This window comes from Homo sapiens, chromosome 7, assembly GCF_000001405.40.
Source record: "Homo sapiens chromosome 7, GRCh38.p14 Primary Assembly".
Taxonomy (NCBI): domain Eukaryota; kingdom Metazoa; phylum Chordata; class Mammalia; order Primates; family Hominidae; genus Homo; species Homo sapiens.
The window spans coordinates 87,832,869-88,383,027 of NC_000007.14; the positions used below are offsets into that span (position 1 = coordinate 87,832,869).

Here is a 550,159-nt window from a genome sequence, read left to right on the forward strand (position 1 = left end):
AAACTAACATATTGGATTACCACTTAAGTGTCACAAGACTGTTGTTCATTCTGCTCTTCTGAAAGCAAAGCAGCTTCGATTTAGTTTTAGCATTTGTCATTTTAACTGATTGATAGGAAAGGGAAGCTAAAATTACCTCTTTTTCATTATGGTACATTTAAAAAGCATATTTTAATACAAACCAAAACTTTTAGATTTTAACATAGATCACCTTATCATAAGCCCCATTTTCCATACTGCTGGGTATCTTCCAAAACCCAAGTCTAACTAACTGTTACAACTTTGCCAAAAAGTTTTTCCTAGGTTTCTCACAGCCTTCTTGTTCCTCCTTAAGCGCACAAGGCCTTAGATTACATTTCCATGTTTACACTTTCCCATGTATACACTTTGTTCAAGCCATATGGACTAAATTCTATTGCCTTATTGAGACTCCCACTTCCCTGCATGTTTACTTATTGGATTGCCTGTCTGTCAGTCCAACTCAGGTTTCCTGACCACTCCCCTTCTCTGCCCCCAGGCTGAGTGAACAACTCCCCATATTTCCCATGACTCCCTTTGTATGTTTCTATCAATCACTCAATCATAGCTCTGAAACCTCCTGTGGCCAGTAACAATATCTGAAATATCTTATCATCTCCAGTGCTTTTTATATACTGCCTACTACATAAAATGTCCCAATAAATGTTGACAGATTAAATATAAAAGCAGTAATATCTTTTATTTAAAAAGTTCATCTTAGAAGAAAATTCAAAAGGGATACAATAAACTTTTCCATATCCCAAAAACTTGTGCCCAAGACAAAAAGAGGGAAGAATTTAAGTTTAGGGGTACATATGCAGGTTTGTTACACAGGTAAACTTTTGTGTCATGGGGATTTATTATACAGATTATTTCATCACCCAGGTATTAAGCCTAGTACCCATTAGTTATTTTTCCTGTTCCTCTCCCTCCTCCCACCCTCCACCCTTTGATAGGCCCCAGTACATGTTGTTCCAAGAGGGAAAAATTTAAAAAACATATGCAGTTAAATAACCATAATGAATAGTTTTCCTAGAAAAAAAAATATTGCCTTTTAAAAAAAATCAAATATGTACTACTTTAAAGGTTGCAACCATCTCATATTGAAAATTAAAGATGTTCCTTCCTAAAATTTTACATTAATCAATTAAATGTTTATGTTAGAAAATTTAACATTAATAGAATAAAAACTGTTTTAGAAACATCACCAAGAACACTGTTGTGGCACATGTTTGCAAATATTGCAATTCCTGCAACATCATATGTATTGAAAAGTCTGGAAAGCCCATGTGGCTGAGAGTTAAATTTATATACTGAAGTAAAACCTGGGAATATTCATCATGCCAATTATAGTTCAATTATTTTATCAGACAGAACTCTGAGAGCAAATTAAAATTTTAAAATTTTACCTATTCCATAGACTGAATTTTTCTAGGTACTATTTTAATACAAATTATTATTATAGCAAAATTCTGAACACTTTTTGGTTGTTAGTATATTTTAAAAGTATTAATATTTCTTTTTACCTCTTAAATATAAAGAAAGCTTCAATTCAGCCTTCTATTCATCCAGATACATTGCATGTATATGTGTTAAAAAAACGACTAGGCAATTAGATTTACTTATCTTACTTTATTCATAAATAAGAATTTTCCTAAGTGCAGTGAGGGGTAGGAGACATGGAAACCTTTCTCATACTTATAGGTGATATTAAACTGAAATATATAACTGCCTTTTGGGAACAGTATTTTTTCTGTTTTCTATGAATTACCCATAAGCATAGCAAAACCAAGATAAATTTAAATTTAATATTGTTAAAGAGCACTGTTCAAGATAAACTTTCATGTATATCACAGTATAGCATTATACAATGATTTTACGTAAAAATATTTAGAAGCACAGTGATGATTTTAAGAAGCCATAAAACATTTTAATGAAATATAAGAAAGTCATGAATATTTATGTGGATATGTATGTTGCAAATTTAAGGTAAATCAACATAGGATAAACACAGAAGATTACATACAAACCCTACATATTTTATTTCTGGTGAAACATATAAACACTTTCCTACTATAGTACAAAATCAATTAGTTCCTCTACCAGCACTAAAGACTTGTCATCTAAATATATTCATTTTAGGGGAGAAAAAAATGCTTCACATTTTTCTAAAATAAAGACTGCAATAAATTAGTGCTTTAAAAAATATATATATATAGGATATAGATCCTAAGAAAATAAAACTAAAGTATAAAAAATGAATAGCATTTCTTTTCCTGCCATCATATCCTTTCTTATCTCATTCCTACATAGAATGAATGATAAGCTAAATTATTTAGACATGTATGGTGACTGAAAGCAATGTCTTCAAGGAAACAGCTTCTTGTTTAGCCTCTTACTCTACCATACTTAGAGTAAAAATCAAAGGATATTTTAGAAATATCTTGTAACTATTGTTGTAGCAATAATCTGTCTTGTTAGAACAACACAATAAAAATGACCTAGAGAATTCCATGAACAATGATACTTGGATTACAAGAGAGCTAAAAATCAGAGGCTATTCCTGTGTGCAAACTATTTTTACCAGTCTAAATACTATATGGTTTACCACTGAACACCCAAGTTTGACTGAAGTGAACATTTGCTACTATCAGTAAAAAACTCCCTCTCTTACAGGAATGGCAGAAATATAGACATTTAGTCATCAAAAATGGCACAATGTACATCACACAAATGATTATATTATGGTTCATAAGGAAAACAGCCACAATTTTGATCAGAGAAATGTTAATACATATGAAGCCTTAAAACAGCAACATGGCGGGGAAGGAGAGGGAGGCGGGAACCTAATGCATTTGAATTAAAGGAAACAGGCAATATTTGGTCGATGTAAACAATGCTATTTAACGAGTGCTTTATCTACTTTACTGAAATACGGAAATACTTATGTACACGATTTAAATGTGCACAAGACTTGGGCTTTTTTCTTCTAGACTATGTACATCATTCAGCACACAATTCAAAAAGTTCTGGTGTATTCAACACACTCCCAGTAAGATTATGTTACACTGAAACATATAATATTAAACTTTCAAGAGACTGCTTTTGATGCTAAGGAGTAATCTATTTTTACAAGAATGCTCAATGGTGGTGATTTCTAGAATATCTTTTTCAATATCACCAAAAATAAGATAAAATTTATTTTAAAATTATGATTTAGAGGTAGAGCTGAAATTATTTATTTAAATTATAGGAAAGAAAGACATAAAATCATTGTGAGAGAATAATGGTGAAAAACATTCTTGCCTAAGAGTCTCCATCTTCTTTGGCTATAGTTGTTGTTTCAAGTTGAAACAGCATCACTAGTATTGCTGCCTTCGAACATTTTGTTTCTGGAAAAAAGCCTTTCCAAATTCATATGTACTGATCATAATGGCACAAGCAGGAGCAATTTTAATTAAGCGAGGAATTAGGCCTGAGAAAAGAATAGGAATAATCAAAACAAATATTTTTTTCTTACCTTATTTTTAAAAATATTATTTTTTGGCTTTATTCTGATAATTATCAAATTAAATGAAGTAATATGTTCAAATCCATAAATTGGTAGAAAAGACTGCTCACTTCCAACATCCTCACTTCAATCCATATTACATTATAGAGAAATTTTTATCTTATTGATAGTAAATCTTTTATTTAACATTTATTTTAACTTATAATAAAGATATTTAGGAGAAAATAAATGTAGTATGTTACCTATAACTTCCTCCTATAAGTTAATTTTAGAAGGTAATATTTTAAAAGTAATCATTCTATTCAATGATTCGGTAAAGCAAGTATTTTTACCTGAAAATAATCCGGAAAATCCATTTTTAGCAACAATGTTCTTCATTATAATCCAGGTTGACATATGCAAAGGCATAGAAACTAAATGTTAAAATAAAGAAATAATGCTATTATAAATAACAATTTAATAATTCCTACTACAGATAACATAGTGTCCATGGCCCTTGCGGATATATCATTTCTTTACCATAAGAAGAGGTTTGTTTACCTAAAAAGCTACTTTAAGTTTTATTTTTAATAGTTAGATTCATTAAAAATAATAAACAGAAAAAGGCTGTATGTTTAAAGATGTATAGGACTGGATGCAATTAAGGAGGAATGTACTGAAGGTTTCTCCTGACTTGATAATGCTTGTTTCTTAAACTTGATGGTAGTTATTTTTTAAACTTTTTCTAGGTCTTAAAAATTTTTCATAATGAAATTTTTAAAAGACAGCTACTTGGGAGGCTGAGGTGGGAAGATCGATCTCTTGAGCTTAAGAGTTCAAGACCAGCCTGGTCTTGAACTCTTAAGTGAGACCCCTATCTCTTAAAAAGTGTATAGAAACCTTCATGGGGTATCCAATGCCAAAGAAAAGTCCTCACAACCATTTTTTCATTCACATTTTATTGTAAATAGTTTTAAAACTTTTTTTTTCTAAAAGGAGTTTCTGAGGAAAACAGCTCATTCTCCCTAGCAGTGTCCTGAGTTATTACTACCTTTCTGAATGGATACGCTATTCTTGAAATAAATTAGACCAGTGCTGTCTCCTTCAAAGGGTTTATTTTAGCTAATAATAACATCTCGCTTATTTGCAACCACTCAAATATCTGGAAGAAAATGAATAAAAACCTAATTTTTTAAAAACTCAGCAAAAGTAGATGTCACTGAAGTATAAACATAAAGCTTATGAATATAATGTTTATAAACAAAATTTGTTTATTTTCGTTTACACACTATTCTAAAAAGCTGCCTTGGCCCACAGACTACTAGATGCAATAAGATTAAAAAAAAGAATTCTAAGAACCAGGCACACTACCATGTAAACAACATGACAGCTAACAGGATGAAGATTTCAATGTCTTGTTTTGAGACCAGCTGAATGAAGGGCAAACAATCCTATACTGCCCTCTCTAGCTTTTTAGAGTGGCTACTCTACAAAAATCAATGTTTACATAGAAGACAACCCTGAATCATTAAACAAGATTAAAGTATGTACCACTAAAGAAGCCTGGGAGAGAAAAGTTAAAGATAAAATGGTATCTTTCAAAAATGACTTTCTAGAATTTTGCCACTTAATGGAGTGTGATTATCTCCAAATTTCATTTATATAAAATATCAGAATCTCTGACTATGAATAAATGAAGACTAAGATAAATGAAGCCTTATGATTTAAGAAGCTGTACTAGCAATAGCATAAGCATAAACATACTAACTACAGCAGCTCAACACTGATTACAAAATATGAATGAAATTTAACTTTCTAAGGAAAGTCAATGACAAGAACTAAGTTGGCAATTTTTACTTCATGTTTAAATTATTTCATTTAAATTTTAAAAACAGGTCAAAGAATGGTGATCAAGCAGCAGGTGTTTCTAATCTTGTAGAACTCATGCCCCAAACTAGTTTCTATTTTAACAGGAAGGTGAAATTAAGAGAATGATAAAAAGAGTATCAACTGAAGGTAAGCCAAGTTCTAGTGGAACCTCAGAAGTGTCTCCTGCCTAACTTTTCAACATTAAAGAGCTACTCCTACAGGTAATAAGCAAATTCTTACATTGTAAAGAAACACTTTTATTATTAAATACTTCAAGCACAGAGAAAATAAATGCTCATTTACTGAATATCCAAATTTATTATATCATAATACCTCTATTTTTCAGATCCAGTTAAAGCCCTCTATATATTCCTCCCCAATTTTATTTTTCCTCCTTCTCAAAGGTAATCATTCTCATCTTTCTTTTTTCATCTTTCTCATGCATTTGTTTAATGTTTACCTCTAAACATATCCAGATGTATACTCACTCTTCTTTGTATACATCTGGAATGTACAGAACAATGTATACTCTTCTTTGTCCTCCTTTTAAACTTTATATAAATGATATCACACTGCACACTTACTTCTGCAATGTGCTTTCAGAATTATCTAGGTTGGTAAGTGTAGCTATATTTTATTCATTTTAATTGCTGCATGGTATTGCATTATATGGATTATAATGATTTATCCATTTTCCTGTAAAGGGACATTTAGGTGATTTCTAACTTTTTGCTGTTTTTAACAATCTTGCCATGGATAGCCTGGTACATGTGCAAAAGTTTCCCTAGGGCACATATCTAGGAGTAGAACTGATAACTCAGAATGGACTCCTTGCTACTGCCAGATTGTTTTCCAAAGTAGCTGTTCCAAAATAATACTCTTACCATCATGGCATAAGGTTCCCAGTGAGCTACATCCTCCCCAACAGTGTAATTTATATAAAATGTTCTCTCACTGCTGTTCCTTGGTATTACTAAAATTGAACATTTTTAATAAGTTTGTTTGGCAAGTATAACCATTTTGTGATACTTTTATTTCTATTTTAAAATAGAAATATAATATAGAAATATTGAAATACGGAAAAATATTGCCTTAAATATTAAAACCAACGTACTATTTATTAAATCTATTAAATACTTAAATTTTAAAATGTTTAAAAATTAAATATTGCTTGAGTAGTGTTTTTTTTTTTCTATAGTTCAATTGTCCAGTTAAGAATAGTGTTTCAAAAATATTAAATGTGTTCAGAGAAAAAGAAGTTTAACCTCTGGAAAACAAGTAAATTTGGGCCAGGTTTAAAAAGCTAAAACCAGAGATTAAATGTTTAAAAATTAATAATATATGACACACTCATAAATTAGGTAAAAGTTATTTCTGTTATAGGATATGGCATTTACTACATGCTAACGTGCTTCTGAATGCAGCCTCTCTTCCAGTAGATTATGAGCTCTTTGAGGATTTGGGTAATTGTCTCATTTATCTGTATATACCAGCATGGTGCCTGACACAGTATAGGTACTCAGTAATTGACTAATGAATGAAGAACAGAAGAAGTGGTCGAAGTAGGCTGACAGATCATATACTTGCATGGAACTATCATTCTATAGTATGACAGATGCAACACTTCATATTTTCTTTTTTGCTTAGAGAGAAGGGATTTGGTATAGCTGAGCTGTGGAACAAAGGAAGTCACTTCTAAATGGAGCTGAGTTACTTCTTGGATAAATAATGTAAACCAAAATAGTAAGTATGGGCTGATTATCACTCAAATTACAAGTGCAATTTCAACTGAAATATATCTTAGTAAACCTTTAAGTAACTGGTTCATAGCTGAAGTAGGCTAACAGATTAAAATTTACCAATGATAATCATGGAAAATTAAAACCCAATTCTTATTTAAGATTTTTCCTTTTAGGTTTAAATGAGGAAACATTAATTAGAAAAAACCAGTGATAGGTAAGAGTTAAATCTAATAAAGAAAGATGGCTCCCTGGTGCCAGTCTCAATGAAGATATATATCACCATCACTTAGGGATCATCTTCAAAATATACAAGCTAGAGTTCCACCTCAGATTCATTAAATGAGAGTTTACTGAGGGTGATGTCCAGCTGTAGGTATATTGAATAAGCACCTCAGGTGACTCCAATGATTAGTTACCAACGTAAGTGGCTCCCAAACTTTAGTGTGCATTAGAATCTACCTGTACAGATTCCCATCTTTTCCCTTATCAACCACCATGACCACCACTACCTCAATGCCACAGTCATTAATCATTTATGCTAAATTACACCAAAAAGAAATTGGTGAAATCCTACTATGTTAAATATTATACTTAAGAGGGGAAATAGAAATTCTGATGAGAAGAAAAGAAGAACGAAACAAAATAATTTTGAACTGTCAAAGGACAGATAGGGCTTAGGTTTCTAGAAGGCTCATGCCTAAAACAGGGAAGTGGGAGAACCCTAATATAATAAAATTTTGATTACCTCCCAGGTTTTCATTAGCTTCTAATATAAGAGGAGAATAGGTATTTGATAGGTCAAAGACAAGGATGTCACCAACATCCATCAGATTCATTTGTAGAGGTTTGTAACCAGCTTCTTTTAACATTATACCTATTTTACTTTTTATGCAAACTATTATAATCATGGGTAGAAGAATTTTTATTTACATTATAATAGTCTTATCACAAGACTTACATAATTTTGTAATAGATAATTTCCCATTGGTTTGCTACACTTTCTAAAGGGAATAAATGATGACAGAGGGATCCTAGTAGAAGCAAATAGGAGTATACGTTTGTTCTAGAAGAAATTACAGGTTATGAAGAAATAAAAATAGATGGGATAATGGGTAGAAAAAATTACAAGAAAGCTTAAAAACAAAATGTGTGTGTGTGTGTGTGTGTGTGTGTATATATATATATATATACATATATATAATCAAAAAATAAGAGAAAAAAGGTTTCCAGTAATTTCCTATCCTTTATCCTGATTTGTCTAAATTTATTTTATTGGTTTACTTGAAAGAAGACTTAAAAGGACAATAAAAATAATAATTTGAAATAGATCTGAAAACAAACTTTAGGAAAAAACATCATAAAACAACTTAGCTTTTAAATGACAAAGATTATTTCTTCTTTATCGCAGGTATCAGACTTAACTGATGGCATTCAAGAAACATTAGACTTTACATTTTCTTAAATTTTTTGTTTTTGTTTAGTTTTTCTGGGTATTCCATTCTAACAGTATATTACTTTCAGTAAAATACACAAAGAATAATGCAGAAGAAAAAATCTTGTTTTCCTTATTTTAGATATCCCTACAATATCTGTAAGGAAAAACAAAAATGGCATCTTAAAAATATTTTAAATTAATTAAACTTACTTTTATGACTTTCATATGTCCAAAGTTGTGTCTGCTTTTGTGTTTTTACTACATCAAATGGTAAAGTTGCAACAGCAGCAAACTATCAGAAAGTAAAATTGATTAATTTCAATCAACCTGTTAATTTTTCCTAAAATATTTTTACATTCTTCTTATTAGTATATTATTTAAGGATAATGAAAACAATAACCGAACTTTAAAATGAAATAATATATATATTTTTAAGTTTTCATTAAAGCAAATAGATATGTATTTCTCACTATACTCAAAAGTAAAAAGCCTCAGAAAAATTCCCTTACTTTCCTGAGGTCACACAGCTACTAGTTGCAGAGCCACAATTCCAACCAAGCCTCTCTGACTCCACTACCAGCATTCACAATTTCTCACGCTCCTTTGTGTTCTATTATTCCTTTACATCACAAGAAGATACAACACATATGTCAAAGCAGAAATTCTCAAGTATCTAGTGAGCATTTAAAAATTTCCAGCAAACGCTTTTAAAATAGAATAAAAAATTAAATTTGAATAAAGAAAATGAATTTTGAACTTTTAACTCTATAAGCCTTTTAAAATAGTTATGTAAATGTTTACATATTAAAATATACTTACAATGGTTCACAAATCACATTTTTTCCTATTAATGATAAAAGCTGGATGCAAATCACATTTTAAATAACTTTTCTCAAAATAATTTACATTTTTTCCACAATGCCTTAATTAAGGGAGTTTTTTTAAAATAATTTAATTCTTTTAGATATGTTGTTGCAATATTTGATACAACAGCCATGCAAGGTTAAAACTGGTATGCATTTTTGCTTCCCAACTCACATTTGGCCAATATGGTCATAAAATGTCCCTCAAAATCACTTATATTTTATTTCACCCCAACAATTTGTTGATGTACGTTCTTGAAATCAGCTTCAAAGATTTCAGGTAAGGTAAAATCAAGGACTGTTTCTCCATCTTCATTATCTATCATGTAGTAGCTACAATGTTATGTAAGCCATTTTTGAAACTCTTTCTAAAATGAGGTGGTTTAGGCTGTTCTGTTTTCTGACAGAAAGCCTGGACACTTACATTCAGGTGTTTTTTCTGTTGCAGACACAAACCTTTATTTGAAAGCTGTCAAAATGCAGCAATTTTCTAGATCATTTAAAAAATCATTTAAAAAAATAAATTTTCTAGGTTAAATAGAAATAGTACAATAGAGGACTTTCCTTCATATTTCTGCAAAACTGGTAAATATCCTAAAGCCATTATTCAACAATACTAATTGGTTTTTTTGTTCAATAGACTTATAATCCACTAGGATTAATTTGAAAGATCTTAGACCTGGGAATATTTATATCTAAGTTTTAAAGTCAACTGCTGTGGCTTCCTTGGCCTAGATTTTCTGAGATATTATTACAATATTTTTCTGCAAGTCTGCATCACTTCACTCTGCTCCTTCGCTATTGTTTTTATGTGGTTCCAGTGTGTTATTGTCTCACTACAAGTTATTACAGATTCATTTTTGGAAGTATGTGGGTATAAAAAAAACTGCCAATGTCATGGTGATATAAATCTGCATAATGAAAGTCTACTACAGGACTTTGATATCATTCTACAGGAAGGTGTGGAAAAAGATAAACTCCCTATTACCCAAAAATGGTAACAAGATTATTTCCTTCCGACTGTAATTTTTGTTCAAATTATTTTAAAAAGTACTTTAGTAGGACAAAATGTTTCCAAAGAAACAGAAATCAGCAGCAGAGGCTAGAAGTGCTTAATGCATATGAGATGACATTGCATGAAATATTACCTAATCAGAGCATTTATTGAATTAATGTATTACAAAATGCTCTAAATAATAAAGCTCTAAAATATTATAACTGTAATGATCTAACAAATCCAAAAGTTTCTCAGAAAAATATGTTTTTGTAACATAAAAACAAATACAGTATATTTAAATTATTTTATTTGCTAATAATTTGTTTCCTTAAAATAGATGGAAAATACTTAGACAAATTTTCAAGCAGTGCAGCCAAAGTGGATCTCAATATACATGAGATGCTATATTTTGTTTTGTTTTAATACAACAATTATTCTTCTGGAATATTAACAACAAAAGAATAAACTTACAGAACCAGACAATGCCCCTGAAGTAAAGTTGATCATAAATGTTGGCTCATATAAACCAGATTTCTCACATAACCACTTCTTTAAAATTTCATAGTTATACCAGTACATTGCTATAAAAACAGAGAATGAAATGAACACATATTTAGAAATAAAATGTGGACTTTAATAAAAGAGTTATGAGGTTATATATTCAGGGGATAGACAAATTCTAACCTTGACATACCTTGCTTTCTACTTAGACACCCACTAGGGTGGGATTTCTTTTTTTAATGCAAAATTCTCAGTAATATTCTAGTAGTCCTATAAACAAAAAAAACTATGCATCAATAAAGTAGGACTATAATTCCAAAACCTGACAAGGACAACGGGACAAAGGAAAAAAGTAAAGGCCAATCTATTGATGATCATAGGTACAGACTTCCTAAAAATAATAATAAAAAACAAACTGAAGTCAGAAATATTTCATAAAACATCATGTACTATGATTAAGTTGGGTTACCCCAGAAATGCAAAGGTATATAATACAAATCTTTAAATGTCATATTACCATGTTAACAAAACCATGGGATCATGTAATGATAATGAAAAAGCATCTGATAAAACGCAACACTCCTTCATTTAAAAGAAACAAATTTCTTGGAAACCTAGAAGTAAAAGGAAACTTCTTTAATTTGATAAAGAACATGCATCAAAAACCTATACCAAAAAATAATTATTAATGGTTAAATGAGATCTATTTTCTTTAAAATGGGAAAAATGATGGGGATGTTCATTATTGTCACTATAATTCAAAAATTCACTGGGCAGCAAGTAAGAAAGAAAAGTTATGATTACAAATGATGATATAAAACAGTTCAATTTACATATATTTTTATATATATCCAAACCAAAAAAATAGTAAGACAAAGCAGAATTTATAACAGAATGTTAAAACATAGCTGGATACAAGCTAATAGAAAAAAATCAATTGCAACTGCACAAGCTACAAAGATTTAATTTTAAAAAATTAAAATAGAGCTTTAAAAATAGCTACTAAAAGCTGGGGGGCAGTGGGGGTATACCTATAACTAAATGTCAAAAAAAAAGAGATGAATACAACCTTGATGAAGAAAAACTTGAATCTCTCCTAAAACAACTTCTTAAAGATTTATTATTAACATAAAGAGATGACATTCCTAGGGAAGAAAAATAAGGTGACATCAAGATTTTTCTTAGCCAAGCATGGTGGCACACGGCTTTGGTCCCAGCTACTCAGGAGGTTGATGTGGGAGGATTACTAGAGCCCTGTAGATAGATCAAGGCTACAGTAAGCCGTGACTGTGCCACTGCACTCCAGCCTGGGCAACAGAGTGAGACCCTGACCAAAAAACAAAAGATTTTTCATAGAGCACTAATAATTCAGTTTGGTACTGGCCTGAAGTCAGAAACATTAACCAGCGAAACAGATCCATGCATACATGAAAATGTTATATGACAGAGACGACACTGCAGATCCCTGAAGCAATTATGGTTATTCAATAGATCAGGGGTCCACGACCCCAGGGCTGAGGATTGGTACTGGTCTGTGTCCCATTAGGAACTGGGCTACACAGCAGGAGGTGAGCGGCGGGTGAGTGAGCATTACCGCCTGAGCTCCACCTCCTGTCAGATCAGCAGTAGCAATATATTCTCATAGAACTCTATTGTTAACTGCGCATGTGAGGGATCTGGGTTGCGTGGTCCTTATGAAAATTTAATGCCTGGTGATCTGAGGTGGAATAGTTTCGTTCTGAAACCAATCACACACGCGCTCATGCACACACACACACAGGCACAATTTTTCCAATCATGGAAAAATTGTCTTCCACAAAACCAGTCCCTGGTGCCCAAAAGGTTGGAGATCACTGCAATAGGTGATGTTGGGACAACCAGCTATCCATGTGGGAGAAAAATGAAATTGAAAACCTATTTCAGTCCAAAACCCCAAATCAATTATGAATAAATGAATGCCAATGAAACAGTGCCCAATCTTATTAATAACCAGGGAAATGCAAATTAAAATGAGATACCACTTTAAATTATTAAACAAAAATTAAGACCTTTGACAATAAAAAAGTTGGAAAGGGTGTGAAGCAGCAGAAAATCTCTTACATTGCTGGTAGGTATGTAGATCATACAATCACTTTGGAAAAGAGTTCTATATTACCTAGTAAAATTTGAAATGTATGTATATCTATGAATCAACAAATCCAATACTGGATAAACTTTCAAAGGTACACCAAGAAACTGATTAAAAATTTTCATAGCAGCACTGTCTTACTTGTTTACTCACATATAAACAAGTAAAAATGAAGAAAACAGTTACATATAACACAAGAATGACTCTTAGGAAAATTTTTTAGTAAAAGGGGATTTTCAAAAATAGGTTAAACTAAACAATATAATGTTTGGCAATAATACATATGTGGGAAAATTAATTCTTTTAATCAAATGAATGGCATTCAATATAGTGGTTACCACTGGGGTTGTGACAGTGAAAGAACGTATTTGTGGTTTCATGATTTTTAAAAGATATTTATATTCTTATTGAGAGTTTCTCTCTAGATAAGTATTTCTTTTGGGTCTTAAAAACTTCTATGATCCACAAGGGAAATGCCACTAAAGTAGGCACATTCTGTAAGTTACTGGTAGATTTACACTTCTCACTTTTCATAATTTTCTCCCTTTTCATAACTGAGTAATCAGTACAATTCCCTACTTGATTTGTAATAGTCTTTTACAGGATAATCATTTAATGGGGAGATGTTTATTTTTAATAACTGAAAAAGTAGGAGCCCATATAATTCCAAAGTGGTCTTAAATGGATTCTATCCTTTGATTTGCAGTAGTTTTACTTATCTTACTAATTGCTTAGAATAATATTAAATGACTTATTTAGAATGTTAAAGGTAGTTTGCATTCTCTGAATATGAATACCCACTAATTAATGTAGAAAAGCAAATTAATCACAAGGAAAAAAAAACAAGCTTGAATAAAAACTATTCATTCAATAAAAGCTTGGAAAGATCTGAGAGCCCAACAATGAAAAAGGAGTTTGTGGTCACTATAGAAAATAACTTACCTTTAATGGTAAAGAGTTAAAAATCTAGTGACAGTAATATTTGAATGAGACAAAGCCATGTAAAATTTAGTAGCTACAAATAAGATAAATCCTACCTGAGAAAGGTACATCTCTAAGAACAGTAGGAGCCCAGCCCCTCCAAAGGGAAATCCAACCATCTTCAGATACTTTCTTGCTGACAAATCGATGCAGTTCCACGTAAGAAAACTTCTTGGACTGCATCTTGGTTCTAATCAATTCTAGTGGACTTATCACAGTTACTGCACCAACTAATACAAACAAGTTAAAAAAAAGAAAACAAAAATAAAGCCATGTACTATGCAAACACATATACTGTAAAAATTAATATTCACAGATTTTATATTTTAAACTTTTAGTCTATAATGTCTGAAAACCTTAAAATTAAATGTGTCATGATGTCAACATAATTGCCACAGATTTTTCCCTTGACAAAGTATTTCTTAAAAATCTATTTTCATATACTTTACTTTTTCTGGTTTCAACTCTCTCAAGGGCAGTTCCAGAAATGTTATAATCAACCAGAACTATGAAAACCAAAGCCCATTCCAGTTACTGCCCCAATAAATCCCACTCCCATTTAGCAGAGTAAACGTTCTTCTGTATAGAGTCAACGTTCCTTATGATAAAACTCTGAATCCCAAAGTTTATAAGGAAAGTGATTCAGGACTTTGGCCTGAATCACGCATGATCCCAGATGACACCTCAGAAGTTCAGGTAAATCAGAACCAACTCTGATGTCACTCTAAAAACTCTGTCCATGATTTGACCAAAATAGGCTGAGCCCATCTCATTCTGATGGTAATCACCATTCCATATGACTTCTGGAGTACCTATACTATATTAACAAATTAATATAAACTATAATGCAAAATATATCATACTAATACTCTATATATTATACAAATTATCTGTGAATGTCACAACTTAAACAGAAGCTCTAAACAGAAATCAAAATGAAAATAAAGATTTATTACTCACATCTGGCTACAATTCCAGCAACAATTGGTATGCAGGTTTCATTTTCTCCTAACTTAGATCTCAGAAGAGCACTTAATTGATCATAGCAGGTAAAATAAATAACTGTGGCAGGAACTGCCATCACTCTGTTAGATCACACAAAAAGATTTGTTCAAAATTATCAAAAGATCCCACATAGTCTTAACTTAAATTCAAATATTATTATATAAGCTAAAAAAGTCTTATATTTTGTGTAAGCTAAAAACTACAATAAATCAGCCTATGAGATCAATTTTTCTTTTAGTTTAAAAATGATTAGTACTTAACTTAGTAGGCAGTAAAAAGATATAAAGTAGGCATTTGCCATCCAAAAGTTTTCATTCCAGTTGTAAAGACAGTTACAATAAATAGCATTAAGTAAGCGCTAGCATGGTGGCACATGCCTGTAATCCCAGCTACTCAGGTAGCTGAGGAACAAGAATCACTTGAACCTGGCAGGCAGAGGTTGCAATGAGCCGAGATCGTGCCACTGCACTCCAGCCTATTTAGGGACAGAGCAAGACTGTCTCTAAATAAATAAATAAATAAAATAAAAATAAAACAAATAGGAAAAGACAAATTAAGACAGACACTTCATCTCCATCTCTGTTTCTGGTCTCCCAGATCTTCTTTCTCATTCATAATTACCATAACATCAGAATCAGCGAAATAAAAAGTACGTGAGAAATTGTAAAACATTTTTGTACTGTGGACCATATATCACTCCTGCTTATAACTAGACATAAATTATAATTAACATCATCAGAATTACATACACTAATTTTAAGGGAATTCTAATGACATACTATTTTAAAAGAAATTATTAAAAGGGAATTATTAAATTCAAACACAAAGTTGCAGGTACTGCCATGTCAATAAATATTAGTGCAACAAGAAACTAGTCCATGTTTATGATGTAACTAAAGGACATTCACAGACTATAAATTGGAATGCCTAATGTTATATGGTGGACTTTGCTGCTGAGAATTTAGGAGCAGGACTGACTGGTGGGGTATCGGATCTGCCACTAACTTTAAACCTTAAACATTGTTTAAAATAAATGCCTCAAATTGACTAATTTCCTCCATTAAAAGTATAAAGTTCTTGGGAATAAATGAGACAGCAAAAGCCAAGTTATTATTTTACATTTTTACATTCAATATTAACAGTTTATCATATTAATTCATGTAATCGCCAGGCAGTAGACAATTAGAATTACCTGGAGAAAGGAAAGTATACATTTTGCAATATATCATACAGCTTTAGTAAAATGAACAAATAAACACCAAAGTCTTTATTTCTGAACATGAAAAAAATTACCATATGCTTGTGTAGCAAAGACAACACAGCAGGCTTGGTTGCTCAAACCTTATATAACTTCAGGAGGGCCTATGTGCATGCCTGACCTCTGGACAACTCGTGAGAATATATCCCCAGGAGTATTCCCCATTAGAAGGTTTTTTGTATGTCTGAAGCACTAAACCAACTTGTCCAGGTTGATCTGTACACTGCGATTTATAGTACACTTCTTTCCTTCTGTGGGTTTGAAGTTTTGCTCATCACAACTGGCCTAAAAGACAGAATGTATCCATATAACCCATGCTCAATAAAAGCCCTACACTCAAAACTCAAATGGGTTTCCCAAGGCAGAAGCACTTTGTATACTTCACAGCTCACTGATAGAAGGATAAGCACATCCTGTGCAATGCCATAAGGGAGGACTTTGGAAGCCTATTTCTGGACAACTCCTGATGTGCCTTTTTCCCTTACCGATTCTGTTTTCTATCCTTTTGCTGTAATAAACCGTATCTGTGAATGTAACCTCTTCAGGTCCTGCAAGTCCTTCTAGTACATCATCAAACATGTGGGTGGCTGTGAGGCTTAAAAAACAATACCTCAGAAAATGAAAGCATTCTAATATTAAAAATGCAAGACTTTGTCCAACCATGCTGATTATAGGATAAAATAACAATCATTATTTAGTAGAAAAAACATTAAATTTCAACTTACAGGGTAGGAGGAAGGCCACTCCATAGAGATTTAATGCCCTCATTTCGAATGATTTTAAAAAATGCATCCTAAAGTTATAATAGAAAAAAAGTAATCAAAATATATCTTTAAACCTTTTATACAAAAATTTATACTGATGATTGGTAATTTCATTCTTTCAGGTATTTATATCTAAAAAAATAAGCTTTTTGGATTTATGTATGTCCATTCTTTTTAAAAAGGGAATTTTAACACAATTAAAATGAAGCATTTCTGGATGATACTAACTTCTTACAGAATGAAGTCTATATTACTCAGCTCTAGATTGTTCTACTAAGAGCTTAGAAAAAAAGCTTTAGAAAAGATTATTATAAGAAAGGAAGTAGAGCAAAAGCAGAGAACTGGTTAAACTTGCTTAAGTATGAAATTAGAGAAAATATTAAAATGTGCTATGTGAAATCTTTGGAGAGGAACCAAAAGTAGGCAGAGCTGAAGAGAAGTCTTCTATTAACAGACAGACTCTTACAATTTGATAACAAAAAGATAAAGTAATTAAAAATTGGCTAAGGATTTGAATATATATTTCTCCAAAGAATACATACAAATGGCCAATAAGCACACGAAAAACTGTTTGGCTGCATGCAGTGGCTCAGGCCTGTAATCCCAGCACTTTGGAAGGCAGGAGACCCCTTGAGCCCAGGAGTTCGACATCAGCCTGGGCAATATAGTTAGAACTTATCTCTACAAAAAGCTAAAAAATTTGCTGGGCATGGTGACGCACTCCTGTGGTCCCAGCTACTTGGGAGTCTGAGGTGGGAGGACTGCTTCAGCCCAGCAGGGAGAGGCTGCACTGAGCTGAGATCACACCACTGCACTCCAGGCCTGGGCAACAGAGTGAGACCCTGTCTCAAAAAAAAAAAAGAAAAGAAAAATAGAAAAAGGAAAAATGTTCATCATTGATTATTATGAAAATGCAAAGCAAAACTACAAATGAGATGTGACTTCATACCTACTAAATAAGCTAAAATTATAGAGACAGACAATAATAAATTCTGGTGAAAATGTGAAGAAATTGGAACCCTTAGATACTACTGGTGAGAATACAGAATGGTGTAGCTACTTTAGAAAATAGCCTAGCAGTTTCTCAGAAGGTTAAACATAGTTATCACATGACTCAGTAATTTCAACTCCAGTTACATTCTGAGGGAAATTAAAACACATATTCACATAAGGTTATATCCAAGAGAAATTAAAACACATGTTCACACAGAAACATGAATGTCCATAGAATTAATTATTCCAAAAAGTAGAAACAACCCAAATGTCTATCAAATGATGAATGAATAAATTAAATGTAATATATTCACATAATATTACTTGGCAATAAAAGAAATAAAATACTGATACATACTACAACATGGATGACTCTTAAAACACTATGCTAAGTAAAAGACATTAGTCACAAAGGACTGCATATTTTCCCAGCTACGGGAACCCTAGTAAGACAGAAAACTTTTAGACAATAACCACTCTGCTCTAGCCAAACACCAAAGTGAAACTTGTGGCACCACCCAGACCCATATCAGCAAAGGCCAAGTAGGTAGCCTAGACTTCCACCAATGTAAGGCTGACAGAAGGTCAATAAGGAACCAAGATTTTTACCCCTACCAGGTCAGCAATAAGGCTCCTTTGTCCCTCTGCTAGGGTGGTGTCACAGGAGGAATAGTGGAGAGTCACTACTTTCACGATCACCCAGCAATGAGACTACCCCACTACACCGTCAGTGGAAACCATATAGAAAGCCAGAATTCCCACACATGCTCAAGAGCAAAAGAGGTCTTCCCTCACACTGTGTGTCAATAGAGGCTGGGTGGGGAACCTGGACTTCTAACGCTACCCGGCAGTAACAAGATGACATCCTTTCTTCCCCATGGAAGCAATGACAGAAAAAGACAGCTAAAATAGAATGTTTTAAGTGAGATTAAAGAGTTTAATGGAATGCTAAAAAATGTTCCAGTAACTTACAAAGGAAGGCAGGAAAGGCAAAACAGAAATAGAAAACACAACAAAGAGAAAATTTTTTTAAAAAGATAGGCTTAAGTCCTACTCTCTAATTGCATTATAATAGTTAAACTAAGTATACTAATTAAAAGGTAAAAACTGACAGAGTGAAATTAAAACATGACTCAATTTTATGCTGTCTAAAAGAAATTCACTTCAATTATAATGTCATAAGCAGGTTGAAAATGGATTGAAAGACTCAACACATTAAAGATGTTATTACCCTCCAAATTAACATACAAGTTGAATGCCATTCCAATAAATACCCTGGCAATATTTTTTTGTAAATATAAACAGGATTATGCTAAGATTTATGTGGAAAGACAAAGGAACTTTGGGAATAGCGAAAACAACTTTGAAAAAAAAATAAATAAATAAGGACCAGATGCTGTGTCTCACGCCGGTATCTCAGCACTTTGGGAGGCCACGGCAGGAGGACTGCTTGAGCCCAGGAGTGTGAGACTAGCCTGGGCAACATAGTGAGACCCTGTCTCTACAAAAAATAAATCACAGTGGCACATGCCTATAGTCCCAGCTATTTGGGAGACGGAGGTGGGAGAATCTCTTGAGGCGTACAGATTGAGGAAGCAGTGAGTCATGATTGCTCCACTGCACTCCAGCCTAGGTGACAGAGCGAGGCCTTGTCTCAAAAAAAGAAAAAGAAATATAAAAATAAAGTGAGAGGAATCAGTGTACCTAATTTCAAGACTTACAGGTGCAATAATTAGGACTGTGGTATTGACAGAGTGACAGACACAGAGATAAATGGAACAGAATAGAAAACTCAGAAATAGACAGACCCAATATGCCCCACTGATTTTTAACAAAGGTGCAAAAAGCAACTCAATGGAGGAAATTACAGCCATTTCCACAAATGCAAGTGGACACCCATAGGCAGCAACAACAAACAAACCTCAACCACAGTCTCATGCCCTACATAAAACTAACTCAAAATGGATCAAGGACTTAAATAAAATTTTTATGAAAAAGTCTTCAGAGTGTAACAGTAGATAAAAAGCTCTTAGCCTTGATACCAAAAGCATGACCTATAAAAGATATTAATAAATTGAATTTTGTAAAAATTAAAAAGTTTTACCCTGTGAAAGACCATGTTTAAGAGGATGAAAAGACAAACTAGAAGTGGAAAAAAATATTTGCAAACCACACATTCAACAAAATACTAGTATCTAGAACATATAAAGAATTATCAAAATTCAACAGTAAAACTACAAACAATTTAATTAGAAAATGGGCAAAAGACATGAAAGCCTTTTTACTGAAGAGGGAAATAAGCATATTAAAAGATGTTCAACATCATTAGCCACTAGGGAAATGCAAATTAAAACCACAGTGAGATATCTCTACACATATATCATAACTGGTAAAATAAAAGTAGTGACAACATCAAAACACTAGTGAAGATGTGGAGAAATTGGATCAGTCACACAGTGCTAATGAAAATGTAAAATGGTAGAACCAGTGTAGAAAACAGGTTAGGAGTTGCTTAAACTATAAACATGTAACTACCATATGACTCAGCAACTGTATTCCCTAAGGCATTTTTCCCAGAGTAAGTGAATGTTTGTAGCAGCTTTATTCATAATAGCCAAAATCTGGAAAAAACTCTGAAAATAAACTGTATTATATCTACACCATGAAATAATCTATATCATGAGCAATAAAAAGGAACAAATGATTGACACATGCAACAACCTGGATGAATCACCAGGTAATTATGCTATGTAAAAAATGCCAACCCCAAAAGGTTATATATGTCATGATTCCATTTATACAACACTCTTGAAATGACAAAATTATATAAATGAAGAACAAATTAGTAGTTGCCAGGGCTTAAGGAGTTGGTGAGAACACAACGGAAATGGGTGTGGCTCTAAAAAAGGAAACAGAAAGAATCCTTGTGATAATGAAATTATTATTTTAATTGTATCAATCAATGTCAAAATCCTAGTGGTGACACTATTAGTTTTGTAAGATGGTACCACTGGGGGAAACTAAGAAAAGGGTACATGAAATCTGTCTGTATATATTTTTTTCATTTTATATTATCTCAAAATAAAAATGTTTAGTTTTTTAAAAAGTTACCTCCCCTTTTTTACACAAAACCATGAACCTATGAAAAGGTTAACAAAGGGTTAAAAGCAAAGAAGTAGTTCCCTGTTCTCAGTTTAATATGATTCTTAACCCTCTTGCAATTAGAAAATATTTCACATATAAGATTAAATAGAAAATATACTGTGATTCTAAGGAATATAATCACCTTACCAATGTTCCCTGGAAATTTCCTGGCTTCTTATACCATAGTTTGTTGCCTCCCTCTTCACAGACACATAGATGATCCATGAGTCCATTACTATATACAAAACATTTTCCTAACAAAGAAGATTCCAACAACCAACAATTACCTCACATAACTGTTATTATTTTTACAGATGAACAAATTGACATCACAATGAGGAAACTAGAAAATTACGAAAAGAGAAACAATCTTGAAAAAGATAAATAAACATCTCTACTTTTTAGGATGAAACAGACAAAATTAATTTGATTTGCTTAATGCTACTGCAATGCATTCTAAACTCAGAGTTGTTAAAAGTAACTGTATATTAGGCCGGTGTAATCCCAGCACTTTGGGAGGCCGAGGCAGGCGGATCATGAGGTCAGGAGATCGAGACCATCCTGGCTAACACAGTGAAACCCTGTTTCTACTAAAAATACAAAAAATTAGCTGGGCGTGGTGGCGGGCGCCTGTAGTCCCAGCTACTCGGGAGGCTGAGGCAGGAGAATGGCGTGAACCCGGGAGGCAGAGCTTGCAGTGAGCCAAGATCGCGCCACTGCACTCCAGCCTGGGCAACAGAGCAAGACTGTCTCAAAAAAAAAAAAAAAAAAAAAAGTAACTGTAAATTAGTGGATTTATGTTTTCAGAACTGCAATAAGAAAATGGCTGGGCATGGTGGCTCATGCCTGTAATCCCAGCACTTTGGGAGGCCAAGGCCAGGGGACCACTTGAGGCCAGTTTGATTTCAGCCTGGGCTACACAGTGAGCCTCCATCTCTACAAAAAAATTTTAAAAATCAGCTGGGTGTGATGGCACGTGCCTGTAGTCCCAGCTACTCAGGAGGCTGAAGTGGGAAGATCACCTGAGCCCAGGAGGTCAAGGCTGCAGTGAGCTATGATCACACTACTACACTCCAGCCTGGGTGACAGAGTAAGACCCAGTCTCAAAAAAAAAAAAAAAAAAGGACACAAAAATAACTTCTTTTAAGTTATCTGAGGGAATGAAGAAGGAAGATAAAAGACGAAAACCCATTTAGAGAAGGGAACATGGACGCATATCTTCTCTATTTGACCAGAAGAAAAATCTGTGGTATGCAAGGGAAATTCAGACAAAACTAGAATTTTTTTTTAAATGTCATTCTCAATGTACATAATGCTATGCTTTGTCTCTTTTTCTGTATCTGTACTGTACTGCTCAGTCTAGCCATTTGTCACATTCCACCTAATGTAGTACAACTTTCTCTAATACCAACTTCTTCCCACTTACTGGACTAACTGTTGCCAAAATTGTCTTCTCTGCCCAACAGTATGTAAAAATACAAAGCTGTGAATTTTGTAATACTTAGGTCTGAGTGTTTCCTTCTGCTTTTATGGCTTTCTTTAATGTATAGGAAATTACCTTTTCAGCATCTTCCTACAATCAATCTATCCTTTCATTCATCTAAAATACCAGGGCTGTTCATTCCATCTCACCACTCTGAATTCAACACAGTGGCTTTATATCTGAGCCAATTTTCTCACAGTCCAAACACGTGTTTTCTGCCACTTAAAATATGGTTGCAATGCCATTATCTTTATAAACCTATAAAATCTAAGGAATTGCGAATTTTGCCTATCTTATAAAAATACATCATTATTTGTCTCAAATTCTACATAAACTACTATCCAGAAATTAACCAAGCTGTCTGATAAAATAATAAATTTCCAATCACTATATTCAAGCAATAGTTGTATGATGGTCATGAATGCTCTAACATGGGCACAACTTTTGGACACAGGAGTAAGCTGGATTCTAAGGTCCCTCACAAATATAATTCTGTTCTTACCTCTGAGGCACAAATACAAATACATAACCATCCTTTGCTTTAATTAGTAGGTCCATATAAATATTATGTATTTATTTGCTTTTTGCCTACACCTCATCACGTACAACTAAATGGTGAAAAAAAAAGTTTTTCATGAGGATAAAGAGGCATCAATTTTAATAAATTAGCAAATGAATGTTAGGCAAAAAAAAAAACCACAGGAACATTTAAAAATCAAACATAACATTTTTAGGGCAATTAGTACACATACCTTTGGGGAGTGGGTTGTTTTGGGCTTGGAGTCTAATTTTAACAACATCCAGGGGTGTCACTATGAAGATATGTTAAGTTTCAATTAGCGAGTGGTATCTGTAAATTGGATAGATGTTTTACACAGAACACAAAATACATTGATTCATACTTTTCCTCATGGCTATATAATTGGTAAGCTTATTTATCTTAAAGTAGTCTTGAATGTAACATTCTAATTTTTTTGCCCTTAAATTTTGTTAATCAGTGAAAGACAGACGAATTACTTCTCTCATGAGTACTAAACTGTTATTTGTAATATTCCTACAACTATCATTACATTAGCATTAAAGTCAGTATTTATAAGAAAATATGATTTCTAATATAAGAAGTAAAAGTTCCAAAAGACTTTGAGAATAACTTTCTATAAGTAATCAATAGCCAAATGATATTAGTCTTCCCAATCTGTTAAATTTACCTGTATCAAATAAGAGGTACAGATAATAAAAATTTGAGTAAACTAGTCATAAAACATCTTTAGCACTAAGTTATGTTATTCCATTTGGGCATAGCACAGCAAAGGAAAATAGTTTTAATATGCATGCTATATTTTATCCAAGTAGAAACAAATGCCAAATAATGTTTCTAAGAAAACTTTTCCTCATCTTGAGAATGATGATAATTATATTAGATGATCTCTATGACCTTTATAACTCAAATTCTGACCTGAAAATACATCATAAGCAATTAATTTATTTGTTCTAATCATTTGTTATTTACATAAACTAGCCAACTTAAAAATCATTAAAATGCTAAACTATCACCTAACTGTGTCATTTGGCTACATCTACAAGAAGCTGACTGTAAGAAACAGAAAACTGTGAACCAGAGAAATTTAAGAAATTCCGTTAATGCAAAGTAAAGATTATTTGTAATTGTTACGAACATAAATTGTGAAAATTCTGTATTATTCATTATGCTAATATTTTATTCCATCTTCTTGCTTTCTATTATAGACATGGGGAATCAGAAAAGTTTAATGTTGATAGGGACCCAAAAGAAATCCCAGTTATAAGCCCCTAATTTACAGATGAAATAATGAAGTTCAAATAAAAGTTAGATACTGTTCCCAAGTGTATTCACCGTGAGAATGGCAAAGCAAGGACTCAAGTCTCTTGAATCTCTGTCCAGGGTTGTTTTCATATAATAATATGATGAAACATTCATGGATCATAAATGATAGTATGTGTTGCAGGAAGTCAGGGATCCTGAATGGAGGGACCAGGTGGAGCCGCAGCAAAGGAACATAAATTCTGAAGATTTCATGGACATTTACCAGTTCCCAAATAATACTTTCATAATTTCTTACCCCTGTCTTACTTTAATCTCTTAATCCTGTTATTTTTATAAGCTAAGGATGTACATCACATCAGGGCCACTATGATAATTGTGATAACTGTACAAATTGATTGTAAAACATGTATGTTTGAACAATATGAAATAAGTGCACCTTGAAAAAGAACAGAATAACAGCGATTTTAGGGAACAAGGGAAGACAACCATAAGGTCTGACTGCCCGCAGGGTCGGGCAAAATAGAGCCATATTTTTCTTCTTGCAGATAGCCTATAAACGGACATGCAAGTAGGGAAGATATTGCTAAATTATTTTCCTAGCAAGGAATATTAATAATTCATACCCTGGGGAAGGAATGCATTCCTGGTGGGAGGTCTATACATGGCCACTCTGGGAGTGTCTGTCTTATGCCGTTGAGATAAAGACTGAAATACGCCCTGGTCTCCTGCAGTACCCTCAGGCTTACTAGGATTGGGCAACTCCACCCTGGTAAATTTGAGGTCAGACTGGATCTCTGCTCTCAAACCCTCTTTTCTGTTGTTTAAGATGTTTATCAAGACAAAACGTGCACTGCTGAACATAGACCCTTATCAGTAATTCTGCTTTTGCCCTTTGCCTTGTGATCTTTGCTGGACCCTTATCAGGAGTCTGTGATTTTGCCCTTGTCCTGTTTCCTCAGAAGCATGTGATTTTTGTTCTCCTTTTTACCCTTTGAAGCATGTGATCTTGTGACCTTACTCCCTGTTCTTACACCCCCTCCCCTTTTGAAATCCTTAATAAAACTTGCTAGTTTTGCAGCTCAGGTGGGCAATCACGGTCCTACCAATATGTGATGTCACCCCCGGAGGCCCAGCTGTAAAATTCCTCTCTTTGTACTCTTTATTTCTCAGCCAGCCAATACTTATGGAAAATAGAAAGAAACTACGTTGAAATACTGATACTAAAACTCAAATGGAAGCACTGACTCATTCAAAGTTACATAATCTACATCAGTAACATAATTTTACCTATTACTGATGTCAGTATAGCTCCAGTACATGAGGCAAGCATTTGTTGAAGAGGTGTCACTTTGATAATCTCTTGTCCCCTTGTCTCAGGATCCATATTTTTAACTAATTAAATAAAAACCTGTTAAAAAGAAAACATAAAATTAGAGCACATCCTCTGATCTTTCAAAAATGATAACATCCTTCAGCTAAGCTGGGTGAGCAGCATCACATTAGTAAGACAACTAAGAGAGAATTAACCAAACAGATACTGACAGAATGAAAGCAGGTGACCACTAAGTCTGAGTCTGTGAACTCAGCCTCATACACACTACTAAAAAAACCTCCCCAATAGAGTACAGAGGTATCAGCAAATACAGCCCTTTATTGTATACCAGTAGTTGTTGTACAGATGTAAAATAAAAACACATAACCTTAATAAGTTTTATCTTACAAAAATTTGATGAGAAAAGCAACATAAAAACATAAAAAGTTTTAAAAAGTCAGATAATACAGAACAGTATAAAAATAACTTATGAACTTACTATTCAAAAATAATCACCGGCCAGGCGTGGTGGCTCACACCTGTAACCCCAGCACTTTTGGAGGCCGAGGCGGGCGCATCATGAGGTCGGGAGATCGAGACCAACCTGGCTAACATGGTGAAATCCTGTCTCAACTAAAAATACAAAAAATTAGCCAGGTGTCTGTAGTCCCAGCTACTCGGGAGGCTGAGGCAGGAGAATGGCGTGAACCCAGGAGGCGGAGCTTGCAGTGAGCCGAGATCGCACCACTGCACTCCAGCCTGGGCAACAGAGCAAGACTCTGTCTCAAAAAAAAATAATAATAATAATCACCAGCAACAGGAATGTCATCTTTCCAAATGTCTATGAACATACACACATACATATGTATATGTCTATACACACACATTACATCTAACCAAATATTGTATATTAATCAAACACACGTACACTTATGTGTCCGTGTACATACAGCTTTTCTGAAAAACAGGTCAATACTATTTTGCTTGTTTAGTAGGCTGCTTTAACACTTAAAAACACATTATAGACATTGTGTCAATAAAAACAGATTTACATTTTTATTGCTTGCACGGTAGTTAATTATATTTATTTAATCAGTTTCAGATTGTTAGATATCAGGTTGTTGCCAATTTCCAAACTATAAAATATTCTGCTATAACATTCTTATACATACATATATATATTTTTGTAACCTTCCTACAATTACTGTAGGAAAGATAGTAAGATTGATGGGATAAGCTATTTTAAAACTTGATACAGGGCCAGGTGTGGTGGCTCACACCTGTAATCCTAGCACTTTGGGAGGCCAAGGCAGGTGGATTACCTGAGGTCAGGAGTTTGAGACCAGCCTGGCCAACATGGTGAAATCCAGTCTCTACTAAAAATACAAAAAATTAGCAGGGCATGGTGGCGCAAACCTGTAGTCCCAGTTCCGTGGGGGACTGAGGCATGAGAATCCCTTTAACCCAGGAGGCAGAAGTTGCAATGAGCCAAGATCGCATTACTGCACTCCAGCCTAGGTGACAGAGAAGACTACATGTCAAAATCAAAACAACAACAACAAAAAAAACGTCATACAAATTGCCATGATGCTTTCCAGAAAGCTTGGATCAATCTATACTTCTACTGGCAATATGAGAGTTCCTACTTATCCATGACTTATCAAATTCTCTGTCAAATTACATATAATTTTTTTTCTGAACCATTCAAAAGTAGGCTGCATACATCATGTCCCTTCACCATAAATACATCAGAATATTATCTTATATAATCACAATACAATTATCAAATTCAGGAAACTTAATTTTGAACCGTACTCTACAGTTCATATTCCAATTCTGTCAATAATATCAATAATGTCCTTTATCAAAATAAATAGTAATTTTATTGATTCTTTAGACTTTTATTATCTACCTACCTGGTTTGAGTCTGTTCTTCAACTCTATGCTCCAATATTTTATTGTTTGTAACATCAGTAGCCAAAAACCTGTAATTAAGAAGAAAGTAATTGTCTTATCTTTTCACACAGGAAAAGGATAATAAATCTAAAAGAAAAGAGTACATAAAAACTTTAATACAAAAATCAACAAATACTCATTAAATGCTTTCTACTAATTGCTTTGAAGAATATAAAGAGCACTCCATAAATGCAAGCATTAGTTATAGAAGCATTTTCACAAAAACCTCATGTTATTCTAGTTAATATACTCTGCTTTAAAAACAAATAAGCAAACGACTCTAGAGCCCAAACACAGTGATTAATCTTAGCATCATTTACAGTAGAACAACCAGATTTTGTAACACAAAATTAAAGGGCCAGCATCATCTATGACGGTTGTTTTTTTTGGGAAGGGAGTGTAAGAGGGCGAACCTTTAATCTGAATCGAAACAATCTTTAATCTGAATCTGAAACAACAAGCTTTAGGTCTAACTTCCAAGTCACAGGAAATTCAGCAACTAGTGTAACAAGGTAATGGATGCCACATAACAGTAGAAGTTGTACTCTTTTAGCCTACAAGACTATTGTCTTGATTTATTTGAATCAAAGGTGGGAAAAAAACGTGGCAAGGGAGAGTAAACTGTTCTAGATTAAAAGGAATCTTAAGAGTCAACCACCAAAAGAACCCTGGTTCAAACAAACAAATTTTTCCAGTTTGAGGGTAACTAGTGATATGTGACCATGGTCTGGTATTAGATAATATTAATTGGATATTAGATAATATTTCAGAAATCTTGTTCATTTTGTATACAGAAAGTATTTTTTTGAGAGATTCATTCTAAATTATTAAGGACCATAATGTTCTAATAACTGTAGTTTACAATACTTTGAAAACATAAATATACTAAAATGTTATGATTTGGTAAACCTATGTAAACATATACCATATTTCATTGTTCTGTATTTTTCTGTATATGTGAAAATATGTACAATAAAAATATTTTAGTTCCTGAAACTTATGTAGAATCTTCAAGTCTAGGGAACATATTTGTAACATTCATTTAAATGAGCTCCTTTAAGTGGAAAAATAATATATGTATGCTAGAATATAGGTATACTTCTCCTCCAGAATGGTAAAACGGCCCACAGCACTTTATTGTTGACATTGATGCCAGCAAGGTTGACAACTTGAATATGCGCACATGAAATTAAATCCAGAAAACTTTATTATATTTCTAGCCATCAGAATGTAAGGAAACAAGTCAGAAATTTAGATATAACTTTTTAGAATAGTTAATGAAATTGTTTCATAACATATATACTATTTTAGAAAAATAAGTTACATCAATTATCTCCTAAAATCATGTTATCTAATTATAATGAGAAATGAAAAATGAGTCTCCTTTTCAATTTATTACAAAAATAATGAAAAAAAAGGCAAAACGCTACTCCCAGAGACTTGGGAGTACAGGTAGAAAATCTGAGAAGTGATTATCAGTGAACTGCCTAGAACTCATAATGTATTCAACACTGCTTTAAACTCCCTACAGTTTTACCAACCTACTTATCTTTTTTCTGTCCCACTTTCTATTCTCCTATGTGCAGACACTGTCCCTTTTTAGGGAGGACACATTCTACTGGGAGAACTCACTCTAACAAAATATCTCTTGGCTTTCCTGTAATAGTAGAACATCTCATGAAGAAATGTTCTGCAAGAACAGCTTTCCTCCCTCAACTCCCTGCAAAATTCCTCTTTTCTATACCTTTTCTGCTTCTGTATGCTACTGAAGTAACCATTAATAATTTACTCTAACTAACCAAGGTGGTCTTCAAATGTAAATGGGAAGCATTCTCCAACATGAAAAACCCATGAGCCCTTCTTGAGAAACAAAAGTTACTTAATAACAAAATTCACTTAACCAGGAGATTAATGAAGAATCTTTAGTAAAAGGATTAAAGTAACTTACATTTAAGCCAGAAGACAGAACACTATCTCCTCAGTATCATCAGAATTTTCAATTTTTTCAAAACAAATATGTGTTAAATGCAATCTTATTATAATCTTGATTTACCTTCTGTATTAGTCTGTTTTCACACTACTGATAAAGACATACCCAAGACTGGGCAATTAACAAATAAAAGTGTTTTAATGAACTCACAGTTCCACATGCCTGGGGAGGCCTCACAATCATGGCAGAAGGTAAAAGGCAAGTCTCACATGGCAGCAGAGAAGAGAACTTGTGCAGGGAAACTCCCCTTAATAGAACTATCAGATTTCGTGAGAGGTATTCACTATCACAAGAATAGGATGGGAAAGACTCACCCTCATGATTCAATTACCTCCCACCAGGTCTCTCCCACAATATGTGGGGACTGTGGAAGCTACAATTCAAGATGAGATCTTGGTGGGGATACAGCCAAACTGTATCACCTTCCCCTGGCCAATAAAGATGCTTAACATCTCTGCATATTTTTATCAGTAGTATATATTGCCTCTTCTGTAGTATGTCCATTTACATCTTTTACCTACTTTGATGTTAAGGCATGTATACTTTCCTTACTGGTTTGAGAAATCCTTTATTCCATTTTTTAAAAAAATACTTAGGAATGCATGATATGGTTCGGTTGTCTCCCCACCCAAATCACATCTTAAATTGTAGTTCCCATAATCCCCATGTGTCATGAGAGGGACCCAGTGAGAGGTAATTTAATCATGGAGGTGGTTACCCACATGATGTTCTTGTGATAGTGCGTTCTCACAAGATCTGATGGTTTTATAAGGGGCTTTCCCCCCTTTTGCTTGGCACTTCTCCTTGCTGCCACCATGTGAAGGACATGTGTGCTTCCTCTTCCACTGTGATTGCCAGTTTCCTGAGGCCTCCCCAGCCACAATGAACTGTGAGTCAATTGAACAATTTTCCTTTATAAATAACCCAGTCTCAGGTATGTCTTTATTAGCAGTGTGAGAACGGACTAAGACATTTATTTATTTTTATTGATACATACTAGATGTACATGTTTTGGGGGTACATGTGATAATCTGATACATTAATATAGTGTGTCAAGATCAAATCAGGGTAATTGGGATATACATCATTTTAACCATTTATCTTTTATTTATGTTAGGAACATTCGAATTATCTTCCAGTTATTTTGAAATGTACAACAGATTATTAAGTATGCTTACTCAACGATCAAACACTAGGTCTTATTTCTTCTAACTGAAAGTTGTACTCATTCATCAACCTCTCTTCCCAGTTTCCTTCCCCAAAACCTTCCTGGCCTCTGGTAATTACCAATCTACTATCTTCATGAGATCCACTTTTTTAGCTCCACATATGACTGAGAACATGTGATGTTTGTCTTTCTCTGTCCGGCTTATTTCAATTAACATAAGGATTTCTAGGACTTCTAGGTTCATCCATGTTGTCACAAGCGACAGAATTTCATTCTCATTTTACAAATGTTCTGTAAATGTCAGTTAGGGCTGTGTAGTTTAACTCCAGTGTTTCCTTGTTGGTTTGTTATTATGTCTGAATGATCTGTCCATTACTGAGAGTGTGTTACTGAAGCTCCCCACTAATACTGAATTGCTGTCTCTCTCCCTTTAGGACTATTTTAAAAATTTAATTGATATGTATTAGGTGCACTATATTCAGGGTGGATGTGATAATTTAATACATTCATATAATTTATAAAGTCAAATCAGTGTACTTGGGATATCCAGCACCTTAAATATTTATGTTAGAAAGATGTGAATTATTGTCTACTAGCTATTTTGAAATACACAACGGATTAGTGTAAACTATATCCACCATGCTGATCTATCAAAAAAACGTGGTCTTATTTATTTTACCAAACTGTTCCCTTTAGATCTATTAATGTTTGCTTTATATATCAGGGTGTTCCCGCATTGGTTAAATATTTATAATTGTTATATCATCTTGCTAAATTGACCCCTTTATCATTTTATAGTGACTTTGTCTCTTTTTACAGTCTTTGACTAGTAGCCTATTTTACATATGCATAGCTAGTCCAGATCCTTTTTGGTTTCCACTCGCATAAATGAAATACCTTTCCCCATCCCTTCATTTTCAAATTGTGTCTTTATAGATTAAGTAGGTTTCTTGTGGACAGCATATGGTTGGGTCTTGGTTTTCTTAATCCATTTAGCCATTCTGTGTCTTTAAGCTGAGAACTGAATCTATTTCTATTCTGTGTTAGTACTAATAATAACTTACCACTGCCCTTTTGTTGTTTCTTTAATGGCTGTTTTCTAACTTGTCTCCTCTTCTTTTCTTCCATTCTTACTGTTTTCCTTTGTGGCTAAGTGATTTTCTTTGTTAGCATGTTTTGATTTGTTGATTTTTTTCTTTTCTTTTCTTTTCTTTTTTTTTTTTTTGAGACAAGGTCCTGCTCTGGTGCCCAAACTGGAGTGCAATGGCAGGATCACAGCTAATTGCAACCTCAAACTGCCAGGCTCCGGCAATCCTATTGCCTTAGCCTCTTGCAGACCTAGGACTACAGGCACGAGCCACCACTACTGGTCTAACGCATTGCTTGTTATTTTTAGTGTATCTACAATAAGTTTTTCCATTGTGGTTGGCATGAATTTTAAAAATCATCTTGTAAATACAACAAATTATTTTTAAAAGATGAAAACTTATTTTAGATAACAAAGAACAGAAACCAAGAGAAAACTAAAAAAAAAGCTCTACACTTTAATACATCCTCCACACATTTTGACTTTGTCTTAATTTACCTATTTTTATATTCCTTATCTCTCAACAGGCCGCAGTAGCTATCACAGTTTTTAACAGATTTTTCTCTTATGCTTCATACTAGAGTTATGAGTGAATTGCACACCACAATTACAGCATTAGAATATTCTTGGGAGGCCAGGTACAGTGGCTGAGGCCTATAATCCCAGCACTTTGGGAGACCAAGGCAGGCGGATCACTTAAGGCCACAAGTTTGAGACCTGCCTGGCCAAGAGGGCGAAACCCCAACTCCGTTAATAAAAATAAAAATTAGCCAGGTGCAGTGGTGCATGCCTGTAGTTCCAGCTACTCAGGAGGCTGAGGCAGGAGAATTGCTTGAACCCAGGAGGCAGAGGTTGCAGTGACCCAAGATCACACCACTGCACTCTAGTTTGGGTGACACAGTGAGACTCCGTCTCGGGGGGAAAAAAAAAGAATATTCTTGGGGACTGTGCACAGTGGTCCATGCCTATAATCCCAGCAGTTTGGAATGCCAAGGCAGGTGGATCGCTTGAGCCCAGGAGTTGAAGACCAGCATGGGCAACATGGTGAAACCCCATCTCTACAAAAAAATACAGAAATTAGCCAGGTGTGGTGGCACACACCTGTAATTCCAGCTACTTGGGAAGCAGAGGTGGGAGGATCGCTTGAGCCCACAAAGCAGAGGTTTCAGTGAGCTGAGATCATGCCACTGTACTCCAGCCGAGGCAATAGAACAAAACCCTCTCTAGGAAAAAAAAAAAAATGAATGAATATTAATGGTCTGTGTACTTACTTTAACTGGCCAGTTTTGCACCTTCAAATGTTTTCTTTTCACACGTTTTTTTCCTCCAGGTTGAAGAATTCCCTTTAGCGTTTCTTGTAAAATGGGTATGGTGTGGTGAATCCTCCTAGCTTTTGTCTAGGAAAGACTTTATCTGGCCTTCACATTTCAAGGGTATATTTGCTGGATACAGTATTCTTGGATGGCAGATTTTTTTTTTCATTCAGCCCTTTAAAAATGTCATCTAACTCCTTCCTGGCCTGTATGGCTTCTGTTGAGAAGTCTGTTGCCAGATGAATTGGAGTTTGTTTACATGTTACTTGATTCTTTTCTTCTGCTGCTTTTAGAATCCTTTCTTTATCCTTGCCCTTTTAGAGTTTGATTATTATATGCTGTGGGAAAGACAGTTTCTGGGGTGCCAGTTGAGTTGGTTTCCCCTGCATGAGACATTCATGGGAAGCCATGGGCGTCCTCTGAGGAGAAACGTCTCCTTATTGCCTTCATGTCTTTATGCCCTGAGAGCATAACCGCTCAGCGGCATTCCACAGGTTGCTCAGGGAGATAACACTCCTTGAAGCAGTGGAGTATAATCAAACATCTTGGCTCCTCCTGAAACCCACTCCCACCTGTTTCAGTCCCGATAAGTTAAAGATCTTAAGTAGTTTAGACACACACCTTTACTCAAGGAAATTCACAGAAACCACCACTGCTACTCACGAGTTCCTTCACTGATTAATCCTTTTCCTCATCCCTTCCTATCCCTCCCATCTTCCCTAAGAACAAAGAGCTTGTAAACCAATAAATTGGGTGGAGCCCAAGAGTTCTGGGCCGTGAGCAAGCCTCCGATGCTCTGGTCCCCTGGATGCGCCTTTTAAGCGCTTATTCTGTCTTTTTCTAACTCCTTTGTCTCCGCCAGACTTGGGGTACCCACTGGGTGGTGTGCGGCTGGTTTTCCCAACATATGCCTTAGGGAAATCTTATTTGGATCAAATCTGTTTGTTGTTCTCAGACCTTCCTATAACTGGATAGTTATATCTTTCTCAAGTTTGGGAAAGTTTTCTGTTATTATTTCTTTGAATAAGTTTTCTACCTCAACTCCCTCTTGAACACCAATAATTCTTAAGATTTGGTCTTTTGAAGTAATTTTCTGTATCTTGTAGGTAATCTTCATTCCTTTTCATTCTTTTTATTCTCCTCTGTGTGTTTTCAAATAGCCTGTCCTTTAGCTCACTGATTGTTTTCTCTGCTTGATCCATTCTGCTGTTCACAGTATCTAATCAAATTTTTAGTTGACAAATGTATTGCTGAGTTCCAGATTTCATTTTTAAAAACAATTTCAATCTGTTTAATTTCTTTGATAAATTTCTGGAATTTTTTTTTGTTTTATCTTGGAGATCACTAAGTTTACTTAAAACTGCTATTTTAAATCCTTGGTTGGAGAGCTCATGTACTGTGTCTCTTTAGGATCAGTCATTGGAGTTTTGCTATGTCTTTTTGGGGAGGTCACTGTTCCCTATTTGTTATTTCCTATAGATTTATGTCCATATCTTTGCAATGAATAATTCATTTATTCCAGTCTTTTTGGTCTGGATTGTTTTGGTGTTTACTGGGCATGTTTGCTTAGACACTCTTTGTAATTTATCTGTTGAATATTGTTTCCCACTAGGTCACTGCCTCCTTTTTGGTACTAGGTGGCACTTTAAGCACAGGATTGTCTCAGCTTTAGTAAGCAATCTAAATGCTGCCTGTCCTGAACAGGGGAAATCACAGAGAATGTATCACAGCAGTGTGAGAAGGATGGTTAGGCATTTCTGCCTAGGGGACCTGTGGAACATACCTCTTACATTGTGGTGTTGCTGAACAGCCACTATGATTTGGCATCTCCTTTGGTTCAGTTATAGAGCAGAGTTTGCAAGGTCAGGGATGGTGGTACCACCTCCCCACCTTTTACTCTGCCTGCCCTGAGCAATATTTCTACCTTCAGGCACTGCCAATGCTTCCAATGAGTCGAGGGAGGAGGAATTCTCCTGAAAGGGAACCCGAGATGATAGGGAAGCTGGCTGTCCACCTCAATCTCACAACTTCCAGTATAGAAACCATGAATTAAAGGGAACTATTCTGTGCACTTGGTGCCAGAAGACTCGGAGGAAAAGTATCTGTGATACTCTCAAACCGTGTTTTTCCTCTGCTCTCACACCAGAAGAATCAACAAAGAATTATCTGACCAAATGTTTGGGGGTGAGGAGTTCCCCCTACCTATATGCAGTGGACCCTGCCACCTTGATATCCTTCAATTTAATTCTGACACTACCTACCTGGAAATAAGAATCTGATCCCACAGGTTGAGGGCTGTCTCCAAGACTGCCTCCCCACCTTCAGTCAGAAGTCCATGCCTCCAGAACTTCTTACTAATCAGATTCGAGTTGGGGTTCCCACAACTCCCTCTTTGGGTTTGAACAATTTGCTAGAGTGGTTCACAGAACTCAGCAAAACAGCTTTTCTGGTTCCTTATAAATGATATCGCAAAGGGAACGGGTGAAGAAATGTACAGGGCAAGGTATAGGGGAAGGAGGTGGTGCTTCCATTCCCTTCCTGGGCATGCCACCCTGCAGGAACCTCAACATATTCAGCTATCCAGAAGCTCTCTGAACCCTGTCCTCTCAGGTTTTTATGAAGGCTTCATGATGTAGGCCTACTTAATTAAACCACTGGTCATTAGTGATCAACTTGACCTTCAGCTCCTCTCCTCTCCCCAAAGGTTTCAGGGTACAGCTGTAAGTCCCAAACTTCTAATCATGCCTTCATTTTTCTGGTGACCAATCCTACCCTAAAGCTATCAGTCAGTATTAGCATACAAAAATATAGGACTTTGGAGATTCTAAGGATTTTAGGAGCTGTACATCAGGAAATGGAAATGAAAGCCAAATATATATTTCACAATATCAGACCATCTGCTTAGAGTTTTTTTCATTTATCTGTGGCTCTGAAAGCTGCCTCATCCTATTTGAGTTCTGGGATATTGCTGGTGGTAATCTTGGCACTGTATATTTGTTTTCAGTTTTCTGTTAAAGAGAATGAAGCCAACTTGCTTCTACACCACCATTTTGGAATTGAAAACTCGCCCCTCTGGCTGGGTGTGGTGGCTCATGCCTGTATTCCTAGCACTTTGGGGGGCCGAGTGAGGCAAACTGCTTGACCTCAGGAGTTTCAGACCAACCTGGGCAATGTGGTGAAACTCCATCTCTAGAAAAAAATACAAAAAATGAGCTAGGTGTAGTGGTGTGCACCTCTAGTCCCAGCTACATGGGGGTGCTGAGATGGGAGGATCACTTGAGCCTAGGAGGTCAAGGCTGCAGTGAGCCTATATCATGCTATTGCATGCCAGCCTGGGTGTCAAAGTGACAAAGTGAGACCCTGTTCCAAAAAAAAAAAAAATCCAAAAAAAACCTCTCCCCTTTATTCTATTTCAGTTCGTACCCCCTTTTTTTCTGGTTTCCTTTACTCACTAATTATTCTGAAATTCATTCATTTTATTACATGCATTGATACTTGGTTCCTTTCCACTTCTGAATACTATTCCATTACATAAATATACTACAATTTATCCATTTATCTGTTGATGAAAATCTGGGTTGTTTCAAGTTAGGGCCTATTACAAATAAAGCAACTATGATTATCTGTTTAAATCTTGAGTAAATACATAAGTAGAATAGCTGGATCAAATGGTAAATGTATGTTTAACGTTTAAAGAAATTCAGAAAATGTTTTCCGAAGCCGTTGAACCATTTTACACACCCACCAGCACTATATGCAAGTTCCAGTTGCTTCACATCCTTAACAACACTTGGTATGGTCAGTTTTAACATTTTATTCCTTTGAATATATGAATCGTGAAATCTCATTGTGGTATTACTTTGCATTTTTCTAAGGAATTGTTATGTTATGCATAACAATTATATCTTCTTTGGAGAAATATATCTTCTTTGGAGAAATAGCTATTTAGATCCTTTGGTCATTTTTAAATTGGGTCATCTTCTTATTGAGTTATAATAATTCTTCATATTTTTTGGATACTAGATCCTTACCAGATATATTAGATGCAAAATAGCTTATTTTGTGGGCTGTCTTTTCACTTTCTTCATAGTGTTCTTCAACATACAAAAGTTTTAAGTCTAGACAAAGCTCAATTTGCCTATTTTTTCTGTTGTTGGCCTTCTGAAGCAAAGGACAAAAATGATAAAACGTCACTTTCAAGATTAACTTATAAAAGACTGTGATGTCCACTAAAGCAGACTCTGCTTTCTTCACTAGCTTTATCTGATGATGATAGGGACAAGAGGCAGATAAATTCTGGGCATAAGAGGGCAGATCCCCAGTGAGGACCCCACCCTCAAGCCTGGAATTGCAGCCCAAAGTGAGAACTTAGATCCCTGTTTTCCCACTTGAATGTTGCCTTTTCCAAAACTACCTATGACCTGCCCCACCCTCATCCTGTGCCCATAAAAACCACAGGCTCAGCCAGCACAGGGAAGAGAAGAAGCAGCCGAATGTCTGAGAGAAGCAGCTTACTTCAGAGTGATGGCTTGATGGTGTAACTTTGGAGATGGGTCTGGCTGGGGACGGCCGGACCTTAGGGTAAGATTAGCTTCCTGCTCCAACCCCTTTTCAGCTCCCCTTCTTGCTGAGAGCCACTTTCATCAGCAATAAAACTCCCTGCATTTACCATATTGAAGTTGTTCGTGTGACCTCATTCCTCCTGGATGCCCGACAAGAACTCAGGTGCCACACATGAACGTGTAAAAGGCCATCACACTGACCCTCATAAGCTGCTAACACTTAAGCTGTCCGTGGATGGCAAAACTGAAAGGGCACTGTATCATTTCCTCTGGGGCTTCAGGGGTCACAGGCATCCCTCTCCTAGATGCTGCCACAGGGCCGGTACAGTTTGCTCTTGCTGGCGCCCAAAAGCACTCGCCCTAGCTTCTGCATCCACTCACCTGCACTCCCCATCATGTGAGGGGTGGAACAGCGAGTGAGTAGAGTTTGCCCCTGCCGGTGCTCATGCACTCCAGTTCCCATGCATGAAGGCGTCAGGGAAATACCGTGATTCAATGATACAGGCTGCCATGCTGTGAACTGCCCTATGTGGAGGCCCATTCGGGCAACAAAAACAGCCTCCAGATAATAGCATTGAACTGAGGCCCTTCAGACCAACAAGCCAAAGGAAAGTGAATCTTGCCAACAACCCCTAGTGAGCTTTAAATTAGATCCCTCCCTGGTTGAGCCTTGAGATAAATGCAACCTCAGCCAACACCTTCACTGCACTGTCCTGAGAGATCCTGAGCTTGCTTAACTAAGCTGCATCCAGATTCCTGACACACAAAAACTGTGAGATAATAAAGATTAGTTATTTTAAGATAACTACATTTTGGAATAATTTGTTATACAGCAACAGGTAGTATCTATTGAGATGATACATACGGTTTTTCCTTTTTGGTCTGGTTACATGGTGATTTACACTGCTTGATTCCTGGAATAAACCTCCATTTACTCATGATGTTTTATCCTTTGTATATAGAATTGGTTTTCATTTGTTAAATTTTTGCTAAGAATTTAACCATCTATGTTTATTAGGGATGCTGATCCATAATTTTTTGTATCATCTTTGCCTTTCTTAAAATGCACATGTGAGAGAATTCACCAGTGAAGCTATCCAGACCTGGAGTTTTCTTTAGTAGATATAAGAATATTTAGGTTATTTCTTCTCCTGTAAGCTTTGACAGTTAGTGTACTTCAAGTAATTTGTCCATTTCATTTAAGTTGTTGAATTTATCAGCATAAGGTTGTTCATAATATTACTTTGTTGTCATTTTAACATCCATTGGTTCTGTAGTTGTGTACCTTTCACTAATTTATTAAAGATCTTAATAAATGAAGAAATATTACCATTTCATAGACTGGAAGAATAAATGCTATAAAGATATAAATTCTTCCAAATTTATCTATAGATTCACAGGAATCATAACCTCTTACTTAATCTTCTTACATAATCTTCTTACTTTTGTGGGTTTGACAAACTCTTTTCCAAAACTTACATGGAAGTAGAAAATGGCAAGAACTACCTAAAGTTTTGAGATGCAGCTAAAGCAGCATTTACAATGAAATTTATAGCATTACATGCTTGTATTAGAGAAGGCCTAAAATTAACTATCTAAGCTAAAAACAAAAGAGCAAATTAGAACCAAAAGAAGAAGAAATGAAAATAAAAACCAATAAAATTGAAAGCTGAAAAACAATAGGAAAAAACAATAAAAGCTGGTCCCTTGAGGCAAAAGAATAAAAAATAAATAAACGTCCAGTCAGATGATAGAGGAAGAAGAAAACCTTTGACAACATCCCACACCCACCATGACTGAAAGGCTTGAGCAAGCCTTTCAATCCTTTTCAATGAAAGGGAAATTCCTCGGTTTGATAAGAACCATTTACTACTCTCATCATTTCTATTCAACAAAGTACTGAAGAATTTAGCCAGTACAATAAAGCAAGATAAACAAATTAAATGCAGGCTGGGCACAGTGGCTCACGCTTGTAATCCTAGCACTTTGGGAGGTCGAGGCTGGCGGATCATCTGAGGTCAGGAGTTCAAGACCAGCCTGGCCAACACAGTGAAACCCTGTCTCTACTAAAAATACAAAAATTAGCTGGGCATGGTGGCAGGCGCCTGTAATTTAAAGTGAACACACTTAGGATGTCTTCAAGGGCCTGATAATGCTGAATTTACCCTGGTTTCCCAGCCCACAGTCACCTGAGACATTAACTACAGTTCCACAGCCACTAACCAATCCTATCCTTTCATGCACTTAGCCTGCAAAACTAAGAATTTAACCTTACATATAACCTTAAGCCCTCCAATTCACCAGGATAGTGAGACTATGAAATGTGAAAATTAATAAAAATAGATCAGAACACATTTCAGAAGACGACATATCAATAGTTGGCAAATGAATCAAACAGGAATGATTATACCCAAATGAGCAGGAGATAAAGGATGAATCTAAGCTAGGTTTGCTATGGACAGGAAAAAATAATTGCTGAGCCAGGTGAAGAGGCTTAGGCAAAAGAAAGAAAAAAAAAGTGATAAGTACTACAAAATTAATTTGTCTAGATTCTAGAACAAAAAATTTATATTTGGGTATGTGTGAGGTAATCTGAAAGATCAGATTAGGTCTCTGATAATCACAAAAAGTTGTGGAGTAGACTGAACAATATTATCTTCATTTATAGATAAGTAAATTCTAGCATAGAAAGGTTAACTTTTTTTTTTTTTTTTTTTTTGAGAGGGAGTCTCGCTCTGTTGCCCACGCTGGAGTGCAGTGGCGCAATTTCCGCTCACTGCAACCTCCGCCTTCTGGGTTCAAGTGATTCTCCTGCCTCAGCCTCCTGAGTAGCTGGGGTTACAGGCGGGGACCACCATGCCCAGCTAATTTTTGTATTGTTAGTACAGCCAGAGTTTCACCATGTTGGCCAGGCTGGTCTCCAACTTCTGACCTCGTGATCCGCCACCTCGGCCTCCCAAAGTGCTGGGATTATAGGCTTGAGCCACCGTGCCCAGCCAGAAAGGTTAACATTTGCCCATGGTCACAAAACTAGTTAGGGACAGGGCCAGCAATGAATAAAATTCATTTCTCTTGATTCACAGCCACATATTCATTTAATTAGATCATGATTCTGCTCAATGTTCTCCAATTTTGCCTAATATAACTCTTGAACAAAGTTTCTCACCATAAATAACCCTGCCCCCATTCACTTCTTCTTAAATGTCTACCCTTCCTCTGAAGAAATGTTTTCAAGCATATTTTCAAGATCTACTTTAAGACAAACCCTACCCTCTTACCAACAGACCTGATTACTGGACAATAAAAAGGAGGTTTCTATCCTTACTGACTACAGCCATATCCTTTCTGTGGCTACTAACAGATTTAGGTTCCAGTAATATTTTAAAAACTAACCTTGGATAATAGATTAGAAAATTACTAACTATTGCATAAAGCGGACTTCCTGCTTATTTATTGCTTGGAATTACCATCTTCAGTGCAGTCGAGGGTGAGTCTAACCGCATAGGGTGCAACTATGTTACTGTCCTTCCTCTTCACGGCAAATAAGACACACAATTCATCTTTCACAAGACCATAAAATGGGACTTCCTTTTTTAAAAAAAAGTTCCTCAATAGAAGCATGCTTAAAAATCTTTCCCACATCCTCTAAACCTTCCAAAGATCCAGTCTTCCCTTCATTATACTTTCCTACAATAACAAATTTTTTTGAAAGAGTACACTCAACCTGTCTGAACTTCAAGATTATAATTTTTATCTAGTACTGTACTTATCTCTGCCACCTACTCAAATTACCCTTAAGGAAACCAAGGATACCTGAAACGCCAAAATCAAATACTTATTTTTCAAGTCTTAACCTTATCTGTCCTGGGGATGAAGGAACTGGTGCAGTGTTCACTAGAATGATAGTAATTATGGAGCTCTTAAGGAGCTCTACTCTGTGCCAGGCACTGTACTAAGCATTCAAAAATGTTCATTTAATCTTCACAACATCCCTGAGAAGTACTACCCCCTTTTAATAGATTAAAATTGGGGCTCAAAATTACCCAGAGGCCAAGTAGTTAGTGAAGCCCATATGATTCCAATGTTTGCAGTCTCTTCCCAATTCTGTGGCATTTTCTCCATCTCTTTCACTATTTCATCAACGACGCTTATAATCAATTCTCTTATTTCACATGCTCTCCTTGGCAATTTCATTTCCTCCCAAAGCTTTAACTACATTCTATATTAGTGCTTCCCAACTTTTTAAATCTTTCTGTAAATATAAACATTTTGTGCTCTCTGTAGCTTATATTTTGAAAATAAGTTTTTTCCCATAGAAATTACAATATTGAATATGTTTGTTCAAACTACACTTCCTTCCACCACTCAAGATCTGTTAACCTCTAATGAATTGCCCCATGATTGACATCAATAGACCTTGATGCAGAAATATTTTATTGGAGAGATATCAAATCAATCTCTATTTCCTCTTCCCATGTCCACTTCTGCTAGACATTTCTCTCGAGTCATAAACATCTTTAACTGTCTAATAAGCATAGTTCCATGACTGTCGCCCCAGGCCCTTCAACATAAACCTGTCTAAAACCAAACTCTCATTTCCCTTAGCAAACCTGTTCTCTGCGTTCTCCAGCTAATCTTGTCACAACCCACCCTTGTCTATTCTTTAAGGTACCTACCTGCAAAACCGTAACGCTGATACTCTGACTTCCTTGAGCTACCAGGTAAAAAAATCAACCACTACAGGAGTGCCTATTATGGCCTGGAGTAGAGGAATGCAAAATAGTTCAAAATATCCTCTTCCTCCTGAAGAAACAGATTTTTTTTTTTTTTTGGAGAGGCATGTTCCAACTTATAAAATTAAAATATATTCACAAGCATTTTAATTTGATCTTTAATCTCTGTTTTACAGGAAAAAAAAATGAGATGTTACTTTCCACTCCTTCATTGTTGAAATAAACTTACACTCAACTAAAAGAAAACAGGTCTGAATACAATAAAAGTCAACAGGACAGCGCAAATAGCCAACTACCCAAGGACACAAAGTGACCTGGAGGCGTTCTGCGGTGGCGCTGCCGTCAAGGCCGGGGCCGCCTGGCCAGACCCTCCCTCAGACGCCCCCCGGGGCCGCCCTCACTCCCGCACGTCCCTCTGCAGCTGTCCTCAGCCGGTGGGGTCGGCAGTGACCGCGGGAAAACCCCGCTTGCTGTGCGACCCAGGGCGCGCTGAGCAGGGGCTGCGGCTGCCGCCGCTGTCCGGCTCCGGTTCCGGCCCCGGCCCCGGGCCCGGCCAGAGCTGAGTCCGGACTCAGCCAAAGCCCCTCGCCTTCAGCTTCCCAGACGTCCGACCAGTGGAAAATTAGCATACCTGGGGCAGAAGGCAGCTGCAGGGCCGGCAGTCCTGGCAAACCTAGAAGGCGGGAATAACCCTGGTGACGGGCGGGGCCGGGCTCCGGCGCTAACTGCATCCACTAGGTTTGGTCAACACAGAGCCGCGCCAACTCTCTGAGGCTGCGCCAAGACCTGAAGCGGCGGACCGAGAGCCCGGGTCTGAGACTGAGAGAGCAACGGAATGGAGGCGGGGTAGAGGCGGAAACACAACCTGCAGGGCCAGAGCGAGGCGCGAGAAGGACGGCGGCGTGAGGGGGCGGGGCGCGCAGCGCGAGAAGGCAGGCACGAGGGGCGAGCGCGAGGCGGGGCACGGCGCGTGGCGTGAGACGGGGCGGGGCGCGCGTATCGGCGCCGCGGCCGCGTGACGCGTTTTCAAATCTTCAACCGCCGCAGCCCACTCGTTTGTGCTTTGCGCCTTCCTCCTCCGCGCCTTGGAGCCGGATCCGGCCCCGGAAACCCGACCTGCAGACGCGGTACCTCTACTGCGTAGAGGCCGTAGCTGGCGGAAGGAGAGAGGCGGCCGTCCTGTCAACAGGCCGGGGGAAGCCGTGCTTTCGCGGCTGCCCGGTGCGACACTTTCTCCGGACCCAGCATGTAGGTGCCGGGCGACTGCCATGAACTCCGGAGCCATGAGGATCCACAGTAAAGGACATTTCCAGGGTAAGAAGCCCCTCCTCCGCCTGCAGTCCCTTTAATCCTTTCCTCCCCTCGTGGTTCCACCATTGATTCTTCAGACTTCTCCCGCCGGGTCCTCAGCTTCTTTTCTTCTGACCGGCCTCTGGGGTCTGAAGGAAGGAGCCCCCGTTCAGTGTTTTGCCTAAGAAGGAACGGATCCTGACCCGGCCCCTCGAGCGCTCTGCCGTTTACAGCGGCGGTCCCAGATTGATTCCCGGTCGTGCCTTCGGTTGAAAACTAGCAAACAATGTGCAGATCCGGGACCTCGCCGGGACTGCGGCGCTGTCTGCTCCCGGGCTCTCGCATATGCTAAGCCTCCGCCCGGGCCCTTGGAGGCGACGGACTGCATCCTCAATTTAAAGTCAGACGCGCTCGTGGCTTTTCGCTTCAGGATTAGATTGAGTGATTGTGGGTGGATTTTTGGTCTTACCCTTGAAAGTTTATTTTCCTTTCCTCATAAGTTGGGGGAAAGCATTGTATTTCAAACACCCCATTGCTGGTTTCAACATTACAAACAGGGAAACAAAAGCAAATTTCCATTTTCAGTCACTTTATTTGGTGAAACATTCCAGCACCTAAGTTTTTTGTACAGGTGTTTGTGTGTGTGTAGTAACTACCAATTTAAGAACAGATTGCGTTTGAAAAATTAATTTTTAAAGCAGTTGCTTGGATCTCAGATCTGTTTCTAATGAAAATAATGAAAGGTTTAGTTCTTCGTAATGGACCGTTAAGTTCTTAATACGTAGACAAATTGTATGTGAAATGGACCGTTTAGTTGTTAATATGCAGACAAACTTTATATGAAACTAAAACTTGAGCAGTCTGAAACCCTTGAGGACTAGGTTATTCTGCGTAACAGAGGATTCTTTCATCGCTAAATGAAGTTTAAACACCAGTTTTGAATGTTCAGCAGAATGGCAGATGCTCAATAAATAGTTGAGTATTAAATATCCCCATGGAGTTTACATCCTAAAAAAAGAAAATCTTTCAAAAGAGTTTTATATAGTTCCGTGCCTCAGGAATAAACACACGAATATTTCTTGCTGAGTCAACTATTATTTTACAATATGCGGTCTGTGAAAGTATATAGGGCATTTTGCCTCTATCCTAAGTAGTACTACAAAGAAATACATTTCAATGCTAATAACTTAAACTGGTAGGGTTGTAAGGATTTTTATTCTGTAATATTGTATAATGAAATATTTTAAAAATAGTAAAAGTGTCTGTGTAAAACATCTGATTCTAAACATCTTTAATAGGTGGAATCCAAGTCAAAAATGAAAAAAACAGACCATCTCTGAAATCTCTGAAAACTGATAACAGGCCAGAAAAATCCAAATGTAAGCCACTTTGGGGAAAAGTATTTTACCTTGACTTACCTTCTGTCACCATATCTGAAAAACTTCAAAAGGACATTAAGGATCTGGGAGGGGTAAGTGAAAACCGTACACTGGCATAGAAGGAAAAATTTGTAACTAGTACTTTCTACTGTGTAATCATTTAAATTTTTCATTTTGGAAAACGCTTCTATTAGCACCAAGCTTAACATTTTTATCAGCTGTTTATCGTTAACAAAAAACCATTTGTTTTAACCTTTTGTGGACTGACAGACCTTTCAGGTTTCTCTGATTAGCAGTCTAGTGTAAAGTTCTTAGAGTGTAAGACTCCCCTGTCCTAGTGGAACTGCTCATTGACTGCTTACTGTAATGTTGGAATGTCCTCCAGATAACAGCAATTTCTTGATTATGAATCTTGGGGAGCTACATAAGTTTGTCTGGACTAGTGTAACAGTTAAGAATGTTACTACAGAACAGCCATGCAAACCACAGTTAAAATTGTTCCTGAGTGATACAGATGTTGTTTCAACAGAATGAATGTTATTAAAGGAAAAGAAATTTGCATTAAGAATCTGGAATACCTTCTTTCCTACCTTATACACTGATTAGATGATTGGGAAATTAGAAAACTCAGGCAAAATTCTAGGACCTTAATAGGATTAAGGTTGATATTGGCTGAATTTTGGCAAATGAGGTAATTAAGATTTTTTTCTGTTTAAAAGGTTCATGCTGGACTTTGACTTTCTGAAGGTCTGCGTCTTTGAATGTCTAAACTGATCCTTTCATTCCCAGACTAGTAACTTTTCAATTTATTTTTATTTTTATTTTGAGACGGAGTCTCATTCTATATGGCCTAGGTTGGAGTGCAGTGGTGCGATCTCAGCTCACTGCAACCTCCTCCTCTCAGGTTCAAGTGATTCTTGTGCCTCAGCCTCTGTCTCCTGAGTAGCTACGATTACAGGCATGTGCCACCACTCCTGGGTAATTTTTGTATTTTTAGTAGAGTCAGGGTTTCACCGTGTTGCCCAGGCTGGTCTCAAACTTCTAACCTCAGGTGATTTGCCCACCTCAGCCTTCTAAAGCGCTGGGATTGCAAGCATGAGCCCTCCAGGCCCAGCCGATTCCCAGACTAGAAACTTATCAGAAGAACATGTGCTAACAGGTTTCCTGGAACTGTTAATATATTTTATTTACTTATCTCTGAAAAGTTATTCTACTTTTTTACTATTCATTTTGTTAAACTAAAACACTGTCACATGCTTGTAATAGTTGTATTTATGGTAATGATCATATGACAGCATTCTTAAAGGTCATGTTTTCTAGGCCTGCCACCCTATTGACTATACACCTATTAAGAGTATCTTAATGTGTTAAGGACCTTAGACATTGAGTAAAAAATACCCCTTCATCTTAGAAACAAAGTACTTGAGGTCCAGAGAAAGTAAATGGCCCAATTAGAGCAGTATTAGCTTCTTAATTCCCACAGCAACATAGTACCTGCACCATTCTGTTCCTCTAGCAATCAATGGCTACAAATGGCTATCTGGCTGGTAATTCACACCTGTAATCCTAGCACTTTTGGAGGCCAAGGCAGGTAGATGACTTGAGGCCAGGAGTTCAAGACCAGCCTGGGCAACATGGCAAAACTCCATGTCTACTGAAAAATACAAAAATTAGCCAAGCATGGTGGTGCATGCCTGTAGTCCCAGCTATTCGGGAGGCCGAGGCATGAGCATCACTTGAACCTGGGAGGCGGAGGTTGCAGTGAGCCAAGATTGTGCCACTGTACCCCAGTATGAGTGACAGTGAGACCCTATGTCCAAAAAAAAAAAAAAAAGGTAGCTCAAAGTAGCTATCTGATACAGTTTGATGACAATTTTCTCAAATATGATGAACAACCCATTAACTCTAGGTCTAATGGTCTAAATCAGTGATACTTAGATTTGTGTTTTTATCAGTAGAACCCTTTAAACAAAATAATATTCAGAAGTCCAATGTGTAAAGCCTGTAAAAAGGGAACCCCTTGGGCTAAAACAGCAGTACAGAGGCTAAAGCAAGAACTACTTGCCCCGTCACCTTCTTTCTTCTATCTCCACAGCAGTTCCTGAGGTAATTGCAAGAAACAAATTTTGAATTACTTCTGCCATACATAATAGTTGAGGGACCTTTTGGTTTTACATACTTAGTCTTTACCCCTGAAATGATTGAAGTAGACCAGTGAAGTTAGGAGCATATTAAGGGTGTAAGTTCCCAAATTTTCCTTTGGATTTCCCAAAAATCCAAAGCTGTGGATTTTCAATGGAATTTGATTTATTAACTTTCTCCTAAAAAATGTCTTATTTATTGAATTCTGATCTTCCCATACTATCTTTTCTATAATTAATGATATTTAATCCTCAGGTCCTGGTTTCTGTCTTCAGCACATTTACTGTTTCTATCACTAAAAAAGATTTTGTCATAACGATCTTCTACATGAGTTAATTTATCTTCACATCATTACTTTAGGTGCCTTTTTAATTCACCATTTCACGTACTTTGGTTTCTATAATCTCGGTGAAAACATCTTAATATCCCATTTATCTGCAGAGTATGCTTCTGACAAATTTAACCACTGAGAGCACAGCACCCAGATTCTGATATAAAGGGGAAATACCTTTAATAGTGCAAGAAAAGTAGGTGTTACAGAACCATCTAAGGAGGACATGGGATCAGCCACAGTTAGGTCCATGTCTAAATAGTTTTGGCTAAAATAAGGCAATTGGAGAGGAACAGAAATGTAGGCCGATACCTTGGCGTATTAGCTTGAACTGTAAAATGTTTGATGTTCGTCATGATCACCTTGAGTCATCAGAAAATACGTTTTGAGTTTACTCTTTAAATGGCATAGATTCAACAATATCTAATACATTGAAGACCCTGGTAAAATTGATTCAACAAATGTTTGAGTATGATGTGCACTGCACTCTGTGTTTTGGTAGATTCAAAAATGAATCCAGCCAGGCTCGGAGGCTCACGCATGTAATCCTAGCACTTTGGGAGGCTGAGTTAGGCGGATCACTTGAGGTCAGGAGTTTGAGACCAGCCTGGCCAACATGGTGAAACCCCATCTCTACTAAAAATACAAAAATTTAGCTGGGCATGGTGGCGCACACTTGTAATCCCAGCTACTGGGGAGGCTGAGGCAGGAGAATCTCTTGAACCTGGGGGTTGGAGGTTGCAGTGAGCCAAGATTGTGCCACTGCACTCCACCTGGGCAACAGAGCGAGACTGTGTCTCAAAAGAAAAATAAAATAAAAAATGAATCCTTATGTCCATCCCATCCTCATGTTCTAACCTAGCTAGAGATGACATTGGTACAAGTAATTGTGTTAATAATACAACATAGAATGTCAAGAGAAAGGAGAGATTAGTTCCAGCTGAGGAATTGTGGGTTTTGTTCACACACAACTGGAACACGGCTTTGAAGAATGATGAAGATTTGGGCATGTGGGAATTCATTCAAAAATTATTCCACCACTGTCTCCAGTATATCAGCACTATTTTAGATCCTAGAGATACAAAAATAAGTAAAATATAACCCTCTAGGTATTCTTTGTCTAGTGGAAACCTCAGACAACTGAATAATTTATGTTAGAGTGTTGTCAATGCTTTGACAGAAATATGTAGAAATTGCTATTAGAACACAGAGATAGGAATGATTAACTCTGCCGTTTGGAATCAACAGAGATAAAGTTTGAGCTGGATCTTGAAGTCTTAGTTAGCAAGGCAAATAGACATACTAAATAGAGGAAAGCATATTTAAAATATATGTCAATGCAGTTTGTTTGTACAACTACTAATGTTGCAGTGGGATTTGAGCTTAGGATATAGGTGGGGGAAGTGACAGCAAACAAAATTATATTAGGGCTAGATTGCAAAGGGCGTTTTATTCACTCTAAGGAGTTTTAACTATGTAAGAAATTAAAAACCAAAGGAAATAAGTGGTACTAACATAAGAACAGACATACAGACCAATAGAGTAGAACAGAGAACCCAGAAATAAACCCTTGCATATATGGCTAATGGATTTTCAAGAAGGGTGCCAAGACCATTCATTGGGGAAAAGATGATCTTTTCAACAGCTGGTGCTGGGAAAACTGGATATCTACATGCAGAAAAATGAAGTTGGACCTTTACTGTCATATGCGTAAATGAGCTCAAAATGGATCTAAGATTTATTTGTAAGAACTGAAACTCTTAGTGGAAAATATAGGGAGAGATCTTCATGACATTGGATTTGGCAGTGATTTCTTGGATATGATACCAAAATCATGTGCAACAAATGAAAAGTATGAAATTGGACTTCATCAGGATTAAGAACTTTTGTGCCTCAAAGGACATTTTCAGGAGTGAAAGAACGCACAGAATTGCAGGAAATCTTTGCAAATTGTACATCTGCTAAGGGATTAATATCCAGAATACTTATATAAAGAACTTCTGTGACCCAAGAACAAAAGGACAAATGGCCCAATTTAAAAATGGGCAGAGGAACTGAAAAGACATTTACTCAGAAAAGATATACTAATGGCAGATAAGTACATGAAAAAATGTTCAACGTCACTAATCATTAGGGAAATGTCAATCAGTAATCACTTAACACCTGTTAGGATGGTTACTGTTAACCAGAAAAATAACAAGTGTTAACAAAGATTTGAAGAAGTAGAACCCTTGTGCACTCTGAGTGGTAGTGTAACACGATATAGCCACCATACAAAATAGTATGGGTAGTTTCTGAAAAAAGTAAAAAATTGAATTACTATATGATTTTGCAATTCCATTTCTGGCTATACATACAAAATAATTGAAAGCAGGGTCTCAAAGATATTTATTATTCACAATAGCTAAAAAGTGTGAACAGCCTTAATGTCCAACAAGTAAATAGATAAAGAAGAGGTTGTATATACATACAATAGAATATTATTCAGCTTTAAAAAGGAATGAAATTCTAATACATGCTACAACATGGGTGAACCACAAAAAACGTGCTAAGTGAAGGAAGCCAGTTACAAAAGAACAAATGTAGGATTCCATTATATGAGTTATCTAGAATAGCCAATTTCAGAGATGGAAAGTAGAATAAAGGTTATGAGGGGCTGGGAAAAATGAGGAATGAGGAGTTACTGTTTAATGGGTACAGACTTTCAGTTTGGGATCATGGAAAAGTTATAGAAATGTTTTAGTAGTGATGGTTGCATAATGTGAGTGTACTTACTGCCGTTAAATTGTACACTTAAAAATGGTTAAAATGGCTAATTTTATATTTATCACAATAAAAGTGTATAGGAGATCGGGTTTCTTATGAAAAATTAGAACCTCTGACATTATTAGGGCCTCATATTTATGAAAATGAAGGCAGTATTTGATGTGTGAATTATTTGTATTATTGCCTGGCCCTTATAGGCATTTGAGTCTAATCCCTGGAATAAATAAATGTAGGTACATTATTTACTGTTCAATGAAAATGAATGTTGGTCGGAAAAGAAATGATTTGCACTTAACCAAGGAGGCCACTGGTCTCAGTAGCAAATGCTGCTTAATGCTTAGATGAAGTTAACTTATCTGTTACACACTTCATTTTTATTATCATTTATAGTGTGGGATCCTATAGAAAATAGATACAGCTATTTAAAATATTCTGAGAAGTCTTTCATGGATGTAAATTGTTACTGCTTATTAATGATTCACAGTTTACTTCTGCTTAGTGGGTATTTATAGTATACATATTTATACTATGTATTTTTCTAATAATATTAGTAATTCTACTTAGTATTTACTTCTCCCTATTTTTATTTTCCTGACCCTGGCGATCTTTAATAACCTTCACTTTGGTACATGTCTTTATAAGTAAATTCAGATACTTAGGCGGTGGTTTTCAAACATTTTAGTAAAGAAATTCTATTCAAACAGTCTTACACTCTTAAGCGTAAAGGTTCCCTCCATCCTGTAAGTTGAAGCCTCAAGGGAAGGTGTAATAATGATTGATTTAGACTTGTATTGTCTGCTATGGTAACCATTAGTGATATGTGGCTATTAAATTTAAAGTCTTTAAAATCAAATTTAAAAATCAGTGGCTTGAGCTAGGCGCAGTAGTGTGTGCCTGTACTCTCAGGTACTTGGGAGGTTGAGGTAGGAGGCTCTCTTGAGCCCAAGAGTTCAGGGCCAACCTGGGCAACATAACAAGACCCCATCTCTTAAGAAACAAAAAATTCAGTGGCTTAATCACACTACCAAGGCCATTTCAAATGCTTTGGTAAGTTGTATTGGACACTGCTGCTTTAGATCATGGGCTTGAGTCAGAATGCCTATGTTCAAATTATATTATTTGCTACTGGGTAACATTAAGCAAGTCACCTCTCTTCACTTTTTATCCTGCAGAAAATGTAGATAGTATCATGAGGCTGTTCCATAGATTAAGTTAATTAACATATATAAAGTATTTAAGAATAGTATCCAGCACATGCTGCTGTTGTGCTGTTATAGGAGCTCTTATACTTCCTCAGAGATCTAGGTTCAGAAAAATACAGTATAAAAACCACCAATTTACGAAATAATTGCATCAAATTGAAATTTTTTACTGTGCTTGGCATATGAAACAGTTTATGGTTTTTATGACCTAGTTGAAAATACCTTGGTGGCATGTGCCTATAGTCCCAGCTGTTCAGAAGGCCAAGGCGGGAGGATCACTTGAGAACAGGGGGTTGAGGCTGCAGTGAGCTATGATTGTGCCACTGCACTCTAGCCTGGATAACACAGTGAGACCGTGTTTCTTAAAACAAATTTATAAATAAAAATACTTTGTTCTCTTCTAGCGAGTTGAAGAATTTCTCAGCAAAGATATCAGTTATCTTATTTCAAATAAGAAGGAAGCTAAATTTGCACAAACCTTGGGTCGAATTTCTCCTGTACCAAGTCCAGAATCTGCATATACTGCAGAAACCACTTCACCTCATCCCAGCCATGATGGAAGTTCATTTAAGTCACCAGACACAGTAAGTCTCTTAAATATGCTTTGAGACTCAGAAGGGCTATATCCTGAAGATCTCCTGGTTTTTAATAGCAAGGTGGCAGTAGAGTTTACTTATGTAGAACATTTGCAAAGCCACATGATGTGTGGCTCTCTAGTCCTCAATAAAGTTGCTGTCTTTTAGGAAGGTGGGTTTTTCCTAATAGTTCTTGTGTAATCATACTCTGATTGCTTAGGTATACCCTTGTATTTAGGGATGGCGTGTAGTTTTTAGAATAATTTACAACTAAAAAGTTAAGAGCAGATCATTCTTTGAAGAAGAAATAGAAACCTTTTTAATTTTCAGAGCAGGGGTCAGCAAACTCTGGCCCATGGGCCAAATCTAGTCTGTTGCCTTTTTTGTACAACCTGCAGGTTAAGCATGGTTTTTACATTTTCAAATAGTTGTGTAAAAATATCAAAAGAATATTTTGTGACAAGTAGAAATTTTATGACATTCAGATTTCATTGTCATAATGTTTTATTGGAACACAGCCATACCTGTTTGTTTAGGTATAATCTGTAGTTGTTGTGTTTTAGGCAGAATTGAATAGTTGCTGTAGAGACCATATGGCCAACAAAGCTTAAAATGTGTACTGTCTGGTCCTTTGCATAAAAAGGTTGCCAGCCCCTATTCTAGAATTATTGAAATCACATCCCTACCACTCCATGGCCAGTAAATTGAAAGATGCAAGGAAAGACAAATTAAATTGATTTAATTGGGTGTGAGGTGGGATAGGATCAAATGAGAGATAAAATGTTTATTTCAGTTTTTAGGTTGAAGTGTAATTAAGTTATTATTTTACAATATTCTCCTCGACTTACCTATTATAGCCATTTGAAAATTAAGGAAAATGAGGAGAAAACAGAAGAAATGAGTCAGAAAGGAGCTATCACTTGAAAAAAGAGATACAATACATAGAAGAAAGAATGGAAAAGAGATCAAGAAAGGACCATGCATTCTCTGAGTTAATGCTTTTTTGGAGCAAGGAGACAATACACCAGCGATTCCAAAATAATTGTTGGTTATGGCATTTCAACGAGTTTTCCTAGTACTTTATTTAAAAAGTGAAGTAACGGCTGGGTGCGGTGGCTCACGCCTGTAATCCCAGCACTTTGGGAGGCTGAGGTGGGTGAATCACGAGGTCAGGAGTTCAAGACCAGCCTGGCCAACATAGTGAAACCACATCTCTACTTAAAAAAAATACAAAAATTAGCCGGGCATGATGGTGCGTGCCTGTAGTCCCAGCTACTTGGGAGGCTGGGGCAGGAGAATCACTTGAACCCGGGAGGCAGAGGTTGCAATGAGCTGAGATCACACCACTGTACTCTAGCTTGAGCGACACAGCAAGACTTTGTCTCCAAAAAAAAAAAAAAAAAAAAAAAGGTGAAATAACATGTGAAAACAGTATATAAAATTTATTGTTTTTCTGAAATCTCTGATTTAATAGGAACTAAAATGTAAGCCAATTAATTATAAAGAATTCCAGTGAAACCTAGCTATTTTATTTTTCATGTTGAATAGAATTTACTACAAAACCAAAGAGGTCACCCAAAAAAGAGAAACTTTTTAATATGAGACCCAAAAGTTCTCTTTTCTTAGCTGCTTTACCTTTTTAACCTGTTCTCCAGTTAAGCACTATGTTTTAAATTTTTCTGGTCTTTTTATAGGTGTGTTTAAGCAGAGGAAAATTATTAGTTGAAAAAGCTATCAAGGACCATGTAAGTAGGAACTATAAAGATTCACATTGTACATTTTGTTATTAAAAACTCAACTGGAAATTACAGATATTCTTGAAATTTTCCTTTCCACATTTTTAGGCAAAAACCTGAATCTCAGCATATATTTTATTTTACAAAGTAAAGAACTTACTTTTCATGTAGAAACATCCCCATCTTGTGGCCTTTTAAAATATTACTGGAAACTTAAAACTTGCCTTATAGTTTTCATTAAATTACCAAGGATGTGGGTATAAAGTGGGATTGATTTTAGGAATTCTATAGAAAATCTTGATGTCCTAGCTATTGTAACTCTATAGGGTCTGTTACAAATAACTGCCTTAGTGACATTAAACTTCAAATAATTGAATTTTTATTAAAATTTAGCTCATCTTAAATAATTTCCTAGAACAACCATAAAACTTTTTTTTTTACAGGATTTTATTCCTTCAAATAGTATATTATCAAATGCCTTGTCATGGGGAGTAAAAATTCTTCATATTGATGGTAAGGATTTTATAATTGTTTTTTGACAGTATTTGTTTTAAGTGTCCATGTCTGTCCTTTGGTTCCTGACTTTACATAGTGAAATTTTGATAGCAGGGATGTCTTAATCTGTTTCCTATTGCTTATAACAGAATACCTGAAACTGGGTAATGTACAAAGAAAAGGAATTTATTTCTTACAGTTATGGAGACTAAGAAGTCCTGGGTCAAAGGGCTGCATCTGGTGAGGGCCTTCTTGTTGGTGGAGACTCTGCAGAGTCTTGAGGCAGCACAGAGTATCACATGGTGAGGGGCTGAGTGTGCTAGCTCAGGTCTCTCTTTCTCTTTTTATAAAGATATCAGGTCCACTCCCATGATAACCCATTAATCCATGAATTCCCTCTTAAAGGTCCCATCTCTCAGTAAGTACTGTCACACTGGGGGTTAAATTTCAACATGAGTTTTAGAGGAGACAAACATTCAGACCATAGCATAAGAGATACCTATAATGGTAAATTCTTTATCTAATTTAACTACAAGAAAATATCACTGTTTAACTCCAAGAGTAAAATTGCTAATCTTAAAACCTTCTTTCTTTTAATAAAGACATTAGATACTACATTGAACAAAAGAAAAAAGAGTTGTATTTACTCAAGAAATCAAGTACTTCAGTAAGAGATGGGGTATGTTTTCTTTTTCAATTTTTAAAGTGACCAAGCTTGGTTTTTTTACTTACGTATTTGCAAAGTTTTCCTCCCAAGCAGAAAATATCCTAGGGGCAAGCCTGTGTATGATGTGCCTGTTTCTGTTATTCAAATAAATCGAGTGTCATTTAACTTTAGGGTTGTACTCACCAGGTAAAAGTTGTTCCTGGAATAGTGGCATAGGTCGCTTCCTCAGCCCCCTTTTGTTACTGCTGTTTTGTAACAGGTACTTTTATTTATTCTGTAGAAAAATCACTAAAATCAGCCTGTTGTATAAACGTTCCTAATGTAAGTAATGTACTTCTTTTTGGAATATAAATATGTACTATCCTTTTCAACTGCTCTAAATGGTATAACAAAATCTCGTTTTAGCATAGCTAACTGGCCTGACCTTGAAATACTTGTTAAACAACCACATTGGTTGTTAACGTTCTGTTAAACCTAATGTTCCCATTATCTTCAGTCCCTTTCCTTTTCCTTGTTGCTTCTTTGAAGCATCTATACAGTTTCAGGCTTTTTCCATCCTTTAAAACAAATACAGTAAAACCTCCCTTGATCCCACATCCCTACCTACCTATTATCTAATCCTTGTAATTCCTCATCCAAAGTTCTCAGATCTCTACTTTTATACTTCCCATTCACTTTTCAACCTACAAGGTATAAAACTTCTGACCAGTTTTCCAAATCATTTTGATACTTTTTAAACCCAGTCATATTGGTTCTCTCAGCTGTTGTCCATTTCTTCCTTAAACTTTTCTATTCTCTTCTGAAATTTCATCTCTTAGCTTTCTCCTGATCTCTTCATATTTCTCAGACCATTCTTTTGTGGCCTACTTTTCCTTTGTTCAATATTTAAATGACAGGGATCTAAAAATAATAAACTGATAAGAGTGTATATAGAGACATGAAGCCATAGTAGGATGGCATATTTTAGAAATCTTGTATAGCATAATACAGCCTGATCTTTGAGTGTGCCAGTGACAAAAGATAAAGCTGGAAAAACCAGCATGTTAAGATTATAAAGTACCTTGCCCTATATAAAGGAGTTAGATTTTATCTTGGAGAGTTTGGAAAATTATGGAAAGATTATAAATAGAGTAACCTGATTGGATAGTCATTTTGGAAAGATCTTCTGGTTGACAGTAAAGAATGAATTATTTGGCAAGACTGAAAAATGGCTTTTGAACTCTTGAACAATTTTTTTTTTTTTTTTTTGAGGCAGGCCCTCCCCCTCTGTCATCCAGGCTGGAGTACAGTGGTGCCATCTCAGCTCACTGCAACCTCCTCCTCCCGGGCTCAAGCGATCCTCCCACCTCAGCCTCCCAAGTAGCTGGGACTACAGGCATGAGCCACCGTACCTGGCTAGTTTTTGTATTTTTTGTAGAGACGGGGTTTCGCCATGTTGCCCAGGCTGGTCTCGAACTCCTGAGCTCAAGCTATCCACCCGCCTCAGCCTCCCAAAGTGCTGAGATTACAGCCATAAGCAACCACACCCAGCCCTCATTTTTTACTGAATACATTTTATAGGATGACCACTTGGTATATACATGCCGTATATAAGGCTGCATAAACTTTTTATGCATTTCTCGTTTTTAATAAATTCACGTTTATATAAGGATAATTTGCAGAAAGCAACAAAGTAGTATTTAAATAAAACTATCAATCAAAGTGTAAAAATGATTTGGAAAACTGGTCAGAAGTTTTATACCTTGTAGGTTGAAAAGTGAATGGGAAATATAAAAGTAGAGATCTGAGAACTTTGGATGAGGAATTACAAGGATTAGATAATAGGTCTGGGTTAAAAATTTAAATGACTATTTCCAAATTTTCACAAAATATAAGTGGATATTCCTGTATTGGACTTTGCTAAATGGCATATAAATTGCCTCTACCACACTTAGCAGATTGTTTGGATTGTATATAGAAGTAAATGTTTAAAAAAATGTAAACTCATAAGGACATTTATGGACTCTGAATACACAAATTATGTCTGTCTTCATGTATATGTGTATATATATCTGAAATAAGTTTCATAGAACAATAGTTACCCTCCTTAATGTGGTGGATATTAATATTTCTGTGGTATTTTCATTTCTTAAAAATATTGATCACAACTCTGAATTGACTTTATAGCCTACTGATAGGTCACAGTTTGCAGTTTAAAAAGCATTCTGGGGGCTAAGCATGGAGGCTTATGCCTCTAATCCCAGCACTTTGGGAGGCCAAGGTGGGCAGATCACACGAGGTCAGGATACCAGCATGACCAACATGGTGAAACCCCCATCTCTACTAAAAATACAAAAATGCCCGGTGTGGTGGTGCATGCCTGTAATCCCAGCTACTTGGAAGGCTGATAGAAGAGAATCACTTGAAGCTGGCAGGCAGAGGTAGCAGTGAGCCGGGATCACCCCCACTGCAGTCCAGCCTGGGTGACAGAGTGAGACTCCATCTCAAAATAAATAAATAAATGGATGGATGGATAGATAGCATTCTGGGATGTTATGTCAGTGATCCTGAGAAATGTTCAAGGCCTGGCTTAAGGCAATAACAAAGGGGAGGGGAAGATTTGAAAGATACTTAATTGGTTTCAGTGCCTAGTCAGTGTCTTGAGTCTAGTATTTACTAGATTATTAACATCATAAAGACCAAGTTTAGTCCTCATCATTCCTTCAGTAGTAACAAATATTAAATGCCTGCTATGTGCCATGCAGTAGGAGCCCTCATAAAACGAAGAAAAGATAAAATAGCTATGAAACAGATCTTAATCTTTCTTCTAAAATAAAAATGATAATAATACCAAATATCTTGATAGTCCAGAATCTATATCTGGTTGAATTGATACTCATACTGGAAATTTTTATTTTGGTATATAAGAAAGGAATGTTTCTGGAAAATTTTTAGTTTGCCAAGTACTAAAACAAAATTAGTGAAATTACATTTAAGAGTCTTGAATGGACATGTATAAATTTCAAAATGTTTATTAGGTTCCCATAAATGTTCTTATTAGTATGTATCTTATTTAAAATATGGTAATTGGATAAAGGTATTTTACTCATTGCTTTATTTAAAGTGCTTTGAGGTTTGGGCTTTTCTTTTTTTTTTTTTTTTCCAGTTTACTCAAAACTTATTTTGTCGAATTTTTTACATACATGTGCAGGAGGAATATTGGTCTTTTTCTTTGATGTCTTTGTCTGGTTTTAGTGGAATGTTTAATCCTATTTTCAGAACACACTGATATGTGTTCCTGTTTCTATTTTCCAGAGAAGTTTTTATAGAATTGTTTTTATTTCTTTAAATGTTTGGTAGAATTTACTAGCAAGGCTATCTAGCCCTGACATTTTTCTTTGTTGGAAGATTCTTAACTATGAATTCAATTTATTCATTAGATATAGGATAATTCAGGTTATTTTCTCTTCAGTGCATGTTGGTAGTCTGTTTTTCAAGGAATTTGTCCATTGTGTCTTGGTTGTCAAATTGATGGGCAAAGAGTTGTTTCTAATACTCCCTTATTAACTTTGTAATGTCTATGGGAACTGTAATAATGTCCCCTCTTCCATTCCTGATAATGCTATTTTGTGTCTATTCCTTTTTTCTTAGTCAATCTGGCTAGTTTTACCAGTTATTAATATTTTCAAGGAAACAGCCTTTAGTGGCATTGATTTTTTGTGTGTGTGGTTTTCTGTTTTCAGTTTTATTGATTTCTGCTCTTATTTCTTTTCTTCTGCCTATTTTGGGTTTATATTTCTATTTGTAGTTTCTTAGGTAAAAAGCTTGAATCATTGATTTGAGACCTTTCTTTTATCTTAATGCTATAAATTTTCTTTAAGCTTTCCTTTAGCTGCATCCCACACATTTTACACTGGATATTTTATCAATAGACTTTATTTTTTTAGAGAAGTTTTTGGTTCCCAGTAAAATCGAATGAAAGGTACAGAGATGTTTTACATACTCCTTGTCCTAACATCCCACACCAGAGTGGTACATTTGTTATAATCGATGAACTTAACATTGACACATCATTATCATCCAAAGTTCATAGTTCACATTTTGGCTCACTCTTAGTGTTGTACATTCTATGAGTTTTGACAAGTATGATTATGACGTGTGTCCATCATTATAGTATCATACAGAATGGTTCCACTGCCCTAAAAATCTTCCGTGTTTATCCCCCCATTCCCTTAAACCCCAGATAACTCCTGATGCTTTTACATTCACCATGGTTTTGCCTTTTCCACAGTGTCATATAGTTGGAATCATACAGTGTGTTTCCTTTTTTGATTGGCTTCTTTCACTTGGTAATGCTTATTTAAGGTTCCTCCATGTCTTTTCATGGCTTGACAGCTCTTTTTAAAATCTGAGTAATATTTCATTTTCTATATGCAGCACAGTTTATCCATTTACCTACTAAAGGACATCTTGGTTGCTTCCAAGTTCTGGCAGTTATGCATAAAGCTAATGTAAATATCCACGTGCAGGGTTTTTTTGTGGACATATTGTCAACTCATTTGGGTAAATAACCAAAGAGTATGATTGCTGCTTCACATAGTAAGACTAGGTTTAGTTTTGTTATAATATGCCAAACTGTCTTCCAAAGTAGTTGTGCCATTTTGTATTCCCACCAGCAATGAATGAGAGTTCCTGTTGCTGATAGGTTGGATTTTCATCTTTATTCAATTAAAAATATTTTTAAATTTCTCTTGTGACTTACTCATTGTCCTGTGGGGTTACTTTTATCATTTGTTTCCAAATAGGAATTTTTCAGCTATCTTTCTGTTTACTGATTTCTATTTTAATTCTGTTATGGCCATATAACGTGCTTTTTATTATTTTAGTTTTAAAAAATTTATCAGAGTTACCCAAAATATAGTCTATCTTGGTAACATTCCATGTGCAGTTGAAGAAAATGTATATTCTGCTGTGGTTGGGTACAGTATTGTTTACAAGTCAGTTAGATCAACTTGAGTGATAGCGTTGCTCATGTTTTCTGTATCCAGGATATAGAAATGTTGCTCAGGCCTTGTTCTGTCCACTACTGAGAGAGAGGGATATTGAAATTACCAAGTAAAATTGTGGATTTGTCTAGTTTTCCTTTTAGTTCTAGTACAGTTTTGAGTCATTTTGAAGCCTGTTGTTGGATATGTACACATTTAATATTCTTTTTTTTTTTTTTTTTTTTGAGACGGAGTCTCGCTCTGTCGCCCAGGCCGGACTGTGGACTGCAGTGGCGCAATCTCGGCTCACTGCAAGCTCCGCTTCCCGGGTTCACGCCATTCTCCTGCCTCAGCCTCCCGAGTAGCTGGGACTACAGGCGCCCGCCACCGCGCCCGGCTAATTTTTTGTATTTTTAGTAGAGACGGGGTTTCACCTTGTTAGCCAGAATGGTCTCGATCTCCTGACCTCATGATCCACCCGCCTCGGCCTCCCAAAGTGCTGGGATTACAGGCGTGAGCCACCGCGCCCGGCCTTCTTATGTCTTCCTGGTGAATTGACCCTTCTAGCCTCTGTAATGCTCTCTCTTCTGTCCCTGTTAATTCTTATTCTGAAGTCTGCTCTCTGATGTAGACCATTCTGGCTTTATTTTTATTAGTATTTACATAGTACTTTTTGCAGTCTTTTGCATTTAACATATCTATATATTTAAAATGGACTTCTTGCAGATATTGTCTTTTTCATCAAATTTGGCAATCTGTCTTTTAATTGGTAGTTTAAGTGATTTATACTTAATGTAACTATTGATCTTGTATTTAGGTCTACCATCTTACTGTTAGTTTTCTGCTGATGCCCTCTGTATTTTATTTCTGTTTCCCCCTTTCCTGCCTTCTTTCAGATTGATCTGCCAGCTTTTTAACTCTCTTCATTTTTGTTGTTTTATTTTAGTGGTTGCTATAGGATTTACGATATACATGTGTGACCTTTCGCAATCTATCTTGAATTAATATTTACCTTCTTCAAATAAAATGTAGAAGCCTTAAAATATTCAAGCCCTTTTACCTTCCCCACCAACCTTTATGCCATAATGTTTAGTACATCTTCTTATAATGAAAATGTCACCAGACAATGTTAAACTTTTTGCTTGAAAAAGTCATATTTTAGGGCTGGGCCTGGTGGCTCACACCTGTCATCCCAGCACTTTGGGAGGCCAAGGTGGGTGGATCACTTTAGCTCAGAAGTTCGAGACCAGCCTGGGCAACATGGTGAAACCCCATCTCTACAAAAAATATATATATAAATTAGCCAGGCCTGGTGGCATGCGCCTGTAGTCCCACCTGCTTAGGAGGCTGAGGTGGCATGATGGCCTTAGCCCAAGAGGCGGAGGTTGCAGAGAGGCAAGATCATGCCACTGCTTGCGACAGGGCAAGACCCTGTCTCGGGGAAAAAAAAGAAAAAAAAAGTTGGGTTTTAAAGAAAGCGACAGGAGGAAAATAGTCCTATTAACCCAGATGTTAACCTTTCCATTACTCTTCCTTCCTGAAATTACAGGTTTTCTTCGGATATATCCCTTTAGCCTGAAGGACTTACTTTAGCATGTTTTAGAGCAAATCTGGTGGCACAAGGAATTCTCTGAGATATCCTTCATGTGATCATATCTTTACTGGAAAAAGAATCATGAATTGAGAGTTCTTTGTCTCAGCACCTTACTCTTGTCCTAAAACTGTCTTCTGGTCTCCATGGATTCTGACGAGAAATCTGCAGTTACTCAAATTGGTATTCATTTATATCTACTGTATCATTTTTCTCTGGCTGCTTTTAAGATTTTTTTCTTTATCTTTGGTTTCAGAAGTTCGATTGTGCCTACACTTGGTTCACTGAGCTTATTGATTTGTGTAAATTTATGTTTGGAAAGTTTTCAGCTATTATTTTGTTAATTTTTTTTCTTCACTAGTCTCTCCCCTCTTTTTCCACCATTCCAGTTGACAATAAAGTTAGACATCTTGATGTTATTCCACAGATCCCTGTGGCTCTTTTCCTTTTTTCCTTAGTCTTTTTTGTTTCCTCTTTTCTTCCAATTGGAGATTTCTATTCATTTGTCTTGAAGTTCACTAATACTTAATTGTGTCATACATGTTCTGCTATTGAGCTTATCCAGTGAATTTTGTTATCTCACTCAGATAGTATATTTTTCAGTCCTATTATTTTTGTTTGGTTCTTATTTGTAGTTTTTCTGCTGAGAATTTGTCTCTTTCCATTCATCTTAAGTGTGTTTACCTTTACTTTTAAAGTCTTTTTCTAATAATTACAATATCAGGAACATGTTGGGGTTGGCATCTGATTGTCCTTTTCTCTCAAAAATTGATAATGTTTTTCTGGTTGTTTACATGTGAAATTTAAGTTTTGACTGTATACTGGACATTCTAAATGTTGTGTAGGCCCTATATCCTGATAGTCTGTAGGATGCTGATTTTGTTTCTGCCATTGTTTTAGCGGACAGTCATCCCAGTTTTGTTCAGACTGTTCTGTCTTGGTGGTTGTGGGTGGGGTGGATCTAATCTCAGTTTCAATTTTCAAAGCCCTTGCTATGCTGCGTTGGGTCTATCCTTAGCATGTGCAACTTGGAGGTAAGCCCTGCACTTGCATGGATTTATATAGGGAATTAGGGATCCCTTTCTCTAACTTGCTCTTTTCATGGATCAATCTCCAGCTTGCAGTGGCCTCTTTCCCAGGTCTTCTAGTCAGAAAGTGAGGGTTTCTCAATGTTAGCTTAAGCTTGTACTACCTTTACAATCTCAGCCTCCTAATTGGGACCCACCCTCAGGGCAGAACTGTGGGAGAAAAGAAAATAATACAGGGATTCTCTTGGTATTTTTGGCCACTTGAACCTCATTCCTGGTTCTTCCTGCCAGAAAGATAGGAGTTTTAGCTGCTGGCTCTGCCACTGCTGCTAACTCCATGACTGAAGGTTCCAGTTTTGACTTCCTTCCACAATCTGCCTGCTTATTTTACTTTTCATTCTTCAGGTAGTTGCTTATTCAGTGTTGTCCAGAGTTTCTAGTTGTAATCAGTGGAGTTGATTATCCATCTTTAACATATTGAATCTTTGCCTAAATTGACTGACTAATAAATGTTGACTAATTTCTTTATTCAATTTAATACAAAGATTTTGCTGAATAAGGGCATAAAAATAATATGACTTTTAAAAAAACATTTCATTAACTACCTTTTCATTATTGGTTTTCTTTTTATGAAGTCAAAATCAATTATAGCTAGAATGCAAGGTACTTGCTGAGTGTATTGTAAAACATTTAAAAACAATAGTTTTTTTTAACAAAGAATAATCCTTCTTTGATATAGCACTTTTCTGCATGATTTTTTTATCTTGAAGATACTGAGCAATTGCAGTTGCTGTTTTAACTGTACTTTCAAAGCCAATCTTTTCACTATATATTTTTTTTTAGGGCAAAAGAGTTGGTAGTGGTGCACAAAAAACAAGAAGTAAGTATTTTGTGATCTTTAAGTGTATTTGGTTTGCATTTGAAAAATCATAAAAGATCTTCTAAAATCATATAAACCACCCTCTAAATGATTTATTCAAGGCTTTCTTCGTCTTTATAGAACATAGATCCTTGGTGAAGTTTGGTGAAGCCTGTGGACCGCATTTTCAGAATGATGTTTTTTTTAAAACGTTTCCTTTAAAAATCATTAGTCTACCAAGAAAATGAATTATATTAAAATGTAGTTACCAAAATAGTTTTTAATTGTGAAATAGTGATAACTTGCTTTTTATTACACAGAACAGATTCTAGCAGTGAATCTAATTGCCACTTCATTTTGAATTGATAAGCGTAAACAATGCTTTGAGATATCTGCTCAAGCAGTTCATAACTGATGAAAATATGTGCAGTTTCTATTAGCATCAAAGTCGCAGGTACTGCGAATAGTGTGATTTGTTACATTTATAATTGAAGGAAATGCTAAATTTCAGTTTGAGGTTAGTGAAGACAATAGTGTAGTTTTTCTCCTGTTCTAATTTATGACCTTCCTGAATCCTGTTAATTTGAGGGTTCCATTTAGTTTAAGAATCTCAGAATATAGGAGAGAGCTTCTGTTATTTTTGGAAATGAGGTGATAATGGAAGTACCTCATCTGAGGCTTAAAACTTTAAAGTGGATACATAGTTTTTTGTTTGGAGGGTTTTGTTTTGCCACAGTAGTTTTATTAAAAAAAAAAAAGAATCCTGAATTTGCAAGTATCTAATATGTTTTCTATGTTCTCAAGCAGGAAGACTCAAAAAGCCTTTTGTAAAGGTGGAAGATATGAGCCAGTAAGTATTTAAGTCCAATCTGTATGATTTAAGTGCAATACTAAAGAGGAAAATCACCTAACTAATTAGGCTAGCTCGATTAGTACTGTTAGGTTCCTTTGTGTTTGATTTATATTATACTAATGTGCATGCGGCACAAGTTAACGAAAGTAGCATTAATTCATTTGTGCTCAAGGACTGAATTTAGTTTCAGTATGTTGTAGATATTCCTGAAATAGCTGGTTTAGAAAAATCATGACACCGTTTTTTTAGTATTTAAATTATTCTCTGGCTAAATGCAGTACCAAATGATTTAGAACTACTGAAAGATTACGCCTTCATTTGCGAAAAAGAAATTATTAGATGCTATTTAGAAACAGAAAATCTAAGTATAACATCTAACATGGTTGATTTCCAAAATTCTGAAGTATTGTAGGATAGTCTTGTTGTTGTTGTTGTTTGTTTTGATTTTTTGAGATGGAGTCTTGCTCTGTCACCCAGGCTAGAGTGCAGTGGCACGATCTCGGCTCACTGCAACGTCCACCCCACCCCCGGTTCAAGCAATTCTCCTGCCTCAGCCTCCCAAGTAGCTGGGATTATGGGTCTACGCCACCATGCCCAGCTGATGTTTGTATTTTTAGTAGAGATGGGGTTTCACCATGTTGGCCAGGCTAGTCTCTAACTCTTGACCTCAAGTGATCCGCCTGCCTCAGCCTCCCAAAGTGCGGGGATTACAGGCGTGAGCCACTGTGCCCAGCCATGTGGGATAATCTTAATGAAGACCACAGATATAAATAGGCCTGCCATGAGAGAATTAGATTACTTTCTTTTTTCTTTCCACTTATTCATTTAGACATCTGTGGTTAATTCTCTTGGGTACTCACACTGAGGCGACAAAAGTGTATTGAAAACTGCTTTTTATGAAATGTGTTGCTGTGAAGAAAAAAGTGCAATTCAAAAGGAGGCCTAGAAAAGACACTAGTATACGAAAGGACATCCCATGTTCATGAATTGGAAGATATAATATTGTTAAGATGTTAATACCACCCAAAGTGATCTACAGATTCACTGCAATCCCTATCAAAATCCCAATGATGTTTTTTGCAGAAATAGTAAAAACGTATCCTAGAATTCATACGGAATTGTAACAGATGCAGGAAACCCAAGACAATCATTAAAAATAACAACAAAGGCCAGGCGCGGTGGCTCACTCCTGTAATCCTAGCACTTTGGGAGGCCGAGGCAGGCAGATCACGAGTTCAGGAGATGGAGACCATCCTGGCTAATACGGTGAAACCCTGTCTCTACTAAAAATATAAAAAATTAGCCGGGCCTGGTGGCGGGCACCTGTAGTCCCAGCTACTCAGGAGGCTGAGGCAGGAGAATGGCGTGAACCCGGGAGGCAGAGCTTGCAGTGAGCCGAGATCACGCCACTACACTTCAGCCTGGGGGACAGAGCAAGACTCCGTCTCAAAAAAAAAAAAAAAAAAGAACAACAAAGTAAGAGGTCTCACACTTTCTGGTTTTAAAACTTACTGTAATGCTACAGAAATCAGAACAATTTGGCATTGGAATAAAGACATATAAACGAATGGAATAGAATAGAGAGCCTAGAAATAAACCATCACACATATGGCCAAATGATTTTCAACAAGGGTATGAAGATAATTTAATGGAGAAAGGACAGTCTTTTTTAACAGTGTTGAGAAAACTAGATATACACATGCAAAAGAATGGCATTAGACTCCTACCTCACATCATGTTCAAAAATTAACTCAAAATGGACCAAAGACCTAAAATGGTAAAACTCTTGGAGAGAACACAGGGGAAAAGCTTCATGACATTGGATTTGCAGTGCTTTCCTGGACGTGACACCAAAAACACAGATTACAAAAGATAAAATAATTAAATTGGACCATATCAAAAATATAAATTTCTGTGCCTAAAGGGATATAACAGTAAAAAGGCAACCGAAAGGATGGAAGAAGATACTGCAAGTCATGTATCTATTTCTTTTTTTCAGCTTTCTCAGGTTGAACAAGTCATATATCTAATAAATGTTAATATCCAGAATATATTAAGAATTACAAGTCAACAACAAAACAACCCAATTTTAAAAAGGGGCAAAGCGCTGAATAGACATTTTTCCAGAGGTGATACACAAATAGCCAATAAGCATATGAAAAGATGCTCAACATTACTAATCATGAGGGAATTGCAAATCTAAACCACAGTGAGATACCACTTTACATTATTTAGGATGGCTACTATTAAGCAGCCAAAAAGTGAAAGTAATCCAAGTCCATCAGCAAATTAATGGATAAACAGTATGCAGGATGTGTGTGTACACACACTCAATGGAATATTACTCAGCCTTTAAAAGGAATGAAATTCTGACACGTGCAACATGGATAAACCTTTAAGACGTTATGCTAAGTGAAATAAGACAAAAAATACTGCATGATTCCACTCCTGAAGCATCTACGTTAGTCAAACTGATAACAAGAAGTAGAATGGTGGTTGTCAGGGGATATGGAGAAAGGATATTTGGGAAGTTACTGTTTGATGGGTATAGAGTTTCAGTTTTTGCAAGATGAAAATACGTCATCTTACAAAAGATGGACGGTAGCAGTGATGGTACCACAGCATTGTGAATACTTAATGCAACTGAATTGTACACTTAAAATGGTTAAGGTAATAAATTTTATGTGTATTTTACCACAATTTAAAAAATGTTTAAATGTTAAAAATTGTTAGGCCTGAAATTGATTTTTTGAAGGAAAGCCTAAATAATTTGTTATTTCAGATTCCAGCTTAATTATATGATTTTGAAATACAAAACTTTAAACCTTTTTTCTTTAATCATAAAGAATCTCATGTATTTGTCTTTTTATTCTTCTAGACTTTATAGGCCATTTTATCTTCAGCTGACCAATATGCCTTTTATAAATTATTCTATTCAGAAGCCCTGCAGTCCATTTGATGTAGACAAGCCATCTAGTATGCAAAAGCAAACTCAGGTTAAACTAAGGTTGGTTTGAATCTTTACTTTTAGAAGGAATATTCAGAATTTCATCTCAATTTTTCTTTGTAAAGATTTGAAATAGTTTCATTTATGCCATAATGGTTATTTGTGTTTGTAATTACTATTCTGATTACTTTTATAAGTCTGAATCTGTTTAGATGGAGGTGGGGAGGGCCTTAAAATATTTGTGAATAATGAAAATGTGTAGTTTATCTTGAATGATCTGAAATATTCTCCAGAATATTCATTAAATCTTTAGTTTGCTTCTCAATATAGTATAAAGAAATATGATTAAAAGTACTTGCTGATACAAGTCTCTGCAAATTATGCAGATTGTGTGTGATAGTTTAGGACAATAAATTTTTAAAGTTATTCCTTAGGTTCAGCAGTTAATTCTTTACCATGTATGTCTGTCATCAGAATCCAAACAGATGGCGATAAGTATGGTGGAACCTCAATTCAACTCCAGTTGAAAGAGAAGAAGAAAAAAGGATATTGTGAATGTTGCTTGCAGAAATATGAAGATCTAGAAACTGTAAATGTGATTTTATATTTTGGGGGCTTGTTTCGAAAACTGTAATACTTGTGTTTTAAATTTTAGCTTGTTATTCTGATGCAGATATTTTACATTTTAAGAACTCAAGGGAGGAAATGAGTATTGAAAATGAATTTTTATTCAGCAAATACTGAGCGTCTACTACATACTGATCACTACTCTGGGCAAACAGCATTGAACAAAACAGACTTAATTTTTTACCGTTGTGAAGATTATATTCTGTAGGGTAGGGGTGGGATAGGGGTGGAGATAGGTAACCACAGGATAAAAGAAGAATAAAAATATAGAGAGAGAATATTAGATCAGTGCTATGAAAAAATAGAACATAGGAATGGGGATGTTGCTATTTAGCCTAGACAAGGAACACATAACTGATAAGGTGACATTTGAGTAGAGACCTGAGAGAAATGAAGTAATGAGACCTGGATATTGAGATAAGTAAGTGCAAAGGTCCCAATTTAAAATGATTGATGGGACCAAGGAATAGATATTGATAGTCCAGACTAAGTGGTAGTAGAAGTGCTGAAACATGGTCAGATTGTGGATTTGTTTTAAAGGTGGGACCAAGAGGATTTGCCAATGGATTGGATGTTGCAAGTGAGGGAAAATGGTAGTCAAGGGTTACTATAGTATTTTGAACCTTAGCAATTAAAAAGTGGGCTTATTATTTATAATGGGAAGAGAAGAGTTGAAAGAAGTAAAGACCATTGAGGTAGCAGAAAGAAATGGGAGAGTTGCAAAGGGTATATAGGATGAAAATGGGGGAACTATTATAGTTTGTAAACTGATGAGCAAGAGCTATGGATTCAGGCTGCCAGGTTTGAATCCTGGCTCCCTGGCTGTGTGAGCTTGGACAGTGTTTGGCACATAGTAAGTGCTTATTGTTAGCTGTTATTTGAATAATTTTTTACGTAATAGATAGGTTTGTTTTGGTGTTTGGTTCGGTTTTGGTAGAAGATGGTGGGAAAGTTAAGGGGAAAGAATAATACTGGAACATATCTGTCTTCAGACTCTGAATTGAAGTTTGTTTTATAAACCAAAATATATTAGTGTTTTGTGTCAGTTTTTTTGTTTTTATGTAATAAACAAGAAAACTATGATTAGTCTAAAATTGCTTTTAATCAGAAGCTAAAGTATCTCAGAAATATTTCCCCTTCCTGAAAATAATTTTGAAAATTAAAATTACAGATTGGTCCTGAAGTTTTACTTTGCTGGTGTAGCAACAAAATAATCTGGAATGGATGCTTAATTTGGTTCTCAGAAAATGTCGAGGCTAAAAAATGAAAAAATTGTTCAGTGGTTGCCACAAAGAAGAAAATTAGTGAAAGCAGATGTTGAGATTAGAGGTTGGGATTGAAATTTAAGGTCATGTTTTTACAGTTTTCATTTATATGTTTCTTAGTTGCTAAGAGTAAAGACATTTTTTTTTTGAATGTTAGGTTTCATAATGATTCAATTCCACTTGTATCAAGGGATTAATTAACACATATTTTTGAGTACTGGGGAGAAAGCAACAGATAAGGCGGACATCCCTACCCTTATGCACCTTATGGTCTGGCAGTGTAGATAGATAGAAAATATGTATTTGCAAGTGTGATGAGTTTCACAAAAGTAAAGTATGAAGTGCAATGGGAATAAATAATGAGGTTATTTAACCTAGAATGAGGGTCTCAAAAGGCCCAACTGAACACAGGTGACGCTTTAAATTAAGACTTATAAGGATGAGTAAGAAGAACTTAATGGAAATTAGAGGGGAACTAAATAAAAGTTGGAAATTTTTCCTTCCCAGAACATTAACAGAGTGAATCTGAGCTTACAAGATTTGATGCTTCCTTTTAAATTTTGATAATTCTTATTTTTATTACTGGGCATATATAATTTGTATATGGTAAAGTTTGCAAGTAATGAAGGAATACATGTATATTACAGGATGCTAGTTTTTAGAAATGTAATAAAATCATCAAAATGTAAAATTGCATGAAACTAGGGAAATAGAAATTAGGTTCTTTAATGGTCATCTAGAGGAAGCTTCTAAGTACAATTCCCTCCCTGATCAGCTGACAGACAAATAATAAAGTTAGGCTGGAGATTCCACCTATTCACAAGGAACTTTGTTTCCTGTGAATTTTATCTCACTTTGTTGTGAACTTGTTTACTTTTGGTTTTGACCACTCTTTTTGTTTTGTTTTTTGTTTTTATTTGAGATGGAGTCTCGCTCTGTCACCCAGGCTGGAGTGCAGTGGTGCAATCTCAGCTCACTGTAACCTCCATCTCCCGAGTTCCAGAGATTCTACTGCCTCAGCCTCTCTGGTAGTTGGGACTACAGGCATGCGCCACCACGCCTGGCTAATTGTACTTTTAGTAGAGACGGGATTTCACCGTGTTGGCCAGGAGGTCTCGAACTCCTGACCTCAGGTGATCCGCCCTCCTTGGCTCCCCAAAGTGCTAGGACTACAGGCGTAAGCCACTGCGCCCAGTGGTTTTGACTGCTCTTAAGAATGAGAATAACTTCTGTATACTCTGTTATGAGCACTGGGTAATTGAGATCATTTGTTTTGGTCATTCCCAAATGTGTTCTTCAATTACGAATCTTGGCTTTTTTAGTACTTCACAGCATTTAATGTGGTTCATGTGTTTAATCTACTTTCTGGATTCTTTTATGTTAACTTATATTTCATTCATTTATTATTCTATAAGCTCTGCCTTATTTAGTGATAATTGCATGAAGACAAAGTAATAGAGGGAAATGTGTTTTCCAAAATGTTACTGTTGTCTCTCTCTCTGTATCCCTTTTTTTTTTTTTTTTTTTTTTTGAGACGAAGTCTTGCTCTGTTGCCCAGGCTTGAGTACAGTGGTGCCATCTCTGCTCACTGCACCCTCCACCTCCTGGGTTCAAGTGATTCTTCTGCCTCAGCCTCCCAAGTATCTGGGACTACAGGCATGTGCCACCAGGCCCAGCCGATTTTTTGTATTTTTAGTAGAGATAGGGTTTCACCATGTTGGCCAAGCTGGTCTCAAACTCCTGACCTCGGGTGATCCGCCCACCTCGGCCTCCCAGAGTGCTGGGATTACAGGCATGAGCCACTGCGCCTGATCTGTGTCTTCGTTTTCTGACACAGCTCATTCTTTTCAGTTCCATTGTAACTACAAATTAGTACTTGTCTTTTCTCACTGAAGACTAAAAACCAAAGTAGTTTTACTGGCTTCTCAAAAGTGACTTTTATTTTATTTTATTTTAAACGTCTTTTGAAGTCTAGTAAAGGGTATTATCTTTGGAGTAGTTATTGGAAACCTAATTTTAGGGGCATGAGAATGTTAGAAAACCTTAATTAAAAAGGCATCTCTTGATTTTAAATACAATTTTTTGATACATGTTTTTAATTTTGTTTTAGCACCTTCTAAGTGAGCAACACAGAAACTTTGCACAGAGTAACCAGTATCAAGTTGTTGATGATATTGTATCTAAGTTAGTTTTTGACTTTGTGGAATATGAAAAGGACACACCTAAAAAGAAAAGGTAATTAGTTTTATCAACCTAAGTTTTAAATTCTACTAGGCGGCCAGGGGTGGTGGCTCATGCCTGTAATCCCAGCACTTTGGGAGGCTGAGGCAGTTGGATCACTTGAGGTCAGGAGTTCGAGACCAGCCTAGCCAACATGGCAAAACCCCATCTCTACTAAAAAAATAAAAAATTAGCCGGGTGTGGTGGTTGCACACCTGTAATCCCAGCTACTCGGGAGGCTGAGGCAGAAGAATCACTTGAAACCCAGGAGGCAGAGGTTGCAGTGAGCCAAGATTGCACCACTGCACTCCAGCCTGGGTGACAGTGAGACTCCGTCTCAAAAATAAATAAATAAATTATACTAGAATATTAAACTATTAAACTAAAAATAAACACAGTTTTCCTGTTCTTAGAAGGAATATGTATTTTCGGGATGTAAATATGGTTAAAAACCAGTAGCTTCTTCCCTACTATCAAAGATCCTTACCTTAGACTACTTTTAGTTCCATTCTTTTTAAATTTTCTTTTTATGTAAAACTTTTCCTTTTTTAAATTTTTTGTTTTATTTTGAGACAGTCTCGCCCTATCACCCAGGCCGGAGTGCAGTTGCATAATCTTGGCTCACTGCAACCTCTGCCTCCCAGGTACAAAAGATTCTCATGCCTCAGCCTCCTGAGTAGTTGGGATTACAGGCGTGTGCCACTACACCCCACTAATTAGTCTCATTCTTGACACTGTAGTTTAGAAGGAGTTGGCTGACTTTTCCTGTAAAGAGCCAGATAGTTGATATTTTAGGTTTTGTGAGCCGTAAGATCTCTGTTGCAACTAATTAGCTTAGCTTTTTTGTACAATGGATATGACTGTATTTTGACGCAATTTTATTTGGAAAAATAGACTGACGGCTAGATTTTGCCCACAGGCTATATAGTGTATCAGCTCCTGTTGTAGAACCATAAAGTTTACCATTTACTCAGACTAAAACATTTTATTGAACTTTTAGGTAATATTAAGGAGTTTTAAGAAAACTTCCTCCACTTGCCCCTTAGGTCTTTATATTTCACTAAATATCTTTGCCTAAACCTTATGATGGGTATGTTTACTAAAGGTACTGACAGGACTTTTAAGTGTGAATACAGTACTGCTCAATGTACACCAACTGCACATTGACAAAAATTGTCCTGATTAGATTATTCCTATAAACTTAAAGGGATGGTTTCATATGGATATACCCTAGAGGTGGTGATAACTCATTAAGTTAGTCTTTATTCTTAGACTAATCTTACTTAAGACATAAAGAAGATTAGAAATGTGATAACAAGATACAGCTTCTGAAAATTAACCAGAAAGTTTTTTTACTTCAGGTAAAACAGTTCTTAAATTCCATATTTCTGTGACATTCAGAATGGTTTCATGACTGACTTAATATGGATTTGAAGAGAAGGCATATTTCCAACTATTAAAACTATGTGGGCTACTGTGCCCAGGCAGGGTGTCTCACACCTGTGGTCCCAGCACTTCGAAAGGCCGAGGCGGGCAGATCACTTGAGGCCAGGAGTTCCAGACCAGCCTAGCCAACGTGGTGAAAGCCCATCTCCACTGAAAAAAAAAAAAAATTAGGTGGTGGCACATGCCTGTAGTCCCAACTACTTAGGAGGCTGAGGCGCAAGAATCACTTGAACCCGAGAAGCAGAGGTTGCAGTGAGCTGAGATCAGGCCACTGCACTCCAGCCTGGTTGACAGAGAGACTCTGTCTCAAAAAAAAACAAAAAACAAAAAAACTATGTGGGCTACTCTAAGAACTTATAATTCCCTAAAAACTCAGTCTGCAGCAAAATTCTGAGCTAGTACTGGTTGTTCCTTAATTGTCACTTCTGTGGGCAAGTGTCCTAAACATCTTGGACTTAAAAGCCATGTTAGAGTAGTTTTTTTTTTTTTTTTTACATTTTTTTATTGCCCATTTGTTCAAAGAGAATTGTTTGTAAGTAAATGTATGAACAAGATAAAAAAGAACATTCTGGTTGAAGGGGCAGGAAAAATTGTATTATTTCTCACAGTTAATCTGTGACATGCGGAACACAAAATGTAATTGGTGAGCTATTAACTTTTTCTCTAATTGTATATTATTTAGGTTTGTCTAATACAAACTGGAATTTCAGGGATATCAAGATGCTCCATGAAGAAAATAATTTTAGGTCAAATATGTTTGAAGCTTAAAAGTTACAACTTTGTCACCTTTGAAAGTATAAAGATACTAAGTTTCTAGCTCACTTTGATATTAAATATTCTTAAATGTAAATTTAAAATATATGTTTTTGCCATAGGTTTCTCAGTAAATACTTATTCTCCACATTGCTAAGTAAAATGAAGAGTAAAATGTGCATTAATGTAAATCAAAGCACAGAAGTTAAGAAATTGTTCAGAATAATGAAAGCAAAATTAGGGGCAGGCTCAAATCCCTTTACTATCAATTTCTTTCATTTACATGATTAAAGTAATTTTAAATGTCAAAATTCAGGATATTGGTTATCTGGGAGGGAGGCAGGGAATGTAGAGGAGAAGAGAGGTACACTAGGGTTTTCAGCTATATCTGAAAAGTTGTATTACTTTAAAAACAGCTCAAGTAAATTTGGCAAAATGTTAAGATGTTTGTATTTTTGTAAAATTTCCTAAGTTAAATAGGTTTCTTAAAGATTATATAATGTTTTTACTAATTTAATTTCTAACTACTCAGGAATTTGTTTTGATAGCAATTATTTTAATATTTTTCTTCTATTTTTCCTACAAAGAATAAAATACAGTGTTGGATCCCTTTCTCCTGTTTCTGCAAGTGTCCTGAAAAAGACTGAACAAAAGGAAAAAGTGGAATTGCAACATATTTCTCAGAAAGATTGCCAGGAAGATGATACAACAGTGAAGGAGCAGAATTTCCTGTATAAAGAGACCCAGGAAACTGAAAAAAAGCTCCTGTTTATTTCAGAGCCCATCCCCCACCCTTCAAATGAATTGAGAGGGCTTAATGAGAAAATGAGTAATAAATGTTCCATGTTAAGTACAGCTGAAGATGACATAAGACAGAATTTTACACAGCTACCTCTACATAAAAACAAACAGGAATGCATTCTTGACATTTCCGAACACACATTAAGTGAAAATGACTTAGAAGAACTAAGGGTAGATCACTATAAATGTAACATACAGGCATCTGTACATGTTTCTGATTTCAGTACAGATAATAGTGGATCTCAACCAAAACAGAAGTCAGATACTGTGCTTTTTCCAGCAAAGGATCTCAAGGAAAAGGACCTTCATTCAATATTTACTCATGATTCTGGTCTGATAACAATAAACAGTTCACAAGAGCACCTAACTGTTCAGGCAAAGGCTCCATTCCATACTCCTCCTGAGGAACCCAATGAATGTGACTTCAAGAATATGGATAGTTTACCTTCTGGTAAAATACATCGAAAAGTGAAAATAATATTAGGACGAAATAGAAAAGAAAATCTGGAACCAAATGCTGAATTTGATAAAAGAACTGAATTTATTACACAAGAAGAAAACAGAATTTGTAGTTCACCGGTACAGTCTTTACTAGACTTGTTTCAGACTAGTGAAGAGAAATCAGAATTTTTGGGTTTCACAAGCTACACAGAAAAGAGTGGTATATGCAATGTTTTAGATATTTGGGAAGAGGAAAATTCAGATAATCTGTTAACAGCGTTTTTCTCGTCCCCTTCAACTTCTACATTTACTGGCTTTTAGAATTTAAAAAATGCATACTTTTCAGAAGTGATAAGGATCATATTCTTGAAATTTTTATAAATATGTATGGAAATTCTTAGGATTTTTTTACCAGCTTTGTTTACAGACCCAAATGTAAATATTAAAAATAAATATTTGCAATTTTCTACAGAATTGAATACCTGTTAAAGAAAAATTACAGAATAAACTTGTGACTGGTCTTGTTTTACATTATATATATGTTCGTAATTGTTTCCTGAGAATTACAATGAATAATAATTTGCTTTGTCACTGAAAACCACCAGTGAAGTGCAATTTGGGGAATATCAAACTTAGCATTATACATTTGGATATTCTAGTTGTATTGTAAATTTTAAAAGATTATCAGGATAACATGACCTTGCCTTGAAAAACCTAAATTTCATACAGAAAGGAAAAATACATTTCTATGCTTGAATTCTGGAAATCATCAGAAATATTGACACTTGAGGGTCACTGGTGGACCATGCTAGTATTTTGGTGCTGAGTAATTAGATTATGTATAGGGGTAACTGGAAGCCATGAAGGAAGGACTTAACCAGGCTACCAAGTGGAATATAATTTATCTGCTATTTTTAATTACTTACCTTGTAAATAACTTTAATAATATTCAAAAGTTGACTCTCCTGTGGCTCATGCCACAGGATCCCAGCACTTTGGGAGGCCGAGGCAGGCTGATCACGAGGTCAGAAGATCAAGACCATCCTGGCCAACATGGTGAAACCTTGTCTACTAAAAATACAAAAAATTAGCTGGGCATGGCGGCATGCGCCTGTAGTCCCAGCTACTCCCTCCAGAGGCTGAGAATTGCTTGAACCTGGGAAGTGCAGGTTGCAGTGAGCCAAGATTGTGCCACTGTATTCCAGACTGGGTGACAGAGTGAGACTCCATCTCAAAAAAAAAAAAGTTGACTCTACCCCCTAATTTGGTAGGAGATGAAGGAGAAAAGGATGGCATTGAATTATAGATACAGTTTTGGGATATATACAAGGATTGCCTTGATCTGGCACTTACTGATACAAGCATTTGGAGAAGAGAAAATTCAAATATAAGAAATTTCAATTTGAATCTGTGGATATAAGGCATTTGCCTTTGAGTATGTTCTTGTAGGAGTAAGACTACCACCAGTGACATTCAATTGGTTCTATTGCATAGTACATGAATCTATTGTCACTAAAAATTAGGTTACTAATCTTAATTTTTTTGAAATATATGATTCTCAGTACAGGACTAATTCATATGCTTTTCCTGCATACATTATTTTGATCATTTGGATAACATCAATGAACACTGGCTTTTTAACACCTTTGTTTTTCATACCAGTACCTGAAGTAGGCTCAATAAAAGAGTCTTTACAGTGCATACACGCAAACCCTGTTTCCATTGTAAATTATTGTTCCATTTTCTATCACAAATACATGTATGTATGTGTAAACATACGTAAGGTTTCGTAGACAACCTTTGAAAAATCTAAATGGAACTTGGAAAATTATTTGCAGGTTTATTTCCCTTTAGTTATCAGTGTTCCCCAAATTTTCCAAATAACTGAAAGGTATGTAAAGTCACTGTATGATCCTTTGACTTTAAGAGTAACAGTGTCTGGCTGGGCGCGGTGGCTCACGCCTGTAATCCCAGCACTTTGAGAGGCCAAGGCGGGCGGATCACGAGGTCAGGAGATCGAGACCATCCTGGCCAACATGATGAAACCCTGTCTCTACTAAACTACAAAAAATTCGCTGGGCATGGTGGTGCGCTCCTGTAATCCCAGCTACTTGGGAGGCTGAGGCAGGAGAATCGCTTGAACCCCGGAGGCAGAAATTGCAGCGAGCCGAGATTGTGCCATTGCACTCCAGCCTGGTGACAGAGCGAGACTCCGTCTCAAAAAAAAAAAAAAAAAAAGTGTCTTCAATTTACAGTGGTACTCTGGGCATCATTTTACATTAAGTTATACTTACTAAGGAGAAAAAGTCTGAACCCTTCAGTAAAAGTTGTTAAACTATTTGACACTGGATATTGGACTTTTGGAACACCACATGGTCTTCATAATGAGTATTCAGCTTTTTTCAAGTGCTTAAATTTCAGTTTACTTGGAATAATTTCAGTTTACTTGGGCCACCACATACAGTTTGGATTGTGCTGTGCAGCTATGCAGATGGGCACCCAGCCAGTGAGATGAAGGCAGGTTATTTGCAGCAAGTAGTGTGTCCTGGCAATGAGGTGCATCTACCTAGAGGTAGGGGTAGTTTTTCCTATTTTTTACCAAGGCACAGCCAAGGTAGTGTTTACCCAGAAGGTTCTTTGCCTTTTTGTTTTTGTTTGTTGTGTGTGTGGTTTTTCTTTTTTTTTCTTTTTTTTTTTTTTTATTGTTTTTGTTGTTGTTGTTTTGATACTAGGTCTCTCTTGTCCAGGCCTGGTTACCATGGTGCAGTCAGCTCACTGTGGCCTCAGACTCCTGGGCTTAGCTGGGCACTGGCTCATACCTGTAATCCCAGTACTTTGGGAAGCTGAGATAGGAGGATCACTTGTGATCAGGAGTTCAAGGTCAGCCTGGGCAGCATAGCTAAACTTCGTTTTTACAAAAATATATATACACATACATATACATATATATATATGTCTATATAATATATATGTATAATATATATATTTGTCTATACATATATAGACAAAAGTCTATAAAAAGTCATACCACGAGGCCCTCATGGTATGACTTTTGGGTTCCCACAGGAGGCAGACTGAGATGGAATTTGGTATGCAGATGTTTTCTAAGGGGTGCCTTTGGACACCAGTTGACCCCACAGGCAGCTTTTCAAGAGTTGCTAGGTGAAGATGACCAATAAGTCATTTGAGTATGGGTCACTCTAGGAAGGAGCATGACTGTGGGCAACGAGGCTCCTCAGCTGACACAATCCCTGAAGGAGCTGACAGTAGAAGTTGAAAGCTGTTTACTGTCAGTACTCCCAGAAGCTGGGGCAACAAGTTACTGAAGAGGGATCAGGATCAATTACCCCACATAGTGATTCTGCCTGTTGGGTTATTGGCACAAGGAACTCAAAACGGCCGGGTGGTGGTCGCAGCTTATAATTCAACAGGAGTCGCTGAGGTAGGAAACACATTCAAGAGGGTCAAATAAGTGACGGCAAGCAGGTCTACTCCTGTTCCACTCATGGGTTGCCAGACTTATTTTGTCGGGGGCATAGCACCATAAAAACATCTTGAACTCCAACTGTATACTGCATCTTAAATGACAGCCTATTCTCAAGAATATCACCTCCATGCTGATGCTAATTAACAGGCCCTTCCAATACTCTATCAGGAAGCTTCTGGTTGATTCAATATATAATAAGGCTTGTGGATTGCATGATCATGGGCCTACCCCCATGCCTCCTTTGCTGTAAAGGACATCCCCTGGTCTGATACGAAGTTATATATGATGCCACGCCAGTGAAACTCTAAGTCTTAAAAATGCAATGTGAACGACAACAACAACAAAAAGACCTGGCATGTCTATTACTGTGTCCAGTATAATCGACTAGCCACTTCATGCCTAGTTTCTGGCAGTTTGGGCATCTGGCAGTGACAAAAACACTAGCTCGGCTTTGGCGAATAGGAACCTATGCTATGGAGCCCAGAAATAACTTCCATTACTGCCCACCATGACCGCTTTACTCATATGCCCATTGTGCCAGCATCAGGGTAGTATTAACATGCAGTATGAGGAGCCCACACTTCATGCCCACTCCCATATGCCACATGCCTCTATACTTTCTACTGAGTCTTCCAATCTTTCTCTTTCCAGGCCCCTTAGTAGCCAGTGCAAATTATTTCTCACTCCCCAAGACTGTACATATATGCTAAGCTCAGCCTACTTCTCTTTTCACACAAAAGCAATGACCAGGTACCCCACTTGAAATTCTGCCCATTGGCAAGATTTTTCCCTTGTGACTGGCTTTCAATGCCACCACTGAGTAGCCATATGGCAGTTGCCATCTATTTTCATCTTGTAGCCACGGAAGCAACCCATCCATTAACTAAATTTGGGCTTTCCTCGTTTTTCAGCTGGTCTTAAGGGATGACCCATACATCTGTAGGTGTGACCTGAGGGAGAGGCATTAATACAACAATGAATGACATGGGGATCTCAGCCGCCTGTTTATGCAACTTCCTTGAGCTCTCTGGTCCTGCTCTTGCTCAATCCTAAATAAACCAATTCTATTTTACAATGGATTGTTGCTGCATCTGCCTGGTGCTATGACTTGGTAGGTCTTATAAAACCCCAGTTCATGATGGGTAGTGTTGACCACATGGTGGGTTTCGCCTCATGGTCAGGTGTTCCATCTCATACATCATCATCTCATACAACAAAGTATTTTTGCTTTTCAAAAAGTGTGTGACTCTCCATTAAAGAGGGACTGGCCTTACTCTAAAATCCCTTATTTCTGGGCTGTGATTCCTTTACTGTGGGCAGGGAAGTTGCCATAAATTCCTCACAGCATCTTTTCCTACCGCTAAATCCAGAACCTTTGAACCTGCCTGATCATATGGCTGCAGAGCACTTTTCTGCTTGGAAGCTCCACTCACAGTTGGAAGCCTTTCCTGCCACTGGGTTGAAGCAGTATTCCCAGTTGGAACTGACTGCCTTCAGAACCTGAAGAGGCCTAGCAGACATTATGCTTCCTTCATGTTTGGAAGGTTCAGTAGGCAATAATTTGTCTTTTACTTTGGATAGGATTTCCCAGCATGTCCCTGACCAGTGGAACTCTGAAAATGTTACTGATATAACAGGTTCCTGAATTTCTCACCCTATGGAGAACATGTGTCTTATCAAAGTTTCCAGTGTACTAGCAACTTCTTCCTCATCTGATTTGATAAATATATCATCAATATAAAGGGTTAATGTGATAATCTCCATGGCATCCAGATGGTCTAGATTGTTCAAATTATAACAAAGGACAAGAAAGTTTAAATAGCCCTGTGGTAAGACTATAAGTGTATACTGTAATCTTTTCCCTGTGAATACGAACTGTTTCTGATCCCTCTTTTTTCTGTTAGGGATGGAAAATTATGCATCTGCACAACCAATGGCTGCACATCATGCACCTGGTGCCATATTCATTTGCAACAGAAAATATATTGTATCTGGCACTGCAACTGAAATTGAGACTACTACTTAGTGCAGCTTCTGGTGGTCTACTCATTTTTTATAATCCATATGCATATAGTGGGAATCAACCATTCCTGTATCTTTTAAACATTTAACAGTGGCACTAATTTCCTCCACCAACACCACCCAGTTAAGATATTGTTTTTGATTTATTATTCTGGCTAGAATAATAAATTCTGGCAGTTTAGGGTAGAAGCAGTTTCAAGGTTCCCACTTGGTCTTTTCCAATATATAGGTCTTACTTTGTAGACCAGGGGCACAGTATGAGGGAGTGTATGAAGTAATAAGTATTTCTCTTCTAATAATATATTCAGGGACTGGACAAATGACACATTATCAGACAAATAACTCACTATCAGCCAAACCTTAGCCAGGACTCCATTTATTACATGGCTTTCATATGCCCCCTCTACAATAGGTGCTTTGGGTCCCAGGTATCAATGTCAATTCAGACCTTGTGTCTAACAAATATCTGAGTAGTCCCCTTTTCCCAGTGCACAGTTACCCAAGTAAATGGAGATTGGTACCTTTTGGAAAGGACTAGGAAATAATTACCATGTGCAGTTAAAATGTGTTGCAGGGTCTTTCTCCTGGGGTCATGGCCTGTTCTCTAGTCAGTGGTTTCAACGTTGAAAAATTAACTTAAATCTGGAAACAGAACAAGAGATCATTACTTTTTACTGGAGCAATTGCCCTTAGCCTCCTGAGGCTGACTCATGGTACATATTGAATGATGACCTTATTGGCTATCCATCCGTTTTGCTCCTAAAGATGCTAAGTTCTAATAACCAACTCCATAACCTTCAGAGGATTCAGGCCTCCTCTGGCTGCCCCTTCGACATTGCCACTTATTATGATAATTATGTGCACTTACCTTCTGATACTTGAATGGCACCATCTGGTCTTTATTGTTTCAGGTCTTATCAACCTCACTGCTATTAGTGAGCCTAGTTCTATAATGGCCTTACCTGCCATCGGTTCTGGCACACCGAGGAGAGCCACAACTGCATATTTTAGTACTATTGTTGGCCTTCCTTCTAGGGCATTCTTTATGGCCTTGGTAAGTAGCATACCATCAGGAACTTTCCATGGAATATACTGACCTGGTGGGTTTTTGGATCTTTTTTTTTTTTTTTTTTGGAGATGGAGTTTTGTGCTGTCACCTGGGCTGGAGTGCTGTGGTGCAACCTTGGCTCACTGCAACCTCTGCCTCCCAGGTTCAAGCGATTCTCCTGCCTCAGCCTCCCGAGTAGCTGGGATTACAGGCACCCACCACCATACTTGGCTAATTTTTGTATTTTAGTAGAGATGGATTTCGCCATGTTGGCCAGGCTAGTCTGGAACTCCTGACTTCAAGTGATCTGCCTGCCTTGGCCTCCCAAAATGCTGGGATTACAGGTGTGAGCCACCGCGTCCAGTCCCCAGTCTTAATACAGTATATTCACTCAAATATGTCCATCACTCTTTCTCCACCATCTGTCATGGAAATGTGGCAGTTTTATTTCTCTGAGCATGAGCCATCAATTCTAATATACTGTCAACACGTTCACAGTATATCCTGAGATTCTTCTCAGGGTGTTAAATCCTGTGTCTTTGTAGTCCTCCCAAATCAGTTACTTTCCTTTATCTAACTTGTGTGCAAATCCCCTTGATCAAGTATCCTCAAAATTTAGTACCACATTCACCAAAGTAGATATATTCTGAGTCATAAAAGGAAGTTTACAACACTTAAAAGAATAGAAATAATAAAAAATATATTCTCAGACCACAGTGGAATTAAACTAGAAACAAGTAATAGATATCTAGAAAGCCCCAGGTAGTTATAAATAAAATGGCACACTTCTAAATAACACATGAGTCAAAGACATAGTCTGAAGAAAAATTAAAAATAATTTGCAGTAAATACGTAACAAAATTTTTGGAATGTAGCTAAAGCAAAGTTTGAAGGAAATTTATAGCATTATATGCTTACTTTATTTTTTATCTTTTATCTTTTTAATTTTTTTTTTGAGATGGAGTTTCACTCTTGTTGCCCAGATTGGAGTGCAATGGCATGATCTCAGCTCACTGCAACCTCCACCTCCTGGATTCAAGCGATTCTCTTGCCTCAGCCTCCCAAGTAGCTGGGATTACAGGCATGCACCACCACACCTGGCTAATTTTGTATTTTTAGTAGAGAGGGGGTTTCACCATGTTGGTCAGACTGGTCTCGAACTCCTGACCCCAGATGATCCACCTGCCTTGGCCTTCCAAAGTGCTGGGACTACAGGCGTGAACCACCATGCCCGCCTCTTTAATGTTATTTATTTGAGACAGGGTCTCACTCTGTCACTCAGGCTGAGTGCAGTGGTACAATCATGGCTCACCACAGCCTTGACCTACTGGTCTCAGGTGATCATCTCACCTCAGCCTCCTAACTAGCTAGGACTACAGGTGCCCACCACCACACACGGCTAATTTTTGTATTTTTTGTAGAGGTGGGGTTTCACCATATTGTCCAGGCTGGTCTTGAGCTCCTGGGCTCAAGCAATCCACCTGCCTCAGCCTCTCAAACTGCTAGGATTACAGGCATGAGCCACCATGCCTGGACTATATGCCTATATTAGAAAAGAAGAAAGATCTAAATAATATAAGATGAAGGTCTTTGAGTGGACATAAGTTTTTGACTCATCAGAGTAAATACCGAGGGGCATGATTGTTGTATCATATGGTTAAAGTATGTTTAGTTTTGCAAGAAACTGCCAAACTGTCTTCCAAGGTTGTTGTACTGTTTTACATTCCCACTAGCAATGAGTTGGAGTTCCTGTTACTTCACATTCTTACCAGAATTTGGTTTTGCTGTTTCGGATTTTAGCCATTCTAATGTGTGTAGTGGTATCTGATTGTTGTTTTAATTTGCATTCCCTAATGACATAAGATGTTGAACATCTTTTCATGTTTATTTGCTGCGTGTATACCTTATTTGGTGACGTGTCTGTTCAGATTTTTTGTCCATTTTAAAAATTGTATTGTTTTCTTATTGTTGAGTTTGAGGAGTTCTTTGTATATTTTGGATACCAGACCTTTTTCAGATGCAAATGTTTTCTTCCAGTCTATGGCTTGTCTTTTCATTCTTTTAACGATGTCTTTCGCATGGCAGAAGTTTTTAATTTTAATGAAGTCAAACATCAGTATTTTCTTTTGTGGATCATGTTCTTGGTATTGTGTCTAAAAAATCACCACCAAACTCAAAGCCACCTAGATTTTCTTCTATGTTATTGTCTAGGAGTTTTATAGTTTTGTGTTTACACTTAGGTCCATGGTCCATTTTGAGTTAAAGTTTGTGGAAGATGTAAGGTCTATGTCTATATTAATTTTTTTGCATGAAGATGTCCAGTTGTTCCAGCACCCCTTGCTGAAAAGACTATCCTTTCTTACAATCTTGAATAGGAGGGTGCGAGTAGACACCCTTGGCTTGTTCCTGATCTTAACATAAAATTATCTAGCATCTCACCATTAAGTATGATGTTAGCTTACAGCTACAGCATTTTGTAGATGTTCTTTTTCAAGTTGAGGAATCTCTCCTTCATTTCTAGTTGCTGAGGGTTTTTTTTTTTTTTTATCATGAATTGTGGTTGGATTTTGTCAAATGCTTTTTCTGATTGATATGATCATATTATCTTTCTTCTTTAGCCTGTTGATGTGATGGATTATATTAATGGGAATTAAAATGTTGTACCAAATTTCCCTACCTAGAATAAATCCTTCTTGGTACATGTGACTAACACTCTTTTCTTACATTTTTGGGTACAATTTGCTAATATGTCATTGAAGAGTTTGCATCTATGTTGATGAGACATATTGTCTGTAGTTTTCCTCTGTTTTTGGTGTTAGGGTAATGCTGGTCACATAGAATGAGTTAGGATATATTCTCTTGGCTTCTATTTCCTGGAAGAGGTTACAAAGAATTTGGTATAATTTATTCTTAAAAATATTGGTAGAATTCACTAGTGAAACAACCTGGGCCTGGTGCTTTTCGTTTTGGAAAGTTATAAATTATTTATTTATTTATTTACTTTTTGAGACGGAGTTTCACTCTTGTCGCCCAGGCTGGAGTCCAGTGGCATGATCTCGGCTCACTGCAACCTCCGTCTCCCGGGTTCAAGTGATTCTCCTGCCTCAGCCTCCCAAGTAGCTGGGATTACAGGTGCCCATCGCCATGCATGGCTAATTTTTGTATTTTTAGTAGAGAAAGGGTTTCACCATATTGGCCAGGCTGATCTCAAACTCCTGACCTCAAGTGATCTTCCTGTTTCAGCCTCCCAAAGTGCTGGTATTACAGGCATGAACCACTGTGCCCGGCCTGATTCAATTTATTTAATAGACATAGGCCTATTTCGATTATCTATTTCTCCTTGTGTAAGCTTTGGTATAGTATGTCTTTCAAGGAATCAGTCCATTTCAGCTAGGTTATCAAATTTGGAGACTTAATGTTGTTTATGATAGTTCTTTATTATCCTTTTAAAGTCAATGGGATCAATAGTCATAGCTTGTCTTTCATTTCTGATATTAATAATTTGTGTCTTCTCTTTCTTTTCTTTGTTGACGTGGCTGGAAGTTTGGCAATTTTATTGATATTTTCCAAAACTAGTTGTTGGTTTTATTGATTTTCTCTTTTGATTTCCTATTTTCAATTTAATTGATTTCTGTTCTAATTTTGGTTATTTTTTTCTGCTGCTTACTTGGAATTTAATTTGCCCTTCTTTTTCTAGTTCCCTAAGGTAAACACATATTATTTATTTTAAATATTTATTGTTTTCTAATATATGCATTCAATGCTATACATTTCCCTCTAAGTACTCACTGCACCTCCAAAATTCTGGTAAGTTGTATTTTCATTTTGATTTAGTTCAAAATATTTTAACATTTCTCTTGAGATTTCTTCTCTAACCCATATGTTAATTAAAAGTGTGTTGATAATATCCAAGTATTTTTGAGGTTTTCCAGCTATCATTCTGTTATTGATTTGTAGTTTAATTCAATTGTATAGAAATACAGCCATGTGCCGCATAATGATGTTTCACTCAATGATGAACCACATATATGATGGTAATCCCATAAAATTATAATAGAGCTGAAAAATTCCTATCATCTACTGACATCATAGCTGCCATAATTTTGTAGCACAATTACTTAAATTTTTAATGTTTAGTGCAGCCTAAGTGTACAGTGTTTATAAAGTCTACAGTAGTACATAATAATGTCCTAGGCCTTCACATTCACTCACCACTCACTCACTGACTCACCCAGAGCAACTTTGAGTCCTGTAACCTCCATTCATAGTAAGTACCCTATATAGGTGTACCATTTTTTATCTTTCACATTGTATTTTTACTGTACCATTTCTATGTTTAGATACATAAATATTTACCAATGTATTATAACTGCCTACAGTATTCAGTACAATAACATGATAAACAGGTTTACAGCCTAGGAGCAATAGGCTATACCATGTAGCCTAGGTGTGTAGTAGGCTATACCATCTAGGTTTGTGTAAGTACACTCTATGATATTGTTACATTAATGATGTTGCCTAAGGGTATATTCCTCAGAATGTATCCCCATCATTAAGCAATGCATGACAAGAGATAAAGATCTATACATGAAATAGGCAAGACGTGGCCTGTAGGACACTACTTCAAACATACTCCAAGGAAACTATTTCCCTATTCTCAACCCCCACCCCCACACACATCTCAGAGAAACTGTATTTCCTTTAAACATGTTATCTTTTCAGCATCTTTGCTTTTTACCATTATCATATCTTAGTATATTTATGGATTGCTGCTAGTTCTTAGCAATACAGAAAATAAAAAGTATCTTTTATGTGCAAGATTATACTTAAAAACTTATTTGTTACAAACATAATTTAATTTGTTTTGCTGGCTTAGAAATTATAAAGGCCATAACATTTTAGCTTTTTATACAAACACATTTATATGCATTCATTCTTTCTGGCCAGAATATACATTCATATTTCAAATAGGATTTTTTTAAGTTTCTAAGAACATTTTTTAAACAATGAAAACTTCATATTTTCAGGAGAAGGAAGAGACTCAGTGACATTAATTAGGGAAGAACATTAACCTTCAGCCTCTTATATTGCAATTTCATTTTTGAATTGCCCAACTGATGCCACTGCAAATTCTGCGAGACAGGCAAAAAACTGAGTTCCCAAAGTGTGAGAGGGGAAAACCTGCCTCCGAACACATATCCCTACTGGCGAATATGAAAATCCAGATTACGGAAGAAAGATTTAACCTTATCTAGAGCTGAAACACATTTAGAGAGCTGTGTAAAATATAAAAGTAGAAGCAGCAGCAAGAGCCTTATAGGCACACCCAGTCTCCAGCTTGAGCCCACGGAAACTATCCCTAACTGGATTTTGCAGGGGCCCTCAGGCAAGGAAGACAGCAAAATTAGGGAGGGGTCATAGGGTGAAAGATGCTTCCAGTGAAATTCTGTAATAATTTCAAATGGGTATGAACTATCTTGAACAGAATCCGGGGGGTGAATGGGGAACTGCTGCAGATACAAGTGCAGGAGGCTTCACCAACATTGTGAGCAGACGGAGAGGAGCAAGGCCTAAAAGTCAAGTTTGCTTTCTCACCTGGGAAGCTTACAGCATGGGGAAAGGGCTGAGTTCCATGCACAGGCTTCCTGCATCTAACTAAACTTGGCCCTGTTAGCAGGACACCGCAGAGGCAAGACCAGCCTTGCCAACAACGTGAGAGTTGGGTGAGGTCTTTTGCTACTGGCTATCCCCTACTTCCCTGGTGAACCATATGGCACAGCCGAGGCAGCCATAATCTCCTCTGGAACATAACCCCATCGGTCTGAGAACCACACCCCCATCCCCACAGTGGCCATGGCAAGCACCACCTAAGGAGAGTCTGAGCTCAGACCCGCCTAACCCTGCCTCCACCTGATGATATTTCTCTACCTGCCCTGGTAGCCACACACAAAAGACAAAAACTTGTGGAAGCTTTATGGCCCTGCCCATTGCCAGAGAAACCAGAACACTTACCCTGGTCAACTTACGGCAAGCTTATATTCCCCTACAACTACCGCAGCTGGTGCTCTCTTGAAAGCATCACCTCTTGGTTGGAGGCCAATCAACTCAGGCCATTACAGCAACTCATGACAAAATAACCCTGCTCCCAAGAAGGAGAACACAACAGCTAATACCACTGCCTGAAACATCCTGGCTAACCAGAGGTCCTGAGTCCATCCACGTGACAACTTTACTACTAGAATAACCAGCATTCAAGAAAGCCAGTACACTAAACATACCTACAGCCAAAGATTCTCACAGAGTCACTTTCACTCCCCGCCACCTCCACCAGAGTAGGTGCTGATATCCACAGCTGGGAGAGCCAAAGATGGATGACATCACAGGAGTCTTTGCAGACATTCCACAGCAGCAGCTCAGAGCCTGGTAGCCCCGCCGAGTGGCTAGACCCAGAAGAGCAATAACAATCACTGCAGTTTAGCTCTCAGGAAACCTCATCCCAAGGGGAAGGGGAGAGCACTACGTCAAGGGATCATTCCATGAGACAAAAGAATCTGAACAGCAGCCCTTGAGTTCCAGATTTTTCCACTGAAATAGTATACCCAAATGAGAGGGAACCAGAAAAGTAATTCTGGTAATATGACAAAACAGGGTTCTATATCACCCCTAAAATATCACACTTGCTCCCCAGTAATGGATCCAAACCAAGAAGAAATCTCTGAATTGTCAGGTAAAGAATTCAGAAGGTTGATCATTAAGCTACTCAAGGAGACACCAGAGAAAGGTGAAAACCAACTTAAAGAAATTTAAAAACAATACAAGATATGGATGAAAAATGCTCCAGAGAAATAGATATCATAAAGAAAAAACAACCACAACTTCTGGAAATGAAAGACACACTTACAAAATACACTGGAAAGTTTCAACAATAGACTAGAACAAGTAGAAGAAAAAACTTCACAGCTTGAAGACAAGGCTTTTGAATTAATCAAATCAGACAAAGACAAAGAAAAAAGAATTTAAAAAATTAACAAAGCCGCCAAGAAATTTGGGATTATGTTAAATGACCAAGAATAATTGGTGTTCCTGAGGAAGAATAGAATCTAAATGTTTGGAAAATTTATTTGAGGGAATAATCAGGGAAAACTTCCCTGGCCTCACTAGAGATCTAAACATCCAAATAAAGAAGCTCAAAGAACACCTGGGAAATTCATCACAAAAAGATCATTGCCTAGGCACATACCGTCAGGTTATCTGAAGTCAAGCTAAAGGAAAGAATCTTAAGAGCTATGAGGCAAAAGCATCAGGTAACCTACAAAGGAAAACCTATCAGATTAACAGCTGAAACCTTACAAGCCAGAAGGGATTTGGGTCCTATCTTTAGCCTCTTTAAACAAAATAATTGTCAGTCAAGAATTTTGTATCTGGCGGGGTGCGGTGGCTCACTCCTGTAATCCCAGCACTTTGGGAGGCCGAAGCAGGCAGATCACCTGAAGTCAGGAGTTCAAGACCAGCCTGGGCAACATGGTGAAACCCTGTCTCTATTAAAAATACAAAAAAAAAAAAAATTAGCCGGGTGTTGTGCACACCTGTAATCCCAGCTACTCAGGAGGCTGAGACAGGAGAATCACTTGAACCCAGGAGGTGGAGGTTGCAGTGAGCTGAGATCATGCCACTGCACTCCAGCCTGGGCAACAGAGCCACCAGACTCCGTCTCAAAGGCAAAAAAAAAGAAAGAATTTTGTATCCAACAAAACTAATCTTCATAAATGCAGGAGAGATAAAGTCTTTTTCAGACAAACAAATGATGAGAGAATCTGCCATTTCCAAGCCAGCACTACAAGAAATGGTAGAAGGAACTCTAAATCTTGAAACAAATCTTTGAAATACACCAAAATAGAACCTTCTGAAAGCATAAATCTCACAGGGCCTGTGAAACAATACCACAGTGAAAAATAACCAGGTATTTAGGCAACAACTAGCATGATAAACAGAACAATACCTCACCTCACAATACTAATGTTAAATGTAAATGGCCTAAATGTTCCACTTAAATAATACAGAATGGCAGAATGGATAAAAATTCACTAACCAAGTAAGTGCTGTCTTCAGGAGACTCAACTGACACATAAAGACTCACATAAACTTAAGGGAAAGGGACAGAAAAAGATATTCCATGCAAATGGAAACCAAAAGCAAGCAGGAATAGCTATTCTGGTATCAGTCAAAACAGACTTTAAAACAACAGTTAAAAAAAAAAAAGACAAAGAGGGACATTATATAATGATGAAAGGATCATTCCAACAGAAAATTAGCACAATCCTAAATATATATGCACCTAACACTGGAGATCTCAAATTCATAAGACAATTACTACTAGACCTACGAAATGAGATAGCAACACAATAATGGTGGGTACTTCAATACGCCACTGACAGTACTAGACAGTTCATCAAGACAGAAAGTCAACAAAGAAACAATAGACTTAAACTACGCCCTAAAACAAATGGACTTAACAGATATTTACAGAACATTCTACCCAACAACTGCAGAATATACGTTCTATTTTTTCTTTCTTTTTTTTTTTTTTTTGAGACGGCGTCTCACTCTGTTGCTTAGGCTGGACTGCAGTGGCACAAGCTCAGCTCACTGCAACCTCTGCTTCCTGGGTTCAAGCGATTCTCCTGCCTTAGCCTCCTGAGTAACTGGGACTACAGGCATGTGCCACTACACCTGGCTATTTTTGTATTTTTAGTAGAGACTCCTGACCTCAGGTGAACCTCCCGCTTTGGCTGGGATTACAGGCATGAGCCACCACACCCAGCCAAGAATATACTTTCTATTCATCAGCACATGGAACATTCTCCAAGACAGAACATATGGAGGGACCACAAATAGGTCACAAAACAAGTCTCAGTAAATTTAAGAAAATTGAAATTACAACAATTATCCTCTTAGATCACAGTAGAATAAAACTGTAAATCAACTACAGAAGGAACCCTTAAAACTATACAAATAAAAGAAAATTAAATAATCTGCTCTTGAATGATCTTTGAGTCAACAATGAGATCAAGATGGAAATAAAAAATTATTTGAACTGAACAATAATAGTGACATAACTTATCAAAACCTCTGGGATGCAGCAAAAAGTGGTGCTAAGAGGAAAGTTCACAGCATTAAATGCCTACATCAAAAAGTCTGAAAGAGCACCAATTGACAATCTAAGGTCACATCTCAAAGAACTAGAGAAATAAGAAAAAACTAAACTCAAACCCAGCAGAAAAAAGAAATAACCAAGATCAGAGCACAACTAAATGAAATTAAACAAAAAAATACAAAAGATAAATGAAACAAAAAGCTTGTTCTTTGAAAAGATAAACAAAACTGATAGACCATTAGCGAGATTAACCAAGAAGAGAGAAGATCCAAATAAGCTCAATTAGAAATGAAATGGGAGATATTACAACTGATATCACAGAAATACAAAAGATCATTCAAGGCTGCTATGAATACCTTCACATGCACAAACTGGAAAATCTAGAGGAGATGGATAGTCCTGGAAATATACAACCTTACTAGATTAAATCAGGAAGAAATAGAAACTCTGAACAGACCAACAACAAGTAGTGAGATTGAAACAGTAATTTTTAAAAATAGCCAACGAAAAAAGATCCAGGACCAGGTGGATTCACAGCTGAATTCTATCAGACATTCAAAGAAGAAATGGTACCAATCGGCTGGCTGCAGTGGCTCATGCCTGTAATCCCAACACTTTGAGAGGCCGAGGCGAGCGGATCATGAGGTCAGGAGTTTCAGACTAGCCTAGCCAGCATGGTGAAACCCCATCTCTACTAAAAATACAAAAAAATTAGGCAGGACATGGTGGCTCACGCCTGTAATCCCAGCACTTTGGGAGGCTGAGGTGGGCGGCCAACATGGTGAAAGTCCGTCTCTAAAATACAAAAACTTAGCTGGGCATGGTGGCACATCCCTGTGGTCCTGCCTACTCGAGAGGCTGAGGCAGGAGAATTGCTTGAATCTGGTAGGCGGAGGTTGCAGGAAGCTGAGATCACACCACTGCACTCCAGTTTGGGCGACAGAGCAAGACTGTCTCAAAAAAATTATCTAAAATAAAAAAAGAAATGGTACCAATCTTACTGAAACGATTTCAAAAAAGAAAGAAAGAGGGAATCCTCCCTACATCATTCTTTATGCCAGTATCACCCTAATACCAAAACCAGGGAAGGACATAACAAAAAAAGAAAACTACAGACCAGACATACCAAAAAAAGAAAATTACAGACAGAGAGGAAAGCAGTAATTCACAAAAGAAATACTTGCCGTTCTTTTATTTCATTGATATTCTATTTTGGTAACTCATAAAATTTAAAATGTAGTTTTCCTTAAGTCTTTAGGCTTAGTTCACAATCTTACTTTTTGTTAAAATAAAAATAAGATCATTACTTTCACTGTTCTTTGATTAATATTCAGTTAATTCATAAATTTGACAGAATAATTTTACCCAACATTAAACACTCTATATATAACTGAGGAAAAAACTTTATAATTTATACTTGTTTTCTCAGATATATCAAGCACCTAACAAGTTAGACTTACAAATTTGACAAAAGATATCTTCTTAACCTCTGCTAACATGTGAATGTTTTTGTCCCCCTGCCTCCAAATTCCTATGTTGAGGCCCTAATGTGGTGGTATTTGAAGGTAGGGCCTTTGGAAAGTAATTAGGTCATGAGGGTCTAGCCTATATGATGGAATTAGTGTCTTTATAAGAATAGGGAGAGAACTAGCACTCTGGGCCATGTGAGAATACAGCAAGAAGGTTGCTGTCCACAAGCTAGGAGTTGGTCCTCACCAGATACTAGATTTGCCACGGCCTTCAATTTGTACTTCCCAGCCTCCAGAACTATAAGAAACAATGTTTATTGTTTAAGTAACTGAGTCTATGATATTTTTGACATGGTAGCCTGAGCTAAGACAGCCTCCTAAAGAAAAAAAAAACCTATTTTAATTTTTATTACATCAAGATGATGTGTTTGGCCTATGCAATTATTTTAAACATTTCAAACATCTTAAAAAATTAAAAATTAGAGTATATGTATAGCAGCACGATCATTATAAAATCTGATCAAGTTCATTTTCCAACGAAGAGAACTGAGTAAAGAATTTGGCTCCATCATATAGCAAAGGAAAGTGAAGAACTTTTCCAGGTCCTAGGGTTCTAATTCTCTTTGACTGTAACTATCACAGAACGTACTGCATTAAAGTCTGTTGTATACTACTGAAATCTTGTTCAGGCTACAATTTCCTGAACAATTCTTAACTGTTTCGCTCATTTTGAAGATTTGGGGAATTTTTTTTGTAATGACAGTAAGCTCAATGAAATTTATTTACCAAAAATATGATAGAATGTCCTCTTAGGCAAGAATTTAGGACAAGGAAGAAAAAAGTTCCTCTCTATTGTTTGCTTGTGAAACAATATCTAAGCTACGTCATTAATTCTGGACACCACACTTTAGCTGGGACATTGACACACTACAGTATATTTTGAGATCATATTGATGATGAAGGAACCTGAAGCCATGTCACATGAGGCAGGGGTTAAAAAGAAAATAGGGAATGAGTAAAACGCCTCCAAAGAGCATCATGTAGAAAATTTTTTGTTATGTTTTACCAAACCAGAATCAGGATCAAGGTGAAGGTTACACAAACCCAGATTTCAACCAGGGAGATATTGTGGAAAGAAACTCAGACCTGAAAGCAGGAGATTTAGGTCCTAGGGTACTTTATTACTCGCCATGGGGTCTGGGGGCAAGTCGTTTAAACTCTGGAACCCAGTGCTGTCTTTCCAATAGAACTTTTCTGCATGATAGAAATGTTCTACATCTTAGCTGTCCAATATAGTAGTTACTAGCTACAGGTTCGGCACTTGAAATGCAGCTAGTTTGGTTGAGGATCTGAATTTTAAATTAAATTAAATTAAATTAAAATAGCCACAAGTAGAATTCTGAGAGATTAGTATGGTGGATAGGAGACAGGACTAGCGTGTAGCTCCCGCTCAGACAGACACAACAGTGTGTGGAGACTCACATTGTGAACTTTTGCTCCAAGAACTACCACAGGAACATACCAGGAAAGCCAAGAGAATCCACAGACCTTTTGAAGGAACTGGATCACTGCTGCAGGCTCCCTGAGACACTGAAAAACTGTGAGTCCGCTTGCTTTCTCAACAGGGAGTCTTGTGGTCTGGGCAAGTTGTCAGCCCTGGTCACTGGCGGCCTGGAAATAGACAGTGCTGTTGTGGGGCCTGGTGGGAGTGAAACCAGCCTTTAGGACTGCAGGCTGTGTGGGAGCAGGGTGAGGTCTGTGATTGCTGGTTTTCCCCTACTTCCCCGGTGACCTGTATGACTCAGCAGAGGCAGCCAGAATCCCCCTGGTAATATAACTTTATGGACTGGGAACCACACCCCCAATACCCCACAGCAGCCACAGCAAGCCCCAACCAAGAAGAGACTGAGCTCAGACATGCCTATCCTTGCACCTACCTGGTGGTCTTTCTCTACCCTCCCTGGCAGCTAAAGACAAAGGTCATAATCTCTTGAGAGCATGATGGCCCTGCCCACTGCCTGTGAAACCTGAATACTTAACCAGGTGTCCCTAGGGCAAAGTTTGCATCTTCCCTGTAGGACTGCAGCTGATGTGCTCTTGAAAGCGCCACCTCCTGGCTCGAGGCCAACCAACACAAAACCAGTACACTAAACAAAAACACAACCAAGGACCCTCACAGGGTCCACTTCACTCCCCTGCTACCTCCACCAAAGCAAGTGCTGGTATCCATGGCTGCAAGACCTGAAGCTGGATCACATCACAGGACTCTTTGCAGACACTCCCCAGTACCAGCCTGGAGCCTGGGAGCTCTGCAGGGTGGCTAGACCCAGACGGACAAAAACAATCACTACAGTTCAGCTCTCAGGAAGCCCCATTCCTAGGGGAAGGGGGAGAACACCACATCAAGGGAGCACAGTGTGGGACAAAATATTCTGAACAGCAGCCCTTGAACCTAAGAGCTTCCCTCTGACATAGTCTGCCCAAATGAGAAGGACCAGGAAAACAATTCTGGTAATATGAAAAAACCAGGTTCTTTAACATTCCCAGAAAATCATACCAGCTCACCAGCAATGGATCCAAAATGAGATGAAATCTCTGAATTGACAGAAAGAGTTTAGAAGGATGATTATTAAGCTAATCAAGGAGGCATCTGAGAAAGGTGAAGTCCCACTTAAAGAAAAAAAAAAAAACATGATACAGGATATAAAGGAAAATTCTTCAGTGAAATAGCATAAATAAAAAATAATCACAACTTTTGGAAATCAAGGACACACTTAGAGAAATGCAAAATGCACTGGAATGTCTCATCAATAGAATCAAACAAGCAGAAGAAAGAACTTCAGAGCTTGAAGATAAGGCTTTCAAATTAACCCAATCCATCAAAGACAAAGAAAAAAGAATTTTAAAAAATGAGCAAAGACTCCAAGAAGTTTGGGACTATGTTAAATGTCCAAACTTAAGAATAATTGGTGTTCACAAGGAAGAAGAGAAATCTAAAAGCTTGGAAAATATATTTGAGGGAATAATCAATAAAAGTGTCCCTGGCCTTGCTAGAGATCTCGACATCCAAATACAAGAAGCTCAAAGAACATCTGGGAAACTCGTCACAAAAAGATAATTTCCTAGGCACATGGTCACCAGTTTATCTAAAGTCAAGATGAAGGAAAGAATCTTAAGAACTGAGGCAAAAGCATCAGGTAATATAAAGGAAAACCTATCAGATTAACAGCAGATTTCTCATCAGAAACCTTACAAGCTAGAAGGGACTGGGGTCCCATTTTTAGCCTTCTTAAAAAAAATTATCAGCCAGGCGTGGTGGCTCACGCCTGTAATCCCAGCACTTTGGGAGGCTGAGGTGGGTGGGTCATGAGGTCAGGAGTTCGAGACCAGCCTGACCAACATGGTGAAACCCCGTCTCTACTAAAAATACAAAAATTAGCCAGGCCTGGTGGCACGAGCCTGTAATCCCAGCTACTTGGGAGGCTGAGACAGGATAATCGCTTGAACCCGGGAGGCAGAGGTTGCAGGAGCCGAGATCATGCCATTGCACTCCAGCTGGGGCAACAGAGTGAGACTCCATCTCAAAAAAAAAAAAAATTATCAGCCAAGAATTTTGTATGCAGTGAAAGTAAGGCTTCATAAATGAAGGAAAGATATAGTCTTTTCCAGATAAACAAATGCTGAGAGAATTCGCTACTACCAAGACAGCACTACAAGAACTGCTAAAAGGAACTAAAATCTTGAACAAATCCTCAAAATACACCAAAATAGAACCTCCTTAAAGAATAAATCTCACAGGACCTATATAACAATAACACAATGAAAAATAACCGAAAGTATTCAAACAACAAATAACACAATGAATAGAATAGTACCTCGCATCTCAATACTAACATTGAATATAAATGGCCTAAATGCTCCACTTAAATGATACAGAATGGCAGAATGGATAATAATTCACCAAGTTTCTGCCATCTTCAAGAGACTCACCTAACACATAGGGACTCACATAAACTTAAGGTAAAGGGGTAGAAAAAGATATTCCATGCAAATGGACACCAAAAGCAAGCAGGAATAGCTATTCTTACATTGGACAAAACAAACTTTAAAGCAACAGCAGTTAAAAAAGACAAAGAGGAACACTATACAATGATAAAAGGACTAGTCCAACAGGAAAATATCACAATTCTAAATATGCACGCACCTAACACTGGTACTTCAAATTTATAAAACAATTACTACTAGACCTAAGAAACGAGATGGATGGCAACGCAATAATAGTGGGGGAATTTAATACTCCATTGACAGCACTAGACAGGTCATTAAGACAGAAAGTCAAAAAAGAAACAATAGACTTAAAGTATACCCTACAACAAATGGACTTAACGATTTTTACAGAACATTCTACCCAACAACTGCAGAATATACATTCTATTCATCATTACATAGAACATTCTCCAAGATAGACCTTATGATAGGCCACAAAATAAGTCTCAGTAAATTTAAGAAAATTGAAATTATATCAAGTACTCTCTCAGACCACAGTGGAATAAAATTGGAAATCAATCCAAAAGGAACCCTCAAAACCATGCAATAACATGAAAATTCAATAACCTGCTCCTGAATGATCATTGGGTCAACAATGAAATCAAGATGGAAATTTAAAAATTCTTTGAACTGAACAATAACAGTGACACAACCTATCAAAACCTCTAAGATACAGCAGAGGCAGTGCTAAGAGGAAAGGTCATAGCGTTAAATGCCTATATCAAAAAGTCCGAAAGAGTACAAATAGACAATCTAAGGTCACACCTCATGGAGCTGGAGAAACAAGAAAAATCTAAACCCAAACCCAGCAGAAGAAAAGAAATAACCAAGATCAGAGCAGAACTAAATGAAATTAAAACAAACAAACAAAAGTACAAAAGATTAATGAAACAAAAAGCTGGTTCTTTGGAAAGATAAATAAAATTGATAGACCGTTAGTGAGATTAACCAAGAAAAGAAGAGAGAAGATCCAAATAAGCTCAACTGGAAACGAAATGGGAGATATTACAACTGATAACACAGAAATACAAAGGATTATTGAGGCTGCTATAAACACCTTTATGTGCATAAACTAGAAAACCAAGAGGAGATGGATGGATAAATTTGTGGAAATATACAGTCCTTCAAGATTAAACCAGGAAGACATAGAATCTCTGAACAGACCAATAACAAACAATGAGATTGAAATGGTAATAGAAAAATAACCAGCAAAAAAAAGTCCAGGAACAGATGGATTCACAACTTAATTCTATCAGACATTCAAAGAAGAAATGGTACCAATCCTATTGACACTATTCCAAAAGATAGAGAGAATCCTCCCTAAATCATTCTATGAAGCCAGTAACACCTGAATACCAAAACCAGGGAAGGACATAACAAAAAAAGAAAACTACGGACTGATATCCCTGATGAATACAGATGCAAATATCTTCAACAAAATACTAGCTACCTCAATCCAATAGGATATTAAAAAGATAATCCACCATGATCAGGTAGTATTCATGCCAGAGATGCAGGGATGGTTTAACATACATAAATCAATAAATGTGATACACCACACAAACAGAATTAAAAACAAAAATCACATGGTCATCTCAGTAGATGCAGAAAAAGCATTTGACAAAACCAGCATCAAAATCCTCAGCAAAATTGGCATAGAAGGGACATACCTTAAGGTAATAAAAGCCATCTATGACAAACTGACAGTCAACATTATACTGAACAGGGAAAAGTTGAAAGCATTCCCAGTGAGAACTGGAACAAGACAAGGATGCTCACTTTCACCACTTCTACTCAACATAGTACGGGAAGTCCTAGCCAGAGCAATCAGACAAGAGAGAAATAAAGGGCACCCAAATCAGTAAAGAGGAAGTCAAATTGTCACTGTTTTTGATGATATGATCGTATATCTAGAAATCCCTAAAGACTCATCCAAAAAGCTCCTAGAACTGGTAAATGAATTCAGCAGGGTTTCAGGATACAAAATTAATGTACACAAATCAGTAGCTCTACTGTACACCAACAATGACCAAGCTGAGAATCAAATCAAGAACTCAGTTCCCTTTACAACACCTGCAAAAAAATTAAATACTTAGGAATATACCTAACCAAGGATGTGAAAGACCTCTACAAGGAAAACTACAAAACACTGCTGAAAGAAATCATAAGCGACACATGCAAAAAAAACAAACACATCCCTTGCTCATGGATGGGTACGATCAATATTGTGAAAATGAACAAACCGCCAAAAGCAACCTACAGATTCAATGCAATTCCCATCAAAATACCACCATTATCCTTCACAGAGCTAGAAAAAACAATCTTAAAATTCATATGGAACCAAAACCCACATAGCCAAAGCAAGACGAAGCAAAAAGAACAAATCTGGAGGCATCACATTATCTGACTCCCAACTATACTATAAGGCCATAGTCACCAAAGTAGCATGGTACTGGTATAAAAACAGGCACATAGTCCAATGGAACAGAATAGAAAACCCAGAAAGAAAGCAAAATACAGCCAACTGATCTTCCGTAAAGCAAACAAAAACACAAAGTGGGGAAAGCACATCCTATTCAACGAATGGTGCTGGAATAATTGGCAACCCACATACAGAAGAATGAAACTGAATCTTCATTTTTCATCTTACACAAAAATCAACTCAAGATGGATCAAGACTGAAATCTAAGACCTGAAACCATAAAGATTCTGGAAGATAACTCAGAAAAACCCTTCCAGACATTGGCTTAGGCAAAGACTCCATGAGCAAGAACCCAAAAGCAAATGCAACAAAAGAAAGATAAATAGATGGGACCTAATTAAATGAAAAAGCTTCAGCACAGCAAAAGAAATAATCAGCAGAGTAAACAGACAACCCACAGAGTGGGAGAAAATTTTCGTAAACTATGCATCTGACAAAGGACTAATATCCAGAATCTACAAAGAACTCAAACAATCAGCAAGAAAAAAACAACAACAAACAATCCCATTAAAAAAGCGGGCTAAGGACATGAATAGACAATTCTCAAAAGAAGATATACAAATGGCCAACAAACATATGGAAAAATGCTCAACATCACTAATTATCAGGGAAATGCAAATCAAAACCACAATGCGATACCACCTTACTCCTGCAAGGATGGCCATAATAAAAAAAAATAGATGTTGGCATGGATGCAATGAAAAGGGAACACTTTTACACTGTTTGTGGGAATGTAAACTAGTATAACCACTATGGAAAACAATATGGAGATTCCTTAAAGAACTAAAAGGAGATCTACTATTTGATCCAGCAATCCCACTACTAGGTATCTACCCAGAGGAAAATAAGTCATTATACAAAAAAGAAACTTGCACATACATGTTTATAGCAGCACAATTTACAATAGCAAAAATATGGCACCAGTCAAAAGGCCCATCAATCAACGAGTGGATAAAGAAAATGTGGCATATATATACCATGGAATACTATTCAGGCATAAAAAGGAACAAAATAATGGCATTCGCAGCAGCCTGGATGGAAATGGGGACTATTATTCTAAGTAAAGTAACTCAAGAATGAAAAACCAAACTTTGCATGTTCTCACTCATATGTGGGAGCTAAGCTATGAGGACACAAAGGCATAAGAATGATACATTGGACTTGGGGACTCAGGGGAAAGGGTGGGGGATGGTGAGGGATAACAGACTACACATTGGGTACAGTGTACACTGCTCGGGTGATGGGTACACCAAAATCTCAGAAATCACCACTAAAGAACTTATTCATGTAAACAAACACAACCTGTTCCCCAAAAGCGATTGAAATACAAAAATAAATAATAAACACTCGGAAAAAAAAAATAGCCTCAAGTAACTACTGGCTACAGTATTTGAAAGGCACACCTCTAAATCTTAATTTTTTTCCTTTCTAAAATGGGAGTAGGCATGTGCAGTGGCTCACATCTGCAATCCCAGCACTTTGTGAGGCCAAGGTGGAGCCCAAGAGTTCAAGAGCATCCTGATCATCATGGGGAGACTCTTGTCTCTACAAAAAGTAATAATAATAACAAAAAATAGCCAGGTGTGGTGTCACATGTCTGTGGTCCCAGCTATTTGGGAGGCTGAGGCAGGAGGATGGCTTGAGCCCAGGAGCTTGAGCTGCAGTGAGCCGTGTTCTCACCACTTGCACTCCAGTTGGGGCGACAGAGCAAGACCCTATCTCAAAAATACATACATACATACATACGTACATACATAAATATAAAATCAGAGTAATAGTTATAATCAAATTCTTGACCAAAGGATCAGATAATACATGTGAACTTTGAAAAACTAAAAAATACAAGTATTACTTTATGTAGATAACTATTTTATTATTGTTTTATACTCAAGAATTTCTATCATTTTGAATCAGAGGAAAATGGAATAAGCAGCCTGAGAAAACTGAGTTCCCCATATCTGGTAGAGTTTTGAGGCTGTCTGGCAATAAAGAACAAAAATATCCCGTAGAGTTAAGCTAAATCATCCCTCTATTACCTGCAGAGACCTTCCCTGGGAGGTCCTCTTTGACTCCCTGGACTGAATTAATGGTCCTCTAGGTATAACCATGACACTTTTCACACTGTATTGTAAAAAAAAGTGGTCTGTCTGCTCAACTTTACCCAAGAACAGGTGCCTCTGATCCCCGTGTCCTTCCGGTTGTCAACCGCTGGGTACATAGTATATCCTCAATCTGTATTTGTTGAATAATTCACTAGCACTGTATTCGTGAGGGTATGGTTCTCCGGATAACTTAAGTAACTACTAATCTGTGGTAAACAGAACAGCTCTTTAAGGACGATGCAGATGAATACTGGCTGCTGTAACGGCCCAGTTGGTGCATCTCGGATGCCAGGAGGCGGTCCAGTGCTGATCTCTTTCTTTTGCCCTTCCCTCCCGCCCTTCCAGTCTGTGGGATATAGAGGACCTCACAGTCACGAGGTCGCGACGGTCCGTGCCGTCGTGGAGACAAGCGGGACACGGAGAGAGAACTACATTTCCCAGCTGACTCTCCTGCGCGCGCCCTTGCCTGCGCGCGGGGGGCGAGTGCACCGGGCGCTCGCTCCCTGCCGAGCTCTTGTCGCCCGCCCGAGCCTTTGCCAGGGGATGAGGTGGGAGGCGCTAGAAACCACTTAGCTACAGCCAACCGCCCAATGCAGCACTCGCTCGCTCCCCCCGCCAGCGGAAGCGTCCGCGAAGCACAATGCAGCACTGAGCCGCGGTGGAGGTTGCAGCGCCACGGCCGCCGCAGCACCGGCCGGGGCTGGGTGGAGGTGGCCGCGGGGACCCCGGGGGCGCGGAGCGAGGGAAACGGACTCGGCGGCGCCGGCATGAGGAGCTGAGCGTCTCGGGCGAGGCGGGCTGACGGCAGCACCATGCAGGCGGCAGTGGCTGTGTCCGTGCCCTTCTTGCTGCTCTGTGTCCTGGGGACCTGCCCTCCGGCGCGCTGCGGCCAGGCAGGTAAGTTAGCCGTCCTCTGTGCCTTTGGGCCATACCATTTCCCGGGAATCTTTGGAGCCCTCAGGCGTATTGAAAAGGGGGCATCCCCATTTCCCGAGTGCGCGGGGAGATTTTTTTTTTTTTTTTTTTTAATTCGGGAGGGTGGTGAGAAGTGGAGCAAAAATATATGTGTGGAGGCGCGCAGATGCACTGGAAGCCTTCGGTCAAAGCCTGTTTTTCTCCTTCTGAAGAGGAATGGGGAGAATGGGAAAGGGGTGCCCTGCTTCTGGGCCCCGCTCCTGGTTGCTCTCGGATGAGCTGGTCCAAGGCTCTCGGGCTGGTGTCTCTGCGTCCTTCCCAGTTGGGTTCCGAGAGGGAGGGGGCGGTGGGGATTTTCGTAGGGGAGACGTAGGACTGCAGGATGGAGGAGTGAGGGTCAGGGTCATTATTTTCGCCTTTTCTCTCCACTCCCTCCTTTCCCGGTTCCTGCCTGGAGGAGACGCCTCATTGATGGAGCTAGAGAAGAGGAAGGAAAACCGCTTCGTGGAGCGCCAGAGCATCGTGCCACTGCGCCTCATCTACCGCTCGGGCGGCGAAGACGAAAGTCGGCACGACGCGCTCGACACGCGGGTGCGGGGCGACCTCGGTGGCCCGCAGGTGAGAGGCTCGGTCCGGGAGGTGGTCCTCCGCGCCTCCCGGCCCACCCGAGACCCCACGATTGCGCTCGGTTGCCCTGGAGATCCCATGTCTTCTTGGGTGAAATGAGTTGGGTCCCGATGCGAGTCATGCATGGCGCTCCCTGTGCAAAAAAGAAGGGGAAAAGGGTACAAAAAAGAACCAAAATAACCACAGGCCGAGGGCTTTGCCCGAGGGGAGTTTGTGCGGGGTGCCTTCAGCAGTGCGGTGAGCTGAGAGAACAGGCGGAGAGCCCTCTGACATCTGTCAAGCAAAAGCCAGGCATGCACAGCGAGAAGGGAGGTAGTATTTGGGCAGGGTTTGAATCATCATTGTTGTTGTTTTACTCCTCAAAGAGACTTCATAAGTGATTTAACCCAAGGTTGACACTGTAAGAAAAAATTGGAAAAAAACAAGGCTAGACGTTCTTAAGAAACCCAACTGTAAAAACAAGCTGAACTTTAAGGTTCTATTCGCACACATTTGTGGACACCAGAGATATGCCCATTCACCCCTACCTTCTAGAAAAGGTGTCCTCCTCCGACTTTCTTTATTGGTAGCAGTTCTCTTGGTTTAATTAGGGCTGTGCTGTTTGTTGAGCATTTATAAATTATGTTTTTAAAAATCTAGTTTTTATCACTGTATCTGTATTTAAATCAAGATCACACATTCACAGATATGCCTGAAAATTACTGTGAATTTATTGACAAATTTAAGTAAATACTTCTGGGGCTGTGTATTTTTTTATTTCTACACATCAGCTGATCAGGCAGTTCACCCACCTGTAAGTCCATATTAAGATAGGACTTGTTCATGTACTTGAAAATTTTTGTAAACTTTACTGAAGCAATGGCAAGCCAAACCTTTTCACATGTATAAATATATTCATCAGTGCTTTAAGATATATCTTGATGATGTGATAATTATACTAACTTATCTGTATGTGTGAAATATGTAAAAATAGAAAATATTACTTAAATCTGTATTTGTAGCCAAGTAGTTGGTACTGTTAACATTTTGTTAATAGAAGGTGGGAAATTAGCTTAAAGGGCTACATAATATCCATCAAAGATTATTTTAGTAGAAAATCCCAATATGTTAAGCTTTTAATGATGGATTCTTTTATGTGAATTAATGGTTGGTAAATGCCTATTTTCCTTTTCCATTTTGACTCGTTTCAATGGTAAAACTGAAGAAGCAGGGGCCATAGTTTCCCTATGTCATCGTATTTTTCAATTAATTAAGATTATTTCTGTGGAAGGATATTTTCACACCATTTGCAACCTTTTATTATAAAAAATTTCAAACACAAAAGAGTAGGATAAATTAATGAACCCCCAGCTCCAACAATTAGCAACTCATGGCCAATCTTGTTTTGTCTATACCCTACGTATTTCTTTTTCTATTTCCTTTCCCTCTCTATATTGTATTGAAGCAAATCATATCATTTCATTCATAAAAATTATAGGAATTTACCACTAAACAGTAAGGATTCTTTTAAAAATGCAACCATGTTACTGTATTTTCAAAAATTAGGAGTAATTTCTTACTACTATCAAATATCCTGTTTTTCAAATTTCCAGTTCTCGTAAATATGTATGTATATATGTATATGTATGTGTGTGAATGTTTATATGTGTGTGTATATATATTATATATATATATATAGAGAGAGAGAGTATATTTAGAGTATATATTTAAGTAAGTTTGTCTGGACCAGGACCCAGATAATGTCTGTAGATTGCAATTAGTTTATTTATTTATTTTTTGTGACAGGGTCTCACTCTGTCACCCAGACAGGAGTGCAGTAGCACGATTATGGCTCACAGCAGCCTTGACCTCTTGGGCCCCAGTGATCCTTCCACCTCAGCTTCCTGAGTAGCTTGGATTACAGGCATGTGCCACCTTATCTGGCTAATTAAAAATTTGTTTTTGTAAAGATGGGATTTCACCATGTTGCGCAGGCTGGCCTTGAACTCCTGGGCTCAAATCATCTGCTGGCCTCGGCCTCCCAAAATGCTGGGATTACAGGTGTGAGTTGTGGGGGCCTAGCCTGTTTTTCTGTTTTCTAAAAGGTCTTTTAATGTGTGGTTCTTTCCCCTCTATTTCTTTTTTTTCCCCTTGCAATTTTTTCAGTGAAGACATGGAGTCTTTCATCTTGTAGAGTTGCTCAGAGTCAAGATTTTGCTGTTGTAGCCAGTGCTTTAAAACAATTCACAAAGACTTTCTAGGAGAGGAAGAGAGACTGAGGGAAGAAGAGATACAGAAAAAGAAAATGACAGGATTGAACCTGGAAACTCACAGAATCTCTGACTCATGCTGGAAATGTCTTTGGGTACCTCTTGCCTTTTCTGTGTTGGTGAAAGACCACCACTTTTGAAAAGTGGAGGAGGTCAGTCCTCCTTTTCTCCCCATTTATGGAGCACCACTTGTGCAGTTTTTTGATTCACAGGAGTCTTGACTTGGGGTGGAAAGCTATTTTGGGTTCATAGAGCTTCTACTCCCTATAGCAATAAACATCACAATAGAGAAGAATGACTGGTTTTTGGTGAAGTATGAATGAATTGGTAGGATTTAGGTTTAAAAGTATGAATAGATGATTAATTCAAGTCAGAAATGAAAGCAATGATACCATCTTATAGTAATTATTACAAAACGTTATCCCAGTGCCTGGGATATGTGTACATAGTAAGGTACACATAGTACATGTTGATGTCTCTATCACTTGGGAGCCACTGCACTTTACCATGCTGCTTAAACTACAGGTGGAAATCATTGACAACTAGGACCAAATCTGACAAAATTTTAAAGACCTGTTTATCTTAGGCCAACTTTTCCTACAGTTAGGAAACAGAGGAGTTTTCTTGCACTATTGGCATTTCTAGTTTCCCTAAGAGCAATCATTGGATTGAAAAACATAAGTTGATTTTTTATGGCCCTTGTTATTTCTCTAATACTTAAATAGTTCTAATTTATGGCATTTTAATTTTAGATACCCATAGATTTTTTTTTTTTTTTTTTTTTTTTTTTGTGAGATGGAGTCTTGCTCTGTCACCCAGGCTGGAGTGCAATGGCGTGATCTCAGCTTATTGCAACCTCCACCTCCTGGGTTCAAGCGATATTCCTGTCTCAGCCACCTGAATAACTGGGATTACAGGCACCCACCACCATGCCCAGCTAATTTTTGTATTCTTAGTAGAGACAGGGTTTCACCATTTTGGCCAGGCTGGTCTAGAACTCCTGACCTCAAGTGATCCTCCCACCTCGGCCACCCAAAGTGCTGGGATTACAAACATGAGCCACCATGCCTGGCCACCCATAGATATGTTTATCAACTTCCTTTCTACTTCATAAATAAAATCAGGGTGATTTTCTGTGAACTCAAAAAGCTTATATAGATTTGTTGATTTGTTTCTTTAAAAGGCATTTATTTATTTATTTTATTTATTTTTTTCTTTTGAGATGGAGTCTCACTCTCTTGCCCAGGCTGGATGGAGTGCAGCGGCACAATCTCAACTCATGGCAAGGTCCACCTCCCTGGTTCAAGCGATTCTCCTGCCTCAGCCTCCCAAGTAGCTGGGACTACAGGCGCGTGCCACCACACCTGGCTAATTTTTTGTATTTTTAGTAGAGACAGGGTTTCACCATGTTAGCCAGGATGGTCTCAATCTCCTGACCTTGTGATCCGCCCACCTTGGCATCCCAAAGTGCTGGGATTACAGGCGTGAACCACCGCGGCTGGCCTAAAAGGCATTTATTTATTTGTGCTCCTACTCTGTACCAATTTTTATGCAAGACTGTGGGCATTTAGAGATAAAAGACACAGTTTTCTTTTAAGGAATTCTTAAAGACGTGGAAGATGAGTGGGTGAATAAACAGTTATACTTTGCCTTGTGATTTTCTGGAGGTGATCACAGAGGCCAGCGGAGGCAGAGAAGGCTAGTACTTAACCCAGGTGAGCAGTCAGGGTGGGATCTCTGGGGAAGCCGTGTTTCAAGGGTGAGTTTGGAATTGCTGCATTAAAAGGAAGGGTGAGCATATCCAACCAAAGAGGCAGTAAGTACATAGGTACATGGGAATCAGGGTATGTTTTTGTTAATTGCAAATAGTAAAGATTTCAGGGACAGATAAGATAAAACAGGAAAGCAAAGAGTAGATGCTGTGGCACTTTCATGACTTGCTGAGGAATTTGGAATTTGTCCTGAAGGCAGTCAAAGGATTTCAGTTAGGAGAGTTAACTGACCAGATTCATGTTATTGTCAGATAATCCTAATTGTTAGAATGAATAATTTTAATTTCAAAGAGCACGTGACTGTAGCTGTGTACTTTAGTTCACTAGTAAATGTTCACATAATCTTTAAGAATCATAAGAACTTAGTAAATATACTGAAAATAACTATAAATGAGTTAATATTTATAATGCACTTACAACAATGCTGGGCATAGAGTAAGCACTATATGAGTCTTTGTTAAATAACATTAACTCCTTCAGGCTGCTTGAGTACTATTTAGATATTTTATGACATCACTTGAATGCAAAATGGTGCCTTAATTACCTGAGTTTAACATAGTCCCAGAAGTATGTTAGAAATTACTCAAATTTATATTTAACTAAGTGGAATCAAATAGTCCTAGAGATAGAAGAGAACTTATAGGTTATCTAACCTAATTCAGGAATTACTTTTCACTTGTTAAGAGCAAGCCATTGGCTGGGCATGGTGGCCCACACCTGTAATCCCAGCACTTTGGGAGGCCGAGGTAGGTGGATCATTTGAGGTCAGGATTCGAGACCAGCCTGACCAATATGGTGAAACCCGCCTCTATGAAGGGTACAAAAATTAGCCTGGTGTGGTGGTGGGCACCTGTAGTCCTGAGCCTGAGGCATGAGAATCACTTGAACCTGGGAGGCGGAGGTTGCAGTGAGCAGAGATGGTGCCACTGCACTCCAGCCTGGGCGACAGAGCAAGTCTTTATCTCAAAAAAAAAAAAAAAAAAAAAAAATCAAGCCATTCACCAAGATGGATATGCTGATTACCCTGATCTGATCAGTATGCATTGTATGCATCAAAACATCACTATGTACCCCATAAATATGTATAGTTATTATATGTCAATTTTTTAAAAGGTTAAAAAGAGTATGGAAATCAGCAATGTATTACTTAATGTTTCAGAAAGCTTCCAAGAACTACAATGATATAAACCACATTAATTTTACTCTTAATGTGTCCTTGTTTCAATTTTCATCCCCAAATTGGGACAGAAAAATTTTAGAAGAAATTTTCATTGTAGTTCTTTTAAATGTTGACAATTTGATTGGTTTTAAATAGTAATTCTGTTGATATAAGTACATATTGTAAGTGATTTCTTTACTGTATGGTTACTTGAATGCATATACTTTATTTTTATCACAAGTGGGAGGATCAGCCCACTACTGAAAGCTTATTATGCCACAAAGTCCTAGAAATGGTAGTCAAAGTAATTATATTTGACTGTGGGTAGCCTTGCTATCTTCAAAGTTGTTTACCTAGTCTAAAGTAATTTCATTCCTGGAAAATAGCATTCAGGCCTAGAATATTCAAAATATTGAGAGCCTTTCTTCTGTCTTGAAATTATTTGTGCTGAAAGAATTGTATGTTTGCAGGTAAAAGGATAAAACTTATACTTTTACCTGGACTTCTGTGTAGGCAAGATATCACCTACTGAGTCTTATTGATGGTTTGATACTACTCATTGTTTGATACACATAATTGCTATTTTTTGAATAAGCACCTTAATGATTCTTTTTTGTCAACTAAGCGTCACAGATTTACATCCAGGATGTTATTTTGTGGTTTATTTTGTTGTGTTTTCACCCCATACATTTTTAATACTTTGTTTTTTACCCAGTGATTATATATTTCTACAAGGAGCAAAATTTCTTTTTGTTGGAAGCCTTTGTTGTCAGTGAATAGACGGGCTAACTTTTTTCCTCTGGCTCTTTCCCTAGGAAGTGTTATAGCTTCCCAAGTACTAAAGTGCCAAGGACATAGATCTACAGTTTGTCATAGTTTTGATAACCAGTAACAAATGGGAAAAATGCCAAATGGCAGCAAGATGGCAAGCAGTAGGTGTGCTCCATTTTTATTGATGTACTTATACATATTCCTGTGCATGGATGAGCTGTACTTTACATTGTGCTGTTTCATTGAGGGGCACTGAGTCAGCTTGATGGTAAATTGTCTGCAGTACTGCTTCCGTGGCGGAAAATGGCTCCTAGGAATTACAACTTTGGAAGTATTTTGCGAGGGTAGCACAAACTTTTTTTTTTTATACTGTGCATTTGTTAAAGTAAGTGGCTCAATATTGATAACCTTTTGCCACCAATCAGAACTTTGTTCTACTGCTATAAATAGGAGACATTTCACAATGAATTTTTATTCTCCTACCAACCATCTTCTTTTCCAATTAAATTGTAAAAAAAAGTAAAATTCAGAATCGTAGGAGTTTCCCTTAGTCTTGTTTTTATGCTATGAAATCCCAATTTGTATATATATGTATTTTTCGTATCTTTAAAATTCTACCTAATGAGGTTATGGTGCACAGAAGGAATCAGTCTTTCATCACTTCTGTATAGCTACACATAGGAAACTAACTATGAATGACTCTAAGAGCTTATAGGTTGATAAAAAATGTTCCTATTTTTATTTGCTTTCTCATATTGCAAAGAATGCCAAGAGTTCTCCTGTTGTTTTTAACAAATAGAGTCCCTTAGAAGAACTTGGAGAGAGGCCTGCTTTTTTCTCACAACACACTGAGAACAGGAATCTGTAAGGTCGGTAGTATTCCCTAACTCCAGTGGGGCTAATTAGATAGGGCCATATTTATCATTAAGTAGCATGGATAAGCCCCAAAGGGAAAGAAGATAGATGTTCATAAAAGTGGGGCTGGGGGATGGAGCAGAAGAAAAGGTAGAGTCCTTGAGGGGAATGGTGAGAAGGTGGAAGGAAAAGGAAATGATAAAAAGAGAAAAATACTTTTAATAGTGTCACTATATATGTTATATACTAAAATAGCTAAATATATGGTAACTTACATGGCTACCTTTTATGTGCCAAATGGTCTTCTGAATACTTGATGTACATTAATTCATTGCGTCCTCAAAAAAATCATGTGTGACAGGTAATACTTATCTGTAAAGTCACAAAGCTGATAGGGGATTTGAACCTAGGCACTTCAGCTCCACCGCACTGCCTATGTGCTTAACTACTATGCTAGACTGGTCTTATGGAAGGGGGCCACCAACGATTCTTTAGATGCCATTAAATGTTGCTGGAGTCAGATTTCTTACATTTACCCCATTGGAACTATATATGACTTTTAGTGCCTGAAAAATATATACATTTTAAAGTTAGACAATAGTGAAGAAGCTTGCAGAGCACAACAGGAATGTTTCATTTTTATTATCTTGAAAATGAAAATGGAATTTGTGAGGATATCTGACATTTAAATGGTGAAAAACACCTCTTGAAGGACACGTGTCCTATTTGTTTGTAGATATGTACACTCTCTGTTACACTCGTTCATCGTAAGTCACATATTAGTATTCAGCAATCAACACCAAAATTGTATATGCCTTTTTGTGGTCAAAGTTTCATAGGTAGAAACATTAATTGCTAAGCAGGGATCCATATTCATATATTTTTCTCCAAAAGAAAAAATACAAAGTATCTTTTATGCCTTCATAGAACTAGCAGTACCAGAGTCCCAAACGTGATATCATTCAGGTAAAAGAGATATGTAATCAATAATAACAAAAAATGATAGCTTCTGAAAACATGTAGTTGAATGTGTTTACTTTGATAATAAAAGCACTTGCAAGCAAACATTGGGGGAAATAGTTGAAAAAATAAGGATTAGTATTTATTAACTTAAATAAATATAAACATTTATAATATATAAGTATAAATATATAATATATACAAAATATAAATAATATATAACTTTTTTTGTCATGTACCAGGCATTGTATTGAGTGATTTACATGCATTATCTCTCATTATGAGGTAGATACTGTTATACCCATTTGAAGATGAGGAAACTGAAGTTAATTAACCTGCCTAAGGTTATACAGGTAATAAGTGGTAGAAGTGGGAATAGGATTCTCAAAATGTTAGACATCAACATAAAATAATCTTTTATAATCTTTACTACTTATTTGACATGTGGTTTCCCATTTATCTCTGTGTTGGAACATACCTAACGTTATTTCTTGGTCTGGCCCAGGTCTCCTCCCTAGCTAACTTGCAGTTATTTTACATATAATTAAAATAGAGTACAACATGCTGTATTTTTTAAAATAGAAATATTTTATATAAAAATGATTTTTGACTTCTGGCTATCCTTTACTTTTGATTTTATCATTAGAGTTCCTTTTAAAATAGAAGTTTGTTTTGTTTCCCCCAGGACAGACTGTTCTCTGTAACTTGATTTTGAAAATAAAATTGAAAATTTTGTACCATGATCCAGAAATATCAGCGGTTCTAACTGGAAAGAGAAGGAATAAAGAACGTAAATCATTCTCCCCTACCCCTAAATATGCTTGTTATTTGTGTTGAAGAGATTTTCAGAATCATGTATCAGCGAGGTTAAATGAACATTTTTCTTCTCCTTTTTAAAATTTAATTTTGTACTAGGGGATTTTAGCACTTAGCAATAATTGCCCTTTTGTTGCATTTTTTGTCTCAAGTAAAGATTGTTAGATAACTCTTTGAAGATGAGAAATCGATGGTGCTTTTCTGCAGATAGGCCTTGAGAGCTCACATTTTGCAAGTGATTTTAAAATTTTCTAGCTGAGGCAGAACTCCTGGTTGAGTTGTGTGAGACCACTTATTCTGCTTCACACTGCCCCATGTCTCTAGCTTTTACCTCTAGTTGGTCAATTTCTATTCTGCTTTATTTTTTTTTTTTCAATTTGCCTTTTAAGTAGGTTTGTTTCGGAGGAATTGCCTTCATTTCCTCCACTAGTGAGGTTAGGGGATTTGAACCTAGGCACTTCAAGGTTAGGATGAGGTTAGGATGTTGGGGGTCAGGCTGGTACACACAATTTGCTGGTACACACAATTTGGTCATTGCTCAAGCTTTTTTCTCTGTGTGGTTTTCTTTCTTTGGATTAAACAGCATGATGCTACAGGAAGAGCTACCACTTGACAGAACCTGGTTCTGCAGATTTCTTTGATTTCCCTAGTGGATTTTTAATGCCTTTGGGATATCCTGTTAGTGTTCTGTTGAGGAACTCAGCTGTGGCTCCTCAGCAGGCATAAGTGGCAGTTGAGGCTACACATAGCTTGGTGGTATTAATCTAAAGTAGGCTGGAGAGGGAGCGAGGCGAGCAGTTACCTGAGGAATGATCTAGGATCATCAGATATGGTCAGGAACAGGCTGTAGGTAAAAGGGTGGTGGCAGGTGAGGCTCAGGGAAATCAGAGAGCAAATGATCAAGAGAAGATACTAGGCTGGTCAGGTCAGTATCCTTCTGGCTCAACTAGAAAGAGCTACCTGAAAGAGTCTGAAGCACTTTCTGAGTTTCTGGCTCCACCCTTGATCTGTGTCTTAGGTCTTTAAAGGGAAACTTGTGTTTTTTTTTTTTTTGTTTTTTTTTTTTTAGTCAGTCTTGTTCTCATCCACACATGAGCTTTAAGTATTCGGTTCCTCCTCCTTCCTTCTTCTTCTTCCTTCCTATTCTATATGTGTGTGTTTTTTTCTTTTTCTTTTTATTATTTCTTCCTCCTCTTTCTTTACCTTCTTGTCTTTCACCTCTTTCTTCTTCTTGGTCTTTGTAAAGGTCTGCAGGCTAGTGAGAGAATGCTTTAAGGGGCTTCACACTTCTCCCCATTTTACAGTTTAGACTTTAGACACTGTGCCTTGCATGGATCAGGAGATGAGACCATTAAATATTGATTTCCTAATTTATGCAGGAGTTTTTCATACTCTAAAAAATCAGTTTGTACAAAATGAGCAACATCTTATTTTGAATAGCATGTGGTATGTGTTAAATAAATGTATGTTGTGTAAATGAAGAGTCCCTAAGTTAGAATTTGGAAAATTCGTTCTTACTGAGATGGATAATTTTGGTGTCAGTCATGGTTTGCCATAGATTGTGAATTTTCAAGGTTGGTATTAGCTGCAGCTTACAAATAGTTAGGAATGCTTTCATGTGCCTTCCAGAAAAACTTTAAGTAAGTGTTTAATAAGGATAGGATTTTGAAAAACAGATATATTTACAAATTTGCCAGTATGCTGAAGAATGAAGCCAATTATTTCTTTTCTTTTCTTTCTTTTTTTTTTTTTTTGAGATGGAGTCTCACTCTGTCGCCAGGCTGGAGTGCAGTGGTGCCATCTCAGCTCACTGCAACCTCCACCCTCCGAGTTCAAGCGATTCTCCTGCCTCAGCCTCCTGAGTAGCTGGGATTACAGGCGCCTGCCACCGCACCCAGCTAATTTTTTGTATTTTTAGTAGAGACGGGGGTTTCACCTTCTTGGCCAGGCTGGTCTTGAACTCCTGACCTCGTGATCCACCCGCCTCGGCCTCCCAAAGTGCTAGGATTACAGGCGTGAACCACCACGCCCGGCTGAAGCCATTATGTCTTAGGAAGAACTTTATTGACTTTGGTAGAAACCTTAACATCATCAAAGATGATGAAAGTTTTGGATGTATATCCAGTAATAGACTGCTGGATTGAATGGTAGTTCTGTTGTAAGTTCTTTGAGAAATTTCCAAATTGCTTTCCACAGTGGCTGAATAAGTTCATTCCCACCAAGAGTGTGTAAGTGTTCCCTTTTCTCCTTACCCTCATCAGCATCTGTTTTTTTGACTTTTTAATAATAGCCATTCTGACTGATGTGAGATGGTATCTCATTGTGGTTTTGATTTGCATTTCTCTGATGATTAGTGATGTTGAGCATTTTTTTTACTTGTTTGTTGGCTGCTTGTATGTCTGCTTTTGAGGAGTGTCTATGTCTTTTGCCTATGTTTTATTGGGATTATTTATTTTTTGCTTGTTGAATTAAGTTCCTTATAGATTCTGGATATTACACTTTCATTGGATGCATAGTTTGCTAATATTTTGTTGAATTCTGTAAGTTATCTGTTTACTCTGTTGATAGTTTCTTTTGCTGTGCAGAAGCTCTTGAGTTTAATTATGTCCTACTTGACAATTTTGTTTTTGTTGCAATTGCTTTGAGGACTCGGTCATAAATTCTTTCTCAAGGCCGATTTCCAGAATGGTGTTCTCTAGGTATTCTTCTAAGATTCTTATAGTTTGAAGCATCTTGAGTTAATTTTTATATATGGTGAAAGTTAGGGGTCCAGTTTCATTCTTCCGCATATAACTAGCCAGCTATCCCAGCATTGTTTATTGAAGAGGGAGTTCTTTCCCCATGGCTTATTTTTGCCCACTTTGTTGAAGATCAGATGGCTGGAGGTATGCAGCTTTGTTTCTGGGCTCTCTATTGTGTTCCACTGGTCTATGTATAGCCAAAAGAAAATAAATCATTCTACCAAAAAGACACATGCACTCATGTTCATTGCACTATTCATAACAGCAAAGTCAGGGAATCAACCTAGGTGCTCATTCATGGTGGACTGGGTAAAGAAAATGTGGTACATATATACCATGGAATACTATGCAGCCTTAAAAATAATGATATTATATCCTTTGCAGCCACACAGATGTGGCGGGAGGCCATTATATTAAGTGAATTAATACAGGAACAGAAAACCAAATACTGTATATTCTCACATATAAGTGGGAGCTAAACATTGGATACTCATGGACATCAAAATGGCAATGGTAGATACTGGGGACTAAGAGAGAGGAAGGGAAGGAGAGGGGCAAGGGTTGAAAAACTAACTGCTGGGTACTATGCTCAGCATCTGCGTGATAGGATCATTCATATCCCAAATCTCAGCATCACTCAATATACCAATGTAACAAACCTGCACATGTATCCCTTGAATCTAAAATAAAAGTTGAAATTATAAAAAAAAGATTATGAAAGCTTTGATTCAGGGCTACAAAAATGTTCTCACTTTTTATGATCCTGTATAGCTGGTTTAGCTGTAAATAGTACATAGCTTTTTTTCTGAATTATTTCCTCGTGAAAGTACCTTCTAACTTGGACAGATATTGAGTGATAAGAAGATAGGGGAAATTCAAGAAGTGTTCATTCCTGTCACCAAAGGTGAAGCCATTCTGGCTAGGTAAGTTACTAGAGGTAAGACTATGTCAAACCACAGTGTATAGCAGTTTTCATTGACTCTCAGAATCCTCTAAAGTAAAAAAAAAAAAAGTGGTGGGGAGAGGATATTGGTGCCGAGATACTAAGAATTTTCACTTAATTTAATTTCTGAGACAAGTTTAGCATGATGTTCTTATAGTTCTTAATAATCTTGAATAGACAATGTTCTCTCATAGTTAACGAGGGAAAAGTACTATTTATTCATAATCAATTTAATATGACATCTACTTGCGGTCTTTGATGAGTGTTTTGGGTGTTTTCTTAAGTGTTCTGATTATGAAATGATGAACTTTGCAGTTATTGTAGGGTTATGGAATAAAAATTATTTTAATTTAATTACACGCAATAACATGGAATGAAGGCATGGACCCTCATCTTCATTTGTATTTCTTTCCATCGTTGAGCACAGACAGAGCCTTGTACATAACAGGTGCTCAACAAGCAAATATTGACTGAATGAAATTGTTGATGCCATGACTTATAGAGGGCCCTGTTTCTTCATTAATGCTCCCATACCCCCAACATTACATCAGGTTTTCCCTGGACAATTGTTTCTTCTCTTTTTTCTTCTTCTCTTTCTTTCATCATCCCTCAATATAGGCTCTGTCACTTTCCTGCAGCCTCTTTCCATTTTCCTGTGTACATAGCTTTGCTCTTTTCTCATTCGGTATGACCCTTGGTTTATTTTGTATTTCCCCCCACTCTATTTCTGCCAAGCGTCTCTTTCTCTATGCAACTAAAGTAAAAACAAGTCTCTGAAAGGTTATTTACATTCAGTGTTGGGAACCATCCCTGTAGCACATTGCTGGACTTATTTTGGGATTTAGAAAATGTGTTATAATTCAACACGCTTTCCATTTTACTACTTACTTGTAAACCTATATTTTGTGAGGTTTTTCTTTTTTTCCATTCATTTGTTTCTGTTGTGCCCCTTGAATTGCTCCTCATTCATTCTCCTCTGTGGATGTGGATTTTAATGTCCCTTCTGCCCTTTATTGCTGGAATAATCTCCTTCCTAAAATCATTTTCCTAGTTCTCACTGCTCATAATCCCCTGGATTTAAGCTTTAAATTATATGCTTAGTTTACCCTCTACATTTGCTGATCATGTCATTTTTCAAAGTCTTTGACAGTAATCCATTGCTACAGGATAGGGATCCATTGCTACATTGCTACAGGATTCATATTCAGTATAAAGGAATGACCAGGCATTTTTATAGGTATTCTAAAAGTAAAATTTGCCTCATAGGCTTGGCATAAAGTTGTGCATGCTTATGTGTCCATTAAGGAGGGGATTGGGGCGCCGATAACTTGGGTGTTAGTAGAAGGTGTTCTTATGAAACAGATTGTAATGTTGGGCTCACAATTGGTTATTCATATTCACTATTGTTTGTGCACTGCTTAGCACTGTGCCTGACACACAGTTGGTGCTCAGTAAATATTTATGGTCTACTTTTGTTTCAATTTTCTTTCACCAAAAATGCAGGAAAAAAGTTCTGTGACCATTTGTTAGTGATTGTATGTACTTTTGAGATAGTTCCAAGAGTTACAATATTTATTTTCTCTGGATTATGTAATGCTTTCGTTGGGATGGCATGGAGAGGATCGTGGACCTCATTCTACTTTTATGGCTAAAGCCCTAAATTCTTTCCTCCTCTTCCTGCACTTATACCCCTCCTGGCCCAGCAGAGCCAGGGCCTGTGTTGGTATGGCCGGGCTCTCAAGGTGAGTGTTTGAATTGAAGTAGCTGTCCCTCTTGCTTCAAATCTGAGTCAGGATTTATTAGGAAAGGCAAAGCCTATTAGGAAAGGCAGGGCCATGATGACGAGGGGAGGGAGACAGCCAAATAAAATGACAGGAACTTGGACAATGATTGGCATACTGACGTTCTACCACATAAAGTCTCCTTGCTGTCTTGAGGCCACTATAATCACTGTGACAAAATCATTCATGTCACTTTATAGCCCTGTCTTTTCCAACAAAAATAAATTCAAGCTATTTAACCTTTTTGTGTGACTTTATTCACCAGACTTTGTCATTCGCTGCCTGGAGCTGCATTTTCTTTAAGACAATGATGTATGTCTTCTGAGAGAGTGACATCTACTATTTCTGATGGATTTGAATTCATATGGCATATTCAGCCAAGGATTTCCCTTACTATTTATTTTTAGGGTTTGATTTTTTTAAACTATGGTTTTGAACTAAGGACAACAACCTTTTTTTTTTCCTATAGCTAAGCCCCAGATATTTTGTCTAAAAATTAAAAATAAATTTCTAGTTTTTATCTTACTTTTATGGACTAACAACCTAATCTAAAATATTCATATTATTTAATATGGATTAATTATGTTAATATAAATTTATATGTAAATATAAAATATAGATAATAAAATATGTAAGTTTACACGTCTATTATATAAATTATAACATTGATTAATATGTTAATATAAAATATTTATATTCTTTTATAACTTTTTTATTTCTTAGGAGGTGGATGTTACCCATACTCCATGAAATCTTCATGCCTCTAAAAGATCTTCATATACTAGTTTAAATCAGAAAAATATACCAGTAGAGAACAGGCACATTAGTATAATTAGCTTCAAGAATTTATATCTCAGTGTAAAAGGAGGCTGTGAAAGTAGCTTTGTAATGTTTCTTTTTTTATTATTATTATACTTTAAGTTTTAGGGTACATGTGCACAATGTGCAGGTTAGTTACATATGTATACATGTGCCATGCTGGTGTGCTGCACCCATTAACACGTCATTTAGCATTAGGTATATCTCCTAATGCTATCCCTCCCCCCTCCCCCCACCCCACAACAGTCACCAGAGTGTGATGTTCCCCTTCCTGTGTCCATGTATTCTCATTGTTCAATTCCCATCTATGAGTGAGAACATGCGGTGTTTGGTTTTTTGTTCTTGCCATAGTTTACTGAGAATGATGATTTCCAATTTCATCCATGTCCCTACAAAGGACATGAACTCATCATTTTTTATGGCTGCATAGTATTCCAGGGTGTATATGTGCCACATTTTCTTAATCCAGTCTATCATTGTTGGACATTTGGGTTGGTTCCAAGTCTTTGCTATTGTGAATAATGCTGCAATAAACATATGTGTGCATGTGTCTTTATAGCAGCATGATTTATAGTCCTTTGGGTATATACCCAGTAATGGGATGGCTGGGTCAAATGGTATTTCTAGTTCTAGATCCCTGAGGAATCGCCACACTGACTTCCACAATGGTTGAACTAGTTTACAGTCCCACCAACAGTGTAAAAGTGTTCTTATTTCTCCACATCCTCTCCAGCACCTGTTGTTTCCTGACTTTTTAATGATTGCCATTCTAACTGGTGTGAGATGGTATCTCATTGTGGTTTTGATTTGCATTTCTCTGATGGCCAGTGATGATGAGCATTTTTTCATGTGTTTTTTGGCTGCATAAATGTCTTCTTTTGAGAAGTGTCTGTTCATATCCTTTGCAAACTTTTTGATGGGGTTGTTTGTTTTTTTCTTGTAAATTTGTTTGATTTCATTGTCGAGTCTAGATATTAGCCCTTTGTCAGATGAGTAGGTTGCAAAAATTTTCTCCCATTCTGTAGGTTGCCTGTTCACTCTGATGGTAGTTTCTTTTGCTGTGCAGAAGTTCTTTAGTTTAATTAGATCCCATTTGTCAATTTTGTCTTTTGTTGCCGTTGCTTTTGGTGTTTTAGACATGAAGTCCTTGCCCATGCCTATGTCCTGAATGGTAATGCCTAGGTTTTCTTCTAGGGTTTTTATGGTTTTAGGTCTAATGTTTAAGTCTTTAATCCATCTTGAATTAATTTGTGTATAAGATGTAAGGAAGGGATCCAGTTTCAGCTTTCTACATATGGCTAGCCAGTTTTCCCAGCACCATTTATTAAATAGGGAATCCTTTTCCCCATTGCTTGTTTTTCTCAGGTTTGTCAAAGATCAGATAGTTGTAGAAATGCAGCGTTATTTCTGAGGGCTCTGTTCTGTTCCATTGATCTATATCTGTGTTTTGGTACCAGTACCATGCTGTTTTGGTTACTGTAGCCTTGTAGTATAGTTTGAAGTCAGGTAGCGTGATGCCTCCAGCTTTGTTCTTTTGTCTTAGGATTGACTTGGCGATGTGGGCTCTTTTTCGGTTCCATATGAACTTTAAAGTAGTTTTTCCCAATTCTGTGAAGAAAGTCATTGGTAGCTTGATGGGGATGGCATTGAATCTATAAATTACCTTGGGCAGTATGGCCATTTTCACGATATTGATTCTTCCTACCCATGAGCATGGAACGTTCTTCCATTTGTTTGTATCCTCTTTTATTTCATTGAGCAGTGGTTTGTAGTTCTCCTTGAAGAGGTCCTTCACATCCCTTGTAAGTTGGATTCCTAGGTATTTTATTCTCTTTGAAGCAACTGTGAATGGTAGTTCACTCATGATTTGGCTCTCTGTTTGTCTGTTATTGGTATATAAGAATGCTTGTGATTTTTGTACATTGATTTTGTATCCTGAGACTTTGCTGAAGTTGCTTATCAGCTTAAGGAGATTTTGGGCTGAGACAATGGGGTTTTCTAGATATACAATCATGTCATCTGCAAACAGGGACAATTTGACTTCCTCTTTTCCTAATTGAAGACCCTTTATTTCCTTCTTCTGCCTAATTGCCCTGGCCAGAACTTCCAACACTATGTTGAATAGGAGTGGTGAGAGAGGGCATCCCTGTCTTGTGCCAGTTTTCAAAGGGAATGCTTCCAGTTTCTGCCCATTCAGTATGATATTGGCTGTGGGTTTGTCATAGATAGCTCTTATTATTTTGAGATACGTCCCATCAATACCTAATTTATTGAGAGTTTTTAGCATGAAGGGCTGTTGAATTTTGTCAAAGGCCTTTTCTGCATCTATTGAGATAATCATATGGTTTTTGTCTTTGGTTCTGTTTATATGCTGGATTGTATTTATTGATTTGCATATATTGAACCAGCCTTGCATCCCAGGGATGAAGCCCACTTGATCATGGTGGATAAGCTTTTTGATGTGCTGCTGGATTCGGTTTGCCAGTATTTTACTGAGGATTTTTGCATCAATGTTCATCAAGGATATTGGTCTAAAATTCTCTTTTTTGGTTGTGTCTCTGCCTGGCTTTGGTATCAGGATGATGCTGGCCTCATAAAATGAGTTAGGGAGGATTCCCTCTTTTTCTATTGATTGGAATAGTTTCAGAAGGAATGGTACCAGTTCCTCCTTGTACCTCTGGTAGAATTCGGCTGTGAATCCATCTGGTCCTGGATTCTTTTTTATTGGTAAGCTATTGATTATTGCCACAATTTCAGATCCTGTTATTGGTCTATTCAGAGATTCAACTTCTTCCCGGTTTAGTCTTGGGAGGGTGTATGTGTTGAGGAATTTATCCATTTCTTCTAGATTTTCTAGTTTATTTGTGTAGAGGTGTTTGTAGTATTCTCTGATGGTAGTTTGTATTTCTGTGGAATTGGTGGTGATATCCCCTTTATCATTTTTTATTGCATCTATTTGATTCATCTCTTTTTCTTTATTAGTCTTGCTAGTGGTCTATCAATTTTGTTGATCCTTTCAAAAAACCAGCTCCTGGCTTCATTAATTTTTTTGAAGGGTTTTTTTTTTGTCTCTATTTCCTTTAGTTCTGCTCTGATTTTAGTTATTTCTTGCCTTCTGCTAGCTTTTGAATGTGTTTGTTCTTGCTTTTCTAGTTCTTTTAATTGTGATGTTAGGGTGTCAGTATTGGATCTTTCCTGCTTTCTCTTGTGGGCATTTAGTGCTATAAATTTCCCTCTACACACTGCTTTGAATGTGTCCCAGAGATTCTGGTATGTTGGGTGTTTGTTCTCGTTGGTTTCAAAGAACATCTTTATTTCTGCCTTCATTTCGTTATGTATCCAGTAGTCATTCAGGAGCAGGTTGTTCAGTTTCCATGTAGTTGAGCGGTTTTGAGTGAGTTTCTTAATCCTGAGTTCTAGTTTGATTGCACTGTGGTCTGAGAGACAGTTTGTTACAATTTCTGTTCTTTTACATTTGCTGAGGAGAGCTTTACTTCCAACTATGTGGTCAATTTTGGAATAGGTGTGGTGTGGTGCTGAAAAGAATGTATGTTCTGTTGATTTGGGGTGGAGAGTTCTGTAGCTGTCTATTAGGTCCGCTTGTTGCAGAGCTGAGTTCAATTCCTGGGTATCCTTGTTAAATTTCTGTCTCGTTGATCTGTCTAATGTTGATAGTGGGGTGTTAAAGTCTCCCATTATTATTGTGTGGGAGTCTAAGTCTCTTTGTAGGTCACTAAGGACTTGCTTTATGAATCTGGGTGCTCCTGTTTTGGGTGCATATATATTTAGGATAGTTAGCTCTTCTTGTTGAATTGATCCCTTTACCATTATGTAATGGCCTTCTTTGTCTCTTTTGATCTTGGTTGGTTTAAAGTCTGTTTTATCAGAGACTAGGATTGCAACCCCTGCCTTTTTTTGTTTTCCATTTGCTTGGTAGATCTTCCTCCATCCTTTTATTTTGAGCCTGTGTGTGTCTCTGCCCGTGAGATGGGTTTCCTGAATACAGCACACTGATGGGTCTTGACTCTTTATCCAATTTGCCAGTCTGTGTCTTTTAATTGGAGCATTTAGTCCATTTACATTTAAAGTTAATATTGTTATGTGTGAATTTGATCCTTTTATTATGATGTTAGCTGGTTATTTTGCTCGTTAGTTGATGCAGTTTCTTCCTAGTCTCGATGGTCTTTACATTTTGGCATGATTTTGCAGTGGCTTGTACCCGTTGTGCCTTTCCATGTTTAGTGCTTCCTTTAGGAGCTCTTTTAGGGCAGGCCTGGTGGTGACAAAATCTCTCAGCATTTGCTTGTCTGTAAAGTATTTTATTTCTCCTTCACTTATGAAGCTTACTTTGGCTGGATATGAAACTCTGGGTTGAAAATTCTTATTTTTAAGAATGTTGAATAGTGGCCCCCACTCTCTTCTGGCTTGTAGAGTTTCTGCTGAGAGATCTGCTGTTAGTCTGATGGGCTTCCCTTTGTGGGTAACCCGACCTTTCTCTTTTGCTGCCCTTAACATTTTTTCCTTCATTTCAACTTTGGTGAATCTGACAATTATGTGTCTTGGAGTTGCTCTTCTCGAGGAGTATCTTTGTGGCATTCTCTGTATTTCCTGAATCTGAATGTTGGCCTGCCTTGCTAGATTGGGGAAGTTCTCCTGGATAATATCCTGCAGAGTGTTTTCCAACTTGGTTCCATTCTCCCCATCACTTTCAGGTACACCAATCAGACGCAGATTTGGTCTTCTCACATAGTCCCATATTTCTTGGAGGCTTTGCTCATTTCTTTTTATTCTTTTTTCTCTAAACTTGTTTCATTTCATTCATTTCATCTTCCATCACTGATACCCTTTCTTCCAGTTGATCGCATCGGCTCCTGAGGCTTCTGCATTCTTCACGTAGTTCTCGAGCCTTGGCTTTCAGCTCCATCAGCTCCTTTAAGCACTTCTCTGTATTGGTTATTCTAGTTATACATTTGTCTAAATTTTTTTCAAAGTTTTCAACTTCTTTGCCTTTGATTTGAATTTCCTCCTATAGCTCGGAGTAATTTGATCATCTGAAGCCTTCTTCTCTCAACTCGTCAAAGTCATTCTCCATCCAGCTTTGTTCCGTTGCTGGTGAGGAACTGCGTTCCTTTGGAGGAGGAGAGGCACTCTGCTTTTTAGAGTTTCCATTTTTCTGCTCTGTTTTTTCCCCATTTTTGTGGTTTTATCTACTTTTGGTCTTTGATGATGGTGATGTACAGATGGGTTTTTGGTGTGGATGTTCTTTCTGTTTGTTAGTTTTCCTTCTAACAGACAGGACCCTCAGCTGCAGGTCTGTTGGAGTTTGCTAGAGGTCCACTGCAGACCCTGTTTGCCTGGATATCAGCAGCGGTGTCTGCAGAACCGCAGATTTTTGTGATCCGCAAGTGCTGCTGTCTGATCGTTCCTCTGGAAGTTTTGTCTCAGAGGAGTACCCGGCCGTGTGAGGTGTCAGTCTGCCCCTACTGGGGGGTGCCTCCCAGTTAGGCTGCTCAGGGGTCAGGAGTCACACTTGAGGAGGCAGTCTGCCCGTTCTCAGATCTCCAGCTGCGTGCTGGGAGAACCACTGCTCTCCTCAAAGTTGTCAGACAGGGACATTTAAGTCTGCAGAGGTTACTGCTGTCTTTTTGTTTGTGCCCTGCCCCCAGAGGTGTAGCCTACAGAGGCAGGCAGGCCTCCTTGAGCTGTGGTGGGGTCCACCCAGTTCGAGCTTCCTGGCTGCTTCGTTTACCTAAGCGAGCCTGGGCAATGGTGGGCGCCCCTCCCCCAGCCTCGCTGCTGCCTTGCAGTTTGATCTCAGACTGCTGTGCTAGCAATCAGGGAGACTCCATGGGCGTAGGACCCTCTGAGCCAGGTGCGGGATATAATCTCCTGGTGCGCCGTTTCCTAAGCCCATCGGAAAAGCGCAGTATTCGGGTGGGAGTGGCCCGATTTTCTACGTGCCGTCTGTCACCCCTTTCCTTGACCAGGAAAGGGAACTCCCTGACCCCTTGCGCTTCCCGAGTGAGGCAATGCCTCACCCTGCTTCGGCTGGCGCACAGTGTGCTGCATCCACTGTCCTGCACCCACTGGCTGGCACTCCCTAGTGAGATGAACCCGGTACCTCAGATGGAAATGCAGAAATCACCCGTCTTCTGCATCACTCACGCTGGGAGCTGTAGACCGGAGCTGTTCCTATTTGGCCATCTTGGCTCCTCCTCTGAAAGTAGCTTTAAGACCAGATGAAAAAGTGAGGACTTGTGGTGGAGAGGAGACCCTACATTAAAAGATAAAGATCAAATACAGCTGTTGTGACTTTAGCTAACCTAATGTAATCCCAGGAACAAAATAGTTCCTATCTTACTTATATGTATTTTTATAAGAGGTTTATTGAGATATAATTCACACAGTATAGAATTAACCCATTTAAAAATGGTATACGATTGAGTTTTTGGTGTATTTAGAGAACTGTGCAGCGATCACCACTGTCAATTTTGAAACCTTTTCATCACTTCAAAAAGAAACCTTATGCCCATTTTCCCTAACTGCCTCCCACCCTCAGCCTGGGCACCCACTGATCTACTTTCTGTCTCTACAGATTTACTTACTCTTGAGCTTTCATATAAATGGAATCGTACACTATCCAGTCTTTTGTGACTGGCTTTTTTCACTTATCATAATGTTTTCCAGTTTCATTCATGTTGTAGCATGTATCAGTATTTCATTCGTGAGTAGTGTTTCATTATCAATCCATTCATTTTGATGGACATTTGAGTTATTTCCATTCTTTGGCTATTTAAAATAATGGTGCCGTGAACATGTGTGTAAAAAATTTTTGTGTGGACATGTGGAAACACACACATGAAAGTATCGTAAAAATTACTTATTCTTATTACATACAGTGGTATACATTTCATTCTGTTCTGTTCTATTTCATTTTCTTTAAAACCCTGCCTATGGTGCACTCAAGTGATTTCAGAGTCCTTTCTGTGATCTTACCCACAACTTTAAAAACTACCCTACAGGATTCCTCACAGGTAAGCTCAGTACCTGTGAGGCAGCCCTTTGTTTAGACATCTCTGGCTAAAAAGATTTTAGAAAGTTGAATCAACATGTGCCTCCTTGTATGTTCTGTCTGTTACTTTTTGTTTCTTGTAGTTTTCCTGGCAATAATATTAGGGACATCTGGATGGTTGTGTTACTTATCCCTTAGCTGTTCTATGGTATCAGTGAAATTGACCATGTGAGGGTGCTTGTAAAACTTTCTTCAGTTTGTTTAATATAAAAAGCTTAAGTTTTGAAATAATTCAAACATACAAAATGGTAGATAGAATAATGTAATGGACACCCTTGTACATACCACCCAGAATGAACAAAATTTAGTGTGGTTTGTTTCTTTTGCAAGAAACTAACGTTATAGATTCAGATGATGCTCTCTTGCCCTTCTGTTTTCCCCTTCCTTCTCAGAGGAGATCATTGTCTTGCAACTGGTGTGCATCCTTTCCGTCTTTGTTTTCTTTTCTTCTTCTTTTTTTTATTGAGATGGAGTTTCGCTCTTGTTGCCCAAGCTGGAATGCAATGGTGCCATCTCGACTCACTGCAGCCTCTGCCTCCAGGGTTCAAGCAATTCTCCTGCCTCTCAGCCTCCCGAGTAGCTGGGATTACAGGTGCGCACTACCATGCCTGGCTAATTTTTTGTATTTTTAGTAGAAACGGGGTTTCACCATGTTAGCCAGGTGGTCTCAAACTCCTGACCTCAGGTGATCTGCCCACCTCGGCCTCCCAAAGGGCTGGGATTACAGGCATGAGCCACCCTGTCTGGTCTGTTTTCATACTTTCATACATACATATATATCCATAACAATATATTACTGTTTTGTGTGTATTTAAATGTCTATCTTTTATAGCATATATATCCTTTTACCCCTCCTCAAAATTAAATTTTTTGATCTCTTATGATGATATAGGTAAAAGAATTAAATTCATTTCTTTTTATTGCTGCCTGCCTTCCCATTTTATAAACATCATTTATTCATTTTCCCATTAGTAGTATTTATAGCGTATTTATTCTGTTTCGCTGTTATAAGCAGTATATACCATTTGACATACACATTTGACATTGGCATGAGTTTCTATGGAGTATATATTTGGAAGTGAAATTGTTGATTCCTAGGGCTTGTACACTGTCAATTTCCCTGTATATTGCCAAATCAAATAGTGATACAGCAATTTACACTCCACTAGCACTGTATGCGAATTTATGTATAGTCTCCTTTTCATCATTATCTGGAACCATAAGACTTTAAAGTTTTTTTAAATTTTTTTTATTTTTTATTTTTTTTTTGAGATGGAGTTTCGCTCTTGTTTCCCAGGCTGGAGTGCAATGGCGTGATCTCGGCTCACTGCAAACTCTGCCTCCCGGGTTCAAGTGATTCTCCTACCTCAGCCTCCTGAGTAGCTGGGATTACAGGCACGCACCATCATGCCCAGCTAATTTTTGTATTTTTAGTAGAGATGGGGTTTCACCATGTTGGCCAGGATGGTCTCAATCTCTTGACCCTGTGATCTGCCCTCTTCGGCCTCCCAAAGTGCTGGGATTACAGGGGTGAACCACCGTGCCCGGCCGACTTTAAAGTTTTTAACAATATTGTGGGTATGAGATGGTATCTAGTTATTTTACTTTCCATTTTCCTGATGACTGATGAGGTAGAGCACCTTTGGTGATCTGTATTTCCTCTTTTGACTGGCCTATTATGCGTTCCCCATTTTTCAATTGAAATTTTTGTCTTTTTCTTGTCGATTTTTGGCATTTAAAAATATTCTGGATTATTCTCTATTATCTGTATAGCAAATATTTATTTATCTTTTAGTTTATGGCTTATTTTTCATTCTCATGGTATCTTTGGTTTAGCAGATTTAATTTTTTTATGTTATCCTATTTAGATCCTTAATGATTCTTGGTCTGTCTGTGTATTACTTTATCACTGTGGAATTTACTATAGTTTTAGAATATCTTAATTTTTCACAAAATAAATCTCAAATGTAGTTTTTTTTTTAAAAAAAGCATTATAGAAAAGTGATTAAATGTTAAAGGACCTAGAATTAGACTCCATGGATTTAAAGCTCACCTCTGCCACTAGCTCACTGTGTGAACTTGGCAAACACTTAACTTCTTTAATCTTGGGTTTTTACACCAATACAATGTGAATAAGAATAGTACCCAGTTCATATGTTGTGAGGATTAAAAAAGATAATATACATAAAGCTGTAGCTGGGCGTTTGGCATATAGTAAGAGCTCAATAAATGTTAGCTCCTTTTTTTTTAAGCTCCTATAATTATCATTTCTTGGTATAAAACTGATACTCGGTGTCATATATGCAAATCGCTGGATTTCTCTGTTTTCATAAGAGCTGTGATTTGTATCAAAGTCTCCAGGATGGTGGAACAATTTGCTCTCTGGTGCTAGTTTTGGATCTAGCTTTGGTCTCACTGCAGGTGTTTCCAAAAACATAGCTACCAGATTAGAGGACAAGATGCTCCGTTTTAATAGTCTGTTTTAATTTCCTTTTTAAAAAACATGTTTTGCCTGAAATACTTCAATATGCAAATCAAAAGGAACAGACAGGTGATCTAGAAGAAAGGGCTTCTAAAATTTTATAGATGGTAGCATTTATTATAAAAAAAGTTGAGTCTTCTGTGAAAATTAAGATGACTTTGCATTTGAAATATATGTATGGCAACAATACTGATTTTTAATATAGTTTTTAAAACAATAGCTTTATTGACATATTCATATACCATAAAATTCACTCTTTTAGAATATACAATTCAGTGGTTTTTAATATAGTTTTAAATAAAAGTTTGTCATTCTGAATTCATTGTTTTTTCCTTTCTGTTTGGACTCTTCTCTTTTAATTATTGTGCTGTTTTTGGTACCATTGTAGAGTAGTTGTGATCTTAAAATTTTCAGCTTCTTATTAATCTGGGCCCAGCATTAGATGTAGCCTTCAGATCAATGGAAAGAACTGAAGAACTTCCATGTTCTTGCAGTGGATTCCCATATTTAATAAATATTTTAATACTTATCAATCAACCATGTGTTTCTGAATTTCTAACAGTTTTAAACAGTCTTTCCAAAATCTGTTATTCTGAAGTTAATTGTTTGTGTTATTTCTCTTTTTCAAGAAATAATTAGGTTAGAAGAAGTCCATATGCTTTCATTTTAAGCATCATATGTTCACTGATGAAAGTATTCAGTGTTCAGGAAGAAGAGAGCTCCAAGTGCAGATAGTATTGTTGCTGCTGGTGGTAGTGGGGTGTGTGTGTGTGTGTGTGTGTCTGTGTGTGTGTGTGTAGAGTATTCTGCATCTCATCTCCATAAGGCCATTGGGTCACTCTTCGTCCTTATATTTCACTTGACAAGAAGAGAAACAGTTATACTTTTCTCTGAACCTTCTGGCCCTTGTGCAGTTGGGTATTTCAGTTATGTTAGAGCTATTAATCATGCCTTTTTATAGCTCCTCTTCTCTGCAGTATGTTTTCACTAGAACTAGAGATTCTTGATTTCTCTTTTTATCATTCTATCTTTGAATAATGAGGGAACTGAGGGGATTGGCAAATATTTAATAGACTTTGGTTCTTGTTCCTTTTCTTACAAAGTTTAAACTTGCCAGCTCTGCAATTAAAATTTTTCCATTGGTTCTATTTCAGGTTAAGGCTCAGTAGCTGTTTTGAGTAACTAACACTAATGCAGTTTGTGTGTGTGTTGCAATTTCCTGTGATTTGATTTGTGAACTGACATCCTTTTAACTCACTCCAAAAACATTTATTGAGGTCCTACTATGTGGCACTGTTCTGTGCCTTTGGGATACATCAGTGAATAATAAAAAAAATTCTTTCTTCTGGGCTTATGTTCTAGCACATAGACAAAAATATAGTAAATGATGCAGTAATACATTATATGGTATGTTCAAAGGTGATAAGTACTATGGAAAATAAAAAATATAGCATGGTAATGGAGACTGGTAGTGCAGGGGAGTGTAGGGGGCATACGTTGTAATTTCTAGTAGGGTAGTCCGTTAGGCCTCAGAGAAATGACATTAGGAAAAGACTTGAAGGATGTGAGGAGTGAGTCATACAGGTATCTTAGGAAGAGCATTATATATAGAGAGAATAACCAGTATAATGACCCCAAGGCCAGAGTATATCGGTCAAATATGAATAACAAGATGACTGCTCCAAAGAAGATTGGTGATGGAAGATCTTATTGGAAACTGTTCTGGGAGGAAATATTTGGAATCATCTACATTTCTTGTGGTATTTTTGGTTTCATCCTGTGGTCTCACAGTATTGGATTATCCCACCAAGGAAGAACATACAGATTTTCAGTATGGTGTCTAAATGTAATCTCTTCCCCTCCTCTTCCTATAATCCCACAATGTAATGCATTTGGATTCTTCTTTGCAAGACAGTATTACTTCCATGCACTTAAATGTAGTTGTATTTTATGTTTAGTACAAGCATGGTTATGAATTACTCCTTTTGCAGGATGTTTTATCTGGTGCGGTTGGCAGATATTTTTAGAATTAGCCTGCCGTAAAGCTTACTAAGTAGCAGATACTTCTACTGTGCCTAAGAGATGAGCAGCACACTTCCAAGCTGTCTTTGAACATGTTAATATCTAGTTTCACAAATGGGAGAAATAGGGCTAAATTGCATTAAGACAGAGTTTTGTTAGTGATTTAAAAGGAAAAGTAAGATGATTCAGCATTGGAACAGACTATAAATGGGGGTTGAGGAACTGTCTCAAGAACTTATAAAACAGGTTCAACAATCATTTTTCAAAATGGTTTTGTGTAGGTTTGTTTCCTTACAAGTGAGGGAATGAATCATATAACTCATCGAGGTTCCCTGAAGCTCAAAGTTCCATTCTTCTCTGTCTGCCTTATAGATAATGCTCATGCAAGTCATGTAGCCAAATGACCACCAAACTCACTAACAAATGTCAGATGAATATAATTAACACAGGAACACAGGTCAAAAGTATTTCAGGAGAATTAGTGTAATGCATATACTGTTGAGAGTTACACTCTATAAAACAATGATAGTGCTTGTAATTACTAGAGAACTCACAAGGAAACAGTAAAGTAGTTAAACTATGTGAAAGCAACCTTTATTATGTGAGTCCTGACAACTACTTTTCACTTTTGGCTAATTACAGTTTGCAAAATAACTTTTGTTCATGTTATTGTCAGATTAACAGTTGTCAGGTTTATTTTAAATTTGTAAGTGAGCACATTCTTTGTGCTAAGCAAGGTGCCAAACATTGGGACTACAGAGGCACTTGGTATAGCGTTGAGAGTGGAAGATGGTATAGCTATAAGCCATGCACCTCAATGAGAGAGGGATAGAGGAATTGTCATCTGGAAGTGACAAGGGAAGCAAGAACAATTCTGATTCCTGAATACAACACGAAATTCTGTTCACACTGCTTACACTTTTTTTTAATCATGTGGCAGAATAATATGCCTAACGTTTATGGAGCTAGAACATTCTGTGGACTTTTTTTTTTTTGAAGATGGAATCTTGCTGTGTTGCTTAGTCTGGGTCAAACTCCTGGGCTCAAGTGTTCCTCCCACCTTAGCCTCCCCAGTAGCTACAACAACAAGCACCAGCCACTGCAGCAGCTCGTTCTGTGCATCTTACATGTATTCAGTCTTCACAGCAATCCTCAGAGGTTGATACTGTTTTTCGCAGTTAATAAATAGTGAAACTGAGGCACAGAGAGCTTAAATAATGCCCAGGATCATTCAGTTTAGGAAGGGGTGGAGCTAGGATTTGAACATAGGAAATTTGTCTCGAAGATCTGGAGTTTTAACCACTATCCTATGCAACTTTTCATAAGCAACTGCTCACAGTTTTAAAACAGAGGGAAAACTCTTGGACAAAGCAATTGAGCATAGCATTATATTATTGTCTTGTAAGATAATAACATGTCTTTCCAGATAATAAAAATCTGTTGGTAGGGCCATATCTTCCTCAGAGTCCCTTTTGGTTCTCCTGGAGGTACCTGTGTACACAGTAGGGGTTCAGGACTTGGTGGTGGTGGTGGAGACGGTGAGGCATGCAGGGAAGGCCAGGGAAGGACAAAAAGGACAGCCTGAAAGCAGTTTGCTAAGGATGGCCCTTCAGGGAAAGTTTCAGTCATGAGTCTTTGCCAGGAGGCAGCTTCCCAGAAACCCAGTGGGGGAAGTTCGGAGCGACAACCCACCCAGTTTTCAGAAGTGAATAAGTTCTCCTAGGGTATCATTTGATAAATTAAATAAAAAGTGACCTCCGTGTTACTTTGAAAGTATTCATTTGCCTCAGAGCAACAAGAAGTTTAAAAAAAACTATTATAAAATATAGAAAGAATGACTGTGCCTGGCCTTTTTCCTTTGTAAAAAAGAATCAAGATATCTTGTAGGAAACCTTTCTTTAACCCAGCATGTCAAATGTACAGAATCCTCATTAAACTGCACTGATTTGTCTCCAGTAGAGGCAAGAATTACAGAGTCCGATTTATTCAGCATTGTATCCAAACACATCAACAGCACAGAACATGAAGAAAACAGTATCTGAGCCCCTGTATGCTCAGTTTTGTTAAGGCTGAGCAGCTAATCAGAGGGAAGGAATGAATGGCTCTCCTCTAGCTACTGGCTCCAGAGCTCCACCATCCTGTGATGGCTCCTTGTAATTTTATTCATCTTTTATGTTTCTGATACTGTTGGGGTCAAGTTCAATGAGCCTTTGATATGAAATTGTTTCTATTAAGAGCTGAGTTCATGCCAGTGAAGAAAGAGTTTTGAGAGTAAGGGTTTTATTTCTTTTAAATATTCAGATGTGAGGCTGTAAAACTAATTAGATATCACCAAGGTTATATTAATATATATTTTTTCTTGTAATAAGATATATTTCAGAGCTAAGGGTAGTCTTCATGTGATTCTGACTTTACATCACTAGACACTGTTACTATGTCTTAAGTCTGTAAGACCCTTCAGTGGTGATCTATATCCTATCTCCCTCATTTAGAGTGCAGTTGTTTCTCCTATTTCCAGCTCTTCTGAGCTGGGCTCAGCACTAGAAAGTTTGCTTGCTTTAAGTGGTAATTATCTTCCAGGTTACAGTTGGCTACAAGCTTTTCCTGCCATAATGTATACACGTGCACACACAAGCACTGTTGGATGTATAATGGATAATGTGACTTGATTTGTGCAGTTTTTCTATGTCTCCTAATAATGGTATCTCTTAGGATTTCCTGCTTTCAAAGATGATTTGGAGTCAGTGTATTTTAAAAAGGCATTTCACTTTTCTAGGGAAAGTTTAATGCTAAGGATTAGGTGACAAGATTGATCTTTTTTTATCACAGGGGCTAATAGTGACTAGCTCCAATAAATAATAGAAGTATAAATAAAATTAATTTCTAGAGTCTCTTTTATTACCTTTGTCTAACAGAATAATTTGATTATTTTTCAACCCCTTAGGTTTTTTATTAGAACGTGTTTGAAAAATTGTACTCATTTAATTTTTTTTTAGATTCAGATGTTTTTGAAGTCAGAATCCCAGAAGACCATATACCAGATACAGGTAATGCAGTACCTATAACAAAAATTTTCATTTTGGATGTTAGTATTTTCTCTCAAACATGAATTGTGGATGGATTCTTTCAACCTTCCTGGAACTCAAGGGCAAGGAGTTACTCTTCAAAGCAGCTTGGAGACACCAGCTGGTAGTATGTGGAAGCCTCTGAGTTTAAGAATTTGGGGGCAGATTTATGTCATACTGAATCACTGTTAAAGATTCTTGCTATTTTCTAACCTATGTGTGCATTGCAAGACTACATGGTTTTAAGACATGGTTTTCTCAGAGAGGGCTGGTAGTCTGTTTTCTCTCTTTCTTTCTCTTACAGACACACACCACAATCCCATCTTCTTTCTTTACTGTGGTAGTTAAGATAGCTATAGGTAGTGTGTTCTTCCTACCAGTCTTCATTCTAGCCCACTGGCAAACAAAAAAAAATGAAATATTTTTGCGGTGGTTCTTGTCGCTAGAATTCTCTTGTTTGGTGTCCCAATAAAGGAAGCCTTTGGTTAAAAGAAAGAAAGGAAGAAAGTCTCTGGTGTTTGACAGTCAAGTCATAGGTGAAAACCTGTCGTTTGCATATCCTTAACATTAGGGACTTAACTGCTTTTATTTTTCTCTTCTTTTTTAGCAGGTACTTTGCTCTTAGAGTATTTCTTGACTATATCCTTGGAAAACTTTTAGACGAGTGAGATATGTTAGTAAAGAAGGCATATGGTCCTATGTTTAAAGTTTGAAACATAGTTCCATAGTTTATTATATGTAAATGTGTGAGCAGAACATCCTTTAGAATTATATAGTTTCATTCCTTAGTCCTAGGAGAAAAGGCCTTTATACACCATGTGAAATTGTTTCCCAAAGGAAATGCTATGGAATTTATTTGTGCTAGCTATTTATTATGGGATTTTGTACAACATTATTTCCTATTTTTCTTTCTTCAGACACTTGGAGCTAGCCCTTTAGTAAAAGTGAGCCTTTACTCTCAGATACATCTAATGTCTATATAAGCAAATAAAATCAGGGAAAGAAAAATCCATTGATATTACAGAACTGGGTGAAGTAAACCTTGATGTGAAGAACTCACCATTCTTAGTTTTATTATTTGGACATGGCTTACTCCTGAAGTTGCCTCCAGGAGAGATTGTGACCCAGCTGGCAGAGACAATTCTTATTTCTAATTCTGTTTTTAAAATTACCTGATTTAGAGCTAAACTGACTAGTTATTCATGTGAGAGTGTAGTGGCTTGACAGCCATTTACTCATTTTTCCTCTTCTCTGCTTTTTACCTTTTGATAGTTACATTAGTCTCTGCAATGAGCTTTTATATACTCTCTTCACCATAAACAAAAATGTTGTGTTTTTCTCACAGCATTCTGTAATTGTGACTATTTTCAGCTTGCATATGGGGAAAAACAAGATGAAGATGAAAGTTTTCCTAACTCTACTCTAATGAAATATCAAGCCAATAGTGGGGCTGGGAAGAGCTCTTGTCTCATTTCTCCCCGGCCTTTTCTGTACCAGAAAAGAGTATCCATTTCCCAGGGCTGATTTGTCGGAGGGATTTTTGTCTGCTGATTTTGTTGCATCTAAATGTTAGGGTTCCTTGCACTCAGATTTAATTATAGCTCGATACAACTATACTATATTGTGTTGTTCTCAGACTACTAAATATCTTAAAGGTCTGCTTTGACTTTCAGGATTATGTGAGTAAGCATTTTCTTGTTCAGGCCTTAAATTGAAGGCCTAGTAATGGGCAGTTAATGGCCAAGATGATGGAGAGACTGATTTATCAGAAGATAGCTGAAGCATAAATAGGTAATGAGGCTGCCTGACTTCCTGAATGGAGATGAGAAAATAGGAGCTGGTGCCAGTGTCAGCATAGTCTGTCTTTTTGTCTTTGCCTCTGGTTTGTTGGAGCAGGGACCACCTTGGCAGCCAGGGAATCACAAGAGTTCCGGGCTTTTAGTGCCTTCAGAACTGGAAATGTAGCAAGGTAAATTCGGGGAATGCCTCTCAAGAGTTCATCTTATCCAAGGAAAGCCGTTTTTTTTTTTTTTTTTTTTTTTTTTTTTTTGTGGCATGTGTAGCCTTCATCTAGGAATTCCTGGGTAGTGAGATCTACATGATGTAATCTCTGTCCTAGGAAAATGCATCCCAAAACAAGGGCAAGAAATTGTTTACATCAGTTGTGATATGGTTTGGCTGTGTCCCCGCCCACATCTCATCTTGAATTGTAGTTCCCGTAATCCCAACATGTCATGGGAGGGACCTGGTGGGAGGTAATTGAATGATGGGGATGGTTACCTCCATGCTATTCTCATGATAGTGAGTGAGTTCTCACGAGATCTGATGGTTTTATAAGGGGCTTTTCCCTCACTTCACTCTGTACTTCTTGCTGCTGGCATGTGAAGAAGGATGTGTTTGCTTCCCCTTCTGCCATGACTGTAAGTTTCCTGAGGCCTCCCCACCCCTGTGAACTGAGTCAATTAAACCTCTTTCCTTTATAAATTACCCAGTCTCAGGTATTTCTTCATACCAGCATGAGAACAGACTAATACAAGTTATAAATTTTTTCATGTAAAATAAAATCAACAGCAAGAATGGAAATTTGACTTGGAAAGCAAGTATAAGTAGATAAGAATTCCATGAGAATTGGCCATACTTTAGACTCACATGAAGTAGCTCTTTAAAAAATATGGGCTTGGAGGCCAAAGTAGAAAGATTGCTTGAGCTCAGGACTTTGAGACCAGCCTGGGCAATGTAGTAAGGTCCTGTCTCAAAAAGAATAAAAATACCATGGGAATTCCAATATTTTGCTCCTTTTCATGCCTCATTTAAAAAAACAGTATAGGCTGGGCATGGTGGCTCATGCCTGTAATCCCAGCACTTTGGGAGGCCGAGGCAGTCAGATCATGAGGTCAGGAGTTCGAGACCAGCCTTCCCAGATGGTGAAACCCGTCTCTACTAAAAATACAAAGAATTAGCCAGGTATGGTGGCGTGTGCCTGTAATCCCAGCTATTCGGGAGGCTGAGGCAGGAGAATTGCTTGAGCCCTAGAGGCAGAGGTTGCAGTGAGCTAAGATCGCACCACTGCACTCCAGCCTGAGCGACAGAGTGAGACTCTGTCTCAAAAAAAAAAAAAAAAAAAAAAAGTATATTGAGGTTCTACTTTGTGACAAAGTGTGCCAAGGTGCTTACAGAGATATTGGCCCTCAATTTAGCTGGAAAGACTATCTGACTGAATTTCTTTTTCTTCCTTTTGTCTTTCTCTTACTCATTCCCTCCTTTTAGAAAAAACTTTTAAAACTTTTATTATTTTGGTTGAACTCAACACCAAAATGTAGGTAGTAAATTGTCATAAGAACATACATTTTACTTTTAAGAAATAATGCAGGAATTTAGTAAGTAAATATTCAGTTTTGAAAGTTAAACATATTTTGTCATAAATAGTGAAGGCAAGGGGAGAGAGCTATTTTTATTGGACATGTATTATCACAAAGGTCTTTAATCCATTTTTATGGCTTTCAAGATAAGGAGGGCATTTCTTAGGTTGGTTTAGAATATTGCTTTTCAACTGTTGGCTATACCTTAGAATGACATTGATGGCTCTTTAAAAAATGTTGATGCCTGGGATCCACTGCAGACCAAGTGTATCAGAATCGCTGAATTTGAGGCATAGGCACTAGTATTTTTTAAAAAGTTTCCCAAGGTAGTCTGGGTGTGGTGGCTCATGCTTGTAATCCCAACGAATCAGGAGACTGAGGTAGGAGAATTGCTTGAGCCCAGGAGTTTGAGGCTGCAGTGACCTATGATCGCATCTCTGAATAGCCACTGCACTCCAGCCTGGGCAACACAGTGAGATTCTGTCTCTACAAAAAATTTAAAAAATAGAAATAGCTGAGTATGGTGGCACATGCTTATAGTCCCAGCTACTCAGAGGGGCTGAGGTGGCAGGATCACTTGAGCCCAGGAATTTGAGGTTACAGTGAGCTGTGACTGTGCAACTGCACTCCAGACTGAGAAAAAGAGCATGACCCTATCTCTAAGGGGGAAAAAGAAAAGCTTCCCAAGTGTATTAGTCTGTTCTTACACTGCTATAACGAAATACCTGAAACTGGGTAATTTTTAAGAAAAGAGGGTTAGTTGGCTTATGGTTCTGCAGGCTGTACAGGCTTTTGCTTCTGGGGAGACCTCAGGAAACTTAAAATCATGGCAGAAGGTGAAGGGGAAGCTGGCATGTCTTACATGGTCAGAGCAGAAGGAAGAGAGAGAGAGAAGGGGGAGATGCTACACACTTTTAAACAACCAGAGCTCCTGAGAACTCACTCACTATCACAAGAACTGCAAGGAGGAAAGTCCACCTCCATGATGTAGTCACTGTGCACCAGGCCTCTCCTCCAACACTGGGGATTACAATTCTACATGTGATTTGGGTGGGGATGCAAATCCTAACCATATCACCAAAGAAGTCTAATGTGGAACCAGGATTGAGAATAACCAGTTTAGAAGTTCTTTGATGTCTTTACTTCCATCTTGATCTTCCATAATAGATCAGTAACATATAGCGTGCCTTGTAATTTCCTGATTGTGCTGAGCTGTTTGCTGTTTTTGTGCCTTTGTTGTTCCTGTTTCCTGGAGTGCTTTCCCTTACATTGTCAATCTGAGGAGCACCAATGCATTCCTCGGTATCCCTACAGTTGAAGGACTGCTGTTGTATTTTATACATATACCTACTGTTAGACTTACACTCATTTTGTAATAATTTGTTTAGTACCTTCCTCTTGTGACTGTGAGTTTCCTGAGTGCAAGAGCCGTATCCAACTCATCTTTCTTTCCCAGAGCCTGGTATGATCAGCACTCTAAAAGTGTCGAATGGACTATCACTTATTTAATTATTACAGCAAATCTACAAAGTGTGTATTATTATTTTTGCTCTTTAAGAGATGAGGACTTTCAGTTCAGAAACATGAAACAACCTGCTCTAGTTTATTCCACTGGTAAATGGAAGACCTAGAATTCAAATGTACCTCAGCTCTTTAAAGTTTGTTCTTTAAAAATTGTGCTATTTTGTTTTGTTTCATTTTGTTTTAAAATGTCCTGTTGCCAGGCACTGTTCTACTTCTTGTAATACTAAATGCAGATGGTTGGATTTCAAGAACAGTTTGGTTTAAAGATAATGTGTAAATTAGATACAATATATAATCAGCTTATGAAAACTGTGGGTGTTACTGAGATGGAAAAGGGAGAGTAACATGGAGTCATAAGTATAGAAATACAGACAGAAAACACTAATGTTCTTACATTTATCATACCAATTTACATATAGGTAGACCTGTTGGGTAGAACTCTCTGTTAACAGATGCCATTGTAATACAGTTCTGCTTCACAAAATTAATCCCATATCTTGATGTGGCCACAACAAATTCTAGAATGAGAAACCTTCATCTGAAATAGAGATATAGTATCAATCCTTTGCAGCTCTTTTGCCAGAAGTTCTCATAAGGCTATGGTGATTTTTCAGTTGCCTTTTCCGATGTAGAAAAGAGGGATCATATATACAAGCCATATATATATATATGTATTTATTAAACTGAAGATGTTAGACTTCCAAGAATTATACTTGTAGTTTTTTTAAACTGAGCTGAAAGAGTCAAATGGCAAATATGTGTTTAGGACGCAGTACCTAAAGTACTGTTACATGCATTAACTCTTATTTTTAATAATATTAATTACTTTCACAGTTATCTTATTGTATACTACCATTTGATTGGTAATATTCCCACCCCATTGGTAAACATCAATTCGTTATTCAGGTTGGACTTAATTAAAAACCTAAAGTACCTCATCTTTCTCCTTGTGTCAGAGTTCTGATTCTACTATGAATGTTGTACTGCTAACTTTGCTTTAAAAATTGGTTATCAGTAAGGCAGTCTTAAAAAGTTCCTTTGTGTTTGATCTCTGGGATAGGTAGGTTGGCCCTGGTTCATTGACTCTAGAAGATATGAGGAGAAGAGGACAGGCTGCCACAAAGCAAAATGCATGAGAAACGAGTGTTATATTAATTCCGCATTTTAATTTCAGCTATTGCCCATGAATAATAAATAGGCTCCAATCTGGGGATTGTATCATGTTCTTATGGTCCTAAAATTCTGTGATTCATTTTTGAATTTAGAATTTAGAATTATCTTTATGTAATTATACTGATTTATTAAGAGTTCCTGCCATTTGGAGAGTTATTTTATATTTTTGCATTTTTCCCTTGAATCTTTTGTTTCACAGCTTCTATAAATGTCAGCCTCACTGCTTGCCTCAATCTCTAAAGCACATACATACTGCAAGCACATACTTTACCATATCCATGTAATTTCTTTTCCTTAAGTGACAGACATATATATATATGTTTAACTATAACTCTGAGTTTGTAAGGTTGTTATCAAATTGGCCTTAGGACATGTGCTGTGTGTCAGCTATGGTCATGTTATTAACTTTTAGATGGAAATGGAATTCTAAAGATTGTTTTTTATGTTTTGATTTTCTTGTCATATCTTCTAAAAATGCTCTTTAGAGTATTTTCATGATACTGAAATAACTTCTATTATAATATTTATTCATTAGAACCCAGTAAAACCTGCAAGTACCTCCAAGCTGTAGGATGAAAGCAAGGAGTTGAAATATGATGAAAAAGGCCTACCAGGAGGTGAGATGCCTACTCTACCACCAAATATGTGACTTTGGAAGTGACTTTTGCCCACACTGGCCTCAGTGTCCCTAGTTATATACTAAGGATCTTGTATTATGTGACCTCTAGGAATCTCTCAATATTATTCTGTAATACCTGAAGTACCTGTTTAATAGTTTTTAAAATCACAATTCATTCTTATGTAGTAATTTGAAAGATGGCATTTCTGCAAAATTACGTTTTTCCAGTATCTGTGAGGGGTATTACTACTTTTTCATCTTCAACTTAAAGTTAATAAATATTGGAATTTTTCCTTGACAGTACCTTAGCCTGTGTCCCCCACCAAAGGAAATTCTTGGTATTATACTGATTCTCTCTTCTCAAACATACCTTTTTCCTTAAACTAAAAAGGCAGGGTCTAAGAGTAACTTTCTGAGAGCCATCCTGGCTCACTTCAGTGGTGTTGAATAATAAGCCTGATAATATAGCAACTCAGTGTAGTTCATTTACTTTATTCCTTCTCCAAGATAACCTTAAGAAGCAACCATATTGGCCGGGTGCGGTGGCTCATGCCTGTAATCCCAGCACTTTGGGAGGCCAAGGCGGGTGGATCACGAGGTCAGGAGATCGAGACCATCCTGGCTAACACAGTGAAACCCTGTCTCTACTCAGGGATGCCCTCTGTCACCACTCCTATTCAACATAGTGTTGGAAGTTCTGGCCAGGGCAATCAGGCAGGAGAAGGAAATAAAGGGTATTCAATTAGGAAAAGAGGAAGTCAAATTGTCCCTGTTTGCAGACGACATGATTGTATATCTAGAAAACCCCATTGTCTCAGCCCAAAATCTCCTTAAGTTGTTAAGCAACTTCAGCAAAGTCTCAGGATACAAAATCAATGTACAAAAATCACAAGCATTCTTATACACCAATAACAGACAAACAGAGAGCCAAATCATGAGTGAACTCCCATTCACAATTGCTTCAAAGAGAATAAAATACCTAGGAATCCAACTTACAAGGGATGTGAAGGACCTCTTCAAGGAGAACTACAAACCACTGCTCAATGAAATAAAAGAGGATACAAACAAATGGAAGAACGTTCCATGCTCATGGGTAGGAAGAATCAATATCGTGAAAATGGCCATACTGCCCAAGGTAATTTATAGATTCAATGCCATCCCCATCAAGCTACCAATGACTTTCTTCACAGAATTGGGAAAAACTACTTTAAAGTTCATATGGAACCAAAAAAGAGCCCGCATCGCCAAGTCAATCCTAAGCCAAAAGAACAAAGCCAGAGGCATCACGCTACCTGACTTCACACTATACCTACAAAGCTACAGTAACCAAAACAGCATGGTACTGGTACCAAAACAGAGGTATAGATCTATAGATCAATGGAACAGAACAGAGCCCTCAGAAATAACACCGCATATCTACAACTATCTGATCTTTGACAAACCTGAGAAAAACCAGCAATGGGGAAAGGATTCCCTATTTAATAAATGGTGCTGGGAAAACTGGCTAGCCATATGTAGAAAGCTGAAACTGGATCCCTTCCTTACACCTTATACAAAAATTAATTCAAGATGGATTAAAGACTTAAATGGTAAACCTAAAACCATAAACTCCCTAGAAGAAAACCTAGGCAATACCATTCAGGACATAGGCACGGGCAGACTTCATGTCTCAAACCCCCAAAGCAATGGCAACAAAAGCCAAAATTGACAAATCGGATCTAATTAAGCTAAAGAGCTTCTGCACAGCAAAAGAAACCACCATCAGAGTGAACAAGAAACCTACAGAATGGGAGAAAATTTTTGCAACCTACTTATCTGACAAAGGGCTAATATCCAGAATCTACAACGAACTCAAACAAATTTACAAGAAAAAAACAAACCCATCAAAAAGTGGGCAAAGGATATGAACAGACACTTCTCAAAAGAAGACATTTATGCAGCCAAAAAACACATGGAGAAGTGCTCACCATCACTGGCCATCAGAGAAATGCAAATCAAAACCACAATGAGATACCATCTCACACCAGTTAGAATGGCGATCATTAAAAAGTCAGGAAACAACAGGTGCTGGAGAGGATGTGGAGAAATAGGAACACTTTTACACTGTTGGTGGGACTGTAAACTAGTTCAACCATTGTGGAAGTCAGTGTGGCGATTCCTCAGGGATCTAGAACTAGAAATACCATTTGACCCAGCCATCCCATTACTGGGTATATACCCAAAGGATTATAAATCGTGCTGCTATAAAGACACATGCACACGTATGTTTATTGTGGCACTATTCACAATAGCAAAGAGTTGGAACCAACCCAAATGTCCAACAATGATAGACTGGATTAAGAAAATGTGGCACATATACACCATGGAATACTATGCAGCCATGAAAAATGATGAGCTCATGTCCTTTGTAGGGACATGGATGAAGCTGGAAACCATCATTCTCAGCAAACTATCGTGAGGACAAAAAACCAAACACCGCATATTCTCACTCATAGGTGGGAATTGAACAATGAGAACACATGAACACAAGAAGGGGAACATCACACACCGGGGACTGTTGTGGGGTAGGGGTAGGGGGTGGGATAGCATTAGGAGATATACCTAATGCTAAATGACGAGTTAATGGGTGCAGCACACCAACATGGCACATGTATACATATGTAACAAAGCTGCACGTTGTGCACATGTACCCTAAAACTTAAAGTATAATAATAATAAAATTAAAAAAAAAAAAAGAGAAACCTTGTCTCTACTAAAAAGAAAAAAATACAAAAAAATTAGCCAGCCGTGGTGGCGGGTGTCTGTAGTCCCAGCTGCTCGGGAGGCTGAGGCAGGAGAATGGTGTGAACCTGGGAGGCAGAGCTTGCAGTGAGCCGAGATCGTGCCACTGCCCTCCAGCCTGGGCGACAGAGCGAGACTCTGTCTCAAAAAAAAAAAAAAAGAAAAAAAATAAAAGAAAAGAAGCACCATATTTCTTCTCTTTGGCCTATTTATCAGCCAGAAACATGGGGAAGGTAGGTTCCTGAATATTGGAAGACCACAGAAAATGCGAAGAAACCAGGCTCACATTTATTTTAGTGACCACCACTGCAAGTTTGGTTTGGGTGAGAAGTCCTGTGTTTTGGGTTTGATCCTTGAGGCCTCATGAGTTTCAGCCCTGCTGCTGAAAGTGTCTTGGTTTTAGCCAAACTGTGGAGGAAAGTGACATTGAATACTGGTGCAATGAACTCATTGGAGCTGCTTTTCAAAATGTTCAGAGACAGTGTCAGTGATGCTGTATTAGTTTCCTGGTGCTTCTATAACACATTAGCAGAAACTTCGTTGCCTGAAACAACAACAACTTATTGTCTTACAACTGTGGAGGTCAGAAGCCTGAAATAGGTCTTACAAGGATAAGATGAAGTATTGGCAGTGCTTTGCTCCTTTTGGAGGCCCTAAGGGAGATTCATTCCTTGCCTTTTCTAGTTTCTAGAGGCTGTCTGCATTCCTTGGTTCCTGCCCTCTTCCTCTTAGCACTCTGATCTCTACTTCCACCATCATACCTTCTTCTCTGGTTTTAACCCTGTTGCCTTCCACTTATAAGGACTCATGTAATTAGATTGAGCCCATCCAGATAATCCAGGATAATCTCCCCAAGTCAAGGTCCTTAACAATATCTGCACAGTCCCTTTTTCCATGTGAGGTAACATGTTCGTAGGTTCTGGATATTAGGGTGTAGGCATATTTAGGGGTCATTATTTTCCCTACCGCAGATTCCTTCTAGTTATTAATGTTGTTACCTGGATATTACCTCCTTCTGGAGGCCTTCTGAGACACCCTTAGACCTCCATCTTCCCTGGTCATTCTCGACAGCATTTCTCTGTTTTATTAAGTCTGAGAATACTATGTTTATTTTCTAAACTTATTTTTAATTTAATTGTTCATTTTCTGTCTCCTCTACTATCAGATAAACTCCACAGGAGCAGAAACATGATCAGTTTTCTTCACTACTTTGTCCCCCAAATCTAAATAGCTCCCAGCACTTGGTAGGCTCTCAGAAGAAGGTTATTGAATGAATCAATCTGTATATAGTCTAAGAAAGCTTGCCTTATATTAAAACTATGTTAACATACTCCTGTTCCTATTACTATCAATAATGCAAACATTCTTACTAAGCAGTAGTTAAGCATTCTGTCAATGGATTTTCTTTTGAATTTAAGTACATGAGTTTCTCATTGGGACATAACTGAGATCAATAAAATAAGATACCAGATGTAAAATGGAGCTGCAGGAAAAAGAATTATAATTAATGCAGACAGTAAATACCTTGCCAAGAAGAATTTTAACATTACCTCAATCCAAGCTGTAATCATGATACCAAGGTGAATAACACGTGGCCCTTGTGTTTTTCACCACAAATTTGCAACATTAATATTTCTGATTCAAAGGAAATTGAGGTAAGAGCTTTAATAGTCCTACAATAAGGATGGAGGAGGGAGAGGTTCATTTTAACTGAAACATCATTTCTGGTAAGCAGAGGCTCTTCCCAAAACACAGTTGTTAGCACTCTAGGAAACTCAAAGAGCTTTAGGTAGAGGGAGTGATGTTATCCATTGACATCACATTAAAAGCAACTCTGATGGAAAGAGTGTCTTTCTATAAGCAGTTAACTTATAGCTGTTCAGTTGTTGTTCATTTATACATCCAGGGGATTGATAACAACCTTCGAATGAATCAGGCAATCAGAAGATCAACTAAGTACCTGGTGCTGGTCAAGTACTGAGGTCTTGATGTGATATTGACCTGTAGTGAGGAGGAGATGAGGAGGCTAGACGAGGTTGGAAAGGCTTCATGGAAGAGGGGTGCTATGCACTGAATTATGCCCTCCCCACATTTAAATGTTGAAACTCTAACCCCCAACATGACTGTGTTTGGAGATGGGAGACCTTTAAGAGGTGATTAAGATTACATGAGGTCATAAGGGTGGGACCCTAATCCAATATGACTGGTGTCCTTATAAGAAGAGAAAGAGACACCAGGCATGTGCACTTACAAAGAAAAGGCTATGTGAGGACACAGAGAGAAAATGGCCATTTCCAGGCCAAGGAGACAGGCCTCAGGAGAAACCAAATCTACCAACACCTTAACCTTGGACTTCCAGCCTCCAGAACTGCAAGAAAATAAATTTCTATTTAGGCCACCCAGTCTGTGGTATTTTGTTTTGGCAGTCCTAGACGACTATAGGTGGAACTTGATCTAAATCTTGAAGGATGAGTAGGGCCGTTTCTGGGAAACAGCTTTGGGGAAGTGTCTAGTTCAGGAAAGGTCTCAGCAAAATTAATGAATGAAAAAGCCACAGAAAATGTTGGAATGAACATAGCTTTTGAACTAAAGAGCAGAAGAGAGAACTGAGTGTAGGTGGGCTATGGGTAGGTGCTTATGTACCATTATGCCTGGGGTGGGGAAGGTGATTATGGAAGATCCTGAAATCCAGGGAGAAGGGTTTTTTATTTCTTTTTTTTTTTTTGATACAGTAGAAAATCTAGGGCTTACATTTGGGGTTTTGATAAGGAGCCAACTTTAGAAAGATCGGGGGATATGATGTATGGCAGAGGTGGAAATGAAGGGTAAGGTGTGGCTCCAAGAACTACCATAAAAAAAGAAAACAGATTTAGTTGGGGCTGGGTATTAGTTGAGAAGAGTTAAGAGTTATAGTTGAATGGTTCATGAGGCTGAGAGGTACCCAGGTAGTTCTTAATTTTTGAAGTTTTATGAGGATTAGAATGTGTTAGCAACAGAAGTACAAGATTCTCCCATACCTACTTCTTTAGGAGGATAGACTTTAAAACAGAAGAATTATCCTTTCTTTCCAAAAAGTCTTATTATTATTAATCAGACTCTCTCCTTTCACCTAATCTCATAGTTTACTGTGTGTGAAATCCCAGGGATGGTTGAGGTCACCTGTGGCCCCACAGAATCCTAAGATGTCCGTTCTGGGATGTGCTGGTTCTCAGGGAGCAGCAGCACTGTTGGCCTCACATACTATGTGCAGTTGCTCATGTGGCTTTTAATCTCTAAAATAATGTTTGTCACGTTTCTCATTTTAGTGATTATACATATTGATTTTAGAGGTTTGGATACTGTAGAAACATAAACACGAAAAATTCCAATAATTTGGAGTCCTACTGTTTGGATATAGCTACTGTTCATATTTGGTGAGTCGAATGGAACACACAGTTTTGCTTCCTCCTTTCTTTTCAGTTAATTCACATGATTATTCAGTATGCAAATATTAGTGCTATGGGAAACACTATATTTTTTAGTTTAGAGTCCCTTGTGGTTTTCTCTGGGAGTTCCTAGGATAGCATAGGAAATAGTGAATTTTTTTTTTCTAACACAAGAACATTTTGATAGGTGATATTGGCAGTAGATGTGCAGAGGTTTAATTTTGCTTTTAGGAAGATGTGGAAACCTTGATGAAATTATGTCTGGTAAATTATAAAGGAAATACTATTTTTAAAGTATATCTTTGTGATAAGCGAAAAAGGATTTTTTGGAGGTTTAGATATCTTCTTTCTAAATAGATCATATTCACCATATTATTTTATTCTTGAATTGAGCATATTTTACTTATTTTCTTTCCAAATGTACAAAACTTTATTTTAAAGGAGCTAGTCACTTAAAATCAGATAAGATGAATGAAGTGCAGTCATCTTAGAAATGAAATGCTTAACCACTTGAGGTAAACTAGAAAAGTAGGGCACTTGTCCTCTTTGATTGGGTGGTAATTTACTTCACATTGGTGAATGCTTGGCTTCTAAGAAGGTGTAAATTTTACTTTAATATGTTTTCACTTATTCTCCATGTTGAATTATTTTCTTATGATATTGTAAGTGTTTTGAAATAATCATAAGAAAGACTAATTGTCTGATTAGTATGGCTGAGTAATAAATAACCTTTTTTCTTTTTGATATTGTAGTTGACTCATGTTGACCAAGCAAGCTTCCAGGTTGATGCCTTTGGAACGTCATTCATTCTCGATGTCGTGCTAAATCAGTAAGTGTTGAGTTGCACTTGCTTTTGTCAGATACACATTGAATCCACTTTATTTTCCACTTGTAAAGTTTTTTCTTACTATATTTTACTTTGTCTTCCTATACCGGTTAAATACTACATTTTAAACTATACTTATTTACTGTAGGTTATAAAGTCTGGCAGATAACAAGAAATATATATTCATTTGAAATTGAGCACCTATAATAGAGTTAAGAATGTAAAATGAAAGGCAAGAGTTACCCCAATATTTTTTGTAAGAATATCTATAACTTAAGTTTCCTATGAATGACAGTAAATTATGACAATAATACTTTGGGTATTGAAGTATCTTCCTTGAGAACAGCAGGAAAGAGAAGGTTGCACTTTTTGATTAATGATTCAGAGGACTGGCTGCATGATATGTGATGTTAAATAGTACCTGGTGTTCATTAGATGCTTTGATGTGGTGGTGGATTTCTGTGAGGTTTCTGGTACTGGGATTATCCTGTGAATACAATATAATTTTAGAAATAGTTGTCTATCTAGAATTTTAGGTTTGGAAGGTGCTTTTGATTTGTTGCTGGATTTAATCTCTTGCATTTGGTCTAAGTGTAGTGTTTAATAAATCTGGTTAGTTACTGTTCACTTTTTTAAAAAAGGGTTTCTATCCTACTTCTGATCATGGGCAAGTGGGCAGAGACCAGGGTTCTGCCAGGCCTATGCTTCTGAGCTGGGCAGAATTGGGCTATAGTTTTCTGGAAGCATTTCTACAACAGGAAGAAAGTCTGAGGCCAGAAATTCAGACAAATAGACTAAGAGTGAGAATTAGAGCCTGAGTTGTCTGCAATGGGGAACCAGCTAGATGGAAGTTAATTTAAAAAGGCATGTAAGAGGCAAGACTTAGGACCATGTTATCTGGATAGGTAGCCATTAGCCACTTGTGGCTGTTTAAATTTACATTAATTCATTCAAATAAAATTAAAAATTCTGTTCTTCAGTTGCATTAGCCACATTTTAAATGCTCAATAACCCTCTCTGCCTTCACTCCCTCATCTACTTAATACCTAGTCTCCTTCTCTGTTTCATTTTAAAAATAATACTTATCACCATTTAATATATAGGTGAATTCTTATGACATTGCCATTTTTATAGGTCAAAAAAGTTTGACTACCATTATTGATGTATGGCCATCTAATATTTGATATTTTGATTATTTATTTGGTCTATAGTCTTTTTCCTACCCCTGCAATGTAAGCTCTTTGAGGGCAGAGATTTTCTTTGCTTCACTGATGTATCCTTAATATAGGGGTTAAACTCCAGGCTGGGAGTCATATTGACTCAGAAACCAGAGGATAGGATTAGCCAGGAGACAGAGGTAAGATGACTAGGAGAGGAAGAGTGAAACAGCAAAAAAGAAGATAAATGTTTGAGACTAGCTTCTGAAAGCTGCATGTAGATACTAGGTGTGATTTGGAAAGTCAGGTTCTTAGGTCTCTATTTTAATAACTCCCTTCCATCCCTCTTTGAAATCATTGCCCCTGTTGGTAATCTGTGTTTTCTGCTTCCTGACATCTGTAATTCCTTGACTTTTAATACTCAAACAAAGAAGGGATGTTTATTCATGTCCATTCTGGCCAAACTGCCTCACTTACTTTGGAGACATCCGAGTCCAAAGACTTTCTTTTCCTGAAGGAGACACACATATGGTCATACTTATCAAAGCGTGAAGTTTAGAATACTGGGGTTGAAGCATAATTTCTTCTGAGATATTGGCAGAAACCTCTATTGGGCATTTTTCTTTCTATTTCAATGCAAATTTGCAACTACAAGACATATAAAAGATTAAATAAGAGCATAAATGGAGGTAGCCTGGGCTGAGAAACATGCACTGTGCTCTTTTTTTTTTTTGCCTGGGATCGATGTTAAACATAGGTGGCAGGTGGCTGTTATCTTTATACTATAAAAATCATGATGTGATACAAAAATGTTTATCTTATTTTTAATGTAGAATTTTGTTTTTCGTGGTTTCAGTTTGTGTATTGTCTTAAGTTGGTTAAGGAGCAGGAACGTGAAGAACAATAAGTTCTTTAAACTTTTTTTTTCTTATGAAGCAATTCTGGGGCTGTGGAACATATAGAAAATTTTTTTAACTGGAGGAAAATTAAATAAGTCCATGTAGCTAGCTTCTGGTTGCAGAATGGATCCAATAATACATATTTTTTGATTGGAATGGATGGAAAAGTATCATTACATAATGTTTCTTCTTAATGTTCAGTAAATAAAATTATCTATAAGTAGATTATATCTATAAGTAGAGTTTAACCTTTGAGTAGTAACTTCCACAGGAGGCTGATAAAAATATGGAAAGGTTAAAAATGAAAAGCACAGCCAGTTTCTTTTTTGTCAAAATTATCAAGAAAAGGGTGGGGAGCAGTTTTTCTTCATGGGGTCGTAGTTGTGAAATTTCACTCTTTAGGACAGATGTATTAACAAAATGAAACATATGGCCTGGTCTGGCCACACTAGTCCTAGGCTGCATTGGACCTTTCCAGAGGTCAGCAATGAGTCTTATATTTTATTGTGAAACATTCTTCGGAAAGAAGAAAGCTCAATAAAGACATGTAACTCTATTATCTGAGCAATTCAGTCCAATTTTTTTTTCTTGTACATCTCCTGTTCTTGAAGAAGTGGATAATTAAACTGCTCCAAACAATGCAAGATGTTGAAAAATGTTTCCTTTCAGCAGAATTCTTTGATCCTTTACAACAGAGGACCTGACAAAAACCACACATAGTCCCCCAACAAAGAAGCAAGCACTGTCTGTGGACTGTGGTTGGTTGTTTATGATGTGAAATATATAACAATTAGGAAAAATATCTTTTATAGCCTGCTTTTTTTGGAAGGGATTCTGTTGTGCAGCTCTCAGATCCTGGATGATCCAGTGCCTAAATTTTGAGTGTATTTTACAGATTCTCAGCTTCTTGTCTTCTTATTTCAATAACAACGAAATGGTTTTTCTCACTGTATGATCCTTATAGCAGTCTTCTTTTCCCCCAGTTTTACAGTAAGTGGTGGGAGGACAACTAGGAACTGAAGCATGACAGATGTCAGCAGATGGGGTTGCCCATGAAGAATGGGAGGTGGTGTGGGGATAGGGAAGAGGGAGAGAGAGAGAGAAGCAGAAGCAGGGTTAGACAAGGAACACCCAAATTCTGTTTAAAAGAGAACATTCAGTCTTGCCTTCTCTCATTTAGAGAAAGCATTTCCAATTAGTTACCTCTTGCTTGCTTTATACTGTGGCTCTTGAATTTGTAGGGAAAGTAAAAATCACCATGGATAAAAGACAGGATCTGAATTCAATTGGAATTGAAAGTTAACTCTGGAAGAGTCTCATCATGCTATATTTACAGTGTGGCTGATGATGATGATAAAAATAAATGATGAGGATAACATTATAATTAAATGATGATGTTATGTGATAATAATGATAACAATAGATATCTCACTGTTATTAATAAATCTGTAACTGAATGCCTTGCTGTTCAACTAAATTCATTATGGTGAATATTTGTTCCCATGTACATTTAATACAAAGTTATTGTGTATAAGACAAATCTGTGTTTGGAGTAGTTTGGAATCCTTATGTTTATTTCATATATATATATATATATATATATACACACACACACACACACACACACACACACACACACACACATGCATACACAAGTTTTCTAAGCCTCTAGTAATGCTAAAAGCTTCTCTAGACCCTGAAGACTTAGACTTGAGAAGAAAGGAAACAAAGACTTTACTCTTAGGGAATTTGCATCTAGCCAGAGAAACAAACAATGAACATGTTAAATAAGGTAATTTCAGAGAGTGACAGTGCCATTTATAGAGAGTGTCTGGTGTGAGGATGAAAATAGCACATTCGAGAATTGGTTGTCCGGGACAGGCCATCTCTAAGGAGGTGACATTTGAAAGTAAGGGGCCCCCATGCAGAGGGAACAGCAAGGGTCTGGGCCCTGAGGCAGGAACAAGCTTAGCATGCTTGAGAGACAGAAATGTGGCTAAGGAGGTTGGCACAGGGATAGCCAAGTTATTAAATGCGGTTGGAAAAGTAGAAGGAACCAAAATATCTAGGGCCTTGTAGGCAACAGAAAGACTTTGGGTGAAAGTCTAAACAGAGGTTATTGATTTTTCCCCACACTATTTGTTGCATTATTCACTACTTCCCCTACTGGCTTATGAACATTTATTCATCAGATTCAGTTATTACATATATATATATATATATATATATATATAATTTTTTTTTTTGAGATACAGTTTTGCTCTTGTTGCCCAGGCTGGAGTGCAATGGTGCAATCTTGGCTCACCACAATCTCTGCCTCCTGGGTTCAAGTGATTCTCCTGCCTGAGCCTCCCGAGTAGCTGGAATTACAGTGCACCACAACACCCGGCTAATTTTGTATTTTTAGTAGAGATGGAGTTTCTCCATGTTGGTCAGGCTGGTCTCGAACTCCTGACCTCAGGTGATCCACCTGCCTCGGCCTCCCAAAGTGCTGGGATTACAAGTATGAGCCACCATGCCTGGCCCAGTTATTACATATTTTAATATTTTTTGAAAACAATCTCTTCTGAAGATCTTTTCATTGATTTTAGGGCTTAGTACCATCATACTATTTATTGTAGCTTTATAATGTGTTTTAATAGCTAGTATGGAAATATGTTCCATTATTAGTTTTCTGTTGCAAAATTTTCTTAGATATTTTTGCCTCTTTTAAAATAGAAATTCAGAATAATTTTGTCATTCTTCCTTTGGAATTTATTGTACTGTCACTAAACTTATATTTTAATTTGGAAAAAATAGACATTTTTACAGTGCTGAGTCTTCCCATCCAACATCACAGTGTATTTTTTAAAATGTTAAGCATTCTCTTATATGTCAGTAAAATTCAGTATTTTTGTTTTTATAGGCCCTGAACATATCATGTAGAGTATTTTCCTAGGAATTGTATTTGTTTTTGTTGCTACTGTGGGTGTAATATTTTTCCATCATATTTTATAATTATTTATTAGTGTTATACAGGAAAGGCACTGATTTGTGTTGCACCTTATTGAACTTTCTTATTTTTGCTAATGGCTTTTTATTGTTTCTCTTAGGTTTGAATGTAACATTCTAGTTTGACAATAACATGAATGGCAAATAATTAGAGTTTTTCTTTTCAAAATGTTACTTATTACCATTTCCTACCTTAATCCTTTTTCTAGAAGTTTCTGAACTGTATAATTTGGTGATAATAGCATTTTTATCTTTTTTTTTGTAATAAAAATAACTAATGTTCATTGTTAAGTAAGTAGAGTGTTGATTATTGATTTGTGAGAGCTAGTCTTTATTGTGTTAAAGCAATATCTTTTGTCTTATATTTTAAGTAATAGGTATTAGATTTTATTGAATGTTTTTCTAGTCAGTTAAAGCTTCCAGGACTAGTCAGCTTTCCCATTGGTGACACCAACCCTCCACAACAAGGCCTGTAGATAGGTTTGGATTTTCTTATTTGACCTGTTATTATGATTTATTATATTAATGGGATATAAAATTATTCTCGATGCTGATAATAAACTTGACTTTGTCATGTTGGATAATTCATTGTTTTGTCCCATATGTTGCTGGCTTCTCTGGTTGTGACTATAAAGTAGAATTACAATTCCTATTTTTTATCTTAATTATTATGACACAAGCCCCTGCCGACATTCTTGGTGTAAATTAACTCTATCCCCAAGTGTTTCCTTTAACTATTTCTGAGATTAGTCTCTAGCTTTTAATCTTATAATTACATTCCTGCCACTGGTAGATCCCCCTGCAGTGACCTGCAGACAGCTGCTCTGCCGGGCAGTTTCCCTTCACTAGTGATGCCCGCTAACATCTGCCAGAGTGGTTTCTTGAAGAACCCACAAGCCCAAACCTATCTATAGGCCTTGTTGTGGAGGGTTGGTGTCACCAATGGGAAAGCTGACTAGTCCTGGAAGCTTTTTAAGAGAGAAATCTTTGATAAATAATTTTTTTGATGTCTATTGATGTATTCAGGTTTTCTACTTGTTTTTGAGGCCAACTTTGAGAAATTATAGTTTTGCAAGGAATTGTCCACACCATGGGGTGTTTTACCTTTATCCATATTTATCTATGTGTGCTTCTCAGAAAACTCTAAAATTTCCCCGTTCCTATTCTTAAATCCTCTTTCCGAATCCTATTTTTATTTTTGGTTATCTTATCAAATATATAAACTTCTAGGGACTTATTTTTGAGACAGGTTCTTGCTCTGTTGCCCAGTCTGGAGTGCAATGGCGTGATCTCGGCTTACTACAGCCTCAACCCCCTGGGCTCAAGCAATCCTCCCATCTCAGCCTCCTGAGTAGCTGGGACTACAGGTCTGCACCACCACGCCCAGCTAATTTTTGTGTTTTTAGTGGAAACAGGGTTTCACCATGTTGCACAGGCTGGTTTCGAGCTCAAGTGATCGCCTGCCTCAGTCTCCCAAAATGTTGAGATTACAGACATGAGCTACCACACCTAGCTTAGGAACATATTTGTTGCATACAATGAAAGTCTTTTTTTTTTTTTTTAAAGAATTTTATTGGCTAGGTGCGGTGGCTCACGCGTGTAATCCCAGCACTTTGGGAGGCTGAGGCGGGCGGATCACAAGGTCAGGAGATTGAGACTATCCTGGCTAACATGGTGAAACCCCGTCTCTACTAAAAATACAAAAAATTATCCAGGCATGGTGGCAGGCGCCTGTAGTCCCGGTTACTCGGGAGGCTGAGGCAAGAGAATGGCGTGAACCCAGGAGGCAGAGCTTGCAGTGAGCCGAGATCGCACCACTGCACTTCATCCTGGGCGACAGAGTGAGACTCCATCTCAAAAAAAAAAAAAGAATTTATTTTATATTTCATAAAAGTCACCCATTTCAAGTATACAATTCAGTGATTTTCAGTACCTTTACTGAGTGGTGCAGCAATCACCAAAATTCAATTTTTAAATGCTTTTCATTTTTCAACAAGATTGTTTGTTGCCATTTACATGTAAACCTCATTCCTGGTCCCAGCCCAATGCAATCACTAATCTACTTTCTGTCTTTATAAATTTGTGTTTTCTGGACATTTCTTATAAAGGGAATCATACACTATGTATTCTTGTATGTGGCTTCTTGACATGTTTTTGAAGTTCATCCATGCTATATGTGTCAGTTCATTCCTTTTATTACTAAATATTATTGCATTGTATTGATATATCACATTGTGACTATCCATTCACCCGATGGTGGACATTTGGTTTTTTTCTAGTGTTTGGCTATTATAAATAATGTTACTATGAACAATCTGTCTGTGTAGTCTTTGCGTGCCTATATGTTTTCATTTCTCTTGGATAGATACCTAGAAGTGGAATGGTTGGATCATATGGTAGTTTCATGCTTTGAGAAATGCTAAGCTATTTTCCAAAGTAGGCTTTTGATTTTTTTAAATGGTGCTATAACAGCTGTTTTTCTATAAATTCTATTTTGCAGGAGGGATGATGTCAAGTATAAATAGTTACTAAGGCTTCAGGTTTTCAGTTTCATGTCTCCTGCAAGTCTGGAAAGAGTTCCATACTTCTCATGGCTACGATCTTATGTTTTTGATTTATAGTAAAACTCTACCTTTGAAATCTACGTTGAACTTTTGAAACTTTTTAAGGGTTGGGATTCTACTATTGGTAGAATACCTTGAGGAACTTTATATAGACCTTACATTTCTTGTTCTTTAGCTGAAGCATAATTCACTTTTTCTTGTTTGTTCTAAGTTGAGAAGTGGTAAAGTTGTGAATCCCACAACTAGACTTTTGGAAGGCTAGTTATAACTTCTTCTCACAGACACAAAGTCTCTTGTGCTCAGCCCAGGGTGGCCTTGTTGTTAGAGGGGCAGCTTTTGGCTGCAAAGTCCAGAGCAAAGGGGAACTGTATTGGAAGGTGCTGGAAGATCCATGGATGTGTCTGGCAAAGAGCTAGAGAATGATCCAAGGAAGAGACCAGTACTAAAGCTAAGACCTAGGAAATTGTTTCTGAAGGGGTATTTGGAAGGAATCCTAGAGGCAACAGGACCCCAGGGACTAGAGACTTACAGGATTCAAAAGGCCAAACTCATGGGTGAGGAGGATACTGTGCTAGGCTTGAGTTAGCTCTATTATAAGGATATATCCGAGCTTACTAGAGTAGCATCAGGCTCCTGTAACACCTTCATGTTACTGGTTTATTTAAGCTTTCTGCTTTCTTGTTTGTTTTTAAAAAGTACAGACTTAGCACAGACACATTATCTTTCATATGATTGTTTAATATGACTTTTAGATATTTTTAGTATTACCTGTTTTTTTAATAGGGGAATCTGGAGATTTTAGCATACTTATGAGCCTGTTATTTAAATTGTAAATAAAATAATTGCAGAATTATTTAATATAACTTAGACAATTTGTGTTTTTTAGTTTTTCAAGGAAAATACCACATACATACTATTTTTATATTTGAAATGATTGCTGTATATTTTTGTGCAACAGATTTATCAGGTGAGTGAAAAATGTAATTTGCTAGATATAGTCAACACTTCCAATGTGCAACAATGAAACCTTTAATGTAATTAAATGTTTTTGCATAAATCCCTAGAAGTTCTTTTGAGATTTTTACAGTGATTAGATGTGTTAAAGATTAAATCATCAGAGCTCACTGCTATTTTTCTCCCAGGTGTCAAATTACTATTATTATTTTAATTATTTTTTTTGGACAGTCTCACTCTGTTGGCCAGGCTGGAGTGCAGTGGCACAATCTCAGCACACTGCAACCTCCGTCTCCCGGGCTCAAGCAATTCTCCTGCCTCAGCCTCCCAAGTAGCTGGGATTACAGGTGTGTGCCACCATGCCTGGCTAATTTTTGTATTTTTAATAGAGACAGAGTTTCACCATGTTGGCCAGGCTGGTCTCGAACTCCTGACCTCAGGTAATCTGCCTGCCTCTGCCTCCCAAAGTGCTGGGATTACAGGCGTGAGCCACCACGCCTGGCCCCAGGTGTCAAATCATTGAACTTTCTTAAATTATCTAGCAGTGATAGTGGTACAGCCCAACCACAGGGAACTTTGCCAGGTTTGACACATTGGGTTCCCAGACATATTTAATGTAATTTGTTTATGATATGGCTGTTAAACTATTGGATGAACAAAATCTTTGCAAGATAAAAGATTCCATTTGAATAATTGGAAACTTGTTCTCTAATAGTTATATTTGTTTTACAGTAAGGACTATGTTTTAGAGTGAGGTATAAGGTGCGTGCTTACTCCTGGTGATACCATCTGCACAGAGCTGGCTTAATTACTTTGTCTCTGAAATATTTATCTCAGTATGTCTGTATATCAATCTGTTACTTCACACTCTGAATATATGTATATTTTCCTGTGTTTCACCTGTTGGCATATCTTCTTAGCTAATGAGTGTGTGGCAGATTGTACTGTATACCCTTGTCCTGTGAGTGTTAACTATAACCATTCTCAGACAGGGACTGTAGCTACCTTATTCTCAGTTGACTCCTTTATTATTTTGTCTATAATAAAATTAAACAGTTTTGACCTATAATGGTGCAGAAGTGATAATACCAGATATACTGCAAAGAAACAAAGAAAGATTAACAGTGACTATTTAAATGAAAATTTTAGAGAAGCTGAAGTCTCTTCTTGGAAACTGGTAGAGTATAGAAATTTAGCTTGAACTTTCTTTGAGGAAATGGTCCGGAAAGCACTGGATAAGAATCTACAAGCAGCAAGGCATAGCATCATGGTTTGATGTTATGAAGGATGTCATACACATTATTGCAGAATGGCATCTTGGTCACTGTTATATGAATGGTACCTGGGAGGAACTATAGCTAGGTACTAATATAACACTATGGGATTTTGCCAGAGAAAGGCACTGTGATGCACCTCTGTGAGGACTGTGCTGTAACAACCACATGTGGGTTTCATTCATTTAGCACACCCCTTTGCCAGAGCACATACTTGGCCCTCAGGGATAAAAAATCAGAAACTTGTCTTATAGTAGGATATATATTAAGTTAGTGTTTTATCGGAAGGTATTTCCATATTAATTGTATATTTTAAAGCAAGTCATATTTGCGTATTTTATTTTAAGAAAATCTTATGACTTACTGACTTACTGATAATTATTTCTTCTTAACTTCAGTGTTATCCAATTCAAAATTATTGGAGAGATGGGGCCTGTAGAGGCCTTAAGATTATTTTTTGTGCTGCCTTTGCCCTTTTTACTTTCTCTGGTTCTCAGGGGTTCAGGTGTGCTTTTTAGCAATGATAGAAGTAGCGAGTAGGCCTCTTAAATTCACAAACACACATATCCCTAACCCTCTCTAGTAGACATGGTAAAATAACTCTGTTACAGGCAACTTCCCTTTAGTCTTAGTCTGGAGAAGTAGCTTTTTCACTGTATTCTTTTAAAAGAGAAATTGTAGTTGCAGGAAGAAAAATGGAAGATTTTCCCTAAAAAATTGGTTTATTGTGCTTTCTCTGTTAATGTCCCCAGGCAAGAATTAGCAAATGAATGATTAATTCTACTGTTTGTGTATGCTTTGTTTCCAGAGTCAAAAGTTAAAATAGTCAAGCTTTATGCCTTAATCAGAGATGTTTCCACATGAAAGTTTAGGTTTGGTTTTTGAAGGTGAAATATAACATATAGGATATTTGAATGACCTTATGCCATCACGCTATCATTTATGAATGGGTTCTTTAATTAAAACATTATTTCTTAGATATAAACAAGCTATGGTAAGTTTCCAGGTACATAGAATAGAAACAGATGGAAAGTTTAAAGAGTTGATTTTTATCCTGACTCATTTTTGTCAAGTGATTATTTTTATTCATATTTAGTATTTTTTAGATATTTAAATTTTTCAGGCTATATTATTGTATATTATTTATTTATTTATTTAGAGATGGGGTCTTGCTATGTTGTTCAGGCTGGAATGCAGTGGCTATTCACAGGCATGATTATAGCGCACTACAGCCTTGAACTCTTGTGCTCAAGTGATTCTCCCCTGTATAGTATTCATACTCATGCTATATAGCCTGGTTAGTAGAAAACTAATTACATTTGTTTTTCTTTGCTACTATTATTAACACTGTTGTCAGAGATATGTAGTTTAAAAAGTGAATTCTTGACTGGGCATGGTGGCTCACGCCTATAATCCCAGCACTTTGGGAGGCCAAAGCGGCCAGATCGCTTGAGGCCAGGAGTTTGAGACCTGCCTGGCCAACATGGTGAAACCTCGTCTCTGCTAAAATCACCAGAATTTTCCAGGGGTGGTGGCACACACCCGTAATCCCAGCTACTCAAGAGGTTGAGGCAGGAGAATCGCTTGAACCTGGGAGGTGGAGTTTGCAGTGAGCAGAGATCACACCACTGCACTCCATCCAGCCTGGGTGACAGAGTGAGACTCCATCTCAAAGAAAAAAAAAAAGAATTATTTATATTCCAATTCAGTGTATTATTGCTGATAGTTACTTGAGTAACTTGAAGCTTCAAAGTATCAGAAGAGAATGTGTTTCATACTACTTGCTTATTTGTTGATTTATTTACTCATTTATTCATTCACTCATCTATCCATCCATCAAGTGTATATAGAGTACACTTGATGTACTCTATATACAGGTTTTGGGGTGATAGATACAAAAAGATAAAGACCCTATCTTCAAGGACATGACAACGTGGTCTGAGTAGAAAAGCAAACAGTGATACAGTGTGTAAAGGAGCATAAAAGAGGTATGGCCAGTGGCACTGGGAGTGCAATGGAGCTTTATTGAACAGAAGTATACGATCTGCTGGAGATAATTGTAGATCATTTTTCTACAGACACTAACCTTTGCTCATTTTATGTTTTTACATTGTAACTGATGAAAAATCATTTATTTTAAATACTTTTAAAATATTGAAGTCTAACATACACCAAATAAGTAACATACATGAACATTTTTAAATAATTATTAGGAGAACCAGAATAATTATTAAGATAACTCTACCCAGGTATAGAACATTACCAGTATCCCACAATCCTCCAATGTACACTTTCCCTCCCCACTATTGGAAACAATCACCCTGACTTCTGTGATAATCAGTTCAGTGATTTTTCATTATAGTTTTATCACTTATATATCTATCCCTAAACAAAAGGTACATTTATTTCTCCCCTTTTCTTCTTTTTTTTTTGAGATAGAGTCTTGCTCTGTAGCCCAGGCTGGAGGGCAGTGGTGCCATCTCAGCTCACTGCAACCTCTGCCTCCCAGGTTCAATTGATTCTCATGCCTCAGTCTCCCGAGTAGCTGGGATTACAGGCGCCTGCCACCATATCCAACTAATTTTTTTGTATTTTTAGTAGAGACGGAGTTTTGCCATGTTGTCAGGCTGGTCTCAAAATCCTGACCTCAAGTGATCCATTTGCCTTGGCCTCCCAAAGTGCTGGGATTGCAGACGTGAGCCACCACACCCAGCCTTTCTCCCTCTTTTAAAATAATTGAATGTAGAATGGACTTGTGGATTTTTATTTATGTGATATTCACACTCAATTTCAATCATTTTTCTTTGTGATATTCAAATCTTTCTAAAGTTGGTTTATAGAAGCCCTTTTGATTTCTGTGTTTTTTTGACATGACCCTATTAATCTTTAAGTGCTTCTTTGTATTCTGGGACAGGAAGAGAGCCTTTTGCTTTCTGGGACAATCAGATTGACTTTTTATTATATCTTAGAATTGATTTCTAGTTTTTTATGGTGACTAGTTTATAGACTAATCTTTGTCTTCATTTCCCTATTTCAGTTGTTTATTATCATCTTAACTTATTATATTAAAAAATGCCAAAGACTGACAGCTATCACTAGCCTTATTTTTTTTTTTTTTTTTTTTTTTTTGAGACGGAGTCTCGCTCTGTCGCCCAGGCCGGAATGCGGAATGTAGTGGCGGAATCTCGGCTCACTGCAAGCTCTGCTTCCCGGGTTCACGCCATTCTCCTGCCTCAGCCTCCCGAGTAGCTGGGACTACAGGCGCCCGCCACCGCGCCCGGCTAATTTTTTGTATTTTTAGTAGAGACGGGGTTTCACCTTGTTAGCCAGGATGGTCTCGATCTCCTGACCTCATGATCCACCCGCCTCGGCCTCCCAAAGTGCTGGGATTACAGGCGTGAGCCACCGCGCCCGGCACTAGCCTTATTTTTAATCAAGTATTGAACCAACACACAAATCAGTGACAAGCATTTCAATTCTTTGACTTTTGGGAGGATTGCTTTGCACATATTAATTAAATTGAGTGAAATATAAGATCTCAGAAATAGCTATTTTTAGAATGCCATGGTAGTTAACCATAGTAAGTTTGAGGTGATAATCAGAATTTTAAAGAAACATTAGAATTCTAAAGGGGTAAGTTCTTACTCTTCCCAAGATTGAAACACTCTTAAAACTCACTAGTGAAATACTTAATCTGTTTTTCTCTCACAACTGAAAGACATTTGATCAGAGATAAGTGAACCTTAATCAGATTCAGCTTAGATCAGAGAAATGCTCTCTGTGTTCAAGCCACTCTTGACCATGTAGAGGAAACAAATATTTATCTGGTGATCTATAGTGCAAGATGGTATCCACCCAGGGAAAGAATGAACAATCTTGCCTGGTTAAAGGGCTTCTGATAAAGCTTCATAGAAAAATTGGTGTTTTTTGTGGGTTTCAAAGCTGTGTAAGATTTTGCTACAGCAGGTTATCTAAAGCAGAGGAAAGAGATGGAACAAGGATATAGCGATATGAAAGTGCCCCCAGAGAATTATATGAAGTTCAGGGGGCTGGGGAGGGCTGGGAGGCTAAGATGCTTTGTTTGGTTGGGGCCTAGGGAAGGTGTTGGTGACTCCACTAACAAAGGTGTTAATGACTGCACTAACAAAGGGGGACTTCATTTTGTTGGTAATGGAGGACTGTCAAGGTTTTTAAGTGAATGTTAACGTTAGTACGTTTTTCATAAAGATAACTTTGATAGCAGTATGGAAGTTTGATTAATCATGAAAATAGATACTTGATATGTTTTGAAATATTGAATAAGAAGCCTACTTTGATTAGTGGTTTTGATTATCAAAATAATTCCTGATTTCCATAGGTAGTATTCGTTTTTAGGTCTACTGTAAGTGAAGATATTGCTTACTTATTCATAAATTTTTTTTCTATAGCACATTTTGATAATGCTTTGGACTGAAAGTAACAAAAAAGTCTGACTCAAGTATCTTAAAAGGAGATTCATGATCTCGTATAACTGTAAATCCAAAGGTTGTACAGCCCCAAGTGTGACTCTAGCCATGCTGCTTTGTCATTCTTGGGTCCAGAAAAGACAAAAAGACCACCTCTTCCTCTGACTCATTGTAGGGAAACGGAACCTTTTCACCAAAACTTCAGAGGTCTCGTTGGCTAGAACTGGGTCAAAACTCCTCTTAAACCTTGGTAAAGTAAAAGGTACCTCTGTGATTAGTTGATACTAGTCAGGATCACCGCAGAACTGAGGTGAGTTCGCCTTTCCCCGTATCATATAGGAGAAGAGAGGATCACTGACCAAACAAGGAATCTATTGGCTAGTGGCGTATGGGGTGGATATTGGAGAGATAGCTAGAGGGTCTGCCAAAGAGAATTTTGGTAAAGGTAACCTTGAGGAATAAATAGACTTGAGTGCTACTGTGATACTGCTGCTGAGTTCATTCCACAGCCTTGCTGAAAAGAGAACCCTCTAACTACTAAATGTACACCCCTTTACACTTGATCCAACAGGTGCTCCCTTTATCAAAAATAATGAGGCATGTAACAGTAAAACCTGGGAATTTTTATTGAATTTTATTCATTGGTAATCTTTATACATCTTATTATTCAACCCTAATGATATCTGTAATAAATTGCTTTAAATTTTTTTCATTTTAGTAACTTATGCTGTAAATAGAAGAATAATTCAATTAGAGGTATTGAATGTCAGATTGCACAATAATAGCCCTGGGCACACTGTGAAATTCATTTCTTCAGCTGACTTACTCTGGACACCACCTGAACTTATAGCTTCCTTCTGTCAGAAAGTCAGTATGCCTCAGGCCATTCTAAAGGTCCTTCCAGCACCTTACCTGTCATGTGCATTCTCTTCTTCCCTCTGCTGTGCAGTGTGGTCACCCTGATATCTTGGTTCTGTTGATTACCTCTTCTCTGATAAATCAATCCATGAAGATAAATTGGCTGGTTCTATCCCCCTTCTCAGTCCGTGTATGTGACTTTTTAGAGATCTTCTTGCCTCTTTGGGGTAACTCAAAGGATTGACTCCAATAGGTGGTATTTTAGGACAGGGCAGGATTTTGAGCACTGTGATATCTCTTAAACTTCACTGTTGAAAAAGCAATATATACACAGAACTAGCCCTACTCAAAGAGTTATTTGAGCCCATGAATTCATATTTACATGACTTCTCAGAGAGATTCCACATATTCAAGCAACAATCATTTAGAGAAAAAACAAAATCAGCTTATTAATAAATAATAAAATTGTTTATAATCAATAATAATAATCATGAAAGTGTCTGAATTTCCTGATATAAAGAATACACTAAAAACCCTCTTTTTACAAAAATTATATTGTGGCTTTGTGTTAATTGAAGTCTCTTTCACATTGTGAAAATAGTTACTGTCATTCCTTTTTTTTTTTTTTGAGACGGAGTCTTGCTCTGTCGCCCAGGCTGGAGTGCAGTGGTGTGATCTCAGCTCACTGCAAGCTCCGCCTCCTGGTTCACGCCATTCTCCTGCCTCAGCCTCGTGAGTAGCTGGGACTACAGGCGCCCGCCACCACGCCCGGCTAATTTTTTATATTTTTTAGTAGACACGGGGTTTCACCATGTTAGCCAGGATGGTCTCGATCTCCTGACCTCGTGATCCGCCCGCCTCGGCCTCCCAAAGTGCTGGGATTACAGGCGTGAGCCACCGCGCCCGGCCTAGTTACTGTCATTCTTTAGCCAAACTTTGACTATGCAGATCTGATAGCCTTGTTGTCACTTGAGTAACCTTTTTCTCCATTACTTTTTCCCTTTCTGGATCTAATTTTGATGTGGGTCTAATTCATATCTCTTCTTTTTAAAGTGTTCTTTTTTTTTTCTGATCCCACCCTGATTCCTCCTGTAGCTTATAGCTCAGATTATAACAGACAACAAAGCTTAATAGAGGTCACAGAAACTTCCAGTTCTCACTTTGCTGTGTACCTTGCATTTAAAGTGTGTAATCACAGAAACTGCCTAGTTAATCACACAAGTAGGTCTTCTTCAATGCCCATGTGGTGAAATGGCTTTGAAACAGCTTTCTAGCATTGTATTTTTTTTTTTTGGAGACGGAGTCTTGCTCTGTCGCCCAGGCTGGAGTGCAGTGGCGCGATCTCCGCTCACTGCAAGCTCCGCCTCCCGGGTTCACGCCATCCTCCTGCCTCAGCCTCCTAAGTAGCTGGGAATACAGGCGCCTGCCACCGCGCCTGGCTAATTTTTTTTTGTATTTTTAGTAGAGACGGGGTTTCACCGTGGTCTCGATCTCCTGACCTCGTGATCCACTCGGCTCGGCCTCCCAAAGTGCTGGGATTACAGGCTTGAGCCACCGCGTTAACTGGTAACACATAGCTATGGATATGAATACCAAAGGATTTAGAGAAATAACAGATGTTAATCTATCCTTCCCTCTGCAAAAATGATATTGGGAATCTCAGTGCCTGGATGGAGTGGCATAGGATTTTCTTTCATGAACACCGTTGATTGCTGCTGGGCAGTGTCTAGAAGGACTTTCCTTTTGATATCCCTTTCCAAAGCTAACACAGGCCATAAATTAGCCTGCAAACCCAAGGACATCTTACCTTTTGTGACAGGTTATCCCAGCCATGCAAAGTTAGTTTCCACCATGTCTTCCTCATTTAACTGTTTTCCTAGCCTAGTGGTTTCAATCCTGGCTACACATTATAATAACCTGGGGAATTTTAAAAACTACTAATACCTGGGTCCCTTCCTACTCCCATAGACCAAATGGTGCAGTGGTTTTCCAGAGTGGTCCCTGGGACCAGCGGCATCATCGTGGGAAACTTGTTAGAAATGCACATTCAAGGTTCTCACCCAGACCTGCTGAATCAGAATCGCTGATGGATGTGACCTAAAAAACTGTGCTTTTAGAAGCTCTCTGGGTTATTTGGTTCAAATTTGAGAACCACTGATCTAATGTTTTTCTGCATGACATTCACCTGCTATAGTTTTTTCTCACTATCTTGATGTAGTCCAAACCTCAACCCTGCACCGATATGTCACTCATTCCCTTACAGATATTTGAATAGGAATGTTTTTAAATTTCAATAATTAAAAACTGTTCTCACTCATATTCTAATAAAGATAGTATCTTCTGGATAAATCCCATTGAAAACCATGACCAGATGTTTGTTTGTTCTAAACATGTTTGGCCATTATGAATTACATCAAAGAAGATTCCTGCTGAGCCCTCTGTAACTTTCTGTGACCTGAGATATTGCACTCTTGATCTGGAAATTTGTTAATTAGCTACTCAGTCAGTCACTGTAGGTTTATTTTGCAGTAATAGGGACACGGCCGTGCACCAGGTTATTGGGATTTTAGATCCAGTAGGAGGCACAACTTTCTAGAAGTTTGTAATCATGGGGGCAGGAAAGACAGCTCAACAGGAAACCTCCGGCAGTAGATTGTGCTGGTTGGCTGGTTAATGTACTGTGTACTTTGTGATGTCTTAGTTCAGGCTGCCATAACAAAAATACCATAAGGACTGGGTAGCTTAAAAACAGAAATGTATTCCTTACAGATCCAAAGGCTGAGGAGTCCAAGATCAAGGCTGATTCTGTCTTATTGAGGGCCTTCTTCCTAGTTTGCAGATAGCTACCTTCTTGCTGTACCCTTGGATGACAGAGAGAAAGATAGTTTTTCATGTCTCTTCTTATAAGAGCGTGAATTCTAATCTACTCTCATGACCTAATCACCTCCCAAAGTCCCCAGCTCCTCATATAATCACATTGGAGGTTAGGATTTCCACATCTGAATTTGAGGGGGAGACAAGCATTCAGTTCATAACACTGAAGGGAATATTATTGGGACATGCAGCCTGCCAAAGTGATCAGTGCAAGAGTTCATATAGAAAAAGGTTTACCCCATAAATTCTGGGATCACGATACCTTGTATTTGTTGTGCCAATTATAGATATTTGTTAGATGGTATCTATCAACATGAGAGGCAGTGTTACCAAATTGGTTCGCAGCATAGTCTTTGTAGCCAGGGTGCCTGGCTCTATACTATTTACTAACTGTGTGATCTTGGGCAAGTCAGTTAACTGCTCATTGCCTAGATTTATCCACTTGTAAAACAGGAGTGGCAACAGTGCCTGTTTTATTGGGTAGTTGGCAGGTTTAATGAGTTAATGCATATGAAACACCCAAAACAGTGCTTGGCATGTGGAGGTGCTCAGTGTGTTTAGTTATTATTATCTAACAGATGCCCTTTCCTTTAAAGGGTTGCCATGAGGTCACCTGTCTTGAAGGAACTGTTTAACTCTGAAAACTTTAGGACTGAAAGGGAGTTAGGCAGTGAGATTACTATTGGAGTTTGTTTGTTCGTTAAAAGCATATCTAATAAGGTTTTACTAAAAGTTTCAAAGCCGTATTCATGTTTATTAACTTGGTAAACCTACTGACCATATTTAAAAAACAGAAATAAATAGTTCTGAATCTCTTCAGTGCAATTTAAAAACCCCCAAAGCTCTGAAAGCAGTAACATTTTGTAAACTTGGAGCTCCTCATTTGGCAATAAAAGCCTCACTTAATACGCATGAATTAGTTTTGTATTGCTGCTGTTAACTTTAGCTGCTTAAACCAATACACATTTATTATCTCATAGTTTCCATGGGTCAGAAGTCTGGGTACAGTGAAGCTCAGGTGGATTCTCTGCATAGAGTCTCACAGGCCTAAGTCATCTGGTCTACGCTTCTTTGTAGAGGCTCTGGAGAAGAATCTACTTCCAAGCCTTTTTAGGTTGTTGGCACAATTCAGTTCCTTGAGATTATAGCTGAGGCTCCCACTCCCTTGCTGGCTGTTGGCCCTGGATTGTTGCAGGCGCTGCCTGCATTCCCTGGGTGGTGATCCCCTTCCTCCACTTTCAAAGGCAACAGTGGTCAGTCAGGTCCTTCACAGGCTTTGAATCTCTCAAACCTCCCATTTTGCCTCATCTCTCTTCTGCTCTTATTCCACCATATCTTTCCCACCAAGTCTTCTGCCTTCCTCTTCTGCTTCTAAGGGCTTGTATTAGTCAGGGACAGGACTAATAGGATAGATGTATATATGAAAGAGAGTTTATTAAGGAGTATTGACTCACACAATCATAAGGTGAAGTCCCATAGTAGGCCATCTGCAAGCTGAGGAGCAAGGAAGCCAGTGCCAGTCCCAAAACCTCAAAAGTAGGGAAGCTGACAGTGCAGCCGTCAGTCTATGGCTGAAGGCCTGAGAGCCCCTGGCAAACCACTGGTGTATGTCCAAGGGTCCAAAAGCTGAAGAACTTGGAGTTTGATGTTTGAAGGCAGGAAGCATCCAGCACAGGAGGAAGATAGAGGCCGGAAGACTTAGCCAGTCTAGTCCTTTCAGGTTCCACTGCTTGCTTTTATCCTAGGCACACTTGCAGCTGATTAGATGGTGCCCACCCAGATTGAGGGTGGGTCTGCCTCTCCCGGTCCACTGACTCAAATGTTAATATCCTTTGGCAACACCCTTACAGACACACCCAGGAACAACACTTTGCATCCTTCAATCCAATCAAGTTGACACTCAATATCACAGGGCTCATGGGATTACATTAGACCCCTTCAGACAATGCAGGAGAATATCCCGATTTATCTATTTATTTTTTTGAGACAGGGTCTTGCTCTGTTGCTCAAGGTAGAGTGCAGTGGAACAATCTCAGCTCACTGCAACCTCCGCCTCCCAGGTGCAGGTGATTCTCCTGCCTCAGCCTCCCGAGTAGCTGCGACTACAGGTGCACGCCACAATGCCTGGCTAATTTTTGTGTTTTTAGTAGAGGCCGGGTTTCACTATGTTGGCCAGGCTGGTCTCGAACTCTTGACCTTGTAATCTGCCCACGTTGGCCTCCCAAAGTGCTGGGATTACAGGTGTGAGCCACCACGCCCTGCCGAGAGTCTCCCTATTTTAAAGTCAGCTGGTTAGTACCCCTGATTCCATCTGCAAAGTCTCTTCGTGCAGCACCCAAATCAGTGTTTGATTGAATAGGGAATAGGAATCTTGGGGGACATCTTGAGAATTCTGCCTACCGTAATACATTAGACTATTTATAGTCTTTACTTATCCCACTTAGCATGAACATCATTTGGTACAGAAATATTAATATGTTTGATTAAAAGTTGTTATCCTTCATTCTGCTGGGAGCATTGTGTAATATATGATGTGTGCATATCATTACCTTTCTAAAATTAAACAATTTCTCAACTCCAAAACACATCTGGCCCCGGGGTTGTTGAAGAGATTGTGGACACATTATAAAAAGTTACTGGTGAAAGATATTTTTGAAAGCATTTATTTTATATTTTAAAATACTGTGAAGTGGTACATGTGTAGCACCCACTACTTGAGAGAAAGTATGTTAGTGTGCTCTCCAGATTTAAATTTAGAGAACTAAAAGGGATATGGGAGACAGACTCATTATTTTAAAGATTCAGAAAAAGGTATCAATGTTACAGATAAGAAGGGAAAAAGATGGAAGATAACATTTATGAAACAGTATACTATTCACCTTATACACAATCACACAACATAGCTGTGTGTGGGTGTATGTGTCATTTAATCCTTATGATCTATGTGGGGTGTTATTTTCCCCATTTTACATGTGCTGGAATCAAGAATCAGGGAGACTCATTTGCCAAGGGTCACATGGCTAGTTAGCATGTGGAACTGGAATTTGAACTTTGTTCTGACTTTAAAAATCTGCTTTCTCTATTCATCGAAGAATGGTGGCAGATCTGGGATTTCAACTCTAATCTTCTGTGTCACCCTAAAAACACCCAGATAGTTGTTTTTAATACATAATTACAGATTTACAAGTACCTTTTGAAATATTTACAACATTTTAAAACTTAGAGGGGAAACTTACGATGCTTATTCTGTTATCAGAATTGATTTGGATTTATGATATCAGTTATACGGGATTAAAATTTTCCATTATTTCAGGATCTTTTAAAAAATTATTTAAACCTTAAGATTAGATTCTCAATTGAATATTTTATCCTTGGATAAATTCTTTATTAAAAATTATTTGCCAGCTTGGTGCAGTGGCACATACTTGTAGTTCCAGCTATTTGAGAGGCTGAGGTCGAAGGAGACTTGAGACCAGGAGCTCCAGGCTGTAGTGTTCCATAATTGCACCTGTGAATTAGACATTGTGCTCCAGCCTGGGCAATATAGTGAGAGCACATCTCTAAAAAAAAAAAAAAAAATTATTTGCCATAAAATTCCATCTCTCAAAATGACAGAGTTTACCAATATGACATTCATTATTAAATGCTGGAAATAATATATTTTCCAATAGTGGAATATGTCTACATTCAGTGTTAAGTAATCTCTCATTATTCTTTAGATATCTAGTTTGTTATTCCTTCTATATAAAATATTCTCTTTTGAAAAATAAACAGCTCCCCTGCTGTTTTATGTTTAAACTCCTCCTCACTGTTTTGGTCTCTGTTTTCTCCATGTAGTAAAGTGTTGACAGCAACAGTACAGAGAGATAAAAATATACATCAATTAGAGCAGCAAATCACAGTATAGAAGCTAAGTATTTTAGTTATGGCATGAGAAACACAGCTGTAATAAGTGTCTCAATAGGAATTTCTTTTGAATTGTTGCTAAAATTGTATTTCATTGTTTTTTATTTTATGATTGTCCTAGTGGATTAAAAAAACTGGAATAGGCATGCATATTCAGGATTGTGCATCATTTTGAAAAATAAATATGAAGTAAAGACTAGTTATTTTACTAATGTCTTCATTCTGTTTCTTTATTCTGTTTTTATAGCCACAAAGACAATATTCTAGTTTTGCATTATTTATTATAATAAATTTTTTAAAATCTTGGTTTTTCAGGACCAACTTTATGGTTCAACAAAATAAATTACAGCTTATATAACATTAATTCCTTAACAAAAATAACATTACAAATGAAGCTCTGAGATGGATACCAGTACTGATGATGAGAATATGAATATTTTTCCATTTAGACTGAAGCTTAGGAAAATTCATATTTTTTTCAGCAGGAATGAATACAATTTTATTAACTTATATGCTAGGAAGTAAAGAAGTGGAATGACTAAGAGGAGAGAACTAGGCTTTGTTTTCACCTTGGCCTTGAGGAAGGTTTCTGTCCATTTCTTTTGTTTGCTGTTTATGGTTTGCTTTTGTTTTATAGACAAATTCCAGCTCAGGCACTATGATTGCATTATCATGCAATTGTTTCTATCTTTTGGGGCTAAGAAGAATTGAGATTGGTTAGATTTTATGTGATATCCTCCCAAAAAGTTACCTCATACTCTGGTACATCTGTCTTTCAGACAAAAGGTATAGAAACACATGCAGGAAAATAGTATACAGGTTAAATATTTCTTATCCAAAATGCTTGGGGACAGAAGTGTTTGGATTTTAAATTTTTTCAGATTTTGGAAGATTTGCATATATATAATGAGATATCTTGGAAATAGCACCCAATTCTAAACGTGAAATTCATTTATATGTACCTTACAAACATAACCTGAAGGTAATTTTATACAATCATTTTGATAGTTTTGTGCATGGAACAAAGTTTGTGTTAAGCATTTTCATGTGGAATTTTACACTTGTAGTATCATGTTGGCATTCAAAAAGTTTTGAATTTTGGATTTTAGGGTTAGGAATGCTCAATCTGCATAAGCTTTTGGCCAAGACAGTATGAAAAGCAGTAGAAACTCAAAAGCTAATATTGAGGAATAAGTAATTATCTCTTATTTAGAGATCTGGTATATCATTGTCTCTTGAGAATGGGATCAAGGCTCCCTAATTTTATAGGCCTGTGTTTATATCTGGGGAGTGTGCTTATTCCAAAATGAGAGGATGGCATTTTGAGGTTTAAGGTCAGAACTGATTGTGGCCCACTGTGTGCTGCCACTTCATAACTTTGTTTTTAGGATAGTGGTTATTTCCTCCTTGGCATGGTGGCCTAATAATGCCTATAATTCTCCTGTTACTAGCAGGTGAGAACTAGCAAGGTGAGACAAGCAGGAGCAAGCATACTGGAAGTTTCTATAACATGTTTATAGGAAAGTAAAACTTAAGATTGAGTAGGGATATAAAAGACCCAGGCTTGAGTTGCAGCTCTGTAATTTACTAGTTACATAACCATGGCCATGCTGTGTCATCTCTCTGGAGGTCAGGGTTTTTTTTTACTTTAAAATGGCAAATGTTCTTGTTCTGCTTGACCTGGCAGAGTTGTTGCAAAAGCCTAATGTTATAAACTTTGCCAAGTAGTCAAATATGATGCATATCATTTGGGAATCTTTCAGTTGCAAATAACAAAAATTTAACTCAAATTTGCAAAAGAAAAAGGAATTTATTGACTTGTGACGGAAATCCAGCGTAGTTCTGGTTTTTGGTCTCTAGGACTCTGTTGCTCTCTATCTTTAGTTTCTAGCTCAATGTGTCTGGCTAGGATACCTTCAAGCATCATTTCAGTAGGGAGGACTGCCCGCCTCTGTCCTAGTGTATCACTGAGTCTCACTGTCTGGAACCAGCTTCGAGTGAATCACAGGCCCATTCCTGTGGCATCCTAACCAGGAAATATGGCATGGCCCTTGGCTGAGACTGGGTGCACGCACACTGGGAGCTGGGTGTGGAATCCATCCCTCCCAAACCATGTGAGCTGAATGTGAGGGAGGGGTGATTTCCCCTTTACCAGCATCAGGGAATACGATGCCACAAGAACAGCTGATCACTAAACAAGATACTGTTATTTCTTTCTCTGTGACAAAAATGTTTAATGGCTTAAAAGGAAAGAATAAATAATAGTTGGTGGGCATTCATAAAGTAAAGAAAGAATCATATTTCAAAGGGAGATTATATTTAATAAGCCAGAGAGGAAAAAGACCAGAAATTTAATGAGGACAGATCAGTACAAGGATCTGGGTGAAGAAGAACCTTTTCCTTTATGCACCTTGGAGGAGAGTCATCATAGTTAGTGATACTAACCTCCACTGTATTGGGTGACCATTTTATAAGACTGTTTTCACTTCCTCCTTGATCCTGACCCAAGACATAATTCATTTTTAAGAAGGCTGGCCTCAGTCTAAAGGAATGGGATTAGGAAAACTTCATGCTTAGATGAAGTAAGAGGATGTAATTTGTGAAGTGTTAGAACCTTAGTAAAAACTGGCAATTCTTTGTCAGAAATGTATATGTTATTGTCAGAAAAGTAGCTACACAAATTGTGAAATGAATTCTGTTTTTCAGTGACTAACTGGGATCAGAATAAAAAGAGTTGAAGCAGGGAAAATTATGAAAACGCTAATAAAATTTTATCTGGGAAAGGCAGACAGCTGCAGGAGGCATGTTGTTGCTGCCCCTGAGGAGAGCAGGGAATCATAGGAGATCTGGAATAAAAAAACTTAAAAGGAAGAAAGTTAAACAGCTAAAACTCAGGAAATAAGCTGTCAATTTAAAATTGCCCTCTTTGTTCCAGAAACTTTATATTCATTATCTCATTTAAACCTCATGATAATTCTATTTTACAAATGAGGAAACTCAGGCTTAGAGGAGTTAAATAACTTGCTCAGGGTTCTACAATTGCTTAATATAAGAAGTGGGGCTTTAACTGGGAATCAAGAGGCTCAGTGGTGCTGCTGCTGCTGCAACTCAGGTATTCCCTGAAACTTATTAGAAAATAGAGTGAATTTTATACATTTAGGTTCTCCCCCCAAATTTGATGTATCCTGAGAGAATCACACTGAATTTTTTTTCAAAAGACAGAATTACATGTCAGAATTAAGAAAGATATTGTGAAATATTTAGCTATTTCAAATTTGGGAAGCAAAGAGAAGACAGATTTCAATCTCCAAATGGAGGGCAGGGAATCTTGTTCTTTAAGAAAAGGAAACTCTGAGTCAAAAGACGAGTATTTTCAGAAACCTTAAAAAAACTTGTCACTGTTGAATGGCAACTGGTATTTCTTGAGATGATTTTAAATGTTCCTAAAAAAAGTTTCTAAGGCCAGAAAAGTTTGGGAAAAGCTCTGCATTATATCTGCCTCTTGGACTCATATATAGACGAACATATGGAACCAGGGAAATTGCCCTTGCTCTACCGAGTCTCAAGTGAGCACTCAGGAATGAACTGGCTTGTTACTGGTTACTTGCACCTGGTGGAAAAGTACACTCAAGGCCTGACTCTGCAGAACAGTTAGGAGGATCTCAAAAGAAAGATATTTAAAAAGACCTGAAAATCTAAATGGATCTTTAACCATGTAAGCAGAAGCGTCAGTAGCTGGAGCCTTCTTGGGGATTTGAAGTCCTGGGAAGCTGACTTCCTTTCTTGGGAGTACTGCTGCATTGCCTGCACTAAGAGGCTTCTTCAGGCAGTGGAGACCTGTAACCATTTTCCTGTAATTTGGTACCTGTTAGTCTATCAGCTCAGTGACAAATGCCCACATGTTAAAAGCTCTGAGAACTCCTAAGATGAAGAAACTTGCTTAATGCAGCATTTCATAAACTTCCTTGGTCATTTGCTTTTAGCATCTTTTGGACCATAGTTAGGGGAATAAGGCTCAAGATATGACCAGGGTCAGATTATTACCTTTGAGGGCCAAAGTACTGAAGAGAGAATGGTGGCTTTGCCAAATGTAACTCAAAATAATAGAACACTACATTATAAACTAAGTTAAAGAAGTCTCACAAGGTTCTAATTTTCTAAATGATGAAAGCACTTAGCATTTACCATGCCAGGCACTGTTCCAAGAACTTCCAATATATAAATGTGTTCAAAACTCACAAAAAGCTTAAGTAAATTGTGTAAGGCCACCCCTGGAATATGTGCTAGAACTGAGATTCAGAAAGAGACAGTTTGAGGCCAGAAAACTGAAAAATTTATTTCAGCTTTTCACATTATTAGTAATGTAAATTTTGTGGATTTTAGTCAAATTTGGGAAAACCTCTGTCATAATGCACTCTAAGATTTTATGGCATTTCAAGTTTTGAGGGGACAGTGAATGATCTTAAATACTCTTAAACAATATGTATTTTGCCTCTCAGATTAATGATTTTGATGCTTCTGAAGAAAATGACATTTTTTCCAAATAATTTTTTCTCTCATTTTCTTGATGGAGAGGGTCTTGATTTTCCAGAGCCCTAATTGTCAGTGTAGTTTGACTTTGGATAATCCAGCACTAAATGTGAGAATTTAATGCTATATTATTATAAAACGCTAAGTGTGCTGGGCATAGAGGTGCATTCTTGTAGTAGTCCCAGCTGTTTGGGGGGCTGAGATGGGAGGATCGCTTAAGCCTAGGAGTTCAAGGCCAACCTGGGCAATATAGGGAGACCCTATCTCCAAACAAAACACACACACACAAACAAATAATTGTGCCCTGTGTTCACCCACTCACTCCCCATTAAATTTGTGTATTATAGGGATAGGAGATTTCCTGAGCTGGTTGCCAGGAAAGAGATTTGGAACAGGTGCAACTCTTTAACATACTGAAAAACAATATAAGACTGTGATCTGGATGTCAGGGCCAGGGGAGGTGGGGAGCATTCTGGGCATTGCAGGGGTAGTGGAAGCTATCTGGATAAGCAGATGGTTCCTATGGAGTAGGCAGATTTTGGAGGCTGCAGGCCCAGTGCTATCACCATCACAGTGGGATCTACTACCTTCAAACAATTTTAGCTTTAAGGCAGCAGCAAAGTGTTCTTTCCATACCCAAGCAGTTCTTGTGGAGGTTTGTATCAGTATATTGACAGGCTCAGATCTTGATCCTATGACAAGATGGATGTGAGCTCACAGAGACCAGTGAGCACCTATTATACACAGATGCTTAAGGTGGGTGGATGAAGGGATTGGGCAGAGAGAGATGCTAAATCTGTCACATTAACCGTATTTCACTAATGTAGGCTTAACTTGGAATTTTACTAATATGATACAAGGCTAGGTCCAGGGTTGAATCCAGGTTCATTAGGCCTGAAAATCATTTAATTTTAAGGGATACTTTTAAGAAAAAAATATAAAATTATGATTACAAAGTTAAGTATGGAGATATTTATAACTAATGAAAAAAGAAGTAATAACATTTTTAAAAGCTGACAAGTACCACAAAAACCTACATATATAACATAAATACCACAAAAACCTAGAAATATAACATTTAAAAATGAATTGCTTGATACACTACTGTAATATTTCATTATAATTTATATGCTGTGGCTGCATACTTTCTAATCATTTCTCTTAAGGTAATAGTCATTTTGAAATATCACTGTCTAGCTTTTGAATGTGTTTGCTCTTGCTTTTCTAGTTCTTTTAATCACTTCTTTTTTCATTAGTTATAAATATATCCATGCTTAACTTTGTAATTATAATTTTATATTTTTTTCTCGACACATACACTCTCCCAATACTAAACCAGGAAGAAGTTGAATCTCTGAATAGACCAATAACAGGATCTGAAATTGTGGCAATAATCAATAGCTTACCAACCAAAAAGTGTCCAGGACCAGATGGATTCACAGCCGAATTCTACCAGAGGTGCAAGGAGGAACTGGTACCATTCCTTCTGAAACTATTCCAATCAACAGAAAAAGAGGGAATCCTCCCTAACTCATTTTATGAGGCCAGCATCATCCTGATACCAAAGCTGGGCAGAGACACAACCAAAAAAGAGAATTGTAGACCAATATCCTTGATGAACATTGATGCAAAAATCCTCAGTAAAATACTGGCAAACCGAATCCAGCAACACATCAAAAAGCTTATCCACCATGATCAAGTGGGCTTCATCCCTGGGATGCAAGGCTGGTTCAATGTATGCAAATCAATAAATGTAATCCAGCATATAAACAGAACCAAAGACAAAAACCACATGATTATCTCAATAGATGCAGAAAAGGCCTTTGACAAAATTCAACAGCCCTTCATGCTAAAAACTCTCAATAAATTAGGTATTGATGGGACGTATCTCAAAATAATAAGAGCTGTCTATGACAAACCCACAGCCAATATCATACTGAATGGGCAAAAACTGGAAGTATTCCCTTTGAAAACTGGCACAAGACAGGGATGCCCTCTCTCACCACTCCTATTCAACATAGTGTTGGAAGTTCTGGCCAGGGCAATTAGGCAGGAGAAGGAAATAAAGGGTATTCAATTAGGAAAAGAGGAAGTCAAATTGTCCCTGTTTGCAGATGACATGATTGTATATCTAGAAAACCCCATTGTCTCAGCCCAAAATCTCCTTAAGTTGTTAAGCAACTTCAGCAAAGTCTCAGTATACAAAATCAATGTACAAAAATCACAAGCATTCTTATACACCAATAACAGACAGAGAGTGAAATCATGAGTGAACTCCCATTTACAATTGCTTCAAAGAGAATGAGATACTTAGGAATCCAACTTACAAGGGATGTGAAGGACCTCTTCAAGGAGAACTACAAACCACTGCTCAATGAAATAAAAGAGGATACAAACAAATGGAAGAACATTCCATGCTCATGGGTAGGAAGAATCAATATCGTGAAAATGGCCATACTGCCCCAGGTAATTTATAGATTCAATGCCATCCCCATCAAGCTACCAATGCCTTTCTTCACAGAATTGGAAAAAACTACTTTAAAGTTCATATGGAACCAAAAAAGAGCCCGCATTGCCAAGTCAATCCTAAGCCAAAAGAACAAAGCTGGAGGCATCAAGCTACCTGACCTCAAACTATACTACAAGTCTACAGTAACCAAAACAGCATGGTACTGGTACCAAAACAGACGTATAGATCAATGGAACAGAACAGAGCCCTCAGAAATAACGCCGCATATCTACAACTATCTGATCTTTGACAAACCTGAGAAAAACCAGCAATGGGGAAAGGATTCCCTATTTAATAAATGGTGCTGGGAAAACTGGCTAGCCATATGTAGAAAGCTGAAACTGGATCCCTTCCTTACACCTTATATAAAAATTAATTCAAGATGGATTAAAGACTTAAACGTTAGACCTAAAACCATAAAAATCCTAAAAGAAAACCTAGGCATTACCATTCTGGACATAGGCATGGGCAAGGACTTCATGTCTAAAACACCAGAAGCAATGGCAACAAAAGCCAAAATTGACAAGTGGGATCTAATTAAACTAAAGAGCTTCTGCACAGCAAAAGAAACTATCATCAGAGTGAACAGGCAACCTACAAAATGGGAGAAAATTTTTGCAACCTACTCATCTGACAAAGGGCTAATATCCAGAATCTACAACGAACTCAAACAAATTTACAAGAAAAAAACAAACAGCCCCATCAAAAAGTGGGCAAAGGACATGGACAGACACTTCTCAAAAGAAGACATTTATGCAGCCAAAAAACACATGAAAAAATGCTCATCATCACTGGCCATCAGAGAAATGCAAATCAAAACCACAATGAGATACCATCTCACACCAGTTAGAATGGCAATCATTAAAAAGTCAGGAAACAACAGGTGCTGGAGAGGATGTGGAGAAATAAGAACACTTTTACACTGTTGGTGGGACTGTAAACTAGTTCAACCATTGTGGAAGTCAGTGTGGCGATTCCTCAGGGATCTAGAACTAGAAATACCATTTGACCCAGCCATCCCATTACTGGGTATATACCCAAAGGACTATAAATCATGCTGCTATAAAGACACATGCACACATATGTTTATTGCAGCACTATTCACAATAGCAAAGACTTGGAACCAAGGCAAATGTCCAACAATGATAGACTGGATTAAGAAAATGTGGCACATATACATCATGGAATACTATGCAGCCATAAAAAATGATGAGTTCATGTCCTTTGTAGGGACATGGATGAAATTGGAAATCATCATTCTCAGTAAACTATCGCAAGGACAAAAAACCAAACACCACATGTTCTCACTCATAGATGGGAATTGAACAATGAGAACACATGGACACAGGAAGGGGAACATCACACTCTGGGGACTGTTGTGGGGTGGGGGTAGGGGGTATAGCATTAGGAGATATACCTAATGCTAAATGACGAGTTAATGGGTGCAGCACACCAGCATGGCACATGTATACATATGTAACTAACCTGCACATTGTGCACATGTACCCTAAAACTTAAAGTATAATAATAATAATAATAATAAAAAGAAAAAAAAGAAAAAAAAAGAAATATCACTGTCTATACTGAGAATATAGAGATCCAAACTTTCCAGTTAGCATGGTTGTTTCAAATTTATTTTCAATTATTGATAGTTCAGAAAAATTTATTTCAGCTTTTCACCCTGTTATTAGTAATGCAAATTTTGTGGATTTTAGTCAAATTTGGGAAAACCTCTGTCATAGTGCAGTCTAAGATTTTATGGCATTTCAAGTTTTGAGGGGACAGTGAATGATCTTAAATACTCTGAATTAATGACCCCCATGACACAGTTTGTTATCACTGTCCTCATTCATTAGGATACCAACAGTTTTGCATTAGCTTCATTGATGTCAGTATTTCACAAGTCAGTCAGAAATTTAAATTTTCTGGTATGCTCGTATGATTAACTTCTCTTCATAATTAGATTGTTAAACAACCCAAGAGCTTATTCATTAATTTCAATTGGTTACGTGGCCATTTTTTGTCACTTTTGTTTCATAGTTCATTAATTTTTTGTCTGAATTATTTTATTTTAGTTGTTTAATGAATTTTTTCCAAAATTACAAAAGAAGTAGTCTTTGCTGTATATAGAAATCAGGCATCATAATTTTTCACTAATTTTTTTGAAATGCCTTTTAAAATCATAGTTAAAATAGTGTATTCAAACTTCACCAAATATGCTATTCTAATAAAAAAAAGTGCATTTATATTGATTTTATTTTTGACAGGAGTGCACTTTGAATTTTGATTAGGTGTCTGTGATAATGGAATTCTCTGCTTATTATTTTAGACATCTGGTGACTGGAAAAATTTTCCATAGACTAGCTTCTATTTTAAACCTTTTATCCCTACTACCCTATCCTTCAGTTGGAGGCATCATGGGGTGCATCCCTGTGGTAAGAGGTCTTTGGCCCTGCACCTTGTTTTGTTGATTGAGTCAGCACAGTGGGCTCTAAGAATGTATCTGGATGTCATTTCTACACTGCTAAGGCCAGCAGTAACTTTACTGTACACAATAGTGATGTGAACCACGTAAGTGTTTCCGTAACTCTACTTTTCATTTGTCTGAATGCCAAAAATGTCTACAACCATTCCAACCCGTTATGGTTGAATTTCTCTCTTTTTTTTTTTCAAATATAAATAGAACCATGTGAACATATTGCTAGGGTCTCTCTATAGAACTTGTAAGGGAACTGTCCTTGGAAGAGGCTCTTAGGTTCTTGGTGAGCCTACTTCTGGCTATGTTTCACTTGGAACAGATCACCTAAAGAACCGTGAAAGGACAGGCCATGGAACACTGGCTATAAGGTGCCAGAACTGACCTAAATTTCAAATGTGTCTGATAAAATTATCACAGGTTTTTCATCTGAAATGGTTGTTTATGAATTTGCTTTAAGACTTTTTTTGCAGGTGATGGACACCCGCTTTTAACTAGTTATGGCTTTGGTAGAAAGAATTTACTGGCTCGGGTAACAAACCACTGGAAGGTAAGCAGGTTGGAAGTAGCCTAAAGGTCGCCTGGATTTATATATTCGAACAGTGTCATATCTGTTAATCTGTTTCTTTCTTTTCCCATCTCTCTTTTTCTATGTTAGTTTTATTCTCTACTCCTGAAAAAGGCCTTTTTCTTAAAAAATGATTGCAGGCAGTGTGGGGTTCTATAGTCTGAAAGGCCTAAAGGAACTTCTTTTCCAGCTCCTAGTGGGAACACCCTTGGAATGACTCTGGCCAGCTTGGGTGATGTGCCCACCTCAACTTTTCCGTGTCTCTCCATGAGTCTAGCAAGTGATAGAACATTGTGATTGGCATGTGGTGGGTTGGAATAGAAGAGCAGGTCCCCCAGAAAAGCAGGGTGTCATTTTGGTAAGTCAAAACCATAATTGTCCACTGTAGTAGCTGAGGCCAAGGCTTGGTGTGGAGGTGGCATGGAAGTCATCAACTGATGAAACCTACTGTGTGGGGTGCCACTCCTCGTGTATACAGTAACTTATCCCCATTTTGAAGATAATTTAGGCACAAAATTCACTCTAAGTCTCAGAAAGTGTAATTTTTTGTGATTAGTAAATGTGGTGTGCTTTTTAAAGTATGTGATGGCATATTAAGAGTTAATTCACACAGTCCTTCATTAAAGTGTCAGTAAAATGGGACTGAATTAGTTCTAAAAAGCATTCAGGGCTCTGACCCATTTAACTTGGAATATAATTAGGAAAGCTAGTAGTTGAGAAAGGGATCAGAGGGCTCAGAAACTTTCAGAAGCAACACTGTTAATGTTTACACTAAAATGGTAAAAAGGCAATGTTTAAATCTAAAACTATTATTGATTTAAACTCATTAAGACAATTGATATTGAACATTGAAATTAAAAACACTGCCTGTAATCCCAGCACTTTGGGAGGCCGAGGCGGGCGGATCACAAGGTCAGGAGATTGAGACCATCCTGGCTAATGGGGTGAAACCCGTCTCTACTAAAAATACAAAAAATTAGCCAGGCATGGTGGCAGGCACCTGTAGTCCCAGCTACTTCAGAGGCTGAGGCAGGAGAATGGCGTGAACCCGGCAGGCAGAGCTTGCAGTGAGCCGAGATCGCACCACTGCACTCCAGCCTGGGTGACAGAGCGAGACTCAATCTCAAAAAAAAAAAAAAAAGAAAAACACTGCGTTTTTGTTCTTCCTGCATTTTTGTTCTTCCTAAGTCAACTTGTTGGAGAATATTAATAGTTGGCAATATGTGTCTTTAGAGGGAAGATGAGTGGTGAACCCTGAAAGTAACCCTTCATCTCACTCTGTAAGGTGTTTCTTTCTCTTTCTCTCTCTCTCTCTCTCCGCCCCCCACCCCCCAACCTTTCTCTCTAGCTTCTTTCAAGATTTTCTCTTTGTCTTCGGTTTGCTGCAGTTTGAATGATACACCTAGGTGTAGATATTTTGGTATTTATTCTGTTTGGTGTTCTCTGAGCTTCCTGGATCTGTGGTTTAGTCATTAACTTTGGAAAATTCTTGACTGTTATGATTTCAAATATTTCTTCTTTGTTTTCTCTTGCTTGTTTTTATGCTATTCTAATTATGCATAAGTCACACCTTTGGAGATTGTCCCATAGTTCTTAGTAGAGTATTGTGTTCTGTTTTTTTTTCTTTTTTTTTTTTGTCCTTGCATTTTAATCTGAGAAGTTTTTGTGGACATAGCTTCAAACTCACTGATTCTTTCCTCAGTTGTGTCCAGTCTACTGATGAGCCTATCAAAGGCATTCTTCATTTCTGTTAACAGTGTTTTTGACTGCTAACTTTTCCTTTTGATTCTTTCTTAGAATTTTTCTCTCTCTGCTTACATTATTCATCAGCTCTTGGATGTTGTCTACTTTTTCCACTAAAGCCTCTAACCTAGTAATCATAAATTCCCTGATAGTTCCAAAATCTATGTCATGTTGGAGTCTGCTTTTGATGCTTGCTTTGTCTCTTCAGACTGTTTTTTTTCTTGCCTTTTAACATGACTTCTAATTTTTTGTTCCAAGCTGGACATGATATATCAGATAATAGGAGCAAAGGTATATAGGTCTTGAAATGTTTGGTTTGATGTTAATCTGGCTAGTTGTGCAGTTTTAATGATTGCTTTAGCTGTAGGTGCCAGAAGTTTCAGGTACTTCTAATGTTCTTGTTTTAATTTTCCTTGTTGAGTTTGTGAAAACCTAAGACCTTCTTCTTAGAGTCTACACCTTGCAGCCCTTTCAGCTGTAACCCGTGAATATTATACTAGAGCCCTAGAGCCCTGTTCATGTGCTGGTAAGGTATGGAGGAAGAGCAAGTGTTCTATAATTTAATGATTAAATCTCAGTCTTTTAAGTAGGCTCATCCCTCTGCTGTGACCTTCACAGTGTTTCTGAACTATCCCCCTCACTCCCTTTGCTGAGACTAGAAGGCTAGAGGAGTCTGTAGTTGGGGAAATGCTCTTCTGTTAGGTAGGATAAAGTTCTGGTGAAGTCCTTCCCTGTGGAGAGTAGCCGTTTGTTCTGGGGAATGTTCCAGGTGTATTTCATGTAATTCATATTGGTTACTTTTCCTCTTTCCCTCTAGAGCCAAGGACTCGGGGGACCAGGGAAATCTTCACCATGAGAACATGGTAAAGTTCCCGGAGGCAAAACTCTCAAAAGTATGGGAACGCCCCCTAAGACTGGAATCCCCAGATGTCTCTCATGCTTATGTTAGTCCACAGTCAGCCTCCAGCAAAGCATCAAAGCCATTACCCAAGTCTTCCACCAATTTATAGCATCCAGTAGCTTCTGCTCCAGATAAACTGATCTTAGCTATTATTCTCTATGTTCACCTGTTTTTCCAGATTTTGGGGTGGCAGTTTGCCCTGTGACTCTGTTCTCTGATAGGTTCAAGAAAAGTCATTGATTTTTAGTTTGCTCAGCTTTTTTTCCTTGTGAAAATGAGGGTAATGACTTCTAAGCTCCTTACATGCTGGAACAGAAACTGGAAAACTTTATATTTTCAATAGATTATATTTTTTCTGAACTTTCTTATTAATTTTCATTTTTTGTCACAGAGTCTTGCTGTGTCACCCAGGCTGGAGTGCAGTGATACAGTCATAGCTAACTGCAGCCTCAAAGTCCTGGGCTCAAGGGATCTTCCCGCATCAGCCTCCTGAGTAGCTAGGATTACAGGTACACAGCACCATGCCTGGCTAAATTTTTTATTTTTATTTTATGTAGTCAGGGTCTTGCTCTGTTGCTCAAGCTGGTCTCAAACTCTTGGCCTCAAGTGATCCATGCCTTGCCTCCCAAAGTGTTGGGATTACAGGCGTGAGCCACCATGCCTGGCCATTTCTTGAACCTTCTGAATGTTATATGGAAATGAGTGATTTTCACTGATGTTAGTATGTTCATACTCATAGGAAAAGTGTTTCCCACACTCATGTTTCAACTTTACTAGAGTGTAAGGTTGATGATGAGAGCGATTTGTCTCGATTCTTTACCCAAATGACGTGAATTATAGGTACTCAAAAATATTCATGGAAAGGATAAATATTAGTTGTATCTGAGTACCACTATCTTTTTTCTTGAAATTAATTCCCTTTTAAAATCTTAAATACCTACTACCCTCTCCTTCTAAGGAGTAACATCTATGAAATCATAGGTTTGATATGCTAATTGTCTATTTTTTTCTGATATATGTTAGTATGATTTCCTAAAGATTAGACTAAAAGTTTCCTAAAATCATCCCGTATCTATCTAGTGGCATATGTACCCATGATGGAAAACACTCCTCTAAGCTGATGAATAACATGTAGCTGTATACTGATTTTTATGGGTTCTGTCAAAAATTAGCTGTTAAACAAAAACACATTGTCCCAAGTAGGGCAGGACAGAGTCTTTCTGATTCTGCATAGGCGTGACAATATAATGGGCCCGATGCTGCTTCTATTCTAGGAAGGTTCAACTTTCTCCCAACTCCCCATCATAAACTTTTTCATATTTTATTGCACCATTCTTTAAATCTGAAAGGTAGGTGAGGAAGTTTTTTCAGCAGGCACATTGTCAAGAAGTTATATACTTTTGACTGGGTGAAGTGGCTCATACCTGTAATCCCAGCACTTTGGGAGGCTGAGGCGAGTAGAGCACCTGAGGTCAGGAATTTGACACTAACCTAGCCAACATGGCAAAAACCCGTCTCTACTAAAAATACAAAAATTAGTCAGGGGTGGTGGCAGACACCTGTAATCCCAGCTACTCAGGAGGCTGAAGCAGGAGGTAAAAAAGAAAAAAAAGTTATATACTTTCTGGCAACACTGGGCCCTCTAAGAATTTGCCACATCAAACTGAGAAGTTGCTTTGAGAGCTTTCTGGCAGAAGGAGCTTTTGCAGAGGTCACGTTTACCAAGTCATCATTCCATTGAGATATGTGGTATTCTAGTGATTCCCAAATGCTGATCCTCAGATTGGCTGCAGCAGAATCACTTGGATAACTTTCGAAGAAATGATTCCTAAGCTAAGTCCCACCCACAGAGATTCTGAGTAGATCTGGTGGAGGAAGCCTGGGAATCCACAGGTTTGTAGAACTCTCCAGGTGATTCTGCTACAGAGCCATGACGCCGTATGCTCTAGTCTATGCAGTGATCATTGATACAGGGTAGAACTTTAAGAGTTCAACATACACTGACATTTCTTCTCATCTTGAATAAAGTAACAAAGGTTTAATAAAGAGAAAAAGAAATGGATTGTGGATACTAAATAATACCTTTGTTCTGAAGAAGACAATGAAAAGAACTTTAACAACCATTTAAGAAGCAGTTAGGGGTTAAAGATGATTGAGTTGATTTGAACCCTAATAAGTGTTATCTGTTGATTGGAGAGCACTTAATAAATATTAATTATGAAGTAAATAAATTTTACCTTGCTATTCCAGAGGTAGAAAGAGAATAGTAAAATGCTTAAATAATTACCCCACTTCATGCCATATTATAGCAAAATAAAGCAACTGTGGATTCTGTCTCTGCTCATGTAACCAGGCTGTATTCACCATCCCTGCTGCCCTTAGTTGTACATTTGGAATCAATCATCACAGGCATGCATAGCTGCAAGCATGTGGTTTCAGGAAAGAGGTTCAGAAAAGCTAAGTGGTAAAAGGAATATGGTTTGATCAAATAAAAAAGCTGCATTCATGAAACTGGAGGAGGAGATGGAAACAGACCTCCAAACATCACATTTTATCTTAGTACGTTAAATGTCTTTTTACCAAAGCCAAGCAAAGCCCAGAAAATACTAAAAGCTTGGCTTCAGAAGCCAGGCAGCTTGGATTTTTCTTGGATGCCCTATGTTCCAACAAATGATGAAGTTTAATATTCTCATATATTGTTCTTTTATTACTAATTTAAGAACCTACATTTCATTTTGCGTAGTGAAATTTGTGGGGAGCAGAGGCATTATTGTGTTTTCTCTTTGAGTTTTTGTTTTTGATTAAAGTTATGTATTTACATTTTTTAGTGAATTAATTTGTGGTACACTTTTCCCATGAGACAACTGCTTTCAAATCCTTCTTTTTTTTTAATTTTTCTTCATATAACAAATGTATATATGAATGACTGAACTACAAAATATTATTTTCCTTTTCCCTAAAGCTGTATTTCTCAAGGTATATTTTCTGATTGCTTTCACTGGAATTGGCTGATATGATTATTACAAATGAGGAGTCCTGGGTCCCATTCCAGACCTAATAAGTCAGACTTGCTAGTGTATGAGTTCTAGGCATTTGTATTTTAAACAATCTCTGAGTAATCTTCATGCAAATTGAAGTTTGAAAGTCACTTCCCTAAAGCTTCTTGATTTTTTTCTAGGAATGTAACATTTTCTAATTGTATTTCTGTTTTCATATCCATTGTCATTTGGTTAGGGTCCTATCTAACAAATGTTTAACTTTTACCAATGACGTTAGTACAAACAAGGCAAAGTAGTAAGTTTACCCTTTCTAGAACAATGGGAAATGTCCCTAGAGACTGAAATCTGAGTCCTAGATGTGCTTAGTGCTATTGAGTTAATGCTTCTAGTTCCTTTTAGTGGACAAATTTGAAAATTATGTTATTTTTGAATTAGAATTATTAATGCGTACCTTATAATTTGTTAAACTTTATATATGTCTTTTTTTCTTATGTGAAAATTTATACTTCCTAAAAACAGTAACATAATGATTTTGTGCTAATTGTAAAACCACTGTATGATGTTTAAGATTACCTTGCATCTCCTTTGGATCTTAGAATATTTCCCACTAAGGAACTGTAGTCAAAGTAGTATGCTCTGTGTTCTCACTCATATGTGGGAGCTAAAAAAAGTTGAGCTCATAAAAGTAGAGAGGATAATTGTGGTTGATAGAGACTGAGAAAGGTAGTGGGAAGGGAAGGATAAGGAGAGGTTGGTAAATGGATACAAAATTACAGCTAGGCCAGCATAGTGGTTCATGTCTGTAATCCCAACACTTTGGGAAGCTGAGGCAGGAGTATTGTTTGAAGCCAGGAGTTCAACACCAGCCTGGGCGTTATACTGAGACCTTGTCGCTACAGAAAACTAAAATATTAGCCAGGCATGGTGGTAGGCACCTGTAGTCCCAGCTTCTTGTGAAGGCTGAGGCAGGAGGATTGCTTCAGTCCAGGAGCTTGAGGCTGAAGTGAGCTATGAGCGCACCACTGTACTCCAGCCTGGGTGACAGGCCTAGGTAACAGAGTGAGACCCTGTCTCTAAAAATAAAAATTAAAAATAAAAAAATACAAATTTACAGCTAGATAAGAGGAATAAGTTCTAGTGCTTTATAGCACCGTAGGGTGAATATATTTAACGATAATTTATTGTATATTTTGAAAAATCCAAAGAAGAGGATTTTGAATGTTCCCAACACAAAGAAATGGCAAATGTTTAAGGTGATGGATATGTTAATTACCTGATTTGATCATTACACATTGTATACATATCAGAATGTCACTGCATCCCATAAATATGTATAATTATTATGCGTCAACTAAAAATAAAAGGACAAAAGTACTATGCTGTGTCAGTAACTTAAAATACTTAAAATAAGTTACCTTAAATACTTACTCTCTCTGAATAGTTTTATTATCAATTTGCTATATATGTAGGTTTATTCATTTTAGTTTGTTTTCACCTAGGGCTGGCACTTTTTCTTTTTGATTAAATTTAATTCTTGAAATATATGAGGCATATGCATGTCCAAAATGATATAAAATATATAAAGTATGTACTCAGAAGTTTTATTTACTTCTATTCCTTCCACCTAGTTTCTACGTCCATCTCCTGTATAAGTAACCATTTTTATTAATTTCTAGCTTTTCCTTTCACTGTTTCTTTGTAAAAAATGCAAGCATATGTGTGTGTGTATATATATATATGTGTGTGTATATATATGTGTGTGTGTGTATAAATACATACATATATATACATATATATCTTCCTATTTCTCTTCAGTTTTTCACAAAGAATAAAAAAAAATTTGTTTTACATTTTTTTTCTCCACATACAGATATGGGAAATGAAGGAAAACCTTCACAAAGTACCACATTCTTCTCGACTCCCCAAAGACTCTGTGATGGTCCCATTGAGTTACTAGTTCATCTTGTTCTTAGGTCCTCTCTTGTTTCAGGTCTAAACCAGACCCTTTAAGAAAGATCTGTTGTTCAAGGTCAGTATTAATTATCCCATGTTAATGAAAATGACCTGAAAAATCACATAGTGTATCCTGTTTGTGGGCTAATTCATTTGTAGATTATCTAAACAATATTGATATTAAGTGGCCAAGAAAGAAGTGGTTTTGCCTTCCTTTTTTGTCCTTTGAAAATAAAAGGTCCAGATGTAGCACCCAGAAACCACCGTTCTCTTTGTTGTTTCATGTTGTTTGAGATGCCACAGTGTCTTTTTCTTTTTTTCTTCCTTAAAACTTTGTTAATAACAATTAAAAAGGAGTGTCATTATTGGACTCCTCTGTGAGGAACCTTTTATTTTGTAAGTAAATAATATGAGAAAATCTAGATTTTTTTTCCCCCATTACTGTTCTACCAAAGTAGCATTTCACACTGAGTAGAGCAGGAAAACATAGTAGGTGTATAAAAAACAAAGAAGCCAAATCTAATAAAATAGATGATGGAATTGGAATTTGGGTAGAAATATAAAGCATCTGCTTTATTCCTTATTTGCAACATTTGTTGACAATAAGGCACATTGTGAAGAAAGAAACCAATCTTTCCAAGAAGATTTTGCAATTGAACTCACTCTTTAAGATTCCCAATGGTATGTTCGCTTCCTATTTTACTGCTTATGGCACACAAAAGTGAGAACATGAAAATCCCTGGAGATCAAATGTTGTTTAAATTGTTTCTTAGCAGTGAATAATGGCTCCTTAGGAATAAATATGTGCATTTTACATGGCAATCTATAGGAGGCAAATTGCATACTTAATTTCTGAGAAATAACTGAATATAGTAATGTTTACATAAAGCTTTGGACAAAGGTATTATCAGCACACATTGCTTTTCATAGATAGCTTATGAGCTCTATAGCTTTTTTGTATAAAAAGTTTTAGTATAACGTAAGAGTATTTATCTCATGACATATTATACATAGTGGTTTTATTTTTTGCCATCTATAAAAATGTGTGAACTACTAAACCAAAAAAAAAAAAGTTTAGCTTCAAAACTATTCCTTTTTGATTTGGCGAAATAAACTTGCAAGCAATTTAGCACTGACCCAGAAAGAATATCCATTAGCCCTTCTGAAAATTTAGCATGCTAGGCCAGGTGTCATGGCTCACACCTGTAATCTCAGCATTTTGGGAGGCCAAGGTGGGTGGATCACTTGAGGCCAGGAGTTGGAGATCAGCCTGGCCAACATGGTGAAACTCTGTCTCTATTAAAAATACAAAAAATTAGTTGGTCATGGTGGTGGGTGCCTATAATCCCAGGTACTTGGGAGGCTGAGGCAGGAGAATTGCTTGAATCTGGGAGGTGGAGGTTGCAGTGAGCCGAGATCATGCCACTGGACTCCTGCCTGGGCGACAGAGTGAAATGCTGTCTCTAAACAAAGAAAGAAATAAATACACAAAGTTTAGCATACTGACTTTGAAATTTATAATGGTATAAACTTACTTCAAAATATATTTTGTTCTGGCCGGGTGTGGTGGCTCATGCCTGTAATCCCAGCACTTTGGGAGGCCAAGGCAGGTGGATCACCTGAGGTCAGGAGTTTGAGACCAGCTTGGCCAACACGGTAAAACCCTGTGTCTACTTAAAAATTACAAAAATTAGCTGGGGGTTGTGGTGCGCACCTGTAATCCCAGTTACTCAGGAGGCTGAGGCAGGAGAATCACCTGAACCTGGGAGGCGGAGGTTGCAGTGAGCCGAGGTTGTGCCATTTCACTTCAGCCTGGGCGACAGAGCGTGACTCTATCTCAAAAAATATGTGTGTGTGTGTGTGTGTGTGTGTGTGTGTGTGTGTGTGTGTGTGTAGATGTATTTCTTAAAAATAAAAAGATTAAACCTCAAATGATAAAAAACTACATTAGTGTTCTGTCATCTTCCATAATATAGATGAAAATGGTCAAGTTCCTGAACCTTTATGGGAGCTCACAAAAATAGTGAAAGCCATCTCTTAGGTGGATAGCAATTTTTTTCTGGGTAATAGCAATGATTAAACAGAATGGGCTTTGCTGATATACCTGTGACCTACTGCATTCTCATGAATATTGGTATCGTGGTGTTAATGCGCAGGCATTGAGTATTAGTCATGGCAAGGGACAAATATGTGTTCTCTAACTGCAAATGTAAAAGAAACTGACAATGACAATGACAAACTCATTAGTATATTTTTTTCCTGGGACCTCATTCAGGCCAGAACCACCATCTCTTTCCATTGTAATTTGGGATTGGTTGGCTAAGGCCTAACAAAATGGGTTTTTAAGTCGCTTTGCCTGTGGTTTGTTGAGAAGGGAGGGCTGGTGCCACAATCATGTGACAATACTCCACAGGGGGTTCTCCATGCTTGGAGGAGGATGCATATTTGCCAAGGGGATGGGTTTTGTGATTTGTACTTCTGGGCTTTCACTGGGAGAGCAGAGGCAACTTTTGTCTTGGTTTGTTTCCTCCAATGTGTATCGACTTTGGCTGTACTTCTTCCTTCACTATTCCAAGGCACCCTGACAGTACCACTTCTGAAATTCCACCAGGTGAATGCTCATTAAACCTTTGACCTCTTCCACTGCATCGCGGTGGAATAGGCCCAGGCAGTCCCTGAGATCAGCAGATTATTTGTGCCAGGATAACATATATTTTTAGAATTTTAAATTTTATGTATTTTGTATTCACATACTATGTAATTCAAAATAGGATTATTCCAGGAAAGTTTATTTTCAGTGAGACCATTTACAAAAGCATGGGGGTAAGAGAACCCCAATGGATAATGCAGAAACCTGGCTTTTAGTACCCTAGTTGGGGATGAGGAGAGGGAGTGGGTACTGGAACTTAAGGGGTGAGTTCTGGAATTTAGGGAGTGAATTTTACTCTAGAGTCAGAAACCCCTGAGAGGAACCACAATCTTCTTTGGAGAGACAGCCAACTCCAGGGGACCATGTTCAAGAGAGCCAGGAAATAAATACTTTGTCTTCACTAATTTTTCTCCTCTTATCTTCTGTCCTGCCTTCCATCATCCAGTCTTACCAGAAACCAGAAGGCAGGGAACTCTTTGCTATGAACCATAAAGGTCAGCCTCTTGGGGCACAGGGCAGTGTGGCAAGTGAATCACAAGGAAATGGAAATTCCTAGCATAAAAGAAGTATGTGAGGCTCTTTCCTACCTTGGCACCTAGTTCTCCTCTGCAAAAGCAACCATTTCACCAGAGCCTTCCAGAGACCTTAATCCACTCTTGTTATTTTGTAAGTAAACTGAGGAGTGGGGATTATTTTTACAGAGTTTTAAATTTGCCTAAAGCAAACCTTTTTGCTGGGAAGAAACCCCGGTATGTGCCAAAGGTTTGCTGAGGGTCACAAAAGACAATATGACACATATCCTGTTTCTGAATTCTGGACACTTTGTATACTCCATTTTGTCCTTAAAAATAATAAATAGGTTAAGTTTTTGTGTTATTGCCTTATGTTTTCTATTAGCGATCTGGCTCAGAAATAAAACATGTAAAAATATATTGGCTGTTTTCAGACAAGTAATTATAGCATTTTTTCTTCAATGGACTTTTCAGTGGTTCTAAAGCACAGTTTCCAGACCCACTGATCATGAATGGATGCTGAATTTCAGGAATGACTGAAATTGTATTCAAAATATTATGTATGTGTACTTGTGCATTTTTCAGGAGAGTGGAGCCATGACTTTCAGGAAATTCTGATAGAGGTTTTCGAGTCATAAAAGACTCAGAGACAATGGTATAAAGTTTAATTCATTTGGAATTTCTTCCTTCTCTCATTACATTTTTTTTTTTTCTTTTTGAGACAGGGTCTCGCTCTGTCGCTCAGGCTGGGGTGCAGTGGTATGACCAAAGCTCACTGCAGCCTTGAACTCCAGGGCTCAAGTGATCCTCCCATTTCCGCCTCCCGAATGTTGAGGACTACAGACATGTACCACCATGCCTGGCTAATTAAAAAATTTTTTATTTTTATTTTTATTTTTTTTTTGTAGAGATGGAGTCTCACTCTGTTGCTCAGACTGGTCTCAAACCCCTAACCTCAAGTGATCCTCCTGCCTCAGCCTCCCAAAGTGCTAGGATTACAGGCATGAACCACCACTCTTGGCCTCATTACACTTAACTATTACTTAACTATTAATTAGCTATTACTTAACCATCACTTACCTATTAATGTGACCTCTGCTTTCTTAGAGTTCAGTAGGCCAGACAGAGGGAATGATACCAGATGGTTCATGACATTGCAATTCAAATGTTCTCAGTAACTTGCAAACTAAAATTCAATGTTTTGGTGGACTAATATGTGCTAAATGATTCTTATCATATAAAACAGTGAGATTTTGGTCAAGAAATTCCACTATGACCAGTTAATAAGATGATTTATATTCAATCAGATTGTTTCAATTGGATTTTACCAAGAGAACAGTGTTTAGTTTAAGTAATAGGAAAGAGGATTTGGGTTAATGAAAAAAGGTGCATACCATTCTGTTTTTCTAGAGAAAATTGTCTGGAAATTTTATGATCTGTTTTGGTGTATGAAATTTAATTTTTTTCATATCAGTAAGTAGAGTTCGTGAATTAAACTACTACACTCATATTTAAGACTTCCTCTGATTTCATCATAAAATTATTCTTTTACATAGGATGATTTTAAATGTTTGCCATAGTTTTTATTCCGGCTTTATATTTATATACTCTGTCTTCTGGCCAAATATTTTTCTGAGAAAAAAACTATAACTTTATATTAACCATCACTAGGTAAGTTCAATAAATGATATTGTAGCAGCATTTAAAAGATTTTTCTTTTCTCTTTCAAAAGGCACACACAAACTATTGAAACTATTAGTGGAGCAATATAACTCTTGCTGCACTTTGTAAAACATTGCTAGACTAGATTAGATACATCGATTCATTACTTTTACTTATTTCACTTTTCTTTTGCTTAGGACTCTTTGTTTATAAGTATCTGAAACCTGACTTAACCAAAATAATGAATTTACTGATTTTTGTTTTCTGGTTGTTTCGTGGTCTTCTCTTCATTCTTTTCTTCCTTCGTTTTAATGAAAGATTGTTTAGATGGATTATATTCAGAACAATGGAAGTGGAACTGGCCTCAGGTATGCCTGAATCTAGGATCTCAGTTATATCAGATCTCTTTATATTTATTTATTGATATTGTTTTTAATTTCTGGGTACATAGTAGGTGTATATATTCAAGGATTATATGAAATACTTTGATACAGGCATACAATGTGTAATAACCATATCAGGGTAAATGGGATATCTGTCACCTCAAGCATTTATCCTTTGTGTTACAAACAATCCAATTATAGTCTTTTATTTATTTATTTAGAGATGGAGTCTTGCTCCATTGCCCAGGCTGGAATGCAATGGCATGATCTCAGCTCATTGCAACCTCCACCTCCCAGGTTCAAGTGATTCTCCTGCCTCAATCTCCTGAGTAGCTGGGATTACAGGCATGAGCCACCACACCTGGCTAATTTTTGCATTTTTAGTAGAGACTGGGTTTTGCCATGCGGATCAGGCTGGTCTCAAACACCCCGCCTACCTCAGCCTCCCAAAGTGCTGGGATGACAGGCATGAGCCACTGCCCCCGGCTTAGTTATTTTAAAATATACAATTAAATTGTTATTGACTATAGTAACCCTGTTGTGCTATCAAATATTAGATTTTATTGATTTTTCTACCCATTTTTTGGTACTCCTTAGCTACCCCCACTTCCCCCCTACCCTCCTGTTACCCCTCCCAGCCTCTGGTAACCATTATTCTGCTCTCTATCTCTATGAGTTAAATTGTTTTAATTTTTAAATCCCACAAATAAGTGAGAACATGTGAAGTTGCTCTTCCTGTGTCTGGCTTATTTCTCTTAACATAATGATCTCCAGTTTCATCCACGTTATTGCAAATGAAAAAATATCATTCTTTTTTATGGCTGAATAGTACTCCTTGCTATATATATACCATATTTTCTTTATCCATTCATCTGTGGTTGGACACTTAGATTGCTTCCAAATCTTGGCTATTGGGAATACTGCTTCCATAAACATGGAAGTACAGATGTCTGTTATACCGACTTCCTTTCTTTTGACTATATACCTAACAATGGGATTTCTGGATCATATGGTAGCTCTATTTTTAGTGTTTTGAGGAACCTCCAAACTGTTCTCCATAGTGGTCATACTAATTTACATTCCCACCAACATTGTATGCAGGTTGCCTTTTCTCTACATCCTCACCAGCATTTGTTATTGCCTAACTTTTGGATATAAGCCATTTTAACTGGGGTGAGATGATACCTCATTGTAGTTTTGACTTTCATTTCTCTCATGATTAATGATGCTGAACACTTTTTCATATGCCTGTTTGCCATTTGTATGTCTTCTTTGGATAAATGTATATTCAGATATTTTTGCCAATATTTTAATTAAATTATTGGATTTTTCTTTCTTTTTTTTAAATTATACTTTAAGTTTTAGGGTACATGTGCACAACGTGCAGGCTTGTTACATATGTATACATACGCCATGTTGGTGTGCTGCACCCATTAACTCATCATTTAACATTAGGTAAATCTCCTAATGCTATCCCTCCCCCCTCCCCCCACCTCACAACAGACCCCAGTGCATGATGTTCCCCTTCCTGTGTCCATGTGTTCTCATTGTTCAATTCCCACCTATGAGCGAGAACATGCAGTGTTTGGTTTTTTGTCCTTGCGATAGTTTGCTGAGAATGATGGTTACCACCTTCATCCATGTCCCTACAAAGGACATGAACTCATCATTTTTTATGGCTACATAGTATTCCATGGTGTATATGTGCCATATTTCCTTAATCCAGTCTATCATTGTTGGACATTTGGGTTGGTTCCAATTCTTTGCTATTGTGAATAGTGCCGCAATAAACATACGTGTGCATGTGTCTTTATAGCAGCATGATTTATAATCTTTTGGGTATATACCCAGTAATGGGATGGCTGGGTCAAATGGTATTTCTAGTTCTAGATCCCTGAGGAATTGCCACACTGACTTCCACAATGGTTGAACTAGTTTACAGTCCCACCAACAGTGTAAAAGTGTTCCTATTTCTCCACATCCTCTCCAGCACCTGTTGTTCCCTGAGGATTTTTCTTATTGAGTTGTTTGAGCTCCTTGTGTATTCTGGTTATTAATCCTTTGTCAGATGGTTAATTTGCAAATATTTTTTCCCATTCTGTGCATTACCTCTTCACTTTGTTGATTGTTTTCTTTGCTGTGCAGAAGCTTTTTAACTTAATGTGATCCCATTTGTCCATTTTTGCTTTGGTTGCCTGTGCGTGTGGGGTATTACTGGTATTGCTCACTCTGATATCCTGGAGAGATTCTCTAATATTTTGTTTTAGTAGTTTCAGAGTTTAAGGTCTTAGATTTGAGTCTTCAATCCATTTTGATTTGATTTTTGTATATGGCAAGAGATAGGGGTCTCGTTTCATTCCTCTATATGGATATCCAGTTTTCCCAGCACCATTTATTGAAGAAACTATCTTTTCCCCAATGTATATTCTTGGCACCTTTGTTGAAAATAAGTTCGTTGTAGATGTATGGATTTGTTTCTTGGTTCTCTATTTTTTTACATTGGTCTATTTGTCTGTTTTTATGCCAGTACCATGCTGTTTTGGTTACTATAGCTCTGAAGAATATTTTGAAGACAGGTAATATGATTTCTTCAGTTTTGTTCTTTTTACTCAACATAATTTTGGCTATTCAGGGTCTTTTGTGGTTCCACATAAATTTTAGGATTGTTTTTACTATTTCTGTGAAGAATGTCATTGGTATTTAGTAAGGATTGCATTGAATCTGTATATTGCTTTGGGTATTATGGTCATTTTAACAATATCTTTTCATTTTTTGTGTGTGTGTCCTCTTCAATTTCTTTGACAAATGTTTTATACTTTTTATTGTAGAGATCTTTAGTTTCTTTGGTTAATTCCTAGCTATTTAATTTTATAAGTATCTACTATAAATTGGATTACTTTCTTGATTCCTTTTTCAGTAATTGCTGTTAGCATGTGTGTTAGCACAGACTGGATAATTTATAAAGAAAAGAGGGTTCATTGGCACATGGTTCCACAAACTGTACAGAAGCATGGCATCATCTGCTTCTGGGGAGACCTCAGGGAACTTTTACTCATGGCAGAAGGCAAAGTGGGAGCAGGCATTTGACATGGCAGGAGCAGGACCAACAGAGAAGGGAGAGGTGCCACATACTTTTAACAACGAGATGTCACAATAACTTATTTACCCACTATCATGAAAACAGGACTGAAGGGGCGGTGCTAACCCATTCATGAGAATTCCACCCCGATGATACAGTCACTTCCCACTAGACCCCACCTTCAACACTGGGAATTACAAATTGACATGAGATTTGAGTGGAGACACAGATTCAAACCATATTAGCATGTAGAAATGCTACTGATTTTTGTATGTTGTTTTTATATCCTGCAATATGACTGAATTTATTAGTTCTAATATTTTTTGGTGGAATCTTCAGGTTTTTCCAAATACAAGATTATATAATCTGCACACAAGGATAATTTGACTTCTCCCTTTCCAATTTGGTTGCTGTTTTTAATTTCTCTTGTCTGATTGCTCTAGCTAGGTCTTCCAGTACTATGTTGAATAATAGTGATGAAATTGGGCATCCATTGTGTTGTGTTCCCAATCTTAGAGGAAGGTCTTTCAGTTTTTTTCCATTCAGTATGGTACTAACTGTGGGTCTGTTGTTATGGCTTCTATCATGTTGTGGTTTGTTTCTTCTATAGCCAGTTTTTTGAGGGCTTTTTGTCATGAAAGGGTGTTGAATTTTAGGAAATGCTTTTCATTTCAGCATCAAATGAAATGATCATATGAATTTTCTTCAACATTCTGTTAATATGATGCATCACATTGATTGATTTGTGTATGTTGGGCCATCCTTGCATCCCTGGGATGAATCCTACTTGGTTGTGATGAATGACCTTTTTAATGTATTGTTGAATTTGGTTTGCTAGTATTTTGTTGAGGAATTCTGCCTCAATGTTCATCAGGGACGTTGGCCTGTATTTTTCTTTTTTTGACACATTTTTGTCTGGCTTTAGTATCAGGGTAATACTGGCTTTGTAGAATGAGTTTGGAAGCATTCCCTCCTCCACCATTATTTGGAATAGTTTCCGTAAGATTGGTGTTAGTACTTCTTTAGATGTTTAGTAAAATTCAGCCGTGAAGCCTTAAGCTTGCAGCCTTTGTTTTTGCTGAGAGACTTTTTAATTACAGTTTTGATCTCTTTACTTGTTATTACTCTGTTCAGGTTTTGGATTTCCTCATGGTTCAATCTTGGTAGGTTGTATGTGTATAGGAATTTACCCATTTCTTCTAGCTTTTCCAATTTCTTGGCATATAGTTGCAAATAGTAGCCTCTAATTATCCTTTGAATTTCTGCAGGATCAATTGACTCTTTTCTCTTTTTTTTCCCCCATTAGGCTGGCTAAAGATTTGTCAATTTTGTTTATCTTTTCAGAAAAAAACACCTTTTGTTCTGATGACTATTTGTATTGTTTCAATTTCATTTATTTCTGCTCTGATCTTTATTATTTCTTTTCTTGTACTAACTTTGGATGTGGTTTGCTGTTGCTTTTCTAGTTGTGAAGATGCTTCATTAGGTTGTTTATTTGAGCTTTTCTACCTTTTTTTTTTTTTCTGAGACAGAGTCTTGCTCTGTTGCCCAGAGGCATTATCTTGGCTCACTGCAACCCTACCTCCCAGGTTCAAGTGATTCTCCTGCCTTGGCCTTCTGAGTAGCTGGGGTTACAGGCATGTGCCACCACATCCGGCTAATTTTGTATTTTTAGTAGAAGCAGGGTTTCACCATGTTGGCTGGCCTCGAACTCCTGACCTCAAGTGATCTGCCTGCCACAGCTTCCCAAAGTGGTGGGATTACAGGCATGAGCCACTGTGTCCAGCCTTTTTTCTACTTTTTTGATGTAAGCAGTTATAGCTAAGAGCTTCCCTCCTTAGTACTGCTTTTGCTGTATCTCATAGGTTTTGGTGTATTGTCTTGCCATTGTCACTTATTTTAAGAAATTTTAAAATTTCCTTCTTTACGTCTTCATTGACCTACTCGTCATTCAGGAGCATGTTGTTTAATTTCCATGTGTTTGTATAGTTTCCAAAATTCCTCTTGTTATTGATTTCTAGTTTGATTTCATTGTGGTCAGAGAAGAGATTTGGTATAATTTCATTTTTTTGAATGTTTTAAAGACTTGTTTTGTGGCCTAATATATGGTCTATTCTTGAGAATCATCCATGTGCTGAGGAGAAGAATGTGTATTCTGTAGCTATTGGATGAAATGTTCTGTAAATATCTATTAAGTCCATTTGTTCTATAATGCAGATTAAGTCTGATGTTTCCTTGTTGATTTTCTGTCTGGATGATCTGTCTAATGCTGAAAGTGGAGTGTTGAAATCTCCAGCTATTATTGTATTGGGGTCTGTTTCTGTCTTTAGCTCTAATATATATTTCTTAATATATCTGGGTGCACCAATGTTGAGTGTGTGTATATATATATATACACATATGTATATATTTTAATTGTTATGTATTCTTGCTGAATTGACCCTTTTCTCATTATATAATGACCTTCTTTGTCTCTTTTGTAGTGTTTGTCTTGAAATCTATTTTGTCTGACATAAGTATAGCTACTCCTGCTCACTTGTAGTTTGTATTTGCATGGAATATCTTTTTCCATCCTTTTATTTTCAGTCTATGTGTGTCCTTATAGGTGAAGTATATGTCTTATAGACAATAGAACGTGGAGTCTTGTTTTTTTATCCATTAAGCCACTCAATGCCATTTTAATTTTTTTAATTTTATTTTTTGTGGATACATAGTCAGTATATATATTTGTTGGGTATATGAGATGTTTCATTCTCTGTCTTGATTGGAGAGTTCAGTCCATTTAAATTCAATGTTATTATTGATAAATAAGGGCTTATTTCTGTTATTTTAAAATTTGTTTTCTGGTTGTTTTATGGTCTTTTCTTCCTTTCTGTCTTCTTTTTAATCACTGTGATTTTCTCTGGTGGTAGGCTTTGATTTCTTGCTTTTTATTTTTTGTGTATTTGTTATATGTTTTTCAATTTGAGGTTACCACTAGGCTTGTAAATAATATAATCCACTATTTTAAACTGATGCCAACTTAACACTGATTGCATAAATACACAAAAGAAAGCTAATATAAACTCTGCACTTTAATTTTGTCCACCCTTTTTAACTTTTGTTGTTTCTACTTTTTATTGTACTGTCTGTATCTTGAAAAGTTATTGTAATTATTACTTTTAATCAGTTCATCTTTTTGTCTTTCTGTGTAAGATATGAGTAGTTTATACACCAAAATTAGTCTTATAATAGTCTGTGTTTTTCTGTGTACTTACTATTGTCAATAAGTTTTGTACCTTCAGATGATTTTTTGCTGCTCATTAATGTCCTTTTCTTTCAGATTGAATAACTTTGTTTAGTGTTTCTTATAGGACAGGTCTGGTGTTGATGAAATCACTCAACTTTTGTTTGTCTGGGAATGTCTTTATTTCTCCTTCATATATGAATGATATTTTTGCTGGATATACTATTCTGGGGTAAAAGTTTTTTTTTTCTTTCAGAGTTTTAAATATGTCATGCCACTCTCTTCTAGCCTATAAGATTTCCATGGAAAAATCTGCTGCCAGGCATATTGGAACTTCATTGTAGTTTTTTTTCTCCTGCTACTTTTAGGATCCTTTCTTTTTTCTTGACCTTTGGGAGTCTGATTATTAAAAACCTTGAGGTAGCCTTGTTTGAGCTAAAGTCTCTTGGTGTTCTGTAATCTTCTTGTAGTTAAGTATTGATATCTTTCTCTAGGATTGGGAAGTTCTGTTATTATCCCTTTGAATAAACTTTCTACCTGCCCTCATCTCTACCTCCTATCTAATGCCAAAAACTCTTTAATTTAATTTGCCCCTTTGAGGTTGTTTTCTAGATCTTCTAGGTGTGATTCATTCTTTTTTATCCTTTTTTAAAAATTTGTCTCCTCTGATTATGTTTACAAACAGCCATCTTCAAGCTCACTACTTATTTCTTCTGCTTGATTAATTCTGCTGTTGAGAGACTCTGATGTATTCTTCAGTGTGTTAATTGCATTTTCAACTCCAGAATTTCTGCTTGATTTTTAAAATTATTTCAGTGTCTTTGTTAAATGTATCTGATAGAATTTTGAATTCTTTCTCTATGTTATCCTTAATTTCTTTGAGTTTACTCAAAACAGCCCTTTTGAAATCTGTCTGAAAAGTCACATATCTCTCTCTGGGATAAGTCCCTCGTGCCTTATTTTATTATTTGGTGATATGGCTTGGCTCTGTGTCTCCACCCAAATCTCATGTTGAATTGTAATTCCTAATTTTGGAGGTGGTACATGGTGGGAGGTTATTGGATTGTGTGGCTGGTTTCTAATGGTTAGCATCATCCACCTAGTGCTGTCTTGTGATAGAGGTCTCATGAGATCTCGTTGTTTGAAAGTGTGTAGCACCTCCCTCTTTGCTCTCTCTCTCTCATGCCAGCCAAGTGAAAATGTGCTTGTTTCCCCTTTGCCTTCCGCCATGATTGTAAATTTCCTCAGGCCTCCCCCGAAGCAGAAGCCTGTGCAGCCTGCAGAACCATGAACTGATTAAACTTCTTCTCTCGGCCGGGCACGGTGGCTCATGCCTGTAATCCCAGCACTTTGGGAGGCCAAGGTGGGCGGATCACAAGGTCAGGAGATTGAGACCATCCTGGCTAACACAGTGAAACCCCATCTCTACTAAAAATACAAAAAATTAGCCGGGCGTGGTGGCGGGCACCTGTAGTCCCAGCTACTCAGGAGGCTGAGGCAGGAGAATGGCGTGAACCTGGGAGGCGGAGCTTGCAGTGAACCAAGATCGCGCCACTGCACTCCAGCCTGGGCGACAGAGCAAGACTCCGTCTCAAAAACAAACAAACAAACAAACAAAAAACCAACTTCTTTTCTGTATAAATTACCTAGTCTCAGTTCTTTATAGTAATGTGAGAATGGACTAATACAGAAAATTGGTACCAGGAGTGGGGTATTGCTATAAGGATACCTGAAAATGTGGAAGCAGCTTTAAAACTGGGTAGTGGGCAGAGGATGGAGCAGTTTGAAGGTTCAGAAGAAGAGAGGAAGATGAGAGAAAGTTTGGAAATTCCTAGAGACTTGTTAAATTGTTGTGACCAAAATGCTGATAGTGATATGGACAATGAAGTTCAGGTTTAAGTGGTCTCAGATGGAGTTGAGGAACTTATTGGGGACTGGAGTAAAGGTCACTCTTGCTTTGCTTTAGCAGAGACTGGTGGCACTATGCCCCTGCTCTAGGGATCAGTTGAACTTTGAACTTGAAAGAGATGATTTAGGGTATCTGGTGGACAAAATTTCTAAGTAGCAAAGCATTCAAGATGTGGCTTCTTCTTACCATGTATGCTCAGATGTGTGAACAAAGAGATTATCTGAACCTGGAACTTATATTTAAAAGGGAAGCAGAGCATGCCTGGAAGGTGTTTCAGAGACCTTCATGGCAGCCCCTCCCATCACAGGCCTGGAGGCCTGGAAGGGAAGAATGATTTTATGGGCCAGGCCCAGGGTCCCACTGCCCTGCACAACCTCAGGACACTGCTCCCTCTGTCCCAGCCACTCCAGCTCCAGCTGTGGCTAAAAGGGCCCCAGATACATCTCAGGCTGCTGCTCCAGAGGGTGCAAGCTGGAGCTGCCAAGCCTTCCAGATGGTGTTAGGCCTGTGGGTGCACAGAGAGCAAGAGTTGAGGCTTGGGTGCCTCTGCCTAGATTTCAGAGGATGTATAGAAATACCTGGATGTCCAGGCAGAAGTCTACTGCAGGGACAGAGCCCTCAGGGAGAACCTCTACTAGGGCAGTACAGAGGGGAAATGTGATGTTAGAGCCCCACACATTGGGGCACTCCTGGTGGAGCTCTGAGAAGAAGGCCACCATTCTCCAATCCCCAGAATGATAGATCCACTGACAACTTGCACCATGCACCTGGAAAAGCTGCAGGTACTCAACACCAGCCTGTGAAAGCGGCCATTGGGTCTGTATTCTGCAAAACTGGGGTGGAGCTGCTCAGGGACTTGGGAGCCCACTTTTTGCATCAGTGTGGCCTGGATATGAAACATGGAGTCAAAAGACATTAAATGATTGCCCTGCTGGGTTTTGGACTTGCGTGGGGCTTGTAGCCCCTTGGTTTTGGCCAATTTCTCCTTTTTGGAAAGGGAGCATTTACCCAATGCCTATACCTCCATTGTGTTTTGGAAGTGACTATCTTGTTTTTGATTTTACAGGCTCATAGGTGGAAAGGACCTGCCTTGTCTCAGATGTGACTTTGGACTTGGACTTTTGAGTTAATGCTGGAATGAGTTAAGACTTTGGGAGACTGTTAGGAAGTCATTACTGTGTTTTGAAATGTGAAAAGGACATGAGATTCGGTGGGGGAGGCAGGGGCAGAACGATATGGCTTGGCTCTGTATTTTCACCCAAATCTTATGTTGAATTATAATTCCCAGTGTTGGAGGTGCGGTCTGGTGGGAGGTGATTGGATTGTAATGGTTTAACACCATCCCTTTAGGGCTGTCTCATGATACAGTTCTCACAAAATCTGGTTGTTTGTAAGTGTGTAACACCACCCCCTTTGCTCCCTGTCTCTCTCTTGCTAGCCATATGAAGATGTGCTTATTTCTCTTTTGCTTTTCATCATGGTTGTGAATTTTCTGAGGCCTTCCCAGAAGTAGAAGCCTGTACACCCTGCAGAACTGTGAGCCGATCCAACCTCTTTTCTACATAAATTACCCATTCTCAGGTAGTTCTTTATAGCAGTGTGAGAATGGACTAATACATTTGGTTAAGTCATGTTTTTCTGGTCTTGCTGGTCTTGATGCTTATGGATGTTCATTGGTTTCTGGGTGTGGAAGAGTTAGGTATTTACTGTAGTCTTCATAGTCTGGGCTTCTTTGTACCTGTCTTTGGGAAGGCTTTCCAGGTGTATGAAGCTTGGGTGTTGTGATATACATTTTTGGTTGCTGCAGCTGTATCTGCATTAGGGGACACCCCAAGCCCAGTAATGCTATGGCTCTTGCAGACTTGTAGAGGTGTAAGCTTGGTGGTCTTGGATAAGATCCTGAAGAATTCTGTTTATCCAGGCAGAGACTCTTGTTCTTTTCCCTTACTTTCTGGCAATCAAACAGAGTCTCTCATTCTGTGCTGGGCTGCCTGGGGCTGAGTGTCGGGGTGACACAATCACCCATGTGGCCACCATCACTGGGACCACAGTGGTGGTTCAGACCCAGAGCTAACATAGCACTGCATCTTGCCCAAGGCCAGTGGTGACCACTGCCTTGCTACCATCTATGTTTGCTCAAGGCCCTAAGGGTCTACCATCAGCTGGTGGCAAAGCCAGCCAGGCCTTTGTTCTTCCCTACAGGGCAATGGGATTCCCCAGGCTTTGGGTGGGTCCAGAGATACCATCTGGAGATCAGGACCTGGAGTCAGAAACCTTAGAAATCTACCTGGTGCTCCATTCTTCTGTAGCTGAGCTGGCGTCCAAGCCACAAGACAAAATCCTTTCTACTCTTGCCTTTCCACAGGCAGAGGATTCTCTCCCTGTGTCCACCACCCCACAGGCCCACGTGGAGTACTGCCAGGCTACCACTAATGTTTACTTAAGGCCCAGGGGCTCTTCAGTCAGTTTGTAGTGAATGCTTCTAGGCCTGGAGCTCACTGTTAAGGGCAGTGAGCTCCCCTCTGGCCCAGAGCAGATCCAGAAATGCCTTCCAGGAGCCAAAGCCTGGGACCTAGTACTTCAAGAACCTGCTTGGTGCTCCACCCCAGTGTGGCCAAACTGGTACCTAAGGTGCAAGACAAAGCCCCCTTTACTCTTCCCTCTGCTTTTCTCAAGCAGATGGAGTCCCTCCTTGTGGCCACCATAGCTGGGAATGTGCTAGTGAAGTCAGCACATCTCAGAGTCTCACCCCAGGCCCACGGCATGTACTGCTTGGCTACTGCTGCCGATTATTCAGGGCCCAAAGGCTCTATATTTAGCAGGTGATGAATCCTGCCAGAAGTTGGTCCTTCCCTTTAAGGTAGTGGCTTCCTTTTTGGGATAGCGTGTGTCTAGAAATGCCTGGGAGCTGGGCCCTGGAATGAGGGCCTCACGACTCTTCCCAGTGCCATATTCTGCTGTGGCTGAGCTGGTATCCAAGTTGCAAAACGATGTCTTCATTACTCTTCCCTGTCCTCTCTTGAAGCAGAAGGAAGAAGTCTTTTTTGGAGCTGCAAGCTGTGCTGCCAGGGACTGGGGGAGGTGTGGTACAGGCACTCCCTTAGATACCTCAGCTCGTGTCTCAGTAACTTGAGTGCCCCCAAGTCCCCTAAGCCCAGCACAGCACTAGGACTTGCTTAGGAGTTGCAGTCCTTATGGCTTAGACTGTCTTTCAGGTTTATTTAGGGCACCGAAGCACTTTAGCCTCAGGTAGTGAGGCTTGCCAAACTCAAGTTCTGACCACTAGGATGGTCGATTCCCCTTTGGCTAGGGCTCATTTAAATGCTCCTTCTGTGGGCATCAGCTGAGTTCTGTCTGGTGTTGCAGCACTGAATTCCAACGCAAAGTCCCACAATTGCTGTGCTCTCCCTTGCCTAAGTGCACAGTTTCTCTCTCTGTGCCATGAGGCTGCTGCTGGGGTGTGGGGAAGGGTTGCTGTTGGCAATTGAAGACTGTCTTTCCTACTGTCTTCAGTGCCTGTTTCAGTGATTAGAAGTTTAAACTATTTACTGATCTCTCACCTGATTCTTGGTTCTTATGTAAGTGTTTTTCTGTGTAGATAGCTGGTAAATTTGGTGTTCCTGCAGAGAGGATGACCTGTGGAAGCTTCTATTTGGCCATCTTGCCCTGCCTCATTCTCTTGCTCCTTTATTTCTTGATTCTACTTGAGTTTGTGTTTGCCTCGTTCTCCTAATATGGTTTTTCTTCATGCCAAGAAACAGATTATGGTCACCGAAAGGTCAAGACTTGTTATACTCTAGGCAGCAAACACTGTAGGAAGGAAAACTTTCTTTTCACTTATTAATATATACAAATCCAAGAGAAAGGAGTTTGTTGCCTTGGCTTGGGCCCTAGATCCAGTTGTGTCAATTGCTATACCAGCAGCTTATCCCACATTTAGCAGTCCATTTATGGAACAGTGGAGCCTTCCCCCAAGGGAAGGGGTGGGGATAGTATTATCAGAGTAAGCAGATAAGGTTGCTGGGCTGGTGTAGACAGCAGATTTCCAGCACAATGTATTATGTATACAGTTGGACCTCCACATCTGTGGGTTCCATATTCATAGATTCAACCAACCGTGGATCAAAAGTATTTTTTTAAAAATTGGATGGTTGCATCTGTTCTGAACATGTATTGATTTTGTTCTTGTTATTATTCTCTAAACAATACAGTATTACAACAATTTACGTAGCATTCATGTTGTATTAGATATTATAAGTAATCTAGAGATGACCAGAGTAATGCATAGGCTGTATGCAAATACCACACCATTTTATATAACAGACTTGAGTATCCATGGATTTTGGTATCTGCTCAGGGTCCTGGAACCAATTCCCCAAGGATACCAAGGGATGATTTTAGTCGTGTCAGAAAATACTGCTACCAAATTAGTAACTAGAGTGCTGTCTTCTGAGTTTCATAAGCTATGGATTAAACTTCTTTTTCTAGCAGTAAAAGCACAGGCAAAGTCAGGAAAAATATGGATCTGTTTAATTTCCACATGTTCTTGGTCTTTGTGTAGAAGAAAGTCAAGTAGATAATACTTACATGTAATCATCACATAATCTTTATTGTTGCAGAAAGCTTTTAAGTCACCGACTAGCTGGCAAAATTAAATATAAATGCAAATGAAAAATAAGTATCACAGTACTTTTTATGCTACTCACACATTTGGAAATAATCTCTGCATGGGTATTTAAAACACAATAGGCTTTCACTGCTTATTTTTCTATATAATCCTTCATTTTTCTTTTGGAAATTACCAAAACCTTCACTAAAGAAAGAAAATAACCCAGAGTTGTAATTGATGCAAGGTTTATTGCCCCTCCCAAAGTTCAGAAATCCTCTAGTGTGAATGTTTTTATTTGCTTAATTCTTTTGATGGAAAAATATAATATCTTTCTTCTGTTGCAGCATTCTAATGAGGGCTGGGGATGGACATGAAAGGGAGTAAAGATGTAAAATATTTTTCACAATTGTATTTTTAATATAGCAACCCATTTTATCACCACATTTATTACCATTTGTAATGTTTGGCAATCATTAATAATACGTTAACAGTATAACAGCACAGATATAAGGAAGTTTCCTTACTTTAGCACTTCACTGGAATACAGTACTGTATCTGTTTCCCCTTTGATATAAAACCTCTGGATACATTGAGCCCATACTTAGTTTATTTTTATTTTAATTAACTGTTCTCCCTTATCCTTCCTTGCTGCCCAGTCTGTGAGAAAGTTGTGAATTAGAATAAAATGAAAACTCTTCTGATTCATTCACCAATTTTTGAGTGTTATTTTGTACAGTGACTGCAATTTATAACAAAAACAGAAATAAAAAGAAAAAGAGAGCCTCCTCCTATGTAATCTTACCATTTGAAGAAAACAGTTGGCTTTTCCTTCTTTTCTTTCTTTTCCTTTCCCAATGAGAATATATATATATTTTATGTCATGTCATTGTGATCATACTTAGGTAGAATTTGTAGTCTTCCCTCTCCATTTAACATCTGTCATAAACATTTCCATGTATTCCACATTCATTTATGGCTACATATTTGCTGATGTTCCATAATATGCAAAAGAATTGAAAATTTCATTGGACATTTATGTTATTTTCAGTCTTGAACTCTATAAATGATGCTATTATGAACATATTTGCGCAGTAGAGCCTCTCTTCTGGGATTCTTTCTTTGAGAAAAATTCTAAGTAATGGAATTAGTAGATCAAAGGGTAGATACATTTTTTATAGCCCAGTTTTCTAGTGGATTTGAGATGTTTTTGACATCTGGAAATATTTAACGATGATGTTTTGATAGTTTATTTTAAATTAAAGCTCTTAAAAATTCAATTTTTTCTTAATGTAATTTTAATTCTTATTCTTCATTGGACCTATCTTATGCGTTCTACAAAATTATCTCCATTTTTTCTGTTTCACATGATAGAGAAAAAAATGAAAATCTAAAGCCTAGATTTACATATGCAAGAAATAAAAGGGAAAGATGAGAGGACATATATTGATTTTTTCACCCTGTTGTCTAATTTTCATTAAGTCTGCCTGCTGTCCAATTTCCCATAGGTTGGCCTGCTACCTAATTTCCATTAGGTCTGCCTTGATGTGTTTTATTTTTTTATTTTTATTTTTATTTTTTTTTGCCTATGGATAAGAGCTTATTTCATAACTGTATCTGTATGTTAACCTTTAAACCCTGCTGTGGTCAATGAAGAATGATGTTTGATAACATCCTCACCATCTTTCCCTTCACAAGAAGATTTTGTACAATTATACCGGCTTTCTATACCTTATACACACACTCACTTTCTCTCCTGGGAGTTTTTCATAAAACTAGATCACTTTCATTTTCTGTGATAATATAGCCATATGTACTATCTCTTTAAGACTTTCAGTGGGAAACTTTGTGCCAATATTCAGAGAGTCTTAAATGCCTGTTGTACAGCTTGATAAACCAAAGATAATGGGTTTAATTCTGAACTTGTATCTCATAAGCAGTTTTTTGTACCCCATGGACATAGTGATATATCTCAGCCAGCATAGAAATATTCAGGAGTTATGAGCTACTTGATTGTAAGTGTTGGGAAACCAGACAACATCTTGTAATTTTTTGTGTGTCTCTAGGACCTAGCTCAGTTCCTGACAAGTGTGACTTTTAGCATTCTCCATGTCCTGTGGATAGATAAGTATACTCCATCTATTCTATGGGAGAGAATGTAGACTATGAAGTGATAAGTTTCAGGAATAATTGGCTTATTTTGACTTAGGATAGAAAGGTATTAAAAATTAGCAATGAGCTAAATTTATTACATATAGTGTAAATTTTAGAATGTTTTGGCTTATGGTTGTCAGACATATTCACTGCCTTATGAACTACAAAATCCCTGGATTTAAACTTAGACTGGAGCATCCAAATATAAGCACGCTCTAAAAAAAAAGTCACATAAACAGAATGATACATCTCTGCTATTCTTTTTTTTTTTTTTTTCTTTTGAGACGGAGTTTCGCTCTGTCGCCCAGGCTGGAGTGCAGTGGTGCGATCTCGACTCACTGCAAGCTCCGCCTCCCGGGTTCACGCCATTCTCCTGCCTCAGCCTCCCGTGTAGCTGGGACTACAGGCGCGCACCACCATGCCCGGCTAATTTTTGTATTTTTAGTAGAGACGGGGTTTCACCGTGTTAGCCAGGATGGTCTCGATCTCCTGACCTCGTGATCCGCCCGTCTCGGCCTCCCAAAGTGCTGGGATTACAGGCATCTCTGCTATTCTACATAGTAACTGAATAATAGATATTTCTTCTTCTTCTTCTTTTTTTTTTTTTTAGACAGAGTCTCGCTCTGTTGCCCAGGCGGGAGCACAGTGGTGCCATCACTGCTTAATGTAGCCTCGACCTTCTGGGCTCAAGCAATCCTCCCACCTCAGCCTCTCGAGTAGCTGGGACTATAGGCATGTGAGGCCATGCCTGGCTAATTTTTTAGTTTTTTGTAGAGGTTGGTTTTCACTATGTTGCCCAGGCTGGTCTCAGACTTCTGGGCTCAAGCGATCCTCCTGTCTTAGCCTCATAATACATTTCTTAACCCAACTGAAGAGCTCCAGATTTTTCCAAGACTATGGATCTGCAAAGGATGGTAGTCATAATCATCAAGTTTATGAGAAGGAGTTTTACATTAGAAAACAATTTCATGGGCCGGGCATGGTGGCTCACACCTGTAATCCCAGCACTTTGGAGGCCAAGGGAGGCGGATCACGAGGTCAGGAGATCGAGACCATCCTGGCTAACACGGTGAAACCCCATCTCTACTAAAAATACAAAAAATTAGCCAGACATGGTGGCACACGCCTGTAGTCCCAGCTACTTGGGAGGCTGAGGCAGGAGAATCACTTGAACCGGGAGGCGGCGGTTGCAGTGAGCCGAGATTGCACCACTGCACTCCAGCCTGGGCAACAGGGCAACAGAGCGAGATTCTGTCTCAAAAAAAAAAAAAAAATATATATATATATATATATACATTTCATGTACGGTGGCTATAATCTGAACCTGATTTTGTTTCTATATCTTTCCAAATATTAAGGATTCCAAGGACAGGGACAGATAATATAATTATGGTTGAAATGTTTTTCATTCATGTTTGCATGTGTGTGTGTGTGTGTCTGTGTGTCTGTGTGTCTGTGTTTAGTATGACCAGTGGTGATTACTGTTTGGCATTTATTACGTATCTAAAAAGAGAAAGAATGAGCCACTTTTCTTTTTCTCACTATCTTGTTTCTATCTGTGTTATTCTACTGAATATACTCTCGCCACTTTACCAGTAACATACTAGTCTTCAAACTTAATGACCGTTTTTGTCCTTGGATTCTCTGTAGGTACTTGAAAAGGCTGATTCTCTCATCCTCAAAACTCTTAATAGTAATTCTTCCTTCCTTTTCTCCAGCTTCTTTTTAGCACATCTTCCCTCTCTAAATGTAGACATATCCAAGCCTGAGTCAGTGTCCTTTTCACTCTCCCACTCATCACAGTTCAACCCTATTTCTGTAGATATTTGCTAAGCCTGACCTCTTTCATGACTGTTCTCCCCACACCACCAGTTCCTATTGCATCTTTCTCAAAGGGTCAGGATTTCAGTTATCACTTCAAGATCAACACTTCCATTTTTTTTTTAATTTTATTTTTTGAGATGGAGTCTTGCTCTGTCACCCAGGCTGAAGTACAGTGGTACAATCTTGGCTCACTACAACCTCCATCTCTTAGGTTCAAGCTATTCTCCTGCCTCAGCCTCCTGAGTAGCTGGGATTACAGGAACCCGCCACCATACCCAGCTACTTTTTGCATTTTTAGTAGAGACGAGGTTTCACCATGTTGGCCAGGCTGGTCTCGAACTCCTGACCTTAGGTGATCCACCCGCCTCAGCCTCTCAAAGTGCTGGGATTACAGGCGTGAGCCACTGAGCCTAGCCAACACATCCATTGTTAAACTCATCAGCTTACTCCCCATCACCATCAGGTCTTCTAGATTTTCACACATCTGTAAGTGGTTCTGTCTATACTTCCCCTGTCATCCAAGTTTATTAAATATCTGTTGCAGATGATGTGGTAAAGAGAAAATTAAAATTTTATTTAGTTTTTTTTTTGTTTTGTTTTTCTATTGCTGTGTAACAAATTAACACAAACTTAGTGGCTTAAAATAACACAAATTTATTATCTCACACTTTATGTGGTTCAGGATTTTGTTTTCAGATGAGCTGGGTCTCTGCTTAGGGTGAAGTAAAGGTGTTGGCCTGTTTGCTTGTTCAGATGAGCTGGGTCTCTGCTCAGGGTGAAATAAAGGTGTTGGCTTACATCTGAGGTTTGGGGGTTTTCTCAGAGTCATTCAAGGTTGTTGGCAGAATTCAGCATTCCTTGTGGCTCGATGACTAAGGTCCCTGTTTTCTTGCTAAGAGTTGGATCAAAACCTCTCTTAGCCCCAAAAGGTCACTCTCAGATCTTGTCCAATGGCCCCTTCCATAGGCAGTTTATAATATGGCAACTGCTTTTTCCAGGCTAGCAGGAGAGCTTTTGCTATGGCTTCTGACCTGATTAAGGGCTCACAATATTAAATTAGGCCACTCAAAGTTGTCTCCCTTTTCATTAACACAAAGTCAGCTGATAAAGGACCTTAATTACATCTGTGAAAACCCCTTTGCCATGTAACATTATATGGATGGTAACCCATCGTATTTACAGTCCCACCAATATTCAAGGGGAAGGAATTGTGCAGGGGGTATACACCTTGGGGTGGGAATCTTGGGGGCTATCTTAGAATTCTACTTACCACAGGACAGATGGAATCAAGAATGGTAGTGAGTGCCATCATTAATTATTTGCGGAAGTTAAAATAGTTATACTAACATAGATGGTGCCAATGGAATGCTAGCTTGGAGTTTTACATTAGTATGTGCATGTTTGTGGAAAACTATACTAATTACACATCCATATATATTTTATATATATAAAAATACCTAAAAATGTTTTAATATACTCATCTATATCTATACATTCATTTTATCTTAAATCTGTCTTTGTTACCTCTTTGTAAACATTTCCCACAACTCAACTATATTTGAATGTGAAATTTAAGATTAATTTTGCAAATATCATGTTTTTAATGAGAGATACACGCCAGTACTTTTGCCCTTATCCTTTGTTATAAAATTCTGGACAATTTAACATGCTTTTTTCCCTAGCCCAGGTAAAGTGTAATGTAAAGTGACTGCCTTCCTCTGTCTTCCCAGATAAGGATAATTGCTTCTGGTGAATAATCAAATTATGGCTTTCATCCTCTGACCTTTGAAGGAATAGCATTCCCTTTATTTTAAGTTGCCTTTGTGTGTATGTGTGTGAGCCAAGCCACATTTTGAAATGCAATTTTTCTTAGAAACAGATCTGTTGAGAAACAAAATAAAAATGTAGATTTCTTATTTGAATAGAGAGAAAAGTGTTTTTCTCTGGTTTCTTAAAATGTATTTATAAATAGCACCTGTTTCTATGTAAATATAGAGATTTGTTGTTAATTGTTCTCTGCTGGTATTGCTAAAATTGATGATAGAGCTTTTCTTTGAGTCATATCTATACTGTATTGTTTGCTGTACTGTCTAAATCATTTCTCCAATCTAAGAAGAAAGTTTATCTTCAGGGGAGGGCTTTCTCACTGTTTTCCATTGATTTTGAATACATCAGAATCTATTGCCAGTTTTTGATTGTTTATTTAGTAGGCCATAAGAAAGATTCAAGTTTACTTCCATTTTGCAGAGGGTTTGAAAATTTATAAATTTTCCAAATATGGTGTGTTAGCTAGAGCATCTTGTAGGGAGGAAAAATGTGAGAAGTGAACTTTGGTTTCATTTTCAAATTGGTGGATTATGTTGATCTGGTATATAGCTGGTATGAAACTAAATACTGACACTTAAAGACTTAACTGTTTTGTTTGCCTGTTTAATTTGGAGCTGCTTATAGCTATTGAGATCATTACATGCAACAATCTTTTGTATATTTATTCATAGATTACTCTGCTATACAGCCTTTAGCTTTATACTTGATTTGAAGTTTGAAATGAAATTGGAAATTAATATTTTTACCTTTACTCACATGCACATTCAGTCTTCATTTCTCTCCATTGACTTAGCATTTCTCTTCATTTAGGAAAAAAAATAGATTTGTGGCTCAGTTAGTAATTATGTTCATCCTCCAATTCAAGTCTTTCCTGAACTTGTTCAGGTCAGGCTGACATTTTGCACTTGATTAAGGGAGACTCGATGATAGCTAGGAATCCACAATATAATATCTTGTTCTTGAGTGTGACTTAATGTGCTTCTAACCTAATCTCAAGGTGTCCTGATTGTCTTGTTCATTCATTGATATTTCTTCCTATTTCCTTGGCATACCAGATCAAAATTTGAATATATTAATAGCCTTCTAAGGAAAGAAATACACCATAGCTGTAAAAGAAGAAAAAGTTGCTTCTGGTAGCAAGAAGGTGGATGACACAAACTTCCTTGCGCAATGGTGACCTTTCAATTAGCTTACCTATTTTCTCTGTTCTTTGAGGGTTTGATGCTAGCTGCCCATTTCAAATCTGCAGCTTCAAACAATATTGCTGTTTCTTCTTTGAAACATAGATCTCAGGGAAGTGACTGTTGGAAAAGTAATAATAATGATTCTGTTTATTATTTTATTAACTGTATATATTAGTACAGATAAATGAACACATGGATAAAGAATATTCTATACTTTGGGAGGCCGAGATGGGCAGATCATGAGGTCAGGAGATCGAGACCATCCTGGCTAACACGATGAAACCCCGTCTCTACTAAAAATACAAAAAATTAGCCCGGCGTGGTGGCGGGCACCTGTAGTCCCAGCTACTCGGGAGGCTGAGGCAGGAGAATGGTGTAAACCTGGGTGGCAGAGCTTGCAGTGAGCCTAGATCGCGCCACTGCACTCCAGCCTGGGTGACTGAGCGAGGCTCAGTATCAAAAAAAAAAAAAAAAAGAATATTCTACTTTTCAGGGTAAGATTTATGCCATTCCATATTATAGAAAATGTATGCTAGCCAGTCTCAGTGGCATGCGCATGTAGTCCCAGCTAGTTGGGAAGCTGGGGGATCACTTAAGCCCAGGAGTTAGAGGTTCTAGTATGTTACGATTGTGGAGTGCCCTCCAACATGGGCAAGCCTGGATAGTGAGACTCCATCTCTTAAAAAAAAAGAGAAGAAAATGTATACTTAAAAATTTATATTTATTTCCAATTTGAATCAGTGAAAAAGCTGAGTAAAGGTATAGACAAAATAAAGAGCATTTACATTATTTATTTCAGATACATCCATGCAAATCCACACAAGTCCATATGTGGATGTAAATTGTGGAGAGTTTTTAATCAGTGTGCATGCCATTTAAAAATACAAGAGATCCTAGGGAAAATAATTTCCATTTTTAGCATCAAAGATACTTCATCTGTTTTTATAAATGTGTGTTATATAAATCAAATCAACTATTCTTCTCATTGCTACAGTATGGCATACATTAAATCCAAAGAGAAGTACTTGTTCTTGAAATTAAAATAGGGAAGCCAAACAATATGTCAGTTATTAAAAAGTAGATTTTTAAAATGATTTTCAAAATTGTAGTCAAATAATAGCCCTTGACTGCTCTCAAATATTACATTGCAGTTCCACTCTTAGCTAAGCTATTGATAATTCAATTATTTGAAGAAAGTGGTTTAAAATTAACTTAAAAGTTACTCTTCCCTTTTGGATAATAGATTCTGCATCATATCATCTATGATTATGATGATGATGTCTTTAGAGTGCTCAGGAACTGCTATGTTATCTGCTCTGTTATGTGGTTCCATAATGATAACATGCAGATGGATGTATACGTGGAATTTTCAACTAAAAGCTCCTCGATTTGGAGAAATTTATTAAATTCATATAATGGAGACTTTTTGTTTGTTTTTGAGATGGAGTCTCACTCTGTCTCCCAGGCTGGAGTGCAGTGGCGCGGTCTCGGCTCACTGCAACCTCCCCTTCCCGGGTTCAATCAATTCTCCTGCCTCAGCCTCCTGAGTAGCCGGGACTACAGGTGTGTGCCACCATGCCTGGCTAATTTTTTGTATATTTAGTAGAGACAGGGTTTCATTGTGTTAGCCAGGATGGTCTCGATCTCCTGACCTCATGATCCACCCGCCTCGGTCTCCCAAAGTGCTGGGATTACAGGTGCCTGGCCTTTTTTTTTGAGAGGAAGTCTTGGTCTTGTCAGTTAGGCTGGAGTGCAGTGGCGCGATCTCGGCTCACTGCAACCTCTGCCTCCTGGGTTCAAGTGATTCTCCTGCCTCAGCCTCCCAAGTACCTGGGATTGAGGCACCTGCCACCACACCTGGCTAATTTTTGTATTTTTAGTAGAGACGGGGTTTCACCATGTTGGCCAGGCTGGTTTGGAACTCTTGACCTCAGGCGATCCGCCCACCTCGGCCTCCCAAAGTGCTGGGATTACAGGTTTGAGCCACTGCACCCGGCCTTTTTTTCTTGAGACAAACTCTCGCTCTTGTTGCCCAGGCTGGAGTACAATGGCGTGATCTCAGCTCACTGCAACCTCCGCCTCCCGGGTTCAGGCGACTCTCCTGCCTCAGCCTCCGGAGTACCTGGGATTACAGGCACCTGCCACCACACCGGGCTAATTTTTGTATTTTTAGTAGAGACAGGGTTTCACCATGTTGGCCAGGCTGGTCTCAAACTCCTGACTTCAGGCAATCTGTCCACCTCAGTCTCCCAAAATGCTGGGATTATAGGCTTGAGCCACCGCACCAGGCCTAATAGAGACATTTCAACCATGAATCTCCTTTGTTAATTCTTTCTATGTCTTGCAGTTAGGTTATTTTTTTTTTCTTGTTGCTTTCCCACCCAGCTTTATTAAGATATGATTGAAAAAAATTGTGTATATTTATGGTATGCATGATGTTTTGATGTATGTACATACTGTGAAATGATTACATCAAGTGAATTACTTTATCTGTCACCTCACGTACTTTTCATGTTTTTATGGTGAGAACATTTCACCATTTCCAAGTATATAATACATTACTAACTGTAGTTACCACAGTGTGCAATAGATCTCCAGAACTTATTGCCCCAGTATAATTGGACTTTTGTACCTTTTAACCAGTGTCTCTCTGTACACCCTCCTCACTTCCTCCAGAGTCTGGCACCATCATTATACTTTCTCTTTCGTGAGTTCAACTTTTTTAGATTCCACATGTAAATGAGATCATGTAGTATTTGTCTTTCTGTGCCTGGCTTATTTCATTTATAATGTCCTCCAGGTTCATTCGTGTTGTTGCAAATGACAGGATTTCCTTCATTTTAAGGCTGAGTCGTATTCTATTGTGTGTGTGTGTGTGTGTGTGTGTGTGTGTGTGTGTGTGTGTGTATGTCACCCTGTTTTCTTTATCCATTCATTCATCCATAGATACTTAGTTTGACCCCATATCTTAGGTATTGCGAATAGTGCTGTAATAAACATGGGAGTGCAGATATCTCTTTGACATACTGATTTCATTTTCTTTGGATGCATACCCAGAAGGGGGAGTGCTGGATCATATCATAGTTCTATTTTTAATTCTTGGAGAAACCTCCAGATTGTTTTTCCTAATGGCTGTACTAATTTATATTCCCATCAACAGTGTGTGAGAGTTCCTTTTTCTCTACATCCTCACCAGCCCTTGCTATCTTTTTGTTATTTTTTGATAAAAGCCATTCTTACTTGTGTGAGGTGATATCTCATTGTGGTTTCACTTTGCATTTCCCTGATTATTAATGATGTTGAGTATTTTTTCATTTACCTGTTGTCCATTTGTATATCTTCTTTGTAAAAATGTCTATTCAGATCCTTTGCCTATTTTTTCCATCATGTTATTTGTTTTCTTGTTATTGAGTTTTTTGAGTTCCTCATATATTTTGGATGTTAACACCTTATCAGATGTTTGTTTCAGAAATATTTGCCCCCATTTTGTAGGTTTTCTCTTCATTCTGTTGATTGTTCCTGTGCAGAAGCTTTGTAGTTTGGTATTATGCTATTTGTTTATTTTTGCTTCTGTTGCCTGTGTTTTGGGGGTTATAGCCAAAACAATTATTGCCCAGAGCAATATCAGGAAGCTTTTACCCTATGTTTTCTTCCAAAAGTTTTATAGCTTCAGGTCTGTGTTTAAGTCTTTAGCCTATTTTGAGTGTTTTTTATATATGTCATGATTTCAGAGTCTGATTTTATTGTTTTGCATGTGGTTATCCAGTTTTCCAACACTATTACAGTTAGGTTAATTTTTATAGGACTTTCATCTTGAATAGTTCTTTAATGTGCACTGGCCACTTTGTTGATACAATATAAAATCATGGGCAACTTAGTTTTACTCTTTTTCATTAATAGTGGAATGTGGTTGTTCAGATGGTAGACTCAGGAATTAGACCTACGTGGGAATACATCTTGGTGTAATCATTCACCAGCTGTGGAACTTGGTGCTTGTTCCTTTCACTGGCCACTTGTGTACCTCCTTGGGCTTGCCATTTGTCTTCAGGCATCTATTTCCTAGCCTACCAAATGAGATCATATTTATAACTACCTTCCCAATTGGCTGTTTATTTCTGTGATCTATGGATGCATTTAAAATACCTAGTACAGTTCCTGGCACACCATAAATGCTAGCTGGTGGTATTATTTCCTCAACTTAAACTCTCAGGCAGGCTTATCTTTTCTCTACCTCTGTAGTTTTTTCCCTGCCACAGCTTTGCTGTTGTTATTCTTTTCATTTGAAATGTTCCTCTATGCCTCTTTACAAACCATGGACATTTAATCTATCTTCCAGCAATTAAGTCTTCATGAATCCTGATTTGACTGTTCTAATTCACCAAGATCTTTTCTTTTCATGGAGTCTGTGTGTCTACTGTCAGTTCTGTTTATTGTGACTCTCAATGATACATTGGGATTTGATTTTTGTATTTTCTTGTTTTGTTAATAAGACTCAAAATTCCATGCAGTCAAGTGCTCTCTAAATTTTTACATATTTCTAAAAATTGAGCACACAGGCATGTTTTGGATTTTTTTGTCTTTTATTAAAAAATGATTTTTTGTTATGTACCATGAACTGTATGTATTCTGAACATTGAAGATACTACTAATTATTTTAATTGTTAACAATTTGATTAAGTTATATGAGTTTGTAATACACTGAGATACATTCAAATTTCCGTTGTTATTTATTTTAGCGGGATCTTTCACAAAAATTTATTTTTAAAGTGCCATGATTAGATTACACGTATGCAGGGCACTGAATTTATAAGTAAATGGATCAAATAAATAAATGCATCAGATGTATATACATTTAAATAAAATTATTCACATATACATATATATAAGAAAAGTGAAATACATTTTTTAAAAAGATGAAAATATAAAATTAGCAATAAAAAAGAAGTGAAATAAAAGTAAAAATGGAAGTTTCTTGAACTTCTCTGCCACTGGAATACCTCTCTGGCCATGTTTTCTTCTTATGTCCTGCCCTGTTGCTAGACTTCCACAACTTTTGAAATAAATATTTTCCCTGTTATATTATTGAATCTGATAATATTTGTGCTGATCGGCAGCCTACTTTTTTCACTGTTTATTTTATAAAAATTTTTACGTTTCATAAGTAGATCCCTATGGTATTTTTAATAGTTACATAGTATGCCAGTGTATGATTGTTTTGTAATTTATTTAACAATTAACTTCTTAGTGGATAGTTAGATTGTTTCTAGTATTTTGCTGTTATTATATGAATATCCTTCACATATTTTACTATTCTGGGCCAATTATTTTCTTTGGACCTTTTCTTAGGAGAGGCATTTTGGTGACTAGAAATATATCCTCTATTTATACTGCATATTGTCAAACTGCCTTCTATAAAGTCTATACCAATGTATTCACTCAAGATTAACCTGTGTTCCTAAATTTTTATTAATCTTTTAAAATACTTGTTTATGTTAGGTAAAAAATTTCATCTTTCAATATTCTTTGATTCTGGAAAGATTGAACATATGTTTTGAAATGTATATTGGCCATTTGTAGGCATTTTATGAATTGCTTCCTAATATACCATTTCCATTTTCTACTAGAATGTTCACCTTTTCTTATTAATTTATACATTAATAGTATCAACTATTTTTTATATACAGGGTGGTCGCTAAGTCTAGAAACACAGGAAAATATATAATAAATGGTTTATAGATATTATAATTCATGATCAAATAATATCTGTTTCCAGATTTTATGGCTACCCTCTACATTCTACAGATAATTCCCTTTTCTCTCCCTACCTCCCAGTATGTCATTTATCATTAACTGAGTTTAGTGTGTTTTGTCAGAGGGATTATTTAGATTTTTATCTAAAAATGTGGCCAAATTTATAGGGATGTTTTATTTTCAGTTTTGGCTTTGGTTTTAGAAAGGCCCTTCTCATTGAGGAATTAGTCACCCAAATTTTCTCCCATGACTTTTATTACTTTATTTTAAATAATTGATCATTTAACCCACTTAGAATTTATATAGGTGTTAGTGTGAAGTAAGGCTCCATCTTTATTTTTCAGAATGGCCTGCTGGTTGTTCTCAGAAGAGGCCTCCACCTGAGGCTTTAATGACTGCTAACTAGCAGATTTCAAGCTCTTGGGAAATCCCTAACATCTCTGAGTCTCACTTTTCTCACTTGTAAAATGGGGAGTTAGAATATTTCTTATCTCAAATTGAAGTCCATGTAGGGTAAATAACTTGTCCAGAGTCTAACATCTTTTCTCATTTGGAATAGAACTTTACCCTGTACACTGTTTCTTTTTTTTTCTTTTCTGTTTTTTGTTTTTTGTTTGTTTGTTTGTTTTTGAGATGGAGTTTCACTCTTTTACTCTTGTTGCCCAGGCTGGAGTGCAGTGGCACAATCTTGGCTCACTGCAACCTCCGCTTCCCGGATTCAAGCAATTCTCCTGCCTCAGCCTCCCGAGTAGCTGGGATTACAGGCATGCACCACCACGCCCGGCTAATTTTGCATTTTTAGTAGAGACAGGGTTTCTCCATGTTGGTCAGGCTGGTCTTGAACTCCCAACCTCAGGTATCTGCCCGCCTTGGCCTCCCAAAGTGCTGGGATTACAGACGTGAGCAAGTGCACCCGGCCTACCGTGTACATTATTTCATGTGTCATTTGGATAACTATAGTTTGGGGTGAAAGGGATGATTTTTACCTTGATCATAAATTGAGAAATCTAAGGTTAGAGTTAGTGAATGGTATATAGATTCTTTTTTATTTTTGGTCAGCAGATGTTATTTTAAATTGATGAAATATATTATTTTATATAAAATACTTTTCATAACAGAAACTTTGAAATATGAAGTGCTCTCAGAAGAATTAGTAATGTTACTTTGTAAAAAATACAAGAAAATGTCAACTCAGAAATCAAAGTACAGATACAGAACATGGTTTTTATTTTGATTTTGTTTAAAAACTCTAACCTCAAGATGCTTTCTTGTTTAATAAATATAATGTAAATTTTTGAAAGATTTATAAAGAATTAAACAGGAAGGCCAGGTGTAGTGGCTCACACATGTAATCCAAGCACATTGGGAGGCCAAGGCAGGAAGATAACTTGAAGCCAAGAGTTCGAGAACAGCTTGGGCAGCATAGCAAGCCTCCATCTCTACTAAAAAAAAAAAAAAAAAAAAAAACCTGGGCATCATAAGGTGCATGCCTGTAGTCCCAGCTCCTCAGAAAACTGAGGCAGTAGGATCACTTGAGCCCAGGAGTTTGAGGCTGCAGTGAGCCATGATTGTGCTACTGCACTGCACTCCAGCCCGGGTGTCAGAGTGAGACCCTGTCTCAAAAAAACAAAAAAAGGAATTAAAAGAATTATACCAGAGAAAATGAGAAAATGCCCAGAGTCAGTCTTAGTGATTTCAGGATAACTCAAAAAAAAAAAAAAAAAGAAAGAAATTAAAAAATATTATTGAATGGTTTGTAGTCACTGAAGTCAGAGCTAGAAAAGACCTTAACTTACCTGATTTTTCTTTGATTTGCATTCTCTGATGGCCAGTGATGATGAGCATTTTTTCATGCGTCTGTTGGCTGCATAAATGTCTTCTTTTGAGAAGTGTCAGTTCATATCCTTCACCCACTTTTTGATGGGGTTGTTTGTTTTTTTCTTGTAAATTTGTTTAAGTTCTTTGTAGATTCTGGATATTAGCCCTTTATCAGATGGGTAGATTGCAAAAATTTTCTCCCATTCTGTAGGTTGCCTGTTCACTCTGATGGTAATTTCTTTTGCTGTGCAGAAGCTCTTTAGTTTAATTAGATTCCATTTGTCAATTTTGGCTTTTGTTGCCATTGCTTTTGGTGTTTTAGACATGAAGTCCTTGACCATGCCTATGTCCTGAATGGTATTGCCTAGGTTTTCTTCTAGGGTTTTTATGGTTTTAGGTCTGACATTTAAGTCTTTAATCCATCTTGAATGGCGATCATTAAAAAGTCAGGAAACAACAGGTGATGGAGAGGATGTGGAGAAATAGGAACACTTTTACACGTTGGTGGGATTGTAAACTAGTTCAACCACTGTGGAAGACAGTGTGGCAATTCCTCAAGGATCTAGAACTAGAAATACCATTTGACCCAGCCATCCCATTACTGGATATATACCCAAAGGATTATAAATCATGCTGCTATAAAGACACATGCACATGTATGTTTATTGCGGCACTATTCACAATAGCAAAGACTTGGAACCAACCTAAATGTCCATCAGTGATAGACTGGATTAAGAAAATGTGGCACATATACACCATGGAATACTATGCAGCCATAAAAAATGATGAGTTCATGTCATTTGTAGGGACATGGATGAAGCTGGAAACCATCATTCTGAGCAAACTATCACAAGGACAGAAAACCAGACACCGCATGTTCTCACTCATAGGTGGGAATTGAATAATGAGAACATATGGACACAGGGTGGGGAACACCACACACCGGGGCCTGTTGTGGGGTGGGGGGAGGAGGGAGGGATAGCATTAGGAGATATACCTAATGTAAATGACGAGTTAGTGGGTGCAGCACACCAACATGGCACACGTATACATATGTAACAAACCTGCACATTGTGCACATGTTTCCCAGAACTTAAAGTATAATAATAAATAAAAAAAAAAAGAATGTGGTTTTTCAGTAGTCCATTTTTTGCTATTTCTTAACAAGTTTTATAGAGTCTTGGCCTTTGACTTAGCCTTTTTATATTATCATTTCATATTGACTATTGAAAGGGTCTTATACTAGACCCATTGTGCCCACTGAGTAGGAGTTATGAGATGAAGTTATTTTGTTCTTTTTATTTTGGTAAAATTATTTTTTGTATTTTTACCTTTGCCTTTCAACAGGGCATCCTTAAATATCCCTCCAAATTCAGAATATGGGTTTAGGCTGGGTTTAACTTGCCAGACTGCTTAAAGCTGTTTGCTAATTGAATTTATCCAAATATATCATTTGTTGCAACTTTGATGTGTTTGTTTCACTCATCCACCATGGGCCGTTTACTGCCCACCACTTGGGGTGTCCCTGCTATCCACTTCACTTTGTAAACATTGGAAGATAGTTGAGTACCATGAAGAAAACAAAGACCTCGGGCTTTAGCACATAAAAAAAAAATTCCCGGCCGGACGCGGTGGCTCACGCCTGTAATCCCAGCACTTTGGGAGACCGAGTCGGGCAGATCATGAGGTCAGGAGATCGAGACCATCCTGGCTAACAAGGTGAAACCCCGTCTCTACTAAAAATGCAAAAAAAAAAAAAAAAAATTAGCCTGGCGTGGTGGCGGGCACCTGTAGTCCCAGCTACCAGGGAGGCAGAGGCAGGAGAACCCGGGAGGCGTAACTTGCAGTCAGCGGAGATCACGCCACTGCACTCCATCCTGGGTGACAGAGCGAAACTGCGTCTGAAAAAAAAAAAAGTTCCCAGATGCTGCTATTTGATTAGATTATCATATTTTGCATACTTTTAGAATCTTTAGCAAACATAACCTAAAATCAAAGTACACAGTACACATATCACAAAATTTGTGATAATTTTTGGCTGTTTTTCCAAACAGATTGAAGCTGCACGTGATAGTTTCCTTGTTTATCTCTATTGTTCCTTCCACACACCCATGTGACATTTATTTTCTTTGTGGTTGACTGAGAAAAAAAGTTAACTTTCCCATGTCCTTCCCCGGTCAGCTATCCTGTTTGCCTTAAATTCTATTGCTCTTCACTTGTGTTGGTACTTTCAGGCCTTTTTCACTAAACACTGTCTCTCTTCAAATACCTTCTCGGCTGCCATCATTCATGTTGAATCTTTCTTCAGTTAAAAAAGTTCAGCATGGACTTTTATGTTTTACTTCATTGTTAAATGTATATTATGGGTTAAATGTATTTATTTTTTTGAAAATATTATATGGGTATAGGTACAGAATTTTAAAAAGTTTCCTTTACATCTCTGTCCTCCAGTTATCCAGTTCCCCCTTTGAGCAATATCTATTATTGCATTTATTGTCAGTCTCCTTCTTGAGGGAGCCCATGTATTCATGTATGCATGTATATGTGAATATACACAGACACACAGACACACATACTTACAGACACACACATAATTGTATTTTTTGTATGCAGATGTTGGCATATTAGGTACATCCTACTGATATCTCTTAGCAAAAGCCAAGAGTTGGAGACCAGCTTGGGCAACATAGCAAGACACCCTCTCCGCTAAAAAAAAAAAAATTTAGCTGGGCATCATAGTATGCATGCCTGTAGTCCCAGCTACTTGGGAGGCCGAGGTGGGAGGGTCACTTGAGCCTGGGAGTTTGAGGCTGCAGCAAGCCATGATTGCACCACTGCACTCTAGCCAGGGGAACAGAGCAAGTATCTCTCTCTCAAAATAATAATAATAAAAAGACTTAAAGAGAAGAGGAAATGCTCAGAGGCATTCTTAGAGATTTCAGGATAACTCAAAAAAGAAAGAAAGAAAGAAGGAAGGAGGAAAGGAAGGAAGGAAGGAAAGAAAGAAAGAAAGAAAGAAAGAAAGAAAGAAAGAAAGAAAGAAAGAAAGAAAGAAACCAAGTAAAAAAGATATCTTCACTTAGCAAAATATCTTAGAGCTAATTCCATACTAATACATGTAGAAATGTTTCATTCTTTTTAAGGGCTACATAGTATATACCATTTGATGGATTTACCATAATTTACTAAATATTCCTCTGTTAAGGCTCATTAAGTTTGTTTACAGTTTTTTATTATTACAAATGGTGCTGTGGGCTGGGCATGGTGGTTTATGCCTGTAATCGCAGCACTTTGGGAGGCTGAGGCGGGCAGATCACCTGAGGTCAGGAGTTCAAGATCAGCCTGGCCAACATGGCGAAACCCGATCTCTATTAAAAATACAAAAAATTAGCCAGGCATGGTAGCATGCGCCTGTAATTCCAGCTACTCGGGAGGCTGAGGCAGGAGAATCACTTGAACCAGGGAGGTGAAGGTTGCAGAGAGCCAAGATCATGCTACTGCACTTCAGCCTGAGCGACAGAGCGAGACTCCATCTCAAAAACAAAAACAAGTGGTGCTGTGATGTCATGTACACATGTTTTTATATGTGTATTATATTACACATATAGGATTATATCTATAGGATAAATTCCAGAAATGAAATTGCTGAGTCAAAGGGAATACATAATTTATATTCTCACCAGAAACATATGAAAGTTCCTTTCTCATACCCTGTTTCCATCACATGCAACATTGCTCTAGCTGTTTTTGGCTTCCCCGTAGGGCCCTGAGGTGATGTTCTCCCATACTTCTCTCAGTTTTTCTGTTGTTATTATATTATTAGAAAGCTCTGCCTATTATGTGCCTGTTCCACCACAGCTCCCTCCATCCCACCAGTCTGTTTTCCTTCAAGACTCAGATCTATCATACATTCATCTTAGAAACATCCTTGCTCCATAATCACCATTCTGTTCCCTTCCCCTAGAACTTTCCAGGCCTGATTAGGTGCCCTCCTGTGTGTGTGTGTGTGTGTGTGTGTGTGTGTGTGTGTGTGTGTGATTCCTCTGCACACATGGTCGGTTTCCCCTGCACGCTTCTATTATGGTGCTCATCACTGTGAATTGTGTTCGTGGGTTCTTTGTACATTCTTTCGCCATTTTCATCTCTTTGTCCAAAACACTTTTCCTATGTCAACATGTAGTAGAGGCTCAGTAAATATGTTTTTGGATAAGATAACTTAAATCCAGTCAGAATTTTAGAATTAGATAGGGCCTTAGTGATCATTTTATATGTTTACTTTATTAGTGAAAAGTAGACTTTTAAATTTTAATGTTTTAAATTCAAAATTCAACAATTCGTTGTTTTAAACTTCTTTAAGAAAAAAAACAAACTAATTAAAGTCAGTAGTTTTTTACTTGCCTGTGACTTTTTTCTCCCTGGGTTCAAATCAATACCCCAGTATTACGGTCCTTAATGTACAGGGGTTTTATAATGGAACATGCTGCTGTTTCTTCAAACTCAACAAATATCAGATATATATATATATATCTTTTGTTTCTTCCCATTTTCCTTCTTGCTCAACTATCCTTTGTTCTCAGGACCTTGCTCCCTAGACCTGCCCAAGTTTGGAAAAGACTGAGAGGGAAGGAAGCTGAAAGCAAAGAATCACTGTTCTGGCTGGGTGCAGTGGCTCATGTCTGTAATCCCAGCATTTCAGGAGACCAAGGTGACAGGGTTTCTTGGGGTCAGGAAGTAGAGATCAGCCTGGGTCACGAAACTAGAACTCATCTCAAAAAAAAAAATCGCTTTTTTTTTCTTTCTTTTTGCTGGGGGACCTGTGAAAAGCATTGTGCCTTGACTGTGAAGGCCAAATGATGCTCTTAGTGCTCCCATCCCCGTTTCCTTTTTTACAGTCTAGACATTGATATTTAGGAACGATCTCGGTCTGTAGAGCAGACAGATTCTCATAATCTCTATTCACATTGATCTGGGGCAGAGAGGAAAAGAAAAGAGAGAGTCTTCACTGTTTACAAACTTTAAAAATATTAACCGCACCTAGTTGAGAAATGTGGACCATGGTGTGAAGATAACTCGGTCCTTCTCCATAGGGAGGGTAAGAATCCAGAAAAGTTATGCCAGTGCCAGTTTCCCTACCTGAAATCCAGTCACTCGAGGGAGAGGCTCCCTAACACACCTTTCATAACGCTTTTCGTTTATTTATTTATGTGCCCTTTTAATTGTACATACCTCTTCTGTGTGTTTTGGTGTTCATCTCGACATCTTTTGGCTATCTCTCCTTGAACTGTGGTAACCAAGTTTTCTTATCTTCAACCCCTATCATGACAGATGTTTTGCTTGTTATTTTGGATTGCCAATCATCAGCCAAGACTTTTACAGCTGTGATACCATTATTCATGTCTCAGGAATCTGCACAAAAGAAAAACCTCAGATTATTCTCAGGCATTTTGGGAAATATTCTGTTAGTCCTGTGCAATACCTAGTTCCTGCTTCCATTTAATTTCATTGCAATTTTAAAAATGTTTATGGAGTCCCTATTAACTCATAGTTTTGGACTTCTTGGTACTCTGCATAGAATATTTATAGGTTCTTTTTTTCTTCTCCATCCTCTTTACTTCATAGAAAAGGACAATGCTTAATTTTTATTAAAATATTCCCCACAGATGCCTAATTCATTTAATACTGAAATCTAGAATTAGAGCAAAAAGTTGAGAGAGCCATGAGAAGAATATGTCAGTGATGTAGATATATCTTGGATTCTTTTCACTTGGATGCATCTGTAGAGATTATTTTGTTTCAGGATCTCTTCTGTTCCTCAGTAGCTTAACATGAAGCCTTACCATTATGCGTTGATTTCTCTTTTATAAAAACATAATTTGAAATTTATGGCTGAAAAGCAGCAATGAAGACACTGTTTTTCCTTTTGCTGGGCTGTCGGCTGAATTTAGTTTGAGGAATACAATGGTTCATCAGATAATTGTGAAAAGAGGTGCCACATCCAAAGGCCTTAGATAATCAATCCTCTGTGTCTGGCATATAGACATTCACAATTGATAATATATATGATGTTTTCTCCTTTTCCATCTTATCTTCTTTTGCATGTTTTCAGATGTTGCAAAAAATTTAGTAATTTTCCACAAGAAAATTCACTCCTAAAAGGTTGTCCTAGAAACAGTTTTGTAAAATCTGGCAGGAGAGCAAAGCATATTTAACTTTTATGTTTGTAGTTTTGATATGATTATTAGCTCTGAAAATATAGAAACTAACTCAAGTTAGGTCATCGTGTCAAGGTCTTGATTTGTTTTCTTTCCATTTATTATTTATTTAAGCCAGTTTTAGGAGTGATTATGAGGCAATGGGAATTTTTAACAGGCCTTTCAAAACTTATACAGCCAAGTGAGTTATCCCTTTAAAGTTATTACCCTAGGAGGACATTGCATTTATTACAATAAAAGCTGTATTGCTCAAACCAATGTTAGATTGAGGGTAGGGCAGGTAGGATTTGCTTTTAATGTCTACAGCACATTATTGAATCTTTTTTTTTTTTTCTTAAGACAGGGTCTCGCTATGTTGTCCAGGCTGGTTTTGAACTCCTGGGCTCAAGCAATCCTCCTGTATTGGCCTCCCAAAGTTCTAGGATTACAGGCATGAGCCACCATGCCTGGCCACATTTTTGAATCTTTTTAATGATGGAATAACATCAATAGGGTATATTTGAGTTTTAGAAGTAGCCAACAGCTCTTCAGGATCATCTTTTCACTAGTTTAAGTGTTTAGCCTGACTAATTATTTGTTAATCACAAAAATATGGTTAGGAATTAAGGAAACTGTTTTTTCTTGTATGTCACATACATTGTCTCTGAAGCTAATTCCAAAAGATAAGCTTTAATTAAGTTTTGAACTATGGCAGCATCATTGACATAAATGAAGAAGATCTCAAGATGACAGTTTTAAAAATGACAACTCTCATCTGACTATTTAGTTCTGTTATAATAAGGAAAAAAGCCCATTCCATTATTTATTGTAGCATTCTGGTATTGTGAAAACACAAAGACATTTTAGTGGAATCAAAATAAAATAGTTTGTCTAGGTGTGATTACTATTAGCTCATCAGAAATAATTGTAAGTTGGCTGATATTTGCTGGAAATGGCCCTTGGAATGGAAAGCTAGGTCAGGAAATGACAGCTAATGGAATAGACTGAAATGTGAGAGAGTGGAAAGGTCACCTTTTAAGGACTTACTGCTGGAGTCTTGAGATAAATGGTGAGACATAATTTTCTACTCTTTGGTGCCTGTTTCATGCCCCCATTACTTAAATTTCCCTGGCTCAGGTTTAATCCAGTAATTTTCCATCATAACGATTATGTGCTCATGATAGAAAAACAAACATTTAAAAATGACCCACATTTTCTGGCTAGGTATAGCAGAGTGAACTCTTGCATATATCTTTGCTCCATTATAATGATAGTGAGGGTATAATAAACTAACAAGAATAAAACAGATGGGAGACATCAATAAAATTTTGGAAGATACAAGAAGAATGGACAAGTGGTAACTGACTTACCAGAGTGGAAAAAGCTGACTTCTGATTTCAACAAGAAGTAGCACTTGGGAAAAGTTCTAGAAATAGAGGTGATGAGATACCTCAGAAAACTGGGTGGTATAGGTCTGAGAAGAGAAGGTTATCTTAGTTTTGTAAGATATTAAACTCTAAAACTTTGTTTTAAAATGGGAAACCTGACAGTCATAGTTTTGTTTTATTTTGTTTCACATCTATAAACATATGGAAGAAAAGCGAAGTGCCAAGTCTACTTTTTTGGCTTAATGGTTATTTATGCTTTATAGCAAACAGAGATGTCTGTTTAAATATTCTTAATAGGATAACAGATTATTAAGGAAACAAACAGAATTACAGACTTTTTAGAAGTTATACTTACCTTCATAGGACATAACAACATATTTTCATGTCTGAATTGTGGGAAAGGGTCTACTGTTGGAAATAATGTTCACAAAGACTGTTCTGTTACATAGATTAGTACTTGCTTTCCTGATGATCTAAAAGAAAGGATGTTTTCTTTTCATCTTGATGGCCTTCCTTTCACCAGTAGTTGGAAGGGCCTGTAGTGTTAAAGCTAACTATTGCACTTCCACTAAGTAGAAAAAAAGCAGGCCTGAAAAGCATAAAGCTTATAATGTGAAATGAAAATGTCAGAAAAAGAATTTTAATCAATGGAATATAGAACATATACTGTGTTGCCTCTAGTGCTTGAATTTTCCTAAGGAGCAGTTAGAAGCCCAGCTAAGTTTCAGTAACCAGGGATATGCTTCTTCCTTTCCTGGCAGAAGTAGGAGGTTCTCTTTCTGGAGAAACAACCCACGTTTCTGGATTGTGGGCATAGTCAGCTGAGGGCAAGTGATATACTGAAAACAGGAGGGTGTACTGATTTCTATATGTTGAATCAGAGATCCTTAGTTCCCATCCCCAGGTTGCTCTCTGAACATTGACACCAAGTTTATGCTGTCCAACCAGGAGATTGGAGGTTCACTCTCTGGGCAAAGTGATCAATCCATGGTAAAGAATCTGTGGATGTTGACATTTAGGATCCTTCTAATGAAATTTCTGCCTCCCTCTAGAGACGCCCACCCATCCACAACCCTGCTGTTCTTCACAGAGCTTCCAGGAATGTCGTAATGCTTCACTGTCAACAACAATGGAGAGCCAAGGACGATCAGCTGTTTAACCAAAAAGAAAGAGAGCAGAGAAACAAATGAATTCAGTTGAAACAATGAAAAATTTGGGAACAGAAGAAAATCTTTAAAGCTCAAAGCTATAATAATATATAGGCCTACCTTGGAGAGATTGAGAGTTCAATTCCAAACTGCCTCAATACAGCAAATATCACAATAAAGCAAGTCACGTACATTTTATGGTTTCTCAGTTCATATAAAAGTTATGTTCAGACACCTGTACTCATATGTTCAATGAAGCACTACTCATAATAGCGAAAACATGGACTCAACCTAGGCGCTGATCGATGGTGGACTGGATTTAAAAATGTGGCATATATACACCATGGAATACTATGCAGTCATAAAAGAATGAAATCATGTCTTTTGCAGGAACGTGAATACAGCTGAAGACCATTGTCCTAAGTGAATTAGTGCAGAAACAAAAAAAGAAATACTGCATGTTCTTACTTATAAGTGAAAGCTAAACATTGGGTACGCATGGTGGACATAATGATAGAAACAATAGACACTAGGGACTCGAAAAGGGGAGAAAGGGATGGGGACAAACGTTGAAAAACTACTTACTGGGTACTATATTTACTATTTGGTTGAGGGGTTCAGTAAAAGCCAAACCTCTTAATTATACAATATATATACATGCACATGCACCCCATGAATCTAAAAAAAAACCCCAATACTGTGTTTACACTATATTATAGTCTAGTAAGTGTGCAACAGCATTATGTCTAAAAAAAGTATATACTCTAATTAAAAAATACTTTACTGCTAAAAATGCTAATGATCATCTTAGATTTCAGCAAATTATAATCTTTTTGCCACTCGGGGGTCTTGCCTCAGTGTTGATGGCTGCTGACTGATCAGAATTGTGGTTGCTGAAGGTTGGGGTATTTGTGGCAATTTCTTAAAATAACAATTAAGTTTGCTGCATTGATTACTTTCACAAAAGATTTCTCCATAGCATGAGATGCTGTTTGATAGCAATTTACGCATAGCAGAACTTCTTTCAGATTTGGACTTAATCCTCTAGAACTCTACCACTGCTTTATCAGCTAAGTTTATATTATTTTAAATCTTTGTTGTTATTTCAACAGTGTTCACAACATTTTCACCAGGAGTAGATTCTGCCTTAAAAATACACTGTTTTTGGCTGGGCGCAGTGGCTCACGCCTGTAATCCTAGCACTTTGGGAGGCCGAGGTGGGTGGATTACGAGGTTAGGAGATCGAAACCATCCTGGCTAATGGTGAAACCCGTCTCTACTAAAAATAAAAAAATTAGCCGGGCATGGTGGCGGGTGCCTGTAGTCTCAGGCTACTCAGGAGGCTGAGGCAGGAGAATGGCATGAACCTGGGAGGCAGACCTTGCAGTGAGCCAAGATTGTGCCACTGCACTCCACCCTGGGCGACAGAATGAGACTCCATCTCAAAAAAAAAAAAAAACAAAAAACACTTTTTTTCGCTCATCCATAAGAAGTGACTCGGCCAGGTGCAGTGGCTCATGCCTGTAATCCCAGCACTTTGGGAGGCTGAGGAGGGCGAATCACTTGAGGTCAGGAATTCGAGACCAGCCTGGCCAACATGGTGAAACCCTGTCTCTACTAAAAATACAAAACTTAGCCTGGTGTGGTGGCAGGCACCTGTAGTCCCATCTACTCAGGAGGCTGAGGCAGGAGAATCACTTGAACCCAGGAAACAAAGGTTGCAGTGAGCTGAGATTGCACCACTGCACTCCAGCCTGGGTGACAGAGCAAGACTCTGTCTCAAAAAAAAAAAGAGTCCTCCTCCATCCAGATTTGATCATGAAATGTAGCATTCAGTCACATCTTCAGACTACATGTCTAATTCTAGTTATCTTGCTATTTCTACGACATCTGCAGGACTTCCTCCACTGAAGTCTTTAACCCTAAACCATCCATGATGGTCAAAATCAACTTCTTCCAAACTCATATTTGTGTTGATATTTTGACTTCCTCTTATGAATATGGATGTTCTTAATGGCATCTAGATGGGGCGAAGGTTTTCAATTTACTTTGCCCAGATCCATCAGAGGAATCGCTATCTATGGCAGCAATAGCCTTACAAAATGTATTTTTTAAATAATAAGACTTGAAGTTGAAATTACTTCTTGGTCTGTGGGCTGCAAAATGGATGTGGTGTTAGAAAGTATGAAAACAACATTAATCTTGTACATCTCCATCAGAGCTCTTAGGTGACTAGTTGCATTGTCAATGAATAGCAATATTTTGAAAGAAATATTTTTTTCCTGAGCAGTAGATCTCAATGACGGGCTGAAAATATTCAGTAAACCACATTGTCAAAAGATATGCTGTCATCCAGGCTTTGTTGTTGCATTTATGGAGCACAGGCAGAGTAGATTTAGGATAATTCCTAAGGGCCTTAGGATTCTCAGAATGGTGAGTGAGTATTGGCTTAAAGTCACCAGCTGCATTAGCCCTAAACAAAAGAGTCAGCCTTCTCTTTCTTTCTCTCTCTCTCTCTTTTTTTTTTTTTTTTTTTTTGAGGCAGAGTCTCAGTTTGTGGCCCAGGCTGGAGTACAGTGACACAATCACAGCTCACTGCAGCCTAAACTTCCTGGGCTGAAGTAATCAACCTGCCTAGCCTCCCAAATAGCTTGGACTACAGGTGTGTACCACCACACCTGGGTGCTTTTTAAAATTTTTTGTAGAGACAGGGTCCTGCTGTGTTGCCCAGGCTAGTCTCAAACACCTGAGCTCAAGCCATCGTCTTGCCTTGGTCTCCTGAAGTGCTAGAATTACAGGTATAAGCCACTGACCTGAGCCCTTCTTTTGAAGCGTTGAAACCAGGTATTGACTTCTCCTCTCTGGCTAGGAAAGTCCTAGATGACATCTTCTTCCAATAAAAGGCTGTTTTGTCTATGTTGAAAATCTGTTGTGTGCTATAGCCACCTTCAATTGTCTTGTCTAGATCTTCTAGATAAATTGTGGCAGCTTCTCCATCAGCACTTGCTGCTTTACCTTGTAATTTTATATTGTGGAGACTGCTTCCTTCTTTAAACCTCATCAAGCAGCCTCTGCTAGCTTCAAACATTTCTTCTGCAACTTCCTCATGTCTCTCAGCCTTCATATAGTTAAAGAGAGTTAGGGCCTTATTCTGGGTTAGGTTTTGGCTTAAGGGAATATGTGGCTGGTTTGATCTTCTATCTAGACCACTAAAACTTTCTTCATATCAGCAATAAGGCTGTTTTGCTTTTTTATCATTCATGTGTTCAGTATAGCAGCATTTTTAATTTCCTTCAAGAACTTTTCCTTTGCATTCACAACTTGGCTAACTGTTTGGCATTAAGAGGTTTAGTTTTTGACTTATCTTGGCTTTCAACATGCCTTCCTCACTAAGCTTAATTGTGTCTAGCTTTTGATTTAAAGTAAGAGACATGCAACTCCTCCTTTTCTTGGACACTTAGAAGCCAATGTAGGGTTATTAATTGACCTAATTTCCATATTGTTTTGTCTCAGGGAATAGGGATGCCTGTGGAGAGGGAGGGAGATGGGGGAATGGCCAATCAGTTGAGCAGTGAGAACACACACAAAATTTATTAAGCTCGCTCTCTTATATGGGTTTGATTCATTGTACCCTCAAACAATTATAATAGTAACATCAAAGGTCACTGATTACAGATCACCATAACAGGTAAATTAATGAAAAGTTTTAAATATTGTGAGAATTACCAAAATATGACACAGACACAAAGTGAGCATATGCTGTTGGAAAATGGCGCTGATAGACTTGCTTGGTGCCGGATTGTTACAAACCTTCAATTTGTAAAACAACAATAGCAATAACAAGAACAAAAACACAGTATCTGTGAAGCACAATAAAGCAAAGCACAATAAAACAAGGTATGCCTGTATTCAAAGAGATAACTACTGCATTTATGAAAAAAGAAAATCATACTTAAAAATGCAGAGAAAAACACCTAGAAAAAACAGTAGAAACAGTAACAAAGCAGTAGACGTTTGAATACTATGGTTGAAAATAAAAGTTCTCCCAGAAAACAGGACAAAAGATGAAGAAGTGGAATATAGGAGAGACAAGATAAAAACTTAGAGGATCATTCACCATGGTAGTGATATTAAGAAAAGAAAATTTAGAGGATCATTCAGGAGACTAAACATCTGACTGGTAGGAGTCCCAGAAAGACACTAGAGAAAGGACAGAGAGGAAATTATCAAAGAAATATTTTAAGAAAATTTTTCATAACTTAAGGACAGGAATTTCTAGATTGAAAGTGCCCATTGAAAGCCCAGGACAGTGAATGAAAGAAGACCCACATGAAGACATACAATTTTGATGTTTTAGAATGGTGGAGATAAAAGAGAAGATCACAAGGCTTCCATAGAGGAAAAAACAGGTCACATGGGAAAGATCAGAATCAGAATAGCATTAGACAGACTTATTACTAGCCATACTAGGAGACAATGGAGCAATGCTGTGTAAGTTCTGCAGGATTTCTGTACTTACAAATCCAAACCATCAATCAAAGATGAGTTCTCAGAAAATATATGTGCAAGATTTAAAATAAATTAACATCATGCATTCTTTATTTGGAAGGCATTGGAGACTGAGCTCCACCAAAATAAGAGGGAGAAGATCAAGAAAATGTGAGATATAGGAAACAGTTTACAATGAAGTGAGAAGCCAAGGGAATTCCCAGGATCATAGGTTCTAGGATTATGGCTGTACAACAGGCCTAGGGTGCAGTTAGTCCAGATGTGAGCAGGAGGATGGAAGGCCACAGGAGGGATGTAGCCAAGAAAATATTGGAATTAATTTATTACCTAATATATTTGCCCATATCGAAGGCTTTATAGTTACGTAGAAAAGTTTAATGCTGATGTAGCTACATATGTAGAAAACTAGACAAATGAAAAGAGAAGAAAATTATGGGAGGAGTAAAGATACAGGTTGAGGTTGGGTTTAGTGGTCCAGAGAATGAGCTTTGTAGTCAGGCTATCTGAATTTGAATGCTGTCTATAACACTTAGTACTACTAACCGCATACCCTTGAGTAAATTACCTTTCTGTCCTTCAGTTTCCTCATCTATATGGAGATACTAATCATACCTACCACTTTAGTCTACTCCTGCTTCTATAACAAAGTACCACAGACTGAGTAATTTATAAATCATAGAATTTTTTTTCCTCACAGTTCTGGAGACTGGGAAGTTCAAGATCAAGGCACTGGCAGATTCAGTGTCTGGTAAGGGGTCATTCACTGCTTCCAAGATGGTGCCTTTGTGCTGTGTCCTCCAGGGGTGACAAATGCTTTGTTTTCACGTGGCAGACAGGATAGAAGGGCAAAGGGGACTAACTTTCTAAAGATTTTATAAAGGCACTAATCTGTTCTATGAGGGCAGAGCTTTCATGACCCAATAACCTCCCAAAGGCCTCACCTCTTAATATCATCCCCTTGAGGGTTAAGTTCCAATGTAAAAACTTTGGAAGGATGCATCCATTCAAACCACAGCACCTACTTAGCATGTTGTTATGTGGATCAGATGAGCTAATACATGCAAAACCATTAGATCAGTAGAAATAGTACTAGTAATCATAGTAATAGTAGTAGTAGTGGTAGCAGTGGTAATAGTAGTAGGTGCTCAAAATTGTTAACTATTATTTCTATTATTGCTGTTATTTTTAAAATTGAAAAATAATTAAGATGTTTAATACTTTTCTTGAGAAATTTTGTGATAAGTACCCAGAAGAAACTGTTTAAAATAATAAACCCAAAACAAAACATTTTTAATGACCTATAGTGCCACCACTCAAAGGTGAAATTTTTAAACATGTAGGTGTATTTTTTCCCGTGCATTGTTTTATTTATATAATTGTTACATTCTCTCTATATAATTTTGTGTTCTGCTTTTGTTTTTTAACATAAAAGAACCATATTACCTGTTAATGCAAACTCTAATTGAAGAGTTTTTGTTGACTTCATTATTTTCCACTAAATGTATGGAAAATATTTCGTTTAACCAAGTATCTATTTTTATATATTTGGTTTGCTTTGTGAATAACATTGGGTGATGCTTTTCTAAAATACATTTCAAAATTTAATTTTATTATTAGAAATATAATACATGTTTATTATAGACATTTTAAGGTGCCAAAATAAGATCAGTAAAATTAATGTAATAGTAATCTAACTAGCTAGAGATAAGCACTGCTAGCGTCTTCATAATGTATGCCTGTTGTCTTTTTTCTTGACAATATATATTTTTTATTTCTTTTGCAAAATGTAGAACTTTTCTTGTAGATGGTATGACCACCTTTTGATATCTTCTATGGCATGTTAGTGTCAGCAGAGTGTTTAATTGTAAATTTTGGGATCTTATTTTTTAAATTGCTTTAAAATTTTTCAGTGTTTCACAATGATAGTGTATGGAAGATCTTTACAGCTACACATCTATTTTAAAATTATTCAAAATTATTCCTTAAATTCTTAGAAACAGAATTGCAGGTTCAAAAGGTATACACTTAATATGTATTGTCAAATTTCCCTCCATGAAAATTCTACAAAACTCTATGCTCACAGCCTTGTCAACACTAGGTTTTCTGATATTATCTTTTTAATTCCATAAAATGTCTCCTATATTTAGAGTTATTTTTCTTCATTAGATTCTTAGGTACAAAGAATATTAGAAGTTTAAGACTTTTACTGTTTTGAAAAATTGCTTTATCAGAAGAGGACAGTATTTGACTGTCATTAACAGTGGATAATAATGTCTGCTACTCTGTCTTCTCACTAATGATGGAATTGTTATATTCTTCATGTGGATGATAAGCGAAATGTTGACAGGTTAACAGAGTAGATCTTAAGCCTTGCAGTACTCCAGGCAAGATAGCATGGTGGCTCAGACCAGGGTGGTGGCAATGGAAATGTTCATATTCTGGAAATTTTTTTTGAAAACACTATTGACAGAATTTTCTTATCAGTTCCATATATGATTTGTAAGAGAGATTAAAGAGTCAATGATCACTCTATGATTTTTGGCCAGGGTAACTGGAAAATTGAAGTAGCCATTTAAGAAGCTTGGAAGATTATAGGAGAATCATGTTTGTCAAGCAAGATCAGGAGCCCAAGTTTGGACATGTTAAGTGTGATGCTTATTTAATAAGTAAGAGATGTTGAGTATATAGTTGGATATATGATTCTGGTGTTTAGAGGAGAATTCTAAGCTGGAGAAACATCAGCATATAATTGAGTACAATTATATCCTGTATAATTAATTAAGAGAAAACATTAGATGAAATCACCGAGGAAGAGAGTGTCAAAAGAAAAGAGGAGGATCAAGTACTGATCCCTGGGGGTACTCCAATGTTTAGGAACTGTAGCGATGAGAAGAAACCTACAAAGGAGACAGAAGCAGCAGCAAGAGAAAGGAGAAAAACCAGGACTGTGTGGTTCCTGGTAGGAAATTGAAGGAAATATTTCCAAGAGGAGGGGTGATCAGCTATGTCAAATGCTGCTTATACATCAAGTAAGATTAAGACTAAGAATTAACTGTTAGATTTAACGATATAGAGGTAGCTAAATAGTGACCATGAAAATACAGTTTTGGTGAAGCGGTGTGGTGAAAACCAGATTAGATGGGATCTGATTTTCAAGTGATTAATATTATAAAAATGCCCAATAATTCAACATTAAGTGCCCAAAATCTCCATTTCTAGGGTACTCATAAGAAGTCTAAGTAAATTTTGAAGTAAGTCTGGCAATTTTACCCTTAAAAAACTACAAAACATTAGTCCTTTACTTGACTGTAATGGGGAGGAACATGTCTCCCTCTGTTGATTATTTGCAATAAGATTCACCAGGGACTCATTTGAATTGCCTTGGTGTAGTGTGTTCCCTGGTACCTTGGCTTTTTTTTTTTTTTAAATTATACTTTAAGTTTTAGGGTACATGTGCACAATGTGCAGGTTAGTTACATATGTATACATGTGCCATGCTGGTGTGCTGCACCCATTAACTCGTCATTCAGCATTAGGTATATCTCCTAATGCTAACCCTCCCTCCTCCCCCCACCCCACAACAGTCCCCGAGTACCTTGGCTTTTAAAGTGGTATTGAGCCACAATGATCAGATATGCCAACAGGCCATTATATGTTAATAGAATTTTACTAGCATATTTGTAGACTGTTAATTTGATTAAACTTTCATGTCTTGGTAACTTTTCTTTATAGCAGAATAAACGTAGAAGATTCTGATTTGGTAGGCCTGACGGTGTCTAGGCATTTTTTTAAAAAATCTGATTCTGCTGCAAAGCCGGCTTGGAAAACTTTGCTTTATTAGGAACAGGATTCTATAAATAAGAGCTAACATTCATGATAGTGGCAGGCTCAGCTTTTACTTGATCACATTTATTGTAAGTGCCCTAGTCCTAGCATACACATTTAAAGCTCCCTGATAATTTTCATCAGATTGTGACTTCCTCAATAGAAGTAACAAAAATAGCCTCACCTTTAGACACAGGGGTACACAGAAAATTTCTTTTATGTGCATAAGCAAGAGAGAAATTATATTTACAAACTGGAAAAGTAATTAAGTGAAACTTTCATCCAAAAATCAGATATTTAATAAACTTTTAATTCCCTTTTGTAGTTTCCTTTTAATTTAGTTTAAACAACATAAACATTTTAAATACCACTCATTACATGCTGAGGGTATAGATAACAGTTTTGGCACTTTAAAAAAAGCTGAGGAATGGATGGTTAATTCTCAGTGATATTTATTCATTTTCTATAGTGAGGATTCTCTAGTATATCAAAAGGATCTGGAGGGTTGGTGCATGGCTAGAGAAACTAAGAAAATAAAGATGATGAAATGGAGGTGTTGGGGAGGGATTCAGAGAATGGAGAGAATGGGAAGAATGTTTTCTTTAAAAAACCTTTCCAAGCTCATAATTTGTTATTCCTCTTAAATGAAATAATGAAATTTGGATCCTTAAAGCTTCCATTTTTTCCAGTTCTCTTCTTCTGGAGAGGTTTTCATAGTTTAAAGACCTTATGAAATCTTTGATTTTCGATTGTGAACTATGATCTGTGGGCTTCTTTTATTTTCACTGGTTGGATTATAATCATATTTGAAGTCTTATGATTCTTTTATATTGGTCCAAAGAAAGTTACATTTAATATTTGGTGACTGCTCTAAGGAAAACATAGTAATTTGGGGCAGCATAACAATCACTGAATGTTAGAACAAGAAGGCATAGCTTGTTACAGTATATTATAATCTTTACAGTGTATATTGTTTTGCACAATTCTGTAGGTCAACTGGGCAGATATGCTTTATGTAGTGTCAGCTGGGATGCTATTATATCTGGAAGATGCAAACTTGCCTCAATCACGTGTTTGGAAATTGGTGTCAGTGTTGGCTTGGAATTCACTGGGTCTGTCAGCTAGGGACATGATTCTCCTCCACATGGTCTTTTTATGTGATTGCTTGGGCTTCCTGACAGCATGGTGGCTGGATTCAAAGGAGAATTCTACATGCATGAAAATGGAATCTGCAGATCTCAGATGTTACGCAGAGCTGTAGTTTGAATGTTTGTCACCTCTAAATATCATGTTGAAATTTAATTGCCATTGTAACAGTATGAAGAGGTGGGACCTTTTAAGGGTCATTAGGCCATGAGGGCTGGCTGCACTCACAGGCCTGGGATTGGTGCCTTATTAAAGGGCAAGTTGGATTCCCTCTTGCTTCTGTGTGTGCTCTCCCCCTCTCTCTCTGGCTCGCTCTCACCCTCTCTTGTCTTCCCTTACCTTCCCTCCCTCTTCCTCCCTCTCCCTACCTCTTTCCCTCTCTTCTCCCTGTCTCCTTCCTCCCTATGTTTCTCCTTCTCTCCCTTTCCTTCTCTCTCCCTCTCTCCTTCTGCTTTCCTTCTCTCCTTCTCTCCTTCTACCATATGATGACACAGCAAAAAGGCCCTCACAAGTTGCTGGCACCTTGATATTGGACTTCCCAGCCTCTGGAACTGTGAGCCAACATATTTCTGTTCATTCTACATTACCTAGTCTGTGATATTCTGTTACAGCAGCACAAAACAGACTAAGACACACAATATCACTTCTGTCTCATATTTTTCACAGGGCCAGCTCAGATTCAAGGGGAGAAGAAATGATTTCCACTTCGCCATTAGAAGAGTTACAATTTATTGCCTTCTTTAATCAACCACAGTTTGTCCTTTGGCCACAAATTATTTGTATTTATCACATATGCAGAATGCATTGAATTCCTCCAGAGACCCCTGAAAAATCTTATTCCATTATAGTATCAGGCTCAAATGCAAGGTTCAGGTTCTCATCATCTGAATTAGGTCCAGGTGTAGATAAGGCTGCTTAGATGAGGTAGCCCAGGTGTAGACCCTTGAACCAAAAAGATAACCTGAAATACAGGGTGGATAGGGGCAGGATGACTGCAGTAGATACTCCTGTTCAAAAAGTGGGAAATAGCTACTCGGCAGTCACTGGTCCATTGAATTTCTGATACTGAATCAGGTATGTCACTGGTTTCTCCTGCTTTGGCAGAAGGGAATATATGTTGATTAAGGCTCTGCTTTGCTTCCTGGGAGCAGTCCTTTTGTGGTTCTTGGGTTCATCCTCTGAGTCAACATTTATTTTTTTTTTAAAAGAAATGTGCCGGGCTTTAAGCTAGCTATCTTTCTGGTCTGTTTCCTCACTATAAAGAGTTTGAACTGACTGTCCATTTTGGTCCAAGCTGGTGTGGTTCCAGTGATATAATTCTCTTAAGAACTTCACAGGTTTCATGTGAATCTCATTGGCATTTACCCCATTAGACAAATCCACATCCACAGATCTTTTTGAGATAGGTCCCTCTCTACTGTGAGTTAAGATGCTATGGGACAATGCACTGAAGATCCATACTAGCCTTTTTGTTTAGGTGAGAATGTCTATGAGAACCTACAAGATACTTAGAAACTCTTTTGTCTAGCTGAGGCCCTTAATAGTTTTCGGAACTCTTTTACATAGATGATTTGGTAAAGGCGAAACAGCCTTTAGTCTGTCTGAGTTATAACAAAGCGTTTTAAAACTACACCCTTGACTTACTCTTGACCTTGAGATTACATCTTACTGGCAGCACCTTGGATTAGATCTTTGCTCTGAGGCTGTTTCTTTGAAAATCTATTGCACATTCAAGTTGCTTTGTTCATTTGTTTGCTTCTTATGCAAGCATCACTTCAGAAGCACATGATTTTGTTTTTTTCTATTATTGGTTATGTTAACTGTGATCACTTGGTTAAGGTGATGTCTCCAGTTTTTTTTTCACTGTCAAGTTGTTACTAGGATACATTTTGAAGGTAGAATTGAATGTTCGGATTTGACTGAGAGAGTTATGCATTAGACATGTTGAATTTGAGATGCCTATTTGACATCCTAGTAGAGACTGGTTCAGAAACAGGGGTGCTGGTAGATTGGAAAGATGAGGTAGTCTTGTTTTCATTTTTCCAGTGAATACAGAAGTGAGATTATCTGAAGGGAGTGATAATGAGGGAGCACAGTAGAGATGTGAGGAGAGAGATTTAGAAGGATCTTCTCAGAGTAAATTGACTGGAAAAGCGTAGTGGACTTAAGGGCAGTGTTGTGATGAGGGACCATTTGACAACTGTGATCCTACACCAGCCTATGACCATTCAAGATGTTCTATTTCTTGGAGTCAGACTTTGATTAGTAGAAGGAGTTTTACTGTGATTGAGGTTTGGTCAAGCAAGTACAGTGGAAAGAGGGGTAAATTAGTTTAGAGTGTGTGAAGGGAGGTGATTTATCAGGACAGATCATGGAAGATAAACTGGATTAAGTAGACAAGAAGGTGAGGAGAGTGAAAAAGTGGTAGATAGGCTCAATGGTTTTAAGTTCCAAAACAGTGAGATAGAGTTCTAGAGAAAGATGAATAGATATGAGATGGTGAATAGGGTATGTGAATGATTGAAATCAGGATATGGGATGCATTTCATCTATGTTCTGGTTTAATACCATACCAGCTTTATGAAGTGATTTTTTTTTTTTTTTTTTTTTTAGTGTCTCCATTTTAAACAGAAGCAAATTATGTTGATCAAGATTAAGCAGCTTGGCCAAGGGTACACAATTAGTAAATGGCAGAGCTTGGATGGAAAATTAAAATATTTGTTTTTGTTTTTAACTCCCAAACCTTTGTATAATACTGTACGAGCTGTCTCTGATTCATGACAGTTGCCCACTACACAAAGGATAATCATTATTATGACTGAAAATGTTTACATTATATTTGTTTTGCTTTTTTAGGCTTGTTATGACATGCAAATGAAAAAAGGTCTCAGAAAACATTTCTAATTTTATAAACATCTTACTTCCTTTAGAGAATGAGTGGCCTTTAGAAATTGGTTGAAAATGATTTTTACTTTTATATTTCAAAGTTCACAAACAAGCATTCACACATCATTATTAAGCTATTAGTATGGAGTGAATTCTACCTGACCCATTTACATTAATATAAAATTTCCTTTATGTTAAGGAGGTCTTCCATTTTCCTACACTTAAAATGATTTAAGTAGATCCCTATATAATGATGAACAATGATGTTCTAAAGAAAATAACAAGATAATTTGATTATCTCTACTTCAGGAAGCTTCAAGAAAATTAACTTAGGTTCTAACTTGATGATAGTAAAGATTTTATGGTTTAGTAGAGGGAAAAGTGAAAGTTTAAATTTAAGGATTCTCACCCTAATCATTAAAATAACAATACTTTGCAGACTTTCACAATATGCAAACAAACAAAACCAAATTGCATGAGCTGTTTTTGGTTTAAAATTACATGGAGCGCTTTCCAGCAATACTTGTATATAGAGGCTTGATTGAAATAGCTGCATAATTCCTGAGCAGAGGGCTTTTCTTTGCTGTAATTACATTCGTGCAGTGACTCATATTCTCTTAATGCCTAGATTTTATAATTCAAAGGGAAATGTTCCCTTGAAATTTGAAAGCCTGGAGGACTCAAAAGTAGTTTTTAGATTTTATTATTATTATTATTACTACTACTATTCCTACACCACAGCTAGTATTCCTCTGAGGAGTATTTGACTTAGGTGATTTTGATTTCACTCATGCTGGCTGCAGTAGTGGGGTTTGACTCATGTGACAGTGAGAGAGCAAGGGTCCCAAAGATGTCTAGCACAGGGATAGGGTGTTCTGCATTCAGGGACTTCAGCAGTGGAGATGTGGGGCTTTCACTCTGGTATTCACCACCGTACAGCTCAGTTTCTTTTAAGTGTCAACTTACTTTTGACTTTCTGTTTCTCTTTCCTTCATCAGCTGAATGATTTTTTTCTGAATTTACAAGTTCAGATTCCCAGGAGAGGGAACCTGGCTGGCTCTGCTGATAAACATGCCTCTGTATGATGATGTTTCTCTCCTACATCTGGGGAAGTTTTTAAGACTGATAGCAAGGTTGGAGGACAGTCCTTTGCAAACACCTGGCTAGTATCTCTCCTGTTTTGGGTAAACAGGGTGTGATGTGGATGCTGGAGCAATTACCAGTTTTGCCTGAGGCAGGTCTTTCCATATAATTTTACGTTTTTGTTATAAGCCCTTGGAAATTTGTGAAATATATAATATACTCATGATGAAGACAAAAAAAGAGACAATTTTCAATTGGATGTACAACAGGTACTTTCTTCACCACTCTCCTTTCCAACAATATTGTTCAGTTCTCTGTAAAGAATCATGATGGTCAAGGAAGGCCTGGCAGGAGAATCTTGATTGTTCAAAGACAAATGTTCTTGTCAAAGGATTGGTTTAGGAGTGGCCATATAATGTAATTCTGGCAGAAGATACTTGAGAAGATGAATGCTAAGAGCTATTTTTGAAAGGGCTTGTTCACTTTTAAAAATAAATACAAGGCTTTTTTTCTTTTTTTAATCTTGGAATAATGTATTTTCTATAAGATGGTGAGAATTGCAGCCATCATATCAGGGTCATGAGAGGAGCCAGTTAAGAGAGCCCCGGCTACCATGCTGAGGGCAGAGCAGAAAGTTGTAAACACCCCTCATCTCATTAATGGCACTGAGCCACCACGTGAGCCAACCCTGGAACTGCCCTGATGTCAGATGGGAAGATTACTTTGATGCAATGGTAGCCTCCAAGTATGCTTAGGTGAGCTATCCTAGAGGTGAGGGAACCAAAAGCTCCCACAGACTAAATTCCAATCCTCAAATCACGTAATTCACTAAATTAATTTAAAGTGCACAGTGAGAGGCAAGAGGAAAGATTATTAGGTTGGTATACCTGGGTTAGGGGCAAGTAGGGTAGAGGGGCCATGCCAGCTAATCCTGGGATACATAGTGTTCATGTTCATACATCTGCATATGCCTTCCCCACTGATGGTGTGGTTACAAGGACCAGAGTTGAGGTTTGGGCAAGCCCCAAAGATAGCAGTCGTCCCAAGCTAATAACACCTGCTCAAGTGTCTGAGAGATACTGGGACAAGTATGCCTAGTCAGTGGCTGTGGCTTGCCAGTTAGCCTCACAAACAGTCATGAGTTCTGTTATGTTTATTGGACAGATAACAAATGGAGCAGGAAAGAGTATCAGCAGTTGTTAATCAGGGTAATTTTGTACCCCAGTGTACATTTAGCAATGTCTGGAGACATTTTTGATTGTCATGACTGGTGTATGTAAGAGATGCTACTGGCATCTATTAGGTAGAATCTAGGGATGCTAAGTGTGCTACAGTGAACAAGACAGCCTCCCAAGACAAAGAATTATCTGGCCCAAAGTATCAATTGTGTCGAAGCTGAAAAACCCCCTCATGAATATTAAGTACATATGTATATTTAGTGTATCCTGGATATTTAGTGCCTCTTATATATTTAATATATCATGAACATTTATTACTCATATGCTTCAAGAGTAATTGACATTTCTTGATCTTGCAGCCCTTTCTGTCAGTGTGTAACACATATACAATCTTCTTTTTATACTTTATACATCTGTGAATTCTGTTCATGTCTTACTAGCAAAATATATACTGAAAATATCTTAAAAGGGTTTGCCTATATTTTATAAACATCAAATTTATTTATCAAGTAGAACTGAATATCCTCAAAAGCAAATTTATATTATGCTAGACCTGGAATTTCAAAGAAGAAATAAGATGATAAATGTCCTGATTGTTTAATATACTTTTTGTTGTGTTTTCTACAGCTTGCAGCTGAGAGCGTGCTAGCTGATTCTAACATAAAGTCAGTAAGAACATCTATTCTCAAGATAAATGAAGCATTGACTTAGACTATAATTACAAGTTTTCTAAATAGTAATATAAGTGTCAGATAATACAGGATTATGGTGCCTGCATTAATGTAATGCTTGTTTGATCGTTCTGTTTACATTTCAAGCAATTGTAGGCATGGTGCTTATCATGATGAACCTCTGTGCTCAAAAATGCACATTTTTAGATGATTGGAACAGTTTTAGTTTGATGACCTTCAGTTCACTTAAGGAGTTTTTAGTTGGCTCAATGTCTATTAATAGAGCAACACTAGAAATTTATAGCTTGATGCATTTTTTAAAATTTATTAATGATAGTTTTATTTATATTTTAGTGCTTTAAAAGATTAAAAATATTTTACGGAAGTTGTGTCTTGAGACCCCTCCATTAAAAGGGAAAGTTTTTCATATATATGAAATTAAAGAGAAGCATATTTAAGATTATAGAAACATGTAAATGTTGTTTAGGATTGATTTCAAAAAAGAATAATTTTCAAATGTTGATGGTATATATTCCATTTCATTTCTTTTAACTTTCTTTGCCTTTTTTTATTTTGTGATGAAAACTAACATTTTGTCAGATGAAAATATCACATATAACACATTAAAGAAATGGTAAGGCATAATATACAATTAAAACTGTTTGATAAAAAGTTAAAGTAAAAAATTAAGGACAATATGTCTTTAAAATAATGATGTGCTTACGGTAGTTTCCTGGAATTATTGGCTGGTTCAGCAGAATCAGCTGTGCTCAGCAATGGAGTGACAGGTGGTGTAGGCAGTTCAACCTCATGTCCTTTTAGAAATACTGGGTGTGTGTGTGTCTGTGTGTGTGTGTGAGTGTGAGAGAGAGAGAGAGACCTATAAAGTGTTGATTTGGGGGGCTTAAAGAATTGTTAAAGCAGATATGTGTAAACTAGATCCTGATTTTCGTGTTTTACATTTTTGGGATCCTCTTTAGTCATCATTTATTTTTGTTGTTGCAGTGATTTGCTGTCCTCTGAATACATAGAGAGACACATTGAACATGGAGGCAAGACTGTGGAAGTTAAAGTAAGTGAAATTTTCCTACTTGTGGGGAAATTTGTTGAGAATCTTTTAATACTACTGATTATTATTTTAATTTTCAATGATATTTCTAATGTACAGTTTTGAGGGTTTTAAAAATACTTTATAATTTGAAGTTTTATCACCCACTTTGGAAAAATGAAACTTTACTTTTAGTTATCAGAAAAAGAATTTTTAGGGTACTGTAGGAATTGCTAGACTTAATGTTTTGTAGGATTGCTATAGCTGCAAGTACTAGGTTGGTGCAAAAGTCCTTGTGGTTTTTGTCGTTACTTTTAATGGCAAAAACCCCAATTATTTTATTTTATTTTATTTTATTTTTTTGAGACAAAGTCTCGCTCTTGTCGCCCAGCTGGAGTGCAATGGCGCGATCTCAGCTCACTGCAACAGCGCGATCTCGGCTCACTGCAAGCTCTGCCTCCTGGGTTCAAGTGATTCTCCTGCCTCAGTCTCCCGAGTAGCTGGGATTACAGGCGCCTGCCACCACACCTGGCTAATTTTTGTATTTTTAGTGGACAGGGGGTTTCACCATGTTGGCCAGGCTGGTCTCGAACTTCAGACCTCAGGTGATCCACCCGCTCCGGCCTCCCAAAGTGCTGGGATTACAGGCATGAGCCAACGCGCCTGGGAAACCCCAGTGACTTTTACACCAACCTTTAGTTCTTTCTTAGATTATGTCACTGAAAGTAGTTTTTGAAATTTGCCTTTAATGTTACCCCTGAGAACCAAGAGGTGAAAACTTGGGTCCAGGGTAGGTGTTTGCCTTTGCATTCAGCTGTGTAAGATTCCCAGCCCTGCCGCCCCTCCACCCTGCCCCACCCCACACCTCCACCAGTAAAATGTAAAATTGTTAGATCTACAGGAGATCAAGGAGTTAAAAATACCTGGAGACAGAAATCTCAGGATACTGGTTATGACAGGTAAACTGTGAAAATATTAACACAAAAATAAAAGCCTCCACCAGCTAGAGGCATAAGAATGTGGCGGTTTTCCCCCAGATCTGCAGATGGTATAATCTGAGAGCATATGAAAACAAAAGCCACCCAAGTGTAGGGCTTCCTTCTGCTCAGTGTTTAGTATAGTGACTTTTGGCCAAGTGTTTATTTTCTTCTGAATAGTGTTCAGACTATCTATTCTACTTTATCTGAATTATAATCCCACTCGTTCATATTCATTTCCTTTTTCTAATTACAAATTAGATAAATGCTCATTTTAGAAAACTTGTAAACAGAGAAAAGTTGAACAAAAAAGGAAAACTTTATCCTTAAACTCATCACTGAGAGATAAATGTTTTCATTTTGTTATTTGAGTGTTTTTTGTCATATGCACACATTTGTATATATACATAGATATTTATATAGTATCATATGTAGCTACAATATTGTATCTGCTTGCTTCTGTATCATTTTGTAAACATTTGCCAAGTTATTTTCCCATAAAGCCTTTGTTCAGTTTTTTATGTACATTTATTACATAGTAAAGCTTTTTATTTAAACTGTTATCAGTAACCAAAATAAATTATATTGTCCTATTCAAATGACATTCTGAAGATAATTGAGTTTTTCCATTACATATATATGTAAACTAAAAGAAAACTTTTCATTATGGAAAAGTTTAAACAGACTTTGAAGTGAAAAGAATGCTATAATGAGGGTCGGGAGCCAAGATGGCTGAATAGAACAGCTCCAGTCTACAGCTCCCAGCGTGAGCGATGCAGAAGACGGGTGATTTCTGCATTTCCAACTGAGGTACCGGGTTCATCTCACTGGGGAGTGCTGGACAGTGGGTGCAGGACAATGGGTGCAGTGTACCGTGCGTGAGCCAAAGCAGTGCGAGGCATCGCCTCACCTGGGAAGTGCAAGGGGTCAGGGAATTCCCTTTCCTAGTCAAAGAAAGGGGTGACAGACGACACCTGGAAAATCGGGTCACTCCCACCCTAATACTGCGCTTTTCCAACGGGCTTAACAAACGGCACACCAGGAGATTATATCCCACACCTGGCTCAGAGGGTCCTACACCCACGGAGTCTCGCTGATTGCTAGCACAGCAGTCTGAGATCAAACTGCAAGGTGGCAGCTAGGCTGGGGGAGGGGCGCTCACCATTGCCCAGGCTTCAGTAGGTAAACAAAGCAGCCCAGAAGCTCGAACTGGGTGGAGCCCACCACAGCTCAAGGAGGCCTGCCTGCCTCTGTAGGCTCCACCTCTGGGGGCAGGGCACAGACAAACAAAAGACAGCAATAACCTCTGCAGACTTAAATGTCCCTGTCTGTCAGCTTTGAAGACAGTAGTGGTTCTCCTAGCACGCAGCTTAAGATCTGAGAACGGGCAGAATGCCTCCTCAAGTGGGTCTGTGACCCCCGAGTAGCCTAACTGGGAGGCACCCCCCAGTAGGGTCAGACTGATGGACTGACACCTCACACAGCTGGGTACTCCTCTGAGACAAAACTTCCAGAGGAACGATCAGGCAGCAGCATTTGCAATTCCCCAATATCCACTTTTCTGCAGCCACCACTGCTGATACCCAGGCAAACAGGGTCTGGAGTGGACCTCCAGTAAACTCCAACAGACCTGCAGCTGAGGGTCCTGACTATTAGAAGGAAAACTAACAGAAAGGACACCCACACCAAAAACCCATCTGTACATCACCATCATCAAAGACCAAAGATAGATAAAACCACAAAGATGGGGAAAAAACAGAGCAGAAAAACCAGAAACTCTAAAAATCAGAGTGCCTCTCTTCCTCCAAAGGAGCGCAGCTCCTCGCCAGCAACGGAACAAAGCTGGACGGAGAATGACTTTGACGAGTTGAGAGAAGAAGGCTTCAGGAGATCAAACTACTCCGAGCTAAAGGAGGAAGTTTGAACCAATGGCAAAGAAGTTAAAAACTTTGAAAAAAAATTAGACGAATGGATAACTAGAATAACCAATGCAGAGAAGTCCTTAAAGGACCTGATGGAGCTGAAAACCATGGCACGAGAACTGCATGACGAATGCACAAGCCTCAGTAACCGATGTGATCAACTGGAAGAAAGGGTATCAGTGATGGAAGATGAAATGAATGAAATGAAGCGTGAAGAGAAGTTCAGAGAAAAAAGAATAAAAAGAAATGAGCAAAGCCTCCAAGAAATATGAGACTATGTGAAAAGACCAAATCTACGTCTAATTGGTGTACCTGAAAGTGACGGGGAGAATGGAACCAAGTTGCAAAACACTCTGCAGGATATTATCCAGGAGAACTTCCCAATCTAGCAAGGCAGGCCAACATTCAAATTCAGGAAATACAGAGAATGCCACAAAGATACTGCTCGAGAAGAGCAACTCCAAGACACATAATTGTCAGATTTACCAAAGTTGAAATGAAGGAAAAAATGTTAAGGGCAGCCAGAGAGAAAGGTCGGGTTACCCACAAAGGGAAGCCCATCAGACTAACAGCTGATCTCTTGGCAGAAACTCTACAAGCCAGAAGAGAGTGGGGGCCAATATTCAACATTCTTAAAAATAAGAATTTTCAACCCAGAATTTCATAACCAGCCAAACTAAGCTTCATAAGTGAGGGAGAAATAAAATACTTTATAGACAAGCAACTGCTGAGAGATTTTGTCACCACCAGGCCTGCCCTACAAGAGCTCCTGAAGGAAGCACTAAACAGGGAAAGGAACAACCGGTACCAGCCGCTGCAAAAACATGCCAAATTGTAAAGACCATCGAGGCTAGGAAGAAACTGCATCAACTAACGAGCAAAATAACCAGCTAACATCATAATGACAGGATCAAAATCACACATAACAATACTAACCTTAAATGTAAATGGGCTAAATGCTCCAATTAAAAGGCACAGACTGGCAAATTGGATAAAGAGTCAAGACCTATCAGTGTGCTGTATTCAGGAAACCCATCTCATGTGCAGAGACACACATAGGCTCAAAGTAAAGGGATGGAGGAAGATCTACCAAGCAAATGGAAAACAAAAAATGGCAGGGGTTGCAATCCTACTCTTGGATAAAACAGAGTTTAAACCAACAAAGATCAAAAGAGACAAAGAAGGCTATTACATAATGGTAAAGGGATCAATTCAACAAGAAGAACTAAGTATCCTAAATATATATGCACTCAATACAGGAGCACCCAGATGCATAAAGCAAGTCCTGAGTGACCTACAAAGAGACTTAGACTCCCACACAATAATAATGGGAGACTTTAACACCCCACTGTCAACATCAGACCGATCAACGACACAGAAAGTTAAGAAGGATATCCAGGAATTGAATTCAGCTCTGCACCAAGCAGACCTAATAGACATCTACAGAACTCTCCACCTCAAATCAACAGAATATACATTCTTTTCAGCACCACAGCACACCTATTCCAAAATTGACCACATAGTTGGAAGTAAAGCACTCTCAGCAAATGTGAAAGAACAGAAATTATAACAAACTGTCTCCCAGACCACAGTGCAATCAAACCAGAACTCAGGATTAAGAAACTCACTCAAAACCGCTCAACTACATGGAAACTGAACAACCTGCTCCTGAATGACTACTGGGTACATAATGAAATGAAGGCAGAAATAAAGAGGTTCTTTGAAACCAACGAGAACAAAGATACAACATACCAGAATCCCTGGGACACATTCAAAGCAGTGTGTAGAGGGAAATTTATAGCACTAAATGTCCACAAGAGAAAGCAGGAAAGGTGTAAAATTGACACCCTAACATCACAATTGGAAGAACTAGAAAAGCAAGAGTAAACACATTCAAAAGCTAGCAGAAGGCAAGAAATAACTAAAATCAGAGCAGAACTGAAGGAAATAGAGACACAAAAAGCCCTTCAAAAAATCAATGAATCCAGGAGCTGGTTTTTTTTAAAAGATCAACAAAATTGATAGACCGTTAGCAAGACTAATAAAGAAGAAAAGAGAGAAGAATCAAATAGACGCAATAAAAAATGACAAAGGTGATATCTCCACCGATCCCACAGAAATACAAACTACCATCAGAGAATACTACAAACACCTCTATGCAAATAAACTAGAAAATCTAGAAGAAATGGATAAATTCCTTGACACATACACTCTCCCAAGACTAAACCAGGAAGAAGTTGAATCTCTGAATAGACCAATATTGAAATTGAGGCAATAATTAATAGCTTACCAACCAAAAAAAGTCCAGGACCAGATGGATTCACAGCTGAATTCTACCAGAGGTACAAGGAGGAACTGGTACCATTCCTTCTGAAACTATTCCAATCAATAGAAAAAGAGGGAATCCTCCCTAACTCATTTTATGAGGCCAGCATCATCCTGATACCAAAGCCTGGCAGAGACACACAAAAAAAGAGAATTTTAGATCAATAACCTTGACGAACATTGATGCAAAAATCCTCAATAAAATACTGGCAAACCGAATCCAGCAACACATCAAAAAACTTATCCACCGTGATCAAGTGGGCTTCATCCCTGGGATGCAAGGCTGGTTCAACATACAAAAATCAATAAACGTAATCCAGCATATAGACAGAACCAAAGACAAAAACCACATGATTATCTCAATAGATGCAGAAAAGGCCTTTGACAAAATTCAACAGCCCTTCATGCTAAAAACTCTCAATAAATTAGGTATTGATGGGACGTATCTCAAAATAATAAGAGCTATCTATAACAAACCCACAGCCAATATCATACTGAATGGGCAGAAACTGGAAGCATTCCCTTTGAAAACCGGCACAAGACAGGGATGCCCTCTCTCACCACTCCTATTCAACATAGTGTTGGAAGTTCTGGCTAGGGCAGTCAGGCAGGAGAAGGAAATAAAGGGCATTCAATTAGGAAAAGAGGAAGTCAAATTGTCCCTGTTTGCAGATGACATGATTGTATATCTAGAAAACCCCATTGTCTCAGCCCAAAATCTCCTTAAGCTGATAAGCAACTTCAGCAAAGTCTCAGGATACAAAATCAATGTCCAAAAATCACAAGCATTCTTATACACCAATAACAGACAGAGAGCTAAATCATGAGTGAACTCCCATTCACAATTGCTTCAAAGAGAATAAAATACCTAGGAATCCAACTTACAAGGGATGTGAAGGACCTCTTCAAGGAGAACTACAAACCACTGCTCAAGGAAATAAAAGAGGATACAAACAAATGGAAGAACATTCCATGCTCATGGGTAGGAAGAATCAATATCGTGAAAATGGCCATACTGCCCAAGGTAATTTATAGATTCGATGCCATCCCCATCAAGCTACCAATGACTTTCTTCACAGAATTGGAAAAAACTACTTTAAAGTTCATATGGAACCAAAAAGAACCCACATTGCCACGTGAATCCTAAGCCAAAAGAGCAAAACTGGAGGCATCATGCTACCTGACTTCAAACTATACTACAAGGCTACAGTAACCAAAACAGTATGGTACTGGTACCAAAACAGACATATAGACCAATGGAACAGAACAGAGCCCTCAGAAATAACGCCGCATATCTACAACTATCTGATCTTTGACAAACCTGAGAAAAACCAGCAATGGGGAAAGGATTCCCTATTTAGTAAATGGTGCTGGGAAAACTGGCTAGCCATAAGTAAAAAGCTGAAACTGGATCCCTTCCTTACACCTTACACAAAAATTAATTCAAGATGGATTAAAGACTTAAATGTTACACCTAAAACCATAAAAACCCTAGAAGAAAACCTAGGCAATACCATTCAGGACATAGGCATGGGCAAGGACTTCATGTCTAAAACACCAAATGCAATGGCAACAAAAGCCAAAATTGACAAGTGGGATCTAATTAAACTAAAGAGCTTCTGCACAGCAAAAGAAACCACCATCAGAGTGAACAGGCAACCTACAAAATGGGAGAAAATTTTTGCAGCCTACTCATCTGACAAAGGGCTAATATCCAGAATCTACAATGTACTCAAACAAATTTACAAGAAAAAAACAAACAACCCCATCAAAAAGTTTGCAAAGGATATGAACAGACACTTCTCAAAAGAAGACATTTATGCAGCCAAAAAACACATGAAAAAATGCTCACCATCACTGGCCATCAGAGAAATGCAAATCAAAACCACAATGAGATACCATCTCACACCAGTTAGAATGGCGATCATTAAAAAGTCAGGAAACAACAGGTGCTGGAGAGGATGTGGAGAAATAGGAACACTTTTACACTGTTGGTGGGACTGTAAACTAGTGCAACCATTGTGGAAGTCAGTGTGGCGATTCCTCAGGGATCTAGAACTAGAAATGCCATTTGACCCAGCCATCCCATTAGTGGGTATATACCCAAAGGATTATAAATCATGCTGCTATAAAGACACATGCACATGTATGTTTATTGTGGCACTATTCACAATAGCAAAGAGTTGGAACCAACCCAAATGTCCAACAACGATAGACTGGATTAAGAAAATGTGGCACACATACATCATGGAATACTATGCAGCCATAAAAAATGATGAGCTCATGTCCTTTGTAGGGACATGGATGAAGCTGGAAACCATCATTCTCAGCAAACTATTGCGAGGACAAAAAACCAAACACCGCATGTTCTCACTCATAGGTGAGAATTGAACAGTGAGAACACATGGACACAGGAAGGGGACCTTTACACACTGGGGACTGTTGTGGGGTGGGGGACTGGGGGAGGGATAGCATTAGGAGATATACCTAATGCTAAATGATGAGTTAATGGGTGCAGCACACCAACATGGCACATGTATACATATGTAACAAACCTGCACGTTGTTCCCATGTACCCTAAAACTTAAAGTATATAAAAAAAAGAATGCTATAATGAAACCCCCCATTCCCATCATCCAGCATCAATAGTTATCAACACTTTGACTATCTTTTTTTTCTCTTTTTACTTTGTGTTTGTGTGTGTGTGTGTGTGTGTGTGTGTGTGTGTGTGTGTGTGTGTGTATGTGTAGTATTTTAAAGCAAATTCCAGACTTTAGGACATTTTGTCAGTAAATACCTCCTGTATACCTATACATTTCTAATTCATAATGACTTAAAATCTGGTAATTCTTGTAAGCGACCTAGATGTAATAATTATGCCTGTCTCTCCAGAAAGTTATTCGGAACTGAAGATTGGTGAATTGAATGGTGGATTAATTTATATTACTGCCTCCCTACAGAAAGGACAGGATTCATCTAGATATAACATGGGAGAATGGAGCCATTTTGTTTATAGTTGGGAAAAAAAAATTACCTAGGGCTAGAATCTCCAGGTCCTTTTATTCCCATCCCTTTTCATTTGGCTTCACTTCTCTATTTTGTATGATAATGTTTTTCTGATGTAGAGTATCTCTTATTCCCTTGTTAAATTAAAGAGGAAAGGAAACAGGCCATTCACTATCTATTTCTATCTGTGTCTGTCAGTGGAATGATGAAATGCAAATAGGAGCATGGAGGGTGGACCCAGCAGACAGCTCTCTGCTGTCTCTACAGTAATATCCTTTTTCAGAAAAATTGTACCTAATCAGCAAAGTGCACTTCACTCTGGGATCTTAAGGCTCCTTGGGTATACGTAACTCATGAAGCGCTGACTTTGCTGCACAATCTTTGCTGATTTTCCAACCTGAGATTTGCAGTTTCTTTGTTGATGGTTTTTCTAACCCCTAAGCCTGTCATACCAGGGAAATGATAAATACAAACTTTGTCCAGACTGAAGGGCCAGTGGTGGTTTATTTTTCCCTTTAAGAAAACTGCTTTGATCTCACCTGTCACCTCCATTTGTTTCCACTCCATTTGAAAATCTAACTCAAAATTCTCCTCTGGGTTTTTCCAGGAACCACATTGAAAATGCTGAATTCTGCCCATCAATCCAAAGTCAGTAGCCAATTATTTCTCTGCTGGTTCCCTCCTGTCTCGACTTCTGTGCTTAGCTCTTTGAGATGTTTCTTTTTACATGAAATCTGATAGAAGTCTATTTTCTTTATTAATGACTCATTAATACATTATAAATCAAAGTTGTAACGTTTTATATTTTTTCCTTCCCTGCAGTACCTTTTTAAAAAGCAACTCTTAAAACTTTTACTTCTTTACCTTCCATGTTAGTTTGCTAAAGCTACCATAACAAAGTACCACAGACTGGGTGGCTTAAACAATAGAAATGTATGTTCTCTCAATTCTGAAAGCTAGAAGTCCAAGATCAAGATGTTGACAGGGTTGGTTTCTGCCGAGGCCTCTCTCCTTGGTTTGTGCATGGTTTTCTTCCTGTGTCTTCACATGGCTTTCCCTCTGTGTATATCTGCATCCTAATCTCTTCTTGTGAGAACATCATTCCTATTGAACTAGGACCCAACCTAATAACCCTGTTTTAACTGCGTTACCTCTTTAGAGACCCTGTCTCTACATACAGTTATATTCTGAGGTATTAGGGGTTAGGACTTTAACATATGCATTTTGGGGGAACACAATCCACCTGTAACACCTTCCTTAAGAGCCCTGTAAGTTTTTTTGTTTTTTCTTAAAGTTGGCTTTTCTCTTGGGACTGAAGTAAATGAAAGGAAATATGAAATCAAAGCTAAACTCTAAGAGCTTCTTGTGTCAGTTTGCACAAGCATGGCCATATGTATCCTAAGGATGCAAATTTAAAATTAAAGTGTTATTCCAAATTTAACAATGGCTAGAAACCAGTTGATAAATGGCTGTACTCAGGTGTCTTTGAACTTTTGGTAAAGAATACATTTTTCAGGAAAAAACATTTTTAAAAAAGAGCTGGATGCAGTGTCATGCCTGTTTGCACCTACCAAGGAGGCTGAGGTGGGAGGATCACTTGAGCTCAAGAGTTCAAAGCCAGCCTGGGTAACATAGCAAGAGACTGTCTTGAACAACAACAACAAAATCATGATAAATCTTTTAGATTGCAATTTTATTTTTAAAAACCTATATGGTAAAATATACAACTGACACAGAAATTCACATAAAACATGTATGGGTTGATGAAATACTAAAGGCAAACAATTTTATATTGACCATTCAGTTCAAGAAATAAAGCTCGGCCAGCTGTTTATTTGCTGCATCCCAAGCCCTTTTCATCCTCCTCTTGTAAGATTTGTAAACACTATCCTGACTTTTATCATAACCCCTTCCTTGCTTTTGTTTATAGTTTTATCACCAAAGCATGTACCCCTACAGTTTAATTTTGGCTGTGTAGGTTTTAAAAATAATTTTTGCCTGGGCACAGTGGCTCACGCCTGTAATTCCAGCACTTTGGGAGGCCGAAGCAGGGGGATCACGACGTCAGGAGATCGAGACCATCATGGCTAACACGGTGAAACCCCGTCTCTACTAAAAATACAAAAAATTAGCTGGGCGTGGTGGCATGCACCTGTAATCCCAGCTACTCAGGAGGCTGAGGCAGGAGAATCGCTTGAACTCAGGAGTTGGAGGTTGCAGTGAGCTGAGATTGCGCCACTGCACTCCAGCCTGGGCGACAGAGCAAGACTCTGTCTCAAAAATAAAATAAAATAATAATGTTTTAAAAATTATCTTTCTCTTTTGTCCCCCCCTTGCAATTTATTTGTTGAAGAAACCAGATTGTTTATCCTATGTAATTTCCTACAATCTGGATTTTGATGTTGATTGCAATTTTGTATTTAGTGTAAAAACAGACACATTTTGGTGATTGTTCCTTAACATAATGATTTGTGTTATCTGCAGGGACATCATCAGCCTCATTGAAATCAGTTTATCTTGTTCATGTAGCTGTGCATAATTCTGATATAAAAGTTATATTAAAACTTAAAAAGAATTTTTTTCAAAGGTTACAAAAATAAAGTCTTTATGCAAGAAAAGAAAGATACTTTTTATTCCTTTAATGGGACATATTAATCTTTCACTTACGTTTATTTTCAATCCATTTAAAAATTAAATTCTTAATTTACTCATCTGTTCAGGGAGAACTTTTATATGATTGACACGGACTTCTAAAAGAATTTTAAAGTAAAGCCTCAACTAATCAGAATACCTTGGGAATACAACTTTAATTCTGATTATGGAGAACCATCGTTCTGGATTCATAAGACAAAGGACATTGGAATTGATGAGTAGTGGCAGCAGAGTCTCAGCCATGCAGTTTGCTGCTTTATAGCTTGTTTTGTCTTGAAACAGAAAGCTGCTAATATATGGGGCTAATTGAAATGAACAGTTATATAGGCTTTAGTTAATCAGTATTATAATGCTAACAGTAATAACTATTTATTACAGTAATAACTTTTATTGTATGATGTGATAGTCACATAAATTTGTATGTACCATTCAATCCTCAAGACAACCTGTAAATACAACTATTATCCTAATTTACAGAAACGAGACACAGAGAAGATATACAACTTGTGAAAGTAACGTAGTAAGGAGTAATAAAGCTGCAGTTTGAATCTAGATTCTCTAACTCCAGAGCTGACTCTTACATGTATAATATTTTATATACTATACAATGTACACCATACATTCGGTGTACATTCTATAATATGTAAAATAAGAGGCATAAAAATTGAAATGTATTTTATTTTTATACTCATGGTATACATATCTAATTCATTTTTGGTATCTAACAATTTCTCCTTTATGGTCTTTAATCCTTAAACTGAAATGGTGATCTACATCAAGACCCTTTAGGCATTTCTCTCAAATTCAGTTATGCATTTAGGTAGTTTTTCTGTAATATCAGTTGCCTTGGGCAAGAATGGTAAAAGACACACTCCAGGCCAAAGCTTGTTTTATTTTTGTTTGAATGAACGTATGAGGAAAATAACCATAGTATGAATTTTAGAAAACTAAGAGAGGAATGTCAAATCCTTTATATAGGTCAGGAATGTGTGTAGATGGGGCAGGGAACAGATTTTCTTGTGGCCAAAAAGTAAAAGTAGACATCTTTGTAGAGATATGATTTATTATATCACCAATGAAAGATCATGACAGTCAGGCATATTCTGACTATTAGCATTGTTCTGATAATATTTCTTGGTGAAATTATTTGATCTGATATGATTATAGTAAAAAGTAATCATCAGTGAATGTCTATGTGTATTAGCTCAAGTTATTTCTAAACTACTGTATATGAGCATTCCCAACTTGTCTTAGGATTAGATTCCTAATCCTTAACGATGAGTTTGTACAGAGACATCCGTTACACAATATTGACTTTTGACTGGTAATTAACTGTTTACGACTCATCATTTGATTGAATTGAGTGCACTCAAGAATCACTGCATCAAAATCTTAATTGTATTCATAGTTGCAGTAAAAAGATGAATAAGTAAGCAAAGGAGTGCGGGCCACCATTGAAGTCTGGAAATGAGTAAAGGAATTGGAGAGAGTGCTGTGCGTTGAAGGGCAGTTGTCAGAGGAGAAAGGAATACATAAGGGTGGGAGAGGTTATTATGACTCTAGGGAACCTTTTACTCTGGTGGTAGTATAGTTACATTCAATGACATAAAAGTTATATTTATTTAGGAAAACTGAAAATGGCCACTATCATCTGTGGAAACAAAGTAACAAGGAATTTGAGTTAGTAGCAAGGAGGAAGCCTGAGTTTTTATCCAGAATAGTTTTCTGCTTCTGTTCACATCTGTCTTCCCTCCCTGGGGTGGGAGCCCCATGATAGATTTCTAACTTAGCACAATACCATCTCCCAGCAGGCACCTATGCTGCTAGCAGAGTCTCTAGATTCCTTTTGTGCTCATTTTTCTAAGTCAGATTTCCATTTCTTCTTTCTTAAAAAAGGGATACCTTTTAAAAATCCTGCCTTAATCGTTTAGTTTTCCCCAGTGAATGTGTCAATGACAGGAAAAAAAAAAAAACACTAGTAGAGGACAGCTGTAAGAAATCACTTAGAAAATTTTAAATATAGTGACTGTCAGGACAACAGATGCCTCCCTGGCTAACTTTATAATTCCTGTGAACTTGAACAGCAGTGATAGAAAATTTCTTGCGATCTCAAATTGTATTCAGGATTTCTCATGTCACCTCTTCTAGATTTCCCCGCAAGGACCATACTTCTCAATACTTGAATAACTCGAAAGGTACACAACGTGTTAGAGAAATAATGTTTCTTAAGATATCTTTTAAAATGTATTGTTTGTAAAAACAACAACAATCCAAAATTATATGTGCAATATAACACCGTGGACTCCTTTTGTAAGTGAAATATATTCTCAGTTTGTCATTAGTGACAGAGTTCAGTTTATATACGATATAGGTTATAGTTTAGTGACTGCATTCCATTTCTTTTTTTTTTAATGACAGTACTTATACTTAACATATTCTGTTATGGGACATAGATTTTTTTTCTGAGTCCAGTGCAAATTGAATAGTAAAGAATTGCTTGAATTGTTTCTTTTTTGGCCATGGGAAGCACACAAGTAGCTATTAAACTGTCAAAGTGGCTCATATTTATTGCAACAGAAAAGATGAACACAGGGGTTAATTTGCTTTTGCTTACCCTGGATATAAAATTTCCTTATTGATTCTTAAAACTGCATTACCATACAGAATCTTGGCTCTTTCTATAAGAGTAAGAAGAGTAAGCAATTAAATATATATATAAAAAAAGAAAAAACAGACCTTGGTGTGCAGTAAATTTTGCTGCATGCGTTATTAGTACAGAGCTATCCATACCCTTGCATCAATGATGAATCTTCTGAAGTAGAGACTTGTGTGTTTTTTCAAGTAGGTTTTTAGGTTATCTTTTGTTTTGGATGCAGTCTTTGAGATAAAATGTGAGCAACAGCCACTGTTACCAAGTAATCTATACTAAGGCTTTTTCCTTTACTCTCATTTTCATTTTTCTTTTCCAATAGAGCAACTCAGCAACAGCATTTCTCTTCCAAAGTGCCTTCCTTATTTACAGCTTTCCCTTGCATTTGAGAAACATGCTTTCTGTCTTGAATTCTCACTTCAGTAGCTTCTCCAGAAACTCTTGGATAAGGCTCTTGGATAATACTTAGTCACCTAGACAGTAATTAAGTCACATGATTTAGGAAGATGGCTTTAGAAATGATGTTTTTCCTTTTGAAACAGATCTATTTATAGAAGTTGTCACTTAAGCTCTTAATTTTATCACCAAATTTCAAATCCAAGTTTCAGGCATTTTCCTTGGCTCTGTGGAGATGGGGAGGCTGCTTTCCAAGTAAACAAGCTCAGTGATGTGCATTTTAAGGGCCGGCTGATGGGCAGAGTGTCAACTGAGGGCCTTCAGTCATTGGAGGTCTCCTGCTGCCATGGTAATTGGAATTTCTTTTTTCTAAAAAGAACAGCTATATTGAGGTATAGTTCACATAGCATAAACTGAGGTGAGTTTTGGTCTCCATTTTGTCTGCTAGGGAACATAGATTCTTTAACAGTGTGTGTGTAAATACAGTTGATTAAAATGATCACAAACAATTAATGAAGCAATGATAGGGTTGTTTGGCAGATGTGACTACCTGTATGTTAAAATCTGTTTTTATGTTTTCCTTGCTGCACTTGCTGGGAGATTTAGGTTAAGGACTCTTGCTGTTAAGCTTAAACTCTGAGAGCAGAACTTTTGGTGTGGAACAAAGAGAACCCTCAGGTGCAGGTGTTACAGGTTGTGGCATGAGCATGCAGGTACCTCACATAGGTTCTCTCAGACAGGAGAGGAAATTTTGGATGGTATAGCTATGAACATGGTGTCTTTCTATGCTAATCAGAACCAAGTTAACCACAAATACACAGATTTTAAAATTAGGTGACTTGCAAAAATTTATTTTCAAGACCATTCTCTGAAAAACAGTTTGGCCACGACTTAATGTCAGTTTGACTAGTAATGAAACTAAAATGACTTTAAAAATATTTATCAATACATCTTCATACATGAATATTTAGTTGTTAGCTGTAGGTAGGCTAGCTTTAAACATTATTATATTTTAATGACTCCATTCTCCCCTAATTACTGAAATAAAATGATTTTTTTAAAACCTCAGGATATAAAGATCCTACAAGAATAAGAGCTCAACTTTCTAAAAGTGATTCCATAAGTAGGGTTCACCATATGGTAATTTAATGAGAAATTATTGAATTGAATTTCATGGTGCTTATGGGAAACAATATTAAGATCTTCTGATTTAGAGATGATTCTGTAATTGCAGATAGGGCCAACACAGGAAACCGTGTCCCTTGGTTCCTGTGGGTTTGAGCTGTTGCCCATTTTTAAGTACTTTCATTTTTAAATAGTGAATTGTGTCAGAGGAATACTCATTAATTTTCTCTGTTACTCGTTCAAGAACTGTGATATTCTCACAGAAGTATTTTAAATACTGAACAAAAGTTTATCTGGAAATATTATAGTTTTGATGGTTAGTATATGTAAGTCATAGTGAGCTAGCTTCATTGATTAATAATTACTGTATATTGCTGTCCTGTAGAAAGATTATGCTTTCATATACTGTCTATTAACTCAGGCTCCCTAACTCAGTCTTAGGGGCAAATAACTGCCGCCAGTAATTTACTGTTAGTCATTTGGAAGAGTTAACCTTTTCTCCTTACAAATCCAAACTCATTTTGCTTACTTAAGGCTACTGATGGATTATTCTTTTTAGTTAATGACACTCATCTTAATGGAATTAAAAAATATAATGACTTGTTGTATTTCTGTTTTACATCATTGTCAAAGTCTTGTATTTTTACAAATAAATATTATATATTCCTATAAGTGCTCACTTTAACACCAGGGATTTCCTGTATTATGCAATCTGTATGTCTTTCAATCCTATGATATTCAGATGAGATCAATACTAGTAACTGGATTTAGGATTAATAAAAGTACTGGTAGCAGTTGGAGTAATAGCAAATACTTGTATGGTATTTACTATGTGCTAGATGCCAGTCTAAGTGTTTCACATATGTTAAGTCATTTTATCCCCAAGTAATACCACTGTTATCCTCATTTTGCAGATGAGGAAATGAAGGCACAGAAAGTTTAACTAACTTGCCCAAGAATTTTAAGAAAGGAAGTCTGGCACCAGAATGTGTGCTATAATCTACTGTAGTTTATCCTCCCTATGGAAATAAATGATCATAATAGCAGAGGAATTAGAATGCAAATATTTTAATTACAGCCCTTCTACAATTTACCATTTGTAATTCACCGTCTCTTTTAGTAGTTGTTTTAATAGGCCAGAATTGAAGATGTGTTAGTTCAGGTGAGTCCCAATTATTCCAATATAAAATTTTCTTTATTCCAAAGACCAATGCCTTCTAAAGACTCCCCCACCCCCCGCTTTTTTTAAAAACTATTTCATTTTGGAGTTCATTTTTAGTCCTTCTTTGTTCTTCATAGAAGTTGGATTGTGTATTGTTCAGCACAGGGGAGCACCATCGCTTCAAATCATTATAGTTTGAAATATGTTACTGTCTTGCACATGGCAAACACATGGCTCAGTTTATGCCCATCTTTTGCCTATGTGTAAATTTATCTGCATCTGGAGTAAATGTGAAGTTTTATGGGCAAGAGTAACTAAGCTGAAACATACCATTATCCTGCCAAGAGACTAGAAGATATTTGATTGTATCTCTGCCAAAGAGCTTCAAAATACCCATCCCCCCTACCTCTTTTACCCTCCGTTCCACAACATACACAGCCCGCAAGCAGGAAGAGAGTAAAAGAGCCATACAAATCTAACAAACAAACTGATAAAGTGTTTATTTCCTCCTCACATGTAATATCAGTTATTCCAGATATGTTTCCTAACTTTACATGTAACATCAGTTATTCCAGGTATGTTTCCTAACTTTACTTTTTATCTGCCACTAGGCATCATTTAGTATCTTCTGGATGAGCTTATTGATGTGTGCATTTCCCCCCTGGCAGGCTTATGCAGACATATGCTCCTCTGCCATCTTGTAATCAGTGTGGTTTCAGGAAGGTCTCAGATTTCATGATTTAATTCTCTTTGCATTATAGGAAAAAAATTTGGGGGGATTAAGTAAATTTTGCTTTCTCTTGGGACTGAAGCAAGGTTGCTCTAGGTCCATCATCATGTATAATGCATCAACTGCCTTAATGGCATTGTTAAGATTGCAAGTGGTCTTAACTCTGTATCCTGAGGAAAATATGTTGGCCCATTGCCAGTTTATACAGGTCAGGTGTCTTAGTGCTGGAAGAAAGGAAAAATGAAAAGTGACAGCTGCTGTCAGCATGAGTTCTGTTCCTAAGCTCTGTTTGTAACCTATTTGAGTAGAAAGTCCTTTATTTTCTTTCTGGTATAAGATTTTTTTTCCCCCAGTTAACTATCTAAAGAGTTATTTCATCTGTTAATGTTCAAGATGTTATCTATAAACTTAAAAGACATATTCAGCCATAAGTTTTTTTAAAAATCAAAGTAGCACTAACTGATGATATTTCCATGTATGGAACTAATTAGCTATTTTATAATAGAATTTACTATTTTAATTCTAATTATAGAACTAACCTTTTCATTATAGAATGTCTTTTCCAAATCTACTCTTGCAATTTTTTTGAAACTAGAGTGAACTATTACAGTAATTATAATTGAACAGAAAGTAGTAGAAATACTGTTTTTGATTTTAAACTGGTTTGAAGCAAAAAAAAAAAATCACAAATTATTCCCTTGGTGTTGTCATAAGCTACAATTATTTTCCTATTCATTAATAAAAATACCTTAGTTTCCAGTGAATAAGGTGTGGCCACTATAAAATCAGAAAAGGTAATAAAGACCAGAGAATATATACTATTGGTATTGAGTGGTTTGAGTGTTTACAGCCTTTTTGAAGGAGGATAATTGATCAGTGCTACATTTGATGTTTTTTGTTTTGTTTTGTTTCTTTTTTTCTTTCTTTTTGTTGTTGTTGTTTGTTTGTTTTGAGACAGGGTCTCACTCTATCTCCCAGGCTGGAGTGCAGTGGCGCAGTCTTGGCTCGCTGCAGACTCAGAGTCCCAGGCTCAAGTGATTTTGCCACCTGAGTCCTAAAAGTAGCTGGGACTACAGGTGCATGTCATCATGCCCGGCTAATTTTTGTATTTTTAGTGGAGATGGGGTTTCACCACGTTACCCAGGCTGGTCTCAAATTCAAGTGATCTACCTGCCTCAGTCTCCCAAAGTGTTGAGATTACAGGCATGAGCCACTGCATCTGGCCACATTTGATATTTTATCATAACACTATTTTCTTTGCACCTATGAGGTAGAAAAAGAGCAGATGGACTTGATTTTCCCCATAGCCACTCATAAAAACTCAGGCATGTGGAGTTTAAGTGGCTGGAAAGCTGACATGAGAGATTTACAGTGGAATAGAAAAAAAGCCATAATTCTCAGATACTCAATGTGTGTTCTCAACCCTCATTTATTCAATAGACATGAGTTGAGTGCTTGCCAGGGGCCAGTGACAGGGATATAGCTATAAACAACAGATGATGCATTTCTTGCCCTCATGAAGCTTGTCCTTTAGTAGGAGAGACAGGCATGATGCAGGCAACTACTGAGAACTCTTTGTAAATGATAGAAATGATAAGTGTTGAAAAGAATTACATGTTGCTCTGAGGGCACTTGCTGGGAGACCTGACCTCATCTGGTTGGTCAGGGAAGACTTTCTTGAGGAAATGATATTATTTCCAAAGTTCAAAAAATAACAGGTGAATGAAATGGGAGCAGAACAACTTTTCAGGTAGTCAAATCAGCATGTGCAAAGGCCAGAGGCCTTGATGCAGGATCTTGGTGTGTGAAAGGGGCAGAAAGAAACCAGAGAAGGTGGACAGAATAAGAGGTGGAGCAAGTGCACAGGAAGAAAAGGGATGAAAGTAGGAGGATGGTATTTGACCAGAGCCTCAACTCAGAAGAATCAGGTACAATGTAAAGGAAATCAGACTAACAGTGTTTTTGGACTTCCTACATTGGTCACTTTTTGCCTTCGTTTTCTCTTCTCTTGAAAATCTGGAAATTATTTTCTAACTCTGTGGATGGCAGAGTGGTTGCTTTGGTAATTCTGAGTGGGGTTAATAGGTATTCCACATAGCAATTAGATTTTTGGACAGAGTAAATGCTATTTTCTTGAAGTCCTGCTGTCTTTCTGATTAAATAAAAAAAATAAACTTCTTGAATTGTGTTAACAAATGGTACCCATTTTTTGGTTGTTATTTTTAACTCCAGGACATATCTGTGGTTTGAGGACAGTAAAGCTTAGAGACCATGAATATTGTGAGGGCTAGAAGGACCTAAACTCAAATCCTGACTTTGCCAGTTAATATACGTACGTCCTTAGACAATTTACTTATGCCTCCTATACTTCATTTTCCTCCTCTGTTAAACAAGACAAACATGTAGCTCAGAGCTTTGGGTGTGGGAAATACTCCATAAATATTAGTTCTGATATCATTATTGAGGTAAAGTGGCAATTTGTACAGAATTTCTGGCAAAGTCTTTGGTGGCTTCTACCCATTCTTACTGCTAGTTTCTGATTCCACTCATGACAGGAAGCATGTCAGGATCACCAGCGGCAGTTCTTTACTTCCTGCTTTATAAGACAATTTTCTGTGCCTCTAGACTGTAAATTCCATAAGAAGTTCCTCCAAGAGAAGCACCCACGGGAACTTGTACTATATTCTCAGCATTTAGCATAATATTTGTTCATAGAAGACAATAAGTATCTGCTGAATGAAAAAAATAAGTGAAAGAATTAATCCAGGTATTAGAAAATTGAGTGGTTTCTCCTGTTCACCCAACAGTATGTCAGATGTGTAGGGGAAAGTACAGCCTGGACAGGTCTGGGAACGCATATTATTCCCCCTGCTATCAAAATATGCAGTGAATATAAACAGGAAAAATAAAAACTGATAGCCTTATAATCGGCTTGCCTGATGGTAAGCGCATCCTCCACACAGAGGCTCACATTCATGCGTTTTCTTTCTAAGGTATTTTAGAGCCACGTCTGATCAGTTTTAAATTTTAAGTCACCAAATATCAACAATTGGCCTGCGATAAAAATCTCTATAATCGTGAAATGTTTTAAACATGTTAAAAATTGTATAAAATACCTCAACAGACATCCACGTGTAGATTTAACATAGTTCAGTGTTTTGCTATATTAGCTTTTAAATCTTTTCATGGTTTTAAAATCTACTAATTGTGTATCAGCATGTCTCCTGTTAGTTTTTATTTTTATTCTTGCCTTGACTCTTTTACTTGATCAATCTTGTTAGAATTTTTTGTAAATACTCTCTCCCCACCCGCCCCCCACCCCCCCTTTTTTTAAAGACAGGGTCTCACTCTGTTGCTCAGGCTGGAGTGCAGTGGTGCGATCATAGCTCACTGTAAACTCGAACTCCTAGCAGTACTTCTCCCTCAGTCTCCTGAGTAGCTGGGACTATAGGCATGTGCTGCCACACTAATTTTTTAATTTTTACTTTTAGTAGAGACCAGGTCTCACTATGTTTCCCAGACTGGTCTCGAACTCCTGACCTCAAGCAATCCTCTCGCCTCAGCGTCCCAAAGTGCTGGGATTACAGGCATGAGTCATTGTGCCTGGCTGAAAATACTTTTTTTTTTTTTTCCCCCAAAGAACCAGCTTTACTTTCTTTACCAAAATATATTTTTCAATAATTTCTGCTCTTACTTTTGTAATTTCCTTTTTTCTGCTCTGAAATTTCTGCTTTTCTTTTCATAATTCATTTAGTTAAATATTTAATTTGTTAATTACCAATCTTCTTTTCTATATGCATCTAAGAATTTAAAATTTACTCAAGTACCATTTTAGCAGCATCCTAAAGCTCTGCTACATAGTTTTTTTTTGCTGTTGTCCACACACACATATATATATATTCCATAACTTATACTATGACTTTATATGACTCATAAATTATTTATATTTTTAGAAATAATATAATATTTTAAAAAATTGTATATTTGGTATTTTAAAAATTTCCAAACATATGAACATCTTTGTTGTTGGTTTTAAATTCTATTCCTTTGTGGTAAGTGCAGTGTACAAGATATTGATTCTTTGGAAGTTGGCCTTGTATTTAAAAGAAAAGTAACCTGTGATTTTTTAAAACAGTTTGCAAATCATGGAACAAGAAGGGACTCTGGTGGTTCAACTCCCTTCTTGATTTATGGAAACATAAGTAACAGAAATAGTGAATGATCAGCTTATTCTCATAGAAACACTTGCTGGGAAAAAAAGCACTTTACTTTTTCATGCTTAGCATCACTTTTCATTAGATACAACCTTAAATATTAATTTGCTTTCCATGAAGGATATTGTTTGAGACCTCTTTAGTAATCTGACTCTTTTTACCTGTTAATAAATCCTGGGCTAATCCAAAATCATTTATGCAGAGATAAAAATGACCACTGAATGCTAGTATTAACTGCTTGAGCTTAGCATGTAAGGCTCAAGGTGCAAGAGAGCCTTACATGCTCTCTTGGACGTGCTGCAACCAGAATCTTTTTTTCTTTTCTTTTTTTTTTTTTTTTTTGAGACAGAGTCTCACTCTGTCACCCAGGCTGGAGTACAGTGGCACCATCTCGGCTCACTGCAACCTCCACCTCCCACGTTCAAGCGATTCTTGTGCCTCAGCCTCCCCAGTAGCTGGAATTACAGGTGTGCGCCATTATGCCCGGCTAATTTTTGTATTTTTAGTAGAGACAGGGTTTCACCATGTTAGCCAGGTCTCAAACACCTGACTTCAAGCGACCCACCCGCCTCAGTCTCCCAAAGTTCTAGGATTACAGGCATGAGCCTCTGTGCCTGGCTGCAACAGAATCTTTTAGCGGCCAGAAATTTTCTCTTTATCCTTCCTTCTTCAAAAAAGGAATGGAGGATAGAATTGAAGTGAAACTAAAGGAGGTTATGTTTATGGTAAAAGTGGAGAAAAAACGATTTCCTTTTTTTCCTTACCTTAGACCCTCATATAGTTGTGTTTCCTTAAAAAAAAAAAAAAAGAAAACAACAACAAACATCTTTTTCAGATATGACAAAAGAAAATTCCTCCTGTATTTTAGGAATGCACAAATATGTTTTCTCTTTGTGCAACAATCATCTAGTCAGTTATGTTTTTTCCTGTTACTAGTCAAACATCAACTACAGAATAAGGTTTTAGGTAATTCACAGTCTTTATGCTAAAAAGTCCATATAGAGTAATGCATTTAAATTTTATTATTCATAAAAAGGTACAATGATATAGTGGTTTCCTGGAAAGAGTTATAATTTCATGAGTTTGTAATTATATAGTAATTATATATTATGTGGTCCACATTGATTTTCCATTCTCCCAATTTAGAACTACATCTCAGAGAATCTGATAAGCCCCCTCTCTGCATTACAGTAATCTGTTGCTGAGCATTTTGTGGGAACCTAAAATTTTTAGTAGTCTGATATTTGTTATATTAGTGGGTGTCTAATGATTACTTGACAGCTGCATATTAATTTCTCTCGACTATTCTGTTACAAATAAGCAATTTAGGAAGCTGTGTTTGACTTAGTAAAATGGAATATTAAGTTTGCCATATTGTGTAAAAATAATGATGAGTATTTTAAAATAAAGAGATAGGAAACTAGAATGCTGGTTATAGGTAATTAAGATACAGGTTAATTTTATTAGATGAGTGATGCCATGGTAGACACCTCCAGTTTCTACCACTGAACCAAGCTTCTTAAAAGGAAAATCCCTGGATTGTGAATAAAAATTTACTTGGCTATGTATAAAGAGATGAATTATTTTACTGGTTTGAATAGTGTTCCCCAAAATTCACGACTCCTAGAACCCATGAGTATGACCTTATTTAGAAACAGAATCTTTTCAGTTGTAATCAAGTTAAGAGGAAGTCATGCTAGATTAGGGTGCGCCCTAATCCGATGGTTGGTGTCCTTACCAGAGAAAGGTATAGACATAGAGACACAGAGACAAACACAGAAAGTTATGGCCCCTATATTTTATGGTGTTCACCATCTTTTAATAAGATTAACTCCTTCCTCATCACTTTTATTCCTATCCAGTGGTTTTCTACTGTCTTTCTTTTCCTTTCTTGTGGAAACTTTTGCTACAATAATATTCTTACACATCTTTTCCTCTCCGGTGGTAATCATGTATCTTTTAAATGAAATTATTCTTTTTCATCGGCTCGTTTTATTTCCTTTTAATTTTTTAAGTCCATAATATGCCTAATCCTTTTGGTTTTTAAAATGTTTTTGATTGATACTACAAGATCCTAGTGCTCACCAATGAATGTTGAAATAGTACAGAGATTTTTAATGACTATGTTGTTAGATGCTGTTTGAACATTTGTACCCTGGAATGGAGTGGCAAATATTAATACCCAAAGGTGTTAACCAGTAGTGTATATGAGAGTTAAGTTACCTGTGATAAGATGGGCAGTATGTGCCTTATTTAGCTTTAGCTGATTTTTGTCTTGCAGGAAAATGGAAAAGTGGTAATGGAGTCTTACTCTTAACAGATCTCTTAATTTTTAGGGGAAGATGGAAAATCCAAGTTCAACAACTCTGAAAGTCTGAAATTTTATCCTACTTACAAGTTAATAGGCATTAGCTTGCTGCAGTTTTATCTATGCCGGCAGAAGACAGGAAACTCCTGGGTCAGAGACGAAGGACTTCATTACTCTGGCATTGGCAATAGCCAGAATAGCAACATTTTCTTACCCTGGTATCTTGAGCCTTAATTCCCAGAGGGTAACAGAGGAAAGGGCCGGCTAACCTGAGCACACAGTGCATTGTGTTACAACAAAGAAATTCCGAATTTAGGAAACCTGAATCCTTTATAGTGGGAAGTAAACATGCCTGCCCTTTGCTTTGAAGGGAGATTGTCTCCATCTTCCAAAGCTGTTCCCTATGCAAACATCATTGAAAGGATAGTCCAGAAGAATCTCAGACATTAAGGGGTTCTAGATACTTATTATAGTGAAATATTACTGAGTAATCTTTCAGAATTCATTTCCATATGTAACATTAAATATTACATTTTAATCATTTAAATTAAGCCTGATGATGTAGGGTAGTTGTATTTTTAAGGCTTTTGAAAACCTATAGTGCTAAGTTAAAGTCTAGGAAGTATTCATTTGTATTCTTGGTCTTATACTTTTATATTTCATAGATCCATATACTAACAAAATGAATTTTGAGGATCAACATAGGGTTGCCATTTCTTCTATTTTGCCATATATGAAAACAACCCTCTCAAAACATCTAAATACTATTACTATTGCTACCAATTTTAAAAAAATGAACCTAACCACTAATGCAATATGGCACTATGGATTGGATCCTGGAATGGAAAGAAAAAATTAAAGGAAAAACTGGTGAAGTCTAAATGTTCAGAGTCTAGTAAATGGTAATATACCAATGTCAGTTACTTGGTTTTGACAAATATACTAAAGAAATATAAGATATTAACAATGGGAAAACCTGGGTGATATACTATACTTCTCTATACCATCTTTGCAACTTTTCTGTGTATCAGAATTATTCCAAAATAAGTCTATTTAAAAAAGGAAAACAGTTGATATTTTAAATAATAAAGGTAAGGAAGTAAACATAGAACAAATGACAGTTTTTCAAAAATTAAATACATTTAGCTTTATGAAAAATTAAGTACACTGTACTTATTTTTATTTTTTTGACAGGAACTGATAAAGATTTTGAGATGCATTAGTATAGATTCATGGATTATTGGCATTTGGGAACCATGTGATAGCCTCACTTAATTTTAATTTACTGTAAATGAGAGGAAATAATCTTTTCACTTTTCTTAGCCTTTAGAATCAGATACTTTTAGAATCAATTATACTCTGTACCTGACCAGATATTTAGCCTATGTCCTTTTTGTGAATCCAGTCTGATTCTGTACAGTCACAGGTTATGAGTTTTAATCGGGATAGGTTGGTGGATCATCTTTAACATAAAATTTAGCTTTTTTAAGAATTTCCATTATGCAGCTGGCCCTAAGGAGACTTACTTTGTTATTTGTTTATTTTCTTATTTTAATTTGTATTAGAGATGCGGTCTCACTATGTTGCTCAGACTTGTCTTGAACTCCTGGCCTCAAGTGATCTCCCTCCTTGGCCTTCTAAAGTGGTGGGATTACAGGTGTAAGCCACCATGCCCAGCCTCCCAAGGAGACTTACAACTGGGAAGGTGGAGTAAAGATTGGAGGAGGGCAGGTTCCTGATGTTGATGCCAGTCGAGAGGGAGTTGAGACCAGGCAAGAAATGTGGTTTTGGTAGGAAAGCACCTGGTGGAACAGACTGCAGCCATGCAGCCACCAATGTGTCAGGACAGTGTATACCCTTGGGGGGAATCTAGGATGCAGTAGGGTTCAAGGACAGGCCGTTAGTTCCTGCAAGGTGGTATCAGCTAGAGCAGAGGTTCCCAACTATGGTAGCATATTGGAATCATCTGGGCAGATTTTTAAAATACCCAGGTCCCACCCTCTAGAGATTCTGGCGCAGTTGGTATGGGGTGAGGCTGTGAATTTTTTAAAAGAGCTTCCCATGTGTTACAATATGCTGCCAGGTTGGCAACTACTGTGCTAGGGTGGGGTGAGAAAGGGTCCCACTTGTGGAAGAGGGTGACTGGCATGAGCTTCCCAAACTGCATGGCAGAAGGCTGGTTCTAGGACCAGTGCCCATGGAGGGGGAGAAGGCTATGATTCAGTGAACAGAGCAGGAGAACAAGAGTTGCAGGGGCGGGTGTTTGGATCTGGAGGTGCCTACACTGGCCCTGACCCTTTTAGCATGACCAAACCATTCCTATCTGCCTGTGACTTTCATAGATGTAGCACTGAAATACCAGTATCCTGGGAAACCCCTTTGTCCCAGGCAAACTGGAAGTTTGGTTATTCTAGCCCCTTTGATCCAGGCCAAAGCATCCTGCATGATATCCTATGACCAGCACCAACAAAAATACAGCTCTGCCCTTCCTTGATATTCTTATCTCACCTTTTACCTTCCATTATGTTTCTGATAAAGCCAACTCTTTTTTGGGAAACAAGAAACAGAGTGGAGTACTACATTCTGTATCAGGAAGGGTCAGCTCAGGAACTAGTGTAAGATTTCAGTGAGCTTAGCAGTGAGGAGCTTCAGAATCAGAAACAGGAGTAGTGTAAAGCAGTTGTTCTCAAACTTTAGAATGCAGTAAAATCACCTGAAGGTTTGGCTGAATCACAGGTGGGTAGGCTGCATCCTCCGAGCTTCTGAGGAAGTCTATAGGGAGGCTTGAGAAATTTGCATTTCTAACAAGCTGATGCTTTTGGTCTGCAAACCACTCTTTGAGAACCACTGGTGTAAATAACCTTGACTTTGTAGCAGGCATACCTGGGTGTGGATGATCTCTCTCAGTCTATGGTTTCTCACTTGTAAAAGGGGGGAAATAATACTCACCTCATCAGTCATCATGAACTATCACATAATTCACTAAAAAGGATGTCCAGGATATGGTAGATACTTCCATTCTCTGAAAGATCTTTCTGTATCCTTTGCATGGGGACAGTTTGGTATTGAATATTTTTAGAGTTAACAATTCCAGATTTGATCATCAAAATCATGTAGAGGAACTTTTTACAACTATAAGAAACCTGGGGCCCTACCTCCTTGGAGATTCTGATTCAGCAGGCCTGAGGGAAGGCCCGGGCATCAGTTGGTTTAGAAAGCCTACCATGGTACTTCTGAGAGTCAGTTCTGGGAACTGCTATTTTGAGGAGCATTTCTCTTGTACAAGGGTTCTCAAGCACTGAATTTGTATTCAGTCATTTGGAGGATTTTAAAAGATGCTGATGCCTGGACCCCAGAGATTGTGATTTAGATGGTTGGGAGTAAGTCATGGGCATTGGAATTTAAAAGCTCCCGGGTGATTCTGAAGTGCAACCAAGGTTGAGAACCTCCCCTCTAGGGTATTCCTGGAACAAGAAAAACACGGAGTATTTGTTACAATGCAGATTCTTAGGTCTTACCTCAGAGCTGCCTGCACAAACTCTCTGGGCAAGAGACAGTATCTGCATTATAAATTGATGTCTTGAATTGTTATTCTTAACAAAGTTTGAGAATCACAGCTCAAGGGACATTATAGCATCCCTGAATATTGCCTGACTACACCTCCCTCACCTGTTTATATAGCACTTTACAGTGTACTTTACATTGTTATCTCATGGAATCTCCTGCATATCCTTATGAAACAGCTGGAGTAGATGTTATCTCTAGTTAATTGGTGAGGAATTGGATATTCAGGGAGGTTTTCTCTCCAGTAGCACGTGTGGGTATATAAACATAAATCAGGCAAATGTGCTTCTCTGAAAGGAGACAATAGCCTATTGGAGAAGTAAGACAGAAACAGGCATTCAGGTAGGAAGAGGTTGCAGTATGGTTGAAAAATACTATGAAAATTCAGAGAAGGAGGGGTTAGCAGGAAGTCATTTATGAGAAGGGAATTTGAGAAGGCTATTTGGAGGAGGTGGTTCTGGCCCATTTTAGAGCTGTCAAAGTCTAGTTTCCTTTGAGGAGCTTGATAGAGGGCATGTGACTATGGCTTTACAGCTGTGCTCCAATTGTTTCTCTTTATTAGGTTTTCCTCATTTTATGGCCCAGGCTGTGTAACTTCCTTTGTGTTATCATCTTGTCATATTTATAATAAATTCTATTTTTCCTTTGAGATTTTGCTATCTGTTTAATAAAAATGTGGTATGTCTTTGAATTTTATAAATAAATGATTATTTTGATGTTCCTAGAATAAAAAATTACAATAAATTTTTCTCCCATTAGGAAGATAAACCAATAATAGACATATAAACTATCGTCTTCATTTTTATAGAGGTAGATTTTTTTTAGCTATAACTATGTAGCTAAAAATAAACGTTTGTACTTTTATGGCTATGTTATTAGATCAAGGAGTATGAAGAAAGTTTCAAGGACAATGGATTTATTTCTGGAACAAAAGAGACAATAAGGAATAAAGCTATGACTGGCTGTCTGATAAAGAGCCCAACTCTGATAGGAAAAGCCCAAAAGGCTTTTCTCTTTTCCTGCAACATCTGTCTCAGATTATTGTATATAATACTTACTTCCATATAGCATACTTTTGACTTTTCTTCAAAAGTCATATGAAGACATGGAGAACCTTTATAATTGATAAGATTTGAGAAAGTTGGTTTGTTAGTGGTCTTTACTGAAATAGATAATTTTTAAGTAAAATGCAGTTTATGATTTTCAAATGCAGTGTATATTCTAAAACATGTAAGTGCAAAAAATACAATTATATCTGTCCCATTAGTTATTAAAATTTAAAATACACCTATTCTTTGACCTCCCAGGTCCATGTCTAGTACTCTATCCTGCATATATACTGATAGAAGTGCGCAGGAATATATGAAAGGATGTTTGTTGCAACATTATGACAGCAAAAAAGGAGATTATCTAAATGTCCATTAGTACAGGACTGTTTAAATGAATTCTGGTTCACCCCCGTAATGGAATAGTATGCCATCATTGGAAAAAATACTGTATTGATGTAGAAGGATGCCAAGCTTACCTTAAGAAAAAGAAAGTCAAGTGGCTGAACAGTGTACACAGTATAAAACTATTTGTGAAGTGAAAAGGATATATGGATATATGTGTATGTGTGTATGTATGCATCTACTTGAATGTACATAGACTATTCTTGGCATGGTACACAAAATGTGTCAAAAATGCTTACCATTTAGAAGGCATCTACAGCTTGAATAGTATATGTGAAGGGAGTATTTTTATTCTTCACTATGTACCCTTTCAATTCTTAGAATTTTTGCACCACATGTGTATTATTTTAAAATAACACATAAAATAATTATTTACAAAATAAAATATTAAATTTATATTTAATAATATAGTTTATATAAATTAAGAAAGCCCTTTAACAGCCTAACTCTTGGACTAAAAAACATTTCTAGGCATGTTAAAGGAAATAAAAGCTTCATTACTTCTTAGTTTAAATAATTATTGACTTATGATTAATAGTCCCTGAAAAATATTACAGCACAAAAATGAACTTTCACCATTATTGCTAATAATTACATATACCACCAGTTGAGACCTCAAGATTTGAATTGTAGTAATGCAAATTGAGATTTTTTTTTTCCCCTGGTGTTTATGCCTCTGCTGAAGTGTCATGGAAACATTTAATAATGATTCAACCATATTGAGCTCTTTGCTTCATTTGCCACGTTAGGCTTTTGTGCAGATGCATCCTGATCATCTGCTATTTTTGGCTTGACTCCTATTTTTTTCAAATCAGAGATTAGTGAAATATTGTTTTCCATTATTGAATCATCTATATAACTCTCCCCAATATAATGGAGGAATGCTTTTAAAAAATGAATTATTTGTCCTTTTTATGATTTAATATAACATGTTTCCAGAGTTGCGTTTTTGAAGAAAACTGTAGTAATTTATAAAATAGTATGCTTTGACATTGACATGTATTCTCATGACTATCAATTTCCATTGTTTTCTAGTCTGATACCATAATTCTCGAGAATTTTTTTTGTTTCTACTTCTCTTTATTTATCTTTGTTTCTACTATCTTCATGTGTTACTGTTCACTATGAGGCTCAGACTTCTAAGAGAAGAAGGTCTGATTCGGTTAGTCACTGTCCAATATAAGGAAACACTTATAGACAGAGTTCTGTCTTTATCAGGTCATCTGTTGACTGTTGACCTTTTATGCCTGGCCAACACAAAGCTAGAACTTTGATCTCTGATCCAATCCGATGTATCCAGGAAATCACGGGCATCTAAGTGATAACATCCTCTCATACACTCAGAATCTGATCTGTGGACTGTTCACCAGTCCAACAGCCCAACACACATTATTGTAACTTTTGTTAAATTTACTCTTAGCCCTGATGACAAAGTAGAATACAACACAACAGAATAAAAGAATAAACCAGCCTAGGGGAAAGTTTAGATTTGCCTTGCATAACTCACAGGTTCGAGGTTCAACATTGGGGATAGGACACAGGCCTTGTATCCACATAAAGTTTTCATCCCTACTTGGCAACTCCCCAGGTAGACAACCATAATCTCAGAGATTGTGGTTCCTATGTAGAAGAGGGATAAGAATATTTCTTTGTAGGATTGATATGAAGATTTAGTGTGATTGTGTATGTAAATTGAGTAGAACAGTAACAGACACAGTAATTATAATAGCAGCAAACACTTGTTGAGTACTTCCTATGAGCCAAGCATTACTCTAAACTCTTTATGTCTATTAGCTCATGTAATCCTCATAACAGCCCTATGAGATAATTATCTCCAATTGACAGATGAGAAAATGGAGGCACGGGCAGTCTCTGTAATTTGTTTAAGATTACACAGCTGGTAAGGGAAGGCGCCAATAGCTCACATTGTTAACATCTACACTACACTGGTGCTCCACATGAAGTCAGTGCCCCATGTTCTAGTGTCTAGGACTTGTTTCAGCCCCCAAGACTCTGTGGCCTTCTGGGTTCCATTCCCTGTACAACCCAGATGTGAAGTACCACCCTATCTTCTCCATTAAATGCAACCGCAACCCTCAGTTCATGATGATCAGTGGCTCCCCTGGGAATTTGGAGGTGGTTTAAGGTCCAGGATTGCATTGTGTACCATTTTACCTGCTCTCCACCCCCTCCCCAAAGCTGAGAGTTACCAGCTTCTGTGGGATTATCTCACAAGGAGCAGTAGTCTCAGGCTAGGCTGGTTTCCTTGGAATTTCGGTGAAGAAAATGTCTTCAGTCTGTTACATCTCCATGTCATCCTGTTCTCTCTCCTCCATTTGTGAAACACTGAACATTTTAAGTAGTGTCAGTCCTTAAGTCATACTGTGAAGTAGGTAACATTTGCGCCTTTAAACCACCCATCCTATCGGTCCTTTCTGTTTCACTCTTTCGTATCTCAGTGAGTCAATTTAATTAGAAGCTTTCAGCTACTGAAGAAATAGAAGATTGGTGACAGGATGGAAAGAGGTCATTTAGAGAAGAGCTTCTCGAACTTTAATGTGCATATGAATCATCTAGGGACTTGTTAAAATACAGATTCTCTACAGTAGGTTGGGGGTGGGGCCTGAGATTCTGCATTTTTAACAACCTCCTAGTGATGTCAATGCTGCTTGTCTCTGAACTGCACTCTGAGTAGTAAGTATTTAAAGGTGACATCCTAAGATGGCAGAAGATTTACCTTCTTACCTTTCCAGGCACATTGAATCCAAATAAATGAATCTCTCTTAGTAGAATTTTATTAATGCAATTGGATGCTAAGAAAAACTTCACAATTTAAAACCCCGCCCATAAACTGCTTACCAGTTAAAGCCATTGCTGGTTTCAGAAAAGAATAGTATGAACCTGTTTATCTGGTAATCAATATAAACACTGTAAAAACAAGCATTTCCTCCATCAATATAATTTAGTGACTCTCAAATGATTTATATTCATTTTTACTTAGTTTTATGTAAAAGAGTATTGCTTTGCTGCTGCTCATGATTGAATTTCTTTTTTTTTTTTTTTTTTTTTTTTTGAGACAGGGTCTCTATCGCCCAGGCTGGAGTACAGTGGTGCCATCTCAGCTCACTGCGACCTCCACTTCCCTGGTTCAAGCGATTCTCCTGCCTCAGCCTCCCGAGTAACTGGGATTACAGGCATGCACTACCACATCCAGCTAATTTTGTATTTTTAGAAGAGACAGGGTTTCACCATATTGGCTGGGCTGGTTTGGAACTCCTGACCTCAAGGGATCCACCCACCTCAGTCTCCCAAAGTGCTGGGATTAGAGGCATGAGCCACTGCACCTGGCCCATGGTTGAATTTCTTATAACTAGGAAAGCAGATGATTAAACTTTGGTGCAAGGGTCACATATGTATTTCCTTTCTTTTCTTTTTTTGTCATTTTTTCTTTTGAGACAGAATTTCACTCTTTTTGTCCAGGCTGGAGTGCAGTAGCACAATCACAGCTCACTGCAGCCTCAAACTCCTGGGTTCAAATGATCCTCCTGCCTTAACCTCCCAAGAGGCTAGGAATACAGGTGCATGCCACCACATCCAGCTAATTTCAATTTTTTTTTTTTTTGTAGAGACAGGGTCTTGCTATGTTGCTTAGGCTGGTCTTGAACTTCTGGCCTTAAGTGATGCTCCTGCCTCGCCTCTGAAAGCATTGAAATTGTAGACATGAGACACTGTGCCTGACTCCCCATGTGTATTTCAATATCTCTTTCTTTGTTCCTCTAATATCACCTACATAAAAGAAAGGTCAAGTCAACTTTTATTTCCCTGAATTTTGATTTAGAGTCAGCTCACTCAGAGTGTTTATGAATAATTCTGTTAGAAAAGATTTGATAATGCTAATCTGAATAATGAAATATCATGCAGAGTTCTAGATGTGGAGGTGCATTGTGAGTAGAAACCTCCTGTGAAATGAAGCAGCTGATTCTCCTTGTGATGCAAAGACTTACATTCTTTATTTCTGTTTTCAGGGAGGAGAGCACTGTTACTACCAGGGCCATATCCGAGGAAACCCTGACTCATTTGTTGCATTGTCAACATGCCACGGACTTCAGTAAGTGTTCAAAAAGTTATTTTTACTGTTTGTTTTTTCAATAATTTATTTTCTTTATTATGAATGCACTATAGTAGATATCCCTATTTTGTGTCAAGAAATGACTTTAAATTGGTGATGGATCTGATTTTTTTTTTCTCTTTTGTATTTTATAAACCAAGCAGATTTTTAAATTAGGGTTGCAAATGGTCGGGCGTGGTGGCTCATGCCTATAATCCCAGCACTTTGGGGGGGTCTAGGCAGGCAGATCACCTGAGGTCAGGAGTTCGAGACCAGCCCAGCCAACATGGTGAAACCCTGTCTCTACTAAAAATACAAAAATTAGCCGGGCATGGTGGCAGGTACCTGTAATCCCAGCTACTCGGGAGGCTGAGGCAGGAGAATCACTTGAACCTGCGAGGTGAAGGTTGCAGTGAGCCAAGACCATGCCACTGCACTCCAGCCTGTGGGATAGAGCGAGACTCTGATTCAAAAAAAATAAAGAAAGAAAGAAAGAAAGAAAGAAAAGTCCTACATTTTGCAAAAGAAAGAAAAAATATATATTGTCAAGAAAAAAGATAAGCATACTTTAAGGAGATGCTAGACTCCATCTCAAAAAAATTAAATAAAATTAGAGCTGCAGAAAACAGAGGCTTTTGAATTTCACAATGATACCTTAAAATGATATTTGAAGCATTTTTCTAGTTTCATCCAAATTCAGACAGGAGTGATTTGGGTTAACTTTGGTGTCTGTTTCTGTGGATGTTTAGCCCCTTGATATTCTTCCCTACTCCTTCTTTATATTAGTTTTTATATTTTTGTCAAATAATAGCAGTTTCAGTAAATGGAAACGCCTGACTCCTTACACAAAGAGAAAAGGCTGCTAGTGATCTCAAGAGCTCATATGTCTTTGCCCCTTTTTTTCAGCCTGAATCCCACCTAATTCATAGCAAATCTGTGGGAGGGTCTGTCGTTTCTCAGAGATCTCCGAGGAACAAAGTTCATCCTTCCTCAAGGCCTTGCTTCCTTTCTCATAACCTTCTCTATCAAATAATGTTTGCTGATGTTTAACATGGGAATACATCCACTTCCTCCATCCTGTCGATAATGATAATGCACAGGTGGTTGTTTCTTACTTGTTTTGTAACCCCTTATAAAGCTACCGTGTCATTCCTCAGCATTCTCTTTTAACTAAATCGTTTCATTTCCTTCTTGTTTGTTTTACTTTTTGGCACAGAACAATCCAGCACTTTAATTTTGTTAAATTTTCGTTGAGAAACTTTAAAATAATTCCTTTTTGTTACCATCTTAGAGATGTGGCTTTTCATCTAACAAGCAGTTACTGGGTGTCTCCTGTGTGCCAGCCCTAGGAATATTAAGGCGATTGAAACACAAGTCCTGGGAGCTCACAGTCTCATGAGGAGGCCAAATCTAGCCCATTTCCTGATGTGGAACATGATAGGTATATTTGCTTTTTTTTTGAGAGAGAGAGAGGAAAAAAAAAAAAACAAAACTGGGAAAAATGCAAGCTAAGCATTGTCACCGAAGAACAGGTGGCACCTAAGGGCTCTGGAAACATGCCACCTGAAGACAGTGGAGTGCAATAGGTTGGAATAGCCTATCCAAGGGAGAGGGTTACACTGACAGATCTTAAATCTAGGAAAGAGAGCTAATGGACACGGCCAGAAAATCTAGCTAGTCTGCCTGAGTGACACCTCTGGTCAGGATCTGGGAATAAGCATATTAGGCAGAAAGGAAAGAATATAAGTGTAAGTTAAATAACCAGAGACAGGAGGCCATGTGTCTGAGAGCATGGAAGACTTCCATTTCCTTGTTTGTGCTAAAAGACTACTGTGAATAAAGGTGTACATTTATTTACTTTAAATACATTATTTGAAGAAAGAGGTTTTTACAAACATGGAATCCATGCTTAATATCAGACAGTCTCTGTTTTCTTATTAGGAAAAAGAAACATTGAAGTCCTTTTCAGCAGTAAAATTGTTACATCTGAGCTCAAGACAAGCACATCTGTCACCTAGGAATAGTACAGTGAGACCTGTTCACATTTGTGACAGCAAGTGTATATTGGGGGTAAAAAATGAAGTGTTTTTTTTCCCCTTTTCTCTCTCTTAAAATCTCAATCCAAAGTCCTAGTGTCAGCATCTTTCTCAGTACTCGTTCCAGTCTGCCTTCTGGTTTTCCAAATGGACTCAATGTTGTGAGAATCAGAGAGAAGATATTTGTGCCTTCTAAGGGCTATAAATGGACCTGAGAACCTAAGAATGATACCTGTTACTAATCCTACTATAGTCTTGTAAAGAAGGATTGAAAAATAACTTTTAGGCCGGGCACGGTGGCTCACCCCTGTAATCCCAGGCATGAGCCACCATGCCCACTTTTCTTTTTTCTTTTCTTTTCTTTTTTTTCTTTTCTCTTCTCTTTTCTTTTTCTTTTCTTTTGTTCTTTCATTCATTCGTTCATTTGTTCGTTCGTTCATTCATTCTTTCTTTTGTTCATTCTTTTCTGTCAGAGTCTCACTCTGTCCCACAGGCTGAAGTGCAGTGGTATGATCTCAGCTCGCTGCAGCCTCCGCCTCCCAGGTTCAAGCCATTCTTGTGCCTCAGCCTCCTGAGTAGCTGGGATTACAGGTGGCTGCCAGCATGCCCATCTAATTTTTGTATTTTCAGTAGAGACGGGGTTTTGCCATGTTGGCCAGGTTGGTCTCGAACTCCTGACCTCGTGATCCGCCCACCTCAGCCTCCCAAAGTGCTGAGATTACAGGGTTATTTTAATTAAGTAAATTTTATATCTCCTTTTAAGAATGTTTTTATTTAAAACTAAATAAAAATAAACAGAAAACCTATCGTGTGTCTTGGAACATTGTCAGAATTGTGTATGACCATTTTAGGCTTTCTTAGACTTTTATGAGCACATAGGATAAATATAACCTTGTATCATCTTGTTGTTTAGTAATTATTGCTTCTCATCTTGACTTTACTTTCTGGAAGAAATGTTTTGGGGGGATGTTATGAAATATTGAATAATGTATGTTGTCCCAATTACAGTGGTTTAGATATGAGATATATTATGTCATCCATGACTCATCCTTTATAAATTACCAAGTGCGTACTGTTTTTTTTTTCATTTTTGATTTATTAAATTCAGTTCAATAATATAAATAAGGGAAAATCAGATTCGTATATCTTTCCCATAAAGAACCTGCAAGGTCACATTTGTTTGGAGTCAAAGGACTAATAGGCAATGTTTTGATCTTGGTGTGTTTGGTGTTAATGCAAAAATCTTGTTACTGTGGGAACCTTAAAGCACGGAGTTAAGTTTGAGTTTATTGCCCTCTTGTGGAAATTTGTAAGAATGGCTTTTTCATTTCAAAATCTTATTTTGATACAACCTTTTGAAATTTTAGCTCAATTGGTCTGTGACGACTTGGTCTTAGCTATAGGTTTTTATCAAGTATACTGTTATGGACTCAATATAAAAATTAGGATTTATATAAGTAAAACAAAAATATTTCAGTTCTCAAAGCATATAAAACACATGTATTTTTTCATTATTAAGGAATTAATAATGGCATATTATCATATAGCAATCTAGAGTCTTCTGAGATACAGATAGTGTCAGAATCTGTTGTCTTCATATTGCCTACATGATGTTTAAGTCCAATAAAAAAATGACTTTCTCATTGGACATTAACCTAGTATAAGGATAAATAACACTCAGTACTATTTTAAGAAAATAATCTGCTTGCTACTTTGTTGGTGTTGCCACGTGAATTTTGGCAAACTATGATGGTTTCATATGACTTTCTGGATGGATATGGCTAGTTCTCAGCAAGGGTAGAGAGATACTCCCTGCCATATTTGGTCTACGTTTTTGAAAGGCTCCCCCTCTGACTCCTTGGGCACATATTGTCAGTAATGTCTTACAAACTGCATCTGTTTATGTTTAAATTCCAAATAGAATGTCATCCAAATTCAGAAAGTACATGTGGCTGAAAACAGTGCAGCTGTGAGAATAATCATTCTGTGAGTATATAGAAGTTGAGGACATGTGGAAGATGTTATAGCAGGAATGAAAGAATTTGGATAGAGGCAGAACTTGGAGGCCATTATAATTATAGCTCATGGAATTTCACCAATTTCACTAAATCTTCAATGAAAGACAAATACTAGTTTATGTTTAGGAGCTTGGCTGTCACATAATCATTTCTACCAAAAACTAAAAAATTACTACAGCTCATAGCTTTGCTACCCTCAGATGCCTGAATGATAAGACAAGTTTCTTTAACATCATAAAGGGCCTGATCTCAGTAAAAGGATCATGTTCTTCTAAAAGCAGCAGCTATCAGAATCTGTCTGAGTGGGAGCTGAGGCCATTTGTATATTGAAGTGCTCTCCAGAGGATTTCTCAGATGGCTGGTAGCCACCCCCAGCCTACGAGGTCCAAAATGGAATTTTTTATTTTTAAAGAAATATAGGGTCTTGCTCTGTCACCCAGGCTGGAGTACAGTGGCACAATCATCAATCACTGCAGCCTTGAACTCTTGGGTTCAGGTGATCCTCCCACCTCAGCCTCCCAAGTAGCTGGGACTACAGGTGTGTGCATCACCAGGCCCAGCTAACTTTTTAAAAATTTTTTGTAGAGAGAGAGTCTTGCCACTCACTACGTTGCCCAGGCTGGTCTCAAACTCCTGGCCTCATGTGATTTCCCCCCGCCTTGGCCTTCCAAAGTGTTGGGATTCCAGATGTGAGCCCCATGCCCAGCTCAAAACTGAACTCTTAAAGGATTTGCATCCTTCCCTCTGCTTCCTGCTTCCCTAGGCCCATCCCGAAAAGTTCTTTCTGCATCCCCCCTGCCTGCCCTCTTTTTTTTTTTTTTTTTTTTTTTTTTGAGACAGGGTCTCACTCCATTACCTCTTTTTTTATCTTGTTAAATGACATGTCCATTTTTCCAGTTGCTCAGGTCAAAACTTGGAGTCTTCACTAACTCTTCTCTGTTTTACGTACTTTGTTTCAAATCCATCAGTAAATCCTACTGGTTGTACCTTCAAAATATATCTGGAATTTGACCAGTTCTCACCACCTCTACTATTACTGCTCTGATCTAAGCCAGCATCTTCTTTCGCCTGGATTATTGCAGTAACTTCCCTGCTTCTATCCTTGCTGTGCTAAAAATTATTGTAACATAGTATCTGGCATGATCATTATAAAACTTAAGAAAGATTGTATTTCCCATCTGCTTAGAACTTTGCAGTGGCTCTTCATCTCTCTTAGAGTAAAAGCCAAGGCCCTAGGAAGTGCCCACCTAGTATGGCCCCCAAGACCCTCTGGCACCATTTATTGCCCTTCACCTGATTATTTTCTTCCCTAGAACTTATCACTGTCATATGTATGTGTATGTGTGTGTGTATATATATATATAATATATATATTATAAATAAATAAATAAATATATATATATATATATATATATATATATATATATAGTAAGTCCTAGAATACTTATGAGCACCACAAGGACAGAGAATTGGTCTGTTTTGTTTGCTATTGTATCCCCAGCACCTAGAACAGTGCATTGTAGGTGCTCTGTAAACACGCTGATTGAATGAAGGAATGCATGAATGGAGGTAGGTAGCAGGTTGCAAATGGGCAGTTCGTGGTCCCATCTGTCTGGGCTCTGTTCCTATTTCTGCTCTTACTGGTTAAATAATTTGGCAAGTTACTTTATCTCTTTGGGTTTCAGTTTCCTTACTTATAAAATAAGGATAGTCGTTGTACTTCTCTTGTAGATTTGTGGAAAAGATTAAATGAGTGTAAAGTATTTAGCTTGTGGCAAGTTGTTCAAATGTGTTAGCTCTTGTTACTAGAGCATCTTCCATGTTTATGGTAGGTCGGGCGTTCTCAGTATAGTCCCTGAAAACCTGCATCAGGATCACCTGGAGCTTATTTAAAATGCAATTTCCTGGGTTCCAGTCCATAAATCTGAGGAGAGTCCTGAAAGAGCTGCGTTTTTACTAGCTCTCCAGATGACTTTTTGCATATGAAAATCTTGGAATTCTATGTTAGAGGAAGAAGTGATGGGCAACAGCTAGAGCATGGCAATCCTGAGCATGGGGTCAGGTGAGGATGAGGTGACTCTACCTATAAGGAATCAGAAGGAGGGGCCTTCCCTCTCAGTGGTGTGTGTGGTGTGTCTGGAGGTGATGGATGGGACTGGGAAATGGGCATTGAGAAGCAAATGGGCCCTCTGGCTGCTGCTGATTTTAAAATGATCTTGTTCTGGGATGAGAGTCGATGGCCATGCCTAATTATTTTTTTGTCGTTGGCAGTGGGATGTTCTATGACGGGAACCACACATATCTCATTGAGCCAGAAGAAAATGACACTACTCAAGTAAGTGCTCCTTCTGTTTGTTGTGGCAAATGGAAATGTTTATGCTGAGAGCTTTTTTCCTCTCCTTTTTTTATCTCTACTTTATTTCATTTTTATATTTTTTAGGGTTAAGATAGTAAACATATGTACAGATGCTCCTCAACTTATGATGGGTCTATGTCCTGATAAACCTATCATAAGTTAAAATATTATAAGTAAAAAACGTATTTAATACCCTGATAAATGCATCATAAAGTCAAAAACATGTATGTTGGGGACTGTCTGTATATTTTAAACTAAATATTGAGTAAGTCAAAACCACAAGTGTTTTTTAAAAAATTTCTTGCCAGGTGTGGTGGCTCATGCCTGTAATCCCAGCACTATTGGAGGCAGAGGTGGGCATGAGGTCAGGAGTTAGAGACCAGCCTGGCCAACTTGGTGAAACCCCGTCTCTACTAAAATACAAAAATTAGCCAGGTGTGGTGGCATGCGCCTGTAATCCCAGCTACTTGGGAAGTTAAGGCAGAAGTATTGCTTGAACCTCCTGCCACTGCGCTCCAGCCTGGGTGACAGAATGAGACTCCGTCTCCAAAACAAACAAACAAACAAACAAAAAATTTCTTTTGTTTCTTTCTCTTTTATATTGGAAATATAATACTTTCCCTTTGAGGTGTTCTGAAATCTCTATTTCCATCTCAACCCTAATGTGTTATGATCTGTCTTAGTTTGACTTGGCTACCATAACAAAATACTGTAGACTGGGTGGCTTAAACAACAGAAACTTTATCTCAGTTCTGGGCACTGAAAGTCCAAGGTGCCATCAGGGTTGACATCTGGTGAGGGCTCTTTGCTTGAGTTGCAGATGGCTGCCTTCTCACTGTGTTCTCACATGGCAGAGAGAGAGAGAGAGAACTCTGGTTGTCTCCACTTGTTATAAGGGTACCAGCTATACTGAATAAGGATCTCACCCTTATGACCTCATTTAACATTTATCACTTCCTCACAGGCCTTATCTCCAGACAAAATTACCCTGGGTGCCAGGGCCTCAATATGAGAAGTCTGGGGACACACACACATTCAGTCCACAACAAATCAAATCCACAGAGCTGTGATTTTTCACCCCTCCTCTCTTTTCTAGATTCCAGATTTTTCTCTATTGTCTATTGCTTTTAAGGCTCTATGCTGATGAAGTTTAGAGAAACCTGAGTCATCTTAATCCTGTCTCTCACTTTAGCTGAAACATTCATTTCCCACAAATTAGAAGAAGTTGAATTAATATTATAGACTACACAGAAACATAATACACTTTCATTCTAGCTCTGTACATACAAATGTTCTTCCTCGTATTACACAACATTGCTTAAGCAGAGAGGCAAATTCTTCCAAGAAACATGCATGGCTTTGTCACCCATAAACCATCTTGTTTGGGAAATTCTCTGTATTGTGTATTATTTTATGGGTACCCACTGCTGCCTGTCTTGTCACTTTGCTTGACAGTATGATTTTTTTAAGATAATATGAAACCGGACTATGACATTCTAATTTTTTTTTTTAGTAATTGGATGAAGCCAGATGAAATTATATTTGAGTGTTTATTAACTTTTTAGAAGAAAAATGTGACTTTTTATCTCTTGCTTTTTCATATAGCTTGTATGACACTTGAATTTCAGAACAGGGTCCACTTTGGACATTTACTTATACCAGGCATCCTGCTCCCCAATACTATGAAGATTGTTAGCTCTGTAGTCTGCCTACCAAAGCTCTCTGACTTTTAAAAGGGTGCAGGGATCCGTGAAAGGAATCAGTAATAAAAAAACATTAAGTCATTTTGCCAAATGTCTTATTTGTCCTTGGGGGAATAGATTCATTCATTTGTTTTCCATTACTGTAGGCTTTGGCTTCTCTGTGAAGGCATTTTTCTTCTCATTGGATGTTGCTCTGGTGCTGAGAGAATACAGGAGAGAATAGGAGGGGTTGGGCAATGGTTCATCACCTCTCTAAACCCAGGAGAATGCATAGGCAAGCTGTGGTTCTTTTAAGGGTCTCCAGCTATGTTTGCCTAAGGCTGGAGATAATCCTGTTGTACATGCTTAATCACTGTTGCTTGTGTCATTTCAGGAGGATTTCCATTTTCATTCAGTTTACAAATCCAGACTGTTTGAATTTTCCTTGGATGATCTTCCATCTGGTATGATGTTCATATAGTGACTTTTTATCTAAAAGACAACTTCAGTAATTTATTTAATGCCTTAGAACTAATCTATATTTGGAATATCATTAGCCCACATCTGCTTTTGACATTTTTAGAGGGAGAGCCAAGTCACGTCAAGAGGGAGAATAAAATGCAAACTGTCCTCACAGATGAGTTTGGAAAGATGTGGAGGAAAACTTTAAAAAATTTTAAAATTAAAAATAAGGCACTAAAGGAGAAACAAGATTAGAGCAAGAATTGGTCTGTGAGACAAAGTACATACAAATTCACTCTTTGTGAAATACTGGTCTTGTAAACATAGGGATGAACTCTTAATCATTTCCCTATTTATTGTTTTCCTTGTCTCTTTTTTGCTCTAGCATTTTAAGAAAGAACTATTATGGGTTAACTTTTATTATCATTATGTGTTATTTGTGAAATTAGTCATTTCTTCTCATCTATACCTAAATGGATCTAGGTTAATTTTAAGAGTGTTTGTCTCCCAAGATTACTTATGATTTACTATAATAAGTTAGAAGAAAACAAGAAATAGACAAATGTCAAAAATACAAATTTAGTGAAATATTTTCAAAAGTAAGCTAATTTATTTTAGGTTGAATAAATGGACCTAGCAACCTATGTTGCTTTGAGAGTCGCTTCCAAGTCTTCACATGACAGGAAGGGCAGTGCATGCATACTTTGCCCTCCTTAGTGGAGCAGTGATTATGCAGGGTGAGTTAGCGTTTGTCTTTGGCTGTGCTGGACTCATTTGTTTTCTTCTGAAGACAGACAGCACACTGAATATCTTTATTCAGAAGATATCTGGATATCTGGTATGGAGATGCTTCCTCCACTATTTAGTGAGCCTTATTTTAATTTTTTTTTTTTTTTTTTGAGACAAAGTCTTGCTCTATCGCCCAGGCTGGAATGCAGTGACGCGACCTCAGCTCACTGCAACCTCCGCCTCCTGGGTTCAGGCAATTCTTCTGCCTCAGCCTCCCAAGTAGCTGGGACCACAGGCACACACCATTACGCCTGGCTAATTTTTGTATTTTTAGTAGAGACAGGGGTTTCGCCATATTGGGTAGGCTGGTCTCGAACTCCTGACCTTGTGATCCACCTGCCTCGGCCTCCCAAAGTGCTGGGTTTACAGGCGTGAGCCACTGTGCCCGGCCTGATTATTTTAATTTTTAATCTCGTTTTAATCTTTGCAGCAGCCCTGTAAGATTAATGTTATTCCCGGTTTGTAGATGAAGAAACAGAGCTCAGCTAGTTTGTCTTTTCCAGGGTCCCACAGCTAGCAAGGGGTAAAGTTGAGTTTTGAATTATGACACTATGGTAGAGAAGCACAGAGGGAAACGGAGTAATCCTAAACTAATGCTTAGATAATCACTTAGAAGTTTACATTGTCTCTTCATCAGAAAATAAATGTTTCCTAATGTTCCTTTCTCTCTAAATGAAGTTTGTAACTCCTTGTCCTCCTGTAATTTTCCTAAAGAGAAATGAACATTCTCTCCCCTTCTCTCCTGCTGCCAGAGGGATAGAAGATTTAATAGAATTTACTATTTTGAAAAATCTTCAAATGGGAATATAGATGCTCTTACCTCTCACAGACTTTTTAGACTGTTCTTTCAGTGATCTTATAAAACTTTTTAAAATCCCTATTCTGATAAGAAAATAAGTCATGACTAGCTGTGTGGGAATAAAGCTATAATTTAATGGGTATTACTGGGAGCAGTCAACATTAATTAATATTTAAAGTAATAAATAAAGATTTTTCCCTAAAGACTTGACTGTAGGCTTGCTAGGATATAACCTTATATATCTATCTATCTATCTATATATATATATATCTTTTTTTTTTTTGAGAAAATCATTCAGGGTTTCTTTCCAGCAGAAACTTTGATGGTGACTTGGCAGTTTTGCTGTTATTAAAATGATTTTTAGACACATTCTTTAAAAACTCAGGTCTGTTTCAATCAGTTTCTAGTTTTCTTTTCTCATCAGAAGTTGGCACTGTCAATTTTGAGAGAGTTTGTCTCCCAACATTACTTATGATTTACTGTGATAAATGAGAAGAAAACAAGAAATGGACAAATAAATGTCAAAACTGCAATTTCTGTGAAACAGTTTCAAAAGTAAGTTTAATTATTATAGATTACATAAAGTTTAACTGGGTTGTAGATTATCAACATCATCATCTTGTTATGTTTTATATATTTCCCAGCGATAGACATAGGATCAGCTGTTCCCCAAACTTGCTGGACTGTGGAACATTTGCTTTACATGGCATGTACCTGTCTCAGGACTAGTGTTTCTGAGAACATATTCTGGGAAAATCTTATTTCCTGTGGACACTTATGCACCCAGTTAAAAAAATATGCAATGAAATATAAAAGTCTTGTGTACCATTCAATGACTTTTTACATACCTACACTCTTGTTGAGAGATAGAGCATGTCCATTACCCCAATAACTTCCTTTGTACTCTTTGTAGTCAGTGCCTCCCACCTCTGCCATTCCTTTTGTCTGTTGTAGAACTTTATACAGATGGAATCATGTACTATGTGCAGCTTCTTTTGTTTAGCACATGCCTGTGAGGTTTATGTTGTCAAGAGTAGCAATAGTTCATTCTTTTAAATTATTGAATATGTTGTGTCCTATGAATATACCACTTTTTTCAGGGGTGGGGGATGGGGTCTTGCTGTGTTGCCCAGGCTGGAGTGCAATAGTGCGATCTCGGCTCACTGCAGCCTCTGCCCCCTGGGTTCAAGCAGTTCTCCTGCCTCAGGCTCCCGAGTAGCTGGGACTACAGGCATGCACTATCATGCCTGGCTAATTTTTGTATTTTTAGTAGAGACAGGGTTTCACCATGTTGGTCAGGCTGGTCTCAAATTCCTGACCTCAAGTGATCCACCCGCCTTGGCCTCCCAGAGTGCTGGGATTACTGGCATGAGCCACTGCGCCCGGCCTATAACACAATTTTTAACTTATTAAGTTGATGGACATTTAGGTTGTTTCCGGTTTTTGACTATTATGAGAAAAGCAACTATGCACGTTATTGTACAAGTCTTTTCTGTGAGCACATATTTTCATTTCTTCCAGTAAATACCTAGGAATAAAATTGCTGGGCCATAGGGTAGGTACATGTTTAACTATGTTGACAGTGTCCTCAAACCTTAGCATGCATCAGAATCATCTGGAGGACTGGTAACCACAGATTGCTGGCCCCATCTTGAGAGTTTTAATTCAGTATATCTTGGGTGGGATTGGAGAATTTGTATTTCCAGTGCTTCCCAGGTGATGCTAATGCTGCTGGTGCTGGAATCACACTTTGAGAACCACTGTTTTTTTTTAATATATATATATTTTTTATTATACTTTAAGTTCTAGGGTACATGTGTACAACGTGCAGGTTTGTTACATATGTATACATGTGCCATGTTGGTGTGCTGCACCCATTAACTGGTCATTTACATTAGTTATATCTCCTAATGCTATCCCTCCCCCCTTCCCCCACCCCACAACAGGCCCTGGTGTGTGATGTTCCCCTTCCTGTGTCCAAGTGAGAACCACTGTTTTATGAGAAATTGCTGAACCCTTTTTCCAAAGTGGGTACACTCTTTTATATTTGTGTCAGCACTCTATGAGAGTTTTAATTGTTCCACATCTTGACCAACATTTGCTCTGTCATTCTTTAATTTTAGCTATTCTAGTGTATGTGGTGGTATCTCACTTTGGTTGAAATTTGCATTTTTCTTGTGATTAATGATGTGTAGTATATACTTACTCGCCACTAATCAGAATTTCTGTCTTTTTTGTTGTTAAGTTGTAGGAGTACTTACATATTCTAGATAGAAGGCCTTTGCCAAATATGCCTTATGAATATATTTTTCCCAGTCTTTGGCTTGCTCATTTACTTAATGGCATCTTATGATGAACAGATGTTTTAAATTTCATGAAGTTTAACATTAGTTTTTATCGTTATTGCTTTCTCTATGCTAAGTAATTTTTGCTAGCTCCCAAGTTTTGAAGATATTCTCTAGTGTTTTCTTCTAAAAACTCTATAGTTTTATTTTTTATGTTTAGATCTAGGATCCTCTTCAAATTACTTTTTGTGCATGGTGAAAAGTAGGGGTTAAGTTTTATTTTATTATTTTGTATGTGGATACACAATTATTTTAATACCATTTGTTGAAAACAGTTTCCTTTCATCAATGAATTGTTTTGATGTCTTTGTTAAAAAGTATTAAAAGTATGAATATGAGTCTATTTCTTGACTCTTATTTTATTTGGCTACCCTTATCACACTTTGTTTTGCTTACTGTGGCTTTATATAAGTTTTGAAATCAAATAACGTAAATCCTCCAATTCTGGTTTTTCCAAAAATTTTTGGCTATTCTGGGCCCTTCACATTTCCCTACAGATTTTAGAACCTGCTTGTCAATTTCTATAATTCTGGGATTTTTATTAGAATTGTATTAAAAGTATGGGTTAATGGGGGAAAACAGCATATTATTAGTAGTGAGACTAAAATTTCTTTCAGTGTTTGGTCATTTTTAGTGTAGATATTGTATTATCTATTGCTGTATAAGAAATTACTCTAAAACTTAGTGGCTTTAATAAACAAATATTTATTACCTCATAATTTCTGAGAATCAGGAACCTGGGTGTGGTTTAGCTGGGTGCCTGTGGCCCACGGTGTCATGAGTTTGTAGCGTAACTGTCAGCTGGGACTACAGTTTCATTTGAAGGCTCAACTGGGAAGGATTAGCTTCTGAGCTCACTCACATAATTGTTGTCAGGCCTCAGTACCTCACCACATGGGCCTCTCCACAGGGCTGCCCCCCACCAACCTGGTAGCTAACTTGTTCCAGGAGATAGTGAGAGACCAAGAGAAGAGAGAATGAGACAGTATGCCTAAGACGGAAGCCACAGTCTTTTTGTTAACCTGATCTCAAAAGTAACATCTGATCACTTTTGCTGTATAGTATTTATTAGAAATGAGTCACAGAGTCCAGCCTTCTCTCAAGGGAATGAGATTATACAGTGTCATTGTATTAGTTATCTATTGCTGAGGAATTCATTTTTATTATGTACAGAAAAATTAGAAAGTAGCTGAGTAATAAATTACCACAAAATGCACCTCTTAAGACAATACACACTTATTATCTCACAGTTTCTGTGGATCAGGAGTCCAAGGATGGCTTAGATGGGTTCTCTGTTTCAGAGTCCCTTACAGGCTGCAGTCAAGGTGTTTTCTAGGACTGCATCTCATCTCAAGGCTCAACTGTGGAAGGATATGCAGTTGTCGTTGGCAGAATTCAGTTCTTCTTAGCCTCTTAGACCAAGGGCCTTGGTTTCTTGCTGGCTTTTGGCTGATGGTTGCTCTCTTTCTCACATAGGCCTCTCCATAGGGAAGCTCACAACACTAGTGCTCATGTAATGAAAGCCAGTAAGGAAGAGAGTCTCTAGCAAGATGAGTTACAATCTTGTATGATGTTATCTTGAGAAATGACAGTTCATCACCTTTGCTGTATTCCATTGGTTGGAAGCAAGTTACAGGTTTTACTCACACTCAGAGAGAGGGCATTACAAAAGGGCGTGAGTACCAGGAGGTGGAGACTATTAGAGGTCATCTTAAAGTCTGTCAAATTCTTCTCTTTGGCCCCCAGTAATTCCTGTCCCTTTTACCTGCAAAATACATTCTCTTCCTCCCTAGGTCTCTAAGCATTTCATCCCGTTATAGCATCTGCTCAAAGTCTGGAATCTCATTATCTAAATCAGATCCAGGTGTGGATGAGGGTTTTTGGGTGTAATTTCTCTTAGTCCTTCTGTGTGTAAAACTAAAGAGACAAGTTATCTGCCCTATGTAGTCCCAGGATCCAGTAATGGGCCAGCTATAGACATTCCCTTACAAAAGAGGGAAAATTCGAGAAACAAGAAAGACACTGACATTGCAGTTCTGAAATTCTGCTGGGCAAATGTTGACCCTTTCTTGACTGGGTTTCAAGGCCTAGAAATAATTCTCCATGACTCTTGGCTCTGTGTTCTCAACTCTTAATTCTGCTCATCCTTCCTTTTCCATGAAAGGTAGCACATATTTGCATCTGAGTAGTTTTATCAGTCTGCTATTCTAGTTTGCTAAGAGTTTTTATCAAGAATAGGTGTTGAATTTTGTCAAATGCTTTTCTATGTCTATTACGGGATCATATAATTTTCTCCTTTAATCTGTTAATGTGATGAATTGTATAAATTGATGTTTTGAATATGAAACTAATTTGCATTCTTAAATGGGCCCCAATTGGTTATGGTAGATTATATTTGTGTGTATTACTGGGTTTGATTTGCCTATGTTTTGTTAAGCATTTGTAAAATATAGGTTCAGAAAGCATATTGGACTGTAGTTTTCTTTTCTGGTTTTAGTACCAGGGTTTTACTGGTCTTATAAGATGTGTTAGGAAAAGTTTCCAAACTCTTTTTTTTTTCTAAGTTGGTGTAAAAGTGGTATTATTTCTTCCTTAAATCTTTGGTAGAATTCATCAGTGAAGCCATCTGGCCTTGTGGTTTTCTTGGAAAGTTTAATTAAGAATTAAAGTTATTTAATAGATACAGGATTATTCAGATTTTCTATATATACACACGTTCAAGGAATTTCATCTAAATTAACAAATTTATTGGCATAAAGCTCTTCATAATATCCTCGTATTATCTTTTTAGTATCTATAGAATCTGTAGTGATTTGCTTTCTTTATTGGTCAAGCCCTGCTGATCAATTTTATTGATTTTTGTGTTTAAGTTTTGAGTCTCACTTTTTTCTATTTGATTTGTGTTTAGTTTGCTCTTATTTTTCTGGGCTCTTAAGGTGGAAGATTAGATCATAATTTAAACTTTTTTTTTTCTTTTCTAACATAACCACTTAAAGCTATGCATTTCCCTTCAAGCACTAAATGCCTTACCTGCATCCCTTGTATTTTGCCTTGTCATATTTTTATTTACTTTAGGTCAAAACATTTTCTAAATTACCATGTGATTTCTTCTTTGTCCCATGGATTATTTAGAAATGTAGAGCTCAGTATCGAAATACTTGGTTATTTTTTTCCAAGCACCTTTTTATTATAGATTTTTTAATTTAATAGAATTGCAATAAGAGAAAATACTCTGTGTCATTTCATTTTCTTTAAATAAAATTTATTGGGACTTGTTTTATGATCTATCATAATGTCTGTCTTGGTGAATGTTTCATGTATTCTTGAAAAGGATATGTATTCTTCAATTATTGGGTAAAGTGTTAAAAATGCCAACTTAGTTAAATTGGTTGATAGTGTTAAGTCTTCTATATCCATATGATTCTGTTTACTTTTTTTTTCTTTCAATTACTGAGGGAGGATTGTTGAAATCCTTAACTATAACTTTGAATTTGTCTATTTCTCCTTTCAGGTCTGTCACTTTTTACTTCATGTATTTTAAAACTCTGTTATTAGGTGAATAAACATTTAGGAGCATTGTGTCTTTTTGATGAATCATCCCATTTATAATTAGGAAATAGTTTCCTTTCTCTCAGATACTTATTGTCCTGAAGTTACATTGTCTGATATTAATATTTCCTTCACAGTTCTCTTGTGATTAATGTTTGTAAGGTGTATCTTCTTCCATACTTTAAATTTAAAGTGCCCCTCTTCTAAACAGCATGCAGTTAAGTCTTGCATTAAAAAAAAAAAATCCAGTCTGGCAATCTTTGCCTTTTAGGCACAACATTTAGTCTATTTGCATTTAATGTAATTATTGATATGAGATGGGTTACTTTTGTAATCTTGTTTTTCTGTTTGTCCTATTAGTTAATTATAAAGGAGAACTTATTCCCTTTCTCAACAAATCCCTTGTATGCCCAGGCCATAGCATTCTGAAAAATGACATGATGGGAGAATATTTGAACATGAAATAAAGAGAGAACACTAATTTCCTTACCCGATTTTATTATTCAGCTTCTTGGTCACAAATTTCTCTGACCATGCTTATTTCTCCTTTATGAACAGTATCCAAAAATAATGGTAATGGTTCACCTTGAGTGTTTTATAGTATTATTTGTATAATAAGCCCCTTCAGGTTGCTCAACCATCAAAGTCTTAGGAAATCTGTACCCTGTGGAAAGATTGCAGCTTTCCTTTCACTTTGTAGAAAAATCCTCCCTTATAAATAACCTAATCTTATATTTGGAGATGAATCTATACGCATAAACAGTTGATGTATAATTTTCACATCTGCTACCAAGAGCAGATAAATCCTGAGATCAATTTGGTTATGGGCAAAGAAGAATATAAATTAATTGGAAAAAATTAGCTCAAAACTTTGGTGTCCTATAACAATTTCTTAATAAATTATGAACTTGGGAATGTGTGATTATTTATTCTACTTCTCATTGCTCCTCTTCTTTATTTTGCTGCCTCTAGAAGGTTAGTAATGGAGGTGAAAGTCAAGTTGGCTTTTTGGAAGATTTCCAGTAAATAAAGTAATGATATTTATAAGAGAAATATGAAAAATTTTCCAGATAAATTAGAACAGAAATAATGTTCTAGATTTTGCAAATTATATTCATCCTTTATATGTTTATTTAGTATTAATATACTACAGTTACTTAATGGTTTGTGTGATCGTTAAGTGCAACATTATGTATTATAAAATTCATAAGAAGGAAGGGCAGGTAAAACTTTGCCCTGTATTGAAGAAATCTGACAAATGCACTAAGTTAAATTAAATTTAATTTCCTTTTAGAATTTCAGCAAGTAAACATTACTCCATCAAAATTTATTTTGAAGCCAAGACCAAAAAGGAGTAAACGGCAGGTATGTATTCACAGTGGTGTGTCGTGTTATTTTAAAACAATTGTCAACTGCCAGTCATTTGAATCTACAGTAAGTCTGTGTGAGAGGGTGAGTATTAGTTTGGGAATTTGTCAGGGTGTGATAAACCGTAAGGGTGATGGATCTGAAGAAGCAGTAGAAAGGGGGCCATGTTGTTTCACAGATGCAAAAAGGATTCAAGATAGTGGTGATAATATGTTTCTTCATCATATTATGGGTTATGAGGCTCCTGCTTGTGGCACCTTGGGTTCTTTCTACCATAGGCTTCTTTCCTTGCCCAGATATGTACCACATCGTGGAATCCACTTGTATGGTTTATATCCTTGTATTTATTCCCTGGAAGATAACCCCTTAGGAATGAATCAATCAGGTTGTGAAGCCACAGAATGCTTTTGTCTCACTTGGGCAAAACTTTGGAGTCCAGGATATAAAATTAGGTCATGGACTTTATGATTGTTCGACTGGATCTTGGACTAGGTAATAATAACTGTTGATATGACGCTTTAAACCAAATGAAGTCGGTACTATTATTCCCCTTTCACTGAAAGAAAAATGATGACTCTGTGACATGTGAAAATGACTTACTCGAATCATAGAGCTGGTAAACAGTTTAGACAAAATTAAGAGTTGTGGCCATCAGAATCAAGATATCACCACTGTGGTGGTGTGGGCAGGAGAGATGGTTATTAAAAACACAAGATGAAGGGAATAGATCTCTAGTAAGATCAAGAAGTTGAAGGAACCAGGTATCTTCTTTTTATTACCTTGAAATAAAATATATGTTTACAGACAGATTTTTATTGTGAATAATTATTGCTAAATTTTATTGAATACTTACCTTGTACCTGGCCCTATTATAAGAATTTTAACTATATTAACACATTTAACCCTCAAAAACCTTAAGAGGAAGGTATTATCACAGGTTAAGTATCCCTTTTCCAAAATGCTTGGGACCGGAAGTTTTGCACATTTTGATTTATTTTTTGGCAGGGGGAGGATTTCAGAATATTTACATTATACTTAGTGTTTTAGCATCCCTAATTCAAAAATTAGAAATCTGAAATGCTCCAGTGAGCATTTCTTTTGAGTGTCCTATTGGTGCTCAAAAAGTTTTTCATTCTGGAGCATTTGGGATTTTGGATTTTCAGATGAGAGATACTTAACCTATAATATCCTCATTTTACTGATAAGGACATTGAGCATAAGAGGATCAAGAAACTTTCCCAAAGCCACATAGGGTGACTCTGTGGTAGAGCTGGGATTCTGACCTAGGAAGCCTGGTCTCAGAGAGGTGCTTATAACCGCATATACGCCATATATTGCCTCTCAGACCCATGTGTTCCATGAATTACTACTGTGACCTTTATAAGTGTTGTGAATGTTTATATATATATACTCATATATAAACATATGTGTGTGTATATATATATATATGAATAGGTAAAGACATACGTATCTTGAGGCCCAGTTAGATAAAATAATTACCATCAGGATTTAATGTGAAACAGTATTTTTTTGAATTATGGACTGAAAGAATAGGACAATATTCTTTTGACATGTACCCTGAAGTTCCTCATAAACATCTCAGCATCTAATCATTTGCTAAGTAGACAAAACCTTGATTTCTCTTTCTGAGAAAGCCATGGACCCATAGAGGTGAAGTACTATAAAACTGTGTGGCTAATATGGCAACTCTTTGACATTAACAAAATGTTGGGATTTGTTGAAAAATTTGCTGTATTAACTAGTCTCTCACAAGTAGCAAAGCAGCTCCTGTTGCCCTAAAAACACCCCCCTCCCTTAAAAAAGAAAAGAAGACTCTCATCATTGGATGCACTTTAGTGTTATTCTTTGGTTTCCAACCTCAGAATTGTATCTATTATTCCCTATCACCTTGGTGTTATAATAGTTTTTTTTTTTTAAGTTTTTAAGTTTAGGATTGCAGTTAGCAATGACAAAATCCATGTGGGAGCATTTTTAAAGTTGGTTTTAACTGCAACACTCAAAACAAACATATATGTATTGATTTAAGTTTGATTGTATACCCTTATCGCAAAAATGGACCTTGGGCAAGTGAGCAAAACGTTTTCTGGAAAAGTTTATATTGAACTATGGCATAAAGGAAAAAGCTAGCTTTACAAACCTTGTTAATGATTATATTATAGGCTAACTGTAGAGAACAAAGAGAATAGCTGCCTTAGTGGCTTTTCCTTAGTGGCTTTTCCCTGTAACTTTCATTGGTCATTATTTCGAAAGAGAAGAAAACTTGTTGGTGAGCAGAGAAAGCTAGCTGTAATAGATAACTCAAGACTGCCTGGGAGTTCTCAAAGCTATTCTAACAAAGACCCCATGTCATTTGGGGATCCCCTGAAACGTCCTAGATGAAGGCACATGACTCACTCCCAGTTTGGAGATTAAATAATAAAAGTGCCAATCACTCCAGTCCCTGTACCCTCTCGGAGATCCTCAGAGGACCTGAAATTAAACCCAAAAGAATGCTCTTCATATGTTACTATTTTCAAGATAGACTGTTAAATGAAAATCGCTGGAGGCAGAAAGGAGTGAAATAAACGGAAGTACAAAATAAAGGACATATTCACATTTAGTTTTATGTGCAGAAGTATTTTTGGAAGGAACCAGTAACTTGCTATATCCATTGTGGGGGAAGGACTAGGAACTGAGTAGGTGGAGAATAGAGGTGAGAGGAAGACATTCATCTTCTGCCCTTTTATACTTTTTAAATTTTCTGAGTCATGTAAATTTATTACCAACTCAGAAACTAAGCAAATTGATGAAAAATTTTTTAAATGCTGAAGGAATAAAAAGGGAAAATTTTGTTTTGTCAGTTTCTTCCATATTTTTTAGCTTTTCGCAGCCAAGTTTAGAGGGCTGAATTAGGTGCTGTTTCCTTTCCTGTGTTACAGCTTCGTCGATATCCTCGTAATGTAGAAGAAGAAACCAAATACATTGAACTGATGATTGTGAATGATCACCTTATGGTAGGATTTGCTGTTGTTTTTAAGCCTGTTTGTGCCTAGGGTAAAACTGGTGAGTGCAAAAATATGTTTAGAAAAAACAAGAAGCCCATCAAGTTGTAACCTGGAGAAGGTATTTGTATAATCAAATATATTTGTTAACTAGCAACAACCTGCAATTAGGAAATATTCATAGGTGGAAATAACTAGCAGTAACTTTTGAGTTTTCAAAAATACTTTGTGACTCATAGTATCAACTTTTGAGTTTGCTTGATTAGTAGAGGTACTAATATTTGAATCTCCACTTAATAAAATGACAAGGTTTAAAAAAATGGAAATTCCATTATATATTGAAAAAGTGAGGCACCAATTATGAGACATTTTAGTTCGCGGGGTACACCTTTATCTTAATAAAAGAAAAGCAGCTTTTCTATTTTGGTCTTACTGTGCAGAAATCATATGGAAATGCTTACATAGCTAACCATTTAGCTTAGGATGAAGTTTCTTAGGATAAGAACTTGACAAAACTTTCATGTTGTTGAATCAAATTATTTTGACCCATAGTGTTTATATTCAGTTAATGGGCATATTGCAGGCAGTATGACTACATTCATAGCACAGCAATGAGTTATAATGCTAATTGTTCTATGTAACCAAAGTTTTAAACTAAAAATGTTTAATGATGCATATTGCTGAATTTTACTTAAGTTCAGGTACAAGTGCATTTTAATTTACTTTGAACTACTTATTTGAGGAAAAAATGATCATTTATTTATGTATGATTAAATACATAATTTAGATCTTAATTATTACAGTTGCTAATAATAATAATAACAACACAATCAGGATTGAGTGCTGCTTCCTTGTTCAAGCTAGGTCTAAGTTTTATCTTTCCACCTATTTGAATCCAGTGAATGTTTCTGTTCCCTAGGATTTTTATAAAATAAGTTATAACAACATATATTTTGAACATTTTAGATCGTCACAAATTCAGATATCCATAGACATCAGTAGACATATAACGTAAGTGAAATTAACCAGATATAAGACAGTATTAGGTGGGTAAGGCCTGTGGTGAAATGAATGGTGCATGGCCTGTCTAAGGGGAGCAACTGCCTCTCATTGTTTGCCAGTTATTACCAGGTGAGAATGCTAATTTTAACTGAAGCCAGAAATTGGATTTTACATGATATTTCCTGATTTTTAAAACACGATTGAGACCAACCAAAGATATATGTGATCCACATCTGCCCTGTATGCCACCTCGTTGTGACCTTTATCTTAGAGGTTTCTTCTTGCTGAATAAGTCTTGCAGAACTTTTAAATTTGTTTGCTTTTAGCAGTGTTCACATCCACTTTACTGTCTATACCCCTACTTAGATTTGTATGTCTTGCAATTCATAGACAACTTTCATATGTTTTATCATTTTGAATAACAATCCCAATAAAAATAAACTTATGAAATGGATGGATTGGGTATTTTTTACTTCATCTCCCAGATGAATAAATTGAGGCTTCAATCCTTTAAGAGACTTGTCTCAGGCAACACAGCAGATAAAGAACTTGATCTCAGCTCTGACTCTGACATTGTTTTACAGACAACACATTTTTACAGAAAAGATTTTTTTTTTTTTTACATTTTTAGGGATCTTTCAATTGCACCATGTTTTCTCTGATGAGATGATTGTTTTCTGATCACTTTGCAAGACCTTCACTTGTTTTCTTTTGCTTTCAGTTTAAAAAACATCGGCTTTCCGTTGTACATACCAATACCTATGCGAAATCTGTGGTGAACATGGCAGATTTAGTAAGTATCAACCCCGTTCATTATTGCCCTAGAAGATTCTTATTTCCTAATTGCTAATAGAATGGATAATATGATTCTTATAGTTTTACTGCTCTATGTTGCACTTCAGCCAAGGTGTCTAGTAAGTTCCGGGTGACCTTGCAATAGACTTTATTGACTTTGATGTCTGGCTGGGAAGAGGAACTGGTCGAAGTTATCCATAGATATGCTTGAAATTCCATCCTATGTTTTTCACACTGTAAAAACAAAGGTTGTGTCATACCCCTAACAAAGGTATTCACAGTGACTTATAACGATGGAGAAACAGTACAATAGTTGTGCCTTTAAGAGTGCCTGGTGCTGTGGCAGTGATGGAACTAAATAATTCCACTATACCTCCATACTTCCCAAATCTTCCCTTGATGAGGCTGCGCTAGTACCTTCTTCACAAGTCTAATCAGAGCCAGTCAGCTTGTATAGAAATTATTTCTTTGGAGAGTCTTCATTGCTCCATTTTTGGCTAGGGGAACTCAAGCATGCATGAATTCTTTTTCCAGGATACCAGAAAACAGATTCAGGTGGAACCTTGAATAGGGTGCAGGTATTTGTCAAAAAGGGATCTTTTGTTTCCAAAAAGTGCTCTGTTCTTTGGGTATTGGTCAACAATTTCATTCTCTGTTACTCAAGGGAAATGCATGTAAATTAGAAAGTTATCTCCCTTTAACTAAAACTCAAAGAAGTTTCCATGAAAGGAGTTTTGTAGTCCTGTTCATAAACTATTTGATTTTACCACATGTACAGCTGATGTGTTCATTTTATTAATATACTAGATATATAAAGACCAACTTAAGACCAGGATAGTATTGGTTGCTATGGAAACCTGGGCGACTGACAACAAGTTTGCCATATCTGAAAATCCATTGATCACCCTACGTGAGTTTATGAAATACAGGAGGGATTTTATCAAAGAGAAAAGTGATGCAGTTCACCTTTTTTCGTACGTAACTTCTGTAATGATGTATTACTTTTTTTGATTCCATGTTAAATGCTTTATTGTGACTGAAATGTATCCTTTCTGCTACATAACACAATTAGGATTTGACATGGCAGATGGCAGATAGATTTGGAAAAAGTTTTCAAGTATAGATTGCTTAAAATTGCCATGAAAATGTAAAAGTTTTAATTTTGAGTTATTTTATTATTTAATGTTTAATTTTTCAAGATATTTAAATAGAGCATTTACTGAGTAAAAATACTGCTAATACTCATATATAGTATTCTTAACTACAGATAAATTATATTCTTTAAAGTTACTGTCTTTTAAATGTTAATGTTTTCTCTGTTTTTGGTTCTAAGATGAGAGCTTAGTATTTCTGGAATTTATTTTTAATTTTTTCTCACTCTTATGTTCTTTTTTTGATAGCATGCATATTTGACGTAATAGCAAATTATATATAGTAGAATTTTAAAAATCTATCATCTAAAGTCAGAGCTGTTGAAGAAAGTTATAAAAGGAAGAAAAGATGTATTTTGGGGTAACTTTATATATAATTCCAAATTTAGAGAAAAGTTGCAAGAATACTACAAGGAAATTGCATATGCCCTCTATTCAGATTCATCAATTATTCACATTTTCCCCATTTGTTTCATAATTTTCTTCCATTCTCCCTCCCTTCCTTCCATTCATCCATCCTTCAGTTTTTTTTTTGTTTTTTTTTGTTTTTTTTCCTGAACCTCTTGAAAGTAAGTTGAAGACACTTACTGGGGATTTATTATTAAATAGTATATATTCTCTAAGAGTAAAAAGACATTCTCTTATATAACCACAGTAAATTATTAAAACCAGAAAATTTAACACAAACATAATACTTTTATGTAACCCATGGTCTATATTCAAATTTCACCAATTACCTCAATAATGTCTTTTAAAGCTAATTTTCCCCATCCAAATCCAATCCAGGATCACACATTGCATTTAATCATCATGTCTCTTTAGTCTCCTTTAATCTGAAAGATTTCCTCAGCTTTCCTTTGTCTATTTTGAGTTTAATACTTTTGAAGAGTATAGGCCAATTATTTTATTGACTGTTCCTCATTATGGGAATGCCTGATGTTAAGATATGTATTTTTGGCAGAAATACCAGAGAAGTGATTTTGTGTCTGTCTCAGAGTACATCATATCAACCAATTATTTTTTAATAGATATACTTCAATTTAAGATATTTATTAATCTTGCAAGAAAACATCCCTCATAAACCTTTTTCTTTGGTTACATGTATAAACAATTTTCACATTCTTCCCTTGCAATGTGAATATATTGTATAGAAATCTTATGTATAGAGAAAATAAATGTAGTAAACTAATAATGAGGGGTGCTATGATGTTTGAACTGTGAACAGTAAGCATTTTTCATTTCCTTTTCTAAAAGGGGAAGTCAATTTGAGAGTAGCCGGAGCGGGGCAGCTTATATTGGTGGGATTTGCTCGTTGCTGAAAGGAGGAGGCGTGAATGAAGTAGGTGTGAACATCTGTACAATACAAAGTGGTATGATGGCTGAAAATGTTTTCCTCATACTTAAGAGATAATTTCTCAGTATTCACATACTCCAGATGTTAGATTGCTATATTACAAATCAGTATGGTGGCCTGGCACAATGGCTTATTTCTGTAATTCCAGCACTTTGGGAGGCTGAGGTGGACAAATTGCTTGAGATGAGGAGTTTGAGACAAGCCTGGGTAACATGGCAAAATCCTGTCTTTATCAAAAATACAAAAATAGGTTGGGTGTGGTAGCGTGTGCCTGTAGCCCCAGCTACTGGGGAGGCTGAAGTGGGAGGATGGCTTAAGCCTGGGAGGCAGAGGTTGTATTGGGCCCAGATTGCGCCACTGCACTCCAGCCTGGGCAACAGAGTGAGACCCTGTCTCTAAATAAATAAATAAATAAATAAATAAATAAATAAATAAAATTAAAAATATAAAAAACTAATATGGTTACTGTAAGTGACCAGAGGACAGACTGGGGAAATAATGGCAGATAATATGGGATAATTATTATATATTCATGTTATGCTTGGAATAATTTCCAGATTAAGCTACTTACAGATTAAATTGAGAGAATCTTTACCTTTACCTTCATTGAAAATAAGGCCCTATTTATCACTTTGAATGATTTTCCAGGGAATTGAATAATTCCCTGAAGCATCAGGTTGTCACCTAACAACCCAACTGGATATTTTTTCCTTAGTATTTAACAGATTTGGGGATAAGAAAAATAGAGTAGGTTTTCCAAAGGGTTTCTTTTACTCCTAAGGCACTAAACCTACTAGAGATGATCAAAAAGAAAATACTTGCATTTTTAAGAGGCTGCAAATTGAAAAAGATATCCTCAGTTCTTCTTAAGTTTCTATTGGCCGAAGATCATCACTACCTCCTGTTACTCATTTCATTTGTTTTCTGAAGCTACATTCTATTCCACTTGAGGGGAATTTCAGGATTACAACTGGATACAAAGATGAACAAGTTCTAAAAAAATTTACAGATTTAATTTTATTTTGTATTATCCAAAAGACGGATTTAATTATATACCAATATTGAATTTTTCAAGAATGTCACTGGTGAAATTTGGACTCAGATATACATTTCCAAAACCCAAAAGCTGTGATTATTTCCTGACTTCTAGTATTCCCTGTAAGACCTAATCAAACATGGATTTTTGTTTCTTACTACTTTTTCCCAAATGCATATTCAGTGCTGGCTACAGTGTGTTCAGCCTCTTCTAAAGAAATTGCTTAGAAATTACTTATTTTCAGCGATATTGTGACATTTTTCTCTGGTTCTTTGTCAGTGACAATTTGGATTTACATATATTTTATTTTTGTTTTTGTTTTTCAGTTTGGGAAAACTGATTTAATGGCTGTTACACTTGCCCAGTCATTAGCCCATAATATTGGTATTATCTCAGACAAAAGAAAGTTAGCAAGTGGTAAGTTTTAGTACATGTGTGGTTAGTTGTATTTAAAATAGACTATTTGTGAAATATTTTGGAGAGTAAAATTTTTTGATTTAGTTGCTTGATGAAAGGAATTTGAACGATAGTAAAAGATAAACATCCAGCGCACAAACTGTTGTTTTCCAAAGTAATACAAAGAAATATTTACATTATAGGTGGAAATTTCTATGACTATAATAAACTTTAAAGCCGTGTGATAATAAATTCAAGCTGAATTTAACCTTATAAGGGACAAAATTAGCCCAGTTTGTTCATCATTAATGGTTTAGTAGAGAATTCTAGGCATATAGGTTTCAGACGTACTGGTTTTTTTATGTTTTATTTAAAACATCTCTGAACATGGCCACAGAGGTAGAGTTTCCCTGTCAGGATCAGACCTGATAAAAAGCTTAGTTAATATATGGACCTAGTAAAATATGCTAGGTTTGGTATCTATGAAGAATGTCTTTTCTCAAGTAGGTAAAGTCACTTTACCCTGAATGGTCAAATACTATGTATTTACCTTAAAAATTTGATTATTTCCATTTTTATTTCAGTAACAAACATCATAAATATTATTTTTATAATCTGGAATCCCAGCACTTTGGGAGGCTGAGGCAGGCGGGTGGATCACCTGAGGTCAGGTGTTCGAGACCAGCTTTGCCAACATGGTGAAACCCTGTCTATACTAGAAATAGAAAAATTAGCCGGGTGTGGTGGCAGGCTCTTATAGTACCAGCTACTCGGGAGGCTGAGGCAGGAGAATCACTTGAACCCAGGAGGCGGAGGTTGCGGTGAGCCAAGATCACACCATTGCACTTCAGCCTGGGCCACAGAGCGAGACTCCATCTCAAAAAAAAAAAAAAAAAAAAAAAAAAGCTATTACCATGTATAGAGTACCTATTATATGCCAGATGATTGAGTGCCAGTATTACTTCCATTTAGATACTCATTTAATTCTCCAGGTAATTCTACAGGACACCCATTTTTAGCCCCATTTTACAGATGAAGTGACTAGCTCTTACAAGTATAATGTCTCTAAGATTACACATATATCAAATGGCAAACTCAGGTTTTGAACCCTAGTATTTCTGATTCTGAAACCCTTCTGCCTAACCAATAATATATTACACTGCCTTCTACCAGAAACCTTGGTGTGTGCAGAGACTTTCAAAAATGGTCAAGAAATTATAATAGTTCTCATAAAGGCCTGTGAAACTGAGATCCTGTAATAGTGCCATAAAGTTCTTCATTCTTCCATTGGTATTTGATTGTCTTTCATTTAAGCCATTTTAAATAAATGGTTTAAATATGGCCATTTGTTAAAATACAAGGGTTTTTTTGGGGCAAAAATTATATAATCTTGATAGGGTCAAAGTATATTTTTGTTGCATATTACATAAAAAAACTATTGTAAGATGAATTAGAAAGAAGTTACTACTTTTTAAAAGGCATTTTAAGGAATAAAGTGGAGATAATTATTTTAAAACAGAAACTACTTTAATGCAACTGTGTTCACTTTATAACAAGGCATGTGTATTAATTTTCTCTTAGGTGAATGTAAATGCGAGGACACGTGGTCCGGGTGCATAATGGGAGACACTGGGTGAGCCACTTGTATTTGAAAATAACTCAGTCTTACATTCCCTGCTGTGCTGTTGTCTTCTTAGGAATATGACACTCAATAACTTAGTGCATGGAATCTAGCACTTATAAAATATTTTTGCAAAATAACCTCTTATTTATAAAAACAATTGATGTCAATTAAGTTGGTAGACCTCAAAGATTTTTTTTTCTTTAGCCTTACATCTAGGCTATAAACGTAAGAAATGAGGGACAACTTTGTTTTTGGTGGCTTACCTGCTAATTCCCTTTCCTTTTATTTCCTTCAATTCTAATTAAATGGTTTATAAACAGTAGTGTGCTGGTAAGTTAACTCTTGAAAACAAAAATTAGAAAACAGCCTGGATTTGTAGCTTTCTCACATTTCTGAGGTGTAAATAGTCCCACAATGGCTGACTTCAAGCCATTACTGATGGCTTCATAATGTGGTATTACTGAAAAGGGAGTTGGGAAGAGAAATGTACAATCTGCTCTCCCGAGAAAGGTTTTCATTTTTATACTGTCCTCCCTTTCACACGCTCAGTCATCAATGCTTGTCTTTTATTCTTGTAAATAAATTTTACAGTTATTCCTTTTATTCCAAGCTTATCATTACTGCCCTAGTTTAAACTTTGACCATCTTTTGCTGTTATTATTTTAATAACATTTCAAATACTGAGTATAAATTCGGTTCAGTGTTTGGGTGATGGGCGCACCAAAATCTCACAAAACGCCACTAAAGAACTTACTCTTGTAACCAAATACCACCTGTTCCCCCAAAATCTTTGGAAATAAAAAAATTTGGAATGTTATTAAAATAATAACAGCAAAAGATGGTAAAAGTTTAAACTAGGACAATAATGATAAGCTTGGAATCATCATCATTAAAAATGTATGAAGAATAAAACAGTGGATACTTATACACCCATTATCCAGCTTTTAAAAAGTAAAATACTGCATTTGTGGTTAAATCTCCCTTCTGTCCTCCATTATTAATTCCCAGCCCCAGCCAAGGTAACCACCATCTAAGTTTGGTTCCTATCATTCTCAAGTCATTCTTTATACTTTTACTGTATAGTATGTATGTGTGTTGGAGTAAAACATAGCATTTGGTTTGCATGTTTTCAGTTTATGTGAAATACATCATGCTGTATGTATTCTTCTGTGACTTGCTGTTTTTTATCAATATGTTTGTGAGATTTATCCATCCTGTTAATATACAATTCTTGTTCATTAAATGCCATTCTCCTGCTGAGAAATTGTGTGAGTCTCTGATGTCTAAAGAATGTGGTTCATAATCTTAACTTCATTATTTAGATGCCCATAATCTTTCTTCATTTTCATTTGCAATCTCCTTTTCCCCTACTATTCATGATTGGTTTGCTTACCATAATAGTACAGGAGTTTCTAGTTTTTTCAATTTGCTAACCATAATACTACATAGATTTTCAGCTTCTTAAATACTTGCTCACCATAATTGTACATTAATTACCAACTTCATTTGATTTCCTCAATATATTCTATTTATCTGGAATGCCTTTCCCTTTTTTCTCTATCTAACCAGATTTCTAACCATCTGAGATTTGTTGTAATTTTAACCCCTGCATTAGAATTTAATCATGTGTACTTATGCTTCCTTTCACAAATTAGTTATAAATTTTTGAGGGATTACTTATTATACTAACACATATTTCAGACCTCACATCATAATCCTTTGTACAAACTTGATTTTCAACAAATATTTCTTGATTGTGTTTGAATTTTGAACTCGCAGGATATGTATAACGAGGAAAATAAATGATAGAGGAAATATATATGCAAACATCTGTTTAAAATATTTTTCCAGCCAGGCATGGTGGCTCATGGCTGTAATCCCATCACTTTGAGAGGCTGAGGCAGGCAGATCACTTGAGCCCAAGAGTTTGAGACCAACCTGAGCAACATGGTGAAACTACATCTCTACAAAAAATACAAAAATTAACCAGTCGTGGTGGCACACACCTGTAGTCCCAGCTACTTGGGAGGCTGAGGTGGGAGGATCGCCTGATTCCAGGGAGGTTGAGGCTGCGGTGAGCCATGATTGTGCCACTGAATGCCAGCATGAGTGACAGAGTGAGATCCTGTCTCAAATAATAATAAAGTAAAATATTTCTCCAAAAATCTTTGGACTTTTTGTTTAGTAATGACAGGAAATGATAAAAGTTCTATAGTTGCAGTTTCAACAATTACGAAATTTCATACTAGAGATTCTTGTCTTTTAAATCCTACATAGTATATTTGATTATCCTGATTATTAAAATGTTTAATAGATAATCTGCATAGCACTAAGCATAATATACAGTGAAGTCAAATGGCTACCTTCAGATACGTACAGCTGTGTACATTGGAATTCTTCTTAAAGAGATGCAAGCAAGAGAAAAGCCGTTTGTATAAAACTATGGGATATGACGCTATAATTTGATTGCACCAAATATCACCAAACAGCAGTAATTATGGACATTTGTTCCCATGGGTACGTTCCCTACCATTTCTACTTTCTGAAGTTCTGTACAGCTAAATATTAGAAAGCAGGGTTGAAATGAATACCTTCAGTCCTATTTAAAGGTATGAAAATTAAAATTTGAAGAATGCACTGAATACAATAGCTATATTATTCTGTGAAACAGAAGTTGTGGGGACAGAGGCAGGAGAGAGACATGATATCTGCCTTCAGATAATTGAAGGGGCTATGTTAAGGCAGAGGAATAAGACTTTACATAGTTAAGAATACAGAACTGTTCAGAAGTTAGAGGTCAGATGTGGCAAAATAAAGGTAAGAACAATCCACAAATGTTCAACTGTTCATATATTTTAAAAGCTTCCCTGTTGGGGAGTTTACTGTCACTGCCAAGGGTTGGAGAACAGACTGAGCTTCCTCCCAGCTCTGCAGTGGGCAGGAGGGTGGGCTTGGCTGTGACCCCTGAGGGTGCTTTTACAGAGAGGCCTCTTTGTAGGAGGCTTAACTAGACTTTGACTTCTAAGAGTCCTACACTAAGAGTTAGTGACTTTTTACTTTGGCAGTATGGATCCAACTCAGGTTTTGACCAGTAGGATAAAGAGGGACTTTGGGGCTGGGCATGGTGGCTCACGCCTGTAATCCCAGCACTTTGGGAGGCCGAGGTGGGTGGATCCTCTGAGGTCAGGAGTTCGAGACCAGCCTGGCCAACATGGCGAAACCCCGTCTCTACTAAAAGTACAAAAATTAGCTGGATATGATGGCAGGCGCCTCTAATCCCAGCTACTAAGGAGGCTGAGGCAGGAAAATTGCTTGAACCCAGGAGGCAGAGGTTGCAATGAGCCAAGATCATGCCACTGCACTCCAGCCTGGGTGACAAGAGTGAGACTCCATCTCTAAATAAATAAATAAATAAATAAATAAATAAATAAATAAAAGGAGGGGCTTTGAAAAAAGACCTATTTAAATTTGATAACTCTGGCAGAGATATGTTGGATAGATTAGAGGAAAAGGTGATAAAAACATTGGCTGGAGTAAAAGCATTGCAAGGAAAAAAGGAAGTAATATTGTTACCATGAAACAGATGGCTTGGTTGGTCACTTACTGGGTATCAACTTAATTATCATAACCAAGGAAGATTAAATGAAAGGGATTTTATTACTTTTAACAAGCAAGTAGAATACCATGGATAGTTCCCAAAGCAGTGTATCCCTGAGCTGGAGGCTGTGTCAGGTTTTATAAGCATAGGGTAATGAGGTGTGATCTGATTGGATCTTGCAATGAGGTGGTGCTGGGAGGCATGATCGGACTGGATGCCAGAGCTCAATCTGATTGGATACTGGATCCTGTCATTCAGTGTATATTAGTTTGTTTTTCATTGTTATAAATGAAAACCTGAGATTGGGTAATTTATAAAGAAAAGAGGCTTACTTGGCTCACAGTTCTGCAGGCTGTACAAGCATGGCACCAGCATCTGCTTGGCTTCTGGTGAGATCTCAGGAAGCTTTTACTCATGGTAGAAGGCAAGGGGAAGCAGGTGTGTCACATGGCAAGAGAGGGAGCAGGGGAGAAGGGAGGGGGTGCTAGGCTCTTTTTAACAACCGAATCTCGTGTAAACTTATTACCAGCCATTTCCTCTTGGAGGGCACTAAGCCATTCTTGGGAGGACTCCCTCATTAGACCCCACTCTCAACATTGGGGTCATATTTTAACATGAGATTTTGAGGGGACAAACATCCAAACTTTATCATCGTGTCTGCTGCTTGATTCAGTCCCTGCTTCTCAGCTGAGCACTTAGGTTCCTCCTGTGGTTGCACCATTGGTTCATCTGAGCATGGTCAGGCTATGTGACCTAAGGGTCCACGGCAACTGAAAAACAATTCATAACATTATTACATAAAAGTTGAACCAGATTGGTCTGATGCAGCCACAATGTGTGTAAGAAACTTTCAAATGAAGAATAAAGTTTGTCTTGTCAGAATTTGTTACTTGAAAAAAACCTGGTTCCTTTGCCTGGCAAGAACAAACAACTCTTCACAGGAATGCAAGTTTTGGCTGGCCCAGTGGCTCATGCCTATAATCCCAGAACTTTGGGAGGATCGCTTGAGCCCAGGAGTTCGAGACCAGCCTGGGCAACGTGGGGAAACTTTGTACAAACTTAAAAATTAGCTGGGCATGGTGGCACATGCCTGTAGTCCCAGCTACTCGGGAGGCTGAGGTGGGAGAATCACTTGACCCCAGGAGGTCCAGGCTGCAGTGAGTGGAGATCACACCACTGCACTCCAGCCTGGGCAACAGAGTGAGACCCCTGCCTGAAAAAAGAAAATGCAGGTTTTGATCAGTGAGAGTTTTATTACTAGTCACAAGTAAAGAGAGCTCTGAGAGTATTCACTAGACGAGTGTCTTCCTGAGGGAAAGCAACAGGAGGGTTTTATGGGGAGGTGGAGGGGGGAGAGGGTGTGTCATTGCATGCAGAGGAGGGGTCCCAGTGGTGCAGATGCAGTGAATCATTATGCCAGCACATAGGTTTCAAGTTATAGTAATGAAGCTATGGTTCCTCCCGTGGTGGAGACTTTAGCATGGTAATGAGGAAAGTTTACTTGGGTTCATTTATAAATTGTCAGTGTTTGTCGGGAGCTGGTTCCAGCTGACTAGGTGACCACATTCCACACAAAGTGTGGGAAAGAGCAGGCTGCAAGGCAGGAGGCTGTAAAACAGGCTGATTGCTCAAGTTGATTAAATTCCTGTAGTATCTGGAAACCCTCCTTGTCTGCTTAGAGGAAGTGGAGGTGAAGGAAGTAAAGGAGTTCAGACAACTTAAACCCAAGACAGCTTTATTTGGAGAGTTTGGCATGAAGCCCTTTAAAAATGAGTTTAGGGTAAATAATCATTATAAATTCCATTAATTAATAACAAAGTATTAACTACTGTGTTTAGAAGAAGTAGGGATATAAATGGACAGTTTTTGCAGGCTACTGGGAAACTTTATAAAAACTACTCATTCTTACCTTGTTTTTTTTCCCTTTTTATCAAAGCTCAATGTAAAACAATATTTAAAAAATATAGAAAATAAAATCTTGGTGGCTTTTCTCCAGTAATAACCATGGTTGATATTAAAATACTGCTGTATTTTAATTCAGTATTTAACACTGTATAGTCAGCATTTTTCTGAGTCTGTTCTTCAATACTATGATCATTAATAACTACATGGTATTCTGTTTTATTAATATATATCACAGTTTAGTTATATATATATCACAGTTTAGTTAACAGTTCTTACTGTTGAACATTTAGGTTATGCTTTCGTTATATCCTGTTATAAATTGTGCCACCACAAATATCTTTGTTCGTACATCTTTGTGCACGTAGCCAATCATTTCCTCAAGAAAAATTTCTAAAAGTAGAATTACTAGATCCAAAGGTGTGCTCTTTTTGAAGATTCTTAATGCATGTTGCCAAATTATTCTCTAATCAAGATCTTTTTTCTATTGACCTTTTATTAGTTTTTTTAAGAATACATTTTTTTAAAAAAAACCTCAAACCTGAAGAAGAGTTGCAAGATTAATAACAAAGAAACTTTTTGTCCGGTGGATCATAAATTGCTTAGTATGCCATTACTCCTAAATACCTTACTTTGCATTTTCTACAAAGAAGTACATCCTCCTACATAACCACTATACAACCAGTAAAATTATCTAATTCTTAGCCATCATTCAGGATTGTCCCAGGTTTCAATACTGTCATTTGTAGCAAAAGGAATCACATTTGGTTTTTGTGTCTCTTTAGCTTCTTTCAGTCTGGAACAGCTCCTCTTTCTTTGACTTTTAAGACCTGACATATTTATATTATAGGTCAGTTATTTTGTGGAATGCTCTGCAGTTTGGATTCTAGCTCAGTTTTAATATTTAGGGAAGACTCATTATAAAATAAATTTTTCCCAACTCTCCTTGATTTAACTTGAATGCACATGCAAATAATGAAAAACCCACAGTAACTATTAGTCACCAAATGAGGAATTTAAAAATAATATTGATTGGCCGGGCGTGGTGGCTCACACCTGTAATCCCAGCACTTTGGGAGGCCGAGGCGGGCGGATCACAAAGTCAGGAGATCGAGACCATCCTGGCTAACACGATGAAACCCCGTCTCTACTAAAAATACAAAAAATTAGCTGGGCATGGTGGCGGGCGCCTGTAGTCCCAGCTACTCGGGAGGCTGAGGCAGGAGAATGGCGTGAACCCGGGAGGTGGAGCTTGCAGTGAGCCAAGATCGTGCCACTGCACTCCAGCCTGGGCGACAGAGCTAGACTCCGTCTCAAAAAAAAAAAAAAGAAATAATATTGACTGAACAAAACTCTTATAGATTGAATATAAATGTCATACATAAGTAGACTTTATTCCCTCATTTTAAAGAGTAATATACAATTTTAAGTCTTCAGTTTTCAGACATTCACAAATGAGAAAGATGAGTTGAACCCAGCTATTGCTTTTCTTCTCTTTTATAGCTATTATCTTCCTAAAAAGTTCACCCAGTGTAATATTGAAGAGTATCATGACTTCCTGAATAGTGGAGGTGGTGCCTGCCTTTTCAACAAACCTTCTAAGGTAATAAGTGTGGTTAATAAGGTTTATAATATTAATTATCAACCTTTCTAAAATATTACAAATACACATTTTCAGCTATTGAATCTTAGAGAGCTTTTCAACTTGCCCTGTATGTACATATTCTAGATATGCTATATATCTGCATATTCAAAGTCAGCTTTAATGTTGGGCATTTTGGGCTATTCTGATGGGAATAGAAAGCAGGTAGAAATAAGTGTTTGCTGTCTGAAAAATTTCCACTTTCTTTTTATATAGCCAAGTGATGATTCAGAGTTAGTTTACAAAAATGGTTTTATTACTTTTCTTTTTTATTTTCTTGATGTTTATTTTTTTTGGTTACCTAATCACAACTCATACAGGTAGAAGGTGGGGGCTTATCTACCCTCATCACTCCCTATCACTGCCTTTCTGAATGAGCAGTATGTTAAAATTACAAGTATTTCTCAGTATGAAAAACAAGTCTTCTTAAAGCAGAAATGGAGAAAGTCTTGGACTTTGTCACAGGCTTTTACAACTTGCAGCACATCCTCTGGTTACTGACTAGAAAGAAGGTCTTCCTCCTGCATTTTGAAGACTTTGCATGTTAAAAAAGAATGCTTTGTCCTTGCGAATTATGTGAACTGTGAAATGCTTCTGTGCACCACAGGGATATGCACCATTGCCTTTGTAATCATTTAATTTACCTGGTTTAATTTTCTGTTCACTACAGTGTAATTTAGAAAATGTATCATACTGAATTGCGAAGCAAATTGACAATTTTAAGACTCTTCGAAAGATTGGAAAGAACATTTGAACTGTATCACTGCTGCCATAAATACTAAACAGTTCAAGTCTTTTTACCAAAATAATTGATTATTATAAACCCAGAGTAAGAGAATAAGTGTGGTTATCATTTGGATAAGTTTCCATTTTTGCTGTTTTTTATTTGTTATGATCAGTTTCGACCAAAAATGAAATATAGACAAAAGTTGACTCATTTGTAGAAGAGAGAATATTTAAAATCAAGTGGGTTTTGTTGTTGTTGTATATATTCTTTATTTTGTTGTTTTTTTCCTCTAATTAGTTATGAAAGTGTATGTGTGCACGTGTGTATCCATCTGTTTACTGGTGTGTGTACATTTTCATTCTATAATACGTAAACTTTGATTAGCTTTTGAATGAATATTAGGTATCTGGCATATAACAATTATTTACTAATTTTGCCTGTCACCATAGGATACATTATATTCAAAAGAGAACAAAGTTGATGAAGAGCTAAACAATAAAACAGACCTAAAACATACTCTTGGACAGGCCAAAATTTGCTTCAATCTCTGGGGAAAATTTAATTTTAGTTCGCTGCAAAACTATCTTAATAGGAGGAGCTGTATTTTTTATTAAGTCGATCAATGGATATACTAATTTTTTGATGCTTTTCTCATTGTCTATGAAATAGTTTCCTGTATCAGAAGGAGATATAGTAATAAAGGGTTTTTTCACAGATGACTAAACTTAATCCTGAACAATTTTCTGATGTGGATGGACAACTATTATTATTATTATTATTCCTGTTTTAGATATTAAGTTCTCTGAGATATTAAATAGTTTACCCAACGTAAGTACTTGAGCCAAGATTTTAATCTAGACATCTGACTCCAAATTCCCCTGCTTCCAGTTTGAAATGAATTTTCAGGAGAGACTCTGGCTTGATTTTAGTGAATGGTTAGATCATCTTTAATTTTGATGACATTTACCAGACCCTATGTGGTGTGTATGTTATATATATAAATATATAGGTAAACTATTTACTATGTATATTAAATATGAAAAGGAAACAGAAGTAGACACTTCTGTTTTAAAGTTCCAAGTTCTGAGCTCATGCTTTCTAGTTTAGGAAAATAAAACTATATTTTAGAATGACTGGCAGGGCAGGTATATTTGGGTATGGCACTTATGGTCTCTCAAAGTCTTTGATGTTGATTTTTCTATATTTTAGTTCACTTTTTGGTTTTCCTCACAGCTTCTTGATCCTCCTGAGTGTGGCAATGGCTTCATTGAAACTGGAGAGGAGTGTGATTGTGGAACCCCGGCCGTAAGTCTCTGGTTGTTTTGATGATATTTTCTAGGTAATTCAGGGTCATTCCAGGTCCACACACTGAGATGTATGGAGCAAATGTCATGCCTGGAATTTTATAGGATTTGTGGAAGAAAAATTATTGTGAGTTTGTACATTTATTTTAGAAAATATCCTGTTACTTTCAGGAAAGTGACACCGTTTTCTGATGTTTTGAAAATGTTTATATTCCTTAGGAATGTGTCCTTGAAGGAGCAGAGTGTTGTAAGAAATGCACCTTGACTCAAGACTCTCAATGCAGTGACGGTCTTTGCTGTAAAAAGTGCAAGGTAAATAAACATTAATGACCATTTGACAGAAAAAAAGGACATACTTGATTAAATCATTAAGGCTGGGTAAATATAATCTAATAACAGAAATAGTATCTAACATATATTAAATGAGTAAGTGCCAGGTGCTTTATAGGATCTTCACAAAATCTTGTGTGGTGTAGTTGCTTATTATTATTCCCATCTAAAAGATGAGAATACTAAGGCTTGTAGTGGTTAAGTAGTTTGCCCAAGGTCTTACACCAAGTAAGTTGGGGAACTAGGGCCTGAACCCTGTTAATCTTCAGAGGCTGTCCTTTCCATACTTTCTGTGGAGCATGCACATTAAATGAAACCAGGTGTTACTAATGTTTAAATGATGTTTACCTTTCTTGGTAAAGCCAAGGAGACTTTCAGTAGATCTTTTCTTGTTGCTCAGCTTGGTGTATCTCTTGCATTAGCTGCTGAGGAAACAAGGGAGTACTTTGAGACATGATAATACCATGCATATATTATTGGTCCTGCAAGTTTAGAATGCATCTTTACACACTTTATGTTTTCATCCTCCCAGCAGCATCCTCATACCTATCTCCAAATATTTAAGCCTTTACATCAATACTAACATTTGAGGCTTACTTCCCCTAAAGAAATCTAATTCTTGTTTTCTCATACAAAATCTGGTGTAATAGTCTACGTTATTTCTATCTGTCTCTCACTTTACTCTGTACATTTCATGGAGCAGAGCCAGGCACTTAGACAGTAATTGGTATACATTCTCAGTAAATATTTGTTGAGTGAATGAATAAATATGCACTCTCTTAGTGATAATTTGCTGATTGAGTAACTTTAAAGAGTTAAAGGAGGATGGGATATGAAACTATCATAGTAAGTATCTACTGTGTGCCAGAGATTATGCTAAGGACTTTTGTATCATCTTATATCTGAATTTCTCAACTCTGGCACTATTGACATTTTTGGCTGGATAATCCTTTGTTGTAAGGGTATGTCTTGTGCATTGTAGAATATTTAGCAGTATCTCTGCATTCCACCCATTAGGTGCCAGCAGCACCCCTCCTAGATGGGACAGCCAAAAATGTCCCCAGACACTGCCAAATGTTCCCTTGTGGGTAAAATCACCCCTGGTGGAGACCACTCTCTGAGATAATGCTCACAAGCACACTTTTGGGATGGGCATTATTATCTTGATTTTTACAGTTAAGCAAACTCAGTCTCAAGGAAGTTAAATAACCTCTATACAGGCTCACTTAGCCAGTAAGGAATAGATGTACAGTTATGCCCCAGATCTGCTGGCAGCAGTTTCTGTTGTTTCCACTCTACCACTGTGTCTCCTGGCAGCTTTTTAAGACGAGCAGGCACTGGCAGAGATCTCTGAAAGCACTCTGTTAAAAAGAAGATTAAACCAAATGTGAAAGACATTCTTTGATTTTGGCTACCACCCCTGTTTATTCTGTCAGCTTTTTCCACTGCCGTAACAAGACATCCTGAATTATTTATCTTAATCCTCAATGTTTTAAGTCTGCCCATCTACAAAATGCATTTAATTACACTGTTTTCCCTTTGATTTATACAACTAGGCTCCCTGTGATATAATTATTTCAAGGAACAAGTAGAAAATAATACTATTAAAATACATAAAATAAAATGGCATGACTGCCATCCCTCAAAGTAAGTTATAGCTGTACCAGTCAAGAGTCAAGTGAGATCTTTTTTGCCACTTTCTTTACCATCCTCCCTAACTCTCACCTGCCACCCTAGACTCCTAGGGCAGCCAGAGGCAGGACAGTGAATGGAGGAGGGAGAATAGAAGAAAAAGATAAGAAACTGTGTGTATCTCTATTTTTTTCTACCTGTATTTATAATAGTGTATCTATAAGCCAGCATTGGCATGCTTTTTCTATAAAGAGCCAGATAGTAAATAGTTTAGGCTTTGTGATCATAAAGTTTCTGTTGCAGCTCAGCTCTGCCTTTGAAAGCAGCCTTTGAAAATACAGAAACAAATGGGCATAGCTGTGTTCCAATAAAACTTTATTTATAAAGATAGGCAATCAGTGAAGTTTGACCCATGGGCCACAGTTTGCAGACCACTGCTGTTAAAGAGTGCTTGTTTACTTGTTTATTACTTTTCTTCTCCCATTATAATACAAGGGTATTTATTGGCAAGGATTTTGGTTGATTTATATACTGCTGTATCCTAGCACTTAGTGCAAATCCTCCCTCCCTATTCTTTCTTTTAGAAGTTTCCTGGAACTTCTTGAACATTATGCACTCCTCTAAACTACCCCAAATTTGCTCATATTTCTACCCTAGATATTCTAAAATGTTGGCTTGTCTTAGTCCCAAGGAAGAAGAGAAACGTGAAATTAAATTTTCTTATTTCCTTATTTTTAACCCACATTAAGATGCAAGTTCCTGATGAGCAGGGTTCTTGTGTTTTGTTCTCCATTGAGTTCCCAGTAGTTAGAACAGTGCTTGGCACGTTATTAAATATTTGATGAATGGATGAATGAATACATATTTTGTTTGGGTCTTCTAAAAAAAAATACTTGTTGAAATCCAGATTGGAGTTTATAGTGGGCAGTGCATGTTCTAGGAACAGCAGGAGACTCAAATGCCTGTAGAGTTCTGAGCAGCTAGAGAAGATAAAGCTTATCTAGAAAGTGAGGGAAGCAGAATAACATGTGCCTTTGTGTGAGCAGACACAAAGCATGTAAGGATACAGCCCTGAATGCTAACATTTTGGATAGAGAAAAAGAGAAGGATTGAGAAGGGAAGGGGAAGTACTTTAACTATATATCTCAGGTCTGTTTCATTTTAATGAGTACTCCTGCAATTCACATTTTTAACCTAATGAAGTTAAACATTTATTTGTATAACTCTCACACTTGCAAGAAGTATTTGAGATGATGGAAAACAGAAAAACAAAAATGCCTATATGAAGACTTAAATAATAGAAACACTAGAAAATAATAAAAGACCAAGATCTAAATCCATGTAAAAATGAGGCAGGGGAGAAGAAGGGTAGAAGAAACATGGGAGGAAATAGCTTTGTCAGAAAATCTAATTTTTGTGGTTCAACCCAAAATGTAATTTTTTGATTCTTGGTAGATAAGGCAGAAAAGGATAATGTGATAAAAGTGTCGGTGAGAATGAAGAGTAAAGGGTAAATTCAAAAGCTATTAGTACAGAAAAATTACTAGAACCTGGACTAACTGGCCTGTCTTGTGGAATTTAGCAGTATAATATAAGGCTTATGTGTAATGACTATGGAAATTACATCATACACAAGAAACTGTTTCTTAAAACTATTAAAATAAAATTTTTTTCAGTAACTGTGGTTTTGACAGATTACCATCTTACAGTAGTTTAAGGTATTTCTAGCCAAACAATTTTCATTTTGTTTTTTTTAGATGATATTGTAAGATTTTTTTTTCTCCCTACAGTTTCACACGTTGATTTTTGTTCATTTTAGTTTCAGCCTATGGGCACTGTGTGCCGAGAAGCAGTAAATGATTGTGATATTCGTGAAACGTGCTCAGGAAATTCAAGCCAGGTAATTTACAAAATAACTGCTCTAAAACTTATGGGAAAAAGTGGGGGTATCTTTAGTGCACTGACCCTCAAAGAGAAATGTAAATGAACAAGATGCTCGTGTCTCTTTCACATCATTTCTCCATTTTTTTTAGGAATTTAAGTTTCAGTGATTGAAGCTTGAGCAGATTTTGAACATAATTTTGTCTTAACGTTGAACTAACCTCAGACTGCGTGCATGCCTTAACTATTTTGTTTTTGTATTAAGTAGGTAGTACAAGGCATTTTCTTTTCATCTACTTAGTAAAGGAAGAAACAAATAAACTCTCTTCAGCTGATTGAACAAGAAGTCAGTGGAGGCAGGGACTCACAAACACACTGGATTCTTAGAGAGGACCCTTTTCTTTCTCTTGACTCTTATCTATGATAGCTTGCATCGCCTCAGCCATCAATAGCTGCTCTTGAATTTTATAGCACTTAGTTATAGATAGACAAGCTAGAGAAATTGAATAAACTTTGGTGGGAGTTCACAGATTTCAAAATGGTCACTGTACATACAGACGGTCCTCACTTTGAAGGGTAGTGCCAAACCATAAAAATGACCATGCAAGCTGAGACTATGCAAAGTCATTTTAATAATCAAAGGAAAATACTGCACTTGTTTTGCAGTCCTCAAAAAATGCTGTCAGATTATTAAAAACTCTCTTACTGTTGGTTTTAAATGGATAGGAAGGTGAAAGAATAGTATTTATTTAGCATACTGTACATTAAAAGAGAAACATTGAGAATTAAAGGATTTTATTTCTTTGTAAAAACCTTAGGAGTAGTTTGAATAGAGCTTGCCTTCTTATAAGCTTTATGATATAGAGTGAGCATATTTTCTATGCCTTGTTGAACTGTCACACCCTTTTCTAAGTTTGGATCAGCTTTCAACATTTTACAACATTTTATTCTTTGTGCTTTCAATGTCATGAGATATCCCTGAGAGATGTGAAGATGTGAATGTGAAGTTTCTTGCTGGCGTTACCCCCTCTGGGACATCGTCACCTATATGTCACAATCACCTTATTCACCGATGTCATTAAGTCCTCCTTCAGCAAGTTCCTCTGGTTGCATGTCTAGAGGCTCTTGAACAGCAATATTGACATTCCCACAGTCAGCAATTTTTTTCTGTAACTCCATTTACAAGTTCAATTTGCATTTCACTTCTGGTGTCATCACTTTTCTTTGCTGCACTTTCATCTCTGTTGGCCAGTTTCCTCTCTTGGTATTCCGTTTTTGCAAAATGGCACATGATATCATCAGAAGACAAAGAGGCAACATAATTGCATGCTTTGCTGTCTGTTTATACTCATTCAATATTGCCTTATAATTTTTCATAATTGCTGCAAGGAAAAAAGGATTATAAAGTGTGCCCTTTTCTGACATTCTTAAAGTGGACTTTGGCTTGAAAGTCATTATTTTTAGTATAAGGGCTATGTTTCTTCTCATGGCAAAAGAAAGGAAACTAGTTATTGCTCCATTTATGCAGACTTACTCTTTGTTTATTGTCCCCTTCTCTTTCTTGCTCTGAAAAATAGTATATCTGTATGAATCAAGATACTTTTAAATGTATCATTAATTGAGTCTATGGTAGTCAGTTCTTTTTATTTGCTGCTATGTAATCAACTGTTTTTGCCTCTGGTAGATTCATATTTTCAGGGGCAAGTGTACCCATTGTTTTTCCTCTTGCTTTCTCTTTTATTTTTTTAATTTATTTTTTACCAAATACCCAGACTTCAAGGACATCCACTTGCTCTTGACCTCCTTTGCATTTTGTTTTATAGATGGTATAAGGGACTAGCCATATTAACAAATATGTTTTTAAAAGTGAAAACATTAAAGGGTTTAGCTCAGCCTTATATTTTGCACTGCATTTCATTCATAGTTGTTCTCTTTTTCCTAGTGTGCCCCTAATATTCATAAAATGGATGGATATTCATGTGATGGTGTTCAGGTAGGTCACTTCATTTTTACCTATGTTTTTCACATGTACCAGCATGAAAGGAATACTGAAATCTTATCAAAATAGGAAGATCAATTTAAATGTTTGTAATCAATTCTGAAGATAAAAGGCCTCTCTACTATTCATCTATTATTTTTCCCAATCATAGTTTCTTTTTCAGTTATCTGACATAAGCAGATATTGCATCGCTAATGGGTATTTGCTTTTCCGTTTTAGGGAATTTGCTTTGGAGGAAGATGCAAAACCAGAGATAGACAATGCAAATACATTTGGGGGCAAAGTAAGTAAATAGTGTGGCTTGATCATTGTTAAAGCATGATGTCAGGCGGACTTCTCAAGGACGTGTGTGCTGGAAGTAAATTTTTGACTACTTTATGACTGGGGGATTCTCAAAGCTACCACAGGTCTTAGCAGGGGCATGTTTCTGGAAATTAGAGTAAGGCACCCCTTTGAGAAGCAGCCCCACACATCTTGGCTAGTTGGCAGTGCCTGTGGACGAGACAGAAAGTGCCTTTGCTGCCAGGCAGATGGAGCCCATGCCAGGGTGCACAGCTTGGAGAATAGAGCAAACCTGGATTTCAGCTCCATGTATACTCTTCTCAGCTGAGTGCCCTGAAGCTAAAGCTTCACAACCATATGGGATGGACGTGGACCCTGGACAGGACGTCCTTAACTTAGAACAGCAGCATTTTATCTAGAGTCATTTTTTTCCTCCTTGGATATTTTTCTTAAACTCTAGTTGGCTTTCCTAGTTACGCACTTCTGCTAAAGTGGCTTTGCTGTATCAGAAAGAAATGTTAATGTTTAGCCTTTAAAGTCTGTCAGATTTTCAAAGGAAAATATATGATATTTAGATTTAAATTATACTCTATTTAAATGTTTATTTAAATGTTGAGTAATGTATTGTTTCCTAGAAGTACTACTAGCCCAAACTTTTGGAAGCAGTTTTTGTTTTAAACTGTTTCAGGAGACAATTTGTAGTAGGAAAAAGGCTATAAAAATAATGATAATTCTTAATAGTTATAAGTAGGTGCCACAATCCTTTTAGGAGGGGAAGTGTATGCTCTCTTTAAGCAATTGGAAACATTGGGATGGGAAAACATTTAGTCAGGCAGGTTTGTACTCCGAAAAAAGATATCATTTTTGTTTTATCCACTTGAGCAAAAATAGTAGCTGACAACAAGAAGTAGGAAACATAACTACCGACATAACTATTGTTTTTTTTAAAAATATACCAACAATTATCCTTTGATTAGTTTGCATTTTGTCCTAATTCTTAGATAACTCTATCAACTGTCCCTGGTTTTAGAAAAGATAAAAGCCTGAAAAAGATACTGATATACCTTAAAATGTTATTTGACTTCCAGAGATTTAGCATGAATTCAAGCTTGTCTTAAAGCAAAGTAAAATTGCTTTTGATAGCTGCTAAGAAGTGGGGAGCAAGGTAGAAATTGTACCACTGTTTCTTGAATCTAATTACAGGATATAACTATTATAATAAACTTGTCTTTATGATTAACAAAATATGCTGAATGAGAAATTCATGTATTATATTTAGCACTGAGATTAAAGAATAGAGTATATATTCAAGGAAATATTTGTTATTGCCTTCCCTAATTATTGGCCAAATTCTTTTGTTGTTGTTGTTGTTGTTGTTGAGATGGAGTCTTGCTTTGTTGCCAGGCTGGAGTGCAGTGATGTGATCTCAGCTCACTGCACCCTCTGCCTCCCGGGTTCAAGCGATTTCCCTGCCTCAGCCTCCCAAGTAGCTGGGACTACAGGTGCACACCACCACACCCAGCTAATTTTTTTTGTATTTTAGTAGAGACGGGGTTTCACCATGTTGGCCAGGGTGGTCTCGATCTCCTGACTTCATGATCTGCCCGAATTATTGGCCAAATTCTAAGGAGTGTTTGTTTTTGTAGCCTACAGCCTGAGTCCCAACAGAGAACTAAATACATTTGTTTACTAAATTTCAAATGAGCTTTAATGAAAACCTATCTGAGTCATGGATATATATGATCCATGGTAAAACTGTGAACCGTTCGTTGGTAACATTTTTGGAATTGATAACACTGTAGTGATGAAGAGTCCTTATATTACAATTTTTCTTTTCTGCAAAGCTTTTGAGCAGCCAAATCGTACTTCCCTCACTGATAGAAAATTTTTTTCTGCCTTAGAGGTGACAGCATCAGACAAATATTGCTATGAGAAACTGAATATTGAAGGGACGGAGAAGGGTAACTGTGGGAAAGACAAAGACACATGGATACAGTGCAACAAACGGTGAGGTGGAGACGTCAGCCCAGAATTCATCCCTTGGTCAATTACAAGTGTACTTTTTTGAGTGACTAGGAAGTTTCTGCTTTCTGCATCACACAAAGTGTGCTCTTGCCTCCTTAACCTCATCTCTTCCCAGTGTTCCAGCATCACCTGTGCAGAGGGCTTCCAAATCTTGAACATGTGTGCTCACCTCTCTCCTAAGGCCCAGGTCATACTTGCCCCCACCTCAGGATTTTCTTACCTAGAAGACACCTTTTAGCATCTCAAAGGCAAAAGAACTTAAAGCCACCAGAATATGCACTGAGTGCTGTTGAATTGAATTAACTGGCTCTAACTTTCCCAAACCACCCCCTTTTTGCCAAAGGTCTCAATATTTCACTGTCCTTCTGTCTAGAAGCCTTAAAGTGATCCTTCCCTCTACACATTGTCCAAATGCTAAATTACATCCATTCTTCCCTTTGCTTTGCCACCATTTGTCTTTAATTCATGTATTCACTTACGTTCCTATTACCATTACCTGAACTAAGACCTATATTAATCCTTCAACTATTACAAAATTCTTTTAACAGTTTTCTGTGCCAGCATTCCCTAGTGTACTACTATCAGAATAATCTTTTGGGTCTTTTTTACTGTCAATTCTTTGTTGAAAGTTCACTGGTTCCACATGACTAATTAATAGTGAGAACAGTACCCAGCACTGATTGAGTGAACACTGTGTGCTAAGCACTGTATCACACTTTACATAAGCTATGCCATTTAATCTTCATGGCAGTCCTCCCATTTTATGGAGGAGGAAACTGAGACACAGTTAATTTGTCCGAAGTCATGTATATGGGATGTAATAATAAGCAGAATTAGAATTTGGAGAGTATGATTTCAGAACTCTCTCTTCACCATTTTGCTGAATGTCATAGTCTTGTTAACAAATTAAATGGAACCTTAGCTTGGCACTGCACCTATTCAACAATTGTCCCCAACCTACACTTTTTGTCATTTCATTTATATTCTTCCAAATCTAGCAAACCTTACCATTCCGAATATGTCCCTACCTCCATGCCTACATTTATGCTCTATAATCCTCCAGAAGCACCCTTTAACTCATACCATCATCAGCCAAAAATATACCTATTCTTCAAAGCCCAGCTTGGGAAACACTTTCTATATATAAATTTCTTTATGATTTACTCTAGAAATAAATTATCTCTCTCTTCTTTGAACTTCCACAGCCCTTTGTACTTATTTGTCCGTAATTTTGTTTTATAAGTTGTTTATGTGTGTGATTTATCTTCTTATTTAGAGTATAATTTTCTTGTGAATAAAGATCATATCTAATTGTCTTTATATATCCTGATTACATAGGTTCATATACATAAATGACATTCAAAAAAGTTTTGAATGAATATCTCTTCTCTGTTGAGAAAGCATTTTTGTTTATGATAGATACAGTAAAATGATAACATAATTTTAAAAAGCATTTTTAAAGAATAAAGTAATACATTCTTTTCTATGTTGGTGAAAAATACAGGTTCTAATTTTTCTTTTTTCTCCATGTGGTAAAGTCTGATACTTTTGTATATAATCTTGCTGACTTACTAATTACTCTTCACAAGATATTTTAAAAATATGTTTATTGTTATCTCTACTAATAATTAAAATGTGTTGGATATAAATAATATGTAAGATAGTATTAACAACAGTAAAGATATTTTATAAGTTAAGTTAGAATCATATGTAATAGTTGGGGAAGTACTGAAATATATTGAAGAAAGGATAATGAGCCTTTGTAGTTGGCAGTCTGTAAAATAAATGCAGCCTATAATTTCTTCTTTAATTCTAGGGCAACAGGTTGAAAAAAACATCTGTATTCCAAAAGAATGCTCATCCAAATATCATTCAATTACCAATTAAAAAAAAAATTGTCTGGGCACAGCATCTCATGCTTATAATCCCAGTGCTTTGGGAGGGTGAGGAGGGAGGTTGCTTGGGGTCAGGAATTCAAGGCCAGCCTGGGCAACATAGTGAGACCCTGTCTCTGTGAAAAATTTAAAAGTTAGTTGGGTCTGGTAGCATACACCTGTAGTCCCAGCTACCTGGGAGGCTGAGGCAGGAGGACCACTGGAATCAGGAGTTTGAGGCTGCAGTGAGCCATGATTACACCACTACACTCCAACTTGGACAACAGAGTAAGACCCTGACTCTAAGAAAAAAAAAAAAAAAAGAAGAAGAAGAAGAAATAGATTAGTATATCCAGTATTGTGTTATGGGAAAAGAGATTTCAATATAAAAGAAGCCAATTTGATGGATTCTTTAAATACTTGAACTAATGGACAGTAAAGAAAAAGCTAGAAAACAATTGAGATTTTGGTACATCAGTAAGAGTTTCAGTGAAGACACTTTTTAGAGCAGGTGGCACACTAATTTGGACTTATTTTATTTCACTTGGCATATGAGTAGATAATATACTTGATGAAAACCAAATGCTAAAATGAGAGAAGATTATTCTAACTGTACATGGTTTGCTATATATTTGGGAAAAGAAGTAATTGGTAATCTTTTGATACAGGGATGTGCTTTGTGGTTACCTTTTGTGTACCAATATTGGCAATATCCCAAGGCTTGGAGAACTCGATGGTGAAATCACATCTACTTTAGTTGTGCAGCAAGGAAGAACATTAAACTGCAGGTAATTATCTAACCATTCTGTAAGAATCTGAGTCATCTTATTTCTCAGGAATGCAGTTTAGGATTCCTTCCGTTTTCAATTAATGTACATGTTAGTAGGTCGAAATATAATCTAGTCTATAGAGACGATTGAGTAAATCCTAACAGAGAAGAGATAAAAAGAAGATAAAAAATAGTTGAATGAAGAATATTGTGTGATTACTAGAGTTAGGTTTAGATTGGTCAGTAAAGTCTTATAGAGTTTGGTTTCCAAACTTACAGAATTTGGAAAATGAATGAGGACTTCTAGGTAAATCAGTGTATTAAATATATGCATCTACTTTTGCTCCCTTATGAAATCTCACTAAAATGATACCAAATGGATCTTTTTTTAGAGTTCATATATCCACAGGGAGGCATAGAAAGAGAGAAGAGATAATAGCAACAATATTTTGTTATGTATAAAGCAAATGGATGTGTGGCACATGACTTATCAAAGCTGAGAAAGCTGAATTCCTAAGTCAGTAATGAGGAAAACTGAGAATCAATCCAAGATATACTCTTACTTCCCCACAGGCTCAGAAATTGGCAGCATCATCTACTTTAGGAAGAGGGAGGGAAGGAGTGGAGGGAAGGGGCTGAAATACAGAAAATAGATGAAAGGCTGTTAAAAAAGCAGTTAGATACTCAGATTACTTCCCCAACTCAGCTAAACGGGATTTGCCACCCTCCCATGGAAGATTGGAGCTTTATACTCTATAGAGAATAAACGAGGAGGTTTCTAAGCTGGAGGACAGCAAGCAATATTTATATAAGGGTTGTAGGGAAGTAGTCCAACCTCAGTGGTACCGATTTCCAGTCATCTATTTGGTCTCCTAATTCAAATATGAGCAGATTATCAGAGATGTGAAAAAAAGTCTGTAACATGAAAAAAAAAAGACAAAAACAATGAGACAATGAAGGGGAAAAAAACAAAACCACTTATCAATATTTATGAGAGATAAGAGACTTCTATAATGAAACAAGAAAATAGGGTGCTGTTTTTTTAAACAGGGAACATTCAGAAAGAAAAAATTTAGTAGTTGAAATTATCTTCCAGAAAGTAGGGTAAAAAGGCAAAGAAATGGAACATAGAGAAAATCTTACACATTAGGATAGCAATAACAACAGAGGAAACAGCAGGGAGGAAATTTTCAATGAGTAACTCAAGAGAATTGTCTAGAAATAAAGGACTTGAGTTTCCATATTAACAGGCTCACCAAGTGCTGAATACAATGAGTGGAATTAGAGGTACATCTAAACATATCATTATGAAATTTTAGAACCTTAGAACAAAGCAAAGAATTCTGGAAGTTTCCAGAGAGGAGAAAAAAATCAAAGACTTAAGAATTAAAATGGTTTAGGATTTGGCAACAGGAGCCCTGGGAGTCAGAAGACAATAGAGAAAATTATTTCCAAACTAGAATTTTGTACTCTGGCAAAATATCAAACAAGTGTGAGGGTAGAAAATAAAGACATGTTTAGTTATGCTACAAATTTCTCAGGAAAGTACTAGAAATTGCACTCCACCAAAACAAAGTAAACCAAGAAAGAGAAAGACAGGGAATATAGGAAACAACATACCACAAAGAGAGACCGGGCAATCCCCAAGTGATAGTGAGGCGAAAGTCAAGATTTACAGCGCTACGAAACCGGCACATGTGGACAGTCAGCACAGACAACAGCAGGCCAGAAACTCCAGGAGACCTTCATAAATAACAAAAGAATGAATTAAGAGTAGAAAATGGTTTTCTTCTAGGATGAGTATCTGGAAGAATATCTAGAGAGGCAGAGAACTGCTTTATTGTGTTTAAAAACAATTTATCTGTTGATTCTTTAAACTATATGCATATGTAATTTTGATAAAAATAAATGAAGTGAATGGGGATTGAATGTAAATGGCCTAAATACCCCATTTAAAAGGCACCAGAGTGACAAGTTGGAGAAAAATAAGACCCCAAGGTGTGCTGTCTTCAAGAGAGCCATCTCATATGCAGTGACATCTATAGACTCAAAATGAAAGGATGTGGGAAAATCTAGCAAGCAAATGGAAATCAGAAAAAAAGCAGGGTTGCAATCCTAATTTCAGACAAAACAGACTTTAAGCCAACAAAGATACAGAAAGACAAAGAAGGGCATTATGTAATGGTAGAGGGTTCAATTCAACAAGAAGAGCTAACTACCCTAAATATATATGCACCCAACACAGGAGCACCCAGCTTCATCAAGCAAGTTCTTAGAGACCTACAAAGAGACTTAAACTCCCTCACAATAACAGTAGGAGACTTCAACACTTCACTGATAGTATTAGATAGATCATCAAGGCAGAAAATTAACAAAGATATTCAGGACCTGAAGTCAATATTGGACCAAATGGATCTGATAGACCTCTACAGAACTCTCCACCCAAAAACAACACAGTATATATTCTTCTAATCATCACATGGCCCATACTCTAAAATTGACCACACAATTGGACATAAAACAATCCTCAGCAAATGCTAGCTAGAGCACTAAAATCATACCAAACCCACTCTTGGACCACAGCACAATACAAATAGAAATCGAGACTTAAATTTTTTTTCAAAACCATGCAATTATATGGAAATTAAGCAACCTGGTCCTGAAATGACTTTTAGGTAAATAATGAAATTAAGGCAGAAATCAAGAAGTTCTTTGAAACTAATGAGAAAAAAGATACAAAATACAAGAATCTCTGGGACACAGCTAAGGCAGTGTTAAGAGGGCAATTTATAGCCCTAAATGCCCTCATCAAAAAGTTAGAAAGCTCTCAAATTAACAATCTAACATCACAACTAAAAGAACTAGAGAAGCAAGAACAAACCAACCCCAAAGCTAGCAGAAGACAAGAAATAACCAAAATCAGAGCTGACCTGAAAGAGACTGAGACATGAAAAGCCAGGTAAAATATCAACAAATCTAGGAGTTTATTTTTTGGAAAAATTAATAAGATAGGTCACTAGATAGACTAATAAAGAAGAAAAGAGAGAAGATCCAAATTAATACATCAGAAACGACAAAGGGGATGTTACGACTCACCCCACAGAAATACAAACAATCATCAGAGACTACTACGAACACCTGTGGCACACAAACTAGAAAATCTAGAAGAGATGGATAAATGCCTGGACATGTGTATACGTTTCCAAGACTGAATCAGGAAGAAATTGATTTCCTGAACAGACCAATAACAAGCTCCAAAATTGAACCAGTAATAAATAGCCTACCAACCAAAAAAAAGGCCAGGACCAGACAGACTCACAGCTGAATTCTACCAGATGTACGAAGAAGAGCTGGCACCATTCCTACTGAAACTATTCAAAAAAATTGAGGAGGAGTGACTCCTCCCTATTTCATTCTATGAGGCCAGTATCATCCTCATACAAAAACATGGCAGAGACTCTACAAAAAAAGAAAATTTCAGCCCATTATCCTTGATGAACATTGATTCAGAAATCCTCAACAAAATACTTGCAAACCAAATTGAGTAGCACATCAAAAATCATATCCACCATAATCAGGTAGGCTTTGTTCCCGGGTTCCAAGTTTGGTTCAACATACGCAAATTAGTAAATGTGATTTTTCACATAAACAGAACTAAAGACAAAAACCACATGATTATCTCAATAGATGCAAAAAAGGGTTTTGATAAAATCCAACATCCTTTCATGTTAAAAACTCTCAATAAACTACGTATTAAAGGAACATACCTCAAAATAAGAGCCATCTATGACAAACCCACAGCCAACATCATACTGAATAGGCAAAAGCTGGAAGCATTCTCCTTGAAAACTTACACAGGACAAAGATGTCCTCTCTCACCACTCCTATTCAACATAGTATTGGAAGTCCTGGCCAGAGCAATTAGGCAAGAGTGAAAAATAAGGGAAATCCAAATAAGAAGAGAGGAAGTCAAACTATTGCTCTTTGCTGATGACGTGATTCTATATCTAGAAAACCCCATAGTCTCGACCTAAAAGCTCTTTCAGCTGATAAACAACTTCAGCAAAGTTTTAGGATACAAAATCAGCATACAAAAATCACTAGCATTCTCATGCACCAACAATAGCCAAGCTGAGGGTCAAATCAGGAATGCAATTCCATTCACAATTGCCATAAAAATAATAAAGTACCCAGGAATACAGCTAGTCAGGGAGGTAAAAAATCTCTGCAATGGGAATTACAAAACACTGCTCAAAGAAATCAGAGATGCCACAAACAAAAGGAAAAACATTCCGTGGTTGTGAATCAGAAGAATAAATATTATTCAAATGGCCATACTGCCAAAGCAATTTACAGATTAAATGCTATTGCTATCAAACTATCGATGACATTCTTCACAGAACTAGAAAAAGCTCTTAAAATTCACAGGGAACTAAAAAGCTGGAGGTATCACGTTGCTCAACTTCAAACTATAGTACAGGGCTACAGTAACCAAAACAGCATGGTACTGGTACAAAAACAGATACATAGACCAATGGAACAGAATAGAGAGCCCAGAAATAAAGTCGCACACCTGCAACCATCTGATCTTCGATGAAGCTGACAAAAACAAGTAATGGGGTACTGGGTATATACCCAAAGGATTATAAATCATGCTGCTATAAAGACACATGCCCACGTATGTTTATTGCGGCACTATTCACAACAGCAAAGACTTGGAACCAACCCAAATGTCCATCAATGATAGACTGGATTAAGAAAATGTGGCACATATACACCATGGAATACTATGCAGCCATAAAAAATGATGAGTTCATGTCCTTTGTAGGGACATGGATGAAGCTGGAAACCATCATTCTCAGCAAACTACCACAAGGACAAAAACCAAACACCGTGTGTTCTCACTCATAGGTGGGAATTGAACAATGAGAACACTTGGACACAGGAAGGGGAGCATCACACACCGGGGCCTGTCATGGGGCAGGGGGAAGGGGGAGAGATAGCATTAGGAGATATACCTAATGTAAATGACGAGTTACTGGGTGCAGCACACCAGCATGGTGCATATATATATGTAACAAACCTGCACGTTGTGCACATGTACCCTAGAACTTAAAGTATAAGAATAATAATAATAAAAAACCAACCCCCCCACCCAAAAAAAATCACTTCATTTCTAATTCTCAAATAAATTCAACATATTTGGAAAAAAAAAAAAACAAGTAATGGGGAAAGGACTCCCTATTCAATAAATGGTGCTGGGATAACTGGCTAGCCATATGCAGAAGATTGAAACTGGACCCCTTTCTTACACCATATACAAAAATAAACTCAAGATAGATTGAAGACTTAAATATAAAACTCAAAAGTATAAAAACCCTGGAAGACAACTTAGGCAATACTGTTTTGGACATAAGAATAGTCAAAGATTTCATTATGAAGACACCAGAAGCAATCATAACAAGCAAAAATTGACAAATGGAATCTAATTAAACTAAAGTGCTTCTGCACAGCAAAAGTAACTATCAACAGAGTAAACAGACAACCTACAGAATGGGAAAATTCTTTTGTAAACTATACATTTGACAAAGGTCTAATATCCAGCATCTATGAGGAACTTAAATTTACAAGAAAAAACAACCCCATTAAAAAGTGGGCAAAGGACATGAACAGACACTTTTCAAAAGAAGACATCCATTTGGTCAAAGAGCATGTGAAAAAAGATCGATATCACTGATCATTAGAGAAATTCAAATAAAAACCACCATAAGATACCATCTCACACCAGTCAGAATGATTATTATTAAAACGTCAAAAAATAACATGCTGGCAAGGTCGCAGACAAAGGGGAACATTTACACACCTTTGGTGGGAGTGTAAATTAGTTTAACCATTGTGGAAGGCAGTGTGGCGATTCTTCAAAGACCTAAAAACAAATACTATTCGACCCAGCAATCCTATTACTGGGTATAAACCCAAAGGAATATAAATCATTCTACCATAAAGACACAGGCACACGTATGTTCATTGCAGCACTGTTCACAGTCTCAAAGACATGGAATCAACCTAAATGCCCATCAGTGGCAGACTGGATAAAGAAAATGTGTAATACACACACACACACACACACACACACACACACACACCATGGAATACTATGCAGCCATAAAAAAGAACAAGATCATGTCCTTCACAGGGACATGGATGGAGCTGGAGGCCGTCATCCTTAGTAAACTAACACAGGAACAGAAAACCAAATACCACATGTTCTCACTTATAAGTGGGAGCTAAATGATGAGAACACATGGACACAAAGAAGGGAGCAACAGACACTGGGACCTATTTGAGGGATGTGATGAGGAGGAGGGAGTGGATGAGAAAAAATAACTATTGAGTACTAGGCTTAGTAGCTGGATGATGAAATATTCTGCACGACAAACCCTCATGACATGAGTTTACCTATATTACAATCCTGCACATGTACCCCTGAACATAAAATAAAAGTTTAAAAAATGGTGACTTTTATAGTAGCATTGACATGGCCCCATATGAATAAATTGTGAATATATATTTTCAATGCTTACCGAGGTTTTAAAAAACATTTCTAAATAATATATGCAGGTTTGCTATATTGAATAGTGATATACAATAGTTTAGTCATTCTCAAATGTAATTGGTACATATGCAATCTTTTTGGGTCAGCCAACTTATCAAATTACATACTAGTAATAATGCCTTACTTACCTTTTGCTTGGTAGCCCAGGTGAAATGATAAACCTGTTTCAATTCAGGCCCCAGTTATAGTAATTACATTCAAATCCTAAACTTTATCAATTTCTCCAAAAGGAATTAGATCAAAAGATTCAATAGCTTTCTCTGAGATTGAACTGGCTTATGCTACTGGTCTTTAATAAGTAATAAATAGAATAGAGGAAGCAATATTGCCTGCTTTTAAGTTTTTGAGCATATTTTCAAAATGAAGGTGAATTAATAGATTCATTTTTTGCTCTCAATTTGTTTTTAGTGGTGGGCATGTTAAGCTTGAAGAAGATGTAGATCTTGGCTATGTGGAAGATGGGACACCTTGTGGTCCCCAAATGATGTGCTTAGAACACAGGTGTCTTCCTGTGGCTTCTTTCAACTTTAGTACTTGCTTGAGCAGTAAAGAAGGCACTATTTGCTCAGGAAATGGAGTAAGTATCCAGTACCTTGTCAGAATCTATTTCTTTTATATCACAGAAATAGACAGGACCCTAAACTATTTATTTTTCTTAATTATGGAAAAAAATGATTTTTCATATTTCTAGTTGGTATATAAATACTAATTCAATTATAGTTATTTGAATATTTCTGTTGTATAATCTGAGAAAGCCTGGGGATAAGGAAATGAATAATCTTTCTAACCAAATTCTCCCATCCTTCTTTTCTGTGTTACTATGATCTCATATAATATAATGCCAACTTTTTACAAGTGAACTAGGAGATAAATTTTAACAAACTATAATGGGATTTTAAGAAAGAGAATAAAAATTGGATGTGATGGCCACAGTATTTAAAAACGATGTGGTCTGGGCACTGACAAATCTCAACAGACTTGTCAGATTGTACACACTGCTGTAGCCACACCAGCGTGTACAAGCTGAGGATAAGTCCTAGAAATAAAAACAATAACTTAGGGAAATGTTTCTTACAGATGAGTAGAAAAAAACGGCATTTGAAAGACTTTTAATTCTATTCTTTAAGTTATATATTCTTTCAGTTATATATCAGATAATGTGTATCCTGTACAGGTAAGTTTACAGGTTAAATATTCATCCTCTACTAGGGATAAAGTTTTGTCAGTTTCAATTAGGAATTCCTATACCATCAAAAAAGAGTTTGTTCTATTTCTTTCAGCATGTGCTATGGCATTCTTTTTATTTTTGTTCCAGATTCTTTGCTTGAACTGTTGTATTATCCAGTTAAGATAAAGGATCCCTGTTTTGGAATTGTAAGCCTTCATTCCTGGTCTTTCCATGCTTGTCCTCAGGGATATTCCAAGAATTTATTTAGGGAAGTAACTAATTGTTACTTCTTGCCAAAGCATAGGAATTCTCATGGCATATAAGAGTAGAGCAGACATGTACTAAGTAGCTCTGCTCCTATGAAGGAGTCTTCCAAGTCTTCTTTTCTTAATCTAAGAGGATGTTAGGGGATAAGAGGAAAAGAATAATGGAATTTTTCTTGATCATCCATGCTAATGAATAAGCATGTCTTATCCATCTTAAGATTCTGAAACAAAACACAAGAGACCAAACATAGTTGTGCTTGGTAAACATTTGTTTAATTAATTAGTAAAAGAATAATCAATGCAAATAAATCAGATGGCAAATCAACATCCAGATAATTTACAATAATTATGCATAATATAATTATGTATTCACAATAATTATGCATAATTATATTTGGGGTAATTTTAACTTACAGCAACTCTATATTTGTGTCAAAAAATTAATATAAGAAAAATTAATACAAGTAAATATTATTTTTGTACTATATATCATGTAGTTAGGAGTGTGGGCTTGCAATCATATAGCCTGGGTTTGAATCCCAACTCTGCTTTTTATTAGCTGGGTAACATTGGGCAAATTTCTTCGCCTTTGTGACTCAATTTCTTCCTCTGTAAAATGGAGATAATAATAGTGCCCACTTTAAAGAATTGTGCGAAGAAGGAGTTAACTTGTAAAACACTTAAAACAAGACTGGGATATGGCAAGTGTTCAATAAATGTAAGCTATGCTATTTATTATGATTACTGTATACTGGGCATCATTGTCTGTTCTTGTCACTATATCGCTGATACCTGACATATGATATAGCAACTGATGCTTGAAGAAGCCAGGCGACCTGATTAAGGTCCCTTAGTAAGACAGGAGTGATATGGTGAATCAAATCCAGGCCTTTTGATTTTAAGCCTAAACCTTTTTCGTTCTGCCTATTTGTTAATCTGTAGCTCTGATTGAGGCTGTGTTATAGTTACATTTAGATGTGGATGTATGTTATGTTCCTGAAAATTAGATCAGACAAGACAGAAACCCCTGTAGTAAAAACCTGTCTCAGGAGGAACTTTGCTCATCTTCAACCTAACTTAACTCTCTCCTGCTTCTCTACTCAAGGTTGTTTTGAATTAGATTTAGGTGTATATTCTGTTTCCTGAGTGGACTAATGAAGAGAGATTATTTTCCTATAATATAAAAAAAAATGGTGTCAATTTTATATGAATCTTTTTTCTATACTCAATTCGTGGGAGTTCTTAGTTCCCCTGACCCTGACATAGCTAGTATCTACAGCATGGGTTGAAGTGCTAAGGTTGTATAGCCTTGTGGAACTTTCTTCTCAGCCCACTGCAAAACATCAGGTCTCCCCTCTTCATCAGACTTTTATTTCATTTTGCTTCCTAAAAAATGAATAACATTTTTGCATGAAGACCCTTACTATGGAAGGAAGGAAACCTTTGTATTAGATAATTGACAGATGATTATATTTCTGCTTAGCTTTTTAAATCTTCCTTATAAAATTTAAGTTAGTGAAAGTCAAAACAATAATTTCTTTGATTTTTTTTTTAGATGTAGATCAATTTCTCTGTTAAAATTCATCGTTCCCTTTGGGTCAGTTGTTGGTCTCTAGGAAACATTTGCTTGAGGTACTGGAGGGAGAAATAATGTAATTAGTATTAAGAAGAACATACTAATAATTTTTTGGAATTACCACATTCTAAGCATATAATAATAAGAAATTAGTGTTTATTTTTCATGCTTCTGTACCAGAGAGTTGACATTTACTCTAGCTTGATTTTGGATCTCAGGTTTGCAGTAATGAGCTGAAGTGTGTGTGTAACAGACACTGGATAGGTTCTGATTGCAACACTTACTTCCCTCACAATGATGATGCAAAGACTGGTATCACTCTGTCTGGCAATGGTAAGTACTTAATTTGGTAACATTATGTAGTCTTTATACACAAAGAGAAAGCTGCTCTCTGAAAACTTTTATTTGAGTTATTTTTATGATAATCAGAAATACATTCTCATAATAATGAATTATACAACTGGGGTCCATTTTATGAAACTGATTATGTCCATTAAATTGTAATGATATGTAATATTACGTATAACTTAGTCTATTTGATTTAGCCTTATCTTGTCCTACTTCATTCTGAGATTTTTCTGAGGCTGTCAATTAACCCTAACATTTCTTTCAAATGTGGAAGTAGTCATAACTCTTAATTGTGTGCATTTAGAGGAATAATTTTATATTTTTGAACTGAATAAAGAAGAAACAATTAAAGAATTGGTTTTAAAATATTTTAATATTCTTTATTATAGAATCTCATTGTTGTTCAACCCCAGTTCTGTAGCCTGAACTGGCTACAGTTAGTAATCCTGGCCAAGGTTCCTGGTGGGGCTTTAAGAACATGGATAAGAAATAACAGGTGCAGTCCTAAAAGCTAGGGTGGCCCAAATGGGGGTATAGAAATCAAATGCAGACAGTTGAAAGAACTTATACATTGGAGGCAAATGTCCCCCTTTAAAATATTTCATCATTTCATTATTGAGTATTCTTTTATACAAGATAATGCTCAAATCCTAAAGTTCAGTCACTTTCAAAGGATGAGAAAAAAGGAATATGTTCATTCTAATAGTCCAGAAAGGGTAAACAGTTTTAGCTAATATGACTTTTATAAAGAAAATCATAGGATGATTAAGATTTTAGAGTCCCTAGTCTTAGCAGTGGTAGTGTGGAGCTTGTTCCAGTAATTAATTCAAAGACAATAATATTTAGATAGATGGATTTAAATGACGTGTCAAAAGCCATACCATTACTTAGAAATAAACAAGACTAACATCTAAGTTTATTGATCCCTGTTAAGTCCCTGGAAAAAAAGGAAGGGGGGGCAGACATGCTAGGTCTTGAAGTAAGAAAATTCTAGTGACCCAAGGAATCCTCTGGCATTTGCATCTGTGCATCCCACAGAGGACCTGGCAGGTTGGAGTCCACTAGTCTGCTCAGATGACCTAGCCCTGCTGTCTGACATGAATTCTGAGGGCTCCCAGACAGAGAGACTGCCACTACTATCATGGAGAATTGAAATCTTCTCAAGTAGCCCATGACTCCTGACCTCTGATGTATAAAAGGATGCCTCAGGAGTGGAGCAGGCAAAGATGGATCTAAGCTACTCTGGATGAAAGCTCTGCAGTTAACCATGTGGCACAAATCATTATCAGCAAAACAGGCCTTCTGGTGTCAGAGCCAGGCCTCATTCAGATCAGCCTTTTCTGCCTTTGAGCCCTCATTTGAGCTTATTGACCAAGCCTTTGACTCATGGTGCCATTCTGCTGTGATGATCCCCTTAAAGATTATATCTCAGCCTGCCTGACAATGGATACTGGCACAACAATGCCATCACTGTGTTCTGAGCTTCAATCCCGCCCTGGATTCTGCCTGCCTGTCTCTCTGCCAGTGTGGTGCTGCCTCTCCTGCCACATCAGCTCCAATCCTCCAGCTCACTCAACTCTTTTTCCTCTGGGGTTTCCTTCTCTAGAATGCCACAGCCATCATTGCCCAGACGGGGAATTACAAGCCCAGTGTTTCTATCACCTACATCACCTGGGCAGTAATCACAGAAGTCTGTGGACATGTTTTCTCCCTTAAGAAGCTTGTATTCACTTTGAGAGAGACAAAATATAACACACACAAAACCGAGAGCAGTAAGGACCTTGCGTTAGTTGTCAAAATGGAGTGATATGCACAATAACATTTCTAGAATTTCTGAGAAAGAGGTAAGGATCAAAAGGAACACAGATTTTCTACAAGTTCCTCCCTAAGTTTCATTACTCTTCCCTCTTTTAGTTTAATGACATCATGGTTTCTGGAAAATACAACTGTGCAAAATGCACTTGGACAAGAATTAAAAAGGACATTTGCCAAAAATTATTTTTAAAACAACTGATATGGATTGCTGAATTATGGTTGATTTTTTCTTTCCTTTGAAAAATACTCATTTTTGAAAACAAACAGTGTTGTTAGTGTGATGATTACAAAACTGAACAATAAAGTTTCTGAAAGGATTTTATACCACTGATCTTCCTTCTTTCTTTTTTTTCCTCTCAGGTGTTGCTGGCACCAATATCATAATAGGCATAATTGCTGGCACCATTTTAGTGCTGGCCCTCATATTAGGAATAACTGCGTGGGGTTATAAGTAAGTGAAATGTCTCAGTCTTGTTACTATTGAAATATACTTCTAAACATTTTGATTACATGAAAACATCTAGAAAGTTTTGTATCATTGGTTGAATATACTTGCAATGAAAATCAGCTTGGCTCAGCAGCCAGTCAATGCTTATTCTTGGCATGGCGAGAAGTGATAATAACATCATTTTTTAGATTTTGAGACAACTTCCTTCTATTGTAAAAGAACTGAGTATTATTTAAAAATCCTTGAAGTGAATTGAAACCAGTCTAAATTTGTAAAAACTGGTAAGTTGTAACTTTTGAAGAGAATTTAATAACCTTAAACATTTTGCTCAGTAAAGGCCTTCAAACATTGTAAACTTATTTATCTATCTAATGTGTTCAATTTTCTTTTCATGATTTATATAATCTGAAAAGAAACCAGAGTATTCAATTTCCTTTTTAAGTGCTTTAATCTTATGATGTGAAAAATTTCTTTGTATTCAAATAACTAATTTAAGTTTAATAAGTTAAAATGTAAATATAGTAAACCTTAAATTTTCTTTAATATTTCAACTTAAAATCATATTCTGCTGATCCTTGATGATGATGTTCCAGTCCACAGGCCTGGGGTTTTTCTCCATTTGGAAGGCCTGCAGCTTGTGCTAGGCATTCTGGGCATTACCTCATTTCATAGCACATTTTTCCTCATGGATCAAACTTAGGTAACTCAAAGTTTTGGGAATTAGAATCAAAATTTTAGACATTTACCCCATGCCTTTTAATGGACTTGCCTTTGTTCCATAAGTTAATATATGTCAAACACTCAAAGTAGTACCTGGCCCACAGTAAGCACTATGTAATTGTTTGCTATTATTATCACTTAACATGGTCTTAAACCAATTGCACCAAAGGAAACATCTTTATAGTGTACATGGTAATTGCTTGTGAGGTCAAAACCATCAAAGAGTTTCTTTGGCTAAAAAGGGAGAGCAGTTAGTTTACTGGCAGGATAAGCTTTGTATGCTGCAAGCATTAATAATACAGGCATTTGTGGAAGACTATATATTAATGAGTAGCGCAGAGAGCATATTACAGTTTGGCAAAACATTACAGTTTGACATGGCATGTCATAGTGAAGGAGAGTACAGCACAGTAGTAAGCTTTTCCCTGATTAAATGAGCATCTAGCCCTGTACCATGTAGTCTTCCACAAATTCTTGTATCATTAATGCTTGTAGCATACAAAACTTATCCTGGCAGTAAACTAATTGCTCTCCCTTTTCAGCTAAATAAACTCTTTCATAATTTTGACCTCACAAGCAATTGCCATATATACTTACAAAAGTGTTACCTTTGGCGCAGTTGGCTTAAGACCATGTTAGGTGATAATAATAAGTTCATAGCAGATGCTTAAAACCTATGGGCCTCTTTGGTGTGCAGGTTACTGGGTGTATTTCACCTCAGCATAACATTTGGAGTTATCAAATCATATATCTGATAGGAAGGCTTCTCTTTTTGTCATTTGATTTCTCCTCACACCAGAAGCAAATTAGCTCTGTGTTGGAATCACACCATTTCTCCAAATTAATGCATGATTTAAGTAGTAATTGTCATCACAAGCATTATTGTGTTGAAGTAGCTCAGTTGTTTCATTTGGCTGTGTGAAAATGGAAAGAAAAAATTGTTCCTTCTGGAGTGTGTGATTTTCTGCCACCTAGTGATGGAAGTGGATATTTCATTTTTACAATCTTGGAAAAACCTACCTTTTAGAAACCTAAACGCTCATATTACTTATTAAATTATGTGTCTATTTGCCTTTATTGATTAGAATGAAAATCACTTTTTTTCTGCAGGTGACTTCTTATTTTTATGGCATTCTTTTGAGATCTGTTCATTCCTCAATATATACACTTTGCAACTTTAATAAGATCCACTTAGCTGGAAACTCATTTAAGTTGATTTTAGCTTAAGGAAAAAGACACACCTTGTGCATACTACAGTATCTTCTTTATAAATAACTAGCCCAAATAGCTAAAGTTTTAATGTTTCTAAAATTATTCAGAATATGTTTAGGAATATAGTGGGAATGTAGATATTTTAATAGAGGAATTAAATTCATGAATATGATGTTTTACTTATTCTATTTGCAATTTAAAACCCCATTTAGAACCTGAGAACTCATTTTCTCATTAGTTTGTCCAGTTAAACTTTCTACCCCTTCTCCAAGCCTTGGGGTGGAGAATAGCAGGAATTAAAAAAAAAAATAAAGTAGAATGCTCATTTGGAACCGTATGGCTCAGGAAATCAGATTGAAGGAATAAAAAGCAAAACATGTTGAATAGAAAAATACCAGGCTTATTTTTCCCCCATCTGATAGTTTCCAGGATGAAAAATAATAACAAATTGGCACCTTTGCCGTCATGTGCCCGTTATCAAACGTGATATGTATAATGTGGATGAAATAGACTGGCAAGTAAAGATGTTACCAATGAAATCCATATGAAAACATTATCCTTGATCTTAGAGGAAGCAGCCCAAAACTACTCACTTGCATGACCTTTCTAACGTGTCTCCAAAATATTAACACTTAATTATGTCAAGATAGAAAGTTAGCAGTGAACTCTTGAAAAGTCACTGGTACTGTACTACCACACCCTGTAGAGCAATTTTTTAATAAGATCCACTTAGTTGGAAACTCATTTAAGTCGATTTTAGCTTATGGTTAAATAAACACAGAGACTAAACATTGAACAAGTATTTCCAATGTGAAGCTTCAGCGAGTAAGTAGTAATCACTTAGGAGATCCTTAACAGTCACGAATTGACTCACTCCTATTTATCATACCTGATGAAATAAAATGTTCTGGTATTCATTTATATTCCCCTATTTGAAATTCTTAGGAATAACTATAGTTTGGGGTTTATATTCCATTAGGAATGAATTATAATTTTATTTCTGTAAAAAGTTATTTATATAAGTAACTTGATTCATTAATTTCATTAAGTCAATGTATGTTTGAAGACCTGTGTTTGAAATAAGATTTACTTTAGAGCAGTGATTGATGTTGAGAAAACAATTACTCTTTAATGACTGCAGCATATTTATGTTTTTAAAAGTGGACAATTGTTTGACAATATTGTCACTGACTCTTTGTTGCTTCTCCTGATGATGAGGTGACATTTTTGTGTGTGCATTCCCATTTTAATTCTGTAATTCAGAATCCTCTAGTGAAGACTTTTCAATGAAAGCTAGAGCTTTTATGTTTAGAGCTCCCTCTTGATGTCCTTCCAGAGGTAACTAACTCTTATGTTTTTCCCTCTTTCTCTTCTTGTCCATGAAAAGAAACTATCGAGAACAGAGGTATGTAATACAAATAATGTGAACATAAAACTGAAAGGTTTGACTCATATTAGCATTGTTGGAATTCATACATGCAATTATAATTAAGTTCACTTTGTTTTTATGTATAATAATCATACACTAATCGATTTTTCATTATCTTGAGGTAATTTTAATGATGGTGCTGTGAAATATAGCAATTTAAAATAGATCTGTCATTTAATTTTAATGGATCTTTTATCCAACGATACTACAATTAGTGGAGTCTTGCTTATTTTTTAATAGTAATATATATAGAAATTGATTTTTTCCATCTAAAACAAACTTCCTCTATGTTAAGGTGTCCCATTTGTTTACATTAATATTAGCTTTTCTTCATGTTTGTAACACTCTTATTGCCTAATACTTTCTGAGGGAATTTATTTATTACTGTTTTTATATTAATAATATCCATTCATAAGTGACAAAGTTTATTTGGGCAGTGTTGCTGTTGGGAATGTTCTAGCATTTCGTGAGCCTGTTTATCTCTGCATAAGGAATTTTTTGTATTGATTAGGTAACTGCACATTTAAAGAAAGAATTTGCATAGTTGGAATAATAAAAATGCCTATATTCTTGAGAAAGTCAGACACCCTGTATAGCATAACCGTAAAAATCTATGTTTAACCAACAGCTTAAAAGAGATACAAAATGTTCATGTTGTTCTATAACAATTGCCTATTTTATCTGAATCTAAATTAGCACATAATATTGGAATGCACTCTTCACTTTTCCCACTTAAAAAGTTACTAGTGCTGTTAGCTATTGATAAAAAATATTAAAATATTATCCTGGAAACTGATAACCTAGACCAGGTCTTACACATGATAATGGTATTTAGTTCTATACTCATGGTATTTATGCAGATTCCTATTTACTTAACCTTTTCCATTGTTGAGTTGCATGCTTGTGACAGGTTATGAATAAGGTGTATAAATGTGGTAATTTGTCATGCTCCATCACAACTTTCATTTTTTTCACAAATCAAAAATTTAAACTTTACTCTTTTTTAAATAAATTAAAATTCCCATAAGGCTTTAACCATAGGTATCTGTAGAATCTGTATAAATATATAGTGCCCATGGGTTACCATTTGAAATCCTGGTCAGTTTGTGTAGACAACAGAAAATATTGACCTTTCCCTAGAGTGACTAACTCATCATTAATGGAAAAAGTAAAACTGGGACAAAATTACAATTTAAGAACAACCAGATTTCTTCATGATGTGTTTTAAACTCTTGTGTCCAAAAGCGCTTGCTTAGAGCAGGAGCCGCCGTTTAGACTTTCTGTTGGGTAGAGGTTGATTGATCGTATTAGAAATCTAAGTTTGGTGAGTTTCTTTAGTGGAAAATAGAATTAGGCAAATAAGATTAAAAAGTTAATGATTCAGCTTCATTTCCACAGGAACTAAGGCTATAATGTAATTTAATATTGCTGAATATATGAAAATGAAAGTGAAATGTCTCATAGGCAACATAAGCAAAGCTAGCACAGTGCTCTAAGATGTGTTCTCATTAGGGATTCTATCCAGAATAAGGGAATTGCCCACACTTTAAAAAAATGATTAATATTGAAAAGTATGCACAAATTTCTTGTTCTAACTCAATATGTAGAGAGATATCGTTAAGAACATTTTCACATGAAGAATCTCCTTTATGTGCCTGATATAATTTCATGTCTCCTGGTGTTACTGAGTCATCATTTCATTGATCTGGCTACTCTTTTGGAATCTAGTCCATCATATTTTGAGAGTTGTCACATCTTCAGTGGATATTTATTTTATATATTTTGATATATGTCAACACAACCTTTTTTTTGTCCTTGCCCATAACTAATGAATATTAGGTTTGTACAGTAGGTCTCAAAGTGGAGAAATGGCAAAGAATAGACTTTAGATCAGGAAGTTGTGAATGTATAAGTGTTTTCTAAATGAGTTTCCTTTTTGAGAATATATGTTAGTGATTATAGACAAAGTGGTAAGGCCAACAGACCAAAGCATGCATTAAAAAATATTCAATCTTATAAAAATATCTATAGACATTCAAGTAAAGATCTTCCCAATTCCAAAATATACCAGGAAGTAAAATTAAGGATTTTGAGTTGTTATTGATTTTAAATGAGGTTTTTCTTTGAGGTTCCATGGTAGGGAGACCAGTCCACAAGGAATCAGAAATCTACTAGTATGTGGTATTGGAAAATCAAACTTTCCTCAACTCTGAAATCAAGTAAGGTTCTTTGTAATCTGTAAAGCATTATGGTGACGGGAAGTTATTAGCATGTGGTCTTGGAAGACTGTATTTCTCTGATCTTTGAATGAAAGAGGTGAATGCAGTTGTTCTCAAAGAGGAAGGCAGCATTCATTGACATGAGTGAGGCTCACACATACTGGTTGAGGTGGTGGAAATGTCGGTGAATGTAAACTTTTGCTTTGACACTAAATGCAAGACCTAATAAGTATAATAGCCTGTTATCAGATTCTTAATACTGTTGTAATGGCTCAGAAGTACCAAAATGGGCATAACTTTCCAATTCCTGGAGAGGACAGGCAAGTAGTTCTGTGAGTGAATTTGATAACCAGATAAATTTTCTCTTCTGAGAATGAGTCCTCAAGGTTTTCAGTATAGAGAAGGATTATATTCTATGTTTTCTTGCAAGTTTGACAAACAGATGTGAAGCAGACCCACGTTTTTTTTCTTTTTGTTCACAAACTTTGTAATAGAAAGAAACCGGAAGCTCCATTCTGGGTCATAGTGAAGGCAGAACTCCACATATGTGCAGCATCACTTTAAATCTGCCAGTGTCTTATAATGGGCAGAATTGTGGAACAAAGGAGCCATAGCCTTAGACATTAGGTAATTAGAATGATGGTTATATTTATCCTTTCATTTAAAATATTCAGGAAGGAAAACTTCCCCAATTTTTTCAGTTGATATTATTGTTTATATTATAGCACAATTGCTTTAGGTCTTAGAAGCTATATGACTTGTAATGAGAATTATAAGTGGATTTTAGTTTTTAGGGTAAGTTTGCAAATAGCAATAGAATAAGAAACAGTAACTGAACTTAGATACATAAAACATTCATATTTAGCTGAAATCTTATTCTCTTCCTTTGTCTGAGATGAACACACACCATTATGATTGATGAGAAATATAAAAAATAATTAGATTATATCTTTTTGATTTATGGTTTCACTTTAAGCAGAATGCCCTCCCCTTCCCCATTTCTTTTCTCTCTCACCTGTTTTAGCCACTTTATTTTCTACTTGTGAACTTCTCATCTTTTTTCCAAACCTTTCTTAGTTTGTTTTTATATTATTATTATTATTTCGGTGATATTCCTGCATCTGTCAATGTTACTTGGTACACATTATACAGTATTTCTTAAAACAGTAAAGTAGCAATTTAATAAGAGACAGCCCAGATGCCAACCAAGCATTGGAGAAATGCCTCCTTCAGCACTAAAGTTAAGAGTTGGTTAAATGGTTTTTTCCTCCAACATTTTAAGTATGCATAAGAATTATTAAGATAAATATAATTCAATTGATGCTTTTAGGAAAGATTAGACTTCTCTCATAACAGGACCATTAGCCTAAAGGTTTTGGGGTGATCAAGAAACAGTCTTACTTGATGTTTAAATTTAGAATGCTAACATAACAACTAGATGATTTATAATTATGAACACATTAAGAGTTGTCTTCTGAAGTGGAATAAGAATAAGCAAGCAATAAGCATAGTATTGTAGACCTGGAGAGAAATAATTGTATAAATTAGCTCCCCCAGAGTCATTAAGTTACAGGGGTTGATCCTTACCTAGAGAATAGGAAATACCTTCAAAAGAATGTTATTTAATGGGATGTATCGATTCAAAACACAAAATGAAATGCCAAAGTTGTACAGAGAAGAAAAAGACAACATGTAATTAATGTGGGGAGAGATACGTTTTGAGGGGGAAAAAAACTAGTTACATAAGTGTTTATTATATTTTGGCTATTGTTCACTAAAAATCATACATGTCTAAAATATTTGCATGTAATATGAGAAATTTGAGGTAATTTTCCCATTATAAAATTTAGCACTAATCAGGCCACCTACTGTGGTGATCACTTTTAGTTTCCAAAATTTGATGAAATAAGAAAGCACTCAAGATTTAGGAAGAAAGCCGTAAAGATAATAAAGGACTGGAAAAAGAAGTTTGATTTAAAATTTTAAAAGGATCATTTACTTAGTCATTTATGACAACAAATGATGAAAAGTTATTTTATTTACCATGGGGGCTTGATATTCTCTGTTAAAGCAAGAAGAATTAGCTTTGTTATGATATGTAATTAATAATTGTAAAAAAGACAAATTTCTAAATGAAGGATGTTAAACATTATTATTAGTAGTAGTATTGTTATTATTATTTTTTTGAGATGGAGTTTCGCTCTGTCACCCAAGCTGGAGTGCAGTGGCGCGATCTCGGCTCACTGCAACCTCCGCCTCCCAGGTTCAAGCGATTCTCCTGCCTCAGCCTCCTGAGTAGCTGGCATTACAAGTGCGTGCCACCACACCTGGCTAATTTTTTTGTATTTTTAGTAGAGATGGGGTTTCACCATGTTGGTCAGGCTGGTCTCGAATTCCTGACCTCGTGATCCGCCCACCTCAGCCTTCCAGAAACATTATTCTTAAGAGATCTTTAACGAAATTCATAACCTATCACTGACATTTACCATGTGAAGAAAGTTACATGCATTCCTTATGGAATTTTAGGGAAAAGCCAGTGAATTTCCATCTTTTGGAGACTTTGCAGTGTGATAGATAAGAATCTAATCTGCTCAACCTAATGAAAACAAGGTGGTGCTCCAGAAGTACATTGAACTGAAACTGACTGAAACCCACAGTTTATGATGTATTTAGCATTTAGGGTGTTTGGGCACTGTGTAAAAAATGACCATGGACTTCAGAGAAGTTACATTGAAGGGATAATAAAACGTGTTCAGTTAAAAACACAAAACAAAACTGGGCCCCATCCATTGTGAAACATAGTCCATCTACATCCTCAGTGTCAGCTAAGTGAGGCCTTACTTAATGTTTAAATTTAAATGTTAAAGAGAAGGCGATTTGTGGGATAGAATACTGGGAATGGTCAAGTGTAGTTCAGTGCTCTTGTATAATAGCTTGTCTTTATTTTTTACTTATTTTATTTATTTTATTTATTTTTTGAGACAGAGTCTTGCTCTGTTGCCCAGGCTGGAGTGCAATGGTGCGATCTCGGCTCACTGCAACCTCTGCCTCCCAAGTTCAAGCACTTCTTGTGCCTCAGCCACCTGAGTAGCTGGGATTACAGGTGTGTGCCACCACACCCAGCTAATTTTTGTATTTATTGTAGAGATGGAGTTTTACCATGTTGGCCAGGCTAGTCTCCAACTCCCAACCTCAAGTGATCTGCCCGCTTCGGCCTCCCATAGTGCTGGGATTACAGGCGTGAGCCACCACGCCCAGCCTGGTCTTTAATTGACTTGAATTTGGTGAGGCACATCTCATCAGTTTATAAAGATTATCAGTAAAGATAGTAGTGATAAATGGGATTTGTTAACCATAGATATTATTATTGGAAATGTGTTCATGGGATTCTTTTACAAATATTAATGTAATACAAAAGGGAAGTTTTCTCCCCAAGGCAAAAACTAGAACTCTGATTTTATTGACAGCATTTTTTTTCAAGCACTAATGGAATATTTTACTGATACAAGGTAAAATAGAAAATATTAATAAAGATCTCTTACAGGGGAAGATATAGCTGGTGTCATGTAACAATATAAATGTGAAGTTTCATATTATTATCCTATAAAATTAATGTTTTATATACTGGGGAAAAGAAAGAATAACTATTATGAGCTGAAGTCATTTACAGAATTAAAAATATTTTGGAGGAATCATATCAAAAAGTTATAGGTGGAATTAATCCTACATTACTAATTTCATGAGAAATTCTACTTTCTTTAGTAAACATAAAAGAGAGTAGATTAAATCACACAAGTTAAAATATGTGCTTCATACTAACTGAAAAATCTTTCAGATTCACAGACGTGTGTAACTAAATAGCATTAAAATAATATGAGAGTATTCAATCATTCAACAGAATGAATGACCAAGTATTTTAAACATTTACAACAATATGGCAAAAATTTAAGCAAGCAAACACCTGAAAATGGCATTTTGGGGGGATTAAATTCAGCATCAGCAAATAATCAAAATTATAATGGTAAATAAGGAGAAACCAAATAAGAAAAAGAAAAGTTAGCAAATTTGTGCTTTTGCTAGAGATTTAATTAAGCATAGCTTTGTTAAAAATTCTCAGTCCAGCACTAGTTTGTGGCACCTCCAACAATAGTACTGAATAGAAAAGAATCAAGTTTTAGGTGCAGTTGGCTATTTGGAGGCTACACTACTGACAAATGACCAGATTAGCTATTGCAGGAAGGTTAACTGGGGGCCTTATCTAAAATTTTCTATCTGATTACATTAGGAGAAGTAATAAAAATCTGTTCCAATCTTAATTTATTGAAAATCAGATGACTTGGGTCAATAACAGTGCAGATTAAATACATTTTCACTTGGGCACTCCTACTACAGTAGAGAGAGAGAACTAAGGTCACCCACCAACTACCTATAAATATACTTCTATAGTTTCAGCAAAAATTCAGTTATTTTTTTCAACCTTTTCTTGCTCTTGTTAAATTATCTTCCTTCACATGTTCCACTGAACAGTTATAAAATTACCTTTTTGATTTAACTTTGAATCTTTCCATTTCTTCGTATTTCTGTTAAATGAATAATGAAGCTCTAAATTGAACATCAAACTCTAATAGTGATTTATTTGGATGAAATTCTAGAATAGTTTAAAAGTCAATCAGTTCTTTTCAGACCAAATCCAGGTTGCATTATGTGATGTTTAGAAATTATAAATAGTTTATTCACCACAAAGAAAAAGAAAGCTATGCTTAATCTGGGTAGGGACTATCTGTCCTAACACACCTTCGACATATTTTTTTTTTAAAAAAAGACAAAAATGCACTTAACATTTTCAAGTATAATGAAGTTACCATGAAAACACTCATATTTTCATATTTTTCCCCAAAGCAAGGCTTTATTCATCCAAATGATAAAAGACTTTTGTAATTGCATTTCTGGCCTCTACAGTTAGAATGACTTTAACTTGTCTCATTTATTGATAATTTTATGTGTTGTGATAGATTTGATTCATGTAGATCATTATCCCTACCTCTCTTTTTTCCTGAAATAATATTTGTATATGTCTGTGTTCATGTGTGTGTCTTGTTTTCTGACTCTGAAATGTTTATTATGCCTTAGACAGTTACCCCAGGGAGATTATGTAAAAAAGCCTGGAGATGGTGACTCTTTTTATAGCGACATTCCTCCCGGAGTCAGCACAAACTCAGCATCTAGTTCTAAGAAGAGGTCTGCTTTTCTGTCGCATTTTCAGATTTCTACCTGTTCCATCACACATTATTCCATTAGTCAGAACATTTCATTATTTTGCAGCAGGTTTGATTACTTCTTCCTTCTTTCTTGAATGTTAAAAAATAGTATCCTTTGTTCTTTGATTACTCTACTTCAAAATGCCATATGCTCAGAACCACTCATTATACAAATCAGGCCACAAAATCAAAACAAAGCAAACCAAACAATAACTCTGAATCTATATAGAAACCTCAGGGTTTTTCAGTCTTGCTTTATATGGCTTAAGAAACTATACATAGTATTTAATAATATTTAAATGGTGAGCTTTATGTCATGTTTGGTAGTCAAAGAAAAAGGTTACTGTCATGCTTCAATAAAAGCAACTGTTAAATAAATTGGTGATATAAGTGCTGCATTGAGTATTTTTTAATTTTATATATATCAAAGCTAAGCTCGCTATGAAACAAAGATTGCTTCTCTGTGAATCATATATTTGAGTATTGTGATTTTGCCTTTTTTGGGGGGTGATTATTTCTAGACTTTATAAGTTACAACTTAGTTGACAAATTAAGTGTGCTTAATTTTGCCTGAGTTTTATAATAGTACAGGTGGGATTAATATATTATTTATGTCTTAGACACTGATGCTATATTCTTATTCTAGCATCTTAAGGTGTATGACACCATTTAAAATTCTGCATGCTTTGTAACTGCTTAATAAAATAAATGAAAAGAAGAAATAAATAGTTGGCATGTTTTAGGAAATGAGACCTATGTTCACATTGAAGGAAGCAAAAATATTCTTGTGGGAGAATTTATTTATTTAAAGTTGCCAATAAGAGTATAATGGACAGGAAAAAAGGTTTGGTAGCCCTGCTCATGCCTTTGGGCACATTAGCTACTTTTCAGAGTGAAGGGGAAGATGCTAGTTTATTGGAGGAAACATGACCTGTTCCGGAGTTCTGTATAGAGTGGATCATCTGTAAATATTCTGCAATGTCTCTCAGTCTTTGTAAATGTTAATCAGGAAGGAGAATAGAAGGAATTAGTGAGACCTGGGAACTCTACTTTATGTGGAACTTTCTTAAGCATGAAGGATAATTTTCACTTAGATAATGTAGCTTCCAGCAAAAGTAGAAACACTAGTTGTCGCCAAAGGAGTATGTTTCTACAGAATAATGTTTTAAAAAATGTATTCTTTTAATTTATGGAGGGCTTGTTGGCTAAGAGAAGACTAGGGTTCTACTTGAATTCTCTGATACAAATATTTTCTTGATAGAATATTAAATTTTAAATTAAACAACATGGTAAATTAGTGGAGAAATTAATGGTTTCCAGCAGAATTTCTGTTGTTCTTTTGTACAAAATATGAGTCATTCTGTGAGTAGCAAATGATGTTGAGAAATTCCAACCTAGGGAATTCATATGGAGTAGTTGTGCTGAGTTCCATTTATTTTCACTGATCAGTAGAAGGCTTTTTTTGAAATAGAAATTATTTCTATTATTATTCCATTAACCAGATTCCATTAACCAATATTCCATTAAATTATTCCATTAACCAGAATAATATGTGGAAAAGATTTTTAAGTATAGTGCTATTTTCTAAAGTTCCTATAAAAGAGTTTAAAATATCCATTTGAATAATTCCCAGATTTTAGAAAAATCTCAGTGGGTTATGATTCTTAAGCAGTTAAAAGTTCTTAAGATTTCTCTGAAGTATATGTAGCTTGTTAAAATTCTTGTGTGGTACAAGGTAGGTGTGTAAATTTTGCTTCTTTTAGATCATTCATTTAAAGATGGTAGGACACAAATAGCAGGTGGGCTCAATGGTACATGGGCTTTGTGAGAGGCACTGTCATGATAAACATCTGATTCAGTTCAGTTATTGAACAGTTAGCCAACATGTACTACACTTTTTTGGACCATATTTGTGGAGAAAAATGCCAATTCTTAGAAAATAATTTTATTACTTAAGAAAATCTAAATAATGCTTTGATAAATGTTAACCAGGTTCACTTGAGCAAATCTTTATGTAATCTCTTGGAAGTCCATGTTCTCATAATATCTGAGTGGAAACCATTGCTTTACAATTAAGAAACATCTATGGTGGGACCCCATTATAACTCTGCTGCTGGGGTGATGCTGAAATACATAGTGAATTTGCTCTGTGGTTGCTGTGTTCTGGGGAATGTAAATTGGCTTGCATTGTGTCTTGATACTTTTCATTTATATACTATTGTAATGGGGTTCCATTGTATTTGACTTTTCTTAAATTGGATGTTGTGTAATTCTGCCTTCTTCATGAAGACTTTCATGTTCTCTTCATTCTTTCATTTCAGATTTTTTCTTTCTTGATTTATTTTATTTAATGCACAGTAATGCTTAGAAGTTTTGCTTACTGATCTCAAAACATTCATTTGGTTACATTTTTGAACAATTTATCAATATTTTCAATTTCAGGTCAAATGGGCTCTCTCATTCTTGGAGTGAAAGGATTCCAGACACAAAACATATTTCAGACATCTGTGAAAATGGGCGACCTCGAAGTAACTCTTGGCAAGGTAGAGGCTGGCATTCTGAATCTGTCTGTCCACATAATCAAGTTCTATATTCTGTGGCCCCTGGTTGTAAAGACTTTTATTTCTTTGAAGCTCTTTAGCTCTTCTCCCAACAGAGAGGAGAATATGTAGAATGAGAGCCTAGTTTTTATCTGGATGGGAAATGATGGGATTCGGCAGCACCAGGACACTAGACACTTTGTGAAATTTAATTTGAGAAAGCTGTACAGTGTGACAAACCCGGTGTTCCACAGTGGTGCTGCTTATCAATTATACCCACTTGAAATGCCTCGTAATTAGACATAGGGCAATCACTTATTTACATGGAAATCTAGCTCTAAACCGTCTTTTTCAGGTAACCTGGGAGGCAACAAAAAGAAAATCAGAGGCAAAAGATTTAGACCTCGGTCTAATTCAACTGAGTAAGTCTGAACCTCTAATGGAAAAAGGCACTCCAAGGTCCTGTGCAAATAGTGTCAAAAGTAAATTAAGCAGATAGTCAAAGAACTGTAAACCATGTCTCCGGTCTTGGTTTTGTCTTTTAAATTCTTTTTTGCCCTTTAAAAATTAACCATGGCTTTTCTCTCTTACATAGGCATCTCCACAACTGTTCCCATACCAATATTCATTGATAGTGGGGGTCTCACCTGCAGGCTTTTTCCTCCAGTCACCTGCCATTGTGGGGTCTTGGTTCTATATGAAGGGAATTTGATAACATTCCTTTCTTCTCATCATCTGGGATTCAACCATTTCAAAGGGTCACCCTTCCTCTCCCCAATACTCACACAGCCTTGTAAGCATCGGGGAAAAATTCCCATTGTACTAGAGCATGATACTGCTCATGATCTAAAACCACCACTATGAGGTCTTCATGGCTGCAATCTAAGCATTCTCTCAGACTAATGGAATAAGTTTCCCTTTTAAATTTTCTATCTGAGAACATTTAAAAGGGCATTTTCCTAAACTTGCTCTTTAACTGAATCATTGTCACTAAATGCAACATTATCCGTTTTAAATGATAGCCATGCATTTACTTTTTTTTTAAGGGGGGTGGGTTTAGAAGTCACATTTAAAGTCATTTATAATGAAGTAAATAATGTATTTGTTTTGTTTGTTTCTCCACTTAAGAAAGTACAAGCAAAACAAAACCTCCTCAAATCTTTATCTCCCTTCATGGAATAAAACACATCCTTAGTATCCTTTTGGACTGAACTTGCCACCTGACTTTTTTTACCCATTCTATTTTATCCTTCCTAAAATTTTTTACTTATTTCTCACTCTAGCGATAGTTATTATTTCCAGGATCTCTATTGCTTCTTCATGCCTTAATATTTGGAAAGTCTGAATAGCAGGTATTTGTTAACTGCTTGTCAAAAACTTATGTTAGCTTTTCCGTCATATACCCTGCCTTTTTCAGTCCAGGAATAATAACATTGCCCTGAAATTTGGACCTTCCACCTGAATGGTATTGTCTTGTAAGTGGCTTGTCAACATGGATACTTTATAGACACAGTAGACAATTTCAAGTGATACCATTGCATGGTCCAGAATGGCATCATAGAATTCCATCATAAATAACTAATGTGTTAGAGTTTATCTTATATATTCCCAAAGCGCTTGGATGCTTTAGGGCTCATTGTTGATAAACTCTTCTTGGAATGTTGTTTGGTTTGTTTTGCATGAGGTCACCTAGTAAGAGCTCCTTAACTTATTTTAGTTGCTCACAGGTGTACAGATAAAATTGCAAAATGTTCTTTAGAACTTCCTTGTTTACTGTTTAGTGTTCTAACAGCATTTCCTATAACAAGACTTCAAAAACTCCTAAGTTAAAAAAAAAATCAGTATTATGTTAAAGCTATGAGCTTAGGACCTAACGCACATTTGGTGTTTAACAATATTCATACAGTGTTTTCTAGAGCAGTTACTTATTTTTTTAAATGTTGTGTATAATTTCCACTCACATTGTATGATTAAAATTGTAATACTACAGATGGCCTTTGAGAAATCTTGCCTATGAGATAATTAAATTATAATATTTAATATGACATTACAATAGGATCATCTTTATGAGGGAGAAGTATTAAGGACTTCCTCAGATTTTTCAGACTTTTCTGATTTTGGTTACATGACTCATGTTAATTAAATGGATCCAAGTCTGTAAAGCTGACCATAATTCTCACATACCTTCTTGTATAGGAACTGTCTCTCTATATATACACATGTATATATACATATATATATATATATTTATACATACACACACACGTATATATTTTCTTACAAGGATTCCTGATAGGTAGCATATCAAGAATTATGTTTGCAAACTTTTAATACTTTCCATATTTAAGTAATCCCATTTGCTTCTGATAGTATAATACCATTTGTGTGACTACAAGAGGAGCAGAATTACCACAGACAAATATATCTTTTATTTTTTTCATATAAGAGGTGTTTCAGGTCCATTACTCAAAATTCCCTTTAGTACCTCATTATTCCAAAAGATGATGAAAAATTGGGACATGAATTAAAACATGCACCATAAAGGCATGCTCTGCTAATTAACAAAATAAAATGTCCTCATATATTGTATTGTTTTTCCAGTCAAAACTTTTGCATCTTCCTCATTGTTGTACATGATGTAAAAACATTTTTTGGCTTAGACTTTGTATTATATATTGTGTTTTTACAGGAGGGAGCCCCAAGCACCTGAGCCTGGGCACTCCCTCGCCCAGACAGTCCCATCCCAAGGCATAAGCCCAGGGGGCTCTGACAGCCCCCAGACAGGGAGTCTGGATCACAGGTCAGTCTCCACCTGCCCCTTCATTCTGGGCTGCCACTTAATCTCCTTACAAGTCCTTTCCTTGGCTGAGAACAGGGTCATTTGATCTTTGAGCGAGCCCTCATGTTTGCCAGAGGTGCTCCTGGTCCAGCCAGCACCAGCTAATTTTCCTTTGCCTTTCCATCCTGGAAAACACAAAGAGCTCCCCTATCCCATCTAACGCCATTTTTTTTTGCATGTCGCGCTATATGCCAAGTCAAGCCACATAGGTAGATTTACTGCAATATGATAAAATCCCATCACTCCAGCCACCATGACCTTGAGATATCAGGAAGCTCACCATGAAGACATTTTCATGGGCAGATCCCCAGAAAGAACAAAAAATTGGGAGTTGTTTTCAGTGAAGAACTCTCTGGTGAAGTGACCACAGCCTTCTGAAATGCTCCCTCAAACAGAGGAAAAAGTCCATCAAGTGCAAGTCAAGCCATGTTGTTGTAGCATTCATGGAATAGCTGTGGCACCAGTACTTTGAGTTTCTAAGATTGTCAGTGAAAGGAACAAATGTCTCCTCCCGGAAGTGGCCGTCTGCCTGTGGGTGACTCACTTCGCTGTGTGGCTATGTTTCACCTGATTATAGCTGCATGGGCTTTTTCTACGGTTTTCCCCAGGCCGGAGCATTCACTAGCCTTCATTTGTGGCTGCACTTGGCTTTTTGACTTTTTCTTTTTGTTGAGAGTCTCAGTGGAAATCTTTATGCAAGTTTTAATTGGCTATCTGTGAAAGCACAAGTTGGCAATGATTATGGCTAAAGGCAAAACTAGTGTGAGTTGTTTCTGAGTCAGGAGATACTATCTTACCAAAAATGGTCTTATAAGCAGAAAAAGCAACTGAACCCTTCTTTCAGAAGGGAATTTCACAATGTTATTTTGTATAGTACCTCGATTATGGCTAAAAATGAGGGAAAGGGCTGTGGAAAAAATAACCTGATATTTTTATATAATTGGAAATGTAGTCTTCCATGTTTATGACGAGCTCAATAACTAAATATGGGAGAAAGAAGGAAAATGTAACCAGAAATAAATAATGTATTTTATAATTTCCCCTGGTTTGTTTACAAATAACTTACGTTTTATAGAGCTTGAATCTTTATTGTCTATAGTAGCCCTAGAAGTTGCTTTTTAAATGAAAAAAAAATGAAAAGTAAAACTTCCAAATTCTTCCAGTATGGAATTTGTTAAATCTACATTATTTTACAAGGGCAAACTCTGAAGGGGATGTATTTTTGCTTGGCTCCCAGGGTAAAAATCAAAGGAAACTCTGGGGAAAACCAACAACTGAAGACCTCCCTCCAATTTTTTTACCTTTAAAATTTGCACAGTAATTCTGATGGAAACATTGCCAGATCCATCAGGGAAATGCTAACTAAGGTCATTATTATTCTCTGGCAGTCATTCACACAATTCATGGTCAGACACTTGGAAGGCAACCTCTGAGGGTTGGTTCCTAATGGAAACATGAGCACTTTATTCTGGAGTGCACAAAGAAGAGGAAGGAACACTGCAGCTGCAACTAAATTACTAAACCCAGCTTCAAGATCATGGAGGCCTATTTAGACCACACAATGTGCATTGAGGCTCCAGGATCAGAAGAGTGGGACCCTATCTGCTCCTTGCAGAGCCAACTGGAACATACTTTCATGTTGACTCCAGCTTGAGACCCTCTATAGAGAGTAAGACAGTGGTCACGTAAAAGCCTTCTTATATTGGAAAGAGAACTTTGTTCCTTTTAATTGTTCTTAGGGTGTTGTATGCCCAAATGCCAGATTGGAATTGCAGCCATCTGAGTATTTTCAAAAAGCATCATTATCATTTAAAAACCAAAGAGCCAAATGAGAGGTGGCCTGGAAAAAGCCACTTTAGAGGTGGGTGAATGGGACTGCTGACTGTACTGTGATTGAAAGGGAGCTTCTAATTCACTTTGGGAAGCCACTGGAAAAGGCTTTCCCAGAAATGTTGAATATATTGTAGAATGCCTTGATTGAGCCTTGTTGTAGCTGAGATTATTCTCATGTCATTGTATAGACTGCCTCATAATCACCCAACATCCATTCTGGTTTATTTGCCATGGTCACTTGCATTTGGAGGGTGAAGACATCCTTGCTAAGCTTGTGCTGTGTATTTTCAGATTTTCTATCTTGTTCTGCTTTCTTTGTTCCTTCCATTGCTTTCTGCAGGTATTTAAACCCATGGTTCAAAAGAGACTATAATGTAGCTAAGTGGGTAGAAGATGTGAATAAAAACACTGAAGGACCATACTTTAGGTATTTTATAAATTAATTTTTATATCCTTCTCAAACTCTCCCAGCACATACAAATACTGTAGTGTGACTGGCTCTCTATCTTGTATCTCCCAATACAAGTTCCTATAGGTGGAAAGGGGTCCTTGTTTATTTGCTGCCTTTTGACTCTGTTTTTGCTTCGTGAGCAAGTCTGGTTCTTTTCTGAATGTTTCAAATAAAGCCATTTGAAAGGGTTGTCATTTAGTGCATGTCCCTATCACCATCTTAAGCTTTTTAGTAGCTTTCTCTTCATTTTATGCTATGTAGTGTTCTATGGGCATGAAACATACTTTCCACTAATAAAGAAGCACTATTAACCTGAACAATTTAGTTTCTAGAATCTAGCAGTTTCATAATGCATTTTTCCTACTTACTGCCTAAGAGTGCATAGTGCATACAAAAACTCACGGAAAAACGTATAAAGAAACTAAGTGAAATGTGATGGGATTTTACTTGGAGTAGAAACAATGATTTGGTCTAACTGGAAAATTACTGAGACAACATTGACCACATGGGAGTATGTGGAATGAGTTTAGGTTTTATTTGTTCAGTATAACCATTTCCTACCAGAGAAAGGCTGTGCTGAGAAGTGTTATACAGATTCTCAACAAAGCATGTAAGAAATTTTTTATGCTTATAAAAATGTTGTTATCTAATACTTCAAATAGAACAGGAAGCAGCTGAAAATATATTCTTGACTCACAAAATAGAAGAATATCGCTACATTTTAGAAACTATCAAATTTACTCAGTTCACTGCAGCTCTGTGTAACATTACAGGTCAGAAAGAATTTCCAAGAGTTCGTAATGGCATTTTTTACCCTTATATAATATCAAAGTGATTTTCTAGAGGTAAATGTCCACTTTATATCTGACTACTTTGTGGACAACTAAGGTAAAGGAGAAATATGTACTCAATTACTACCTCTTCTGAACACAATTTTACAATAAACTTTCATGTTACTGATTGCCATGACTTGGGTCAACATTGAACAGATATCAAAATATGTATGTGTTTTTAACTCTCAGCACCCGTATAAGGTGGACTCTCTCTTCCAGTGTACCATTTAGTTTAGTTATGCATAGTTTGAGAAAATGATTAGACCTACCTGCCTTTTAATTTGATCCATAACATTTGCATATACCCCAAGGAAAGCGTAACTCCTGCCTGCTCACAAAAATATATCCTGCTTTTATACCCCATCTTTCCCTCCTGCCCTGTCCCTCTGCTTGTCCCACACTTTCCCACACTGAACCTCATACACATACACTCACATTCAAACATCCCACCCTCATCTGTAGCTCCCAAGATGGCCAACATCAGGAAGACAGGTAAGATGATTTTGACTGTTATTTGGAATCTTGGCTCACCTGCAGTCCTATTTCTCCTTTCTGTTTTCCTCAGGCTTGTGGGCAGATTGTAATTTGTACCAGCCATGGAACCAAAACAGAATGACTTTCATCCTATATGGGTTAGGGCTTTTATTCCCAAATGGATTTAGCATTTTTGCAGCAATAATTTGTGAAATGGTACCCCGGAAGAGTTGATTCACCTCCCCTGGGTGAGCTGAGTAGTTTATGTGGCTCTCAGAGAAAGAGGTCACGTTTCTTAAAATCAGCACCCAGGTCTGCCCAGAAGCTGCATGACTAAATGCAATTTGGATGGGGAAATGCTTCAGCACCCCTGATTGCACGTGCAAAACTGCAAGGACAATTTTAGAGGGTTCCTTTGTTTTCTCTTCTAATATGAGATGTTGGTTCCTACAGTAGATAGTGAAATTAAGAATTAATTGTTAAAATCATATTTATGTTTAAAGGTTAGACAAAGTTCTGTGGACAGTTATAATTTAATTGACATTTTTTAGTTAATAAGGGTGATAAGATTTGAAATTCAATACAGAATTTCTGTGGTGGTGGTAAATAATTGAGATGGCCCAGAACGTTTAACACAGTGATTCTAATGCAAGGGAGAATTTCATCCACCCTCTGTGCAAGCCAAGCCTCACATAGGAGACCCAAAGTGCATCCACACCTTGGCTTGTGCCTTGCCAACCCTATGCTTAGGCTCAGATCTGCTTCATCTGTGGCCAGGTCATTCAGGATTACCCTTCCTGTCAAAACCACCACTGAGGGCAAAGGTCACCTTATTGTTTTTTGTAGAGACGGGATCTCACCATGTTGCTCAAGCTGGTCTCAAACTCCTGGGCTCAAGCAATCCACCTGCCTCAGCCTCCCAGAGTGCTGGGATTACACCCCTGTGGTGTTGGCTTTGCGGCATCCTTATCAAAATGCAATCTGCAGCAAACTGGTTCAAAATATAGTCCAGCATTTAAAATATAGTGGCCACACTGCTAGAGAGAGCAAGGCAAATGCCTAAATAGATATCAAGTGATCAGAGTGCCTCTGCTGTGCCCCCTTATCCAGTTTCGATATGATGGTGGTTGCTCAGGTTGTCCTCTGCATGAATTCAGGCCACCAGGAAGGAGCAAGTGAGATCAGGACAAGAGCATTATCTCGCCACACCCAGATCCTGGATGCAGTTCTGTTATAAGCTCTCAGAAGGTAGCCTTACTCTCGGGTATTATCCCATTGATTACTCACTTCATCAGGGTTTTCGAGTCCACTTCCATGATTCTATGGAATTTTTGGTGACTCTGAAAAGAAACGAATAATTACAACTATCATGTATCCAGTGCCTATGATATACCTTTATTCCTCACATCCTAGAGTGTAAGCATTCTTATTACCTTTCTGTAGATGGAGGAAACTGAGGTAGAAAGAGTAATTCAAGGTGGCACAGCTAGTAAGTGTCAGAACCAGAACTAGAGCCTGACTCTGAATCCAAAATCTGTACCTTTTCCATTTCACCTTAATTAAAAGTAGCAGAGTGGATACTGATGACTTGAATCCTCTCTTAGTACACTTAACAAATTCTCCTGGATCTAGGCCAGGCGCAGTGGCTCACGCCTGTAATCCCAGCACTTTGGGAGGCCAAGGTGGGCAGATCATGAGGTCAGGAGATTAAGACCATCCTGGCCAACATGGTGAAACCCCATCTCTACTAAAAATACAAAAATTAGCTGGGTATGGTGGTGTGCGCTTGTAATCCCAGCTACTTGGGAGGCTGAGGCGGGAGAATCGCTTGAACCTGGGAGGCGGAGGTTGTAGTGAGCCGAGATCACACCACTGTACTCCAGCCTGGCGACAGAGTGAGACTCTGTCTCAAAAAAATAAATAAAAATAAAATAACAAATTCTCCTGGATCAACCTACTATAAAACTCACATATGAACACAAGTGAATAAGAGGTGGACTTGTGTCCCTCTCCATGTGACTGGCCTGGTTTTTAGCCTGTCCTTGGGTGCAGAACTGAACTGAGGTTGGCCTTACAGGCATATATACAGAAGGTAATCCCAGGAAGTTTGATGTAGCCCCAAGAGGCACCACAATCCATTGGCACACAAACATACCTTTATTGTGTAATTCTAATAGGGTATCCATTATGGTAATTATAGTTTTTAAAAATACAGTAATGGGCTGGGTGGGGTGCCTCATGCCTATAATTCCAGCACTTTGGGAGGCCGAGATGGGTGGATCATTTGAGGTCAGGAGTTTGAGACCAGCCTGGCCATCATGGTGAGACCCTGTCTCTCCTGAAAATAGAAAAATTAGCCGGGGGTGGTGGCGCATTCCTATAGTCCCAGCTACTCGGGAGGCTGAGGCAGGAGAATCGCTTGAACCCAGGAGGCAGAGGCTGTGGTGAGCTGAGATCACACCAAATGCACTTCAGACTGGGTGACAGAGTGAGACTCCATCTCAAAAAATAAAATAAAATAAAATGCAGTAATAATAATGGTTGACTTGTATCCAATGATGCACTTCACTTTTTAAGTGAATGAGCTGGGCTGGTGCCTGGCTTTAAGTGAAAGCCAGGCTGGAACTGCCGGGCAAGTAGTCAATAAAGGTCAGAAAAGAGCCTGGAGATCGTTTTGAAGAAACGTTTTCCTTAGACATTTGTGAGAAATTTTGAGTTTATTTTCCCTAAAGTGTTTTACCGTACCGTGTTCTCTACTCCTATTTTGACTCCTGCTCTGGTGCTCTCCATCTTCCCAAAATAATCACTTTTATGCTGTCACATACCACCCAGCCTCCAGGACCCTTTCCCCTGCTAAAACCTTCCTGCTGGGCTTCTCTTCCCCTCAGGGTCCAAGATGTCAATTAACAAGAGTGTTATTATTCTTTACTTCTATTTTGACTCCTGCTCTGGTGCTCTCATCCCCCCAAGATAATCAATTTTATACCAGCCTCCAGGACCCTTTCCCCTGCTAAAACTTTCCTGCTCAGCTTCTCTTCTTCCCCTCAAGGTCCAAGGTGTCAATTAACTAGTGTAACTAGCGTGTTATTTTAAGAAGTAGTATATGTGCAATTTCTTTGGGGTTCTGGAGAAAATCTCCTGTTTTTGTTCTAACTTAATTGGCTTTGCCCATAGAAAGATATTTGAGGGGAAGACTGGACCTTCAGCACCCCTCATTGGAATGGCTTTGTCCATGTATCAGGCTGGCCATTTGGACCCATGGCCAAGTTAAAGCTGGAATGACTGTGAAGCTAAAAGCTAATAGCTAATGGTGTGGACACACATGCTGCAGCAGATTAAAAAGATGCCTTGTTTTGCATGATCCCCTAAAGTAAACAAGATTTAATTATTTGTTTGTGTACCTTACTAGCTTTCCTAAAGTTGGATATTTTATCAGTAGTGATTAGGCTAAAAAGCTGACGCCAGGTTAATAGTCCTCATTTTAGAAAGATGCATTTAAATATCTAAATGCAGAAGTTTGCCATTATCTTACATGTACCAAATTTGTTTCTTAAAGATCATAGTCCTATTTAAAGTGTTTTTCTAAAATAAAATAATTTCTTAATTAAAAAAATATGAAGTACATTGCTTTAATAGAACTTTAGAGAATTTGAAGTACTAGTATTAGTTACACCCATCCGCTCGGCAATGAAGAGCATTAACATAGGAGAAATCAAACAGCTGCTGTGTTCTAAATGTTCATGCAAAGGAGTGGTCCTAGCCATTTTTCAAAAATAGGAGTTACAGATTAAAAGTGAATTGTACCATTCTTCATTCTTAAAATCTATCAAGAATGTTCACTACTACTATCTTAGGGTGTGTGGGAAAAATTATTTTCAAACTTTAGCTTGAATTCAGTGTCCATAAAATGGAAATTAGTATGAAAACTATGGCAGAACCAGAGCAAAGGATATTATACGCATGCAAACCAAAATTTAAAACAAGGAAGGAAAAAAGACACCTTTATGCTATTGAATGCAGTGTAGGCAGTAGATCTTGACCTACCTAGTGCTACCCCCGCCCCTCCCACTAACATTCCCAGGCTGGATCAGTCACAGCAGATGAGGTACATTCTACTGAAATAAACACTTTTGCTATAAGGTGGCAGTGTAACCAGTTCAATGTGGGTTTTTACCACCTTGCACCATGGATTAAGGAGCAGTGGATGTGTAGTGGTAACGTTTGTGAATGGAATAGCTACTACAGTTATCACATCTGTTTTTCATTGATATCTTATGAGCAGACATTTTTTACTCAGCTGTTTTCTTTTTTCACTTTAAAGACAAATTAGCAATAGATAGGGGCTTGTCTAGTATGTTCAGCTTAGTCACAAATTACCACTACACATGCAAAATCAATCAAGTACAGCATAATACAGCAGCAGCTTACATAGAAATGCTGATTGTAGGGACTAATTAGACCATTTTTGTATGTTCTCATCAGACTTTGTTTGGCTGGAACTCTGCACTCCTTACTGCTTGCATGTTTACTAATTTATTAAAAGCCCTGTATTTGCCTTTGTTCCTTCACAACTAACACACTGGCCTCTGAATGCATGAGTGTTGTGTAAACTGGTGTGTGATTTAGCAACTAATAAATATATCAGTTGTAATGGATTTTAAGATCTTAAGAGAAAATTGGAATTATCGTACTTAAACATTTTTACATTAAGTGGTTAAAAATAAGGCACAATATTAATATTTTATACACATAATTTACCATTATAAGCTCTTAGAATAATTTCATCCCTTCTGCATTTTAGCTTTTTATCTATTCTATAGGATACATTTTTAGTGGCTTGTAGTTGAAAAGTATCATTCTATGTTCTAACATTTAAATAATCCATTGCAGTCATGAAATTAGGAAGATAAAATTGCAGCATTTCACTGTTGAGAATGACAGAATATCTTCCCAGTAGTTAAATCTTTGCAGTAGTGGTATATGAAAGTTAGAAGTCAGAGGGTTTGTTCTGAACACACTTTTCAGATATTTGAAAAATGTTAGGCAATCACATGATACTTAATTCATGTTCTCAACATCTCAGGACTTTATCTCCTGCCAAGTCTCCTTCTTCATCAACTGGGTCTATTGCCTCCAGCAGAAAATACCCTTACCCAATGCCTCCACTTCCTGATGAGGACAAGAAAGTGAACCGACAAAGTGCCAGGGTATGTGGAAACCTCTTCCATGTGCGTACATGCTCAGTCATTATCATTTATCTATGAGTTTATATTTTAAAAGAGAGAACCATTTTTCCTCCCTTGTTCCTAAGAAAATGAAAAAATCAAACTTGAAAATAAGGAGATTCTTGAGACTTTTGGCTTCAGATTTATATTTGCAAATAGTTTAATCTGCATTGATACAGTCTAGGTACATTTTGTGTAATTAATTGCTATATATTTAATTATTGTAGCTAATTTATTAAAACCTACAGTAAACAAAACAGTGTATTTTGCTATATCACCTTTTACATTTTAATCACACTGCCACTGTCTCACAACATTCCTGAAACATATCAGTATGTGAAATTCGAGATACAGTGGAGCTTAGAGAGGCAGACTGGTCCTCAGAGACTTAAGTGAAAGATGTAACCAAAGAATAATTACCTTTATTGATGTCCAGGCTCTGTTGTGGTCATTTACACTGTAATGTTCATCTTCTTAGAAATAATGTTGCAAAAAAATAAAATAAAGCTTATAAGCCTCGGCAGCTTTAGCTGCTGGTTAGACTCTTTGGTCTTCAGAGATGTTTCGGAATCTCTTTGATCCCAAACCTAAATTATGTGATTCAAGGTAAACGTGGATCATTCAAATTTTAATTTTAACTCAGAGTCAGTAAGAAGGCACAAATAATTAAAAGCTGTGTAGATCACTATAATCCAAAAGTCTTTAAAAACTACCAGCAGTGTTTTGTTAATCATAAAAAATTACCATTATATGTTAATATGAGAAATGGTAAAAGATAACAAGACAATTCAGATTCCCAGCACTCAGCTTTCTGAATTAACAAAAGACTTCTTGATAGATACCTAGTTGTTCATGATGTCATGTGTGATAATGAAATCTGAGACTGAGGTCATTCCTGCCCTCCTCAAATAATTGTCTAAGTGTAGCAACCCACTTTCTGCTAAATTGTCTGCATCCCTGTTTTGTTCCATCAAGTTAGGGACATTCCCTCAGCTGTTGTCATGTCAGAGTTTGGGTTATTGGAGATGTTACCACACAAGAGCCTGTAAAAATGATAGCTCCCTAGAAAAAATGACTGGCCCTGGGCTGAGCAGGTGACCACAAAGGCTCTGGCTGCTGGGATTGTTACCTGAAAAGTCTGATTTGTTCTATGCACTGTGGAACAGCCACATAAGCATGTGGCAGAATCCTACCAAATACACAGCCCCTGTCTCTGGGCTGTCTCTGTGGGCTGTGGAGAGTGGAACAAGCAGATCTTCCTATCAGCAGCCCCTCTGTTACCACCACATAGACGTGGGCCAAGGCATGCCTAGTGCTGAAAGTGATGTTTGGCAATTGCTCATTTTTTCTCACTGGAGTAATCATGACATTCAGGTTTTTCCCAATGTTGTTCATTTGTCCCTCCCTTCTTTCTCCTGTCACATATTATTTTTAATCTTTATAAAACAATATTGAGGAAACTTCAGCTCTCTGAGGCCAGAGTCTAATCCCTTTAGCCCTCCAGACCATTATCTGAGCATCAGTTCAGATCGTCTTTGCTCCAGACCCACCACAAGCCCCATTTAACTCCTCTCCACCACCAGTGTCACCCATTCACGAAGATCCTCACAGTTCAGATATTCCTGTGGTTTACAAGGGGTTGGTGTCTTTTCAATAAAAAGGGCATATAAAATGACCTAAGGTAGATAGCATGGTGGCTTTACCACAGTCCTGTGGAGTAGGCAGACATGGGCATTCAGAACAAGATTTCCATGAAGATTTGGGAGAACATATTAAGGGAACCTATATAGAAACATCTACTTACTCACTTGGCTTTTTCTCCTTTTTCTTTCCCAGAAACTCATTATATATACAGCGACATGCACCAAATGTCCAGTAAAAATGGAATTTGGATGGAATTGGATACAACCTAAGTCACTGTGTTCATAGGCTTTATTTGTTTATGTTTATAATAATTATATCTAAATTCTATTGCCTGGAAACATATTTCATCAGCTTGATCTTCTTTTTAAATTGGTCTTCCTTTTCTGGTGAACTGAGTTGCATTCATATCTGATCATGTCACACTTGTTATTAGTCCATTAAGGTGATTGCTGAACATTGTAGAAATTTGACCGGAACAGGGCCAATATAAAGAGCTCATGGCAAAAGCAAGGAGAGGGTAAGAGGGACAGAATGAATGAAGGGACATCCTGCCTTGAATGTATCCTTCCACTGTGATACCTCAGCTTGTGAGAGAGAACCTTTTATTTATTTTATTTTATTTTATTTTATTTGAGATGGAGTCTCGCTCAGTCGCCCAGGCTATAGTGCAATGTCGCGATCTCGGCTCACTGCAAGCTCCGCCTCCCGGGTTCACGCCATTCTCCTGCCTCAGCCTCCCGAGTAGCTGGGACTACAGGTGCCCGCCACCACGCCCGGCTAATTTTTTTTGTATTTTTAGTAAAGACGGGGTTTCACCGTGTTATGCAGGATGGTCTCGATCTCCTGACCTCGTGATCTGCCCATCTCGGCCTCCCAAAGTGCTGGGATTACAGGCGTGAGCCACCACGCCCGGCTGAGAGAACTATTTTTTAAGGAGGTAGTGATAGAAGTGGAGTGTATGGCAGTGATTTTCAAGTGGGTGATGGTGGAATTGATGGAATCACACTTCCCTGATGTCAGTGGTTTTCTGTCGTGGCTGCACAAGGGAATCATCTGCAAAGCTTTTAAAATATTCTTACGCCTGAGTCCCACCCAGAGAGATTTTGATTTAGTTGGTCTGGTGTGGTGCCTGGGAAGTGGAATTGTAGAAACCTCCCCAGATTAATGTAATGTGCAGCTGAGGTTGAGAACCACTGCTCTAGCTGGCTGTCTCAGAATCCTGGGGAAAGGAAGGGCATGTGTAGCTTAAAAAATAATATTTTAAATTCTTTTATTTCATTTGAGACACAATATTGACTCTATTCAAAATGTTTAGTAACATTAAATGAGGATGTGATGGTTTTTGTATCAAAAGATGGCTGCTGTTAAAAAGGTTGAGACACAGGTTTTGAGGAAACAGAGAGCTAAAAGTTGGAGTGTTTATTCTATCCACTTTTTAGACTTTGCAAGAGTGTGCATCCACAATCACATATATATGGATGGAATCACTGAATCTTTTTCATCTCCTATTCAGAATACATCTGCTTCCTGCTTTCACAATGTGCAATTTTGCTCTTTTCTGTTGTGCAGCTATGGGAGACATCCATTTAAGATCAACTGTTTACATGTGATACATCGAAAACTGTTTACTTCAACTTTTATAGAAACCCAGGCTCATGGAATCACTGCAAATCTATCTGCTCTTCAGACAATACGAAGACCCTCTGAGATGCTACAGAGGAGAGGAAGCGGAGTTTCACATCTGGTTACCATTTTCTTTTTGTCATTGGCTTAGGATTTAACTAACCATGAAAAGAACTACTGAAATATTACACTATAACATGGAACAATAAAGGTACTGGTATGTTAATGGATAATCCGCATGACAGATAATATGTAGAAATATTCATAAAGTTAACTCACATGACCCAAATGTAGCAAGTTTCCTAAGGTACAATAGTGGATTCAGAACTTGACGTTCTGAGGCACATCCTCACTGTAAACAGTAATGCTATATGCATGAAGCTTCTGTTTATTGTTTTCCATATTTAAGGAAACAACATCCCATAATAGAAATGAGCATGCAGGGCTAAGGCATATAGGATTTTTCTGCAGGACTTTAAAGCTTTGAAAGGCCAATATCCCATAGGCTAACTTTAAACATGTATTTTTATTTTTGTTTTGTTTTTTACTTTTCATATTTATATTAGCATACAAGGACAATTGTATATATGTAACATTTTTAAAATTTTAAAAAAATGCAGCTGTTACACACAAGTGTATTTTGCCAAATGCCTAAAAATTCCGTCACAATCACATCATCGTCATCCATCCAGTGATCTTCAAAGACTATAAGCAGGTAATGTAAATATAGTGGTCAATGCTGTAAATGTGTCTCTCCATAATTCGTATTTGTCCAAAACATGTGATATCCCTTTAACCTGTGCACAGTCTGGAGGCAGTTTTATTGAGTGAGTAGTTGAGTGAGAGAACAAAATGCCCAGCAAAACTTCTGGCCTCCACAGTTTGCTGATGCAGGAGCCCACTCTGCTGCCGATGGGCTGCTCCCTGGAAATCATCTATCCCATCCGTCCATCCCATCTCATCCCAGTGAGCCAGCCCCTCAGCAGTGTGTGCTGCTGAGATTAAGCAAGTGCACCAAAGACACATGAGACAACGTACTGCCAGTGAGCTGGTAGCTTCTGGTTTGCCAATACTCTAACCCTTTGTGGCCTGAAGTTTTGTTCCTTGGCAAAACTTTGTAGTCACCCTTATCTGTGAAATGAATGACTTGTTTTAACAAAAACAACTTTGACACTGTTGATTAAGAATATTTGTCATCACTGGGATGTGAATCCCAACAAGTCATTCTGCACTGACTCTGAAGCAAGATGACGGAAGATTCTACTGTTTGAGTTGAGCAGCTTCAACCATTCATAAAGGGTTAAGTTAGATCTAAACCACAGAGATGCAGCATCTGCGAAGTTACACTAACAGCTGGTGGGGGAAAGAATCTGATGCTTTGAAACATATATTTTTAATCCATAGGAAAATAAGATTCTATTTTAAAAGACCCTTCTTTAAAACCAAAGTTTGATAGCTGTTATAATGGCAGATCTGTCATTCCAAAAGAAAGCTAGCTACCCTAGTGAGGCTGGAGATTGATGGGCTCAATCACATGGTCTGCTCTGAAGTATACTTCTGATTTCCTCATTTGCTGTGTGTTCTTAAGAGGAATGGAATCTGCAGACAGGTTTTCAGATATACTCTCTTAAATTTGATCCTCTCCCATAGTATCCATGGACAAAATCCATATCATCTTCATATGTAATCAATTTGATTACATATCATGCCCAAACTGAAGGGCCGAGTTAGAAGGCAGCATTTTATACTGTGTGTTTATGTCTTCTGTAATGGACCTCTCTTTTGAAAGTCTTTGAAATGTTTGGAAAGCAATTTAATGATCCAAAATTACATAATGTAAAACAGCATTTTTCATGACAGGAAGGGATGTGATTGTTGATATGACCATAAAGCGATCCATCAGGCCAAGGTTTGGGTGAGTGTTGGGCAGTGTTGCCACATAGCTCAAGCCAAGAACAGAAGGGCAGACAGATTGAAAGATGTAGCAAATAAAGTGACTTTTTACCAAGATCACTGTAACGTGCACTGAATGTTTCCTGGTACTGAGTGTACAAAAGGCTAATGCTATAAGGTTTATTTTGACTATAAAAGAGTTTATAGATTTGAATATAAGGTGCCTCATGTAAATATGCTTCCTAGTTACAGGTACACAAACTCTAATTTGAAAGAATCCACAAATGGCTAGCTGAGAAGTTAACAGATCTCTATCATTCGTCTGTGTGTCTTTCTTCCCTCACCTATTTTTACATGAAATTATTATTTCAAATGAAAATCATGATCATGTGCCTTTTGGGAGACATGGTTTCTCTAGAGGTATATAGTTTGTAATTACCCGCCTTGGTAATAACCTTCCTGTGGAACTGACTAAAAATTTTTGTTTTATTTGTAGAGATTATGATTTGAGGTATACAGTAACTTTAATGTTCTATTCTTGGAATCTACTCTATCTCCCATGTTTAAACATTCTTAGAGCCATTTGTGGGATTCATTGACAAATTTATAGTCTCAAGGGAGAGTTTCAAGAAGTATCTATATGTATACTCATGGTTGGGGTTCTAGAGGCATTACATCTAAATATTTATGACTTTTCATCCACCGAGGTAGGTAGCATTAAATATACAAGCACAGCATTATTTCTCTTTAAATATCTATTTTGGAGAGAAACTTTGAGGCCGTATCACAGTTTATATCATGCAACTAATATTTATATTTCCCAATCCACTACAAAATCATTGCTAAGCAGAAGAGAGCAGTTATTTGGCCTTTATGTTCCATTGTATGCCTTTTTCCCCTCTTCCAGTTTTATGCATTGATAAGACTACAGATTGGCACCCTGCTGCCTGAGAAGTTCCATTTATCCATAGTCATTGCAGTGCAGTAAACCCTGATTTAAAGGAACATTTAAGTCTCTCCAGTAAGTGTGAACAGGAAGGCATGGGATAGAAGAGAGTCCTTATGGAGTGGACTGGCCACATGAACTGTCCTCCAGCCACTCTTTATTTAGATGGGAAGTGGCATGGTCCTCTGAACGCTGCAGGCTGGAAATGATCCCCAGGGCACATGCAATCTGTGGAAAGGAATACATCGGACAGTGCAACATGGTGAGGGCTTTCAATTTGCTGTGGTTGCTGTATTTTTAACAAGACACCCGGAGCTTCGATTAGGAATAACCTATCATTAGAGTTGTTCCTTTAAAAAATGTTGATGAATAAAGCAAATGTGGGTTTAAAATGCCAACTTATTTTTCACTTTGATATTGGTGCTTTATTAAGTGATACCATAGTTTCTCTCTCTTTTCCCTGTTACTTTAAAAAGAATTTTAAAATTGTGTTTGTATATAAGGTCAGTCTGGCATAGAATTTCTGAAAGTAACATTAATAGGATTTCTAAAGAAGTTGTCAGAAAGACAAAATTGGATATTCTCTGCACTTTCAGAGAAGGACTATTTATGTTTGAATTTCATAACAGGCTTACATTTCTTTTCTATTGATTCCCTTGCATATCTACATAATTTAATCCTGTCTATTGTCCCAGATCTCTTGTGGCTACTTTACCTGTTACCTTTTTTGGGATTTTGTTCTTTATGTTTTACAGTTACCTTCGGACCAGAAGATATATGGTATTTTTATTCACTTTTTTCAGTGTTTTAAAATAAGGTTTGTTCATTTATTCATTTTATCCATTCATTTCCTATTGTCGTATAGTTCTAACCATATATATAGTACTTTAAATATTTTCTTATGTTATTATTTAACACAATAATAAATTCTTATCTAAAGAAAAGATTATTTTACTTTATTTTACTTAAAGGAAAGAGAATTTATTGGCAGGATATTGAGTAGCTTGTAGAGTATATGGAAGGGGAGAGCCAAGTTAGGAACTGGCAGGAGCGAGGAGGGACAAGACAGCTGCCTGCACAGTCTGATAGGACACATCTGGCTGCTGCCACTGGATGCCCACATGGGCAGCGTGTTGTAAATATCACCCTACCAGTTGGTAAGTTGGCATGAATTTTCCATGAAACACTTGACTGCCATTTGCAGCATCATATCTACTTTTTATGCACCTAATTATATTTTTCCTTTCACTTTTATGTTTTTTTCTAAAACTGCCACCTAAATACCTTTCCACTCCGTTAAATGTATGGAGTCAAGATAAATTTCTCATTCTTGCTCTACAGTTTAAGATGTATAAGAAGTAAACACTTCCGTGGAATAGGGCTTAATTTGGGGCTCAAATGTTTTGTTTTCCTCCTGAGATGTTTTTGAATGGATAAGACTACTCTGGTTTTGGATGCAGCAACTTTTCTCCTGGCATGGAAGAACTAAGGACTTTGATAAACAGTTTCCCATTGATAGTATAATATAATGAGGGGCCCAGTCTGCTCTTGTGAAAATTGGCTGAGCGGCAGCAGCCCATCCCAGCTGTGTGTGAGTAGCCCCGCTGTTAAAAGTACACCTGCTGGGAATTGTTGGCACATGCTCATAGCATATGCTCTGTGGGGGAGGTGCTTTTAATTCCAAGAGGAGCTTTTCTCCCACATCTGCGGATGCAGAACAAAGATGCAGCAGGACTTTAGAAAACAGGAGTGTTTCTACTGACATTTTATTCATTGCTTTGTTAGTCCCGCAAATGGAGCAACTTCTGGTTGTTTGTAAGCAGAAAAACAAAACATTCAAAACCAAAAACCTAATTAGTACTTTTGTCCTTTATATCCCTAGGATGCTCTAGGGAGTAGAGGTGGCAGGCATCTTTATCTTCACCCACTGGCACATTAGCAGCTTATGCAACTTAGGAAGTCACTGGGAGATGAGTCCTAAAAGCCTGAATTTCAGGATGGGGAGGAGATAAGAAGCAGAGAACTTTGGGAGACCATGGGGCATTTAGTCCTGGCATAGACACAGAATGGATATTCACAGGAAGATTCCTGAGGCCAGATATGCAGGAGAGCACACATTGTCACAAGGGGTGTGGTGGGAAGAGAGGTGCTGGATGCCTAAGACAGACTTCTGTGCTTGGCAGATTGACTGAGTGTTGACTCTGAATACTTTGTGGTCCAGTCCATAATAGGCCAGTCACTCCTGCCTGATGCATCCCTGTTGCACTGTTCATAAAACCTGTATCATATGGGGAAGCTTCAAGGCTGGCAGGCTTTTCATCAAGTAATCATCATTCCATGTTCCTACGTATCCTTGAAATCAAAACCAGGCAATATGTGTGTTTTTGGTTTTGTTTTACAAAAAGGCATACAATGAGACGAATTCTTAAGATAATGCACATACAGAATCATCAATAAAGTTTCAAAGAGTTTATGAAGAAAAGGTATTTTCCTTTCTTGTAAAAAATGTTATATATATATAATATTCTGATCTGCATTCACCTTAGGGCTTAGCCTCTTATTTTATGAATTTTCAGGCTGTGATTTGTGTTGGATGGCTAAGCTCTAAAATAATGCAAATAGCCCCAATCTTTAAATATAGCGGTGCTAAGTTGAACAAGTAACACAATACAGAAAATGCTGATATGAATACTTAGTAATAATACAAAAGTTCCTGCTAAATTATATATGTGTATCACTGCCTGACTAGAAACCCCACTTTTCTTTTCTAATCCAGCACAAAATCAAACTCTGATTCTACAACCAGTCTTTTTAAAGGGCAAAAATGACTCAACACCTTTGTTTTGTATGGAAAACTTTTTTTTTTACACTAACTGCAAAACTGCTTTAAAAAAAGGCTTATTCAGGATAGATAAGCATGTACTCCTTTTTTAACTTGCTGGAAGACTTGCCCCTCCAAACTAGCACCCCCAAAAGACAACTTCTTTCAGAAACGGGGTGTTTTACCTAAACATAGTAGCTTACATGTTAGCCAGCAGTAGGTCGGCACTAGTGTTTTCCACGGTTATCACCTTTGACAGGTGATGTGCATCTATAGATAGTGGAAGCCACCCCATGAGGAGGTGTTAATAGCAGCATGGTTTCACTTTTGGTAATCAGGTAATCATGTGTATATACTTAGATTCGCATTATTTTAACATTTCTCTGCTACTCTGCACTTCAGGTTCGTTAAGCTATTTTAATAATTACTGGGGTTATGGCAAACACCAATGGAAATGTATATGGCAACTGCTTTCCTGAGCAAGTGTGATTTGTTTTATGGCTGTTCAAGTTATAAAATTGTTCTTACATTGTAGGTAAACAAAATCTTGATGTTTTTAAAGGTCACTGTAACTTAAGGTTCAAATTTCTGGCACAGTTTTATTAGTATTCACTTCGGAAGCTAATAAGATACCATGGTTTTCTATGTTACTCCCATTGTAACATTAGTAAAGTGACTTTCAATAAAAGATTTATGTTATTTTGATGCACGACTCTTCTTTTTCTCCCAGCTAGTTTCTCTTTCAGAAGCTTTGTTAGGGGTACAGTCAAGGGATTGTTTCTTTCCTGTTCACTGGTGTCCCAGAAGGGGTCACTAACATGATGAGAAATACAACCCTTTAGCAAAGCCTGAGTGCTCGATTTGTTGCAGTTTCCTCATCTGGATGGCAGAGGTAGTTTACTTATTTATCTATTTGCCTCTCCTTGTAAGCACTTCCTCTCTCACCCTAATGAGGATCAATTTCCTATATCCTGTCCTGTAGACCAGGCAGTGGTGCTTAGTTAATAAGGTCACCTGTGCTGCATTCTAAAGCACTGAGCCTAGGATGGGCTCATGAGTTCATTGCCTAAAAACTGTTCCACCCTGGCTTTTTCATCTTCCAGGCAGGCATTTTACCTACCCGTCATTATTCTGGCATTTGCGGGGTCCTTGCCATCTGTTCATAGGCTGCATAGTTAATAAGTTATAAGTAGTCAAGGTATTGTTTTAATGTGAGAAAAAGAGAAGGAAGTCACTGATGAAGGGTTTGTACATTTAGTATGAGATTTTAAAAGTTTATGGTGATTACACATAGCTCCATTTCTTGCATTTATAATATTTTAGTCATATAATAAGTCATTTAGATGAACACTGAAACAGTAACTCGGCTGAGCCAAAGCAAAGTCTAGTTCACAGATGGCAGCCAGCTCGTGGACTTGATGGTACCACCTGGAACATCATGCTGAAGGACAGTCTAAACTCCAGTTTGGCTCAGTAGAAGCAAGAGCTTTAATTTAATATGACTGCTGTGGTGCAAATCTACGCCAACTATCCCCAGGAAGCACCAGGTCTCTAGCAGCCACATTCCTATGGAAGTAAGTGCACGAAATGTGTTAAAAGTACTTCATAAATCATGGATCTCTTGAAACACATGAGTAAAGCACACATCTCCAAAATAAAATTAAATCCTAATGAGGGTGATTTGAGGAGCTTAATTCTCCAAATAGTTGAAGTATTCAAGCTTGAGCTCACAGCTTTACCATGCTCCAACTAGATTCTTTAAGAAAAAGTAAACAGACCAGGAAATAATTTTAAAGTAGTGGGTGAGGCTACACTAGAAGTATACAATGAATTAAACACAACCCAACATAAAATAGAAATAAGGCAACAGGAGATTTCACTTGTAATGAAGACTGGCTGTAATTAAAGGAGATGAATACATCAAATTTGTCAACGGGAAGGAAACTTTTTCTAACTGCAGGGACATACTGAAAACTATGCTCCATGCTTTTGGAAAGAATGGGTGAAAGCAGAAGGGGAGGAGATTAAGAGATTCGTTTTGAGGTATCAATAATTAAAACGGAATTAACTGAATGATGTCTAATATGGTTTGGCTCTGTGTCCCCACCCAAATCTCATCTCGAATTGTAATCCCCATGTGTCCAGGGAGGGACCTGTAAGCCTTACATCGAGGGAGGGAAGGGATTGGATCATGGGGGCGGTTTCCCCCATGATGTTCTTGTGATAGTGAGTTCTCATGAGATCTGATGGCTTTATAAGCATCTGGCACTTCCCTGCTTGCATTTCCATCTCCTGCTGCCTTGTGAAGAAGGTGCCTGCTTCCCCTCCCGCCATAATTATAAGTAAGTTTCCTGAGGCCTCCCCAGCCATGTGGAACTGTGAGTCAAACCTCTTTCCTTCGTAAATTACCCAGTCTTGGGTAATGTCTTTAGCAGTGTGCGAACAAACTAATATAATGTCAGAGGGATGCTTTTGTATTCACCCCAAAGCCAATTCAGAACCACAACTGATGCAGCACACCTTGGGACTTGTTCAAATATGGCCCATATCCTTCAGCAAGGGCCTTCTCTACTGCTTATCCTCAACCAGGAAATTACCATTTCCTTAAACTATGATTTCCTCAGAGGACCCTGGTGAGTTGAAACCAAACAGCAGGTGCTAGGACACTGAAGGTGAGCTCCCTGCCTCCTAATCCTCTGAGCCCCTTTTTGGCCCTTTTCTAGATAGCCCAGACTCAAGCAGAGCTTTATGGCCTCACAGACAATATACGGAGATGATGCAATCTATAGTCACTGTGTAATATATAGCAGGCTGCTTCACATTCTGATATGTAACCTGGGCTAACTAACTTGCCATAGTTATATGTTAGGTTTGAATAATATATATTTTAACAATATTTTAAAAAATTAATAGTGAAATGAGGCTAAAGATGCTTAGAGAAAATGTTTTATTTTCATTAGTTGACAACTAGTTGTTCAGTTGAATGGTAAGTTTCACACTGCATCCTAAAATAAGACAGATACTCTGCTGGCAAGTAGAAAATAGACTAATTTCATTTTTTATCTGTTAAGCTCTCTTGATAAAAAAGGCAAACCAGGCCAGTTTTAAATTTAAGAAACAGAAACATTGTCAGTGCTTCTTGTATCAACACACTTCATATTCAGAACTACTCCCAAGAGATAACATATTATCTCCTTTTCAAAGATGGGGAAACTGAAACTGGGCATTATCTATAATGACCAAACCACATAGTAAGAGGCACAAGCCAGCATTAGAATTCAGATCTTACTTGAAAGTGTACAGCTTAAAATTTTTTAAAAAATTCCTTCCATTATAAATGTAGTACCTGCTTACTGGAGAATGTTTGGAAAAGCAGTAAGAAGGAAGAAGATGAACTCATGATCCTGACTCCCAGTGGTAGCCAGATCAATGTTTTGGTACATACTTTCCGATACTCTGCTATGTGTATTTTTTAAAGTGTGAATACATGGTATATCAAAATGGATGTATCAGTATTTTAAAAACTAAAATCTGATTTTAAAAGGAAAGCATATAGAAAATCTGAAAAATACTGATATAAAGAAAATTAAAGTCATCTAGAATTCCATTCATCCAAAATAAACATTGTTAATATTTCCATATATTCCCTTAGTCTTTTTCTATCAATTTTCTTTTTATATAGTTAAGCTTATAATGTACAAGATTTTTAAGGAGAGTTAACAAAGGTTTAAATAGATGACAAAAAGGGACTTGGTGACAGATAGTATTTGCCAATCAAATTATTCAACAGGTTTTGAAGGGCGTGTGCTAAACTTCTAAGGTGAATCCTGACGTGGATTACTGGATTACCTTTTTTGTTGTTTTATTTCACCCAAGTGCGTCTATGTCATTTACCTAAGTTTTTATGTGTGGAGTATTCTTTGTAGGAGAGGAAAGATAACAGCTGTAGTCTGATTAACAGTTTTTAGTGTCTCACAATGAAAAATAAATAATGTGACTTAAACATTTTGCATACTTAAATTTACATAGAGTTTTAGCAAGAAAATAAGGCATGACTGATAATGGCTCAGGAAAGTTCTAAATGGTGTAACAGACTAGATCTTATTAAAGTTCCAAAGAATTTATTATCAAAACTAAAACAAAACTTCAGTTGTACATAAAGTAATAAACTTTACAACAGCTGTTAAGAGAAAGTCGTGATGTAAGTTTATACATATTACCGAAGGCAAAGAGGACAAGCAAAGGAGAGCTCCAGTTGGAATGTTGATTACATTCATGCAGCTTCCTCTTGATTTAAACACTCATGACACATTGAATGAACTGAAAGAAAAATCAGCATTATATGACAGACCTCAAAGCACTTATACGGCACAGCCTATTTCTGGCAGCTTACATTTGGTTTTCTAATTTGAACACGGGTAAAACAACCCCTACAACTTTCTAAGATATGAGTAAATGATAGATGGAAAAGTTTCCTTTTTTTAGGGAAGCAGTCTAATATAAAATCCACAGGGTTTCTCACATCAAAACTTCTTAGAGAAAGCAGATATAACTTCAATGGATAAATAATTTAAATAATTATTTGAATAATTATTTAAATTCCAAATAATATCCAAGACTAGAAATGGCCGTGGTCAAAGACACTTACCACAAACACAAACAACTGGAGTTTATACTGTTGTATTACGTGGGGATTTCCAAACCACACAGTATTACCCCATTACTCTAATGGAACACCTTAAACAGTTTATTGCCTTAAAATCTGCTTTATTAAAACAAATTGTAGCATGCAAGTGTATGTATGCACAGAAACAGAACAGCTAACCCTTCAGATACCTGAGATTAGAAATACCAGTATTTGCTGTGAAATGTTGGCTTCCCCGCTAAACATAAAGCAATAGATTCTGCTCTATCAGTGTTCCCTACACTACTAAGGTATTGTGCACTGCTAACCCTTGCAGCTCTATTGCAAGGTCAAGGTGATTATCCCTATTTTAGAGAAAAGGAAAATAAGGATCAGGATGTTTAGAAATCTTTTAAGTAGCCCCATCTGAAGTCAAAGCCCATGGTCTTTCTTTCCATTCCCCAGGCAGCCTTCTGATCTTTAGAAACAGCAAGGGGACTGTCAACTAAGAAGTTAACGCATGTTAAAGAGAACACACCCTTAAGCAGGTAAAATAAGCATATTCACACACACATACTAAGCTTTTAAAAGTGTACTTATAACTGCAGCAGCTGCTAAACCAAAAATACATGCATCTTATATTTTGTAATGGAGAATGGAATATTCAGTGATTACAGTCATTTCAATTCTACAAGTTTTTTTGTTTGTTTGTTTTTTGTTTTTAAATCAATGGCTGAGCAAAAACTGAAGAAACAAGTAACCAATCTCTCTAGCTTTGTTATATACATCCAGCTAATGCCATCAAAGATGGCACTAGGTTATGTTCACACTGATTACATGGCCTTACCCTACCCTTGTTTAGTTTGGCTGTTTAGTAAATAACTTGTTTTAAATTGTGATTTAGCCGGGAGCAGTGGCTCACGCCTGTAATCCCAGCACTTTGGGAGGCCTAAGCGGACAGATCACAAGGACAGGAGATCGAGACCATCCTGGCTAACACAGTGAAACCCCGTCTCTACTAAAAATACAAAAAAACTTAACCAGGTATGGTGGCACATGCCTATAGTCCCTCAGGAGGCTGAGGCAGGAGAATCGCTAGAACCCGAGACGTGGAGGTTGCAGTGAGCTGACATTGCGCCACTGCACTCCAACCTGGGCAACAGAGCGAGACTCCATCTCAAAAAAAAAAAAAAAATTGTGATTTAAGTTGTTGCCTGCCTTATGCCCTCAATGAAGAACATAGGTATGCAAAACTATTGAGCTGTTATCTATTCTCAGTGACTGACATGATTTGTTTACAGAAGACAAAAGCAGATAGTATATCTGCATAGTGTTTTTCAAGGGCATTTCTAATAGAAATCTTACAATGGCTCAGTGAAAAAGGCATTACTACTATATCTTCTTTATTCATATAGTGTCACAGCAATTAAGAAACCTGCTTAAGTGACCCAGCTAATAAATACAACAAGCTGGGTCTTGAACCCAGGTCTCTGAATGCAAATCAAATCATGGTCTCACTATAGTTAAGACTAATAAATGAAATTAATAAATTCTGGATGATAACTCTTTCTAACTTTTGAATCCCTTATGTCTCTGGCATCCTTAACCTTAAGATATTCTTAACAGCTAATTTCAAAGGGATACCCATCTGGTGTACATCCTTTTCATCTACTGTATCTCTTAATTTCTAAGACTTACATCATCATATGGGAAATTCACAACACCTTGCTGAGCAGTATCCCGTCTTCGAAAGCTGTCTGTAAAACAACACAGTAAAATTTATGGTTTTTCTTTAAATGGTTTTTCTAAAATCATAAAAGTTAGTTATTTTGGCATTGAATTCACATTGCAGTAACATTTAAATTGTGCAACCAATTAACATAAACAAAAGACCAAAGCAAAGAAGCCAACTATATGAATAGTAAAAGATTTAATATGCAACAAAGTAACAGGCAGAAGTTGGCCAGCTGTGTTTTTTGTTTTTTTGTTTTTTTAGATCTGGAGAAAATACCTTACCCAAAGTCAGTAAAAGCTGTGCAACTTCCATGGCCATTACTTCATTGTGATAAAAGCACCGAATTTCTAGCTTCTTAATAACAAAGATACTGCTTAAGAAACAGATAAAGAGTCCCCAATATAACAAATGGGCTGTAATCAGTTTCTCTACCATTTCAGCTCTGCCCTATAGAAAAGGATTTTATTTTAATTTCACTCTTTCCAAATATTTCACATTCTGGGGAAAAATTCATTATTATCTGATCAAAAATGCACAAGTTAGCTGATTGTGTTTTAGAACATTTTAGTAAAATTTAATTGTTTATTTTAATGGCAGATTACTTACTAATCTAAAATAAATTCTGGAAAAAAAACCAAAAAATTATTTTGCCAGATATGCTTAATAGTAATCTGAAAAAAACTACTAAAGCAAGAAAAAATTTGGGAAGAATAAAAGTTGAGAAGCACTGAGAGATGAAATGTAATAAAAACTGTGTCTTGGCTTGTGGTGATGACACGACCTTATAGAACTCACCTGTAAGAGCCCTCAGTTTGACGCAGCAGGCGATGTAGTCGTCGAAGGTGATCTTTCCATTGGTGCTGTATCGTTTTGCAATTGAATTCACAGCCTGGGGACTCAACCTAAATCCTAAAAGAAAAGCCATCCAGTAAAAAGGTTAAAGGATTGCAGAAGCTCATTAAAAAATAAAATAATCAAGCACTATTTTATTTTTTAAGACTGCAGACTCATATTAATTATGAACACACACAATTTCTAAGAAAACAGAAACTGCCTTCAGGTAGCAATTATTTATTTATTTATTTATTTACGAGAGGGAGTCTCACTCTCGCCCAGGCTGGAGTGCAGTGGTGTGATCTCGGCTCACAGCAACCTCTGCCTCCTGTGTTCAAGTGATTCTCCTGTCTTAGCCTCCCGAGTAGCTGGGACTGCAGGTGCATGCCACCACGCCCAGCTAATGTTTCTGTATTTTAGTAGAGTCGGGGTTTTACTGTGTTGCCCAGGCTGGTCTCGAACTCCCGAGCTCAGGCAATCCACCCTCCTTGGCCTCCCAAAGTGCTGGGATTACAGGTGTGAGCCACTGCACCCAGCCTGGTTTTAAAAATAAAAATCAACTTACTTCTACCAATGAATGGAGAGTTCTAGTAAGCCATACCTACCCATTGTTGTCAGGGCCTTCTGCAATTCTTGTGGGTCTACTGTTCCACTCCTGTCAGTGTCAAAACTGATAAAGTGTTGTCTCCAGCCATTCAGTACAGCCCAGAGTTCTTTAAATTCATTGAAACCCATTGTGCCAGACATATCTCTCTGAACTGTAATCAAGGATTAGAGCTGTATTTTGCGATATTTTCTAAGGATTAAATGAAAGATCAAGGATAAGGGGAATTCAATATTCAATGGCTAAAAAAGTTATTGTAGATTATTCTTGGTATGATGTAAAATTAATGATTTAAAAATAGAAAGGGGCTATGGAGAAAAAGCTCAAGTGCCAATTTTTACTGTGGGGAAAAGATAACTTACATGACTTGATTATAAGGAAATAGCGTTGCCATTGTGAACCACTTATAAAAAGCGGTCTTGTTACTGGAACTAGGCTGTACTTTGTGGGTGCTTCAGGCTATGCTGTTTGCCCTTCTGTCCTAGCATCATCTCTGGTACTAATATTCCCTTGTTTAGTGCCCCCAGACAAATGAGGTGGGATGGAATGCACTGGATAGTCAGCACTACCTAAACTCAGTCCAACAAGTGGGATGTGAAAAATCCCATCACTTGCAGAGGAATCAATGTTAAAGAAAAAAAGCTGTCCTGACACTCTGGACTCTGTACTTGTTCTATAATACTCTGATGTTTCCTTAAATTCCTGAACAACATTCTGTTTACTAAATTTCTTTTCTTCCTTTATTCACACCAAATTCCACCCTATAATAGAAGCTAATTATTTCAGAAAGCTTTTTAGTGATCATTTATTACTTTGTGTTTACTAGATATTAATTCTAAGATGAATTCCTTTAGAATTTTAGAAAAAATTATTCTAGACAACAATCAAAGTAAAGGATACATCCAGCATTGAAACCATAAGCCGGCAAGTCTCCAGGTTAAAAGCTGTTAAATCAAGAAAAGTACATACATATTAACACAAATCCAAAAATTCACATTACACTGGATACATTCAAATTAATTAGAAATATGATTATTATACACTTTTATTTTTATATGCTATCAATTTACGTGTGACTAATCATATGGAACTTCAAAGTAGCCTTTTCTCCATAAAGAAGATTTTTTGCTAGGAACCCAAATTTGATTTAAATAACTTTGACAGAATTCCTTTTAAAAAGTATTACATAGTCCGGGTATGGTGGCTCACGCCTGTAATCCCAGCACTTTGGGGGGTGCCGAGACAGGCGGATCACCTGAGGTCAGGAGTTTGAGACCAGCCTGGCCAACATGGCAAAAACTCGTCTCTACTAAAAATATAAAAATTAGCCAGGCCTGGTGGCACACACCTGTAATCTCAGCTACTCAGAAGGTTGAGGCAGGAGAATTGCTTGCACCTGGGAGGAGGCGGTTACAGTGAGCTGAGATCATGCCACTGCACTCCAGCCTGGGTGACAGGGCAAGACTCCATCTCAAAAAAAAAAAAGTATTACATAGTACTGTTCATACTTTCTTGCTTTGAAACTGTAATATAGCGAGTTCAAGTCACCATAACGAACCATAATGTATTATATCCAACATGGTGGGTGGGAAGTCAGGGTTGCTTTGTTCCTACTCATAAATGACTATAAATTGCTGGTTTTGCTAATTTTGTGTCTGATTACTTGTTTTTCTATTTTCCCTTCAATGTCAGGTACTGAGCAGTAACCTCCTACCTCAAATAGTCTATGACCTCTTAGCTTATATATGAAACCAGATAAATATGGTTGTTAGAATTATGTGTTAAATAAGAGTACTCTAGATAAGACCCCATGACCAATTCAGTGGTGGCCACTATTCAGAAGCCTTTTTAATTTACCTACAGTTTAGGAGTATTATGAGGGCATTTTGGTACCTCACTTATGTAACCAAACCAGAGCACATGCAATGGGTGTGGTTACTGGTAACCTAAGCATTAGGAAATTAAAAACCACCTCTTACATTGAATTAATGGGAATCAATGACTGAAGAAATTGTATAGGTACAAAGAAGCTACAACGCTAAATGGCAGAAGTGACAAGGGTCACGTGGGAAAAGCTGGTATAAATTCTGCAAGCTTGTTAACACACAGAACATTTTTAACAGCTCTTTGTAGCTTCATATTTTTTCTCAAACCAAACTGAAATTAAAACACAACTGCGCTCATTACTGTAATGTCTCCCAACAGTGCAAACTATAGGTTTTACACATTTAATAGATTCCTGTGTTTGGCATATGCTTTACTGGAAATAAAAGACTAGTGACTATTTCTATTTTGGTCCTTCAATCTCCATTTGATCCACAGATAATATTCTCTGAGGTGAGAGGAGGAGGAAGCACTTTTTACAGTTTGGGAAAGAGCTGGTAGATTCTTCATTCTGACTTTTAAGTTGTGTGGAGGTATGAAGTCCCTCTAATCTGGAGCTGTAGTTCTCCACACTTGTGCTTATCTGAATCAAAGCTTTAAAAGATTCTGATACCTGGGCTGCACCATAGAACAATTAAATCAGGAACTCTGAGTGTGGGACCCAGGTATTTGTATTTTTAAAAAGCTTTTCAGATGATTCTAGTGAGCAGCCAAGGTTGAGACCACCATTCTACTCAAAGTGTGATTCCTGGACCAGCCATATTAGCATCACCCAGGAGCTTGAAGAACTGCAGAATCTCAGCCCTTACCCTACACCAATAAAATCAGAAGCTGAATTTTAGCAGATGTGCAGGTGATAGATATTCATGTTAAAGAAGCTGGTTCAACCTGAACCAGCATCACATGGAAACCTGTTAGAGGTGAAATTCTCAGGACTCACTCCAGACCTCTGAATGAGAAACTCTAGGGCATGACCCAGCAATCTGGTTTTTGTAAGCTTTCCAGGTGATGCCAATGCTGCTAAAGTTTAAGAACTGCTCTGGACGGCCTGACAACCACAGCGCAGAGCCAACTGTGTTGGGCTCACATGAAGGTATTGAAGGGGCTATGAGGCAGACAGCTTCTCTGTCTCTGTTAATGAATGGCACCCCCATCCACTCAGCAGTAACCCAAGCCAGAAACCTGGGAGCCTCCTCAATTCCCTCTCCACCAATAATCAATCACCTTCTAAACAGCTGTAGAGTCCATTTCCAGCCCCACTGTCTCCTTAGTTAGCATTTCTCTCACCTGTATGACTCCAGCAGCTCCCTAATGGGCATCCCTGACTCTTGTTTTACTTCCATGTCCCCCAATTTATTAGTCTTTACAGTCAGGGGTAGTATGTGCTCTCCTATGCAAAACCCAGTATCAGTGATCTACTGCTCTCAGGATAAAGTCCAAGCACCTTAACTGGTACATAAGGTAACACACTTATTTTGCAAGTCAGGCTCATCTCTTACTCTTGTTCAACCCCGTACACTATCTTCATGGAGAATTTCTCAATTTCTTGACTGAACCACGCTATTTCTGGGTCTTCTGCACATGCTGTTCTAACAACCTAGGACACAACTTCCCCATCCCACTCACTTCATGGTCGGCCTCATTTCTGCTCAGCTTAGGTATCAATTCTGCAAGGAAAACTTTCCTGACTCCTGTCTGGGTTATGTGCCCATTCTATGTGATTCCACAGCCTCTCTCTTATCCCAGTGCTTTTCCCAACACCCAGGCATTGATTGTGGCTACAGAGCCAGCACCTAGCTCATAGGAAGTATTCACTAAAAATGCACTGGTATGGATGGATGGCACCAAATTCTCACCCCCACGCAGGAAGCTGTAGAGCCCTGCACTTTATATGTACAACCCTCTTAGATCGTCTAAGAAGGAATGTTTTTTGAATAAAATTTTCTAATCTTTACTAATGCTCAAAAATTAATGTATAATCTTAAATCAAAAAGCCAATAAGGCTACAGGGCTATAATTTTTCTGACACAGAAAATTTTCCATATTCATTAACTCAACAGCCACTGTTAAGTACTTATTATGTTCAGGGCTCAGGGTAACAGGAACTTTGCAGATACAGTTGTGAAACTGCATACCGTCCTAGCTGACAGTCTAAGGAAAAGATAAGTCACATACACATATAACCCTAATCATGGTAGAGTGCTGAATTATAATGGAGGGGCCAGAAAGTACCAGAAGGGATTGAGAAGTGAGAAGCTCCTTCCCAGTAAGAGAATCAAGAAAGACTTTATAGAAGACAAAGAATTTAAGCCAAGCCTTGAATGACAAGAATGATGGGGGCATTTGGTGACAGCTAAGGACCAGCATAAGCAAAGAGAGAAGTAGAAGGCCTAGGACAGGCAAAGCGTAAGTGAATAGCTCAATATGACTTTCAAAGAGTACAAAAGGAGTGGGAGAAAATATGTTTGGTCAGGGGAGGGTGCATTACAGAGGACCTTGAATTCCTTCTAAGCTGTTAGTAAAGACTGAGGAGGAGAGGGACAGATCAGGAAGATCAGGAATCTGGTCATCTTTTGTGAGAAGGATCTGAAAGGGCAGTGAGATGGCAGTGAACAAAAGTGAATGAACAAAAAATACACCATTCTAGACAGTTCCAATGAACTAGAACGCTGATGTCCAATAAGTTTTGGTAAGGAAAACTCTTTCTCAATTTTGTTAATAATATAGCTTTTATTAGTGTTAATTCTATTTTAAATAATTATTTAAAATTAATTAAAATTATAAGTATTATATATTAGTTACGTAAATGTAACTACATATAATTATAACTATAAATTATAATTAAAATTATTAATTCAACATTTTGAAATTATTTAAATTAAATAATGTTAATTTTAATAATTTCCAAAGAATCTCTGCTGTAATTTACCTTTACTCTTTTTCTTCTCTTCTGTTCATTCTACTAGAATGCCTCAAACATCTTTTCTTCTCACAGAAACATACAATATAATGGACCTAGAAGGAAAGCCCTACCTCCAGCTGTTTCTCTCAACCTTATCACAGACGAACAACTAAATTCAGGGAAAAAAGAGAAGCTGAATTACAATCTTACTGACTGGAACACAACTTCTCTCACCAACTCCACCTCTAGGTATGACTGCTTCCTTTTAAACTGGTTAAGAAGGGCCCATAGGCTCTGAGCTGGAGTATCCCACCTGCTCATCCAATTCGGACCTGTGCTTTTTGGTTTGGAAGTTGGGTTTAAAAGACTAATGGCCATATAATATCTGCATTACAAAACACTGACACCTCATAGGCAGGATGGTTCTGTGGTTCAGTACGGCCACCAGAGAGTAGGCAAATGGATTCAATCACATAGGCCCCATGATTCAGGAAATGCTTTCTCTTTAATGCATTGATCTAAGGCCATCACTAAATGTGGCTTTCTCAATGAAATTTTAAAAGGACTGCTCTCTAACAATATACAACCCATTTTGTTAGTCAGATTCTAAAATCTGCCACACCTCATCTACTGAAAGGATGTAGAATAACAGGCCATGCTGTGATCTCACTGCACTTTGATAAACCCTGCTAATAGGCAGGCCTACCTTGTTTACCAGCTCAATTGCGTAACAATTAACAATTTAAATGTACTGCCTACACAGTAAAGAATAACATCCCCTAATCCAAAAAGTGCTTATTTTGTTTAGGACTAGATTAAATAACAGGAACTTGAAAGGTTCTTCGTTTGTATTAATTCCTCTAATTAGGAAAGAGTAATAGGATACTAAAGTCACATAAAACAAAGGATAATGAAAACAAATGCAAAGAGTTCAAAGACAGCCATCTAATACATGCCATGTCAAATAGTTTTTAAAAAAAGGCCACTATAAATTCACAGCTGTGAATTCTAGTTTGAACATTTTAATCCACAGCTAACCATGAAATTGGGTCTTCAATTTGATGTTTTGTCTCAATTAACAACTGGCAAAGAAGTTGGTAATGTATTTGAACTAAGACATTATTCTCTACCCTGGAAATCTATCATGTTCAAGATCTAATTTCAAGAGGAACCACTTCATATGTGTTGGATGATGAGAAGCCCCCAGTTGGGATGCAGCAATTTTTTGGATTTTCTGAGACAGGCTGTCACCCAGGCTGGAGTGCAGTGGCACAATCTTGGCTCACTGCAACCTCCGCCTCCTGGGCTTGTATAATCCTCCCACCTCAGCCTCCTGAGTAGCTGGGACCACAGGTGCATGCCACCATGCCTGGCTAATTTTTAAATTTTTTGCAGAGACAAGGTTTCACTATGTTGCCCAGGCTAGTCTTGAACTCCCGGGCTCAAGCAATCCTCCCACCTCAGTCTCCTAAAGTGCTGGGATTACAGGTGTGAGCCACTGTGCCCTGCCAGGGATGGAGCATCTTTGCAGTATTTCATTACTCTCAGCTCATGGCAGAGTGTTCAAAAGGCAGGGGTAGGGTAAGGGCTGAATTATGGAGCAGCAGGTCCAGTAAGTAGAAAGGCCACTTCCCACTTAGCCTGAATACATTCTATGAAGTGGAAGAGGAAAGACCTGAGGGATGTCATGGCAACCACTTATGTTAGCAGGAGCATGCCCAAAGCTCAGAGACCAGGAGTGCAGGATAGGCCACTCAGGGACCAGGGGTGCAGGGCAGCAACTCAAAGCCCTAAGTGCCACCAGGTCAGGGCAGAGTAGGCTCTTGGCAAATAACAGTAAATATCAGTTCCTAATGTCAGTTAATGACCCCTGACCTGGCAGATTCCATTTCAGCACCCTACCTTGTCCTCTGTGAAGGAGGCCACCCAAACTGTCTCACTGGTTCTAGGTACACAAAACCCAAATCTGAGAAATCCACTAGATTGGCAGGTAGGATGGAATAATTTATTATTATTATTATTTTAAAGACAAGGTCTTGCTCTGTTGCTCAGGCTGGAGTGCAGTGGTACAATCATAGATTACTGCAGCCAAAAACTCTTGGCTTCAAGCGATCCTCCTGCCTGGGCCTCTGAAGTACTGGGATTACAGGTGTGAGCCACTGTGCCCAGCCTGGAGTGATTTAAAAACTGTTTTCAAATCAACATTTTGAAATAGTACTGTATTTTAGCTTTCGGAATTCTAAACTTTGCTAGATCCGACAAGCTCAGTTTTCTTGAAGGCTGTAATCACAAGTAACAGCTAAGATAGGAAACACAAGAGTATATTTAGACAAACTTTGGGACTGTCAACTTACGTTTGTATCCTCCAGCAATGCCAGACTGTGTCAGACATCTCTGCAATTCATCAGCATCTATCTGCCCATCCTTTTGAAAAAAAATTAGAGGAATCATAATAGTGATTTGTACTTTCAAGTTGTTTACCTTCAGCATTCAATGAAGCAATAACAACAAAGAAAATCAGTATCTTTTTTTTATTTAAAAGGAATGCCTTTTTTTTATTAAAAGGAATGCCTTCCAAAAGTGGGCATTCTTTTCCTTAACCCACTTCCAAAAGTAATTTAATGATGAAAGAAAGAGTCTGTCTTGGCAACTACTCTTCTCTCAATCTGAGCTAGCAAACTGCTACAGCTAAACATTTTAAAATATTTTTTTTTGATGGGGGTGGAGAGAGCAAGGTACAAAGCAGACATCAATAAATAGAAGGCTTGGTTCAAACAGAAAAAGGCCTCCTTGGTCACTTTTTCTTATGATATAGTGAATCATTTTTTTCAGAGCACAAATACATCTGGAAGATTCACATTAGGTTCCCAGTGCCCATTCACTGGCTGAACTGGGAAAGAACTAGATATATGTGATTTTTAGGGACTTTAAAATAAAATACCTAAATCTTCAAGTCACTGGGTATTATAAGTTATAAATGAGGAGCAAGATCAGCAATTTGAAAGACAATGGGTATGCTGAATACAGGCCAGGGCTGCTGAAAGCTAAGCAGGTGGAGTCACTTACATGCTGGAGGCACTGGCAATCTAAGAATGCTAGTCTTGAGGTTTGCCATGCCTTGTGGTTTCAAAGATACAGATCATTAACAGTTTAAGTAGATACTTAAGGGGAAGGTCTTCCAGTTTTAGACTATATTTTCCATTCAATTTCTTAAGCTGTATTTCTTAGAGTACTACCTTAAAAGTGGTCTTAGGTTTTTTATCCCATAATATTCTACAGTTTTCACATTAAGATTTTGCTATTTCTAGCTTTTGGTCAAAACAAAACTAGGTTGAATTCATAAGAACAAACATCTCCTCTGGACGTGTCTGGGTTATACCAACAGTATATTTACTGCACACAGTGACCTCATGAACTAGGGAAGTGTCCTCTCTCAATGTAAGATAGCACCTGTCAATGTAAGATAGCACCTGTCATACAACTCAGAATGCAGACAAGTGAAAGGTCTTGGGGAGCTGACCTTAATTGCTTCTCTGGGTCAACAGGCCAGAACACCTAATAAGGACATGGAGGGGCTGACCTAGTAACAGCATCTGCATCAAAGAGAAACTACACTGTTCACAAGATTAACTTTCTGATACTAAGAAGGGAACAGTAACTTCCTTATTTAGAAGCTGGTGGGTTTTTACCATATTTCCTAAGGGGGTGAATGATTAGCAATCAAGTTCAACCCAAAGAAAGTGCCCATTAGAATCGAGCTATGTAATTACTAATATATGTCTTTAAGTTGTACAAACAAGCGTTTATATTTACCAGATCTTGAATTTTTTCGCTTGAAACCATCCTGGACCCTTTAATTCAACCACAAGTTTGCTTTCGAACTGAACTCACATAAATACGAGTAACACTTTGTCCTCATTTATTCTGAACATTCAGAAATAAAAAACTAAAATAAGAAACAACTTTTTTTTTCTTTTGCAGAAGCAAAGGGACTCAGTACCACAGGAAGTTCGCTTTTCTGTGTCACTATATCAAAAGCTACCACAAATGCAGACAATAACGGCTCTTTAATATTAAAGGGAAAAGCTAACCTGTCCAGCTACAGCAGCAAAGTAACCATACAGCGGATCCTGAGTTTGTCCGGGAAACGCAGGCCCTCCGGGAGCCCCTCCATACTGTGAAACAGGAAACACATACACGTCATTCTGCCGAATCAAGTTTTCTTCTTTCACCACTGAGGGCTTTTGTGCAAGGCCAGACAACTGCCCGCCTGCCCGCCCTTCACAAGGCTCACCTCCCCACCACCGGGCACACTCTGCCAACACTCCACCCCTCTCTTCCATTCACACCCCGTAATTTAAAAACTGGCGACTTAGACCATAAAGAGTTGCTGTGAAAGTGATGTCTACATATGTAAAGCAACTTTTAAAATCCCTATTAACCTGAAGGTTACTGAGGTGAGTGCAAACTAGGTAAGCCAACGAATGGCAGGGCTTCAAATTCTCCTTTTGTTGTTACAGCATTTATGGTATTTTAAGAGCGTTTTATGAACGATGGAAGGCTGGAGTTGGTAACATTCTGAGACGGGTGTAGCCTAGGGAAGAGTAAGGTGTCCGGCCGGGCTGTATCTCGTGGGTGGCGAGGGAACATTGCCTGTCTCGGAAACAGTTCCCAAGACAACGCGCATCCCAGACGCCCGGCGAGGCTGCCTTCCTACAGGTCTTTTACTTCAGCAGGTTTTCCCTTTTTTTCCGTCCCCCTTCTCACTCGTTTTTTGTTTGTTTGTTTGTTTGTTTGTTTGTTTGTTTTTTAAAGGGAGGAAGGTATATCATTCTAGAATAAAATGACTGTTGTTGCTCTGGGAGGCAACCAAGAAGGCGGGGGTGGGGTGGGGTGGGGGTCAGCCAACACCCAATTAACACGATTTCACGCCGCGTATCCGAGAAGCCGCAGGGTGGGCTTCTAGGGTCCCAATCCACCCTCACCTTGGCCCCGCAGGGCCATCCAGGAGAAGGGACGGGGAAACGTGGGGAGAGGCCGAACCCCAGGGGCCTAGGGCGAGGCCGCGAGCGCAGGGAGAAGCCGAGGGCGGAAGGAGCCCGGGTAGCCGCCCAGCAGCGCCTCACCCCGCTGGCCGCAGCATCTCCAAGGTGGCCTCTTAGCGCCCCGGAGCCGCCTGGGCCGCGATCCCGCGCAGTCAGCACTTACCCCGCCTGGGTAGTACCCGCCGCCGGCGCCAGGATGCCCCGGGTACGCCATGCTGCAGACTGCGCCGCAGCCGCCCTCGCCCTGTGCGCCAGGCCTCTCCGCCCCCTGCCCCGCCCCGCCCTGCCGCTAGGGGGCCGCCCCAGAGCGCACCACGCGGGCGTGGGGGACGCGCTCCGCAGTCGTCTCCAGCTCTTGCCTGTGCGCGCGGCCGTGGCTCCCCTGCCTGCGCGCTTCTTCGTATCTTTGCCATTACGGCGCTAATGCAGTGCACGACTGAAGGTCCAGTGGCGGCCTACGACCTGCGAGGCAATTCACACCAGGGACTTTCCTCCCTCCAAAACTAATGGCACATTCCAACACCAATACACCACCCCAGGAATTCTTTTTTTTTTTTTTTCCTTCGGACTTGGCTATTATCTGGCACATTTCTTATTTTAAACAACTTTATTGGACAGGACGGAGCTATTATAAGCGGAGCGCACCATCGCGAGGCAGGGGCTGGATGCGTTAGGGCAAGCCTTAGGTGCCAGTGGGTGAAGGAGTCTTTGAAAGATGGAAATACGAAAGCGCCCTTGGAAAATAAGAATTAACTTGACGAACTGTGTGCAAGGGAGAGTTTGGCTTGCTGTTGGTTGCAGAGTTCACTGAACGACAACGGCGTATTTCCTTCCTAGGGGACAATTCCTTGCCTGTTTAAGCTGAGCGTGACTTGTGTCCTGAGTAGGACAGAGGGCATTTTCCGGGCAGGACAGACTCACACATATCGTTCTTAGGAAAATGAATTGTTTGAATTATCTGGATGATTCAGACAAAACAATCCATTTCCCTAAAAGTATTCAGCTACTTTTTATATAAGAAAAGTTTAGAACAAACTAATAGTGTACTGGTAAGTATTCAGGAAGATAAGAGATAGGAACTTCTATGTAGGTTATTCTTCTTTACTTCATATATTTTTCTATCTTCCAGTTGAATAGTCCGAAGCAATTCAGGCGTGAGCTTTTTGTTTTGTTTTGTGTAATTTCAATGACAGAAAATTGCTTGCCCTTCACTGTTAAGGACTAGACTTAATGATTTCCTGAATTTTAACGTATTGAGAAACGCATTAATAAGCAAGATTCACAGTATTTGTTGTGGAGGTTGCACAGAAACATTTAAAGGGTCATCAACATTTCACAAATATTGGAGCACCCGCCAATGTGGTACTGTGCTTTTTCGCTGTGGTGGACGGGCTTCCTCCATTCTAAATTCGTGGGCTATTGTCCTCATTCGGTTCATTGTTTTTCTCTTGTGTGTAACTTCCCTCGCAAGCCCTTTTGAAAACCAAAGTCCGAATTGTGAGAAAAATTCTAATAGTCCCTGTTGTGGCATAGCAAAGACACTGCATGTTGCCTGTTTTGTGTTTGATTCAGGAAGCAGGTTACTGTTTTCAATCATCAAGGTAGCAATCATCAAGGTAGATGAGACATCTAATGAGTCCCCTGGTCTCTCTTTGGAAGCCTGTTTCTTCAGAAAGAGGTAACCGACTATAAAGAGTAGATGTCAGGGCCGAACTCGATGTTGAGTACAAGCTCAAGACTCAAGTTTGAAAGAAGTATAAAGCATATAAAATATTTTTAAGTACTGCAGAATTAGCTTCGTGGATAAACGGCTATACGAATTGGCATATCAGTTGTCCTTAGACATCTTCCCACTGCTTTACTGCTAAAGAATTGAATTTTTTTTTTAATTACACTTTAAGTTTTAGGGTACATGTGAACATTGTGCAGGTTGGTTACATATGTATACATGTGCCATGCTGGTGCGCTGCACCCACTAACTCGTCATCTAGCATTAGGTATATCTCCCAATGCTATCCCTCTCCCCTCCCCCCACCCCACCACAGTCCCTAGAGTGTGATATTCCCCTTCCTGTGTCCATGTGATCTCATCGTTCAGTTCCCACCTATGAGTGAGAATATGCGGTGTTTGGTTTTTTGGTCTTGCGATAGTTTACTGAGAATGATGATTTCCAATTTCATCCATGTCCCTACAAAGGACATGAACTCATCATTTTTTATGGCTGCATAGTATTCCATGGTGTATATGTGCCACATTTTCTTAATCCAGTCTATCATTGTTGGACATTTGGGTTGGTTCCAAGTCTTTGCTATTGTGAATAATGCCGCAATAAACATACGTGTGCATGTGTCTTTATAGCAGCATGATTTATAGTCCTTTGGGTATATACCCAGTAATGGGATGGCGGGTCAAATGGTAATTCTAGTTCTAGATCCCTGAGGAATCGCCACACTGACTTCCACAATGGTTGAACTAGTTTACAGTCCCACCAACAGTGTAAAAGTGTTCCTATTTCTCCACATCCTCTCCAGCACCTGTTGTTTCCTGACTTTTTAATGATTGCCATTCTAACTGGTGTGAGATGGTATCTCATAGTGGTTTTGATTTGCATTTCTCTGATGGCCAGTGATGATGAGCATTTTTTCATGTGTTTTTTGGCTGCATAAATGTCTTCTTTTGAGAAGTGTCTGTTCATGTCCTTCGCCCACTTTTTGATGGGGTTGTTTGTTTTTTTCTTGTAAATTTGTTTGAGTTCACTGTAGATTCTGGATATTAGCCCTCAAACTATACTACAAGGCTACAGTAACCAAAACAGCATGGTACTGGTACCAAAACAGAGATATAGATCAATGGAACAGAACAAAGCCCTCAGAAATAACGCCGCATACCTACAACTATCTGATCTTTGACAAACCTGACAAAAAGAAGAAATGGGGAAAGGATTCCCTATTTAATAAATGGTGCTGGGAAAACAGGCTAGCCATATGTAGGAAGCTAAAACTGGATCCCTTCCTTACACCTTATACAAAAATCAATTCAAGATGGATTAAAGATTTAAACGTTAGACCTAAAACCATAAAAACCCTAGAAGAAAACCTAGGCATTACCATTCAGGACATAGGCATGGGCAAGGACTTCATGTCCAAAACACCAAAAGCAATGGCAACAAAAGACAAAATTGACAAATGGGATCTAATTAAACTAAAGAGCTTCTGCACAGCAAAAGAAACTACCATCAGAGTGAACAGGCAACCTACAAAATGGGAGAAAATTTTCGCTACCTACTCATCTGACAAAGAATTGAATTTTAATGGAGTGTTGCAAATTCAATTCTTACAATTATTGCTAACAAATTGGTCAGCTGCTAATACTTTAGTTTGCTGGAAAAAATTGTGGCAACTTATAATACCATCAGACATATATATAATAATAAAAATATGCCAGATCCTCATCGCATTTTACTTATTTGCTTAATCTTAATAAAAACCCATGGGATAGGTACTATTGTCATTCCTATTATACAGTTTTGAGGAAGGGGAAGGAACAGAACAGAGCTGAGCTATGCTGCCAAGCCATCTGACTCTAGAGTCTGTGCTCTACACCCAGGGGCAGGTAAAGGGCCAGGTAGTAAATATTTTAGGCCTGTGGGCCATACAGTCTCTGTATGAGAGAGTCTACATACATAGTGGTATGTAGACTATGTAGTCATAGTGGTATGGCCAAATACCACTCAACTCTGCTGTGTAGGCCACAAGTATCCATAGACAATAGATAAATGAATGGATGTCGCTGGGTTCCAATGCAACTTTATTTATAGACACTGAAATTTGAATTTCATATGACATGAAATATTATGCTTAATTTTATTTTTCCAACCATTTAAAAATGTAAATATTATTCTGAGCTCTTGGATGTACAGAAATAGGAGGTGGGTCAGATTTGGCCTTTGGGCAGTAGTTTACCAACCACTGCTGGAAGCCCCTCCAGAATGCGGGCTTATGACTCTGGCAGTTTAGCACTTTAGCAAATGATTTGCTGACTGTAAGATAAAGCCTATGGGTAGAATACAGTTATTTGTCAGAACGATTTACTAAGTCCTAAAAAAAAGACTGTAGGAGGGTTGTGACAACAGCATGGGTTAGGGAGAGAACTATGTGAGGTTTATAGATAGGATGCAGGTCATGGTTATTTTGGGAAGTCATTGGAATTACAGAAACCTTTCTGATCATATACTCCAATCCTGCTGTTTACAGAAGAAAAGACCAAGGCTGAGAGATGGCAAATATCTGGCCCCAGCTCTTGAAGAGCAGACCTAGCCAGATGTAGATATTTCACCCTTCCCAATTAAAGCTGTGACAGTAGATAAACATGCTCTCAGAGAGAATCCCATTCTTTTGTGGTACACCTTCCCTAATTATGTTTTCAAGACAAACGGCAGTGTGGACACTTTCTTATTCCTGGAGAAAAGTTAATATAAAGCTCTACATATAGTATCCAACCTGGACTTCTTCGCTCAGATAAGTGGTGAAAGAAATAGTGTCTAACTAAGTAACTGTAGTTATTTCACCATACCTGCAGTTGAATTAACCATAGGTCTTCACTTGTTAGGAAGAAATGAGCAATGACATTTGCCAATTTAAAGTTTCAATTTTTGTTTAGTTCTGATCTGGGTGTGGCACCTCATGATTTAAAGACCTCTGCCTTAGAGAGAAGCTCAGATCTCCAAATGTAAGTGGAAATGAGCATTTGATAACAACATAGGTAACCAATTAATAGTATCTCCACTTTCTTAAGATTGTTGGGAAAGAGTGTGAAGCCTATGATGTTCATTTGGGAATAAAAGCCACCCTTTTTCTTGAACTGTCCGGAGTAAGAGCTCAGTTAATCATGCTATTATGTAATTTTTTCAAGGGATAGAAAACTTCCACTATTGATGTTTTAGTGCTTGCATGTAGAGTTTAACTGGTCCCTGGCATATTGTAGATGGTAATGAATCATCAACCACAGCTCTTCAAACAACTTCTGCTACAATAGAAATGTTTGATAACTATGCCACACAATAACTAATCACATATGGCTATTGAGCCTGTGAAATGAGGAACTAAAATTTTAATTTAGTTTAATTTAAAATGGAATAGCTGTGTGGCTAGTGCTACCCTCTTGAACAGCACAGGGACCCTTTCATCTGTGTTGGCTTCCTCCTCCCTGGAACTCAGAGAAAGCAAACTCATTCTACTTGCCTGGAATAGGCATGATAAGCAAGATAAATCAGTTATTAACAAAACACAGCAAGGGCAGTCATCAGCTCTGTGACAAACGTTCCCATGTTCCTGTTCCTACAGAATAGATTCTCACTGACCTGTTCCTTCCCTTAATGAAGCTCTGAGCTGGAGTTGATGATCAGGATTAACCAGGAAGCTGATGTTGGAGGAATTTATTATGGCTAAATATATATGCCTATATACATATATGTGTATGTATGTATATCATTGTACATATGTAAATATATGTGTGTATTTTTACAAACACACACACACTTTATATATATACTTTCTTATCATTAGGGCTGTCAAAAATGACCTTCCAAAGATGAGTTCCCCATCACTAGAAGTGATCAAGAAGAGGCTGTCAGTGATGCTAAAGGGCAGTTTTGTACTTTGAGTAGGGGCCTGGATGAGTTAATGCTCTATGGACTACAAAGTATTTTCTGATGGCCTACTTAAACTTTACCCAGCCATGCCAGTTAGATTATTTCTACTTTACAAGATGAGGAAACTGAGACTCTGACTTGCTGAAGGTTACCAGACTAATAGCAATTCCAGTATTAATTGCTTATCTTGTCACTTCAGATCTTTTCTCAACCTCACGCTATTCTCTCAGGACTCTTCCTTTTAAGATTATGCAATTTCTATTGGATCAAGAATTTGGAGACATTGTTTTTTCTTTTCCTGAACAGAATGTGTTTCAGAAATCAGAATATTAAATTTAAAGCAATTGTCTAAAATAATGTACATCTAGGTAATGCTATTACTATCAATGATAAGAGTTCATTTTAGTGCAGATAATTATTTTTTGATGAACAAGATGTAAATATGCATGGCTAAAGGGGTAGCTAAAGGGAGGTCAAGAAATGAATGCAAGAACTGGCTGTAATTAGTTTTTGTCTGAGGCTTGTACTGATTATCAAGTCTCTACATCTTTTACTTGTGACCATTACCATGTCTGGGACCACATAGAAAGCAGAATATTGAATACTGGACCTGTATGCTCAGGTAGAAAATCACCTGTGTTCAGCACCAGTGTTCTCTTAGGATGACTCTTCCTAAGAACATTGGACTAGTATATTATGGGGGTGTTAATTCTAAAAGCTAATTTTTGCAACCTAGGTCTATTTTTTCATAAAGGTCACTTTATGACTGGTTCTCAGGCAAGCCCTCGAAAGTTCTTTAAAGCCTTCATTGTTCTCCTAAAGAGAAGCAGTCCTGGAGCCGGGGTAGAGCAGGGTAGGAACCCAAGAGCACCTAGGGCTTGGTTATTGCCCATCCCCATTCGCATCTCAGTCCCTTTATCCAGCCAATCTTGATGTCGCAAAGTTTACACAGAACCAGAGATAAATAGAGAAGCCAGACTTGTGGAGAGAGGAGGGGAAGATAATACAATCTCCATCTGTTCAATAAGCTGGGAGAGGAGGGAATTTGGGAAGAAAAATTCCCAATTATTCATATTGCAGCTCTGGGGAAGGAAGAATGACTGTTCTTGAGTCCTAGGTGCCTAGGTACAGTAGATATTTCCAGAATGCCAAAATTCCATGAAGCATATATATAAGTCAGCTACATGTAAATTGGGAGCTTCTTAATTAAAATAAGATATCTCTTACTTTATATAATTATTTTTCAGTAGTTACTTGCCTCTTTTCCATAGCTGGGAAATCAGTGGCAAAGCTGAGAAAGGAACCTGGATTAATTGATTCTCAGCTTGGAAACCCATGGATCAGTAGAACTACAAAGATTAGGAACTTTCTTATTCCTGATTAGTAGAATTAGAACATTGGAGCTGCATGGAATAGTCTAATATTATATACATATCATTTACTTGCCTGCATCTTGAGTTGAAGTCTTATAGGTAGAAGCTGGTGATCCTTAGAGGATTGCCTTCTTGCAGAGTGGCCAAATAGAAGAATCAAGAAGTATAAACTGTAATAGCAGATGAATCACATTGCCCTCTTGACCTCTGGAAATCAGTAACCAACTATAAACATTACTCAACAGTGTAGGCAGATTTCCAATTAGCCCTATAGAGGCCCTCTATGAAATATGTTTATTTCATTGTTACAAAGAATGACCTATCTAAGGCAGCTAGGAACCAATAACAACAGTATTAAACACACATACAGGTAAATATTTGACATTCCTTCAGGATTATTATCTCTGTCTGAGAATTCTGAAGACCTGCAGGGCTTTGTGTTGGAACAGTCATATGTGGGAGCTGGCTCATACTGGCCAGTGAGCCTATTTTCAGGCATTTTTCCAGCCTTTTTTTTTTTTTTTTTGAGAGAGTCTCGCCCTGTCTCCTAGGCTGGAGTGCAGTGGCGCAATCTCAGCTCACTGCGACCTCTGCCTCCCCAGTTCAGGCAATTCTCTGCCTCAGCCTCCTGAATAGCCGGGATTGCAGGCACTTCCCACCACGCCCAGCTAATTTTCGTGTTTTTAGTAGAGACAGGGTTTCACCATCTTGGCCAGGCTGGTCTTGAACTCCTGACCTCATGATCCACCCACCTCGGCCTCCCAAAGTGCTGGGATTACAGGCGTGAGCCACGGTGCCTGGCCTTTTCCAGCCTATTTTTAAACACTGCCAATCGTATAATTAGAAATTTTTTAACTTACTGAAAATCAAGATAATAAATACTCCAAATGCATCAATTTTTAATGATTTTTCTATATGGGTAGTATGTAATTTTGTGCTGTTGGATGTTAATTCTCAATTCCAGACTCAGTCATACCATGTTAGTAGTTTGAATTTGCGAAAAGTTAGTAGTTTATTCCACTATGTTGGGAATATTTACACCCTGGAAATCAGTTTGCACTACAAACAAAAGACTCATTTATTTTTATTTATTTATTTATTTTTTTTTTAATTGTGTACTCTAGATTTGGAGGTGGCATTTTGGAGAATATGTTAATAAGGTTTAAAGTTAAAAGTGTGTTGTGGCCGGGCACGGTGGCTCACACCTGTAATCCCAGCACTTTGGGAAGCCGAGACGGGCGAATCACGAGGTCAGGAGATCAAGACCATCCTGGCTAACACGGTGAAATCCCATCTCTACTAAAAATACAAAAAATTAGCTGGGCATGGTGGCGGGCGCCTGTAGTCCCAGCTACTTGGGAGGCTGAGGCAGGAGAATGGCATGAACCCGGGAGGCGGAGGTTGCAGTGAGCCAAGATTGCACCACTGCACTCCAGCCCGGGCGGCAGAGCAAGACTCCATCTCAAAAAAAAAAATTTTAAAAAGTGTGTTGTATCTACAGCCTTTACATTGTGAATTGCATGAACAGTTAAGGAAATATTTTCCCAGAAATATGACATCTACAAAGAAACACACTAATTATCCAGCAACAGATTTCAATGAGAAAGAAATTTATAAAAATCCTTGAAAAATAATTCAAAATAATGATACTAGAGAAGTTCAGTGAGACATAAGAAGACCCAAATAAACAATATAATGAAATCAGGGAAATAATTAGGGACATGAGTGAAAAGTTTACCAAAGAGAGATATCATGGTAACCAAACAGAAATCCTGGATTTTATTTTATTGAATGAAGTAAAAAGTACATTCAAGAGCTTCAACAATGGATTATATCAAGCAGAAAAAAGACCTTCAGAACTTGAAAACAGATCTTTTGAAATAATCCAGTCAGACAAAAATAAAGAAAAAAATAAAAAGAATGAACAGAGCATAAGGGACACCATAAAGTGATCAAATATTCAAGTTTTCAGTGTTCCAGAAGGTGAAGAGAGGACCAAAGGAATAGAAAACCTATTTAATGAAATAATAGCTGAAAACTTCCCAAGTCTAGCAACAGATTTAGATATCCAGATACAAAAAGTTCAGAAATCCCCAAATAGATACAATTCAAGAGAATCTTCTTCATGACATGTTATAGTCAAACTTTCAGCAAAGGAAACAATCAACAGAGTAATGAGACAACTTGTTGAATGGGAGAAAATATTTACAAAAATTATTCATCCAACATGGGACTAATATCCAGAATATACAAGGAACTCAAACTATTCAACAAGAAAAAAACAAATAATCTCATTAAAAAGTAGGCAAAAGACATGAATAGACACTTCTCGAAAGAAGACATACAAATGGCCAAATGGGTATAGTTTAAAATGCTCAACATCACTAATCATCAGGGAAATGTAAATTAGTGGAGTTCTCACGAATGGACTAGTGCCCCAGAGAGCAGCCTTGTCCTTTCATCATATGAGGACACAGCTAGAAGATGCCATCTATGAACCAGAAAGCGGGTCTTCACCAGACACTGAATCTGCCTTGATCTTGGATTCTGCAGCTTTCAGACTTTGAGAAATAAATTTCTGTTGTGTATAAGCCACCTGGTTTATGACATTTTATTATAGCAGCCTGAACTAAGACAACACCCTTTATGTCAGTTAAATTTACAATTACCTTACGTACATATATACGTACATATAAGGTCCCACCCTGCCCCATCTTGGAAAGCTACTTGTTAAACATTTACCAGCACACCACTAAAGGGCAAGAAAGTGTCATTTGAACTCAGTGACTTAGGGAAATATATCTTGGCTTCAGGCTGTGGATAGAGATTTTCAAGCACATCTAGGAAGTATTTCAAAAGGTAATTTAGGAAAAATTTCAAAAGATAATCTTTAGGCCCTTCACATGCTCCTATCTTCCAGGTTCTGGAAGCAGCTATCGCAAGTGCTTAAATGTTCCTCCTGTGACTCTGTGACTGTCCAAAGTCCCTGTTTCCAGTTCAGCTTTCTTTGAAAAGCCCTTGAGCTTTAATATCACCATCATGCCTCATTAAAACTCCTATTCACTGGGTGCAGAAGACTGCTTATTACTGAAAGTAATTTGACTAAAACATAAATACTGCAAAATGTAAGTATATTTTAATTTCATTATATATTCTTTGTCCATACTATTTTTATGGCTGCAGAGTATTCAATCATATGAGCCTTTTACACTTTAGTTAATCAATACCAAATTATTTAGATTTTAACTAAATTTTTATTATTACACACAATGCTGAAATAAAAAGATCATAGTTTAAATTTTGCTCACATCTTGAATTGCTTTCTTGGACATATTCTTAAAACTAGATTTACTGTTTTTGAGATTAAGGTTTTTGAGAAATTCTGGATAGCTATTGCAAATCGCCTCCCAGGAAGTTAGTAACTGATTTATCCTATCATCAGTAGAATATTAGAGCATTTAGGTCCATACATAGAGAGGTACACAGTTATGTGCAATGACATCATTGCATGTATCTTCCTCTATAGACTTGAATTGTAGACTGAGTTGTTAAGATTATCACTGGGTTTTGAGTTTATGTGCAATTTTTCTTTATTATTCCGTATGTGTAATTTGTAGTATTTTTTACATTGAACATTAAAAGAGGAGTACTATTAATTGAAACAAATAAATAAGATTTGTTACATTAACACAGTTCTGCCCTTAACACAATTAAAAGATAAATGACAGACTAGAAAAAATATTTGCAACATCTCTAACAGTGGGTTTATATCCTACGTGTAAAATATAAATCAGTAAAATGGAGAATGTTTTTGATAGAATAATCCTGTCATTGGCCTACTCTGTGCTTTGCCCCACCACCCTCTCACTTATAACCCAAAACACACACACACGCACACACACACACACACACACACACACACACACCCTTTCCCTCTTGCCCTACTTGCATCCACCATCACCTACAATCTGGTATCCACCCACATTCACGTGTACAACCTGCCCTCAGTACTCATTCTTCTTATACTTCTGCATTCCCACACTGAGCCTTACCCTCACACGCCCATACCAACCTTTATCTATAGTCCCACACACATGCACGCACACAGAGACACCTCTGCCCTACCCACCCTCACCTACCCCCTTCTACAATCCTGCATATACATGCACACCTTCACCCATACATACCCACCCTCGCCTACAAACCTATATCCACGCATATTCATACCTGACCACAACTACCTAACCAGCGGTTTGATGCCACACTTTAGAAAGGTTCATACACCCTACTTTTAAAAACCATCATGATTTAGGCTGGAATTAGTAAACTGCTATTTGATTTTACAGATAAAGTTTCAAAAGGTTAAATAATTGAACAAGGTCACACTGCTAGCAGTTTCTAAGAGTCCTAAAAAGAACACAGGTGTCTGAAGCTCTGTCCAATGTTCTGTCATTCACATCACAGCTGTCTACATACGTCTCTTTGAAACAACCTGAACTCTTCTCTCAATATAAAATTGAGGTGAAATACCAAATTAAGGCACATGGGTCCGTTATTGCCAAAGTGATGGATTTCCTGACAACCATTCCACCCAGAAGATTTTTTTTCCCAGAACTAATAATCCCATCCCCGTTGCTGGTGATTAACTTAATAACGAGCATGACAATCAACAAACAGATTGAAAAGGCAACCTACTCAGAATGGGAGAAAATATGAAACCATATACCAGAGATGAAAGTAATATCCAGAATATATAAAGAATTCCTACAACTTGATAACAAAAACACCCCAATCTAAAAATGGACACAGAATTTAAATAGACATTTCTCCAATGAAGATGGCCACCACACATGTGAAAAGATGCTCAACATCACTAATCATCAAGGGAAATGCAAATCAAAACCACAATAGCACAATGAGATATCATTTCAGACCCCGTATGATGTTAGGATGGCTACTTTCAAAAAAACAGAAAATAAGTGTTGGTAAGGAAACACCTGCACACTGTTGATGGGATTATAAAATGGGCAGCCACTATGGAAAATAGTATGGAGGTTCCTAAAAAAACTGCAATTAGAATTCCCATATGATCCAGTCATCTCCTACTGCATATATATCCAAAAGAATTGAAAGCAGGATCTTGAAAAGATATCTGCTCTCCTATGTTCATGCAGCATTATTCACAACAGCCAAGATGTAGAGGTGATTCAAATGTCCATCAGTGAATGAATAGATAAAGAAATGTGGTATATACATACAATGGAATCTTAGCCTAAAAAAGAAAGAATTCCTGTCATATGCTACAGCATGGATGAACCTTGAGGACCTTATGGTAAGTGAAATGAGCCAATCAGAAAAAGATGGGTGCTAGATGATCCTACTTATGTGAGGTATCTGAAGTAATAAAACTCATGGAAATGAAAGTAGAATAATGGTTACCAGGGGCTGGGGGAGGGGAAAACACCATGTTGTTCAATGGGTATAGAGTTTCAGTCATGCGTGCGGAAAACGTTCTAGAGATCCGTTGTACAACAATGTGCATATCACAACATTACTGAACTGTACACTAAAAAATGTTAAGAGGGCCAGGCACAGTGGCTCACCCCTGTAATCCAGCACTTTGGGGGGCCAAGGTGGGAGGATCGCTTGAGCCCAGGAGTTGGAGACCAACCTGGGCAACACAGCAAGACTTCATTTTTACTAAAAATAAATAAATATATAAATAAAAAATAGCCAGGCATGGTGGCAAACGCCTGTAGTCCCAGCTACTTGAGAGGCTGAGTTGGGAGGATCCCTTGAGCCCAGTAGTTCCAGGTTACTGTAAGCTATGATCTCGCCACTGCGCTTCAGCCTGGGCAGCAGAGCAAGACTGTCTCAGAAAAAAAAATTGTTAAGAAGATAAAGTTATGTTATGTGTTTTTACCACATTAAATAACAATAACAAAAAAGAATGAGCATCTGGCCTAATTCTGACGAGTAAAATTGGAAGGGAAGTCAGTTGGGGGCTAGGAAATCTTTGCTTGCTCATAAGAAAGTGATTTTAGAAATGATTGCCTGGAACCGTTACATGTATTTTCTTACCAGTCCGAGGATGAACACACAAGAGATTCACAGGAACAAACCAGACCACTGACTTGCTGCACTGAAGTTGCAATACTTCTGAGACGTAGATCTCCTTATTAATCTAGCTCAGTGTTTTGTTACCTGCAGCACAGAAACACTTTCCCTGAAAAACAGATACAACTTTTAAAGCATAATTTTTATTCTTTAGGTATTCTGGTAAGTGATCTAAACTATATGTCTATTTAAAAAATAAACCTACATTAGACCTAGGATTAATTTATGAATTGGGATTACTTATTTTAAAAATATAGGGAGAACATTTAAAGTCAGGTTTATTGAGGTATAATTTATATTCAGCAATCCTCCTTTAAATATACAGTTTGATTTTGGCAAATGCATATTTCTTTATGGATTAGTCTTTATGCTTATTTACCAAGTAAATAATTATGAAGAAACTATCATAACTGCAGTTTTAATTTAAGGAAAGTTCTCTCCAAATGGGGTAAACTCTTTTAAAATAGGTGGCACCAGTTTAATTTCTAAAGGAGCTGTGAAGACATCTGTAGACATAGAGATAAGAGTTCTATTTAGATCAGTATTTTTTTTTTTAGAGACGGAGTCTCGCTCTGTTGCCCAGGCTGGAGTGCAGTGGTACGAACTTGGCTCATTGCTACCTCCACCTCCCGGGTTCAAGCGATGCTCCTGCCTCAGCCTCCAGAGTTGCTGGGATTACAGGCACCAGCCACCATGCCTGGGTAATTTTTGTATTTTTAGTAGAGACAGGGTTTCACCATGTTGGGCAGGCTGGTCTTGAACTCCTAAGGCTGGTCTTGAACTCCTAACCTCAAGTGATCCACCCACCTCGGCCTCCCAAAGTGCTGGGATTACAGGTGTGAGCCACCGTGCACAGCCTAGATCAGTATCTTGAGTGCCAGAAAGTGCTCTGTCCACAACCATATTTTTTTGTTTATCATTTTTATTTGCAATAACCCAGAACTGTCCTGGTTTTTGTGCTGAAAGTCTCCAGTCCCAGGAAACTCTGCAGTCCTGGGCAAACCAGGATGGTTGGTCACCCTAGCAACATTTCTCAACCTAGGAACTATTGACATTCTTTGTTGTGGGGACTGTTATGTGCATTGTAGGAAGATTGCATCATTTGTGACCTCTACCCACTAGGTGGGTCCACTCCCAGTTGTCACTATCAAAAGTGTCTCCAGATAGTGTCAAATGTCCCTGGGGGGGCAAAATCACTCAAGGGGGCAAAATCACCAAAATCAGGCATCTGCCCTAGAGGTAAGTGCCCTCACAACTCACACATTTGAAATTCATAATCTTATTTTCTGTTGCTGTTGTAAAGCAAAAGCAAGTTGATTCTCCTGTTTTTATAGCAGAGGACTTAAAATGCTGAGGAATTGCTTCCAGACTGTCCCTTTTTGGAGATCCCCCTTCTTCACCCCTCACCCCTGCCCCTTTTTCTTAACATTGCAAATGACCTGACCGATGATTCTAGGTGCATCTTTCTTGTAGGTTCTGGGAAGCCGTCCTTGTGACCTGTGTCCAGTCTAACTCTCTAGACTTGAAATTCTTTTTCTGTTTGCTACTTCCAATTCTCCCATACATATATAGCCATATCATACGATGATATTCTTAAGACACATTTATAGGATTGAATGTGCATGTGTTTTAATGGGATGGTATTTTGTGCACTTTTCTGTTTTTGCCTTTCTCAGCCAACAATACTACCTGGAAATATCTTCAACAAAATAATACAGCTATAATTTGTTCTTGTTAATAACGGTGTAATATTGCCTGTTATATATAGTGAATATACTGTATTTTATATGCCATTTCCCTATTATCTTTCTTTGCCTCAACATGCTCTATTGGAATAAACATCTCTGCACATATATCCTTACCTTCTAGAGTTCTTTTTCCTGTGGGAGATGTTCCAAGAAACAGGATTACTGGGTCAAAGAATATTTCTAATTCTAACAGATTTGCCACACAGTTTTCTGGAAAAACTATAGTGGTTTCCATTTCTATTTATATTATTGTTAAAACGACAATGACACAAAACCCCTTTCTATGTATCCCCGATAGAAATAAGTGTTATTGCTCCATTTAATGTTTGCCAGTCTGATGAGAGTAAATTCATGTCTCATTGGTGGTTTAATTTGTATTTTCCCAACTAGTGGAGCCTGTACATTGTTTAATGATTGTAGACTATTTCCATTTTCTTCTCTGTGAAATTTTCTGCTTCTGCTCTTTAACATTTTTCTATGAGAAATTTGTTCTTACAATTTGTAAAAGCTTATCTGTATTTATCCTACATGCATATTGCCACCACTCTGTCACTTTTTTCAGATTTAATTTTTCCTTCTCTTGTTTTGATAACATTTGTATTTTCTGGCATTTTTTGGTCCATTCTTTCATTTCTTGGCCTTCCTTTGCTCTTTTTCCTGTTCTTCTTGTAGACAGTATGTACCTGGGTTTTGTTTCAGCTGAATCTGAAGGTGAGTCTTTCATGAACGTACTCGTAGGAGTATTATATACTGACCATATTCTTGATATTCCTTCCACAGTACTATATTATTCATTTTTACTTGGTTGTTCACAATTTCTTTCTTGCTAATTAATTTGTAAGTCCCACAATATTTTTCAATTTTTAGCACTTAGACCTCTGTTTCTCAAAAATATGGTGCCCAATCTTTCTCCCTTCTGAATGCTTAATTTCCTCACTCTTTATTCCCAATAAGATAAGATCTTTAAAATATTTCTTCATCCCTGCTCCTCTCCTCTCCTAGCCTCCTCTCATTGCCTTTGAAATGTTTTTACTTTGTTCTTATCCTCAACCCCCTGCTCCTAGGAATTGCTAAGCACCTTTAGTTCTTTTTGTTTAGGACTGTTATTAGAGTATCTCTGGCATTATGTCTCTTCTATTGCGATGTTCCTTATTTTTACTTATTCTCCATAGCCCCAGACAGTTTGTCATTATCAATTTAAATGTAAATACATTTACTTTTCAAAGTTAATTGCTCATTACTCTTCTCCTCTTTTCTTCATAGACCCTTATTTTGAGTACTCTGTTCACATTCATTTATTGTTGGATATCTTTTCTTGAGTTTTTCCTTAAATCAGATATATTTTCTGAATTCATGCATATGCACAAATCTATGGTTGTTATAGGAGAGTTGGGCTACAGGTCTTTTCTCTTGCTCATCTGTGGATGCCACTCTATCTTCTACTATTGCAGATGAGACACTTGTTGCCAATCTCACTAATAGGCAAATTGTGTCTTTTGTCTGAATGCTCATAAGGTTTTCTCTTTATCCTTGGAGTTCAGGAATTTCTAGAATGTTACTTTGGGGTTTATCGTGTATGGATATATGTGTTTGTCTTCTAATTCTCTAATATTTTTTCCTCATGAATTGCATCTTTTTTTCTCTGTGCTTTGAAAGGTTTCTTCCACTTGATTTTCCAGGCCACTATTTGTCATTTCCTAGTGCTCCCTACCCTTCCTGCAGAGCTTTCAATTCAATGCTTATGGGCACTTATTTCCCAAAATAAAAGAAATTTCATATTGAAAATAAACAGATTATCAAGAAGTCATAATAGTCATTAGCTTTTATGCCAAAATAGCACAGTCTCAAACTTTATGAAAAGTGATAGAAATATGAGGAAAAATGGATTAATCTACAATCTTTCTGGAGGACTTTTACACATCTCTTTTAGATACCAAAAGATCAATTAGGCAGAAAACAAGAATACAGAAGACTAATATAGCACAATTAGCAAGTAGGATCTAACATACGCATACAACTGTGCACCCAACCAAAAAGGAAATGCACGTTCTTTCATATAGAATATCTCTGAAAATTTACCATGTAATAGACCACAAAGGAAGTTGCTCACAAATCCTGGAAAACAAATACATACGTACATGACACACCTTGTTCACTGAACACTGAACATACCTGTTGAATTCCACAATAGAACTGAAAAAGATTCAACAAAAAAAAATTTTAAAGTGTTCTACAGATAGCTGAAAATGTTAAAATATGGGTTTAAATAACTTTTTCGTTAAACAAGGCCTATAAAACTAAACTATAAAAATTTGGAAATAGACCAGGTGTGGTGGCTCACGCCTTTAATCCCAGCAGTTTGGGAGGCCAATGTAGGCAGATTACCTGAAGTTAGGAGTTCGAGACCAGCCTGGCCAACATGGTGAAACCCCGTCTCTACTAAATATACAAAAATTAACCAGGCATGATGGTGGGCACCTGTAATCCCAGCTACTTGGAAGGCTGAGGCAGAGAGAATTGCTTGAATCCGAGAGGCAGAGGTTGCAGTGAGCCGAGATAGTGCCACTGTACTCTAGCCTTGGCGACAGCAAGACTCTGTCTTGAAAAAAAATTGGAAATAAGATAATGAAAGTAGTACATTATTAATCATCCAAAGTAGTGTTCAGTGGAAAATTTACATTTTTCTTTTTTCTTTTTTTTTTTTTTTTTGAGACGGAGTTTCGCTTTTGTCGCCCAAGCTGGACTGTAAAGATGCAATCTTGGCTCAGTGCAAACTCCGCCTCCCAGGTTCAAGCGATTCTCCTGCCTCAGCCTCCTGGGTAGCTGGGATTATAGGCACGTGCCACCACGCTCAGTTAATTTTTGTATTTTTAGTAGAGACAGGGTTTCACCATATTGGCCAGGCTGGTCAAGAGCTCCTGACCTCCGGTGACCCACCCGCCTCAGCCTCCCAAAGTGCTGGGATTAGCCATGAGCCACCATGCCCAGCCTATATTTTTCTTAAATGTTTGCTCTAGCAAAGAAAGATTGAGTATAAATGAGCAAAGAAGCTGGGGAAATAAACAACATAATAAACCCAAATAAAGTAGAATGAAGGGATTTGAGAAATAAATATTGAAGAAAAATAAAACAAAAAAATCAATTTGAGCTTATTAACAAAATTCAAAGCTAGTTCTTTTAAGATGTCTAATACTATAGAAACATCTTTGGCCTGATATATGAAGGAGAAGAGAGCAAAAGGAAAAGGACACAGTAAATTTAAAAGTATGTTTTAATACAATACAATCTATGGCAGAATGCGTAATTGTTCACAATACTTTGCATCTCCCTGTATTCATGTCCTTTGTTATGTAAATTCGCAATTCCTCCTGGTAATGGTAAAATATATCCACCTCCATTCATAATATTGTGCTGGACTGTGTGATTTACTTTGGCAGAAGTGCCAGTGCCAGTTCTGAATCTAGGCCTTAAGGGTATCACATATGTCCACTTATCCCTCTTGTACTTCTTCCATCCCCAGGAGAAGAATGTGTCTCTGGTAGCCAATTGATCCAAAAAGGATCTGACATTTTCAGATGTGGAACCAAGGCCAGCCAAGCCCAGCCAAGCCCAGCATAGATCCGATCCGCCAAAGCCCAACTGTCTTACAGATGTATAAACTGGAATAAATGTTGCTTTATACTTAGTTTGGGGTGGTTTACTACACAGCATTATTATGGCTATGCTGACTAGCACACTATGTTACCAACACATTGGAAAAAACAGAATATGCACATAATTTTTCTGAAAAATATTTTGGCAAAATAGTCCCAAGAAGAAGTAGAAAATCTGAACAAATAAATTAACACAAAAGAAAAATTAATGCCAAGTTCTGCCACCACCAAATGACATGTTCTACTATGTCTTCAAAAAGACAGATTATTCTTGTCTTATATAAACTATTACAGAACAGGAAAAATGGTGAGAAATGATCCAATTCATTTTTTTAAAAAGGTAGCATAACATTGGTAGCAATGCCAGACTAGAACAGAAAGAGAAAAGAAAATCATTGATCAAGCTTAACGTACCCAGAAATCCTAAATAGTAGCAAATCAAATCCAGCAGTGAACTTAAAGAACGACAGTGACAAGTGCAAGGATGGCACTTTTCTCTGGTAGATGATGCCATGAACAAAATTAAACAAAAATGCCAAACTGTGAAAAAATATTTTCAACATATATAATAGTGTCTAGAATATATTTTTTAAAACTTGTGTAAACCATTGACAGAGAAGAAACTAACCTAATAAAATGAGTACAACATCTAACTAGGGATTTTCACAATAGAGGGACTACAAATGGACAATAATACAAAATATTTAATCTTATTAGAAATCAAAGAAACACTAATTCAAAAAATTAGTTATTTTATGCCATCAGATAGGTCAAAAATAATCAAATGGGTAATACCAAGTGTTGGAGAGATGTGGGGAAACAATTATTATTATTATTTTTGTTTTGAGACAGAGTCTCACTCTGTCGCCTAGGCTGGAGTGCAGTGGCATAATCTTGACTCGCTGCAACCTCCACCTCCCGGGTTCAAGTGATTCTTCTGCTTCAGCCTCCTGAGTAGCTGGGATTACAGGCGCCCACCATCACACCCAGCTAATTTTTGTATTTTTGGTAGAGATGTGCTTTCGCCATGTTGACAAGGCTGATCTAGAAATCCTGGCCTCAGGTGATCTGCCTGCCTTGCCTCCTAAAGTGCTGGAATTACAGGCGTGAGCCACTGCACTTGGCCTACAACTTCCGTTTGACACTGGTGAGAATATAGTTTGTTACAACCTCTTTGTAAAGCAATTTGCCCATATTTGGTAAAGCTGAAAATGAGTATACTTCATGAAGTAATGGTTTGTCTGTAAGTTTATACTGGGGATAAGTATAAGTTATACTGGGAGGTGGGGGAAGAAAAGATAATTAGTGGGGCCCTGAGGTCTTGAAGGAAAACTGGGCCTCAATTATATGTCATGGAAATATAAATCCCATAAGAATATTTTTTAGCTGGTCCACTTTGTGGGAGGCCCCATGTCTTGTTTGGTGATCACATACGTACCTAGAAGCCACAGAGGAAGACGTTCATTAAAGTATTGTTTACATAAGCAAAAATCAAAAATAATCTAATGCTAACTATTAAGAGTATGATTAAATAAATGGTATTAAATGCACTGTACATTTATTTAGTGGAATATTAGGCAACCACTAGTACATGGTTATGAAACCTAAGTAGCACCATAAGAACTTGTTACAATACTTAAAAGCAAAAAAAGCAGCATACAAAATAATATTCATACTATGATTACACTTGTGTGAAAAATGCATGCATAGGCAGAAAAAAGATTGAAAAGAAATATGTCAAAAAGATAATGATTGAGTGAAGTTCATGCAATTAAGAGTGTTTTTTTTTGTTTTTACTTCCCAAATAAACTATAATGTAGCAGTATTAGCTTGCATTTCAAAAAATAATTTAAAAAATATAGAGACGTGAATAGAAGATCCATAAACCTTACAAGAATTATAGGGAGAAAAACTACTTACAATTAATTTTTACAGGTGAAAAAATACTAACCTTACATTTATTAAGAGAGAAGTCAAGATAATACATAAGATATGAACCACAAATTGCACCCCCTCTCTAACAGTTATAATATTATCAGGAAATTTCAAAAAATAAGATGTTCTACCTATTTTGGTTAACAATATCTATGAAGTTGTAATGTACTTTATATTCTAATTCTACTGAATACAACTTAGTCCACTTCAAACTGTACACACATTATTAGAGCCTAAGGTATCACTAATAGCAGCCAAAATAAAAAATACATCACATAGAACCCTTTCTGTACTAAAAACACACAAAAAATTAGCCAGGTGTGGTGGTGGGTGCCTGTAATTCCAGCTACTTGGGAGGCTGAGGCAGGAGAATCTCTTGAACCTGGGAGATAGAGGCTGCAGTGAGCCGATGAGCCGAGATTGACTCATTGCACTCCAGCCTGGGTGACAGAGCGAAACTTCCTGTCAAAACAAAACAAAACAAACAAACAAAAGGATGTAAATTGCACATAGTGTTGGTTATATGAATGTTACCTTTCTTCAAGAGTACAATCATTTAATCTTAAATAACATTGCTCCATGGAATCAAATACTTAGATATTTTACAAAATGAAGCAGTTGTTACCAATTAAAAAAAAAAAAAACCAGGTGACACCATCCCTGGTAAATTGAAGTCTTCCTTTCAAAGGCAGAAGTTCTGTTAAGTGACCTATTAATTGGGATTATTAGTTGCCTAAGCTACTCCCATCCATCCATCCATCCATCCATCCATCCATCCATCCATCCATCCATCTATCCATCCATGCACTAATTAATTAAAACAAATACACACTGGCCGTCTTTTCCATGTCAGGCTCAGAGTGTTGGGCTGTTAAAAAGTTAAATCCCACAAGGGATAGTTCTTTGGAATCATGTACAGTTTTCACTTCTTGTTTCCCCTGAAGTACATAAAAGTGAGTTGTGTTTACCATACACTTTGAAGAACTTCAAGTCTAATCCTTTTTTTTTTTTTTTTTTTTTGAGATGGATTCTGCTCTGTCGCCCAGGCTGGATTGCAGCGGTGTGATCTCGGCTCACGGCAACCTCTGCCTCCTGGTTTCAAGCAATTCTCATGCTTCAGCTTCCTGGGTAGCTGGGATTACAGGCGCGCGCCACCATGTCTGGCTCATTTTTTTTTTTTTTTTTTTTTGTATTTTTAGTAGGGACGGGATTTCGCCATGTTGTCCAGGCTGGCCTTGAACTCCTAGCCTCAAGTGATCTGCCCTCCCAAATGCTGGGATTACAGGCATGAGCCACTGTGCCTGGCCCAAGTCTAATCTTTTTCATCCAAGATTCCATATCTCCAAAAATTGGGCACCAATTTACTTTCCCACTTTTTTCCTTCCAACAAGTCTGGGTAATTCCCATGGGATTGTCAGCCTGTTCTTGTCTGCATTTTTTGTTTGTTCATTAGTTCATCTGTTTATTAACGTTTTGAGTACCTATTATAAAGCTAATGTAAAGCTTGGTGCTCTGGGGTGATATGAACAAAATGCAAAAATTAGTTTGCGCTGTTCTGAAGCTTAGAATTAATCACCTCTTCTCTGCGACCCTGAAGTACTTTGTACATGCTCTGGTGCAGCTTTTTCATACACTGTTAATGGGTTAATCACCCATATATGGTAAATCTCCAGCACCTGGTAAAATAAGTGACTTATATTAGACATCTGTATACTTTGTAAACATATAGTTTATACAGAGAAACATGACATCTACACATGTAATACACATATAATAATACTATCAATACAAGTTATAGTTAGGAGACAAAGTGAGTTGTATTAACAGGAAATACTATAACAGTGCTAAGAAAAGGAAAAACCAAATAATTCCTTTGTTCATGCTGTATTTTCATCATTAAATGTCCTTCCTCATCTGTGTTCTATTCCATACCCAGCTGAATACTTCTTCTGTGATGTCACCCAAGACTACAGCTCTTATCACGTCTTGATGAATTAAATCTCTTTTTGCAACAACTTATCAAGTATACATGAATCCTCAATAAAATTATAAAACTTTCGGGCAGTCACTGGTAACATTTGCCTCTATGTCTCTTACAGTATCTTGTAAAAAACAGATCCTCAGAAATTATGGGATGATTTTGTTTGCCAGATGCATGGAATGAGCTACTTTAAATTTCACATAAAATTCTAAAGTAGACTCTTATGAATAAAATATTGAATGTAATGCATACATGCTATTTTAACTACTTGTATCTGTGTAATGCTTTACAGTATATAAATGTTTTATATACATTTTACTGCTGGATATTTTAAAATTTGTTATTCATGTTTATAATCTTTGTTTTACAGATGATTATAATCAGGTTAATTTAAGTCAAAGTAACTTGCCCCTGGTTTCACTAATAAATAGCCAAGTTAGATTTGAATTTAGGTCTTCTCAAACCAAATCTCTTGTTTTCTAATAATATTATATAGTGTACTAAATGTCCACATTAATTTAATTATAGAATACGAAAGCGATTAGATTCTGCTTAAGTGGTAACTGACACAAACATCATAAAAAGTAATAGGTTGTTATTAAAAAACAAGTTATTAGCAAAAGGCAAAATTTAGAAAAATTAGAAAAAGTCATGAATACACTGTGATTATATCAGGGCTAATTTCATTACCTCACACAAAAACAGTTAATTTACAAAGATAGGTTGCTAAAACCTCAGGGTTTTTTTTTTTTTTTTTTTGACAAATTGAAATTTTTAATGTAGACTTCTGCAAGACACTACTAGAAAAAAATATATATAATGAACATTAAAAAATTTAATTCTCAGAAAAGGATGAAAAACACTGATTTATAAGAAAAGAAAAAGGAGGCCTTAAACTCGGGAAAATTAAAATGGCAGTAAATTGAATGGAAGAAAACGAGTCTTTAAGGAGTGATCTAGTGCTGTGTCTCACAGGAATATGGAAAAGAGATCACCAACTTGTAGTTTCTATTACTCTATGTTTATTTGTTATTCATTTTTTTCTACATTAAGTAGCTTTTTTTTATTTTTAGTTTTTAGTTTCAAAATGTGTAGTATTTTATGTTTGGTGATTTTACAGCTAATGTTGCATTTCACTGAAGCTTGGTCAGTGGTATACTGCCCATATCCACAAGGTGTCATTATAACATTGTATTTGGTTTGAAACCTTTCTTGCATTTTTCACTCATTTGTTTTCGCATTTACAGTAAGCTTCAACAAGGACATTTCACAGTGGGTGCCACTGGAGGATGCTAGTTGCTCTGAGGGAAATTGCTAAGGCTAGAGGAGTTTTGAAAAAAGCTGAAGGCTGGACCAATGAAGCTACTGATGGGCAACACTGACCAGAACTGGAACAATTGGAAGCAATGTTGTTTTCCTCTTTTCTCACCTTTCACTCCCATTATGTAACCCTAGTAACAAAACACAATAGGCAGTTAGTGGGCAAGGGAGTCTGGGAAAGATATTCCGCAGAGTCCCAGCACAGAGCAGAGTAGAACAGAGTAGGATTGGAGCTGAGAGATAGTAAGTAAATAGGCAGCAGAAATATGTCAAGCAACAATACCCCATGTAAGTAGAAGGGGATGGTGGTTGGAATCCTTGTATTATTTAGAAGGAGAGTAAAAATGTTGATTCTCTTTAAAATTCAAAAAAGTTAAATATGCATATTACAATTTCTAGGGTACCTACTATAAAGACCAAAATAAACTTTCAAAGCAGAAACAGGAAACAAAAATGGGATGAGGGGAAATAGTCCATTAATCCAAGAAAAGGCAAGAAAGGGGAAATTATTATTATAAAGCAACATAAAATGAGATATGTGAAATAAATCCAAATATATTAGTAATCACAATCAATTTAAATGGATTGAACTTTCCGGTTAAAATAGATTTGATTTATCAAAACAACATAATACAGGCATAAAAAGACATACGAACCAATGGAACAAGATAGAGAGCCTAGAATTAAATCCACACATTTACAGTTAGTTGATTTTCAACAAAGATGCCAAGAATGTATAATGGGAAAAGGATAGTCTCTGTGTGAAATGATATGTAACCTTTAGTGTCTTCTATCCTTGATGCACATGCTATTTAGAAATCTGGAAAGCAGTTGGAAATGGAATCATTTATGTCAAGTATAAACATTGATATGATCTTTAGCTTAATTAAAACCACAGGAACAGACCTGAAAAAATAATCAAATTTCCAAGCAGGTACTTGGAAAGTCTATCCTGAGATATCTGATTGATTAGACATCCTGCAAGCAGCAAAGCCTTTCTGTAGCTATCTCTCAGAAGCTAATGCTTTTATGTTAGTCACATATGCAATTTCCTCCCGCAGGCTATTTATGAGTTTTTATTTTTATTTTCTAATGGAAAAAATTATTCAACTACATAAACATAGTTAGCATTAAAAATTATTTTAAATCATATATGAAGAATTTCATTTGTATATTTCTAACATTTGGGTAACCTGTTAGTATAGATTTTATTTCCTTTCTACCTTTGTCCTCCTAAATCAGAGAAACAACTTATTTTATCCTGTATTTCAAAGCAGATCAATGACTGAATTCTATAAATACTTCAGAATTATGTTATGTGTGTGTCTGTGTATGTGTGTATACCCTTATATATACACACATGCATATATCTACATTTATTTCTTTATTCAACTAATATTTACAAGCATGGACTATGTGTAGAATAGTCTTAGAGGTACAGGGAGGGCATAGGATAGACAAGACAAAGTTATTGTTCACTGTGTACCTTCATTTATTTTGTATATTCTTCCATATATTTTTAGGTATCCTTTTAACTCTTTAGGCCCCTTTATAGCTCTAAATATTTCCATCTATTATACATACATGTGTAGTTTGTTTCTCTATTCCTGTCATGAAGACATCCTATCATTAGTAATGTAATTAATATACATTTGGTGCTTTTTAAAGAAACAATTGACACAAAATAATTGTACATATTTGTGTACATAAGATACAAATACGTACATAAATATGTGTACATATTTGGTACTATGTGATGTTTTGATACACATATACATTGTGTGATTATCAAATCAGGGTAATTAGCATATCCATCATCACAAACATTTATCATTTTTTTGTAGTAAGAACATTCAAAATGTTCTTTCTAGCTATTTTGAAATATTCAATACATTATTGTTAACTATATTCACTCTACTGTGCAATAAGACAATAGAACTCATTCTTCCTATCTATTTGTAACTTTATACCCATTGACCGATCCTCCCTATTTCCCCTCCACTTTCTCCTTTCCCCACTTGCTGGTAACCACTGGTCTATTCACTGCTTTTATGAGATGAACTTTTTAGATTCTACTTATAAGTAACATCATTTGTCTTTCAGTGTCTGGTTTATTTCAAGTAACATAATCTCTTTCATGTTGTCTTATACGACAGGATTTTATTCTTTTTTATAGATGAATAGTATTCCATTATGTTTATATACCACATTTTCTTTATCCATTCATCCATGGATTAACACATAAATTGATTTTATATCTTGACTATTGTGAACAGTGCTACAATGAACGTGGAAATGCAGGTATCTCTTTGTTGTGTACTATGTACCTTCTAGTCTTAATATGGTAGCTCTATTTTTATATTTTTGAAGAACCTCCATACTGTTTTCCGTAATGGCCATAATAATTTACATTCCCACCAAAGGTTACAAGAGTTCTCTTTTCTCCATATCCTCTCCAATACTTGTTATCTTTTGTTTTCGATAATAGCCATTCTAACAGGCATGAGGTGATATCTTGTGGTTTTAGTTTGCATTTCACTTATGATTAGTAATTTGAACATCTTTTCCTATGCTTTCTGGTCATGTGTATGCCTCCTTTTGAGAAATGTCTATTATGGTGTTTTGCCCATTTTTAAATCATATTATTTGTTTGTTTTGCTATTGAGTTGTTCGAGTTTTTTAGATATTCTGGATATTAACCCCTTGTCATAGGTATAGTTTACAAACATTTTTCTCCCATTCTGTAGGTTATCTCTTCTCTCTTGATTGTTCCCTTTGTCCATTTTTTTATATTATTGCCAGAATTTTTGGAGTCATATCCAGCAAATTATTTCCCAGGCCATTGTCCTGAAATGTTTCTCCAAGTTTTTCTTCCAGTAGTTTCATAATGTCAGGCCTCATGTTTAAGTCTTTAATCCATTTGGAGGTGATTTTTGTACATGGTGTATGATAGGGATCTAGTTTCAATCTTCTGTGTATGGATATCTAATTTTCCCAGCACCGCTTATTGAAGAGACTGCTCTTTTCCCCAGTATGGGCATCTTTGTTGAAAATCAGTTGGCTGCAGTTACATGAATTTATTTCTGTGGTCTTTATTCCTTTCCATTGGTCTGTATGTCTGTTTTTAATGCTTATATCATCCTGTTTTGGTTGTGTTGTGTTTTGGTTGTGACAGGGTGATCCCTGTGATATACTGTTTTGTTGTGATGCCACCAGCTTGTTTTATTTTTTTTCTGCTAAAGAAAAATTTGGTGTATTTTGTTGTTCTATACACATTGTAAGATTTTTTTTCTATTTCTGTGAAGAATGTTGTTGATATTTTGATAGGAGTTACATTGACTCTGTAGATCCCTTTGGGTAGTATGGACATTTTAATAATATTAACTATTCCAATCCATGAACATGGGATATCTTTCCATTTATTTGTGTTCTGTTCAACTTCTTTTACTTATGTTTTATAGTTTTCGGTGTAGAGATCTTTCACCTTCTTTTAAAATTTATTTCTAAGTACTTTTTTGTATTAATAGTTACATGAATGGTATTGTTTTCTTGATTTCTCTTTAAGATAGTTTATTACTGGTATATAGAAATGCTACTAATTTGGGTATGTTGATTTTGTATCCTACAACTTCACTGAATTTGTTTAAGAGTGCTAATGGTTTTTGGTGGAGTCTTTAGGGTTGTCTACATATACAGTCATGTCATCTGCAAATGAGGACAGTTTGAATTCTTATTTTCCAATTTGGATACCCTTTATTTGCTTCTCTTGACTAATTGCTATGGCTAAGACTTCCAATACTATGTTGAATAGAAGTGGTGAAAATCAGCATCCCTGTCTTGTTCTAGAACTTAGAGAAAAAACTTTCAACTTTTTCTCATTTAGTATCATGTTAACTGTGGGTTTATCATATATGGACCTTGTATAGTATGTACCTTCTAATCCTAAGTTGTTGATTTTTTTTAATCAAGAAGTGATATTTCATTTCATTTAATGCTTTTTCTGCATTTATTGAAATGATCATATGGTTTTGGTCTTTCATTCTTATGTGATATATATCACATTTATTGACTTGCGTATATTGAACCATCTTTGCATCACTGGGATAAATCCCACTTGACCATCATAGATAATCTCTTTAATGTGCTGTTAAATTCAGTTTGCAAGTATTTTGTTGAGGAGTTTTGCATCTATGTTCATCAGAGATATAGTGTTCTTTTTGTGTTGTGTTTTGCTCTGATTTTGGTATCAGGGTAATTCTGGCCTTGTAGAATGAATTAGGAATTAAGTAATCTCCTTCAATTTTCTTGAGTAGTCTGACAATAATTTGGTATTAGTTCCTCCTTAAATGATTGGTAGATTTCAGCAACAAAAAAAGCTATCCAGCTCATGGGTTTTTCTCTGATGGAAGACGTTTTACAACTTATTCAATTTCCTCACTTTTTATTATTCTGCTCAGATTTTCTATTTCTTCATTATTCAGTCTTGGTAGGTTCTATGTGTCCAGAAACTTATCTCATTATTTATCTATGTTCTCCAATTTGTTGGTGTATAATTGTTCACCAGCAATTGATCTTTTGTGTTTCTGTGGTATCAGTTGTTATGCCCCATTTTTCATCTATGAATTTATTTATTTGAGTCTTCTCTATTTTTCTCTTGGTCTAGCTCAAGGTTTGTATATTTTATCTTTCTATAAAACCAACTCTTGGTTCCATTGATCTTTTGTATTTTTAAGTCTCTAGTTCAATAATTTCTGCTCTGGTCTATTATTTCCTTTCTTCTATGAATTTGGGGTTTATTTTGTTCTTGTTTTTTTTTTTAGTTCCTTAAGGTACATCATTAGGTTGTTTGTGATCTTTCTTCTTTTTTGATGTAGGAATTTATCGGTGTAAACTTCCCACTTACAACTTCTTTTGCTGTATCTCAAAGGTTCTGATATGTTGTTTTCATTTCTGTTTGTCTCAAAAATTATTTATTTATCTATTTATTATTTTTATTTTGTTGAGATGGGGTTTCAGTATGTTGCCCAGGTTGGTCTTGAATTCTTGGCCTCGAGCAATTCTCTCATTTAGGCTTCTAAAATACTGGTATCACAGGTGTGAGCCACCATGCCCTGCCCTGTCTCAAGAAATTTTTAAATTTTAATTTTTCCACTGAAACATTGATTGTTTACAAGCACGTTATTTAATTTTCATTTACTTGTGAATTTTCTGAATTTGCTCCTGTTATTGATTTTTGGTTTTATAACATTGTGGTCAGAAAACATACTCGAAATTATTGTGATCTTCTTAAATTTACTAAGAGTTGTTTTGTGGCCTAATGCATGATCTATTCTGGAGAACGCTCCACATGCTATTGGAAAAAATGTGTATTCCACAGCTGTTGGGGGGAATGTTCTGTAAATCTCTATTAGGCCCATTTGGTCTAAAGTGAGGTTTAGATCTGATGTTTCTTTGTTTATTTTTTGTCTCGATGATCTGTCCATTAGTGAGAGTGGGCTGTTGAAGGTTCCTACTATTATTGCATTGCAGTCTATCTCTCCATTTAGATCTAAAAAAACAATTGCTTTATATATTTGGGTGTTCCAGTGTTATATGCATATATATCTACAATTATTATTTACTCTTGTTAAGTTGACATCTTTATCATTATATAAAGACCATCTTTGTCTCTTTTTGCAGTTTTGACTTAAAGTCTATTTTATCTAATATAAGCATAACTACTCTTGCTCTCTTTTGTTTCCATTTGCATGGAATACCATTTTCCATTCCTTCACTTTCAGTCTATGTGTGTCCTTATAGGTAAAGTGGGTTCTCTGTAGACTGTGTAAAGTTGGGTCTTGTTATTTATTAATTTACTTTGTGGTGTGGATAGAGAAGGAGGATTAAATAATATAAATTTATTTTCTCACAATTCTGAAGTCTAGAAATCAAAGATCAGGGTATCTTTGGGATTGCCTTCATTCTGAAGCCTCTCTCCTTGGTTTGCAGATGGCTGCCTTCTTGCTGTGTCCTCTCATGATTTTTCCTCTGTTGAAAACATCCCTGGTGCCTGGTCTTGTTTTTTTATCCATTGGGCCACAATGGATAAAAAATTTTGATGGGTACTAGTAGGTGTATATATTTTAAAAATTTTTAAAACATTTTTGATGGGTACTATTAGGTGTATATATTTATGGGGTATATGAGCTACTTTGGTACAGGCATGCAATGCATAATAATCACATCATGGTAAATGGGGTATCCATCACCTCAAGAATTTATCCATTGTGTTACAAATAATCCAATTATACTATTTTAGTTATTTTAAAATGTACAATTAAATTATTATCAACTATGGCTACCTTGTTGTGCTATGAAATACTAGGTCTTATTCATTCTTTCTAAGTACTTTTTGAACCCATTAACCATCCCTACTCTTCTACCCCCCAACCTCCACTACCCTTCTCAGCTTCTGGTAACCATCCTTCTACTCTCTATCTCCACGAGTCCAATTGCTTTAATTTTTATCTCACACAAATAAGTGGAACAAGTGATGTTTGTCTTTTGGTGCCTGGCTTATTTCACTTAACATAATGACCTCTAGTTCCATCTATGTTGTTTAAAATGACAGGATTAGGCTGGGCACAGTAGCTTATGCCTAAAATCCCAGCACTTTGGGAGGCCATGTTAGGCAGATTGCTAGAGCCCAGGAGTTCTAGACCAGCCTGGGCAACATGGTAAAGCCTTGACTCTATAAAAAAAAAAAAAAAAAACAAAAATTGGCCAGGCACAGTGGCTCACACCTGTAATCCCAGCACTTTGGGAGGCTGAGGCAGGCAGATCATGAGGTCAAGAGATCGAGACCATCCTGATCAACATGGTGAAATGCCGTCTCTACTAAAAGTACAAAAATTAGCTGGACGAGGTAGCATGTGCCTGTAGTCCTGGCTCCTCAGGAGGCTGAGGCAGGAGAATCTCTTAAATCCGGAAGGCGGAGGTTGCAGTGAGCCGATATTGCGCCACTGCACTCCAGCCTGGTGACAGAGCGAGACGCCATCTCCCCATTCCCCCACCAAAAGATCTGGATGTGGTGGTGCATGACTGTAGCCCCAGCAACAAGGGAGACTGAGGTGGGAAGATCCCTTGGGCCCAGGAGGTGGAGGATGCAGAGAGCCATGAGCATGCCACTGCACTCCAGGCTGGGTGATAGCACAAGACCCACAAACAAACAAACAAACAAACAGACAAACAAACACAGGATCTCATTCATTTTTATGGCTACATAGTCCCCCATTACGTAAAAGTACCACATTTTCTTTTCCTTATCCATTCATCCATTCATCTTTAGATGGACACTGAGGTTGCTTCCAAATCTTGGTTATTGTGAACATTGTTGCAACAAACATAGGAGTACAGATATCTCTTCAATATACTGATTTCCCTTTTTGGGAGTGTATACCCAGCAGTGAGATTACTGGATCATATGGTAGCTCTATTTTTAGTTTTTTGAGGAATCTCCAAATGATTCTCCATAGTGGTTGTACTAATTTGTATTTCCACCAACAGTGTATGGGGGTTTCCTTTTCACTACATCCTTGCCAGCATTTGTTACTGCCTGTCTTTTGGATAAAAGCCATTTTAACTGGGGTGAGATGATACCTCACTGTGGCTTTGATTCACATTTCTCTGATGACCAATGATGTTGAGCACATTTTCATATGCCTGTTTGCCATTTGCATGTCTTATTTTGAGAAATAGTTATTCAAGTCTTTTGCCCATTTTTAAATCACATTATTAGAGTTTTTCCTATAAAGTTAGAGCTATTTATGTATTCTGGTTACTAATGCCTTATCAGATGGGCAGTTTGCAAATACTTTCTCCCATTTTGTGGGTTGTGTCTTCCCTTTGCTGATGGTTTCTGTTGCTGTGCTGAAGTATTTTTTAACTTGATATGATCCCATTTATCCATTTCTGCTTGTGTTTGTGGGGTAAGAAATTTTTTCCTAGACCAATGTCCTGGAGAGTTCCCCCAGTGTTTGCTTGTAATAGTTTAATAAATTGAGGTCTTAGATTTAAGTCTTTAATCCAGTTTGACTTGATTTTTGTATATGGCAAGAGATAGGGGTCTAGTTTCATTCTTCTGCATATGAATATCCAGTTTTCCTAGCACCATTTATTGAAGAGGCTATCTTTTCTCCAATGTATGTTCTTGGCACCTTTGTTGAAAGTATATTTACTGTAGGTGTATGAATTTGCTTCTGGATTCTCTATTTTGTTCCATTGGCCTATGTGTCTATTTTCATGCCAGTACTATGCTGTTTTGGTTACTGTAGCTCTGAGGCATAATCTGAAGTCAGGTAATATGATTCCTCCAGTTTTGTTCTTTTTGCTTGGGACAGCTTTGACTATTCTGTGTCTTTTATATTTCCATATAAATTTTAGAATTTTTTTTCTATTTCTGTAAATAATGTCATCGGTATTTTGATAAGGATTGTATTGAATGTGTAGATTGCTTTGGGTAGTAAGTATGAACATTTTAACAATATTGATTTTTCTAATCCATGAACATGGAATATCTTTGGATTTTTTGGTGTCCTCTTCAATTTCTTTAATCAATATTATATCATTTTCATTGTAGAGATTGTTCACTTCTTTGGTTGTTAATTCCTAGGTATTTAATTTTATTTGTGGCTATTGTAAATGGGGTTATGTTTTTATTTCTTTTTCAGATTGTTCACTGTTTGCATATAGAATGCTACAGATTTTTATATATTGATTTTGTATCTTGCAATGTACTGAATTTGTTTATAAGTTCTAATATAATCTAATAGTTTTTTGGTATTAGAGCTTATAAACAAAGGTAGAGTCTTTATGTTTTTCTGAATATAAGATTATATAATCTGCAAACAAGTATAATTTGACTTTTTCCTTTCCAATTTGGGATGCCCTTTATTTCTTTCTCTTGCCCAATTGTTCTAGCTGGGGCTTCCAGTACTATGTTGAAAAGTATCACTGTATATGTTTTAAATGAAGAATTTAATCCATCTCATTTAATGTTATTATTTTTTAACTTTGATTCTTTATTTATTTACTTAAGAGACAGGGTCTCATTCTGTCACCCAGACTGCAGTGCAGTGGTGTAATCCTGGCTCACTACAGTCTTGATCTTTCAGGCTCAAGTGATCTTCCTATGACAGCCTCCCAAGTAGCTGGGACTACAGGTACACACCATCAGGCCTGGGTAATTTTTTAAATTTTTTTTGTAGAGACAGAGTCTTTCTATGTTGCCCAGGCTGGTCTCAAACTCCTGGGCTCAAGCAATCCTCCTGCTTTGACCTCCCAAACTTTTGGGATTACAGGCATGAGCCACCATGCCTGCTCAAGATGATTACTGATCTATAACAACTTACTCTTGCCATTTTGTTGTTTTCTAGATCCTTTTTAAAAATTGTTATTTATCTATTTATTTTTGAGATGGGGTCTCTGTTGCCCAGGCTGGAGGACAATGGCGTGATCTCAGCTCACCGTGACTTCTGCCTCCTGAGCTCAAGCAATTCTCCTGCCTCAGCCTCCTGAGTAGCTGGGACTACAGGTGTGCACCACTGTAACCAGCTAATTTTTGTATTATTTTTAGAGACAGGGTTTTGCCATGTTGCCCAGGCTGGTCTCAAACCCCTGAGCTCAAGTGATCCACCCACCTCGGTCTTCCAAAGTGCTGACATTACAGATCTGAGCCACAGCTTAACTTTGGTTGGATACAAATACTCCAACTTTTCCTCTCACCACAATTTATACTTTTGTTGCCTTAATTTAGATATCTTTGTATTGTAACTTTCTTAACAACTCATTATAGATATAATTATTGTTGGCCATTTTGACTTTTAACCTTCATACTGAAGATTTGAAAATTATATAGTACCAGCACACTAATGTAATATTCTGAACTTATTATGAATTTACCTCTTCCAATGAAGTTTACACTTTTTTCATATGTTTTCATGTTATTAGTTATTATCTTTTCACTTCTGCTTGAAGCACTCCTTTAAGCATTTTTTGTAAGGTCAGTCTTGTGGTGACAAATTCCCTCAGCTTTTGCTTGTCTGAGAAAGTATTTATTTCTTCTTCATTTCAAAAGGATGGTTTGCTGGGTCTAGTATTCCTGGTGAAACTATTTTTTCTTTTATGACTTTGAATATAACATTACATATGTTACACTCTCTCCTAGCCTGCAGTTTCTGCTAAGAAATCTGCTGATAGTCTAATGGGGCTTCCCTTATATGTTGACATTTTTCTCTTGCTGCTTTTAGAAACCTCTCTGTGTCTTTGACTTTTGACAATTAGATTATAATGTGCCTCAGAGAAGACCCCTTTGGGTTGAATCTATATGAGATTCTCTGAGTTTAATGGAACTGGATGTCCACAACTCTCCCAATACTTGAGAGGTTTTCAGCTATTATTTTGTTTAAAATTTTTTTCTGTGACTTTATCTCTTCCCTGTCTTTAACTCTCTTATTGTAAATATTTGTTCATTTAATTGTGTCCCATAAATCCTCTAGGCCTTATTGGTTCTTTTCCATTCTTCTTTCCCCATTTTTCCTCTGTTATTTCAAAAGAGATGTCTTCAAGTTCAGAAATGTTCTTCTGTTTGATCTAGTCTGAGGTTGAAGCTCCCTGTTATATTTTTATCTCATTCATTGAGTTCTTCAGTTCTAAGATTTCTGTTTGGTTCTTTTTTTATATTTGTCTCCTTGTTGAATTTCTCATTCAGGCCATGAATTATTTTTCTGATTTCATTGAATTGTCTACCTGTATTCCCTTGCATCTCACTAAGTTTCCTTAGAATTGTTATTTGAATTCCTTTTTAGGCAACTATATGTTTCCATTTCTTTAGGGTCAGTTACTAGAGCATCATTGTGCTCCTTTGGTGATGTTAAGTTTCCTTGCTTTTTCATGTTTCTTGTGCTCCTGTGTTGATATATGCGCATCTGGTAAAATAGTTGCCTCTTCCAATTTTATGGAGTGGCATTTGTATTTTATAGACAGACTTTCACCTACAGATGTGTCTGAGGGTATCAGTTGGGTAGCATGTGTATTGGCTTTGGTTCTGGGTGGGCACAGTAGGGGTCTCCATGCAGTTTCTTCAGCTGTAGTCAACTTTGGTAATGCCTGAGTGCTTTGGTGGCATAGGCTGCAGGAGTTTGTGTGGCTAGGCTGCCAGATAGGGGTGGGAGCTCCTCTGGGAGCAACATGCCTGCCTGGTGAGTAAAGGGCTTGGTCCATCAACTCAGGGTGGAGTCTTTCTGGGAGAACAGTACTTGGCTGGTGAGTGGACTGGTGGCATGTGAGGGGCAGTCTGCTGGTTTGGGGTGGAGCTTCCTTAGGAGCAGCATGCCTGCCTGATGAGTGTGCTGGCAGTATGTGTGGATAGGTTTGCTGACTTATAGTGGCTCTCCCTTAGAAGTGGAGTACCTGGGTGGTGATTGTGGGCCTGACTCGCAGCTTGAGGCAGGGCTCCTTTGGAATCAACGTGCCTAGCTTTTGAGCTTGCCAGTGACACACAGAGGCCATCTTATCAGCTCTGGACAGGGTTTCTATGGAAGTGGCATGCCCAGCTGGTGATCATGCCAGGGTACATGGGGACCACAATTTGCTGACTCAGAGGAGGGCCTCCCTGTAAGCAGTGCACTTTTCTGGTGAGCACTCTACTGGTGCATGGGGGCTGATTTGTCAGCTCAGGGTGGGCCTCCCTCAAGGCAGCATGCTTGGCTGGTGAATGTGCAGTTGGTCTGTGGGGGCCTGGTTCACTGGCTTGTGGCAGGACACCCCTGGAATTGGTGTATCTGGCTGGTGAGTGCATTGGGATATGCAAGGACCAGTCCACTGGCTCGAGGCAGGGCTCTCTTGGAAGTAGTGTGCCTGGCTGGTGATTGTGTTGACTGTGCATATGGCTGACCCAGACTAGGTTTCTCTGCTGGGCAGAATTATCTATTACTTTGGAGGCAGTAAGCTGCATGGGCTCTGGGGCCAGGTTGCTGGACCTAGGTTCCAACAGGCTGGGGTCAGGGTGCTACAGTCACTAAGATGTGAAAAGCAGAGATTGTCTCCTAGGCAACTTGTTCCCAGGGTGTGGGGATCTGTAGCAATTTGGTGATGGAATGGTGCACTTCTTTGTGTGAAGGTGGTATAATGGCATTTTAGCCTCAGAGATGAAAAGATGCAGTTCCTGGAGCAAGGTGCACTCTACCTGTTGTTCCGGTTTCAAGATGGGTCCTATATAGCTGCAGATTGGGTTGTGTGGGTCAGAGGGCACACAATGTGGGCTTCTTTTCTGGGGGCAGTGCAGCTATATGGATACCAAGCCCCTCCCCAAACTGGGCTCAAGGACTGTGAGGACTGAAGATTTCTCTGGAAGCAAAGACTGCAGGTGTTCATCACATTAATGGGGGGTGCTACAGGCCTCCTACATACCTTTGTCCATCAAGTGCCTTCTTGTTCCTAGATAATTCCAGCTGAGAAGATCACGTGGTGGAGGCAGGGTGTTTCTGTCTCTTCTGTATGTGGCCCTCCCTAAAGGTCTCCTTGCTCCACAGGTTTTCTCTCTTCCCTGCTGTACTGCAGTGTTCTCCCTCAAACACCCCAGTCCAATGTAATTTTCATTCATTGCTTTGATCCTGTCTTGTATGGTGTACTAGCATTATGCTCCTCTAGTCAGCTATCCTGCTCTGCCTACTGGTGCTTTCTTTTTTTGATTTTTGGATTGAAAACAAAGTTAATTATTTCAGTAATTAAACACCTAGAATATATCTTCTTTTCCTTTCATTTTGTTTTTGGTAACAGCTTTACTGAGATATAATTCATAGACCATGAGATTCATCCTCTTAAAGTATACAATTAATTGATTTCTAGCATATTTACAGATCTGTGCAACATTTCTGCTACTTGATTTAAAAACATTTTCATCATCTCAAAAAAGAAACCAAACCCATTACAGTCACTCTCTATTTCCCCCCCACCTCTGTCCCTGGCAACCACTAATCCACTTTCTATCCCTCTATAGATTTGCTTATTTTGGAAATTTCTTGTAAATGGGATGGTACAATATGTGGCTTTTCACATCTGGCTTCTTTCACTTAGCATAATGTTTTCAAGGTTCAACCGTGTTGTATCCTATATCAGCGCTTCTTTCTTTTAATGGAAGAAAAGTATTCCATTTTGTGGATATACTACATTTTGTTTATCCATTTATCAATAGGTAGACATTTGGGTTGTTTTCCTCTTTTGATGATCATAAATAATGCTGCTATATATATTCATTTAAGAGGTTTTGTGTAGACATATGTTTTCAACTGTAGGAGTAGAATTGCTGGATTATATGGAAACTCTACATTTAACCACCTGAGGAACTGCCAAACTATTTTCCAAAGCAGCTGCACCATTTTATATTCCAGCAATGTATGAGAGCTCAAATGTGTCTACATCTAGTGAAGAGAAACTCTGTTCACTGGTCTACTTGTTGCCTAACTTCTCTGCCTCTCAAAAGTATCCCCAACTAGGCATGACTCAGCCTCATTTTATGTTTGGATATTTACAGGAAGGTGATTTTCTCCTATTAGGTTTGCAAAGTTTGTTTCTTCACAAACATTTTTTCCTGTGCTCTCTGCTCCTTCTTTTAATCACTTTAATCACTAAAAGACTGGTCTATAGAATGCCTATATAATTTCCATTTATTAAACTTTCCCCCTGAGGCTTTCTTTTAAGGAATTGCATTTCATCCTACTTGACTACTTCACAATGAAATCCCAGGATCCTGAAGAGAATCTTTCATGAGGCTGTGCATTTTGCTGAAACTAATTCTATCCCATACCTGTCTCTACTCCACTTTTCCACTGTGCCTTCAAGAACTGACATCTTATCCCCCTCCTATGCAATTTGTTCTCTGTACTCTCCCTTGATCTTTTTGTTCATTGTATCTTGATGGTCACTTAAGACCACAGCTTTTTCTGCCATACTTTTGGATGGCAGCTGTTTTTTCTGAAATATTCCACATGTCTAAACCTGGAGGATGGATAGGTGTCCTCTTCAGTCCACACTATCACTTCTAGACCATTTGCTTTCACCATTCCTAACACTCCTAGGCTTTAGCTTAGGCATAATATCTGCCTCCCCTCCTCTTTCAATCATCTACATCCCCACTGCCAGGTACTACTCAGCTGTTTTCTCTCCTTCATAAAAAGTTTTCTCAAATTTATTCATACTCACTCTCACCATTTTCTCTCCTCTCATTCTGTCTTGAACCCACAGCAATCAAGCTTTCATCCCCACTATTCTGCTGAAAGAGGTGTTATTAGAATCACGTGTGTGTTCCATGTTGCCAAATTCAGTGGTCAACTTTCAGCCTTTATCTTACTGGGCATATTGGAAGCCCTCATTCCTTCCTGCTTGACTGTCTTCATATGACCTGTAGGTCACCACTCTTTCCAGGTTCCCTTACTTCCTCGCTGGTCACTTCTTCTCATCTCCTTTGCTAGATCTTCCTCATCTTTCTACTCTTTAAGGTTAGGCTGCTCTGTGTTTCAGTCATTAGATCTGATTTATTCTCTATCTATACTCATGCCTCAGATGATTTGTTCAATCCCATGGCTTCAAATACAGATCTGTGTATTGAGGACTCCCAAATTTACATCTCCAGCCTGTTTCTCATGCATATATATCTGCCTATGTACTTGACATTTCCACCCATATGTCTAATAGACTTCTTCCATTTGACCTGTCCAATATGAAATTTTCTCACCTCAAAACTGTTTCCTCAAAACCTGGGATCATGTTTTACAATTTATACTGCTAAAACACCAGTCCAAAGTACTGCATTTTCATTCCTGGATCATTGTCTTCTAATTTCCCCATTCTTACTCCTCTTGCCCCTACACAGTCTATTCTATATTCAGCAAAGTGAGCAATCCTTTTGAAACATGTCACTTCCAGCCTAGCCAACATGGTGAAACCTTGTCTTTACTAAAAATACAAAAATTAGCCAAGCGTAGTGGCACATGCCTGTAATCCCAGCTACTCAGGAGGCTGAGGCAGGAGAATTGCTTGAGCCCAGGAGGTGGAGGTTGCAGTGAGCCTAGATCTTGCCACTACACTCCAGCCTGGCAGACAGAGTGAGACTGTCAAACACACACACACACACACACACACACAAAATTAGCTGGGCGTGGTGGCATGGGCCTGCAGTACCAGCTACCAGGAAGGCTGAGGTGTGAGGATTGTTTGAACTCGTGAGGCAGAGGTTGCAGTGAGCTGAGATTATGTCACTGTACTCCAGCTTGGGCGACAGAGTGAGATCTTGTCAAAAAAAAAAAATAGAAAAAAGAAAAGAAATGAAATGAAACTTGTTACTCCTCCATTTAGAATCTTACAATGACTTCCCTTTGTAGAGACACAAAAGCCCAAGTCCTTATCCTAGTCTAACGGGGCTCAAAGGCTGAGTGGCCCTGCTACCTGCCTAATCTGTCACTACCTGTTTTTCTTCATGCTCATTCTACTCCTGCCATACTTGCCTCTTGGCTCTATTTTGAGCACCAGACTCTATCCTGCCTTGGAGGTCGTTGCACTTGCTCTTCCATCAGGTATCCATATGGTTCACTTTCTTCTTTTTTATTTTTATTTTTTAGATGGAGTTTTGTTCTTGTCACCTAGGCCGGAGTACAGTGGTGTGATCTTGGCTCACAGCAACCTCCACATCATGGGTTCAAGTGATTCTCCTGTCTCAGCCTCCCAAAGTAGCTGGGATTACAGGTGCCCACCACCACACCCAGCTAATTTTTTTGTATTTTTAGTTGAGACAGGGTTTCACCATGTTGGCCAGGCTAGTCTTGAACTCCTGACCTCAGGTGATCCACCTGCCTTGGCCTCCCAAAGTGCTGGGATTACAAGTGTGAACCACTGTGCCTGGCCACTTTCTTAATTCTTTCAGGCCTCTTTGCTCGAATGTTATCATATTAGAGATACTTTCCTGGAAACCCAATCTAAACAGTAGCTTCTCCATTCTGTTCACTTAATTTGCTTTACTATTTACTTCATAAAGCTTACCACCTGATGTTTATTTATTTTTTATTGTTTATTATCTGTCTCCTCCAGCTGGAATAAAAGCACCATGAATGCAGGAATTTTGCCAACTTCTGGCACAGAGATGGCTTTCAAAATCTATTTGGTGAATGAATGAATGAATTGCATTTTCTTCCTAAATTTCACAATTGTGAGTTCTTATGTACTTGTTCATTTAACAAATATTTATAACCATTCTCCTTATTTCATATACAGAATAGCCAAACTTGAATTTCCAGTTATAAATTCCAGTACTTGGGAGTAATTTTCTCAGATAAATAGAAAACAGTAATTACTAGTAATTTAGAGCTCTTCATCATACTTTTGTGACAGTATCATAACATACATTTAAAAAATTGATGGAGTGGCTTATTTGAGTCCCACTTCCATTATTCTATAATTTTAAAATTGTGTAAATTTTGTCATGCCTGAGGCTTGAAAGCCCTTTAAAAAATGCACAGTAACCTCTGGTGAAATAATCTCCAGTGTAGTGACCTCACTCTCAAAATGATTCATTCTATCCCTTCTTCAGACTGCAGTAGCCCTTATGAAGTACGTTTCATAGGAGTCCATGTTTGGTGAAAAATGGTTCACTATAACTTTTACCTGTTGATCCTAGTCAGCTGCTTCCCCTTACTTCCCTCCACCTACTACGACAACTAATCAAATATAATATTTTAAGGTCATTTACCAAGGTTGCTTTAAATCCTTGTCTTCCTTTTAAATTGTAGACACTCTACACTCTCCAGCTCAATATCAATTACTGTCTTAATGATAACTTTTTTTTCCTGAGAGCTTATACTAAAGGACACTCATCTGGGGTTACAGCATTAAGTGTCTCTTGAGATATTGCAATACAACAGTGAAAAAAACTTAACTTGCTCCCTCTCCATTATTAATAGGCTCTTTCTTAATACAGGTCATAGATTATATCCAGGGATAAGAAGGTTGGAGAACACCTGGTCTACCTATGTTTTTCTATCTTATTGTTTAATAAGTATTTTGTCTTTCTAGAGTACAGATACAATAGCCTTACTGAAACTGAGAGATAACATCAGCAATTAGAATTTGATGTAAAACAATTATTTGTCTGGCCCATGACTACAGCTATTACATTTCATAGAATTTTAGGGATAGGGAACATCTTAAAGATAAGTTAATCTAATCCACATATTTCACATATGTGAGTAACCTCAAGGAAGTTATTCCGATTAAGCTGCTCTTTCATGCTTTTTTTGTTGTTGTTACTCAATTCTGTGCCCTTTGCTTACCAGCAAAAGTGCATTCATATTACTTTCTAGTGATTAGAGGTGAAGATAAGACATAAAGTCATCTGGACTAAGTCCCTAATTTACAGATGATGAGATCTGAAAAGATTAAATGATTTGCCCAAATTCAAAAGGTTTTGTCCAAAACCTGGCCTGGCCCCAGGTTTCCTACTGGATTTGTATTCTAGGACACTTTCTATTACTCTGGGGTTTAGATTAAAGTCTCAAATTATTGAAAAATATAACTACCAGTAATCTGGAATCTTCCATTCTATTTCTTGAAAAGTAACATGAAATGCTTTTAAAAAGATTTGACAGAGTTTTTCTTTGAGCCAACTTCTACCTTTTAAATATGTTTTGAATTTTAAATATACATAAAATAGAAAGGATAGTATAATAAATGCTCATATGACAGATTCAATAATCATCATTTTATCTCACTTGTTATCTCCTCTGTTCCTTTCTTCTTCATTTTTTGCTGAAATATTTTAAATCCAAAATATTGTATTATTCTCCTGTGACATATTTCAGTAAGCTAAAAAGTAGACTCAAAAAATTGTGAAACTATCCCAGCACTTTGGGAGGCTGAGGTGGGCAGATCATGAGGTCAGGAGATTGAGACCATCCTGGCTAGCATGGTGAAACCCAGTCTCTACTAAAAATACAAAAAATAAGCGGGGCGTGGTGGCGGGTGCCTGTAGTTCCACCTACTTGGGAGGCTGAGGCCGGAGAATGGCATGAACCCGGGAGGCAGAGTTTGCAGTGAGCTGAGATTGCACCACTGCACTCTAGCCTGGGCGACAGAGCAAGACTCCATCTCAAAAAAGAAAAAAAAAAAATTATGAAACTATCATCACCCCTAATAAAATGAACAATTCCTTGCTATAATCTAATACATTCAATGCTTACACTTTCTTGAATGTCTCAAAAATAACTTTTTACTTTTGGTTTGTTCAATTAAGGAACTCACACAAGGTCCATATACTGCATTTTGTTAAATCTCTTTTAATCTAGGGCTCTTCTATATCAATGTTGTTGACTTATTGAAAAAAATTGGGTTACTTATTCTGTAGAATGTCACAAACTCTGGATCAATCTATATGTTTCCTCTTGGTTACATTTAACTTGTTACTCTATCCCTTATATCCCCAATTATCCCTGATAATTGGAGTTAGCATTCAAGGTTAGATGAGATTCAGGTTCAACTTTATTGACACACACTTGTGGTGCTGTGTGCTTCATTAAATGTACATAGTGTTACTGTCCAGTCATTCTACTTTTGTGATGCTAACAGGATACAATTTCCTAACAGCTTTTCATGTAGTAATTTCATCTACTGATAAAAGCTGCCTGTATCATTTTGTTACGAAATGCAAAGTGACAATTTTCTAATTTTCACTTTCTTTTCACTTTTATTAACTGGAATTTTTCTGTAGAGAACTTTTCACTGTCAACTAGGACTATTTAGTCACTCTGCAGTACAGAAAATGCCGGATGAATGCTTAATTCTTTTCTTTCTACTGCCAATGTCTAAAGTAAGGAAATGTTTAAATACTTATAATAGTGACCAACTAAATTTGTGTGTGTGTGTTTTGCTTTTTAGTGATGAAATGAACTAATGGATTAAAACAAAATAATTGCAGCCATTATTCTTTTCATTATTCTTATATTTGGCCAATGGATTCCTCCTGCATATTTATTTGCTCCTGTGGCCTTTGGACATGTCCTGTTAGTTTTTCATTTTATTTTTTTAAGAATGGAGTCTTGTGCTGTTGCCCAGGCTGGAGTGCATTGGTGTAATCATAGCTCACTGTAACCTTGAACTCTTGAGCTCAAGCAATCCTCCCACCTCAGCCAGCTGAACAGCTACGACTATAGGCACATGCCACCATGCATGACTATTTTAATTTTTGTAGAGACATGGTTTCACTACGTTGCTCAGTCTGGTTTCGAACTTCTGGCCTCAAGCAATCCTCCTGCCCCAGCCTCCCAAAGCATTAAAATTACAGGCGTGAGCCACCATACTCTGCCTCCCATTAGTCGTTAATTACCCTCCTTGCTTTCTGGCACAACAATTCGTCACAGACCCATTTCATGTATTTTCTGCCCCGAATCTGGAATCAGAATTCTGCCATAGAACTCTGGTTGCTTTTTGTGGGAAATCCTAATCAGAGAGCAAAATGTGGGCAATAGGAACAATCTTGTTTTTGGGTGGTCATTGTCCTCCATATTTTTGCAATTATAGTGCTAAGGAACATAATGTTGAAAGAAAAGCAAAATCTTGAAACAATACTGATATTTCCGATCCAAATTTGACATTATAGAATTTTCATTTAACTGAACTTGAAACTCTTTTCTCTTATACTGACAATTTTGGTTCTTAACAACATTGACAATATAACTTATTTGATTTATCTTCATGCACAAATGTGTGTATGTATTTGCATACAAACTAGTTTCAAATTAATAATATCAATATTAGTAGTAGTTTCTCAATTAAGTTTAAGATTCATCTTAAGCTCTGTTTACAATGGGAACTCTTTCTACTTAAGATGTACACTCGAAATACTCAAAAGTCATTTAAAACAAATCTATTATCTGTATATAATTAATTTGATATATTAATAGGTTCAACTGTTTTCATTTGTTTTTAGTTTAGCAAAGTGTGATCTCCAAAACAGTTGCTTCAGGATCACCTGAAAACTTGTTAAAAATATAAATTCTCAGGTTCTTGATTTTCTTCTAGGTCAGAAGCATTGAGAATCAGGCCCTAAAGATAATTTTTATGTACACTAAAGTTTGAGAACCACTGATCTAGTAATCCATTTTTTATTAGTTTTTCTTTTTACAAATAAAACACATTCATGTATATATTAATAATCACTTTTCTTATCTAAGTGGTATCATGCTATGTATACTGCTCTGCATCTTGCCATTGGAAAAAAATGTATTTTGTGTAAATCATTTTGTACTTTTAACCAGAATACTTTGGAGTAGATTCCTAGAAGTGAGATTGCTATACAGATTGCTTGCACATTTTTTTCCCTAGACATTATCAAATTTCTTTGCCTAACAGTTGTACCACTTTGTATTCCCATCAGCTGTCTTCTAAAACCTTGCTGATAGAGTATGTTGTCAGACTTTTGGATGTTTGCCAATCTAATAAATGAGAAATTGTAACTTGTTGCACTTTTTACTTGCATTTCCCTTAGTAAGAGTGAGGTTGAGCATTATTTCATGCATTTAGTGCCATTTCTTCTTTGAAATGTCTGCTTATATATTTTGCCACTTTTCTATCAGATTTTAGTTTTTTCTCAATTTGTAAGAAATCTTGATATATTAAGAATATTAGCCATTTAATTGCAAATATATTTTCTCAGTTTATCATTCATCTTTTGACTTTGCTGAGTCAAAGACTAAGCCTTCACATCCAGCCCATTTTTATTCTAACTGTTACTCCTGGTCTGGTGCTGTGGCTCATGCCTGTAATCCAAGCACTTTGGGAGGCCGAGGTAGGTGGATCAGTTGAGCTCAGGAGTTTGAGACCAGCCTGGCCAGCATGGCTAAACCCCATCTCTACAAAATACACAAAAATTAGCTGGGCATGGTGGTGCACACCTGTAATCCCAGCTACTCAGGAGGCTGAGGCAGGAGAATCGCTTGAGCCCGGGAGGTGGAGGTTGCAGTGAGCCAAGATTGTGCCACTGCACTCCAGCCTGGGCAACAGGGAGAGACCCTGTCTCAAAAAAAAAAAAAAAAAAAATTGTAATAATACTCTTAATCTTCTCGTTTTTTATTGTCTGTTGATTTCCTATGAGAATCAACGCTTAAAATAGCTACCTACTGCTTTCTCTTTTTCCCCTACCATTCAATTTTATTAAGTAGTTTCGTTACAGGAAAGGGGTCCCTATTCAGACCCCAAGAGAGAGTTCTTGGATCTCACGCAAGAAAGAATTCAGGGCAAGTTTATTAGGAAAGTAAAGGAATAAAAGAATGGCTACTCCACAGTCAGAGTAGCCCTGGAGGGTTGCTGGTTGCCCTTTTTAGTGGTTATTTCTTGATGATATGCTAAACAAGGGGTGGGTTATTCATGCTTCCCCTTTTTAGACCGTATAGGGTAACTTCCTGATGTTGCCACGGGATTAGTAAACTGTCATGGAGCTGGTGGGAGTGCAGCAGTGAGGACAACCAGAAGTCACTCTTGTGGCCATCTTGGTTTTGGTGGGTTTTAGCTGGCTTCTTTACTGCCTGTTTATCAGCAAGGTCTTCATGACCTGTATCTTGTGCCAACCTCCTATCTCATCCTGTGACTTAGAATGCCTTAACCGTCTGGGAATGCAGCCCACATGTCTTAGCCTTATTTTATCCAGCCCCTAATCAAGATGAAGTTGCTCTGGTTCAAACAATCTGACAGTTTTGCCTTCATTTTAATCTTTATACTCTTAAGTATACTCAAAATGCTATTTGGTTTATCAGCTTCAAATGATATCCTTAGCTTACATTTTTTTTCATCAAGTATCTTTTTTTTTTTCATTTATTTATTTATTTATTTTTTTATTGATCATTTTTGGGTGTTTCTCGCAGAGGGGGATTTGGCAGGGTCACAGGACAATAGTGGAGGGAAGGTCAGCAGATAAACAAGTGAACAAAGGTCTCTGGTTTTCCTAGGCAGAGGACCCTGCGGCCTTCCGCAGTGTTTGTGTCCCTGGGTACTTGAGATTAGGGAGTGGTGATGACTCTTAATGAGCATGCTGCCTTCAAGCGTCTGTTTAACAAAGCACATCTTGCACCCCCCTTAATCCATTTAACCCTGAGTGGACACAGCACATGTTTCAGAGAGCACAGGGTTGGGGGTAAGGTCACAGATCAACAGGATCCCAAGGCAGAAGAATTTTTCTTAGTACAGAACAAATTGAAAAGTCTCCCATGTCTACCTCTTTCTACACAGACACGGCAACCATCCGATTTCTCAATCTTTTCCCCACCTTTCCCCCATTTCTATTCCACAAAACCGCCATTGTCATCATGGCCCGTTCTCAATGAGCTGTTGGGTACACCTCCCAGACGGGGTGGTGGCCGGGCAGAGGGTCTCCTCACTTCCCAGTAGGGGCAGCCGGGCAGAGGCGCCCCTCACCTCCCGGACGGGGTGGCTGGCCGGGCGGGGGGCTGACCCCCCCACCTCCCTCCCGGACGGGGCGGCTGGCCGGGCGGGGGGCTGACCCCCCCACTTCCCTCCCGGACGGGGCGGCTGGCCGGGCAGGGGGCTGACCCCCCCACCTCCCTCCCAGATGGGGCGGCTGGCCGGGCGGGGGGCTGACTCCCCCACCTCCCTCCCGGGCGGGGCGGCTGGCCGGGCGGGGGGCTGACCCCCCACCTCCCTCCCGGACGGGGCGGCTGGCCAGGCAGAGGGGCTCCTCACTTCCCAGTAGGGGCGGCCGGGCAGAGGCGCCCCTCACCTCCCGGATGGGGCGGCTGGCCGGGCGGGGGGCTGACCACCCCCACCTCCCTCCAGGACGGGGCGGCTGGCCAGGCAGAGGGGCTCCTCACTTCCCAGTAGGGGCGGCCGGGCAGAGGCACCCCTCACCTCCCGGAGGGGGCGGCTGGCCGGGCGGGGGGCTGATCCCCCCACCTCCCTCCCGGATGGGGCGGCTGGCCGGGCGGGGGGCTGACCCCCCCATCTCCCTCCCGGACGGGGTGGCTGCCGGGCGGAGACGCTCCTCACTTCCCAGACGGGGTGGCTGCCGGGCAGAGACGCTCCTCACATCCCAGACGGGGCGACAGGGCAGAGGCGCTCCCCACATGTCAGACGATGGGCGGCCGGGCAGAGACGCTCCTCACTTCCTAGATGGGATGGCGGCCGGGAAGAGGCGCTCCTCACTTCCTAGATGGGATGGCGGCCGGGAAGAGGCGCTCCTCACTTTCTAGATGGGATGGCGGCTGGGCAGAGACGCTCCTCACTTTCCAAACTGGGCAGCCAGGCAGAGGGGCTCCTCACATCCCAGACGATGGGCGGCCAGGCAGAGACGCTCCTCACTTCCCAGACGGGGTGGCGGCCGGGCAGAGGCTGCAATCTCGGCACTTTGGGAGGCCAAGGCAGGCTGCTGGGAGGTGGATGTTGTAGCGAGCCGAGATCACGCCACTGCACTCCAGCCTGGGCACCATTGAGCACTGAGTGAAGGAGACTCCGTCTGCAATCCCGGCACCTCGGGAGGCCGAGGCTGGCGGATCACTCGCTGTTAGGAGCTGGAGACCAGCCCGGCCAACACACCGAAACCCCGTCTCCACCCAAAAAATACGAAAACCAGTCAGGCGTGGCGGCGCGCGCCTGCAATCGCAGGCACTCGGCAGGTTGAGGCAGGAGAATCAGGCAGGGAGGTTGCAGTGAGCCGAGATGGCAGCAGTACAGTCCAGCTTCGGCTCGGCATCAGAGGGAGACCGTGGAAAGAGGGGAGAGGGGAGAGGGGAGAGGGGAGAGGGGAGAGGGGACTTCATCAAGTATCTTAAAAGATATAGGTGGGAAGCTAATATCTGATATCTATTCTACTTTTCCTGTACCCTTTTTCTTCCCTTCTCCATTTTCCTTACTATTCTCCGTTTTCCATTACTTACTATTCTCCATTTTCCTTACTACTCTCCATTTTCCATTACTTACTATTCTCCATCTTCCGTTCTCCAGTTTCCTTACCATTCTCCATTTTCCATTACTTACTATTCTCCATCTTCCATTCTCCGTTTTCCTTACTATTCTCCATTTTCCATTACTTACTATTCTCCATCTTCCATTCTTCGTTACTTACTACTCTCCATCTTCCATTCTCCATTTTCCTTACTCTGCACTTGTGGCATCTATTTGTGTGTTTCCTTAAGTATAGTTCTTATTTCTTATTGTTTGCTCTTTGACCCTCCTAATTCTTTCTTGGCATTTGTTAATTCTTATTTTCTTTTCTTCTATAAACTTGTGGCACAACTCCTAGGTATAAGGAATGCTACAATTTTTTAATTTTGTAAGTCAGAATAACTTTTTGTGGAGCTACTGTGCACCTAGCCAATATCACATTCAATTTAAGTTAATTTTTGTGTCTTTTTTTCTCTCATCCTTCTCTCAAATCAGGGTGCAGAAATTGATTAGGGCTAGAAGGTGGGGGAGGGTTCTGGTCTGTGCCTGTGGTGGTTGACATCTTTATTCTGGCTCTTCTGGCCACATGATACTGCTGTTAAGAGTTGGGTCGATGTAGTCACTTTGCTTTGCATGGCCTTTGAAGTGTTTCTCAGAGAACTTTACTGTATTGACTGAAGATTCTTACTAAAAGCTTTGTGTCTTACTAAAGTAATGAGTCATCTCTCAGCATTTGGGATACTTCATTCTGCAATCCTCGTTCCTCTGCCTCAGATTCAGGGTGGTGGAGGGATTAAATCCATACCTTTTTCTCAGATTCAGCCATTTTCAACTTTTGCTCCCCAAGCATCTTTTCTTCACTATCTCTTTACCATGTTTAGCCCTTCTCTGAGACTAGCAGCTTCATAATGTTCAGTGAAACAGAAATGCATTTTTTTCTTTCGTATGTATTTTTAGACCTTAAGAATCACATATTTTCTTCTCTTTCATAGGTAGGGGATTGGAACTTGGAAAAAGAGATATGCTTCCCTAACACACTCTGTGATGTACATTTGTCACTTATTTATGCTTAACATCTTAGGACATAACAATTGGCGAAACTATCTGTTGAGGATTATATTTGAGTGAAAGGGTTAATAAATGTCATAATTATTATCTAATGTTATTAACAAAAGTTATTTATTTTGCTGCTTTTCTGCCTGTGATGCTTTGTCAGTTAGGTTCTCCAAGAAGCAGGTACCAAGATAGGATGGGAGATTTATTGGAAGAAATGACTTAAAGGATAAAGGAGGAGGGAGCCTTCATATTGCAATGCTGGTCTTACACGTGCAAAAGATGAAGGCAAGGGAAACATTGGATAGGAGGAGATCCAGATCATAGTGCAGATGTGAAAAGGTCTTGGCTGGCCCAGTGGGAACATCCAAGCAAATGCTGCCCATTAGAGGAAGCTCATATGAGGCAATGATCCATTAGAGGAAGCTCATATGAGGCAATGATCCATTAGAGGAAGCTCTTTTGAGGCAATGATGGCTTTGTTCTAGTATCTCTGTTATGCATGGTCATTGCCTGGGAGCAGCCCAAGGGCAATGTGGATCATGTGAATAACGTGGTGCTTATCAATAATGTGGGCCAGTTGAAAGTTGTTTATTTGTTATGTTTCCTTGCAGCAGGTTCTCTTGAAGGAACATCTGAGTAGGTCATCTTCCATGACTGCCACTGATGTCTACTTGGTATTTTTAGCCAGTTTTATAAAAACTATTTTTATTGTAAAATTATTTTATATTAAAGCAGTTTTAACAGTCTTCTTCATATGGGGAAGAATTCCAACAGAGATGAAATAATGGACAACTTTTTGTTGTTGAATATTCCTAAAATGTTTACTAAGACTTTAAATATTATTTTAATGAGAGAACGTTAAAGAAGGGGAAAATGTTGTGTATCATTCTTTAGAATTCCAATAATCACAGTCAGCCTAAATATACCACTAGATAATTCTGTTTCTTTAGTCTCTGTCATGTTTTTTAAAGGCAAAGTACTCATCACAGACTGAAAAGTCCAAAATTGTCACTGGATATACCTGTTTCGGATCAGCCCTTTTGACCCCCATTTTTTTTTGGATCTACAACCAGCTTGTTTTCAACTTAATCACCTGATTTCAAAAGGATCGGAAAAAACCCTAGCCTGAAAATCAGTCATCTGTGGTCCAATTCTGCTTTGTTGCAATGTAGCTATGTGACCTTGCAGAAATTACTTCACCCTCTTGGGTTCAGTTTCCACATCTGTGAAATGAATGTATACTATTAGATAATCTCTAGGCTTCATGTAGTCTAAAAAACACTATAGTTGGAGTTGGAGGTTATGGATAACGTTTCTGTATTTCCTATCAAAAACTAAAATAAAGACATGGAGGCCATGTTTAGGAAATATGTGTAGAGCATATCTTTTGGAAAAGGGAATTAATATTTAAAACAATTTTCTATGCTGAAGGATAGGTTAATTTATATGAGATAAACTTTAATAAGAATATGGTGAGTGCTTTTTTTTAAGTAAACCTTTTATTTTAGAACAATGTTAGGGTCATAGTATTTTAAAATAATTTTAGATTTATAGCATTATTGCAAAGACAGTGCAGATAGTGCAAGATATTTTTGCTTTGTACTTAGGTTTAAAAATATTAATGGTAATCAGTGTAGGGTGGATGGTTTGGTGGTGGAAGGGGGCAGAGATGGGGCTAGAGGGGCAGACTATGGAGAGACTGGAATTAATGCTTTATGTGAAAAGAAATTAGGCATATTATTTGATGTGATCCTGAAATTTTGCGACTATAAAAATTTACAGTGAACATGTACACTAAATTAATAGAGACTCACAAGTTAGAATAACAGAAGCAACAATCACGTTATACTCTAAACCTGCACCTCAACTGGAGTTATATTTTTGATGCCTACTTGCTATTTTTAGCCAGTTTTATAAAAACTATTTTTATTGAAAATTTATTTTATATTAAAGTATTTTAAGTCTTTTTCATATGGGGAAAAATGCCAATACAGATGAAATAATGGACAACTTTTTGTTGTTGAATATTCCTAAAATGTCTACTAGGAATTTAAATACTATTTTAATTACAGAATGTGAAAGAAGGGAAAAATATCATGTTTTTGGTTTAGGGAACTGTGTTTTAAAAGGAACATTGAAATGTTTGTAGATCTGAACAAGAGGCACCAGAAAGATGAAAGATTTAGAAATTTTTATACAAGAGAAAACAGTGAATGTGCTGGTGTTTAGCGTAAGATAAGATTTAGCAGGGATATGCAATCAATTACTTTAAAAAATTTTTTGTTTATAATTTTTTAATTAAAAATTTTTAATTGACACACGATAATTATACATATTTATGGGGTACATAGTGACATTGCAATACACAAAATATACAGTGATCAGATTAGGGTAATTAGTATATCCATCATCTTAAGCATTTATCATTTCTTTCTGTTGAGAACATTCAATATCCTCCTTCTAGCTATTTAGAATATATATTATTGTTAACTGTAGTCATCCTACAGAGCTATAGAACACTACAACTTAATCTTCCTATCTAGCTGTAATTTTGTATCTTTTAACAAATTTCTTCCTATCCCCCATTACCTTTTAAATTAAATTTATTTTAATAATTAGGTAACCTACTCATGTAATTTAAAAACCAAAATGATATGAAAAGGTCTACAGTGCTTCTACTCCTGTCACTACTCCTCTGTTCTCCCATCTTGTTTGGTATGGATCTTTTGAATCCTTCTGAGAGTTTCTTTAGGCAATTAAAAGCAAATACACATATGCAAAAGGAATCATACTATATATGTTATTTTGTACCTTTTTAAAAACTGAACAGTATATTTTGGACATCTTTCCATATATGTGAAAGAAGGTGTCTTGGTTTGTTTTAAACAGCTGCATAGAATTTCATTCTGTGAAAGCATCATAGTTTCCTTAACCAGTCCCAAAGATGAATGCTTGAATCACTGCCCATATTCTACTTTTACAATGTTATTCATGAAAAACAAGAAAAACAAATAGCAATGCTTCTTTTTCATCTCAAATGCTTGTAGGCATATCTATAGCATAAATTCTCAGGAGTGAGACTCCTGGATCAAAACTTAACTCTGCATTTTTTAATTTTGAAAGATATTCCCTAACTGCTCTCCACAGGAGCGGTCCTAATCTGCATATCCAAGAGCAATGTATGTGAACCTACGTTTCCACAGCCTCACCCACAGAATGTGTGCTCAAACATTTGGATTTTTGCCCATCTACTAGGTGAGAAATGGTATTGATACAGTTACAATTTTCATGCGTCTCATTATGAATGAAGTAGAATATATTTTCATATGTTGCAGAGCCTTGTTTCTCCTGTGAACTTTGTTCATACTCTTTGTATAGTTTCCAGCTGGTTGGTGTAGTAGTTGTAGTTGGCACTGCCAACTACGAGTTCCTCTTGGCGGCCACCTCTACAAGCTGAAAGCTGGTGGTATGAATGCTGGTACCTCTTTGCCTGTGGGCCTTTTTCCCCCTAGACATGGTGGCATACACAATAAGTGTGTAGGAAAAGCCAGAAGTGCCACAAAGTTAATGTCTTGGAAGCATCTGTATTCCAATGTTAAGCAAGGATTTGGTGGATGAAAAGCACAGTTTCCTTTCCCCTTGATGGGAATAACTCTTAGTTATATCTGACACTGTCTTCCAGACTTTCCCAGCAAAACTGAGCTCCAGTTGCCCAGATGGGTAACCAGCTTGAAAATTCATACTTTATTCCTTCCCTGCTCTGTCTACTTTACTACTCCATTCCCAGTATCTAATAATTTGATGATTTTTAACTTCCAGTATAAACTCTTTTACAAGAAGCCTTGCCTCAGGATCGGTTTTTAGAAGTGCCAAGCCAAGCCAGGTTGTTAGGCCTACGTTTGAGCACTGTGCAAAGTGTGGTCTGCCCGTGGTGCTGGCTTGTGAGCTGTTTTTTACCAGTCTGTGATAAATTCAGAAATTGGGGTGAAAAGTTTAGAAACTTTTATGGCAATTTGATGTTGCCATCACATTTAAGGGTGTGATTTTGTGTTTTACAGACATATGCATTGATTTGTAATGAACTGGAAAAAAATGAAACAAAAATTACTGGCCCCCATCTCTGATAGTTGGTGAGGCACTGCTTTAAATGATCACACTAAGAAAAATGGGTAGAAGTACAACTAGGGAAACTTTGGTTATCTACAGAGAGAACTCCCTGATAATTTCCTGGAGTGCCTAAAACAAAAGATTTCCTGTTGGTGATGGTCAATACTCCATCATGAGAAGAGTTAAGCCTGTAGAAGGCTAGCTATAACAGACTCTATAGAAAATTCCTGCATTTGGTAGCAGATCTCTTCTGCTTTTTTATTTTCTAAAACTGACAAATAACAGTTGTACATATCCATGAGGTACATAGTCATGTTTATGTATGTACAATGTATAGTGATCAGATCAGTGTAATTAGCATATCCATCATTGCAAACATTTATCATTTCTTTGTGTTGGGAACAGTCAATGTCCTCCTGGCTATTTGAAATTATATGTTATTTTTAACTATAGTCATCCTACAGAGCTATGGAACACTAAAACTTATTTATTTTGCTGTAATGAAATGAGAACAGGAAGTCTGTCATTCTTTTTCATCTCTATCTTAGCATGAAAGAAAGGATTAGTAAAAATGAAATGAATACACTGGGTGGGCTCCTTCAAAATCTGTTGACTTTCTAAAAATCATAAGGCCAAGTTTAATTCTGGGTTTCTATTTTATCACAATCTGATACTTTTTGATATACAATACTGTGAGTTCCAGTCCAGCAGCCTTTCATTTTCACAAAACTGAGAAAAAAATCTCATTTTTACAGCTATAGGTAATGGAACTAAGCCTGGTGTGTGTGTGTGTGTGTGTGTGTAACCCTAGATTCTTCAACTAGTATTAAAGTACTAAATGAGAAGTGTTATGAAATTTCTTGCATGGGTTACTGGATCTCAAAAACAAATAAGTTCACTCAGTACACAAAGCAATAAGGTGAGAAACCAGGGAAAAAGAAAATATTTGCCTTTAAGCTCTGGAGAAGAGCTATCCTCTCCTTGACTGCCCCTTCGAGTCCTCAGGTCTGGGGATTTTACCTCCCTCCACCAGAACAAAGCTCCCTTTAGAGTTTAGGAAACCTTGTGGCCAGACTAGAGTGGGAAGATTAAAATGGCAATTGCAATGGAATTGAACTTAATGCGGGAACCACAGATCCTGTGTTTCTACAACCTTAGAGGACGAATTGAAATCAGCATAGATAAACCTGGAGTATTGAGGACTGGGCAATCAGGAATATTTAAAATGCGAATAAGCTTCTTGTCTTTAAAAATGTTTTTAAGAAGAGTTGCAGTGGTTTCGTTCACTTAGTCTATTTTGTGGATTCAAAGGGACATTTAAGAGGACAGCATGGGTGTCCCCTATTATATCGTTGTGTTAAAAGGAGATGGGCCTGGAGTCAGACTGCCTAGATCCCAGCTCTGCCTCTCATTAGTTGTGTGAACTTAGTCAAAGTACTGAGATTTCAAAGCTCAGTTTCCTCTTCTGATAAATAAGGATAAGAAGAGAACCTTAGAGAACTGTTATGAGGATTAAATAAGATAATGCATGTGAAATTGTTAGCATAGGCTTTACGCATGGCACTCTGCTGTAAGTATCATTAAAAGCCTTCCAAAATTCCCTTACAGCAGAAAGCAAGTAGTACTGGATCCTTTTGGCTTTTGCTGGGTAATGGCAAGAGCACTGTCTTGCTCTTCCACACTCCCCTTTTCTCAGTCCCTTTGCCCTCAATCCCTTCATCCTTCACCTCCCTCATATGGGTCTTATCCGAAACTTTAGGACTTTGCCTCGAGCTTGAGGAGAGGTAATGCATATGTTACCAGAAAGGGGGTCCAATACAGACCCCAAGAGAGAGTTCTTGGATCTTGCACAAGAAAGAATTTGAGGTGAATCCATAAAATGAAAGCAAGTTTATTAAGACTGTAAAGGAATAAAAGGGCTATTTCATAGGCAGAGCAGTGGCATGGGCTGCCTGGCTGAGTATAGTTATAGTTATTTCTTGATTATATGCTAAACAAGGGATGGATTATTCATGAGATGTTCAGGAAAGGGGCAGATGATTCCCAGAACTGAGGGCTCCTCCTGCTTTTAGAACATATAGGGTAACTTCTGGATGTGGCCATGGAATTTGTAAACTGTCATGGTGCTAGTGGGAGTGTATTTTAGGCTGCTAATATATTATAATTAGCATATAATGAACAGCTGAGACAGCCAAAGATCACTTTCATTGCCATCTTGGTTTTGGTAGGTTTTGGACGGCTTCTTTATTGCATCCTGTTTTATCAGCAAGGTCTTTGTGACCTGTACCTTGTGCTTACTCCTATCTCATCCTGTGACTAAGAACACCTGCTGTCCTGGGAATGCAGCCCAGTAGGTCTCAGTCTTATTTATTTATTTATTTATTTTGAGACGGAGTTTCACTCTTGTCACCCAGGCTGGAGTGCAATGGCGCGATCTTGGCTCATTGTAACCTCTGCTTCCTGGGTCCAAGCACTTCTCCTGCCTCAGCCTCCAGAGTAGCTGGGATTACAGGCATGCGCCACCATGCTGGCTAATTTTTTATATTTTTAGTAGAGATGGGGTTTCACCATGTTGGCCAGGCTGGTCTCAAACTCCTGACCTCAGGTGATCCACCTGACTTGGCCTCCCAAAGTGCTGGGATTACAGGTGTGAGTCACTGCGCCCGGCCAGTCTCAGGCTTATTTTACTCAGCCTCTATTGAAGATGGAGTCACCTGGTCCAAATGCTTCTGATACATTGAAGAGTAACTTATACTCTTTTCCCAAATTCTACTGAACAAACCTTTAGAAGAGTGAAGGATTTTTCTAGAATGTAAACCTAATTCATTATAGAAAATTGAAGTAGGACCCTGTAAGGCTATCTGTGGGCTCTCATGGGGTGTGTGTGTGTGTGTGTGTGTGTGTGTGTGTGTGTTGGAGAAGTGGTAGTGAAGATGATGGTTGTGATGATGGAGAATGAAAATTGCAACTACTGTGTGCAGTACCATGACTGCCATTACACCTTAATTTTGGAACAGAGTTCCAGAAGCTTTTATGCTCTCAGAGGTGAAATGCATAATATGCATTTATCATTATCATGGCTCTTTTGTGATCCCTGAACAATAGATGAATGAAGAGCTCCTGAATGAATTTCTAATTGAAATGGCTTTTTCAGTAGGGGCTTTCCATTTGCTTCCAGCTTCCTCCAGGTTGTCAGTCCTCTCTTTATTTGTAAGTTTTAATACTATTTTTGAAAGCAGGATAACACCCATCAGAGCTGCAGCAGTCCAGTTGTGCAAGGCATTTAATGCCCAGTCACGCAGTCTGAATCCAACCTGAAGTCTGCTTGTCAAGCCATTAGCCTTATCCCTGTGGCGTCTGCATGGAGAAGGAAAGCCTTTTTTACCTCCAAATTCTCACAAAAATCCAGCGTGGGATAGTGCAGTCCTCCCCATTTAGCCATCTGATGCTCTCCCCTCTCTGAGGGTAATACTGAAGCACACACAGCATACTGGACTGTGCCACCCCGCTGAGCTCAAGCTTACATTGCAAGAAGCTGCAGATCTGTTAATGCACTTTCAAACCCATGCACTGCCTTCTCTTTTGCTTATCCCTGAAGGGAAGTATTTTTAGTCCCAGATGCTGGAACTACTGTGATTCAAAACCTTTTAGTAACTTTATTTGGAATGCTGATGAGTTAAAACCAGAATTAAACAAAACTAGGAAATATTTTTAAAGTAACATTTAATGAATACACATTTATAAAAGCCATCATCCCTTAACATGGGGAAAGTGTACAAAAATAATGTGAAAGTGTAAAAATTTTTCTAGAATACAGGAAACATATCAGCAGTAAAGAAGTTTAGTTTAACTTTTTTTTTAAATGTAAAATAGTTTGGATCTGTTAAAAGGAATACAGTTCGCCCAAAGCACTTATTTTCATCTGTTGTAAACTCATTCTTTCTACCTTAAGTAAACTGGAGGAGTCAGCTGTGTTAATATGGTCAAATTAATTTCATAGTTTTGGGAGCAGGGAGGTTGTGGGAAGGACAGAAGGAGAACTTGGGCTTTCTTTGGTCAGCTGGTGGGGCTTGGAGCACTTGTGGTTGGGGCCAAAGGTCAGGTCTGGAAATGCAGCTATTATGCCAAAACCATCAGAGTGCTCTTTAGCTTCAGGCTTCATGAATTGCTTTTAACTACTCAGGTAGAGCATTTTTACTAGGCTATAAAAGTAGAGTTCATTTTTTTCTATAGGTCAGCATTTTACCTATGGATGGCATTTTCTATTTTCGGTGACGGACTATGAGCCAGGATAAACACATTACTCTCTTCTTTAACAAAAAGAGCATGGTTAACTCCAAAGACTTCTCTAGACCAGCCTGGATGGTACCTAAACTTTAATCAACCAATGCTCAAGTAAAAGAGCAGTATCCAGCCCCAGCACACCTAACTGTTTTGCATAACATAGGTGAGTAGTGACATTTTCCTTATCTTTTCCACTGATACTGTAGGGTCAGCACCGTATACCATGACTCTACTCAATGTCGTCCAACTTTTTGTATCCTTGCTTGGGTTTATCAAAGATAAGTTGAAGGAGCGTGTGTTCTGTGTACCTTTGCAACCAGTTATAAATAAACGCAAATTGAAATAAAAAAGACAATCTACAATGGTGCGATGAAAGCAACACCCTCATCCAATGGTAATTAAATTGATAAGGTCACTTTAGAAATGGCTTGGCAACATTATCAGTGCAAAGATATTATCTGAAATGTTATTTATTTTAGTAAAAAATGGATATAGTCTACATGTTTAATAAGGAAAGAGGTTTGAAAAATGCCTATTTGATGTGATATTATGCAGCCATTAAGAAAATATATTACGTAAGGCCAGATTCATGCCTGTAATCCCAGTGCTTTGTGAGGCGGAGGCAGGCAGATCACTTGACGCCAGCATTTCAAGACCAGCCTGACCAATGTGGTGAAACCCTGTCTCTACTAAAAGTACAAAAATTAGCTGGGCATAGTGGCACATGCCTGTAGTCCCAGCTACTCGGGAGGCTGATGAACAAGAATCACTTGAACCTGGGAGGAGGAGGTTGCAGTGAGCTGAGATCGTGCCACTGCACTCCAGCCTGAGCGACAGAGCAAGACTGTCTCAAAAAAATAAAAAAGAAAAAAATAATAAAAAGGAAAACAAAGCCTTTAGAAAAACAAAGCCTTTGAAAAAGGATGTAAAATTGAATATATAGATACAATTATTTTTAAAAAGTTTTATAGAAAAATATCCTGGATTGTTGATGTTGTTTTAATATATTTTAATCATTTTTGTATAATGTCATGTATAATATGTTATAATGAAAGTAAAAAAAAAAAAAGGTCTTAGCAGAGCAGGCAGAAAAATGCCAAACTCAGTGCCTTTTAGTTATTTTGATATGTGGGAAGATCATGCATAAGGCTCCTTTTAGCTCATTGCTTGAGCTAGGAAGGTTAATCCCCCTGAAGGTCACCTTGGAAAGGGTACTATCAGCACAGAAAAACAGTGAGAACCATCCTAAATTTCAGCAAGGATTTGAGAAAGATCCAAATTTCACATAATGATGAATCTTCACACCTCTCTGCCCTATGATTTTCCGTAATTTTCGATCATCTATGCATTGTTCAAATTTATACCTGCAGACTATTCATTTAATTTTACTCCTTACAATTATAATAGACTAAGACAGATATAGAAGCTACTTATTTACACTAGAAATTAATTTAATAGATGAAAAATATTGAGCAATATTTGGAATATAAAATTTACAAAGCATATTATAATACCTAAATAATACTTAACCTAATATAGTGCAATTTTACAATATTTATTTAGCTTGCTGTCTAAAATTCTGGTTTCTTTGAACTTTTTGATCAAGAACTTTTATCAACCCTTCTTTGCTTATTGCACAATGCAAGTGAAATCCAAGGGGATATCCCTCCATTTTTATTCAGTCTTTCCTATACCTATTCTTTATAGAGGAAGAATTACATGCCAGCTCTATAGATACGTATGTATCCAAGACATGGATACTTTTAATCAATTGTAAATTTTTCTTGTGTTATAAAAATAGTTCCTCTCAGTAAATATCTGTATTAAGAAAAGCAAAGTCAAGGGGTCATTTCACTAGAATTCATCATGGTAATATTTATGTTTGCCTTTACTTCCAAAAAACAACAAAAACCTCATTCCCTTTTTACATTTCATGTGACCCACTTCCTCAGATATACCTAATAAAGCCTTTATCAGTGGTCACCATTGTGCTGTTTTTCCTTTCACTTAACTCAGCCCTTGAGCCAGAGAAGGAAGCTGCAATACTTCTATTGGATTTTGCAAGACATTAGGTCATGCATGTTGCCCATAACAAGGAAACTCTTTAGTGTGAAACCACAAGGCTAGTCTCAATCTCAGCTCCATGGCCTCTGGGAAAATAAGAGTCAGGGACCTGCACTGATTCTTCACTAACCTGAGATAAAATGGTGTTCTCTTCCAGTATGTCAGTCAATTTCTCAAAGACAAGCAATGTTTCCCTCAGTCACGGTGTAAGAAAAAAACTTTCCTAACTGTACCCATCATTCTTCTTTAAACATTCAAAACCATAGTTCAGAAATCCAGCTAAATTGAACTTTGTTTTAAATATTGATTTTCCATTCAATGCTTTTTCTAGTGTTTTGAGTTCCTTTCCCAGCCCTGGCGGATCCTTGTAAGGGTGTTGTCTACACATGGCATGATTAGGACAAACTTGATCACCAGCACAGTGCAAGGAATGATAAGCCCTAACACGTAGGCTGCAGGAAGATACCATCTGAGATTTGAAGGGCTGAGGAATCTCTTCCCACCGTACACCAGGGTGTGGGCTGTACACAAGATCAGGGTCAAATAACCCAGTTTGGACTATAAACAAGAAACAAAAATATGTAAGTTAACATTATTTACATCTTAAAGTGAAACACTCTAAGCCAGTGACAGATATTTGTCAACAACCACAAACATTTGAGACCTATAATGTTTAGGACACTTTGCCAAGTACTGAAAAAAAGCACTAACCCTTCTTCAGGATGGTAAATACTTCATTTAAAACAAGATTATTTCTTACAAATGACATAGTAGCTTCACCTTAACCTAGCTGGATGGAAAAGTTTCCCAGGAGTAAACTCTTCCAAGTTAGAATAAATAATGTAGCTTGTCTTGGTTCCCAAAGGTGAAACTCTTTTATTTATCATCTTTTCTAGAGGTCAGAGATGAATATGACACAGTATGACCTCAAGAAGCACCATCTTAGTATATGTTACTGACTAAAACCAGATCCTAGCTCATTTCTATCACAATAAAGAGCAATAGCCAATCTTGTTTCAGCCTACATTTTAAAGCTTATTGTTTATTTCTGCCTTAATACCTTGAACAAAACTGCTAATGAGAACATGTTGACTGCATTTGGTCCCTGGGAGAAATTGCAAGACTTAAGATTCCAATAGTTCTATAAAATTCTAACCTAATTTTAAAGACTAATGCTCTTTTCTATTATACTCATAATAAGCATGCATCAGAATCATCTTGAAGGCTCATTAAATTTCTGGGCCACAGGTTCAGAGTTTCTGATTCAGTAGGCCTGGGCATGGCCTGGGGCTTTGTGTATCTAACAAGTTTCCAGGTGATGCAGATGCTGCTGGTCCTGGTGCCATATTTTGAGGACCACTGGTCTACAAGAATGTGTAGTTACTAACTGCCTTTAAAGAGGGGTTGGTTGGTGCTTGACATGTGGAAGAAAACAATTTTCCCTCTTACAGAAGAGCATTAAGTCTTCCGGTGTGATGACATCTATCAAATCTTGCTGTGAAGATTTTAAACTTTATCTCAACATCTGGTTTTCCATATCTGTATGTCCATGTTGTAAGGTTAATTTTTTAGATGGTGAAATTTTGTCTTGGGGTTTCTTTTTGCCTTGTACCTAGTACATCTCCACACATAAATTGTAATAGTTCTTAGTATTTTTCACCCTATAGTCTTAGCTGTAGATATGGAGGCAGTCAGGAATCTTGGCGAGTATTAAGAAATCAAATCATTATGGATTCTGCCTTTTGTACCTGGGTTCAACATTTTCTAATTTGAATTTTTAAATATGATTGCTAGGGAAGTGATGGAGCAAAATGAAAAGTTAGGAATGAACTTGAAGTTCTTACCTGGACAAATCGGAACTCTCTCCAGTTGACTGCATTGCTAACAGATGGCAAAGAAGTGATTCCCAAGAGTACAAACAGAAAAAACCCAAGTATTCCCAAAGCCACATATGAATCACTGAGCCAGGCTGAGGAGGTGCTAAATGGATTCTCCTTCTTGAGTATTGCCTAAGAAAAATTATAAGCAATTACAAAACTACATTTTTACAAACTACATTTTACAAACTGCCCACACTTTGACAGTGGGCACAAATTATTTGCTCAAAGCAAATTGTATGGCATTTCTTAAAAATTATTTTAAAATAACTTTAGTGAAAAATACACTTAGAAATTATATTTTTTGGCAAAAAAAGTAATTGGTTCTGTTTGGACTTGATTCTAGGAGTTGTGTAGAAAGTTTCGATTTTCCCTGTAAATTCTAAAAGACAGTAAACACTCACTTAAACCTTCATTACCATCTGCATTTTGTTCCCCAAGCAAAACTTGATGTTCTCAAACAATTACATCAGAATTCTGTTTTTCTGCTTTATATGTGGATTACTCACACTCTCAAAGTGGGTTCTTTCATGTTTATTATACATGATAATAAATACATCATAATATAATACATCAGTCTTGCACCACAAGTTGAGAGGAATCAGACACTTGTAGTGTGACTCTTACCCAGGAAACTTACATGTATTTGTTGGGAAAATAATGTAGAGAAACCCATAGAAGCATCATTAATGACTAACTAATAATTTTTGAGACTGAAGTAAGATCTATCAAAACTAGCTATTTCTAAACTAGAACTGACTTATAGCACTTCCTCTGAGAATGTCTTAAAACTCCTTCAGCTGATTCTCACTGAATCTTTTGATTATGCATAAGACAATATTTGATATTTGCTCAGAATTATTTGGTTTTCTAGTTATTGAGGTCAACTTCCCCCAAGTCAAACATTAAGGGAATTATAAGCGCTCTTTTGTGAATTTGTTTGCTTTAGTGTGGCACATATTTGGTTAGCCCTCTTACTTAAAAGATGGTTGGTTTTGACTTCCAAAAGGAAGTAACATGCCTAAGAATAGAAGCTTGAAAACACACTAGTTAACATTTGACTGCCAACCAAAGGAATTCAAGTAGGTGTCTTTAGGTTTCTTGAGCCATGAAATCTGTCAGTTTGCCAATATCTCTATGAGCCCTGGGAATACAGATCTGGACCCAAGCGAACCTGGAAAGTATCATTTTTTTTCTTTCTTTTTTTTTTTTTCTTTTTGAGATGGAGTCTTGCTCTGTCACCCAGGCTGGAGTGCAGTGGCACGATCTCGGCTCACTGCAACCTCTGCCTCCTGGGTTCAAGCGATTCTCCTGCCTCAGCCTCCTGGGTAGCTGGGATTAGAGGTACCCGCCACCATGCCCAGCTAATTTTTGTATTTTTAGTAGAGATGGGGTTTCACCATGTTGGCCAGGATGGTCTTGATCTCTTGACCACATGATTCACCTGCCTCGGAATCCCAAAGTGCTGGGATTATGGGAGTGAGCCACCGCCCCCGGCAAACTTTTATTCTTAATAGTTGTATGAGATCTAAACTGGATTCATTTTAAAAAACTGACATGACATTTCTAATTCTAGTTACTTTAAAAAAGAAGATGCTTAGAAGAGTGACTTTCTATAATTATGAAATGGAATATGATGTAGCAATAGTCTCTGATTTCAGGAGCAGAAGAAAATATATAAGAAGAGATTTACCTGGGTAACGGTTAAGTTTCCCAATCTCCATCGTACATAATATCGAATAGGAATCACAAGTGTGTAGAGGACATGAAGGAAGGCAAATCCCAGAGCTACCAAGCCAAGCTGCTTTCGGCAAAGCATCCAGTGGTCAAGCCAGTCTGGGAATCGACGGTATTTTGTGCCTCGGTACAGTTGTAGAATGGCAGCAATAACACCAGGGAGGTAAACCAAAGCAAGCAGTGTAAGTGCTGTTATTGGAAAGATACGATTTGGAATGGAAATAGCCATACGAAATGTATTATCTTTCTTTTCATAAACATAAGGGTAGATTACGTCTCTTATAACACAATAGAAAAACAAGAAGACACACAGCACAGCAGACAAATAGAAGGGGAACCTCCACATTGGAAATAGCTGCAGGGGGTACTTTTCAATTTCTTTGGCTGCCATGAGTGATCCTTGATCCATTGGAGTAAGTCCAAGATTACGAACAATATCCATCACTCTTTGCTTGGCTTTGCTGTCATTTCCACACACAAACACCTAGTTTAAAAACAGTTAATTAATTCTGTATTTACTCCTTTTCCTTATTTAATAATTATTTTGAAAGGCTACAACAGCACCATGCCAAATGATGACGTAAAACAGTGAACCGATTTTAAAATAAGGATGTAGAATTAACATATGTAACAAGATGTTTTAAACTTGTATGTGGTGTCTTAGATAGGTAAGTACCAGGGTTTTTAGTTGATGATGGTTTTAGGCACATCACACTTATAAAAGACATGGTTCTCCACACTGTGAGTAGTTTGATCTTCTGTGTTTGTGGTGCCGCATCACTTATGAATGCTTCTAATCTCAGTGTATAAATGGAACCAGTTTCATACAAGGTAATGGAAGCAGAAAAGGATATTCACCAAGTATTAGTTTCTAGTACTGACAAGAAGCCTCCAGAGGCTGACACCATGGGGTTCCATCAAACTAAAATCTGAGGGTGCAGACAGTGGGAGATATAACAGTTGACCACCTTATTTGGTCAAGCTCAAGAAAATTATTCACAGCACATATTAGCAAAATGTAATATTTAGTGGGCATTTCATCTTGGAATTATATTTTGGAATCTTTGAGGCAAGTGCACATTTAATGATTCATGTTTTAAAGATTGAGTGTAAATTTGTTTATTCTTACCTGCCGACTTGCATCCAGTGCTCCTGACTGGAGAGCCCAGGCTGAGATGGTGTTAAATGCTTTTACCACGTGGGCTCCTGGCACCAAATGAGCAAGGTACTCTGCATTAGATTCTGGATATTGATTGATTTTGAGGTTGTTGCTGATGTCTACCAATATTTTTCCATTGAGAACCTCAGTTAATTCTGTGAGAAAATCATAATGCTCTCTGTGGATTGCTATGATTATGATGCCAGACTTCTTGGCTGCTTCTGAATAGCTCAAGACTTCTGCACCACTGGGCAGTAGGGTGGTCTTCTGGGGGTTTCGACTTCCAAAAACAACAGAATAACCACACTGGAGCATTTTCAATCCCAGTGATCTTCCAAAATCACCAGTTCCAAAAATACATACAGTCTCTTGCTTTTCTGAAGAATTCATAGTAAGAGGAAGTGCATCTATACAAGTTTTCTCCATAACTGAAAAATAATAACACAAATGCCCAACAAAATATAAATGCTCTGTGCCTGGAAAATTAAAGAGAGCTATATTCAAGAAGTAATGTAATTGACTTGTTGTAATCTAATTATCTTAACTATATTTACCCCCAAATTTGGAAGGAGTAAAAATTGTCATATATATTTCCCCCCAAATTTGGAAGGAGTAAAAATTGTCATATATCTTTTCATATGTGTCTTATTTAACAAAATCACTGGTGAAAAGCTTCTGTTTGATAAAAGGATACAGGGCAAAATCTGACAAAAAATATGCTCCAATAAATTATAGATAAATTCACTTGTTTAGTGATACCAAAAAAAACTAAATAAAACATTAGCAAACACAATCCAGCAGCTTGTTAATAGAAGGTTTATGTTGATCAAATGGGGATTATTCTACAAATGTGAAGATTAGTTCTATAAATTCAATTTTTGAAACTTCATTAATATAACTTAAAAGATTAAAATTTAATTTTATATTAAAAGATTTAAGGAAAAAGTCTGTCATATCTGTGTATGTTAAAAGGACATCTGTTAAAATTCAACATTTATTCTTGATTCATAGTGAAAGAGAAATACATAGATATTTCCTTAACATATAAAAATTATTGATCTTAACCTAAAATTCAGCATTATGCCTAAAAACATTAGTAGAAACATTTCCAACAAAGTCAGGAACCAGACAAATACATCTGCTATGACCACTTTAGTTATTGTTCTGAAAGCTCTAACATAACTAGATCAGAGAAAGAAATCAGAGGTACAGAAATTCAAAAGGGATTCCAGATGATCGAACTAGATCAAACTTTAAAAACTGGGAAAATCAACCAAAAAAGTATCATACATACAAAAATAATTCAACATCTAGGCTGGGAACTCGATTAAAATAAATATTCTTCATATATTAAAAAAGAAACCAGTAAGAAGATTTAATACATGAAAGGATCCTACTTATAGCTGCAACAAAATAAAGACAATATGTAACAAGATAGCAAGATATGTGCAACATATGTATGAAAAATATTTTAAATGCTCTTAAGAATCAGGAGAAGAGAACTTATATAAAAGAAAATGTACAGCATGTTCTTGGATGGCAAGGCTCACACAACGTCAGTTTTCCCTAATTCTATAAATTCTGAAAAGTAGGTTAATAAATGGGATGCTAGTCATATTAAATATTAAAATTTTTATAAAGCTAAAATAATTAAATAATGTGGTACTATCAAAGAAATGGATAAAGTTCTGGCCAGGCACAGTGGCTTATGCCTGTAATCCCAGCACTTTGGGAGGCCAAGGCAGGTGGATCACTTGAGGCCAGGAGTTTGAAACCAGCCTGGCCAACATAGTGAAATCCCATCTCTACTAAAAATACAAAAATTAGCTGGGTGTGTTGACACGCGCCTGTAATCTCAGCTACTCAGGAGGCCACAGCACTCCAGCCTGGGCGACAGAGAGAGACTTTGTCTCAAAAAAAAAAAAAAAAAAGAAAGAAAGAAAAGAAAAAAGAAAAGTAGAAAAATTTTAATGAATAAGTTTTAAAAAAATTCAGAAATGGACCCAAACACATATGATAAAAATAGCATCTCAGGTCAATGAGAAAACAGATTATTTAATAGCTAATGTTGTAATGACCCAACAGGTTTGCCTTGCCTGCTACCTAGACAGAGCTGATTTCTTCATATGAAAGAACATTTCAGCTCTTTATGAGAGTCCCGAAAGTTTTTTCCTTTATTTTAATGTCATAATCTCCAAGGTTATCAGAAACTTGCATTCAAGAGCACCTGTCAAAGTTTTATAGCTGATTATAAAACCATCTCCTAAAGAGGACCAAATCAAGACAACAATTGTCTGCAGATGACAGAAATGTTTTAGGGAAGCCGCAGTCAAAGAAATTGACAAGGAAATTTGTTACCTCTGTGGCACACAAAAATTCAACATAACAATTATAATTATTACTGATAACATATACTGAGGCATATTAGAATTATAGAAATCTTATACAATTTTATAACACATACTAATAACATATTTATATGAGTATAACTCAAAGAAAGTTAAACACCATTTTATATTTGACAATGTTTCCTGCATGATTTTAATACATTAAATAAGCCTAATATATCTTTTTGAACTTCAGGATATCTAATTTTTTTTTTTAAACTTATAATTTGATCTTGGAAGGTTTGTCAAATATCAAAGATTTAAAACACTGGATATCACAAAATAGAGTCCCGTGTCACCATAAGTCATTCATTTACCCAAAATGATAACTCAGGGCTGGGCATGGAGGCGCACGCCTATAGTCCCAGCTACTCTGAGGCTGAGGCATGATAATTGCTTGAACTTGGGAGGTGGAGATTGTAGTGAGCTGAGATTGCACCACTGCACTCCAGCCTGGGCAACAGAGTGAGACTCTGTCCCCTGCCCCCAGAAAACTGCTGTGAGCAATTCCTTCAGGGCCCTCCATACATATAAACACACACACACACACACACACACACACACACACACACACACACGCAAACAATGTAAGATGAACAGAAGGCCTTCAAGACACAGATTCCAGACCCAGTCTCAAACCAAGAGTAGTCCTCCAAACAAGTTCCTTAGTCTCCATCCAATTAGACAACCCCTAATGGGGCTACAGACAGACACTCTGTAATGGGGCTACAGCTACAGACACCTTGTAATGGAGCTACAGGCAGATACCTTGTGATAGGGCTACAGACAGACACCCTGGGAGGTTACTAAGAGACAGCAGCACCTCCAGAGAGGCCAATAAATCAGGAGAAGGAAGGGGCTGTTGGTAGCTGCCTGGAATACTCACCAAATCAGACACCTTGCATTGAGGCTACAGCTACAGACACCCAGTGATGAGGCTACAGTTATGAGATATCTCCCTAGCATTACTTCTCCACTGCAATTGAATCCATGCACATTGGGTCAGCAGCACCCCACTGGCAGAGAGTGCCAGAGTCAGCCCCTAGTCCAAGAGAACTAGGTGGCCACTTGGGTTGGCCTCCAGATCCATCACCAGAGGTGGGCTACAGAGCAGGTAACAACAAAGGCAATCCTGGTCGAGCCCCCAAATTTGTAACTGCCCAATGGATTCACCTTGCCTGCTGCCTAGACAGAGCCAATTTATCATGACAGGGGGATTGCAATGGAGAAGGAGTAATTCAGGCAGAGCTGGCTGTATGGGAGACACGAGTATTATTATTACACAAATCAGTTTCCCAGAGCACGAAGATCAGAGTTCTTAAAGATAATTTAAATTAAAATAGGAGCTCGAAAGTGGGAAGTGCTGATTGGTCAGGTTGGAGATAGAATTATAGAGGGGATCGCAGAAGTGGTTAAGCCAGATTACCAATCTGGGTGGTGTCAGCTGATCCATCCAGTGCAGGGTCTGCAAAATATCTCAAGCACTGATCTTAGGTTTTATAATAGTAATGCTATCCATAGGAGCAATCTGGGGAAGGTCAGACTCTTGTAGCCAGAGGCTGCATGACCCCTAAAATGTAATATCTAATCCTGTAGTTAATCTGTTAGTCCTACAAAGGCAGACTGGTCCCCAGGCAAGAAGTGGGTCTTTTTGGGAAAAGGGACATTATCAATTTTGTTTCAGAGCCAAACCATAAACTAAATTCCTTCCCAAGGTTAGTTCTGCCTGCAACCAGGAATGAACAAGGACAGCTTAAAGGTTAGAAGCCAGATGGAGTCAGTTAGTTCTGATCTCTTTCACTGTCATAATTTCTTCAGTTAGAATTTTTGCAAAGGTGGTTTCAACGTTGGGGCAACTCAAGAGTTACCTGAAAGAAAAAAATAAATTTATACCTTATACTCCACCCCAAGGTAAATTCAAAATAAATTAAAGATTTATTTTATTTATTTATTTTGTGAGACAGAGTTTCGTTCTCGTTGCCCAGGCTGGAGTGCAATGCTGTGATCTTGGCTCACTGCAACCTCCGCCTCCCAGGTTCAAGTGATTCTCCTGCCTCAGCCTCCAGAGTAGCTGGGATTATAGGCATGTGCCACCATGCCTGGCTAATTTTGTATTTTTAGTAGAGACAGGGTTTCTCCATGTTGGTCAGGCTGGTCTCGAACTCCTGATGTCAGGTGATCCGCCCACCTCAGCCTCCCAAAGTCCTGGGATTACAGGCATGAGCCACTGTGCCCAGCTAAAGATTTATTTTTAGAAAAATGAAACTAGAACAGAACTAGAAGAAACCATGGAACATTCTTTTATAATCTTAGAGGGGAAGGTCCTCTTCCTACATCATTAAACCATTAACAAATAGTTGGACAAATGTGATTGCATAAAAATAAATAACTTCTGCAATGCAAAACCGCTAAGCAATGTCATAATGAAGATAATCAACGAACTGGAAAAAATATTTTTCAACTCATATAAATCAATGAGAAAAAAACAATTGCCCATTAGAAAATTGGGCAAAGAATATGAGCTGATAGTTTATCCTAAGGAAATATATAAAAGACTTCTAAACACAGTAAAATATTCTTAATATTACCCAAAACTAAAAAAAAATGCAAGTTAAAACTAAACTGAAATACTGTTATGAACCATGTGGCTGTAGAATTTAAATAAAAAACAAACCAGTTTGTATGATCTCCTGCAATAATCTAGGTTGTTTTTTATACTTTTGAAGAATATCTTTTCTTTCAGTATTGAATTTTTCTCAAAAATGTTTCTTTTCCAATATGTAGTTTAAGCTTTCAGTTAATCTTTTATTTTTTTTGGTGCATGCATGCGCGTGTGTGTGTGTGTGTGTGTATGTGTGTGTGTTTGTGTGTGTCTATTGTTCAATGATGTATCTTCAGTGCTCAGAAAAGCACTAACTACCACAGTCTAGGAAATTTATAAATATTCGTTGAACTATATTAAAAGGGTGGGATGAAGGGGCTGGAAGTACAAAAGTTTACTCTGTGTCCCAGGCACAGTGTGAGATAAATAAAAAGGAAGATGCTGAATGATTAAAGAGTAACCAATGGAGAAGAGTAAGAAAGAAGGAAAGAAGTGGAAGAGATGTTGTAAGGACATTATTTCTTTCACCCAAATGGGTTGAAAGTAAAACTCTGTGAATTTGATGCAGAATTTTCAAACCAGACTTAATCACTACTCAATTCTCCTATGGTGGATTTCATGCAGATTGCACAGTGTATGTAGAGTTTGCACCTTTTTCCTGGGGTTTCAGAAATTTGTGCTTTCCATTTTAGCCTATCAAAAACACCTATATTCTTACCGGAGCTTATCTGAAGTTGCACGCCTCCATCAAAAGCAGAGCATTTAGGCCTTTGTAGGGAGGTAGAAGTTATGGGAGAAAGGGACAAGAAATACAGGACATTCCTGCACTCCCACAGAAACTCTGAATAATCTAATTAAGTACATCTGAATCATTTTATAAACAAACTGGCGACTGATATCCTGAATGGGTGTCATCAAAGGTCATGACCACATGTGGGGAAGTACCTGTAGATGATCAGGGAACTTTGTATAAAAGTGCAGCTGTGCCTTTGAAAATTTCTTACTAGCATCTGCACATGCAGACTAGTTTAGCAATTTACCTTCTATTGGTTGATTGCCAATCAGTTAACACCTAGTTTTATAAATCAAACCTTCAAACTGCTGAACAATGCCTTCATTATTCTACTGTAGAACTGGTTTGTGTCACAAAAGAATGTGTGACTGCCTATCTCCTCACTTAAAAAAATTATTTTATCCTAATATTTTTATTCTCTCTTTCATACTGGATGAACATTTGCAAGCAAAATGTAGATTTGATGCAGTTGCCAGTATCCTGTAATGAGATGGATTTTGTTAACTGAAATATTCTCATTTGGATTATCTTAATCATTGCAAAGAGAGAGTGATTCCAGACCATTTTGACTATTTGGTCACTATATTCATTTATTCTAATCTTTCATAAATTTTTTAATGAAGATATTGACTTCATGGTCCTATTTTTTGCTTTGCCTCTTACCAGCAATGTCACCTTGAGAAAGTTACTCAAACTCTGTGTCTCAGTTTCATCATCTGTAAAATGAGGGATTGCTAGTACCTACTTGAAAGATACTGCGAGTGAGGACAGCAAAAATCAGCTAATGACCATGAACAGGTACTGGAGACAAAAAACTCCGTATCTGAGGAATTTAGAAGTATCATGAAGGGAGCAAAGAACACCTGGTGACCATCAACTAGGCCATCAGAGGCAAAACTCCGTATCGAGGGAATTTAGAAGTATTTAAAATTCTCTAGTATCTAAATAGGCATCTGGTTCCAGGCCTCTTTCAAAAAAATTTCTAAGTAACTAAAATTTCTATACATCTCCAGAACGCTATGCTGAAACTCATTGTGCAACCCTTGCTGACACAAAGGCACCAAAATGACTATAAATGTCATCATTTATCATGACCTGTCTGGCTAATATGGTCCAAATTACCCTCAAGCTTCTGTCTTAAGGTCCATAAATGCTCCCAAGGAGAATCCACCATGGCCCACTCAGTTCTATCTTGCTAAGGCGCCCTGCTGCACTCTTCTGCAGTGTTCTTTCTTTCTACTAAAACTTTCCTTTTTCAAACCTATTCTGTTGTTATTAAATTCTTCTTACCAACTCGCAAGTCGACCACTTTCAGATGCTAGGGCTCTCACACCTCGCCCGGCAGTGAAAATTAGATGAATTCCTGCATCTCAAAACAGTTCTTGAGACCTAGTAAGTGTTTAAGAAAATGGGTATTTTAAATAGATTGGTAATCTATTAGTTATTGAATCAAGTATCTAATTAATGTAGCCTTTATATAAACTTTACAAATTAAGGGTTAATTATGCTTATATAACTATGATTATTATAAATATATAAAAAATATCTGAACTAGAGTGCAACGATTCTTAAGAATCTCCTACTTGTCCCACTTATTTCTTATAAATAAAACTCTATATAAAATGGCGTTTGAGGATCACTTGAGGTCAGGAGCTCGAGACCAGCTTGGCCAACATGGTGACACCCCGCCTCTACTAAAAATACACAAAAAATTAGCCAGGTGTGGTGGAACACACTTGTAATTCCAGCTATTGGAGAGGCTGAAGGGGAAAGATCGCTTGAACCTGGGAGGTGGAGGCTGTAGTGAGCCGAGATCGCACTGCTGCACTCCAGCCTGGGCAACAGAGCAAGACTCCATCTCAAAAAGAAAAAAAAAAAAAAAGAAAAGAAATAGATATATGCACACTCTCAACCACAAGGGAGATCAAGTTGAGGGTGCATTTTGCATTAGGTACTATCTAAAGAATGCTGCTACACCCTTTTCAGGCATCTTGAAACTCAAAATAGCTGTGTGTAAATATACGTTCATGGAGGTTCCTTGTTCAAAGACTTAAAAAAGTTTTCTAGTCCTACTTTACTCTTATATCCAGGATAGAAATAATAAAGAAAATAATAAAAAAGGTAGTAAACAGGAAGAAGAGTTATTAAGGGAAACGTGGGTTAAAATAGTTAAAACACAACATAGGGGTTTCCTCTCCTTCCTTCAGTCTCATGGGCTCTCCACAAACCTCAGTTATGTAACAGGAAATACAACAGAAATATTTCTGGGTTTGGAAAATCTGCAGGACTGGTTTTGCCTCTTATGGAATCATTTCCCAGAGATGACAGCCAAGATGCGTAAAGTGATCTCACAAGGGTGTTTACATAGATTAGGAATTAGCAATCAGTGACGCAGATACAAAGGTGGCAAAGATGACAATGAAGGCCATGGTAGCAGCTGACTCTGAGAAACCATGTGTGTGTGTGCGCGCGCGTGTGTGTGTGTGTATGTGAGTGTGTGTGTCATATGAGGGACCAAGTGTGGGTCAGGAGGAGTCCTGCTTATCATCCCTCTCTTTGCAGATCTCACCCCACAGGCCTTGGAAACCTGAGGCAGTATTCTTCTGGGATGTTTCCAACTAGGCTTCCCATGAGGATGTTAGAGCCAGCCTGGCTGGTGAATTTTACTTCTCTCACCTCTCAGAGGTAAGAGGTCTGAGAGGCTCAGGCCCTTCCAGCTTTTGAGGATTCCAGCATAGTAGAAACATAAAAAGGTCCAAAGGGAATTACAAAAATAATCTATTTTCAGTTCTTATACTTAACAAGTCAATTCTTATTAAAAAAATAAATCAATCAAACTTTTGTTTGATATAATTATAGATTCCAAGGAAGTTGTAAAGATAGTACAGGAGGTCCCTGTGCATCTTTCACCCAGTTTCCTCCAGTTTTATGCCACTAGAGTACAATATCCAAACCAGGACATTGACATTGGAGCCATATGCATGTATATTTCCATGTCATTTTATCTCATGTGTATGCTCATGTACCCATCACTTCAATCAGGTTAGAGACTAGACCATCCCTCATGCTGCCCTCTGAACTACCAACCCTAACCCGTGGAGGTCATTAATCTGTTCTTTATCACTACAATTTGGTCATTTTGAGAATGAATAAAATCACACAGTAATGCAAGCCTTTTGAGACTAGCATTTTTTCACTCAGCATAACATACTTAAGATCCATCAATAATTCTTCCATTTTATTGCCGAGCGGTATTCTACAGTATAGATATACTAAAGTTTAACTCTTCATCTAAGGTAGGACATTTTGGTTGTTTCCAGTTTTGGCTATTACAAATAAAGCTTCTATGAGTATTCACCTACAGGTTTTTGTGTGAAAATAAGTTTTCATTTCTCTGCGATAAAGACCCCGGGATACAAATTCTGGGTCATATGGTGTTTGTTTAGCATTCTAAGACTTGGCTATACTGACTTCGAATGTGTACTAATTTACCCCTTACCAGGTATTTATGAGTCATGATTTTTTATTTTAGCCATTCTGATATTTCATTGTGGTTTAAATTTGCATTTGTTTAATGGTTAATTATGTTGCATATCTCTTAATGTGTTTATTTGCTCTCTGTGTGTCCTCTTTGGTGAGAAGTCTCTTCATGTATTTTGCTTATTTTCTAATTGGACTGTTTGGGTTTATTTACTGTTGAGTTTGACAATCTTTATATATTCTACATATGAGTCTTTTGTCAGATATGTGATTTGCAAGCATTTTCTGCCAGCCTATAGCTTGTTTTTTTCATGTCTTAACACATCCGAAGTCATAAAACAAACATTTTTTAATTTGATGATGTCCAATTTATTTAATTTTTTTTCTTTCATGGATTGCGCTTTCAGTATCTTACCCAAAAACTCTTCACAAAGCCCTAGGTCCTGAATGTTTTCTTCTAAAAGTTTTACTTATAAGTCTATGATCCATTTTAAGTAATTTTCATACATAGTGTAAGGTTTAGGACAAGGTTTATTTTTTGACCTATGAATACATAACTACTCTTCTACCATTTGTTGAAAAGACTATCCTTATTTTTTGCTGAATTGCTTTCACATTTTTGTCAAACATCAGTTATACATAGAGGTGTGGGTCTATTTCTGCATTCTCTATTCTGTTCCATTGATCTATGTGTCTATCCCTCTGCCAATACCAACAATGTTGATGGCTGTAGCTTTATAATAAGTCTTAAAATTGGGTACAGTGATTCTTCCCACTATGTTTTTTTTTGAAAACTATTATAGCTACTCTAGTTCCTTTTCAGTCCTATAAATTTTAGAATAATCTTGTCATAAATTTTAAAAAATGTACTTTAAATGCTTAAATTAAAAAAAATGCTTAAAAATATTCCAAAACTTCAATGCAAAGCAGTTCATGTTTTAGGAGAAAAATATAGATGACTGTGCTAAAAAATTAATTCATACAAAAGCATAATAGCAGTGTGTAGATACAGGTTAAGCATCCCTAACCCAAAAATATAAAATCAGAAATGCTCTAAAATCCAAAACTTTCAGACATGATACCACCATTGGATAATTCCACACCTGACTTTATGTGACGGGTTGCAGTCAAAAGCAGTCAAAACTCTGTTTTATGCACAAACCTATTAAACGGTTTGTATAAAATTACCTTTAGGTTATGTGTATAAGGTGTATATGAAACATAAATTTTGTCTTTAGACTTGGGTCTCATTCTCAAGATATCTCATTATGTATATGCAAGTAACTTAAAATGAAAAAAAAAAATCTGAAATCCAAAACATTTCTGGTCCCAAGCATTTCGGTTGTGGGATACTCAACCTGTATCTAATAAATGGGCACAAGTTTAAAGTTATATGATGGACTATATGCATAGATCTCATTTAAATAATAAGTAAAAATCAATTTTGAAGGTCTTTGTGTGTAAGCAGCCTGGGGCCAAATGGTCCCTTTGTCCCTCCCATTCCCTGGAATAGATCCTGTTTCTCATTTCTTTTAGTAATAAGAACAAAGATCAGCAACCTAACCATATCTCTTCTAAATGGTGGTACTTTCTTTTCTTACACTTGGAAAATGGGCCAATTGTTTCCCCCTGAAATTTCATAAAGATAAAAATATATAAATACCTATGCATATAATGCCATTTGTAGAAAAAGAAAAGGCAAGAAAATCTTCCCTTTTCTTTGGTACAGATAGGCCTGGAAGGGAAAATTAGCCTCCATGAATCCCTCTGATTTCTTTTATTTTTAAAAAACACACAAAGTATACAAATGAAGATAGATTTCTTTATGCAAAGACTCAACCATTGTTTATGCACACCATTAGGAGTCTAACTTGTTTCTTAGCTCACCTAATTTTACAAAAATATACAAATTTAAAATGTAAAAAAGTTTTATATGAAAATTTTGGAGGTAATCATTATAAAAACAAGTGTAAAGACAACAGTCTTTCATCAGTTTCAATCATCACAACATAATTTTTAGTAACAGAGAATAGTATGCTGGGATCCGTCATTAGATAAGTAGGCATAGAAGAACCTATCTACAAAGATTGGTTTGGAAGGGTTCAGAAAGAGAGAGGACATGGTGGTGGTACAGACAGACAGATGTTTTCCTAGCACCCTTTCCTGTCTTTAATCATTGAAGCAACTTCTTAGTTGCTTATGAAAATACAAATAACTCTGCAAAGGTCTACACTAAGGCTTATGAAAATGCAAATACCTCTGCAAAGGGTTACACTAGAAACCAGTGGTTCTCAACCCTGGTGCACATGAGAATCAGGTAGAGAGCCTGAAGGCCCAGACTATTGGAGAGTCTGAATCAACTGGTCTAGGGTAGAGCCTGGGCACTTTTTTAAGCTCCCCCAGGTGATTCAAATGTACAGCCAAGCTTGAGAACCATTGCCTTAAAGCTTTTATCAGCTTTTATGTTAGCTTTCACTTAATGGCCTGCTACTGCGGTTCTTCTTCCTGGTAACACATTAGAATCAGCTGAGGAGCCGTTAAAATGCTAGGGAACCACCTCCTGAGATTCTGAATCAATTGATCTGAGGTAGAGCCCAGGCATCTGTATTTTAAAAGCCAAACTAAAACAAACTTAAGCGATTCTGAAGAGCACCCGTTTTGGAGAACCACTGGAGGTGGAAAAAGGTAAAGTTATCTTTTTCTTTTCCTTTTTATTTTGGAGAGGTGTGGTAGGGAGAGGAAAGATAAGAGGAAGAACAGGATGTTAAGGTTGTAAGGAGCTGCAGAAACTTCACCTTCCTTACAATTTTTTCCTCTAAGTCTTCTTTGGCTGAGAAGCTAGAATTCCTCTCTTTTTGAGAACCGGAGGCAAAATGAGTATGTTTTGAGTGTGCAGGCCTTGGAAAAGAGAGAGTTCAAGGTATGCCAGATTCAAGACTTGTCAAACTGTAGGTAAGGTTTGTTCCATAACTCTCTCAAGGAAACCTTAAAGAGTTGTCTTCCAAGAGCCATGAAATTATAATTTGATCAGATCTACTTATACATCTACTCGGTACCCCTAATAGCAACTATCACATAGTACAGCATAATGTGATAACGTGTTACTAATCAGTTGGGTGAAGCCATTAATAAAATCATTCTGCCTCTTTCTCTTTTTGAGAATTCAGCTTTGAATTCTGAAATAATCATTCATCCAAACATCTGAATTCCTCAGACATTATCCCCTCTGGACACATACAACCACTAGTGTAGCACACAAATCAGAGATCTGGCTTGGCACCTTCCAGAGAGTTGAAATGCAAATAACACCTTCAAACTGTTTAAGATGTGACAGGATTTTTTATTTTAATTTAACAGCTGTAAATAGGAGGGTTTTTTTAAAGTCCTTCCTTCTGTTTTATTATTCTTTCTGAATTTCAACCCAAAAGCCCTTGATGACTTGATAACATATTTGTAATGAGCCGAAATCCATCAATCAAATGTTTCCTTTCATCACAAGGCAAAAGGGCAGGAGGGGGTTCTGCAACTATATCAGTCTTCTTGTGATTCACAGCATTTGTTTTAATATATCCCAGGGACAATTAGAAAGCAAAAAATATTAAAAAAAATAAAAACCTTCCATGAAAACACAAACGTATCCAATTTATTCACTGAGCTATTTCTGTATTTAGTGAGATCAAGGCTCCCTAGGGATAACAAACATTCACATTCAACTACATATTCTTTTATTGGCAGGTAGGTATTACTGTAGCAAAATCAGTAGACCTTGGTTTAAAAAGATCACTGATTACAGTTTATTAAAAAAAAGAATGCCCATAATAAATGGCTTTTTCTAACATTTTTTGGACAGTTCAATCTTTAAGCCATATATAAGTCATTTGAAAATATAAATGTATATTTTAAAATTTAGCTTTGTAGTTAGAAGTAGTGCTGTTTGCAAGGGCAATTTCTTCCTGGTGATATTTATGTATAATTTTCAAATTCTTTCTTTTAATATACACATTAACACCTTCCTTCATCAGATATTTATTGATCACCTATTGTGTACCACATGCTATTCTATAGGTTGAGGGTAAAGAGGTGAAGAATACAGATCTCATATAGAGTTTGGAAATGTTATCTCCTTACAAAGTGCTAAGACTGATCTCTGAATTTGTGTGCTTCAAAAACAGTGTGTGTGTACATTATTATAAGAAAGTTGGACAACACACACATAAAAATAAGATAATTTCAGATGGTAGTAAGTGTTCACAAGAATTCAGAGCAGAGTGATGGAATAGAAAATGTTGGGAGGAGACAGAGAGGGAGACTAGTTTTGAGAACTGTTTAGCATAAATCTCTCCAAGGAGGTGCCAGTCAAGTGAGGGTTGCCAGATTTAGCAAATAAAAATACATAATGCCGATTAAACTCAAATGTCAGATAAACAATGAATACTTTTTTAGTGTAAGTATATCCCCTGCAATATTTGGGACACATTTGTACTAAAAACACAAATGTGTTTTAATATGAAATTCAAGTTTGAGTGGGCATCATGTATTTTATCTGGCAACCTTAAATCAAGCTGAGACCTGACAGGCAAGAAGGAGTTTGCAGGTGAGTTTTCCAGGCAGGGGGGAAAGTGAGTGCATATGTATGAACTAACTGTGGTAGCAAAGGGCAACCCTTACAAAAATACAGCTGCTCCTCAATTTATGATGGGGTTACATCCCAATAAGCTCATAATAAGTTGAAAACATTGTGACAGAAATGCAGTTTATACACCTAAACTGCCCACATTTTAGCTTGGCCAAGCCTACCTTAAATATGTTCAGAATACTTAATTAGCTTACAGTTGGGCAAAATCATCTAACATGAAGCCTATTTTATAAGAAAGTGTTGATTATCTCATGTAATTTATTGAATACTGTATTGAAAGTGAAAAACAGAATGTTTGCTTGGGTACTCAAAGTATGGTTTCTCCTGAGTGCATAGTGCTATCGTGCCATTGTCAAGTAAAAAAATCTTAAGTTGAACCATTAACTTACATAAGTTGGGGACAATCTGCCCTCCATTTAAAATAGCCTAATTTGCAACTAGATTAGTAAAGAAGCTATTACTGACATTTAAAGATAATTTAATAGCTGGGTCATATGAAATGAAAGATTATGAAATGCTTTTATATATTTGTAGCTCTTTTTAACTGAGTGAGAATTGGAGAATGTGGTCAGAGGAACAGGGTCCACTGGAAAGAAACTTCAAGCTTGTGTATTAGTATCCCTTTTTAATTGAATGTCAACTAGAACTAAGATAAACTCTTCTGATATTAAAATATAATTTGATTAGAAATTTAAATTCTAATTACATCAAACTGGTTCTTGTAAACACACACACACACACACACACACACACACACACACACACACACCTTTTACTCCAGGGGGAGAGGAACTTGAGTTAAAGAGAGCAAAAGCTTATCCAAACTAATTTTCAGAACCTACATCTAATTTCTTAGACATGTGCACTTCTCATAAGTTCATATTGCTGCCCATTCTCTTACTATCAGTTTAAGTAAAAATTAGAGCAATCCTGTAGCATGATAAATCATCAACTTGTGATTTCCAAAATAAGTTCTAGTAACTACTTAAGTTACTAATTGCTATAGATTAATATAAATATATCATTTAAAGCTCTTTTTCTACATAAAGAAACTACTTCAGGTTGGTTGCTAAAAAACTGATTATTTCAATTGTTTTGTGAGAAAATGTTTTGTATCCCATAGCAACTGAATTTGCTGATTATTTTTTATGCTAGACAATAGAATGGCACACAAAAACACAGTAATCTTAACTTGCACAGTTTCATCAAGTCACAAGAGCATAATTAAAGGCAATCTTTACATTAATGTTCTATAGAGATGTATCCTACATGAATTGCTAACAACTAGCTATGAACTAACTATGTCATATGCGGCAACTAAAGTGATTGTTAGTAATATTTTACTAACACTATAAATTATGAGGAAAGTGAGGTAATAGAGATCTATGTTAACTATTTTAATTGTATTTTAGGATAAACTTATTTATCTTAAATTTAGGTTCTTTGTCGAAATTCTAGTTCAATTAAAAATCTCATTAATACATGTTGCCACATTTCGATCTCAGCAGTATCTGTCAAGATAAATTAAGATTGTTTTATAATTCTCTGGCCAAGAATTTCATCAGGTAGGTTCATTATCTGCTGTCCAAGCTGGTTAGTTTATCTGATTAAAGCCCAGGACTCATGACAACAAGGTCAGGGATTCAGTCGTGTCTCTGGGTTAATTTACCTTGACTTCCATTTACATTTTAAATCCTGAACAACTTCTTACAAATCTGTGGGTCACCAAAGATTAGGCATCTGGTCATGACCAGGACCAGTGGATTGCCACTATCAGAAAAACAGCTCTATCTCATGGCTTTGGTGGCATTTGGCTTGTACATACTACATAAGCATTTGCTTAATCTGATGATCTGCATCAACTCCCCTAATATTTAGTGTTCATTAGTGGGTTTTGCTTTTCTAGGTCTATTGTGGTCAGAGATATTTGGGAAGTAATTTGTAATTTCAATTTTGAATTAACTTTGTTCAAATAAAATTTCTTAAGAATGGGCATTTATCTTTAGATTAAGGCCAATAGGAATTATCTAAATATCAATAACTGCCAGTTAGTTTGGAGAAAGCAGTTTTGTTGTGGATCTTGACCCCACCCCCATTCCTTGCTGTTGGAGGAACTCCATTCTGCTTTAAGGTATCTCCCAACCATTTTTAGAAATCTCTGGGGGCAGTCCACAATGCTTATGAATATAGCCTACTTCATCTTCTTTTGGGTAACTTCTAATACGGCACTCAGAGGCAAGGACTCCCCATGGCCCCAGTGCCTCTGATGTTTGCTGAGACCCATCAGATGGAGCTGCTGGCTATAATCTGGCCTTGCAGCTGCTCCATTTCTGACCTCAGGGGAGAAAGTGCTCTTGAAATTCCTTCTTCTAACCTTTTGTAATATTCTGATATACAAGCTTGAGAGCATTGCTAGTTGATAAATATTTTAAAATAAACAGCTCTTTCTTTTTAGTTTCAAGGTTTTTATTTTATTTTAGTTTTTGAGACATACTCTTGCTCTGTCGCCGAAGCTGGAGTGCAGCGGTGTGATCTCAGCTCACTGCAACCTCTGCTTCTTGGGTTCAAGTGATTTTCATGCCTCAGCTTCCTGAGTAGCTGGGATCACAGGTGCGTGCCACCATGTCCAGCTCATTTTTTTTTGTATTTTTAGTAGAGACTGGGTTTCACCATGTTGGCCAGGCTGGTTTCAAACTCCTGGCCTCAAGTAATCAGCCCCTCCCTCCACATCCCCTATGCCACTTTGCCCACCTTTGGCCTCCCAAAGCGCTAGAATTACAGGTATGAGCCACTGTGCCTGGCCTAGTTTTCAGGTTTTTAATCTCAGCCTTTCAGTGGTGTGGCTGTGGCCAGCTTGCCAGCTGGGAGCTTGAAATCAGTCACAGTAGGAGTTTTTACCTTATGACAATCACCAAGTGCTACAAATCAGGACTTTTTTTTTCCTTAGAGAGGCATTTACCAACATACCACTGGTTCTTCCCCTGCTTCTTTTACCCTTTTCCCCAAGACTCTGGAATGTGACCACAAAAATGGGAAAATATTTGGGCTGATGGGATAATACCATTTTCCCAGTCCTGGCTGAATCTGAGCATAAATCTATTTTCTTATGGCCTCACCTTCTTACAAGGCTCCTAAGTTCTTTAGGAAAACAGAATCCTTGTGGTTTCCCTACCCCAACAAAGGTTCCAGACCCTCTCTACCTCACACATGGCATCAACACAATTTTAGCTATAAACCTGATAGCTTTAGACTCTTGGTTCCCTAAGGGAGATAGATACAGGGACCCATCTGTGTACCACCATCCCCAGCACGTATTTTAAAGTTATTCAGACACACCTCAGAACTAGGGTAAGTGCAGTTTAGGATCTCAACTATGAAAACCAGAGGCAACTGGCACACTTTCATTATTAACTGCAATGAACCATTTACCAACCAGCTAATTGCTTTCTCCTCAATCTCCTCCCATTTCTTGTGCCACTTATGTCAGGGAATTGAATAGGATGAATAAATCACTTTAGTACTTTGGTACTGGAGAAGAGCATATCATTCTTAGACAGGGTCTTGCTCTGTCACCCAGGCAGGAGTGCAGTGGCATGATCATGGCTCATGCAGCCTTGACCTCCCAGGCTCAAGAGATCTTCCCACTTCCGCCTCCCAAGTAGCTGAGACTACATGTATGCACTACTACACCTAGCTAACGTTTTAATTTTTATTTTTTGTAGAGATGGGGTCTTACCATCGCCCAGGCTAGTCTTGAACTCCTGGTCTCAAGTGATTCTCCTACCTCAGCCTCCTAAAGTGCTGGGATTATAGGTGTGAACCACTGCACCTGGCCCCATATCACTTTTTTTTTTTCCAGACAGCTGGAGTGCGGTGGTGCCATCCTCTACCTCCTGGGTTCAAATTATTCTCCCACCTCAGCCTCCTGGGTTCAAACTATTCTCCCACCTCAGCCTCCCAGGTAGCAGGGACTACAGGTGTGCACCACCACGCCCAGCTAATTTTTGTATTTTTGGTAGAGATGTGGTTTCACCATGTTGGCCAGGCTCATCTTGAACTCCTGAGCTCAGGCAATCCGCCCGCCTCAGCCTCCCACAGTGCTGGGATTACAGGCGTGAGCCGCCGTGTTTGGCCCCATATCACTCTTTAAAACGAATTAGAATACAAAATATTACAAATAAATTTGTAACTACAATACAGTATAGCAACATAATAGGGACACTAAATCAGGAAATACCAAGGTTCCTGCAGTTTCTTCTACTTTAAATAAAATGTTATAATAATTTCAACTATTCACTTTATATGTGCTATACAGTTCAAAGCAACCTCATGCCTCTCCCTGAATGGTAGGAAGTTAAAATGTGGACTTTGCCACTGCACTTTGACCCTGTTAACTAATATTGTGCAGGCAGCATCCATACTCATTATGTACTATGTCCATAAGGTAAGTATCTTCCAAAAATAAAAATCAGTGTTATTAGCAATGCCTTGCTTTCAACAGAGATTTATTGAATAGCCACACTAAGAGGGATAAAGTGAGAAACGAGATGGACCCTGTCCTCAAGGAGCTTTGGTCTTGGGAAAGATGAAGCATATAATCAAATTGTTGCAATGCATAGTGTAATGGCCAGAGCAGACGAATGTGTAGAGAGGATGGGCGCCTACAGGCTAGGAGGGACTTGAATCTGCCAGGAAGCGGAACAAGTAAGTTTTCCAAAGTCTGTGCAAAAGTTTTGCAGCCACAATTTAACTTGAGCTCAAAACTGTTTTCACACCCTGTAAAAAGAGCAGGTATAGATGAAAGATGAACAATCAGCGATGACCATTAATTATCCCTTCCTATTTCTACGCTCCACAGTGCTGGTGCCATCAGCTCTCTGAGCCCTGGCTCTGTTCTTAATGCATTTTTTTTTCCTTAATATTGGGTGCTGGCCAGGTGCGGTCACTCACGCCTGTAATCCCAGCACTTCGGGAGGCCAAGACAGGCAGATCACTTGAGGTCAGGAGTTGAAGACCAGCCTGGCAAAAATGGCGAAACCCCATCTCTACTAAAAATGCAAAAATTAGGTAGGCTTGGTGGTGCATGCCTTTAATTCTAGCTACTCAGGAGGCTGAGGCAGGAGAATTGCTTGAGCCCAGGAGATGGAGGTTGCAGTGAGCTGACATCGCGCTACTGTACTCCAGCCTGAGTGAAGGAGTGAGACTGTCTCAAAAAAAAAAAAAAAAAAAAAAAATTGGGTGCTGAGGCCAAACTGACTAGCTTGTATTCTACTAATAATCTTCCAAGAGCTGTGCTATATAGTTTTATTTTCTTTTAGCCTTCTTTTTATTTAGAATTATAGTTCCTAACTTTTCAAAATTACTCTTTGCAAACATTTTCCTTCCTTTTAAGATGAAAAGGGAACTTTATCCTGATGTTAGGATTGATCATATAATCTGCATTAAAAAAAAAAAAAAAAAAAAAAAAACTCCAACCGGGCGCGGTGGCTCACACCTGTAGTCCTAGCACTTTGGTAGGCCAAGGCGGATGGATCACCTGAGGACCGGAGTTCCAGACAAGCCTGGCCAACACGGCGAAACCCCTTCTCTACTAAACATAAAAAAATTAGCTGGGCATTGTGGTGGGCACTTATAATCCCAGCTACTCAGGAGGCTGAGGCAGGAGAACTGCTTGAACCCAAGGAGCAGAGGTTGCAGTGAGGCAAGATCCTGCCACTGCACTCCAGCCTGGGTGACAGAGCGAGACTCAGTCTCAAAAAAAAAAAAAAAAAGTCCTCCCAAAATAGCTTTTCAGAAATATGTGACTGCCAAAGTACAGTACAGTAAACCTCTCCACACATGGCTGAATAAACTCTTACAGAACATTGTGGAGAAGAATTTAGATTGGGATGTCAATGTCCTGCCTAGTTAATTAGAGTGTATATACTTCCTTTAGTAGAATAGTGTGTTCTTTTGCAATGATATGTTTCTGAAAGAGGATCTTTAAACAGCACAAGGATTCATTGTTTTCTATTCCTTAATGATTTGGGAAGAACAAATTGTTAATCTATGTAGGCCAAGAATGTTTTCTTAGCATGCCTTGTTTTATGCATTAATTATTCTTTAGTTATTTATTTAGTTTGATTCCTTCCAGGACTGATTTCTTCTTAACAAAAGGACAAATACTAATTCAAATCACTTTGGAAATGACCTAAAAGTCATCAGAAATATCTTGAGTGGAGTTAACACAGTATATAGAACTGTTCAGGAAGTTTTCCTAATTAGTAAACCAGTCTCTTTTCATGTCCTTTGTAGGGACATGGATGAAATTGGAAATCATCATTCTCAGTAAACTATCGCAAGAACAAAAAACCAAACACCGCATATTCTCACTCATAGGTGGGAACTGAACAATGAGAACACGTGGACTCAGGAAGGGGAACATCACACTCTGGGGACTGTTGTGGGATGGGGGGAGTGGGGAGGGATAGCATTGGGAGATATACCTAATGCTAGATGACGAGTTAGTGGGTGCAGCGCACCAGCATGGCACATGTATACATATGTAACTAACCTGCACATTGTGCACATGTACCCTAAAACTTAAAGTATAATAATAAAAAAAAATCTGTGAAGAACAGAGACAGGTAACTTCAGAGATCTTATCTCTGTAAACCTTACATTATTATTATCTGGCATAAACTTACAACAAAAAAACAAACAAACAAACAAAATCCCACCCAGAAAACTTCACTATCCCCATCCTACTCTGCATTGTTATAGTAAGAATTATTGGTAGATGTAGCTGCAGGCACTAGCAAATTACCTTCTCAGAGGACAACCCAGAAAAAACTAGCTACAAAGTGCCCTAGCAAAGTGCCCAATCTTCAGGTTTTGAAGGACTACTGTGTTGCTGCTGTTGTGTGTGTGTGTGTGTGTGTGTGTGTTTGCTAGCAACTTATCAGATTTCCTAAGATTTTCCAAAAAAAAAATGATTTTTAAGTAGCATTTGATAAACACGTCTAAATTAATTATGAAGAGAACTAGGTGGTAAGGATCCTAAAACAGTGGAATGTGTTCCTGAGAGTGACAACAGAATCAGCTACCCAGCCTTTAAAAGGAGAATTTATATCCTTTTAATAACAGTATTAATAATAGTAGGGTGATTCAGGGGAAGTCCTTCAAGAGACAAAGTAATGCAGAGTGACCACTCCAAGTTTCTTTGAATATAAAATTCCATAACAAATGACCTTATTTTTCTTAAAATTGTTCACACATAGTGCAAGGCCTGGGGTTTTTAATTTATTAACAATCTTAAAAAGTCTGTTTAGTTCCTTCTAAACAACAGTTAGCGAGCTTTAGTAAGGCAGAAGTCTGGAAATTGTTCTTCAGCTAGGGGCCAGGCCTTGTACACCTGGTTTCTGAACAATGTGAACTTCAACAATGTGAACAACGTGAACCTCAGTGGAACTGTAAACGTTACCAAATAGAAAAACTGCTATGACCCAATTTCTCTGTACACATGTACCATTTACTTTACAGCCTTGGAGCCTGATAAATAGGAAGTGTCTCATCCTGTTTTCTGGGTTGGCAGTGTTTGCCATGCAGGTAGAATACATGCAGGTCAAATCTCATATTGTGCTAAATCACAGCATTCTGAAAAACTTGGGACCTTGCAAAAGGCCATATCTCAGAAAAGTTACTGCTTCAAATAAATGTGCCATTTTACAAAATTATACCTACTGTATCAGAAAAAAAAAATGTTCTCTCATGTGAGTGACATTTATATGACTGCCATTTGTAGGGAATAGGACATTCTCACATAGCAAGGCTGAAGAATGGTTTTGAAAGCTGAGAGTATTCTCTGAATGATAAATGTGGCAGAACTTTAAGATGCTCCTGTGGGAAGAGACTCTTCCCCCGACAACTGGAGAGTTTCCTTATAAAAATGGAACATGCATTATTATGAAAAAAGTAACCACTGAATTATAGTTGTAGCATTAAGGAGATTTTCTATGTATTTCAAACTTGCAGGCATCTTTAGTCACGGCTTTTCACCTTGTTAGAGTTGAACTTTCTGGATCATCTGGCCCAGTAGCCAGCCTTTTATTTTACATCTGTGGAAACTGAGGCTGAGATAATGAGGTTCTAGTTATTATAGAACTAGGAATAGTATTCTTCCTCCCCTCCCCCATTCTCTATCCAATTCACTTTCTCAGCTCACTGCAACCTCCACCTCCCAGGTTCAAGTGATTTTCCTGTCTCAGCCTCCTGTGTAGCTGGGATTACAGGCACCTGCCACCACGCCTGGCTAATTTTTGTATTTTTAGTAGAGACTGGGTTGCACTATGTTGGCCAGGCTGGTCTCGAACTCCTGACCTCAAGTGATCCATCGGCCTTGGCCTCCCAAAGTGTTGGGATAACAGGCTTGAGCCACCGTACCCAGCCTCAGTACACCAATCTTTTAAAGAAAGTTCCTAAATTACCATCTAGAGGTGGGAAAAAGAATAATAAAATTCTGTCTCTGGACAAACAAACGGAACTGAGGCTTTATTTACTCTTCACAATAAATTATATTCTGAACAATCTTCCTCCAGAAAAATAACCTTTAAATTGCAAGAGGAAATTTAAATCAAGATAAAAAAATGGAAGTGGTTGCAGGTATCAGGACAAATTTTTAGTGCCTGGTCAAGAAGCAGCCTCGGATCTGAGACCTTGGAGACTGACTGCTAAAGCCACATTCTTCCAGCCTACTTTTTGATGGGCGCCCCAAGAGTGCGCCAATCCAGAAGTAAGATGCAGAGAAGAATCTAACCCCTTAATTTTCCCCCTTTGGGCTTGTCTGCACCCTGGGGTAGGGATGAGCCTTAAACTCCAGGAAGTTAGAAGCTTGCTGAATCGCGGAGCAGCCTCAGGTGACTTTCCTCTAAAGTGATGCCGGGGCGCGGCGGGGAGTTTGCAAGCACCTGTTCTTCAGTGCGATGGGCTGGGGAGTGGGGTCCTAGCAGCAGGGACTGGAGGTGAGCTGAAGCAGATAAGGGACGGGAGCCTTGTGGCGAAAAGTGACCCACCTGAGGGAGAGGCGCTTCCAAGGAGGAAGCGTCCAGCGCCAACGGTGCGCGCCGCGGGCCGGGCGGGTAGAGGGAAGTTTCGCCGCGCCTGCAGCTCAGCGCTGTGGCTTGTGGCTCTCGCTGCTATAAGAAGCCAGAGAAGGGCGGGACGGTCTGCTGGATTTCGCAAGAGAAGCGGAAAAGAACTTGTTTCCTGGAAGAGTTCAAGCTGAGAATCCCAGCAGCTGGAAGGACCGGAACTTCTATACTGCGGTGCTGCTGATGGTGCCGCTGACCCCCGGGAAGCGGGGATTTTAAGGGTTACACCCGAGCCCTTGGCATCTGTGCATCCCAGGGTGATTGAGGTTTGGAGAGGTCTAGGAATCCCCCTTTCCTAAAGGAGCAAGAAGGATCTCTTTGAGTAGCTGAGAAAACAGCACCTGGACTAGGCTTCTAGGCAATTCTTTTGCCATCTTGTCTCAGTTTATAGAAAAGGTGGTATCTTTCCCCTCCGCCTGGAAGCCATGGGTTCTTATGGGGCTCATAACTTGGAAGATCTTGAGTTTTCAGGTCTTAATTTAGGTAGATTAAAGAAATAAAACAAATGAAAGAGGGATCGGGATACCTTATGATATACATGCAAATGTGTCTTTCTACAGAGAAGGTCAAAAACCACAGCCCTGGTTGTTTAAGATTGAAATAATCCTGATAAACTATGGGGCAAAGCATCCATACACTCCCAAACTCTGTAATCTAAATCCCAGAGTCTTCCCAATGATCTCCACTCAGCCATGGGTCTTAAATTCCACAGCATACGCTTGCCAAGCTCCAGAGGCCCGGCCACATGGGAGGCCTGTTCCTCCCATGGAAAGGGGTTGTTGAGTCAACCTTCCCTTTGTCTGGATTGCAACTCTCCTCATAGCTTCTTGTGGGGTTGGTCAGACCCCATGTCTTTCAAGAGGTCTTTTCTTAGCCATTAGTTGCAATTAATATTTTCTTTCTCTATACAGTAGTTTATACTTTTAGCACAGCAATTAAGACAATTTGCCTTTCAAAAGAGTTATTATCATGTGTGTGTGTCTTGTCCTGGACTGCAGTCTTCGAGGGATGACACCCTAGTTTTTTCAGTCTGGAATTTTCCATAACACCTAGCAAAATGCATTACTTAACAATGGGGATTTATTCTGAGGAATGCCTCATTAAGCAATTTATTAAATATATTCTGAGGAATGTCTCATCAAGCAATTTCGTCATTGTGTGAACATCATAGAGTGCACTTACACAAACCTAGATGGTATCACCTACTACAGGCCTAGGCTAGATGGTATATAGCCGATTGCTCCTAGTCTACAAACCTGTTCAGTATGCTACTTTTCTGAATACTGTAGTCAGTTGTAACACAATGGTAAGTATTTGTGTATCTAAGCATAGAAAAGGTATAGTAAAAATGTGGTATAAAAGATAAAAAATGGTATACCTGTATGGAACACTTACCATGAATGGAGCTTACAGGACTGGAAGTTGCTCTGGGTGAGTAAGTGAGAGAGTGTGAAGGCCTAGGATATTACTATACACTACTGTAGACTTTATAAACACTACATTTAGGCTATGCTATTATAAGAAATATTTTTCTTCCTTCAATAGTAAATTACCCTTAGCTTTCTGTAACATTTTTACTTTTTAAACTTCTAAGTTTTAAAAAACTTTTTGAGTTTTGTAATAACGCAGCTTAAAACACATATTGTACAGTGTGTACAAATAGTTTTTGTCTTTATATCCTTATTCGATAAGCTTTTGTCCCGTTTTTAAAAGTTTTAATTTTTTTGCTAAAAATGAAGACACAAACACACATATTAGCATAGACCTACACAGAATCAAGATATGTGATATCACTGTCTTCCACCTGTATGTCTTTTGTTACTGAAAGGTCCTCAGGGGCAGTAACATGCATGGAGCTGTCTTCTGTGGTAGCAATGCCTTTTTCTGGAATATCTGCTGAAAGACCTTCCTGAGGCTGTTTTACAGTTAACTTTTTAAAAAATACAAGTAGAAGGAGTACACTCAAAAATAATTTAAAAGGTACATATAATAAATACATAAGCCAGTAACATAGCTATTTATTATCATTATCAAGTATTATATACTGTACATAATTGTACATGCTATACTTCTATATGACTGGCAGCATAGTAGGTTTCTTTACACCAGCATCACCACAAATGTGAGTAATGTATTGCTCTGTGATGTTATGACAGCTACAGTGTCCCTAGGCAAGAGGAATTTTTCAGCTCCATTATAATTTTATGAGACCGTTATTATATATGCAGTGCATCATTGACCGAAACATTGTTAGGTGGTGCGTGAGTGTAATTGGTACTGAATATTTATTGCACTCATTAATTAATAAATCTACTGCCAATTATTATATTTTGCAAAAAATTCATCCGATAGTATTCTTTGGCCAGGGAAGAACTTAAAATATTCATTGATTTTATAGCATCTGATTTTCCCAGTTTGCAGACTAATAGGCAAGAGAGGGGTGTGCACCCATGGAAGAAGGTCCGCTGCGTGTCCCTAAGAGTCTTCATAGATGGTCAACACAGTTTTGGAGACTTGCCCTTTGTCTACCATTTGGTTTTAAGCCTTGATGGGCACAGAAACTTGATAAGCACACTGAGCCTGAAACAACCAAAATGGTGACTTGTTAGTTGTTAATGGAATATAAAGCAAATAGTTATTGTAAAAATACAGTTGCTAAGGGCACCAGACATTATGGCCATCACATTCTCTCCATGTAGACATATCCTGTGGAAGCTATTTTATATGCAGAAGGCTGCTGGATAAACAGACGAGTGAGTTATAAAATTCCAAGGTTTACTGACATCTGGTTAAGAGAGTAGCTATATCGATGCATGCCATTTAGAAGCAGAAGCTGGGGTCTATGGACCAGGTCACTCTGGTTTCTAGGTGGTGTTTGGATCCATTATGAGTTGACATAATGGACAACCATATTCTCGAATGCATCCTCTGAGTAATAACAGAATCATTGCTTTATAAACTTATTATTATTAGGTAGATAAAAAATTTTGAAATGTGATTTTTATGAGAGGCAGATATATTTCAGTTATGCAAGTTCTTTTCTTTGCCAAAGGCAACTGGAGTCCTAGAAAAGGAAGATTAAATTACTGGGATATGAAGGATGGAAAAAAAATGCCTTTATTAGTGCAAAACTTAAGAGGCATTTGACGTATTTATCTTGTGGTTTAAAGATTGATTTTCCCCTTGGGCCTAGGAGGGACACACAGTTCATAACTCTCCTAGTCTTTCCGTAAACCCTTGCCATAGGGGAAAATTAAGCTTCCCAAAGATGCCAGCAACCTGAGTACCCAAGGACTTCCTGTGGGCAGGATTCATCTTTCTTCCTGTAGTTTTATACTCAGAGCTCCAGATAAACCTTCCCAGATGTTGTGCACCACCAAATTGTTCTTATTTAGGGATTTCCACATTTACTGTGCCCCTGAGTCTTTCCTGCTACTTCCTCTCTCCTCATCCTACTATGTCAAAGGCCCCAAATGGTAGAATTTAGGCAAACTGATGAAGTAGGCCTAGAGCCAGTGTTCATTAAATGTTATTAAGTGATTGAAAAAAAGTTACCCTTAACATTTTGTATCTCCCTTTCAATGCCATTTTTCTCCTTTTCTGGGGCTCCCCTCTGCACTATCTTGTGTCTTGGGCATTTATCCCTCTTCCGCAAGTCCTCTCCTTACAGTGTTCCACACCTTCTTATTGGGGTGGGGTGGAGCTTTCAACACGTGCTGGACCAGGAGGTGACTGACTTGATAGTCTATAATTAGCATGTGTATGCGAATCTTTTATTGACTTAAAGATTTGCCCTCTAGCTGTTTTTGAAAAAAAAATTTTTTTTGAAGGACTCCTAGAGATGTCTCTGTCTAACCCCCAGAAATGAATCTCTATGGCAGGGATTTCAGGCGCTCTGGGAGATATATTTGAATATTGGTGTAAGGAATATTTTGTCTTTTGCTTACCTAGCATCCAGGACCAGGACTAAGTGAGGTGAATGAGGAGGCTAGGACACCAAATCTGTGGAGGTGCTCACTCAAAACCCAGTCTGCACGAACCTGAAAATAAATGACTTCTTAAATGTTTTTCCTTTGGTGCCTTCCTTGCCTGCTCTAGTCCTGGTCCTGCAGCATCCATTTCTCTTTGCTAATTATATCTTCATTTTCGTTTGATAAACGCCCTTGCACAATCTTGATCCACGTGGTTCAAGTTGAACCAATGGCACTGGGGTTCCAGGATCAGGCACCTGACTTAGACCTGGCCATTCAAAGCACAAAGCCTTGTCCACAGTGATTGGTCCAATGATGGCATGTGACCTGAGTTGGGCCAATAGGAATCTTTCCTGGAACAACCTGGGAAGCAGCACACTCTTTACAGAGGGTTGTCGGACTGCTAAAAAGCAAGCCTGGGTCACTGTGAGGAGAAAGTCAGCCTGAGAAAGAGGCCACTTCAGGGGAAAAGAGAGCAAAGAGATGAGAAGAGACAGATTTCTGCAATTGTTAGAGTGCCATATCTGAAGAAAGCTGTATACTCTGGGCTTTTTAGTGACATGAGTCAGTAATTGAATGTCTGTTATTTGTATAAAATGGGATTGGGTAGGATGAGAAAGGCACCTGCTCAGTCAGACTTCTGTGACTGTAATGCCTACTGAGGTGGCTTCATCACAACATGTGGTCAGAATGAGGAAGGCATGTGTTGTTAAAAAAAGCAAAACAAAGGCCTTTCTGAGTTTTCTTGTAGTAGCTTTGGGACTTGGATAAATAATCAATTTCTGTGACTGAAGTTTTTCAGCTACTTCCTGGTATATTCAGAAATCATTTTCCTGTCTCAGAAAACTTTTTTTCTACTTCTTTCCTATTTTAGTGGGGGTGGACAGATAGAATCCTTCTCCTCCTTTTTCCTGAAACTGCAAAGGGTATAGTGAAGAAGCCAGGCCATTGACCTGGTTTTAACCAATTTCTAGGACTCCTGCCAACACAGACCAGGAAGCAAAACCAAACAACATTTTACTGCCCACCTGCACCCAAAAAAAGTACTGATGGGAAAATACGTCAGACACTGACAGTATTGGAGTCTGGACTAGGGATAATGTCAGGAATGACAATAAAGAACTTAAAAATAAGACCTAAAGAACTTGACTTTAGGTTCAAGAGGAGGTTGAAGAGAAGAGTTGAGTATGTGGGATAAGTGAATAATAATATTTTAAAACATCACTGACAAAGCCTAGAAGTGACAGACAGTTGCAGCTACTTCTGGGAATTGAAAATAGGCAAGGAAACCCTTTCCTCTTTATCTGGGTCTCTGATTCCCTGGGTCACAAGGTCTGTGTTAATTTTGGAAGCTTCTAAGGCACTGGCAGGGCTATGGACTGACTATCACCAATAGGAATCTGGAGGCGGCCCAAGACCACATCTGCTGACCTCAGAAGAGGTCACTTAAATACGATGTTACCAAAGAACAAGATGTGCAAAATAATTTGAAGAGATGGAGAAATATTTGAGTTAATTTTTTGATAAATGCAGCTGGCATTAATAGAGATGTTCTTTCTGTAATTCAAAAACTGAAGATGTGTCATCTGCTTTCACCCCAGCCTGCTGGTACACGCCATGATATATGAAGCTGCTAGCAGAGCTATGAATCAATAGTTGATTGGTAGTTACTGTTAGTACTGGAAGTATTATTGGCAACAGCAATTCCAGTCCAGGCAATTTGTGCCTAGTGCCAGTAAAGGAAGGTTAGTTAGATTTTTCACATGCTAAAGAGGAGACAAAAATAAATTTAAAAATATTAGAGTGAATGAGGTCCTGTTCACTTTCAAATAGAGTTAGCAGGGAAAATAGTATAAAACCAATCACAGGAGGAAAAGCAAAAGAGAAGAATACTGAAAATATGAGGCTATTTTTTTTTCTCCATTTTCTAACTGTAAAGATCAATTACTTGCTAAAAGTTATTTTCTTTTTTGGGGTTTCTTTAAAGATAATTATATATATTATTTTTATACTGGTAGTATTAACTATAGATGATTCTGTAGTACCAAATACAGATGATTTATGTTCACAGAGTGTTTGCTAAACAATTTATTTAGTTACTGTAGATTGTTTTACATTATATAACACTTTAGTTTAAATAATTAACTAAAATATTTAAACAATTAATGCAAAATTCAAGATATAAATGGGGTATGTTGAAAAGCTGTTTTCTGCAGACATTGAGCTCCCTTGTCTGGAGGCAACCACGTTGATGATTTATTGGGCTCCTTTCATAGACAGACTATGCATATAAAAGCATATATATTTGTTCTTAAAAATTACAAATGGTGGCCAGGCAAGGTGGCTCATGTCTGTAATCCTAGCACTCTGGGAGGCCAAGGTGAGCCAATCGCTTTAGCCCAGGAGTTCGAGAAAAGCCTGGGCAACATGGTGAGACCCTGTCTCTACAAAAAACAAAAAAACTAGCCAGGTGTGATGGCACGTGCCTGTAGTCCCAGTTACTCAGGAGGATGAGGTGGGAGAATCACTTGAGTCTGGGAGGTCGAGGCTGCAGTGAGCCATATTCGTGCCACTGCACTCAAGCCTGGGTGACAGAGCAAGACCCTGTCTCAAAAACAACAACAGCAACAAAAATATAAGTGGAAGCCTACTAGTCACATTCTTCTACACCTTCCTTCTTTTCACTTAACACTGTAACTTAGAGATCATTTCCAATAGAGTGGTCAAGGCAGTCCTATATCAAACTGCACGCACCCATGCCCACCTCCTTCACTTGCTCCCCTTTACTCTGCTGTCTGTTATTTCCACGGCACTCATTACTTTCCGACATACTGTCCTTTATTTATTTATTACATTTAGTGTTTTTCTTTCCTCTGGAACTCATGAGCCATGAGCACAAAGATATTTTGGGGTAATTTTCGCCCTACTGTATATGTACCACGTACAATGGTGACCGGCACATAGGGTCTCAATAAATATGTTGAATGAGTGAATGAATGGTTTGAAGGGAAAATGATGGACTGGTAGAAATCTATAAAATAAGTATGCAGATATATAAGATCTTTGAAACCATTCATGTCAAAAATGTATTGGTGAGGTTAAACCAGTGCTTCCCTAGCTAAAGCAGAATGCTCAAGTAACTGCCTCTACTGATTGCCAGTTTGTGCTTAAATTTGCTCAGAAAAGGCCAGATGCCTCCAGCTACTTTATCTCTTGCTATTCCCAGGGTTCTGCTTTTTTTTCAGACTCCTTTTTAATCTATAACGTTTTCATTTAATTACTTCTTTCCCAACTCCATATCTCCTGTGTCTGTAATAGCATTCTGTAGAGTTCCTAAGCCCTTTTTTTTTGGAAAGGATCTCTGTAGTAAGATATTGCTTACTAGGTCCCAGGAGTCAGCTTTTATAAACAGTCTGTGGAAGAATGTGCAGCATTCATTATATAGAAGGAAGTGGAGACTTCCCTCTTCACATAACAGAACTGTACAGCAGCTGCCGAAAGAGTTTTGATGCCTCAGACCTGTCATCTTATTTTGCGTGTGTAATAATTACAGGAACGAGGATGTGGACATGTACTATCAATTAGTGTTAAGTAAAAAAAAAAATTTAACAGTAAAAAAAGGAAGTGAAGAAAAACAAAATAAATGGCTATTCTACCAGTCCTCTTTAGATAACTGCTTTGGTTGGGCTGTTGGCTATTTGGGAATAGTCTTAATTTGTGCTTTCTCGCATTTTGTATAGCAGTGATTATATCATAGATTTTACACATGAGAAAGGCCACACAGGAAAGAATCTTTAGAAGCAGGGGGAGGTAGGTTATAAATTTTTATTCAAATGTGAATTAATTAAAACCCCAAATCAGAACTATTTTAACATTGAAATTAAATCCTGGGCCACTCATAACTTTATGACTATTCCACAAGAAGATTGTTCATAAGCAAGAGAAGTATCTTAATTGAACACTAGAAATTTAAATACAGAAATTTGTCAAATCTTGTCAAAATCCATTGGCTAGAAATAAAGGATTATTATTGTCAGTGGTTGACTTCTGTCAGCCCTGGTACCCCCTTTTCCTCCTCAAAGAGTAAAGCTTCACTTGTCTAGAGGGAAGGAAGCCAAGGAAAGGACACGAGAAATCCAAACAGATTCAGTCAAGTTCATGGACTTCAATCTAGGTATGCCCTCAAGTATCTAACTAAGAAATGCGTTAGTGAATTCTAGGAAATCTAGTTTTCAGCCTCCTGTGCCTGAAAGGAACAGAGGAAAAAGACAGGTAAACTCTAAAAAGCAGACTCAAGGACTCCAAATACAATTGTCTAGGATAACTTACTGTATGAGCAAAACAATCAGGAAATACTGAGGAAATTACCATATATGTCATACCAGAATTAATTTTTATATTGATCACCCTTTATGACCAGAAAAAAACAAAATTGTTTAGTCTACATGAATAATATAAGAAATGGTGTAAAAATAATCTTAATAGCATTTCGATCTCAAATGATTGTAAAGTAATAAAAAATCTTATGTCAGTTTTTGATACTGATCTTTTCTATCCACCTTCCTTCTCACTTAGATGCTACTCATATGGTCACAGCATCCACCTTTTCCTTACTAACAGTCACCACATTTTCATTTCAAACGTCTCATTTTCTGATCATTCTCTCTTATCCATCCAGCTCACTTACGCTGCTTATCCCACTCTTGCAAGTTACCAACCTTATAAAGTCTTCTAATCCCCTGCCTTTGTTATTTATTTTTATATTCATCATATTCATCACATTCTCTATCTTTCACTTCCTTCTTACCAGCTGTGATTTCACATACTGTTATGACGATTTTCTTACAGATGTTTCTTGATTACCTTGGCCATCTCTTTGCCACTTCCTTGCCTGGCAAAATTTCAACACTAGTTATATTGAAGTGACTGCCTACTTTGCATCTTCACCCAAGCAGCTAAATGTTACTGGAGAAAATAAAATAATTGTTGCTAGGTTTAGTTATTTCAAAACCATGACCACAAATGTCAGGGCATATTACACTTAGTGGCATCCTACTATACCTGTGGAGCCATATTCCATTTCTAACTCTCTAGAATGATTTCTTAAACCTCTTCTAGTTCCTTTACTCACTCACTCACTCACTCACTCACTCACTCACTCACTCACTCACTCACAGGTTATGATCCCACCATAATCTAATTTTCCCACCTCTAGTTCTACCAGCTCACTATATTCATGCCCACATACTCTTCCAACTCTCATTGCTGTAAGGCTATTCCCTCCTGATGTGCTTTGGATTCCCACCCCATACCATCATAAAGAATTCACTCCTCCAGGCCAGATGCAGTGGCTCATGCTTGTGATCCTAGCACTTTGGGACACGGAGGTGGGTGGGTCACTTGAGGTTAGGATTTCTAGACCAGCCTGGCCAACATGGTGAAACCTTGTCTCCACTAAAAATACAAAAATTAGCCGGGCGTGGTGGCGTACACCTGTGATCCCAGCTACTTGGGAGGCTGAGGCAGTAGAATTGCTTGAACCTGGGAGGTGGAGGCTGCAGTGACTGGAGATTGTGCCACTGCTCCAGCCTGGGTGACAGAGAGAGACTCTGTCTAAACAACAACAACAACAACAACAATTCACTCCTCCAATTTCCCTCACTTTTTCAGTTGTCAGTTCATTCCTTTCCACTGGGCCATATCCAACATTGTGCCACAGTGACTTAATGCACCAACCTTGAACATTCTATCATAGGATGTTTGCCTGTTGCGGTTGCTATTGCTTCTGCTTGGAAAGCTCTTTGCTCAGATCTACTAGTGACTACCTCATTGTTCTGGTTTCAGCTAAACTTCCCTACTAGTGGCCTTTACTGATCTTCTTAGTTCAAAGTAGCTCTTTTCTCCACCACTTTTCAAGCAGGCCCTATATGTCACATTACACAATTTTATTTTTTTTCATATTATGAAAGATCTTATTTTTTATTGATGTGTTCATGTTTTGTTTTGTTTCATTTTTCACTTGAGTATAAGCTTCTTGATAGTAGGGACTGTCTCTTCTTTATTATTGTAGAACATGCCTGGCATACAATAATAGCTATTTAATAAATATTAATAGACTGATGGATTGACTATTTAAAGGTAGTAATGTCAATGATTTGGAAGATTTAGGCTGGGCATGGTGGCTCACACCTGTAATCCCAGCACTTTGGGAGGCTGAGGTGGGCTGATCACTTGAGGTCAGGAGTTCAAGACCAGCCTGGCCAACATGGTGAAACCCCGTCTCTACTAAAAATACAAAAATTAGCCCAGCATGGTGGTGGGCGCCTATAGTCCCAGCTGCTAGAGAGGCTGAGGCAGGAGAATTGCTTGAACCTGAGAGGCAGAGGTTGCAGTGAGCTGAGATCATGCCACTGCACTCCAGCCTGGGCAACAGAGTGAGACTCTGTCTAAAAAAAATAAAAAATAAAATAAAATAAAATAATTTGGAAGATTTTGTTCCCCAACAATGCTGAATAGAATATGTATTATTGTAATTATTGTATTTACTCCTTCATACAAACCTTTTTCTATAAGGGTAGTGAATAATTATAATACAACACTACTACTAATAAAAGTGCTTATGTAGAACTTCCTGTATGCCAGATGATCTTCTGAACACTTTATAAATATTAATTTATTTAAGCAACAGCCTTGTGAAGCAGGTATGATTATAAATGCAAAAAATATTGAGTCATGTTTATCTTACATGAATTCCTTCAGCAGCCTCTCATGTGTAAGTGGTACTTTCCACAAGAAGGAACAACTATTTATAGGAAGTATTAGGAAATCTGGGCACTACCATTGATTGCGGATTTACCAAGAACTGTGCTAGGCATTGTGGGAGCTACCTAAGAAGAATAAAACAGAATCCTTCCTAGAAAGACATAGTATTCTTCTATGTATAATAGTACATCTCAAAAGGACTATACATCTATAAAGCACTGCATAATATCACTAAATACAATGAACAGATAGATTGATAAAATATTTACACCTTTGCATGCATACTTCTGATTTTTAGATGACAATATGCTTTCTATTTTGAAGACATGGAAATATTTATGAAGTTGGATGTGTGGATAAAGGCCACACTATCATACATTGGCCCCTAGCTTTAAAAATCTTAAGATATGTGAAAAGTGTTGGATCAAAAAATGAATATCCATATTTGGGCATCATGTGGTCTGCCCTTTCTGAAGAATGTGACTGCCAGTATTAGTGGCTATTCCTAGTTCAGATGCCATTTTTTCCTTTGTGTTACATTAAATCTTTTCTCCAATTATTTTAGGTTAATTGTAAACATAAAAACATTCGTTTAGAAGAATTAGCTACATGCCAGTAGATGAACTATAAATTAGTTTAAACACAAAGAGTTAATTTAAGCATAAATATAGACAACATATTTTAAACCCTTCAGTAATATCTCCAGTATGGGTTGGGTGATACTTAGCCTATTTCACTAGAGAATTGGGAACACCCTTAGGCAGTTGTGACTAAGGGGACGTCTGTATTTATCTTGTTTTTATACCCTGTAGTGGCCCACACCCTTCGGTGCTAGTCTAGACCCATCTGATTTCAGAGGTAATTGCTGGGAACTCCTGGTTTGTGTCTATAATTTCTCAGAGTTAAACCCCTAAAATACTTTAACTTTCTGTCTTAGCTACAGATTATACCAACTCCATTTTTATTCTGTAGCTACACATGTTCCCTATGATTTTTGTACAGATCTACAAATGTCAGTGATTATGTGCAGTTTTTAAAAATAGTATTATCTACTAATAGTGTGGTCAATTGAGAAAAATAATGAGACAAGTCTTAATCATTTTAGGAGATTTATTTGCCAAAGTTAAGGACACGCCCGGGAGACAGGTCTATGCCTTTCTCCGAAGATGATTTTGTGGGCTTTAAATTTAAAGAGGTAAGGGAGGGATATTGGGAAGTACACAATTTTCTTTTTTCTTTTCTTTGAGATAGAGTCTTACTCCGTCTTACTCTGACGCCCAGCCTAGAGTGCAGTGGTGTGATCTTGGCTTACTGAAACCTCCACCTCCCAGGTTCAAGTGATTCTCATGCCTCAGCCTGCTAAGTAGCTGGGATGACAGATGTGCACCACCATGCCAGGCTAATTTTTGTATTTTTAGTAGAGTCAGGGTTTTGTCATGTTGGCCAGGCTGGTCTCTAACTCCTGGGCTCATATGATCTGCCCACCTTGGTCTCCTAAAGTACTGAGATTACAGGCATGAGCCACTGTGCCTAGCCAAGAAGTACACATTTTTTCATGTAGGAGATGAGTAGGGGGAAAATAGTCATTCATGGCTTTGTCTGGTTCCGTGAATCTGCATTTTTACATAAGATAACATAGATAGGACAGGGTTCAGGGAATCTGCATTTTTAAGTAAGATAACAAACAAAAATGGGGCAGGGGAACAATCAGATATGCATTTGTGCCAGGTGGGCAGAAGGGTAAATGCATCTGTAAAGATAAGCTATCAGTTTACATTGCCTTGGTGAATTTTAACAGAAATGCTTCAGGGTAAATATCTTGGAGCTCATTAGGAATTTCCTTGTGGGCAAAATATGAGGGAGGTGTGTAGTTTTTCATCTTGTAGCCATCTTATTTGGGAACCAAAAAGGGGAGGCAGTTTTGCATGACCCAGTTCCCAGCTTGACTTTTCCCTTTGGGTTAATGAGTTTGGGGTCCCAAGATTTATTTCCCTTTTACACTGGCTGTAAGAAAAATAAGTGCTTTGTGCTTTGTGTTGGATCATCTTTTAGTAAAGTTTCTGTAGCTAGAATATGTGGGAGTTTAGGAATCTTTGTTACAGTAGGTTAAATTGTGTCCCTCAAAAAGAAATGTCTAAGCACTAACCCCTGGTACCTGTGAATGTAACCTGATTTGGAAACAGGGTCTTTGCAGATGTTACTAGTTAAGGATCTTGAGATGAGATAATTCTGTATGTAAAGTGGCCCTAAATCCAATAAGTGGTGTCCTTATAAGAGAAAGGAGAGGGAAATTTGAGATACAGAGACATAGAGAAAAGGCCATGTAAAGACAGAGTCAGAGGTTAGATTTTTGTAGCCCTAAGGCAAAGAATATCAAGGGTTGCTGGCAGACACTGGAAGGTAGGAGTGGGGCATGGGAGAGATTGCTCCTCCAAGCTTCAGAGGGAACCAACCCTGCAGGCATCTTGATTTTGGACTTCTGGCCTCTAAAACTGTAAGAGAATAAATTTTTGTTGTTTTAAGCCACCAATTTTGTGGTAATTTGTTACAGTAGCTTTAGGAAGTGAATATACCTGGTTATAGGTGAGGAAATAACAAGTTCCGGCTTGAGTAATGCCATGAAGATGCTCTCCTGTTACTGACCATTGCATCCTTTATGGTTATTTTCTGTCATATATCATCAAATGTGTCAGGCCTCTGAGCCCAAGCTAAGCCATCATATCCCCCGTAACCTGCATGTATATATCCAGATGGCCTGAAGCAACTGAAGATCCACAAAAGAAGTGCAAATAGCCTTAACTGATGACATTCCACCATTGTGATTTGTTCCTGCCCCACCCTAACTGATACAATATATTCTGCGCACCCCCACCCTTAAGAAGGTACTTTGTACTATTCTCCCTGCCCTTGAGAATGTACTTTGTACGCCTATCCCAAACCTATAAGAACTAATGATGATCCCACCACCCTTTGCTGACTCCTTTTTCGGACTCAGCCCGCCTGCACCCAGATGAAATAAACAGCCTTGTTGCTCACACAAAGCCTGTTTGGTGGACTCTCTTCACACAGACACGCATGACAAAATGTACACTTTGGCTGTGTTAAGGATTATTTCTCCCACCCTTTATAGTAAAAACAACTCAGTACCAAATAAATAAATAAAGACTAATCTGCACTTCTGTGGTTTAGCTTTTTAAATACTCCATGTGTGCTTTACATATACACTTACTATAAAATTCCTATTGTTATCATATGTTTAGTAATATTTTAATAAACAGTGACCAACTTAGGATTTTGGTAAAACTAAAATCTTTTTTTTTTTTTTTTTGGAAAATCTGGAGCCTTCTAGAGAAGTTTTAATGAAAATAGTGCAGAGAGAAAACATGCTTAGCAACATGATCTTAGAGACCTGAGATTGCCATTTGTACATTATGGGTTTTCAGGACACAGAGAGAAAACCATGTTGTGTTGGGATAACTGAAGGAACTACCCTACACCCGTTCTTCTCCAGGGCCCTTCTGGGAGCCAGTTTTATGGTGAATTTATTGGATGTTACTTCTCAGAGTGTATCAGAGATTCTTCACATTCATGGACTTTAATCTTCCCCTTGTCAGCTGCAGCCACAGTTCTATTTCTTTGCTCTCTGAATTCTCAGTGGTCTTAATAGTTCTAAAAAGTGAAAGCTTGTGTTCATTTAGTCAGTAATCACAGTTGGTGAACAGTAATTATAGCTGTAGTTTTTCTAAAAGGTACAACCAAGAGTTCTTAATCTGGAGTCTGTGTATTCAGATGTGGGGGGAGGGGAATATTTATTAAGCTCAAACTGAAAATGAGAATTTCTTCCAACTATAAAAGTAGGCTCTAAACCACAGAGCCATGGAGTACTACATTGTATTAGTATATACCTGTGACTGTCACACTAGAAACCTCTACTGATTTTTAAAATTTCCTCACATGGTATAGTTGTCTTGAAATATTATACATGCTAATTAGCATACTGAAATTATAGTAGTTATTTAATATATTAACAAATAATTTGCATATTATTATATAAGAAAACTTTCTTTTAAGACTCTGATAGCTGTATTTAAATTGCTTTTCAATTACAATTTAAATTAACTATTTTGTTGCTTTTGTAAACCTATTTTATGCATTTCTAAGCATTATTCCGAGGACTCCATAGGCTTCACCAGACTGCCAAAGAGGTTTATGGCACAGAAAAATTTAAGAACTTTTGCCTTAGTTCTTAGAAAGACAACTAAGATCTGAGGGCAGTAAATCATTTACTCCTTTAGAAGACTGGGTTATTTAGCACATTTCCTTTTAAGGGCATAGGTAAATGACAATAAGTAATGTTTCCATTTTCCAAAATGATCCAAGCTTTTTTTTTTTTTAAATTACTTTACATTTTATTTGTATTATATGTAACAACTCTTTTGCTATCACATTGAACAAAACTTATTAGCTTTTCTGCCAAAGGGTGCACTAGGTTATAATCATCAATCATTGGCAACTCTCAATTTTGGTTTTGCATGTGTGAAAATCTTTACTCTGCCTTTCTCATATATTGACCTACTGTATTTGATTTGTCACTGGAAATGAAAAGAAGCATGCTACCCTCAGAATGTTAGTGCTAGAAGGCACAAAGTCATTTTGTAAGACAAGAGAGGCAATAGAGGAAGGAAGGTCATGTAGAAAGAGTGTCATGGAATTTCCTTTACGGAAATGAAAGTGCTCCGTATTTCTATCGCTGTGCTTTTCATAATGGCAAATGATTCTGCTGATGGAATGGCTTTCTGAGTGTATAGGTGTGGCTGGATTAACTCTGATATGTCATGTAATTGCACTCCTCTGATGTTCAAGGCAAGCAGAGCTGATTATTTTTGCCTCTCTTTAGGGCTAATGGCTGCAGAATGCTCTTTCTTTTCTGAACTGGTTTTTAAAAACTACCAGTAACAAAATCTATGTACATATTTACATATGAATGTTTGAGTAGCAGAATCATGTTCATTCAACAACATTTGTTAAGTGCTGACTATCTGCTAGGGCTGTGCTGTGGACTTGGTTTACAAGCTAACACCATCAGCCTTCTCAATAGACCCCTTTTGTAACTTTACAGAGAGGCTGGAAGACATCGTGCTGTCAACTATGTTCTTCTCCAAATCAGATTTTTCTCTTCAGGATCACTTTCCTCCTCAGATCCCGTTCCAGAATCCTGTTTCTACCAATTTTACTCTCTTTTAAGCATTTTCAAATTTTGGGTTCACTGGTACTTTCTCCTGAAACCCCCTGTTGCCACAATCAGATCTCCAATATCAAAAAAAGGAAGAAGAAAAAAGCAAAAAATCTCATGGTCAGTCCTCTCTTTTCTGCTTTTCTTCTTTTAATTTACCTGAAAGACTTCTCCTTTCTAATCTGATATTCTCTCTCATCAAGCTACTGAAAATGCTCGGTCATTTTTCAATTGTGAATTTTGGTGACTATTCTCAAACTTAATTTTCTGACCTCTCTGAGGTGCTTAAAACAGTGACCACACTCTCCGTATAACTCCTTAACATCACCAGTGTGTACTGTCCTGATCTCCTCTGCTTTTTGTGTGGGTTTTTAGTCGTATTTCCCCCATCTATTTATTCCTAAACGTGGACCCTCCTCAAGGGTTTGTATTTGTCTTTCTTTTCCTCTCTTGGTACAGACTTAAGCTCATGTCAACTGTCAGCCCATTGAACAAATCCCATATCTGTACTTCCAGTGTTCTTTCCTCCTGGGCTGATAGACATTTTCACCAAGGCTAGGCAGATGCCTCCTTATTTATACCAGTCCTCCTCCTAATTTCAGGTTTTAGTTACTGGTCTTATCATGCTTCTAGTCATCAGGCCCCAGACTTGGGATAGTTATCTTTGACTCTTTCTCCCACTATCTCACATAATTGTTCACTGAGTTTATCCAGTCTACCTTCTCAGCATTTTCCATTCTGTTTTCTCTTTCTAATTGTGCAGCCTTTCCTTTGTCAAGCCTCATTCTCATTCCTGATTCCTCTTATCTGTCCTCTCCCTGTTCCCTCCCAATCCCATTCTATCCTGTACACTACTCCCTGGTTTATTTTCCAAACGCACTGTTAAGACTAGTCTGGAAAAACAAACAACAAACAAACAAACAAACAAACAAAACTGCCAACAAATCTACTGTTCCTGTACCAAACACACGCATACCTCATTTGAAACCCAGGCCTTGAAACTACTCTCTTTCCTCCAGTGGAGCAGAATGGGGAGGAGTTTTGAGGGTTTGCAGCTATCGACAACAGCAACAGGTATAGAAAATAACCTCCTCTACCTTCCTCCCTTCCTCTTTCACTTTTTTTCCCCTTTTGGCCACTGTATCCTAGTGAATGGGCTAATATTAACTGGTCCTATACAGATTCTAAAATATTAGTATTTAAGACCCTGGCTTTAACTATGGGAAACCAACTAAAGCTAGATGAAAGGAAATGAGACACAGTGCTAAGAATGTAGTTACATATCAAAGGATGGGAACAGGGACTGCAAAGTCATTGAGTACTCTTCTTGTGTTTGCTCCTTGATTTTCTTGTGTTTCTGCTTCACCCTTCTCTCTGTGGACTCTTTCTCTAACATTTGTTCTTAGGGTGCAATGTAGCCATTCATAGCTCCTAAATTCACAAGCTTTATTTCCTGGCATATGGAGAGACAAACTCTCCATATCTCAGTACCAATTCCCAAAGTCTTCCTTTAGAAAATCTGATTTTTTTCTTTTATCTTGGTTCAGTGTATACTTGAGGCCCAATTACCAGAGGCCTGAGTGGAGATGTTATGTGGTACAACATGGCTGCCCAGGCTGGGCATCCCTGAAAGATGAGGGGGAGGGTGATTTTCAGTGAAAGGAGAGGAGGCTAGTAGTTTGTGAGTTGAGAGGAGTTTCCAAAATAGGTTCATTCAAAACTGGGGCTCTGATATGGTTTAGATCTGTGTCTCCACCCAAATCTCAAGTCGAAATGTAATCTTCAATGTTGGAAATGGGGCCTGGTGGGAGGTGATTGTATTATGGGGATGGTTTCTCATGGTATAACACCATCCCACCTTGGTGCTGTTGTCACATTTGTGAGTTCTCGTGAAATCTGGTTGTTTAAAAGTGTGTGGTACCTCTCCCACTCTCTCTTGCTCCTGCTCTGGCCCTGTAAGATGTATCTGCTTCCCCTTCGCCTTCTGCCATGATTGAAAGTTTCCTGATGCCTCCCCAGAGGTTGAGCAGAAGCCACTACGCATCCTGCACAACCTACAGAACTATGAGTCACTTAAACCTCTTTTCTTTATAAATTACCCAGTTTCAGGTATTTCTTTATAGCAATGTGAGAACAGATGAATACAGGCTTCATGGTGGGGTAACAGAGAAAAACTGACTCCCCTACTTACTAGCTATGTGGCTTGGGGCAAGTCACTAAACTTGACTAATACTTCACGTGATTACTGGAGGAATCAAATGAGATTATATTATGAAAATATACTATGTAAATGGAAGAGAACTATGCAATAGATGTTTATTGTTATTATTGACATACTTGGTCAGTCTGGTAAGATACCTCTAAGAACATGGGAATGAGGAAATTAAGAATTTTCTCTTTATAGATAAATTGTAAAATTAGTCCTTGTGAAGGGCAGGAAGTCTTCTAGGCCAACAAGACTGACCTCCATTATTTTTGAATATTTTAACTTATCTAATAAGTGAATGTACCAATCAGAAAGGGGATGAATCAGACTGAAATCTTGATTGATGATAGATTCAATCAATCATAACTCCAATACTACTTCCTTCAAGAACTCTCTGATTATTTAACCAACAGTAGACTCTGTTTCTGAACTCCTGTGTAATTTGTTAAACTCCATGTCCAACTGTCATACTAAAAAAAATGTCATTAGCAGGCTTGTATTGACAGAAAGACAAGACATAAATACCCTTTGAGTACATAAAATGCATTTTACTCGTAGTAAGAATGCAGTAGAAAACAATGTTTTGATAAATGATAGCAAGATCAGCGGCAGCATCTGAGACAAATATTCAAACTTCCTATGACTTTATCTAGCCAGGAGTTTCACAATTGTGAGCACAGATTACAAGTCCTTCTGAAGGTGTAACTTGTCCCCTTCCATGCCCAATGCTTATGTATAAGGCTAGAGAAGTCTTATACATTGTCTAGTCTGTATATGTGCTTGGTACTTTTTTGCTTGGTCCAGGTATACCTCTTCAACCTCAGCATTATTTGATGAAACAACACAATTGTGGCAGTACGTTCATTCATTACTCTGAGACTCTTGAGACTAATTCAGCTGATCCAACCACATTCTTGAACTCAGGGCTGTAGAAGCAGAATAGGCATCAGTATCCCAGAATTATTTGGATTCACATTAAGAAACTCTTAAACCATCTAAAAGATTTTCCCCTAGAATTCTTAAAGCACTTTAACAAAAACATAGAGCCTTGTAATATTCATTGGTGTGCTATTTCCCTCATAGATTATAAATTTATGGAAAGAAGAGATTATACTTTATTTATTTTTAAATCTTCCATATGCCCAGCGTAAAGCCTTGTGTATAGCTATAAAAACAAAAATTATTAACAAATAAATCTTCATTATTAATATCTAAAACATGGATACCTACGTAATCCTTTTGCCTTTCCTGTTTTCTGAAGACTCCTACTTGTTCTTTAAAAAACTTAGATCATTTATCACCTTGTGTGTGACATCTTCCTGACATTCTGCAAGAAGCTAGTCATCAGTCTCTCCCACCCTATCCTCAATGGCACTTTAGACACAGCTTTACAAGGACTGTTTTAACTGTGTTGGAATAATATGTTCTCCACCAGACTGTGAATGTATCTAAGGCTTGGACCATGATTTATTCATTTTTGTGGTCCTTTCCAGTGGTGACAAGTAGGGCATGGCATTGAGACTGTTCATCATAAGTGCTTATTTAAGGAATGAGTCCCTAGGTGCTCCCTTTCCCATGAGTGCGTGGTATTGTAATGGAACCTACAGCGGTGTGATTAGTATGTCTTCTTATGTAGAAAAGCAACATAACAGTGGGTAAAAATATGGGCTCCAGAACTACATTAGCTGGGTTGAATTCTGGATCTGCTACTTACTAGCTGTGTGACTGGGGTAAGTTACTTAGCTTCTCTGTGCCTCAGTTTCTTTGACAGTAAAATGGAATATTAATATATCACAGAGTTGTACTAAATGAGATAATATTTTTAAGGTTCCCAGTAGATGTTGGCAATTATTATTAGAGAACTTTTCAGTACATGGCTACTGAATTCAGTAAATTGGGGAAAAAGTAAAGAATGGAATCAGGTATTTTGCCTCACTTTAAGAATGACTTTACTTATTTTTTCCTTCCATTAGTTTCCTCACATGTTTTTACCTTTCCCTTCCTCTTCTTACTTTTCTAATCCTGTTCTATTTCTTCCTCTTAAACTGAGTGGGAGGAGGTGGTAGTGATAATCAGTGTCAGAATTGGAAGTTGAAAAAGCAATCGTTCTTGGAAGTCACTAGATTAAGCAGAGTAGACTATAGTAATAATAAGAATTTGATATATAGGAGTCATTTGGAAAGGATTCCTGGATGTGGGCCTAAAAGGTTTCAGGAGGAGTATCCAAAAATTAAAGGAATATGAATTGGCCAAGAGATGAAATACATTTGATATATTTTACCCTTGTTGGCTATTTCATCATTCTTTACTTAAAGCAAATAAAATGCCACTAACATTTTGGATAAGCTATACTTCCTTAGCTAAGGGAAACCAACTAAAGCTAGATGAAAGAATCCAGGGCTCCAAAGCTGAGATTCCCTTATTTATAAAAAGGTTTACACTTCGAGGTGTGCACTCATAAATCTTCTTCATCTTTTGATTTTTATGTTAATCCTAAAATCTCTTTTGGCAAAATTTTAACTTCTTTATGTTGATTGTAATTTGATCATTGGTAGTTACATAAAATATGATGTAGGCAGGGCTGTTTGCATTGCTTTGTCCTTGAAATTCTAGGTATATTTGACTGTCTCTCTTTAACTACTTGTAGTACAGTCATTGTATACTATAGACCAGAACTACAGAATTCTTGATACTTTTTTTTTTTGCCATTTTTCTCTAGAAATTCATTTTTGTACTAGAAGAGGACAGTGCCAAAATATGCCCTCTTTAATGCCTTTAGCTTAACCAGGTTAGTTCATTACAAAAACAGGTATTCACGTAGTTAGCCTAAATTTTAAGTGTGTTTCCTCATCCCTTAAGTAATACTGTGTTTCCTATATAATCAATTATTTGGGAAATCAAGAGGGCTGAGGTAGAATACAAGGGTGGCTATCATGCGATTATGTTTGGATGAGGTAGATTTCAAGTCTGGAATTAAGACTGATATGCTAAATGCATTATTCAAGCACTGGGAAAAAAGCCTAAAGTTAAAAAAAAATTAAAGTAAATCTTATATGAAGTAACTTTGTGCTTAGTAAGTAGAGTGTTTGCTTTGGGGAATAAGATGAACATGAGAGAGAAGCATATATACTATGGTAATTGGAAGCTGCAACAAAACTATCCACACATGACTGGAAATGGATTCTGATGACACATTAGCCTCAAAGGTGAAGCTTGAGTGGCTTCTAAGGCCATCAAAACTCAAGGATACGGGAGCATACTTATTTACAGTGTTCTTTTATTAAAGATGCTGAAGGGATGGCTCACAAGGTCAATGTGAGACACATTTTAAATGAACTGCTCTCCTGGTTTTCTTCAAGGTCCTGCTTACAAAATATGCCTCATTTAACAGAGGCACCCAAATCAAATGTCCTTGTTTTCTTTAGTTTTTTCAGAATATCCAAGCAGAAATTGTTGAGCAAATCTTTCATTTTCATATTTTCTGGAATAGTGTATTTATTTAATTATTTTAAGGGATATATTGTTTCTTTTAACTTTTATTTTAGGTTCAGGGGTACATGTTCAGGTTTGTTATATAGGTAAACTTGTGTCATGGGTGTTTGATGTACAGATTATTTTGCCACCCAGGTATTAATATTAAGCATATTACCCAATAGGTATATTTTTTTCTGATCCTCTACTTCCTTCCACCCTCCACCCTCAAGTAGGCCCCAGTATCTGCTGTTCCCCTAAAATATATTTTAAAATTACTTTTAACTACCCAATTTGAGTATATTGGTAGATTTTTGCCACAAAATTTAATATGTCAACTCTGGAATTAGTAAAAATATCAGTCTGTTTATGGATACATGTTCATTATGGAGAACTTTACCAGTGGTAAGGTGATGGGGCATATGGAAACTTTCATTGAGTAAGAGATTGAGAGGGTATTTCTGTTTTCTCTGGTTATTCCCTGTGACCACAAAAATCAGGAAGTGGTGATGAATAACAGATTCAAAGATCTAAATAACTAACTAAATTTTACTTAACAAACTATAAAATATGGTACTTGCTTATGAACCAAAAGTTCAGATGAAGAATGAGAAGGTATGAATTTAAAAGAACTTCTATTTAATACCTTTTTAAAATTTGTTTTTAAATTGTGGCAAAATACACATAACAAATTTACCATTTTAATTGTTTTTAAGTGTACAGATGAATGGCAGTAAGTTCACGCACATTGTTGTACAACCTTCACCACCATCCATCTCCAGAACTCTTATTTAGTACTGTCTTTTGAGGTGAAAGTCCTACCCACCAATTATGAAAATCAAAGAGTAGAGCTACCTTAAGGAATATAAGAAATGGGAATCATGACTAAAGGTAGAACTTACAGACATACATTTGGCATGAGTAGAAAAAGATGAACAGGCAGGTCCACCATATTTCAAGTGATTTCATGCTATAAGTACTATTTATATACAAATACACTTAATCTGGCCTGGCATCTGATGTCCGTACAAAATGTCAACTCCTAAAACCTTGGAATATGTTTAATTGTCAAGGATTAAATCAGATGCTGTGCTGTGTGCTGCTTTGGCCACAAATTGGATAAAAGGGCAGGGGTTGTTATTTCTGTTCTGGGGCTCGGCTCTTCTTAGCTCCCAGAGGTTTAATGACCCCTTCTTGCTATAACCTCATGTCTCCCATGTCCATAATAGGCAGAAGAACTTTAGGTCATAGAGAGGCCTTTACTTTCCCATGTTTTGCATGGTCAGAGAAGTGCTGAGAATGGTGAATAGTTGACACCAGGATTACAGATCAGGGTAGTCTAATGAAGTTGGAAATATGCAAGAAGGTCTGGAAGAGTCTCTGTTTCCCTTCATACCAAGCCAGAGTTTTGATGGCAGTGGCTGCTGCCGTGATGCCCATGGGCTGCGGCGGGGAATCATGGATGGGGCTGCACACTCCATGGAGCCAGTGAGAGCCCTGCCCCTTCTGAATTGGGATGGGAGCTCCCCATGCTTCTGCAGCCACCCAAACTGCAGCTGCAGACCCAGGCCTCCTGCTCTAGGGAGCAAGCAGTAGCTCCACCCAGGAGGGACTGCAGCTGAGGATCGAGCCTCCCTGTGCTCTTGTGGGAGTTGGGAACAGGCAGGATCTGCCTTCCCTGGTGCAGCTGCAGCTGCCTCACCTGTGGCTGCAGACCTGGGCCTCCCACTCCAGGAAGCAGGCAGGAGTCTGGGACAAGCTCGGGAGCACTGCCCCTTCCAAGTTGGCTGGGCAGGAGCTCCTGGGTGCAGCTACAGCCTGCAGCCTGCACCCTCGGGGACCCCAGGAAGGGCCCTCAACTTCTTGCAAGCTTGAGGGTGTCTGCTCCCACTGCCTGGCCTCTCTCCACTCCCCAGGCACCTGCTCCGATCTTGGAGCGGGAGTCAGGGCCAATATCAGGGGCCATGAATGACAGCAGGAGGCAGGTTGATTCCTGGCTGGAAGGGGGCTGGTCCCTAGTAAGGCCCCACCTTCAGGCTAGGGAGGGCCTGAAGGCTGGGAGCCAGGCTGCCAGTCCTGCAGACTAGAGTGGGGACTCCTGGTGCCTCTTCTGGGCCCACCTGTGGCCACTCATGGACCAATCCGAGCACTTCCTCCCCTCTGAGGCCCATAAAAGCACTGGGCTCAGCCAGAGAAGGGCAGAGGATGGCCAGAGGATGAAGACAGCAGAAAAAGGACAGGACAGGATGACCAGGTGCAGAGAGGAGTGCCTTCTCTGCTGATAGCTAGAGAGGATGGGAGGACTAGCAGAGGCGACCTGCCTGCAGAGAGGAGCTACCCTCCAGGGCCACCTCTCTGCAGAGAGCTGAACACTCTACTGGACAATCTGTCTACAGAGAGGAGCTACCCATTCCTCTGAGCTGTTCCAACACTAAATAAAACTGTCGTTCTTCACCCTTCACTTGTCTGTGTACTTCATTCTTCCTGGACACAGGACAAGAACTTGGGCAAAGGCACCATGGCCACACAGAGGTTTCCAGCTAGAAAAATCAACACTGGACACTCCAGAGATCCAGTAACAGTTTGATGCTAGTACTACAGGGCAGAACTGAGCTTAAGATTGGCTGGAAATGAGAAGAGCAGATCTTTTCCCCCAAGTAATTGTCTCATTGTAAGAATTGGTTATATAGTATTTTCAAAATTGTAGGTCATGATGGTGAAATTAATAATAGATTACTGCAAACATTTTAACAAACTGAAATAGAAGAGAGTAGAAAACATCATGAGTACTGCTTCATGAAACTTTCTTAGTTGTATGTATGTGTGGGTGTGGATATGGGTATTGTAAGTGGGTGTTTGTGTGCAATGGAACATTTATTTTTTACCAAGAGTCACTGAGAAAAAACTTTAAATCCACTGAGGTCAGGAACCACTTGCTTCTAATTTTTACAGAGTCTAATTTCCCCAAGGTATTAACTAACATCTGGATGTAATTAAAGTATATCTGTATACTTTTTTCTCAGCATACTTCTGGTTACAAATAATTCTTGTTAACTCAAGCTAATAATAGAGCATGAGCCAGTATGTGGGAATGGTAATTCACTACTAAAAATAGCTAGTATTTACCATATTGCCCAGTTTTGTTCTAAGAGTATTATATGTATTGATCCTTACTACAATTCTTTGGGAGAGGAAACATTATCATCCCCATTTTACAGATGGAAAAATGGAGGGCTTGAGATCTTAATTATCCAAGTTGACATAACTGGTAAGTGGCCAGATGGGATTCCAACCCAAGCATCTGACTTCAGAGTTCATGACCTTGACCACTACACTATGCCACCTTTCACTATACTAAACAGAAGTATTTTGTAAACAAAAAAATTTTACATTTATAATATCACACTATAGACTTGAGTCTTTGGTAACATCTGGTTCAAGTGATTGAAATAATGTTATCACTGTCCTTTTCTGATAATTCCATTTTAGAAAATATTTGCCTTGTTCCTTAATCATCAGTGTGGTAAAAAGATGCAGTGTGACCACTGTCTAAAGTTAGGCTAGCTTATAGTTCATTTTCCTGTATGTGAAGAGAAACAGTATCCATGAACATTGAATAGTGTTTATTAAACAAGCTAATTTTTAGTTTGAAGTCTCATTTAGATGTTTTCTATTGGCAAGTCTCTGCATAATGGGGTCCAGAGAGTGACTATGCCATTCTTTCAACCACAAAACAGGTAAGGGGTATTGCATGCCACTTTTCTGGCATTTTACTGTCTTAAGACTTAAAAAATCAAACAAAGTAGAGTTAGAATTTAACATGAACTATTTGAAGCGATCTGCCTTAGATGGCTGAATTATTTTGAATAGTAAATGTTGTATCATTTACAAACAAGGCCTCATTATTATCCTCAGGACTTATTATTTCTTGTTGCTCCAGAAGACTTCCAACTGCCAATGTCTGCATCGGTGTGCCTGAGGTCTGTTCCTGAACCACTCTGGCTGCTCCTGTGCAGTTGGCCAGAATTTCTCAGGTGTTAACAATCTTGAAACAGTCCTTCAATCACTAATAAGACTCATATATAAATATCTCAGTTTCCTCATTCCTAGGATTAGATGGATTAATTCTGAAATATAATTTATAATTTCCCTGCCAGATTAAATTCCAATAACCCAGTATGGCAGGTGGTTTTGGTGAATTATAAACTAACCACAAATTCTCCTCTTGCCTGTCATGTGATATTGCAGATGCCCCATCAAAACATAGAGTCCATTTCCTCAACCTTGAATCCAGATGGACTTGCTTTGTTCATTGGGAGATTAGCAAATATGACCCAATCAGAGGCTTGAAAAGTGCTTGCATGTTGGGGCTAGTTTTCTGGAACCTGAGAATGCCCCCTAAAGGAGTCCAAGCTAGCCTGTTGGAGGATGAGAGATGGAGACTGAGAGACCAGCTATTCCAACTAAAGCCACCTAGACCAACCATTAGACATGCACCTGGCCATTGAAGACAAGTAGACCTGGTAGAGTGTCCAGCTGAATGTAGATATCAGCTGAGACAGTCCAGGTAGGAAGAACCATCTGGATGACTCACAAAAGTGAGAGAGACTATACATGTTTGTTTTTAAAGTCAGTAAGTGATGGAGTGGTTTGTTATGCAGCAGAAACTAACCAACACATTTGCTTGCCAGCTTACTCCCCATTGGTTGCCTTCCTTTCCCTGTATCTCTTTCCTACTCTGCTACTGGAGTTTCCTGAACCTCCCAAATAAATGTTCACTTAAATCCTTGCCTCAGGATCTGTTTCTTGGGGGACCCAAGCTAAATAGTCTTTATTTTTTATACTCACTGAAGTCTTTTTCCTTAAGAATTCTCGGTAGAAATTGTGAGCTGTTAAGAGACACTGAACAAGAAATAGAGCAAAAACAGGCTTCCTCTTTGAACAATTCTGCAGTGGTCAGCTTTGACGAGCTCACAGGTTGGAATGTTCTCTCCTAGAATGTCATACTCTCTAATTCCCCTAAATCAGAGTGTAAAGTATGCCTTTTGTTCTTCTCCAGCACAATAGTAAAAATCCTTTATAAGCCATTAGATCTGGGAAAATTTGTCTTCCTAGGCTTAAGTGGAAGTGCAGATTTGATCACATTCCTATTTGCAATGAATGAGGAAAAGGTGGCTATTTCCATGGAGCTTCACTATGATTCCCTTCTTCTCTAACCAATTTATGTTCAGTGTGATTTGAATGAAAAAAGAGAAATTTAGAGAGAAATTTAAAGAGAAGTTTATAAGCTTAGCAGTGGTTTTATGAATCAATGAAACACAATTTCCTTTGGATTTTTTTCTAGGTAGCAAAAACAGAAAACAGAGTTATTGTAACTAGATTGCCAGAGAGCAGAAAATTTACCAGGTAAAGTTGCAAAGAAATACTAGTTGTTTTTGATATCATGGTGTGTGTGCGTGTGTGTGTGTGTGTATTGGGGAGCAGGAAAGCTTGGGATAGTGAGAAATAAAAGAGAGGAAGATACACTTATAGGACAGATATATTCATTAACTTGCAGATATATTGATTTTATAAATCCTTTAATACAAGCAAAATAATTTTAAATGTGGTTATGTGAATCAAATTTTTCCAAATCTTTGTTTTTTTCACAAACTATGTGGTGATTATATGAACCTAATAATGTAACTCTTGAAATATTTATTACCATAAGTAAAAAATTAGTGTAGGGATTAAAATTATCAATGCTTCTAAAACCTGTTCTGTTTATGCCACTTCACAAAGAGCACTATTTACCAGAGGTACAGTCTCCTGTTCTTGATTATTTATTCTACCAGCATCTTTCTCTAGAGAACTTTCGCATTTGCTTGACGTACGACTTTGGGGACTATTAATATTACTTTGGCTTCCCATTGTAGCCCTCTGACACTGCTTCATTGTAAGAGTGGTTGTTATTTATTATCATTTCAAGGTGGCAAGATAGGACAATATCTCTAAGAAGTATCACACAAATTATTCTCTGTCATTGCAATGAATAGTTGCTTTCTTTTCAATCTTCTGGGGCATACAAAGTACATTTTCTTTGGCATATAGTTTCAAAATATATAGTATTTTTATTAAAACGTAATATGCATTCATTATAGCTGATTCTGGAGTAAAGGTATAACAGCAATAAAATAATCAAAACTATATGTATTTCAAATAGTTAAGGGCAACTTAATAACTAAATAATCACTAAATTTCCTTCCAAAATTTTTAAAGTAAAAATGTACATTTATTTTAAACTTAACTGGCATTATACCATATTTAAAAGATAGAATACATTTTAAACTTAAAACTGGACTGTAATTACTTTTCAAACCTCTAAATATTTTAACATCATGTTAATGGTTTCATTGTATCTCCCTGCATGGATGTTCATGACTTGTTTTACTCAGCCCCTATTACTAGACGTATATGTCATTTCCAAATTTTCATGATTATGATTACACACAATGCCGACATCCTTGTAATGAAATCTTTCTAGTCATCTATTATTATTGTCTTAAATTCCCATAAATAAAATTACTACATCAAAAAGTACTACATTTTTGAGACTTTTGATATATTTTTCTCTTGAGGAGATCATACCTATTTGCATTTTCAGGGCAGATGCTTCAATAGAGCTAGCAAGCCTGCCATCTTTCCCTCCTTCCCGAGTCTCGTCTCCCTCCCGCACCCCAGCCTGAGACTGCCCTTGCCAGAACTCATTACTCTGGTTGTAGCCATTAAAACCACCTGACTTTCTATCTTTCAGAGACTCTCCCTGTTCTTAAAGGCTCAAGGTGCTCACTACCTGGTCCTATGGCACATGCGTGCTAAAATGACATCAGAAGGAAGAGCTGCTCCCTTTGTGGGCTTTAGCCTACCACGACTCTTCTCCTGGGGGCTATGCCTGCTGTTATTGTTCAACTTGAGGGACATGAGGGGTGAAAGAAAGTCATCCACAATCCTCAACACACACTCTTGATACTCTCCCTCCAAATGAAATATCTAAGTGCTTAGATTTTAATCATTTGTTTATTCATCTAATTAATAAATATCATTTAAGAACTTTCTATGTGCTAGTCACTTTACAATGAACAAAAATATACCAATTCATGAACATAATGGAGATTACAATCTAGTAGGAATAGATAATTAGCAAATATGCAAGTTTTCTATGTATATTAGGTGTAACATATAACCCATGTTATAATGTGTAACGTTAGGTAGTGACAAGTACTATGAAGAAAAATTAAGAAGAATATGAGAATAAAGAGAGAGAGAGAGAGTGAGAGAGAGAGAGAGAGCAGGGCTAGTTTTCTAGATGACAGGTCAGGGAAGGCCTTTCCGAGAAGATGGCATTTGAGCAGAGAGACCTGAAGGACGAGAGAGAATAAGCCATGCAGGTATCTGTAGGACATATTGATGTCTGGATCAAGAAACGGTAAGTGCAAAGGCCCTGAGGTGGGAGTGTGCTTGAGAAGAATAAAGAGACCAGTGTGTCTGGATGGAGTAAATGAAGAGGAGAGTAGAAGGAGATGAGGTCAGAGATGACCAAGAGTTAGCTAAGGTAAGTAATATAGGGTTCTGCCAATGTAAAGACTAGATTTTATTTAAAATGTGGTTTGAAGCTATTGGAGGCTTTTAAGAAAGAAATGACATGACCTATTAAGAACCTTCTGTTGCTAAAGTAGATTTTTTTCCATTTCTGCCTTTGTCATCCTATCCTGCAGCATCGAGACAGGTGTCGGTTTTTCAAGCTTTCTTTTGCTTTTAGCAACATTAGCATGTGGGAAACAGTTTACATAGGCAGACATTCTCTCTCTGCCAAAGATATAATTAAGATTTCTGGGGCTTTATACAAAACTTCACAGAGAACTTGGAGTAGTTAAGTTTCTTCGGACTTCAAGTAAGAGAATCCCAATTCAGATTGCTTTACCAAACTCCTTGGAAAATAGTATGTCTTTTAGAATCCAAGGAAGAGGTGCTTCTAGGTCTTGGGAGACAGGGTTGCTCTGGGGCTGCAGCAGCAGCCAGTTGTGGTCCCTTTTCTGCAGTTCACATTATTGAGACCAGCAATCTCTAGGTCTTTTGATTTAAAAGTCCAAATTGTTGACAGAAAGAATGTGATTGGCTCAGTTTAACCCAAACATCCTTAAGAAGGTAATGATAGTAGAAACACGACTGCTCTGAGAAGACCTCTGTGGGTGAGGTGTGGTTCCCGACAACAAGACACATCACGTACAGACAACCTTCTAGGGATGGCTCATGACTACTCTGTGGCCAATAACTAATATTCTTTGTGTGTACACTTTGATGGAGTTAAGACCCCTAATGCAGCAGTGTCTATGCAGCTGCCTTGTCTCTCTGCTCTCTTTCTCTATAGAGAGTTGATATCCTAGGCATTTTGAGTGCCCTCTCCTTGATAGCAGGGGGCAGTTTTATCCCATTTTGTATTTTCTCCCACAAAATAAACAGCAGAACATATTATTGGTGTTTAATTTTGCTTTGTACTCTGTGATCCTTCATGATCCTGAAGCTGTCCTGCGATGATCTAAAACGGCAGGTTCTATTTTATATTCTTAAAAGATCGGTTGACAAGTCGGCAGGCAGATATAGTTTTATTACCAAGAAATGTTTCCCTGCTTTCACACGTACTGTTGTGCCAAGAACATGGAATTTAGAGTCAGGAGACTGTCTTAAGTATGGTTCCTGGGCAACCCTGAGATGGAGATTTGTGAGCAGGATGTTTACTGGGGATTGGTCTGGGGATCAGCACCTACAAGAGGTAAGGGAAGCAAGACTGGGCAGAAGGAGAAACTGAACTATGATGGAACTACAACAGATGCTTCAGCTGATCCTATAGGGATCTCTGGAACTAGGAAGGCCTTTCAATATTACCTAGAGTTGAAGCAAGGAGGCAGGCCTCTATATCTTACAGTGACTGACTAGTTGGGGGATAGCACCCAACCCTGGGGAGGATGCACAACTCTGGGGGATGCAGCTCCCTTAGGCCTAAGGCAATGCCCAGAGAGGGATGCATCTGTGAGCTGTCTGTCACCCATCCCACCAGCAGCTGAAAGAATGAGTGCTTTGCTCATGATGGGCAGGGTAGGGATAGGAAGGGTCTGGTTGTTCTCCATATAGCACCTATTCCAAAAACTTAGATTCCATTCTGCTCTACCATACTAGCCTGTGAGACCTTGGGCAAATCCTTTCTGTGAGTCATCATGGCCTCATTCAAAAACTATGAACCAAACCAAACCAACTAACCTCATTTTAAAAATAGGATTACATAAACAGTGTTGTGAGCACTGTTGAGGACACTTTCACTTATGGTATATTGTTTAGTTCTTCCTGTAACTCTGTGGCATGTCTGTTTTAGGCCAACTTTATGGATAAGGAGGCAGATCCTCAAAGAGGTGAAAGCAGTTTGCTTGAATTCATATGGAAAAAATCATATAGAAAGTGCAGTTCCAGATCTTTTGAAATTAAGTCCTTATTTTGGTCAATTTGCTAGAGCCTCCTCTCAGCAACAGAAATAACATTAATAATACTAATATTGGTAATGACAAATAATGTTTAATTTATATGGTTGTTAGGAGGATTGAATGAAAGATATTTGTAAATTATAAGTTGCAGAAAAAAAAGTGAGTCAATATAAGTGTTCTTCAAAATTGCTTTTTTCCGTCAATAAGAAATGAGTATGGTTTAATCAATCTTGTAAAGGTGAGGGAAAGTTTACCCGGGGTCCTGGAAAATCTCTGTCAGCCAACCTCTAAAAGGCACAGGGCATCATTCTGTTTCCAACTGGACCCTTTAATTGACATTTGGACCCTTCCGCTTCACTCTTTGAGAGCTTAAAAAATTCAGCTCACATATTCTGAGCTGCAGTTTATGAGGTCTGTGCTGTAGGGGAAGGACATGAAAGAAATTTTGTCTTTCAGGGATAAAAATAATACCAATTGGTGACAGTGACAGAACTCCACATACTGGAAGGAGAGGGACATTTCAAGAACCTTGCAACACCAGCAGAGCTTGGAGGCTCTGTGAGTCTAGTCCGATGCTTAAATTGTCAGTTGACTTACAGCACAGATGTCCAGTTAGTTTTTGAACTTTATGTGCTTTGATTCTCAGGATCATGTTTTGTTTTTTGAGACAGTCTCACTCAAGCGATTCTCGTGCCTCAGCCTCCTGAGTAGCTGTGACTATAGGCATCTATCACCACGCCTGGCTAGTTTTTGTGTTTTTAGTAGAGATGGGGTTTCACAATGTTGGCCAGGTTGGTCTCGAACTCCTGACCTTTAGTGATCCGCCCACCTCAGCCTCCCAAAGTGCTGGGATTACAGGCCTAAGCCACTGTGCCTGGCCCTCAGGACCAATTTTTAAAAGTTGAAGAAGTAATGGAAAATAATGAGTCTGTGTTGTCTCTACCAATTTGAAAAGACTGTCTGTATATGTAAGGTTTCTTTTTCCAAAGGCATGAAAGTATTTTATATGACACACAAAATCCAAAGGACACAAAGTTGTTTTGAACCCACACATGATCACAGACATATTTTAAGTCACTTTGTAAATGATTCATATTCATGAAACTTAATGCAAACTCAACAGCACATTTAAATTTAAGTTGAAATAGGCTGTCTCCACATTATTGTGAAAGCCTACTTTTACTCATCGTATAGTTACCTTGCTAGAAAATTGCATGTTGAGATGGAATTTTTACTTTCTCTTCTTTCTGGAAAATAATCAAATGCTGTTACTAGAGTGTACTATTTGGTCAAAAGTATTGCTCCATAAACATTAGGTCTGAAGTTCTAGGTTTTCCCATATTTATTTCCCCAGTCTGGATTCATTTAGTAAATTCCAGATTCCCCAGTGTACACTGCAATAGAGGTCAATGGATTCTCATGTCACTGGTTTGTTTACTTTTTATCTCCACTTGACCTAGATTAAAAAGTCAAGGTTTTTTGGTAAGAGAAATTATCTGAAAAGGAGCTGTAACATTTTGGTGATGGTTAAAATGAATCTAAAATTTCTATCTATGTAATTGTGGAGAGATTGGAGTCCAAAAGATTTGGTTAGTTTGTTTAATCACAGTTTCACTGCTTGGCTGCAACCATGGTATGAAAATGTGTCAATTAGGCCTGTGATTCTTATCATTCTGTGAGCCACTGTGGATGTAAATGACTGACTCATTTAATTATGCTTTGGATGTATAGACCTGGCTAACGTTTTGGATGTGATCTGGCATAATACATCAAATTGTAAAGCAATTCTGATATACATGTCACAACTAAAGACAATTCTGATTGTAGTTTGTAGCAGAGAAAAAATTCATAAATCTTAATAATTTTACTAATTAATAATTAGTGAATTTTGAACATGTTTTTATTTTCCCTTTTTGTTCCCAAGACTATTATTATCCTTTGACTCAGAATTGTAAACAAATGAAAGTGCTTTCTAGTGTAAAACGCAAACCACATTATATCAAGCACATTAAAAAAATGCAATCTCATTTTCACTTTCTGAAGTATATAAACAATTGTTAACCTTAGGAATGGACATAATAACAGAAGCATCCTTTATGTGTGTGCTCTAGCCAGAATTCCAAACTTAATCTGAAAAATGTAAATACAATTATCTATCTTATAACACAGGGTCAAGCTTCTCAACCTCGGCATTATTGACATTTTGGGCTGGATAATTCTCTGTTGTGGGTGCTGTCCTGTGCTCTGTGGGATGTTCAGAAGCATCCTTGGCCTCTGTCCACAAGATGCCTATAGCACTACCAACCTCCCTACTTTACCAGCTGTGATAACCGAAAATATCCCCAGACATTGCCAAACATCCAGGTGTGAAGGGAGGGGCAAGATTGTCCTCAGTGGAGAACCAGTGCATGGCTAGCTTTCCTGGGTTTCACAGTTTAATTCATTATTAAATTTTAAAGGCAGAATTCACCTATGGAAAATGTAGGAAAAATCTCTTTGCTGGGAAAATTTCCCCCCAAATAGGACTATATTATATATCTATACATCTCTCTGATAGATAGTGGCCAGAAAAAATGTCTTCTTGTAAACTTTCTAGGCCTATGATTCAGATACATTTAGAGGAACAGGGATTATAAAGCCTTTCTGTTTTCAGGGAGACAGAATTCAATGGCATATCTTTAAAATTATCGTTAAAGTAACGAAAGTATAAACTGAGTAATTCTCATATTGACTTCATCTCAAACAGGAAAATATCATTTAGATTTAGAGAGCAACAGGTTGTCAATAGCTTTGGGAAATCTCTAGGTGTACCTAAATATTTATGCCAAAGAGCTTGGGAGTAAAATTACGCCTCTGCACAATAATGCTGCAGTGGAGAATCATGTATTCATCCTTTTGTCCACATATTTTCTTATTTATAGTATCCAAGTGTAGCATTGAGAGTATCATTATTGTTAATATGCCCCTGTCAACAAATCATCATGTATCCTGTTTTATTTTTCATTTTTTGTTTTTGGTAAGGTTATTTCTATTTCTATTTCTATTTCTCGAGAGTAAAATAAAAGTGAATTCACAATATATTAGCCTTAGGATTTATAACTTTTATGCATATATGAAAGTATGTGTGCATTGGCTCTTGGGAAGACACCCGTTTGCCTTAGTTCTTATGTGTATTTACAAGCACCTCCCCACCATGTCATCTGCCTAGGGCAGGTATGCAGTCCATTAAAAGCAAAAATATTTTCAAGATCTGTTGAGTTTTAATTCAGCCAGAACCAGATTCTATATCAAAATGCATTTTAGAAGTCAGAGGATCCAAAAGTTACAATTTACAGTCATCTTCCTCTCTCCTGTCAATCTCGGGTTCAGCTGTGAATGCAGCAGTCTGACTTGGATAGCTGCTGCCTCTCCTCTTTTTGTGCTGCTCTGGCCTCCAGGATACCCATTCACACTTACAGCCACTTGCCTGCCCAGGACTCTCTGTGGAACTGCCCCATGTTAACTCTGAGCACCCGGGCAAAATCCCTATTAGTATGTTACCACACCCTCCTCCCCCTTTAAAGCTGAAGAGAGTTCAAATTTTTCAAAATTCAGTGGAAATAAAAGCTACATAGTGAAAAATCCTGCATCCCATTCTTGTCCTGCATCTGCCCATTTCTTATCCTCCTCCAGCCACAGTTAACCACTGTTGTCAGTGTTTTATGTGCCCTTCCAGAATTAAAAAAGTGCATATACAAATACTGATATATTGTTTTCTTCTCTTTCCTATACAAAAGGGAATGTGTTGTACATCATGTACAACACCTGGCTTTTTTTCACTTAGCAATTTTTCTTGGGGGATCTTTCCAGAGTAGCCCACAGGAAGCTGGCTTATTCTTTTTTATAGACATTCAATTATATGAATGTACAATAATTTATTTAACCATTCCCCTATAGATGGACACTTGAGTTGTTTCCACTCTTTCATTATCATAAACAATCAGCAATGAGAAACATTTAACTATTATTTTTTACATGAGTGCAAGTATGTATGTAGGATAAACTCACAGAAGTGAAACTGTAGGGTCAAGGGGTAGATGCAGTTGTCATTTTGATAGGTATTGAAAAAATACACTCCATATGTGTAATCTGAGCAGCAACATATAAGAATGTCTATTTCCCCACAGCGTGGACAACAGAGTGTTAACACAATTTTAAATTCTCACAATGTAATGGGGAAAAATGGTATGGTTTTAATTCACATTTCTCTTTTCATGGATGAGGTTGAGATTTATGGTTGAATTTTGAATGGGCCTTTTGAATTCCTGTTAGATGTGCTCCTTGAACATTCATAATTTTAAGCAGTATGAAGTCATATGGGGGCTGTTTAGAAGGTAAGATCCCACATAAGACCCTCTAGCTACTACTGACTCTCTAGATGTCAAGGTTGACACAGCTCAGAGAATGTACTTAACCTATGTTATTATATTTCTCTTAGAATGAGCCTAATATTTATCTATCGCATGACTAAATTTTATAAACTACTAATTTGTATTTTGATAATTTACGTATTCGAAGACTACCTGTCTTATTACATCATTTGTCTTTATTTATGGTGCCAAATGTTTTCTCTTTCCTGCGTTAAGTTCTTTGGAATTATGACTAAAGGATAATGCTTTTCCATATGGCACACCTGAAATTCTCCCTCAATTTCCATCACATGAAAAACAAAAAATGGAAGATATTTATGCCAAAAATTGTCCTCCGAGTATCATTCTCTCCACTGCCTTCTCTTCTACAGTAATGGCTAGAGTAGATGTCAACAAGTGAATGTGTTCATGTAGACATTCAACATTTAAGCAATATTCACTGAGTGTCAACTATGTGCCAGGCACTGCTCTAGGCACCTAACTATTTCTGCTACAGCCAGCAAAGACACATATTTGGATATTCATCAGATTTACCTACATTGTGTGTGAGTAGGAAGAAATATGCACGTATAGCACGTATTGTGCAACTAAAGATCAAGACTGGCAATTGGGACACGTGGTTCTATTCTTGGGTCTGTCATTATCTTGCTGTGAGTATTGAGCAAATCCTTTCATCTCTATGGGCCTCAGCTTTCTCATCTGTGAAAAATATAATGTTGACTAGAATAGATGATATTTACATCCCATCTAGTTTTAACATTCCAAGAACACAATGCCCATATGCTACTTTTACAATTAAAAAAACACCCCAGAATCCACACTTACATGTGGCAGGCAACTGTGCCTTCTCTCTTCTGTGCCGACCCCACCAAGTATTCATAATCATTCCTTTTTCTGTCTTGAGGCAGCAGTATATATATTTTCTACAGGAATATATTATAACTATTTGTAAGCATTTGCATTAAAAATCTTCCAGGACATTAAATATTCAACATTTATGACATATTTCTGTTCAAATATATCTAAGTGAATAAAATGTCACCAAATATAAACCTCAGTAGAAAGCCTGAACAATAGACAGATTCTGGAGAAGCCAAAAATAACTAGAGAATGGATTAGAAGAAGACTTTACAATGTTGGCCTATGTTGTTTAGGACCATTGAGCTCCTCCAAGAAGGGTCATGACCACTGGCATGCAGGTTTAACTCTTTATCTAGAACGAGGTTAGCTGCCTACGAACTTGGAGGTGGTGAATTTTTTTGAAACATGCTTAAGAATCTCCTACAAAATTATGTTATCAAGTCATGCTTACCTCTGCTTTGTCCATATCCTTCTTTTATTAACCTTCTCTATTATCTTCACCCTTGGGTATTCTTCAGGTTGAATAATTTCATCTGTCATAGCAGTAGGTCAAATTGTAAACTCAATTTTAAAATTATCCTCTTTCAATAACTCTCTTTTCTTTTCTTTTCTTTTCTTCTCTTGTTTCTTTTTTTTTTGATGGAGGCTTGCTCTGTTGCCCAGGCTGGAGGGCAGAGGTGCCATCTCGGCTCACTGCAACCTCCACCTTTTGGGGCTTGAGTGATTCTCCTGTCTCAGCCTCCTGAGTAGCTGGAATTACAGATGGGCATCACCATGCCCAGCTAATTCTTTGCCTTTTTATTTTTATTATTATTATTTTTTGAGATGGAGTCTCACTGTATCACCCAGGCTGGAGTGCAGTGGCTCGATCTCGGCTCACTGCAACCTCTGCCTCCCGGCTTCTAGCAATTCTCCTGCCTCAGCTTCCCGAGTAGCTGGGATTACAGGTACACACTGCCACAACCGGCTAATTTTTTGTATTTTTTTAGTAGAGACGGGGTTTCACCGTGTTGCCCAGGTTGGTCTTGAACTTCTGATTTCAGGCAATCCACCCGCCTTGGCATCAAAAAGTGCTGGGATTACAGGCGTGAGACACCATGCCTGGCCAATTCTTCGCATTTTTAATAGAGAGGGGGTTTCACCATATTGGCCAGGCTGGTGTGTAACTCCTGACCTCAAGTAATCCACCTGCCTTGGTCTCTCAAAATGCTGGGATTACATGCATGAGTCACTGCACCCGGCCTCAATGACTTTCAAACAGATTTTAAACGAGTTAAATAATTTCACTGGTTATCTCTAATGCAAAATATTCAGATGAATATTAACTTACTACTTGCCACGTTGGATAAATAAGTAGCTCTTCATTATTTTCAAACTAACATGAAATAGTGAAAAGAGAACGGGTATTTGAAGTTTTTGTTTTAAATGCCAGCTTCATCGGTTACCGCTTACAATTTACCATTTTATCATTTGTCCGAGCCTCAGTTTATTTCTCACATAATGATTTTAATAATTTTCAAATTGTTGTGAGATTAGAAATAATGTATGAATACATAAGATTATAGAAACACAGTAGAAACTCAATAAACGTTAGTTGTCTTATCATTATTATTACAATGAGCAATCAGATAACATGCCACTAGCAATTTTTCCTCTGATTTTTCTTTTATAAGGCAAAGGTTAGGAAATTAGATCTTGCTGTTTCACTTTCTTACTGGTATTTGAGAAATATTTATTTCTTATTGCTGTTTGAGAACATCAAGCAACTTATATGATGAATATTCAAATATTGGACAAATTCAAGGAGAGATGAATCACTGCTCTCATAATCTGGTGATTGATCGCTGTGTGTAGACAGTACGCAGGTATTCCTAAAATGCCAACAATAGAGGTCTTTAATGAGCTGTTTTTTCTCATGATTGCCATTCTCAAACTTATTACCATAAAAATGCCAACATCATATTTTATTTAATACAATTGGTCTTTGATAGCATTGTTTGAAGATTTATGAAGAAAGCAACTTTGTTTTTAAAGGAAGAGAAAAGAAGACTGAAAACCTCAGAACTGGTTAGTGGCTCAGGGATGCATTTCAGAGCTCAGCGCTGAACACTTCGCTTCAGAGCCGCGCCTCTAGATGGCGGAGGAACGCTGCGGGGAGGGGCGCAGACTTCCCAAGGATGCAGTTCAGACCTCTGGTGATTTAATAGCCCTCAGACGGAGTAGTCAGCGTTGCAATACCAATTAACTGAAGTTATTAATAATGCTCTCAACATAAATGCCTAACTCATATTTTTAATCCAGTGTGTACCCTTTAAAAAAACACATAACTGCTTAAATATAAGAGAGCACGTAGTAGTGTGTAATACAGCAAATCAATTTTTAAAAAGAAAAGCATTCTTGTGAGATTGGCCTTTCAGTGTTTTTGAAGCAATGATTTTATTTGGGGGTGGAGAGAGCGTTAGGGAGCAGCCTGAGAGCAGAGTGGTTGCAGTCCAGATGAGAGCTCAGAACGTTCTGGGTTTGAATCCCAGCTCTCTCGCTTACCGTGTGTCCTTGGGCAAGATGCATACACTCTCTGAGTTTAGGTTTGTATGGTCTGGAGATAACGACAGCGACAGCGCCTACTTCATTAAGTGGTTGTAAAGATTAGAAAATCAAGTTTAGGTAAAGCATTTGGCACAGAGCTCCTAAGTACCCCTAAATGGCGGGTTTTGAGCTTGATGAGGAACTAATACAAATTAGGTTGTCTTATTCAGGTGGAACAACATAGGTTGTGGGAATGTGAGACATCACTAGAATCCGGGGGAGTGAGCAGGCATCCTAAGAGCTTTTTATTTTCTCAAGACAAGGTCTCACTCTGTTGCACAGGCTTGGGGTGCAGTGGTTTGATCATAGCTTACTGCAGCCTCCAGTGATTCTCCTGCCTCAACTTCCCAAGTAGCTGAGACCACAGGTGGCACCACAATGCCTGGCTAATTTTTTAAAAAAATTCATTTTGTTTGTTTATTTATTTATTTATTTTAGAGACAATGTCTCCCTATGTTGACCACCCTGGTCTCAAACTCCTGGCCTCAAGTGATCCTCCTGCTTTAGCATCCCAAAGTGCTGGGATTACAGGAGTGAGCCACCGTGCCTGGCCTCCTAAGAGCTTTTTACACCTTGCTGTTTAAATGAGAGACTGTACCTGATTCTCTGTCTCTTTCTGACAAAATGCATGGGAGTGACGGGGCAGGAGGAGGAGATTACTAAGTTCTGACAGGCAGGAAGCTCAGAGGTGTCATTTATGCACACCCTTGTGGCACAGCTCCTCAGCAGATTCTAGTGCTTTTAAAAGCATAAACAATCTTGTCAATAGTTGATTTTCAAAGAGAAGATAAAAGATGTGTTTTTTTCTGATGCCTGGGACAGAGCCTTATGCTACCAGATTCTGGTTAAAATTGGTGACCTAAACATGTACCTACCAAAGGAATCATAGAGATGTCACAGAAAGTGATATTTTGAGTATTTTGTTTGTAACAAATTGAAAGGAAGTGTGTTTTAGTTATGTAAATGCAGGCCTCTTGGGAACAATATGACATGTTAAACCAGTATAATTGCAGTAAGCGTTGAGAAGTGAATTTTTTCTTTTTTGTAAATCCCACCATCCTCATCTTTTTATATTTTGGGCAAATTTTTTCATTCTCAATGAACTTTCACTCATAAACTAACTGGGAGACACATGGATAGTGATGTTAGAAGACAAATAAAGTAGAGCTTTACGTATTTTTCCTAGGTACTCACCTTTTTACCTGATAAAGAATAGAAAAAACGTATACACTTCTGATTCTTACCCAGAAAGGGCAGCAGATCTAAAAATCAATATATAACTTGGACCCTGTTCCCTGTGCCCGGGGGAGTGAAGAAACAAAAACCTGGGCTTTCTTCTCTGCTCAGTCTCCAGGTGACGTAGTTATAGGCACGTCTTGGGGTGGGTGTGGGACTTTCCAGATCAAGAGCCTCTCCTGGGCCGGCTGTACTTGGCGGAATGTCCTGTTGCTCTTTGCACTGTACAACAGTTGTGGATAGTAACTAGCTAGGACCAGTGGTGTGGGCGGTAAAGGAATTTACCAAGACAGTTGTAGGTAAAGAAAGGCAGATTTATTGGAGAAAGTACAAAAATACATTTTAAGGATACAGTCAGCAAGAGAGGAGCTGACTGCAAGGAGACAAAAGCAAGGGGATTTATAGGATGGTGCTGGTGCTGGAGAGGGCTATGTGCGGTACTGATAATGTTAAGGTTGCAGTGAGCTAACTTGCATTTTTCTATCAGCTGAGGGTCTGGTGGTAAGTTGGGCACAGGTAGATTTTGACTTATTTGTGCAGGAGGGCCAGGTGTCCTGAACCATGAAGAAAGGCAGATTTATAGCTTCTCTGCTTTTTCTGTTTGCTTCCCCTTGGTCCTGCCAGCCTGACTCCTTTTCTCTAATTAGCCACACTGCTGACTGGCTTCTGCCCTCCCCCTCTAGCCCTCTCCCCATCTTGGTGAAAGGATCAGTGCCTTGTGGACCTGAACTGGGGACCCCTTCCGGAGAACCAGAAGTTCTGACTCTTGCCCAGCTCAATGAGGCCTTCTCAGTGCACCTGGGCAAGTTACACATAATGGAAACTATATCTGTTTCCTTAGGTTTTGAAGACTTGAGATATTACATAGGTTTCAATAGATATTACTATAAATAGTGATTTAAATTCATTCATTGAAATTGCAGTTATTTTATGCCAATTTGGTGCCAGCTGCCCTGCTGGATACTACAGACATAAAACAAAGAAAGACATGGTTCCTGCTCTCAGGCATTAATGAGAGAGAGATGGGCCAAAAGAAAGAAGTTAATATACTGCCTGCGCACCTGGTATACGATTGGCCTACTGTTTTCCTGGAGCCATTCTCTTTGAGAGCTGTAGTGATTGGTGATAAATTAATTGTGCAGGTGGTGTTCTGGGTTAAGGGAAGAAAAAGGAAGAAATCTCAACCTCATAGTTTACGTCAAGATTATTTTAGCATTACATATAACAGAACAACCACTTCAGCAAAAAAAAGGGGGGGAGTTGGGTCTTGTATATTATAATGTACTTTATTAGTCAATTACTTTCAGGATGTTGGGGGCAATCTGCAGTATCCATGATAACTCAGAATGATTACTTTGTCTTTGTCAATTGCTATATCTCTGTCTGGAACACCCATCACTATAGTTACGATGTGCTTACCGAAATTTGAGACAAGACCCCAAGGAAGGAGACAGTATTTTCATTTCTCTATTTAACTAGAAGGAGGAAGAAGGAAATTGCTTAGGATTTAAGGATTTTAGATTGCCTGGTTTATTGTATAAATACCTGGTATGTATGATTATTGAAAAAGCTTTGGAATAGTTTGAATTTACAGCCTTGAAAACAGCAGATGTACAAATAGGTGTAATTGTCTTTTAATGCTGCTATTCCCAAAGCATCTTAAAATAAAGGTCAATATTGATAAAATGTTTGGAAGTGGGCTTTTAGGATAATGCCATTTTCAAATGTGAGGTTATTGGTTTTCCATCCACCTTCTCATAGGTAGTCAAAATTTTACTGTACACATTAACATTATTGCAATGTGTTATTCATGTTATTCTGAATGAAATATCAAACACTGACAAGACACAAGCTACTATCTAGAATATAAGGAGAAACAGAATCATTAGGTTACCATAGGTATACATGAATAAATGGGGAATATCTATTTTTGTTTGCAGAAATCCAGAAGTTGACTTTTGGATGTTGAAAGCAACACAAATGCATACACACACACACACACACACACACACACACACGTAGGAATACACGTTAGGAATACACACTTTATATGTATGTATGTGCATGTGTGTGTATTCATATGTGCCAAAATGTATTCATATGTGCCAAAATGTATTCATATGTGCCATAATGTATTTCTGCCTTGTTGACCTGAACTGGGGATCCCTTCCTGAGAACCAGAAGTTCTGACTCTTGCCCAGCTCAGTGAGGCCTTCTCAGTGCACCTGGGCAAGTTACACATAATGGAAACTATATCTATTTCTTAAAAGTTAAAAAAATTCTAAAATATGAAGAAATACACATTTACCTGAAGCATGAAGCAAACCTCCAGGAAAACCTTTCAAAACTTCATCTTCATCATAACACCCAGAAATTGTCAGGTCATTCATTATGTATAATTAATACATCCATTTTTTTCTTTCTTCCTCAAGTACAGACATTGCAAAGTGAGGCATGTGGTTTTGTAGTAAATAACACTGTTTTCAACAATTTGTTTCCATGTCTGGACAGATGTATCATTTAATTTGTCAATTCTGGAAATTTATTTATTTGGCTCAGTTTTTGTTCTCAGATGCAAACATACATACCTGCTACTATAAATATGGAATAAAAATCTTCATTTTTTTAAGAGTAAAAAAAATTGTTGATTATAAACCTTTCATTGCAATATGACAACACAATTTATCAAAACTATAACCATAGTTGAGTCAGGTGGGATAGTTTCATGAAATTAAACAAAAGTCTTCTAGTTGAAGAAAGGTAATGGGACTAATATAAGTGTTTAGTGTACTCAATTTTCTATTCGTGCAGAGTAAGTCAATGATTTACTTCTTCCGGAAAGATTTCAAATGGGAAACAAGTTTTAGCATTTAGTGTATTAGACTTTCATGCAGAGTATGTATTCAATCCATACACAGTTAAGTCAATTTTGGATTGTCTTCCCTGAGGAAAAGTAGCATTTGCATGGATAATCCACAGGTATTTTTTCTGGCATCTTAATGTGTGTTTAGAAGTTTGTTAAGTTTATTTGGTTATCAGTGACTTTAACAAAATGTGTGGGAATTCAAAACTTTATACATAGTAATCCGGTCATCCAACTGAAAACCAACTCAGCTATAATGTCTGTTAATTTCAGAAGGATCTCTCTCATTTTCAGAGAAAGATGTAAATTAAATTCAGTACCTTTTTTATCCTGTAGGATAAAACACATGTGTAGGCCATCTAGATGACAAGCATTAAGATACTTCCCAATTCATGCTGGAATTTGATAATGTAATTTCTTAGAGAAATACAAATTTCTAAATTTGTAAGGCAAACTCTACCGATTTCATCAGGTAGGAGTGGGTAATACAATATTTTGGTTTAAAATGATAAACAAAAGAACACAAATACAAATACAGCAGAAGAGTAGTGGGCAAATTATTCTGTTAATTTCTCTATTTAATCCTGGCAGTAAAAGTCTGAAAGTAAAAAAGATTGTCACATTGTTAATACTTTTTCCATGAATAATTAAAAGGTAGCTATATTATTTTTAAAGTTCTTCCCAGCCTTTAGGGCAAATGAGCAATAAAAGATAGTAGGTAACTGAAGCAATTATTTGAATTACTCTATCAAAAATTCCAACCAATTATATATCTATGTGTGCTATGAAATTGAGGCCAAGGCAGATATTTTAACTTAAATAGATAAATAATTCCTTTGGTTTGCTAATGTGATTAACATTTATCTGTATCTGAAAAACTCTACTTTTTTTCAGTAAGCTATATTCTCTGTTAATTTCAGAAGGAGTTCTTGTTTTTAGAGAAATATGTAAATTAAATTCAGTGACTTTTTAATCCTTAAGACACATCTGTAGGCCATCTAGGTGACAAGCATTAGTAACTACACTTTGACGAAAGATGGAATTGAATTTTATAAGCTCCTTGAAAATTATGACACATTGAGTTACTTGCTCTCGTGAATAGCCAGGCTCTCACATTACTGGGTTGAATGGATTCTTGTCTTGTCTGTTTGATAAGTAACTCCTTCACCTTGAAACCCTCCATGGTATCCCACGAACCACATTTTAGCAGAGAGTTCTTCATGTGGGAGGTGGGGAACTATTTGGCATTAAGGACTAAATTAAATTCTTCTGTACATTTCTGTTCCCTAGACCATGCATCATGGGCTTCTGCTCATATTCCCAGTGTTCTACTCAGACAGACACTTGCTGCTGAATGTTTAGTCAAGGATAAAGATAGAAATGCAAAAGTCTCACAATATATGTAGGATTTTTGTTGGTGTGCATTAGTTTTATAGCTCCAGGCAACATAACAACCGAGATAATACACAATTGCTCAAAGGAAGACATTTTTGAAAAATAGTCTTTGTCTCTACCCCTGAATAGTCCTGTCTAGTGCTATGATTCCTGATTAGGAGGCTCTCTCTCATCCTTTCCACATGGCCATGTTTGATTTTTCTCTAAGTGGGAGAATCTCAGTTGTGTTCCCGTTGGAAGTCTGGAGTCTGGGTGTATTTATAAGACTCAGGGTTTCTGGCAGGAGTAAAAGAATGCATACAGTCTTGTTTTCTTCTTTTGAATCATTCCCTTTGGAGGTGCTGTTTAGAAATGGCTCATTATTAATTTCTGCAGTGAAACGTGAGCTCCTGGTCTGTGGCATTCATTAGGGCCGCTTGCCCTTCACTCACAAAGAACCCTAGTTTGGCAATGATTTGAACTCTTCTTTTTCCTTTTCATTTTAAATGTACATATCTCTAAATGTACAAGTGTCTGCTTCCACATTTTCACAACTTCTGAATGGAGGTCATAGAGGATACATGACTGGCATGTCTCTGTGACCCCAATTTATTCCTCATGGTCTGTTCTATAGTCATACTTTACTGATGAAAAAGAAAGCAATGCTGTTACTTGATAGCTTGCTGAATTTAGGAATCTCAGATATATGGATGAACTAAGGTCCTAAGGAAAAGTTGCATAAACTGGAGTCATAAAAAGGGTATACTGCTGAGACTGCGTTTGAAAATGTGTGGCTTAGAATAAGGGGGCTGATTTTGCCATGGTAGTAAAATTGCAGTAGGTCAGCTCCTGCAGCCTTGATTGCTGCTTAGAACTTCGGAATCTAGATGTTATGAAAATGCAGGAGCTATCCATCACATGTGCATTTAAAAGACATACACGTTAAAAGGAAAAAAGGTTCAGATCATTACTGAATATCTACTTGTACAAAATGCAACACTCTCTTATTTATTTATATTTTAAATTGGGCTTTCTGTAACATTGGCAAGCAGGAAATTGAAAGCCATGAAAATTCCATAATTTAATATAAAACTTTTTTAATTGCCAAGAATAGGAACAATTTTTTATCGAAACAAGACAGAAATATTACATTATATAATACCATAACTCATACAGTAAAACAATTTCAACTTAAGAAATTAGTTTTGCATAAGCCTGGCTACTAGTATCAGCTACCAGGGGACTGATGGGTTTCATTATTTTTACCACAGTGGGATATCTGTACATGAGGTCCTGAGAGAGTAGGTAAAATAGTGGAAATCTCAACAAATTTCTCTGAGAGATTTGAGGACTGCAAAATTCAATGCTGACCTCAATGGAATGCTCAGAGAGATTAGCAACAACATTATGGGGAACAGACACAATTCCTTCCACACCAAAGTCTAATGATGGAAAAAATCAGAAACCTTTCCTGCTAAAAAATACATAATGAAGTAAGTAAATAAACCAGTGAAATGTTCTCTTGGAAAATGCTTGCTTTTTAAAATATATTGTGTCCTTAGGAGAGGGGAATTACTCAGCAAAGAAACTGGGTTCTTGACTGGACTCTGCCTGTTTTTTTCACTGTTTCTCTTACAGAAGGCTTTTAATTTGTTGCTGTTTTTTAAATAATACTATCTAATGGTGTTACTATGGTAACCATGTCTTGGAAACCAATTATCAGTGCTGCCCAAATAGTACTCAGAAATTGGAGTGTAGAACAGTAATACAAATAGAGAGAAACTGCCCCATCCTCACCTAGGGAACCTCCAAACAGCTAGATGAAGAATGGAGACATGGAAAAGTTGGAAAGATGGAGGACATAACCTTGGGTGGAGACAAGAGCCAAAGGGATTGAAAAAACAAGGTGTCCACTGAAGGTTCTTTGCCTCAAAGTAATAATGGAATTTTTCAAGTTAAATTGGAAGGAATTGGAAAATCTATGCTTGCTGTGGTGGCATGGGCAATTTAGAAAGCAATTCTAGTAGATCACCTATAGAATGGACTAGATTGGAAGTAGGGGTTGGCGGATGAGAGAGAATGACAAAACCACAGTATGCACAGACTCAATTTTAAGGCCACATTCTAATGATGTGTGTGTATGTGTATGTGTGTATGTGTATGTGTGTGTGTGTATGTGTGCACATGCACATGCATTTGTGTGTAGAGTGGTGCTTCTTTAGTTGAGTATAAACTGGGTTTCACAGTCTGGTTTTGTTTGACAGTGGGTTAGTGTACCCTTTCCTCCCAAGCATATATTTGTGTGTGTGTGTGTGTGTGTGTGTGGGGTTCAGGAGTGATTTAATTAAAAATTTAAGCATATTTAATTTTTTAGTGCAGAGACTCTTGACAGCAGGCTGTAAGGCACATGGTTGTTATTTCTTAAGTAGAGTTCTATAGTAGAATGGATGATCTGTTTATTCTACCTCCAATGTAGCTATTGAATCCATTTTCTTCTGTTTCCACTGGCACTGCTATTTAGTTTTGGTCCTTATCGCCTTTCTCCTTGTGGCAATTGTTTTCAACATTTTCTCTCTAGAATCCATCCTTCTATCACTTGTTGGCAAAGTGATCATTCTATAATGCTGGAGTGATCATTTCAGTGACTTAACAATCTTTTAATGGCTTTTGACCACTTTTAGGAACTAATCCTCACTTTGCCCTTCATGATAAGTCCCTGCCTACTTCTGGTCTTATAATGAACTCTTCGCCATTAATAAATCTCCTTCTAGTTCCCAAATCCACCTGATTTCATGCCTTTCCTTCTCAGTAGTCCTAGAATCCTGCCTGTTCATCTTCTCCCCACCTCCACTGTCTCTCCAACTAGCAAGCAAGAGGAGAACAGTTAAGAAAGGAAAACACTTAGCTGGCTGGCTTATAACTCTGAGTATTTGACATTTATTGAAATGGCAACCTTCAGAAATTCTTTTCTGACTCAATTTCCAGCTCATTTTATACAAAAAAGCATTTTGCTCTTTCTCAATTTTGTTAGGAAAATCAGTTGCCTTTTTCAAGAAATAACAATATTATTTGCATAAAGCAATGTAAAATGTTAGTATTTCTTTTTGAGAAAAATAAATGTATGAGTTTGCAGTATTTAAAAATAATCTGATCAAACCAGGAAACTCAGGTTGAGGTATGGCAGAAGCACTGCCCTTCTGTGGTTCTAGCAGAGGCATCCACAGTGAGTTAGTTGCAGGGAATATACCTGTGGGGGAATGACCAAGTTATCCTAGGGTTATTGGAGAAAATTCACACCATAAGAGCAGGTACTCTGGATAATATCTGGGTATCCCTTCTGTATGAAATTAGAAGGAATTTATAATGTTTTAATATAAAACTAAATGGAATCACTGACCATTTTATTGGTGGGAGGTCAATGCTGTTGTTTCAAAAAGTAGAAAGCAGAGAGTTAGTCTGTAGAAACTGGACATTGAAAGTGGGGAGCACCTGTCTTAAGGTAGCTCTCAACCTAAGAAAAACTTTGGGTAAGTCCCCTTACTTTCAAAATATTCTTCAGTCTAAAGCAGAGGTTCTCAAAATTGAGGATGCATCAGAATCACCTGGAGGACTTGGTGTAGCACATTGCTGGGCTCATCCCCAGAGTTTCTGAATTAGCAGGATGGGATGGGGCCTGAAAATGTGTACTTTAACAAGTTCTTAGGTGGTGCTGATGCTGGCAGTCTGGGGCAAGACTTTAAGAACCACTGGGCTAAAGAATATGTAATGCCTACATCGTATTTTATGAATTAAGCGGGTAATTATAAACATGACAATGCCCTTTGAGTTGGAAAGTCACTTCTGTAATATGTAGGTAGGAAATGGTTACAAAACAATAGTAAAAAGGGAACTAACATTTTTTGTTAGTTACAGGAAAATTACTCAATACCTTTTCTTTAAAAAGAAAAACAATACTCAGAAGGATAAAGGCAAGAGAGAATCCTGTCAAAAATTTCAAAAAGACTTAGGTTTAAGCAGCACATGTGAGGTGGTTTAAAAATACGAACACATACACATACACCACTTTTTAATCTAATGTATTGCTTCTTCTTAATTGGCTGATAAATCACCAATAATACAATTAGACAATATTAGAATTATAGTAGACATTATTGTGTGATTTTCAAAACAGCTGATAATTACAACAATAGTAATAGAAAGTAAAGATTTTTTTTCTGGTTGGGGGAAATAAAAAAAAAACTATCATGGGAATTAAATTATCAAACAAATTCTTTTTGTGCCTCCCAGTTGTTCATCATGCCATAACAGTTGAACAGAATCAAGCCCATTTTCTTTTGAAGTTCACTTTTTGATTAATGAGGCAAGTGATAATAGAATAAATTGACATTAGTATTTTTTAAAGCAATTGTCAGTGAATATCCTGAGATGTGTACACATTCAACTCAATCTTGTGCTATTCTGACACTTCCATTTGCAATATTGTAAAATTATCTTAAATTTCCATGCTATGATCCTTTGTCCCCATATCATGGGGACATCCATCATCCATTCCCACATGGTATATTAGTCACCATTCTCCAGAACCTTCACACACACACACATACACACACACACCACATATAAAGACATTTATTATAGGGTATTGCCTCTTGTGAATTATGGAGGTCAAGTAGTTCCAGATCTGCTGTCTACAAACTGGAGACCCAAGAAAGCCTGTGATGTAATTCAAAGACCTGAGAGCCAGAGAACCAATGGTGTAGATATTATCCCCAGTCTCAAGGTTTGAGAACCAAGAGTGTTGAAGGCAGGAGAAGATTGATGTCCCAGCTCAAAAGCTAGGCAGAGAGAGCAAATCCAACATTTCTCCTCTTTTTTGTTCTACTCAACACCTGGATGGATGGGATGAAGCCCTCCCACGTTAGGGAGGGTCATCTGCTTTACTTAGTCCACCTATCCAAATGCGAATCTTTCTGAAACACCTTCACAGATACATCCAGAGATAATATTTAATCAGATATCTGGCATCCTGTGGCCCAGTCAAGTTGACACATATGTGTAAAATTAACCATCACACACGGACATTTAAGTATTACTTACAAAAACACGAACATGTACAGATACATGTTGCAAATATTTTCACCTATAGAAATGAGATGCTAAGGCTTTCCTAGATAATTGTCAATTATCTAGAATATGGAATTAATCAGAGTACCCCACTCCCTGTGATTTTGCTGTCTGAAAGGTGCATCACATAAGAAGATAAAATTGTTAGTCCCTAATGTCTTTGGGTCTTTTTAAAAATTTGATAATAGATTATGTTGAGGGACCCAAAGCAGCTATGTCCACAGGGCAAAGTGACATGTGGATCAAAGCCATTCTAACCAACTGAGATAATTATATACATCATAAATTCTGAAAAGAGGCATCATCCTTATAGGAAGTGAGTTAAAAATCAAAAGTCACTTCATTATTCCCTTTAGAAACATTTAGAATTTCTATATAATATGGTCATGTAAAAATCAAACCAACAGTACCTCAAAAAAAGAACAGCAATAAAAAGAACATATTCAGGAGTATTGAAATCCTTTTTATCATACTTATATAATGTATAAGACTTATATGATTAATCATTATCACCATAGCTAGTGTGTGATTTAGATCATTTAGGATATTAGAAATAATTCTCATGAGGAGATTTCACTTCAGCTCCTTGCAAACACACACGTACAACATATAGATGCTGAATGAAAGTATTCATTTCAGATGAGAGCATATTAGCTTGTTAGCCTGGAAATTCTGTCGAAACTCCTGACTAATCAAAAATATGTATTTGAACAATTTGCTGTTGTGAATTCAGCCTTTTGGAACCTTCTACCTCTCTTCAATTATAGTGTCAGAGTGTTCTGTTGCTTAATTCCCACAATAATTAAATAATTTATAAATAATGCATACCTCATCTCCTCCCAAGAAAGAATTTAAGGAGGAGGCTGCATTTAACTAGGAAACTACCATAAATATATAATGAGGTGGATTTCAGTACTCTCTCCTCGGTGACTGGAAGGTCACTCCTCCTTGCCAGGGAAACAGAGAAACACACTCTCTGCCAGCCTGTGGACAAAGTGAACAGGACAGGACAACACTGCCTCCTTCTGCTGGGATTGGCTCATGTTGGGGGTGGAAGGCTGATGGGTTAGTCCTTAGGAACATGAACCAGTTCAAATTTTGCCTCTTCCACACACTAGCTTTGTGATCTAGGAAAAGGCACCTGGTCTCTCTGTATTCATTTTCAGTTATTTTATTTCAGAAATAATTACTAAATTAATTATTTTAGTAATAATTATAGTTATCTCATGCAGTTGTTGAGAGGATTAAATGAGTTTTAAAAAATAGAATGTGAGAAAAATGCCTGGTGGTTAGTAAGTACTACTTGAGTGCCAACTAGTTAGACATAGCTTTCTATTCAATTAAGACGACAGTTCTTCAAAGATGCCACACTTAAACCAGTCCCAGTGCTGTGGTATCATAGGCACCTGCACTTTTCTTTATGACACATCTTCATTTGCAATTGATATTTAAGGCTCTGAATCTGTTTCTCCCATGAGGCTGTAAGCTCCAGGAAGGCTGGAATCTTGTCTGTCTGGCTTAACACTCTTATCTCTGGTATATACACAGTGCCCAACATGAAGCAGTTATTCAATAACTAGCTGTTGAATGAATGAATCCAGAAAGACATGCCTATAAACATGCTAATCGAGATGGGATTTCTAGTAATTATTTTGTTAGTTTTGCAAATTTTTATTATCTAAGTTTTGGTACTTACTGTGTTTTCTTTGTGCAATAATGAAAGTAAAGTCCTGTTATATCACCTCTATGTACTATTGTAAATCACTTCAGTAAGGCAGCAATAGAGCTGTCAGATGAAATTCATATTTTATTTTTTGTGGACCTCTGGAATAGGTTAGTAGTTTTCAATTGGGGGTAATTTTGTGATACGTCCTCCCTCCCCACTAGACGTTTGTCAATGTTTGGAGATATTTTTGATTGTCACAATTGCAGAAGTGCTACTGACATCTAGTGTACAGAGGGCAGGGATGCACAGGACAGTCCCTTACCACAGTGAAAACCATCAAGTCTGAAATGTTAATAGTGCAAAGGTTAAGAAACCCTGGCACAGATGGATAGAGCCTAGTAAAAAAAAAAAAAAAAGTTTGTATAACTTCCAAAATTGGTTGAGATGTTAAATAATATGACATCAGAATTTTAAAAGTTAATGAATAACTAAAAGTTAATAATTAAAAGAATTTATTGTAAATTTTTTGGTGGTTTGTATTTGCTTCATGGTGTAATTTGCTGATAGTTTTAGTATTTAATGTAGCATATTCACCAATATTATCTATGTCAGTAGAGAACTTTATAGTCTGCTACGTGTTTTTCTCTTTACAACCAGTGAAAGCGGTTTTAAAAGAAAAGCACCAATTGACTGTTTACATACTGCTGAATAACCACTTTGGCAGATTTATTTTTTTAAAGAACAGTTCATGAATAAATTTAGCCAAAGCTGTTAGGCAGAGAGTACAAATAACCATATTGCCTATAGAATGTTGCTTGTAGCTCTGGACTAATAAAGCACAAATAAGATAGGGATATCTAATGTTTATGTAGCTTGGTCTATTTGAGTTTAACACCTGGGATGGTGTTAGCCAGGATAGGTTAGGTTCTGCTGCAGTAACAACAACTCAGTGGCTTTAACGTAGCGAAAGTTTATTTCTTCTTCAGAGTAACTCTCCCATACAACTGCCTCTGTGTGACAACTCAGCAATCCAGCTGGGGAAGGTGGCATTATCCTGGAACTGCACTTTTTGGAACAGATAGCCTTATTAGTCAGTGTGGTGGGGAAAAGAGAACATGGTAAATTGCATGTTAACTCTAATGCTTTCACATGGAATTGACACAGGTGACTTCCAGTAACATTCTATTCACCTCACAAATAACACACCATGGCCAGATTCAGGGACCCAGGGAAGTTTAATCTACCCAGGTTGCATAGGAGAAACAAATATTTCTGAGCCTGAGTAATAGCTATCATAGCTAGCTTTAGTATTTGTTTACCTTTATATATGGTTGTTCAGTACGGTTATTAAGGAAGTATATTTGCTGAATGCACAGATACTATTTCTCATGCCAAATTAACCTAATTTCATTATGCTTATTTGGGTTCTCTATATCTCACTTAATGAATTTGTAAGGTGCTTCTAAATATTTAGGCTTCTAAATGAAAGTCTTTGCCAGATGCTATGGTCCCTGATTTCTCAAATAGGCTAACATATTCCACAGTACTGAATGCTAAAGGAAAAGATGGTGGTCTTTTCATTTTACATAATGGTAAGTAATCAAACATTATTTTTGTGGTAAATCAAAAATTGAGATACCTCAGAATGAAAATAAAGATGAATTTTTAAGATTAAAAAAAGAGACCTCCATGAAATTTTGTGCTGTGGCAGGCTGCTTTTTGCTATGCTCCAGGGGAAAGTATTTACTTTCCTCTGCTACCAAGACTACTTTACTGGACAGAAGCACTGCTTGTGTATCTAAGTTTTTATTCATCTTTGATATGGTTATTTTCTTGTCTTCATTTTGTTTTTTAATATAGCTCTTCTTCTGGGACCCATTATTATATACATCATAAAAACGGGGGATTTTTGCAAACAAGAATTCACAATTCTATTCTGTATCCTACTAACAGCTTGATAAGAGAAACTAAATAATACAATTGATCATTGCGTTCATTATTCTAGACCACTACATGGAATTGCGAGAAGATGGAGAACTATACCCACTCTTTCCTATTTTACCATGTGATTTGTCCACTTCTGGTTTATATTACCTATAGCTATCTGAGTCTGTATTTACACATTTATTCATTTTTCATCCATCAAACAACTTTTGAGCATCCACCCTATGGCATTATGCTAGGTACTGGGGATTAGGACAAAATGAATAAGACAGTGTCTCCCCTCAAAGACCTCACTTCTAGTAGGTGACGGCTACAGGGGTTATGAAATGTCTCATTCATTTCACTTATATTTATTGAGCACTGATATGTGACAGACACTGAGGAATACTATAGTGAATGAGAGGCAGTAGAGTGTAGTGTTTGAGAGAAGTGTCTCAGCAGTCAGACTGGAATCAAATTGCATTGTAAGGCCTCATGGAGGCTCTTCAGCTACCTTGTGCCTCAGTTTCCTTATGTGTAAAACTTGAATATTGTAGTTGCAATATTGTGATATAAGAAATTTAAATTTGGTCTTTGTCCCCATTTCCTGGCACAGAGTTCATTAAACCCTTGTAATTTCCTAAGAGATAGGAGTGTTAAGAGCATCTTTTGTTCTAATATTTGGTCTTTGACCCCAGTTCCTGATTCAGAATTCCTAAATCCTGTGGAATTTTCTGGGTGATAGAAGTGTCTTTTGTTCTAGTGAGGTGACTCTTGGTGGGTTCCTAGATAGCTTCAGGGTTGGGGTTGGTCACCAGAAAGACCAAGCTATGATTAGAAGCTGGGAACTTTCAGCCCCACTTTCACATTCTCCAGAAAGGAGATGGGGGCTGGAGATTGAGTTAATGATAGATTGTGCCTATGTGTTCAAGCCTCCATAACAAACCCTTAAAGACAAGGTTTGGAGAGCCTCTGGGTTAATTAACACATTCATGTGCTGGGAGGTGGATGCACCCCAACTCCATGGGGACAGAAACCCCTGCAGTAGTAATTCATCCTATGTAACTATTCATGTGGCTGGTTGTACCCTTTATCATATCCTTTATTATATAATAAATGTTGCAGGGCTTTTCCTTAGTTCAGCTAAAGATGGGGGTCGTTATCACACAGCCACGAAAATTTAGGCTCACAGATGATTCGAAGAGTGAGAAAAATGGGATTTATTGGGCAAAAAGGGGAAACAGACTCTTAGCGAAGTGAGAGTGTGCTTCCTGCCTGTGGGCTTCCCGCCTCGCAGGTTGAATCCCAGATTCCACACAGGAAGAGGAGGGGCCGGGCTCCTCCCCTATGAAAAGGGCACTAACTTCCGTGGTTCCAGCCTAGTGTGCAGGCCAGCTGCAGTTTTTCCAGGAAGCCCTTCCCACCTGTCTGTCTCACAAGTAAGCATAAACAAGTGTTTCTCTGAATTCTGTGAGTCCTAACAAATGATGAAACCTGAGGAGGGTGGTCATGGTAACCACTGATTTATAGCCAGTTGGTCAGAAGTGCTAGAGGCCTGAACTTGCATTTGGTATCCGAAGTGGGAGGCAGTCTTGTGGAACTGAGCCTTTAATGTGGGATTTGATGCTAACTCCAAGTAGATAGTGTCAGTACTGAATTGAATTGCAGGACACCCAGCTGACGTTTGGGTAGTTAGAGAATTGCTTGGTGTGGAAAAAAACCCCACATATTTGGTGTCAGAAGTATTGTGAGAGTACAGAGGAAAAAAAATTATTTTTCTTGTACAGTAGTTTATCAGAAAACCGGTTACAAATATTACTTTAAAAAACAGTGAGAAAAATACAGCTCTATCATTTTCTGGTTTTTATGTAACACTTTTTTTTTTTCTCAAATCATGGAAAAAAGCCATTGCAAATCACATTCTTCAAGGGACTTAACCAGGTAAGACGTTTGATCCAAGGGCAAGACAACCCCAATCAGAAGTTTCGTTTTGCAGAAGCCGCTTCCATTTTACCAGGCTCTGAAATTCTAAAACATCTCCTGTCTTCCCCTATTACCAGGGCCTTGTGCTTGCTTTAAGAGTGGGCATTCATCAGGGGTACAGGTAATTGTCAACAACCTAAGGGGCTACCTTGGCACCAGAGCGGCAAGTGCCTGCTACTTAAGAATTTTATATTGCCTTCATGAAAGAGCTTCACCAGTGTGATTTAACTTTGCAAAGGAATAGATATAGAAAGAACTCAGTGGAGACCCATTCTTTGGTAATATTTGCATTTTATAGGAAGCGTACATATAAATTTCCCATTCTATAGTAGTATGGCTTTAATCTTAATGAATGCCATTTTGGTGGTACTCTTCAGAGAGTAGAATTAACATTCACATGTGAACTGGAAATGTTAAAGTGTTACTAGTCTCCTGAAGGTTTTGCTTCTGGCTATGCAGTTTCAGAGATTTCATCATAGTTTAGGTATAGCAAAATACCACCATTTCTGCATACTAGAATGAAACTCTCCAAGGTTTCTTTATACTTTAGGCTAAGGCTTGATTTTTTTAAAACAGAAAAGAAGGTTTTCCTAGACCCTGAATATAACCTGATGTCAAAAATCAATTGAAAAACCAGTAAAAATTTGTCATGAGTTCTGTGAGAAAGCTTTTTTTCATAACAGCTTTCTGGTTATTACTAACAAATTTCTTAATTAAGTTGCCTAAACTATTAATATAGTTTCGTGGAATTTTAGAAATTTTATTTATTTATATAATGTTTACACTTTCCCTGATCCTACAAAGAATTTGAGGTGAGAAGCCCCATTTTATGCTAGTTTTCCACTACTCTTTTTTTTTTAAGACTAAACATGAGAATTTAGATTCAACAGCCATGCAAAGTAACCAGAGGTTTGAAAATACTGTTTGATTGCTTACCTCTGCTGCCTGTCTTTTCTTTCAAATGTGAACCCCTTTTTTTCTCATTTATTCTCCAGGCCTTGTTCATTTTACCTTACATAAAGATTCTTGGTTATTAGATAAAAATGAGGGAAAATATCACAGATTTTGGTTATATAGTAATCAGTACAAAGGGTGTGAAACTTTTAAGTGTAGCTTCACTTACACATGCATACATGTGCACAAACAAAAACATCCACATCAGACTTTAACATTAAAATTCATTTCATATAATCTGGGTTTTCATTTCGCTTATTTTTCTACTTACATCCAAATTATAACATTCCAAATCCAAAGGCAATGTTCTGTTATAACAAAGACAGCCAAAACAAAGAATATTTATGTAGGGCATTATTTGACCACGCTTTTATCATGGTCAAAAACCTTAGGAGGTTTTTAAGTCCTTCCAAGGACTGTGCACGGTAGATACTGTCATTGTCATGCAAATGATGAGGTTGTTCCCGGACCAAACTGAGGGTCGGGCTGCTATTTCTTGTGGCCCAATAACGATATGCAGATGAACTGGGGAGGAAGAGAGTTTTTATTTCTGTAACTTGTTACAGGGAGAAGGCCTGGAAGTTATACCAGATCAACTCAAAATTACAGTTTTTCAGAGCTTATATACCTTCTAAGCTATACGTCTACGTGTAGTTGTGCGTTCATCTAAAGACGTAAGTGATTAACTTCTTTTAATCTAAAACTAAGGTCTGATTTCTGAAGACCTTCCTCTGGAGGCTCAGTAAATTTATTTAATCTAAATGGGTTGAGGTGCTGGGGTGATTACCCTTATCTTGTCTCTTGCTAAATCACGGAGGTTTGAGGAGTTCCTTCAGACCCCCAATAAACCTGTTTGTGGAAGCCTGGGGAGTTTCTTCAGACTCACAGTAAAACTTGTTTCATCCTAAATGGGTCCTGTTAAGAATTCTTTTGTTATTTTGTCATGATATAAGGCCCGGGAAAGGCCTAGGCAAAACTCTTGACAGGCTTTTGTTATATCTCAGCCTTTGTATAAGGTCACTGGCTTTTAATATTTAACTTAAGCACTCAGTCAGTACTGAAACAGTTGTTAGTGAGACCTGGCCTGCCACAAGGTAACTGAAGGTCTGAGATGTTAAGGGACTCGGCCAATGACATACAGCTTTTAAGTAGTAAAGCTGGGATTTGATTTGGTCATATCTAGCTCTGAAGGTGCCACTCCACAGTGCTATCCTGAACTAGCTGCCTCATGTCACCTAAAATGCAGAATCCCAAGCCCCAGTACTATGGGATCCAAATTGAATCTGCATTTTAAGGAGCTCCCCAGGTGACTTATATGCACATTAAAGTTTAAGACTGCAAGTATGGTTCTTAAAAAATAGTTTCAGGCAGTTAAATACAAGGTACTGAAAAAATTCCATTTGAGATGCTTTTTGGTCTCTGGGCCTTTATGATTTTTACTTAATTACAAGCTAGACTGTATTTCATTATCCTTCAGCTGTTCTGCTTTCACATCGGCTTTGAGCTAGTCTAACAAGAGTCATGTCGGATGCTGTCTTCTGTGACATTTCTTAGTGATCTGTTTTGGTGGTATTATTGTCAGTTTAAATAGCCTTGTGGTTATAAAACAAGAAAAATTGATTCTGTCCTAACTGTTTGATCTCTCCGTGTATCTGAGTAATCTTCTTGTCACATTTTCCTCCAAATTTACCTTTGCTTGCTTAATTCTTAAAAAAATTTTTTGACTTTCTCCTTGTCTACCCTTTCAAAACATTAGAAGTGACTTCCAGTGATAAAGCTCACTTAAAACAGACAAGATAAAAAGAAAAATTATAGAAACAAGTTTAAGAAGGTGAAACATACTTACATCATGCATATGAAATGAATTAGTTGCTGCAGTTGAAAACCGAATTTAATTTTCATCTTCTAGGCTGTGAAGTCAAAAGGAAAATGTAAGAGGCTGCCGAGTTCTCAGAGTGGGATGAATAGAATCATTCATGTTCATCTGGAGAGAAACAAGTTTTCCTGTGACTGAATATTAAGAGAAGTATATTAGAAGTCTCTTTTTCTAAAAGTTCATAAGGTAGCATAACACATAATATAGTGCTTTTTTGCAAAGAAAATGAAAAGTGTTACAAAAATATACCTTTCTCATGCCAGTCTTCCATAAATGCTAAGGTCATAACTGAATTTAGATTTTATGTAATGGTTTTGGGGGGAATGAAAATAATTTGATGGAGTATATTATTTTTTGATGCTCAGAAACAAAATACAGTGAAAAGAGTTTGAGAGTCTTGTCTATATGTGTAATTTAATATTTTGCTTAGACTGAGCCTCCCTCTTGCATTAGATATACTTGAAGTGGGCTTTTTTGGCTAGTGCTAGATCTCCGTAAGTTTGAATTTTCAGATGAGTGTTAAAGTAATAAAATGTTCTGCCATTGGTTCAAAGAGGCTTAGAATATTAGGGATGTTGGCAGGAATGTTGACATCCCACTGTGAAAAGCATTTTTCTCTTCTTAGTGGAACTCTCACTGTTGCAAACCTCTTCTGATTAGATAATGGAGGAGACCAGATTTTGAGAGCACATGACTTAGTCTTAAGCCCTCTAAAAAACAACGTAAATCTCAAGTATCTTTCCTAGCATTGCTAACGATGATTAAAGATTATAGCTACAAGGTCATTAGGCATTAAACGATTTTGAGGCCCAGTGTTGTTTGTTTCTTTCCCAGACAGTGGAATAATTACTGATTAAAGCATGGAGTCTCAACTCTCAATGTGTTTGCAGATGGTCAGGGAATAAAACTCTGAACTATTATTTCAGCAGAAATAATGTTTTATATATATTCATTATGAATAAGAACAAAGCCTTAAAAATTTGGTTGATCTTTTGCCCCAAAATCACTTGGCAATGCTTGCTAAAAAACAGAAAATAATTCATGTAAATACTAAAATCTCTATTTTAAACAAAACTTCCAGGTGACTTATATACAGGAGTCTTTGTGGACACTTTGAGAAATAATGGATGAGAATGGTAACCTTATATTTAATGGATCGACTGGTCATTTTGATTGTGTGGACACCCAGTTAAAGTGTAATGACTAAGGTCATCTCTAAAGACTGATTTTAATGATCTCCTTACAATTTTACTTGAAGGGAGTTATTCATGTTATTCTCCAGGCATGAAATGTAATGATCTGTTTTATTATTGTTAATTTATGCTCAAGCTTCCTTTTGCTCTTCTTTTTAACCAACATAACAATTATACAGTCTAACTATTTGCCTCAGGGAGATGCTGTAATAGGACTAATTAAATATTTAATATTTTAAAGGACTTAAACAACCTTGTAAGTAATATGTTAAGAGGAGATAAAATCATGATGATCTCCTTAGTAGGAGGAATGTTAATGAAGCACTGGGGTCAGGCATTCCTTTAATGCCCATGTCTTGTATCTGCCAGAGGCTGAATGGTTTAATGGTTAAATACAAGACTGTTGTAACCTATGGCTGTTCTTCTACTTCCTAGTTGGAAAGCCTAGAACAAATTTTTTAACCTTCCTATGCCAATCTCATATTTCTCACCTTTAGAGTGAGGAGATAAGAATACCACCTACCTTTTTGGATTGTTGTGATGACATATGAGGTATGTGTCTATCGAAAGAAAGTGGTTTTTATTAATATGAATTAATACCATAACTATTGGTATTACAATATCAGTTCAATACAAGTATTGAATTCAAAACTTATAGATTCTTATTTTAAAACTAGCAATAAAATGGATATGTACTTTTAGATCTAATCTCAAATTTAGAAAGAAGGAAGAGAAAAGGGAGGAAGAAAAGGAGTAGGAGAAAATATCTCTAAAATCAACCCCAAACAGGGGCTAAAGATAAAGAGAAAGCGATCATTGTGCAGAAGATGAAGACTCATTGTAGGTATGTATAGTCAATGTAAAACTGACCTCAGTGATCTAGAAAAATAATAGAATCATCAAATGTCAGAGCACACAGATTATAAGGAAAATGCCTTTTTTTAGGTCAAAGGCTAGTGAATAAATCTGAATCAGCAGAAAGTTTTCATTATGACTTTTTAGAAAATGATATCTTGTTTTTTCAAAGCTCATACAGAAAAAGAACTAGACTAACAAAAATTTCAAAAAAGTTGTTCTTTTGAAATGAGGTCAGGATTAATTGAATATGCATTTTAAATACATTAACTGTCACATCTAAATATTTTTGAAAACTTGTTTTTCCTGTTTACTAGATGGCTTTGAAGGTTTTCCCTTTACAACTAAAGATATTTTCTAAACTGCTTTCTAATTGAGTCTAAATGTAAAATTCATCCAGATGATTTTTCTTGATTTTATGAATTCCAAATCTGGCGGGGGTTGCAAATAATGAGATTTTGTTGTACATTCCAAGTTCACCAGCCTTATAATGAACTTCATATTCTACGGGCAAAGGGGCAAGAGGAGCAGTGTTCCCAATTCCATTCATTCAACAAATATTTATGATTGTGATTGTGTACTAGGCCATTCATAAGAAGGAATGAACTTACATTTTCTTAGCTGTGCATTTTGTTGTCATTTTAATGCCCCATCAGCAAGTGTTCTTCATTAATTCTTAAGCATTTATTAACTATATCTTGGTGTTATAAGAAGTTATTAAAAATCAGGATGAGGTTACACTTTCCTTTCTTCTAGGACAGGTACAGCTGACCTTCAATATTCATGGATTCAATTTTGATAATTTTCCTACTTGCTAAAATTTATTTGTAACTCCCCTCCTCCAATCAATACTTGTGGTACTTTTGTAGTCATTCATAGACATGTACAGAATGGTGAAAATTTTGGTTGGCCCATTCACATGTTCCCAGCTGAGGCTTAAGCAAGTGATGTTCTGCCTTCTTGATTCAGCTTTCCTACTATAAACGTGTGTTTTCACTTGGTGTATTTAGTGTCATGTTTTTTGTGGTTTTTCTTTTGCTTTTCTTTGGTGATTTGGAATGATCCCCAAGCATAGACAACTGGAGTGCCGCCTAGTGTTCCTAAGTGCAAGAAGGCTGTGATGTGTCTTACGGAAGAAATATGTGTTAGATAAGCCTTGTTCAGACATGTTGGCCATGATTTCTATGTTAATAAGTCAACAATATGTATTTTAAAAGGTGTCCTTATACTGAAACACACATAAAACAACGTTATGTTTTGATTGGTTGACAAAAATGTTGTGACTAGAGGCTTGCAGGAATTGAACCATCAATTTCTCCTAAGAGTAATGGTTCAGCATTTGTGAATTCAGTGTTTGTAGTGACTTTATAGAACATAATTATCATGAATAACAAGAATCAATTGTATTTGAAATTTGGGGAGATTTTAATAAATACTTATTCACTAAATTGTCCCTTTTAATGTAAACCAAGATGCATGATTTTTTTCTGACCTGTAAGCAACTAGTAAGTAAGTACAGAGGGGTGGAAAAATGAAAATTATATATAGGGCTAAACCATAATTTTTGTTTTTTTCTTTCCAAACTTAAAAAAATAAAACCTCCTGCTAAAAAACAATGTAATAAACCTGGAGGGGTTTGAAGTCTAGAAACAATTTGCAATGTGATGGAATCTTGTTTGTTAGTAGTGATTTGTCTGTCCTGTTTGCTACCTATGCCTAGCATAGTTTCTAACTTATATGGAGTTCTCAAGGTATTTTAAAAAATAAAAGTAAATTGCATTGAATCAGTCATAAGTTGACATTGAAATAGCCTTGAGAGTGAAAAGATTTAGCAATAAAAATAAAAGTTGGAGAAGTATAACGAATATTTTCCAGTTGGAGACTAGAGGTTGGAGACGAGAGGTCAGTCTACCTCACAGGTAGCTGGGAGAATCACCTCTGTCACTGGGCCTGGGCAATGACAACATCCGTATCTGCCAGCTGTACAGTGCTTGGGTTTACCATTAACTCTCTGTGTCACCTGGGTCAGATCATTCTGCTTCTTTGGGTCTTGGCTTCTAATTATTTCCTTGATAACCACCATTATTATAAGGCAACAGAGAAAGCCATTTACGTTAGTCACCAGAGAAACAGAACCAATAGGATACATGTATATATGATATATATATACACACATATATATATCTCATATGTATATCTTATAAATATCTTATAAATATCTTATATATATCTTATATATATCTCTTATATATATCTTATATATATCTCTTATATATATCATATATATATATCTTATTTTTTATTTTCCTCTGCCTTTTTGTTCTGTTCAGGCCCTCAACAGGTGGGATGATGCCCACCTGCATTTATAAAATTTTACAAATTTATGAGACTTGAGAATATATGTAAATATGAATTCTGAGTGCCTAGACTGGGGAGAGGAAGGGGAAACACAATTTAAATAGAGCTGAATTTATTTCTATGAATTACGTGTACTGTCTTAAGCAGCTGGAAGTGGTCTAACCTGTCTGCTGGTTGGCCGATTGAAACCTATGTGGCCTACATTGAATGAAGTTGATGGCCAAAATTTCTTGCCAAAATGTAAAGAAAAGAGTCCAAAGACTTGGGAGAATAGGAATGTTGGAGTGGATTGATCACCGGCAACTGCTTATCTCCCATGCTATGACCGCCAAATAGCCAGTAATTTACCATTAATGTAATAGCAACTTTTGGAATAACAAGGAAAAAAGAAAGAAAAAGAAAGGAAGAAACGCTACAACAATAGACCTATTTTTTTTCCTTCAGTGCATTTCATCCAGAGTTTATATCTAGGTCACACAATCAATAACCTAAAGATTTTTTTGAGGGGGGATTTACTTTTGACCAGTACTGGAGTATTGGGCATGACTACAGCTAGTCAAAAGTAATTCCTCTCCAAAAAGCCACAACTCTGTGATATCAGTTTTTGGGATTATGACTTTTAAAGCACCTCTACTATTGCAATAAGGCATATCAAAAAGCACTTGGGCTTTCTTGGCATTGCCATTTAGTTAACTTGTGGTTTCATTTTTTCCTTAATGGAACTGTGTCTTCTTGGACAGTAAACATCCCTTGAAAGTCAGTTGGAAGCTTTTGCTTAAATAGATGTTCAATGCTTTGTGACAGGCTTTCACCACATATAAAGTAGACATACCAACAACTCCTAGCTTTAGAATAATTTTCACACAATCACTTTCTTCCCTCAAGCTTTATAGTGGTGTAATGTTTTTGAAATCATTTTTAGGAAGTACACAGGATGCAATCTTTGGAAAAAATTCGGTGGTACAACAAATAACCCCAACAAACAAATGAACACCTCAATTGAAGTGACAGTTGGATCAACAGATACTGTAAATGCCTGGCAGTGACAGTTATTCTTCTGCATGGATGCATTCACTTTTTTAAAAGTGTTAAAATAAAAAAAATTATTCCAGATTTCAGAAATCATAAATGTACCTCCTATGATTAAAGAAATAGTTGACATAGAATATATTATCATCTTATTTAACCTTCATAAAAGACCTACGATATGGTATCACTATATCCCCCCTTTTAAAATGAGACTAGGAAGTGAGTCTTAGTCTGAAAGAGATGAAATAACTTTCTCATGGTCAAAAGCTAATATGTGATGGGGCTGAGTTTCTACCTAACGCCCAAGCTTGCAGCCACTCTAGTATACTTAGCTACAAGCTAAAGAAGTGGAATTGGTGATCTTTTCCTGCTCAGAAGTTCTGTTTTTTCATTTTATATATAGCTTTGTTATAGTTTATATATGTACACATATTATAACATTTCTTTATCCACTCTGTAATTCTCTTTTATGTTTTTTTTTAAATTATACTTTAAGTTCTAGGGTACATGTGCATAACGTGCAGATTTGTTACATATGTGCCATGATTTGGTATATATATGCCATGTTGGTTTGCTGCACCCATCAACTCATCATTTACATTATATATTTCTCCTAATGCTATCCCTCCCTCAGCCACTCACCCACCAACAGTGTGTGATGTTCCTCACCTTGTGTCTATGTGTTCTCGTTGTTCAACTCCCACCTATGAGAGAGAACATGCGGTGTTTGGTTTTCTGTCCTTGTGATAGTTTGCTTAGAATGATGGTTTCCAGCTTCATCCATGTCCCTGCAAAGGTCATGAACTCATCCTTTTTTATGGCTGCATAGTATTCCATGGTGTATATGTGCCACATTTTCTTAATCCAGTCTATCATTGATGGACATTTGGGTTCGTTCCAAGTCTTTACTATTGTGAATAGTGCTGCAATAAACATATGTGTGCATGTATCTTTATAGTAGCATGATTTATAAACCTTTGGGTATATACCCAGTAATGGGATCGCTGGGTCAAATGGTATTTCTAGTTCTAGATCCTTGAGGAATGGCCACACTGCCTTCTAAAATGGAACTAATTTACACTCCCACCAACAGTGTAAAAGTGTTCCTATTTCTCCACATCCTCTCCAGCATCTGATGTTTCCTGACTTTTTAGCGATCACCATTCTAACTGGCATGAGATAGTATCTCATTGTGGTTTTGATTTGCATTTCTCTGATGACCAGTGATGATGAGCATTTTTTCATGTCTGTTGGCTGCATAAATGTCTTCTTTTGAGAAGTGTCTGTTCATATCCTTTGCCCACTTTTTGATGGGGTTGTTTTTTTTTTTCTTGTAAATTGGTTTAAGTTCTTTGCAGATTCTGGATATTAGCTCTTTGTCAGATGGGTAAATTGCAAAGATTTTCTCCCTTTCTGAAGGTTGCCTGTTCACTCTAATGATAGTTTCTTTTGCTGTGCAGAAGCTCTTTAGTTTAATTAGATCCCATTTTTGTCAATTTTGGTTTTTGTTGCCATTGCTTTTGGTGTTTTAGTCATGAAGTCTTTGTGCGTGCCTGTGTCCTGAATGGTATTGCCTAGGTTTTCTTCTAGGGTTTTTATGGTGTTAGGTCTTACATTTAAGTCTTTAATCCATCTTGAATTAATTTTTGTATAAGGTATAAGGAAGGGATCCAGTTTCAGCTTTCTACATATGGCTAGCCAGTTTTCCCAGCACCGTTTATTAAATAGGGAATCCTTTCCCCATTGCTTGTTTTTGTCAGGTTTGTCAAATATCAGATGGTTGTAGATGTGTGGCATTATTTCTGAGGCCTCTGTTCTGTTCCATTGGTCTATATCTCTGTTTTGGTACCAGTACCATGCTGTTTGGTTACCGTAGCCTTATAGTACAGAGTGTAGTCAGGTAGCATGATGCCTCCAGCTTTGTTCTTTTTGCTTAGGATTGTTTTGGCTATGCGGGCTCTTTTTTGGTTCCATATGAACATTAAAGTAGTTTTTTCCAATTCTGTGAAGACAGTCATTGGTAGCTTGATGGGGTTGGCATTGAATCTATAAATTACCTTGGACAGTATGGCCATTTTCACGATATTGATTCTTCCTATCCATGAGCATGGAATGTTCTTCCGTTTGTGTTCTCTTTTATTTTGTTGAGCAGTGGTTTGTAGTTCTTCTTGAAGAAATCCTTCACATCCCTTGTAAGTTGGATTCCTAGGTATTTTATTCTCTTTGTAGTAATTGTGAATGGGAGTTCACTCATGATTTGGCTGTCTGTCTATTATTGGTGTATAGGAATGCTTGTGATTTTTACACATTGATTTTGTATCCTGAGACTTTGCTGTAGTTGCTTATATGCTTAAGGAGATTTTGGGCTGAGACCATGGGGTTTTCTTTATTTTATTTTATTTAGTTGTTTTTTTTTTTTTTTTTGAGACAGTCTCACTCTGTCACCCAGGATGGAGTGCAGTGGCTTGATCTCAGCTTACTGCAAGCTCCACCTCCCAGGTTCACGCCATTCTCCTGCCTCAGCCTCCCAAGTAGCTGGGACTACAGGCGCCTGCTGCTACGCCTGGCTAATTTTTTGTATTTTTAGTGGAGACGGGTTTCACCATGTTAACCAGGATGGTCTTGATCTCCTGACCTCGTGATCCACCAGCCTCGGCCTCCCAAAGTGCTGGGATTACAGGCGTGAGCCACCGCACCCGCCCTTCTTTGTGGTTTTATCTACCTTTGGTCTTTGATGTTGGTGACCTACAGATGGGGTTTTGGTGTGGATGTCCTTTTTGTTGACGTTCATGCTATTCCTTTCTGTTTGTTAGTTTTCCTAACAGTCAGACCCCTCAGCTATAGGTCTGTTGGAGTTTGCTGGAGGTCCACTCCAGACCCTGTTTGCCTGGGTATCACCAGTGGAGGCTGCAGAGCAGCAAATATTGCTGCCTGATCCTTCCTCTGGAGGCTTTGTCCCAGAGGAGCACCCACCTGTTTGAGGTGTCTGTCAGCCCCTACTGGGAGGTTTCTCCCAGTCAGGCTACATGGGGGTCAGGGACCCGCTTGAGGAGGCAGTCTGTCCATTCTCGGAGCTCAAACGCCCTGGTGAGAGAACCACTGCTCTCTTCAGAGCTGTTAGACAGGGACGTTTAAGTCTGCTGAAGCTGTCTGTTGCCTTTTGTTCTACTATGCCCTGCCCACAGAGGTGGAATCTATAGAGGCAGTAGGCCTTGCTGAGATATGGTGGGCTCTGTCCAGTTGGTGCTTCCTGGCCTCTTTGTTTACACTGTGAGCTACTCAAGCCTCAGCAATGGTGGATGCCCCTCCCCCTGCCAAACTCCAGGGTCCCAGGTTGATCTCACACTGCTGTGCTAGCAGTGAGCAAGGCTCCATGGGTGTGGGACCCGCCGAGCCAGGCATGGGAGGGTATCTCCTGGTCTGCGAGTTGCGTAGACTGTGGGAAAAGTGCAGTATTTTGTCAGGAGTGTACTGTTTTGCTAGGTACAGTCTGTCATGGCTTCCCTTTGCTAGGAAAGGGAAATCCCCTGACCCCCTGTGCTTCCCGGGTGAGACAACACCCTGCCCTGCTTTGGTTTGCCCTCTGTAGGCTGCAGCCACTGTCCAACCAGTCCCAGTGAGATGAACCAGGTACCTCAGTTGGAAATGCAGAAATCACCTGTCTTCTGTGTTGATCTCGCTGGGAGCTGCAGACTGGAGCTGTCCCTATTCGGCCATCTTGGAAGCAACCCCCCTGTTTTTCTTAATCTTATTAAAAAACAGAAAAAGCCTGTTAGTTGTAGGGAACATAAGACTACAACTAAGTTTGGAGACATATATCTATATCTCTATATATATATATATATATATATATATATAGATATAATATTATGTATATATAATGTAATATATAATATGTTTAGATAGAATTTTTGTTATTTATATATACTATATATACATATATACTTATATATAGACATATGTATATACTAATATATATATACTGGGAAATGTTGAGAGAATATTATTCTCAAATATATCCAACTGATTTTGAGAATAATAGTCTCTTAGCATTCCCTGGTATGATATTTTATTATAAATTTGTTAAACATTGAAGAAAGACTAACTGAATGTTCAAAACTTCAGCATAGTGATGGAACTGCCCACTTGTGGCACAAACGGTGGTTTGACTGCCAGCATCTGTTCCAGTCTCTCTGTAGTGTGCCTTCCTGTACTGCAGAGGCTGGAAGGCTAAATATTTCATTTCCCAGAAAACCTTGCATCTGGAGATTCCCATGTGGTTTAGTTTCTGCCAATCAGGAGCACCTGCAGGAGACTTAAATTTGGAAATATAACATCCACTTGCTAGTATTAGGTGGGGTGGGCTCGGGAGGCTGTGGTCCTGGTGGCAGCTTTCTGTCCCTGGGTTATGGCTATTGTGGTGTGATCCTTGGCACAACTTCTTGGTTACAGCAGTGGTAAGATGTTCCTTAGCAGGGCAATTCTGTGGCTGTGTTTTGGAAGTCATTCCTGCTCCTCAGGCCCTTCCAACAATTTTTTAAGAACCTAACTCCTAGCACTAAATCCATTCCTAGATAAAGTGGTGCTAGAAATGTTTCTGTTATTCACAGTTGAGTACTGACTGATTCAATTCCTCCCACCTCTGACTTTTAGCATGTTTTCTTTAGCCTTATAAATTTTAAGATTTGGGGTGATTTTGGAGTAAATAGTCATTTTTTCTCAAATAGGAGTCATACACTAAAATAACAGAAATTTCTCTTTTTTCTGGATCTACTCAAGATAGGAACAAATTACCTTCCCTCTGAAGCACATAACATGAACAAAATTCCAGAATATTGAAGGCCTTGGAGTTGAATTTTATAAATACCTTTTCTTTTCTTTTTCCTTTACCTTAAACCTGTTATTTGTGTGTTTGTAAGGGACAATTTATCTAAAATGTAAAGGATTAGCACTTGTGGCTGGAAATAAACTAATTTCCTAAGACCTGCTATAGGTTAGTAAAGATAAACGGAAGACTTTCATTCTTCATTAAGGTATCTACATTAACTTACTGAGGAGGTAGAGTAAAATATTTTAACTGCCTTAACGAGCTTAGAAATTGTTGTGTGGCCACTTGAAGTAACTTAGAAAAATATTATTTAGCATATTATTATGGAATTTTGACAGGTTAGTAACTATCAAACATAAAGAAATGTTTACATTGTTAATAATTCTACATGTACAAAACTATTTACATCTATTCTTTTTTAAAAAAATTTTGAATGACTGAACTCAAATATGCAGAATAACCATGAGAGACCTAACTATTATGATGACATTTAGTATTGCATTATTGTTAGACTCAGACATTTTTATTTTCTTAAAGCCAAAAATAAAAAATTCTATCTAAATATTAAGGATTTTAACATCAAATCAATTGAAAATTGGCCTCCAGCTCCATTATTACAATTCAATACAGATTGTTTAAAAAACATTAGCATTCCCTTTAAATATGGCACTGTTTACTTTAAGGAATAAGTATTTGCAGGCTTATTGTGACTTCCCCATAAGTGCTTTCCTTGCAGCACCTAAGACATTGCTTTATACAGACTAAAAACTGAGTTGTCTTAAAAGATATATTAAATAATGAGCTGATTATGGATGACAGCTTATAAGCAGTTCAATTTTAGTTTTTCAGTTGTAAATTTTCTTTTCAAATCTCTAAGATTGCTTTATATACAGAGGTAGGTAATCAAAGGTAAGAAATCTTTATAACCTGCAGGGTAATGTGAGTCATGCAGATGCCTCACTTCTTCCTTCTGTGTTGTCCTCGATGATCAGGAGTTTTCTATTTTGTATATGAATGTTTCTATGAATGTTTCTATGCTGTACTCTTGGGCTGAAGTGATCCTCCCGCCTCAGCATCTCAGCATCCTGAGTAGCTGGGATGAGAGGTGTATGCTAACACGCCCGGTTAAACTTTGTTTGTTTTATTTTTTGCAGGAATGAGGTCTTGCTATGTTGTCCAGGTTAGTGTAGAACTCCTGGCCTCAAGTGATCCTCCTGTCTCAGGCTTCCAAGGTGCTGAGATTACAGGCATGGGCCACTGTGCCCTGCAAGATACTTAATATTAACTCACACACATTATGTTGTTTAAACATGGCTTATATGCTATGCTACATGAAACATTTAATCAAGCTCAAGTATTCCTCTATTATCAAATATGTGAATGGGTCCAATTTTTTTCCTGCTATGAATAGTGGTGAAAAGTCTTAATTTTGGGGTTAATTTTTGTTAATTTTCCTCAAAGTGAAATTAACAAGTCAGTGGGCATGAACCATTTTATTCATTATTCTTTTATCAATTATTATTTATTTCTTAATTTATGTCAGAAATCGTGTTCACTGCTGGGCATATGGTGGTGATTACTGAAAAATAAAAAAAAGGTTTTTGCCCTTAATTTTGTAGGTCTGGTCACACATGCCAGGTTGCTCTCCAGAGAGTGAACAATTTACAAAACACTCAACTATTCTCATTCCCTCCAACTTTACCAGCATTGGTTATAAAATTTTATTTCCTTTTTTCTAGTTTAATAACTATGTCATGGCACCTGAAAATTATTTTGATTAGCAATTGTTTAGTTGCAAGTAAAGTGTGCATTTCTTCAAAAATCATCAATTTATTCATCTTTTCTCTTTTGTTTTAATAGGATAATTGGTAAATTATTTTCCCTTTTATTAAATAGGAATTTCTCTTTTTTTCTCTAGTTTCTTAGAATTCTACTTTGAGTTTTAAATAGACAGTAATCAGACATAGTAGAAGAATAAAGTTTGACAATTCTAATAAATACCCTTCTTGGAATAGGAAATAGAATGAATTTAAAGACGTTAAAGCAATCATAATAAAGTTGGCTTAAATGATTAAAAATCTCCATGAGCACAGATAGCATTTTTGCTTATCCATGAATATATAACACTGATTTTTCAACAAACATAGCTAGAAGAAATAGAGCATAATAAGGTAATTAATGAGTCCTTTAGGAAACAAAGCTACATTAAACACATTTTTATTTACTTAAGAAAAAAAAACAACAAAAAAAAGAAAAAACCTCAAAGCAAAAGTGATCTTTATCAAATCATCATTGAATAGACTTCTTCTTCAGGAGCTTACAGAGATATTTTGAATTTAAAAAACCTCTTGGTCTGACAGTAACTTAAGCAGGTATCCTGATTCATTAACAACAATGTCACAGCTGCAGCACTAACATAGCCACCAAGCAACTTTAGATTGTTGGTTCAGCTGAGACAGCTCAGCTTGTAAATCAGATCTACCCTGGCTGGCTTTGATTGAGTCAGCGCCTCTCCTTCCTAGAGCTTCAAAGGCTTTCCTAGGAGTCTTTCCTATCAGTCATGGGCCCTTTGGCTTCCTCTCTCAGGAACTCTCCTCTGGTAGGTTTTGTTTTGTATTCTAAGGGAAAAGATTGAATATGGAAATTCTTTGGAGGGTGGGGGGTGCAAAACACCACACAAAAATAAGGAACAACAAAACTCACAAAACTTGGCCCGTAACAGAAGTTCTTTTTTTTTTTTAATTTTGGAAACCTGCAAAATGGCATTTGAGTTATTTCTTTTCTCCCTCAAGAGTTTCTTTTTCTGCTAACTTGTAGATTTCCTCACCCAATCTCTCTCTCTCCAGGGCCCAAACACATACACAGACACACAGACACACAGACACACACACACACCCCCACAGTTGATGTGTTGATGTGATGGTACTGAAACTGATACAATCTTTAAAAATAAATTCCTAGAACTTAATGAAATTACTGTTATTTGATCATTGGTTAATCCAAGATAAAGTCAAAAATCTATCTTCCTTCAATAGGAAACTTCATAAATGTATAAATTCTGTAAACCGGAAAGTGACTGAGGCAGGTCTTAATTGATTAGACGTTTCTTTAGCCAAGGTTGAGAGGACGTGCTTGGGAAAAAACACAAATCACAGGAGCACCTGTGACCTATGCTTTTTCCAAAGGGGATTTTGGGAACTGCAATATGTAAAGGGAAAGGAGCAAGCAGGAGGGGAAAAAAAGAAGGGAATTTAGGCAGTGAGGTTCTCATTAGCTTCAGTAAATCTACATTTTACATGTGAAAAGAGAGTAGAGGAAAAGTTAATTATGCGTTGTCATGCTCAGTAAATCTATATTTAACTTTTTAAAAATTTAAATAGGTTTATGGGGGACAGGTGGTGTTTGGTTACATGAATAAGTTCTTTTTTTTTTTTTTTTTTTTAAGCAGAGTCTCACTCTGTAGCCCCTGCTGGAGTGCAGTGGAGCGATGTTGGTGATCTGCCTCCCAGGTAAAGCAATTCTCGTGCCTCAGACTCCTGAATAGCTGGGACTACAGGCCTGTACCACCACACCCAGCTAGGTTTTGTATTTTTAGTAGAGATGGGGTGTTGCCATGGTGGCCAGGCTGGTCTCAAACTCCTGACCTCAAGTGATCCACCCGCCTTGGCCTCCCAAAGTGCTGGGATTACAGGCATGAATCACTGTGCCTGGCCCATGAATAAGTTCCTTAGTAGTGATTTCTGAGATTTTGGTGGACCCACCACCTGAGCAGTGCACACTGTACCTAATGTGTAGTCTTTTATCCCTCACCCCCTCATACCCTTTCTCCCGAGTCCCCAAAGTCCAGTGTATCATTCTTATGCCTTTACATCCTCATATCTTAGCTCCAGCTTAAGAGTGAGAACATAACGATGTTTGGTTTTTCACTCCTGAGTTACTTCACTTAGAATAATGGTCTCCAATTCCATCCTGGTTGCTGCAAATGCTATTATTTCATTCCTTTTTATGGCTGAGTAATATTACATAATATATATATATACCACATTTTCTTTGTCCAGTCATTGATGATTGATGGGCATTTGGGCTGGTTCTGTATTCTTGCAATTGTGAATTGTGCTGCTATAAACGTGTGTGTAAGTATCTTTATCCTATAATGACTTCTCTTCCTCTGGGTGGATACCCAGTAGTGGGATTGCTGGATCAAATGGTAGATCTACTTTTAGTTCTTTAAGGAATATCCACACTGTTTTCCATAGTGGTTGTACTAGTTTACGTTCCCACCAACAGTATGAAAGTGTTCCCATTTCACCACATCCATGCCAACATCTATTATTTTTTGATTATGGCCATTCTTGCAGGAGTAAAGTGGTATTTATTGCACTGTGGTTTTGCTTTGCATTTCCCTGATAATTACTGATGTTGAGCATTTTTTCATGTTTGTTGGCCATTTGTATATCTTCTTTTGAGAATTGTCTATTCATGTCCTTAGCCCACTTTCTGATGAAATTTTTTTTTTTTCTTGCTGATTTGAGTTCTTTGTAGATTCTGGATATTAGTCTATTCTTGGAAGTATAGCTTGAGACAGTTTTCTCCCAATCTATGGATTGTCTGTTTGCTCTGCTGATTTATTTCTTTTGCTGTGCAGAAACTTTTTAGTTTAAGTAAGTCCCATCTATTTATCTTTGTTTTTGTTGCATTTGCTTTTGGGTTCTTGGTCATGAAGTCTTTGCCTAAGCCAATATCTAGAAGAGTTTTTCTGATGTCATCTTCTAGAATTTTTATGGTTTCAGGTCTTAGATTTAAGTCTTTGATCAATCTTGAGTTGATTTTTGTATAAGGTGATAGATGAAGATCCAGTTTCATTCTTCTACATGTGGCTTGCCAATTATCCCAGAACCGTTTGTTGAAGAGGGTGTCATTTCCCCACTTTATATTTTTGTTTGCTTTGTTGAAAATCAGTTGGCTGTAAGTATTTGGCTTTATTTCTGGGTTTTCTATTTTGTTCCATTGGTCTATATGCCTATTTTTATACCAGTATCATGCCGTTTTGACGATTATGGCCTTATAGTATAGTTTGAAGTCGGGTAATGTGGTGCCTCCAGATTTGTTCTTCTTGCTTAGTCTTGCTTTGGCTATGTGGGTTCCTTTTTCATTCCATATGCATTTTAGGATTGTTTTTTCTAGGTCTTTGAATAATGATGATGACATTTTGATGGGAATTGCATTTAATTTGTAAATTGCTTTTGACAGTATGGTCGTTTGCACAATATTGCTTCTACGCATCCATGATCATGGGATGTGTTTCCATTTGTTTGTGTTGTCTGTGATTCCTTTCAGCAGTGTTTTGTAGTTTTCTTTCTAGAGCTGTTTCACCTCCTTAGTTAGGTGTATTCCTAACTATTTTATTCTTTTGCAGCAATTGTAAAAGGAGTTGAGTTCTTGATTTGATTTTCAGCTTGGTCACTGAGTTGGATCAGGCTGATTTTATTGATTTGGGCCCACCAAGTAGGGACTTTGCATTTAATGTTGCAGTTCAGAGAGTTAAAAAAGGTTCTAATAATTTATTTGCTTGGTTAGCTGAAATATAGATTAAAAGAAGGCTCTCTATGAGGGAGCTGGAAATGCCTGATCTCTCTTGGTTTAATGTAGAGGAAAGGATCCAAAGGCTTAGGGAGATTGGGATGGTGGAGTGGGTTATTCACTTTATACCTACTCATCCCAGCCGAGAGGGTCCAGAATATATATCCCTGGCCAATGGCTTGCAAAATAGATTCATGAGGATAGCATCTGCATCTTTGAAGAGCCCTGTAATTGCTCTTCTCTGTATGTCAGATCTAACAGTGGGAACTGCAGTCACTCAACTACAAAATTTACATACAATGGGAATCATTAGATCCTGAGGTGGCAGGGGCCAAGTGGCAGCACTCAACTGTCAAAGGCAAGGTGGGCGTAGCTACCATAATGGACAGCAGAGGTAAAGCAGCAATCAGAATAGTCTGACTCATGTAGAGCTCTGGCATTGGGTAATTAATCATGGTGTTCCTAGAAGTGAAATTGATAGGAAGCCTACTGCATTTCTACTTAAATTATACAAACAGAAAACTTCTAGGTCGAATGGACAAAAGACTAATTTGAGTTATAAAAACAGAGGATCATGGCCCCTCAATCAACTTCCAGACTTGAGCCAGTTTACAGACCAAGAACCCCTTGAATAAAGGGGAGGGTGGGTCCCTTTGAGGAAGGACCCCACTACATTACTGACAATTTATACAGTGAATCTTTCTCCCATACTTCCTCAAGGGGACCTCCAGCCTTTTACCATGGTAACTGTGCATTGGGGAAAGGGAAATGATCAGATATTTTGGAGACTACTGGACACAGGCTCTGCTGACATTGATTCCAGGGGATCCAAAACATCCTCGTGGTCCTCCAGTTAAAGTAGGGGTTTATGGAGGTCAGGTAATTAATAGAGTTTGAGCTCAGATCTGACTTACAGGGGGTCCAGTGGATCATTTACCCAGTGCCAGAATGCATAATTGGCATAGACATACTTAGCAGCTGGCAGAACCCCCGCTTTGGCTCCTTGACTAGTATGGTGAGGGCTATTATGGTGGGAAAGGCCAAATGGAAGCCTTTAGAGCTACCTCTACCTAGACAAATAGTAAATCAAAAACAATATCACATCCCTGGAGAGATTGCGGAGATTAGTACCACCATCAAGGACTTGAAAGATGCAGGGTGGTGAAACCCATCACATCCCTATTCAACTATCCCATTTGGCCTATGCAGAAGACAAATAGATCTTGGAGAATGACAGTGGATTATTATAAGCTTAACCAAGTAGTGACTCCAATTGGAGCTGCTGTACCAGATGTGGTTTCACTGCTTGAGCAAATTAACACATCTCCTGGTACCTGGTATGCAGCCACTGACTTGGCATATGCCTTTTTCTCCATTCCTTTCCATAAGGCCCACCAGAAACAATTTGTCTTCAGCTGGAAAGGCCAGCAATAAACCTTTACTCTCCTACCTCAGGGGTATATTAACTCTCTGGCTTTGTGTCACAATTTTATTTGGAGAGAACTTAATCGCTTTTCACTTCTGCAAGATGTCCCACTGGTCCGTTACATTGACAACATTATGCTGATTGGATCCAGTGAGTAAGAAGTAGCAAACACAATGGACTTATTGGTGAGATATTTGTGTGCCAGAGGATGGGAAATAAATCTGACTAAAATTCGGGGAATTTCTACCTCAGTAAAATTTCTAGGGGTCCAGTGGTGTGGGGCCTGTCGAGATATTCCTTCTAAGGTAAAGGATAAGTTATTGCATTTGGCCCTTCCTACAACCGAGAAAGAGACACAATGCCTAGTGGGCCTATTTGGATTTTGGAGGCAACACATTCATCATTTGGGTGTGTTACACTGGCCTATTTATTGAGTGACCTGAAAGGCTGCCAGTTTTGAGTGGGGTCCAGAACAGGAGAAGGCTCTGCAACAGGTCCAGGCTGCTGTGCCACTTGGGCTGTAGGACCCAGCAGATCCAATGGTGCTCGAGGTGTCAGTGGCAGATAGGGATGCTGTTTGGAGCATTTGGCAGGCTCTTATAGATGAATCACAGCAGAGGCCTCTAGGATTTTGGAGCAAGTCTCTACCATCTTCTGCAGATAACTACTCTCCTTTTGAGAGACAGCTCTTGGCCTATTACTGGGCTTTGGTGGAAACTGAACGTTCAACTATGGGTCATCAAGTCACCATGCTACCTGAACTGCCTGTCATGAACTGGGTGCTTTCTGACCCATCTAGCCATAAAGTGAGTCATGCAGAGCAGCATTCCATCATCAAGTGGAAGTGGTAGATGTGTGATCTGGCTCGAGCAGGTCCAG

At 37.5% G+C, this 550,159-nt stretch overlaps 5 protein-coding genes and 6 long non-coding RNA genes across 53 annotated transcripts, besides 28 other annotated features; 5 read left to right on the forward strand and 6 right to left on the reverse strand.

Annotated features, from left to right (window-relative positions):
- Positions 1–699: 699 nt before the first annotated feature.
- On the reverse strand, positions 700–43,492 carry SLC25A40 (solute carrier family 25 member 40). The gene is made up of 12 exons (NM_018843.4): positions 43,228–43,492; positions 27,704–27,772; positions 25,763–25,883; positions 23,424–23,483; positions 21,336–21,442; positions 17,013–17,080; positions 14,985–15,109; positions 14,081–14,254; positions 10,886–10,995; positions 8,765–8,846; positions 3,862–3,942; positions 700–3,493 (listed from the first exon to the last, which is right to left on the reverse strand). The coding sequence occupies exons 3-12, from the start codon at positions 25,857–25,859 to the stop codon at positions 3,381–3,383; spliced, it is 1,017 nt and encodes a 338-aa protein (NP_061331.2). The 5' UTR covers positions 25,860–25,883; positions 27,704–27,772; positions 43,228–43,492; the 3' UTR covers positions 700–3,380.
- Positions 42,885–43,334: a silencer, noted in NCBI's record as "silent region_18352". NCBI's record gives its function as "represses an Ori minimal core promoter by ATAC-STARR-seq in GM12878 lymphoblastoid cells {active_cell/tissue: GM12878}" and the evidence as "EXISTENCE:reporter gene assay evidence [ECO:0000049][PMID:35858748]".
- Positions 42,885–43,724: a biological region, named in NCBI's record as "H3K27ac hESC enhancer GRCh37_chr7:87505271-87505780".
- Positions 43,088–43,597: an enhancer, noted in NCBI's record as "H3K27ac hESC enhancer chr7:87505271-87505780 (GRCh37/hg19 assembly coordinates)". NCBI's record gives its function as "activates a minimal SCP1, AML or CMV promoter by ChIP-STARR-seq in primed H9 embryonic stem cells {active_cell/tissue: H9 hESC(primed)}" and the evidence as "EXISTENCE:reporter gene assay evidence [ECO:0000049][PMID:30033119]".
- Positions 43,182–43,630: an origin of replication, noted in NCBI's record as "Initiation Zone I (-235 to -683 region); multiple putative sites of rightward leading strand synthesis identified by primer extension of one-way PCR of nascent strands". NCBI's record gives the evidence for it as "EXISTENCE:primer extension assay evidence [ECO:0001819][PMID:18536724]".
- Positions 43,182–44,324: a biological region, named in NCBI's record as "origin of replication in promoter of DBF4".
- Positions 43,190–43,765: an origin of replication, noted in NCBI's record as "region spanning Prom7B and Prom8 amplicons; peak of nascent strand synthesis detected by quantitative PCR of size-fractionated DNA". NCBI's record gives the evidence for it as "EXISTENCE:fractionation evidence [ECO:0000100][PMID:18536724]".
- Positions 43,265–44,264: a DNaseI hypersensitive site, noted in NCBI's record as "the nucleotide coordinates are approximate for this feature". NCBI's record gives the evidence for it as "EXISTENCE:in vivo cleavage assay evidence [ECO:0001075][PMID:18536724]".
- Positions 43,465–43,724: a silencer, noted in NCBI's record as "silent region_18353". NCBI's record gives its function as "represses an Ori minimal core promoter by ATAC-STARR-seq in GM12878 lymphoblastoid cells {active_cell/tissue: GM12878}" and the evidence as "EXISTENCE:reporter gene assay evidence [ECO:0000049][PMID:35858748]".
- On the forward strand, positions 43,625–76,685 carry DBF4 (DBF4-CDC7 kinase regulatory subunit). 4 transcript variants are annotated; one of them, NM_006716.4, is made up of 12 exons: positions 43,625–43,910; positions 45,185–45,357; positions 52,111–52,290; positions 53,976–54,026; positions 54,461–54,530; positions 55,115–55,191; positions 63,606–63,642; positions 64,426–64,471; positions 67,353–67,481; positions 67,896–68,010; positions 71,424–71,548; positions 74,320–76,685. In NM_006716.4, the coding sequence occupies exons 1-12, from the start codon at positions 43,865–43,867 to the stop codon at positions 75,293–75,295; spliced, it is 2,025 nt and encodes a 674-aa protein (NP_006707.1). In that variant the 5' UTR covers positions 43,625–43,864; the 3' UTR covers positions 75,296–76,685. The 4 variants fall into 4 exon arrangements, with proteins under 4 accessions (NP_006707.1, NP_001304991.1, NP_001304990.1 ...); NM_001318062.2 differs by having other exon boundaries at positions 67,414–67,481; NM_001318061.2 differs by having other exon boundaries at positions 45,185–45,265.
- Positions 43,785–43,904: an enhancer, noted in NCBI's record as "active region_26234". NCBI's record gives its function as "activates an Ori minimal core promoter by ATAC-STARR-seq in GM12878 lymphoblastoid cells {active_cell/tissue: GM12878}" and the evidence as "EXISTENCE:reporter gene assay evidence [ECO:0000049][PMID:35858748]".
- Positions 43,994–44,324: an origin of replication, noted in NCBI's record as "Initiation Zone II (+130 to +460 region); multiple putative sites of leftward leading strand synthesis identified by primer extension of one-way PCR of nascent strands". NCBI's record gives the evidence for it as "EXISTENCE:primer extension assay evidence [ECO:0001819][PMID:18536724]".
- Positions 76,686–80,843: 4,158 nt separating the features above from the next.
- On the reverse strand, positions 80,844–93,864 carry LOC124901690 (uncharacterized). The gene is made up of 2 exons (XR_007060414.1): positions 93,703–93,864; positions 80,844–81,125 (listed from the first exon to the last, which is right to left on the reverse strand). It is a non-coding gene; the product is annotated as an uncharacterized LOC124901690 (long non-coding RNA).
- Positions 93,782–94,241: an enhancer, noted in NCBI's record as "active region_26235". NCBI's record gives its function as "activates an Ori minimal core promoter by ATAC-STARR-seq in GM12878 lymphoblastoid cells {active_cell/tissue: GM12878}" and the evidence as "EXISTENCE:reporter gene assay evidence [ECO:0000049][PMID:35858748]".
- Positions 93,782–94,470: a biological region, named in NCBI's record as "H3K27ac hESC enhancer GRCh37_chr7:87556085-87556653".
- Positions 93,902–94,470: an enhancer, noted in NCBI's record as "H3K27ac hESC enhancer chr7:87556085-87556653 (GRCh37/hg19 assembly coordinates)". NCBI's record gives its function as "activates a minimal SCP1, AML or CMV promoter by ChIP-STARR-seq in naive H9 embryonic stem cells {active_cell/tissue: H9 hESC(naive)}" and the evidence as "EXISTENCE:reporter gene assay evidence [ECO:0000049][PMID:30033119]".
- Positions 101,286–101,695: a silencer, noted in NCBI's record as "silent region_18354". NCBI's record gives its function as "represses an Ori minimal core promoter by ATAC-STARR-seq in GM12878 lymphoblastoid cells {active_cell/tissue: GM12878}" and the evidence as "EXISTENCE:reporter gene assay evidence [ECO:0000049][PMID:35858748]".
- ADAM22 (ADAM metallopeptidase domain 22) lies at positions 101,383–370,021 on the forward strand. Of its 32 annotated transcripts, none has more exons than NM_001391975.1 (33): positions 101,383–101,682; positions 102,158–102,318; positions 131,766–131,816; positions 145,468–145,544; positions 242,758–242,824; positions 275,308–275,390; positions 281,716–281,779; positions 283,877–283,946; positions 292,721–292,791; positions 295,734–295,808; positions 297,520–297,591; positions 298,401–298,567; positions 299,999–300,083; positions 301,461–301,551; positions 303,112–303,163; positions 310,158–310,257; positions 312,257–312,328; positions 312,547–312,639; positions 316,109–316,189; positions 318,113–318,163; positions 318,389–318,452; positions 320,353–320,458; positions 323,019–323,138; positions 330,144–330,312; positions 332,964–333,078; positions 335,269–335,359; positions 338,676–338,693; positions 348,637–348,737; positions 349,090–349,156; positions 351,424–351,534; positions 353,747–353,833; positions 360,248–360,371; positions 363,603–370,021. In NM_001391975.1, the coding sequence occupies exons 1-33, from the start codon at positions 101,598–101,600 to the stop codon at positions 363,621–363,623; spliced, it is 2,862 nt and encodes a 953-aa protein (NP_001378904.1). In that variant the 5' UTR covers positions 101,383–101,597; the 3' UTR covers positions 363,624–370,021. The 32 variants fall into 32 exon arrangements, with proteins under 32 accessions (NP_001378904.1, XP_011514620.1, XP_011514624.1 ...); XM_011516318.3 differs by lacking the exon at positions 131,766–131,816 and adding an exon at positions 346,067–346,261; XM_011516322.3 differs by lacking the exon at positions 131,766–131,816 and adding an exon at positions 346,067–346,174.
- Positions 101,802–102,379: an enhancer, noted in NCBI's record as "H3K4me1 hESC enhancer chr7:87563985-87564562 (GRCh37/hg19 assembly coordinates)". NCBI's record gives its function as "activates a minimal SCP1, AML or CMV promoter by ChIP-STARR-seq in naive H9 embryonic stem cells {active_cell/tissue: H9 hESC(naive)}" and the evidence as "EXISTENCE:reporter gene assay evidence [ECO:0000049][PMID:30033119]".
- Positions 102,380–102,957: an enhancer, noted in NCBI's record as "H3K4me1 hESC enhancer chr7:87564563-87565140 (GRCh37/hg19 assembly coordinates)". NCBI's record gives its function as "activates a minimal SCP1, AML or CMV promoter by ChIP-STARR-seq in naive H9 embryonic stem cells {active_cell/tissue: H9 hESC(naive)}" and the evidence as "EXISTENCE:reporter gene assay evidence [ECO:0000049][PMID:30033119]".
- Positions 102,506–102,555: an enhancer, noted in NCBI's record as "active region_26236". NCBI's record gives its function as "activates an Ori minimal core promoter by ATAC-STARR-seq in GM12878 lymphoblastoid cells {active_cell/tissue: GM12878}" and the evidence as "EXISTENCE:reporter gene assay evidence [ECO:0000049][PMID:35858748]".
- Positions 102,566–102,645: an enhancer, noted in NCBI's record as "active region_26237". NCBI's record gives its function as "activates an Ori minimal core promoter by ATAC-STARR-seq in GM12878 lymphoblastoid cells {active_cell/tissue: GM12878}" and the evidence as "EXISTENCE:reporter gene assay evidence [ECO:0000049][PMID:35858748]".
- Positions 122,544–123,045: an enhancer, noted in NCBI's record as "H3K4me1 hESC enhancer chr7:87584727-87585228 (GRCh37/hg19 assembly coordinates)". NCBI's record gives its function as "activates a minimal SCP1, AML or CMV promoter by ChIP-STARR-seq in naive H9 embryonic stem cells {active_cell/tissue: H9 hESC(naive)}" and the evidence as "EXISTENCE:reporter gene assay evidence [ECO:0000049][PMID:30033119]".
- Positions 201,274–201,774: an enhancer, noted in NCBI's record as "H3K27ac hESC enhancer chr7:87663457-87663957 (GRCh37/hg19 assembly coordinates)". NCBI's record gives its function as "activates a minimal SCP1, AML or CMV promoter by ChIP-STARR-seq in naive H9 embryonic stem cells {active_cell/tissue: H9 hESC(naive)}" and the evidence as "EXISTENCE:reporter gene assay evidence [ECO:0000049][PMID:30033119]".
- Positions 239,766–239,915: an enhancer, noted in NCBI's record as "active region_26238". NCBI's record gives its function as "activates an Ori minimal core promoter by ATAC-STARR-seq in GM12878 lymphoblastoid cells {active_cell/tissue: GM12878}" and the evidence as "EXISTENCE:reporter gene assay evidence [ECO:0000049][PMID:35858748]".
- Positions 239,926–240,025: an enhancer, noted in NCBI's record as "active region_26239". NCBI's record gives its function as "activates an Ori minimal core promoter by ATAC-STARR-seq in GM12878 lymphoblastoid cells {active_cell/tissue: GM12878}" and the evidence as "EXISTENCE:reporter gene assay evidence [ECO:0000049][PMID:35858748]".
- Positions 282,563–282,742: an enhancer, noted in NCBI's record as "active region_26240". NCBI's record gives its function as "activates an Ori minimal core promoter by ATAC-STARR-seq in GM12878 lymphoblastoid cells {active_cell/tissue: GM12878}" and the evidence as "EXISTENCE:reporter gene assay evidence [ECO:0000049][PMID:35858748]".
- LOC105375386 (uncharacterized) lies at positions 307,236–324,417 on the reverse strand. 4 transcript variants are annotated; one of them, XR_007060416.1, is made up of 5 exons: positions 324,376–324,417; positions 323,955–324,034; positions 313,884–314,018; positions 313,006–313,079; positions 307,236–307,522 (listed from the first exon to the last, which is right to left on the reverse strand). It is a non-coding gene; the product is annotated as an uncharacterized LOC105375386 (long non-coding RNA). The 4 variants fall into 4 exon arrangements; XR_007060418.1 differs by having other exon boundaries at positions 313,006–313,082; XR_007060417.1 differs by lacking the exons at positions 323,955–324,034; positions 324,376–324,417 and adding an exon at positions 317,232–317,550.
- Positions 308,173–308,373: a silencer, noted in NCBI's record as "peak6626 fragment used in MPRA reporter construct". NCBI's record gives its function as "represses an SCP1 promoter by STARR-seq MPRAs in K562 erythroleukemia cells {active_cell/tissue: K562}" and the evidence as "EXISTENCE:reporter gene assay evidence [ECO:0000049][PMID:32103011]".
- SRI (sorcin) lies at positions 372,247–394,108 on the reverse strand. Of its 4 annotated transcripts, none has more exons than NM_198901.2 (8): positions 394,041–394,108; positions 385,991–386,074; positions 384,254–384,323; positions 378,014–378,057; positions 377,115–377,262; positions 376,471–376,584; positions 375,639–375,697; positions 372,247–373,636 (listed from the first exon to the last, which is right to left on the reverse strand). In NM_198901.2, the coding sequence occupies exons 1-8, from the start codon at positions 394,044–394,046 to the stop codon at positions 373,610–373,612; spliced, it is 552 nt and encodes a 183-aa protein (NP_944490.1). In that variant the 5' UTR covers positions 394,047–394,108; the 3' UTR covers positions 372,247–373,609. The 4 variants fall into 4 exon arrangements, with proteins under 4 accessions (NP_944490.1, NP_003121.1, NP_001243821.1 ...); NM_003130.4 differs by lacking the exon at positions 394,041–394,108 and adding an exon at positions 387,108–387,170; NM_001256892.2 differs by lacking the exon at positions 372,247–373,636 and having other exon boundaries at positions 375,327–375,697.
- LOC124901691 (uncharacterized) lies at positions 381,708–383,716 on the reverse strand. The gene is made up of 2 exons (XR_007060419.1): positions 383,575–383,716; positions 381,708–382,068 (listed from the first exon to the last, which is right to left on the reverse strand). It is a non-coding gene; the product is annotated as an uncharacterized LOC124901691 (long non-coding RNA).
- Positions 383,792–396,900, forward strand: SRI-AS1 (SRI antisense RNA 1). Its single transcript, NR_120517.1, has 3 exons — positions 383,792–383,889; positions 385,881–386,356; positions 396,888–396,900. It is a non-coding gene; the product is annotated as an SRI antisense RNA 1 (long non-coding RNA).
- Positions 386,156–386,245: a silencer, noted in NCBI's record as "silent region_18355". NCBI's record gives its function as "represses an Ori minimal core promoter by ATAC-STARR-seq in GM12878 lymphoblastoid cells {active_cell/tissue: GM12878}" and the evidence as "EXISTENCE:reporter gene assay evidence [ECO:0000049][PMID:35858748]".
- Positions 386,893–387,392: a silencer, noted in NCBI's record as "silent region_18356". NCBI's record gives its function as "represses an Ori minimal core promoter by ATAC-STARR-seq in GM12878 lymphoblastoid cells {active_cell/tissue: GM12878}" and the evidence as "EXISTENCE:reporter gene assay evidence [ECO:0000049][PMID:35858748]".
- Positions 394,106–394,400: an enhancer, noted in NCBI's record as "tiled region #10982; HepG2 Activating DNase matched - State 8:EnhW". NCBI's record gives its function as "activates a minimal TATA promoter and a strong SV40 promoter by Sharpr-MPRA in HepG2 cells {active_cell/tissue: HepG2}" and the evidence as "EXISTENCE:reporter gene assay evidence [ECO:0000049][PMID:27701403]".
- Positions 432,552–433,115: an enhancer, noted in NCBI's record as "NANOG-H3K27ac-H3K4me1 hESC enhancer chr7:87894735-87895298 (GRCh37/hg19 assembly coordinates)". NCBI's record gives its function as "activates a minimal SCP1, AML or CMV promoter by ChIP-STARR-seq in naive H9 embryonic stem cells {active_cell/tissue: H9 hESC(naive)}" and the evidence as "EXISTENCE:reporter gene assay evidence [ECO:0000049][PMID:30033119]".
- Positions 438,024–474,026, reverse strand: STEAP4 (STEAP4 metalloreductase). Of its 3 annotated transcripts, NM_001205315.2 has the most exons (6): positions 473,924–474,026; positions 458,048–458,146; positions 450,946–451,403; positions 449,773–450,300; positions 448,047–448,211; positions 438,024–446,760 (listed from the first exon to the last, which is right to left on the reverse strand). In NM_001205315.2, exons 3-6 carry the CDS (start codon positions 451,399–451,401, stop codon positions 446,530–446,532), a joined length of 1,380 nt encoding a protein of 459 aa, NP_001192244.1. In that variant the 5' UTR covers positions 451,402–451,403; positions 458,048–458,146; positions 473,924–474,026; the 3' UTR covers positions 438,024–446,529. The 3 variants fall into 3 exon arrangements, with proteins under 3 accessions (NP_001192244.1, NP_078912.2, NP_001192245.1); NM_024636.4 differs by lacking the exon at positions 458,048–458,146; NM_001205316.2 differs by lacking the exons at positions 449,773–450,300; positions 458,048–458,146.
- On the forward strand, positions 458,619–500,433 carry LOC124901692 (uncharacterized). The gene is made up of 2 exons (XR_007060420.1): positions 458,619–459,442; positions 499,893–500,433. It is a non-coding gene; the product is annotated as an uncharacterized LOC124901692 (long non-coding RNA).
- A 563-nt stretch (positions 500,434–500,996) lies between these two features.
- Positions 500,997–533,902, forward strand: LOC107986815 (uncharacterized). Its single transcript, XR_001745260.2, has 3 exons — positions 500,997–501,050; positions 530,702–530,809; positions 532,045–533,902. It is a non-coding gene; the product is annotated as an uncharacterized LOC107986815 (long non-coding RNA).
- Positions 533,903–550,159: the final 16,257 nt, after the last annotated feature.

Bases quoted from the DNA above. Each gene is read 5' to 3' on its own strand.
- STEAP4 (NM_024636.4), bottom strand. From the start codon at position 451,401: ATGGAGAAAACTTGTATAGATGCACTTCCTCTTACTATGAATTCTTCA. The intron at 450,301-450,945 runs GTAAGAATAAAC...TTTTTAAACTAG, and splicing joins CACTGGATGCAAGTCGGCAG to GTGTTTGTGTGTGGAAATGA. The intron at 446,761-448,046 runs GTAAGAACTTCA...TCTTGTTTATAG, and splicing joins GAGAGTTCCGATTTGTCCAG to TCCAAACTGGGTTATTTGAC.
- ADAM22 (XM_006716028.5), top strand. From the start codon at position 101,917: ATGGGGAGAATGGGAAAGGGGTGCCCTGCTTCTGGGCCCCGCTCCTGG. The intron at 281,780-283,876 runs GTAAGTGCTCCT...GTGTCATTTCAG, and splicing joins AAGAAAATGACACTACTCAA to GAGGATTTCCATTTTCATTC. The intron at 348,738-349,089 runs GTAGAGGCTGGC...CGTCTTTTTCAG, and splicing joins TCGAAGTAACTCTTGGCAAG to GTAACCTGGGAGGCAACAAA.
- SRI (NM_003130.4), bottom strand. From the start codon at position 387,158: ATGGCGTACCCGGGGCATCCTGGCGCCGGCGGCGGGTACTACCCAGGC. The intron at 378,058-384,253 runs GTAAGTTGACAG...TTGATTTAACAG, and splicing joins CATTGCTGGAGGATACAAAC to CTTTTAACCTGGAGACTTGC. The intron at 373,637-375,638 runs GTAAGTCTTAGA...TTTTTCTTTCAG, and splicing joins TGAATTTCCCATATGATGAT to TTCATTCAATGTGTCATGAG.
- DBF4 (NM_006716.4), top strand. From the start codon at position 43,865: ATGAACTCCGGAGCCATGAGGATCCACAGTAAAGGACATTTCCAGG. The intron at 55,192-63,605 runs GTATGTTTTCTT...ATTTTTTTTTAG, and splicing joins GTACTTCAGTAAGAGATGGG to GGCAAAAGAGTTGGTAGTGG. The intron at 63,643-64,425 runs GTAAGTATTTTG...TATGTTCTCAAG, and splicing joins TGGTGCACAAAAAACAAGAA to CAGGAAGACTCAAAAAGCCT.
- SLC25A40 (NM_018843.4), bottom strand. From the start codon at position 25,859: ATGGATCCTGAGACAAGGGGACAAGAGATTATCAAAGTGACACCTCTT. The intron at 23,484-25,762 runs GTAAAATTATGT...ATATCTTCATAG, and splicing joins TATACTGACATCAGTAATAG to TGACACCCCTGGATGTTGTT. The intron at 21,443-23,423 runs GTATGTGTACTA...CTTCTTTGTTAG, and splicing joins AAACAACCCACTCCCCAAAG to GAAAATGTTTTGTATATAGT.